Raw genomic sequence first — 466,813 nt, forward strand, 5'->3', positions numbered from 1 at the left:
GCCACCCCAGGGTTCTAGACAGGAGGCTCACCCAGCCGTTCGCACCCTCCCCTGGGTCTTACCTGCCTTCACAGTTTCCAAACTTTCAAGCATAACAACAACAAGAAAACTTGGAATGGAACCACCATTTGACCAAGCTCTCCCACTCCTGCTTTGTACCCAAAGGACTTAAAATCAGCACTCTACAGTGATGCAGCCACATCAATGTTTACAGCAGCTGAACTCACAATAGCTAAACTGTGGAGCCAACCTAGATGCTCTTCAACAGATGAATGTATAAAGAAAATGTGGTACATAGACACTATGGAATATTACTCAGCCATAAAGAAGAATGAAATTATGGCATTAGCAGGTAAAAGAATGTAACTGGAGAATATCATGCTAAGTGAAATAAGTTTAACCCCAAAAACCAAAGACTGAATGTTCTCTTTGATAAGCGAATACTGATCCATAGTGGGGGGTGGGTAGGGGAGAATGAAGGAACTTTGGATTATACAGAGGGGAGGGTGGGGCAGTGAGGATAGGAAGGACACTAGAATGAGACAGACGTTATTCCCCAATATACATGTATAAAAATTTTTTAAAACATGAATTACAGACAAAATTTTAAAAAACAACCTAGGGTCACATAATTCATAAAAGGAAAATTTGATAAACTGGACCTCATTAAAATTAAAATCATTGGCTCTGAGAAAGACCTTGGTAAGAGAATGGAAAGACAGATTACAGGTGTGGTGAAGTTCCTTGCAAAGATCATATCCTAGGACTTGTATCTAGGATATATATATATAACTTTTAAAACGAAATAGTAAAAAGAGCCAAATGAGCCCATTTCCCTTCTCATTTCAAGGGAAAGGGCGCAGAGGAGACTGTCTCTGCCTCTCCAGCAGGCGTCTGTGATCGTCTGACTGACGTACGTCTGGTTCTCCGTCGGGCCTGCGGATGCCGGGACAGGGTCTGGCTTTGCTCACCACCCTACCCCGCGTGTGGCCCAGGGCCCAACACAGAGCAGGCGTACTTTGCCACGATACGTTTTTAAAGATGGTACAGGTTATGGACAAAAGAGCCTTGTGAGCAAGGTCGCCATTTTATCCAGGACAGTCAGCGCCGTTTTCTGCTTTCATTCCTACTTGGCTGCTAAGAGGGTTTTTGAAAGTGCTCTTTGGCCACAGAATCGTGTTATGAATTACTGTGCGTTGTGAAGCATTGTTGTGCAATGATCATTTTCCCGATGTGCCTCTGTTATCCAGAGTAAAGGGAGACTGTCGTGGGAAAAGAAATAGCAACAGCAAGAAGTTGAATTTCTCTCTTTTCCTCTTCTTCACTACGTGGCATTCTGAACTGACAGCCACTGGGGAGCTCTGAACGTCTGTGAAGGGTGGGGCCCGACGGGGTCCTGCGGACGTGCCCAGCTGCCCTCGCTCATGGGCAGTGCTCTCCGACTCCCCGTCCTGACCACTGAGTATCCACCCCCACTGCGGGAGAACCAGTGTTGACTAAGGCTTTGCAGATGGACGCCAGCACACACACTGTTATTATTAGTAATAACATTTCAAACGGGGCACCCAGAACTCATGCCTGCACTTGATGGCATTTTAACTAGATTTCTGATCTTGCCACTTGGTGGCAAAATAATGTATCCACCAAGGCTGACGTCAGCGGGTGCCAGGTTCCCAGGCGACAGGGTGTGTGCTGATTCGGGTCCTGGTCTCAGAGGCTTGCACAAGTGCCCGTTCTCTGAAGGTTCCTAGAAAGCACACCCTCCGCATAGACTCCAGCACGTCTTTGTTGTTGCTGAGGATGGAACCTTGAGCAGGCCAGGCACGCGCTCCACCACTGAACCACTCCTAGCCTGGCACTTGCTGACCCACCAACAGGAGTGCTACGCTCCCCCTCCCTCCTGCCACCATACCCAGAACTGGGTCTTTTCTATCTGAATTTGTAAGACCATTTCCATTTACAGTTCAAATTCAAGAACAGGAGACAATTAAAAAAAAAAAAAAAAAAAAAAAACCTACCTGGTTGCTATTGTAACAAGTTCTGGTCATCAAGGTGAAATTCCCTAGGTAAGAAAACATTTTAAGAAATTTTCACAATAAGCTTTGCTCAATGTTGTAGTTGTTTATTTCACAACTATTGGAGGACCACTTTATGCCAGCTGCCGAGATGCCCAGGTGTGATTTCAGGTCCATAAGGACAACTTCCCGTCTAATTTTGTTGCAAATGTGACTTGTAGGTTTTTGGCTTTGCTATCCATTTGCTCTGTTTAAATATTTGTATTTCAAATGGTTAAAAACTGAGTCACTGGCATCTTCCACTTTTATCATTTTGAAGAATGGAATTTCCCATGACCAGCTGAGCATTCATCATGTTAAGGCCAGGAGAACACTTCAAGCAGGAATGTCCCAGGCAAGCTTTCTCAGGAAGCTCCTGGAGAGCATAGTCCACCAAATTAAATCAACCATGGAAGACACCATGGTCAAAAAGTAAAGGCTCAACAAACATATCACTCAAAATTGAAGATTAAATAAAAACCTTCCAAGATAAGCAGAAACTAAAAGAATTCATGACTGCAAAACCAGCTTTCAGATCTTACTAAAGAAATACTGCATGCAGGGACTTGGTTTGTGGCTCAGAGGTAGAGCACTTGCCTAGCATGTGTGAGTCACTGGGTTTAATCCTCAGAACCACATAAAATAAATTAATTAATTAAATAAAGGTATTGTGTCCATCTACAACTAACAATATTTTTATTACTTTATTTGTTCTAATTAGTTGTACATGACAGTAGAATGTATTTATACATTTTGATAAATCATACACAAATGAAATGTAATTTCTAATTTTTCTGATTGCACATATTATAGGATCATATCAGTCATGCAGTCATAAATGTACATGAGGTAATAATGTCTGTTTCACTCTACTATCCTTCCTAAAAAAAAAAAAAAAAGAGAGAAAAGAAAAGAAATACTACATGCAGAAGAAATTAAAAACAAACCTCAGCACTCACAAAAGAACAAATCTCATTTGTAGAGTAGCTAAGCAAATAAGAAACAGGACCAAATTAAATAATATAAATAAATAAAAATGGCAGGAATTAGTAAATATCTCTCTACAATAACATTGAAATTAAATGGTCTCAACTCTCCAATTAAAAGACATAGGCTGGCAGAATGGATTAAAATACAAGGTTCAACCATATGTTCTTTGAAAGAGACACACCTTACAGGCAAAGAGAGCCACAGGCTGAAAATGAAAGGATGGAACTTGAAATACTATGCAAACGGAGCCCCCAAACAAGCAGAAGTAGCTACTCTCACATCTGAAAAAGCAGATTTCACACCAAAATTAATCGGAAGAGACAAAGAAGATCACTTTCATATTGGTAAAGGGAATAATCCAATAAGGAGATAGAACAATAAATATTTGTGCTCCACATGTGGGTGCAATTAATTACATAAAAGAGACACTACTCAAATTGAAGGCTCAGATAGAACAATAATACTAGGTGATTTCCAGAACAATAATACTAGGTGATTTCAACATACTTCTCTCACCATTAGATAGGACATCCAGACATAACTCAGTAAAATCTCTTTGAACTTGACAAATATTATAAATCAAATGGACCTAACAGACATCTATAGAATATTTCATCTAAAAACAGCTGAATATATTTTCTTCTCAATGGCTCATGAAACCTTCTTCAAAATAGATCATATTTTAGGTCCCAAAGCAAATTTTGGCAAATACAAAAAAAAAAAAGATATAATTCCTTGCATCTTATCAGATAATAATGGAATTAAATTAGAAATCAACACCATAAAACCCTACAGAAACTATATAAAGACATGGAGATTAAACGATACTCTTCAATGATGAATGGGTAATAGAAGAAATCAAGGGAGAAATTTAGAAAGTCTTAGACTCAAATGAAAATGGTAATAGAACATACCAGAACCTCTGGAACACTATGATGGCAGTTCTACAAGGAGACTTCACAGCTGAGTGCCTACATAAGAAAATCAGAAAGGCACCAAATAAGCAGCCTAAGGATATCTCAAGTCTCTTGAAAAAGAACAAACCCACTTCAAAATGAGTAGAAGGAAGGAAATAATTAAGATCAGAGCCAAAATCAATGAACTTGAGAATACAAAAAAATTACAAAGCATTGATGAAACAAAGAGTTGATTCTTTGGGGGAAAAAAACAAGATTGGTAATCCCTTAGCCAAACTGACCAAAAGAAAAAGGGAGAAAACCCAAATTAATAAAATCATAAATGTTAAAAGAAGAAATCAACATAGACATCTCAGAAATCCAGCAGATATCTAAGAACTATTTTGAGAGCTTAAACTCCAATGAATTGGAAAACCTCGAAGAAATGGATGCATTTGTAGATAAATTCAATCTGCCAAAACTGAATCAAGAGGACATAGAAAACAGTCCAATAACTTGTAATGAGAAACAAGCAGTAATAAAAAGCCTTCCAACAAAGAAAAGCCCAGGATCAGATGAATTCTCAGCTGAATTCTACCAGACATTTAAGGAAGAATTAACGCCAATATTCCTCAAATTAATCCATGATATACAGTTGGAACACTTTCAAATTCATTCTATGAAGCTAGTATCACACTCATACCAAAACCAGACAAGGACACATCAAGGAAAGAAAACCACAGACCAATATCTCTGAGAACTTAGATGCAAAAATAATTGATAAAATATTAGCAAATTTTGTTCAACAGCATATTAACAATACTCTATATCACAACAAAGTTTGTTTCATTCCAGAGATTCAAGGATGGTTTAATATATACAAATTAATAAATGTAATTCATCATATCAACAGAATTAAGGACAAAAATCATTTAGTCATCTCAGCTACAGAGAAGGTCTTCAACAAGTTTCTGTAGCCATTCATGATAAAGACACAGAAGAAATTAGGGATAGAAGGAACCTACCTCAACATTATAAAGGCTACACAAAACCCCAAAGCCAAACTCATAGTGAATGGGGAGACCTGAATGTGTCTCCCTTAAAATCTGAGAAATACAGGGATGTCCACTCTCACCACTCCTATTTAATACAGCGCTAGAAATTCTAGCCAGAGCAGGAATAAGAGAAGAAAATAAAAGGGATAAATACAGGAAAGAAGGAAGTCAAATTAACACTGCAAATGATATGATCCTACTCTCATAAGATCCAAAAAGTTCCACCAAAGGACTACCCAGACACTTCTCGAAAGAAGAAATGCAGTTGGCCAACAAATACATGAACACTGTTCCACACCATCAGCAATTAGAGAAATGCAGATCAGAACTACAGTGAGCTTCATCTCATGACGGTCAGAATAGCAGTCTTCAGGATACATCTGAGAGGACGTGGGGAACAGGAACCCTTCGCACTGCTGGTGGGACTGCAGATGAGTGCAGCCACCACGGACGTCAGTGTGGAGGCTCCGCAGAAGACGAGGCTGGGGCCACCACCTGACTGCTGTTCCACTCCTAGGTTCTTGCCCTGCAGAAGCAGAGTCACCTCGCTACACCTGCACACCCATGTCTGTAGCAGCACAATTCACAGCAGACAAACTGGAACCAGCCTGGGAGTCCATCCGTGGAGGAAAAGGAAAACGTGCCATCTATACACAGTGGAGCTCTACCCACCATAAAGAAAAACGAGGTCCTGTTGCTGTCGGGAGAATGCGTGGCCCCAGGGGCCATCACGTTAAGGGGAACAAGCCAGACGCGGGAGGCCAAGGGTCCTGTGTTTCCTCCTCTGTGGGAGCCGGAGAGGGAAAAGGGAAAGAAAGGAGGAGGATCTCTAAACATCCAAGGGAGGTCAGCAGAGCCAAGGGACCCAGGGTGGGAGGTGCAGGGCAGGGGAGTGAGGGCCCCAGGATACGTGGCTGTGTAGGCGTGCACACAGGATGTGCAGCCACACCCATCCGCGCAGCTTTAACGCGCCAGTGGACAGTGTGGGGGAAAGACGGGCCTGGAGAGAGCCCTGGGCCTTCCGAGCCTCTGGGAGCTGTGCCCACACCAGCCTACTGCAGGTGCGCCTGCCTCTCCAGGTGGGCAGCACACAGACCCACCGGCCACACCTCACCCGAGAAACGAAGCACAGATGAGCACACTACCGTGTTTAGTCCCACTGAGAGGTCCATGACCTTCCTGAACTGCATAGGAACTCCCGGCAAATACACAGAAAACTGGAAAACTGGAAAGGGAGGCGTTGATTGTCTTCAAGAACAAAAGGTGCTTAAGAAACAAGGACTGACTGGAGGTCCCTGTGCAGGCGGAGGTGGTCTGTGGGCCTGCCCGGGGTTTCCAGTCGCAGCCAGGAGGCGGCTTCCTGTCACCTTGGAGAGGGTGGCCCAGCCTGACCGCTAAGTGCCCTATCCTCCCCCACCTTTGACCCGTCTTTGTTTAGGAGAATCACATCACTAGCACATTGTTTAGAAACGTGGAGGCAATAAAGGCAGGTGGGAGCTGTGAGCCACCCCTGCAGAGGCTGGCGGGTGAAAGGGCCTCTGGTCATGATGAGAGCCAGGTAATCGTTTCCTTGTAAAGTCACGGAAAAGCATTTTTTGGCTAAGATTAAAATGATTATTTCATACAGCAAACTCGACCATAACATGGAAAACAAAGGCTGGTGCCCCTCATCGTTACGCGGGGATGGCGGACACTGCCCGCCCGTCTCCCCGCTCCCCGGAGCGCTGCTCCCAGTCCGTCCAAATCCAGTCTCCACAGCACGCAGGCCAAGGGAGCCTCCTGGGACGGTCTATTGGAGGACGGAGCCTGCGAGCATCACCTCCTAGACCGAGCATCAGGAGCACTCGGGCTCGCCAGGCTATTGCCCGGAGGTGGGCCCTGGGATCAGCCCGGCAGACACGCCTGCCGCCCCCACACCGTCCTGATGGGAACCGTCAGCCAGGCTCAGCTTGTGCCCAGCGGGCCGAGCGGCGGTGCAGAGGTTGCGGGGGGCCATCCTGAGGGGCTGGGAGGAAGCGGCACCCGGCTATGTGGGAACCCGCCCCCTGGGAGGAGCAGCCATCTGGGAGCCCACCACAGCAGCGTGGAGCATCTCCACACCCAATGGGGACAGGAGCCGAGGAAAGGACCCCTCCCAGCATCCCCATGCACCAGGCACCTGCCCTGCACTTCATTAAACCGCATCTAGCTGTGGCCTCTCTGCCTTCAATGCTGACCATGCCCACTGGGTCACTGTCCCCGGAGCTGGGGAAACAGCACCACCCTGGCATAGTCCCTGACCCTCCAAAGCCCAGGCCCTGCCTGGGACCTCCACACATCTGCCCCCTGCCAGCCCCACGGCTCCCTTAATGCTGAAGAAGCAAATTCAGGTGTGGGGCCAGGCTGGCCCTCCCATCTCGCTGGCCTCTGGGGCAGGACCCAAACCTGTCCTTCTCACCAGTGCCCCTCACCCAGCCCAGCATCTCCCCCTGGACACTGTGGCAGTTAAAGGCTGTCCCACAGCAAGGATGGAGGGCCCTCTCCCTGACCTGCAGTCCGCCCCACCTGTCCCAGGGCGCTCCCTCTGCCCGGCATGGCTTCTGGAGATGTGCAGTCTCAACCTCTCGTGCTGGAAGACCACCAACTGGGCTTGGGCCCCGTTGTGCCCTGTGGAGAGTCACAGACATGCCTGGGCAGCACCAGCGTGTGGACACCCACGAGGGACGCAGGCCAGGAGGCACTGCCGCCCTGCTCTGCAGCAGAGATGGAGGCCTGCTGCCCTGTCCGCGTGCACAGCAGGCCCACACTTGGAGCAGGGCAAGGCAGTCCAGGCCAGCACTCCTGGGCCAAAGGGGTGTCTTCACATGGAGCACTGGCCGGGAGGCGGCGCCGAGCCAGGCCTCGCAGGGCTCCTGCTGCTGGGCAGTCCACTCCCTCCATGGAAGTCCAGGAAGCGATGCCAGCACCACCCCAGCGGAGGGGGCAGGCAGGGGGCTCTGGAAGGCTGAGGGACATGCCACAGGACCTGTCTTAGTCGGCTTCCTTGCTGCGGTGAATAAGTGACCCAACCAGCACAACTGTAGGGAGGAAGGTTCATTTAGGGCCTGGGGTGTCGGAGGGCTCAGTCCACAGAAGGCCGGCTCCATTCCTGCTCTAGGTGAGGCTGAGCCTCTAGGCGGGAGAGGGAGGCGGAGGGAAGCCGCTCACAGGGTGACCAGGGCGCAGAGACCCCACTCTCCAGACACAAAGTGCATTCCCCAAGCCACGCCCCACTCAGTCCCACTCAGCTGACCCTGCCAGGGCTAAGCCACTGACCCTCCCTCCCCTGAACCTTCCTGCACTGTCTCACCCGTGGGCTATGGGGGACCCCTCCACCCCAGACCGTGACGACACACAGAGCGCTCTCCTTCTCCTCCCGTCTGTCTGCCCCAGCAGGACGCCTGGAGGGGAGCAGGGGGGCCAGAGATGCAGGTCAGGCTGCCAGGGTGCGTGGCTGGCTCGGTGGCAGTGGCTGTGGGCCAGTTAGTGTTGAGGAGTGGGGCTGGGGAGGCCACAGCTAGGCCCGGAGTCGCCACAGGACCAGCACCACCCAGCAAGCAGGGAGCTTCCGAAGTCGGGTTTTGCCCTCAGGAAGTCAGGAGCCCTGACCGGAGCTGTCGGCAGGTGTGCAGGAGGAAGCACCCGCTCCTGGTGGTCACTGGCTCCTGCTCCCTCTGCAGTCACCCAGGCTGACCGAGCACAAAAGAGTGGCTTGCTTCCTAACTAGGAAGAGTGGCTGGCTGCTAATGCAGCTTCCTGTGGATCCAGGTTCCCCACTACACACATGTGCTCCTGGGCCAGGTCAGCACAGTCACAGGAGATAAGACAGGGAACACCCTAGGTGCCCAGTGACAGATGAATGGATAAATAAAAGGCAGCATATATACACAGTGGAGTATTAGTCAGCCATAAAGAAGAACAAGGTCCCATCATTTGTAGCAAAATAGATGGCAGCAGAGGACGTCCTGTCAAGGGAAATGAGAAGGGCACAGAAAGACACAGTGTGTGCCGCCTCAGATGTGGGTGCTCAGAAAGTCGAGCGGAAAGTAGAACAGTGATTAGGAATTGGAAGGGTGTCGCGGGAGGTGCTATGAGGGGGCCTGGATTTGATGGGCACCTGCTGTATGCGTGCATCCGTGGAGATTCCACCCTGAATCCTATTGATACACACAATTACTACACATTAATAAAGCAAGTTTTCCTTCGGCAGGAAGTCTGTCTTCTGAAATGAAGCCAGGGTAACTGCACATCGCCACACACAGTTCTCTCTGGTTCTGAAGCCAGCAAGCATTTCTTTTTGGATTGACGTAGTTAAAAAAAAAAAAAATACGTAACGTAACACCATTTATATCACCAAAGTCCAGCGCCATCAAGCACATTCACACTGTTGTACAGCTGAGTGGGACAGGAAGACAGGCGGGTGGGCGGCCATGGGCTCCAGAAAGGGTCTTTCTAGGTATAAAGGCCACTCCACGACATTGACCCTAGAACATTCCCAACATCTCATTCAGCTCTTTGTCCCAGGTGGCAGGAAAAGGGAGGCAGGGGGGACCTGGACGGAGGCCACAGCAAGTCCAAACTTGGGGCTAAAGGAACCCAACCAGCCAGAGTGTTCTGGGCTGAACCAAAGACTCGGCACTTTTCTAAAAGCTGACAAACCCAGGTGGTGATCAGTGGCCCGACCTGGGGGCCACGTCAGCCTCTAGACTAGGCCCTTGGGCAGCCTGCTGTCAGTCCCTCTCACCAGTGAGTGCTGGGTCTTTTCTTCTCACGTAAACCCTGCTCCTTCCTCTCTCGCCTTTCTGTGGATTTCCTTCTTTGAATTCACGAGAGGAGAACCTGGTAAGAAACAGGCAGCGAGCTGCTGGGTTCTGCTGCGATCCTGGGGCTGAGCTGCACTGTGGCAGTAGCTGAGAAGAGCCCTGCTTTGCCAGCTGCAACCCGCAGAGCTGCGCTGGCGGCCGTTTTCCTGCTGTGAGGAGCAGTTAACGGTGAAGCAGGCTTTCTCAGGTGCAGACGGCTGTATTTAGGCCAGTCCTACCTGCTGGCAGAGCAGAGGACCTGGTTTCACCCCAGCTCCAGTCCCCGGACCCTCAGCACATCCACCTCTAGGGCTTTTCCAACGAGCCCTTTCCCCTTCACGGCAGCCGCCTGGCGCTGCCTGCACCTCCCACTTCTGTGGAGAAGTCCAGCTGCAGGGACCCCACAACAGTGGACGCAATAGGTCTGTCCTTCAGATCAGTTTTATTTCACTTAGCACAGTGTCCTCAAAATCATTAATATTTGTACATATGTTTTGCCTTTCAAAAGAAATTCTAGAAATTTCAGTTAAAACTGATGGAATAGTCTTACAAATTACAACAGATGAAAGATATTTTAAGGAGAAACATTGTATCTTTCTTACAAAAGCAAAGGGACAGAAGAGCACTCCTCAGCTCCCACGAAGTGTGCACAGATGGGACATTTCAAAATGAGGTCACATGGTCACCAAGTAACTTGCTCAAAGAAAGCGGCAAATTGCCTTGAATAATGTTAGATTTCTAAATATTGTCCGACTTGTGTTTCAGATAGCCAATCATTTCTTTTACTTGGTTGAAGAGGAGCAGCAAGTCTGTATTAAAATTACTGTTCAAACAAATGAGAACTATAAATTGTTTTCATTATTCTATTGGTAATTTTAAGCATCAAATAACTTGTTTTATTTTTTTCTAAAGAAAACAAATTAAAATCGATTCTTAAGAGAAACGGAACAAGAGAGAAGGGAGTGTAAATAATAAATAAGGAAAGAGAAAAGGGTTCTGAGCACATGCTCCTTTCATGCAGTCTCACTGAAAAATAGCCAAGAGAAAACAGGACCTGAGAAGCACAGTTCATCCTGATCGGGCTCATTTGGGGTCAGGCAACCATTTGCCTGGTTACCCACCATAGGGCATGCCAGGGAGCCCCTTCCTTAGCTCATGAATGCCTCCCAAGGAGGGGACAGGACTCAGGCTACTTCCTGCGACTCATTCCTGACCCACATCTCAATGGCCAAAGGAAGAACTTCAAGAAGAAAAAGGATCAGAGTGCAGGTGAGACAAAATTCTGAAAACAGGGCAGCAAAGAATGTATGGTCTCTTGGGAGGGTGGTCAGAGTAGTGGACACACAAGCCCTGGCCACCCAACAGGGGAGGGACTGGAATCGGGACTTGGTGGCTTTGTTCGTGGTCGAGCTCATACCAGTAGCATCTCAAAGGCGAAGTCTGCCATTCCTGTGAGATTGGCGTTCACAATATCCATATATTTTGGAGTAGGACTCACAGCAACACATGACCTGTTCCATTTTTCTATACCTATATAGTGACCAAATCAAACTGGACGTTCAAAGTAACTCAGTGGCACTGCCCCACAAGCCCCCAGGCACGGCAGACGGTCTCGACGTCATCCCGGGGGTGCAGAGTGTGTTGGACCAGCTCATCGTGGGGCTCCAGCCATGGCCTCACTGTCTGCATTCCTATGTGGTTCCAGGAACCCATGCTGGGTGGGCTGCGCTGGTCCCTGTGCCTCTGCAGTCCACATGTGCCCGAGCTTCGTGTACCCCTGTCATTCTGTTCTAGTGATGCTGGGTGACCGAAGCCGTGGTGCCGGCCCGCCTAACTCTTCACCATGTGCTTGAAGGCACCCAGAAACCACTCCAGATGCAGAAACTCACAAAAGAAACCCTATTAGCAGACAAAGTGTCTGCTCTTAAGGACGAAAGAGACAGAAAGAGAAGAGAAAGAGAGAGAAAGAGTGAGAGAGCGAGAGAAAGTCAGAGAGAAAAGAGAAAAGGGAGCAAATAGCAGGGAATCACCCTTAAACAGTGAAAGCCCGCGGGCTAACTGGACCATCGACTGACAAGAAAGTCAACAATCCAGATTACAACATGGTGTGTGGGGGGCAGAATCAGGGGAAATGGCTGCGGCTTTTTCCTTACAGTGCTGAGCACCTAGGTGCACAAGGCACCACGCTGTGCTGAGGTGGAGGGCCAGCTGTGGTCATCCCAGCAAGCTGTGTCCCTTGGGGAGGCAGACTCCCACCCTGACTCACAGGTCTTCAACCTGCTGCACCTGGGTGCTTCTGAAAATCCTGGCGTTTGGATTCCCTTGCAAAGCAACTGAACAAAACACCTGGGAAGAATGTGTCCTTGCCGAGCACGATCTTAAAAATTTCCCTAAGTAGCTTTAATCTACAGCCAGGGTTTAGAAGTGCTTTGAACAAATAACAAGTTTTACTTAGTGGGGTCAGTGAAAGTTATGAGGGAGTGTTTGTCAGTTTCCTATCTTGGTGACAAAATAACTGAGGTGATCAACTTAAAAGGAAGAAAGCTTTGCCTTGGGTCACAGTCTCAAGTCCACATTGCTCGTCCACAGTGCCTTTGGGCCTGAACCACAGGCAGAACATCACAGCAGGGAGTGTGTGGTGGAGCAGAGCTGCTCAGTGCAGCTAGAAGCAACGAGAGACAGGAGGGGACAGGGTCCCCAGAGCCCCTTTGAGAGCATATCTCCAATGACCTCACCTCCTAAAGGTTCCACTAACTCCCAGCAGCACCATCAGTTGGGGACCAACTCCTTAATACATGGGCTTTTGGGGACCACTTAAGACCCAGCATTCTACCCTGGCCCCAAGGACAGAACGCCAAGTCCATCTCACAGTGCAAAACGCATCCAGCCCGTCTCTGAGAGTCTACATAGTCCCACAGTTTCAGCGTTGCTCATAGTTTAAGTCCCTGAAAAATTAAACAACTTACAAGATCCCAACATACAATGGTACAGGGTAAACTTTCCCATTCTAGAAGGGACAAACAGGAGGGATAGAAAGGAAGGCTCAGACCAAAGCAAGACCAAAAATGAGCAGGGAAAACATTAAATCTGTAGCTCCATGTCTAGCATCTGGGTCATATGGTGGCATGATGTGGACCCCAAAGGTTTGGGCAGCCCTGCCCCTATAACCTTGCCAGCTGAAGCCTGCATGGCCACCCTCTTGGGCTGGCTCTGCTCCCTATCTGTGGCTTTCCTTGACAGATGCTCCATGCTCCTGGCCTCTTTAATTTCTTAGTCTCCACTGAAGCTTCAGCTTTACTCTCACATGTCACACATCACTCTTTAGGGCTGCCTGCAGGGACTCCAACCCTGCCGCACATTGTCTGGCTTCCCAGATCTTCCTTTGAAATCTCAGTAGGAACCTCTATGACCCTGTAATTCTTGCATTCAGCACGCCTGTAGAACTAGCACCACAAGGATGATTCCAAGGTCTGCCATTGGCTCAAACAATGGCTAGGCCCCTTGGTTCATAGATGCAGCAGCCCTAAGTGCTTGGATGACTGAGAATGATGAAATGAATCCTGGGAAAGCAACTCCCAAGGCAGTGCTGTGCACGAAGGGGACCCCAAGGCTTTCTTCTAACTTCTCACTTTTACCCTCTTGAGCCTGCCATGTGTGATGGGTTACTGATTATTGAGACGTATTCCCATTGTCTTGGTGCAAAGTACTTGGGTTATTTTTAATGGTGCTAATCTCCTTAACAACTATACCCTCCTTGGCCACGACTCTGTATGTGTCCCTTTTCTAGTCAAACTTCAAGATTTTCAAAATTTTTCACTCTGGGTTTTGCTCTAGACTCTCACTGTAAGTATGGCTAAAGGCAGCCAGCAATATCCATGCAGCAGCCTGGACACTGTGCTGCCTTGACATTTTCTCCACCAGATAAACCAGTTCATTGCTTTCACTTTTAAACTCAGGCTCACACAAAGTCTCAGTGCATGAACAAAATGTAGACAAGTTCTTTGCCAGAATGTAACCAGAACATCCTCTATTCTACTTTCTAATAGAGTCCTTCTTCCCTTCTAAAACTTCATGAGCAGTCTTTACCATCCACATTACTATTAGCATCCCGATCTTCTGAGCTCTGATCAGATTTACCCAATAAGTTCTGCTTATAGTACTCTGGGCTTTCTCTAGGCTTCATCTCCAAATGTTTAGAAATTTCTCCCCCAAACCAACTAAAAGGGTTATGAAACACATTCAGGGATGGTCACAACAATGACCCCACTCTGGGTACCAATTTTCTGTGCTAGTCAAATTCCATTGCTGTAAAAAATTACTTGAGAAAATCCATTTATAAGGAGGAAGGCCTATTTTGGCTCATAGTTTCCAAGGTTTCAGCCTCTGGTTGCTTTACCCTGTTGCTTTGGGCCTGTGGTGAGGCAGAACATCGTGGTTGTGTAACTGAAACCATGTCCATTTAGTCACCACTTAAAAAGGCCAATGACTCAAGGACAAGTTGTCATGGCGAGGAAAAAAGGTTTAGTAGGAGAGCCAGCAAAGTGAAGGTCAGAGGCCATCAGGAACAAAGATCATCTCAGGGAACTCAAGCACAAAGGGCTTTTATAGAGAGGGAAAGGGGGAGCGGGGGCAATGGGCAGGAGGGGCAGGCTGAGCGGCCACGATTGCTTTCCTCTTCTGCAACAGCATTCTTAAGATCACAATGGGCTTTTGTCTCCCAGGCCAGTCTCTATGATTCTTTAGATAAACACATCATTTCCCTGCAAGGCAAACATTATTTTACTTTTAATTACAGAACAAGCCATCCAATCCTTGGCCCACTCTGATATCACCCGAAGAGCATTAGGTGCCTGGGTTCAGTAATCTAGAGGAAAGTTACTGACTAGTAAGTTTAATGACCCCTGTCTTCCCAGCTCCTCTTCCCAGGAAGAACTACCCTGTGGCTACTCCTTAAGATAAAGAAGATGCCTTTTCCTGGAGGAGGAGGCCACGGTGAAGGGCGAGTGGCTGTGGTCAGAGGTGCCAATGACAGCTAGGCCAGACTAATAATATACTGCTCAGTTGTGTGATTTCAAAAGAACTAAAACCAAGTAAAGCTGGGGCTTATTGGGTCACGGCAGGAAGGGCCTCATGCAATAAAGCTATCATTTCATGGTGGCTGAAGAGGGAGGAATAGTAGGGGTCAGGGTCACTAACCCCTCAGGGGCACGTCCCAGGGACCTGACTCTGTCCACTGGCCCTCCTGAAGTTTCCACCATCTCCTGAGAGTGCTGTCTGCAGGGACCAAACCCTAATACACAGCAGGTGAGGGTGCCTGAGATGCAACCCATCCAGGGAGGGGTAACTAATGGCAACCCAAGGGAACTAGGAGGGGCAACCCCAAAGGACGGAGTGGGAGGCAGAGCAAACCTTCCTGAGGGAAGGACAGGAGATAGGCTCCTCCCACTGGAGAATCTGGGCCAGCCCACCAGCAGGTGCTGCTTGGCCACTCTGGACCTTGGGGAAGAGGCCCAGGACAGGCGTGCCCAGAGCAGGAAGTCGGCCACGCTCCTGCTGCCCAGGTGGCTCTTCCCACCACCAGTTAGTAACTCGCCTCTCCTTTGTGTTGGCAGTAGTCAGCCTAGCCTCTGGTCTGTGTGTGAGGTCACAGGCAATAACTGTCTGAACTGTCCCTATGGGATGACTCCATCCCCACCCCCTTATTCCCCAAAGCCTTTGTTTTCGTCCAAGTTGCCCAGAGGCAGAGCTGGAGTGTGGGCAGGGCTATGCACACAGGTGGGTGTGGGAAAGGCGCAGCCCGAAGCACCCGCTGCAAATCCCTGGTCCTTCTTAAGGCTTGGGGTTTGTGTCCTACCTGTGACAGAGCCAAGCAGGCTCTGTTGGAGGGCCGGGGTGGGTCCTAACTGCCTAAGGCAAATTAGGACAACCCAACCCCTTGGACACTCACCAGTTCAGGGTGGTGCTGGACTCAGGCCTGTCAGTAACCTCCTGAACCCTGCCACCCTGGGGACTGGCTGGCCAGGAACAGGCTCAGCCTTTGGTGGTCAATCACGGTGGACATTTTCTTTCAGCCTGGATGAACCCACCACAGCGAGTGCCAACACATGCCATGGTGGAAGCCAGGCCACGACACCCTTTCCAGAGACCCCTGACCAAGTGCTCCCACCCCTGTCTGCACAGGCCCTGCTTCCCCTAGGAAGTGACATCTGCCTCCCGGCCCTGAGTCTGGCCTGGCTGTGGAACTCACATTCACCAGCAGAGTGTGGCAGAAGTAATGCTCTGGGGTTTCTGAACCAGACCTATGTCCACTTCACCCCGCTGAGGTCCAGCTGTCATGGAAAGCAGCTCAGATGGAACACTGGCTTATGAGAAACCATGTGAAAGAAGAGGCCAGCCTACTCCCAGTGTCCATGCGCCTGCTGAGAAAGTCCCCCTGGGTGCAGCAGTACCTTCAATGCCTCAAACCCAGGGCCAGCAGAAGAGCCATGGGGCTCCAGGGACTGTGGCCTCGGCTGCTAGTCGTGGAGGTCTGGGACAGAGCAAGGATGAACCGGCTCAGGTTGAGCTGGACTTCCTGTTATTTTAATAGCAAGAGTCCTACAGATCTGTTTTTTCAGGTTTAAAGTTAAGTGCTGACTTGTTGACCTCTTGGTTACAGAAAATCCAACTCGACTGGTTTAATTAAGACGGTCTTACTGTCCTAACAAGAAATTCCAGGTCAGGGCTGCAGCAGGATGGGCTGATGGCCCACGGTGTCACCAGTGCCCATGCCCTTGCCACAGTGCTCCTCAGCTATCCCTCTCATGTCCACAGGAAAGCTGCAAGGCACCAGGTATCACCTCCAAATACCACCACCCAGCGGGGAGAGTGGAACATCCCCTCTATTCCTCTTTAAGAAGGAAGAAGTCTTTCCCAAAGGACCCACAGTAGGCTTCCTCTCACAATTCCTTATCGAGGATGTTTTAAGCCAATCACCGGAAAAAGAATGCAGTTCCCGAGACTGGCTGAACCAGAGTTTACCCACCACGCGAAGGGCGGAGACGGGTTTTTGATAGGAAGGAACAGAAGGCCTTCCTGCTGCACTGGCAACCAACGTGTCCTGTACAGCATGGAAAGGAATCAACTGACTTCTGAACAAGACAGGCACCACTGAGTATAACGCCCGCTCGGCCCACAGACCTCGCAGTGTGCAAGGCAGAGGCCTCGTGCTGCAGCTGGGCGTGGGCTGAGGACACCCAAAGTGGCATTACCTAGGGACCTGCAAGAGAACGGGACAGCTCCGACTTCCCCGAGCCTGGCACGAGCTGATGCCACCAAGAGTCCCGAGAACACCCACACTGCCAGGCGAGGGCAGGGCCAGGAGGGAGTGGGAGAAGGACCCCAGCCTTGCCCTCTGTCCTCAGTCTACTGCTGGTGCCTCTGCTGGTGGAGCCACTCATGTGGGCCACCTGCCTGCCTCCTGGACACAGAGCCAGGGAAAGGCCGAGAGTAGGCCTGGATGGAAGATGGAAGATCAAGGAGTCAGTCAGCTCCCAAAGCAGCCTTTTACTGTGTAGTCACTACAGCTGTGCACCAGTCTCACTGCTAGTCATCTGCGTCTAAACGAAAGGCCGTACCATTCTCTTCCACCAGCCAGACCATCCACAGAGAATGTAATCCCAACAACCTGCTCTACCCAGGCTGCTGACAGGCCACCGTGGCAGAAGCAGGGCCTGGAAACAGAGTCCATGAGTTAAGTCACAGCTGTCTGCAGAGCGAAGGAACCAGTTTGCTAGGATGGCTGCAAGCCCGAAGCATTCCCAGGAACTGGACGCGTTTCTTGTGGTGGAATGGTTCTCTTGTCCAGTTCAAAGCCGCTGGCGAAGCACCTGGGCCAAAGGTCCTCTCCCAGGGTCGGCCCTGCCTGGGGGGCCTTCTGGGGCCTGCGGGGCGGCCCGACCACAGAACGGAAGGGTGCGCGCCCGGGGCTGGTCGAACAGGTTGAAGGGCAGGTTCTAAACCCCTCAGCGCCCGATGGACACTGCTGCTGACTGTCACGGGCCTGGCTGGGGCCTGGGCCAGGAGAACAGGCCTAGGGGTCTGCGTGTCCCCGGGCCCAGGATCCCAGGCGGGCGACCCTGCGCACCACCTGAGGAACCTGGGTCCCTCTCTCTCCTCCGTAAAGCGGGAGGCGCCACGCGCGCCGGCGGCAGGTCTCAGGCGGGCCGAGACCCGGACCCGCTTAGGGGGCGCCCCGGCCCGGGACGCGCCCGGGCCCCGCCGTCGGGCCTTCCGGCGCAGAAGAGTTTTCCTGCGCAGCCCGAGAGGCAGGCCCGGGACCGCGAGCCGCGGCCGCCCGCGCCCGGGAGGCGGAAGCAACAGGGCGGCGCCGCGGCCTCCCCGCTCCGCTCCGCCCCGAGGGCCCCGGGCGCCGCGCCCGGCGGAGGGCAGCCTCCGGTGCGCGCGCGCGGCGGGGGCGCGCAGGGCCCGGGGCGGGAGCGCGCAGGGCCCGGGGCGGGGGCGCGGGCGCGGGCGCATGCTCACACGCGCTCGTGACGCCGCGGAGCCGAGCGGGCCCGGAGCCGGCTCCAGAGGGGCGGCGGGCGCGGAGGAGGAGACACGCAGAGCCCGAGCGCAGGCTCTCCCCGCCGCGCCCAGCCGCGCGGCCAGCCCGACGGAGCCGGCGCCGGGCGGGCTCCGAGCGGCCACCACCGCCGCCGCCGGGCCGGGCATGAGCGCGGAGGGGCCGCGGCCGCCCCCCGCACCGCCCGGCGCGCGCAGGCCGTGACCGGGCGGGGGGCGCACAGCGGCCGAGCGGCGCGGCCAGAGGAGCCATGGACTGCAGCCTCGTGCGGACGCTCGTGCACAGATACGTGAGTGCCGCCGGTGCGGGCGGGGCCGGGCGCGCCAGTCCGGGTCCCGGGGACCCGACCCGGGGCTCGGCCGGCAGCCGGGAGGGCTCGGCGGCTCCCGAGGCTCCCGCTCCCGGGGACCGGAGGGATGCTGGGCAGGGACCTCTGGGGGAGGGCGCCCTCGGGCTTCCGACGGGGACCTCGGTGCCCACTCTGGCCCCCGCCCTGTCTCCACCCGCTGCCGGTCCACGGTCTCCTGGGTCCCTCTCCAGCTCGCAGTCCTGAGTCTGGGCTGGGGTGGGCGCGCGTCCCGCAGTGCCCCGGGCGCTCTTGCCTGAACTCGGAGCAGGGCCCTGGTCTGGGGAGGAGTGGTCAGACCGGCCTCGCGCAGTCGTGTCTGCGGGACCAAGAGATCGGGAGGAAGTGTTACGCTTGTGCAGAAGAAGCTGTGCTTCTGTTTGCTTGCTTCTTAGCACCGTCGGGTATTCAGAAGTGAAGTTTGGAATCTCTTTCCTGGAAGCAGCCTGTCAGATCCCGAGCCAAGGGTACCTGGGTTGGTGGGGAATCCACCTCTTAGGTGGGAATGAGCTTCAGGAGGGGAGACTGGGAGGGGAGAAGTTAGTTTTGTTTTACACCAGGGCAGGAAAACGGACTCGGAGAGTGGCCGGCATCGCAGGCAGTAGGTGGAAAGAGGGGGTGTGTGTGCAAAAGAGAAAGAAAATCAACCCAGTGCAGTGTTTCCTTGCCCTGTGGCAACACAAGGCTTCTTTGTGGCCCCGCAGCAGAGGGTCAGGGGTCAGTCAGGTTGGAGGAGCCTAGTATGATGCAGAGGGCACTGCCGGGCACTCTGTTTTTCCTGGTGTAGGAGTTACTTTAGGCAGGCTTTCTTCTTTGTGAGCTTCCTTTGAACAAGGGACCTCGACTGAAGGGGCTGTATACTCCTTCAGGAAAAGTACCAAGCCCGTGCCTTTCCCTGATTTCATTCACTGCGTAAAGACCGGGGAATTCAGGCACCTTGTGTCATGGGGGCCGAAGCTCCCGGGTGGGGAAGAAACTGGGAAGGCCAGCCTGGGAGGGGAGACCCCTGTTGGTCTGATTCTGAGCCCCCGAAGTCCATGGTGTAATGGGACTGACACAGTTTCCCCGCAGTAATAGGTTCTGGACACCCAGTAGCAGTGACTGTAAGTTACCAGATGAGTAAGAAAAAGCACTTTATCAGGCAGGAACCTTCTGTTTTCAACAGGGCCACTTGAGTGGTGAGAGTCCCTCGGTGACTTATTTATTCTCTGGCCTCAGTTTCCTCAAAGGGAAACAGAGAAGGGGAGGGTGGAGCTATCATGTACTTCAGCGTACAGTTTTTCTAGTTAATTCCGTTCCCATTCAATTCTAACATGAGTGAGAAAGAGAGGATCAGATTGTGGGAAGTCATGTGCACCTGTCTCTGTGGGAGAGGGACGGGTTCATCTTTCCTCGGACTGTTGCCACCCAGCCAGCCTCCTGGATCTGGGCGGGGGCTGTGGTTCACTGCCCTGCTCTCACAGGCCTCTGGCCGTTTCGTACCATAGCAACCTAGATACGCTTTAAGATAGCTTTAATGCAGTTTTTGTTTTTGCTTTGTTATTAAACCTATGAAACCACACGTACTCTCTAACCTAGGAGATAATGTTCTCTAATGTTCCAGCATATACATTATGTGGTAATGTCCCTGGAGTGTGCATTGTGGGGCACCGATACTTGTTTTCCTCATTGCACGTCACTGATGTTATTGGCAGAGTGCTTCCTCATGTTTACACACACACAGTCCACAGCTACGATCCTGCACACATGTCTGTGCTATTAAACTAAGTTGACTGTTTCCAGAAACAGTCATGATCTTGTAATTTGGTTATCTTCTAACTTGCAGGACTAAATTATTTTTACTTTTGCCAGAGGAAAATAGAGTCTTGGATCATACGTTCATATTTCCTTGCAGTTTTCTTATATGATTTGTTTTATGGAAATGAGTGAATAACCCTCTGCCCTTTCCTGTTCACTTGAGTTCACAGGACAGAGAATGCGTCCCAGCTCACTCTGAAGCATGAGCCCTTGGAAAATATTGCTATGTGTGTTTTACTCTGTTGCTTCTAGAGAGATGAATGAGAGAATTCTGTTCATTTAGGCTGGTACTCTCCAAAGCCTGTCACTTTGAATGGCTCTAAGGCAAGTAGATACTTTGTATCTATCAGTGACACAATGCTTATGTACCCTGAAGTAGTTTTACCTATTTTTTTTTTTTTAAACATTTTGAAGGACTGGATTAGGATCTTGTGCTGTCTGCTTTGTAGAGATGTGAGGCTGGGGACAAAGATCTAGGTGGTTGACATGCTGAGAGGGAGCCGTGCATCCTCCTGGGTGGCCTGCAGGTAATGCAGAGACTGCCCTATTAAGTGAGTTACTGCAGGAAGCGGCTGGGAGCGGTCCTAACTCCAAGGAACATACAGCAAGTCCATTACCACCAGCCACTGTGTGGCCTAGTCCTAGGCACGTTTGACTGGGGACAGCAAACATCCATTCTGCGGGTGGCTGCACATCAGTCCCAACCAGCAGGGCCCTGGTTGCCTTCAGAGCTGGACTGGGCGCCCTGATAATGCAGTGGTGAACTCAGGTGGGATTCAGAGACTTCAGAGGAAGGCTGAGGTAGCCACCAGGTTCTTGTCGGCCAGGCCCCCCTGTTGGACGAGCCGTGCCCTGCCGCCCTTCATGCTGTCCTCATGGAATCCGAATTCTTTTCAGATGTCTGCTCAAGAGCTCCACTTGATCATGTCCGTGGCCTGTGTTTCTGAATTCAGTCTGGATAGAGTTTATGTCTGTTTTGCTCCTTGTGAGGTTTCACTGGTTTGTGCTCTACAGTTTTTGCTTCCCAGTATTTCTAACATTCCAAGAGAGCAGAATCCAAGAATGTTAGATACTGAACGTTTCTAAGGCTTGAAATATCTGAAGGCTTTCCTTGCTCGCTGTGGATATTTATTTTTGAAACAAATTGTTATATTAGAATTTCTTTATGACAGAAAAAGGAGCATTACTGGGAACTAAGAACTCCATACATGTGTGTGTTAGAAAGCTTTAAATCTCCCAGAAGTTCAGCCATGTACAGTCATACCTGCGTCTGCTGTCCTTCGTGTTTGTCACCTGATGGTCTGTAACTGAGCATCAGTGCACAGCTCTGCACCTGCCTGTTCTGACAGTTTTACCAGCCCTTGTTTTAAAAACACAAATACTGCGTGATTTTGGGGTGCCTTTCCCAATTCAGCACAAGGGGCACAGGACCCTCCTGGTGTCCAGCTCTTGTAGTCTGCACCACAGGACACTATGTGAAACCACTTAAACCACGAAGGCCTTCAAGTATTTGAAATAAGTGAATCCTGAGGGCTGTAAACCCAGACTAATGGATGGTCTGTCTCCCGCAGTGTGGACTGGTAAAGTTCATAATTAACACGTTTAACAAGGCGCAGCCAGGCAGGTTCACCTGGCCTCTACCTGTGTTCGTGGTTCATGCTCCACGGGGACATTTTGAATTGTTTGCCCAGCAATACTTAAGCTTTATGTTCAAGCTGCTGCTTTGAGTCCTCTGTTGTTCTTCAGAACCCTATTGAATGTGTGCTCGTCAGGAACAAGTGGTCCTCAGATGCTTTTATTTCATGCCAAAGACTACACTTAAAGACCAGGAAAGAGGTTTGTGTTATTACGGCCAGTTAGATTCTAGAAATGAGAGTGCCGCCCTCAGCTCTCAGTTTGTTAAAATTGCCCTGAATCCACTAACAGGTGTGCACAGTGTGTTGGGATGTGGAAGTCCTGTACCTCCGGGTGTGTTGGGCCCTGAAGCCTAAAATACACTTTGTTCTTTGGTACTGAGGTCATTTGTTCCTGTAGAAGGAAGTCCGTGAAAGATTCTCAAGTCTCAGAGTAAATGTTCTTTTGACCAAGTTTAATGCAGGTCAAAGGGCTGCTTATTTGCAATGCAAATTGATAGTGGTTTTTCTAGCACTAGGAATTCAGCAAGGTTGGGCAGGGGCTTACTTTTGCTTCTCTTGGATGCTGTTGTCTGAGAAACAAAATAGGAGATCAGGCATCAGAGTCGAGCAGATGCACACTCACACTCTGCCCTGGCACCACCCCTGGGACCCTGGGCAGGCTGGTTGGTGCCCCGATGCTCAGCTTCCCCGTCTGTGCTTTGGGGTCCTTCCTGGCACCTCCTGATGTGTGGGACACAGCCTTGCATGTGTCAGCTGCCCAGTGAGTGGACACCCTGGCTGGTATGGATCTGGTGCCTCGGGACTGCCCCCTGCTTGCTTCCTCAAGCTCTCTCTGCCTCTTTTCATGCAGCCAGTGACCCTCCTGGAACCTGGCTTCAGGGAGGACTGCAGAGGCCAGCGTGCCCCTTGACCTCTGGTCTGGACAAGTGGTGCCGCTCTCATGGTGGCTGTCCCTGCCGCTTGTTGTGGCGGGTCCTCTCCCGTCCTGCTGCTGTCCTGGGGGTGCATCTGCCCCGTGGCATGCAGTCATGGCTTCCACCACCTTTTCCAACAACTTCCCTAAGTTGCTGACGTCTTCTTTCCTCCCAACCCATCTCATCTCATCTCACTCTGGGGTCTTTTCCCAGGGTTTCTGTACCTTCTGAGATGGCTGCAGGGCCCTGCTCTGCCCTTGAACTTGACCTTGGCAGCACTCACGTGGATGCTGTCCTCACCATGACTTATATTTAACTTCTCTTTGACACATCAGTGAGCCAGACAGGACAGAGGCCTGGCGTGGTCCCTGCAGAGCTCCCTGCACAGGGAGGCATGAGCAGACTGGGCAGGCGCTGGGGGGCTGGAAAGCACAGAGTGCAGGAAAGGCCATGTGCAGAGCTCAGGTAGAGCGGCCTTGCTGGGTGGTGTCCCGAGGGCTGAGGTGGACCGTGCAGCGCTGGGTGTGTGGCCAGCCGAGAGGCCAGGGCAGTGGGCTTTGGCTCTCAGGGCCTTCTTGAGGAACTTCCCGGGCCCCTGCTTCTTGCTCACTGGCCCTGGAGAGCCCTCTGCGGCCTCCCACCCTATAGGGCCTCAGCTGAGCTGTTAAATCACTCGTTCTCAGCACCGACCCTGCTCTCTGGACACGTGTGTAGGCTGCTGCCAGGTATACCTTTGCTTTCTTTCTTTCTTTTCTGAAGCAGGGGCTTCAGGTCCTGGAACGTGGGTAGGAGGCTGGTCCCTGGGTCGTTGCGCTGGCTGCTCTGGCTTTAAGACTAGTTGAATTTCTTGCTGACACTTAAATAAACACATTTTGATTTGTTCAAAGTCACCATCGGGCAGTGCTGTCCCACCATACTCCTGATGCCTGAATGGAGGGTGTGGCTGTCTGGGGGCATCCAGTGCCGACTACGTGGCTGCCCTGAGCTGCCTGCCATCTCAGGTGCATGTGACCTGACTCCTTTCCACAGAGAAGGACACGGGCCCTCGTGGTTCAGGCTAGCACGTGAGGAGTCCCTCGTGCCCTACCTGGCTCCTGCCTTTGTCTGCTCCCACAGCTGGCAGCAAGGACGGTGCAAGTCTGCCCGTCACGACATCAGCAGGGAGCCCTTTCTGGGGGGCTGATAGGAGGGCAGCATATCATGCTGGCGCACCGGGCTGGGAGCAGCAGGCAGACATGAGCTCTCTATGTCACCACCTTCTTGCTGGTCGGGGCTGGTGCTGGACCCCACGTGCACACGGGGACAGGTTAGTGATTTGTGGCCTCTCGCTGTCATCCTGGGGTTGCCGGGGGAGAGCTGGTTCTCTCTGAATAGAAATGGCATACTCTTGTCTCACCAACACCAAAGGACTTGTTCGGGCAGGTGGTTAAACGGGATCACCTTTTCCTCACATCCTCCACTGCTGGCGACGTGGCCGCGCCCGCATCCTCGAGGACGCAGGCCTTGACGAGCCCGTTGTCCCCACCCTCTCCGACTTTCTGCCCCCAGTGTTCCCCACTCTGCCGCGGTTTCCGTTTCTGCAGTGTCAGGGCCCCCGCTTCCCGGGAGGCACGCGAGCCCGGCAGCCTGCGTGGCAGAGCCTGGGCCTTCCGGGAGGCAGCACTCTGCCCGTCCTTTGCCGCAGCATGGAAGGGGCCTCTGTGGGCTGCATGTGGGCCTCAGAGGCTGGCACAGTCCAGGTGGTGTGTTGGGTGCAGGGGAGGTCTCCCCGAGTGGCACTGTCCCTGGCAGGAAGCCCCCGGCCCCACACACATAGCCCTGCCGTTGGTGGTTCGTTGTGTGTGCTGATGATGTCACCATGGGGCCCTGGTATGAGCCTGTGCAGTCCATGCTGGCCGGGCCTCACAGGTGGAGCCCAGTGGCCTCCTGGACCCAGCCCCGCGTCAAGCGCCCCTCTAGGCTGCTCAGTGTTCCTCCGAAGCTGCTGTAAAAGAAGACTAATGGCATTTGCTGTCTGCCTCCCTGGCTGGTGAGGATCAGATGAACTAGTGTACATGAGAGTGATCTGTTCATTGTAGAGTGCTGTCAAAATAACTCAGCGAAGCACCGTCAATTTCTTGTGTCTCAGGTGACAAAGGTTAGTTTTTCTTAAAAGGGAATGAAAATGAGGTTTTTTTCCCTTTTCTTCCCGTTTGGAGAATAGGAAAAGATTTTAAAGAGAAGGTTTTTTGCTTGTGAAAAAGACTATTTGTTTAAAAGTCATTAAGTTGTGTATTCAGGGAAACTGCATCCTGGGGTGTGGCCTCTCGGTCCTTGATCCACCTGCTCCTCACACCCCTGGGGAGGACCAGAGGGACAGGCGGGGGCAGCAGGAGGAGCCTGGCCTGGCCCCCGCGGCCTCCAGGCGCTGGCTGAGATGGCTGGAGTTGTGGTGCCTCTCAGAGGAGGGGCCCGTCCCTCGTTGCTGTGGGATGTGGGGTCCCTTCCTGTCCCTTCCTGCGATGTCATCTGCAGTCCCTCACTGGTCTGCTCTGCACAGGAGCCGCATTCCTTCTGTCACGGGAGCGCGGGGCCAGCCGGAGGACAGCGAGGAGGGAGCGGCCTGGGGCAGACCCTGACGCCTCCCCCTGTGAGGCGTGGGACGGGGCGGCCCTGTGCCCGTCTGCCCAGGGTGGCCCTCTTGGAGCCTGTTGCCTTTACCCGACCCGTAGTTGTTACCAGTGTCCCTTTTTGTGCATTTCACACTCAGATCTTCTGCCCTTGAGAGCACATGGGTAGCGAGTTTTGTGCCTTCTCCCTGGCTGGAGTGAGCCCAGAGCCTGGTAAGGCCCCTCCTGATGCCGGGGTCACCAGTCACCTACCCTGCCACATGGGACCCGGATCACCTGGGGCCTGCGCTGTGCCTTGAGCCCGTGGTGACCCTCCACTCGGGTCCCCTGCCCTTTCCCATGTCGGTGAACTCACCTCATACCCTGTGAATTCAGCTCCAAGATCTGCCCATCCTCCCGTGTTTGGAGAAGTGGTCAGGTTCAGCAGCTGCCCGGGGTAGTGGCCTCTTCTGGGGGATGAGGAGGCGGGAGTGGGCCAGGGGGAAGAGAAAAGGAGAGAGTGGCCCTACAGGACGAGCCAGGCAGCACTGCGGCCACCGCCTGGCCCTTCCTTCCAACACCACCATGTACTCTCCCTTTAGGGGGGACCCTGCCGTGGGACCGGGAGCCCCTGGGCTGTTGTTTGTTCAGAAATCAGAGGTGTTGGCTATCGTGGGAGTGCATCTGTGAGCACGTCCGGGAGCTCGGGGAGGGCACCGCAGAGGTGTAGGGCTGACGGTGCATCTAATCTTGACTCAGAGACACAGCGGGAGGTGTGGGAGCAAGGGCACTTGGGGAGAGGACTCGGAGTTTGCCTGGCTGAATGGTGGAGGGTGCAGAGGCCACAAAGGTGGTGAGGGAAGAGCCCAGAGACGCAGGTCTGTCCTAGGAAAGACCTACAGTGAGCTCCAGACCGGCGGAGGGGCGCAGTGAGACGGGGCGCAGCGCCTCCTGGAGTGCCCTGCGCGCCGAAATCCCGACCTGGTGCGCGGTCAGCGCCTACGGGAAGGCTGGTGCCCACACTGGACCTCGCCTCTGGATGTGAGGTCAGGCTGGGGTGGGAGCGCCTCCTCAGAAGCCGCTCTCCTCCCCATGTATGTGCTCGAGGCTCCCACCCGAAAGCCTCGACAGTGCTGCGGTCCCGGGCCCTGCAGGCTGCCCTCCCCTCAGTGCGCTACGGGAAACCCCCGGAAACCACGCTGCCTGCGCGCACGCGCGGCCGCTCCACCCCCGCAGGCCCTGCTCTCGCTGCCCTGGCGCTTCTCTGGCGCCTTTCTGGCGCCTTCCTGGTGCCCTGCGCTGGGGCCCTCCACACCAGCATGGTTTAGACAGGGCTCGGAACCTGTCGGACTTGGGGTGGCCCGTGGTGTGCACTGAGCCTGCTTGCTGCGGGCCTCCCGCCTCAGCCTCTTCCTGCCTTGGCAGCCTGTTTCTGCAGTGGTGGTGGTGGTGGGGGGGCACATGTTGCGTTGTAGAGAAAATCGGTGCTGAGAATGGCATTGACAACCGTAACCTCGTTCTGGAAACTGACCTGCCCTGAGGATGCCGGTCTCCAAGACGCCTGTCCCTGGTCTGTAAGCGGCAGTGGTTTGTGGTTGGCTGTGCTTCAAGCCAAGTGCGGGGCTTGTGCCTCCGAGCACTGGGCTCCACACGGGCCACAACCTGACAGCCCACAGGGCACCCTCCTCAGTCCTGGAGACTGGGCATTGGAGGTCCGTGCAGGGTCCTCTCCTAGTGGCTGAGAGCTTCCCCTGTTTCTTCCCCTGAACTCCCCGTGCCCTATGGGAGGACCCCCCTGTGACTCGTCAGCCCCGGTCACCTCCCCAAGCCCATCATCACGGACACTGGGGACCAGGGCTTCAGCATATGGATCTGGGGACACCGCTGGGTCCATGGCAGCACACCATTAGGGACCACACCGTGTACATGGCGAATGCTCAGACGGATGGGGATGTTCAGGAGGGCCATGTGAGAAGGCGCGTCGTCTGCCTGCTGCCTTGTCAGATATGTCGCAGCCTGTTCCCCCTGAGCTGGAACGACAGCCCCAGATGGACAGTGGGAGAGCCCCGTGTTGGGGCTGTGAAACAGGTGCTCTGCCCGCTGGCACTTGTGCCAGGCTGGTCTCTGGCGCTGGCCCCAAGCTTGGAGGTCTCTTTCTTTCCCTGCTCCTCTCTCCTTCCTGGAGGGCTGGCCGGGGACAGCTGGTTGGTATCATGGTCATGGTGTGGCACCTTGCTTTGTTTCCATGTGGTAGTCCAAACACACGGCATCTGGCTGGCTGACAAGACAGATGTTACCGTGCACGTCACAGAAGTGGATTGGCTTGCCTGCTTAGCAAGGCAGGAGGCCGCGGGCCAGCGACCAGATCCCCAGTGAATGGACCGCTCTTGGAACTTACTCTTCGGGCCTCCCTGTGCAGGGTGACATCTCCGCTGTGGCAGAGTTCAGGGAGGGCATGGTGGTTGGAGGGTGGCTTCAGGTGGTGTCTGGCCCTGCCTGGAGGGTGGCGTCAGGAGGCTGTCAGCACTTGCCCCACACGCCAGTGCCCTCATGGAGTTCCCAACTGAGTCTAACCCTCAGGGTGACTTTCTTTGTTATTTTGAATAACTAAAGCCTTGTTATCTCCATTATCTGATGCAGCTGGCCTGGGAGGAAAGACCAGCTCCTCTTCCCTCCAGGATTAGCAAGGTCTCTGGTGGTAGCTGGAAGGATTCTGTAGGGTTTTCCCTCCTACCAAAGGCAAGGCTGAGATGGTCCATGTTAGGCGAAGACCCTGGTGTGCAGGACCTAGAGCCCGGGCCCAGAGGCTTCCCCCGCTGCCCGGTGGTGCCTGGGTCTCCCACGCAGGGGGCAGTCGACGCTGCAGTGCTCTTCACCCTGACCCCTGACACCCGGGGATCAGCACGGCCCGCCCGCCTGCCCTCTGTCCCTGCTCCAGTGCAGGCTTGTCCATGTCCTTCATTCTCCCTGGACCCTCCTCCTGCCTGGGAAGGAGAAGTCAGTTAAATAATCTCCCTGCTTCAGAGAAAAGAGGATTTCCTCCGACCTATTTTCAGCAGAGGATTAGGGGCAGTGAAGTTCTGCCAGGGGTGCCGTCTAGGTTTGTGTCTGACAGAGTACCCGCTGAAACCAGAGATGGTGGTAGAGTCGCGGTGGTCGGCGGTGTGGAAGACTTGTGGTTTCAGGGTAGATCTGACGGAACACCTCTAGTGGGTGTGGAGCCCCCAGCTGCCTTTTTTCTCCAGAAAGTATATTGCCTGTGCTCGTTTTGATTCAGATAAATATAAACCATCAAAACGTTAGGGACCATGGTTGTTTGGTTACAATGAACTTCGCTGGAACTCTGAGAACAGCTTAGGCATGGGAGGCTGGAGAGCTGGACTCCAGCTGGAGACCACGTTCTCCCCTGGTGCCATTTCTGGTCCAGCTCATTCCACAGAATGGCTTTGAAGACCACACAGAGGCAAACCATTAAACTTCTAACAGAGAAACTGCTGTGATCAGCACATATTAGCCCTCAACATTTGATGTTCTTCGGACATTGATTGAGTGCCTGCTGTGTGCACTGGGGATTCAGTGGTGATCAGAGTGTGCCAGCCTCCTGTTCTGGAGACATGGCAGTGTAGCGGATAGAAACTGTGAGCATGAGAGTGGACACGGGAGGGTGGTCAGGGTGCTGCTCTGGGAAGGCGACAGAGCCAGGTCCTGGAGGGGCTGGGCCCACGGACAGAGGCAGCGTGACTGCCCAGCCCACGTGGGCCACAAGGAGGGGCCTGAGGAGGGGAAGGGTGGACACAGAGCAAACCCAAACTTAAAGTTGCAGTTAAATCAGGTTCCATCTGGGGTGATGAAAACATTCTGGAAACACGGTGGCGATGGTTGCAACACCCGGCGGGTGCCTAATGCTGTCAGCAGCGAACAACACGGCAAATAAAAGTACCCACAGTCAGGCCATTACTGGACAAACTGACACGTCCTGCAACATTTTTGGAAGGGAGAGCACTTGGGTGAGAGAACTCAACTGAGCTTTGCATTCTGCTCCACTGAGTGCATCTGGCTCTGGACAGAGAGGAGCCCTGGAGATGTGCCTTGGGGTGAAAAGCGCCATGGGGCAGACAGTGCCGTGGGACAGATGTGGTGTGGGCAGACGTGGTGTGGGGCGGACATGGTGTGGGCAGACGTGGCGTTGGGCAGATGTGGCGTGGGGCAGACAGCCTCCTGAGAGTTGGGCCTGGTCTGCGGGAGTGTGGGCAGCAGCACCTGAATCACCAGCTGGGTCAGACCAGGGGCCACTTGGTTCCAGGCCTTCTCCTGAGAGTGTTTGAGAGAGCGGATCAGAGGCACATTGCGGGAGGTGTTCCCTCAGAAGCTCTGTTCTGCTCATTGGTTTGAGTAGGTTTTCCCTTTTTAATCTATGTATTCTTTTATTGTACATAAAATTATTAAGAAACAGGTGGTTTAAATCTAAATTACATTTGAGTGTCTTCCTGTGAGACGGGGTTCTCTGAGAAGCAGCTTCCTGCCACTTTCCCGAGTGCGAAATGGGAAATTTGTTCTTCTGCTGAAAGGGTTCTCTGACTTCATGATCGCTCTGTCCCTTTTCAAAGGAAGGCTTGGTCTGAGTCCTCTTCTTCCTCCTGCGTGTTTTGTTAATAAGAAACAACTGTGAAGTGGAAGCATCGTGTCAGGTAGTGCGCTGCTTAAAGAGCAGCAGTGACGTTCGGTGGCCCAGGTGTCTCTGGGAGCTGACAGGAGGCTCAAGTCTAAAGCAGATCAGTGGCTTCTCTTTGGCCTTCGTGTCCATGCGCATCGTGGAGACGACATCGGCCTAGGGCAGTTTTTGCCCAAGCCAGGGACCGTCCCACCCCTGCGGCTTCCTTTCTGTGCACCTGGAATATGTGCCTGTCTTGCCACAGGGTTCCTGCGGCTTGGCTCTGCTCAGTGATGACCATCGCCTGCCCGTGCCCAGCTCTTCAAGGCTGTTTTGCGTAGAGTTCAGGATTGTGCGCATCTGATTTTGTTTCATTTTTCAGCAGCCTGGCCAAAGAAGCAAGAGTTTGCCTCGCAGCCTGGTGTCTGGGCCATGGTGGAGGCCAGACTCTCCTGAGCAGGCTGCAGAGCGCGGCATGTCAGGTATTTATCGGGGATCCAGTTCGTGATCAGAGGAAACAGCAAGCAGGACAGCCAGCCCTGTGGGAAGCAAGCACTACGATCACCGGGGCCCATGCAGAACCTGGCAGGGCCTCTGTCCCTCCTGTCTCCCTCATGAGATAGAGCTGTCCTGAAGCTGTGGCAGCCCTGCTACTGACCAGCCCTTGAGGGAGCCCACAGGGGCTGCAGCCAGTCACGTCCACCGTGGGCAGCAGGGTCCTGACAGTGTGCATCCGCTCCGGTCTATGGTTGGTACGGGTGACCCGCCCTCCTGCCCACTGGCCCCCCACACTCTCTGGGAGGGAGTGTGGGGATGACCTGGAAGAGTCCAGCAGCGCATGCCTCTGCCAGTTGGTTGACTGCAGGCCAGCTGCAGACAGTTCTGCACAGTCCTTTGCAGCTTCCACAGACACAGGGGACCATGGCCTTGCCTTACACCTGCTGGCCTCTTCCTTCTGAAAGGGTGCCTTCCCAGAAGACTGGATCACCCCTAAGAACAGCAGAGGTGGGCATTCCGAGCCAGCAGCTACCTTGGTGTGTTACTGGTGCAGTCTGTGATTCCTGCTCACGTGAGCATGATTCCTGCACACGTGCTGCTGACGCTGGTCTGCATGGAGCTTGAGTTCTCCTGCTCAGTACCCTTGCCACCCTAAGGCCAGCTGATGCAAAATCGGCTTTTCCCAGCAGGAGGTCATGAACTCCTGAGCAGGCTCGACCCTCCCCAGAGCTGGGATTTTCCTGTTTACTCCCCAGGGCCCTGGAGCTTTCCACACTGATGGTGCCTTTGGACGACTTGTGATTTCACCAGTCAGGAAGGAGCCAGAGGCCGGGAGGGACAGGTCCGAGTTGTGTGTGGGGGGGTCCTCAGGCCTGGACTTGGCACCCTCCCGTCAGGGAGCAGTGGCGCCTTTGCTCTGCACAGTGTTTTCTGTAGCGCTAGGGTGGCCAGAAGTTGGCCTTCTGACACCAGGGGTGATGGGAGGTTGTTCATGGACAGTGAAGGGTGGCCAGCTCCGTCATGCTGAGCATAGTGAAAATGGTTTTAAACACTTAGTGGAACAGGTCACAACTGCCTGCTGTTTGTCATCTCCTGTCCCTGTGTGGTGTGGCTCCCTGACTGGTTCCTGGTCTCTTGGTCAGGGCCCCACTGGCCACCTGGAGGGAGGAGCCTAGAGCCCCTGTGCACCTGGCTGGAGGGGGCAGGAGCCCTGTCCTACAGCTCCGGCTGGGTGCGCGGGGGCTCACGGTGCTGGCCAGAGGCCGTGGGCCACGCGGGGTGCAGGCGGCTGCTATCTCGTAGCCTTCTCGCCTTTCCTGCTGCAGAGCTGTTTAACATGCCTGTTGCTGTTGGAATGTAGTTATTTGCTGTACAGTGTCGTGGTTTAAAATGTGACTTGGAGTCCCTGGGAGATTGTCCCCAGTTCCTGGTTTGTTGATACAGGCTCAGGGGAGAAAGCCCAAGTCAGGGTTCTGAACCGGCCCATCGAGGAGGAAGGGCAGGAAGTCATGGTTCCGAGGCTACCCTCCTGGAGCTGGGTTTTGGCTCTGGCTGGTCCTGGGTCCTGAGAGACCCAAATTCCAGCCTGTGGGATGAGTTGAATTTCTGGCCTGATATGAACAGATGGGTGGTGAGGCCAGCCTCTGCCTCCGCTGCAGAGCTTCGTGGCTCAGGGACCTGGCAAGGAGAGTAGACCCTGCACAAACACTGCAGTTCTGTGACTTCCGATTGCCGCTTGGAAGCCGCCAGACCTTCCACGGAGAGTCCTGGGCAGGCAGAAGTGGCCATGCCTCTGCACAGGTGGCCCCGTGGGCTCTCCGCTCTCACTCCCCACTCTGGTGAGGAGGCTCTTTGAGCACAGTTGTTGCTTTCTGCTCCCATAAGATTTGGCCAGTAGTTCCCCAGGCTTGGACAACTCGGGTGCCCACCGCAAGGGGCAGCTCAGTTAAGCACCCTCCCCCCCAGATCTACAATGCTCCACTCTTGTTCAGGTTTCGGGGTGAGGGAGTGATGGTTCAGAGGCTCAGGACGTGTGGGCGGCAGCTCTGGGCGCCTGTGGATGAGGAGGGGAGCCCGGGCCTCCAAGCTGACTCCACCTTAGGCCCAGCCCACAAAGCAGCGTGGATAAGCTTGACGTGATCTCAAAGTTCTGTGGTCGCCTCGTGCGGAAGAAGGCGTGTGGGCGGGAGGCGGGCTCTGTGGGCGAAGTTCTGTGGCCTGTCCCGATTCCGCCGGGGTCCTGGCTGGGTTGGGGTTCCTGTCGCTGCCACGGCTCCGAGGCCCGTGGCTGAGTGCCCGAGCGTGGGCCTTGGAGGTAGAGTGGAAGTTTCCCTCGCTGTTTGGTCTGTGGCCAGGTCACATCCTGGCCATTCAATCTTCCTGTGACAGAACATGAGCCCTTGATAAGGACAGAATGAGGCCAGAGAGCAGCCAGGCTGAGCAGGAGAGGCCCGTGGGCCGCTGGTGTCTGGCGGGACCACGGGCTCCCTCCTCGCCCCGTCCCCCGCCTCCCTGCCTCCCTGCCTCCCTGCCTCTTTAAGCCCAGCCTCGCCCTCTCCCTCCCCCACCCTCTCTGGTCCTGCTGCTGTAGCCGGGTATCCAGCAGGAGCTACGGGACCCCTTGGAGAGAACGTGGTGTCTGAGGTAGCATCCGCCGTGACTGTCCTGTGCTCTTGGTTGTCCTTGGGCTGGAGTGGGTGCCTCTGTGGAGGACACCCAGGTCTGTCCCCGCCCGCCACCAGCTCTGGCCTCGGCGGGTAGTCGGTGAGGAGGACCAGGCTGGCTCTGTCCAGCAGGGCGGGAGTTCTGAGGTGGAACTCGCCTCCGCCCTGGCCGCCGGCCCCTTGGGTTTTGACAGGCTGGCAGGGTGATCTTGCAGTGAGGTTTTAAGTAGAGATGGAGTCCCCACGACAGAGTCCTGCGTCCGAGCGCTCCCCGAGCGTGGCCAGAGCCGTCTGCCCCTTCTCAGTGTCCGTGACTCCACCCCATCTGGCCCTGAGACTGCATCTGCCCACGCCCAGCTCTGGCCCTGTGGACCCCAGCTGCCCCTTCCCTCCTCAGCCTGGCACCCAGCGTCCTGCTTCCTGTACCCCGGGGCCTCTCTGAGCGTGCCCTGCATGCCTGCCTGCCTGCCTGGCTCTCCCACGTGCAGTCCTCAGGTTGATCCGCGTGGCTGGCGCGTCTGAGTGTCCTGGTTAGAGACTGTTCTGCTGTGTGTGCGAATCCATCGAGGCTGGCCACAACCTCCCAAAAGGGCCTGCGCCCTCAGGTTGCCCCAGACTCCACCCCATAAGAGTGCGTTAGCACATCTTCCACAGCACAGAGAACCCAGGCAGTGCTCTTCACTTGTAAGTCCTGGGCTGGTTCCTCACCTGGCCGGTTCCACCTGTGCCTATTTGACCTCCCCATACCTGGCGAATCCCCTCCACACCTGACTGGTCACTCATTCCTATTTAGTTCCCTCCACAACTGGAAAATCCCCCCATATCTGGTGCCTTCCTGCACACCTGGCAAATTCTCCCCACACCTGGCAAACTACCCTGACACCTGGCTAGTTCCCTCTTACCTAGTTCCCCCCACACCTGGCTGACCACCCATATCTCATTCCTCACATACCTGGTGGGTCCCCCACACCTGGCCAGTCCTCCCACACCTGGCTGACCATCCACAAGTGGCCAGTTCCCTCACACCTGGCTGACCACTCATACCTAATTCCTCACCCTGGTGGGTCCCCTGTACCTGGTCAGTCCTCCCACAGCTGGCCAGTCTCCTCCACCTGGCTGACCACCCACTGCTGTCCAGTCCTGCACCTGGCCGACCACTCAGCACTGGCCGGCACTCCTCATCACAGCGTTCCCTGTCTTCTCTGCCTCGGTTGACTCCTTCCTCTGGAATCCTTTGTAGATCAGCCGTGGCTCTGGTCTGTGGTGTTTCCGTGCTGCTGGCTCTGTCTGCTTTGTGAAAATCCCCGAGTGACTGAGATCACAGCCTCAGCTGTGCTGGGAACGTGGATGTCCTCAGCAACGCCCGTGAACCTCTGAGGCCCCAGAAAGGTCCCACTGTGAGACCCTGTGCTGTTGGGCCATCTTCCTGGGGGACACTGGCCGTCTAGAAGGGTTGGCGTGGGAGGACCCTGGGCGTGCAGCTGGGGCAGGGTGCCGTGCAGGGACAGGCGTTGCACAGGCTCGGGGGATGTTTCCAGCCAGAATTCCTCCAGGCTGCTTCCACTGCCTGGGTCTGCTTCCCCGGCCTCCCGTGGGTGCCATGAGCCCCTGGTGCCCTGCAGGGTGGTATCTGCCAGGATTGTGTCCTGGCAGCCCTGCCCTGATCCACAGCCACCCCAGAGTGCAAGCCAGTCCCTGCACCCCAGAGAAGAGTAAGGAAGCAGTGTCTGGCCTCTGCCTCTCCTGGCAAGTGCTGACCCTGTGCTCCACCTGTAAGCCCACCCTAGCTCTTGGCCAGGAGACCCTGGTCGTTTCCTTGGATTCTCCTCCTTGCTTCTCACTTTACATGACTCAGAGAGACTCGGGTTTGCTGTGGCTAACACTGCAGATCTGACCACCAGGCAGCACCACCTCTGCTTTCAAGGGGCAGTAGAACAGGGTTCCCCCAGGACAGAGGTAGATGGCGCCTCTTCACATGGGGCAGGACCCAGGTCAGGCCCAGCTCATGAGGTGTGGGACAACGGGGAGAGCTGGTGCGGCCTGCTGCGGACCCTCTCCTGTGGGCTGTGGGCTGTCTTCTCAGGTGCAGGCTGGTGAGTTCAGCAAGCCTCTGGGCTAAGGCGGCATGCGGGGCACGCAAGTTTGGTGGCCTCCTGGCCCTTCCCTCACATGCTCCTAAGATGGTGGCAAGCAGAGTACGGGTGGGGTGATGGGACCCCGCAGGGCAGGCGAGGAGGCGTCCCACCACAGCGGGCAGCAGGACAGAGAGGTGTGCTCCTGCCCAGACCTGGCCCCCGAGGCGGTGGGACACAGGGCCAAGAGCAGGCCGCTCCTGCTCTCCAGAGGGCACGTGTCAAGCTGAGCAACCTGGACAAAATTTAAAATGAGCACGTCTCCATTCCGCTGTGGTAGGGGGCTGGCAGAAGAGGCTCGGGAGAGGTGCAGAGCCCGGATAGCACCCTCCCTCCGGCCTCTTCCAGCCCTTGCTGCTCCGGACGCCCCTTGCGGCCAGACACGGCTGTCCCGCCTCCCTGCGCCTCCCAGAGTGCGCTCAGCAGCTTCTTTTGAAAACACTTTTTTGGAAAGCGCTGCGGTGATCAGGAGGTAAGGCCCACCCCAGGTGCTTGGGTGGCAGGTGGCTGGGATTTTTGTGCCACGGGCCGCGTGTACGACCCTGTGCTGCTGAAGCTGCTGACTGCGTGGGTTGCGGAGCGAGGCTTGTGGACCCGCTGGCTTTCAGCTTCTCGGTGCCGCCGTGCTTGGCGGGACTGCTCAGTTCCCGCCTGTATGCTGGATGGATGAACCCGCCAGGGGCCGGATCGTCGGCGTGTCCTGCTGTGGCTGCCGCTCTGTTCTTCCTAAGCGTGTGCCCTAGAAGCATGGCCGCCAGCCTGCAAGCTCTGCAGGAGCTGCGCTGCAGGTGGCACGAGGTCGGTCCCGGGTGTCTTGTGTCTGCAGGTGGCCTGATCCCATGTCCCTCCTGTGGCCACACGACTCCTCCATGCTTCCTCCCACCTCTGTAGGGTGGCACCCGTGTTCTGCCATGGACAGTGGCCATGGCCTCCTGACCATCCGCAGGTCCTTTTCCTCAGCCTCTGGTGGACAGTCGGTGGGCCTGAAGCCTGGCAGGGTGATCGAGCCCACTCCCTCAAAGAGCTGACTCAGCTGGGACAGGCAGCAAGGCTGCGGCCTGGGAAGGATGGGAGATCTGCAGTTCTGGCAGGACGTGGACCTTCCAAGGTCGAGGCCAGCGTGCTCTGGGGACGCAGGAACGGGCCAGGAGGCTCCTGGAGAGCCGCCCTGGCTTCCCATCTCCACCTGCTGGGTGGACCACCTTCTCTGGGGAGACCCACGCCCGGCTCTGGCTGCGTAGCCTTCGCTCCGGGTCCCCATGACCCCGCCTCATCTGTGTGTCCACACTGCATCTCCTGCACCTGAGCCTCGCAAGGCATCTTGTGCATGTGGCAGACGGTCAGTCAGATTTAGTGACTACAGAGGCGTGTGGGCAGCCTTCCTGCCATGGGCAGTCAGAAAGGTCTGACGGACAGTAAGAGCTTAGACGTGCAGGAGGATAGGCGTGTCACCCCGGCAACAGCGGGTGGAGCGTGTGTTGCAGCTGTGGTGCAGAGTCCCTGTCCCTGCACCTCCTCTGGCATGGGGGCCGCTGTCTGACCCTGAGGATGGTCTGGGTCGAGGAGTCTTGGGTCTGGGGTGGGCTGTCGTCTGAGGTGCTGCAGTCAGGAAGTGGAGGGACTTGGTCCAGGGGAGACACAGCGGCCCTCTCCGAGGGACACCCACCCTGACTGGGTGCAGACCCTGTCCCCAGGGTGCCCTGGGGTCCCGCGGGGTCTCTGAGAGAGGAGAAGGTATCCTTGGTGAGGGACAGTTCCTGTCGCACGACTTGAGGGCAGGGGTCCTGGGGCACCTCTGTCTGCAGGGAGAGGAGCTGGTGGGAGTGTTCAGTCCTACGGCTGCGAATGCCCAGTGTACTCTTCACAGATCCCAGAGGAGCCACTTGGGACTCAGGAGCGGGGCTTGGGCATGTCACTGCTCGTGCGTCCTCCTTGGGGCAGGCAGGGTGCAGGGGAGGGCACAGGACGGGTGGGTCTGCTGAGGTGTTTGTGAGTGCACTCCCGTACCTCAGGGTGGGCTTGCTCTGCTCTGGCTTTCCCCTGAAGGTCAGAGAGCCCTTCATCTCAGTGCAAGCTGTCCTGGCACTGATCCGCGTTTTCCCAGCAGAGGGTCACCGTCTGTCTGCAGGGAGCAGGTGGGGGCACTGCCACTGGTCTGCAGGGTGTGGCTGGGTAATGGTCCGTCTTCTGCAGAGAGGGGTGGGCACTGTGGGAGGGCACAGGTCTCGGGGCATTGACACTTCTCAGGGTGTTTCCCAGCAGATTCCCAGACCCGCCCAGTCAGTGGGTGCAGGGTGGTCATTACCTGCCCGCTGCCACAGCTCTTGGCCTTCAGTCTGGGTGCTTATGTGTCCTTACTGGTGGTTAGCTGGCGTCGTGCTGCCTGCCTGGGATGGGCAGAGAGACCAACTGCCCTGGCTTTGCCCTCTGGGAGAGGAGTCCACGTCTCCCTGAGAGGCGCAGAGGACTGGCCAGGAGTGTTAAAATTTTTGAATGTCTTCAAGTGTCAGCTCAAAACTGAGTTTGTACCATGAGGAAAATATTAAGTAGAATTAAAAAATGCAGCTCCTAAATACTATATGTCCTTAATTTTCAATTCTAAAGGCATCTTTCCCAGGATCTGGCTCATAGGAAGATCTCATAGAAAACATTTGGGACTTTGCAAATTTTTTTTGTTTAACATACAACTTTAAAGCTCTTGCATGTGTCTGTGAATTCCTTAAAACAACTTGGTGTTATAGGCCTGGGTAAAACCTGACCTGTTCCTACTGATAACTTGCTGCTCTATTTTTAGCAAGTTTAACTACTGTGCTTACTTGCTTTATCCAGCCAGTAATTACTGAACATCCTCTGGAGATTAGATATTATGCTAGTTGCTGGGAATACAGAAAACAAAACAAAAGTAAGAATTGATGTCTTCTTTCCAGAATTTAAAATCTAGTGGGAGAATCAGGCACTTTCCAAAAAATGTGATACATGGCACACAGCAGAGAACGGGCTTTTACTCTGCACGTGAATCCTTCAGACACCCACAGCAGAAGGCTTTGCGAGTCCCAGGTCTGCCGGCATTCGCCTCCACCTCCATGATCTGCCTGGTTACCTGGGGGCTGCTGGCCCACGGACAGTTCACCTGATGCCAGATTGAAATGCATGCTGGCCTTGGTCTGCTTCCAGCACGGAACTGGGCCACGGGTGGACTGCCACACTCCTAGCTTAGCCAGGAATCAGAGCGTACCTCTCTCCTGTGTGGAAGTGACTTAACTCTGAGGGAGTGGGCCGTCTTCCGGTCCTCAGGCCGCCAGCAGGGCCCTCCTGGTGAGCAGAGGACTACACCCCTTTCCCCAGCCCAGGGCTGCACACCTGGAAGGCAGTGCGTGTTCAGCTTAGGGGCCACACAGTCTGCAGCTTCTCAGCCCTGCCGTCCTGGCTGGAAAACGGCCACAGACAGGAGGTGAGGGAAGCGTGTGTGCCAACACCTTGCTTACGAATCAGCTCATGACTGTCTCGGGGACAGGTGTGGCCATGGGGCCTGGCGCTGGGGGCTGCAGGACTCTGTCCTTGGATCCTGCGGGCCACCTGCTCCACACCGTTGGTGTGCATGCAGCTTCCTGGGGGATACGGCCTGAGGGCTCTCCGTGGCCCCTCCTGTGTCTTTCTGTCAGTGTACTGATGGGTGGGGTTAGTGAGTTCACAGCACACACACCATCCACACAGTGAACAGGAGGCAGTGAGGCCCCTTCCCTTCCCTTGCCTATGCCCAGCTCAGGTTGTGTGCAACCCCCAGAGCCGGCAAGGCTGGCGGGCCTCCTCCACACTGGTGGCACTTGAGTGGATGCTTTGTGATGGAGGCAGAGCAGAGGCTTTGTTCTCTGCGGGCCTCCACGGCACGTCTGTGGATGACCTTCTGTCCACGGATGACCCCTGTCCCTGCTGGGCATGGCTTTCTGTGACATGCTGCTTGGTGGTTGTCAGATGCCATCTTCGTGACTCTTCCCTGGTTGAGCTTCATCTCTGATTCCGTAGGTTCCTGGGACGCTGCCTGCTGAGCAAGTACAGCAGGCGACTTCTCCTTTGCCTCGCTGGCCTTGAGAGCCGAACACGGCACTGTGGGGCCTCGCGACCTGCTGTCTTCGTCTGGCAGTGTCCAGCACCGGGAGGCCAGCAGTGCACGCTTCTCAGAGGCTCCAGAAGCAGCAGTGCACCCCTCCCTCTCGGAAAGCCTGGGACGCTGCTGATTCGGGGACCCTTGCGAACTTGCTTGCTCGGTGATGAATCCTATTGGAAGCGACGGGGACGGGATGTCTTTCAGTGCAGAGCAGTGACATGGCCGTAATACGCTCCCCTGCTGGCCAGGGCTACGCTTCTGAGGCCCGAGACTCGGTTCTGGCCACAGAGCTGAGTGTGGAGGGGAGTGTGGCCACTTGTTCCTCACGGGTGTGTGCTGTGTCCCTGGGTTGTGGGCAGTCTTCTTCTCATGAGAAAAGTAGCGTAGCGGCCGTTGAGAAGAAATCTGGATGTTCTGGTCCCTGGTTCCCCTGGAGGCTTCTGAGGGGGTCCTCCTGGGGCGGACGTTCTCTTTCCTTTCTGAAATGCACGGGTCTCTACACATGGAACCTACTTCAGGGCAAGCACATTTCTGTTAACCATGTCTCTCTAGAGTGTGAGTGTCCCTGTTCCCATCTGTGCATTCCTTTTCTGCTTCAGTCAGGACTCAAGCCCTGCAGCCTGCCAGGGTTCTGGACCCTTGCCCCGAGCTCTCGGCATGCACGTTTGCTCCCTTTCCTTTCCCCCCCAGTCCCACATTAGCAGTTCTGCATTTCATGGAGAGGCCATTTGTTAGCCAACTACTGAGCTTCTGCCCTCCCATCCACCTTCTGTGCTGTGGGTAGTCCAGGAAATTTCCTCCCACAGAGAATGTGTCAGAGTGGCGTTCAGGAAGCCCAGCACAGGACTGTGGAGGTTTCTGATTTAGCTGACAACTTTTCAGCCTCAAATACATACTATTTGTTCCATGAATGAAGCTCCCACAGAGGGTGGTCAGTGTGGTGTGGGTGTGTGCTGGCCAGTGCCACCTGAGGCTGGACCAGGTGGGCAGCAGGCGGCAGAGAGGGGAGGGCCTGTCAGGAGTATCTGGTTAGCCCTGAGCAGACCGTACAGGAACATGCCGGACTGAGGAGTGAACCTCTCAACGAGTTTTAGGAACCAGAGGTTGGAGATGACCAAATTCCTTATCCGTATTTCTGCTTGGTGCCTTGGTTTCTTAGAAAGTTCATTTTTGAGACATGATTATATAGAGGTTGGGCACAGTGTGCTGTTTGGACCCTTGCACGTCTTGTGTGCAGATCAGAGTGAGGCAGCTGGCATGTCCATCACCTCTAGCGTGGATCACGTCCCTGCAGTGGGAACATGCTGGTCCCTTCCAGCTACTCTGAACATGCGGTACAGAACTGTGACCAGTGGCCCTGCGGGGCTGTGGGACTCGGAGCTCCTCCCTCCCGTCTCACTGTGACTGCACCTCTCCTGAGCCCTGCCCCCACCTTCTGCCTGTGTTGACCACTGTTTACATTTTGAGATGGACTTAGATTCCACATGAGCATGAGATCACACGGATCTTGTCCTTATTTCCAGTCTACAGACTAAACAAGCAAGTCTGGTGGGTTCTACGTGCCCAGCCAGGGAACCTCGGCTGTGGACACAGGTCAAGGTGAGGCTGGTTGGACAGCCATGCCGACTGTTTTGAACTAACTGAAAGTCACCTCACGGGTGTAGCCAGTACTGGTTAGAAGCGTGACCTGAAAACACGCCAGCGCTTCAGTGCTTCTCTTCAGTAACTGCCTTTACCTAAACTGAACGGTTTTTTAAAGTGCTGTGGTATGAATTTGCCTCTTGTGCAGCGATACTTGTGTTTTTGTGGCATAAAAACCACCTGTGTCCTGCCCTGGGTCCACCCTGGCCACAGGGTGGATGTGGGAGCGTTGTCAGGTGCTCTGCGTGGTGCATGGAGCACCCGGGCAGCAGCCCCAGGGCCTGAGCTTTCTTGTAACTGTGCCTCAGTCTCCGGGATGCAGAGCCGAGTGGCAGGAGCCCAGTGCTGTGGCTTGGAGACCAGGCTGATGAAAGAGGAGAGAACTGCTAATCAGGCGGTCAGCCCTCCTTTCTCCAGGAAGGATCAAGTAGCTTATGCAGTTAAGTGCAACATGAAAGAGGGCTTTAAAGGAAGAGGTGACCGTTAGCAGACTTCTGGGATAGACTTAGCTCCTTGTTTTTCTGCAGTTAAAGTAAAAAAAGGAAATATCCATCTGGGTCTAATAAAAGATACTCCATACATTTGTTTGGTGAAGAAAACTTTTTCATTCAAGGGAGAAGTAATTATAAAAGGACGCTGAAAAATGTAAATTTCACATGCTGTGCTTCCGCTGATATTTCAGAGATGCTGGATTGAGGTTTTCCCTTTAAGTCAACTGGTGTCTCTGAACGTTCTGGAAGCAGGCATTGCAGCAGCTACATCTTCACGAGGCTGATGGCCGGGACTTGCCAATCCTCTGATCCACGTCGGGCTGAGTGGGACCCGCAGGGTGGTTTTGCCAGCAACATCCTTTCCTCGCTGCGTGTTGGCCTTGTGCCTTGGTGAGCAAGCCTAGGTCAGGGCAGTGCACCTCATACTGGGGGCCACGTAGGTGTGGCCCCAGGTAGCGGGGCACCTTGTACAGAGGGTCAGACCAGAGCCCAGCCAACTGCCCCACTTATAGTTTGACCAGATCACTTAGCAAATGTTCGACCCTTGGCAAGTCTATTTTCCTTTCCTCAGGTTCCTTGTCTGTAAAATGAGGAGTGTAAATGCACCCTCTCCATGGTGACTGAGTGCGAGGTCACATCAAGGGGTCGAGCAGGACTGACACACAGAAAGAACACAGGAAGTGCTAGGTAGGCAGCACGGGGAAAGGAGATGGTGTACGTCCTCTGAGATGCCGTCAACGCTCGGGCAGTAGATTGAGTAGGCCTCAGCCCTCCAGCAGCAGTAGCCGCTGGTTCCCCGGGGCCACTCAGGGCCCAGCTGCCACCTTCCTCCCACAGGGCACTTGGTGGCTCATGTGGGTCTTGACATGGCGTGTGCAGCTGCCAGCTGTGGGGCCTCTTGCTGCATCAGAGCAGTGGCAACCTCTGTCCATGCCCCGTTCCATTTATTGGTACTCAGAGCAAACCACGGCTGCGGCTGCCTCCTGGAAGAAGACAGGAACCCTCCCTTGCCTTTCAGCACAGGAAGAGAAATTGCTGAGCTCTCCTACGATGGTCTCAGCGTTTCCAAGCTCCGACTTCCGGGCGGATGCGTGGTGATTGTACGTGCTGGTTTCTGACTTGGGTGCAGTGGGCTGTGAGGCCAGTCAGTGACTCTGAGCGGATCCCCAGCATTCTGTGGATGACAGCAGATGCAGGGGGTTATTCTGAACCTCGGTCACTTTTGGCATGTGGCAGTTTGATCACATTGTTGATTCCATAGTGACTCTTTTCAGGCAGCAGAAACTAGAGGACTGGCTTCTGGGTCCTGCAGAGTCCTGCCAGTGTGGACTCGTTCAGCCACCTGAGCCGCTTGTCCACACCAGAGAACACAGCGCCTCATGGTTCTGCTTCACAGAAGGCAGGGGCTCTGTGTGGCTTCCGTTTACCCCACAGAGTGTTCTGTAGCCACTAGGTTATGTTGACAGTTCTAAAAAATCGCACCTCATTTGGCGTTGTGGAAAGTGGTGGGGCTGTCCAAGGACTTTCGATGGCTTGCCAAGCCCAGAGTGGCCAGCTCCTGCAGTGGTGACTGCGGTGAAGTGGCCTCATTACCTGCCTGCACCCTTGGGTAAGTAGGTCGGGTTGTTTCAGCAAGCCGAGCTGGCCACAGAATCCAGCAGGACAGGGAAGTGGCAACTTGTGGCTTGAGAAGGGCAGGGAGCCACTGGGCCAGTGATGCTCCCCCACGCTAGTACTGAGCCCCAGGGATAAGCCAGGCACGGCCCAGCTGTGGCAGAGAACTTGGGGTCTGGAGTCCGGCCACTCAGTCACTGCCCTCTGCTAACTGTGTGGCCTGGGGCAGGTTGCTTAGCCTCTCTGTGCCTCGTGTTCTGATCTGCAAAGTGGAAATGATGACGATAATTGTGTAACCACAGTAGCTACAGCGTGAGAACGAAATGAGTTACACGTGTGCAGTGTTGGGAACCCCGCCCCATGAGCCGTCAGCTGACGGTGCTGCCCTGGTCTCCGTTATCTGAAAGGCCAGCCTGTTGGGGTTTCTTCTTTCCCATGGAAATGCAGGTTTGTGGGTGAGCACACTAGAATTAATTTCCAGCTTTAGTGCTGTAAAAACTACCTAAATACAAATCCTTCCTGCGTTGTTGCCTGTGCTCTGCAGAAGTGGCTACAAGGCCAGGATAAAAGCGTCTTATCTCTCACGTGACTGGCATTTAATACCTCTTGGAAGGAGCTTTTAAGATGATAAGGGGGTTAGGGTATAGGCTGGTCGCGGGCGCTTCCCTGGAGTGCTGCAGGCCCTGGGTTCGATGTCCAACACTACACACGTTTTTTAAGAGGTTGAGGTGTGCCCAGGCCCCAGAGCAGACTGCCCTGAGAAGGGCTTGTGCAGCCCAGGAGGCAGGGTGTGCCTGGGAACTCACTGTCTGGCGGTGGGGCTGCCCGCAGCTGTCTCCTGGTGCCCGCATAGACCCAAGTGACCTGTGGTCGCAGGGCATGCACAGATACCACGGGAGCGGCTCGGGAGCCCGGGTGGACTCTGCTTATTCGTGAAAGGTGAACCGCTTCCCTAGCGAGGGCCCTGGCTGTGGGTGCTGCCTGACATCGTCCTGAACGATCCTCTCCAGCTGCCCCGTCTCCCTGCCTGAAGCCCGAGCTCAGGGCACAGCAACCTGCACCTCGCTTGGGAGCCCCTCTGCCTGTGCTGGGATGGGACCTGCTGGGGCTGCCTTCTCTTGGATGATGGCCTCCTGGGCCTGCAGGGCAGTGTCCACCTTGGACGTCAACCTTGTTGAGTCTTGTGCCCCAGGCTCTGCCGTTCCGTCGTTCCGTTCCTGCCAGGTGCTGGGAGGGGCGGTGTGGGGTGGGCCACCCGACCTGGAAGCCCCGCGGACCTGGTGCAGGCGGCGGAGCTCTGTGGTAAGCGCTGCCTGCAGGCGTGTGCCTCGCTGCCGCCTAGCGCCAGGCAAGCTTGTGAGTGGGAGGCAGTGTGCTGGCCTTGGTCAGCGGGCTCACGCTGGAGTCGGATGGCACGCTGGTCAGACTCAGTGGGCAGGAGGCTGCGCGGGCGTGTGTGACAGGCACGGTAGGTCCAGAGGCGCAGGGGCTCTCTCTGCAGGGCTCCCCTGGAGGCCTGGCCCTGATGGCCCTCTCCTGAGGCGAGGACCTGCCGCCCAGGTGCCTTGGCCACCAGGCAAGGCTGTGGGGTGTGGACACCTGACGTTAACACTGGTTTTAGGTGCTGGAGGCCCAAAATTCAGAAAGCAGCGCCAGGAGCAACTTGGCTTGAGGCTGATGGGGTGGTTCCTCTGAGTGCCAATCAAGCCGGTTACCAGGGAGCCCAGCCCCAGCTTCCGGACCCACGAACCAGCAACAGTGCCCGTGCTGGGCCTGGCCACGCTGGCCACCACGGCACAGCAGCTGTAGTGCACTCTGCAGTTCATGACCCAAAGGAAAGGAAAAGCAGAGCGGCCTGGTGCAGGGCGACAGGTGGATCCCTTTCTTCCCTGGCTCTGGGGCTGTTCTCCACAGCACTGGAGGCGCCCGGCGACCCCTGGGGGGTCGTGGGAGCACCTCCGTCCGGAGCCAAGGTGCAATGCCTGCAGGTCTGGGGGCCCGGCAGCAGGGCTTGGGGACCCTGGGTGGCCCAGCCCTGGGGAAATGGGGCAGCCGAGGAGGTGACAGTGGAATCCAGTGTTGCGCTTTCTGCCCAGCGTTTTAATGTGTTCGCAGGGGTCACCACTGCCTGAGTCATTGGTCGACAGCCACGTGAACGTGTGACGGTCACGACACTCACTGGGTGCCCTGTGTGGAGGACAGCGATGCAGTGGGCTCTGCCCCCACTTCGGGACAGGTGGTAGCCATTCCTGGGTGCAGCGCTATCTTAGAGTTCAGGAGAGCTTCGTCAGTCAGTGCCAGCGCCACCCCTGCAAGCAGCAGATCTCAGGGGCAGGCCAGGCGCTGCTGTTTCACTCTGGACTATTCTTCAGAGTCTTGGGGGAGAAGCCACTCTGGCAGAGTCGACCATCTTACCTCTTCTGGGTGCAGGCGGTAGGTTTAGTGCTTTACGTGTCTTCACCTCACAGAATTGAGCAGGAGCGCCGGCCCTCTGCTCCTCGTCCCATGGCCCGCGGCCAACTGCTCTGGTGGCCTGGCGTGCATGCACTTGCTTGGCATGTGCCAAGCGGGAGTACAGACCCCTCCCTGTTGCAGTGGGCGTGACCGGCGGTGCTGTGGTGGCTGGGCTGGCGTCTCCCTTCCAGGGCCTGCCTGCTGGTTTCCCCCTGCTCCGCCTCCTTGCCCCGGCTGCTCTGGCTTTCTGATCGCAGCCATCCTAGGGTGAGGGGTCTCGGGGTGCTGTCGGGTTGCTTTGTGTTCTCTCACCCTTAGCAATACCGAGTGGCTCTTCTTGTGCTTGCTGACCATTTGCATATCTTTCTAGAAATGTCTGCCTAAGCCTTTGCCTGTTTGCTAGTTAGATAATTTCTTCTTGTTTCTGTTGTCATTCACAAGCTTTCCCAGGTGGTATTGCTGTGGGGCAGAGCTAACCCCTGACCCAGAAGTAGCTCATGGACGGCAGGTGTGGCCTTGGGTGGTGATTTCCGGGTGCTCGGTGACTAGGGAGGGGCCCGGAGAGCCTGGTGTGGGAGGTGAGGCTGCCGCTCAGGTGATCAGGGAGGTGCAAACAGGTGGAGCCAGGAGGAGGTGGTCAGGGTCAGTCAGCAGAGAGGACTCAGGCGACTCACCCACAGGTGAGGTGTGAGCAGATTCTCAGGGAGCCAGGGAGGGACTTCTGAACGTCCCACAGTGCCCAGACAGGGTCTGGGGAGGAAAGTGGGCGCCGGGTCATGGTGCGGCTGGTGGCTCGACCTCTGGCCGTGGCACGGCCGGTGCCACCACAGCCCCCGAGGCACAGTAACGCCCGTTCACTTCCATCTGGCACGTGAGCACCCAGGCTCAGGCAGCAGTGCCCAGAAACTGCAGAGGCAAAGGAGATATTTTGGCAGTTTTTCAAATAAATGATGCTTTTTCTTAGAGAGTGCATTATGTGCACATTTGATGACTTCTTTGTAGCTTTTTGCAGATTAAAAAAAAAAGCATGGACTGTGCAAAAAAGGAGAGGGATGGGAGAGAGGAGGCAGCCTCTAAAGTACTCATGGCAGAGGCTCAAGACAAAGGAGAGGGATGGGAGAGGAGGCAGCCTCTAAAGTACTCATGGCAGAGGCTCAAGACAAAGGAGAGGGATGGGAGAGGAGGCAGCCTCTAAAGTACTCATGGCAGAGGCTCAAGACACAGGACTCCTGAGCCAGGTGGTTCTTAAGGCCTTTTGATCTTGACGATCATGTAGTGGACCCGTGTGTTCAGCCAGGTGACCCTGAATACGAATGTGATTTTAAAATTACAGGCGTGTCTGTGCTGCTTTTGCTAATCCAGATACACAGCTGTGCCGCATGCCAGCCAGCTTCAGAGGTGACATAAAAAGTGTCTGGCATCCTGTGACCAGATTGGGTCCATTCTTCAGGGTCCAACCACCAGAGGTCAGAGGTTGGGCAGCCCAGAAGAGCCTCCAGATCATGTGACACCTGGGACCTACAGACAGCCTGCCCTCTGTAGGGTGGAGGATGGCCTCAGAGCAGGAGGCTGCACCTGCCCAACTGGCCTCCCTCCCTGGCACCAAGGCCTGTTCCACCCGTGGGGCTTCCCCGCTCCGGGGCCTCCAGGTGCTGGAGCGAGGCCACGTGGAGAGGTGTTGTCGTCCCCCTGGCCTGCCTCCTGCTTCTGCCTGCCTCCTGCTGCCTCCGGACGCCGTTCCTGCTTCTGACGCTGGCGTCGAATGCCCTTCCCTGGCGTGACACCTCCTGAGTTGGCAGTGCTCCTGCAGCCCAGACCTAGCACTGCCCCACGCTGTCGCCGGGGGTCCTCAGAGCCCCCGGGCGCACGTGGTGGGAGAGGCAGCGTGGCTGGCAGGGCCTGTGGGGCATGGGTCGCACTGGGTGGCGCTGTTTCCTGCTGCTGTGACCACTGGCCGTCTGAGTGGCAGGTGTCCTGCGGGGAGGGTGCCAGGACCCACTTTAAGCTGGAGAAGGGCAGGAGAGGAGGCGGCCCTGGGAGAGCGGACGCCGTGGGAGGCGCTGAGCTGGGCAGCGTGGCCGGGGCCTCATGCTCCTCACCGACGGAGGCAGGACCCTCGGTTCCCCCTCTGAACACGCCCTGCTCACCCCGCCGGAAGAGAGCCAGCCTGTGCGCCCCTTCCCGGAGGTGGCCTGCCGGGAGGGCTTCCAGCACCGCCCAGCTCACTGCTGAGCCGCGGCCACCAGGACTGGGCGCGGTCCTTCCTCGGCACCCCTTCCTCAGCCCCGAGCTGTCCACTGCGTGTGCCGCCCACTCCTGGGTGGCGCGTGGTGTTGCACTGTCCTGTTTCTCTGATAGGCTCGTTGGCGCCTTTCCTTCCTGTCACTTCGGAGTCTCCTTCCCCGTGAGCGGCTGTCAACATGCCCTGTGTGGTACGTCCCCAGGGCTGTTCGTTTTCCTCCCGATTCGTGAGAGGTCTCTTCAGGTTAAGTTATGTCTGAATGATAAGCGCACCGCGGCTATTCCCGCGTTCGTGTCTTGATGCCGGAGTACGCACAAGGTGTGACAGCCAGGAAGCACCCGTGTGATCAGAGCCCCCGTGACCTCTGGTGACTCCGGGCAGCCACAGGTGCACGCCTGCCCCAGGTCCAGGAGGGTCCACAGCTCACTGCCTGCTCTGCCCCGGGTAGGCCTTTCCCTCAGGGGCGGGGTGGGGTGTCAGGTGCATCCTGTCCCTGGACCTGCCCTTAGACCCTCTGACCTCGTGCCCTCACACCCCACGCATGTTGATCCTTTGAAAGGACGTTGTGCAGGTCCCTCTCTGGGCTCCTGCCAGTGTGGCCGCCCCTCCTCTGGCCGGGGAGTCGAGCTCTTACTGGGTGCACGGGGTCTTCCGTCTCTGTGGTCAGACCTCCCTTGGGCAGCGTGCCCCGTGGTCAGGGGGGGAAGGCGGTGTCTAGGCTGCCCTGGGGCGTGCAGACTCCCAGGGCGTCAGTTTGGGCCTGTGGGTTGACCGGCTCTGTGATGCACCTGGAATTGCCGTTCCCTGTTCACTGTCCTTCAGGTTGACAGGACATGACGGGAAAAGATCCAAGCAGCATTCCGTGTGGTCCAGTCCCAAAGTGGAGAGCGTCTGTCGACGAGGGCTGTGCCCGGGGCTCGCAGGCTGCAGGGGTCCTCCTCTCTCCTGGCTTCCCTCATTCAAGGACTGGAACCAGCGACTGCCCTGCCCAGCCATGGAGGTCCTGCCCATGGGTGGCCAGGGACCCCCTGCCTGGCCCAGTGCTGTGGGGGCGTCAGGTGCTCGTAGGTGGTGAGACAGGTCTGGCCACAGCCCCGTGGGTCACCATGGGGGCCAGCGATGGCACAGCAGGACATTGGGAGACCAGGGTGGGAGGCAGCCCTCGGCCCCTGGACCCCCGTGTCTGGCGCCTGGGTGGTGCGGGGATCCAGGGTCCCCTGGCCCTCTGCCCTCTCCTGCCTGCCCCCACCGGTCAGGAGGGCAGCAGGGCTCTTCTGTGTGCAGGTCCATTTGCTCCTTGCTCCTGGCGCCCTGTTCTCACCCACCGTTGGCGTGGGTCTGGGTCTTGCTTCTGCTAGTGGAGCTGTGTGTGTTAGTGTCCTGTGTCTGACGTGTTTGTCATCTGTTATGACGGGCGAGGACATCGAGCTTCAGCCGCCGACACGGGAATGCCTTTTCAAGATCCAGCGCGGAGTCCATGGACTGAGGATGCACTTAGCCCTTAGGCGGGAAGGGGGGCGTGGACCCCCTGCACAGCAGGTCGCCCCGCCCAGCGCACCAGGCCTGGGCCGAGGCTGCACAGCCCGTGTGGCCTGCTCACAGACTGACCCTGGCTGGGCAGGCGTGCGGTCGGATACCGAGTCGGGCCCCGCAGGGCCCACCCTCCTTCGGCCAGGCCTGACGACCTTGCTGTGGGTTCTGGAGCCCTTGGGAGCCTGCCTGGGAGCGTCCTGCTCTGCAGGGTCGCGAGAGACCTGCTCTGGCTGCAGGAGAGGTACTGGTCTCCAGGGCGACAATAAGGCGTTTGGCCAGGCGGGCTTCGTTTCGTTCTCCTTCCTCGGATGGCCGCCCTGTGGTCTGCTCGTCTGCTCCTGGGAGGACCCCCGTCCACGCTGTGGGGCCAGCCTCCTCAGCAAGTGCTACTGCCATTTGCCGCACTTCCAGCCAAGGAAACAGGAGCGGAGACCACACGCCTGGCAGTGGGGCCGTGTGAGGCGTGGCTGCCACCTCTGCAGCCCGCTGGTGACCCAGTGATGGCCAGGCGGGGTCCTGGCTGCAGGGTCTCTCCTGAACCTCACCTGACGTGCTAGAGCACCCCAAGCTCACACACCAGGACTGGGGTGCATGTCATGGACACAGCTGACTGCCCCAGTCAGGGAGGGTCCACTGCGGACTGCGGGTGACCTGCAGCTTCGGGCTTCGGGAGATGGTGGCCAGACCTCTCTTCCCAGGCACCGATCATCATGCTCCCAGTCCTCCTCTGGACAGGGGCTTCCAGGCTTCAGGGCCCCCTCCCTGTCCTCTGTCATGGCTGCCCAGCCTGCCAGTGTCCCAGGGCTGTCTGCAGCTGGGGCCACTGTGGGCAGTAACGCTGACCGTGGACACTGACTTCTCGCTCCCTGTGACCTTCGCATCATGAATATCTTTTCTCTGATTTTTTCTGACTTTTGAGAGCGTGAAGACCCCCCTGGTTGCTGAGCTGTACAGAACAGGCCTCAGGCTGGGTGTGCCGGGCGGTTTGCCAGCCTGGGCTGCAGGTCAGTCCCTGACCTTGCCCTTCCCCCTTTCCTGAGGTCCTTTCCCATGTCTGAGAAATGCCCGTCTGCACTGTCTGGTCTGTGCTCCAACAGGACTGGCTGTCCACTTTGTATCCTGTCCCTGCTGCAGTGTCCACACTGGCCTGTCAGACAGCAGTACAACCTGTCCTGGGGAGCCAGGTCCACTCAGAGTCAGCCTCCCCGCCTGGGACCTGAGCGAACCCTGCCCCCAGGAACGAGCACCGCCAGCACCGAGACTCCGGGCCTCAGGGTCAGTGCACAGCTGGGTTGGCAGCATTCCAGAGCTTGCTCAGGGCCTGGGAAGGGATGGCCATGCACATGTACAGCTCCTAGGTCCACCCTGACCTGGCTCTGGGGACATGGATGGTCCCTTGCTTGTCAGGCCGCAGGTCGGTTATGGTAATAAACGTCGCTGACTCGTCCTCCTGGACTGTCCTCCACTTCCTCGTCAGCAGACAAGAAAGCCTGCGGCAGGGTGGGGAGGCTGGGGCGTGGTGGGTGTGGTTAGCCATGCCCTTCTCGGGGGTGGCGTGATTGCGGATGTCGCAGTAAGTGCCCCACTTGGAGTTAGCAGTCCTGAAGACCCCTGACCCTCAGATGGATGCCCACACCCTGCGGCACCTTGTGCGGCACACTCTGGGTGTGCAGGGCTCCGGGAGGCCAGAGCCTCTGTAACGTGTGTTTGACTCCAGGGTAGCGTCCTCTTCAGGTGGGGGCCCTGCTGGCCCCTGGAGCCCTGAGCTCCCAGGCCTGCCTCGTGCAGTGGTCTCCACAGTTCACAGTGGGCGCTGACCTCGGCACGTCCAGCACGCTCTCATACAGCTTCTCCAGCCTGACCTGGGCCAGTAGAGGGAGGCTTGGAGGCAGCCAACATGGATCTCGGCAGCCGGGGACCCTCCCCAGCTGGTGTCAGGGTGGTTTGCCCTGGGCTGGCAGCTGAGGGTGGCTGGACGCCTTGCGTCCTCTCTGAGTCCCAGAACGGCCCTCCGGGAGGCAGCCTCACGTGTGCTGTTGATCGTCCCCGGGGGTTTTCACGGAGGCTCCATCTGAGGCCAGGGCTCCCTGGGCCTGTGGCCACGGGCCCCATTCCCACCCGGACTCCCGAGACCGGCCTTGCCTCCAGGCTGGGGGTAGGTGCCTTTTCCTCTCGGGCGCACGTCACACACTTTCAGTTCCATGGAACGTTTTTACAGACTTTTCGGATAGCAGAATGTAGTAGGTATGCTCTTTGTGAAAAGAAGTTTCGCCTAGATTCCATGTGTCGGGGCTTCTCTCTAAGCCACCCCCTCAGTGAAGGTTCCCTTGGGAGGGGAGCACGTGGCCTGCTGGCTTCGTGTGGGTGGCCACAGGCGCTGCGCAGACATCCTGTGCGTCTCCCTTGGAGCATGGCAGCGTGGTCGCCACGTTCCAGGACGTCCAGCTGGGGAGGGCAGGGGGCCTCGGCTTCCTGGTCTGAGGACAGGGCTGCAGGGGGAGGAGGAGATGCTGCTGGGGCAGAGGACAACCCCGGCCAGTGTTGTCCGAGGCCTGCTTCTCCCTGAGTGGCCTCCACGTGGGCCAGGTTGCAGGTGAGGACACATCAGCAGGGGCCCTGTCCTCTCCCGCGTCCAGGACAGAATTTCCAAGACGTGGGTGGACAGTGAGAGTCCGGTGTCTTTAATGGGATGGGATTGAACCGTGGTAAGTGGCGGTCTTGGCAGCTCTGACGTTTACATTCAGCACGTTGTCACGTGCTAGTTGCGTTGCTTAGGAAAATGACCAGGTTTCAGAAATTCACTTCATTCCACAACCATGTGGGCCCCTGCTGTATACCAGGTGGCATGCTGGGTGCCTGCTGTTTATTTAGGAAAAGATCTCACTGAAGTCGTTGGAAGTGCTGCAGGCTTGTGGGCTCCGGGGGCCCAGAGCCCTGAGCTGTGACCACGCAGCCACAGTGGGAGGGGCGGCCTGGCCCTGGGAGAGCCGTGATCACACGGAACAGAGCAGTGTGCTTCTGTCCTCGTGTCCCCTGCAGCCGGGGACAAGCTCGGGCACTAGCGTTTTCAGAGAACAAGCAAGGTGGACAGTTCCTAACTCCCTGGGTGCTTTCTGGAAGGCAGGGTCCAGTCCCCCTGTGTCCAGAGAGCGTCTCGTCCTCGTCCGCAGCGCTCCCCTGCACCTTTGCGGTGCTCGTGGAGACCGAAGTCAGATCAGAAGCCGTCAGTTCTTACCCCAGATCAGCTGAACCTGGACCCCTCAGAGGAGCGCCAGTGTGAACAGAAGATGCTGCCCCCCCTTCCCCACAGGTCCCTGTGCGGTCACTGTGGCAAAACGCCCGAGGTCGTCTACCCACTGGGCGTTCAGCCTGCCTTTGCCTGGCCCTGTGCTTGGGCCTGTGTCGAGGCGAGACGTGACGCCAGAGCACGTGGTGCAGGCTGCTCGCTCCCGGCAGAGAGGCTGGAAGGCTCTGGGGTCCCAGCAGCCCCCATGACCTCACTTCCGCCCACTGTGCCAGGGGCTGGGAACGACAGCTTCGACCCATGGCCTTGGGGACATCCAGGTGGAGACTGCAGCAGTCCCCTGTCCCCATCCCCGTGGCCTGGCAGCATGGGGAAGTGCCAGCTGTGCACCGGGCAGTGCTGACTGGCATGCTGCTGGCTAGATGTTTGGCAACCTTGGAAGGCATTAAAAATCAGAACATGCAGATGAACATGGAGTAGGTCATGCTAAAAACAAGGCGAGACAGTCCCACGCCTCGTTTCATGGTGTTCTCTGCCTCCAAGGCTGCCCCTTGTGTTCAAACCACGGGAGACTCTCCTGTGTGCCTGCTCCTCTGCACAGCTGGAAGCCAGCAGTGGGCTTTCCAGGGGAGCGTCGGACTCCCCTGCACGGCCCGGCCAGCGCCTGCAGACTTTCACAGGCAAGTCACGCTCTGATCAAAGCTGGACCAGCGCAGCGCTCTGCCTGGTTTTCATTAATGTTCAGTCTTTGCTTCTTATACCTACGGTACTTGAGATAAGGACACTTGATCAGTGCCCTCCTCTCACCCGTGAAATCAACAGCTTCTCCAGGAACAGGGGAGAGTGTTTCCTGTTGGGGGCTGTGCCATGTTGACGGTGCGGCGCCTGATCACATCGGCAGCGAGGAGGTTAATCGACATAAGCACCCTCAGGTGATTTATCGTCCACGCACACAGTGTATGCCCATGTGTTCTCGAGCACTCCTAATTGTGCCTGCTCAGACATCTAGCATCTTGCTAATCTTTGCGTAAGAGGCGTGGCCCTGCTCTCCGCCTCCTGGAGGTGATAAAAGTGTAAGCAGAACGAGACAGAAGGGAAGCAGCAAAACCCATGCACGGCAGCAGCCAGAGGGAAAAACACGTGGCAGCAGTTAGTAGGGAAAAGCAGCGGCAGCAGCCAGAAGAAAGAAGAACACAGCAGCTAGTAGGGACACACAGCAGCTAGCAAAAGAAATGGCAAGAAGAAAGAAAAGCGGCAGAAGGCAGATCACAGAGCGGAGAACTGAGACGCATCAGTAAAGCGCCTTAGGTAGACACACCCTTGGTTCACAGGATGCAGGACGCACCAGTAAGAAGCAGCAGACCTTAAGTGAGGCGTAGCAAGTCTCTCTTCCTCTAAGCTCTGAGCAAAGCCTGTCCTCTCAAAGTCTCTCTTAAGCAAAGTCTCTCTCTCTCTCCTCTCAAAGCAAGTAAACCTCATTTCCTCTATCCTCTATAAACAAGAAAGCAGTGCACTAAAGAGAAAGATAGAAGTGCCTCAGTTTCCACTCCACCACCCATAAGACCCGTGCAAGTTGTTGCTGCAGGTGGTGACAAATATCCACGGATTTTGTACCGCAAAGAGCCAGCGATAGTTTGCCAGTTTCATAAGCTTGCACCTCAGATTCAGGCACAGGAGAAAGCAGTTTGTACTAGCTGTGCACAGACTTTTGGGGCCCGTTTCTTAAGCAGTGCCTCAAAGCCTTTAGATGGTATCAGGCGCCGTCCGTCACGCAGAGGTAACTGAAGTACCTGAGGGACGTGCACGGGAAGGTACAGATGCAGCCTCTATTTTACACGGGGACGTGGAGCAGCGTGGGTCCTGCCATGGGGTCCTGGAGGCTGCCTCAGGCACGAGGCATGCTGTGGCATGCGAGGCCTGTGGCCTTGGGGCTGTGCTCCTCGTGGGCAGGCGCGGACTAGCCGAGGGAGGGGGAGAGGTGGGCTCTCACGTCGTCAGTGTTCGCTCTTCTGTTTACGCTTCAGCGGAAGCATGAGAGCGTGGAGCGATTCGCGGAACCCTGAACATCGAGGGCCTCGGCGCTCTGTGGCTTCCAGGAGCAATCACGACACCCAGCCTTCCCCTTCTGTGCCGCGGCAACGTGTGCGGCAGCTGGGGACCTGAAGCTGCTCTTCCACGCGGGAGGCAGCGACCGTGTGGAGACGGGGCTGCCCCGTGCTGGGCCGCTCTGGGCCGCTTGGAAGACTGTCGAGATGCTGGCGCGTGCCACACCTGGACAGACCCGAGGAGCACGAGGAGCTTCCGTCCCATGCTGGAGCTGCGGGCAGCCCTCCTGTGCGCCTGTGTGACTGTCTGCCACCCTTCACTCTCCCAGAACCGGGTTCTCGGATGTCTGCAGAGCTGTGCAGCGACCGCCACTTCCTGACCTGGGGACGTCGCCCTCTCCCCAGGGGCATCTCTGAACATGTGCAGCCGCTTTCCCTCGGCCCCTGGTCACCCCCGTCCGCCCTGTCTCCGCAGACTGCCTGTGGGCGCTGCGGGTGGACGGGACCGGCCAGTGTGACCGCCACTGTGCTCTGCGTGGTGCCCTGCAGCTGCCCCGGGCACTGCCAGTGTCCTCCTCCCCAGGCCGTGGTCCCCTGGAGTGTGGGTGTGTGGGTGTCGCTGCTCCCTCCATCGTTGGGGGACGCTTCAGAGGCTCCGTCCTGGCTGTTTCTGTGGGGTGCGCATTCCGTTCTCTGCCGCACACCAGGGTCGCATCGCTGGGTTGTACGGTGGCTACTCTGGGTTCCAAGTGACCATGGAAGGAACTGCTGACCATTTCCAAGGGGACTGCGCCCTTCACGTCCCCTAACAAGCAGGGTGGCCTCAGTGACCGTTTGTCCCCTCAGCATGATTGTCCATCTGGGCAACATACCACGGCCTGCAGCGTCCCTGTCTGTCTCCTGGGGAACAGCGTCACCTGTACATGGGGCACAGACACTGGCCCTTCAGGTGTCCCCATCAGTGTTGTGGGGGACTGTGGCCCAGCACGTCCCCATTTTGCAGCGTCCTCAGTGATTCAGGAGCTTGGGTGGGAGCAGAGCCTGGAGCCGTCTCGCACTGTCTGGGTTCCTCACTGGCACTGGGATGTGCTGGCGCTGCTGGCAGCAGCCCCAGAACTGACCGGGGGCTTGGGACAGTTGCTGTGGAGGTGGCTAGTGGTGCTCGTAGGAAACTGACCAACTCCTTTCCTGCTGATGGCCTTCAATCTGGAGGCCCATGGGTTTGAGTTCCCTGGAGGGTCTCCATAAGGCCCAGCCGTGGCCGTCAGCAGGCACATGACCCAAAGCTCTGTCACCTGTGGTGCTTTTCCTCACCCCTGCCAGGCAAGCACTCCACCACTGGGCTGTATTTCCAGCCCTTTAAAAATTTCATTTTGAGACAGGGTCTAATTGAGTTGTCCAGGTTGGGCTCACACTTGAGATCCTCCTGCTTCAGCCTCCCAGGTTACATTTGACTGAGTGCTGCATCCCTCTGGAGCTCAGGACATTCCGCCCTGAGACCCTAAGCACTTCTGGCCTAGGGCTTTGTTGAAGAACCGGCTGATGACCCAGGGAGACGAATCCTGCAGGGCAGGAGCCAGGAGCAGAGGGCCAGGCAGGTGGGTTGGCTGATGACCCAGGGAGACGAATCCTGCAGGGCAGGAGCCAGGAGCAGAGGGCCAGGCAGGTGGGTCGGCTCCTGGTGGAGGAGAGCCCAGCCTGCTGCCCCAGGGAGTCGCCTTCCTGTCTGGGGCTGGGATTTGAACTGGGGTCCTTCTTGCTGGACCTTGACCAGCTGGGAGCAGCTCTGCCCACCTCCCCTGCCCTGCGTTTAGACTCTTGATTGTCACCACGGGGGCGACATCCCAGAGGATGGCCCTCCACCCAGCGCAGATGCACGTGCCCTTGACCTGGTCTGTGGAGGGAGATCGCTCCAGCCGTGACCGCTGTCCTCCGTTTGTGTTAAGAGTTCACTGAACTCACACCAGTAAAATTCCCCATCGTCCTGGGAGAGCGGATGCCATGGGAGGCGTTGGACTTTCATTTATGGAGGCAAAAACTGGAGACAGGCTCACTTTATCTTTTGTTTGCTGTTGAAAATGTTCCGGATTATCTGAAGATCTGCAGCGATCGTTGGGCTAACGTTCAGGTCTTCTTAGTTGAACAGTTTCATACTTTTCCAGACAGAAAGAAGTTGATCCTGAAATCCAGATTCCTACAAAGTAGGCTGCAATCTAACAAAGCGCTCATCTGCGTAGCTGCTTGGAGCGCTGTGGCGACTGGCTGTGCGTTTTTCGTGGGATTTGCTTTTCGCTTACATCTGAAGTGCACATCGAAGGCAAAACCACATCAGGTCGATGGGCTGTGCAAGTTCCCACCACCATCAGCTCGCTGGGAACTGCAGTGGCCACCTGCCAGCGCCTTACGGCAACCATGGGGGAGTTCACGGAAAGGAGTGGGCTGTCCAGCTGGGCTCCCTCGTGGTCAGGCCAGGAGGCCTCCCCGCTCTGCCCTTCCACACAGCAGCTCAGGAGCTGGGCCAACGCTGCCTTTCCTTTCTTCTCTCAGTTTTCTAGAGCTGCTAGGGGCAGAGCCCAGGGAAAGGCCGGGGCCAGGGCTCCTGCCCGACTTTGCTCCTCGCTCTGTGTGGTGCAGTGTGCAGAGTCTGGCTCACCTGCCTGGCCACAGGGATCACAGGAGCAGTGAGCTGCAAGAGGACCAGGGGCAGGGAGGGGAGTTTCTGGTTATGTAAGTGAAAGAGGTTTTCACATCCCAGACAGAGTCATGCGCAGATGGGGTCCCCTTGACTTCACACTTGGGTCATTAAGTTTAGGTCATTAAGGGACGTTGCCCTTTAAATGTTCCTTTTAAAGAGATTCTATCTTGACATATGCACACATGGCCAGTTTCCTTTCAGCCAGTTCACAGGCAGCAAGTGCACCCATGAGCTGGCACCGTCCTCTCTGGCTGGCAGTCTCGGCCTCCCTGTGCCAACTCAGGCTGTTGGACTGCAGTTGTGGGTGGGGCTGTTCACTTTCTTGTCAATCAGCGTTTATTGCTTTGGCCTGAATCTGATAAAATCCAGCTGACATTAAGATTTCTTGCCTGGGAAGGAAGAGGGCTAATTTGGTACAGTGTGAGTTTTGATTTGTCCATTCAGCAGTCTTTTCTGCAGTTCCTGGACTGGTGTAGGAGGAGAACCCACTGCACACACTCTGTACCACCTGCCCTTATCAGCTAGATGTGGCCGATGGCCAGAGTGCCATGGCCTGTTCTGGGTGTTTCAGAAAAGACTTGTGATATGGTGTGCCCAAGCAGCTGAGGGCATCCCCAGGGCAGGGCACAGCCTGGAAGGGTGGGCACTGTCCCTGTGCATGGACAGGGCCTGCAGGCTGGCACCACTCCCAGCCCTTGCCACAGGGGCCTGCCTGGTGGAAGGTGGAGCAGAAGGGTCCTTGCTCTCAGGGTGGTCTCACCCAGTTTAATCCATGGAGACCCACAGGAGTTCCTACAATCCACAGACTCAGGGTGTTCCCACCCAGCTTAGGCCATGGAGACCACCCACAGGAGTTCCTGCCATCCACAGACTCAGGGCATTCTCACCCAGCTTAGACCATGGAGACCACCCACAGGAGTTCCTGCCATCCACAGACTCAGGGCATTCTCACCCAGCTTAGACCATGGAGACCACCCACAGGAGTTCCTGCCATTCACAGACTCAGGGCGTTCCCACCCAGCTTAGGCCATGGAGACCCACAGGAGTTCCTGCCATCCACAGACTCAGGGCGTTCCCACCAGGCTTAGGCCATGGAGACCACCCACAGGAGTTCCTGCCATCCATAGACTCAGGGAGTTCCCACGCAGCTTAGGCCATGGAGACCCACAGGAGTTCCTACCATCCACAGACTCAGGTTGTTCCCACCCAGCTTAGGCCATGGAGACCCACAGGAGTTCCTGCCATCCACAGACTCAGGGCGTTCCCACGCAGCAGCTTAGGCCATGGAGACCCACAGGAGTTCCTGCCATCCACAGACTCAGGTTGTTCCCACACAGCTTAGGCCATGGAGACCCACAGGAGTTCCTACCATCCACAGACTCAGGTTGTTCCCACCCAGCTTAGGCCATGGAGACCCACAGGAGTTCCTGCCATCCATAGACTCGGAGTTCCCACGCAGCTTAGGCCATGGAGACCCACAGGAGTTCCTACCATCCACAGACTCAGGTTGTTCCCACCCAGCTTAGGCCATGGAGACCCACAGGAGTTCCTGCCATCCACAGACTCAGGGCGTTCCCACGCAGCAGCTTAGGCCATGGAGACCCACAGGAGTTCCTGCCATCCACAGACTCAGGTTGTTCCCACACAGCTTAGGCCATGGAGACCCACAGGAGTTCCTACCATCCACAGACTCACGGCGTTCCCACCCAGCTTAGACCATGGAGACCACCCAAAGGAGTTCCTGCCATCCACAGACTCAGTGTGTTCCCACGCAGCTTAGGCCATGGAGACCCACAGGAGTACCTACCATCCACAGACTCACGGCGTTCCCACCCAGCTTAGATCATGGAGACCACCCAAAGGAGTTCCTGCCATCCACAGACTCAGGGTGTTCCCACCCAGCTTAGGCCATGGAGACCCACAGGAGTTCCTACCATCCACAGACTCTGGGTGTTCCCACCCAGCTTAGATCATGGAGACCACCCAAAGGAGTTCCTGCCATCCACAGACTCAGGGTGTTCCCACCCAGCTTAGGCCATGGAGACCCACAGGAGTTCCTACCATCCACAGACTCACGGCGTTCCCACCCAGCTTAGATCATGGAGACCACCCAAAGGAGTTCCTGCCATCCACAGACTCAGGGTGTTCCCACCCAGCTTAGGCCATGGAGACCCACAGGAGTTCCTACCATCCACAGACTCTGGGTGTTCCCACCCAGCCTAGGCCATGGAGACCCACAGGTGTTCCTGCCATCCACAGACTCAGGGCGTTCCCACCCAGCTTAGGCCATGGAGACCACCCACAGGAGTTCCTGCCATCCACAGACTCAGGGCATTCTCACCCAGCTTAGACCATGGAGACCACCCACAGGAGTTCCTGCCATCCACAGACTCAGGATGTTCCCACCCAGCTTAGGCCATGGAGACCCACAGGAGTTCCAGCCATCCACAGACTCAGGGTGTTCCCACCCAGCTTAGACCATGGAGACCCACAGGAGTTCCTGCCATCCACAGACTCAGGGTGTTCCCACCCAGCTTAGGCCATGGAGACCCACAGGAGTTCCTACCATCCACAGACTCAGGTTGTTCCTACCCAGTTTAATTCATGGATACCCACAGGAGTTCCTACCATCCACAGACTCAGGGTGTTTCCACCCAGCTTAGGCCATGGAGACCCACAGGAGTTCCTGCCATCCACAGACTCAGGTTGTTCCCACCCAGCTTAGGCCATGGAGACCACCCACAGGAGTTCCTGCCATCCACAGACTCAGGGAGTTCCCACCCATCTTAGGCCATGTAGACCCACAGGAGTACCTACCATCCACAGACTCAGGGTGTTCCCACCCAGCTTAGATCATGGAGACAACCCACAGGAGTTCCTGCCATCCACAGACTCAGGGTGTTCCCACCCAGCTTAGACCATGGAGACCCACAGGAGTTCCTACCATCCACAGACTCCTTGGAGCCTGACTTCTGCTGTCCTTGGTGCAGCATCCCTGGCCACTTGTGTGGCTCTGAGTATAGTGTTGGACAGGGACTTGAATCCTGGTTTTTTGGACCCCACCTTTGACCAGCCCCCCTCAACTGGCTGCAGCTGGCCTTCCTGTCCTTACCAAATTAGGTGGTTTGGAGTGGTCGGCTTCCTTGCCAGTGGTCAGCCATTAGATTTGTAGGCTCTCGGAACTGAAAGTTGGAGCCTGTTGGAGAAGGTCCCTTTAGAAGAGTTTGCAGAAAGGCTAGTGACTCCTGCATGGGCATGTGAGCCTGTAGGTGACCTGACTGCAGAGGCAGTGAGAGTGACCAGCTCGATGCCTGGCCCCTGTGCCCATCACCTGTGAAGTGCTTTGAGGGCCGTGAGGGAGAGGAAGCCCCACAGATAGAACAGGAAATCAGGCAGCTGGCTGTTCGTGAGGGTGAACCGGATTGGTCTAGCTGGCCAGTGGAGGCAGAGGGCTAACTAGAACCACCATGAGTTCTTCTGGCTGGACCAGGACAGAAAGGCAGTGTGGGGATTGTGCGGTTGTGGGGCTGGGTCTCCCTGCAAGTCACCATGCCTGCGGTTAGGATCACAGGGTCCACTGCAGGTGAGCCTGGAGACGGTCCACAGCACACACGGGTGAGGAAGAGGGTCTTCCAAAACACCAGGGGCCAGCATCTCAGGGACTGCGTGAAGAATCATGTGCTCAGCCCACGGAGTGCTGGGCAGGGGCCAAGGTGACGGCCTTGTCTGTTTATAGCGCAGACACGCCATTACCTCGTCACTTGTCACTGCACGTGCTGCTGGTGACCCAGCTGTGGGAGGGCTGTGTGCTGCAGGCCACTCTGAGGGTGGGAGGACTGGGACACAGCACCAGGTGTCCACAGCACGATAGCGCAGTGCAGCAGCTCCTGGGTGCTTCGGTGGCCCATGAGCCAGGAAGGGGCAGGGACGTTGGGGACGGCTGCGTGCTGTGACTCCGCAGGCTGCTGGACAGGACCTTGGAGTGCCAGCGCTGCCAGTGTGATGGGAGGGTGTGCAGGCATAGAGGCTGCCGGAGCCCTTCTCCAGGAAGGTCGTCCGCCATGGCCTGAGCAGGGGAGGCTGGGGCCTCTCCTGTGTCTGGCTCTGAACTTGGGAGTCCGTCCGCGGTGGCCAGCCGTCCTCCCCTCTCCTGTGTCTGGCTCTGAACTTGGGAGTCCGTCCGCGGTGGCCAGCCGTCCTCCCCTCTCCTGTGTCTGGCTCTGAACTTGGAAGTCCGTCCGCGGTGGCCAGCCGTCCTCCCCTCTGGAGTCTAGCTCTGATTCTGGCGGTGTTTCACGTGTGCCCCTGCTCCCCGCCATGCTTCACTTCTGTCTCTGGATTTCTGAAGTGGCCCACTTTTTTTTTCAGCAGGTGCAGAACCTCCTGGGGCCCTGACCGCTCTGGTGCTGGCCGCTGGCCCTGCTCAGCTGGAGCTCATGGCACAGAGGGGTCTGGAAGCGGCCCACGGATGCTCACCTCTGTGCATGGTCCTCATGCCTGGGCTGAAGTTGGGAAGTGGCTGCTGGAGTCAGAGTCAGAGGGCAGCTTGGGAGACTGGCCGTGGTGTGGAAGACCCTCTCTGGGTAGTGAGCAGCCCAGTTCAGCCTCTATGAGGGGACGTGCTGGGTCGGGAGCTGCTTGGCCAGGGCTTGAGAGCTCGGCTCTGCAGCCCTTCCGTCTGTGGCGGGTGGCCAGAGCCAACGGTGCAGCCCTTAGGCCATGAGAGTTTCTCTTGTCAAGATCAAGGGCAGCTTTCCGTGGGACCTTTGGGGTGTAAAACAAGTGCTGGAGTGGTTGGTCATTCTTGCCTCAGTTCCTGTGTCCTTGCCAGCAGAATTCCATCACTGTGAAATGCTGGCCTCAAGGATGAGTTCTGTGGAATGGTCTGTCTGATTCGAGGTGGTAGGAGTGAGGCACCAGCAGCCAAGCATGCCTGTTCACAGGTGGCCACAGCGTGATGGACCTGACGGGGTGGTGTCTGAGGGGCAGTGTGGCCCAGACCACGGCTGAACTGGTGGCCTCCCCGGAGGCCTGCTGTCCACCTGGGCCTGAGCAGAGGCTGGCCCTGCCTGGGATCTCTGGGACCAGATTGTCGGTGAGGCGGCTGCTGTTCACGCCTCTGCAGCCCTGGTTGCTTGTGCATGTGTTTCCTCTGGAGCCCATGGCAGACCCCTGGCAGGCCGGCCTCCCCTCCAGGCAGGCTGAGCATGTGGTTCGAGGGCCACCTGACCTCACTGCTCTGCCCCCAGGGCTGGGGCTGGCTGAGCTGGGGGCATCCCGCCAGCCTCAGATGGCTTCCTTCAGCTCCGTCCGTTGCGCGCCCCTCGACATGCAGCAGACGACTGCTTCAGGAGGGTCCTGTGCACTTGTGTGGGGTGTTCTGGGAACAGAGGCCAGGCAGCTGTCCTAAGAGCCAGCGGCCACACCCCGGGTCCGGAGACCCAGGAAGAGCCTGTGGCGAAGCCACCCAGACAGGAGCAGCCCAGCTGCAGATCCCGTGCTTCCTGCTGTTGGCCCCTCGGCCTCCTGTGGCTGGTGGGTCTGGTGCACCGGCAGGTGTGGACACAGCCCACCTCGAGGCCAGCTGAGCTGGTGTCCGTGCTGCTGTCCTGGGGACACAGGTGGACCTCCGCACGTCTCCCCATTACTGATGTTAGATGAGGCAGGTGTTGTAGCCTGCTTTTCTCTGCTTGACTAAAGGATCTGACCAGAACCATTTTAGGAGGAAAGTCCTGGTCCTCCACCCCTGATCTTTCCCTCCCGAGCAGCACCACCATCAATGCCTGCCAGGCAGTGCACTGGCCGCATGCTTCTGGCCACAAGGCACAGGTCACCCGCAGCATCGACCTCCTGTCCCCATTTCCAGTCTAGGAGACACAAAGTCTGCTATGCTGGGCCACAGGGCTCGAGGGACATCGGGTTTGCCACTGGGATGTGAGTAGGAGCCACCTGATGGAGGCAGGTGTCCTTAGCAGTGGCCACTAGAGGTTGGACGCCGTGCCCTCCTCCAGAGGCACTGGCTGTGCCAGCGTCAGAACAGGATTCCCTCCTGGCACTGGAGCGGGGATCCTGGCCTCCAGGGCCAGCACCCAGGTTCACAGTGCTCCAGCACCCGGCCAGCAAAGTGAAGCTCAGCCCCCTGGATGTGGGCAGAGTGCAGTGTCTGAGACGTGTGCAGAGCATGTCTGTTACACACGTGTTGCCAGCTGTGCCCACCTTCATACGGCCCAAGGGTGTTCGCCTTCTGTTGAAAGGGAAGCTGTGGTGTCCAGGCACTTCACCCACCCTGGGGCGGCGCCACCCCACCTCTGCAGGTGCCCTGACCAGCACATGGTGCTTTCTCTGAAGCCACTCGAAGTCACCGGAGGCTGAGGTGGAAACGGGTCTGTTTACTCCTCCATTCCCACGTGCAGGTGGACTGGAGCTCTGGAGCCCTGGCTGCCTGCACCTGCAGCCCCTTCAGAGACTTGCCAGATACACTGGTGAATCCAATGAAATCGGCAATTATTATGCTCTGACTGTGTTCCCCAAAAAGGGGATCTGCTTTCGGTGCTTCTTCTGGGCCCAAAGTCCACCTACCACTCTGCAGTTGCTGTTGCCACTGGCCCTTCTGCTGCTGGCCCTTCTGCTGTCCTGCTGTGCCCAGCACCTGGACCCTGGTGAGGTGCAGGCTTGCTCCTGCCACCAAGTGGACCATCACAACTCGGCAAGGCCAGAGCAAGCTGGAGCCATTTGTGTGTGTTTCTATATGGTTCTGGGTCCGATAAATCATGACTTAGGACAGTGAGGGTCCGTTTTCCAGATTTCATTTCCAAGTCAGTGGACGAGCAGTGTGCTGTCCTGATCTGAGTGACTTTGTGTTTAAAAAATACGTTCATGGCAGCAAAAGGACAGCGAGAGCCTCGTGGTGGTCCACGGTTTGTTGGGAAGGGAAGCCCCGTGGCGGCCCTCTGCTCTGAGGGCCAGAGCTGGTCCTGTGCTCGCCCAGGGCCCAGGGGGACCAGCAGGAAGCCTGGGGCAGGTGTGGTCAAGCTCCTGCTTCACCTGTGGGCCTGGTCTGCCCGAGTCCAGACCTGCCTGGAGCTCTGGCGAGGTGGGTGGAGCCGCAGGAAGACGCTTGGGGCACTGGTGACTTGTGTCCAGGCGGGTCCTGAGGGTGGAGGTGCCCCAGGTGCCAGCTGTGCCTCAGGAAGACGGAGCCCCCAGGAGCCCCCAGTGCATCGTGGCAACAGGGCCCAGGGACGCCCGTGTCCAGGAGGGCCTGAGTGAGCGCTTCTCCGACCCACGCAGAGCTCTGCTGCTCAGTGCTGCCAGCAGACACCAGGGACTGCCCCGTCCCCAGGCCTGTAGGTCTCAGACCTGCCCTCAGCGTGCAGACGGCACTCTCGTGTTCGCCCCGCTGTGCGATTCAGTTGGTGGGCTTTGTTTGTTGCAGCTGAAATTCGAAACTCGCATTTGGCCACTAGCCCTGGTGAACTGATTTTCAGCTTCTGTTGGAAATGGGTCCCGTGCTTCCAGCCTTTCTCTGCGTGACGGCAGCAACACAGCCAGTCCTAGTCGGTGAGGTGAGGTCGGCCCCAGTGGGGCCCACTGGCGAAACCTGGTGACCTGGTAACTCAGCCGTTTTCTGAGTGAGCTTTGAGTTGGAAACGTCTTGTCCTTCCCGCTGCCCCAGGGGAGGCGGTGAGGAGCTCCTGGGGTGCTGCGGATGCCCATCTGGGTGGTTGGTGTGGGCCGCCAGGAGTAGGGAGCGCCCGCTTCCCGTGGTCCTTCCTTTTGAGTGTCTGTTGGGCCTCTGCTGGGGTCACACACTGGACTCTGCTGGCCCACTGTGAAGTGCCCCCTAGTGCCCTCGCCTAGCTTGCAGGAGGTGACCTGCTGACTGGCGCACACGCGTGGAGATCCACTGTTTCAGGAGGTCTGTGTGCCTCCCAGTCTGCAGACTTCAGAACACGCTGCGCGTCCTGGGAGGGGAACTGTGCCTGCCACCTGCCTGCCTGCACCTGTCCCCTTCCGGCGGCAGCCCTGTTCTGCGCTCCTCTTGGCAACTGTCTCCTCGAGTGGAGCCAGGCACCGCGAGGCCTTCTGCTCGCACTTCCCTGCTGCTGACGGTGCCGACGCCCTGCCTGTGCTTGGAGGCCACTTGCGGATCGCTGGGGAACATCGGCCAGTCTCGCTGTTCGTCCTTCTACGTGTTGGAATGGCTCCTATGTGACCCAGGCACCAGCCTCTGATCAGACACGTGCCTGCAGAGCTTTCGCAGGGCACACTCCACCGTGAAGCCCAAGAACCTTGCTTGCACCCCTGGGGGCCCCAGGCAACTGGACCAGCGGGCCCTGAGTCTCAGTGGACTGTCGCTGGACCCTGCAGGGACACTCCTCCCTGTCTTGGAAGGTGGCCAGAAGAGCTTCTCATGCCCCCAATTCTGGTGAGGCGGGGCTCCCTGCCTGCTTCCCCAGATAGGGTGGCAGGCCACAGCCACTCAGCCTGGGTGGCCCAGCAGCCCCTACGACACCCAGTGGTCACCTGCCCTTTGCCTTCAGGGCACATGAACCATAACTAGTTCAGTCACTTGCTGCTCGCTCTGAGCAGAGAGCACAGTGTCATCTGTCACATTAAAGCATTTCCTATGCATCCAGCTGCTGAATTTGGCAGGTTGGATTGATAGACGGTAAAGACAGTCTCTTTATGCAAGAGAGAGTTTATTCTAGTGCCAACACGAAGGTAAGAGCAAGTGATAGGCGGGCACCCTGGCTGGCCTGCTGGAAGTTGGGGCCAAGGCAGTGGCCATTACATCTGATGACCATAGCTGCCCACCCAGTGTCCTGTGGGTGAGGCCATGGTCCCTGATCACTAGCCCACTCCCAGGAGGGGTGCTGTGAAATGATTCACAGAGAACAGAAAGAAGCCACCGGCTCTCACCAGCGTTAGGACTTCTGCTGCACGTGGACCAAATGAATTTTGTACAGCAATAGATTTAAAATTCAGACTTGAAAGTCATTTGAGGGTTTGCACTTCCTTCTCTCTTAAAAATTTGGGCAGGGGACAAGTAGGAGAGGAGAAACAAGCCACCAGCACAACTTAGGGCATCCCTGGACACGCAAGAAAGAAGGACACCCGAGCGCCCAGCCCCACCGTGGACCCCACTGTCCTCCCAGAGCCACCCAGCTGACCCGCGAGAACCACCCCACGGGTATCCCACATGCTCCTGGGAGGCGCCATCTCTCTCCCAGAGGCCACGTGGAGTCCAGGAACCCAGGTCACCTGCCACAGTGCCCCTCGGCAGGCAGAGCTCCCTGCCGGCTGCTGGCAGGCCCAGGGCACCCCGTCCTCCACTGTCGGTAGGTCCCCAACCGAGTGCTGGATAGCTCTGCATTGGTGGCCCCTGTCCTCTTGCTCAGGCCTTTGCTTGCTTGGAGGGTGACTGCTGTAGGTCCGTGTAGGTCCAGGGACACCTGCCTGCTGATCAGCAGTCTCTGCTCCGCACTGCTGCTGCCCCGTGGGTCCCTATCCTTCATGCTGTCCATGGACAGAGTCCTCTGAGCCATCAGTGTGCAGTCTTGGCTGCTTTGGCTGAAAGATCCGACCAGCATGACTGTAGAGCAGGAAGGTTTACTTAGGGCTCGAGGTTGCAGAGGCCTCGGTCCATAGGAGGCCGGCCTGTTCCTCAGGGCTCGAGGTGAGGCGGACCATCATGGCAGGAGAGGGCAGTGCAGGGAAGCAGCTCCCATCACGGTGCTCAGCAGAGACTCCACTCGCCCGTTACAAACACATATGCCCAGAGCCACACCCCAGTGCCCACCTCCTCCAGCTTCACCCCACCTGCCTCCAGTCACCACGCAGTTAATCCCATCGGGGATTAAGTCACCGATGGGGTTGAGACTCTCAGAACCCCTTCGTCTCCCTCTGAACCTTCCTGCATTGCCTCACCCCTGAGCTTTTGGGGGACACCTCACACCCAAACCATAACAAGTCCCCTGGGCCTTATCGATCTGTCCTTCCAGTTCTTCATTAATTAGTAATGGTGAGTGAGCTCGCATGGCTGACCTAGGCTGGGACTGCCCCTGATGATAAAAGCACGTTCGTGCTGGTTGGTGCTGAACAGGGCAGCTTTGCTGGTCAGTCGTCAGGGACGTTTTGTGTGACCCGGGCCTTCTTGGTGGTACTTCTTGGTTTGGCATTACTCTCTATCAAGGGGAAGTGACACCAATTCTATTTAGAGCAAGCGAGCTGGTCACACGGTCCGTAGGGGAGCAGCAGCTCCTGGTCTCCACAGCTTGGAACAGCAGGGATTAATATTTAAGCGAGTGCTTCAGCATCCTGGAGTGCACTATGGATCTGCTGGACTGGAGGTCATCTGGGGCTGAGAAGACCATGCTGCCCCGCAGCTAGCCTTCCCTGGCAAGGGCCCCGCGGCCCAGTCCTCTCCAGCACAAACGTAGTGCTCTGTACTGAAAGAGCCACCCTGCAAACCAAGAAAGACCTCCAGGTAGCCTCTGACTGCCCAGATGTCAGGATCGTCTTTAGAGCAAGTCGAGGCAAAGGGTGTGGAGAGGTCCCAGGAGCTGGGCCAGGGTGGCCCATGGGACAGTCTCCTATGCTTCTGGGTCAGGGAATCGCAGTTGTCTCCACCTTCTGGAAGGTGGGCAGAGGGTGGCTGCCAAGTGCCTGCTCATCACGCCCTCCTCGCCCAGCGTGTCCTCATCTCTCATGGAGGTATCCCGTGCCCGTGAGTGAACAGGGGGGAAGGAGAGCAGCTTGCCGAGGGCTTCCGTCCGAGCTGCCTCCTGCTCGGGTCCCCTGGCTCTCTCCCCGTGACGGTCCTGTTGTGATGAAGCAGTGTTTCATGGGTACTTGCCCTGCGGACGAGTTCTCCCACATCGCGCACGCATGCGGCTGGCTTCGCAGCACGTAACCCCCCGGCCCCTGTCGAGGTGTTCAGGCAGGGTGCACCCATCGCCCCCCAGTTCAGGACACTGCCATCGCCCCAGAGGGACCGTGAGTCGCCCCCGCTGCTCTGCCCGTTCTGCTGTCCTCCCGTGAGTCTGCACGTTGTTCTCCGCTCCTGCACAGGCCTGGCTCGGCCTTGCCGCCTGCTGAGCTGGGGGTGCAGCTGCGGAGGTGCCCCTTCCCGCGCCCCGTCGCTGGCGGAGGAGCTTGCACATGGCCGCCGGGAGCACCACAGCCTGAGCGCGTGTGTGCACTGGCTCCATCTCCTCCGGGAGCACTCAGGTGTTGCGATGGTGGACTCGTGCCTCATCTCAGACCCGGAACAGCGTAGGTTCACGTGGGTGAAGAACTCACCACCCTCGGGATGTGCTGCCTGCATGTGGTGGCACAGTGTGCGCCTCCGGGCTGTCAGGGTGGTCCGCCCAGCGGGCGCCTCTGGGCCCCCAGTGTGGTCTGCCCAGCGGGTGCCTCCGGGCCCTCAGGACGCTTGCTGTTGACGTGGGCAGGCGTGAGCTCCTATTGCTGTGGACTGTTGGAGCAGTGTTGCTGAGCCTGCTGGCGTCTCCACGCGTGGCTGCCCACGTGCGGCAGGGCTCGGGCTTCGTCCATGGCCCTGTGACTGGGTCAGTTGGTGCCTCCTGGTCCAGGTTGGGCAAGCTGAGGGAGTCGCTCCCGAGCTTATAAGGCCGTGTCACTGCTGTCCCTACAAGGAGCTGGGATGAGAGCCGGAGGATGGAAATCCTGTGTTAGTCCCTCCAGCTGGTCTTGAGGGCACCAGGGGCACAGCTGTGGAGAGGACCCAACCCCCTGGTGGTACTGGGCCCCGGGAGCTACTCTCAGCGTCCAGCTCAGCTGCCCTGGAGTCCGAGTGCCGTGTGGAGAGCAGGGACTTGGGCTGGACTCGGGTGAGCTGAGAAGACTGGTGACGTGACTTCTTTAATGTCCGGCATTCAGGTCTTTCCCCAGGTTGTTACTTGTCCATGGGGACGAGGAACCAGGAGGGGACCTCTGGGTCGCTGCTTCTCTTCCGTGTCAGAGGTCACTCGGCCCTGGCTTCCTTCGCAGGTCAGCGAGCTGTGGTCTGGGTTGGTGAGCCCACGTGCACTGGGTGACTGGCACTGGCAGTTGAGTTACAGCTGAGTGATGTCTAACGTGACATCACATTAGCAGTGAGCACTTGCTGCTCGGGCTTAAGAACATGGACACCTTCCTAAATGCTGTCCCTGCTGGAAGCCATGGGAGGTGGCAGCACCTGCCTGGGCACGGGTTGAGCCTCAGAGTCACAGTGGCGAGGCTCACGGCCACCCTGGAGCCCAGGCGCCGGAGGCAGTGAGGCTCGGGGAAGGTCTCTGGGGTGCTGTGTTGTGCCGCTCCTTCTGTTCTTGGAGATGTTTCCTTTTCTGTCCACTCCCTGAGTCCAGAGGACGAGGGCTTCAGCCTGGCCACGTTCCAAGCATGCAGAGGTTGGAGCGCCTGCTGGCTCCTGAGTGTTGGGCTTTTGTCACATACGAAGGTCTCCAGTCTCCATCCCGCACGCCGGTTGGAGCATGGATGTTCCACAAAGCCAGGCCCTAGAGGAAGAACGTACGGGAGGGCCCAGGGATGAAGGCCAGGTACAGGAGAGCCAGGCCTGGGACCTCGGCCCGGTGCGGGCGGGCGTGACCAGGTATGGGAGGGTGGGGGCAGCGCAGGTGTCGCTGGGCGGGGCGTGTCGCTGTGTTTCGCCCTTGCCCCTCCGCCCGTCCCTGGACAGTCTGGGGACGTGCCTGCGCCCTCTGGGTGATGTGGCTGGCCGTGTGCCCTTCTCTCCTTCCCTCCTCTGCTTCTTGTGCTGGGAGGCTTTGGTCTGGAAGTTCCGGCAGGAGGGTGTGGGGGCCAGGGCCCACGTGAGGGCTGCCGACCCTGCAGTGACCTGTGGTGTCCCTGCCCTTCGTGGCCAGGCTGGACAGTGCATGAGGATCTGCTCAGAGCCCCTGCTGCTCTGCGTCAGGCCCTGGGGTCAGGCCTGGGCGGGCTTCTTTCCTGGAAGGCCTCCTGGGGGGCAGAGCCCAGGTGGTGGATGACCTCCGTCTGACTCGGGCCTGCTGTCTGCTCGTTGGAAAGCATCATCTTTTCTTTCCTGAAGCCTTAAGATGCTGCTACAGGTTCCGTGGTGACCCTGCCCAGGCTGTCTCCCTCCACCACAGCTCTGGAGCACCCTGGGTCCACCTGGGGACTGGCCAGGAGCAGAAGCCCCTCACTCTGGGGCAGTGAGCAGTGCTTGGGCTGTGGAGTGGGGCTGGGGCCTCCCTGCCGCCCTCTGGGTAGTGGGACCATCTGGGTTGAGACGAGGGGGCGCAGGAGGAGCGTGCTGTGGGCCTGGGTGCTCCTGGTGCTGACGCTCTGTTCTGCCCACAGTGTGCCGGAGAAGAGAGCTGGGTGGACAGCAGGACCGTCTACGTGGGACACAAGGAGCCGCCTCCGGGCGCGGAGGCCTACATTCCACAGAGATACCCTGACAACAGGATCGTCTCCTCCAAGGTAGCCCTGGCCCTGGCCCATGTGGCCACAGCTTGCCCAGGGGACATGGTTGTGGGCTGGGGCTTCCTGAGCTCATGGCTACTCGCTGCCCTGACGGGTGCCACCCACTTGCAGCACCGACAGGGACGGAGGCTTCACAGAGGCCCTTTAGAACCCTTCCTCCACCGCCCCAAGCACTTCAGACCCCAGAGGACCTCTCTGGAGTCACGGTGGGGGTCGGGTTTGGAGTCCAGGACTTGGCTTGTGAGCACCACCTGGTCACACAGTCACCAGCGCCTGGGCCAGAGTCACCACCGCAGAGCAAAACCACAGTGGCTTCCCTGGGAGGGAGCACCCTGGAGCACGGGGCTGAGTTCACCCAGCAGCGCCTCAGCGAGGCGCCAGGCCTGCAGAGAGGGGTGGACAGAGGCCTTTGCCAAGGGGGTTTTTCTTTCTCGGGGCCAGGAAGGAACTGCAGATCGGTGCTGGGCACCACAGAGAGGATTGTGGAGGCAGCCTCGGGAGCAGGCCGAGAGGCGGCCCGAGTGAGTTGGAGGGTCGGGTGCCTTTCCCACAGGAGGAGGGCTGTGCGTGGGTGTGCAGGCGGTGCAGGCCCTGTGGACCCAGGCAGCCGCCTGCGTATTCACAACCCTGACGTGTAAACCTGCTACGCACCTGCGCAGTCCGCACGTGGGGTCCTGGGTGGGCACCCCCGTTTGTTAATGGAGCTTTACGACTGAGAAGGCAAGCTTCTTAGAGCCCTTTTTGTGGTTTATTAATCTCTAATAGCAATGTCAGAGGAATTATAGCAGCTTAAATCTCCAGACACACACGTGGGTGGTTAAATGCTCAAGAGCAAAACGCCAACCCAACACATGCTTCTGAGGCCACAGCTGCAGGACCAGAGGCAGCGTGAGCTGAGGGGGCTCTGCAGGGGCGTCCCGAGCCTCTGTGCCCACCTGCGCTTCAGGCCCGAAACCTAACGTGCCCGCCAGGTGTTTCCTAAGGAAACAGGACGTGTTGCCACAGGACGTGTGCCAAGTAGAGCTGCTCAGGTGCATGTGGGGAAGGGACCCCATGCAGGCCCGCGGCTCACACACCGTCAGCACCCCGTCCAGCGACCATCTGCCTGGAAGGCGTCACAGGCCCTGGCCCACCCAAGCCCCCACGCCTGGCTTCTCCCTCCCGGACACAGCTCGGCCACCAGCATGTCCCATTCTGGGCAGAAAGCTCTGTGCAGGCTGCATGGGGAGGGCTGCCAGGCACAGGCTCCCCACTGACCCACACCCTGGGTCTCTTAAAGGCTGAAGCTATGTTGTCCACCTGCCCAGCAGTGGCCCACACCCACCCCTGCTCCTCGGCCCTCTGGGCGTTCAGGGCTAGCCCATCCTGCTGTGCCCTTTGCCCACCCTGCTGTGTGGGTCAGGCCTGGGTTTGAATAAAGGAAACCTCAGGCCCAGGGGCCCCTTCATGCCGGGAAGCTCTTGGGCAGGAACCAGCAGAACGCAGTCAACACCCTTGCCGAGAGTGGTCCACAGGGCTGGGAAAGAGCTTCCCTCAACCCAGTGCACGCTCTACAGCACACAAGCATCAGGAGACCCTCACCCACAAGACCAGACATGCTCACGGCCGCCTTTGTGACCAAGTCAGAAAGGAGGCGAAGGCCGCAGGTGGACTTAGGAGCCAGGCTGGCAGCATGGAGTCCCTTGACCCAGGAGGAATGCCTGAGTGTGTTCTCGAGGAGGCACGATGGCGTCTGAGGAGCAGCCTGGGAGGGTGGGAGGTGCTGTTTGTTCTCTGGAGCACAAGTATCCACGGATTTTGGAGAATGCCGGTGGTGACGTATCTCCTTGGGAAGAAAATTCTGTTGCAACATTAAAAGCAAACTTTGGATCACAACTTGAAAGTGCCCCAGGCCATGCTCAGGACTTCCTGTTGGTGGGCCAGGGCTGGGGCAGTGCCTGCCCTGCAGTGACTTGGGTTGACCCTGATCTACTCTGCAGTGGTCAGAGGTCCATCAGAGTTCCACTCCTTTGGGGAAACGTGTTTGCAGAGAAAGGAAAAAAGGAAATAACCACTGTGGTGGCCACTCCTGTCCTGCCCCTCCTGTCCTGTCCCCTCCTGTCCTGCTCCCCTCTTGCCCCCTCCTATCCTGCCCCTCCTGTCCTGCCCCCTCCTGTCCTGCCCCCTCCTGTCCTGCTCCCTCCTGTCCTGCTCCCTCCTGTCCTGCCCCCTCCTGTCCTGCCCCCTCCTGTCCTGCCCCCTCCTGTCCTGCCCCCTCCTGTCCTGCCCCTTCCTGTCCTGCCCCCTCCTGTCCTGCCCCCTCCTGTCCTGCCCCCTCCTGTCCTGCTCCCCTCTTGCCCCCTCCTGTCCTGCCCCCTCCTGTCCTGCTCCCCTCTTGCCCCCTCCTGTCCTGCCCCCTCCTGTCCTGCTCCCTCCTGTCCTGCTCCCTCCTGTCCTGCCCCCTCCTGTCCTGCCCCCTCCTGTCCTGCTCCCTCCTGTCCTGCTCCCTCCTGTCCTGCCCCCTCCTGTCCTGCCCCCTCCTGTCCTGCTCCCTTCTTGCCCCCTCCTGTTCTGCCCCTCCTGTCCTGCCCCCTCCTGTCCTGCTCCCCTCTTGCCCCCTCCTGTCCTGCCCTTCCTGTCCTCAGCCGTGGCCTCAGATCTGCCTGCGCGGCTGCCCGCTGCTCCCCAGCCCCGGCTCCGTGTCCTGAGCTTCCTTTGCTGGTGACTGGTTCTCCAGGTGCACCCAGGACCTCGAAGCCTGTCCTGGGTTTCGTCCCTGCCCTTCGTCTCTGCAGAAGTGCTTCTCTACTGAAGACTCGTCCCTGGTTTTGTCTGAGGTTGACAGGGTTTTTACTCAGCTCTTGCACCTCTGTGTCTGAAGGACCCAACCAGCAAGACTGTAGAGGAGGAAGCGTCTATTTAGGGCTCATGGTGTCAGAGGGCTCAGTCCACAGAAGGTCAGCTCCATTCCTTGGGCTCGAGGTGAGGCGGGACATCATGGTGGAAGAGTGTGGTGGAGGGAGGTTGCTCAAGACTTCACACAGGAGGGAGGCGGCTCCCAGGATGCTCAGGGAGGAGAGACTTCACGCGCCAGACAGGAATTTCATCCCCGAGCCACGCCCCAGTGCCCCCTCCTCCAGCCACACCCGCACTTCAGTCACCGCTCGGTTTACCCCTTGGGGATTAAGTCACCGACTGGTCAGGACTCTCACAGCCCAGTCACTTCTCCTCTGAACCTTCCTGGCTTGTCTCACGTGTGTGCTTCTGGGGGACACCTCACCTCCAAACCATGACAACAGGTGAGCAAAATCTCACCTTCACATTTGGAGGGTTGGTAGGAGAGATTGTAAAACTTCCCCGTATGGAAACTTTTGAAACTGTGCAAGAGGGAAGAGAAGGAACACGCCAGCTTCCGTTTCTCATCGCTCACTGCCGGCAGGTGCTGACTCAGGCCAGCCTCCAGGAGGAGGACCCACGTGGGTGGTACAGGGTGCGGGGCTTGCAGTGCTGGGCACTCCGCGAGTGTGCTGAGCACTCAGGGAGCATCCGAGCACTCCGGGAGCCTGAGGAGCACTCAGGGAGCTTCCGAGCACTTCAGGAGCCTGATGAGCTCTCGGAGCACCTGAGCACTCAGGGAGCATCTGAGCACTCCAAGAACCTGAGGAGCACTCAGGGAGCATCCGAGCACTCCGGGAGCCTGAGGAGCACTCGGGGAGCATCCGAGCACTCAGGAGCATCCGAGCACTCCAGGAACCTGAGGAGCACTCAGGGAGCCTGAGGAGCACTCAGGGAGCATCCGAGCACTCCGGGAGCCTGAGGAGCACTCCAGGAGCATCCGAGCACTCCAGGAACCTGAGGAGCACTCAGGGAGCATCTGAGCACTCCGGGAGCCTGAGGAGCACTCTGGGAGCATCCGAGCACTCCGGGAGCCTGAGGAACACTCTGGGAGCATCCGAGCACTCCGGGAGCCTGAGGAGCACTCAGGGAGCATCTGAGCACTTCAGGAGCCTGATGAGCTCTCGGAGCACCTGAGCACTCAGGGAGCATCTGAGCACTCAGCCTCCGAGCACTCCAGAAGCCCAAGGAGCACTCAGGGAACACTGGAGCATTTGGGGAGTATCTGAGAACTCAGGGAGCATCTGAGCACTCCAGGAGCCTGCAGGACACTCGGGGAGCACCCGAGCACTCTGGGAGCATGCTCACCAGGAGCCCAGGGCAGCCTCCTTCCTGCGAGTCCGGGAAGTTGGCAAGCCCTGGCTTGCCGTGGTTAGCCCTGACCAGAGTGCCGCTCTCAGCACAAGAGCTGAGTGAAAAGGCTGGAGAAAACCGGAGGCAGGAACCATCCGCTGCCATCCCACACCTGCCCTCACAGACGTGGGCCCTGCCACGTGCACCTGCACCACCCGCGTGGGGCATGCAGCCATGCCAGCGTGAAGGCGGCAGCCGGTGAAGGGGAGGCTCTGGGTGAGCGGCCCTGCTCTCGTCTGCTGAGAGTCTGCTTGGGGGAACCGCCCTCAAGAGATCTGTGTTTCACCCTGAGTTCCCTGGAATCGGGTGGCCACGCCCAACAGTTTGGAGAGCACACCCTGTGCCACAGCTCCCTTCTGGGGTCCTCAAGTGGCAACCAGCACCTCCAGATCTCGAATGACGAGTTTTGTCTCTAAGATGAGTGTCTTGCGTTTTGAAGTCCACCCTGCCTCTCGTGTGCAGCGTAGAAATGATCGAGACTGCTTACTGTTGCTTTTCTTTTATGCAGTACACATTTTGGAACTTCATACCCAAGAACTTATTTGAACAATTCAGAAGAATAGCCAACTTTTACTTTCTTATCATATTTCTGGTACAGGTAAGGCCAGTCGTGGTTTCTGTCTCATCAAATGTAAATTAGATAAGTGATGTTTTGTTCGTGAGTTGTCGACTTATGGCTTGCAAGGTCTGAGTGCCAGGAGCACAGTTCACTCACTTGGTTCTCGGAGACCTTTTCAGGCAAGACACGCATGAGATTGCTTTGTGCCCAAGCTGACCACCCTACCACCTCCCTCCCGGAACCCAGGGGGCACAGCATGTGTGCCCAGCCCAGCCACGTTGTCCCGCTCACTCATTCTCTTCCCATGTGCATGTTGCTCTAGAGAAAATTCAAAGAAGTCACATATTGAGACAAAAAAAGCTGAGCACAGTGGCACATGCCTGTCGTTAGCAATTCTGGGGGCTGAGGCAAGAGAATGGCAAGTTTGAGGCCGACCTCAGCAGTTTAGCAAGACCCCGTCTCAGTAAAAAATAAAAAGGACTGGGGATATAGCTCAGTGGCAGAGCACCCCTGGGTTCAATCCCCAGCACCAAAATAAATACGAAAATAAATAAAAGAAATTAAGAAAACTGACAGAGACCTCATAGCAGGGGTGTGAACTGGGGAGCAGACGTGTACTAAGAACAGCTTCTTTGTCATACAAAATACCAGTGAGTGGTTTTTAAAATTCCTCTCACATTAACTTACCCATTGCAATGGAAGCGTGACCCCAGAGGCAGTGTGACCCTAGAGGAACGTGACCACAGAGGCAGCGTGGTGGGTCAGCATGCACCAGACTCATGTCTCTGCCACTTGGCACACGTGGTTTCCTTCAGCATACCCCTTCACTAAATGACTGCCCTCTGTGACAGTCAGCAAGCAGAACAGGCCACGTTCCTCTTGCTCAGTGCTGCTCTGGCAGCAGGGTAAAGCGAGGCTCCACAGTGTGCCTTAAGTTGGTAGAAGCCAGTGAGGTGGTTGGGAAGTAGAGGTTAGTAGAGGGGGTAGAGGTGGGCATGGAGGCGGTAGAGATGGTGGTTCTGGTAGTGGAAGTGGTGGAGATGGTGGAGGTGGTTGGGAAGTGGTTGTGGTAGATGTGGTAAGTGGAGATGGTAGAGATGCTGATCCTGAGGATGCTGGTGGGGGTGACGTGGAGGTGGAGATGGTTGTTGGTGGTGGTGGTTCTGGGGATGGTGGAGGTGGTTGAGAGGAGGTGGTGGAGATGATGGTGGTGGAGATGTGGAGGTGGAGATGCTGGTGGGGGTGACGTGGAGGTGGAGATGGTTGTTGGTGGTGGTGGTTCTGGAGATGGTGGAGGTGGTTGAGAGGTAGTGGAGATGCTGGTCCTGATGATGCTGGTGGAGTCGTGTGGAGGTGGAGATGGTTGGTGGTGGTGGTGGTTCTGGGGATGGTGGAGGTGGAGATGCTGGTGGGGGTGGTGTGGAGGTGGAGATGGTGGTATTGGTGGTGGTTCTGGAGATGGTGGAGGTGGTTGAGAGGAGGTGGTGGAGATGATGGTGGTGCAGATGTGGAGGTGGACATGGTGGTATTGGTGGTGGTGGTTCTAGGGATGGTGGACATAGTTGAGAGGTAGTGGAGATGCTGGTCCTGATAATGCTGGTGGGGTGGTGTGGAGGTGGAGATGGTGGTATTGGTGGTGGTGAAGATGGTGGAGGTGGTTGAGAGGAGGTGGTGGAGATGATGGTGGTGGAGATGTGGAGGTGGAGATGCTCGTGGGGTGGTGTGGAGGTGGAGATGGTGGTTGGTGGTGGTGGTTCTGGAGATGGTGGAGGAGGTTGAGAGGTAGTGGAGATGCTGGTCCTGATGATGCTGGTGGGGTGGTGTGGAGGTGGAGATGGTGGCATTGGTGGTGGTGGAGATGGTGGAGGTGGTTGAGAGGAGGTGGTGGAGATGTGGAGGTGGAGATGCTGGTGGGGTGGTGGGGCTGTCAGCTGTCTGTGGTTGCTACAGGGGTCTCAGAATGCTTCGCTGGCTCTGTTTATTGCAGCTGATCATCGACACACCCACCAGCCCAGTGACGAGTGGACTCCCGCTGTTCTTTGTCATCACCGTCACAGCCATCAAACAGGTGAGAGTCCTGCAGACAGGGAGGAAGACTGCCTCCAACTGTCGTGGAGGCCACCTTGACCTCAGGGAGGCTGCTAGGCTTGTTGCAGCCAGTGTGCGGAAGAGGCGCCAAGCTGCAGACCTTCACTTCCTTGGTTTTTCAGGCCGATGCTTGAGGCAGAAGGAGAGCTTTGGTTGCTTTTTGGTGCCTCTGTCTAAGATCAGTTTCCATGTTCTGAGCCAACCACAGAGGTCCCTGGCTCAGATGTGTGGCACAGCTGCTGCGTGTCCCTTGCAGGTGGGGGGTGTGAATTATGGTGTGCTGACCCCTGAGGTGCAGGGCATGTCCTTCCATCCTGATGAGTGAAGCCAGTGACCGACCCTGGAAAGAGCACGCCTCAGGGTTTCACTGTGTTTTCCCCAGCTTGGTGCAACCTCTGCGCTGGTGACTTCCAGAAGACTTGTCACCCCAGAAGGAAGCCTGTCCCCTTCAGCAGTCGTCTTCTGTTTCCTTCCTCCCAGCCCCTGGCAAAGACCGACTCACCCCCCACCCTGCAAAATCGCACAGCCCGTGGTCCCTGTGGCTAGTCCTCTCACTTGGTGTGATGGTCTTGAGGTCTGTCCATGCTGTGGTGTGTCGATGTGCCATCATGGGCAGGCACCATCCAGCATGCAGCGGACCCAGCTTCTTCACCCTCAGCCTGTGGCCGGCATGTGGGGCTTCTGCCTCGGGCTGTGGCGAGCACTGCCTAGAACACTCTGCATCTTGTGTGGGTGGAGGTCTCTCTTCCCATTCATCTGCTTTTGATTGACAAGTAGAACTTGGACACCTTACACCCTGATGCGTCCACCAGGTCCACACCCCCTGAGGCACACACCCGGGTAGAATCGTTCTGAGGTCTGAGTGGCAGCCAGGAGTCCCTGTGTCCCACACCATGCATCACACAACGGCAGGCAGGTTTCACTGGCTCTGTGTTCTGCCAGTGTGTGGTACCAGCTCCTTAGCATAGCCATCCTTGGGTGTGACGCGGCTTCTCGACTGGCATTTCCCTAGCGGCTGGTGATGCCCAGCATCTTCTCACATGCTCATTGGCCATTTCTGCATCATCTTTAGAGAAATGCCGGCAGACCCCTTGCTGACTCTTACACTGCCTTGCCTTTGCGTGCGTGAGCTGTGAGGATCTCCATACCTTACGGGTACAGATCCTCTATCTGCTGCAAACGGTTGGACCCTGTGGATTTGCATTTCAGTGTTTATGGTCAGTTTTTCATGTGAGACATCTGGATAGTTTACACAATGGCAGTTTCTAATTAAATTCTTGATGGTAAGCTGTGCTAAGTGTAAGTCTTTCTTTAAAAAGCCTAAATAAAGCATGTTACTTGGGCCATGCATTGAGCTTAGCCATTGGAGGACAGGGCTGAAGAGCTGCCGTGTGTGGGATTTGCTCTAGATTGGACAAGTGTGAGGTGGGTCGCACTTGCAGGTGCAGGAAGGGCCTCACGCTCCTCCTGAGTGTCCAGACCTCGTGTGAGGAAGTCTGGACTCGCGTTTTTTTCTTTTTTCTTTTTTTCCCAATGGTTCACTTTATTTATAAACCGGGATTTTATAAATATGGTAGTTCTATGCCACAAAGATGCTGTGAAAATTAAATAAGATAATACAAAGCACCTAGTACAGTGCCCAACCTTTAAGCAAATAGTATTTTTTGGAACAGTGTTGGAATAATTGCAAATAAGAGTCTTAGGCATTGTTCTATATTGCTTACGTGTACATTTGTTTGCAACTCGCTGATGTCCAACACAGGTGGAGAGAAGAGCGACTACTTTTTCTTCATGCAGAGGCTTTTAGCAGACATGTGAATAGACTGCACCTCAGAGAGCCAGTGAGATCACGCAGATGGCTTTCGGTTTCTCGAGCATTGCAGGGATGATCATGCCCAGCTGCCATCTGCACTGCAGCCGCTGCTGCTTTTTAATATAAAACTGTGAGGAACACTGGAGAGTCACTTGGTGTTATCTGAGTTACAGTTCTCACTCCACGACACTCTGGAAATGTAGATTTGAAAGCAACCTGCCTTGTTTCAGACCCTCCAGGAGAGCAAGCGGCGGGGGCGTGGTGGCCAGGGCGTGGTGGAGCACCTGGTACCCTGCAGGGCCGTCCTGGGGATTTGGTGTGTTGAGCAAAGGCTGATCACCTGCTCACCTTTCAACTCCAATGTCTGTTTCCTGTCAGGAATTGGTCCTGAGGTGTGGCGTGGGTGTGCACACGTGTGTGGCTGTGAAGCCGTGTATTAAAGTCACTGTGGTTGCAGAGCTTGAAGCAGCCCAGGTGTTACAGGGGCATCCTTGCCTGAGACCGCAGTCCAGATCTTGAAAACCTCACCCACAGGCTAGAACTCGGTTGAGGCATAACTAAGCGCCTGCGCTCCCTCTGCCTGACTCCAGGGCTACGAGGACTGGCTCCGCCATAAAGCCGACAATGCCATGAACCAATGCCCTGTGCACTTCATCCAGCACGGCAAGCTCGTCCGCAAGCAGAGCCGGAAGCTGAGAGTAAGTGGTGGCTGGCATGTGTGCCTGGTATGCATGACGTGTGCCTGGTGTACACCATGTGTGCCTGGTATGATGACGTGTGCCTGGTATACACCATGTGCCTGGTCTAGATCACGTGTGCCTGGTGTATACCATGTGTGCCTGGTCTAGATCACCTGTGCCTGGTCTGCATCACGTGTGCATGGTCCAGATCATGTGTGCCTGGTCTAGATCACGTGTGCCTGGTGTATACCATGTGTGCCTGGTCTAGATCATGTATGCCTGGTGTACATCATATGTGCCTAGTCTAGATCACATGTGCCTGGTCTAGGTTATGCAAGCCTGTTCTACATTACGTGTACCTGGTCCTGATCATGTGTGCCTGGTCTGCAACACAGGTGTCCAGTCTAGATCATGTGTGCCCAGTGTAGATCATGTGTGCCCGGTCTAGATCACAAGTGCCTGTTCTCCATCACATGTGCATGGACTAGATCTCATGTGCCTGGTTCAGATCACACGTGCCTTGTCTAGATCATGTGTGCATGGACTAGATCAAGTGTGCCTGGTTTAAATCAATAGCAGCTTCTACAAGAGCGTTTTGAACAACTTGGCAGTGGGCTGTCAGTGACAGACATCCCACTGTATGGTTAGAGTGTGTCTGAAGTCTTTCAGCAGGTCACTTTAGAGGCTGTGTTCTGAAGCACCTGTTCTTAGCCTCATGGCTGACCCCTGGCCTTGGTCCAACCTGACTGTGAGCTTGGACTTCAGTCCCAGCATCCTGGCCCTCCATCCACCCTGGCCCTGTTCCCACTGGCCCTCTCCTGGGGCTCTGTCTCTGTCCTGCCCTGGAGTAGCAGTCAGGTCCCATTCAGGGAGTGTGGCCAGCCCTGGTGTAGCCAGCCCATCTCCACTGCCCTTCTCTCCACTGGTCAGCCTGGGTCAGTGTCTCAGGACATGGCTGCAGCCCCTCCCCGCGTCTTGGAGCAGGACGGGGTCTCCAGAGGTGCTGCTGTCTGGCCCTTGAGGAGCTATGGAAACAGCCTGCCCTGGGCACGCGCACTCCTTCTTCACTGGAGGTTTTCTGGTCTTTGAACCGGAACCTATAAATGTGTCTGATGTAGACTGACAGCTGCAGGAGAAGGAATTGGCAGCATCGCGAAGGCCGCGCTCTGGCCAACGCCGCGCTCTGGCCAACACCGCCCTCTCTGCCCTGCAGGTCGGGGACATCGTCATGGTCAAGGAGGATGAGACCTTTCCCTGTGACTTGATCTTCCTCTCCAGCAACCGTGGAGATGGGACCTGCCACGTCACCACTGCCAGCTTGGACGGGGAGTCAAGCCATAAAGTAACGTCCCCATGTCAAGATGCACGTGGGCCCTGGCGTCCAGACTCAGCAGTGACTGTGGACGCTGACTTGCTGTGGCAGTCAGTGTCTTCAGGGCATGGGGCCACCGGGGCCCCGTCCTTCTGATTTTCCCTCCCACCCCAATGTCTGGGCCCCCAGCCGCACAGGTGACAGAAGTAACTTGCAGGTTGTCCTGGGCGGTGCAGCTGGTGTGCCAAGTTCAGGGTTCCAGGAAGCCTGTCGAATGTTGGAGGTTTCCACTTGGCTGGTCACAGTCAGTGGCTTTCCTCGCCTAGGGCTGTGTACACACTCACACGGCCGAGGTCTGCCTGGGGCTATGTGCACACTCACACAGCTGAGGTCTGCCTAGGACGCTGAGGTCTGCCTAGGGCTGTGTACACACTCACACGGCCGAGGTCTGCCTGGGGCTGTGTGCACACTCACACAGCTGAGGTCTGCCCGGGGCTGTGTGCACACTCACACAGCTGAGGTCTGCCTAGGGTGCTGAGGTCTGCCTAGGGCTGTGTGCACACTCACACAGCTGAGGTCTGCCCGGGGCTGTGTGCACACTCACACAGCTGAGGTCTGCCTAGGGTGCTGAGGTCTGCCTAGGGCTGTGTACACACTCACACGGCCGAGGTCTGCCCAGGGCTGTGTGCACACTCATACAGCCGAGGTCTGCCAAGCCCCTCATTGCAGGGCTTGTCCATTAACACCCTTGGAAGGATTCTCTGAAACCATGATCCCCTTGTTGCGGTCAGCGCAGATGCTGATGCAAAGAAATCCAGACGTTCCCAAAGAGCCCTGGAAGTAGGCATGGCCCAGCCGACTGGACCTCTGTCTCACGAGTCCCCGCTCCAGCCCTGGTGCCGAGGCCTCTCCTGGGTGAGGGCAGTCTCTCCTCTGGGCAGAGACGTTTTCTTACAAGACCTTCTGTGGCCATCCACGGTGTCATAGCGCGAAGCCCTGTGGACTCTGCAGTCCACGCTCACGTCTTCTCTGTGGCGAATCCCAGGAGTGGGTGGGTGGCCCAGCTGACCCCCGGGGAGCCGCACTGCCTGGGGCCTTTCAGGGGCATTTCTCGTGTGTGACACGAGACAGGGACAGGATGAGAGAAGCGAGCTCCCCGGCACGAGGACAGCTCCTCTGCTCCCACCCGCTGCCCGCTCTGATGCCCCAGTGCCTGATTATTAGGAAGACACATAAGAGGAGACGCAGGGCCGCCGCCTGCCCACCTGGCTCCTGGACACACATCGTCCTTCCTGCCAGGGCAGAGCTGTAGCAGGCCTGGAAGCCTCCTGTGGCCCCAACGTGGGCTTGGGCTTGAGTGGCCCTCTGTCCAGGCAGCCTCAGGGTCACCCAGAAGCCGTGATGGCCCAGAGCTGGCAGGCAGGGCAGAGGGGGAGATAAGACCAGTGCCGCCAGAGGCCGGCCCTTGAAGCACAGGCCGCCGCCCAAGGAGTGGCCAGGCTGTGTCCCTGAACCCGCGTCCTGGCGGCTAGCTGCACTGGGACAGGTGCTCAAGCAGCCCAGGCATGGGGGACCCAGTCACCTGCTTTGCCCTGCTAGATTTAGGCAGTAGTGGGAGTCAGAATGTCCCAGCCTGAGCTGGTGGGCGACAGCGGAGCTGCTCCTCCTGCCATGTCTTCCCTGGGTGCCGCGCCAGGCCCTGCGGGCAGCATGTGTGTGCACGGGTGGGCGGCCGGGGTGGCGAGGGGCCAGTGGTGATGGTGCCCGCCCTCCACAGACGCACTTCGCGGTCCAGGACACCAAGGGCTTCCACACCGAGGAGGACGTCGACCGCCTGCACGCCACCATCGAGTGCGAGCAGCCACAGCCTGACCTGTACAAGTGAGGCCGCGGGCGGCAGACAGGCCGGGGCAGGGCTGGGGCCTGTCTGTGGGCGAGTGGGGTTAAGGGAGACCACCCGACCCTGGGGCGGGAAGAACAGAGGGTCAGAGGCAAGGGCGTGGGGCCGTCCGGAGGCCAGCACACCCCGAGGCGGCGGCACCTGACTGGGTTTTCTGTCCCAGGTTCGTGGGGCGCATCAACGTGTACAGCGACCTGAGCGACCCCGTGGTGAGGTGAGTCTGGCCACGGGCTGTCCTCTGCCACGGTTCTGTGGAAGCTTGCTCTTCCACGGGCTCCGTAGTAGGGTCCTCCCCGGGAACGCGCGGTTCTGCTCCCTGGTGCCTCCCGGCGGCGTCTGTGCAGGTTAACTCAGGCGGCCCCAGAATGCCCCACGCAGGGCCGCCCGAGGGCAGCCACCTGGAGGGGCACCTCCTGGGCTGGGCCGGGCAGGGAGCCTGGGGACACTCCCAGGGGAAGGCGGCCAGCACCTCTCACACACGCGCACGAGTAGGCCTCAGCCTGAGGTTGCCCGCTGCGGGTGTGGAGACCGGTGCACACCCTACTCGAGGTCACTTTAGGCTCAGGGCCCGACCCCTGGGGTGACTTGGGGCTGGGTGTGCTCACAGGCCCCATTGCCTCCATCCTGGCCTCTGTGGTCGCATACAGCACGTCTGCACGGGTGCAGCAGCACCAGGAGCCACCCGTGACCCTGGCTGGGCACAGGCCCCGGAGGGGCCACCTCCAGGCGTCCCTGCTGAGAGCCACATCTGCCTTGTCTTGGGCGTCTTATCTGCTGATCTGCCTGGCCATTATCTGCAGCGGGTGTTCTAGGGAAGTGGCTTTCAGTGAGCTTGGAGCTGCCCCTTCCCAGAAACTCCGCTTGTTGTAGAAGCCATATTCCTTCTAATTCGGGCAGTCTCTAGATTGTTTGGTATTGCGTGTTCAAGGTAACGTCTGCCCAGGAGCAGGAGCAAGCTCAGTGGGGAATCAGGCAGAATCAACAGTTACTGAGACTCCAGCCTCTGGGCTCCCGCCTGGAGGGCCTGAGCCAGGCTGCTGGGGGCAGACAGTGCACGTCTTGGTGGGCTTCACTGCTGCTGGTCGGTGGGCCGATGGGTGCTGTCCAGGGTCTGCGGGCATGGCTTTGGCTTTCCTGGGTACATATTGTACCAGGGTAAGTCCCTGTCTGCTCTGCAGGACAGTCTGCTTTCTCAGTGGTGAGGGCCGGTTTGACCTGAGTGAGGTGGTGGATGGGGCTGAGTAATCACCGGTGGGCGGGTCCCAGGTCGCCCCAGAGGCTGATGGCGGCCGGGTCGTGGTTTGGTACCAATTCTAGTTTGGCCTTTTAACACGTGCCCTATTTAGCACCCTTGTGGATACTTGGGTTTTTTAAAGATGTGTGTAGCTGTGGGAAGCAGGGAGTGCCATGAGCCGTCCGTCAGATCCCCAGTCCCTGCAGAGTGACGGTTCTTCCTTCTCTCCAAACAAGAAGAAAGTACTTTCTCAAGTAAATTATTTTTAGACTTCCCAGCGACCCGTTTTAAATGGGCCGTTTGTTTCTGTAAATGCTTGTGACATCGATTATCTCAACTGTGCTGCTAACAGAAGCCGACAGCCCCACGCAGCCCCAGGAGCTGCGTCTTTAGTGGCTGTCTGGCTGGGGCAGCTGGCTGCCAGCTGCCAGCCCGGAGTGCTCCTCTGGACAGTGCCCTTGGCCCGAGGCCGCCCACAGCCTCCTCCCTCCTGCTCCCCAGCTGGGGCAGCCTGAGCCACGTGGGCTGGTCACTGCACACAGTTGGCAGGTGGTGTCCAGTGGTGCCCCTGCTACAGCTCAGGAAGTTCTGCACACAGTGGACGGGCTCCGCAGATGCTTGCAGCCCTTCCCTCTGCAGGGGTCAGCAGGGTGTCGTCAGTAGTGAAATGTGTGCATTTGCATTCTACTTTCTTCTTCACCGCGGAGGCGAGAAGTGACATGGATATCCCCAGGAGCCACCGAAATGCAAAGCCCGCGAGGGCAGATGCGTGCCTGCCATTCTCTGGGCCCCGGTGCCTGCAGCAGCACCTGGTCCCCGAGGAATGATTTTTAATTCCTCCACCATTGCTGGTTTCCCCTAGAAACCTGCAGAGCCAGGGTCCCCTCGCGGAGGAGCACTGCAGGGGGCACCCGGGCAGGGCTTGCAAAGGCTGTGGCCGCCTGCCGTCCTCTTTCAAAACTGGTTGCATTGAAGAGACGCCCAGTCTCATGAGGTTGTGAGGGAAACAGCTAAAGTCTGAACAAGACTCATCCCCTTGGCCTTTCCAGAACATTCTGGGGTCCCTAGACCAACCATCCTCACTCGTGGGGCCTGTGGGGAGAGGGCGCTGGACCTGCCCCAGGGTCTCCGATGAAGTAAGTCTGGGTGACTTTTCTGACATGTCCCAGGTTGGGATCTGCCCAGGGTCCCACCTGTGTCCCATACGGGACACTGTGGGAGCTTCCAGACCCAGCAGGGTCAGGGCCTGACATCCCCCTTCCCAGAGCAACGGGGGCCCAGTAGCACCTTCCTGCAGACCCGGGCAGCGTTACGATCTGGCTGTGCAGAGCTCTCCCACCCTCCTCCGCCCTGGCCTCTTGCCTCTGTTGCTTCATCCCCGTGCCTGCCCTTGTCTTCGCAGGCCCCTGGGATCAGAAAACCTGCTGCTCAGAGGAGCCACGCTCAAGAACACCGAGAAGATCTTTGGTAAATGTTTTAAGTAGTAGCTGTGAGTCCAGTTTCTGAAAGCCAGCCTGCCTGACGGGCCAGCGCTGCCTGCCACGGGCTGCATCTTCGGCAGTGGCAGCTCTGCTCGCCAAGGTGGTGCTGATGGGTCACCGAGACCCGTGAAGCAGCAGGCAGGAGCGCCGCCTACTCGCAGGGCACATGTTCTGTGGCAGAAGCGAGGTCGCGGGAAGTCCACGGCAGCTCTGCAGGAGTGTCTTCATGCCTGCATGTCTCTGCCCATGCCACCTGGTTCCGGCAGGCCGTTTCCTGTTTAATAAGTGAGAGAACTTTCCAAATAGACCAGTGTGCACTCCCGTCAGGAAAACTGGGTGGAAGTGCTCTTCACTCAAGATTCAAACCTGAACTTTAAAACCATGCAGAGCGTCCTCTGTGCAGGGAGGTCTCTGAGGACTTGCGCGGTGACCAGGGACAGTCCCTGGCCTGGCACAGCGAGAAGTGCCCGTGTTGCCCAAGGTCTTTCTGCTGTGCTGCGAAGCTCATGCTCAGGCAGGTGCCTCTGCACGTGCGCATCAGGTCACTCTTCTGCTTTCAGGTGTGGCCATCTACACGGGCATGGAGACCAAGATGGCCTTGAACTACCAGTCAAAATCCCAGAAGCGATCTGCTGTGGAAAAGTAAGGGTCGGGGGCCAGGGTGACAACCATGCTTGGCCATGCCACGGCCAGCACTGTAGGCTGCACCATCCCTTGGCCTAGCTCCTCCGCGGTGTCCAGGGGCAGTGTGGGAGTGGCCGCAGGGCTGCCCACTTGGTGGGCTTGCTTGTTTCCAGGCAAGGTGGAGGGCTGCATCCTGCCCTGGCCTCAGCACCCACGCTTGGTGACCTCCTAGGGTTCCGGCTCCCGGGGACCATGCCCTGGACCTTCCCCAGACATGGAACCCCCAGATGGTGGCTTTGGCTCTGGGACGTGGTGGGAGCTCTCTTCTGACATGGTTTGACTAAGGAACCCTTAGCGGAGACAGGTCTTCCTTCCACTGTGTCGGTGCAGTGGACCTCCAGGAGGCGTGGCCTGGAGTCTCGTTTCCTCTACCCCTCGTTAAAGCGTGTCCCTGCCTAGGGTGGACAGCTAAGCGGTTTCCAAACACACTGGGTCTCTGTCTTCCAAGGCTGCATGGAGCAGAAGGGAAATGGGCTTATCGGGGCAGGAACCCTTTGCCCCAGGTGCCCGCAACCTCACGAGGTTTCAGAGTGCATGGTGGGAGCTGGGATCGAGCCCCTCCCAGATCTACAGAGACCTTCACTGGGCTGGGTCTTCGAGTGCCCTGCAATGTCCAGTGTCCCTCCGTCCTTCCCAGGGACAGTCACTGAACCTCCAGCTCACTCGCTATTGCCCAGTGGTAGAGGCTGGTCACACCAGCTCTCATCCAGGTGGCGTCCTCGGCGGCAGGGTGGGGAGTGACATCCCTCCCACCAACAGTCTTCCCATCCTCGGCCCTTGGCCTCACGGCCTCTGGGATTCTGTGCCAGCAACGGTGCAGTGCACACAGCTGTGCACTAGTCAGGTGCTGCTGTGGAAACCGCCCGCAGGGCTTCCTCCATGCTGGCAGGGCCCGCTCACCTCTCCTTGGAGAAGCCCGGAGGAGCCCTCCACCTGCCGGGAGCCCTCACGACCCTGGCCATCACCTGTTGCAGGTCCATGAATGTGTTCCTCATCGTCTACCTCTGCATCCTGGTCAGCAAGGCGTTGATAAACACCGTGCTCAAGTACGTGTGGCAGAGCAAGCCCTTCCAGGACGAGCCCTGGTACAACCAGAAGACCGAGTCGGAGCGGCAGCGGAACCTGGTAGGGAGCGCGCCCTCCCAGGGCAGGGGCCTCCTTCCGCACGGGGCCAGCCGTGGTGGAGCAGGAGGCGCTGTGCCCAAGGGGTCTCTGTGCCGAGCTGTCCTCAGGTGGGGCGCACACCCCAGCAGGCGTCAGGCTTCATGGGAGACGTTCAGGGCCGTGCCCGAGAGGCCTCGGTGTCTCCAGACCTGCCCGGGGCCTGTGCTCACAGGGTGCTCGGGAAACGCTTGCCAGAGAGTCGGGGCAGGGTTACCCTGTTGTGGGAGAAAGAGAGAAAGAGGATCAGACTTCTGAGCAGGGCCATGTGTCCACCCAGACCCGGGTGCACTGAGGGCAGAGCAGGGCCATGTGCAAACCCAGTGCCGTATCTTTGCTGTGTGTATAAGCCTGCCCTCCCTGAGGCTGACCTGGCTTCAGAGGGGGTAGACCACAGGCCAGGCCCTCGCAGGTTCTCTTGGTAAGCCTGGTGGTGTGTTGCGGTCCTGTCAGACCTGGTCCGCGTCCCTGGTGTGTGGCTGTGTTGACAGGCAGCTGTCCACCCCTGGCCTGCGTCAGGTTATGGCCACTCCTGGCCCTGCTGCGCGACAGCCCCACGAGGGCTTGCGCTGGTGCCACGGGTCCTGACGCACCACGTGCTCAGTTCCTCAGGGCCTTCACAGACTTCCTGGCCTTCATGGTGCTCTTCAACTACATCATCCCTGTGTCCATGTACGTCACCGTGGAGATGCAGAAGTTCCTTGGCTCCTACTTCATCAGCTGGGACGAGGACATGCTGGACGAGGACACGGGGGAGGGGCCTCTGGTCAACACGTCCGACCTGAACGAGGAGCTGGGCCAGGTCGGAACCGCGTCTGGGAGTCTGGGCGCCTGGCCCTGCTCCGCGGGCACCGGGGTGGGCAGGCCTCTCTTCGCAGTTCGCGCACCTGGGCCTCCCGCAACCCACCGGAGAGGCAGAGGCTGGGGGGGCTCCACTGGCACAGCCCCAGCAGGGTCTTCACGTCCACAGCATGGCAGAGGCCGCCGCTCACAGCCTGGGACTTCTCACCCACGGCCTTGCTCGTTCAGGCCTTCACGGTGAGCTGAGCCAGCCGACGCTGGGCCCGTGCACCTGCTCTAGCCATGGGCCGAGCCCTGCAGGCAGCCTCACCTTCCTCATCCTGAGTCCCACACTCCATGCAGCGGGGACAGTCCTGCTGGCCCGGGGGCAGGTCACACGAGGAAGTAGACGGTTTGGGAACAGCCACAGATGGGGCCACCCCTGCCCAGGGTGCCAGGGTGCCCACAGTGTGAGGGCAGAGCCATCTGCAGGCCTGCAGATCCCCAGCACTGCCCAGCAGGGGAGAGACACAGGAAGGCTGGTTCCTTCGTTCTCACTGGCCTCAGGTGGCTTCCCACCAGCCTTCCTCCAGCCCATTCCTAGTGTGTTGTCAGGAGGGTGTTTGGCAGGTGGCCCAAGGTAATTCAGTAGACTTAAAGTGCTACTTTATACTGGTGGCTGTGTCCTGCCCCACCACCGCCCAACAGAGGTTGTGGATGGACTGTTAGACCCTGCAGGGACCTGCCCCTTGACCTGCCTCCAGTAAAGGGCGCTTGCCACTCGGAGATGACACTTTGCTCCTGCGTCTGATTGACATTCCTGTGGCGCGCTCCCATGAGGGCGGGTTGCTGCTTCCGTCTGTGACGCCCAGTCCCGGTGTGTGGGGAGCTGTTCACCTTAGGAGCCCTGCATCCTGTTCTGCGTGTTCCTGAGAAACTCTCGGCAGGATTGTTTTCTGTGGGAAGAGGAGTCTCCAGTTGTGCCCAGGGCTAGTCTCTCCTCCCACCTGGAGTCCACTGGGAAAGGATGGGGCTCCTGTCTGACATTCTGAGCAAAACCAGCCACAGCCCGGAGACAGAGTACTGGGCTCTGGGTCAGGACTTACAGGCAGGTCAAGAGCGAGGGTCTCCCAATGGCCTGTGATGGTGCCATTCACTTAGACTGAGACAGGTGTTGGCTGTGAGGCAGGAACTGACCATCACCCTTCCAGGGCCTGTGTGTTCTTCCTTAGAGGTCAGCACCTCCAGGGCCTATGTGTGCTTCTTAGAGGTCAGCGCCTCCAGGGCCTGTGTGTTCTTCCTTAGAGGTCAGCGCCTCCAGGGCCTGTGTGTTCTTCCTTAGAGGTCAGCGCCTTCAGGGCCTGTGTGTTCTTCCTTAGAGGTCAGCACCTCCAGGGCCTGTGTGTGCTTAGAGATCAGGACCTCCAGGGCCTGTGTGTTCTTCCTTAGAGGTCAGCACCTCAGGGCCCAGGTGCTTCCTTAGAGGTCAGCTCCTCCAGGGCCCAGGTGCTTCCTTAGAGGTCAGCGCCTCCAGGGCCCAGGTGCTTCCTTAGAGGTCAGCGCCTCCAGGGCCCGTGTGTGCTTCCTTAGAGGTCAGCGCCTCCAGGGCCCAGGTGCTTCCTTAGAGGTCAGCTCTTCCAGGGCCCGTGTGTGCTTCCTTAGAGGTCAGCGCCTCCAGGGCCTGTGTGTGCTTCTTAGAGATCAGGACCTCCAGGGCCTGTGTGTTCTTCCTTAGAGGTCAGCGCCTCCAGGGCCTATGTGTGCTTCTTAGAGGTCAGCACCTCCAGGGCCTGTGTGTTCTTCCTTAGAGGTCAGCGCCTCCAGGGCCCAGGTGCTTCCTTAGAGGTCAGCTCCTCCAGGGCCCAGGTGTTTCCTTAGAGGTCAGCACCTCCAGGGCCTGTGTGTTCTTCCTTAGAGGTCAGCACCTCCAGGGCCTGTGTGTTCTTCCTTAGAGGTCAGCTCCTCCAGGGCCCAGGTGCTTCCTTAGAGGTCAGCTCCTCCAGGGCCCAGGTGCTTCCTTAGAGGTCAGCTCCTCCAGGGCCCAGGTGCTTCCTTAGAGGTCAGCACCTCCAGGGCCTGTGTGTTCTTCCTTAGAGGTCAGCACCTCCAGGGCCCAGGTGCTTCCTTAGAGGTCAGCTCCTCCAGGGCCCAGGTGCTTCCTTAGAGGTCAGCTCCTCCAGGGCCTGTGTGTTCTTCCTTAGAGGTCAGCACCTCCAGGGCCCAGGTGCTTCCTTAGAGGTCAGCTCCTCCAGGGCCCAGGTTCTTCCTTAGAGGTCAGCTCTTCCAGGGCCTGTGTGTTCTTCCTTAGAAGTCAGCACCTCAGGGCCTGTGTGTTCTTCCTTAGAGGTCAGCACCTCCAGGGCCTGTGTGTTCTTCCTTAGAGGTCAGCACCTCAGGGCCCAGGTGCTTCCTTAGAGGTCAGCTCCTCCAGGGCCTGTGTGTTCTTCCTTAGAGGTCAGCACCTCAGGGCCCAGGTGCTTCCTTAGAGGTCAGCTCCTCCAGGGCCTGTGTGTTCTTCCTTAGAGGTCAGCTCCTCCAGGGCCTGTGTGTTCTTCCTTAGAGGTCAGCTCCTCCAGGGCCCAGGTGCTTCCTTAGAGGTCAGCTCCTCCAGGGCCTGTGTGTTCTTCCTTAGAGGTCAGCACCTCAGGGCCCAGGTGCTTCCTTAGAGGTCAGCACCTCCAGGGCCTGTGTGTTCTTCCTTAGAGGTCAGCTCCTCCAGGGCCCAGGTGCTTCCTTAGAGGTCAGCACCTCTAGGGCCTGTGTGTTCTTCCTTAGAGGTCAGCACCTCAGGGCCCAGGTGCTTCCTTAGAGGTCAGCTCCTCCAGGGCCTGTGTGTTCTTCCTTAGAGGTCAGCTCCTCCAGGGCCCAGGTGCTTCCTTAGAGGTCAGCTCCTCCAGGGCCCGTGTGTGCTTCCTTAGAGGTCAGCGCCTTCAGGGCCTGTGTGTGCTTCTTAGAGATCAGGACCTCCAGGGCCCAGGTGCTTCCTTAGAGGTCAGCGCCTCCAGGGCCTGTGTGTTCTTCCTTAGAGGTCAGCACCTCCAGGGCCCAGGTGCTTCCTTGGAGGTCAGTTTCTAGGGGCATAGCTGAGGCTTGAGAGCCTGTCCTGGTGCCTTGCCGTCCTGGGAGGCGGTAGTGCCATTGGGCACAGGCCCCTGGAGGTGGCGCTGCAGGCTGAGCGGCGTGATGCTACGTGTAGTGGTAGCTCACCTCCCTGTGAGCCCACGATGGGGGTGGACCCCAGACCCTGAGGAATGCAGGTCCCAGGCCAGCATCTCCGACGCGCATCCTGCAGAAATCCCCCAGAGCATCAGCACACCGAGGGCAGTGTCCTGAGAACCCTTCCCTCCAAGGCCCAGTGACCTCACCTGGGGTGCCCGTGACCGGTTGTGCCAGCCACGTGGTGTTACCAGCAACAGAGCAGAGGACGAGTTCTCAGGAATGTGTCAGTCACCTTTTTCTGCATTGGTGGACGATCACATGGTCTTTGATGCAGAAAAGGCGTTTGACAAAATTCAGTATCTGGGGCTGGGCTGTGGCTCAGCGGTGGAGCACTTGTCTATAGCACGGATGACGGATGAGGCCCTGGGTTCGATCCTCAGCACCACGTAAGAATAAGAAAATAGTATGAAGGTACATGTCTATCTACAACTCAGAAAACTTTTTTAAATTCAGCATCCTTTAGTTAACAAATCAGGTGCAGGAGGGGCATCCTCGTCCTGGGCAGGGGGATGTCCAGGCCCCTCTGAGGTCAGGAGTGGGCAGGCACACTCACCGGCTCCACATCTGTTCAGCACAGAGCTAGAGGCCTGGCCAGGGCAAGTGGCAAGAGAAGGAAAGAGGCCTCCCCGTCAGCAGGGCGGAACCTGACAGTTCAACCATGATCTGGCCTGCGGGAAGCCCCGGAGACTCCTCCAGAAAGCCCCCAGAACTGACAGGCAGGTCCAGCCAGGTTGGGGGACATGAGACTGATGTACGTGAAAGCAGGCAGCATTTCCAGACATGAGCAGCAGACTCTGACACACTGTCCGAGATGGTGGCGGAGGTCAGCAGAAGCTCAGGATCGGCGGCCAGAGTCGCAGCCTTGTTCCTTGTTTGTGAGACAGGTGAACGGTGGTGGATGTGAGGCTGCTCAAGGTGCTGCCGGGCCTGACTCGTGCCCCAGGCTCATGGGGTGTATGTTAGTGCGACTCTTTGTGGTTTGCTGTCACTGGGGGTGCACGGCATTGCTTCACATTGTGATGGGCTCTTGCCACCTTGCCGAGGGGGCTTTGGGTTAGCTCTTTTATTCTCAGTCCATGAAGTCCTGCATGGGAAAGCTTGTCTGTGGTCTGCCCCCCTTAGGGCCCGGGCAGGTCAGGGGTGCTTGTCCACAGGCCCTTTGCCAGCACTCCTGCAGAGGTCTGAGCCCCCTGGGGTTGCTGATCCCCCCACCCCAGCCTAGCGAGGAGTCGCACGCCCGGCAGCCTGTGGGGTACTCAAGGAAGCGGCGGTGCCCTCCAGCCCTAGCTGCATGCCTCTGGAGGAGGCTCCGCTGAGCTTTGGCTGGTGTTCCAGCGGCAGGGCTGACAGCACGTCAGGACGGTGGTGCTGTGTGTTCATTTGCTTGCTAAGGATGAGCTCACGGTGGAAGGCTCCTTCTGCTCCTGGTTTCTAAGAGCACCTTCCTGACAGACCTGCGTGGAAAAGCTCTTATGGAGTCCACGCTGAGCCTTTTCGCCCCTCTCTGTGCTTCCTTCCCACCTTGAGCCCCAGCTCACCGTCCCCATGGAAGCTGTGCACATGGTACCTGCCCAGGCTGGAGCGCACAGGTGCCCACATCCCTGGGGTGGCCTGGCCTGGCCAGCGCCCCTGCTCCCGCTCAGCTGTGAACATACAACACTGCTTCGCCTGAATCAGACTTTAACTGGAGGCATCTCTGCCGCCTCTCGGGCTGTCCTGATGTCTGTCCTCTCACTTGTCGGCTTCTGGCTTCTGACCCTGCACGGCCTCATGGGTCTTGACCCCAGGGCTTCAGAGCAGAAGTTCTCCGCTTGTGTCCTTTGTCATCTGAGGGAGACGTGGCCACCCTAACCCTGGACTTTCAGATGTACTGGCCCCCCGAGGGGATGTCCTGCAAAGTCTCCCTTCCCCGTCCGTTGCCACTGTGCAGTGGGCCCCCCACCACGTTGCACCTGTCCCAGTGGCTGAGGGTTGCAGCCGATGTGCCCACGACGCCACGTCTGTGTGGAAAAGCTGTGTGCTGTCTGTCCAGCCGCTGTCGCCTGGGCCAGGGCGGCTCGGCCTAGGTCTGGGTGGCCTCTGAGGCGTGTGCGCCACCTGCAGGTGGAGTACATCTTCACAGACAAGACGGGCACGCTCACGGAGAACAACATGGAGTTCAAGGAGTGCTGCATCGAGGGCCAGGTCTATGTGCCCCACGTCATCTGCAACGGGCAGGTCCTGCCCGACTCCTCCGGCATCGACATGATCGACTCTTCCCCAGGCGTCAGCGGGAGGGTAGGTGGCGGCCCACTGCAGGGAGGGCATGAGTGTCACGCTGGGCACACGTGTGCAAGATGGTCTCACCACTGAGAGTGTGCCTTTCACTGGGACATCCAGGAAAGTCAGGACCCGCATGGACTTAGCAAGGCCCTGGTCAGATGCTGCTGTGGTGCTGGTGTCCCCTGCGTGCAACAGCACTGATTCCACGCTGGGACCTTGGAATCACTGAAGGAGCAGTGCAGGCGGTGTGCAGAGAGCAGTGAGCACGCCCAGCACACATGTGCAAACCTAAGGCAAAACACGTGCACACCTCCCAGAGATGCATGTGTACACGCTCACACTCATACCCCGAGTGGGGTCTGCTGAGTACATGTGTGCGCAAACTCAGTGCACAGACACACATGCATACCTACCACAGGTGAACATGTGTGCACATTCACACGCATTCCCCTAGTGGGGTCTGCCGAGTGCCTGTTTGTGCAAGCTCACGTGCACAGACATCTGCACATACCTCATAGATGCACAGATGTGCACACTTACACAACGCCCAAGTGGGGTCCGCTGAGTGCACGTGTGTACAAAACCATTGTATAGACACACGTGCACATACTCCACAGATGCACACGTGTACATACACACTCACCCCTTGGCAGGGTCTGCTGAGTGCACATGTGTACAAGTCCAGTGTACAAACACATGCACATATCCCACAGATGCATGCATATGCATGCTCACACTCACTCTCCTGAGTGGGTCTGTTAGATGCACATGTGGGCAAGCCTGGTGCACAGACACGTGAACACACCCCTCAGATGCACATGTGTTCATGCTCACACTCATCCCCAGGTGAGGTTTGCTGAGTGTACATGTGTATAAGCCTGATGCACAGACACGTGCACACCTCCCACAGATGGACACAGGTGTGTGCTCACCCCCCAGGTGGCAGTGCAGGAGTGAGGCGCAGGTCCTGCTTACTGTCTGCCCTCAGGTTGTCTTGCTGTGCCTCCCATCTTAGGCAGCTGTGCCTGGGTCCTTCCTGGGTTGTGAGCTGTGGGTTTTCCCGGACTGTTTCCACAGGAGCGGGAGGAGCTCTTTTTCCGGGCCCTCTGTCTCTGCCACACCGTGCAGGTGAAAGACGATGACCAGGTGGACGGCCCCAGGAAGTCTCCTGACTCGGGGAAGTCCTGCGTGTACATATCGTCCTCGCCCGACGAGGTGGCACTGGTGGAAGGCATTCAGAGGTGGGTCTGGGCCCCTGTGGGGTGGGGGCTCAGGTGAGCAGCAGGCCGCGTGGGGATAGTCCTGGGCCCGTCGCCGCCTGGCCTGGCGGGTCCTGTGCTCCTGGGCCGAGCAGCAGCAGCTGTGGCCTTGGGCCTGACGGCTGTGCTCACCAGTGGCTGCTGCCAGCTGTGGTGTCAGAGGTCACGGTCATGGTCAGGCTCTGAGACTGGGGGCCACCCACACACCCCTCAGCAGGGTCTGCTTCCTGTGGTCTTGCACCCACCCACGGTGCTCGCGGTGGGTCTTGCTGCCCGCGGGATCTTGCATCTCACGCCAGCACTCAGGACACTGAACGTTCCGTCGCACCGCACGCTTCCAAGCCGGGGACCTTCCTGGATTCCCTGAGGCCCTCCAGGTCTCCTCTGCAGCGCCTGTGACATGGGTCAACCCCGGCTGAAGGAGCCACTAGGAGAAGGGTCAGCGCTCTGTTGAGCAGCGTCCTGCTGCCTCTAAGCCAGCGTTTCTCCTGTGTGATTCCAGGCGGTGGGATGGCACGTGGCCTTCCGAAGCACCCAAGTCCACCCCCGCTGAGGGGGACCTCTCAGAGCCCGGTCTAGCTCTTCTGAGAGAACAGGCACTGGGGACTGGGCCACACTCCCTGCAGGCAGTAGAGGCCAGGAGCTTCTGCTGGGAGGCCCACCCCTCAGCACAGGCTCACATGGGACAGGCAGACCTGCTGCCCAACTCCTGGCACCTGCCCACTGCAGTGGCAGTTGCTGTGTGTCCACCTGTGTCCACCTGTCAGCCCCTGCAGCCCCGAGGCCAGGCCCGCTGCCTCCCTCTCCGGCACTGCCTTGGGGTAGTGCTGAGCTCTCAGCTGTGTTGCGGGGTATTTCTGGAATCAGGGTCCTGCACGTGTGGCGTGAGCAGCGGCCTGGCCTGGCGTCCTGTCTGTCAAATGCGAGGGCCATCTGGGGACACCTGCCTCTGCCTGCACTGCTGTGCAGCGTGCCACGTGTGGCCGGGGAGCAGACGCGTGCTCTCGCGGATCCGCCTGAAGTGCAGGGCCAAGTGGCGGCGTCTGGAGGGGCGCTCTCCTGCATCCAGAGGGTGGAGGGCAGAGGGGCCGGCTCCTTGGCCCTGGCCGGTCGTTGTGAGCCCGGAGCCTCCTGGCCTTGTCCCTCCTCACCGCAGTGTGGGGAGGGGTCTCCTGCCCAGGGACCTTAGGGTGTCTTCCAAGGGTCCTTTGCGCTCTGACATCATCTTGCCCACGACCAGCAATGAGAAAGCCCACTGGTCATCAAGTAGAAGGACCAGCAATGAGAAGGCCCACTGGTCATCAAGGTCATGAAGTAGAAGTCAGGGATTGCGGAGCCGGGGACAGGGATCCGGGGACCTGCTGCTGTCTCCTGGGACTGCCACCCTGCACGGGAGAGAGCCACCGAGGCCAGGGCTGAGCAGGTGGAGCTGCAGGTCCTCGGGGCGTGCTCTGAGGTCGCTCCTACCTGCCCCTGGCTTTGAGATGTGCTTCACAGCTTGCCTTCCCACAGGTGTTCCTTCTTCCGGGAGAAGCAGGGCCGCAGTGTGCAGCCGCGTCCGTGGTGTGCAGCCGCGTCCGTGGTGTGCAGCCGCGTCCGTGGTGTGCAGCCGCGTCCGTGGTGTGCAGCCGCCCGTCTGGCTCACCTGGGTTGCCTTCTCGCTTGCAGGCTTGGTTTCACGTACCTGAGGCTGAAGGACAATTACATGGAGATTCTCAACAGGGACAACGACCTGGAGAGGTGAGGAGGGCCCGCTCGGGCTTTGTTGCTGGGAAGACGTTCTTATGTAGCAGCCCAAGAACGGGACGATGGAAGGGAAGCGGGTTTGACGGCAGCACAGGGCATGGCACCAGCCGGCTTCCTTGGAGGCGTGGATTCGTGGAGAGGAAGGGGCTGGGGACAAGACATCCCCTTCAAGGGTGCCTCTTCCAGCTAGGCCCTGAAGGTCTCCATTACCCAGTAGCACCTCCATCCAGGGGCCAGCTGCAGAAATTCTCAGGGCTTCTAGAACTTTCCAACCTCCCAGGCCTCTCTGGCTGTCCACAAGGGGAGGAAGTGAGAGGCCCCCTGTGGGTGGCAGAGGCCCTGGCCTCCCAGGCAGTTGTGCTTTAGAGTGACCAGCTGCTTCCCAGGGGCCCTCTAAGCATCAACCAGCTCGTCCCCAAGACAGAGGCCACATCTTGAGCTCCGACCGGGAGGTCAGTGGTGCTCCTTCTTTTGAACCGGTGTAAATGGACATGGTCTAAGACGGGTCGGAAAGAAGATAGGATTCAGTGGAGATGGCCTCAAGCAATCTTGGTTTTAAAACTCCCTTTAAAGATAAGCTCCTGGTCAACTGGGCGGGCTCCTCTGCAGACCGGGCCCTGCGGGGCAGGGACATGCTTGCTCTCTGGCTCCAGCTTCCACCTGGACAGGCAGCCAGGTCACTGCAGAGACGGGGACCCGCCCTGCAGTGCTGCTGTGGCCCCTATGCATCTGCAGGGCCTCAGGGCAGCCTCTCCCAAGCCTCCGGCTGACCACAACCCAAGGGGCTGCAGACTGTTTGCAGTGGGCCAAATGCCCACTGGTTGTAAGTCCTGTCTGGGGCAGGGGCTCAGAGCTGGACTCGCCCAGCATCCCCCTCAAGCACCACATCAGAGCAGGGCACAGCTGGACCTCCTATGGCGTCCAGAGCTCGGGGTGGGGCCTGCGAGGCAGGGAGGGCATGGAGAGCAGAGGACGCCCACCAACCCAAGGTGGAGCTGGGTGGCCACTCGTCTCTGGCCACTCCCATCCAGACCCAGAAAGGAGCACCACCTACTCTTTTCCAGGTTTGAATTGCTGGAAGTCTTGAGCTTCGACTCGGTAAGGAGGCGTATGAGCGTCATCGTCCGGTCTGCCGCAGGTAGGCGCTGCTTCCTGGGAGGCCAGGGTTTCCTTTCACCAGGGGCTGGTCCCGGACAACTCCGGTGACCTGGGGGCCAGGGCCCTGTCCTCCTCCTGGGGTGGGTCACCTCCACGTCCTCCAGGAAGCAGCCTGTCCCAAGCTGGGGTGCCTCAGGCCACACCTGCACACGCCTGTGAGCCTCTGCTGGAGAGGCGCACCTCCAGCCAGGGCAGGGCGGCCCCTGCCCACGCGTCCCGGCCTTAAACCGCACCATTTGTGAAGGACGGTCTGCAGCAGACACCCCGTAGGGACACTGACCAGCAAAGGGCTGCAGACGTCCTGTAGGGACACTGACCAATGCTCAGATGTTCTGTAGGGCCACTGACCACTGTGCAGACATTCTGTAGGGATGCTGAGCAGTGCACAGACTTTCCATAGGGACACTGACCACTGAAGGGCCTGCTGCCCATGTTCTGTAGGGATGCTGACCACTGAATGGCAGGCTCTGTTGGTGGCAGTGGGTCTTCATGGCACAAGCTCAGGCTCCTGCCTCATGTCCTGGGTGGTGAACATGGTCAGACTGCTCTGACCGCGTGACCTTGGTGACGTCTGCGTGCGCTGAGTTCATGGCGTTTGCCTCTCTGTCCCTGCCCGACCCGGGGCTGTCCCTGTCAGCTCAGCTCCTCCTGCTTCTGGAAGGATCCTGTGCCTTGGTCACTCCACTGTCCAGCAGGCCCATGAGGGCCTCCTCACTGTTCCCGAGGAGGTTCCTCTTGGAATCCCACCTATTAGCAGCCTATGGCCCTGGCGCCTGGGCTTCGCTGACCCTGGCCCTGCCCCTGGTCCAGCATGCCCTCAGGGGTCTCTTCCTTCCACGAGCCCCCACCTGCTCTCCTGGCCGTCAGGCCTGCAGGGGTCAGGAGGAGAGTCAGCCACTTGCCCCCTCCCAGGCCTGCATGGCCTTGCCACCGTCACTGAGCCCAGGCCCCAGCACCCTCTGTCCTCCCCCAGTCCCAGGCGCTGCCCAGCATAGGCTGGTCCCTCCTGCTGCTCCTTCATGTCAGGGCAGGTCAGCTGCCTGGCTTGCCGACTCCTGGCCTCCTTGGCCACACCCTTCCCTCGTGCCCCGTGGTGGCATGCTGGATGTGTACTGGTGGCTCTGCCTCTGGCCCGTTACCGTAGGGAGGCAGACTGACCTCACTCAGCAGGACGCTGCCCGCCGCCTGCCGTTGCGGAGCCCTCGGTGGACGCGGTCCAGTCCCCGCTCACTCAGTGCAGCTTCCGCGCAGCTCATCTTCAGGAGCTGAGGGACCTTTCATTCCCTGAACCAGAGGCTACCAGGCGGCTTCCCTCCTTGGGAAAATGCCAAGTAAGCCGCCAGACACCGCCGTGGCCCTGGAACTAAGCGGCCTGGCTTGGGGAATTTTATGTCAGCCGGTTTCTCGTGCTCGGGTTGAGAGAATTTCCTGTCTGTGTGGAGAAGACAGAGGAGGGTCTCGGGAGCAGAGCTCTCCAGACCCGACGTTCTGGTTTGACCACCCGCCCCTAGTTCTCCCTCTGAGTCCATCAAAGGTGGGGGAGGGTGCAGGCAGCATCCTGAGCTGCTGTCCAAGCATGGAGCTCTGTGTGTGGGGTAGGCAGCCTGGTGAGGACCCTGAGGCTGCTGGGAAACTGGCTGTCTGTCTGGAGCCAGTTCCCACTGGGTCCCTCAGCACCTCTCCTGCGATGGGTCACCAAGTGAGGGAGAGGCGTGGGCTCCACCAGCAAGACTTGACCAAAATCACAGGACATGGGACAGCTTCATGTGGACGTTGCCCGTGACACACAGAGAAAGGGGTTTGCAGCCTGGCAGTGGGGTTCGGGAGCCGGTGCAGAGGGGCTGACCCTGCTGGAGGGCAGGAGGCCACTCCACCTGCCCTGACAGAACACCGTCCTGCGACCTTGAGCCATTAGAACCATCCAGAATGAAGACAGCGCATGATGGGCGTTGACCTGATGGGTCTGGCCAGGTGGAGCCTCATGGAGCTGTGCTTGATGACACTGGTCCTGCCCTGGGCCACCACATCTCCAAGGAAGGCACTTTGCCATCCCCAGAGAAGCCACCCGTAAGCTGTGGACACTTGAGCCACCAGGGTCACTGTGCCACTGTCACGGGCTGACCACGGGCCTCTGGATGCTGCAGTCGCCCAGCTGGGGCAGGCGCCACCCAGGGCCCAGGCCCCACGCCCCACAGCCCCGTCCACAGGAGGTGCCCGCTCCGGGGCCTCTCAGGAACGGTGTCCTGGGGCTGCGGCGCCCTCGGGGAGCTTCTGGAGAAGCCACGTCAACGAGGCTGGTCTGAGTTGCACGTCCTGGGGAGGGCACCAAGCCTACAGCCTTCACCACCTGCTCCAGGCTGGAAGTGGTGCCCACTACCTCGGGGAGACCCTCAAGCACCTGTCCACCATGCTGTGTGCCCTGCAGACTCAGAGGCTGAATTGGGGAGGGTCGCAGGAAGCCTGTGTCACTGGACCACGCTCGGCATTCCTGTTCCAGAGAAGCGTGAGCCCTGCCTGGTGTCCACACCAGCAGAGGTGAAGGGGCAGTGGGCATGGCGCCTATGGGGCCGCAGAGGTGGCACCGTGTGGCTCGCCTGGGAGCTGCCTGGCCATGTGCCCTCCTTCCTGAGCGCCATCGCCAGGCGTCTGTGCCCCTGGCTTTCCACGTGGTGCCTAGTGTGGGTGGGACACTGCCCAGCCACGTCCGCCAGGAGCCTTGGCCGCCGTCTCGGCCCTGGAGTGGGTGGTGCAGGGCTGCCAGACACACAGCCGACAGGCCCTGGGACCCGGTCCCGCGTGCTCAGCCCCCAGGCCACGTGCACGCTGTCTGTCCTGGCTGCATGTCCACGGAACTACAAAGCAGGTCTTCTGTGCCCGCCCCACACAGGGCATGCTTGCTGTGCCCCCGGGCTGCTCCAAGGCCCAGGATTGCCCGCGTCCCAGGACTGGCGGGCCCCGTCCTGTGAGTACGGACACATCAGGCTGTGGACACTGAGCTGAGCCGTGACGCGTCCTCGTTTCCTGCGATCCCAGTTCTAAACTGTCTGATGACCATAACGGACTCTGAAACCAGCCTGGGTGGTCACTGGCCCCACAGCCCTGGTCACGCTGTGGCTCTGCGGGCACCGCGGGAGCGGGACACGCTGCGTCCCTGACGGCTGCTCCCTGGGCTCGCTCTCCCGCTGCTTCTGCCCAGCTTCTGCTTAGCCGCGGCCCACCTGTCTTTTCTGGGATTGTCCTTTCTGACTGTGACTGACCCCTGGGCTCAGTCCTCTGCTGCAGGTCAAATCCATGTTCAGACCTTCTTCCAAGGTGGCTCCTGACATACTGCTGGGGCCTGGACTCCAGCCGACATCGGCCCAGGAGGGCCCCTGCCCACAGCCCACCCTGGGGAGGCAGCTAAGCTGGACAGTTCACGACTGACCTCCTGTGTCCTCCCGATTTGGTCCCTGAATACTTGGGAGGCAGCTCGGTGTGGTGGGCTCGAGGACCCATCCCCACAGAGGAGCGATCCGGCTTTCCTGGAGTGTCACCCTGGCCAGGGCGTGTCCCAGTGACGCGCCGCCCACCTCATGGGCCAAGACTCGCCCCAGAGAAGGGACCTCAGTGGACCATGAGCCAGTGGCATCCAGCCTAGCATCTTGTCTCAGCGGCTCTGCCACTGGCCCCTCCAGAGGGAGGCGGTCCCTCAGCTGTGTTGGAGACGTGGGGACACTGCGCCCTTTCTCCTGCTCCACTGATGCTGAGGCCAGCCTCGTTCCACACAGCTACAGCCGCCAGTGTCCATGGGCGCTCCCCCTGCCCTGGCCAGCCAACCCCCGCGTTCGTCACACCCCATCCGGCCACAGCCCAGGGCCCTCCCCAGACTTGGCGCAGCCTGAGGCCCAGTGCCGCCTCCCGTTCTGGCTCCTGGCCTTGTCTGGGGCCTCCTGCAGCGGGGATAAACGGGTTATGGAGGCATCTGTGGATCCGACTTCCCAGCCTCCACCTGCTGAGTGTCCGTCAAAGCCTGGGGTAGCCTCGGGCCAGGCGTCCTGGCTCCTGCTTTTCAGCAAGGATGTGGGAGGCCGGGCCTGTTCCCCATGTTGGGACTGAATCCTCAGTTCTGTTCTTACTTTGCAGGAGAAATTTATCTGTTCTGCAAGGGCGCAGACTCTTCCATATTTCCCAGAGTGGTTGAAGGCAGAGTGGACCAGATCCGGGCCCGAGTGGAGCGCAACGCAGTGGTGAGACTCGACCCCTCGAGCCCGCAGACGCCGCCTCGGCTCTGGAGTTGCTGGCCCCAGGGCTGCTGCGGCACCCTGCCAGGGAGGGGCTCCTTCCTTCCCTTCACACCGAGAGCTCCCGGCTGCTGGAGTCTGGTGGGTGCCTCCAGGAGGCAGGCCACATCCTCCTGGCCCGGCCTCCCAGGAGCAGGGGCAGGCGCGGTAGGCGGCGGCCTGGTGATTTCCAGGCGCACGACTCCATACAGCACCATTTACGTTCTGCCAGCAGAGTCAGCACAGGACGTCCTCTGCCTACGTTAGGCTTGGGGCACTTAGGAGGCAAGACCCTCGAATCCCGTTGCCAACTCTGCCCTCTCCTGCAGGGTCTCCTGTGTGTGTGTGTGTGTGTGTGTGTGTGTGTGTGTGTGTGTACTCTGCCCTCTCCTGCAGGGTCTCCTGTGTGTGTGTGTGTGTGTGTGTGTGTGTACTCTGCCTCCACCTGCAGGGTCTCCTGTGTGTGTGTGTGTGTGTGTGTGTGTGTGTGTGTGTGTACGTACTCTGCCCTCTCCTGCAGGGTCTCCTGTGTGTGTGTGTGTGTGTGTGTGTGTGTGTGTGTGTACTCTGCCTCCACCTGCAGGGTCTCCTGTGTGTGTGTGTGTGTGTGTGTGTACTCTGCCTCCACCTGCAGGGTCTCCTGTGTGTGTGTGTGTGTGTGTGTGTGTGTGTGTACTCTGCCCTCTCCTGCAGGGTCTCCTGTGTGTGTGTGTGTGTGTGTGTACGTACTCTGCCTCCTCCTGCAGGGTCTCCTGTGTGTGTGTGTGTGTGCGCGTGCACTCTGCCCTCTCCTGCAGGGTCTCCTGTGTGTGTGTGTGTGTGTGTACTCTGCCTCCTCCTGCAGGGTCTCCTGTGTGTGTGTGTGTGTGTGTGTGTGCACGCGTGCACTCTGCCCTCTCCTGCAGGGTCTCCTCTGTGTGTGTGTGTGTGTGTGTGTGCGCGCGCGCACACTCTGCCCTCTCCTGTGGGTCTTCTGTGCGTGTGTGTGTGTGTGTGTGTGTTCACACTCTGCCCTCTCCTTCAGGGTCTCCTGTGTGTGTGTGTACTCTGCCCTCTCCTGCAGGGTCTCCTGTGTGTGTGTGTGTGTGTGTGTGTGTGTGTGTGTGTGTGTGTGTACTCTGCCCTCTTCTGCAGAGTCTTCTGTGTGTGTGTGTGTGTGTGTGTTCACACTCTGCCCTCTCCTTCAGGGTCTCCTGTGTGTGTGTGCACTCTGCCCTCTCCTGCAGGGTCTCCTGTGTGTGTGTGTGTGTGTGTGTGTGTGTGTGTGTGTATGCACTCTGCCCTCTCTCCTGCAGGGTCTCCTGTGTGTGTGTGTGTGTGTGTGTGTGTACTCTGCCCTCTCCTGCAGGGTCTCCTGTGTGTGTGTGTGTGTGTACTCTGCCCTCTCCTGCAGGGTCTCCTGTGTGTGTGTGTGTGTGTACTCTGCCCTCTCCCGCAGGGTCTCCTGTGTGTGTGTGTGTGTGTGTGTGTGTACTCTGCCCTCTCCCGCAGGGTCTCCTGTGTGTGTGTGTGTGTGTGTGTGTGTGTACTCTGCCTCTCCTGCAGGGTCTCTCCTGTGTGTGTGTGTGTGTGTACTCTGCCCTCTCCCGCAGGGTCTCCTGTGTGTGTGTGTGTGTGTGTGTGTGTACTCTGCCCTCTCCTGCAGGGTCTCCTGTGTGTGTGTGTGTGTGTGTGTGTGTGTACTCTGCCCTCTCCCGCAGGGTCTCCTGTGTGTGTGTGTGTGTGTGTGTGTGTGTACTCTGCCCTCTCCTGCAGGGTCTCCTGTGTGTGTGTGTGTGTGTACTCTGCCCTCTCCCGCAGGGTCTCCTGTGTGTGTGTGTGTGTGTGTGTGTGTGTGCGCGCATGCACTCTGCCCTCTCCTGCAGGGTCTCCTCTGTGAGGTGGCAGCAGGCTTCTGGGCTGGCTGACGGGCAGCCCTCAGGCTCCCGGTCAGGGTGCTCCCCCTGGGGAGGGCGGGCCTCCTGGGGAGGGTGCTGCACTGCTGGTCGTGATGAGACCTTGACCCACGTCCCCCGAGGCGTCTGCCTCGCGCTGAGGGGTGCAGAGGCGCTGCCCGTTCTCGTGGAGATGGGTGTCAAGGAGTCTTCCTGCTTCCATTCAGCCTCCCTCCTTGAGCCCTCCACCCAGGCAGACCACGCCACCAGTGCATTGGACGCTGCCCTTGTCCGGTTCTGTCTGTGAAGTCAGGAGCCAGTCCCGCGTCTGCCCTGCCACACTGGCTGTTTCAGGAGTCGTCCACGTGGGAGAGTGTTCAGGGTCTGCCTGGCTCCCCAGGTGGCAGTGGGGGTGGGCGGCCCACGCGTCCAAGGGTCTCCACTCAGGGCTGTTGAGGACGGCTGTGGTGGACTGTGTGGTGGGGGCTTGGTGTGGACGGCTGCCCCCTCTGCCCTGGAGAGACCCGACAGCCTGGTGGCCCTGCTCTGCAAGGCCGGCCTGGTGCCTCCCGCTCAGGGACCCTGAGTGCCAGCAGTGAATCTCCCGGGGAATGTCTGCCGGTTTCCTCTGCCCGCCCTCCCCCCAGCACAACCTGTGTGACCGCTGGCCATCGCACTGCAGCTCTCTGAAGGCTTTTCTTTTAAGTCTTCCGCACCTTTCGCCTCAGCGCCTGCAATGTCCAGTCTGCCTCAGCCGCATCCCCTGCACACCCTCCACAGGCCGTGGTGACCCCTGCTGGCCGTGGGCCAGGGAGTTGCCGTGTCCTCGCGCCTGCCCTTGGCCCACGGTGTGCTGGTGTGGTCCTGGAGGCTGCCTTGCCTGCAGATCTAGAATCTTCTCCTGGGCAACCTGGTTCCTTGGAGACAGCTGGTTCCTTCGATGGTGCCTTCCTGTGATGTGATGGCAGGTCCAGCGTGGCATTACAGCTGGTGACTGCTGTGAGTTCAGGGGTCAGGCTGTGCCCACCACTCTTCTCGGTGCCTTCCTGGCCTCTGGGCATCTCCTCTGCCAGGCACCTGAGGCACCTGGTTGCCGATGCTTCATTTTTAAATAACTACAGATTCACAGCAAATGACAGTGTCATAAGCAAGGGCAGAGGCCCCTCAGGTCCCCCAAGTCTGATCTCCTTGTTCTCTGCATCTCTGTTGGGTGTCACGTTGAAGAGACATCCTAAAGCCCAAGACCGGGCAGGTCACCCCTTTTCCCTAACGGGTTTTGCAGGCTTAGCTCCTGAGCTTGGGACTTGGCTGCTCTTTGCGTTGACTTCGCCAGTGATGTCGCCAGGCCAGCCAAGGTCTTTCAGGGCATGGGTTCTCCCAGCCCTTGATGTAGGGATGGTTCTCTCCCCAACGAATGGTCCTCGTCCAACTCGCTAGCTGGGTGTGCCAGGGCTGTGCTCTGCCCGCCTCCTCTGGTCTGGCCGGGCTGGTCCTGCTTGTTCTGATGTCGCTCTGGTGCGCTCCAGCTTGTCCTTTGCAAGGAGCTTTGGCTGCTGATTGAGAGCCACACGAATCTCAGCTGGGCTTTCCCATCCTAGGGCCTCGGGGCTTCCGGTGGGGTTGCAGTGACCTGGGGTGACTCTGCGAGTGCTGTCACCCAGCAGTGTTGGGACGTGGGTCTGTGAACACAGCTGTCCCCTTGATTGGGTCTTCAGGGCTTCGTTTAGCCAGGTTTTGTTTCCGTCGAGGCCTTGCACCTCTGGTTTAGCGCAGAGCTGAGTCTTGCTCTTTCTGATGTTGCTTCAGTGGAATTGCCTCCATTTCCCCTGGGGTCGTCTGGGGAGTGCATCTTGCCAGCTCACGCCTGTCCTGTCCTGCCAGTGCATGGGGTTTCCCGTTCGCTCAGACCGGGGGCCACATTGTCTGCAGACAGAGTCCTCGGACGTCCTTTCTCACCTGGGTGTCCTTTCCCTCCTCTTTAATGCCTGACTGCTCTGATTGGACCCCAGGAGAAGTGGGCAGCCATGCCTCTCTGTTCTGATCTGGGGACGTGCTCAGTCTTGGCCTCCACACGATGTCTGCCGTGGGTTCCGCACGTTGCTTCCGCTGTGCTGAGGAGGTGCTGCCGATGCCCGTGGCCGCGTGGCTTACCAGGAGGCACAGGGGTCTGGTCAGTCGGCTTTCCTGCTTCACAGAAGGTGCACACAGGGAGGCCTCGCGCTGCGGGGACTGGTCTCCGTGTGCTGATCCCCTCGCACTCCTGGGGCGAAGCCCTGGCCGCACCTCTCTGTTCTGGCCTGCCGGTGAGGATTCCCGCGTCCGTGTTGGCCAGGGACCTGTCCTGTCGTTGTCTGGCTTCGTGCCTCACCTGCCGTGCAGATCTGCTGACTGTGGCAGGAGGAGCAGAAAGGCGGCCCGGGAGGCATCCCTCTGCTCTCGAGAGCGAGGACCTGTTTCTGAACGTGTCTGTGGCCCTTCACCCCGACCGAGCTGTGGGACAACTCGGGATTACTTTCCTCATGAAACCACGTCATCGTCATGAGGCTCCCTGGCTTGTGAACCAAGCCTTCCTCTGGTGTGATGGCAGCTCTCAGGGAAAGTCGGTCTGTCTGAGTCCACGTGCGTCTAGGGTCTGTAAGCTGGCCACCAGGTACCAGACCTCAGGTCTCCACTCTACTCAGCAGACCCGCAGGCTCTTGGGGCAGTAGGACCCAGTCCGGCGGCCAGCAGCCCATGACCAGGGACAGGATAGGTGGGCATGTGGGCAGGGCTCTGGGCTCTGTGGAAGCCCAGGGTCAGATGGCTCTGGCTTCACACTCACCCCTTGGAGCAGGAGACCGTGTCTGGAGGGGGCATGAGAGGAGAGTTCCAGAAGGTTCCTGGAGAACAGAGTCCAGATATGGAGTGAACCTCTGCTCTCAGTCTTAGTGAGGCCCCAGGGCCCCTTGCTCTCAACTGCTCGGGTGACAGGCACCCTCAGCCCGTGGGGTGGTGCCCTGGAGGCAGACTCGGAGGTCAGAGGCCTGAGGAGCCTGAGTCCTGAGAGCTACCGGAAGCTTCCACCCATGTACTGGGAAGTCCTTTCTGAACCGTGAGGACCAACCGGGAGCCCAGGTGCTCATCCCGGAGTCGAAGCTTCAGGAGCAGGGAGAAGGGTGGGCAGCCTCCCGGTCTTCACCCTCCTGAGGTGCGCATCAAGCGGGAGTGACAGGGCAGAGGGAAGAGGTGCGCCTTTGAGGTGCCCACTCCGTGGCCCTCGAGTCTCCAGGGTCTGACACCAGTGCCTGGATGGATGCCTCCTGTGCTGTCCACGTGCTGTGTCACCCGGAATCAGCACAGAACTCCTCATTCTTCCAGTTCCTGTGCACCCAGCGGCGTTGCTCAGGAGCCTTGCAGGTCGGTGTGGTGGCGCAGGCCTGTGGTCACAGCACTCGGGAGGCCGAGGCGGACGACCTCAAGTTGGAAGCCAGCCTCAGCGACTTAGCCAGACCCCATGCCAAAACCAAACATCGAAAAGGCCTGGGGATGTGGCTCAGTGGTAGAGCACCCTGGGTTCGATCCCTGGCACCAAGAACTATATACCAATGACCTCACGGCCCGAGTGCAGTGAGAGCCAGCTCCCGAGGGTGACAGGGCGATGACCTTGTGACCATGTGACCATGGAATCCAGGCAGTTGTCCTGGAAAGGTGCACGTTAGGCAAGGCACCTGTCAGGCAAAGGGAGCGAAGTCGTTTTTGGTGTGATAGTCCCGGTGCCGTCTCCAGGCCTCCTACTTTGAGAATCTGTGACTCGAAGTCCTTTCCCGTAGTCAACGTCATACAGGACTAACCCCTCGAGGTCGCGGCTCGTGACCTTCGGTCCGTGCTCCTGACTAGAGCGAGGACATCGGTGGCCCCTGCGGTGCCCAGCAGATGGCCCGAGCCCTCACACTGCCTTGTGGTCCGCAGGAGGGGCTCCGCACGCTGTGTGTGGCCTACAGGAGGCTGGCCCCCGAGGAGTACGCCGCCGCGTGCCAGCTGCTGCAGGCCGCCAGGGTGGCCCTCCAGGACCGGGAGAAGAAGCTGGCCGAAGCTTACGAGCAGATCGAGAAGGAGCTCACCCTGCTCGGCGCCACCGCTGTGGAGGACCGGTAAGGATGCCGCCTGCCGTCCCCAGACAAGCACCACAGTGGGGCAGCCATGGGGGTCAGAGGGCGCGGAGGTGACGTCCAGGGACGCGGCTGGAGGCCACCCTGCTGCCCGGGAACAAGGGGCCTGCGGCCACACCTCCCCAGAGGCAGGGGGTGAGCCTCGTCAGGGCCTCGTCACGGCCCAGCCGGTGCGTGCCGCTGGGTTTCTGTCCCCAGAGTCCGCAAGTGCCTCTGCCGAGTCTGCAGACGCCTCCCTCCCTCGCCCCTTCCCTTCCTCTGAACACGGCCAACCTGTTCTCGTTGGTTTTGAGGAAGCAGAATGACCCAGGGGCTGGTGCAGGGCCGTGTGATGGCAGCTGATGGAAAGCCCAGTCAGACCTTCCGGCACCCGGAGGCGGCTTCCAGTCCTCCGCGGACAGTGAGGAGTACGCACTCCTGGGGCTCCGGCCAGCACCAGGCGGTCAGCGGCTCTGCTGCCGCCCATGGTGAGGAGAAAGTCCTCAGGGCTCGGCTCGTATTCTGGAGCCTTCTGTGAGTGCGTCCACCAGCTCCTTCTGAGTGGAGTATGGCGCCCTGCAGGAGCCGTTGCCTGGCCTCCTCCTGTTTCTGGAGCTAATTCCCTGTTCAGGGTGCGGGGAGGACCCAGGAGAAGCTGCCCCCGCGGCAGACAGGCTTTAGCAAGCAGGGACCACCTGCCCTGTGCCCAGGGAGGGAGGAGGATATTCAGGTGGACATGGGCAGCCCTGCGAGGGAGCCTTGGAGCAGGTCCGTGGAGCCCTGGGGCTGTGTGGTGGGTGGATGTGGCTGGAGTTGGGACATGGCAGTGGAAGGTGACAGCTGGGCACAGGAGAGATGAGTGACATTGAAGCAGTGGCGGTCAATTACAGTGACCTCTTTGAAATGCCCAGCCAACACTTGCAAACCTCTCTGGGACTCAAATCTCGCCCCCAAATTTAAGTCTTATGAATTATTAGAATTAATTATTTATAATTGTTAATTACTAGAGGGTTTTTTTTTTTGCATTTCTAAAATTTCATGATCATATGATCTTGACAGTTTTGTCCAGGAAGTTCCTCCCAGAATCCAACTAGATCCCTGCAGTTGATCTAAATCCATTCTCTCATTTACTCTGTATGGAAACAGCACGTATTGTCTCATCTTCCGAAAGTCAGGGCTCTGAGCTCTAGAGAGAATGGCAGGCACCAGGATGAGGTGCTCGTGACTGACCCCAGGCCAGCCACCCAGGGACGGTGGCACAGGCCGGTGGTGTCAGCAGATGTCCTCACAGTAGCCGAGGCCAGCTGGCAGTTTTGGGTTCCCGTAAGCGGGAGGGTGGCGGTGCAGTCTAACCCCATGGGCCGTAGGAGACGGAAAGGAAGCACCATGGGCGGAACAGGGCATCGGACCCGCAGTGGGCAGGCCACTCACGTCTGCACTTGGGTACAGCCAGCGCCATCAGGACCCAGGGTGCCCGGATCCCTGTTCGTTAAGCAGCAAAGTCAGAACAGGTTACAGTGTAAGAAACGGAAGTGAATCCTGCAGACCCCCTCCCCCACTCCCGTGACTTGGAGAGGCACTTCCTTGTTGCCATAGCAATTCTCATGTTGCTCAAACACCTCTCCCGTGGTGGGTCCCAGCAGCACAGGACTGGAGGCCTGGCCAGTGGTAACTGCCCGGCCGCCACTGCGTGAAACCGTCCCATCTGTCTGCTGGTGGGAGACGGCTCCGTAAGGCGGGTCGAGGGCTGTCCTAAGCCGAGCAGCGGCATGGTGCTTTTGAAGGCTCAGCTCCACGTGCCGCAGCTCTCATGTCCAGGGCTCTGGCCCTCTGCCTCCAGGGTCCTGGTTCCCACCGACTGTCTGGTTGCACCCTGCAGGCTCCAGGAGAAGGCGGCCGACACCATTGAGGCTCTGCAGAAGGCGGGCATCAAGGTCTGGGTGCTCACCGGGGACAAGATGGAGACAGCTGCGGCAACCTGCTATGCCTGCAAGCTCTTCCGCAGGAACACGCAGCTGCTTGAGCTGACCACCAAGAAGATTGAGGAGCAGAGTCTGCATGACGTTCTGTTCGAGCTGAGCAAGACTGTGCTGCGCTGCAGTGGGACCCTGACCAGGGATGGCTTCTCAGGGTGGGTGGCACTCCTGCCTCTGAGCAGGGTCAGGCCCAGCTCCGTCAGCAGGTCCCAGAGCCTCGTCATCCCTTTGGGGCCTGGGTCTCCTGCGGGCATGAACGCATGTCCTCCTGGGTCAGGTTGAACTTGGGACCAAGGCTCGGCCACCTCTCTAGGGATTGGCACCTGTCTCCTTGCACCTGTGTGTGGGTGCAGGTGCAGGCTGGGGTCCAGGTTGCAGGAAGGCACAACCAATCAAGCGTGTTTTTCTTCTCTTTTTTGGTTAAGTATTTTGATTGGGGTAATTCTTGTCTGCTTCTAAGACTCAGAGGCTCCGTGGCAGATGCCAGGGAGAGCAGCCAGACAGGCTAGGACCATCAATAATGCAGGTTGTCTGTCTGGAACAAGGCAGCGTGCCGGGACATCCGCAGTTGGACAGAGGCAGTGTACCAGGGCTGCCTCTGCTGGCCTGCAGTGCGTCTTCTGAGGTCAGGTTTGTCTGGGTGGTTTTAGATTCCCATTAATGTGGGCAGAGCACATGAGTGTTCTCATTGAATACAGATTTTAAAATATTCATAAATAGAATATTTTCTACATACCTGAACTGCAGAATTGCTTATGGGGATTGGAAGTGTTTGTCGTTTTTTTTAAGTATTTTTTTTAGATGTTAATAGGCTTTATTTTATTCATTTATTTATATGTGGTGCTGAGAATCGAACCCAGTGCCTCACACATGCTGGGCAAATGCTCTACCACTGAGCCACAGCCCAGTCCCAGAAGTGTTTATTGCTTCGAAGGCTGGCAAAGAGAGTGCTTCACCCATGTTCTTGTCAACTTGGAGCCCCGGGCAGGGAGCCTGGGGGTGTTAGGTGTACACACAGAGGAGGGAGTTCAGGAATCACCACCCAGTGTAGGCTAACAGAGACCCCATCACTGGAACGTCAGAGAGTGTGCTGTGACTTTGAGCAAAACAAGAGCATCCCATGAAAACATGGGTCACAGGTGTTCCCACATACTACAGAGGCCGCCCTGATGAAATGGGAACCTGGGCTGCTTCATCCCCTGGGTTTGCAGTGTCTGCAGGTTCTGTGTGGCTCTAGCCACTGAGTAATCCTTCTGATTTGTGTGGCCTGACAGACTTTCAGCGGACATGCAGGACTACGGATTAATCATTGACGGCGCGGCACTGTCGCTGATCATGAAGCCCCGGGAGGACGGCAGTTCCAGCAACTACCGGGAGCTCTTCCTCGAAATCTGCCGGAACTGCAGCGCTGTGCTCTGCTGTCGGATGGCGCCCCTGCAGAAAGCCCAGGTCACACCCCGCTTCACATGCTCGGTGATGCGTGCCTGAAATACTGAGTCCTGTCCAGGGGTCCCTCAGCTCTGACTCCTGAAACATCTAGTGAGCTAGAGGCAGAAGTGATAGCGATCTCAGTCACCCTCACCACTGGTGAGCCTGGAGTCCGGGCAACCCTCCAGGTGCAGTGGCCAGGGTGGGTGCCTGGCTCTCTCCCGCAGAACAAAGCAAGGAGGGACCTGGCAGGCACTGAGTTCTGCTGCGGGCCACCCGTAGCTATCCGAGCCTTGTCTTCTGAGTACCCTGCTGAACCAGCAGCGGCTGGCATGTGGCCAGAGTGTGTGCTTGGAAACAGTCAAATGGACTCTTGTCAGTCCGGCTCCAAACTTTGGTTTGTGAGACACACACCCAGAAGTGCTTTCAAGACGCTTTTAAGTGCGTTGTAGGAACCGCACGCAGACAGGGTGTCTTTCCAGTGTCAGCAGGCTGGAAGAGTCCAGCACATTGCAGTGCAGCTTAGCTACAGCAGGCAGAACCTGAACTGTTCATGGAAGAAGTCTGCAACTCCTCAGATTGGCCCAGTGGCTAAGGTGACATGAATCTTGCAGAAGCCCTAAGAACCAGGTGCAAGGACTGATTTTCAGCACGTGATGTGTGTGCCACTCACCTGTCACTGAGGCAGAACCAGGGCCTCCTGGGCAGTTCTCAGAAGGTGGCCCAGGCTCACCTTGTTCCTTTCCTTCCCTCCTCACGTGATCCACTAACCCTGCTCAGTTACCTCCAGATGCAGCAAAGGGTTTCCAGTGCTGCTTCTAAGTCTTCGACTGGCTTTGGAAAAACTTCATTCAAACAGATCTGCATGCCAGTCTCTCATCTTGAAACCAGCTTCCCATCTTTTTGGTCTCATATCCTAAGCCAGTGCACTTGGCATGTTAAGTGGGGACACTAGGAAACCTGGAAGTCATTCATTGCCTGAGATGCCAGGTTAGGTCTGCGCACAGGGCAGCTTTGGAAGTTAAGCTAGCCGGAGGAGCTGCAGCCTCACTGCCTGGCACCCGGCCCGGCTCTGCAGACTTCAAGCGTCGGCACCTGCCTGGTGTTTGAGTCGTGGCCGGACGTGCAGCTGGCTTGCCAGCCCTTGCGTGCCCTGGGGCCACCGTGGCTCCCAAGGCTGACTATTCTGTTTTGTTTCCAAAGGGAAAAGACACCCTCCTGTGTGAAGGGAGGCGGGCCCTGTGAATCAGCCTTTCCTAGGCCCACCGCACACCCTTGGCTGCCCGCAGCTGGTGAAGCAGAGGAGTGAAGTCTGTTCATCTTTTCCAGATTGTTAAGCTGATCAAATTCTCAAAGGAGCACCCCATCACCCTGGCCATCGGCGATGGTGCCAACGACGTCAGCATGATCCTGGAGGCCCACGTGGGCATAGGTGAGCCACGCCAGCAGCAGGACCTATGTCCTGGACGCCAGAGGGACAGTCGGTCCCGCCGCAGCCTGTCACGTGTGGCCGCTGCACCGGGGATGCCTGCACTGGCCGGGCCGGCCCCAACCTGCCCCTCACCTCCCTCCTTGCAGGGGTCATTGGGAAGGAGGGCCGTCAGGCCGCACGGAACAGCGACTACGCGATTCCCAAGTTCAGGCACCTGAAGAAGATGCTCCTGGTCCACGGGCATCTCTACTACATCAGGATCGCTGAGCTGGTGCAGTACTTCTTCTATAAGGTGGGCAGTGCCTCTGCGCCCCACACAAGTGGCATGGACACCAGGATGGCCCAGGATGGCAGGGTCACTCCGGAAGGAAGGGCAGAGCCTGTCACTACAGAGGGCCCCCAGCACCTCCTCAGCCTCCCAGAGTCACTGTGGGCCTGAGGGTCTCTAGCCGGGCAATGCCTGAGGTGGGAGCATCCTTCCTCCTCCTCCCAGAAGCCCCGACTCCCTGTGCAGTGGCTTCTTCCTGGGTTGCTGACCCCTTCCTAACAGACCCCCCTGCCCTGTCTGTGCGGACCGCAGCCGGAACAGGATTTAGCAGCTGCTGGAATGCAAAGGGAATTTCCGAAGCCCGTTCGGTGCTCCCCTGCAGGACGTGGGGCGTGTCTGGTCGGTCCTGTGGGCAGCAGCTCACGGGTCGGGCAAGCCCTGACGCCCCTGAGCACGTCAGTGGACTGACGGCCCGCGCTTGCCTTCCAGAACGTCTGCTTCATCTTCCCCCAGTTCCTCTACCAGTTCTTCTGCGGGTTCTCACAGCAGGTCAGTCCTCACGTCTTCTGAGTTGGGAGTGTGCCCTCACCTTAAGTTCTTCCCAGAGGGTGGCGCCATGGGGAGAGCAGACTCCAGGACATCCAGGCCACCCTGCTGTGCGACGGCAGGAAGCCCACTGCTGTCGCTCCCACTGCCCAGTGCCTGTTGGCAGGTGGGGTGCTGAATCAGGCCCAGGCCACAGTGCTGAGGAGTCCCTGGGCGGGTCTGCTGGCCCCGGGTGTTTGGAGACGCAGGCCAGCAAGACTGGTGGAGACCCACCTCCCAGCTCCCGCCTTGGGCTTTTGGACCTGCGCTGAGCATTAGCCGCACACCAGAGGTACCCAAGGGTCTGGTCATCCTCGGGACCAGAGGCATTGCAGTGTGCCAGGCACAGGGGTGGTGGCCTGAGGACAGGAACAAAGGGGCCTCTCAGCACCTGCCACCAAGGCGATGCCTGCGTGTGCCAGTGCATAGCATGCCGGCTTCTCTTCCAAAGCGGCCAGGACAGGCAGAGGACACTGGAGGGTGGCCATCAGAACCCCAGCCTTGCTCTGTTCCTGTCTCCTTCTGCCCCCGTCTTGCAGTCTGTAGTAAAACGGGTGGGTCGGAGCCAGCGTGGGCCAGCTGCAGCTGCGGTGCTGGCCCCGGGAGGCTAGAAGTCCCACCGGGCCTCCGTGCCTGCCAGGGCGGCTCTTGGTGCCCTGAGGGTGTGTTTGGTGCACAGCCGTTCTCTGTGTGTGAAATGAACAAAGCCACCAGCCATCTGTGTGGGCACCGGGTGGTCAGTGGGCCGTCTCCCTGCAGACGCTGTACGACACGGCGTACCTGACCCTCTACAACATCAGCTTCACCTCCCTCCCGATCCTGCTGTACAGCCTCATGGAGCAGCACGTGGGCATCGACGTGCTCAAGAGGGACCCCTCGCTGTACAGGTGAGCCCACCCCTCACGGCCCTCCCAGGCAGGAGCAGCAAGTGACCACCTCCGTCCTTCTGGTCAGTGTCTGGGACCAGGGTTCCAGCCGGAAATGTTGGCGCACTGGGCACTTGCTCCCCAGCCCCTCGGCAGGAGGCCTGGTCTCCTCCCCAGGTCAGAGGTGGCGGACAGGGACACACGCTGGGCCAGCTTGGCTTGCTGGCCTGTTCAGTGTCATGAAAGAACCAGGGATGAGGATGTCGGTCCTCTCGTGACCCCAGTGAATTCACAGCCCGAATAACCCTTTGAAACCAAGTGTGTTCTGTTCAGAGAAGTTAGGAGATCTGATTTCAATGTCATCTTTTCCCTGAAAAAACTTTATTAAAAAGGAAAAGGTGTTTTTCTGCTGTTTCAGAACTGCCGTCCAGGATCTCTGGCAGATTTGATGTTCCTGTTTGTCTTTGTAATTAAACACGTGTTTTTCAGTCTAGACCCAGGTGTGGTTGCAGAGCCTAATACCAGGTGACTCCAGGTGCTCCTGTGCAGTGCCTGCACTCCATGTGCTCCTGTGCAGTGCCCACCTCAGACACGGGGCGGCTCCATGTGCTCCTGTGCAGTGCCCACCTCAGACACGGGGCGGCTCCATGTGCTCCTGTGCAGTGCCCACCTCAGACACGGGGCGACTCCATGTGCTCCTGTGCAGTGCCCACCTCAGACACGGGGCGGCTCCATGTGCTCCTGTGCAGTGCCCACCTCAGACACGGGGCGGCTCCAGGTGCTCCTGTGCAGTGCCCACCTCAGACACAGGGCGGTTCCAGGTGCTCCTGTGCAGTGCCCACCTCAGACACGGGGCGGCTCCAGGTGCTCCTGTGCAGTGCCCACCTCAGACACGGGGCGGCTCCAGGTGCTCCTGTGCAGTGCCCACCTCAGACACGGGGCGACTCCATGTGCTCCTGTGCAGTGCCCACCTCAGACACGGGGCGGCTCCATGTGCTCCTATGCAGTGCCCACCTCAGACACGGGGCGGCTCCAGGTGCTCCTGTGCAGTGCCCACCTCAGACACGGGGCGACTCCAGGTGCTACTGTGCAGTGCCCACCTCAGACACGGGGTGGCTCCAGGTGCTCCTGTGCAGTGCCCACCTCAGACACGGGGCGGTTCCATGTGCTCCTGTGCAGTGCCCCCGGGCGGCACCTCAGACACAGGCGACTCCAGGTGCTCCGGTGCAGTGCCCCCGGGTGGCACCTCAGACCCGCCAGGGCCCTGCTGCCCAGGCCAGGCTCCCGTCTTGCTCAGATGGCCCTGTGTCCGAGGGCTGCGTGTGTGTTCAGTGGGGCTGGCTGTTCACAGGTGCCGTGCCTGTGGCCACCGCTCCAGAGGTGAGCGGCTCCACCTGCCAGTTTGCCTCTGGCAGGACTCCTGGACACACGGTCTGTACCCTCCAGACGCATCCACAGGGCACCATGGGCCTTCTCAAGTAGGCTGATGGCAGGGGGCAGGAAAATCTGTAGTGTGTGCCAGGGCTTCGGTCTGTCTGGGTTGGAGCCTGTCCACACGTGGGCAAGGTGCTGGCCCTGCAGGAGAGGCATGTGCTGGGCTCCTGCGTGAGGCTCTGCGGGATGCAAAAAGGCAGAGATCAGAGACCATTGGTGCCAGCAAAGCACAGAGACTGAGAAACACTTTGCCTTCATTCCCAGGAGCATGCTGCTTGGGGGCCAGGCGTGTGTGGCCATGCAGCCATGTGTGGGTGACCTTGTGGGACACTGACCCCTCCCCTTCCCCACACAGGGACATCGCCAAGAACGCACTGCTCCGCTGGCGGGTGTTCCTCTACTGGACGCTCCTGGGCCTGTTCGATGCCCTCGTGTTTTTCTTTGGTGCTTATTTCATGTTTGAGAACACGGTCGTGACCAGCAGTGGACAGGTCAGTGCTGCACTCAGGTGTCTGAGGACTAGCCCCTGCCCCAGGTTATCATGCTGTGACAACCGTGGTTCAACAGGCCCCAGGTCCTGCGGGTGGGTCACACACACCTGTGTCCAGCAGGTGTGTCCAGGGGCAGGTGGCGGCAGGGCAGGCCTCCGGGGTCACCAGGTGTGCTGCATGACCTTCTTTCCGTGGCCAGCAGCAGGCCCAGTGTGCCCCTGTTGCATTTGGGCTTCGTTCCCGGGGACGGGAGAGGCTGGTGTGGTGTGCCCACGCGGGCCGGCCTGCGGTAGGCAGGGCACATCCTGGGGTGCTCAGCGCTGGCGTGCTCCCTGGGGTCTGTTTTATTTGTATCTTGCTTTTTTCTCTCTGCTCCTCGCCTTCTCCACCCCCAGATAGTGACCACCAACACACACATGGTAAGAGCCGTGGTTTGTCCTCCGTCTGTGTGTTCTGGAGTGCACCAAATAAAATATTTCTCGAAAATATTTTCACCTGTGACCTCTACTGTGTGCTTTGTGGGTAGAAATGCTGTTAGCTGCTCCTGCCCTCTGCTGGCCGGAGCCTGTGTGCATTCTGGCGTCTCGCTCCCCTCTCCCGGGTCTGTGTCAGGTTCCACGGGTCTGAACCCCCTTCTGGTAACGGTGGGCAGTCAGCAGGGATGGGAGGCCTGAGGGCACGTTTCAGCTGGCCATGCAGACCCCAGCGTGTTACAGCCTGGGCCCAGCCTGGCACCCTGGGGGTCACAGCCTGGCACCACATGGGTCATAGCCCTGGGGCCAGCCTGGCACCCTGGGGTCACAGCCCTGGGCCCAGCGTGGTCCCCCCAGGGTTCCAGTGCGGGGCTGGCTGTTCACATAAGCACTGCTGTGGGTGATGGGCAGGGTCCTGGCACCCTGAGGTCAGCGTCCCAACAGCAGGCTTTTTGTTTCTCGTCCCCGGCATCGTCTTCTCCCCCGGTAGCCTCCCCATGTCCACCCCCAGCCTGTTGGGTGGGGCCCAGAAGTCCTGCTGCGTGTCCCAGGAATCTGTTGCTCCTTCGTTTATTTTCTTGTCACCCAAAGGTGCTCTGTCTTTGCCTGTGACTCCTCTTCCGTTAGGTTGATCTGGAAGTGCTGGGCACTCTGCTGCTCTGCAAGCTGTACGTTTCCTGGACTTGATCTTGGCCCGGGTTTGTGGACCGAGTGGTCCTGCCTGTCCCCAGGTTGTCACCGTAGCTGCAAGAGCCCTGTCACTTCTTCCATCTCCTGTGCCTTTTCCCCGGGTCAGGCCTTCATAGCCCCTTGGTGTGTCTTGGACGTGCAGGTTCACATCCTGGGCCTCCATCTCGTGACGGTGGCGTGTAAGTGGCGTGGTGGTGGCATGTATGTGGCAAGGCCACCATCGCCGGCTCTCCTTCCTGTCTGGCCTCCACCTCGTGCTGACTGCAGCCCGTTCTCTTGGAGGTTCCTAGTGTGGAGCTTGAGGAGACCAGTGGTGGGACAGGGCCCAGGCAGGGGGCAGGTGGTGGCATAGGCGGGCTCCACACCAGAGTGTGTCCAGCCATGTGGCTCTGTGTGTGTCCCTCGGGTCAGGGAAGGACACGCTGCTCTCCCTGGAAAGGCAGGCGTGCTGCTGCTCAGACTTTCCCGGCAGATGCCCCTCAGGGTCCCCTTGTCTTCTCCAGCCACTGCCGCAGGTGTCTCCAGCCAGGCTGTGCGACCTCCAGCCAGGGGAGCAGGGGCACCTGTGTTCCCTCGGTGGGACCCCACGTCCCACCCCTTGTCTCCTGCTCCCCTGCAAGGCCCATGTCTCCCAGGAGGAGGTATTCCAGTGATGTGTCTCCACTTGGCACCCCTGCCTGTGGTCACATCTCTAGAACTTGAAGTGGTGACAGAGAGTCCAAGGCGGAGACAGGACAGGGCTACCCAGGCAGCCACCTGTCTCCAGGGACATGGGTCGCCCAGTACGCGTTGCTGGCTGCCACAGCAGAGGCTCAGGTGCCGGTCACGTCTTCTCGCATAGGAACTGGGGAGAGACCTAGGGGCCTTGGCAGCCAGTGCCGAGGGTGCCCAGCCCAAGCTTGGGGGACATGTCCTGCACTGGCTTTGCAGCAGGCTTACACTGGGCCCTGAGGCTCCCACAGTGGGACTGCAGTAGCTGGCCAAGACCCCTGTCAGCCAGCACTGTGACAGGTGACGCAGGGCTGCCCAGGAAGGAGTTCGGGGTCAGGAGGGCCGAGGCCACCCACGCGTGATGTGCCTGCGGACACGCAGCCCCGCCCTGCCCTTGGCTCCAGGAGCCTTCTCCCTGACAGCAGTGGGTCCCCCTTGTTTTGGGGTGTGAGGAGTGACGCGCTGCAGAACTGAGAGCGGCACTGGGCAGGTCCTACGGGCTTGGGTGGAGCCCAGAGGTCCTGCAACTCAGCTCCTGGTGGGGACCCTCAGTCCTGGTCCTGGAACTACAGGTTGGTGATCATGCTCGCCCTCCGTTGGCCTTCCCTGTGGCCCCAGGTGCACCTTGCAGACGAGTCTAGAAGCCCTGTCTCCACGGTCAACGGTATTCCTCCTTGGACGCCACCGTGAATCCTGAGGCTTGGCCTCATTCCTGCTGCGCGCAGGCTCCTGGGCAGATCCCTGGAGCTCAAAGCACGCTGTGCTAGAACTCAGGAGCACCAACAGGATGGCTGAGACGCCACAGTGGGGGCTCAGAAAGTGGGGGCGTGTCTGGGAGTGTATCCCACACACACAGATTGGCCTGCTCCGAAGGCTTTTGAGCAGAGCATCCTGCGAGGATGCTCACCTCAGAGGGGATGGAGAGGCGAAGAGGACCAAGCAGATGCCAGGCGAACACAGGAACCTGGCCAGGGAGGGGCAGGGAGGCCCATGAGTCCCAGGGGCTCTGTCCACTGGGCGGTGGGTGCAGGTGTGCAGTGGTATGCCACAGAAGTGGTGTGGCTGTCGGGTGTATCTGACATTAGCGTAGGTCCTGAGCAGTCAGAACAGGAGCGTCGCTGGGGTTGGATTGTCCCTCTGACAACCTACCAACAAAGGCGGCTGTGTCCTAGGGCCCCTCCGCCTACCAGCCCACGATCCTGGTAGAATCTTGACCATAACCAGGGACAATCAGCAGCTACCATACAGCACCTGTTGAAATCAGATGAGATCCAGAGTACTGGGCACACAGGAGCTCTGTGGCTGCCCCCCTGGTGAGCTGGCCAAGGGCTGTGGGCACAGGAAAGTTGATGGTCAGTGCTTCCCAGGGTTCCTGGCTAAAATCTGTGGCTCAGAATACAGCCATGCCTTGCTGTCTGCCTGTGACAATGGGTGGTGGCTCACGTGTCTGGTGGCCCCGGGGCCAGAGGCCTCAGTCTCCCTAGCCCTGCCACCAGCCGCCCTGTGGGGAGGCATGGCAATGAGGTAGAAGGACGCTGCCTTGTCCCCAGCCTAGCATGTTCCCCAGGTGTGTGGCTCTGTGTGACGTGGCACCAAGTAGTGGAGGCACACGGGCAGGGTGGAGGAACAGGGAGTCCCTCTCGCACTGTGAGCTCACCCCGGGCCCAAGCAGTCGCTCAGTAAACCAGCAGCCACTGCTCCCGACACCGTCGACCAGGTGCTGCCGAGCTGCCGCTGGCCCTGGGGCTGAGGACCACTGCCAGACAGTGCCTTGGGGACAGGGCAATTGAGAACACATGCCCTACATGTGCAGGACCCGGGTGCAGGCCCAGCTCCAGGAGAGCCATGAAGGCTGGCCAGGAGGCCTGTGTGCCAGGCACGCAGGGCTCCCTCTTCCTCCCTGGGCCCCTGTCTGGGCATTCGGCAGTGCCTCTGGCTTCTGCCCTCCAGAGGACCTCCCGGCACAGCTGAGGAGCTCTGCAGGTTCAGGCCCGAGTGCTTTTGCTGGCCTGTCTCCTGGCCCGAAGGACGAGGCTGGCTTGACCAGGACACGGAGCCCAGGGTGCAGTGAGCGTCCTGCCTCTGGGGCCCTAGCACTAGCCCGGGTGCCCTGGAGCCCCGCAGTGCCTCCCACCTCACCGTGGTCACAGGAGCGTGCTGGGCGTAGCCCTGGGAGTGCCCATTAGGCTGGGAACTACCACCAGGAAAGCATTAGCATCCAGCCTTCCGCCTCTGAGAAAGCTGTGATTTTACCCTAAAGAGGTGCTAGGAACCTTCTCTGGGAAGCACAGTTCACAGTACCCGACAGGCCCTAGCCGAGGACCCTCACAGTGGCCATTCTTGGAGGCGAGGTTACCCTGCGACTGGACCCTCCCTGGAGGGGTCTCTCTGCTGTCTTGACCCTACTGGGACGCCTGTCTTCTTGTGGTTGGACCCGTGTCTGCACTTCCCACCATCCTCCGAGGCACCAGCTGGAGGACAGCAGCTCTGAACGCATTTGGTCCTCCCGCCTCCTGTACTTACTGGTTGGCGTCTGTGGCCTATGGCTACTGGAGAGGCAGCCCTTGTCCAGCTCTGTCCTGTCTGTCTGTCTGTCCCTTCCTGAGCTGCTGGGACGGTGTGTCCGGCGCCCGTCTGGTTGTTTCCGTTGTTGTTCCTCAGCAGTAGGTGCCTGTGCCGACAGCCTCCCACATCCTGGGCTTACCTCAGACGTGGAGAAGCACACCTGGGCCCTCAGGTCACTGCTGTCTCTGCAGGTGCCCATTTAACCCAACTGTGTGGGCTTCGCTCTCACTGCAGTGCCCAGTGGGGCCAGGCCACAGGCAGCCAGCAGCTCCGCCTGCCAGTCTCCCATCTGTGTGGCACAGCCCCATCGTCTCTGGCGGGTCCTGGGCCCCATGCCGGCTCCTAGGAGCATCGAGCAGAGTGCTCCAGTGGCTTTGGGAGTGAGGGAGACTGTGCAGGAGGTCACTCGGCTGCTTTCCTCATAGATGTTCGGGAACTGGACCTTCGGGACGCTGGTCTTCACAGTGATGGTGTTCACTGTCACGCTGAAGGTGAGTCTTCGCAGAGCCGTGCACCCCTCTGGCTGTGGAGTGGCCTCATGCCCGCAGACTATGAGCTGTGAACCCACTCAGGCTGATCCACCTGCCCAGGGCTGCCCCTGGGTCCCCTTCCCCACCTAGACCCATGAGGCACCATATCCCAACGATCCTGGGCAGCCCAGTCCCTGAACTTGCAGAATTAACAGCAGCAAGCAAGAGAGGCTCCTCTCCAGGGGTGGATCCCATTTAGAAGACTTTCAGAGGGGAGACCCCTGGCCCGCCAGAACCGGCAGCTCAGCATGGGCCAGTTCCCTGCCGTGGAAGCCCAGCTCTTTTGAAGTCAGGTGGTGTCCTGTGAGGAACCTCACACCAGGCCCCGGCCCACCAGGTGGCGTCCTGTGGGGAACCTCACGCCAGGCGGCGGCCTGCCAGTCAGGAGGAGACACAAAGGCAGCACTGGCTGTAGCTCGCCAGCACCAGGGCGTGTCCAGCCGGGCAGCTGCGGTGGTGGCAGGCCGGGACACTGGCCTGCTCTTTCTGTGTTGGGAGTGTGGGGCTTGGTTCAGGTTTTCCTGGAAGCTCACATGGGCCTCAGCCTTGGGTCCTGTGCCGCTTCATTCTGCACAGCTTTCTGCGTAGAGCTCGTGCCGACCACACCATTGCTGACCTCCTTTCTTCCCCCGCAGCTGGCCCTGGACACGCACTACTGGACCTGGATAAATCACTTTGTCATCTGGGGGTCGCTGCTCTTCTACGTCGTCTTCTCCCTGCTCTGGGGAGGAATTATCTGGTAAGAGCTGGTGCACACCGTGTGACCATCACTGCTGGGCCGTCCCTCTGCCTGTCCCTAAGGCTTAAGGCGTAAGTTCCCTTTGATCTGCATTGCTGCGCGAGTTCGTTCAGCCTGCCATGCCCCCAGGTGTCTGGTACATGTTCTGCTGCTGTAACAGAACACCTGAGGCTGAGTGATTTGCCAAGATGGCTGACCTTTGGGCTCCCAGCCCTGGAGGCCGGAAGTCCAGGAGCACAGTGCTGGTGTCTGCTTGGCCCAGCCTCATGACACTGGAGTCATCACAGGGCGAGGCGGGCGAGCATGCCAGCTGGGGCCACCTACCCACCACGTGGGCCCCTTGCTGAGAACGTCCTTCCACCTCCCGCAGGCCCCTGTCACACGCCTTTGATGAGAATGGGGTCGAGTTTCCACATGAGCCTTGGGGACACCTGGAACCCAGAGCCCTGGGATGCAGGGGACACCCCACTGCCATGCTGGGGGAGGGACAGGCAGGACTGGAGGGCAAGTCGAGGCTGTGATAGGCTCTGCAAGGGTAGACCAGTGCTCTGCAGCAAGGCCTTCTGAGCCCTGGAAGGCAGAGCCACCTCCCCTGGAGCTGAGGTCTAACCCAAGCGCAGAGAGCACATGCCACCCGCAGACCACGTCTGCCGACCGCTCCACACAGGGCCTGGGCGGAGCCCCTGCGCATCACATGCTCTGCACACGAGTGACACGGAGCCCGTGAGCCCAGTCTGGGCCAGCTCAGGCAGAGCCACACTGCCTGAAGAAGCAAGTGTCCCCTTCAGCTGAAGTGCAGCGGGAGCAGGTGGTCGTGCTGAACAGAGCCTGGGCCTGGGCAGCCCCATGCCCTGGGCAGCTGGCCTCCAGGAGGCCTGGCCTGGCTGTGAGGCCAGGAGCCTCCTTGCTCTGCATCTGCAGCTCAGGAAGCTGCAGGCTCTGGCTGTCCCCACCCTCCTTCCTGACCTCACAGGCCCCTGGAGACCAGTTGCAGAGGGAGCAGTGATCTCTGGGAGGGTCTCCAGCAGCCCTGCCAGAGCTGGGATCCTGAAGTTCCAGCGAGCCCCCGGGGGAAAGAGGAAGGCTTCCTCCTGAGACTGAGCACCCCTGGCTCGGGGCCAGGGAGCGGTGCTGGGGGCGGAGCACGTGGCGTATGCCCTCTCCTGCCCCTGGGCACTGGTCCCACCAACCCAGCCTTTCCAGCAGCTTCTGCACCCCGTGGGCCTCTCTGTCCCCATCAACCACTGAGCCATGCCTGAGTCGTCCACCTGTTAGCCATGTGCACTGGAGGTGGGCTTTGCCTCTCCCTGTCCTGATCAGGACGCCTGCACCATGGAGGGGACACAGACCAGCTGAAAACAGGGCCCTGGTGGCAGGGCCTGGCCAGTGGACGCTCCATTCCCGCAGCCTGTGCTGCGCCTGCAGACGTCCAGGTCGTCCCATGCTGCGTTGGTGGCAGGACCTCTCGCTGGTCAGAGCCACATCACTCTGTGATGCAGGGCCAGCTGTGTCCAGGCCGAGGGTCACCGTCCCGCTCTGGGTTCTTTTGCCATCCTGAACCTGCACTTTAGGGACTCCTGGTTCCCTTTGGGATGACCTCCTGGGATCCCTCCCTCCACCAGGACACGCGCCGTCCGGGCCCTGCCTCCTGTGTGTGTCCCAGGGTGGACTCAGAGCGGGCAGGCTGGTGCCTCGCCAGGGCTGTTAGCAGCCGGAGCGGGAATTTCCAGAGCAGAGGGCCTCTTCCCAGGGCTTGGAAGTCCTCGGGGGCCTCTGTGTCCCTCCCAGGGGGCTGACCTGCCCTGCCCGTGCCCCTCTCCGCAGGCCATTCCTCAGTTATCAGAGGATGTACTACGTGTTCATCCACATGCTGTCCAGTGGGCCTGCCTGGCTGGGCATCATCCTGCTCATCACCGTCAGTCTCCTCCCTGACGTCCTCAAGAAAGTGCTGTGCAGGCAGCTGTGGCCGACAGCTACGGAAAGGACCCAGGTACGGAGCCCCCTGGCTGGTGCATGGTGCCTGGCTTCAAGACTGGGAAGCGTTAGCGTGAGAGGGGTTCAGAGGTCAGCCCAGATCTTGCCAATCAGTTTGATAATGATGCATGATTTCAAATGTTAAATCAGGAAAAATTCAAGGTGATCCATGTGTAATTTGATGATTAGACCTAAACAATCAGCTAAGAGAAAAAGAGAACAAAGATTAATCAAAAGGCAAATTATCTTCTGTGAATTCACGTGGACTTGAGTCTGACCACTCTGGGTTGAATCACGTCATTTTTGAGGATGGTGAATTTGGCTCAACGTGTTGACTTTATATAAAGGATCGCTGGTGTCCAGGGCTACCTTTTTTCCACATTTCCAAACTGACCGACACAGAACCCTGGGCTCCAGGCACAGGGGCAGGGACTAGCCTCCAACCCCACCCAGAGGAGCCTCAGCACTGGCCTCTGCCGGGCAGTGCCGTCAGGTGGACGGCACCCAAGGCCCTCGCCCCACACCTCTGGGGTCTCACCAGTGAGGGTAGATGGTGACCCTCAGGGGCCCCACTGGGTCACAGTCCCTTGGGAGGTCACTAAAAATACAGATTTTCAAATTACCTCCCTGCAAAGTTCTCACCTCGGTGAGGCAGGCCTGAGACGGGAGCCTCTCAGCTCCCAGTGCTTCTTGGGCCATGGAAGTGCAGGACAGCAGGTGGAGGAGGGCAGAGGCCAGGGCAGCTCCTTGGCCGGGAGAGCAGACCCGGGGTGCACAGAGGCACAGATGGAGAAGTGCATGCCGTGCAGCCCGTGGCTTTCCGCGCCCAGATGCGCCCCTCTCCAGGGGTGCCAGTGGCCCTGTTTGGGATGGGAACTAGGTAACCCTTCCTGGAGCTGCCCAGCCCTGCCCACCCCGGGCCCAGCAGTTGAAGGGGTCCTGGTTGTGAACCTTCCCAGGACTCTGCTGGGTTAACACATTGAGACCAATGCCACCAGCCCAGGCCTCCCTCCTTTATGCCTCCTGCCGCCAAGGGTGAGATCGGTGCTGATGGCCACAACCAGGGGTCTCTGCCAGCAGTGGTGGGCATCCCTGCACACGTCACTGTGGGCCGTGCAGGTCTGTGGCCCATCAGCAAGGACGCAGGGAGGGCCCTTTGGGGCCTGGAGAGGGACTGGGGCACAGCTCAGTGGCATGTGCAGTGCTTCTGTCCCGGGCATCTCAGACACACAGTGACATCCGGCACCTGGCACAGGGCCAGACCCTCCTGCTGTGGAAGGAGAAGCACGGGCAAGGGCGTAGGTGTCCCCGCCAAAGGCTGTCAGCCCTGGAGCCGGCCAGCACTCAGCCAGAGGCCACTGCCCTCCCATGAAAGCCACGCTCGGGTCTGGACAGTGCTGCCCCCAGGCAGACACGTGTCCCTGACGGCCCTAGGCACGGGGACACGTGTGTGCAGCGCCTGGTGGACACGCATGTTCTCGTGAGGGGAACAGCAGGGTGCAGGCCTGACCACAGAGAAAGCAGGCCCCCTTCGTCGGTGTCCGCTGGGCCCCAGCTGAGTCCCTAGTGCCCAGCCCAGTGTTTACAGGAGCATTGCTGTGCCGCCCGGCCCACAGGTGCTGGCGGATGTCGAGGTGCCTGGGTAGATGCCCCTGGGCACAGAGTGGGCAGGCACCCCCCTGCTACTCCAGCCTGCTGAGGGCCTTCCCTGCCCCTCCTCAGTGGGCAGTGCCACTGCTGCTGCTGGCTCCCAGCCCTTGAGGAGCATCTAACTGAAAGCAGCCAGAACCGGCACAGGAGGCATGAGGCTGGGGGGACGGGGCGTCGGCTGGGCCCTGCGGCGGGGTCAGCTGCTGGGTGGTGTGCGGGAAGTGTGTGCTGTGACCGACTCACCACTCTCTTGTATCTCTCCTTCCTGCCTCCCTTTGTCTTCCTGCTTGGCCTACACAACCTCCCTGTCTAAACCTGCTCCCGTGTGTGGGCTCCGGACCGCGGGACGGGCAGGCTAGGAACCAGTGCCTTTCTGTTGAGCAGCCCACCGTCTTTATGCTTTCCCAGACCTCCAGCGGTCTGAGTTTCTGACCAACAGGTGACCTTCTCTACCTTTTGCATGCTTGGGATCATGACTGCAGGACCCGGGGTGAATTTGGTGTCGAGGCCAGCAGCACGCCCGGAAGCATGGTGAACGCTGCCGGGCGTCCCTCCAGCACCACCCGCCGGCCCGCCCTGGGGCCTTACCAGTGCCAGGGGCCTCACTTGTCTGAGACGTGGCTGTCTCAGCGCCAGCCTCCTACACCTCCTCAGACTGTCCCAGCGTGGCCCTGCCCTCCACAGCCCCTGGGGGATGCACCGCGAGACCTCCTCCCTCGCAGGGAAACTGAGGAAGGCGGGTGGAGCGGTTTGCTCAGGGTCCCCAGGTGCTGCAGGGCAGAGCCAGGCTGACGCTGCACGTCTTCATCAAATCCCTCTTCGTCTTCTAAGGCCTCCTGTGCTCTCATGAGCACCAGGGCCCCCAGCAAGGTAGCTTATGTGAATTTCTGGGCCAGCTGCTCTGACCAAGGCCTTGGCGTCCAGAGCTTGGCTGCAAGCTGAGCAGCGTCCAGAGACGGGCCCTTGCTTGTCATTGTCCGCTCAGGTTCCTGCGGGCCGCAGGGACAGCCCGTGGCATTCCCGCTTCACGTCCGCGCTGGCTCAGTACAGCGATCCCACAGCAAGGAAGGATGGTCCGTCTTTTATCATTTTAAACTGTTTTTAACTGAGGAGGTGTTACTTTCCTTAAGGTCAAGTAAATAATGGCAAACAGAATTTTTCTAAGTTGGCACTGTGGGCCTTCGTTAAAACAAATGACATGATGTCTGCTCACAGTTTAGTACCTGAAAGCACCTCAGATGGCGTTATTAGGAACACCATAAGGAGTCACAGGAGGTGATGGTGGAACTAACTACGTCAGGCCAACTCAGACTGGTGTGTCCCAGCTCTCCTCGGGCTGAGTCAGAGCGGAGTTGCTTCAGACGTGCGAGGGCCAGACCCTGGCCAGGCACCCTCGCCTGCCTCAGCCCCCGCCACACACGTTCCCGGCCACAAAGAGGAGCACTCTGTTGCCACGACACCCACTGTCCTGCAAAACTTTGGAGGAACAAACATTCATTCTACTGGCCCTCAGTGAGGGACTCTGCTCAGACAGGTGTCCTCTCACCCTGTCCCTGCGTCCCTGTCCTCTCACCCCATCCCTGTGCAGCGTGCCCGCTGGCAGGAGCCTGCTGCACGTACCCACGAGGCGCTGCCTCTGCACCAGGCCTGTCTACCACGTGTGTCCTTGTGGCTGAGCCTGCATCCCTCTCCTCTTCCTTTGTCCTCTCTTCTCCCCTGGACTTCCTCCAGTTCAGGCCTGCACCCCTGCACTTCAAACCTTGATGTCCTTGACTCAGGATGCCTGCTCCTCCTGACGAGGAGGAGAATCTGCTCAGACCCGGCCCTCAACCTGGCGTGGAGGCCTCTGGCAGGCGTCCATACCAGGACGCCGCGTGACGGGGCAGGTGGCAGCAGCCCTCAGGGCTCCCCAGCCATTCTCTGCAGCAGCCCGCTCTGCGGAGGAGGCAGCAGGGCACGTGGCGGGAACAGGGGACGCAGCGCTAGGTCCTGGCCACCTCGAGTGCCTGTGTGCGTAGGAGCAGGACGCTTGGGACCATCTGCCACGGCCTGTGCGGGCCTCTGTCCTGCTCCACACGACAGCCCTGCAGGCCAGCAGCCCCCCAGCCATCTCTGGCTGCCTGGTGGCGCATGAGAGGCGCACAGAACGTCGCGCCTTCCCCGATGGAGGCCTGGGGACGCAGGGCCGACCGCCGCCCTCCGCCCCACCCCAGTAGGCAGCGGGTCGTGTCTTTCCTCGCCCTTGCAGAAGAGCACGCAGCACAAAGCACCAGGGGATGCCGTGCCGAGCAGCGACAGGCCACTGCTGAAGGACCTCTTACCCCAGCCGCGGCGGCATTAGCTCCACGCTAGGTAACGGTGTGGCCGCTGCCCACTGGGCGTGGCCCGTGTGCTGTGGTTCTCAAACTGTCTGTTCTTCCTCCAAAGTTCTGCTGTGCTGTGCCATTTTTGATAACAGGCTCACAGCACAAAAGGAACCCTGTGTGCAACTGTGCATTTCCTTCCCGGGCCAGTGGCACGTGCCCGAGTGAGCTGACCAGAGAGGGCTTGCACACACATACACACATGTACACACACAACGTGAGTGGCTGACTGTCGGGCCCAGCATTTGCAGACGGGAGCTGGCTCCTGGTCAGTGGTGGAAGCTGCTCTGCTTGAGAGCTGGTCAGGACAGATCCTGTTCTACATCGAAGTGGAGCATTGCACAGTCGCACTGGGTGCAGCCTCAGTGGCTCCCAGCTGACCACATTGTCCAGCAGCTGCATCTGTTAGAGTCTTGGGCTGTAAAGACACCACACTGGCCAGCCCTTTAGACTCAGGGTTCAAGGGTGAGCCTTGTGTTTGCCGTCCAGCAGCCTCCACCTAAAAGTAGCTCCGCAAGGGTGTGTCCCCTTGTGAGGGCAGACCCGTGCCCTTGGCCATCCTGCGGGGTGCAGTTTGTGTCTCGTGGGCCTCAGTGGGCTCTTAGGAAGCAGCTCGGCCACTCCCATCAGGTAACAGCAGGCTGAGGGAGGGCAGGAGGAAGCCGGCCATCATCCCAGGCTTCCACAGGGCTGCACAGGTGAGTCCATCACCCTCTGGGGTCGGGGTGAGCACTTCCAGTGTGAGGGTCTCTGGGGCCTTTGTGCTTCACCACATCACGATGGCCTGGGGAGACGCACAGTGTGTCCTGCAGCCCCCACTTGCTCTCCCTGGGATGCAGGGCAGATCCTGTCAGAACCCAAGCAGGGTGTGTATTTGTTCCAGACCTGGGCAGCTCCCTGGGGGGGCAGTTCCCGGGGGCACGGTGTGCGGTCGGGTCAGCCTGGGCTGCTCGGGGAACGTGGGGCTGACTGTGTGTTGTTCTCTTGGCAGAACGCGCAGCTGCAGGAGACGGTGGCTCAGGACGTGCCCCTCTCGCCTCTCTGCAGCGCCCAGGTGCTCGGAGCCCCAGGTCCCTGGCTGTGGGCAGCTTCCGCCTAGGAAGGCGCGCTGTGCCTGGAGGTTGGGGGAGCGCTGTGTCCCCCCATTGGGCCCTTCTGGCAGCTGCTGTGGTTCCAGCCTGAGGCGTGGGCACTGTGGTCCTGCCGCGGACTGTGCACTATGCACCTCTGCTGGTGGCCGAGGAGGCGGAGCCCTGGCCGCGGCCACTCGCTGGGGCACAGCACACTAGTCATTCACCCCAGGCCCGCAGCCTCGCGCTCCAGCTAGACTGAGAACACAGACCTCACCTGGCCCGTTCTCCACACTGCAGCCACAGACTGGCCCCACCCGGGCCTGCCTGTCACCCCGCCATTGTCTCTGTGCCGTCACCTGAAGAACTGTCCTCTGGTCTGTGCCTCCACGTCCAGCAGCCGTCCAGCTCACTCCCCCCTGCCAGGCGCCCCCCTCCCACCCGCAGAAACCCTGCGCGCTGCAGGCTGGGAAGCACCCTGCCGGACCCGGCGGGCCAAGTGCACCTCCCTGCCCTGGGGTTCCGCTCATCCCGGTCACCGACTACCGTGAGACACAGCATCTCCTGGTCACATCTGAGTCCCTGAGGAGACACTGACCCTGTGTCAGAACTTTGCAGGGATTCCGTGTTCCACTGTCCCGTGGAGGACGTGGTCATGGTGGGGGGCACGTGTGGTGTGAGCGTGGCTTGGCTGCACAGCACACTCACGGGGGTGCCAGTTCACCTTCTTGGGAAGGGTTGGGCTTGAGGCTGCTGGGAAAGGGCGCTGGTCTGGGGCCTGCCAGACGGGGAGAAGCCTGGGGCGGTCAGACCACATCCTTACTGTGGTGGGGTCCTCCTCCAAAGCCTGTCCTGGCCACTTGTGCCATCAGTCCCAGCGGGCAATGCACGGCTCCGCCAGCCTCGCCATGGCTCTCCCAGGCCAGCTCCTGTGTCTTCGTGGTCTCTCCTGTCTTAGCATCCTGGCCAGGGTTTTATTGGGGGTGGACAGGCGATTGGGAGGCTGTATTATGAAGCTCCTGTTACCTTTGGCATGGTCTTTGTTTCTAGAAGACTCTACCTGAGATAGCCTTGATGTCCTAGTTTAGAGGAGACATTTCCTTGCAGGCTGGAGCCTGAGCCAGAGGGAGGAAAGGTCAGTGTCCTGTGTGCAGTGGCCATGGCAGGCCGGGGCCCTGGCAAGGGATGTGCTGTTCTCCAGCTGCTTCAGCAAAAAGTCTGGAAAATGAAGAATTCACAGTCGGTTGTGTGAGGTCTCACCTGCAAAATATTTATTTGAACTACAGAATGAATCAGTAGCACAGTGAACCCAGTGTGGGGCAGGTCAGAGCAGGACCCTGTACCAAAGAGGGGGTGGCCTCCTTGGCTGAGGACAGAGGACGTCATGCTCCTGGACCCTCGCCCTGGCCTGCCCCGTCACCTCCGGCTCACCTTCGGGGCTCCTCCGTGGCCGTGCACAGCCCCGGGTCCACACTGACTGCAGACAGTGGTGTGTACATTTACAGCCCTTTTTAAGAACCCAAAATGGGTCTAAATCTAATACCTGCAGGGGGACAGGTTCTCTGTACGTTTAGTTAACAGATTATTTGTAATGTATTTTTTTAGAGACCTTGAAGTTGCCTTTGCGATGAACTATTTTCATAGCTCTTTATATCTCTTTTATCATTTGTTAACATATCTGATTTTTAAAGTATGTTTTAGAGCTTTAATGCTTAAGTTCATGGAATCGTGGCCACTTTACGTTTCTGTTCTGGTGAGACTTCCGCCGAATGTCCCGATTTCTGACGAATGTGAATTTTCAGGTTGATTTTATCCTCCACAGCTTGGTTTCCTGGTGTTTCTGGGGCAGCAGTGAGTCCAAGGGCTTGTGAAGGCCGCAGTCATTTGCTCGACTTTGCCGTCACGGTTCTCTGCAATGTCATATGCTTTTTGTTTCGTTTTTGTTCTTATTTCCATCCCTCAGCCTTAAAAAGAGGAGATTCCTGCTTGAGGGTCCGGCCGGCCAGACCCTGTCCTGCCTGAGTGCAGGGGGCGCCCTGCGCCTCAGAAGCCTCAGTCGGGATGTGAGGCCTGGGGATGTCTTCCTGTCACCTGGGTGGTTACTGAATGGGGGTCTCGTGATGGAAACACAGGGGCTCAGGCCTAACAGCAGGGGAGACCCAGTGAAGGGCACTGGGGCCTGGCTCGGCTTTCTGCTCATAGCGACGGTGCAGCCAGCGATGCCGGCCCAGCCGTAGGCATGTCCTCAGCCTCGATGTCTCCCACCATGGCTCACCTTAAGGGGTCATCACCTGCAAGTCTCGGTCCGTCACAGCACATGGCTCCTGATCCACACGCCACCTGCACACAGCACGCTGGCCCATGCCAGCCATCCTGGCTACACACGTTCTCCCGCCTCCCATGCACGGTGCAAGCTCACACATGCGTGTGCACACACTGCTCTCCTCTTGTCCGCGCACCTGCCTCCCTCCCGAGGTTCCTGTGAGGAGGCTGCGCGCACACACAACGCTCACTGCAAACATGCAGTGGCCCTGCAGGCCCTGCGGGCGACTCCACGCTGGACTGAGAGCTGTCCCCTCCCAGGGAGGTCCAGCTCCCCTAGCCTCTCCTCGCCCAGCCCAAGCCACCGCGCCAGCAAGCAGGACCTGGGTCCACAGGAACTGCACACACCCCTGTGTGTCTGAGAGCACGGCGACCCTCCACCCCACGCCAGCCAGGAAGCGTCCTGTCAGTCCCACCCACCCACTCCTGAGCACAAGCAGACCAAAGGCCATGCCCAGAACACCTGTGCTGGCAGGAGGCCTGGCGGTGAGCCGGAGGAGGACCCCGGGCACTCAGGCAGGGTGCGCTCAGGGCCTCTGAGCATCTGCAGCTTGGCTGCAGAACTCCTGTGGTGGCAGCTGCCCCAGGTCGCCACACCAGCCAGCACTGGGGTGAAGCACTGCAGCCCGGATCCTGGAACCGCCAGGTCCCTGTGCTGTGCACCCGCCGGCACTGAACTAACGCAACCACTTTCATTTCACCTCGATATTATTTATTGACAACACAGTATAACAGGTCCTCACACTCTACATTTCTTTTGGAAGTTGCCCATTTGTAACTTTAAAAACAGGAAAATTATCAGTAGGCGAATGCAATCTTTTTTTTTTTTAAGCTAGAGGGCAGGTGAGTGGGAATGAGAATCATTCTGATACTGTGTAAGCAGAGCTTTAATGAAGGTGTGTTGGAAGTATTATGAAAGCGATTCTACTTTTGCAGAAAAAAATCTAAAGATCAATTTATATAGCTTTATTTTTTACTTTATCGAGATACACAGAATTTTAATATGCCTATATTGTCTCTGACTTAAAATAACATGTCTGTATTACCATTTAAAATGCCCATTCACTATGTAATGTAATAAGAATCTTCAAAAATGTATTTAATGTGAATGATATCTATAGCTGTCATCATCGTAAGCATTGGAACTTATTTTTAAATTATCAAATATAGTAGGTACATTTAACATAAATCATCCTCCAGACCGTAACATTCAGCTGATTCGTTAACTTGCTTTGAAAAATTAAATTGTGATTTAAACCAAATCAGACATTTCTGTAAAGTTTATTTTGTATGCTACTGTTTTTAACTTTTATTTCTATAGCAAAAATAGAACTTGATGATCTTAATTACATTGGATTTTCCTGTAGATTGTCCGAGCGGAAGACCTGAATTTGCTCACAATAAATATGAAAAAGAAGAGTCTGCTTTCATCTCTTCTCAAGTACATGAAGTCACACAAGTCATTCTCAGGAAGCTGGGAGGAGGCACCTTGGGGTGGTGTCTGCACAGGGTGAGGCGGCGGAGCCAGGGGTCGTCCTCTACCTCGCGGCCGGGCAGAGGCACCTGACCGTGCTGGGGTCTGCACCTCTTCTGGCACTGAGGCCCGTCCAGGGTCACCTGCGTGGCGAGATGCGAGGCCAGTGTGACAGCTCTCTTCCCTGGCTGGGGGACACGAGGGGCCTACCCAGAACCCGGGGTCGGATTTCTCAAGGTCATAGACCATTCCCACCACACACTCACCAAGACCCAGCCTGTGCCACATCCCTCGGCCCCCCTGATTCTCCAACTCTGGGAACCCCAGCCCCCCTACTCAGATGGTCCAGATGCACGACCTTGAGTCCTCTGCAGGCTGAGAACACCAAGTGCAAGGCGGACCCCTCCAGGCCCCTGAGGGCCCGTCACCTGCGAGCGGCCCGCAGTGCCTCCGCCAATATTAAGCCCCCGCCAGACTCTCCTGCCAGGGCTGCACTGGAACACGCGCTGGAGGGCCTGTCCGGCCTCTGGCTCCCCGTGTGGCTTCTAGACCTGCGGCCCGTCTGGCCCTGGAGGGCCACACCCAGCTGCTTTTTCACTCCTGCAGCAGTGACCACCTCTGGGATGTTCTGGGGCGAATGAGCCCAGGAGCCCCCGCTCTGCCACTTACCGTCTTCAGTTCTGCCCGGGCCTTCCAGGGCACAGTCCCGTGTCCTCCCACCAGGCAGTGGGGAGAAGCGGCAGTGACAGCTGTGCTCCCGTGTGTCGGGGAGTTAGGGGAGCAGGCCAGCTGAGGAAGGCTGGGAGAGGCTGGCCCCTGGTGGCCCTGCGGAGCGCACCCTCCGACCCACACTGGCTTCAGGGGCCTGTCCACCGAGATGAGTGCTCGCAACCCAGCCTGGATCAGGGTCTTCAGGGCAAGCAGGGAGTGTGCCAAACTTCTGGGGCACCTGAGCTCATGGCTGGCCCTTCTCCCACTGTCCCGGGGCCCCTTGGCAGCTGCCCAGTTAGGCCTCAGCTCTCCGCGCTCCCCTGGGCTGGAAGGCTGCAGCCACTCTCTCAAGGAGCCCCACCACTGCCCCCACCCACCTCCTGTGGCCTCCTTGCACCTGCAGCCTCTCCTGTGGCCTCCTGCCCCCTCGTCTTCCCACACACCTCCTGCCCCTTAGCAGGTCCTCCAGGGACAGGAAGCTTCGGGGGCACCCAGTGGATGCAGAACAGTGTCCCTGGCTGGATGACATTGCATGGACCAAACCCAGGGGCCAGCGTGGAGCTACACAGAAGAGGAAGAGGCTGCCTCCACACGAAGCAGAAGCCCACCGCGAATCAGCCCTGCGCAGGCTGGCCCCCTGTCATGATGAGTCCACAGGCCCCTCCACGAGGTGCAGCCACACCCCGGCCTGGACCACACCTTGCTGGGGGAGGGCCACTGGCCCTCAGCTGGTGCAGCCCTGGGGTGAGGCAGCTCACCTGGCAGCAGCCCACGCACAGCACTTGCAGGGCTCCTGTCCAGGCGTCTGGGCCTTGCCCTTCCTCGGTCCCTGCACAAGGGACACCCTGGCTCACTGCCACACACCCTCCCAGGGAAAGGCTGCTCTGCCTTGCTCTCCAGGGCTAGCAGGAGCTCCTCAGCTGGAGTGGGTGCAGGGTCAGATGGCGACGCCTGCTGCCCTCACGAGACACTGGCCTGCGGCTCTGCAGGACGCTGCCTCGCCCACGGGCGCCACAGCCAAGGCACCCTGTGCACAGGGTGGAAGCACGGAGGAGGCTCTGGCCCTCACACTCAGTCCCACATCAGAACTGGAAAAAAGCCCACGCAGCAACGTTCTCCCTCACAGGGCTTCTACTGGATCAGGAGAATGAAAAGGTTTCAAGGTGACTGAGTAAACACGCCCTCTTGAGAATTTCAGATGACTTTACACCTTCAGAATTTTGTAAAACCCTCAAAATGGAAGAGTTAGATTTCAAGATCAACATTGTACTTTAAGGTTCTATTTTGTTTCTAAATGATTTCAGCTCCCTGAAGTTTCTCAACTAGCTGAGCGATAGGGTCATGTGTCCCTGGGGCAAATGAAGAGTAGGCTGCAGGTCAGTGGCGTTAAATCGCAGGCTTGCAGCTGCTGCCAGCATTCCTGCACTGTCCCTGCAGCAGAGAGGAGGGCTGTGGGCAGCAGTGCGGGCGAGCAGCGGGCCCCTGGGCCAGAGCCGTGTGCTGGAGGAGCACTGGGCTGGGGGGCGCAGCATGGCCAAGGTGCCCGCCTGCTGCCTCCACAGAGCCCCTGGGCTCAGAGGCCTCAGCCACAGAATCCATTCTCTCATGCTTGGGGGTTTGGGCATGTTTGTTTTCGGGATTGGGTTGGACCCAGGGTTTGGCACTTCTAGGCAAGGGCTCTGCTGCTGAGCTACACCCCAGCTCCCACAGTTCTGGAGAAAGTCCAGGACCCGCAAGTCCCGGCAGATCTGTCCCAAGTCTGTCCTGCTTCTGTTTGTGGGCACCTCACTCCCATCTCTGCTTGTCACCACCTAGCATCCTCCCTTGGCCTCCCTGTCTCTGTCTCCTCCAGGACACCAGTCCTACTGGAGTGGGGCAAACCCCAGGGGCTCTTGTTCCCATCTGCACATCACATGTCTCCAAGCCTCTCCCAGCTCCTTCCAGGAATTGGTGGGGGCGGCTGAAGCAGGAGCCCCTCCTGTCCTATTCTGCTGCCCTGCTGCTTCATTGAACAGAGCTGCCATCCTGCCCTGAGGAGGCAGACACAGGCGCTGCGGGGTGGCAGTCTGTCTGGGGGGTGGGACCTGCTTTGCACCAGCAGGAAGAGCCATTTTTCCCACTAGATCCAGGGCTTGGTCAGTGGATACCACAGCAAACCACCTGGGCTTCTGTGCTGAGGGGCTTGGACAGGAGGGGCAGGGCTAGAGCCTGTCTCTGAAACAGATGCCTCCTGCTGACCCTCTCAAGAGCACCAAAGCTCACCCCTGCTGTCTGCAGGATTCAATGTGCTTGCATGGACTCATGCACCCCCGCCCAGCCTCCTGCACAGGCTACCAACTGCCTGCTGGTGTGAGCTGCTGCTGAGCCCCACCACCCACGCACCACACACCCAGAAGCTTTGTGACTCCTTTGTGCCTCCAGGGGCTTCTGAGCTGTGGACACTGGAGACACAAAGAGCTGCTGCTAACAAGCCCAACACCAGCAGGGTGCTGTGGGGCGTGGCGGTTGACAGGCTGAGCTGGGCTTTGTTCCTGGCTGAACTGAAGAGGTCTGAATGACCTCATCTTTAGACTCAGTCTGGCGTTTTCTGAATAGGCAGAAATTTGGGGATCCCCCCGATTTGCACTGCTTTGGTTACCAAGTCCCAAAGCAGAAAGCCCTCCTGGGCAGGCCGGGGCTCCGGGTCTGCTCCGTTCCTTTGTCCCCAGCGGGGCACTGTGCAGCGCTGGTCTAAGCGGGAGCTGCAGCGCAGGGTGTGGGATACAGGCTCCTCGCACATCCTGTCTGTCCTGAGCTGCACCGAGAGGGGTGTGGGGCCCGGCTGGGGCCACTGGCTGCTGCAGCACTGGCTGTTTGCACAGCCAGAGGAGCTCCACGGATGGACCCTGTGGGCTGCCTCCATGGGCTATTACTGCTCTGTTAAGTGAAATTCAATAGAGCCTGAGAGAATGAGCCATCAGAGCGGCTGAGTGCTGTCCTGAGACACGAGTTTTGTTCTTCAGAAGCTGCCCAGTGTCCCTCCCAGGGGTGTCCGTCCCTGACTCCCCCTGGCCCCAGGCAGAGCTGGCACACCTGGAGAGGGTGCCCCCACGTGGCTCCAGCCCCCTGCCTGGCTTGTGTTTACTTCCTTTCTACCAGAGCTGGTTCTGTGTATTCAGACAGTTCCCAGGTTTCCATTTTTACCCACGGGACATGGAGACAGCGAAGCCTGCCTGCGGTCCATGCTTCCTGCTTCTCTAGTTTCCAGTTAATGAACTTCTACTTCCCCTGAGCCATGAAAGACACAGGATTCACTGGTGGGTTCTTTTTTGCTTTCCTGCAAACCTCTTGAGTTGCATAGCGTGCCCCTGAGTTCCAGAGGGGTTCCGCCCACTGGCAGCCCGGGCCCTTCTCATTTTTGGGGAGCCCTGGTGGCTGGCGTTTAAGCTCCACTTCCTGGCAGCCTGCTCTGGGCACCGTCAAAGCTCTCTGCAGGTGCAGCTACTGGACCTGGGAGCAGCCCTGAGGGCCCAGCTGTTCTAGGACCCACTGTTGGCCTGAGAGGTGGACGGTTCGTCCCTGGAAGTAACAGGGGTGTGGGGAAGCTAGCGAGCTCCCAGCTGGGACTGCCAGGGTCTTCAAGAGGTCGCAACTCCCTTCTGGTTAGCGACGGAGGCCGCTGGAGGAGGACCCTGGAAACCATAGACCAGCAGACCCCAGCCAGGCCGGGCAGACGCGCCCCTCAGCACCCCGCCCCCGGCCCCTCCCCCGCTCTCCCGGCCTCGGTCCCTCGCGGCCCGCCCCTCCCTCCCCTGCCCCGCCAGCCCAGAGTCCACCGCCCGCCCCCGCCAGGCGCAGCGCCACCTTCGGACGCGGAGATCGGCGGACCCAGGCAGGGAGCGCGGTCCTTCCTCGGCGAGGCAGGTGTGCGGGCGAGGGCGGGGAGGGAGGCTGGTTCTGGGACCCGCCCCGGGCGGTCTGGGCTCTTGTCACGCGTCGCCCGGGAACTGCCCCGCGCTCCCCGAGTTCCCGCCCCACCTGGAGAACCTGCGGCCAGCCGGAAGGTGGGGGCCCCTCCCCATTGTTAAGGGTGGGGGTTCTTTCTCCCTCCAGGGAGAAGTGTCCTGGAGAAGTGTCCCTTTCAGGGGGTGGGGCTTCTGCAGTGTACCCTGGGCACCTCCAGGAGCCCCGTCCCAAGCTCCCTTGCACCTGGGGATTGGGACAGGTGTTAGGAACAGCCCCTGCGCCCAACGTGGCTGTAGGTTCCACCCTGGTTCCTGGACTTCCCTACTTGGCCAGTCCGGCCCCCTGGCAGCAGGACAACAGGAGGGCTGGTGGCCTACAGGCTGTTTGGCTGCATTTCTTTCCAACCAGGAAGACATGGAGCAGTTTAAAAATAAGAACGTCACTCTCTCATCCTGCTCCAGAGTTCTGTCCTGCCAGGAGTTATTCTTTAATCAGCCCGTGTTGTTGGGCTCCCTCTGGCCCCTGCCCATGACACAAGCCTGCCAGGGGAGCACCTGCGCAGCCTGGACTTCCCTGGAACCAGTGCTGCGCCCAACTCAGCTGGCAGAGCTGGGCACTGAGCAGGAAGGTGCAGGGGCCGAGCAGGACGTGCAGGGGTGACCGTGGGTGGCCCAGGAAATGTGGCTGCTGGCACAAGAGCAAGGCGCTGCCTCCAGGCCGCTGCTGCCGGAGCAGCCAGCAGCCCCTCCGAGCAGGCAGACCACTGCCCAGGGAGATGCCTCTGGCCCTCAGGGGTGGGCTTCTAATATGCCAATTGTCCAGCCCGACTGTCCCAAAGCTGGTCTGCGCCCCAAGCTCACCACAGAAGGGCGTTTTCCTGGGTTCTGCCTCAGCCTCTGTAAGTGGCTCAGGAGAGACCCCTACCCTGCCCTCAAAACCCTGCAGGTGTGTGGGGTCTGCAGGGTCAGGTGGGCTGAGCACACTCTGCAAGCTCCCTCGGGGGCACCTCTGGTTTCCCTGGCAACTGTTCAGAGTGCATGGAGCCCTTGGCGGAGAGGGAGAAGGGGACAGATACAGGATTCCTGTCCCCCTCACCAGGTGGCTGGCCACAGCTCTCCAGGTAGGACTCCCTGGGTGCAGGCTGGCAGAACTCGGCATGTTGTCTTGCAAAGGTCGCGTCTTGGTGGCTCCAAGTGACATCCAGGTCGTCTCAGAAGAGGGCCCTGCCTATGTGTCTACTCAGTTAACGCTTGTGAAATGGGGGGAGAAGCCTCAAAGCCGAAATGAAGGTCCCCAGAGTAATGGAGCGAGTGCACAGGCTGCCTGGGATCCGCCAGCGTCAGCCGTGACGTGGCGAGGGCAGTCTGCAGTAGCAGCAGGACGTGTCCAGGGTTGCTGGAGAGCGCCGCATTTCCCCTGTGTGCGCAGGAGGAGCTGGGCTCAACACCACTGGCGGCAGGTCCTCCCAGCATGAGGCCAGCAGTCCCAGTCCTAGTCCTGCGGCCACCTGTTCAAATGCAGGTTCCTGCCCAGTGTTCAAGTGCCTGGTCCAAATGGCAGGAGCACCCATTGTCAACGTGTCAGTTCAGAGGTCCTGAGAATCAGGGCAGGTTTCCCTCAGCGAGCGCAGCTAACCAGAGAGGGGAAGACCCTTCAGGAATCACCAGGACACTGCCCAGAGCCCTCAGGGCTGAGAACCTGCCCGAGAAGGGCACTGGAGGAGCCTGCGCCAGGCTGCGGTGTTTGGGGGCCCAGCCTGGTGGGTCTCCGAGAACCAGCCAAGGCCCCTGTGGCACCCTGGCTTCAGGCTGCTGCAGCCTGTTTAGAGCCCTCCTCCTGGGGCAGCTGCAGAGTGAGGTCTCTCCCTGCTTTCTCAGGTAGATGCTTCAGGGCCTGTGGCCCTCTGTGGACACTGCACACTCATGGGCACCAGGAGACCTTGGGACACCTGAGAGTCCAGTCACCTTGAACTGCACGGCCTGAGCGGCCCAGCCATGAGTGGGGGCTGCTACAGCCAGCTGGGTGGACTCAGGGAACAGCTCCTCTCTGAGTGCCCAGGGTCACTGCAGCCCCAGAGTAGCAGCCCTAGGTGCCACATGAAGGTGCTGGCCACAGAAGAGCCCAGGTGAGCTGGGGAGGCTCAGGAACTCCAGCAGCCACTAACAAAGTAGAGAACATTACTGAAATTTCCAAAATGGAATTAAGAGAAAAACAAAAGCAATTACCGAGAAAGCAGTGGTGTGCTTGTGAGAACGGCCTCCCTTCTGCTCTCTGTCCTCAGAGAAGAGGCGCCACAGACTGCCCACCCTACCAAGGAGGGGCTCTGCAGTGGGATGGGGGTGGACATGGGAGGAGGACGGACAGGGTGGCAGGGCTGGACACAGGGCGTGGGGGAAGGGAAGGGGCAGAGGTGGACAAACATGGTGGTGGCTATGGTACAGCTGTCCTGAGTGGCACACGGGGCAGGGGTGTGGAAGAGTAGGCCGCTGCTGGCCTTCCGCTTGCACACTGTCCTCTCTCCATGGGCCGAGAGGCCTCGGGGGCACTGGCCTCTTGCTCTGCAGCTAAGGACGGCTCCTTCCTTGGGAGGTGCAGGTGCCCCCAGGAGGGGATGCAGTCCCTCTAGGTGCTGGCTCTCCTCAAGGGCAGGCGCAGCCCAGACAGAGGCAAAGAGCCATGTGGCCTGCACTGGGGAGCCACAGTGAGCCCAGCGAGCATCAGAGCCACCAGGGTGCAGTTCACCCACAGGGAGAAGCATGGCAGTGGCTGGACCCAGGGGCCATCCTTGGAAATAGGTGACTGGTCTTCTCTTTAAACTCACGATGTGTGGTGCAGCTTGCGATCCCAGCAGCACAGGAGGCTGAGGCAGGACAATCTCAAGTTCAAGCCAGCCTCAGCAATGCGGCAAGACCCAAAGCAACTTAGTGAGGCCTTGTCTCGAAATTGAAAAGCTCAAAGGGCTGGGGTGTGACTCACTGGCGACGTGTCCTGGGTTCATGCCCAGTACCAAAAAAAAATAAAATAAAATAAAGAAATTCAAGATTCTTCCCAGAAAACTGCCCCTGGAGGATCAGTAATGTTTGTTCTGAAACGTGGGAGGGTCTTCTTTACTCAGAGGATTTCAGAGTCTTTTTAAATACTCCAAGCAGTGGCGCAGTCTTGAGAGTTTGCCAGGTTGGGGAACTAGACGCTGACCCCTGGAGAACCAGGGGCTTCTGCGTCCTTGGAGCAGGAGCCTAAATGTCAAGGAGGTGGCTGGCCCCCACCCTCACCCCCACCCGTCACTCTCTAGGCACCGTTTTCCTCTGTATTACAAGATGAAGCAACCACCTGTATTTCTGACTCTGGCTTATTTTGCTTAACATAGAAATTACTGTTTTGCTTAAGCAGCCCTTTATTTCAGTATTTTAAGTGGATATTGCTTATTTAACTGAACATTGATACAGTAGAAATTTGTTACAAAAAATTGTTGTGGGGCGCCACTTAAGAACAGACTCATCACCACTGAGAAGTCCAAATCTGAGAGTCTTTATTAGCCGGCGGGCTGACTGTCTCACACAACGCCCCAAAAATGGCTATTGGGAGAACAGCCCCGTCCATAGGGTTGCAGGGGGTTTTATACCATAAGTCAGTACATCAATCAACAGTGTCTGTTGCTATGATTCAAAATTACAGACTAACATCATGGGATCTGAAATCACCAGCAGAGGGGGAAGCGGGTGGAAATGACCTTACTTAGGTATGAACTAAAGAATGGTTACTGACATCTGGACAATCACTGTTGACATCACTGTTAACATGATGCGGTGCTTAGGAAATTAGGACTCAAAAAGAGAACGATTTTTCATTATACAAGAATTGCTGTTCCATCATTGTGTGTTGCCAAACAAGTCATGCTAAGCACCTGTTGATGGGTACAGAGGCGGGCATTCCCCAGGAGACGTACTTCCTACGTGACATGGAGTCTCAAGTTAAATGGAGTCTGTTTAGTCATTGCCCATGTAGCCTGGCCTACAGCACTTCCATGGAGTCAAATATGTCAGCCCGTCACAAAAATGAATTTGATTCTAAACATCCACTGCAGAGTGAGAGCCCGAGGCTGCACCTCGCCACCGTGGCTTTGTCCTGGGAACCCTTCCTCAGGTCTGTTTGCTGCACGCCCTCTTTCTCACCACAGCCTGATGTGCGACTGCTGGAGGTTTATCCTGAGCAAGGCCCGTGGAAGCAGAAGCTCTTCTTGCCCACGACGACCCAATGAAGCCCCCAAGGAGGAAACCGACTACCAGGTGCCTGTATCTGATGCCACTGGGCTTGTCCAGGAGCAGCCAGAGGAGATGGCCACGTCCCCAGGTGGGTGATCGGTGTCTCAACCTGTGCTGACCCGAGGCCTCACTGCCAGTCCGACTTGAGAGGCCCATTCTGAACTGCCCTGAGCCTTAGAGGCTGGTGGGGTTTGCACCCAGGCTGTGGGCTGTGCTGCCTGGTGGCCTCAGCTCCTGCCCAGGTCCATTTCTGAGCCTACGCTGTCACAGGACATGGTCTTTTGCCTTCTTGTCGGTCATCTAAATGTTTTTAAATGAGGTTTTGCTGGCTAGGGGGCATGAGAAAGGTGTCTTCTGAGTTTTAAATAAGGCACAGCAGACCAGAAGGGGAATCTTTGCTTCCTTTTTCAAAACAAGGAGCTGTGGCTTTAATTTGGCATGTTGTCACGGTAAGATGGTGGTGAAGCTTTTGCTGGTGGTCAGGGTGGCACCGTGCCGACAGGACAGGAGCAGAGCCTGGAGGTGAGAGGCCCTGAGCAACTCCTGGGGGCAGAGAGCTCTGGGCTGGCCCTTCGTTGGACCAGTGAGTGCCCTTCTGGCTGCCCTGGCCAGGCCGCAAGCCCTACAGAGGCAGGGGCCAAGTCCACCTGTTCTGCCGGCATTGAACCCTCTCATCCCTCCTCCCCACTGACTCCAAGTGCGAGGCTGTCAGTGGGTACAGCAGCGTGTGTTCCACAGTGCAAGAAGCCCAGCTGGACCCTGAGGTTCTGTCCAGTCCTCGGCATCAATGCTGTGCCTGAGCCTGGCAGACATGCCCCCTGGTCAGAGGGTAGAAGTTGGCCTGAGATGATTTCGGTCACGCCCCTTTGTGCTCCAGACCTGGAATGTCTGTGGTCTTGACCCAGCTGGCCCGAGTGGTGGTTGTCTGGCTGTGGGCTGGTCAGCAGCAGCATTGAAGGGAGGCTTCCTGTGCTGAGGTCCTGATGTGCCCAGGATGCTCCTGGGGGCCTCTCTATGCCAGGCTTGGAGAGCAGTACTCCTGCACAGGTGGTGTGGTGCCTGCCTGGGCCCAGCAGCTGCAGGCCATGCCTTCTGGGAAGGCTTGGCACCTGGAAGCAGAGTCTAGGGACCTGGCTGAAGGAGGGCATCATTTGCCAGGGCCTGTGGTTACCTGTGCAGGTTTAGCAGCCTGGTTTCTCTCCCTGCCAGTGACCGTCCTACGGGAGCGTTTCCAGGCTAACCCTCCCAGGTGGCCCTTGTTGAGGACAAGGAGCCATCCAGGTGCCAAGGCTTTTTATACCTGGGCCCACTCCACTCCCCCAGGAGAGAGGAGTCACTGGCCATGGATCAGAGGGAGAAGGAGGTTCGGGGAGCACTGCAGCGTACCACCACAGTGTGGGGCGGGCTGGTCATCGTTAGCCTTGATGCTGGACCCTCCTCTCATTGCTCAGCACTCAGCTTGGCTGCAAAGGAGTTGCCCTGGCCTCCCTAGTCGGGCCTGAGGCTGATTAGTGCTGGTTGGCGCTGGTTGGTGCTGGGCCTGCCTGCGGCTGCCTGGTGAGCGTCTGTGCCCCAGGAGACTGGTCTGAGCCCGCTGTCCTTGATCTGGCTGCTCCCAGTCCGTTCTTGGTTTACCTGCTTCCCTCAGATTCAGGACCCCATCTGGTGAGGAGAACCGCAGGGCTGCCGAGCAGAGCCTGGCTCAGGCCAGGCATCATCGTGGTGCCTGCTTGCTGCCCCGCGAGTGGGAGCGTCCCAGGTCTCAGCGCTGGACAGTGGGCTGCATGGAGGAGCCTGGTGTGGCTGGTCAGGAGTCCAGCAGGTCCTGGCTCCAAGTGGTCAAGGCTCACATTCCTCCCAACGTGCAGGGCCTCTGGCCCTGGGGTCCTGGGGACCAGCAAAGCCCTTTGGGTGAGTGTCCTCCTGTCCGTTCCAATGGAAGCCCTGCTGGTTCCCTGCTCCTGTTTCCTGTCGGTGGACAGCGTGGCTGTTGGGAGCCTGTGGCCTGAGTGGAACTGGGCACCCACACCTGTGCCCTGGGCCCCTCTCAGGGTCCCAGCCAGCTTATTGCACAGGGCCCCTGGGCTGGTGGACCCGCTGGCATGGGAACGCGAGCCGTTGACACCAGCGCTGCGCTGCTCCTGAGGTAGGAGGCGCCTAACAGGTCTGCGGCCGTACCGTCTCCCACGCACAGAGCACATTCAGGACTTTGGGCAGCGGCCACACCATCCGCTCCAGAACCCTCTCAGCTTTCCAAGCTGAGACTCTTTCCTGAGTGGACACGGACCTCCCGGGCCCAGCCGGGTCCCACCATCCTACTGTCTGTCCCTCCTGGGACCACGGTGTGCTTGTCCCTCTGTGCTGGCCCGGTTCACTCAGCACAGCGTTGGGGCTCCTGTGTGCTTAGCGTGGGCCCCAGAGACCCTCCTCTGCCCACTGTGGGGTGGAAATAGTCCCCTGGCCTGCGGCTGGTGCTGGGCTGCTTTCACGGGGTGCCGGTGAGCTGCGGGGTTGAACTGCGCACAGACGGGGCTCCAGACCCGGCTCTCCAGCTCCAGGGTGTTCCCACGGGGCAGCCGTGCCTCCTGAGAGCGTGCTGGCCCCAGTGCCTGTGCTGCCTGCCCGGGGCCGCCTCTGTGGTCCTGTTGGACTGGGCCGGCATGCGTGGGGAGGACACCCCTGGGCCTCCACCTCCGGCATTCTGAGTCAGCAGGCAGACACTTGTCTCTGGGCCGCGCTGCGTCCATGCCGATGAGCTTGTTTCCAGCTGGCTTGGCACCGCCTGCGGCCCACTGCCTCTGGCTTTCCTTCAGCCTCCTCTTCTCTGTGTGCCACTGCCAGCGCTCCAGTGACTTAGCAGCTGACCACTCCACACAGCCTGCCTGCGAGGGCCCTCCTCCAGGTACCACCCCGCACCTGCCGCCAGGGCCTGCAGCCTATTCCAAAAGGTCAGCCTGCCTCAGGGCTCTGCTGGGCCACAGGTGCCCAGAAGGAGGCCATCTGGAGTCAGCTGGCCACCCCACTGTGCCTGTGTCCTTTCCCGTCCCCGAGGACTCTCGGCTGGAGCACGTTGATTGACTTCCATTCCCACTGCTCCTCTCAGGGGCTCTTGGCACAGCCTCCGGAGTGGAGGTCAGGGGGCCTGGTGTGCTGGAAGGCTAGTGGGGTCCTGCTGCCTCTGGGTAGAGCCAGGGGTCTCTGTCCTTATGTCCCCTAGGCCCCAGTGCGTCTGTCTCCTAGGCTCCAGTCCTCCTGGACACTGGGGCTTTTGCTCGAAGGCTGAGCTCAGCTCATCCTGGCCTCAAGGCTGTCCTGTGCCTGCCCCTGGGCCATCATCCTGAAGTCCCATAAGTTGCGCGGCTGCTCAAGGTCACTGGCGCCTGCAGGTCTCTTCTGCACCCGCCTCCTGCAGCCAACCCAGCTCTATGAGCTCCCTCCACACCTGAGAGTGCAGCCGCCTCTGCGGGACGCCCTGGGGGCCCCCGGGTAGGGCTGCGGAGGGTGGTGGTCACACATGCACACGCCTCTGTTGGCAAGCCAGGGGTCCTGGCCTGGAAGCTCAGCACCCTCCCGTGCCTGTCCTGGCAGAGGCCACAGCATCCCACCCACCGTGCTGGCCAGGCCCAGGCCCTCCCTGCCGCTGCCCCATCTGCAGCCAGACAGAGGGTGGGGCTCATCAGTGTGTCCCCTCAGACCTGGGGGTGGGACCGAGGCTCCCTGAGACCAGAAGTGAGGCCCAGGAAGGGCCTGGGAGTGCGGGTTTGACAGGCGTGGTCCAGGTGTCACGCTCCCTTGGTGAGTTCAACTGTATACAGGAGAGAAAGTCACCGACACAGGCGTGCACCCAGCAAACACAGACTTGAGTGAGCACGTGCACACACGCGTTCCACAGGCATGTTGCACACGGCTCAGGCCAGTGAGGCCAGCCTGCATCCCGTCCAGCTCTCTGCATTCCTCGCTCTCCGCCTGTCTTGGGGTGTTTTCCTGTGACACTTCAGAGCCAGGTCCCAGCTGGGCACTAGCTGTCTCTTGCGCTTTGGGAGGGTAGCCTGCAACCATGCTCCAGCAAGCAGGCGGGGGTGAGGCTGTCAGTGCTGCTCCGTGCCTGCGGGGGCGCCTGGCGTATAGAACTCATGCCAAGGGAATGTGCCTAGCGGATAACAGTCCATGCCAGAGGTTGGAAACTTCCTCTGGAAGACGCTGGCAAGGACTCGTCATAAGTTGAGTAAAGCCGGAGCCCCTTCTTCAAAATATTGACTTTTTCCCTTTCTTGTTTTTCTAATGGAAACTCACCTTGCTACAGTGAGTGATTATGCTCAATAAAGCTTCTCAGTTGAGGGATGGTAGGAACACAAACAATTCACAGGAGTCAAATCATTTCCAACAAAATAAGTTCAATTGATTACACTAAACACTAATTTTCCTATGGGGAACGGTGAACATTCTGAAGCAACATGTCTTGTGATGTTTTTGTTAGCTTTTACAAGACTTCCAATTATCTAGTTACCCGTAAGTGATTTTCTCTAGTCTCTATGATTTAAATACCTGTTACATTTAGTTCCCTCTATAAAGTAATAACCTTTCAATAGAAGTACACTATATTTAGTTCTAATAGAAAAGCCTTAGTTCTTTTAAAGATAGAGATTTTGTTTTAAAGTTAATGGCCTAGCTCTTAATAGTATTGTGTGATTTACTATAGCTTAGGCATGTGATTAGGGTCATAGTAGAAGGTTACTGGAGGTCATGGTTTATCACAGTAACAGGAGACTGGGTAAAGGTTAAATTTTAAAGAAAAATGTGCGTTCTGTAGGTTTCGGGTCAAGAAGAGCCCATTGTGGAGAAATGTTAAGTGAGATAGATATGCCAGATGGCGCCAGTTAGCTGACTTTACAACCTAACTTCTGTTATCTATTGAAACTTCTAAAGAAGTGCTTTCTTTATGTTTGATCACAAGATATTTTGGGTGGTGGGAGCAAGGGTATATAAGCTGTAAAGGAGTTCAATAAAGTTGTCAGCATTCCAACACTGACCCGAGTCCGTGTGGTTTGCTGTCCATCGCCGACGCTGCGCCGCCTAATCTATTGGGGGCTTTTACATTTCAGGCCATTAAGGACCCTTGGACTCTGCTGCTAGGGCTGGTCCCCGGCACGTGCCCTCTGCCGTCTTGGATTAGGTTTGAGAGGAGGAGGCCCTGGCAAGGGTGGGCGGCCCCTTTGACACCCAGGCAGGCACCACTCCTGGCTTTGGAGGGCCTCTGGCACCAGTACCTCCTTCAGAGCGTGTCTGTCCCAGGCTCTTGGTGTCTTACAGACGCCAACGGTCTCCTTTTGTCACAGCAAACCTCTGAGCATCACTCTTCAGGTCCTAGGCAAAATTTTTGGTTGAAGAAAAGAAGTAAAATGCATCCCTTCGCCTGGGCTTAGGGCGAGCCTGGAGAACCAGTCGCATAGGGCTGTGCTGGGGCGGGTGGACCGGGTGGTTCTGCACGGCTACGACTCCTCCTTTAAGGTGCCTGTGACTGTGATGACGTCACAGCTGGACAGGGGCTGGCATGGACACTAGCTCCCAGGGGCAGAAGAGACCGAGTCCAACCTCGGAGATCCCAGGGCCACCCCGATGAGGAGAACTAGCCACAGCGAGTGTCTTGTGGAGAGGGAGGTGCGGAAGGGAGTGGGCTTCTTGATGGCGTGCCTGGGCGCACGGGGATCGCGGCTGCACGGAGACGTGGTGTCACCTGGCTGTGGCCTTTCCAGGGGCCTGGCTGTGCGGCACGCACCTGGTGGCTGAGGTGGCCTTGGTGCAGGCTCCCCTGTGGGGCCAGGGGAGCAGCCCTGGTGTGAATGGCCGTGGCTCTTCCTGGTGCCACAGCAGAGTCCTTCAACAGTCTGGAGGCCTGGCCGACGCCCGCTCTTTGTGGGTTCCCAGGGCTCCTGTGAGCCCCTCAGGACAGTCCTTGCCTGTCCCTTGCGGTGTGATGAGCCCTGAGGAGGCGATTCCACAGCCACCACGCTGGCAGGACCCTGGAACCAGCCGCCAAGGCTTTCTGCCATCCGTCTTTTCTTTGTAGCTGCTGATCCTGGTGGGACGTTCTGGAAAGGTGGACCGCTCTCTGCGGAAAGGGTTCTTGCAGAGCAGCCGAGGGTGGGCGGCTTCTGGCTTTGAGCCGCTGATGCCCCCGTGACTCCACGGGCTCTTCCTGTCCTTCAGGAAGCTGTGAGGCCTGTTTTGGGAACAGGCTCAGTGCCTGTGAGCTCACAGACGGGGCCTGGCTCTGCCTTGCCAGTTAAGACCAGAAGAGGGTTAGCTTCTGCTGCCCGCTACCAGGCTTGTGTGGGCGCTCCGAGGTGCCCCAGGTTGGATCTCCAGGCCCAGCTCCTTCTCAGGGCCCCGGAGACCTCTGGTCCCCGCGCCTCCTCTGACTGGGAGTTGGCCCAAAAACTTCTCCTCTTTCAATTAGAATGAAACAAACATGTTACCTGAACCAAAAGGGTGAGTTTTTTTTTTCTTTTTTTCCATTTTTTTGACCACTGAAGGTCATTTATTTTTATTTTTACAAACTGCATTTTGATTCATTGTACACTAATGGGGTACAACTTTTCACTTCTGTGGTTGTACACCATGTAGACTCACATCATTCATGTAGTCATACATGTACATGGGGTAATACCGTCTGTCTCATTCTACTGTCCTTCCTTCCCCCACCCCCTCCCGCCCCATTTTCCTCGACACCATCCAAATTTCCTCTAGTCTGCTCTTGGCACTCCACACCCCCCATTATGTATCATCATCCACTTATCAGAGAAAACATTCAGCCTTTGGATTTTGGGGCTTGGCTTATTTCACTTAGCATGATACCTGCAAATGCCATAATTTTATTCTTCTTTATGGCTGACTAATATTCCATTGAGTATATATACCACAGTTTCTTTATCCATTCATCAATCGAAGGGCATCTAGGTTGGCTCCACAATCTAGCTATTGTGAACTGAGCAGCGATGAACATTGATGTGGCTGTATCTCTGTAGTATGCTGATTTTAAGTCCTTTGGGTATAAACCGAGGAGTGGGATAGCTGGGTCAAATGGTGGGTCCATTCCAAGTTTTCTGAGGAATTTCCATACTGCTTTCCAGAGTGGCTGCACCAATTTGCAACTCCACCAGCAATGTATGAGTGTGCCTTTTCCCCACATCCACGCCAACACTTATTATTGCTTGTGTTCTTGATAATAGCCATTCTAATTTGGGTGAGATGAAATCTTAGGGTGGTTTTAATTTGCATTTCTCTAATTACAAAGGATGATGAGCACTTTTTCATATATTTGTTGATCACCTGTATATCTTCTTTTGTGAAGTGTCTGCCCATTTCCTTAGCCCATTTATTATTGATTGGGTTCTTCGTATTTTGGGTATAAAGATTTTTAAGTTCTTTATAAACTTTGGAGATTAGTGGTCTGTCTGAAGTGTGTGTGGAAAAGATTTTCTCCCACTCTGTAGGCTCTCTTTTCACATTATTGATTGTTTTCTTTGCTGAGAAAAAGCTTTTTAGTTTGAATCCATCCCATGAATTGATTCTTGCTTTCATTTCTTGTGCTATGGGGAAAAGGAAGTCTGGTCCTAAGCCAGCATGATGATGATTCGGGCCTACTTTTTCTTCTATTTGGTGAAGGGTCTCAGGCCTAATTCCTAGATCCTTGATTCATTTTGAGTTGAGTTTTGTACAGGGTGAGAGCTCGGGATTTAATTTCATTTTACTGCATATGGATTTCCAGTTTTGCCAGCACCATTTGTTGAAGAGGCTCTTTTCTCCATTGTAAGTTTTTGGCACCTTTGTCTAGTATGAGGTGACTGTACCTATGTGGGTTTGTCTCCATGTTTCTATCCTGTACCATTGGTATACCTGTCTATTTTGGTGCCAGTACCATGCCGTTTTTGTTACTATTGCTCTGTAGTAGAGTTTAAGGTCTGGTATTGTGATACCTCCTGCATCACTCTTCCTGCCCAGGATTGTTTTGGCTATTCTGGGTCTTTTGTTCTTCCAGAAGAATTTCATATGTGCTTGCTCTATTTCTAAGAGGAATGTCATTGGGATTTTAATTGGAATTGCATTAAATCCAATGGCCTTTGGAAGTATGGCCATTTTGATATTAATTCTGCCTATCCAAGAACACAGGAGATCTTTCCATCTTCTAAGGTTTTCTTCAATTTCTTTCTTTAATATTCTGTAGTTTTCATTGTAGAGCTCTTTTACCTCTTTTGTTAAATTGATTCCCAATTTTTTTTTTTAGAAATTATGCAGTTTTATAATTTTCTTTGTTATTTCTTAATCCATTCAAAATAATTTCACAATTCAACACTTTTAGGCAGCTTCTTGGTTAGTTTCTTTAGTTTCTACTTCTTTGGGCAGCAATGGATCAATCTTTAGTAGCAAACCATCACTTGTTGTGCTACGAAGGAAGGCACCTATTACAAAGGGATCCAAATTCAGAGGTCTGTGCTTACAGACTTCATTAATAACTGCTTGCAGATTGGTAGCAATCTGGTCCCTTGACATATCCAATGTGGCTATTTGGGTACTGAGAAAGTTCTCTCTTTCCTCATCTACACGAATTTCACGTCCAGTTTTAAATAATTCAAGCATTTTGGGGATGTCACGGACAATGGAATTTCTAGCAAGCTTTGGAAACTTATTTTTTCAGTTTCTTCTTTAATGGATTAAGTTCAGGCATTATTTCTGGAACAGCCACATAAAAGTCTACTTGAATTTTATCATCCAAAATCTTCTGAATCAGATTAGTTCCTCCTGCAAATGCAGCTCCATTTTCTTCTGCTATCTTAATCTCTGATGCATTCCCAGTAAATACAGCCATTTTATTGATTTCTGATGCAAATGGGTATGGAAAACTAATAACACTGGCAAATGGCTCCAATTTTTTCTTTTTCCCCAGTGCCATATCCAGTGTCAAGTCAAGATAAACCCCTTGCTTTGGATTAGTAAAGTCCAAAATTTGAAATTTCTTAAGTAACTGAACAGCTTTCTCCACCTCATATGTCTGCCTTGGGTATAGGTGTTTTAAATGGACATCATCCTCAGGTTCAACTTCCATGTACAGATATGACTTCATTTTTTCTATCTCATCCTTTTTTCATCTGATGCTTTTCCATTGGTATCTTTTTTTGTTTTCTTTGCAGGATTTGTAGCAGCAGCAGCAAAATGTCTATTGGGCACCTGAATGTTTAAAGAACAAGGATAAAGAGATGTCTGATAAACCATCTTGGAAGGAGTATGTCTTTTATGATGGATCAGGACTCTTCCGAGGCATCTTATGGCTGCCCAATATATATATATATATATTTTTTTTTTGGTTCCAAACAAATTGGCTCTATTTGATACACTCAGGATAACACAAACCCTAATCTTTCTTTGTTTTTTGGAGCATTGTGGATTTTATTTTTTATTTTATTTTTTAAAATTTATTTCTATTGTAAACAAATGGGATACATGTTGTTTCTGTTTGTACGTGGAATAACAGCATACCATTTGTGTAATCATACATTTACATAGGGTAATGATGTTTGATTCATTCTGTTATTTTTTCATTCCCCAACCCCTCCCACCTCTCTTTTCCCTCTATACAGTCCCTCCTTCCTCCATTCTTGCCCCCCTAAGCGGATGATTATGTGTCATCATCCACTTATCAGTAAGATCATTCGTCATTTGGATTTTTGAGATTGGCTTATCTCACTTAACATGATATTCTCCAATTTCATCCATTTACCTGCAAATGCCATAATTTTATTATTCTTTATAGCTGAGTAATATTCCATTGTATATATATATACCACAGTTTCTTTATCCATTCATCAATTTAAGGGCATCTAGGTTGGTTCCATAGTCTGGCTATTGTGAATTGAGCCGCTATGAACATTGATGTGGCTGTATCGCTGTAGTATGCTAATTTTAAGTCCTTTGGGTATAGGCCAAGGAGTGGGATAGCTGGGTCAAATGGAGGGTCCATTCCAAGTTTTCTAAGGAATCTCCATGCTGCTTTCTAGAGTGGCTGCACTCATTTGCATCCCCACCAGCAATGTATGAGTGTACCTTTTTCCCCACATCCTCTCCAACACCTATTGTTCCTTGTATTCTTGATAATCGCCATTCTAATTGGGGTGAGATGGAATCTTAATGTAGTTTTGATTTGCATTTCTCTTATAACTAAAGATGGTGAACATTTTTTCATATGTTTGTTGATTGCTTGTAGATCTTCTTCTGTGAAGCTTCTGTTCATATCCTTAGACCATTTGTTGATTGGGTTATTTGTATCCTTTGTGTAGAGTTTTTTGAGTTCTTTATATATTCTGGAAATTAGTGCTCTATCTGAAGTATGAGTGGCAAAGATATTCTCCCACTCTGTAGGCTCTCTCTTCACATTGCTGATAGTTTCCTTTGCTGAGAGAAAGCTATTTAGTTTGAATCTATCCCAGTTATTGATTCTAGCTTTTATTTCTTGTGCTATGGGAGTCCTGTTAAGGAAGTCTGATCCTAAACCAACAAGGTGAAGATTTGGACCTACTTTTTCTTCTATAAGATGCAGGGTCTCTGGTCTGATTTCAAGGTCCTTGATCCATTGTGAGTTGAGTTTTGTGCAGGGTGAGAGATAGGGGTTTAGTTTCATTCTGTTGCATGTGGATTTCCAGTTTTCCCAGCACCATTTGTTGAAGAGGCTATCTTTTCTCCAATGCATATTTTTGGCCCCTTTGTCTAATATGAGAAAATTGTATTTATTTGGGTTTGTGTCCGTGTCCTTTATTCTGTACCATTGATCTACCTGTCTATTTTGGTACCAATACCATGCTGTTTTTGTTACTATTGCTTTGTAGTATAGTTGAAGTTCTGGTATTGTGATACCCCCTGTTTCATTCTTCCTACTAGGGATTGTTTTAGCTATTCTGGGTTTCTTATTCTTCCAGATGAATTTCATGATCGCTTGCTCTATTTCTGTAAGGTATGTCATTGGGATTTTAATTGGAATTACATTGAATCTGTATAGCACTTTTGGTACTATGGCCATTTTGACAGTATTAATTCTGCCTATCCAAGAACATGGGAGATCTTTCCATCTTCTAAGGTCCTCCTCAATTTGTTTCTTCAGTGTTTTGTAGTTTTCATTGTAGAGATCTTTTACCTCTTTGGTTAGGTTGATTACCAAGTATTTTAATTTTTTTGAGGCTATTGCAAATGGAGTTGTTTTCCTCATTTCCTTTTCAGATGTTTCATCGCTTGTATATAAAAATGCTTTAGATTTAAGCGTGTTGATTATATAGCCTGCTATTTTGCTGAATTCATTGATGAGGTCTAGAAGTTTTCTGCAGGAGTTTTTGGATTCTCTAAATATAGAATCATGTCATCAGCAAATAGTGACAGCTTAAGTTCCTCTTTTCCTATTTGTATCCCTTTAATTTCTTTAGTCTGTCTAATTGCTCTGGCTAGAGTTTCAAGGACAATGTTGAATAGAAGTGGTGAAAGAGGACATCCCTGTTTTGTTCCCATTTTTAAAGGGAATGCTTGCAGTTTTTCTCCTTAAGAATGATGTTGGCCATGGGCTTAGCATAAATATCCTTTACAATGTTCAGGTATGTTCCCACTATCCCTATTTTTTCTAGTGTTTTGAGCATGAAGGGGTGTTGTATTTTGTCGAACCATTTTTCTGTGTCAATTGAAATAACCATACGATTCTTATCCTTAAGTCTATTGACATGATGGATTACATTTATTGATTTATGGATGTTAAACCATCCTTGCATTCCAGGGATGAACCCCACTTGATTGTGGCGCACAATTTTCTTAATATGTTTTTGGATATGGTTTGCCAATATTTTGTTAAGGATCTTTGCATCTATATTCATCAAGGATATTGATCTAAAATTTTCTTTCCTTGATGTGTCTTTGCCTGGTTTGGGTATGAGGGTGATACTAACTTCATAGAATGAGTTTGGTAGGGTACCCTCCTTTTCTATTTCCTGGAATACTTTGATAAGTATTGGAATAAGTTCTTCTTTGAAGGTCTTGTAGAACTCGGCTGAGAATCCATTTGGTCCTGGGCTTTTCTTGGTTGGTAGGCATTTGATGGCTTCTTCTATTTCATTGCTTGAAATTGATCTGTTTAAATTGTGTATGTCCTCCTGGTTCAGTTTGGGAGGAGCATATGTCTCTAGAAATTTATTGATGTCTTAGAGATTTTCTATTTTGTTGGAGTATAGATTTTCAAAGTAGCTTCTAATTATTTCAGTGGTGTCTGTTGTGATATTTCCTTTTTCATTCCAAATTTTAGTAATTTGAGTTTTCTCTCTCCTTCTCTTTATTAGTGTGACTAAGGGTTTATCTATTTTGTTTACTTTGTCAAAGAACCAACTTTTTGTTTTGTCAATTTTTTGAATCATTTCTTTTGTTTCAAGTTCATTGATTTCAGCTCTAATTTTAATTATTTCCTGTCTTCTACAACTTTTTGTATTATTCTGTTCTTCTTTTTCTAGGGCTTTGAGATGTAATGCTAGGTCATTTAGGTGTTGACTTTTTATTCTTTTCTTGAATGCGCTCCATGCACTGAATTTTCTATTCCTTTATAGTAGAGTTCATAGTGTCTCAGAGATTTTGATATGTTGTATCATCATTCTCTTTTACCTCTAAGAATTTTTATATCTCCTCCCTGATGTTTTCTGTTATCCAACTTCATTCAATAGCATATTATTTAGTCTCCAGGTGTTGGAATAGTTTCTGTTTTTTATTTTGTCATTGATTTCTAATTTCATTCCATTATGATCTGATAGAATACAAGGTAGTATCTCTATTTTTTTGCATTTACTAAGGGCTGCTTTGTGGCATAACATATGGTCTATTTTAGAGATGGTTCCATGTGCTGCTGAGAAGAAAGTGTATTCGCTCATTGATGGATGGAATATTCTATATATGTCTGTTAAGTCTAAGTTATTGATTGTGCTATTGAGTTCTATGGTTTCTTTGTTTAGTTTTTGTTTGGAAGATCTATCTAGTGGTGACAGCAGTGTGTTAAAGTCACCCAGAATTATTGTGTTGTGGTCTATGTGATTCCTGAAATTGAGAAGGATTTGTTTGATGTACAGGGATGCACCATTGTTTGGGGCATAAATATTTACTATCGTTATGTCTTCCTGATTTATGTTTCCCTTAAGCAGTAAGAAATGTCCTTCTTTATCTCTTCTGACTAACTTTGGCTTGAAGTCCACTTTATCTGATATAAGGATGGAAACCCCCGCTTTTTTACTGAGTTTGTGTGCATGGTAGGTTTCTTCCCATCCTTTGACCTTTAGTCTGTAGATGCCCTTATCTATGAGATGAGTCTCTTGAAGGAGCATATTGTTGGGTCTTTTTAATCCAATCTGCCAGTCTATGTCTTTTGATTGATGAGTTTAGGTCATTAATGTTCAGGGTTATTATTGAGATGTGATTTGTATTCCCAATCATTTGGCTTATTTTTGGTTTTTAACTTGACTTGGTTTCTCCTTTGAGTGGTTTTTCTCTAAGGTAGTTCCTCCCTTTGCTGACTTACATTGTTATTTTTCATTTCTTCCTCATGGAATATTTTGCTGAGAATGTTCCATAGCACAGGCTTTCTATTTGTAAATTCTTTTAACTTTTGTTTATCATGGAAGGATTTTATTTCATCTTCAAATCTGAAGGTTAGTTTTGCTGGGTATAGGATTCTTGATTGGCAACCATGTTCTTTCAGAGCCTGAAATTTGTTGTTCCAGGCCCTTCTAGCTGTTAGGGTCTGGGCTGAGAAATCTGCTGATATCCATATTGATTTCCCCCTATGTGTAATCTGATGCTTTTCTCTCACGGCCTTCAAAATCCTATCTTTATTTTGAATGTTAGGCATTTTCATTATAATGTGCCTTGGTGTGGATCTGTTGTGATTCTGTGCATTTGGTGTTCTGTAAGCCTCTTGTATTTGATTTTCCATTTCATTCTTCAGGTTTGGGAAATTTTCTGATATTATTCATTGAATAAGTTGTTCATTCCTTTGGTTTGTATCTCTGTGCCTTCCTCAATCCCAATAATTCTTAAATTTGGTCTTTTCATGATGTCCCATAGTTCTTGGAGATTCTGTTCATGATTTCTTACCATCTTTTCTGTTTGGGCAACTTTATTTTCAAGATTAAATATTTTGTCTTCATTGTCTGAGGTTCTGTCTTCCAAGTGGTCTAGACTGTTGGTGATGCTTTCCATTGAGTTTTTTATTTGGTTTATTGTTTCCTTCATTTCAATGATTTCTGTTTGTTTTTTTCTCAGAATCTCTATCTCTTTGTTGAAATGATCTTTTGCTTCCTGCAATGGCTCTTTCAACTGCTTATTGGTATTATCATTCATTGCCTGCATTTGCTCTCTAATCTCATCCTTTGCTTCATGAATCATTTTAATTATGTATATTCTGAACTCCTTTTCTGACATTTCTTCTACCACACTGTCACTGGATTGTATTAATATAGAATCTAGGTTTGTTTGGATCATTTTCTTCCCTTGTTTTTTCATGTTGTTCATGTATCTTCCCCTCTAGCAGTGCAGATCTGGGGTATTGCAGTTCCCCCCATAGGCTTATAGTGGTACTATAGTTTTCAAAACCTCTTCTTTAAGTGGGAGATCAATATTAGCAGTGCCCAGTACAGACAATATGCAGTCCTAAACCAAATAGCTCCTATGAAGATGTTAACAATATTGTCATAGTAAACAGAGAGGATGAGTTCAATTATTATTGAACTCATCAGTATAACAGTATAATCAGTATAACAAATAGACTTGCAATAAGATCTGCAGTTTCTAATGGGGGACAAAGAGGGGTGTAGGATGTAACTGTTAATGGGATAAGAAAAGAGTATTTAGAAGTTCTAGATCATAGAAAGAGTGAAAGTGTAATTAAAAGAAGTTGGTTGCTAGCATGAGAAAAGGGAGAAAGAGACTCTAAGGAAATAGGTAAACAAAATAGAGAGAGCAAGAAAAATAAAGAAATAAAAACAAAATTTTTCAAAAAGGAGAAAAAAAATCTACTGTATAACAGTCATATAGTATTCAAACCTCCCAGTGTTCAGTAGCCTGATGCATGAGAGGTACCTGACAATGAGCTTCCAGTCTCCAGCAGGTGTCTCAGGATGGAATTTGCCCCACCTAAAGATGGAAACTTCTGCTTCCAGGATAATCCAAGATGGCCACACTGGCTTCCAAATGTGCTGGCAAATGGGGAGTTGCAGCTTGGGGCGTGGGCGCCAAGTCTGTGTGAAGTGCAGTTGGTTGGGCTGGGGGTCCTGGAGGCTGGGTGTTGTCAGGTTGAGGGATCCTGGAGGCACAGTGCAGTCGGTTGGGCCAGGGGTCCTGCAGATCCTGGCTGTTGTCCCAAAATGGCAGCAGGCACATGTAACCAAACCTGCATGTACTGTAACAGTGGGCTTCCAGGCAACAGCAGGCAGCTGGTGATCTGCTGGCAGCCTGCAGGTGGTCTGCAGGCTACTGGAGGACAATCGGCAGGTGGACCTCGGGCAGTGGGTGATAAACAGGTGAAAGGCTCACAGAGAAACAAATTTTCCTCTGGTTGAAACCTGAGTTACGGAGCAATAAGGAACAGAGTCTCCCTCTAGTCCACCATCTTGGATCTCTCAGTTTTTAAATTTTTTCAAGGTGATATTTTATTCTTATTTTATTTTTTCCACATTTTTTATTGGTGCATTATAGTTGTGCAAAATGGTGGGATTGCTGTACATATTCATACCTGCACACAGTACAATATAATTTGGCCAGCCTTGTCCCCAGAAGGGTGCTTCTGAGCTGCTACAGAGGCTCCTTGGTGAGCTGAAGCAAAGCAGCTGTCCCTGAGCTGTCCCCCCAGCTGGTCCCTGGAAGCCCTGCTCACCCTTCCTGCCTGTGGCTGGGCCATATGCCAAATGCTTTTGTTAAGACTTGTCAGGAACTTGGTGGGGTTTCCACTCAATGTGCTGGTTGCTTCTGCAACACCCCCATGAGGGCATCGAGATTCAAACAGCACCTGTGACTAGGGCAACATCTAGGGAAAGCCAGACTCCTCCCAAGTCTGTGCTTGACACTCTGGGAACCCAACGGGAAGGTGTCCGTCACCACACCCCACAAGGCTGAGGTCCTCCTCGCTCCTCCCAGACGTGCAAAGGCCTCCCACCCTCTGGTTGCCCCTGGAACCCGTTCCCTCCTCAGGACCTCTCTTTCTCCTCCTGCCTTGCCTGCTTCTGGGCTGAGACCGGGCCCATCCATCCCCTGTGGGATTTCTAGCCTTGCCTACAATTCCGACAGAGCTCCCGCTGCCTGTCTCTAGCAAGTGGGGTCCCCTGGTCTTCCACGTGCCTTGGGCAGCTCCAGAATCTCCTTGCACTGGTGTCTAAGGAACCAGCTGCCTGGTCACTGCTCCCGGTGTGCTGAGGCCAGTGAGCTCTGACCCTCGGCTGTCTGCAGGTTGGGACAGCCTGGCCACACACCTGTGAGTGTGTGGCGTTTCGGCCTCCATGAGCCACGTCAGGAAGGCCCTTGGGAAACCCCACACCAGCACGCGGGACGCAGTCGGTGGACCTGTGAGCCATGCACCAGACGGAGCTCATGGGGTCTGAAGCGACTCTGCTGAGAGGGCGTGTTCCATTGGGAAGTTTGGGGACTGGAATCGGTTGTCCTGTCTGAGCCCTGGAGCTGTCAGGAATCCCTGGGAGGAGGACCGGCCTCAGACAGCAAGAGGCCCTGCAGCGGAGGCTGAGCCCTGAGGACACCAGGGCGGAGCTTTGAGAGGGCAGGCCAGGGGGCCTTGGCCACCAGGATGCAGGGTCTGCCTGCTCTGCACCAAAGGAACCTGACTGAACCTCAGGCGCTCTCCTGGCAGCTGTGCCAGGAAGCAGGTTGGTGGGACCCAAGGCGTCAGATGCTGCCTGCTCCACCAGCCACACCCACTTCTAGGAGTTGAAGAGAATAGACATTGTCACAAAGGCTCCCAAGGTGTTTCTCACAGCTGTTCTTATGCTCATGAAAACGTGGGGAAGTGAAATCACAGTCCTGGGGGTCAGAGAGCACCCAATTGCTAAGATCCAACGCCCCGGCACGTCTGAGCTGAGCAAGTGAAAGGAGCAACTACAGCTTTGGTTTGCAGCCCAAGGGTTCTGTAAACACAGGCACATGCATGCCGAAGGCGCAGAGGCAGCTGCCCGCTTGTCCTCCCTCTACGTCAGGGTACCTCTGACCCATCAGAATGCGGTTCCCTGAAACAGGAAATCAGACTGAAAAGCAGCTGGCGCCAGGACAGCCTGGGTCCTTTCCCACCTGTTCCCGGAAGGGCGCTAGTCCCACAGGTTCCTCAGGCTGAGTCTTACCACCCTCTTAGGTATGGACAGGTGTTGGGTCACCCAGCAGTTTCCAGAGTGTTCGTGAGAGGGCTCATCTGAGTCCCCCGCCTCCCCTGGACAAGGTCCTGGGCAGGCCTGGGGCTTGCCCTGTGCTGGGCAGCTTGGTGCCAGCACAAGCTGGTGGGGACGAGGTGCTCTCCCCTCCACCGTCTCCTTCAGATGGCAGGCCAGGCCACCTCCTCTCCCCGGACATCTGGGAGTGGCGTGGGATGTCCGTCCTGCATAGTCTGGGCAGCGTCCCCCTTGGCCAGCCTGGCCTTGCCTGGCGCTTGGCAACTTTGAGAACGTCTGTATCCCCTAAAGATGACCATTTCACCCAGGGTTTCACACTTAATTGTGCAATTATACAAAGTGATTGCTTGTGACATTTAAGCTTCTCTTATTCCAAGGTCATTTCTTCCTTTCATGTCTTATTTTGAGTATTTGTGCTTCCTCCATTTTTCTTGAATAGTTTGACTAATGGTTTAGCTATTTAAATGTATTTGTTTCTAGAAACCATTTTTGAACGTTGGGTCTACCTGTTTTCCGGTTTCTGACCTGTGAATTTCCAGTTTTGCCTCATTTCTTGTGCTTTCTTTTTGAAAAAAGATCCTTTGAGCATCTGTTAGATTTATTTATTTTGGGGGACGGGGGTGGGGCGTCCCTGCACAGTCAGGGCCTTGGAAGTCAAACAGCAGCAAAGACAGATGTGCCTGCTGCTCTGCTGGCCACCTCCTACCCAGCCCAGGGAGGCGCAGGCGCCACGCAGAGCCTGAGGAGCCGGCCGGTTTTCAGAGGGTGGCAGCCCTCACACTAGGAGGAGAGACCCCCTCAGGGCGCAGGCCTGCTTCCAGGGAGGGAGCCAAGCCCTCCAGTGCAAGGCTTCTCAAGGCGCCGAGCCCCTGTGCACCCTCCACCCGTGCCACCTCCACCTGCCCTCCACCTGCCCTCCCTCCACCTGCCTTCCCCTCTACCTGTGCCCCTCCACCTGACCTTCCACCTGCCTCCACCTGCCCTCCCTCCACCTGTGTCCCTCCACCTGACCTTCCACCTGCCCTCTACCTGCCCTCCCTCCACCTGTGCCCCTCCACCTGTGCCCCTCCACCTGCCCTCCCTCCACATGCCCTCCATCTGCCCTCCCCTCTACCTGTGCCCCTCCACCTGACCCTCCACCTGCCCTCCACCTGCCCTCCCTCCACCTGTGTCCCCTCCACCTGCCCTCCCTCCACTTGTGTCTCCTCCACCTGATCCTCCACCTGCCCTCCCTCTACCTGTGCCCCTCCACCTGCCCTCCACCTGCCCTCCCTCCACCTGTACCCCTCCACCTGACCCTCCACCTGCCCTCCCTACACCTGTGTCTCCTCCACCTGCCCTCCCTCCACCTGTGTCTCCTCCACCTGCCCTCCCTCCACCTGCCCTCCACCTGCCCTCCCTCCGCCTGCCCCCTCCACCTGCCCTCCACCTGCCCTCCCTCCACCTGTGTCTCCTCCACCTGCCCTCCCTCCACCTTTGTCCCTCCACCTGACCCTCCACCTGACCTTCCACCTGCTCTCCACCTGCCCTCCCTCCACCTGTGTCCCCTCCACCTGCCCTCCCTCCACCTGTGTCTCCTCCACCTGATCCTCCACCTGCCCTCTCTCCACCTGTGTCTCCTCCACCTGCCCTCCCTCCACCTGCCCTCCACCTGCCCTCCCTCCACCTGCCCCCTCCACCTGCCCTCCACCTGCCCTCCCTCCACCTGTGTCCCCTCCACCTGCCCTCCCTCCATCTGATCCTCCACCTGCCCTCCACCTGCCCTCCCTCCACCTGTGTCTCCTCCACCTGCCCTCCCTCCACCTGACCTCCACCTGCCCTCCCTCCACCTGTGTCTCCTCCACCTGCCCTCCACCTGCCCTCCCTCCACCTGTGACTCCTCCACCTGCCCTCCCTCCACCTGTGTCCCCTCCACCTGACCTCCACCTGCCCTCCCTCCACCTGCCCTCCCTCCACCTGCCCTCCCTCCACCTGCCCTCCACCTGCCCTCCCTCCACCTGTGATTCCTCCACCTGCCCTCCACCTGCCCTCCCTCCACCTGTGTCCCCTCCACCTGACCTCCACCTGCCCTCCCTCCACCTGTGACTCCTCCACCTGCCCTCCCTCCACCTGTGTCCCCTCCACCTGACCTCCACCTGCCCTCCCTCCACCTGCCCTCCCTCCACCTGCCCTCCCTCCACCTGCCCTCCACCTGCCCTCCCTCCACCTGTGATTCCTCCACCTGCCCTCCACCTGCCCTCCCTCCACCTGTGTCCCCTCCACCTGACCTCCACCTGCCCTCCCTCCACCTGCCCTCCCTCCACCTGCCCTCCCTCCACCTGCCCTCCACCTGCCCTCCCTCCACCTGTGTCTCCTCCACCTGCCCTCCACCTGCCCTCCCTCCACCTGTGACTCCTCCACCTGCCCTCCACCTGCCCTCCCTCCACCTGTGACTCCTCCACCTGCCCTCCCTCCACCTGTGATTCCTCCACCTGCCCTCCACCTGCCCTCCCTCCACCTGTGTCTCCTCCACCTGCCCTCCACCTGCCCTCCCTCCACCTGTGACTCCTCCACCTGCCCTCCACCTGCCCTCCCTCCACCTGTGACTCCTCCACCTGCCCTCCCTCCACCTGTGACTCCTCCACCTGCCCTCCACCTGCCCTCCCTCCACCTGTGACTCCTCCACCTGCCCTCCCTCCACCTGTGATTCCTCCACCTGCCCTCCCTCCACCTGTGTCCCCTCCACCTGACCTCCACCTGCCCTCCCTCCACCTGTGCCCTCTCCACCTGTGTCCCCTCCACCTGCCCCTCCACCTGCCTGCCCCCTCCACCTGTCCTCCATGTGACCCTTCACCTGCCCTCTCCTCCACCTGCTTGCCCCTTCATGAAAGAGAGAAATTAGTACAATGTAACTTTCAGCCTGTAGACATTTTTCCAATTGTATATTCCAAAGGGAGACGATGAGCTAAGAATTTATGATTTTTATAATATTTAAATGACATTTTGTGTAAAATGTCAGGAATCACTGTTCTCCTTTGGAAAAAATACAAAGAAATGCTTTGAACAAACCGAGAGCACATAAACCACGAAGGCAAGATCACAGCTGCTCTGCCCACGTCTGCCCGCGTGTGCACCAGCAGGCTGCCGCGAGCTCACTGCTGCCTGGGCGCCTGGCAGGCCGGTGAGCAGTCTTGCTCCTGCTCACGGGATCTGTTCCTTTTGCTGGCACCACCTGGAATCCTGAAATGCAGCTCTATCGGTGGACCTGGCAGTGCCTTTTCTCCAGGGGCAGGCTCAGTGGTCCCGTGGCCATCTGGAATGCCCTGAGCTCCAGGCTGGACACTCCCCAGCAGGCTCCCACCTAAGCTGAGCTGCTCAGACCTAGTTTGCAGCTAGGGCTTCCCTGGGTTCCCTGTAGGCCTGAGATGGCCAGGCTGGGAGCCAGCACTGAGCTGACCCTGGAGAGCAGAGCTCGTGGATTGTGCTGGCAATGGGTGTGGGGACGCATCCCTGCTGCTTTCTCTATTGGTGAGGCGGAAGGAAGCGTACGCTGGTGGCAGTGGTGGTCTGGAAGTCTGGTGCACCGTGCGGGAGGGCGTGGTCACTGTCCAGATCATGGGCATCTTCTCTCCCACTGAGCTTGCTTCCTGAGGTGCAGTCAGCTGAAAGCCAGCACATGGATGGTCTTGGAGGCCAGGCTGGTGCCTGAGGATGAGGCCTTGGAAACAGCAGGGGTTTGGCCTTGTCTGTGAGTGGGCGGGGCAGCTGTCCTATGGTCACCTGCTTCTCTAGAGGGCGCACTGGGGGAGCCTGGGGGACATACTGGATGTCGAGGGTGGGCAGCCCTCTGTAGAGGGAGAGGAGGAGGAGTGCCAGAGGCTGAGGACATGGCCCTGTGGGTTCGTGCCCAGACAGAGAGGAAACCCTTGGTGGATGCCCACAGCTGCTCAGCTCACCTGAGCTCCCGCGGCGGAAGGGCGGGCAGGAGAGTGCCGGCCAGCTCGGCACTGATGGCAGCCCCTCCCCAGAACTGGGGAGGGTGAGGTAACAGTGGAGGCACCTACCTCAACAACACAGGAGGCAAGAGGAGCATCACAGGCGGAGCACCCACACCTGCATGCACAGACGCTTGCACACACGCCGCCACGGGGCGCTGCGGCACCCAGGCGGAACTGGTGACCTCTCACCTGTGAAGGAAGAGCTCTCGCACTCCCGAGGAACAATCCAGGAGACGCACCCGAAAGGCTGCCAGAGGCCCAGAAGCCCTGCGGGCAGAAGTGGACGGCAACACCGGCCCCTGGTGAGGTCCCAGCAGGGCCTGGCGGCCCCCAGCGGCCCACTCCGGAGTAGCTCCCAAGGGCAAGGATAGAAGCACAGAGAGGTTTGCAGAATTTGTAAAGGTGTCTGGTCCCGAATTGGAGTTGGAAGTGCCTGTGTGAATCCACTGTCTTATCTCCAAATTCCATTTACAGGGTTTCCAGATCATTCTGTGAGGAAAACAAAGCAAAGCTTCCCCTGTGGCCTCTGTGTGTCATCCACAGGCTGGACGGAGCCTGAATGGAGCCTGGGCAGTCTCCTCGCCCTCCCCCCTGCCAAGCCTGGGTGTGGAGCACGCACCGGGCACTCACCCGGAGCAGGACTGCCCCCCCGAGCCTGGGCTGGCCACTGGTCCACCACCATGGGTTCAGGAGGAAGGCTGAGTTCCCAAGTTTGTTTGAGCAGCTGTTTTTTATTATTTTAGTTCAAATATTTATAGTAACACACAAAGATCAGATGGTTTAGTTAACCCTTCTAGTCCTCATAACAGCCTGTGAGGTGGATGCGACTATTAACCCCACAGCACAGACAGAGCACACATCAGCTGGCCCCGCAGAAGATTCTGGAGGGCATGCTCCTAATCACTCTGTTCTGCCAGCCCTGCAGCGGACCCGGGGATGAGTTTGACAGCTGTCTGCAACAGGTCATTTGCCTCTGACCAGGGCACAGTCCATGTGCCGCTGCAGGTATGCAGGTACAGCTGGCCTCAGCATCCGGGGTTAAACCAGCCAAGTGACAGTCAAAATGTTTGTTCACAAGTTGCTTCTGTACTGAGTATGTATGTGCTTTCTCCTTGTTGCTATTTCCTAAGCGATACAGCACGACACCTGTTTACACAGCATTCTGTGGTTCTGGCATTGCAAGTACTGGACCCCACACATGGAGGGCAGGTGGTAGGTACTGCACCACTCCACATGGAGGACGGAGTGCCCGTGGACTTGGTGTCTGGGAGCACCCTGGCACCAGCCCCCGAGCACTCCCAGGGAGACTGCTCCTTCCTCCTGGGCTTGTCTGCGGGTAGTAGACAGACAGGAAGTGCTCACCTGCCTATTTCACGAACTCTGGCCTCTCACCGTGCATCCTCCCGCTGGGTTCTTTCTGGGGGTGTAAGGCTGCCTTCCCTGTCTTGTCTTGGCCAGTGCTGGGCGTACTGCCACTCCACCGCAGGCTCCATGACTGGCCATGTCCCTCACGACCCAGCAGGGCTGGTGTCCCATGGCTGAAGCTCGCTGGTCTCCAGAGGCCAGCTCTGACGTTGGGGGGTTGCCAGGGCCAGGAGGGGAGCTTGCAGGAGGGGGCAGGAGGGTGTTCCTGTACATCAGGCCCCAGGGCCTCTCCAGGCTCTGCTCGCAGGCCCCACCCAGTTTCTGATCGGGAGGTCTGAGCGGCTCCGGGAGCCACAGTCCTGGTGGTCTGGACCCCGCGTGAGAGCCAGGGACCCTCCATCTGGCAGGTTGCCTCGCCTGCCTGTGCAGAGCTCCTCCATGACCCAGGGTCCAGCTGTCACATGGTGACTGGGCCGTGGCCACCCTCCCACACGGGGGAGTGCAGAGCCTCAGCCCACAGGATACGCCAGCTGGTCACCCGGAGACGTCGAGCGCTCACGCTGCACGGGGGCCGGCCTTTCTCCTGCGTTCCTGGCCCCTCTCTGGTGAGCGTCCTGGCCCCCAACGTGTGAGTGCCCCTCTTCCATGACCAACGTTTGGCACAGGTGGTCTGCTGGGGGCAGACAGTTCAGGATGGGGACTCAAGGTCGAGGATCAGCTGCTAGCAGGGCCTCTGTGCCAATCCCCACTGGCTTTCTTGGCAGAGCAGGAATTTGCCTGCAGCCCTCCTGGCCCCAGTGGATAGGACTTGTCACGTCCCTTTGCAAACTACCTGTTATCTGCAGAAGAATGCAGGCCCCGAATAATGTCCACGGGAGGACCCAGGAGGATTTCGTGACCAAATCCTGAAACTCAGGAAGATAAGGATGGCTCTTCCTAACTGTAAAATCTGTTGTCACGGCAACGGGGACTCAAAAGTCCGATGTCACCCTGCTGTCAGTTCAAAGTCAAGAGGTGGACCTGGGTAGAACTCTCTGGAAACTTCCCTGGGACCCCACTAAAACTGGACTGCAGGAGAGGCCTCCTCCCTGAGAGGACCCTTTCTCGCCCTTGAGAAGTCCTCCCCCTATTCCCATCCATCTGATGAACTCACACCGTTACTCGGAGAGACATGTCTGCAATCTTTCTGACTTGATCGCAAGAACTGGGGTTTGAAGGGGGTCTTTGCGCTGCGTCAGCCTCCTAGAAGTCCCCAGCTCTGTGATGGTGCAGTGGCATCACCAGATCCGGATGCAGCCAACTGGCCGAGATACGTCCCTGACATCCACACATGGTCCCAGCCCCAGCACCTGTGAACGTGACCATTTTGAGAACAGGGTCATTGCTGATGTTGCTGGTTACATGAGGTCTTGCTGGGCTGGGAGGTGGCCTGTCCCTATGTATTAGGATTCTCTAGAGGAACAGAATCCACAGGAAATATGACTATAAAAGAGGATTTATGAGATTGGCTTACACGACCAGAAACTGGATAGTCCACAAAGGCCGTCTGCAGCTGGAAAGCTGGAAGAACAGCAGCTGCACAGTCCAAGACACAGAAGCCCCAGAACAAGAGGGATCAACAGTGCTACCCTAGTCCAAGACCAGTGTTCTGGAAATTTCCTGGAGAATCACTGGCAGAGTCCTCTTTGGAAGAGTGAAGAAGTAAGTGTGATATCCTCAGATGATCAAAGCAGCAATCAAGAACTCGTTAAAAGAGCAGAGCTGCATCTGCATCTGCTTCCTTGTTCTTCCAGCTTTTATTCCATCCAAGCCACCATCCTATTGGAGTGCTGCCCACGCTTAAGGAGGGGCTCCCCTTCAGTTCACTATCCCACATGCCAGTCATCCCCAGACACGCCATCATGGACACACCCAGAAGCCTCTTAATCATCCGCATCTCTTAATCCAATCAAGTTGACAATTCAAATGAGCCATTACACCCCCCATGCTGTTGTCCTCCTAGGAAGGGGGATTTGCATACAGACACATAGATGGAGACGGGCTGAAATGGGATCAGAGGCCAGCGAACGCTAGCAGGGGAGATGCGGGCAGACTGCACCAACCCTGCTGCATCCAGGTCTCCAGCCTCCAGAACTGTGCAGTAGGAAATCCCTGTTCCTCAAGTCCAGGGCTGTGATCCTGGGGTTCAGCAGCCCCAGAAGCAAATGCCATTCCCCCACTGGCATCTGCCACTGGATGCAACTGACAAGCATTTGGTGAAGGACCAACAAGAAGGGCGGACTGTGCAGAGAACTCAGGGATGTTCCGAGCTCACTTAACCTGGCAAAGACGCCTTCCTAGTCTGGAAGCAACTGAAATCCCCTGCAGCACACCCAGGTGTCACTCACACCCTGTAGGAGGACTCCTTGGTGGCCAGGAGCCTCTTCCAGTCCTTGGACTGTCGCCATCAGCTGTGGAGACAGTAGCCATGCCTGCAAGTGGCCACCCCTGTAAAGTAAGCCCTTTAAAGCTCCAGGTGTAGAATCAGCGGTCAGAGCTCACCTTTGCCTGGAAGTTGGGAGCGTCTTCCCACAGTGCAGACAGTTGGGCTGGGCTGGGCGCAGGTCTCTCCGGGGTCCTGGAGCCCAGGACACAGCTGTGGCCTGCGAGGCTTTGACAACAGACCAGGAACCCAAGGCCACAAAGGAAGGGTCTTTTGCTTAGTTGTGTTAAATGGAACACAGGGTCCCAGGGTCCCAGGCAGAGGACCTGGACCTGTCAGGCTCCTGAGTGAGACGGAGGTGTGGGCCCAGCTCTCAGGCAAGGGGCAGCTGCAGCCACCGAGGACGGAGGAGCGATGGGTGTAAACAGCCAACAAGCAGTCGGGTCTGCGGGAAAGAGAGCACAGTGACACAGACACAAGGGAAGCCGCTGCAACTCAGGCCCTGCCGGCTCTCCTTGTCCAACACGTCAGGACAACAGGGAAGGGGTTTTGTTCTGTGCCCACGGGGAGGACGTTCAGATGGGGTGCCTGCACCTGAGTCCAGGGGCAAGGGAGGTAGCCGGCCAGGCCCGGCCCAGAGCAGCCTCCTGGGCGCTGCTGGCCTCTGGGCCTGTGGCCTCTTGCTGGACCTTGCCTTCACCCTGCCAGGACTCTAGTGGGAGATGTCCAAGTCCAACCACCGGTCTGCTCACCAGCAGCATCTCATGTCACTAAACTAGTGGACCCGCCCCTGTCTGAGGACCTACTGCTGCTAAGACTGGGTAGGGTGGGAGCACCCTACAGATGCACAGGCAGCGTGGGTGCAAGGCGGGGAAGGGGCCGTCTGCAGGGAAGCCTGCCGGTGACTACAGTGTGGTCAGGTCCCTCTCCAGGCCTGAGGTCCAGCTCCTGTGCAGCAGCTGTGGGGTGTTGGGTCTCCAGCACCCGAGGCTGTTTTCACCCTCAGTATCGTGGGTCCTCAGAAGCATCCCGGCCCTCTGCCTGCAGACCTTGAAGTCACTGTTCTGTGTGCTGAGACGCTGGTGAGGACGAGCCACAGCTGGTTGTACCGAGGCCTGTCTCTGGGGCGCCACACCCCGTGCAGAGTGTGGAAGGGCTGGGCTTGAGCTGAACTCAGTGCGGAGTTCTGCTGGGTCCAGGGTCGAGCCAGATGGCCTCTGGGTGATCATGGCCGTTGTCAGGCAGGGCACAGGCAGCACTGACGTCCTGCTGGGTCCTGGCCACCTGCTTCAGTTCACTGCCTGTCGACCACGTGGGTCAGCTCTCAGTGGGTCTCAGGGCTGCACCAAAATAGATGACTTAGTGATTTTGAAATCCTGTCTGCTAATATCTGAACACAAGTCTTCCTAAATGTGCATGAATGTTTTAAAGACGTTTCTGTGATGTTTATAGTTAGAATATCCCATTTTGTAGTCGGACTTCTCTAAAGTCTATGAGTGTCTCTATAAACATAAAGATGGCTACAATGTGGCATAATGTATCAACTGCACATATTTATTTGTGCCATGCACCAGTGGTCCAATACGTGGGCACTTTCACACTGGGACTTCTTTGTGGGTGTGACCCAGCAGCGGCCACTTTCACACTCGGAGACCAGCGGTTCCTTCTTCCTACAGGGGCTGTGCTTTCTGGGCACACTGTTGTGGTGGACCTGGAGTGACCCCCAAAGGCTCGTGTCAAAGGCTTGGTCCCCAGAGCAGGAGAGTGCAGATGCAGCTCTGGGAGGTGGTCATGTCCGAGGGCTCTGGCCTCCTAGTGGGTTGGTCCATCCGTGGGCTCAGCTGGGCAGACTGCTGGAGGTGGCAGAAATTGCAGGAGGAGACGCCTGGCTGGAAGGCGTGTCCTGCCCTCCTGCCCTCCTGGCTGCCGTGAGCTGAGCCCAGCCCCTCTGTGTCCTGCCCTCCTGGCTTCCTGCTGCCGTGAGCTGAGCCCAGCCCCTCTGTGTCCTGCCCTCCTGGCTTCCTGCTGCCGTGAGCTGAGCCCCAGCCCCTCTGCCACGTCTCTGCCTTGCAGCCAGGTAACTTGGTCTGAAACCATGAACCAAAATAAATCTTTCCTCTTTTAAGTTGATTTTCTCAGCAATGAAAAACCGACGGACACCCCCTACCTCCTGGACAGTGGTCCCCTAAGAGGACCGCCAGGGGCATCAAGCCAGAGTGACCAAATGGAACTCCATGGGTTCCAGAGGTGAAACCCGCCTGGAGTCTGCTCACCAGGGGCTTCTCATGTCGCTGACCTAGTGGACCCACCCCTGCCTGAAGACCCACTGCTGCTAAGACTGGGTTGGGCGGGAGCCCCCACGAACGTGGGTGTGGGGTAGGGTGGGTGCCTTTGCTCTCCTCTCGGTGGGCAGCAGCAGTCCAGGCGGAGCCTGCAGAGGGAACCGGTAGACGTTCGGGCCCCCGCGGGCCCTGCAAGCCATGCTCACCAGGCGCACTCCCAGCCTTCCTGTGCTACAGCCTTCTTGTGCTGCACCTTGCTCCTCGTGCGAGTGGCTTGGGCTGGCCAGCCCCCTGTGCCCTGTCGGGAAGCATGGCCTCGCCGAGGCAGAGCTGGCCTGTCCCCATGTGCTACCACGTGATCATTTGGGCACAGGTGGGTCCTGTTACCCAACTGTGCACTGCTAGGACATGGGACCACTCCAGCTGCTCTGGCCTGTCTTGTTGAGGAGGCCATGACCTTGGGGCTTCCAGGACAAGCAGCAGGGCCTCATGGTCCTCAGTGTGTCCTCAGGGAGGAGGAGACTGCTCTAGCCTTGTGTTCATCCCTCTCCCTCCAATGGAAGCTCCCCTGCCTGGCCTGCCTGATGGCCTCTCAGGAGATGAAGCAGAGGGTCCAACCTCAGGAGGAAGGCAGCTTTGGGTAGAGAGACTGGGTGTCCCTCCTCCTATTTAGCATCAGGGGTGATGGTGGGAGGAATGGCAGCCACCTTGTGACTGAGGGCGAACATGACGTGCTGAGGCTGAGTCAGGGGAACCGGAGCAGCAGCCTGAGGCCTGGGAGTGGCCTGGATCCACTCGGCCAGTTCTGGGATGCCAACCACCAACATGAGCCCTCCTAAGGTGACAGAAATACCTCCTTGCAGAAAAGCGTCTGCAGGGCCATCTCTAGCAGCCAAGCACAGCCACCTGACCCACAGGGAGTGGCTTGGAGGCCCTCGTACTGCTGGGGGCCACGGGAGGAGGGCCTCTACGCAGGACCTCAGCCGTGCGCGGAGCCTCCTGGGTGATACGGATGGACATGGGGACCCAAGGAGTTCACAAGTGGTCATGGTGGTGACCTGCAGAGCATCATGGAGATACGGATGGACACGGGGACCCAAGGAGTTCACAAGTGGTCATGGTGGTGACCTGCAGAGCATCATGGGTGGACACGTGCAGGGACTCAGGTGTGGACGTGAGCCCCTGCAGAGCAGGACAGGTGGATGCAGGTGCACACACGTGCAGGTGTGGACGTTGGCGACCTGCAGAGCAGCGTGGGTGGACACAGGTGCAGATGGGCACAGGTGTGGACATTGGCGACCTGCAGAGCAGCGTGGGTGGACACAGGTGCAGATGGGCACAGGTGTGGACGCAGGTGACCTGCAGAGCAGCGTGGGTGGACACAGGTGCAGATGGGCACAGGTGTGGGCGTTGGCGGCCTGCAGAGCAGCGTGGGTGGACACAGGTGCAGATGGGCACAGGTGTGGACGTTGGCGACCTGCAGAGCAGCGTGGGTGGACACAGGTGCAGATGGGCACAGGTGTGGACGTTGGTGACCTGCAGAGCAGCGTGGGTGGACACAGGTGCAGATGGGCACAGGTGTGGACGCAGGTGACCTGCAGAGCAGCGTGGGTGGACACAGGTGCAGATGGGCACAGGTGTGGATGTTGGCAACCTGCAGAGCAGCGTGGGTGGACACAGGTGCAGATGGGCACAGGTGTGGACAAAGGTGACCAGGCCCACTGGGTGTCATCATGATGCTTTCTGAGTGGCAGTAAGCTCTGGGTAACGTTCTTGAAACCAAGGCACATCTTGTCTTCAATCTGCAAACTAGGTTATTATTTTAAGAAAGTGGAGTCTGTTTTTAAAGATTAGGCCAGAAATGCTCTTGGGCCATGTGGAGGACAGTAGGTGTCCGGGCTCAGAGGCAGGCCACGGCCACTGCAGGAACCTCGGGCGCAGAGCTCTGACAGCCTTTGTTGCCATCTGTCCCCAGTTCTGTCTGTGCCCAGCTGCTTCCTGCAAACCTACACACCTTCCCGAGCACCTGCAAGGGGTGCTGGGGAGAGGCCAGGCGCTCAACATGGGAAGGACAGGGTCATCGGCAGGATGTGGGCCTTTCAGACCACGGACAGGAAGAACAGGGATGCCGAGGCTCAGGAAAGCGCTGAGAAGCCTGGAGGTGGCTAGTAAAGCCTGGGTGAGTGAGGAGCTGGGTCCAGGAAGAGCCAGCGCGGGGCATCCGGGCAGGGTCCTGGTGGTCCGAGGTTGCAGATTCCTGCCCTGGTGGGGCGATGTTCCTGCCTGGCTCTGTGGGCCGCGGGGTGTGAAAGAGGTTTGGGCGGATCCTGTTGTCGCAGTGCACGAGGGGCCTGCATGAGCGGGCAGGTCGTCTAGACTGAACTCACTTTATTTTTAAAAACAGCTCTGTTTAGGCATAATTCACAGATGTGCACTGTCTGGCGGTTCCAGGGGCAGCCCCCGGCCAGCTGGCCACTCTCATTCTGCCTCCCCATAGACCTGCCTTGCAGTGGAGCCAGGGGCTGCAGGTCTGTGTCCAGCTGCCCAGTGAGGCAGCTCCCTGTGTCCTCCCTGCAGTGGTGACGGGTGCCCTTTCCTCCTGCAGCTGGGTGGCGGTCTTGGTGTGGAGAGCCTGCTCTTCCTTTCCCACCTCTGGGAGTGTGCGAGGCGCTGGCCCCTCACCCTGGTCACTTCTGCTCCTCTGGCCATCCGAGGAATGCACTTCCCCGTGGCTGGCCATGCGGAGTGTTCCTGAGCTTATTGGCCACTTTGCGTCTTCTTCACAGGGAAGTCTGCATGGTCTTCTGCTTCCACAGATTGTTTGCTGCTCACTGTTGAATGTGAGCCTTCTTTATGGGTCCTGTGTGCAGATCCCTCGTTGGACACGGATCTGCCAGTTTCCTGCCTGTGGCCCCGACCACCAGGGCAGAGAGAAAGGAGGTGAGAGAGGAGGGTCCCGCTGGGGTCAGCCAGCCTCCTGCTGGACACGCTCCTGTCTTCTCGCTGGAGCCTGGGAAGGGGTGGACATGGTCAGGCTCTTGCTAATGCCCCTCAGCTTCCTGCAGCAGCTGCCTAGGACTCGCTTGCCTGGGCATCACCTTGTGTGGGCACCCCCTCCCTCCTGTCTCTCAGGACACCTTGCCAGATCCAGCTCTGTTGCCCCTCGGCCTGGGGCATGAGCTGTGAGTTGTCTGTGGATGGTGGACTGTGGACCCTGGCTTGTGGGGCAGTCCCTGACGGTTCCTCACGGGCGTTTGCTGCCTGCTGGGGCTGGGGATGAACCAACCTGACTGCCGGGTGGTTGGCAGCGTTCCCAGCACCCTCTGGCCCACACAGCAGCATGGGTGGGCTCTGCGTTCCTCGGCCTTGGCAGAGTGGACATCGGGCCCGTGCCCTGGGGTGGCCCCGTACAGTGCCCTTTTGAGCTGTGTCCTGACCTGATGGCTGAGCTGGCTTCCCCAGGTTGTGATGACCATCAGCGCCAGCAGGGGGCAGAGTCTCCCTGGCGAGCCCCTGTCCTCAGTGGCCAGCTGTGAGTTCTACCTGGGACCCTCATGGTAGCCCTCTCTACCCTGAAGCCCTCGCTGGCTTCACGCGCCATCACCAACCTCAGCGCTTGCTCAGACAGGGGTGTCGTGGAGGAGACATGACGGGCCGCCTCTTCAGCTGTGGCGGCTCTGCAGGGCTGGGGCATGTCTGCCGAGGTGCCCGAGCAGAGGAGCTCTGCCTCTCCCAGGGTGCAGTTGGCCAGGAGAGCACGGGCCGGGGCAGCCTGGCAGCATCTAATGGCTGGGTCAGGAGGTTTGTGGGGCAAGAGGGAGGAAGCGGGGCCGGCACGGACCCTCTCTCTGAGCCTGGTGCACATGGGTGGACGCAGACGCCCCTCTCTGAACCTGGTGCACATGGGTGGGTGCAGACCCCCCTCTCTGAGCCTGGTGCACATGAGTGGGCGCGGACCCCCCTCTCTGAACCTGGTGCACATGGGTGGGCGCGGACCCCCCTCTCTGAACCTGGTGCACATGGGTGGGCGTGGACCGCCCCCCCCCAGCCTGGTGCACCTGGGTGGGCCTACTATACTTCCAGCTCCATCCCAGGAAGGAGACATTGCAGCCCCACCAAAGCAGCCCAGGGAGTGGCCTGGAGGTTGGGCAGAGAGCACTAGGGCATCTTCCAGAAATTTCTGCAGGCCTCTGGTGGGAAGGGGCACTGTGGGGGGGGTAAGGGGGTCACAGCGAGGCATGGGCGGAGGCTGATGGGGAACCACTGTAGGCCTCTCAGGGTCCACATTCCACAGCAGGGTGTGGATGCTGAGGGCTGGGAGGGACAGGGTTCCAGGACATGGGCAGGGGTCCATTTGGGGAGGGTCCCACTGTGGACAGCCAGGACTGTGGGGGGCTGGCAGCCTCTCATGCAGAGTCTGGGCGACAGCCAGGGAGGTGGTTGGCAGCGCAGGCCTCCTGCCTGCCCGTAGACCCTCCTGCAGAGCAGTGAGGAGGCAGGGAGGGGCCAGAGAGACCTACCAGGAGAGCCACAGGGAGCACCAGGGAAGTGCTGGGGAGGCTGGACTCCCTGGCCAGGCTGGCTAGCTTCCCGCCTCTCCCGGGTGAGGAGTGAGGTCAGGTGGTCCTCCTGGGGAAGTAAGCTGCCTCTCTTTGCTGAAGGGCAGCTGGTCCTCTTCGGGGCCCACCACCTGCTTGGTAGACCAGGGGGCACAGGAAGTCAGTGTTTCCAGCTGTGTCCCATCCAAGGAGCTGGGTTTTCAGAGTGACGTTGACCAACTGGGTGCAGACTCTGAACTGGTTTCCCAGGTCAACAGGACGTGCTGTGGAAAGGTGTGCGTGTCTCTGTCTGGTCAGCTGTCTAGGCTGTGCACCCTGTGCACTCAGATCAGGCCATGGCCCCCTCTGGATGAGGGCACTGATCTTCAGCCCCCGGTAGGGCTCCGAGTGGCGGCTGGGGGCTTTGGGTGTGTCCACTGCCGCTCCAGAGCCTCCTCGTGCCCTCCAGTGCAAAGCAAAGAGCCATCTGCTCAGGTCTGCTGCAGAGCGCCCGATGGCCTCCCCTGGCCGGGCACCGGCTCAGCGGGACTTCAGTGTGCAGCTGGGCCCCAAGCCTGAGGCTTGGCGGCTGTGAGGGTGCCCGCAGAAGCTCACGCCCATCTGGGTTTGCTCTGTGAGCTCGCGAGGACGGCCACGTGGGGCAGTGTGGTGGTTGTAGCCGCCCTGTGCCCAGAGAGTGCTTCATACCTGTCAGGGCTCACAGGAGGTCCACGGGACACCTCGCAGCCTCTCCTCCAGAGGGCCAGGCACCCGGAATGGGTGTGGGGCTTGCCGCTGCTGAAGTGGTGCCCCGAGCTGGGGGCTGACCTCCCAGAGTGGGCGCCTGGCTCCCTCTGCTGTGGCAGTGGGGCACGCGCGGGGAGGGGCTTTCCAGCAAGTTCAGAGGTGCTTCCAGCCTGCGCCAGTCTCCCGGGCGGCCCTGCGTGGGCGTGTCTGACCAGCCGGCATGCTCCATGGGAGCCCTGCCATGGCTAAGGTGGGCACGGTTGTGCTCCAGTGTGCATGTCTCCAGAGGGTGTGTCCTGAGGTGAGCACCAGCCAGCGCCCTGCGAGTCTGCGGAGGGCTGGAGTCCCAGGCGGGGGACGCGGCGCTTGCCTAAAAGGCACAGGCAGGTGAGCCCGGCCTGAGCATCGAGCTCTCGAGCTCCTGGCTCCTGTGCAGAGGCCCCATGGTCAGCCTGGCAACTGTGCTGCCAAGGCCTCCAATTCACAGAGGGTCCCTGCTGCTGCCCACCCACCATCTGTAGGCCTGCGGCCAACGCATGGAAGATGCCGTGCCGTGGGGCCTGCCATCTCACGGCTGCTCCTGCGGGTATGGCTGCCAAGGGCGCTCGGGCCGGTGGGCGCGCGCCCTGTGTCCCGCCTGGTCCACAGCGTGGAGCACTGTATTCTGGGGGCTGTGGCGACGGGGACGACAGCACCCAGGAGAAAACAGGCCGCAGCCCACCCCTTCCACCAGTGAGCCCAGGCGTGCCACCCTGCCCGAGCCCCTCCCAGGAGCCCTGGCGCGACTGCTCTCAGCGGGCATTCCTTCCAGCCCCACAGGACAACCCGAAAGCCCAGGTGGATTTCAGGAGGGGTTAACTAAGTTCCGCGACCTTGGGGTTGGGCCTGGCAGGACATCTCTGAGTTCAGGCTTGGATAGTCACACACTTCCAAGATCAAACAGGTGTCTAGATATTCAGAGCCAGCCAAGAGACGGCAGGAGGGAGACTGCTCTGTGGTGGCCGCGGGCCCTGGGCCCACCCACATCCTCCTGCTTTCTGCTTCCCGCTCAGGTTAGGCCGAGCTGGCTCTGCGCTTCTGTTGTCTGGAGCTCCCAAACTGATCCCAAACTCACGGAATCACCATTTCCTGGGGCCTCGTCCCCTCTGGGACAGGCAGGCAGGCTCTCCCTTTTCTGAGAGGTGCCGAGGTCTGGGCTCCCTCGCCCCAGGCACTGAGCCTCTTGCTGAGCAAGAAGGCCTTGTTCGGATCTAAACGACTCCGCCCTCCTTTTCCTGGCCCTTTCTGCTATTCCATGGGTTGTCTGGGATAAAGAAGGTATGAGATCAGACTGCCCTGCCGAGCCCCCAGGGTTTGCTGCCATGGGCTGAGGTCCTGGAGTAGGGTGTGTGCTGTTGAAGGACAGCCAGGGCGGGGCCGGAGCTGGGCTGAGGCTCGGCCTCCCGGGCGGTCTCCATCCTGTGATCAGCTGTCTTCCCTGGAAGTGTCCAGGGTGTTGTGATAGCAGAGGCAGGGACCCCATGGCTGTTTGGGTGGACTTTGGTTTTAGGAGGAGCACTTCATCCCCGGGCTGCCACGGGTGACTCTGTGCCACCCCTCGGGGGCTCTCTGTCCCCTCACAGGACGGCTTCCCCCGCCCAGGGCCTGCACTGCTTCCAGGTGGCCTGTGTGCCACATTGGTCTTTGGTGAACCTGAGGTACGTGTCCAGTCAGACTTCGCCCCGACTGCCGTCTAGAGCCAATGGCCCTGCGTGTCCACAGCCTCCCACGCATGATGGGTGGGCAGCCACTGGCTGCCTGACACTCAGGAGCCAGCCAGGGGAAGTGGCCTTGGTATGGCCAGGGAGCCTGATGTGTGAAGGCTGGTGTCCCACGGGCCTCTTGTAGCTGAGCCACCCAGGCGCTTCCCAGCTCTGCCCTGGCAGGGGCACCTTCCCCTCGGGCAGGCACGGGTCCTGGGCAGCGGGCACTTGGGGCCCTCTGCCGCCTTTTGGACCCGCAGCTTGGTGCCCAGCCCTGCGAACAGCGGGTGCTCCTGGGGCTGTTTTGAATCAAGCGAGAGAATGCGCAGGGTCGCATTTCTGGTCCTGTGGGAATCTGCGGCGAGCCCTGCGGAGCCTGCTTCCCAGCCGCTGCGGGCTGCAGGCTCAGCCACCTCAGGGGGGCTGTCCTGCTGCAGCAGGAGCCTGGGGCCCGGCCGTGCCTTGCACGACATTGTGCCCTCAGCCTCTCTGGCCGTGAAAGACAACGCGGCTGGACTGGCGGCCAAGCCAGCCCTCTTGGAATGGCCAGAGGGCCTGGTGAAAGCAGGATGGGGGCGAGGGAGAAGGGGTGCCACCAGGACGGGACTCTGCCGTGCGCAGGAGGCAGCTTTGCAGGGTGTGTTCAGCCGGCGCCCAGCCTGGGACCCTGGCGCAGGTCCAGCATCGGGGTGCCTGTGGGCCGGAAAAACGAATCTGTGTCAGATGAGACAAGACAGCCAGCCTCAGCCACAGTTCTGGGTCCTGCCGGCCAGGGGCTGAGCTTCCCACAGACCCCCGGGAGCGGCCAGGAAGCTCTGAAGCAGGAAATGCGTCGTCAGGTCTGGCAGGCTTGGGAAAGTGCCGCGGCCCGTGTTCTGTCCACCTCCGAGTCTCCAAGGATCAGGAACACCGACTGACGTTACTGGGCGCCCACTGAAAGCCAGGTGGCTGTTCCGCCCACTTCATTTAACCCTCAGAAGAGCCACTGAGGTAGGACTTGATGACCCCCACGTTACAGACGGGACAGCGGAGGCAGCAGGAGCGGCCAAGCCAGGACGCGAGCCTGGCTGTTCCTCTGGGACCAAGCTCTGTGCCACTCCATCCGTCACAAGGGGGGCCTCCCATCCCTAGAAGAAGAGCGCCAAATGCCACACTTCCCTGGAGCTTTGATGTGTCCCCGAGGTCACCCTGAGAACAGGGTCAGCGGCTCACCTGCTGGTGGGAGTGGCCACATTCACACCCATCCTGCAGGCACGGCCTTTTAGGAATGCATATCCAGGAAATCCCAGTGACTTAGGAGAGCAGGGACCGAAGCAGGATTCAGAGGTGCTGCTGGCCCAGCGGGGGAGGCCGGGGCTCAGCAAGGCAGGATTAGTGGGAGCCCAAGTGGCCAGGCACAGGGAGAGAGAAGGGAGGTAAATGACGGAATCTCCAGCAAGCGTTTCGGCTGCACTGCTGGAGCTGGCTCCCGTCACCAGGCAAGGCTCTGCGGCTCTGGAGTGGGAGTCTACCTAGGCACCTGAGCCTGTGCATCAGAGGGCAGCAGGGATGTCAGTGGCCCAGGGACTTCAAACGCTGTGCCTTTTAAAGAGCGCTGCACCTACACCTGCGCGTGCGCTGCACACTGGCCACATTTAGAGCCAGACGTCAGGATGAACACCTGAAAGGGCCCCTGAGATGCCTCCAGGGACCAAGTCGCGGTGACCTCACTGAAGAGCCAGCAGCTGGCCCTGGGGCGCCTCCTGCACCCGCTGCCCACCTCCGAGGGCCAACCTCCGAGGGTACTGTGCACACGCCCGGCCCCCAAGGCCAGGAGCTGGGTCTGGATGCCAGTGTTCCGAGGGCAGGCACAGCCTGCTGGCGGGTTCCTGGATCTTGCGCTACTCCTGGAAGCAGCAGGGGAGGCCTGCATTTGCCTCTGGTGGCCACTTGCTTCCGCTGGACCACAGCTGCAGCTGGACAGAGGCGGCCAGCAGGAGAGGCCTGGGCCCGGGTGTCCAGGTCGGGCTCTGCCTGGTGGCATTTGCATCGAGGCCAGGTGTCCAGGCAGCCAGGCACGCTGGCCCTAAGCGCACACTCCTCTCAACCAAGGCGCATTTCCGCTGAAACAGAAAACACCTGGAAGTTCTCCTTTGGGCTGGCTGTCTGCTGTGCTGCACATCCCACACACCCATGTGACGTCCAGACTCACCAGCCCCAAGCGGACCGATCCCCTCCTCCTGAGAGCCAGCCAGGCTCTCAATGCGTGGATCTGCTCATGGCCCATCCATGGGGGTCCAGCTTGGTCCGTCTGTGCCCACATGGGAGCCAGGGACAGGCTGAACAGCACAGCTGAGCAGAAGCCTGGGCACTGGCCGCGTCCACACATTGTTCTCTGTCTGAGGGTGGCCGAGTCACTTTGAGGCTTTAGTCCAGTCATTTGAATTATTTTATCCATGAAGTAGAACACGGTTCATGTATTGTGTGCATTTCTGTCTGTGTGTCTTTATCGTAGTCCCCTTGTCAGGTGTGCACGTGTGCGCACATGTGCGGTGTGCATGTGGTGGAACCCAGGGTCTCACACAGGCTAGGCAAGTGCTCACACCGGCCCTTGTTATGTCTTTTTCTGGGTCTCACCGAATCGCTCAGGCTGGCCTGACTTGCCACCCCTGGCCCCCGCCTCCCCAGCAGCCGGGATTGCAGACAGCGCCACCTCCACCGCCCCTTTCTTGGGTTTTTTCCGCGTGTGTTACCTGACCTGTGCATCTCATGATTCTCTTCCTGCCTTGTAGAAAGTGAGGCAGAAACTGCTCTGGCTTCGAGTTTTGTGAAGTTAATTAGTTTCATTTAGGATAATGCTTGGAGCAACTCAAAGAAAGTGAGATTCGTTTTTTCCCACCGCCTAGCGTTCTGTCGTCCGCTCAGAGAGCCTCATCTGGTTGCTCAGGCAGAGCTGCCACTCACCTGTATTCCCACGGGGGACATAGCAGGGCTGGCCGGCCGTCCAGATCTCCCCTCAGCCACCAGCGCTCCCCAGTCCCTGTGCCAGAACGTCCCTCGAGCCACTGCCTCCTCTTCCCGGGATCCTGGCTTGTTGGTACTCCTCTCTCTGCCGCCTCCTGGGCAACCTGGCTCCTCTTGGGTTGTGCCAGGCCTGCTTTGGTAGCATCCTCCAGGGAGGCCCAGGAGGCGAGGTGTGGGCAGGGTAGGACTAGCTTCCTGGAGTCGGCTCTGTGCTCTGGGGTCTGGTGGGTCTCAAGTCTGCTGTGTGGACAGAGGCTGGACTGAGCAGGGGCCGTGTGCTGTGCGGTGCAGAATTCCCTCTTCCCCGGGACTGCGGCCTCCGACGGGTCTCACAGTGGAGGGCTGTCTGCTTCACTCAGAGCCCACTGGTCCCAGATGTCATGTGACCACGCATGCAAGACACCCGCATGGCACACAGGCCAGTGCTGGCCTGGAGAACAGGTCAGAGCGCTGCCCGTGGGCCCGCACACAGACAGCCGAGGCCAGCCCGCCACTGCCGTTCCACAGACCCTCGCTGCGCCCCCACCCCGCCCCCGCCCCGACCTTTGCGCCTCCTGCTCTCCCAGGTCTCCTGGCTCTTCCCGCCACCCAGGCCGCTCCTCAGCCCATGGAACCCCCACCTCCCCAGTTAGAAACCCCCTGCGCCCCCAAGCTTTTGCAAAGTGCCGTCCGCACCAGAGCTACCCTGGTGGCGCTCCTGTGCTGGCCGGGCACCTGGGAGCCCATTCACACTTCCTCAAGGCCGGTCCCACAGGGCCTTGATGGACCCCATGGCTGCCCTGGAGCCCAGCCACAGACAAGGCACAGCCGTGCCCTCCCCAGGGGCCTCTCCCGGTGCGGGATGGGCCAGGTGGTGATCCCATGGCGGGCATATGGACGTCAGCTGTGCCCTCCCAGGGGAGGCCCCTGTGCTAGTGGAGGCAGAGCCTAGCGTTAGGTGTGCTGTTCGGACACCCGTGCTGTTTTCTCCAGGTGTACTATCACCGCAGCACCCTGCCCTCTGTGGGGAGAAGTGGCCCGCACGGCTCTCCCTGGCCTGCCTTAAGCAGGCCGCCACCCTCGCCAGAAACCTCCTGGAGGGGGCTGACAGGCACCTCTCCCTGCCTCCTGTGCGGGCCTTCCTATGGGGGTTTAGGGTTAGGGTTACCTGCGGGAGGCGGCAGGCCATCCTGGGGTGGCTGCCTTCCAAGGCAGGTGCCCAGGGCAGCGGAGTGTGAGGAAGTGCCCCGTCTTGCCCGGCTTGGGTTCTCCCACGTGGAGGTGAGCATTCCACGCCCTCCTGCAGACAGCAGCAGGTGCTAGCAGGAGGCTGCCAGCCTGCGCTACAGCCTGCAGCTGTGCACGCAGGACGGCCCAAGACGGCACAGCAACCTGGCTGGGACACCCTTCCTCGGGTCTGAGTGTCACACAGGTCCCAGACCTCCACTCCCTGAAAGGTGCCGGGAGACCCAGTGAGGAGCTTCGGGCAGACACAGGCTGGTGACTCAGGACAGGGGCGCTCTCCGAAGTCCGCGGGAGCCCAGCAGGTCACGTGCCCTCGCCTGCTGTGTGGTGAAGCAGGGTGGTCCCACAGGTGCCTTCAGGTGGTGTGGGGCACCCACTGGTCCTCTTCAGAGGTCCCCTTCGGAGGCCTTGGGGCCTCTTCACCAGCAGGTCATTCTGCTGCTCTGATCCTGGGGTGGGAGGTTCTCCGGGGACGGTGGGCCTCCCTTCCGAGAAGGCAGCCTCGGGGTTCTTGTGTCTGGGGCTGCACCAGCTCCGGTGTTGCTGAAACAGACCAGCATAAGCTGGGCAGAACGATCCAGGGGTATCATCAGACCGTGCTGGGGGCCAGAAGCCCTCAAGCCAGGCACTGGCGGGCTGGTCCTTCCTTCCTGCAGGCTCCGGGGAGAGCCATCTGCCCTCCCCGGCCTCCCCTTAGCTCCAGGCTGCATCTCCTTCCGCCTCTGAGCCTCCTGCCCCATCTTATGAGGGCCCTGTGGCGACATGGGGTCCACCCGGACAGCCCAGGCTGCTCTCCACCTCAACGCCCCATCACAACCCCCTCTGCAAAGACCCTTCTGCCACTCAGGTGACAGTCACAGGTGGACCTCTTCGGGGCTTACAGTGACCACAGTGGCCTTCTGGTGCACAGAGGTGTGTGGACCTGGTAGTGGGGGATGCCCTGGCCTGCTCAGTCTTCCCAGTCACAGGCCTCCAGGCAGACAGGGGTCCTCTTGCTGACCTCAGCGCCCTTGCAGTGCCTGAGCCCTGGTGTCTCTGCTGGTGGCTTCGGCTGCTGTCACGGTGCACCTGCTTTCCGGGTAGGCCCCGTGAGGAGCCTGCTGAAGGACAGTCTGTTAGACGTCTCACAAGGAACTCAGCTTAAAATGCCAAATTCCATGAAGTGACTCTGCTCCTGCTTTATTGTCGGTAAGATCAACTTCTCAAGCACGACTCCAACACATGGAGCGGGTCCTGGTGTTCCTTGCTACCCTATGCTGGACTGGGCATTTGCTTCCAGGAGAAACCCTCTAGTGTGGGCCTGCTGGCCCTCCAGGAGATGTCGTAAATACTTACTAGTTACTTACAGCTTTGAACTTGTGATCCTCCTGCCTCAGCCTCCTGAGCCCCAGTCTCAAAGCTGTCTCAAAATAAAATATAAAAAGGGTTCAACCCCTGTTTCCAAAAAACCCCACAGGCTCCTACAAACCTGGCGGGGAGGATGGGGCATTACCTCACCCTGCTGCCGCCACAGCAGCTGGTGGACCAGCGGTGCCTGGGGACCTGACTCTTCCCTTCCCTCCACAGAGGGCATCCAGGAGTGTTATTCTGACCATGGCTCATCTGGTATGGGGTCACTCCCCAAGGCTCAGCCCCCTTACAGTCTCCACGTCTCCCCAACTCCTGTGTCCAGCACAGCCTCAGGGACCAGGATGGCCAGGGGTTGAATGTGGGGGCTTTCACTCACCCCTTGCACACCTTCCTGGCCCCACCTCTCTGCACACGTGTGCACACACTTGCTTGACTTCTTACCCCAGCCTCTCTGCACATGTGCACACACTTGCATGACTTCTTACTCCAGCCTCTCTGCACACGTGTGCACACGCTTGCACGCCTTCCTGGCCCAGCCTCCCCATACACGTGCGCACACACTTGCACACACATCCATGTGCACAGGTGGCCTTGCCCTCTGGGCGAGGGGTGGTCTCTGGAGGCCTGCTTATGGGGTTCACAGGTGAGGGTGGGCCAGGGAGGGCTTGGGGCCTTGCTGACAGTGGGTGTGCATTGCTGGCGCCCAGCCAGTCGGCCTTCATGCTTGGCACAGGGACAGGCCTTCTTCCCAGACCCCCGTAGCACTGGCCTGCCCACTAGGCAAGCTGCCTCTCCTGCTGCCTCTCCCACAGCTCAGGGCTGCTGGGTGGAGCACCCTGCGTGCCTAGTCACCCCGTGGACTCCCCCGAGAGAGCAGAGGGAACAGTCTTCTCCTAGGCCCTGCCCCTCTCTAGGCACAGGGGAGCCCCCAAGAACCTAGGTGCCCCAACAGAGCAGTTTCCTGAACTCAGAATTTGGACTCTGATGTCACCTTGGCCCTTGGAGGAAATTCTGGATGATGGGCAGAAGCCAGCAGGCCCTGCCCACCCGCCCAGTGCTGGTTCATCCTGGTGCCAAGCTGCTCTCCCTGCGCCTGGCTCAGACACCTGGGGGGTGTCCTGGGATGTGCACACAGGTGGGAGCTCAGCAGGCAGCCAACACCAGGGAGCACGTCTCTCAGAAACCCAGCACACCTGGACAGGCAGCCCCCATAACCAGTGGCAGCCCCTCCCACACACCAGGAGTGACAGGAGTGGGTACCAAGTGGGCAGCCCATCAGGACCACCCATGGGGCAGGCAGTGAGTCCCCAGGACTGGGGAAACGGCCCCCAGCCCCAGCGCCCTTGCCAGGGTGGGTGGCGCTGTGTCCCTAGAGACACACGCAGAGCCCTGCCCCAGCCCCTGTGGACAGACCTGACCTGGAAACAGAAGGCACCAGATGAGGTCACACAGGAAGACGGGCTCACCCAATGACCACTGGCCCCATGGGACAAGGGGGTGGGCAGAAGACCTGGGGATGGGCCATCACTGGCACAGGGGAGGCTGGAGAACTGGAGGGACCCCTGCCGGCTCCAGGCAGACCCCAGCCACACCTGCTCTGCAGCCTCCAGCCTCCAGTCCTGTCCCTTCCTCCCTAGGCCGCATGGGGACGGGGGAGGGGGAGCCCCGTGGCTTCCTGTGTTTGCTGGTGTGGACACCTGGCGCCAGGTCACAGCACCCACGCTGCTGCAAACCGCTTCAGACGGCCGAGAGCGGCTGCACTTTCAGTCTGCCGTTTCACTGGGGGATGTGAACAAGAGAGACAATCGTCATGAGGAAGAGTTCTGTTTCTCTGCGGAGAAAACCTGACTGAATTTGAAAGGGCTTTCCTAGCCACCTTCCTGCGAGCAAGGCACTCCCGATGTGCAGAGAGCGCAGTGACCCTGCGCGCAGGCAAAAGCACGCGTTCTCTTGGCTGCTGGCGTGCCCGCCGTCTGAGAACCAGCCACAGCTCTCCTCCTCAGGGATGGCTGCCTTCCTCACTCCAGATTCTGATTCTCCGTAATGCGGATTCCAACTCAGTGGTGGGTCAGGCCACTGAACAGACCAAAGTCCCAGGACCCCCCTCTTCCTCGCGTGCCCACCCAGTGACCATGTCACCATCGTGGCTGTGGACGAAGGCCTTGGACTTGCTCCCAGGGCCACGTTCTTCACCTTCTGCCTTGCTGAGGCAGTCACAGATCTCGGGGGCCGTGGGCATTGCTAGCCCTGGGCTTCTCCAGCCTGAGGACCTGAGCTGCCAGCTTTGCCGGGTGCCATCCCGGGAAGCGCCCTGGCTGTTCAGGAGCTCGGGATGCATTTCCAGACTTCCCGGCAGGGCTCCCGCATGGCCTTGTGTCTGCAGGACGTGGGACCTGCTGGACACACCCGTTACCATGAGCTTGTGGTCTCTTCAGAGCTGGGTCCAGTCTCCCTTCTCCCAGGCAGGGTGGGAAATGTGCATCTGCCCTTCGCTAGCCAGGACCCTGGCTGTGTCCCCTCCCTGGCCTGTTCCCTCTTGGGATGGCTGGCTCGCTCAGGCCCAACCTGCTCACCTGCCAGCTCCTGTTTCCCACCTCCCTTCCAGAATTCTTGCCCAGAGGACAGGCCAGTACCCAGGTGTAACATTACAGTGCTCACCTAGCTAGGGCCTCAGGCCTGCGGGACGAGCTGTTCTCCTGTGCCTTCCTGGAGCAGGCTAGTGGTGACAGAAAGAAACCTGTCCCTTGGTCCTCTGGGCTAAGATTCCTCATGGAGATGCTGGGCCTTACAAAATGCCCTGGGGAACTTCCGGGAACTGTGTGGATAAGATTCTGACCAAGGCTCACAAGGTCCAGTGGGCGAATACTCAGATTCTAGGCATCACACATCAGAGTTTGTGTCTGCTCCAGGCACTTACTGCTGCGTGGCCTTGGGCAAGTTACTGCACCTCTAAGTGCCTTATTCTGAAAAACGGTGAAAGCTGCCTGTCCCAGGGTGCTGTGAGGGTGGGCAGTTCGCACCATGTGGAGTGCTGAGCTGGGACCTGGAGGCGCGCATTTGCATCAGGAGCTGCTCCTCAGCAGACTTCGATTTTTATGGAAGGCGCAAGTGCATGATCTGCAATGGGGGAGGCTCAGCTGGACACGGCCCTTCAAGCTGTGGAGGGCAGGCCACTCTGCAGGCCCTGCAGGCTGGGGCCAGGGAAGTGCGGTGTGTGGCTGGAACCAGGGCATCTGCAGCGGGAGTCCTTCCTCAGGGGCCTCCATGGTTTTTTTTCCAGGATGCAACTGCTCGGTTGAGGCCCACCATGTTGGGGAGGGCAGCCTGCTTACTGTCATACTGACTGCTTAACTGTCAATCCCATCCAGGAAGATGCCAGACCAGGGTTTGACCCAGTAACTGGTGCCAGGCAAGTGAGCTGATATGTGACGCTGACACCTGAGGCCTACAGGGTTGGCCCTGAAGCAGCCACCAGGGCAGGGTGGATGGCAGGGGTGGCCAGGGAGGCTGAGGGTGTGCAGGGAGCTCGGTAGGGTCTTGCCTTCCCCTCTGGTTTTGCCTTTAAAGATGGCAGAGGCTGGCAGTGGTTCTCAGGGTGTGAACCAGCAGGAACCGTGTTAGAGCAGTCCATTATGGGGGTCCAGACCTGCTGCCTCAGAAACTCAGGCGGCTCAGGTGGGTGCAGCCAGTTCTCAGGGCCTGCAGGTGTGCCCAGGACCAGCCCTTGCGGCCATTCTGGGAAGGCAAGGTCTGCCTCTCAGCACATTTGCCTGGTGGCTGGCCTTTCCTGAAACTGTGGGGCAGGGTTGGCACCGGGGCAGAGAAGGTTCCGGAGCTGACGAGCAAGCCAGGGGCCTCTCAGAGGGCTCTTTTTGCAGACCATTCTTCCATGCAGGTGGGATGGCATCTGGCTCCAGGAACTGTGGGCAGCTGGGGCTGCTGCAGCGCAGGAGCCCAGGGGGCCTGGGTGCACACAGGTGGGGGTCACGCCCACTTCCCAAGATGACACAGAGCCAGGAGAAGCGGCCCGTGTCCCTGGCGCTGTTAAACAGCACTCTCCTGCTGTCTTGTCCAGCACCCGTTGGTGGTGCCACACTTGATTCATGCTGTCCCTGTCTAGATCCTTCTCACCTCCCAGCCTGTGAGGGCAGACCCTGTGACCTGCTCACCCTCCACCCCTGGGGTCAGCAGTGCTGGAAGGCCACCCACAGGAAGCTGGGGTACGCAGTGCTGCTGGACACTGGATGTCAGGGCACGTGTGCTGTTGAGTGAGTTAAAAAGATGCCCACACTCGGGTAAGGGGTCCAGTGCAGTGCGCGTGCACCCTGAGCATCTGCAGAGCGTCTATGGCGGTGGCCGAAACGTGCACCCTCGAGCTCCAATCTGCAGGTGGCAGCCGGGTGCTGCCGGTGTCGAATGCAGGCCGTGGCTCCCTGCCAGCCACCGTGAGTGCAGAGCGCAGGCCTGCAGCGCCTGCTCTCCTCGCAGTTCTCACCTTTGGGCGGGCGACTCCCTGCCCGAGCAGCCGCTCGGCCTCCTGGGAACCCACGGATCCACTCAGGGACCCAACGACCTACTTATCTGGTGCCACCTGGGAGGCATGCGGCCAGGCCAGGAGGGCGCGCTGGGCTGCTGTGGCCTCTGCACCTGTCCGGGGGCGGCCGGAGGTAAATGGGGTGGAAGATCAGGCGCCGCCTCGCCAGCGGGGGCAGCCCCGCTCCGCTGGATGGTGCGCTGCTGGGGAGCGCGGGGCGGGGCGGGGCGAGGACCTGTGCCTGCACCGCGGGGCTTCAGGTGACCTCGCGCAGGTGAGCGCGGCGGTGCGTATGCGTGAGTCCCGGGTGACCTTTGCGGTGGAAGCCCCAGGTGACCCGTGGTGGTGCCCACACACGACTCCCTGGCAACCGCGGTGGTGCACACGCAGGGCTCCAGGTGGCCGCGGTGGTGACTGGCGGGGCAGGCGCGCACCGCTTCCGCTTCCGCCGAGCGCCCCCCGCCCCCCGCCGGCGCAGGGCGCGCCCCCCTGCCGGTGGCGCGGGGACCAATCCCGGGCAGGGAGGCGAAGCGCCGCGGCCCCCTCCCCGCTGCCGCCGCGCCCCCTCCCCTCCGCTCTGCCCCGCCCGCAGAGCACCTTCTGGTGCAGCGCAGGCAGAGCCGAGAGGAGCGATTTGGAGCATCGGAGGATGAGGTTTTGGCTGAGAAATGAAGAGATGGCCCTAGAAGAAATGGTGCAGAGATTAAGTGCGGTCTCCAAGCACACTGGTAGGAGGAGCGGCTGGCCTTGGGCTGCGTGTTCTTCAGCTTGACATCGTTGGGTGAACTGCAGGGAAATGCGCATGGCTGTGTAACCGCCTTCATTGCTCTTTTCTAGCTCTGATAACCGGAAAGCACAGATACGATGGCGTTTGCTGGTGGCAGAAATGTTTCCGAGCACTGTCGGTGTGGTTTGCTCTGCTTAGCATAATTGAAATGATGCGGACCAGTGGCACAGGCTTTCCAAGCCATCAGGGTGTGTGCGGAGCCATTGGGGCGCCACAGCTGTGTGCACCTCAGCTGCGGCTGCTGGCTGCTGCTGCCGCAATGGAGAGAGATGAGGATTTGTGAGCCCGGATGATCTGGGCCCAGGCCCTGCCGGGCAGGTGGGGAGGGGAAGCTGTCAGAAGCTCCTTTAAGGAGGAGAACCCAGATTAGTCAGGTGGCTGTCTTCTCCACCACCAGTAAATTAAACCCGAGACAGGTGTCTGGAAAGGGTGTGGGTGAGGAGTGGGAGAACAACGTAGAACCTTCAGCTTTGGTATTGATTGAAAGATGACTTAGAACTAGCCATGAAAAGCAGTTCAAATTGACTCACTTAGGTCGGCAAGCACAGGGACTGACCGCTTCTATCTGCCGTTGGCTTCAGTCAGTCACATCTGAGTTTCCATGCTGCATTGTGCACAAGGAAATGGGCAGCAGTAACTAGCTTTTCTGGAAGAGAAAACAAGGATGTATCAGTAACCGAGTTACTAACATTTTGTCTGATATTGCCATCTAATGTGATGTGTGTGGGTGTGTGTGTGTCTCGTCTTCTAAATAATAGTGTTGTGGGAGATGAAAATTGTCGGCTCTGTGGGTTGGGCGTGGTGCCCCCCAAGCCCAGTCAGTTTCGAGAGCACCCCAGGGATTTCATCAGCAGGATCATTGTGTGCTGTCTTCTAACCAAGACTTTTAAAGACATTGCGTTGAGATGGTGGTTTTGTGTTTATTGGATATGGGCAAAAAAATAAATAAATGAATAAAATATTATATATATATATATATATATATATATAAAGCCATTTCACTGCATCTGCACCCTTATTCTGACAGAAGCAGCTCCATTTGTCTGGAATGTGGGACAAGCTTTGCTTTTTCCGGCTTGGTGAGGGTCAAGGGCATGTGGGTGCCCTGTTTGCGGGTGGCCAGGGCCCGGCCGCAGAGGAGCAGGACTCTGCGGTGCTCCCTCCTCTGCCTTGGCTGGTGTCAGGATCACAGAGTGGGCACTGCTCCAACTGTGATGTCACCTGGGTTTCCAGGGCCTGAGGTTTCCTCGTGAGCTCAGGACACATGTGCATGTAAGTGTAAGGCTGTCTCAGGGAGCAGGGCAAGCTGGGCCGGCCACACTGCTGGGCCTCGTGGCGACCATTGTCTGCCAGTCCTCTGGCAGTGCTGCGGAGCTGAGCGCTGCAGACGCCCCAGACTCAGATGTGGTTGGCAGGCCCATGTTTATGGGTATCATTGTTTCATGAGGGGAGCCCCTCCACCCAGACCCGCCTGTCTCCAGCAAGCCCAGCCCCTCTTGCTCAAGCCCAGCCTCACTCCTCCTGGGCAGGGGCATCCTGGGGCAGGCGGTATTTGGTTTAGGAGCTGTAAACCACGATGTGAGTGTTGTGCATCACTCAGGATGGATGGACAGGAGCATGCACAGAGTGCAGGGACTTGCCGCACGTTCCCAGCAGGGAAGGGAGAGGTCGGTGCACTCCTGACCACCAGCCCAGGCGTGGACTCCAGGCACTGCTGAAGAGCCCGGTCTGTAGTCACAGAGGCACAGAGTGGTTCATGCCTCCTGGGTGGTATCAGGACCAGCAGCAGGTGTGGGCTCATGGCCCTGGGACACGGATCTGGTATCCACAGAGCTACTCAAGGCAGGGTGCCCGCCCCTGGAGGGCAAGGGCACAGCTGAGGGCTTGGGCACTGTCTGAGCCGTGTGTGGGCTGGCCCTCTGTGGCTTCCACTGAGCCCACTGATGTTCCTTCCATCAGCTGTGTTCTGACTTCAGGTTGGAGTGTTGCTTCCTTTGCCCAGAGCCCTGGTTACCTGGGCTGGTCTGCGTGCACAGGACGGTGCTGCCTGCGGTGGTGGCTCTACATCCCCTGACCTGGGCATTCAGGCGCCCTGTGTGCTCCTGAACCTGCTCCCCAGCACCACGGCCAGGAGTGCTCCACAGCAGCAGAGTCCCCTGCAGCGGGACCTTCCCAGCAGTTTCATCCTGGTTTTCTCGGCAGTAATTGGTGAAAAGTAAGAAGCACCTGAGGGAGAAAGGCCGTGGCGCTGGTCGGCTTGAGCGTTTGCAGGATGGTGTGCCAGGCTGGGGCTGCCCGCATCGCCAGGGCTGGTTGAGAAGCAGCCTCTGGGCCACCAGAGCCTCTGACTCAGAAGGCCTGGCTGGGGCGGAGGCTGGGATTCCCAGTGTAGGTCCCCAGGAATTCAGGTTGGGCTAGTCCAGGAATCCAAACTGGAGAGCCGCCGTCCTGGAGAGTCCTCAGATCTAGCCCCACCCTCCATGGACCACCTGGAGAGCAATCCTTGCTCTTTTCATGGGTGGGTAGATGAGTGAGTGGGTGGATGTGTGGCTGGATGGGTGGTGGGATGGTGGATGGAAGGGTGGGCCGATGTGTACACGAATGAGCGGGCGGATGGATGGGGGAGCAATGAGGGATGGATGGATGGACGGGTGGGTAGGTGAGTGGGCAGGAGGACGCATGTCTGGATGCACGGCAGGTAGGGCGGGTGGGCATGAAGATGGATGGGTAGGTGTGGTGCATGCAAAGCAGTGAGAACGTGAGCCCTATCGTGCTCAGTGCAGTCCACGCCTTCGTGCTGAGGACTGGCTCATCTAGCGTTTGGTATTGAACAGTCGGACGCTGTTCTCCCAGAACACGAGTGCTGTGGGCATTGGCAAGCCGCCCCTCTGCTGGTGGCGGTTCTGCGGTGGCGCCCGTTCCCTGGACAAACGCCTTCCCTGCCTCTTGTGCCCCTCGCCTCACCTCGGTCCAAGCACCGAATCCCGGCTGCCGCTCAGCCACGGGGAGGGGCTGCTGTCCCAGTGCCCTCAGAACAGCTGCGTGCGTGTGCCTGGTGTCCCCCTGGTGTCCCCCTGGTGCCCTTGGTCTGGATGACAGGTTAAAGAGAGTGAAGCGAGGCTTCCTGGCTCACCTCTGGCGAAGACGCGTGGGAAGGCAGGCGCCCCGTGCCAGGCCGGGTCCCTGGCATTTCCTGGTGGCAATGGCAGACGCTGGGCAGAGGGAGGGGAGTGTGAGGGTGTGAACTGAACCAGATGTGTGGAGTCTGGGACGGCCTCGTTTCGTGGAGCATGCCCCGCGTGAGTCTCCTCCGCGGAGGGCGTGCACCTTCCCTTGTTCCCTAGAGAGCATTCAGCGTGTGGCCACTGCTGTGGTCTTGGTGGAGCCCCTCAGCCAGCTCACACACGAGACCCTGGCCCACAGCAGGCCAGCTGGCTCCAGCGCTGGGCGTGGGGGCTCCGTGGTGCCACCCTCAGTTCTGGTCTCCTGGTGCTGCTTGCCCGCGTGGCTGGTCCGTTGGCTCTCGCCTCTTCCTTTCCGAGAGCTCTTCCTTACACTTTCGGGGCTGGGGCCGCTGCCTTCCATGGCGGGGCTCCCAGGGTTCTCTGCATCTGGCCTGCAGTGACACTCACTGCTCTCAGGTGTCCAGACTGATGCCCACGCTCTGCAGTTGGTGCCCACTTCTCCATTGGCTGGGCCTGAGTCTCACAGTGCTCTGAGGAGGCCCAGCCATCTGGGAGAGGCCCTGGCCCTCCACTGTTGACCACCATGCCTCTCAGCTCCGTGCGCTGGACTTGTGTGGGCCTGTGTCCACGACGGCCACGGCTCAGGCGGACACCTGGAGGACCCCTCCGCTCTGCTGCGTGGGTCGCCTCCCCACCTCCCGTCCTGGGCAGCTCTGCCGGACCCGTGGCTCCTCCGCGGAGGCAGAGCCCTGCGGGACAGACCTGTCGCCTTGTCGAGCGGCACGGGGGCGGGTGCCAGGGATCCCTGCTGCCAGCGGCCGACTGGCCTGTCCCAGGGGGAGAGGGCCAGAGCCCCACAGAGGAGCTGTGGGTTGGACATGCCCTCGCCAGCCTTTCAGGGAGCCACGCATCGGGCTCCACAGGCAGAACACACCGGAAGCAGGACGCTTGGCTCCTCCAATTGCCGTGGGGTCAGAAGCATGGCGCTTAGTCCTAGAGGGAGCGAGGGGGCCAAGGGTTCCCAAATCTGTGCGTTCAGTGAGTGAGAAGGCGAGGCCGGCTTTCTGCCTGATCCTGCAGAAGGCCGAAGTGCCCTGCTGTGGAGCCGCATGCCTGGCGCTCCTTCGAGACCTCCCTGCTCTGTGGCGTCACCCACGCCGAGCTCTCCAACAGCAGCCGAGCCCAGGTGGCAGCCCTGGTCTGAGGTCACATCGCTGGACGGTAGCTGCCCGTGGCCTCCTCGGCTGCTCCACGATAGGCCCCGCAGCCAGGGAGGCAGCCCACCCCTCCTGAGGTGTGCGTGCCAGGGCAGGGCTTCTGGAAGTGAGGGCATGTCAGCCTTGCTTCTGTCCCAGCTATCCCTGGAATGCACAATATGATCCCATTCTCTCCCCAGAACGGAGCAGAATGTCCTCCCAAACTGGAACTTACCCAGAGAGCCCAGAAGAGCCACCAGCGTTGATTTCTGGTGGTTTAGTGACCCAGAGACCAGGAACTGTAAAGGGTGGTCTTGCTGCAGGCTCTGCTTGCAGAAGTTGTGACTTTCCCAGGTTACTGTCAGGAATGGATCTGAGGTGGGTGGGCACTGGACGCAGGCTGAGGGGCTGTTTCCTGAGGGGCCCCACCCTCCGTCAGCCCAAGAAGTGGCCGTCTGCTCATCATGGCACTTGTGTGGCTGGGTGTGCGTTGTGCAATGGCTGCCTGACCACAGCTGGGATGCGCTCCCGTCCCCACTGGCAGACACAAGGCATGCACCAGAGGCAGAGGAGGTTCTGTGCCAGAACCCCACTCTGTCCAAGGACAGAAGTCAAAGCTGAAAGTCTTTGAAAGCACAGCAGCACCGTTGGTTGGGGAAGAGGAATCACCTCAACGCCCTGAAGTGGGGACGTGAGACTAGGTAGGAGACAGTCGCTGAGTGGAGTGCACACATGGCCCCTCGTGCCCGGAGGCAGGGCGGGTACAGGACCAGGGTGCCAACAACAGAGAGCACGGTCCCTCTGAACCATGTCTCCCTGGACCGTGTCCCACGTGCTGGGAGGCTGGGCCCCTGGCCACACAGAGCAGGCGGGAGCACGTGTGCCCTGTGTCCCCTGGCTGGGGACGATGTGTCCTGCCGTGTGTGTGCAGTTGCTGACTGGCACACACTGGGATCTGGATGGACGTCCAGGTGGGAGGAGAGCGGGCCCCATGGTCCCACTGTCCTCTTGCTTTAGAGCTGTGGAGTTTTAATGTTCTCATTGGCTGTTGGTAGAAAGGAAAGCCAGCAGAGGCTGGCCGTGCTGAGTGTCCCCACCCTGCTGGGGGTGCGGCTACCTCTTGGCCTCCAAGGGCCTGAGCTGAGCACACAGCCGCCATCGGTGTGTGGGTCAGGAAGCCTGTGTCAACCGAGGGAAGTATTTTTCCACAGGCCTCCAGAGCCCAGGGCCTGGCAGGCATGAGCTGGCCGGTGCTGTGGGTGTGTTGGGCGGCCATCCCGCCTCAGAAGTCAGGCAGCAGGGACCAGCAGTGCCAGGCAGCAGGACTCAGTGGCCTTTAAAAACCTCTGAGTTTTCTATGTTCAGTGGACATGCTCTGAAGATGAGTCTCGGCTGTGTGGAAGCGGGCTGCCAGGTGCTGGGTTCTCCCGCTCTGAGCTGCTGGGCACCCATCGAGTTAGACGCTTCGTCCAGAGGGTCCACCCCAGGTCCAGGCTTCTAGGGACTAGTAGAGGTAGAGCAAGCAGGATAGAAGAGCCACTTTTACTCTCACAAATAGGAACAGACGTTGCCTGAGCTCCGCGCAGAGCAGGTGCAGTGTCTGACCAACGTCTTCTTGGTACAGGGTCCAGCATGGTTCCTGGTCATTGACTGATGAATGGACCAAACAGCCTCTGTGGCTGAGCCACACGGTTAGTCTGCTGGCTGGGTGCGTGTGTGAATGGGGCTCCATTTCTGAGCTTGCTTCTTTGCACGTGATCATCCTGTGGAGGCGCAGGTTGGGGCACCTCGGAGATGGACCCCGGAACTGTAAACAGTATTTCCACAGTGCCGTTTCCCGCTGAGAAGGTATCTGGTCACGTTCATTTTATAACTTGGGCTTGGAGAAAGAAATATTTGTCCTATCTTCCAAAACATTTACCATCTCGCTACTGTTGTCTGGTGCACACAACCCGCAGCTGGGGTTGGAGTCCTGGTGGAGGCCACATGGGCACCATGAGCTGTGGGTGTAGCTTCCCTCCTCTGAGCACACAGCAGAGTTGCTTTGACTAAAAGAGGGACCAGCATCACTGGCTCTGGGGCCGCAACCGCTGGGTTCAGACCCCAGATCTGCTGTCCCTGGGCAGGGCCCTCACCACGCTGCAGAGGTGGGGTCCCGGGCCGCACGGGCACACGGACGGAGGCTGCAGGTCCACTCCACACCAGCTCTTGCTGGGGAGTCTTTGCCGTACATATCTCCTCTGTCCTCAGAGAAGCCTTTGTTCCCGCGCAAATCCCAAAATACGCACAAATGCGGGGCGGGGGTTAAACTTCAGGGAGATGTTCAAGGTTTGAAGTCGTAAGTCTGAAAGCACAGAAGCGCAGATGGTTCTTTGCAGATGACAGAGGTCAGCTGGCCCTGGGGGTCTGAACTGGGCCCTTGGCAATGCCCCACATGTGGCTCCTTTATTAGCGCTATTGAATGGATGAGTCCAGCCCCGAAGCACAAGTTTCTGCTCTTAGAGGCAGCCACATGGTGTGCTGATTCCACACTCTCATCAGTGGACCCTGGAGAGGTGACCGGTGCCCAGGGAGGCTTCACCTCGCAAGGCTGCCTTACCTTTCAAGGTGCCTGTCCCTCCCTTGGGTGGAGCCCCGGGCCTCGCGATGCTGGCAAGCACTGTGCCTCCGAGCCAGCCTGGCCCTGTCATCTGAACTCTCAAGGACTCCAGGTTGACACGGCTCCAGCCTGGGCTCTAGACGTCGTAGGATTGGTCACTGTGATGTGGCTCTTCTCTTAAAAGGTAAGCAGGTCAGTCAAAAGGCTCGTTCTGGGAGTGACGGGTTCTGGACTCTGAGGGCCTGGTGTCCCTTGATGGCCTTGCCCTGGGTTTTGGAGCCCCGGTGTTCTTCCTGGCTGTCTCAATCCAGGCCCAAACCTTCCCACCTCTGTTAGAGGGAGAAGTCATCTTTGGCGATGACAGGGCACCCTGTAAACTGCATAGGTCAGGAGAGGCTGGCGTGGGCTCTGTCCAGGGCACCTGACTGGGGTCACTTCCTCATGGGGCAGGGAGGCCGGGCCCAGGGCACAGTACCCCAGGGGCTGGGCTCAGGAGGAGCAGCAGAGGTGCTCACCTGAGCTGGGGGACCCAACTGGGCAGCTCCCCCCCGCTCCTCAAACGGTTCCTCGGCCAGAGCACGTCCCTGACCCCTCCCTGTGAGGCCAGGGCCCACTGGGCTGCCTGTGCATTCTCCCACCCGTGTGGGAAGTCTGCAGCAAGAATGGACATCTCCTCACGCAAGCGGGACGCACGACATCGTTAGAGTGGAAAGCCCAATGGGCAGCGGGTCAGGCAGAGCAGTGGGCAGCCAGCAGCCGCAGGCAGAGGAGCCATCTTTGTGGGAGCCAGGCTGCCTGTGCAGCCATCTCTGCGTGTCCCTTTCTGCACAGTGTTCAGAGGGCGCTGGACCTGGTGTGTGCTGCGGGCTGCCTCCTACCTGTCCTCGGTCACCTAGCCTCTCACCTGACAAGAGACCAGTACACTCCCTGCCCACCAGGCAGCGTTAGCTGAGCACTCGTTTACTGCCAGAGAGCAACATGGATTTCTTAGTAGCTTGAGGCCACAAGTACAACAGACTCCAGGTCCAGAACAGTGTGCCACTCTTCGTGCCCCAGACTGCAGCAGGAGGACGGGGCACAGGTGGGAGGAGGACAGACTCTGAGCACTGGTGTCCATGTGGCCATGCGGCTGGGGAAGGGCGAGGAGCTGCCGGGACCGCGCTCAGACTGTGTCGCCCTCTGGCCATGGGTCTGGTGCACGTGAGTCCTGGGACTCTGGTGGCCGTGGTGAACAGGAGCTGAAGCGAGCTGCCCCGGAGCAGCCTGTGAAACCCCGCACTTGCCCAGCACGAGCCGCAGTGGCAGCGGCTGCTCGGGGTCTGGGGGCAGCATGAGTGGCCATGGCCAGGGTCAGGAACCACTGGCTCAGTCAGGCTCAGCTCTCCACGGAAAGCATCGCTTGCCAAGCAAAGCCGCCTCACCATTTCCTCTCGCCGGGAGCTCCACAGCCAACGGGAGAAACAGACGGCGGAACTTCCCGGTTTATTTCAAAAAGCCGGCAGCCTGTCCCTCCCTTCCTCTGGGTTTGTAGTTGTTTGTTTGAACTTGAGACTTCCTGAGGCCTGCAAGGTGTTGTGGCTTGAGCGACTCCCTGGCGTGGAGCTGGGTCCACGCAGCCCTTCTGGGGCAGGAAGCGTCCAGCACAAGAGCAGATGGGCGGGCGCGGCTGCCCCCGCTGCCCCACCTCACAGCGCCCGCTTCCCTTGCCCCACGCTGCCAGGTGAGGCACAGCCCAGCCTCGAGGCAGGCTGCAGGAGGCCTGCAGGGCCTGAGGACAGGGCAGCCAGCGCCCAGGAGCTGGCTTGGAAGAGCTGAGGTCTCAGGAGCCTGGCCTCAGCACACAGAGTCTCCGCAGGCTGCTGGCGCCTGCCGTCTCCAGCTGTGAAGACCCGAAGGTGGTGGACCACAGGTGCATCTGACCACGGCCACCCGTCCTCAAGGCTGGAGTGGCCTCTGCCTCTGCTTCGCCAAAACCCTCGGGTGACCGACCCCATGGCAGAGAAGGGGCCTGTGCGTCGCTTCTGGTCCTTGCCCAGGAAGCGCCGGGGAGCCCCCGGGCGCCGGAAGCCAGGTGAGGTGGGAGGGACGGCCTGTCCCTGGGCAAGGGGACGGGCACCTGTGTCCTCGGGGGCAGGTGCCACCCCGTGGTATTTTGTAAACCGTGAGCTGCTTGCAGGACTCTTGAGACCTCGTGAGGACCTGTTGGGGGCTGCCTGGGCCACCCGGGTCCCGCTCATTCGCTCACTCTGGGTCTGCTTTTGCCCACCGCCCTGAGGACCTGGTCTCTGAGTGCCTGTGTGGGGAACTGCGTGGAGGGCACTAGGCCAGGGGTGGGAGGGTGGAGTGGAGCCTTGGCAGGCTGTACCACGTCCCCCACAGCGGCCCCCTGCCCAGCAGCTCTCTTGGGGCCAGCGACTGGGTTCTCGCAGCTCTGAGGGGTGTTCATGCACCTACTGCCACGGGGGGTGAGGACTGCCAGCAGCCGGGGCCGAAGCGAGCCTTGCTGCTCTGCATCCTGCTGCTTCCGGCGGGCACAGCCCTCTCCCCAGGGACCTGGGATTGAGGGGCATTGCCAGGCACTTGGGCGCAGCTTCTGACCTCAGGCACACACATGTCCCCAGGGTGTCAGGGTGGAATCTGTCCCCGGCCACATGCTCTTGACCCACGGACTCAGGAGCAAAGGGCCACTGCCAGCTCCACAGCCCCTGCCTTTTGGGGAGGATCAGGCAGCCTCTAGGCTCTGACTGGCATCTGAGGGTGGACAGGGAGGTAGCCACGCTGGGGCTGACCCCATCCTGGGGTGGCAGAGCCCAAGGGGTGGCCAGGGATGCCCGATAACTCTCCAAGGGGGTACAGAGGGGCAGACCCCACCCCTGTGGGTAGCCACTGAGGACATTGCCTGCTGGACAGGCTGAGCGTGAGCTCTGGGGCCAAGATGCCAGGTCTCCACATGCCCCACTGTACCCAGCGTGTGCCCCGCACAGCTCAGGGCGCAGCATGGGCCAGGCGAACCCGCCACATGCCTGGCACTGCCAGGGTGCCCAGCCATGCCACCCCCTCTCTCCAGGCTGAACCTCTGGGCCCTAGACCACATCACGGAGGGGCTCCAGGAGGGGGACCGAGGTGTCCCCCATGAAAGGCCCCCAGGACACTCCTGCTGCACAGCGGCCGCACCTGCCCCCGCTGGCCCTGTGCACAGGGACAAAGGTTGCTGCCCATGGCACTCGCAGTAAGCTCTGACCACTCTGCGGGAGGTCGAGGGGCAGCTGGCGCTTCTCCAGAGCTCTGCCGTCCTGTTGACCCCAGAGATGTCTCACTTCAGGCACTAGCTCCGACACCCTGTCCTTGACTGGTGTCCACACCGGCGAGGATCCTGTGCCAGAGACCACAGTGACATGGCAAGAGGTGTGCTCCCTCCCTGTCCCCGGCATCCTGAAGCTGCTTGGCTTCAAGAGCCCACACTGCCCCCAGAGTGCTTCTGTCCACGGGCCCTGGGAGGGCTGAGGCAATGCATCTCCACAGGCCTGTGGGCCACACCTCCAGGTGCCAGTGGGGGCTGCGTGCTTGCCTGGCTGGACCACTGCAGACTGCAGTTCCAGGCCTGATCAGTCTTGTGTCCCCATCTCTGGGCTGCGGTGCTGTCCACCCTGCATTGATGTCCAGGGCATTGGAGCCCATCTGTTGGGGCCCCTCTGTCCATCTCCCCATAGGGACTTGGTGGTCCATCTGTGGGACCCCTCTGTCCACCCCCTGCTGGGACTTGGTGCCCTTGAGTTCTTTCCTTCTGTGTTGACAGGGTCAGGAGGCCGGAGGGAGTAGCCACAGATGTGCTTCCTTCCCAGTTACTGGCCTGGGGCAGGCACAGAGGGAGGGGCTCCCGGGGAGGAGGTGAGTGCAACGTGGTGGGAAGCCTGGACACCCAGGAGGGTCCAGATATTGCTTCTGAGGGCCCGTGGGTGTCGTCAGCATCTAGGCCACAGAGGGGCCCGGCAGCCTCTGGCCCTGAGGGGTGGAGCTGAACAGAGCCCCAAGGCCCACCTGGGCAGTCCCGGGACCAGGCCTCCGACGAGTTCTGGTGTCCTCACAGGGCTGAGAGGCGTCCTGTGGGTCCAGCAGTGGAGGCTGTGGTCAGTCTGTGAGAAGCAGCCCCAGAATCCTCTGGGGGAGGCCCTGACCCCCTCCTGGCCCTGGTCAAGGGGGCTGTCTGGGTGGCCACCAGGTCAGAGACTGTTTTTTATGGGCTTTGAGATGCAGAATTTTAGGAGAGAGTGTTGGAAGTTGTTTGGAAGTGACCAGGGCAGCAGGGATCTGGAGGGCACCGGACCAGGGGGTCAGGCTGGGGGTCAGCGGGCCAGCTGGGAGGCCCTCCCCAAGGCTTGGCTTCCTCCTTCAGGGAACATTCTGCATCTGGAAGGGAGTGGAGGGTCTGAGCACCTCATCAGAGCAAGCAGACGGGCCAGGCCCCGCAAGTCTGACCTTGCTGCAGCTCACCTGTGGGCCCTGTGACGTGGATGGGCCAAAGGTTTGCCTCTGTGACTTGGGGTGGGGACAGCTCAGTGCAGGGGCAGGGCAGGTGGACAGTGGTTCAGGTGGGCAGCAGCTCAGTGCAGGGGCAGGGCAGGTGGGCAGTGGTTCAGGTGGGCAGCAGCTCAGTGCAGGGGCAGGGCAGGTGGACTGTGGTTCAGGTGGGGACAGCTCAGTGCAGGGGCAGGGCAGGTGGGCAGTGGTTCAGGTGGGCAGCAGCTCAGTGCAGGGGCAGGGCAGGTGGGTAGTGGTTCAGGTGGGCAGCAGCTCAGTACAGGGGCAGGGCAGGTGGACTGTGGTTCAGGTGGGCAGCAGCTCAGTGCAGGGGCAGGGCAGGTGGACAGTGGTTCAGGTGGGCAGCAGCTCAGTGCAGGGGCAGGGCAGGTGGGCAGTGGTTCAGGTGGGCAGCAGCTCAGTGCAGGGGCAGGGCAGGTGGGCAGTGGTTCAGGTGGGCAGCAGCTCAGTGCAGGGGCAGGGCAGGTGGGCAGTGGTTCAGGTGGGCAGCAGCTCAGTGCAGGGGCAGGGCAGGTGGACAGCGGTTCAGGTGGGGACAGCTCAGTGCAGGGGCAGGGCAGGTGGACAGTGGTTCAGGTGGGCAGCAGCTCAGTGCAGGGGCAGGGCAGGTGGACAGTGGTTCAGGTGGGCAGCAGCTCAGTGCAGGGGCAGGGCAGGTGGACTGTGGTTCAGGTGGGGACAGCTCAGTGCAGGGGCAGGGCAGGTGGGCAGTGGTTCAGGTGGGGACAGCTCAGTGCAGGGGCAGGGCAGGTGGGCAGCAGCTTGGACACAGATCACAGCATTGGGTGGTGGTAAGCTGTTTCTGCCAGTGAGTGGACAGTAACAGGACACAGCTTGGCTGAGACACTTGAAACATGAGTCTCGCTTCACAGGGGTGTGGGGCAGTGTGAGGAATGGAGTCCCAAGGGTGCCAGCGTACAGGGTATTAGTGGAAGGACCACCAGCATGGGGTGGACCTGTGCTGGAGGGAGCCGCAGGTTGGGGAAGCATTTCCCTTGGGCGTGGCTGTCCACTCAGGCACCCTCAAGCTGTGGTGCGAGGGCAGGTCACCTCGGGCCCCCGCTCAGGGCCGTCGGTGGCAGGAGGGTGACGGGCCTCCTTCCAGCCCAGGGCCGAGCGTGGTGGCGGAGGGCAGGGCTGCTGCAGCCACGTTGATGAGGAGGTTGTTTTCAGTGACACTCTCCAGTGCGCAGTAAAGAATCGAAACTGGGCTGGGTGCAGCTGGGTGGTAGGGCTCGCCCAGCCTGAGTGAGCCCTGGGTTCCAGCCCCACCACTGCAAAATAAGTAGAGCACCTCACCCTCCACAGGACGGAGCGTGTGCGCCCTGGGCCCTGCCCGTGGTTCCGGGAGGAGCCTCGTTCCTGCCTTGATACCGAGCAGATGGCCTCCCCTGGGAGGGGCCCTGCCCTGTATGAGTCCCACACTCGTCCACCGAGCCTCAGTGAGCGCAGGGCCAGCCGGTGGCTGCAGGCGTGGTCCTCTGGAGCCTGCAGTGCTGGGCTGTGGGCCAGGGCACGGAGCCCGGGGAGGGGCACACCTGTCAGGGCAGACCACCCCTCGGCAAGACCCCGTGCCGGCTCTCAGGACCACCCTCTTGCATGGTTCTCGGTACAGTGACGAGGGGCACTGGACAGCATGTGGCCCTGAGAGGACATGGTCTCCTGCAGCCTCGGGCCAGGCCTGCCACTTCCCTGAGTCCACCTGCCACGCGGCCTTCGCCTGCCACGTGGCCTCCACCCGTTCCCAGAGCAGCCGTTGGCCTGACTCCTTCCTGCCCGATTCCTTCTGCACACCCGTGTGTCCTGCCCCAGCTGGCCTCTGACTGCATGGACAGACCTCTGCTGGGCAACAAGGCCATTTTCCTTGGGTCGAGCATGGAAAACAGGATCTCTGGGGTGGGACGCCGTCAGAAGACGCGGCCCAGGTGCAGTGTGGCTGTAAGGCTGAACTCCGGCAGCGGGAGTGCATACCGTGGTGCCTCCAGAGGGCGGCGGGGAGCCTGCCCCGCTGTCGGCCTCCATGCCAGAAACAGCACAGCGCAGGGGCTCAGGCCCCACAGGAAGGGCGCTGCTCGGCTCTGCGACTCCCAGGGCCAACTTCCAACGAAGCCAGGAGAAGCTGTCGTACTTACAGCTTAGAGCCCTCCTTGTAAGATGGACACACAGTTCTAAAAGGCAGGAGAGTTAAAAGAGGCGGGCTTGGGTTTGGGTTCCAGGCCCTCCCTGCCTCGGACTCCAGCCGTCCTTCACCCACTGACCCGATGCCAACTGCCTGGGATGCAGAACGAGTGGGGGTGGCCAGCAGAGTGCCCTGGCCCACGCCGGGCAGTGCCTTCCTCACCAAGTCCCCATCTCTCAGGAAGGCTGGCGAGGGCGGGTGGCACATGAGCCCCACCCCTGCCTGGCTCCTTGCGGTAACAAGCACGGCTCCACTGCGTGCGGAGCTTCACCAGGTGCAGGAGGCGGCAGCCGGCAAGCTGCTCTTGTGTCGAGTGCAGCCGCTCCAGGCCGCCTGCCTGCCTGTCCCCAGCAGTGTCCTTGAGCCACCGAGAATGGCTCAATTGTTCCTTTCCTGAAGCCACCCGCAGGCACGTGGTCCCTGGCGTCCATGTGTAAACACAGGTGGAGAGCAAGCCTCTGGGTCTTTGCAGAGCAGTCACCCCTGAGTGCTCCATCCTGGTTAGGCTGAGAGGAAAGTAGAAACCCAGTCATTTCCTCCTGGGCCGCAGGGGCAGAGTCCAGCGTGTCGAGCTCTGGCTGCCGGGCGGCAGCATGTGAGCAGGGCAGAGCGGCCATGGCAGGCAGGCAACCTGTGCAGATCTCCGTGGCAGAAATGAGAAGCTACTACGTCTATTCTGAGTGGTGCTCCTGGCTGTGCTCTGTGGCTGAGGGTGAGTCCCATGGTCACTCATGGGTCACTTGCCGGGTGTGCTGGTGGTGAGGTGGGCGGTGTGCATGGAGATGCTTCGTCTGAGTGAAATTCCACGTAATCTTCCCCCCTCCCCGAAGCCGCCATGGCTTGGGGCGGGGACTGGGAGTTAATGAACTTTTACCCACAGTCGCTGCCTGATTTAATTCATGTCATCATTCACCAAGAACAGGTAGTGTCCCCTGGCCAGCACTGTGGGTGTCCCCACACACAGATGAGAGCTTAGCAGTGTCTGGCCCTCAGAGCCGTGCGCTGATATAGCAAGGCCACCCTGAGACATAAGGAGCTCAGCACAGCCACCAGCTGCATGGTATTAATTGTCCCCTTGACAAGGTAACATGCCAGTGATCTGCTTGAAGCCCAGCTGCCTCCTGCCTTTGAGTCAGATGGCACAAAGCTTCTTTCGAGTCGGCTATCCAGGAAGCCGTAATTCCCAGGAGCCACCTGCTGCAGGCCCCTGAGGCCCAGGCACGCACGGGGCTGAGTCTCCCTCAGTCTTGAACTTGTACACCTAGGTGTGGAGCAGGCACCTCCCGTGTTGCCTGTTCCACCCTGTCTGCTGCGGTGTGAGGCGGGGTCTCTGGAGGAAGAGGAGGACCCTGCATGGCACTTCCTGAGCTCTACCTGGCTCAGGAGTCCCGACCCTTGTCCAGATTCAGAGCCCTGCTGTCTACAAAGCTGCATCCGCCCACAGAGCTCTCCCACCTTGCAGATGGGGATAGTCAGGTGGAAGCTGGACACTCCTATGCGTGAGGTTGCTAGGAACTGACCACCTCAGGTTCAGCTCACACAGCGTCCTTCCCAAGCATGGCACCTGCCTGTGGCCCACACTCTGCGCCTCTCCTGGGAGGACAGGCCAGTGCTGTTTAGGACACTCAGCAGCAACAGTGCCATGGAGGGTTGTGGCAGGCCCTGAGGGCAGATGCCTCTCAGCCAGGAGTCTGGACACAGGCACAGACTTGGCCACGAGGACCCCTGGGTGTCACAGGGGAGGGAGGACCACTGGAGGGTCCTGGGCAGAGAGCATAGTCAGGACTGGTGACTTGACAGAGCGATGGTAGGGCAGCAGTGGTGCAGACGGGCACTCACCCTTGGCAAGGGGACAGGACCGGCTGGCCCCAGTGTGGGCTGTGGCTCTGTGGATGGGACCAGTCCTCGCCCAGCTGTGTTGTGGAGCCTCATTCATCTTTTATAAAACTGAAGACATTCTTTTCCCTTTAGGGAAACTGAGACTGAGGAGTTGCCGCTTATGTGGGTGGACACCGGGCAGGCATGCCATGCTTGGACAGGCGGTCCTAAGTCCCGACAGAGGCACCTGAGGGGTGCGTGCTGCCTGTTCAGAGCAGGCTGTGGTCTCCTGCTGCCTGGGCTGGGGACATATTCCATGGTCTCTACACAAGCGTCCTGGGAAGGCCTCTGGACATGCCTGGGCATCAGAGGCCCAGGGAGCCAGACACGGAGGGCCAAGGGCTCTCAGTCACTGAGCTGGCCTGGGCCACCCACATGACGTGTGCCCTTGTGTGCAGATCGCAGTGGGCACAGCACTGCCTGGAGCTGCTCTTCTGGTGGCTGCTGTAGGGACAGGCACGGCAGCGTGGCTCTAGGAAGGGCGTGTGCCTGGGCCCACAGGGTCTCTGCGCCACGTCCTGGATCAGCTTGGGCAGAGTCCTTCAGCGCATCCCCAAGATGCTGTCGTCCAAGCCGAAAGGGCGGAGGGTGGGGCGAGGGTTCAGGCCCATGTGGGCAGCCCCAGGTCGAGTCTGCTGCTGAGCCGGCCCCACCGGCAGGGCTTCCGATTCGCGTGTCTTGCCCCTCCGTTTCACACACTCTCCACGCCCTGGTCCCGCGGCCTCACTGCTCTTGAGACAGCGAGCTGACAGGTGCCACCAAGCCGGGCGCCCTCCCCACCAGGGAAACACTGGCTGGCGGGAACGAAGACAAGTCAGGCGCCAGCGGGGAGCTGCATCCCCGCTGCAGCCTGGCAGAGTCCACCCTGAGTTTCAGTACTTTGGCTCCTCTGCCCACAGCTGGGCAGGGGGACCTGTGGCAGGAGAGCATCCCCGGCCATCCTGGGCCAGGCTGCCACCCCCCCACCCCTGAGTGCCCAGTGGGCCGCCTTACTGCAAAGGTGTCGAGGAGCGTTGAGACCTCTAAACTAACCGGCTCCCCTTTCCCTCTGTGGGGAGACAGGTACTGGGCTCCCACTGCCCCTGTGCCCGCCTCGTCCCCACCCAGGGCTGGGGCGGGCCGGCAGTGTATGTCGCAAGCCTGGCCCCCAACACTGCCGCCAGCTGTGTCACAGCCTCTGTGCCACTGGCTGACCTGAGACAGGAAGTTAATTTAGAAAGCCCAGCTGAGGGGCAGGGGCCTCACCCATGAGTGTGGCACTTTTGCAGAACTGGTCAAAGCCTGGCTGCAGGTCTTTGTTCTGCAGGGAGGATGAGTGGGGCTGGGTGTCAGAGGTCCACTCTGAGCACAGGACCTGTGTCTGGAGGGGAGGGCCAGGCACCTCCATCTAGGATGGGCGTGGGCTCTTGACGTTGGGTGGCTTCTGGCTCTGAGAGTCCCATGATGCAGAGGGCACTTGGCAGCCCCAGTGGGGGCTTGCTGTCCCGCTGTTTGCCTGGTGGGCCAGGCTGCTCTGACCCGGCCAGGACGTGCTCGCCCTGCAGTGTTTGTTCTGATATCTTGGTAAGCAGAGGAGGCAATTCAGGCCCTCAGGGTGTGTCCTGCCTCCTTCACACACGTGCCCAGAGGTGCAGAGGAGGGGACAGCGGGCAGGGAGCCACACAGGGCCTGGCGTCCTGGGCAGGGCTGCCCCTGCCTCGGGCTGCTCGTGGTGCTGCGGGTGTGGCGCACTCTGGTTCCCAGCCAGCTTGTGGTCCCATAGGCCACGAGCGAGGAGGAAGGCCAGCTCCCCAGGTGCTTTCTCCTGGATGTAGCATGAGTCCAGTGACGTTCCTTTCCACTGTGCCCACCCGATGCCGTTCTCAATGGCAGGACTGTGTCTGCCCTGGAAGCAGCGCAAACCCACAGACATGGGGTCGCTTTACGGTGTTCGAAGACGGCGAGGACTCATGACATCTGGCTCTGGGATATGTGCTCTGGCCCCTGAGCCTCGGTCAGCTGTGGGGCAGGTTTTCCTGTGTCTCTAGAGAAGCCTTTTTTCAAGGACAGAAAGTAAAGACCCAGCAGCAGGGCCCTGGCTGCTGCCCTCAGCCCCACAAGCGTCCCTGGACCGCACCTGCCCTGGGAGCACACTTCCTGGCACACTTCCCATGTCCCTCAGAGGCGGCACCACTGTCTTCTTCAGGCCAGGCCCCTGCTGGGCGCTGGGGCCAGTCGCCACGCGCCCTGAGCAGCTGTCCTGGCAGGGTCAGGCTGCTGGGCCATGAAGCGCCTAAGCTGCTCCCATAGATCTGCCTCCTGCTCCCTGGGCCGCCCACAGCTGTCCAGCGGTCAACAGGCCTGTTCCTGGACATGGCTGCTGGCTCCTGCAGCACCTGGCCAGCCATGGCATGGTCCTGCTGCCCTGCAGGGCCCGAGTGGCCTGCACTTCCTCCAGGACACAGTGCGTGAGCTCGCTGGGAGCCCAGGAGAGGGGGTGCGCTCTGCAAGCCCTCAGGCCAGCCACTGTGCTTCAGTGGTCTTACCTGCTGGCACCGGGGTCCGATCTGGGGAGTCCTCCTGGGCACGCACGCCCCCTCCAGGCACACTGTCAGCACGTTGCTCCTCCCAAGGGAGATGAAAGCAGGTTGCTTTGAGCGTGATTCTGGGGAACGTTGGTCCTGTGGGCATTGCAGACACCCCCAGCCCATGGGCGTGTGCAGCTGGGGCAGAGAAGCCCACCCGACTGGTGCTGCGGTGCGTCACTGAGTCCGCACCTGGGCGGCCATCCGTGTGGGCCGCCGATGGCCCGGTTCAGGTGCTGGGCATGCGTGCCCTCATGGGTCAGGGCAGGATGCGCGCTGCCTCCCGGTCTGATCACCCACACGTGATTCTCGGGGAGTGGCCTCCTGTCGAAAGCCCTGGTGACCCCTCGGGTGTGAGGCACGCTCGGCCCAGGAGAGCACGTCCTGTTCACAAGTGCCACGTGCCCGTGCTCGCCAGGAGCCGCTGCCCACGGGAGAGCGTGCTGCCCCCGACTGTCCTCGCTTAATCCACCCCTGTGTCAAGCCACGGCCACTCAGGAGGCCACGCCACTGCCAGCAGGGTCGCCCTCGGCCAGCGCCCTTGCCTGCCTGTTCATGGAGTCTGAGCATGTCCCTCTTGTGGCCAGGGTTGTCCTTGTTCCCTGGGTAGATGCTGGGCTCAGGGAAGCTGAGTGCTGGACCAGCGGCTAGGCTACAGAAGAGTGACCGGGCCCTTGGTTCTCAGCCAGAGGAGATTTTTTTCTGAGACATATCGAATATTCTAGTTGGGGAGAGGGGACTTGCTGCTGAATCACCCCCTTGACATTTCACAGCGAGCCAATTAACTGTGTCTTGCTGCACTGACAGGTCTGTGGTCACTGCACCAGGGCAGCCCCTGAGACACAGACGGTCATCTCAGCTCTGGTTTTCCCAAAGTGCTGACTTTTGCTGGCAGTGGTGGCCACACCTGTAATCCCAGCAAGCAGGAGACCGAGGCCAAAGGATCACAAGTTTGAGGCCAGCCTCAGCAACCTAGCAAGACCTGGTCTCAAAATAAAAATTAAAAAGAACTGGGGGTGTAACTCAGTGATAGGGTGCCCTGGGCTCACTCCCAGGTGCTGACTCTCGAGTCCAGGTTGGGCTGCGATCACCATGAGGAGATGTTTCCTCTGCACCGTCTGTGCCGCTCCATGGCATCCACGGGGAGACGAGACCCGAGCCCAGGCCCTAAGAGCTGCAGCGGCAGGCTGGCTGAGTCTTCACCACACCCACGCCCAGCATCCAGCCAAGTCCAGGTGCCATGGAGGCAAGGGAGGAGGCTGAACTGGGGAGGCCCACGGAGGCTGAGCTGACACAGGAGTAGGATCCATGATGGGGACAGTGCATGGGCATCCTGGGTAAAGCGTGTGGCAAGTTAGTGAGGACACAGGATGAAGGGCACAGGTGCCAGGGTGAGGGCAGGCTGGGTGGGGCAGGGGCTCGGGCTCAGTTTCATTCCAGGAACGTGGCTCTTTTCCCCTGGAAGCCCACGAGCTGTCAGCAAGGTGGACGTGTGGGCAGCCAGGGGAGCATGCTCAGAGCCCACTTGGACGGCCCTGTCACGGAGGGGCCGTGCCCATACCTGTGCCTACGTGCCGCGTGGATCCCAGTCTTCTAGCACATTCCTGTGTGAGAGGGTGCAGGGCACAACCTTCCCAACCTGGATTAAAAATGGCGAGGGACCCAGGACCCTCGGGCAAGGCAGCCAGGGTGGCATTTAGAGGATCGGGTCAGCTGACGGAGGGAAGGGGGACCGCAGGGTGGGCGGATGAAACAGGAACTCAGGTGTCACGGCGAGTCTGGCCAACTTGGCTGGGGCCCAGGACGCCCTGTGGCCTCTTTTTGGAGGCAGCTGCTTTGGGTCCCGGCGGGAGAGGGTCTCTGCCAGGCTGGCGTTGTGGCGGGGCCTGGCTCCGAGGGCCGGGGAAGACAGCTTCACTCCACCCTTGCCCTCCCCAACAGAGCACAGAGTCGCAGGCCCAGGTCGCAGCTGCCTTCTGATTCAGACGGGCTTCTGCCGGGTCCAGAGAGGCAGGGGCTATGCGGCTGCCCCGCAGCGAGGGGGAGCTTTCTCACGTAAATCTGGGAAGGTGTTTGAGGGTGAGGAAGAGGTTTTCAACCGTCTTTCAAAGCTCTTGACTTCCCCTTTGGCAAATTGCTCCACTTGGTCTCGCTGGTCAGAGATGGATCTGCTTGACAGGCCCAGTCCAGTGGCGCTCCAGCCACGAGGCTGTGGCAGGCTGTGGTGAGGCCGTGCGACGTTCACCCCGGAGACTGAGCGCAGCCGTCGTGTGATGTGGGGCCAGGCTCAGGGTGCCTCCCGGGGTCCCCTCCCCGCCGGTCGGGTGGCGTGATCCTGCTGGGCTCGAGCAGCGGGCTGGGTCCCAGGGCTGCCCTTTCTCGTAGGGAGCCCAGGCGGGCAGTTCTAAGTCTGCTGCTGGGAATGACACACCTGTCCTCAGGCGTTGGCGTGGCAGGCCTCGGTCCACCAGCTCCCAGCTCCGCCCTCGCCCAGGGCTGCAGCAGTGGCAGACCTGGCCCTCCTGGCTAGTCTGCCCCGCCCGGGCGCGTCGCCTGCCTGCTGCTCGGCTCCGTGCCTGCTCTGGGCCGCGACCCAGCTCACCAGCGTCAGTGTGTCCATCCCACCGCGACCTGCAGCGGGCCGCTGCTGTCCCCACTCAGCGTGAGCCCCCTGGGCACAGAGCCAGAAGCCGTGGAGGGCTGCAGGGTGATCCGCACCTGCACTGGCATCTGCTTGTGGACACCTGCGTGTGGCAGCCAGTGGCAGAACAAAAGCCTCAGGTGAGAGAGGACAGCGCCCAGGGGCCACGCTCCCACCAGCCTCCTGACGTTCCTCTGTCCACCTCGCGTCCAGGCCGCCCTCCTCCAGCTCCAGCTTCATCCAGCTCTGCCCTACAGGGCTGCGCCAGGGCCAGTCTCCCTCCTGGGGCCTGGTGGCCAGGTGGCTGTGGGGGGGTTCACCCCTGCCCAGCCTGATAGGCCTGATTCCAGTCTTGTTGGCCTGGGGCAGGCAGTGCCCAGCCTGTGCCTGTGCAGCGCACAGATGGGACGGAGGAGGGGTGAGGCCTGGGTGGGGGCTGCTGTGTCCTCTTGGTCCTCCCGCTTCCCCAGGACCAGGGCCAGGCGAGGGGCAGGCGAGGTCCAGGCTCTCTGCTGCCCACATCAGGTGCTAGCGACCCTCCCCTCGATGGTGGGTGGTGGCCCTGTGGCTGAGGTGCAGCAGGAGGCCCAGCTGGGTGCCCTCCAGTCTCGGTGCCTGGGGTCTGGAGAGCACCTTGGCATCACCTCCCGTGTCAGCGTGTGACAGGCTGGACGCTGCCCGCCGGGGCCGGGTTGTGCTACCCAGCCTGTGCTTCCATCTTCCCGCATCGCTCTGTCTCCCGCCCAGGGGCCGATGCCAGGGTCACACCCACCTCCTCACCAAGCCCCAGACTCTGGGTCCCCAGGGCTGGCCAAGCCCCTCACATCCCCTGATGCTCTGCGGCACAGAGGTGAGTGGCATTTGAAAACAAGACACGTCAGCTTTGGGGAGTTCTGAGAGTAATGGTGGAAGTTCAACGTGCCGCGATGCAGCGAACCACCAAATGCCACTGCAGCCCAGCAGGCGCCCCAGGGAGCAGGCTGGATGTGCCCCACCACGGTGCCCACGTACACGTCACCGATGCTTTCCACAACAGGAAGCGGGTTTGGAGAGGCAGCTCACTGAGTGCAGAGCACCCCCTGAGCTCTCCGGTCACCCTGTCCACCCCCAGCTTCCCTCCCCTGGATGTGCTCTGAGGGCCCATGGCCGGACCCGCCGCCCCTGTGGCCCCAGACAGGGCTGTTGTGTCTGTCTGTGCAGGGCCCAGCCTCCTCCCTGGAATGCTGCGCTGCTTTCTGTCTCCTGCCACCCCCACGAAACTCCACACATCTCCAGACACACCCTCGACCTGGCAGGGCCCATCCGCCCTCTCCACCTCAGGTGTGCCTGGGCAGCAGCAGGGAGCTGGCCTGGCTGGTCCTGGGGCTGCCGCCAGTGCCAGGGCTGCTTGCAGCAGCTGTGCACACCTGCCCCACCTGAGCAAGCACCCTGGGGAGCCGGGCAGGGACTTCAGGACTTACCCTGCCCTCTCAGCGGGGCAGACCTGGGCACGGGGCTTCCCCAGCTCCTCCTTCAGCTGGGATCCAGAATTGCCCTAGGGAGCCTTGGGGGTCCCAGTGTGCTCTTAACCCCCGCATCAGGGCAGAGCTCTCGGGTCATGACCCGGTGGGCAGGGAGCCTAGTGCCACCCTGACTAGCTTCCCAGCCTGGGCACTGCTGATCCCGCCCACCCTCACTGTGTGGCCACAGCCCTGGCAGGCTGGGAGCATCCTGCTGGACACTTCCCGGAGGACAGTGGGGCCACGCCTTTGTGCCCTGCTCCTCTAGCCTTTTATTGGACTTAGGTCCCGCCTGTGTTTGCTTTCCACACTGTTATCGCCGCAGCCTGAGCCTCAGCAGGGTGGGTCAGATCTGAGTGCAGTCGTCCACCAGGCCCGGGACCTCCCTGTTACAAGTCTGCCACGCATGTGCAGAACCACCGGGGCCTTTGCTCCCGCCACCCCTGGGGCAGGGAAGTGACCAACTGTCCAGGCCTCTGGACAATGGCCGCAGCCCCTCCCCCACCCGGCTGCCCCAAGGTGCAGGGGAAGGGGGTTCTCATTGTTCAGATCGGTCGTATCTGGGCTTGCGTGTCTGGTGTCCTCATCAGGCAAGGAGGGTCTTCCTGTTTATCTTTCCAAGACGGCCAAGGTGCTGGGCCTGCTCGCTCCCTGTGGCCGGCATTCCTGCCGCGTCCTGTGAGAGGCCAGCGTCCTGTTCTTGTGCTGAGTTTCTCGGAGGCCCCAGGGACTGCCAGGTTGAACACAGCGCTGTGGCTTGTGGTCCTTAACACTGAAGCACACAAGTAAAGAGCGAAGCTGAATCAAGAATAAACTTGAGCAGAAGAGTTCCTTCTCTCCACCACCCTTAATCCCCCAGTCCCAAGGGGGTGGTCAGTGCTGATATTAGGAAGCAAAACTCAGATGCATAAAATCCTGGAAAAGTCTAAAAATTTTAGTAAAAATCAGAGTGTTCTGAAGCTGGGCAGCTCAGAGCTCGTTGGCGGGAAAGCAGGGCTGGAGGGCGGGGCGGGCAGGCTGCTGGGGAGTCAGGGCCAACCGTGTGGGGCTGGGGCATCGGGAGCCTGACCAGGAGGTTGGCTTGAGTTTCTTCCCCAAGCTAGAGTCAGCGTGGACTGGGCGGCAGGGACACCTGGAGATGGCTGCAGACAGGCGCACTCCTCGGGAAGGGTCCTGCGCCTGGCGTGTTCTCGCTGGCCTCGGCAGGGCCTTGGCAGCAGCTTGGCAGCCTGCAGGACACCAGGCAGCAGCCCCGTGCCGGGAGTGGGCTGGACCGTCTTGGTGTCGGACAGCTGCCACAGTCTCAGGGGTCTCTGGGACCCCGGCTGCCACCAGAAGGGGCCATGGGAGACCCACTTCGTTCCGTCTAGCTTGTCATCAGCCCTGCAGGCAGGCAAGCCCTGTGACGTCCGCTGTGACCCCAGGGTCCGCAGTGCAGAGGAGCGGAGAGCCCGTGGCCTCATCTGGAGGTCAGGTGCGGCCATATTGGAGCGGATCCACCCCTGGACGGACACGCCCAGGCTGCTGCTCTTGTGGGCTGGACCACCTCGCAGCCGCCTCTCAGACACGTTGGTCTGTGTTTAATGTGACACTGGAGCTCCGTCCCTTGCACTGTGGATCTGGACCGACCGTGCTGCGCTTCCTCAGATAAGTAAGCTGCCTGGCCGGGAGCAGCTCCGGCCTCCCGGGGAGCGCAGGCAAGCCGCACGTAGGCTGGACCCCCTTTCCTCTGGGGAGAACGGGATTCGGCTCGGGCCTTCAGCTGGCAGGTGGGCAGGCGGGGGCATCTGCGGCTGCCACGGGGCCCTGCCCCTCGCCACTCCTTCTCGGGCCCCTTGGCCCCTCACCTTGGTCCTTCTCTTCGCCTGCACTGTGCTGCTGGTGGACCTCTGGGGCCCACGGGTCCAGACGCAGCGCCCCATCCGCTCCTCACTCTGGACAGCGTCTCGGCCAAGGGGCGTCCTTGCGGGAACTGAGCACCAAGGCTCCTGCCATGGCTTCCAGACCAAGACACCCATCGCTCGCCGCTGCAAGTCCGCACCGGGCGTCCCACAGGGAACGGCCTGCCGTTCTGGACATCGGGGACCCTGTGCCATCCTCCACCAGTGGGCTGCAGCCCCATGTGGTGGGGAACCTGGCCCCAGACCCTGCCGGCCCTGCGGCTGCGCCCTGGGCTGTGACCCAGGGTGGGCTCCTGGTGGCTCAGCTGCCCTCTGGGGGTCAGAAGTTGGTGGAGGGAGCGCTGCCCTGTGCCAGGGCTCTTCCTCCAGGCCCCAGAGCTGGCGCCTGGCCCGGGGGCTTCCTGGGCTGCTGCTCCAGCTCCCCACCCAGGGCTGAGCGAGGCTGGCATGCTCCTTCCTCAGCCTGCGTGCCAGGGGCCTGGGTGCCACCCAGGCTGCTTGTCACTAGGTGGGAGCAAACCCGTGGCCTGCAGTGAGGCCAGGGGAAAGCCCTCCCCCACAGTGTCTGAGAGGATGTGTTCTGGGGGCCGCGGTGGCCCAGTGAGCTTCGGGGCCCGTGGTTGCTGGCACAAGTGAGGCCTAAGACCTTGGGCGCACGTTGTGTGGGGTCAACATGCCGCCCAGACACTTCACCAGGCCGCTGAGCGTCAAGGAGGAGCACAGAAGGGGCTCCACAGACAAGTTCACTCACACATCCCTACTGGCCAACAGGTCAGTGCTCACTGCCCACTGTCAACACGTGGCTCTGGTGCTGGGTCCATAGCAGAGGCTAACAAGGACTGAGCTTGGCCTCATGGTGTCAGTTCTGCTAAGGAACTGCACCCTCATAGCAGGCAGCCAGCAGTAAAGACAGGAGGTGCAGAGAGTGGGGAGCCAGGACAGGAGCAGACTGCCCTCGGGAAGGTGACCTCGAGGGAGGACAGAGCAGCAGCCCTGTGGTGTGGGCAGGACCTGCCCAGATGGAGTTCAGTATTGTTTTTGAAGTGTTTTCCTCCTAACAGAGAGGACAAAGATGGAACTAATGTCCACACCCTCAGACCTGGACTTCATGGGGCAGAGTGGTGCTAGTGTCCACACCTCCGGATCTGGTCCTTCTCTGCAGGACAGTTGGTGTCGGCTCCACGCTTACTGTTGGGGTCTTTCTTCATCTCAGTACTCAGGCATTTGATTCCCTTCCAGTGACCCACCTTGAGTGTGCCATGGCCCTGGAACGACCCTGGTCCAGGTTGCCCTGTGTCCTAGGTACACAGCTTGTAGAAGAAACCTGTGAGTCGGGCTTGCCACTGTGGAATGTGACATTGTTTAATATTGAAGGGTCAGCCAGGAGCCTAGCCGTGGCTGACCGGGAGGGAGGGGGTCATCCCTGGATGAGGCGAGAGTGCTGTGCTGTCTGAGGCTGCTGGCCAGAGGTTAGACCTTCAACCTTGATTGCTGGGCAGTAATCTGGAAAGGCTCTGAAGTGCCAGGGAGGGAGGGACCAGACCTTAGTGGGCCCCGCAGGAGCGGCTGTCTCAAGCGCAAGTGGGAAGCAATGAGGAGGCCGTCACTGAAGAGCGCCGGAGTGTGCTGCATCCTCGGGTGCGTGGCTCCGCCGTGCACTGGGGCTGGCTCCCAGGACTGTCACTGGGGCAGGACGACCGTGTGACATGTCGGCCTTTCCAGGACAAGGCCAGCCTCCCTGCTGCCTGTGTGGCCACAGGCTCTGCACTGTGCCGTCTTCTCTGTGGCCACGTCCACTGCTCAGTGAACCTGTGGGCATCTGCCTGCCATGGCCCTGCAGACCCAAGGTCCTTCACACACTGCAGTCTTGGTGTGAGGAGAAGGGTGGCTGGGGACGTGCAGAGCCTGGGAGGAAGGGTCAGTGGTGGCGCTGGCCGGGTTCATAGATTGTGCTGTGTCCCAGCACCTCTCCTTGGCCGAAGGACGCCTGGAGCTCCTCGCTACCCTGTGTGGGAACCGTCTTCCAGCACTCGTGCGTGTCCGTGCCGTGTCAGTGCCTGAAGCCACTCTACCTCACTGTCCCTCCAGGGCTGCACAGTTCGCTGGCAGGGCCCAGCAGGGGAAGGGGGCGTGGGCCTTTGGAAGTCTCCATGGCAGGTGGCCTTCGGCAGCCTGGACCCCATCTCAGTGGGCTGCAGTGGGGGAAGGGTGTGCTCTGGGCCCACAAGCACCTGCGCCTGGTTTGAGTTTGGGGGACGCTGCACAAGCTGGGCACAGCAGCTGCTGCCAGCTCAGCTGTGATGGGCTCGTCTGCCACGGGGGGCACCTTGGTCTGCTGCAGCATCCCCGTGGTCACTCGTGCAGTGAGGTCACTGAGGAGGATCCGACTGAAGGCAGATGCTCCGTCAGCGGTGACCCAGCAGGGGCCGGGATCGGAACAGCGTGAGGGCGAGGGTGGCTCCCAGGGCTCCGGCACCGTGGTGACAGCCCCAGAGGACAGCCCGGCCCTGCAGCTCAGGGCTGCTCTGAGCTCCATTCTGGTGGCAGAAGGCAGGAGCAGGATTGCCAGGAAGCTCTTCTCAGCCAGACCTGCCGGGGCCAGCTCATGGCACGTGCCTGCCAGCCCAAGTCCAGGCCTGGAGGACACGTGGACTTGAGCGGAGGCAGCGAGTAACAAGGCACAGATGCCTGTGACCTCAGCAGGTGGCGGGCGTGGAGGCCAGAGAGGGGAGGCTCCCAGGGCTGAGGCAGCTGTGCAGCTGTTTCAGGGCACAGTGGAGCAGAGGCAGGCCTCACTCAGAGTCTGGCTTCACGCTGCTCATGGCAGAAATGGGGGCCTGGAGAGCAGAGGGAGGTGGGAGAGCCGAGGCCGTCCTTGGCCCTCTTGCCGGCCTGCAGCCACCACCCCAGGAGAGGGACCTCAGCGGCTGCCCCGAGGTGGGCCTGGGAAGCTCTGTTGTCTTGTGGTCTCGCCGTCCCACTGACCAGAGAAGGCAAGCTGGGCTTTCAGGCAAGGTGGCCCAGGGGCCCAAGGATGCAGCAGGATGCAGGTGGGGCTGCGCCTGGGCAGCTGGATCAAGTCGTCACCTCCTGGGCTTGCAGAGAGGACACCTGACCACACACCAGCCTGTGTGCGTCCACTAGGTGCCAGGAGGGAGGCTTGGGGTGGGGACCTGAGCACATGTGAGGGGGGGCAGTGGGGACTGGGCCGGCTGGGCCTCAGGGGCTGGGGCGTGGGGACAGCAGACAGCCCACGAAAACCCAGAGTCCCCACTGCTCAGGCCTGCTCCGTCCCACACTGGCGGCCACCCTGGTCCAGTGCTCCAGCTCGAAGGCCTCAGTCCTCGGTTTGCTGCCTGTGGTCCTTGGGCCCCCGCCTTGAGCCCACAGGAGGAGCAGAACACAGCTGCGCGTGCAGGTCCTTGGTGCCCACGGTGGCCGGGAGCCCTCGGGGGGCGGGTTTCGGGGTCAGGGTCCTGGTCCCCTTCTCCTGCGGCCCTCGCTCCGCAGGGCGAGCCGACGTCCCAGAGCCGCAGCCTGCACTCCGAGCTATGCGAGGCTCTTCCTGCAGACAGCTGGACGAGAAGAGCAGAAGCGGCTGCCCGCGCTCTGGCCCTCGCCTCCCAGGGGCGTCCAGGCAGAGGCCAGTCCTCCTTGGGACCCATGTTCCCTCAGGTGTCCCTGCTGGGACCTGGCGGAGGCGGGGCTCCTGCCGCTGGGGTCCCTGCGCCCTCGAACTGGTCCAGCAGAGGGACCTGGCTGAGTGTGGGGCCCGAGCAGGGAGGGTCCAGACAGGCAACGGGGAGCCCGAGCAGCTGCCAGCAGGGCTGGGCGGCGCCAGGATTTCAGCAGTGAAGCCCGCACAGCAGGATAAATGAGCCGCCGCGGGCTCCTTAATCAGGGACAGGAATCCGAGGCCCTGGGGGGAGCAGTCCGTGGCCCACAGAGGTCAGCTCTGCACAGCAGCCCCGGAGCCGCAAGTCCCCGCTCAGCAGCCAAGATGGAGTGCCGCTGTCCTCCTTTGTGTGTCCCGGCCAGGCGTTCTGGGAAGCAGGTCGCGGGTGCCTGACCCACGCGAGGTGACGGAATGACCTTAAGCCTGGTCTCCCTGCTGTCCCGGGACATCGCGGCTCTGTGGCTGGTACTGAAGACCCGCGCAGGTGTGTCTGGCTCCGCATTTTGTTTCGGGATGGGGAGGCTGCTGTGGAGACGTGGTGGGGACTGTGCGTGGGGAGGAGGCCAGGTGGTGACCTCTGGTGCTGGGCCTGGCAGAGCGATCAGCGTGCCCCCAGTCGGCCCGGGGCTCCCACACAAATCGCGCTGATGCAGGACTTCAGGGCAGCTCGGGAGGCGCTGGCCGTGGGCGGCAGCAGCTCCTTGGGGCGAGGGGTCTGGCTGCGCTGCCGCCCCCACCCTGAGTCCTTGTGAGCAGCAGTGGAGGTGCGGCCGCTGCTTCTCGAGGTGGGAGATAAATCCTTCCCTTGGGTTCCTTTGTTCAGGATCCTCCCAGACGCAATCCGCACGTGAAGGACGGCCCCAGGGTCTGCGGGTGCGGCCTGCCACTCCCTCCCTCTCAGGGACACCAAGCAGGGCTGTCCCACCGCTGGCCCCTCGATACTGGCACCAGATGGCCAGAGCCCAAGGATGGCGAGCTGACCGTGTCCTGGGGGCCTCTGTGGTCTCACATCAGGGCGCCCCAGCTCGGTCGGAGGGCGGTGCTTGTGAGATGGACACTGGCCCACTGTGACGTGGGCTTTGCAGCTGAGAGAACCGGCCCTGGAGGCGCGAGCAGAGCCCAGCTGCAGGAGAGGGAGCAAGGGCTGCAGAGCAGAATGGCCTGGCGGGTGTCGTGGTCACTGCTGAGGAAGGAAGAAGGCTCGCTTTGAAGGAATCTGCCACAGTCACGTTGTTTTAAGGGGGAACGATTCATGCTTTAGAACCACAGCCTCCTTTTATTATTTATCTTTTCAGTTGTCGATGGACCTTTTAATTTTATTTGTTTGTGTGCGGTGCTGAGAATGGAAGCCGGTGCCTCCCACTTTCTAGGCAAGGGTTCTACCGCCGAGCCCCGGCCCCTGCCCACAGGGTCGCGTTTTCCAGGGGATTCCTGCCAAGTGGTGATGCATAATTCATAAAATATTTTTGTGAATTTTAATAAATCAAACCTCAGCTACTCGTAACAACAAATAAACGTGAAAGTTCCTGATTTTGAAGCGAAGCGACTGAGTGTGGGAAGTGGCCCGTTACAGGGACTTCCCCGACAGGCGCCAGCAGAGCGCGGCCCCCTTGGTCGCTCGGGCTTAAACTTGGGGTGTGGTGCTTGCGTCTGGGGAGGGCAGCAGCCCAGCCAACGCGGGTCTCAGGACAGAGCCGTGGTCCCCAGGGAGGGCTTGCTCTGCGCCCGCATGGTGGCCTCTGGCCGGAACCCAGGCGTGGTGGTGGGCGGGGCCTGTGGGTGGGAGGCGTCCCTCCCCAGGTGCGTGGCCTGGCCCCAGGGCAGCGGGCAGCACCCTCTGGGCGGCCGGGGGGTTTTCCTCCTGGAGTGCGTTTCCGATCTTGCACATTGCCTGACGCCCTGGCGAATCGTCGCGCACCCTCGGTTTTAGGAGTCCATAAGCTCTCAGATGCACGTTCTGAGGAGTTGGGCGAAAGGCAGGCGGGGCTTTTCCTTGTTTCTAGCAACCGTTGTGTTTACCTGCCCCAGAGGTTCCTGTGGGGCTCACGAAGGCACAGCGGCGAGTGCTGGGGTGTGCGAGGTGCAGAGTCTGGGCAGAGCCCACGGCCATCTCACTCACCAGCCTGCCGTACACACCCAGGGCCCGGTGGAGCCCTGTTCCAGCTGGGCGGCAAGGCAGGCGGGCAGAGGCCCGAGGCTGGCCCGAAGCCGGAGCTGGGACAAGAGCCGTGTGGGGCTCCGTGGGCCCAGTCCACCTCCATGCTCCAGAGCCCTGAGAGAGGCAGGTCGCACTGCCCTCTCAGCCCAGCAGCTCCCTGTCATGAGCCCCCAATGAGGGAGGCCACAGGCGCGTCTGCTCGGAGGGCAAGCTGCCAGCCTGCCTGCCCTGCCCACGTCTGTCTGTCTGTCTTCTGTGTCTGTCTCCGTGGCCCTGCCTCCCGCTCCCTGTCTTGAACACACACACACATGGCTCTGGCGGCTGGCCTGCTTTGCTCAGCTCGCCCGTGAGCGCCATCCGTGCCTGGGCTGACCTTCCCTGTGGCCTCGTCCCCTGCCTTAGCGCCACCGCTGCCTGCACCATGGGCAGTGGCTGTGGCGCCTGGAGCCGTCCTCGGTCAGGGCTGCTCTGACCTCCTGCTTGTCTTCAGGTGTCCAGGCCGCGTGTGCTCGCGTGGCATGTCAGGGAGGGCTCTGGAGCTCTTGGGGTCCTGCCAGGGCCTGGTGGACGCAGGGGAGCCCCTCGGCCGTCCAGAGACGGGGCAGCTCGGTCTGCGTGTCTGCCAGCCAGTCTGCCTCACGACGGGCGGACTTGGCCTCTGCGGAGTCGCTCAGGTGCCTCCCCGCCCTCCCCGAGTCTTGTGGTTTCATGTTGACACATGGTCACTTCAGGACGGACAGAAAAGCAGGAGGGTCTCAGGAGTAGCTTTCCTTTCCTCACAGCCTGGGCTCATTTGGTGTGTGTGTGAGTAAATGTGTGTGTGCATGTGTGACGTGTGTGCATGTGGCGTGCGTGGGGCATGTGTGCATGTGGTGTGTGTATGTGCATGTGGCATGTGTGTGGTACCTGTGTGCATGTGGGTGGGTGGTGTGTATGTGACATGTGATGTATGTGTGCATGTGTGCAGGTGGCGTGTGTGGGGCATGTGTGTCTGTGTAAGGTGTGCAAAGTGTGTGGTGTGTGTGCATGTGTGGCATGTGTGTGACATGGGTGATGCGTGTGTGCATGTGGCACGTGTGTGGTGTGTGTATGCATGTCGTGTGTGTGATGTGTGTACGTGCATGTGGTGTCTGTGTGTGGTACCTGTGTGCATGTGGCATGTGTGTGCATGTGGTGTGTGTAATGTGTGTATGAGCATGTGCTGTGTGGTACCTGTGTGCATGTGGTGTGTGGCATGTGTGTGACTTGAGTGATGTGCGTGTGCATGTGTAGTGTGTATATGTGTGACGTGTACATGTGGCGTATGTGTGGCATGTGTGTTTGTGTGAGGTGTGTGGTATGTGTACATATGTGGCATGTGTGTGACATGGGTGATGTATGTGTGCATGCAGCATGTGTGTGACGTAAGCACGTGGTGTGTGTGATGTGTGTATGTGCATGTGGCGTGTGTGTGGTACCTATGAGCATGTGGTGTGTGTGGCGTGTGTGTGACATATGTATGTGTGTGTGCATGTGTGGCATGTATGGGACATGTGATGTGTGACATGTGTGCAGGTGGCGTGTGTGGGGCATTTGTGTTTGTGTGAGGTGTGTGAGGTATGTGTGGTGTACCTGTGTGGTGTGTGTGTGACATGGGTGATGTGTGTGTGTGTATGGCATGTGTGTGGCATGTGTATGCATGTGTGTGATGTGTGTATGTGCATGTGGAGTGTGTATGTGGTACCTGTGTGCATGGGGTGTGTGTGCATATATGACGTGTGTGCTTATGATGTGTGTGATGTGTATGTGTACATGACTTTGTGACATGTGTTTGCATGTGGCATGTGGCGTGTGTGTGTGGCATGTACGCCATCCCTGCCTGTTCTGTGCTGTTCCTTGGAACATCAGCACTGCAGAAATCCCAGGCAGACGTGGGACTGCAGAAATAAGACTGGTAAGCTGCCGGCATGCGTAGCCTCCGGGCCTGGCCCGCGCCGTCTCGCTAGCACACCCGGGATCCTGCGTTCACCAGGTCTTGCCTTCTGGTCCACTCCTCATTGCACAGAAGATACGTGGCCAGCCCTCTGAGCAGGGCTGATGTTTGCTGTACCTGCAGCCCCATCCTCTGAGCCTCTGAAGGGGACAGTGCTGTGTCCCGTGGATGGAGGCGTGGATGAAGAGTCCAGTCCCTGTGCGTGACACACAGAGGCAGGGTGCCTGCTTGCTGGGCCCGTGAGGGGTGCTGTGGGGAGCAGAGCCCATGCCATCTGCCCGCTGCCTGGAGCTGTGACGTTGCAGGAGGCTCTTCCATTTCTGGCTGTGAGGGAGCTGCTCTCCTCCAGGGACCTGGGGCCTTGAGCATTGTTTGAGGATCAAGGGGCCCCAGCAGAAAGACAGCAGGGCCACAGAGTCGGGAGGGAGTGCCAGGGCTTGGCCACCTGTGTGGCGTCTGCTGGCATGGCCATTTCGAAAATGTCTGGAGGTTCTTAAAACCACGAGAAGGAAGCCCACATGTGATCCAGCAACAGCCCGATGGCTTTACATCCAAAGGGACGGGGACCAGTGACTGGAGAGAGGCCTGCCTCACCCTTAGTTCACTGCAGAACCTCCACACAGCCACACATGGAACGAGCGAGGTGTCCATCACGGAGGCCAAGGCGGGAGACAGCAGGTGGCCCTGGCAGCCATGTTGGGGAGGTCAGTGCTGGAACACGTGGGCCTCATGCATCCACTTGCTCAGCATGATGGCCTTTGCTTCCCAGGGCTCATGTGACCCTTGGCTACTGAAGACCCTCAGGGTCTGTGCTGAGGAATACTCCTCACAGGGGCAGCTGGCTGTCGCTCACCTTCCTGCTCAGCTGCCCCTCGTGCAGTGAATGCCCTGAACTGCTGTGCACAACACCCTCCCAACACCAGGGCCCTGGAGAAGGCCCAGATCCCTAGTGGGCAAGGGAGGCAGCCACCCTGGGTGGGGCAGGCTGTGAACCCCATGGGCTCTGACCAGCCAGGCACAGGCCTGGTGTTCAAGCTGCAGGAGATGCAGGACCTCCACGGGGTGCCTCTGAGCAACCTATAGCTGTCTGGTCCCGGCAGCACATTCAGACATCTGCCCTCCGGCCTCTTCACATTCTCAAAGCAGACTCGCAAGGGCTTGGTTCGCAGCGAGTACCTTATGGTGATTTAGTGAGAAAGGTGAAGTCCTAGCTTCTGTAAAATGAGAGATAGGTGCTCCTGGTAATGAGAGATAGGTGCTCCTGGTAATGAGACAGGTACTCCTGGTAATGAGATAGGTGCTCCTGGTAATGAGAGATAGGTGCTCGTGGTAATGAGATAGGTGCTCCTGGTAATGAGAGATAGGTGCTCCTGGTAATGAGATAGGTGCTCCTGGTAATGAGATAGGTGCTCCTGGTAATGAGAGATAGGTGCTCCTGGTAATGAGTGATAGGTGCTCCTGGTAATGAGATAGGTGTTCCTGGTAATGAGAGATAGGTGCTCCTGGTAATGAGATAGGTGTTCCTGGTAATGAGTGATAGGTGCTCCTGGTAATGAGATAGGTGCTCCTGGTAATGAGCGATAGGTGTTCCTGGTAATGAGATAGGTGCTCCTGGTAATGAGAGATAGGTGTTCCTGGTAACGAGAGATAGGTGCTCGTGGTAACGAGTGATAGGTGCTCCTGGTAATGAGATAGGTGCTTCTGGTAATGAGATAGGTGCTCCTGGTAATGAGAGTTAGGTGCTCCTGGTAATGAGAGTTAGGTGCTCCTGGTAATGAGCGATAGGTGCTCCTGGTAATGAGCGATAGGTGCTCCTGGTAATGAGAGATAGGTGTTCCTGGTAACGAGAGATAGGTGCTCGTGGTAACGAGCGATAGGTGCTCCTGGTAATGAGTGATAGGTGCTCACGGAGCGCAGGGAGTGGTCCAGAGCAGGCGAGGGCGGCAGTGTGCCATGCCCTGGTACCCTGAGCACCAGCGCCTCAAGTCGCCGTGCCTGGGACCACTTGGTGCCCTACCCGGAAGACTGACTCGGAGAGTGGGGGAGAGGAGTGTCATGCCAGTGGTGGAGGAACTTCTGCAGCCCCCGAGGGCGCTGGCTGAGGTGCCCCAGGCCAGAGACCAGCTTCAGCCGTGAGAGGCATTCCTGTTGGGCCTCCCACTCCCCAGGGCAGAGCTCAGCCTGGCCTCGGACCCTTCAGGGCACATGAGGAGGGGGCCTGGGCTCTGGGCTGTCCCTCCATGGTGCCCATGTGCCTGTGACGCTGCAGCGCTGAATGTGGGTGCAGGGGTGGGCTGGCCCCGCAAGGGCAGCCTATGCCCCCGTCTCCTGAAGGGTGAGGTGCAGCTGGAGGGCTGGCCTGCCCCACAGAGGCCTGTGTGGACACCTGGTGCTGTCCAGGAGGTGAGAAGGGCCTCTCCATCTCCCAGTGACCTGCTGACACAGGAGTGGTACAGTCGGTGGTTGAGGTGTCCTGTGTAGTGTCTTCCGGAGGGCAGGGTGCTGAGTGCGTGCCCCCACCTGCACAGGTGATGGAGAGAGGTTCCTGCTCGGAAACCACAACTCTAGCTGGAGTCTCCTGGGAAGCCAAGGGTACTCTGGAGACGGGAGTGCAGGAGGCAGGAGGTGGCAGGGCAGGGCAGGGCCTGGGCCTGGGTCCTGCCCCACTTGCCCACCTTCTGGTGCCTTCTTTCTTCCTGAGTCTGGTGCTCCTGTGGCAGCTGCATATCAGGTACACGGGCACCTCCCTGACCTGGGGGACACTGGTCCTGCAGGGCTCAGGTTCTGCCATATTCTTCTGAGGCTCCTGAAAAGCACAGAGAACACTCTGAAGCAAGCTTGTGATTCTGCCCTCAGCCAGGCCTCACTGACTGGTCCTCGACCCAGGGACGACCTTCCACTTCTCGCCCAGCTGTTGTTCCACCACAAAGTGGGGCCTGTGGGGCCTGGGTTGAGAGTGAGCGGCTTTTCTCTAGGCTCACACGTTGGTGTCCTGATTAGCCAGGAGTGTCTCCTTGACGCTCCCATCTGCAGCTGTGTGTTTTCAAAATCGGACTCCAGATTGTGTGTCTCCTGTCACCTCTTCCCCTGGGTTAGAGAGAGCAGAGGGGTGAGGCCATCAGCCAGAACCCTACAGGACAGCCCACTTAGAGGGACAGACAGGCAGTGATGGCAATTGAGGCCAGGCCTGGAGCCCTTGAGGCAGTGAGGCCAGACCCTGGGCTGTGCAGCCAGACCCAAGGCAGTATGAGGCAGGACTGTGCACCAGAGTGGAGCCAGAGCAGGAGGACCAGAAGACCCACTCACTCCTGGACCTCAGAGCCTGAAGGTGGAGTGGGGGCCCTGAGAGACCCACTCTGGGCCTCAGGAGCCCAAAGGTGGAGCAGGAGCCCAAAGATGGAGCAGGACTCCCAAGAGACCCACTCCTGGACCTCAGGAGCCCGAAGGTGGAGCAGGAGCCCTGACAGACCCACTCCTGGACCTCAGGAGCCCGAAGGTGGAGCAGGAGCCCTGACAGACCCACTCCTGGACCTCAGGAGCCGAAGGTGGAGAAGGAGGCCCCAGAGATCCACCTTGTTTGCCCACCACTAAGGATGGGCTGAGGACATTGTGGCTTAGAGTGACCTGAATATAAAAGGCTCTCTGGGCACAGCAAACCTACAGAGTGGCCCAGCATGGTTTAGTGCAGGAGGTTCATGGCCCTCGGTGTGGGCAAAGTGGGAGCCTGGGGGTCCTCCTGGCCTGGTCTAGAAGAGGGAGAATGGGGCAGAGGTGGGGTGACAGTGCTCAGTGGCCATTCGCCAGGAACAGCCCAAGGCTTGAGGACAACTTGGTCTAGTACCTACTGGTGAGGCCTCAGGAGTACAGGCAACAGTGCTGGGACCTCCTCCACTGACCTTCAGGCTCGGGAATCGTCAGGGGTCCTGGTGTTCATGGCCTGCAGGGCCACCGAGTGGCCTGTCGGGAGGTGGAGGCAGAGCAGGGCTTCACAGGTCACCTGGCGCATCGCAGTTCGGTACCAGGTGGGCAGCCCTCCCACCAAGAGGCCTGTGGCCAGCACCTCCAGTGCCCAGAGCGCACACTCTCCGGCTTCCTGTGGGGAGCTCAGACCCTCAGCCTGTCCAACCCCGTGTCTCAAGCTGGTGAGGATCACGGCTCCGCCGGGCTATCCTGGTTCTGATTCTTGGGGCGTCCAGCCTGTTCCATCCCCCTCTTTCTGTCACGACTCCTCGGTGCACACCCCTGTGCCCATGCCATTCTGTGGGCAGAGCGCCGGCCTCCTGTCTCCTGCCTTCGCAGGGCTGCCCTGCCGCTGCCCAAGTGCCTGGCCTGCACCTCCGCAGGGAACCCACCCCGCCCTGGGCCCTCCTCCTCCTTCTGGGTGTGGAACAGAGCCAGAAAAATGCCCAGAAAGGACCAGAGGGCAGAGGTGGTCCACCTAAGTGTTCAGGGAAGGATGGGTCAGGAAGCAGCAGGACAGAGGTGCTGGGCACAGACCAGGCAGTGGTGGCCGTCCATCGAGGGCATCAGTAGCTGTTGAATATCCACCATGCGCCAGACTCCAGCCTGCACGCTCGCTCTCAGGGTGTGCATGCCACCTAGAGGCAGGGACACAATTGTCCCAGATCACAGAGAAGAGACTGGCTCAGAGAGGCCAAGAAGCTTGCCAGGGTCACTGAGCTCCTGACGGCTGGGCCAGGACTCGCACCCAGACCCCGTGGTTCCCCTCACTGGCTGCCAGGCCTCTGGTGCACTTCCCAGGAACGGGGGTGCAGGACAGAGGGAAAGCAGCCCTGTTCCAGCCGCAGTGGCCACAGTGCTTTGCAGCCCGGAGGCACCGTGCAGCCCACAGAGCTGAAAGGGCATCTGCAGGGACTTGCTGGTGCTGTCCTGCGTCCTCAGCGTCCTCCTGAGGTGGAGCCTGGCATGCCACACCCTGCACCTCCCTGCTCCCGAGATGCAGGGCCCAGCTCTCCTGTCCCTGGGCGTCCTCCTTTCTGCCTGTGACAGAGACAACTAAAGACAAAACCACGGGAATGGACACCTGACCCCCTTGCCACAAGATAAGGGATGCACAGAACAGCTGTCCCGGAGGCCCCGGCAGCCACCCGTGCTGTGGCCCGTGCCGAGGAAGCTATGCGGAGGCCCCAGATGCCCAGCTCTCCATCCTCGGTTGCTCAAGCTTTATCCATGCCTCTGTCAGAAATGCCCCATTAGCCTCTCTACTCTCTACACCCCACCCCAGCAAGTCCCCAGCTGGGAGTCTTCAGGCTGGCCGTCCATTGCCCCTTCCTTGACTGGCATAGAATCACCATAGCCATTGCTGTGTGACTTCCAGCAAGTCTCCCAGTCTCTCTGTGCCTTGGTTTACTCATCTGAGAAGTGGGATGCTTATGTCCCTCCTGGGTGATTGTGACAGTTAAACTCAGTGATATGTGGTGGTAGTTTTGCTGTGGCTGCTGTTTCTACTGCTGTCAAAGATTTCCTGTGTGAGCCAGTTAGGAAGCTGCTGTAGCCAGCTGAAGTCCAAGCATCTCACTCCTCCAGTGAAGCCAGCGGCACGGAGCAGGGGTCTGAAGCTGTTGGCTTTGGCAGGCTTCTTGATCTAGCTTTCCCCTAAACTGCTCCAGGCGGGGTGGGTGGGTCTCAGTGTCCCTGTAAGGCTGGTCCTCCTTGTGGTGAGCACTAGCTGGTCATCCGGGCACTCACTGTGACTCGTGGGGCTGCTCTGAAGCCACCCTGCCCCAGGACGAGGCCGGAGTTTGAGGGAGGGCTTCTCGCAGGAGGCGGATCTGCGGTGACTCTGCGTGGGCCTGACAGCCGGGGACTGCAGCCTCGCCCCAGGGAGCCACAGCCAGGCCACAGCTGGCAGGCGGCCAGGGCACAGCTGCTCCGACCCTCCTGGGGTGGGGCAGGATGGGGCCTGGCAGAGCGAGTCTTCGAGGTGCCCCAGAGCCTGTGAGCAGAGTGGCTGGCCGGGTCCGACCGTGGCGTAGACCGAGGGTGTGACTGCAGCTGGCGTCTACCACGTCCCTCCTGCAGTTGCCGAGCAGGAAGAACATGGTGGGCGTCCTGTGCAGTGGGTTCCAGACGCTGCCCTTGGAGAAATGGTTTCTAGCTTCGAAACCAACACATGGTGTGGTGTGACCCCAAGCCTGGTGTGGTGTGTGTCCAGGGCTGGCTGGGTGTGTGGGGGACAGCAAGGCCCTGCTGAACCACTCTCAGGCCCTGCTAAGTCAGGTGTGGGTGCTGGGTCCTTGCCTACCTCAGGAAGGCCTAAGTTGACCCTGACCTGGGCATCAGTATCCCTGGGCCTCAGCTTGGGAACCCCTGCATCAAGGGTTGATGTGGCCAGCAGATCAGAACGTGCTCTGGGCGTCCACATGAGGCTGGGGGTTTCTGCACCGCTCCTGGGCCTGGGCTCTGGGTGGTCCTCACGTGCAGGAGTTGGAGGCCCTGGTCTGTGCTAGGTGGCCTAGGATGTGGGTCTGGAGGCCAGAGGACACCTGAGCACGAGGCCAGCGTGCCTGCCCTGCACAGGCCTGAGCACCTGCTCCTCAGCCTGGCGCCAATGGCCCACAGCAGGCCAGGGGCTGGACCAGCACTCCCCAGGGGCTGGACTCCTCTACCTCTGCCAAGCCATGCATCTGCAACCCCCGTGGTGAGCTGCTTTTCCCTCTGAGTTCTTTCTTTGAAATTTTGTAAGGGTTTACTTTCCAGGTCAAGAGAAAAGAGAATACTTGGTGACTAAGTGAGTTAAGTTGCTGTGTATGTGAACAAAACACTTATATCTCATATAATCACAAATGACTCACTAAAAATACTTGGATTAAAAATGGGGAAATCTGCTAGCAAGTCAGGACAGACCTCAAATGCCCTGAGTGGACAATCGGGGCCCTTCGGCATTAACAGGTAGGAGTGTGGACGTCCTCACGGCTGCAGGGCCAGGCACACTGCTTTGACGCCTATGGCCTCAGGCATCGCCTTGCCACGGATAAATGGTACCCCCTTGCAGCCTCCCTTTCTTCTTTGTGCGCCTGTCTGTGCACTCTGCCCCTGGGGACCCTCACAGTGGGCCAGCTAGAGCAGGTCTCACCGGATGGCAGTGACGTCATCCCTTTGACCCTCAACCCTGGACTTGAAAAGATGCAACTGTTCCATTTGATTGACAGCAGGCAAAGGCCCTCAGGGACGGGCCTCTTGCCAGATATAAATGAGAGGGGCAATTAGCAAATCCTAGACTTCCTGTGCGGCCTGAGGCTCCTTCCCCCACCGCCTGTGCAGGGAGCCTTTCTTCTACCCTTCTGTCCATCCACTGTGTCCCTCTGAGCGAGGCCAGGGCTCTGACCCAGGTCACCAGCAGGGAGGACTCAGTTTCCCCGCCCAGATCCAGGGAGGCTCCTCCAGGGATCCACCCCCAAGATGTTACCCACCTGTGCCCGCCTGGGCTCAGGCCCACCTGGCCGTAAGGTGCCATGGCTCCTTGCCACCTGCCTTCTTGGCCACTGGTGGCAAAGTGAAGGGTCAGAATTCCCCTGAGTGGACAGGAGTGTGCAAGGTGCTGCCCAGACAGGCCACTTGGCCTCCAGGTGAAGCCGCGGTGCTGGAGGCTAGGGAGGAGGGCCCTCCCCGCGCAGTGAGGCCCTGCAGGACGTGGAGCAGCTGCTTTGTGTGGATAAAGCCTAGCAGTTGGGGGCCCCACAGTCCTATCTGGATTGAACTGGTCCTGGACCCCTCAGCTGGGGCATGGCCCCCTGGGCTGGAGAGGGCACGAGGGCAGCCTTCCCAGGTGGCGCTTGGAGAGCCAGGGAAGTGTAGTGTCAGGTCTGATGCCCCTGGCTGGCCACCCCTTCCCCCTGAACCTCGATGCCCAGGGACCCAGTGGGACACGGCCTGTGGAGCAGGAGAAGGTCCTGAACCCAGCCTCTCCACCTGCCGGCCCCTGGGCCTCCCGGGCTTCTGTCAGTGGTGGGGTCAGTGTAGGGGTCCTTGCTGGCCAACGGTGTTTGTGCCACCAGCCTATAAGAGCTCTGAGGGCCACCTGCCTGAACTTTGACCAAGTGGACAGCTGAGCGGCCTCTTCCTGCCCCAGGCAGTGTGGTGTCAGGAGCAGGGGTCACTTGGTGTGTCTCCATGGTGCTCTTCTGAGCCTCCTGCCCACACGCCAAAGCCCAGAGAAGGAGCTCGAAGTCCTCTCTCCACCAAGTGCAGACTGCCCGCAATTCTTGAGTGGACACAGGGATTAGAAAGGCAAGAGGCCTTCAGTGAGCTGAAAGAGGTGCCCACCACCCTCCCTGCCCCAGAGCCTCTGCCCACAGGCTTGAGAGCAAGGAAGCTGAAGCCTCCTTGGTTACCCTCAGCATCCTGCAGACCAGCCAGTGATGGGGAACAGTATGGCTGGCCTCTATCTGCTGATGTGCAGGTCCCCTGGGGCCGACAGAGCCCAGCCATGTCCTGCTAGTGGGTCAGGGTGCCTGAGGCTGCTGGGTAGGCGGCAGAGAGAAGGTCCTGGAGGGGCACCTGCTAGGACTCCTCACAGAGCGCAGTTACCCCTCAGGAACGCACCCTGCCTCCCAGAGACCTAGCCAGGCCTGGACGGGTGAGCCCTGTGGCGTCCCTCAGTGGCACCAGACACTCGTCGACCTGTCCCCAAGCCACAGGACCCCTTCCAGGGGGCGCTTGGGCACAGGAGCTCACACAGCAAGGCCCAGACCGTGCTCGGGACCCACGCACGCCTGTAGGGCAGGTGCCGTCCAGTTCAGTAGGGAAGTTCCAGGGTCACTGCAGAACTGTCCACGTGGGCTTGACCCCGGGTTTCCTTCCTTGCAACTGGATACAGCCCAGAAGGTGGGCCGTGGCAGGGTCTCTCCTGGGACCAGATGGCCCAGGACCTGGCCAACCCAGTACCTCAGGGCTCGTCCCTGACGTTGGTTTCCCTCTGCCTGGTGGTCCCAGCAGCCCCCAGAACTGCTCACAGCTGCAGGAAGACCTGGCCCTCAGGCCTGCATTTCCATGTCCAGATCGTGTCAGGAAGAACTGGGTCCCAGGAAAGGTGCCCAGGCTCACAGGCTGTTGGGATCCTTCCCACAGAAAGCATCTGCCTGCCCAGCCGCTGGGGAGCCCGGGGCCGTCAGCCCCAAGCAGACGCCCCAAGTTGAGGCATGTACGGGCCACAGAGCGCCCGGCCCGGAAGCATCTAGCCACCCAGCCTTCGTGCAGTGACAGATTCTAGTGTGGTTTTCCCCTGGGCGATGGCCACAGCTCTGCCACGTGCTGGGAACGGGCGCTGCACCCAGCCCTCCCTCCAGGCCCAGCCTGATTCTGCCGCACCTCCCAACGCTTCCGGTGCCCCACCATGCTCCCCAGGCCTCCTCCAGATGCCAGGCCCAATGCCATGGGGGGTACCGTGTGATGTACCTCAGTGGTCTGAAAGGCCAGGGAAGCAGGACGGCCAGTGCTGTGTAGAGGGCACCTGCCATGTGCCCTGCTGCTTCCAGGTGGAACCGTCTCCTGCGCCCACACTGTTTGTGGCCTGGACCCGCCAAGTGCAGAAGTGACACTCGTTGTGGTGCTGGGCTGGACCCCGGGGCCTTGTGCACCCTAGGCAGGCGCTCTGCCACTGTGCTACACCAGCCCGGAAGTGACCCCTTTCCACCTGCCATTCAGAGCAGCAGTGTCAACGTCCCAGCGTAGCCGCTCCTGTGGGAAGGAGCGTCCTCCAGGCCTCATGAGGTCGAGGGTCTGCAGCTGGCCCTCGATGCAAACACCCCCGCACCGCCAGAGCCCAGCACCCTCCCTGCGGCCCTGACGGGGCCTCGGACTCCTCGTCCAGTCTTGCCGGAACTCCTTGCTTCTGGATGATGGTTCCGGCATGGCTAGACATGCTGCCCACACATCCCCAGACCTGATGGAGCGCTCACGGCAGACAGGGCCAGAGCCGGGGGTCCTTGCTGAGGGGGCAGCCCCATCGCCACGCCCTCCTCCCAGGGCCGGGCACACAGTGAGGCCGCTGGCATGCCCGGAGCACCCGTGGGTTTGCAGGCTGTGGCCCTAGTGGTTGCAGACGTCCCGCTCACCAGCCAGTTGTCACTGCGCACAGGCAGCGGGGAGGCCCCAGCTGCCTGGGCCCTGCCGCCCACAGGTGGGCGGAGACCAGGCGCAGCTGTTTACCTGCGAGTCAGGTCCCAGCCCTGCACTGTGCTGGGCCCCGCCTTGCCTGGCCCTCCTCCCTAGGCCTCGCTCCCTGGTCCTCCTATCTCTGTCCCTGTCTGCCCTCTCTCTGCCTCTGCTGAGGCGAGGCACCAGGGCTTCTGTGCTGAGACCAGCCCTTCTGGGAAGCCGGCCTGCTCTTCCCGCCACGGAGACGGCTCTCCTGGGTGGTGCGGGTGGTGCGGGTGGTGCTGGGTGGGGCTGGCCGGCAGGGCCCCAGGGCGTGGGCAGGCCTTTCTCCAGTGACCATCTCTCTCTCCCTCAGATGAAATCATGCACCAGGACATCGTGCCCCTCTGTGCCGCCGACATCCAGGAACAGCTCAAGAGGCGCTTCGCTTACCTGTCAGGTGGGTGCAGGAGCCAAGGCCGTGTGGCGGGGGTCCCTGGGTGGGGGCGTGAGGGGCCCTCAGCCTGCCGTGGGGCCACTGTGACAGGAGGTGGGCGGTTCGACGCTCACTGTGACCCCCGGGAGGTGGCCAGCCATAGGCAGAGTCTTGGTCTGTTTTCCGTCGCCCATGACACACTGCTGAGACTACTGAGAAAAGAGGTTCAGTCTGGCCCTTTGTTCTGGAGGTGCGAGGTCAGGCTGCTTCTGGTGATGGCCGTCCGCTGGCAGAGTCCCGATGCGGCTCAGGGCTTCTCAGGGTGATCCGGGAGTGCGTGTGCAGCGGGTCTGGGCTATGCTGCTTCCTGACCCCGGGCTCCACGCTGACCCTTACGGAGGCCCACGTTCATCAGTCAGGTTGAGCGTCCTCCTCTGCACACCCCTCAGTGGGACTAGACCACACACAAAGCCTTGCGGTCGGCGACACCACATCTGACCAGAGCTGCTGGCATCCATGGAAGGAGGCGCCTGTGCACCGCAACCTGGGCCCTCCCGTGACAGGGCCAGCAGTGGACAAAGGGCAGCTCCTCAGGATGTGAGCTGTGTGCACAGCCACCCGCTGCCCCTCCTCAGCCAGTGTGGCCTCCGCCTTGGCCAAGCAGCTGCCTGGGGACCAGGCCGCCCTCCATCCAGCAGGCCAGCACTCGCCCAGCCTCCTGACAGCTCTCCGGCAGCCAGGCTCCAGCACCCGCAGCATGGACGCTGCCCTCTGGCCTGGACAATCCATCTGCCAAGACCAATTCAGAAAAAATGTGCACAACACCAGCCCCTTCATGCTGCCAGCCGGGACCTGCCGGGAGTGAGGGGCTTCTGGGGCCGCAGCCCCGCTCGGCCACAGGGTCTTTGTGTACCCCCGGGGCCAGCCCCTGCCCGGCTCACTGGCCTGTCCCCAAGGGCCAAGCCTTGCAGTCACAGCAGTCCACCTCAGATGCAGGGACCTCAGGGAGCTCCGTGCAGCAGTTTGCAGGTTTCACCTGAGGCCACGGCCAAGAGAGTCAGGGCGCCTCCGGGAGGTTTGGTGGGGGCGGCCATCCCTGCTTCCCTGGAAGGGGGCCCTTTGGGAGGGATGGAGCTCGCCTACAGGCTGGGCCAGGAACCAGCAGAGGCTCCAAGTTGCGGTGGCCTCATCGTCCCCGCTCTTCCATACAAGCAGGACCAGGAAGGCTCCAGACTGGTGTGGCCACCCCAGCCAGGGCTGCTGGCTTGACCCTGGACGTGAGCCGCCGCCCCCCATGAGGTGGTCTGGCGTGCCCAGGGAGGCGGGTCCTTGGAGGCACATCCATACAGCTCCCCAGTTGCTCAACACCAGCCAGGGCCCCCGGGGTGCCTTGGCAATGGAATGAGGTCCCCATCAGCCAGAGTTCTTCTTGGTGGGCCTGACCTAATCAGTTGAGTCCCTGGGAACTCGCTTCTCCTGGCATGAGGGATTCCAAGAGGGTGGACCCACACAGTGGAGGCCCTCTGGCCATGAAGGTCAAGGAGGCCACCTATGGAAGACACTTTGGCCCCTGGGAGCTTAGAGCAGCCCCACGGCCACCAGAACAAACAGGGACCCTCCACCCCCAACCAAAAGGACCTAAAGTGCGCCCTCACTCCAGGGAGCCTGGGAGAGGCCCCAAACTCAGGTGAGAGGCAGCCTGGCTGACCTCTTGGTTTGTCCCTTGAGACCCTGAAGAAGGCCTGGCTGAGCGAGCCAGCAGCTTGAAACTGGTGAGTTAGTGGCATTTCAAACGGTGAAGTTTGTGGGGATCTGTTACGAAGGCGCATCTGAACCTGTGTGTGTCTGGCACTGGGGATGGAACCCAGCTACCCCGCAGTCCTTTTTTGAAACTTTTTTAATTTAGAATTTTTCCTTTTTGCCATTCTGGGGGTCAAAGCCCAGACTCGTGTGTACTGGGCAAGCGCTCTACCTCTGAGCCACATCCTCCGCCTTGAACTCTGATTCTGAGGCAGAGTCTCACTAAGTTGCCAGGCTGGCCTAGAACCTGCAGCCCTCTACCTTGGCCTCCTGAGGGGCTGGGATGACAGGTGTGGGCCAGCCAGAATCTGCAGCTTAAGTATCCCGCGCTGGGCTGCCACTGCTGGGCTTCCCTCCCAGGTAGGCGTTGCTGTGGGAGACACTCTTCTCCTTCCTGCGCCCAGTCACAGGACATCAGGGTGTTTCGCCTGACCTCGCTGGCGGTCACTGTCCCTGGGCCAGCCCCACCCCACAGTGGGGCCCTGCTCCTGCCCTTCCGGGGATGCTGCCTGGCTGCCCCATGACCACACAGGCTGCTGCATACCTTCCTGTCCAGTCCTCTCGGGGATTGACCAATATAGCAGAATGCAAAGCTAACCTGTGTCCACTACATGTCGAGAGCCCGCGGGGCAGGGTTCTGTACCTTGCGTCTCCCTCTGCTGTGCCTGGTCCTGGGCCTGAATGCATCCAGGCTCTCAGCCTCTCAAGTCAGCCCTCCTTCAAAGCAGTCCTCTGGCAGGCCGTGCCTTTGAGCACCAGGGCAGCCGCCCTGGCCACTCACCGGCCCTCGGGGGCCCTGGATGGGGTCACTCCACCACGCCCCAGGCGTCGTGGAAGTGGGAGAGGGAGGCTCGGGAGAACTTTGCAGCCCTCACCGGCCTCCTGCCCGACAGTGGGGTCTCTGCCTGGAGGTGGCCACAGCTCTTCTCTGCTTTCTGCACTTCCCGCATTCACAAGCCCGGCCTCCTGCTCCCTCTTTTCCTGGCGGTTTCAAGTTTTTGTGCAGCTGAACTAAGTGCCCAGCTTGCTGGCGGGCTCCCAGGGAGGAGCTGCCTGAAGGCTCGTGGAGTGCGCCCCCTGCAGCAGGCCCTCAGACCCGGCTGCGTGAGTCAGGCAGAGGCGCATCCTGCTCTCGGGGACCGAAGTTGACACAGGCATCTCTGGGGATTTGGGAACCGGGCGCCCGCAGGGATCAGATAGTTCACCCTGACCCTGAATTCTGCCTCCAGAGCTCTGAGAGACGAGCTTCAGTGGTTGGTTTGTAAGCTGTCAGCTGACGGATTCTTGTTACAACAGCCCAAAGAGACGGAGGCACAACTCACAGGAGGACCAGTCCGTGTGGAAGCCCTCCTCTGGAAATGTCCCCTGCAGGGAGCATTCCTGAGCTTTGGGGCCTCTGTGGACACCATTGTTCAGAGACCAGGCCTCGCGTCTGGGTGGAGACCTTCCCAGCCTCTGACGACTCCAGAGGCAGGTGTAGCGTGTGTGCACTACCTGACGTGTCCATTCCTGAGCTCCTGCCATTGCTGAGGTCCCAGAGCTCACGATGGGTTTTCAGATGCAAAGAGAACGTAAGACCACAAGAGTCAGTGCCCCGGGAGGGAGACCCTTTAAGTCAGACCATCTATGAAGACCGAAGACGGCGGCCACACCCAACCCTGCTGCTGAGTGTCGTCCACTTTCGTACTTGGCCAGCCGGCCGGGCACAAGACCCCTGAGGCTCACCCTCTGGAGCCTCTTGGCCACCCAGGGTGTGAGTGTGTGCCCGTGCTCTGCCGGGGCTTCTGGGACGCACACACAGACCTGGTGGCCTCACAACAGAAGCCTGCTGGAGCTGGAGGTGTGGATTGCCACACGGCACAGGGCCAGTCTGTTCTGCAGAGGACCCGCATCCCAGCCTGCAGACTCCTCACTGTCCTCGTGTGAGGGAGGCGAGATCTGTGCGGTCAGTCCCACTGGCGGCCACCCTCGTGACCCATCACCGCCTAAGCCCACCTCATATCATCAGCCTGGGGTCGGGGCCTCAGCCGGGAATCCTGGGGAGTGCGGACACGTCACCCGTGATGACGCATGTGCATGAGGGCATGCAGGAACCACAGGCGTGCCCATGGGCGGGGACCCCTGCCCAAGCTCTGCTGCCCGTGGCCAGGCTGGCGCGGGGCCCAGGTGCCCCACACCACCTGCCTCCTGATGTGTCTGTGGGCCGCTGTCTCCCTGCCGCGGAGCTGTGGCTGCCTCTCTGTATCCTGTGGCACGGTGGTGCTGCTTGTCCTCTCGCACGCGGGCTGCCAGCAGCACAGAGCTGCTCCCGCACGAGGCCAGCTGAAACGGAGACAGGCCACCAGGTTGAAGCACGGACACGCCGCGCAGGGAGCCCGTTCCTTGCCGACGGGGAGGTGGCAGGCTTCAGCCACCTCTGCCCACCGGGAGCGGGCTGGGCTCTGGGGCAGGACATGAGAGCTAGCGTGTAGTGTGCTGAACCCGTCAGGAGGGCAGTGTCAGATGGCCAGGGCTGCCCTGACGCAGGGTGGGCGCTCTTGCTTCTACCACTGGGAGGGACTTCGGAGCCCATTCTGGGCCACCTGCCCCTGGGTCCCCGCTGCGCCTTGGACTGTGCCACAGAGGGTGGGCACGACCCAGCTCCCGGCTGGAGCGAGTTACCTGCCAGGTGCTGGCGGCCCCAGGGCTCTGGGGCTGGCTTTCTGAATCACAGCAGAAAGACCCAGAAAGATGGCGGCTTCCACGCTCACCTCCATGAGGAGCAGGGGCTTTGCTTCCCATCAAAGCTGTGGTTGTTGCTTAAAGCTGCTTTAGTTGCCGAGAGACCCCTGGCCCATCAAGATTGGGGTCAGCTGTATCGGGCAGCCTGCTCTGGTCTGCGCCCTGAGGGACTTGGTTCTACCATCCTCGTGAGAAACCGCCAACAGGGGAGTATGGGCATCCACAGAGGGCCCGGAGGCCCAGCCGGGCAGTTCTGTCCCAGAGGCCTTGGTGAGCATGGCCCTGGGGCGCTGCCACCAGGACGGAGCCTCAGCACCTCCGCTTTGCGTGGGTTTGCGTGGGTATTTGCGACTTCGGTGGAGTGGTGGCACACCCCACCTCTCCTCCTGCACCCAGGTCCAGGTCAAGCACGGTGGACAGAGATGGACTTGATCTCCATCACCAGCCTACACTCAGACACCAGCCCTACAGGAATTGTCAACCCAACAGAACGTCCGTTCACCTAAAGGGCCGGGGTCCATGGGATGCTGCCACGCCTGTGTCTGTATGTGTCGGGCGGGGGCCTCATCGGCAGTTTGGAATTCCTAAGGGCAGTGGAGGCTGGAGAGCCCCCTTCCACCTCTCCTCAGCTCTCCCACAGACGTGGAGGCCTCCATCTTTCCTGCAGTGCCTACCCAGTCCCACTTTGGGGACAGCTAAGGGCAGGTGTGGGCCACATGACCCTCCAGCCTGCGGCTCGCCTGGCCATGGTCCAGAACACTCCTGTCCTCACTGGGGGGCCACCATGGCCTCCTGATGGTCACAGTGCTCTGTGGTCATCATCCCCCTGAGAAGCCGAGGTGCTGGATCCACCTCCCAAAGGGCTGGGCTCCCTGAGGAGGCCTCCAGTCTGCTCAAAGGGCGCGGTGCGTGCGGACGCCCCGCAGCTGCAGTCTGAGGGTTTCTCTGAGAGGAAGTGAGGATCCAACATGCTGAGAGGTGTTGGGAAAGCGTCAGGCTGCTCCACCCAGGCCTGTGGTGCCGTGTGACCTGGGACCGGAGCCAGGAGCTGAGGGGTCTTGAGGCCGAGAGGGTGGGGCGACTGGTCATGCGCGTGCGAGGGGTGAGGGCAGGAGAGCCCGTGTGGCCTGGACCTCACCAGGTTCCAACTGAGGGACTGAGCTGCAGCTGAGCGCCTGCTCTGGCCTGGCTGGACGCTGGGCTCGCCCTCTGTGTGGTGACCGGTAGCACCTGGGCCCCATATAAGGGAATCATAGACTGTACCTGTCAAGAGAGACTGTGTCTCCCGAGGGGCAAGGCTGCTGTGCTGGGGACAGCTTGCAGGGGAACTTCCACGTGGCAGCAGAGCCCCAGCCCTGAGGAGGGGCCCAGAGGGCAGCAGGTGACGTCGAGCCTCCCGGGCCTGCATGACGGCTTCCATGAGGGGTGGGGGCAGGGTTGGCAGTGATGAGGATTGTGGCAAACACCGCCTGCCACACATGGCCTGGAGCACACATGGACAGATTACTCTGGGGACGTGGGGTGTGGCAGGGTGGTGGCAGCATGCTCTCCCACTCCCAGCCTGAAACAGCCCCACAGTCTGCTTACATTTGGTGGGTCAGGAATCTGCAAGGGCTGAGCTGGGGGTCATGCCACATGGTGCTGACCAGGTTCTTCACTGGGCTGCATCCACTGCCTTGGGGCTTGGCTCATACTCAGGCTCTTCCATGTCCTTCCATGCAGCCCGTCCCTCCCAGTGGTGCCTCCTCTCGGCTTGTGGGCCAAGGCTCTGCATGAGTTCCTCAGGTCCTGAGCAGAGGGTGGCGCTGGCTCGGCACACAGCACATGTCCTGTGGGCCAACGCTCAGGCTCCAGGAGGATGAACTTGTCCCCCAGGGATCATGGCCAGCGTGCTGGGACCCCAGCCTCCATGGCATTAGTAACAGTTGGACCAGGACATCCACGTGCTGTAGAGCCTGCTGAATTGAATTCATGAAGACACTGAATACTGGAGAAACTACAGATGTCTGCAGCAGAGTCAGAAAGTCACCAGGACATACCTGGTGTGTCATGTGACTTCTCGGGCCTGGATAGCTGTGGGCTCAGGGTGTGGAAAGCAGGTACAAACACATCAATCAAGACAACTGACACAGGCCAGAAGGATGTGGCTGATGTTACACTGGTCACCCCAACAGAAAACACTGCACCTCTGCTTTAATCCATCTTGCTTTTTGGTGGGATCTGCAGTCGTCCTCTGTGGGATCTGCCGTTGTCCTCTGTGGGATCTGCAGTCGTCCTCTGTGGGATCTGCAGTCGTCCTCTCTGGGATCTGCCGTTGTCCTCTGTGGGATCTGCAGTCGTCCTCTGTGGGATCTGCAGTCGTCCTCTCTGGGATCTGCCGTTGTCCTCTGTGGGATCTGCAGTCGTCCTCTCTGGGATCTGTAGTTTGCCCTCTGTGGGATCTGCAGTCGTCCTCTGTGGGATCTGCAGTCGTCCTCTCTGGGATCTGCCGTTGTCCTCTGTGGGATCTGCAGTTTGTCCTCTGGGATCTACAGTCATCCTATGTGGGATCTGCAGTTTGTCCTCTGGGATCTGCAGTCATCCTCTGTGGGATCTGCAGTTTGTCCTCTGTGGGATCTGCAGTTGTCCTCTGTGGGATCTGCAGTCATCCTCTGTGGAATCTGCAGTCGTCCTCTCTGGGATCTGTAGTTTGCCCTCTGTGGGATCTGCAGTTGTCCTCTTTGGGATCTGCAGTTGTCCTCTGTGGGACCTGCAGCTTGTCCTCCGGAATCTGCAGTTGTCCTCTTTGGGAATCTTCAGTTTGTCCTCTGTGGGATCTCCTGTTGTCCTCTGTGGGACCTGCATCTTGTCCTCTGTGGGATTTGCAGTTGTCCTCTGTGGGATCTGCATGTCTTTCACAGTGAGAAGCAGCAGTGAGCTGTTCACACCTCCATGGTACTTGAGGACTCGGTGCTCTGCAGGTGTCTGTGTGCTGGTGGGAAGAGCTGGGCAGCCCGGGCACCTGCTGAGTGCCTGCCTTTGGTCTCTCCCCAGGTGGGCGGGGTCAGGATGGAAGTCCGGTCATCACCTTCCCTGACTACCCAGCCTTCAGTGAGATCCCGGACAAGGAGTTCCAGAATGTCATGACCTACCTCACCAGCATCCCCAGGTGCGTGCTCAAGGTCAGGGGTCACTTCTTGGTAGGTTGGGCCTCTTTCTGGACCTCAGCAGGTGAGGGAAGGATCAGCGTCTTTGCAAGACGACCCTTTCCTCAAGGGCCCATCAACTTTGGGAAGAGAGCGATCTTTGTCAGGGAAGGGCGTGGGCTCAGAGGAGTTCAGGATCGTGTGTACTGTCTGGCGGGTCAGTGCAGTGGTTGCCACCTCAGGGCCACTGTGCTAGTGTCACCCTGAGCCAGTTGTCCAAAAGTCAAAGTTCAGGATGGGCATCAGACCCTGGCCAAGAATGACAGGTATCTCCATGGCCTCAGGCAGATTATGGAAATCACCCTCATGCCCCACAGAGAAGCCATTGCCTGAGCGAGCAGTGGCCCCTATGCTGGGTGACCACAGGGGTCACCTGGACAGGATGATTGTGCTCCTCTCTCATGAAGCAGATGCTGGGGAAGGCTCAGTCAATGGGCGGCAAAGCACCTTTGCTCTACTATCTCCAATGACAGTGGTCACAGTCCAGATGCCACGGCTAGCCTGAGGTAGGAGGATGGCAAGTTCCAGGCCAACCTCAGCAACTCAGTGAGACCCTGTCTCAGAAACTAAAAACTAAGACGGGCTGGGGACGTGGGTTCAATCCCTGCTACCAAAAAAGAAGAGCAGTCAGGGTTCTGGTGGCTCAGAGCTCCTGGAACCCGCCTGCCCTAGAAGGCAGCGCACCAGAACTGTGGGCTCCGAGGAGGCGGCTGGCGCCTGGAGGCAGGTGAGCAGGAGCAGCCTGGCATGGAGGCGCCACTGGGACAGGGAGTTGCCACTGCCCTGGAGGGAAGCACTGCCGCCCACAGAGAGGCACTGGGACCTTGCCGTGCCACCATTCTGATTTGACCTCGGCCCTTTCCTCGCTGGATGCACCGCGGCCAGGTTGTCTGAGCCTCAGGAGGCCTGGGGCCAGGGTGTGAATACTGGGCACTGTCCCCTCATGTTTCTTCCTCGTCCTGACGATTATGCACCTGTGCCCGGCCACCTGCCCATGAGTGACCATGGCACCTGGGAAGAGGCCAGAGCAGTGCAGGGGTCACGGGAGCGGGAGGAGGGTGAGAGACACACAGAGGCCTATGTAGGGGAGGCCAGCACTGCAGGCTCCTGGTTGCGCCTCAGCTGTCACCACAGTCCCCAGAGCCTCACCTCTGCACTGTGGCTGGGTGGCTGTACCTGGAAGTCTTCCTCTCCTGCTGTGACGTGGGAGGGGGTGCTCTGACACAGGTGGACCAGGTCCCCACACTCCTGGACAGCTAGGTGTGCAGGCCAGGGTGGTGCTGGACACAGGTGGACCAGGTCCCCACACTCCTGGACAGCTAGGTGTGCAGGCCAGGGTGGTGCTGGACACAGGTGGACCAGGTCCCCACACTCCTGGGAACTGGCCTTACCCCACCCTCCATCGTGACTAGGGTCCATTTCCCAGCTCAGCCTGTCTTGACTTCTCTGTGGTGGACTCGCCTCAGGCTTTTGTGCACACTCCTCACACACACTCACCCATGCGTGCTCACGCTCACAGGCACACACCCTCCCTCCTGGGAGGGCAGTAAAGGAAGTCAGGCTAAGCTAGAAAGCTGAAGAACATTCAAGGAAAATGGCCCTGGTCTTGCAGCCCTCTGGTGGTCAGAACAGACCTGAGTTGGAGGACCACGGTGTCAGCTGGAAGCCACCTGCTGGCGCCTCCAGGGACAGTGGGCTCTGAGCATCCAGTGGCCTGGACAGGGAAAGTCCCTGGAGGCCCCTGATCCTCCCTTCTGGGGCCACAGAGAGGCGGCACCCTCTCCCCAGGGACCTTGCAGCCCTTTGCCTGGGCACAGCTGAGTGTGCTGGTTGCTGGACAAGGTTCTGCGGACTGTGCTGGTTAAATCGCTGTGGCACACCCATCTGGGCAGCACCAATGCAGAGCACACACAGGAATCTGCTCCCAGCACAACGCGGCAATAGTTCACCTGGAGCCTCCTGTGGTGGGAAGCCAGGGGGCGGGCGGTGAAGTCAGGGGCTGCATCTTCCTCCCCAGGACCCCAGCCTCCATTCACAAATCCAGTCCTGCACCTGCACACTGGCTCCGGGGCAGGTGCAAGGACACACACGCTGTGTGTGCACACAGGGACGTCCACAGCCTGCCACGCACACACGCCCACCTGTGTGCAGACACGCACACACGTGCAGACACACGGCGCGCACAGACACACAGTTGTGTAGTCGCACATGCCACAGACCTCACGCACAGCATCTCCCACCCGTGGAAGGCTCCCGTGGAGATTTCAGGTGAGGTCCAAAACCCTTCTCTCTAGGTTCATCCTGGCCCCACGGGCTCCATTGCCCACTGGCCAACTGAGCTGTCCTGCCTTGGCTTGTTGACCAAAATTCGCAGCACCCAGAGCGTGGGCCCGAGGCCCAACTTACTTGTACAAGGACTCCGTCTGATAGAGTCCTCACCCAACGTCCGACTGAGAGAGCACGCTGGGGGACGGCGGTGCCAGTGTTGAGGCAGGGTCCACCTCTCCTCCAACCCTGCAGTGACCCCTTGGATGAGGCAGAGTCCACCTCTCCTCCATCCCCTGCAGTGACCACCTGGTGTTGAGGGAGAGTCCACCTCTCCTGCATTCCCTGCAGTGACCACCTGGTGTTGAGGCAGAGTCCACCTCTCCTGCATCCCCTGCAGTGACCGCCTGTGTTGAGGCAGAGTCCAGCTCTCCTCCATCCCCTTCAGTGACCACCTGGTGTGGAGGCAGAGTCCACCTCTACTCCATCCCCTGCAGTGACACCAGGTGTTGAGGCAGAGTCCACCTCTCCTGCATCCCCTGCAGTGACCACCTGGTGTTGAGGCAGAGTCCACCTCTACTCCATCCCCTGCAGTGACCACCTGGTGTGGAGGCAGAGTCCACCTCTCCTCCATCCCCTGCAGTGACACCTGGTGTTGAGGCAGAGTCCACCTCTCCTGCATTCCCTGCAGTGACCACTGCAGCGGCGGGTAGGGAGAAAACCTGAGTGCCACCCTGTCGGCCCCCGGTCAGCCTCTCCTGAGGTCCATCCTTCCACCCTTTGGGCATCTTCAGGGCCCAGACCTGCTCCGTTCCCTTGGTGGCTGCAGACACATTGCAGCACTGACGGGCCCAGGGCACCTGCCTGCCCTGTCCACGGGGTCTCTGTGGTCCTCTCCCCTCGGCGGGAGGTCTACTGTGAGGCAGGGCCAGCTGCTGGGTTCAGCGGGTGTGTGTTCTGTTGAGGGACCACACCCTGCTGGCCTCAGTTCCCAGACGTCTGGCCGGGTGGTCCCCCGAGGCCACTCTGTGCTGTCCAGTGGTGTTGGGTATGGCTGTGCTCACCCGTGTCCTGGGGCCCAGGCCTCTGTGGCTCTCAGGGCCCACGGTCTGCCTCCCAAGGGCACGGGGGCTGCGGGGGCCGTCCACGCTGCAGACCTCCGCTCAGCTTAGCACGGCCCCTTTATCTGTGGGGGGCAGTGCTCCTGAGCACCAGGGACCCCAGCAGCGTCCTGGAGGCCCCTGGTCCCTGTCCCACTACCACAGTGACCACCTCCCTCGGCTCCCACCTCAGTGCCTCCCTGATCGTGTCCCCCTGGCCCCCAAGGGGTGGCATCTCCTCTGATCTCTGCTGCTCCCTCCAGCCTCCCCGTTCCTCTCACATCTGGCCTTGTCACTGCAAGCCAGCCTGACGGCCACTGACCACACATGGCCCTTTAGCTTTAGAGTGGAATCTAAAGCCCACGCTACGGGGCCGGCGCTATTTCAGTGCACCTGTGGCCAGGCCGTGTGTTGAGTGGCCATGGACTGTGGCAGGCCACGTCGACAGCCACCACGCTCATCGTTGGAGGTCTTGCCGAGGTGCCATCCGGGCCCCTTGCCCCAGAAGACAGCTGCTGCCGACGCCTGCTGGGGACACTGGTGTCTCGCCACAGGGGAGCGCGTGGAAATGTAGGAAGGCTTGGCAGCCCTTCCCTCTGGCCCCTCCGCAGCCCAGCTGCCCTGCTTGCCGGCTGTCCCTCAGGGCTGGGGCTGGTGGAGGGTGGGAGACAAAGGCCGCCAGCATCCTGTTGTGGAGTTGCAGCCCCAGGGTGCAGAGGAGTCTCCCAGCAGCCTAGGAAGGGCTGGCTAAGCTCCCGGGCAGTGGTGGGGACCGAAGGTGACATGTGCTGGACCTGGCCAGCCCCTCTGCAGGTGTGGCTGCTCGGGGGCGCACAGCCTCTCCCCTCATCTGTTTCTTCTTTGGCTGGTGCACAGCTGCTCTGAGTGGCATGGGCAGAAGGGCAGGGTGCAGGCCTTGGTGTCTGTGGTCGGGTCTCAGGAGGCCTTCCCTGCGGTCATGGTGGGTCCCAGGGACTGTAGAAAGAGCAGAGGGCAGAGCCACCTGGAGGGCTGGACTGGCCTCTGCAGACTCTTCACACAGCAGGGCCTTGGGTTCTTGGTTGCTTCTAATTTGGAAAGAAAGGTGGTGTTTAGCCCAGTGGCTGCTCAGGAACTGTGGGCTTAGTGCTCTCTTTTCCGGAGAATTCTCTCTTCCACTCCTCAGCCACGAGCCCTCTCCAACCCCTCAGCCTGCCGACTGGCACTCTACACTGGGCCTCCACTAGGGGACCTGCAGAGGAGTCTTGAGACTGGGGACCTGCCCAGCCCGGCATGAGTAATGAGTGGCCCAGAGTGGCCAGCTCCCTCCCACCCCAGAGACCAGGAGGCAGCTGCTCTGCAGCCTCATGGGTTCCAGGCATTTCAGTGAGTGCAGACCCAGGAACCAGCCGGCCCAGGAGAAAGTGGCCCTGCGGGAAGAGTCCCTGCAGCTCCTCGGTTAGGTCCCCACACAGGGTGTTCCTGCACACGGCTAGGACGCCCCAAGTCCAGAGGCGGCTGTGCCACATCAGGCCTGGGCACCAGGCACTAGGAGAATGAGAGGGGAGGCCCCCGAGTCTCCACCCCAGCCCCAGCCCCAGCCCCCAGGCGCAGCATCATCGTAACCACACGCGGGCACCGCAGAGTGAGCCCCTGGCTCACAGGAGTACATTGGGCAGCCTGGTCCCTGAGCCCAGTTCCTGGCCCTCAGCCGATACATCATACCTTTATAAATCGTGCACATCTTACTCCAAGGGACCCATCTTAAACTCTGATGTCAGGCAAGATGTGAGAAGTGGTCCTATTCAAGTTGGAGAGGTATTTTGTATCTTTATGAGATCTTTTAAAAACTGTAGAAATGTTCCGTGGACTGGACGTTCCCTGGTGCTGCAGAGGGACTCCCCACCCCTGCCTCACCTCCAACCTGTCCTCACCACTTTCTGCTCCGCCTGCGAGCTGGCCCTCGCACATGGGGCACCATGGCTGCGTGCTCCCTGGCTGCCCCTCCCATTCTTTCTTCAGGGAGACGTAGCTCGGCCTCCACCAGGGCACCTGTCAAGGCCCACGCCCGTCTCCTGAATTCCAGCTCCCAGGCCCCTGTGCTGGAGTACTGGTGTCTGAGCCCCCACGCACCCACGGCCTGGGACCGATGTGGGCCCCGGGCTCCAGCCAGTACCCCACTCTTGCCCCTGATCTTGGAGCGCTGACTTCTCTATGCCTCAGTTTCGCCACTTGTAAAATGGGGCACCTTAAGGGAGTCTCTGCAGGGTTGATGGGGCCTCCCTCACCCTTGTCACCAGGGGCTTGGAGATGTGGCCTCAGCTGCACCTGCCCCACCACAAGCCCCTGCATGGGACCCATCTCTGGATACAGCTAGTCCCCCAGCTCCCCACGGGGTTGTGCAGCAGAGGCAGCTGGGCCGGTCTTGGGAAATGTGAAGCCAGGGTGTCCAGGTGCCCCTGCAGGGAGCCCCATCCCTGTGTCCGGCTGCTCTGTGCTTGTGGCTCCTGCCCAACACCACCAGTCAGACCTCAGGCCAGTGGAGCTGGAGGAACAGTGGACCTTGGAGGCCAGAGTTGGGAGGCGTCTGTCCTGACTCCACAGCTCAACTGGCCCACCCAGTGGGATCAGCCGGCAGAGTCTGCAGTCTGTTGAGCAGCCAGCAGCAGAGGAGCTATTTTGAGTGAAAGCTCATGTTTATTCATGAGTTACTGAGCCAAAATGCCCTCTGCACGTGCAGCCTGCAACACCAGCGTGGACTGTGCTTTGTGCCCCACAGTCAGGGCGTCCGAAGAGCCCCACAGAGTGCTGCATGCAGAACCCCCGTGGCCCACGCTTTAGGATGCCCTGGATTGCTCCCTTCCCCCTGATGCCCTGTAAGCGGCCGGCTTGGGTATGTTCAGAGGCGTGGAAATCAGCAATTCGAGTCGGTGCCTTCCCTGGCCTGCCTTGTTCCTTCCTGCTGTGGATTGGCTGTGGCAGCAGCTGCTGGCACCACACAATTGGCTTGGATGGGAAGTCACCACGGAGGCAGAGCTCTGCTCCCACACTGTGACTCAGCTCCTGCCAGACGGAGCCCAGGAGCAAGGAAGCCGCTGCACAACAGGAGCACCGTGCTGTGCACGACCAGAGCTGCTGCAGCGGGAAGCACCCGCCTCTCACTCCCGGCAGATGCCCGTGAGCCTCCGGAAGCTCAGGGCTTTTCTCCCAGAGTCCTAGCCATGCTGTCGGGGTGATTGTTAAAGTGGACAGACACAGGGACCTCAGACGCTGGGACTCGTGTGATGTGCAGGTCCTAAAACCCGTATGGAGGGTTCCGTCCGCTGGCCACCCAGGACAAGAAGGCGGTGGGCTGTGACGGAACGTGAACTGCCTGGCTCAGGAGGACGTCTGCGCCCGGCGCTTGAGCCGACGTGTCAATGTCAGGCAGGAAACAGCCAACACCTGCCCGTCTCCAGATAGGAGCGAGTGTGGGAAGTTGCCGATGGGCTGCACGGGCCCCTGGACACCTGCACCTGCCGTGGCGCCCCCAGCATGCTCTTCACCCTGCCGCGCAATGGTGCAGGACTGTAGGAGGCTCGCTCGCCCTGCGGTTTCCAGGAGGCTATGTGGGCAGCCAGGCTCCTGCCTGCCCTCGCTAACCGCAGTTGTCTCTCCTTTCAGCCTCCAGGATGCGGGCATTGGATTCATCCTGGTGATAGACCGAAGGCAGGACAAATGGACCTCTGTGAAGGCGTCCGTCCTGCGGATAGCCGTAAGTGCTCTGCTGGGCTCCTGGCCATGTGCCGGCACCCTGCCCTCTCCAGTCCCTGCTCTGCTGCTCCATGCCAAGTTGGAGGGCTCGGCCATGGGTTGGCTGGCTCCCGGGTTCCACTGCAGAGTGGGCTGAGCAAGTGTGGAGCCCACAGGGTCCAGAGTTGCTGGGGGTGCCCGAGCGTGCCTGCTTTCTCAAGCGGCTTGCTCTTAGGGATCTGTCATGATTGCACTCACTCCAAGAGGAGCATGGAAGTCCTGAAGGGCAGGTTGCTAGGAGTGCTGCAGTCTTCAGGACAGAAGCTGGAGGGCGTCCTGACCTTCTAGACAACTCTTTCCAGCCGGGCGGTTGATTCCCGTCTCTCAGCCCCAGAGGCCTTAGCTGTCCTTAGCAACCTGCCTGCACATCCAGGGACCCCTTCACTCTGCGGCTCACAGGCAGGTCCTGCCTGCTCCCTCCACAGCAGAAGAGCCTGCAGCAGTCTTTCTAGAGGGGACAGAGGGAGCCCGCAGAGAGCCTCTGGGTCTTATTTTGGGCAGCTACTTCCCCCCACCACCCACCAGTGCAGGGCACTCCTCCCGAGCTGAGCTCACCCACGCTCTTTTTCCTCATCAGCGCAGCTTCACGGCTGTGAGGGCCCCAAAAAAGTTTGCCAGCAGGGTACCAGAGCAGCATTCCCAGGCCTCTCCAGGGACTGCATTCCCACACCCTGCCCTGGGCTCCCACCCACACGTCCCGGGAGCCTGTCCCGTTGGCCTGCCGAGCTGGCGTCTGGTGCTGCAGAGGAACGTGTTCCTGCCCGCAGATGGCCTCGGTGTTGCTCCTGTAAGGAGCATGAAGGGCTCAGGGTTCCAGGGCACCTGTCCTCTGGGCGCCATCTCTGTAGTCTGTGGTGGTCCCTGAAGGGCAAGCCCCATCCCAGCCCTCCATGCTGCCCGAGCAGCTGTTCATCTGAATGAATGGGACGCAGGCAGTCCCTAGAGCAGGGCCCCTCCCTCTGCCGACCACCCCGAGTCTGGAAAGTGCTTCTGACCAGCACCCGTTCACAGCCCCTGTCCTCTCATCCCTTTAGACCGGAATGATCTGCGCCGCCGGAGCAGGCCATTCTGAACTCAGACGCAGGAAGCCTGGGGGTTGGCCAGTCCTGGGTCGGCCTGTGAGTTCCCCGGTTAGGCATGCCACTGTTCACAGGGAAGTCCACACTGGCGTGACGGCGGCCTCCGCCTGGCCAGCCCGCTCTGTCATTGACCACCAGTGTCAGTGAACCAACTGGTCCGGCAGGAGTCCACCAGGTTGCCCTGACATCCCTGGGGCGGGTCAGCCCTCATGCTCGCTGCCCCAGGGGGCTCTGCCCCTTGGTGCACACACCCGCGGAGTCCCAGCCACGCCCCGGCTCCTCCTCACCCTTCACTCACGTGTACAGGCACCTCCCAGGCTCCCGCCCCTCGGGCCGGGCTCCCCTCTGGAGGCACCTGCACACCTGCACAGGGCCCCCCAGGCCTGTCGGTGGAGCCTCTGTACACACGGCTCTGCCTGCAGTGCCATGTGTTGCTCCTGGAACGATGTTAGGAAGTCCCCTAGGTTTGCGGTCGCTTTTTTAAAAACACAGGAATCTTTTAGAAACGGAAGCAGCCCTGTGAGGCGGACAGCAGCTGTGTGCAGCTGAGCTGATGCTGGGACAGCTCTGGGCAGAGTATGAGCTCAGCCTCATAAGCAGCGTGGCTCATCTTCGAAACTTTGTTTTGGAAAATCATAGCTGAAAAGTTACTATTTGAGTCTTTTATTTTTGCTTCATGAAAATGCAGCCTTCCGAGGCTCACAGCATTCCCAGCACTGGCCAGGGGCCGAAGTCAGCATCTCCCCAGCAAAGCTGCAGGAGCCAGAGGGCAGGGCCGTCCTGGAGGGAGATGCGTCCATCGCGCGCCCAGCGCCTCTTCTGGGTCCTGTTACACACCTATGGGAGGAAGGAGGCTGAGCCAGAGGCCCACAGCCGGGCGGGGGGCGGGGGCGGGCAGCAGGCAGGAGTGTGGCGAGGCTCGGCCAGCGCAGGTCAGCAGGGCCCCTGAGCCAAGCCTGTTGCCACGTGGCCTGCGCCCACCTCCTAGAGTGTGTGGTGGAGGAGCCTGTGCGTCACCAACGCGGTGCAGAAGCGGCTGAGCAGCCAGGAGACGTGGGGGAGCAGGCCTTGCCTGAGACCCTCTGGGATGTCCCTGAGAAACCCAGGAAAAGCCCAGGGAGGCCAGGCTGGAGAGGGAGGACCCTCGTCTGGGCACTCGGAGGTCACCCTGGAAGGCCCTCTATGGTCTTATGTGGGGTAGCAGGATGACACCCTATCTGTCCACGTGGCATGCTGGGCCCTGAGAGGGCAGCCAGGGAGAGCGGCCTGGGGAGGGCACCTCCTGGGTCTTTATTTATTTTTGGCATCAGGGATTGAACCCAGGCGCACTTAACCACTGAACCACATCCCCAGCCCCTTTTTGTATTTTTAGAGACAGGTTCTTGCTGAGTTGCTTAGGGCCTCACTAGGTTGCTGAGGCTTGCCTTAAACTTGCAATCCTCCTGCCTCAGCCTCCCGAGCCACTGGGATTATAGGTGTGCACCACCACACCTGGCTCCTCCTGGGTCTTGGTGCCATGTTTCAGGGACAGCTCTGTGGACCCTTGGGCAGGACAGCAACCAGATGGGGACTCCGCCCGTGCCTTCATCCAAGTAGCTGGGATGCTACCACTTGGCATCAGCCAAGGCCAGCCAAGCCCTGTGCTCCAGCGAGGTCCTGCCAGCACCTGGCATAGCGGGTGAAACAGCTACTCCTGCCCAGGGCCCTGGCCACCAGTGAGATCCGCACTTACGTAATGCTCTGCGATTATGGGCTATTCTTAGCCCATCCAGGCTGCCTCATAAGCCAAGCCTTCCCTAATTTGGAGTTTCTTTTTTCCTTTTTGCATGCCTCAGAATAGAAAACTGAGACGTTAGAAGAGCCAAAATCCTTGTTCCTAAAATCGAACCCCCTGTGCTGCTGCCAGGAGCAGTGCACTGTCCATCTGACCACATTTTGGAGACTGACTTGTGTGCTGCCCATCACAGGAAGTGCGGGCAGAAATGATGAGACCCAGCTGAGGACAGGCCTCTCCTGTCCTTCTGGACGGTGGTCAGAAGTCTGGATGGTGCTTGGATGAGTCTTACAGACACCTGCGTCTGCTCCTGCAGGATGCTGTGTCAGAATCCAATCCTCCTCTCCACTGGCGGGGCGTTTCTGGAGTTCGTAGTAGAGTGCACACATGAATGCTTAGGGCCAGCGACTTCCACGGAATCCATATCTGCAGGGTGCCAAGAAAATTGGGTGTGAGGAGCTTTGTCTGCCTGAGCCAAAGCTGGTCTTGCAGCAGCGCCCTCTGAGTGTGCTCAAGGTGCCGAGGGAGTGTCCAAGAGACCAGGACACTCAGGTCACCAGCCAGCAGTACCTGGGCTGACAGAGAGACCAGGACACTCAGGTCACCAGCCAGCAGCACCTGGGCTGACAGAGAGACCAGGACACTCAGGTCACCAGCCAGTAGTACCTGGGCTGACAGAGAGACCAGGACACTCAGGTCACCAGCCAGCAGCACCTGGGCTGACAGTCACATTGACCCTCCTGTGCCCCTCCTCAGGCTCCAAGGAGGAGTTGGCAGCTGGGCAGGGGAACTGTGGAGGAGCAGCCTGAGCGGGCAACACGGGGGGCTTCTCAATGGAGGTAGACTGGCTGGAGGCCCAGCAGGGAGGCAGCACTTGCCCAGCAGAGGGGATGGGCTTCCCCTGGGGCACAAAGGGGAGGTGCCAGTCAGCAAGGGTGGCACAGGCCACCTGGGAGGAGAGGCTCACCGAGGACAGGAGGCCCTGTGCTGGAGGGCAGGGAGTTGAACCGACTCTGCAGGACTGGCTTCTGCTCTCAGGACGCAGCTTCAGGCAGGACCCAGGTGCAGCCAGCACTGACCAGGCACCCTCCACATGGGCGTTGTGGTGGGAGGTGGGCTGGTACCGAGCATTTCCTGGCACGAACTCTGCTGTGAAGTGCTTCTAACTCACTCTGCCACTCCCGCTTGGCTTCACGGGACATGGGACCTTCCGATAGGCTGGGTGGCTGGGAAGGAGTGACCTCCCCATAACAAGGTCCCAGTTCGTCCCCTGGAGTGGTGGCCCCAGTGCGCCGGTCCATGTGGAATACCCCCGAGGGACGATGAGCAGGAAGGGTTCTCCAGTTGGAGGGACCCTCCTGTAGAGACGGTGCCCTTCCTGCTTGTTTCTTCTTCATGTCGTGGTCTTAGCACGACGCCATGGTGGGAGGGCTCAGAGGCACCCTTTTCTGCCCCTACACTGGACCTGGCACCCGAGGGCCACAGCCACGGCTCTGGCCACCCTGCTCCCCAGGACTTACGCACCGCGCAGTCCAAAATTGCCGACAGAGCAGTTTCAAATGTCTCTTCACCAAAAGGGAGGAGCAGGTGCCGGGGGTCTGTTGGCACTTGCCGGGGTCATCCCTGGGTGGCACATGTGCACTGTCACCGCTCGTGGTGGGCACCCACCCCCCACGAGCCTCGCACCAGCACCCCTTTCCAGCCCCGTATGTGGAGAGTAGTCGTCTTCTTGGCTCATTTTTTTGACGCTGAGCTCTCAATGCGTGTGTGGAACACCTGGTTGCCTGAGGGTTGGCTTCAGGTGGCTCTGGATTGGGGACATGGCCTCCAGGTAGACAGAGAAGAGAAGCCCACAGTGACTCAGCACCTCCTCCTCAGCTTCTAATCCAGAAGTTCACAGGACACCCCAGAGGTGTGTCCTCCCTCGAGAGCCATGGAGACCCCACCCTTAGCCAGGCTATGCAGATCCTCGGCTGCCCTCCTAGGATGGACACCCTGCCCATTTCCACCTGGAAAGCTGCTCTGAGTCGGGCTCTCAGGACTGTCAACCCTGAGGCACCGACTTTCAAAGGTGTGTTTTGGACTCTTGTTTATTTTTTGATACTGTCAGAAACGTGACTGGTTAGATTTCAGGTGCCATATTTGAAGTTAAATATGTAACATGAACGTGGCTTTGGTCCCCAAGAAAAGCAGGTGCTCGTTTGCCTCTTTGCTTTGCAGGGTCTGGACCTGGGGTGCTCTACCACTAGGTGACTACCGCCCTTTTCATGTTTTATCTTGAGACGGGGTCTCCCAGGTTGCTCAGGCTGGCCTGGAACTTGGAACCCTCCTGCCTCAGCCTCCCGAGTGGCTGGGATCATGGGTGGCCACTGCAGCTGGCTTGGTGAGGGCATTTAAGCGGCCTCTCTGGCAGGGGTTCTCTGGTTTCTGAGGTGCCACCGGGGCTTTCCCTAAGCACGTAACCGCGTGGGGCGATTTCCCACTTCATCAGCCTCTAGCACGTTGGTCGAGAAGCCCGTCACGCTGTTCTCGCTCCACCTTGACCCTTCACGGCCGTCACCTCACACGCCTCTCCTCGTGCACCAGAGAATGGACACTGCACATTCTTATTATGTGGAAACCTGATGCCACTTCACAAGGACTTGATTGTTGAGCCATTGGCTTCTCCCAGGGTGTGGAGGGACGAGGTCACTGATCACTGGGGGCACCTTGGGATCCACTCAGCAGCCACGGCCTCAGGGAGCCGTGTGTGTTGCTGCAGGATGCAGACATGGGTGGTGTCCGAGTGGCCTCGCCAAGGTCTTAGGAGGGCTGCAGACCACTCTGCAGGAGACCCCAGGGGCTCGGCTGTCCTCACCCCATCCTCCGGGAATGGCACCTCCCGGCATGGCTCGCTGTGTGGCAGCTGGGGACACACGGTCCTCCCTGAGTGCCAGGTAGTGCATGACCTGGTCGAGGGTCCCCAGGGGTCAGCTACACAGAGACAGGCCTGGTTTTAGCACTGATTGGCTCTTGCCTGGAGGCCAGATGCCTGTAGTACGGTCCCTGGTCCTCATTGACTCCATGACCCCCTTGTCCAGGGCACTGGGTTGAAAGGGCACCAGAGAAGCCTGTCTCATGAGCAAGGTGTTACCTGTCTCTCACTCCCAGCCTCCTGCTAGTCTCTGGGGCTCATATGCCCAGAGCTCTGTCCTGTAGCCACTGTGGCCAGGCCATCAGCCTTGGTCCAAATGTCCCGAGCATCCCTCCTGGAGGCTCAGGTGTGGGCATGGCCCGGGGTCAGCTGTAGTGGTGAGGCGGGTCCTCTGCCCTCCCGCCACCTCGGTGTTCAGGCCTCAGGCTGTGCCGCTCTTCCCGCCTCTTGTGTTCTGTGAGCGTCTCGCCTGGTCATCAGAGAGCAGACTCCACAGCTTCAGGGATTCCCTGTGGGCAGGGTCTCTTCCGGTGTGTCCAGCAGGGCCATGCCACTAAGCATTCGCTCTGCCAGGCACCTGCCAGGCACCGGATCCATCCCCACGTGCGACACGGCAGACCCAGCAGACCTGGCTCCGACCCCCTTTGCAGGTGGAGAGACAGGCTCAGGAAGTAGAGTGAGGTACCCACGGTCACACGCCTGTGTGTGACCAGGCATCGTGTGACTGCTCAAGCATGTGTGTGCACGCTGGGGCATAGGCAGGCCTTGTCTTTGTTTTCGTGATGTAGGATATGTGTCTGCAGCTTTTTTTCTTCTTCTTTGTTTTGACAAGTTTCTTTTCCCCACGTTTTCTGGACTGCCAGGGCCAAGTACCACAGGTGGGCGGCTCACAGACATCTCCTCCCGGCCGTCCTCCAGGCTGGAAGCCGGGACCCAGGGCACGGGCTGTTGGCCGCAGTGGCAGCCAAGCCTGGCATTGCTTGGCCTGCGGAGCGGCTCTGCTCCACCTCCCTGCCTGTGTCCTGCTCCCCCGTCCTGCGTGGACAGCAGTCACGTTGGTCGGGCACCTCAGGGACGCACTTCTGCTTGCCCCTGGGAGGACCCCCTTCCACAGGGCCACATTCTGAGTGCTGGGACTTAGAACCCTACCTGTGATGCTGTAGTCGCGCTGAGTCTTCAGCTCGTGACCCGCGTTCACAGGGCCCCATGGTCAGCTGCAGCGTGCAGGTGGGATGCTGGGGCCTCAGCTGTCCACGGAGATGGCTCAGGCCCTCCTCCTTGTCCTGCAGGCATCCTTCCCAGCAAACCTGCAGCTGGTCCTTGTTCTTCGCCCGACCGGGTTCTTCCAGCGGACTCTCTCTGACATCGCCTTCAAGTTCAATAGAGATGACTTTAAGATGAAGGTGCCGGTGAGTACAGAAGGACCCCAGTGGCCTTGGCCCCCGGTGGTGGCCAGCACTCTGGAGCCCCTCAGTCTGCAGCCCGAGTGAGCCTGCAGGGCCTGCTGGGAGCCCAGCTTCCTCGGAGCCCTGGTGCAGGCTGCTCCTCCCACCCTCCCCAGGCTGCAGGTCCTCAGGCACAGCCAGGCCCTTGGCTGGGCCTCCGCCAGGAGCTGCCCCGAGAGCGGCTAGAAGTAGGACTTCCTACCTTCACGAGGGCCACGGCCTGGGCTCTGCCAGTGCCCAGGGAGAAGCCTGGGGAAGAGGGTGCAGGTACCCCACAGGGAAGCCCAGACTGCACCTGCGCCTGCGCCAGCCCAGTGGCAGTCCCTGCCCAGCTCTGCGCCACCCACGGAAAGGACACTGGGGCACCATCCTCTAGCAATGAAGGCTGCAGAGCCCCCTGGAAACCTGTGCAGTCTGGAAACCTGATAGTCAGTCAGCTCAGGCCACTCCCTGCAGAGCTGCCCCTGGGCAGTAGCCCCGCAAATGCACTTTTTCACAAGCAGAACAGGGACTCAGGGGCCAGCACCAGGCCCCACAGACACTCCAAGAATGCCACCCAGATTGCTTTTGGGAAGTGGAGAACCCAGGCCGCGGGCACTGGTACCAGATCCCGCTCTTCCTCAGGACGCAGGCAGCAGATGCCCCTCTGCCCCAGCCCACGGAAACCCCTGCTGCTCCCATCCTCTGCTCCAGACGGGCACGAGCCCTTTTCTGAGCAGAGTGGGCAGGGCAGGCCTGCACCCTCCTGTCCCCATCTGTGTGCCTCAGCCCTGCACACCTCCACAGCCATCCTCCCCGAGGATCACCGTGCCTGGAGGCGAGCACGGAGCGGTGATGGAGTCGCCATCATTATGCAGATCCTGAGGCCCAGCGAGGCTGCTGTGGGTCTGGGTGAGCTGAGCCTTGGTGGCCCTGGAGCAGCAGGCTCCCAGGTGTTGGGGACCTGCTTCCAAGAACTGATGAAGGGCAGGACCCTGCAGGCAGTGACTCCTGCCCAGACCCGGGCATGGGAGCTGTGCGTCCTATGGCTCTTGTGATCCATGTCACCAAGGCTGGCCTTTTCCCTGAACCACGGTGACAGCAGACTCCGCCCTGGGACATGTCACAGGAACAAGGCAGGTGACCTACTGTCCCTGCACAGGCTACTCTGCCAACTGGCACTTCCTGTGTGTGAGCAGGTTGTCAGGAGTGAGCTCAAGGAAACCATCCCTGGCATCCGCAAACTCCCTGCCTATTTTGGGAAGTTCTTTGGCTTATAGAAAGGTCGTCTGAAGGATGTGGTCCTGCAGGTGCTGTGTCTGCTGCGGGGCTGTGGGTGGAGAGCATCGTGAGCCATCCATGGCCTCCCTTCTCTAGTGGCTGAAAACACGCAGTGCCCAGACAGGGCGTCACTGAGAGGCAGAAGTTGTGGTGGGAGGTGACTGTCCCTAGGCTGCCCAGGGCTATCTGGCAGCAAGTGGACAATTTCGTTAGAAAAGCAGAGAGAGAGAGGCGTGGCCTCTGCTGAGAACTGCTTTCTGGACAGAGCTGGGGCTCGAGCGCATTTTTGGTGCGCGACGCTCAGGCAGGTCCTCCCCGTGGGCTCCACCCTCAGCCCCACCACTGCCACCTAGGCTTCCGCAGCACCCGCCCTCTGCCCGCCAGGTACCAGTGGCACTTACCCCTCCGTAGCAACCCCAGGAGTCTCCAGGCTCCTCAGATGTCCCCGGGGACAGATCGCCCCCAGTTGAACCCCCACTTAAGCGCGCAGTGGTTCAATAATACATGAAGGTGTTCGGTGACGTTTGAGCTGAGCCTCTGAAGGCCTGATCTGCAGTATCTGTCTGCCAGCTCACAGAGCAAAGTCTGTACTCCCATCTAAAGTGCCTGGACCAAAGACCTCAAAGAGGACAAGCGAGACGTAGAAAAGTGAAGACAAGTCACGTGTGGAGTCCACTTAGCCACGCGGCCACCCGTTCCTGGGAAGGCAAGCCTGGGAGCTGCCGCTCACTCTGCCAAGGCCGCAGCCCGACTGGGCTACACTGATTCCTGCTAGCTTCCAAGGTGGTCTCGTGGTGTATCCAGTAGGAAGAGGTGCAGAGATTGCCTTCTTTGAATGAGGGTGCTATTGGCATGTCAAGTTCCCCTTTCAAGACACCCACCAAATGTCATTGTCCCCACCTGCCAGGCTCTCTGTTGAGCCTCTGCGTGCCCCTCATCATCATCTGGTGGGAGCTGTCACTTTACCACTTTGCAGATGAGGAGGTCCAGACGCAAGGGTAGCCAGCAGCTTGCCCAGTCAGCCAGCTGGAGGCTGGAGCTGGGATTCCAACCCAGGGCTTCCCCCGCACGGCCAGTTGCCACCAGCAATGCTGTGGCCTCCGTCTCCAGTGTGAGTGGCCACCGCCCAGGTCTGCAGGTGTTCTGCTCATGGGGCTTCTGTGTCCTCCAGGTCATAATGCTGAGCTCCGTGCCAGAGCTGCACGGCTACATCGACAAGTCTCAGCTGACCGAGGACCTTGGAGGCACCCTGGACTACTGCCACTCCAGGTGGCTGTGCCACCGCACGGTGAGTGGGTCCGGTGCTCCGCGTGCTGTATTCCTGATGATTCTCAACTGAACCAGCAGAGCTGCCTTTTCCAAAAACACGTTCCCATTACCAAGTTTTCTTCCCTGAGAATGAGGAGATGGTCTCGGTGGACGTTAGTCATCATGAAGAAATAGCATGAGTAATAAGTTTGGGAGTGGCTTTAGCTGAGCTTGGAGACAAACGAAGATAGAAAACCCAAGCCCCGCTTTGTGTTTTGTGACTCTCACATCTCTCCCCACGGAGGGAGAGAGGCAGGGAGCCCTGCAGCACCGGATGACTCTAGGGGCTGCACCTGTCTGTAGGGCCTGCCTGGTACGTTTCTGAGGAAGCCGGTGAGGAGAGAAGCTGCAGGAGGGTGTTGCTGGCCCCTGTGCATCTGCTGGGCTCCCCCTCTGAGGGTGGTCAGGGTGTCAGCTTTCAGAGTGCAGCCGGCAAGTCTCTGTGGCGGTGTCCCTCCTCCCAGGCCATCGAAAGCTTCGCGCTCATGGTGAAGCAGACGGCTCAGATGCTGCAGTCCTTCGGGACCGAGCTGGCGGAAACAGAACTGCCCAATGACGTCCAGTCGACAAGCTCGGTGCTCAGCACCCACACCGAGAAGAAGCACAAGGCGAAGGTACTGCTTGCGTGAGGGCTAAGGTCAGACAGCGTAGCCCTCTCCCCACGAGGAGGGGAGAGTAGGGGGAGCTCTGCAGCTGGGAACGTGAGGGGCTTCTGGTCCTGCCAGCACCCAGGAGAGCCAGGCATGCCCCTTCCAAGCCACCCAAGCAAAAGCCTCACGCACGATCACAGGAGGCTGAGAGTCAGCCAGTCCAGCAGGGACCAGAGTCCAAGCAAGGACAGGTTGGAAGCAGCCTCCCGGCCGTTCCCGTTCAGGCAGTGGGCAGTGGGCTCCTCTAAGTCTCTGGCTCTCAGTGTCACTGTGCCCTCTGGGGTGAATGTTCTGGGTCACTTGCTCCCCTGGGCAGCCTCATGGTGACAGCTTTGAAATGGCAGCATCAGGTGGCTGTGACCTGTCTGGTCCCCAGGACACTGCCCATCTCTGCCAGGCAGGCTGCTCACACCCCAAACACGGCCTTGTGCCCCACACAGTGAGCGGCCATGGAGAGGGACGGGTAGGCGTGAGGGTGCCCGGGGGATCTGCAGCCCTACCAGGTGCCAGCCAGAGTGTGAGCGTCCCTAGCCCGCCTCCTGCCCAGTGTGGGTGGGACTTGCAGGGGGCGATGGCAGAAGGGAGGTTTTGTCTGCCGTGCACGATGCCCGAACCTGATGGCGGCTGGCCTGCGCTGAGGGCCCCCAGTGAGCTACAGGGTGAGGCTGCCCTCTCCCTGCAGGATGATCTGCAGCTCGCCCTGAAAGAGGGCCAGCGCATCCTCGAGAGCCTCAGAGAGCCGCTGGCTGAGAGCGCCACGCACAGCGTCAACCAGGACCAGCTGGACAGCCAGGCTACCGTGCAGAGGTGAGGCCCGGCGCCCTCCTGCCTGGCCCGGGCAGCAGATCCAACACAGCCTCTGTGGACATGAGAGCATGGCTGGACCCCAGCACCTCCCACAGAGGAGGGCGGTCACCAGGTTGGGGGAGACGCTGCTGGAGCAGCGGGCAGCACCTAAGTCTTCCCTACCCTGTGGCCCAGAGGACAAGGCCAGGCCAGTGGACCCTGCTCCAGCCCCTGTCGAGTCATGTACCTTCTGCTGTAGAAGGTGGAATCTGTGTGTTTCCCTGCTGTCATCTGGTAAGGTTGACAGCAGAGGCGGTCCACCCCAGGGTCCACCCCACAGTGCTCAGCTGAGTCCTCCCAGTGCCTGGGCGTCTCAAGCCAGGTGGTGTCCCCACGTGAGCAGGGGCCAGAGCCTGCACTGAGCCCGGCAGTGCCCCCACAGCAGCCCCACCTGACCCTGGCCACAGGCGGAGCAGGCCTGCTGGGCTGGGGGCCTGGGAGGGTCACACGGAGGCCTCCCGCCTAGGGATGGGAGGACCCACCAGAGGCCCAGCCAGCTCCATGATGGACACCTCCTCAACTTCCCCAGGACTTATGTCCTCATCTGTCAACAGGCCAGCCCGAGAACCCCACAGGGGGCCATGGGGGGGACGGGGATGCAGGCCTGTGCCTGTGAGCAGCGGTCCCCAGGAGAGTGGGGCAGACACCAGCTACCCGCCCCACCCGCTTGGTCCCACCGACTTCTCCACTCTGGTCCAGAGCTGTGAATACTAAGTCCAAACCTCGACCTTGGGACCTCAAGAACGAGCAGACGGGGTTCAACTCAGTCGTGTGCGTGTGGTGCGGGGGGACAGAATGCAGGAAGGAGATGCAGGACCCAGGGCTTGGTCTGAGGGCCTCTCGCTGGTGCCGGTGGCCGCGGGCATCGCCCAGGAGGCTGTGGCTCACCTCGCTCTGCCGTCCCTTAGGCTCCTGGCCCAGCTGAATGAAACGGAAGCTGCCTTCGATGAGTTCTGGGCAAAGCATCAGCAGAAGCTGCAACAGTGCCTGCAGCTCCGGCACTTCGAGCAGGGCTTCCGGGAGGTGAGTGCGGGCCTGTGGTGGCTGCGGGCTGTCCCTCTGCCCCCGCGCTTGGGAGGGGCCTTGGGCACAGCGTCCCCGGGCGCCTGAGCGAGGCTTTGCAGAGGAGGTGCTCCCTAGCAGGCCATTCCCTTGGCGTGGTTACAGATGCACACGCAGTGGTAAGGATGGCCAGGTAGACCCCTGCCCCCTCGCCCAGCAGCCCTGTGGTGACAAACGGCAGCAGGCACAGCAGCCAGGACCCTGACGGCCATGTGGTCAGGACACAGGATCCACCCCATGGCACTGGTGCTGCCCTGGCAGCCCAGGCCACCTCCCTTCTCCCACCCCTGTGGCCTAGTGGCCTTGGGGACTGGCTCCTCTCAGCATGGTCTTCTGGAGGCCGCCCAGGTTACCCTGAGTGTCTCCAAGGTGCAGACGCACCCCACCACCCCTGCTGGGCTCAAGGTGTCCCTGGGGCTCTGCTGCTGGGCCGGAGCAGCGGTGGACACCCACATGCTCGCACTGGTGTGGACACAGTCTTTGTGTTTCTGGGGTGACTGCTCAGAGGGAAGGGTCAGGTGGTGGCTACGTGTCCAGTGTCACAGGAAACAGCCCGTTTCCAGAGGAGCCACGGTGGGCGGCCTGAGCCGTTGTCTGTACACATCCTCACCAGCACGAGGGCAGTTCTGGGGCGCTGGCGGCTCACCACGCCTTCCCTGCTCTCTGCTGACCTGAGCCTCTTCTGATGGGCGTGCTTCCCGTCACCCTCCGCGGGGAAGTGGCCCTGTCCTTCTGTTGCGTGGACGCTCTGCTTCTGAGCTCTTGTTTTCCTGCTTGGTTTTGAGAGTCCCTTGCATGCCGTAGATGCCAGTTTCTCACTGGACACGGGGTCTGCAGATCCTCCCCGTCTGGGTCTGGTCCTCTCCTCCTCCCAGCGGGACTGTGGCAGGGTGACCGTTCTTCACCTTGATAACTCCGACTTGCCAGCTTTCCTTCTGAGGCTCACACTTCTGGCCTCCAGTTGCAGACCTGTCCCCTAAGCTCTGCTTCCTCCGTCTGGTTTCTGCTGATGTCCTGATCCATTGAGGGAGAACCGGAGCTCGGCTCGCTCCCCACTTCTGGATGTCAGCGGCCCCCACGCTGCTGCTGGAAAGCCTCGCTCTTCTTGTGCCTTTCCATGGAGATTTTTAAGGAATCTCGTCTATCTCTATAAAAAGGTCTGCTAAGAAATCTTGCTGGGAATTGCGATAGGCCTGCAGTTGAGGGAGAACGACGTCTCTGCCGTCCAGTCAACCAACCAGCAGGGTGGTTGCCACCTGTCTTGACTGATTGTTGTCCTCAGTGGCCTGTGGTTTCCAGCACTCTCTGTCAGGACATGTGGTGTTGGAGCCACGTTTGTGTGCTCTCTCGTGAAACCTCAGTGGGTATGTTTGGTGCACTGTGCATGAGCTAATGGCTGTGCATAGGGATGCGGTCACTCTGTGACCCTGGGCAGTGTGCTCCAGGGGTCTCTGCAGAGCCCTCGGGATGCTGTAGCCTCCATGTCGTATGCAACGGGGGACACTGGGGTTCTTGCTCTTGACTGTCTGCCTTTTGTTTCTTTTCCCCTCTGACTGACAGGTCTCTCCCCCTCTTGGGAGAGAGTGGTGGGAGCTGGGGGGCGTGGCGTCCTGGCCTCGGCCCAGGCCTGCGAGCTTGTGGCCTCCCGCCAGGCGGAGCGTTGCCTGCAGGTTTGCGGGAGCTGCCTGTCAAGTGGAGGAGGCACCCCTCCAGTCTTACTCCTCTCAGAGATTTTAAAATCATCCAGGGAGGCTTAACTTTATCAAATGCTTTTTCTCCATTGATTGAAATAATTATGTGATTTTCATATTATGACCTGTTGATATGGCTAATCATATTGATTGATTTTCAAATTCTGGATCAGCCTTGCATCTCTGAAATGCAACACGCTTGGTCAGAGTGTGTATTTGTAGATATTTCTTAAGTACTGCTGGAGTACTTAAGAATATTACTTGAGAATATTTTGTTAAGAATGTCTGGGGCTGGGGTTGTGACTCAGTGGCAGAGCGCTTGCCTGGCATATGTGAGGCACTGGGTTTGATTCTTAGCACCATATATAAATAAATAAAATAAGGATCCATCAATAACTAAAAATAATTTTTTAAAAAAAGAATTTCTGGGCCAGGCTCACTGTCAGGCATCTATCATCCGCCATTTGCCTGCCTCTCGCCTGTCCATCGCCTGCCTTACCCCTATCCATCACCCAACGCTCGAGGTTCACCTCCCGATCGTCCAACAACTGCCAGCAGACTGACCGCAGACTGCCAGTGGAGCACCAGCTGCCTGCTGTCGCCTGGAAGTTCACTGTCACAGTACCTGCAGGTTTGATTACACGTGGCTGCCGCCATTTTGAGACGACAGCCAGGCCCCGTAGGAACCCTGGCCGGACTGACTGAGCCCCGTCTCCAGGATCCCTCAGCCCAACCAATCACTTCCGGCCTCTGGGGCCCTCACATCGACTGACTGCTCCCTGCTGCCAGGACCCCCAGAACAACTGACTGCACCCTATCACCGGGACCCCAGACTGACTGCACCCAGCCTCCAGGATCCCCCAACCACACCGAACACACCCAACCTCCAGGACCCCTGCCAGACCAACTGCATCCCGTCTCCAGGACCTCCAGCTGACCACGTCCACCCTTGAGCTGCAGCTCCCCATTTGCCAACATATTTCAAAGCCAGAGCAGCCATTTTGGATAATCCTGGAAGCCTTAGCTCCGATCTTTGGGTGGGGCAAATCCCATCCTGCGACGCCTGCTGAAGGCTTGAAGCTCATTGTCAGGTACCTCTCATGCATCAGGCTACTGAACACAGGGAGGTTTCATTAGTATATGACTGTTATACAGTAGATTTTCTTTTTTCTCCTTTTTAAAAAAATTTAAGTTGTTATTTCTTTACTTTTCTTGCTTTCTTTTCCTTTTGTTTACCTGTTCCCTCAGAATCTCTTTCTTCCTTTTTTGCATGCTAACATCCGATTTCTTTTGATTATACTCTCATCCTTTCTATTTTCTAGAACTTCTATATTCTTTTCTTATCCCATTAACAGCCATATTCTACATCCCTCTGCATCCTCTTTGTCCTCCATTAGAAACTGCAGGCCTTATTGCAAACCTGTTTGTTTTACTGAAGATAATATTTGAACTCACTTTGTTTATTATGACAATTTTGTTGTTGTCCTCATAGGGGCTATTTGGTCTAGGATTGCATAGTGTCTGAATTGGGCACTGCTGATATTGATCTCCCCTTAAAGAAAGAGCATTGGAAACCTATAGGGCCACTATAAGCCTATAAGGGGAAATCTGTAATACCCCAGATCTGCACTGCTAGAGGGGAAGATACATGAACAGCATGAAAAAACAAGGGAAGAAAATGATCCAAACAAATCTAGATTCTATAGTAATAGAATCCAATGACAGAATGTTAGAAGAAATGTCAGAAAAGGACTTCAGATTATACATGATTAAGATGATTCGCAAAGCAAAGGATGAGATAAGAGAGCAAATGCAGGCAATGAATGATAATACCAATAAGCTGAAAGAGCACCTGCAGGAAGCAAAAGATCATTTCAACAAAGAGATAGAGATTCTCAAAAAAAAAAAAAACAAACGGAAATCCTTGAAATGAGGGAAACAATAAACCAAATAAAAAACTCAATGGAAAGCATCACCAAAAGACTAGACCACTTGGAAGACAGAACCTCAGACAATGAAGACAAAATATTTAATCTTGAAAATAAAGTTGCCCAAACAGAGAAGATGGTAAGAAATCATGAACAGAATCTCCAAGAACTATGGGACACCATGAAAAGACCAAATTTAAGAATTATTGGGATTGAGGAAGGCACAGAGATACAAACCAAAGGAATGAACAACCTATTCAATGAAATCATATCAGAAAATTTCCCAAACCTGAAGAATGAAATGGAAAATCAAATACAAGAGGCTTACAGAACACCAAATGCACAGAATCACAACAGATCCACACCAAGGCACATTATACTAAAGATGCCTAACATTCAAAATAAAGATAGGATTTTGAAGGCCGTGAGAGAAAAGCATCAGATTATGTACGGGGGAGACCACTACAGATAGCAGCTGACTTCTCAACCCAGACTCTAAAAGCTAGAAGGGCCTGGACCAACATATTTCAAGCTCTAAAAGAACATGGTTGCCAACCAAGAATCCTATACCCAGCAAAACTAACCTTCAGATTTGAAGATGAAATAAAATCCTTCCATGATAAACAAAAGTTAAAAGAATTTACAAATAGAAAGCTTGCACTATAGAATGTTCTCAACAAAATATTCTATGAGGAGGAAATGAAAAACAACAATGGAGGTCAGCAAAGGGAGGAACTACCTTAGAGAAAAACCACTCGAAGGAGAAACCAAGCCATTTGGCTTATTTAAAAACCAAAAATAAGCCAAATGACTGGGAATACAAATCATTTCTCAATAATAACCCTGAATGTTAATGGCCTAAACTCCTCAATCAAAAGACATAGACTGGCAGAATGGATTAAAAAGAAAGACCCAACAATATGCTGCCTGCAAGAGACTCATCTCATAGAAAAAGACATCCACAGACTAAAGGTCAAAGGATGGGAAAAAACCTACCACGCACATGGACTCAGTAAAAAAGTGGAGGTTTCCATCTGTATATCAGATAAAGTGGACTTCAAGCCAAAGTTTGTCAGAAGGGATAAAGAAGGACATTTCATACTGCTTAAGAGAACCATAAATCAGGAAGACATAACGATAGTAAATATTTATGCCCCAAACAATGGTGCATCCCTGTACATCAAACAAATCCTTCTCAATTTCAGGAATCACATAGACCACAACACAATAATTCTGGGCGACTTTAACACACTGCTGTCACCACTAGATAGATCTTCCAACAAAATCCAACCAAAGAAACCATAGAACTCAGTAACACAATCAATAACCTAGACTAAATAGACATATATAGAATATTCCATCCATCAACGAGCGGATACACTTTCTTTGCAGCAGCACATGGAACCTTCTCGAAAATAGACCATGTGTTATGCCACAAAGCAGCCCTTAGGAAATGCAAAAAAAATAGAGATACTGCCTTGTGTTCTATCAGATCATAATGGACTGAGAATAGAAATCAATGACAAAATAAAAAAAGAAAATTACTCCAACACTTGGAGACTAAATAATATGCTATTGAATGAAACATGGATAACAAAAAACATCAGGGAGGAGATTAAAAAATTCTTAGAGGTCAATGAGAATGATGATACAACATATCAAAATCTCTGAGACACTATGAAAGCCGTACTAAGAGGAAAATTCATTGCATGGAGCACGTTCCAGAAAAGAATGAAAAGTCAACAATTAAATGACCTAACATTACAGCTCAAAGCCCTAGAAAAAGAAGAACAGAATAACAGCAAAAGTAGTAGAAGACAGGAAATAATTAAAATCAGAGCTGAAATCAATGAAATTGAAACAAAAGAAACTATTCAAAAAATTGATATAACAAAAAGTTGGTTCTTTTACAAAGTAAACAAAATAGATAAACCCTTAGCCACACTAACAAAGAGAAGGAGAGAGAAGACTCAAATTACTAAAATACATGATGCAAAAGGAAATATCATGGCAGTCACCACTGAGATACAGAACATAATGAGAAGCTACTTTGAAAATCTGTATTCCAACAAAATAGAAACTACCAAAGACATTGACAAATTTCTAGAGACATATGCTCCTCCCAAACTGAACCAGGAGGACATACACAATTTAAACAGATCAATTTCAAGCAATGAAATAGAAAAAGCCATTAAAAATCTACCATCCAAGAAAAGCCCAGGAGCAGATGGATTCTCAGCCGAGTTCTAGAGGACCTTCAAAGAACTCATTCTAATACTTCTCAAAGTATTCCAGGAAATAGAAAAGGAGGGAACCCTACCAAACTCTTTCTATGAAGCTAGTATCACCCTCATACCCAAACCAGGAAAAGACACATCAAGGAAAGAAAATTTTAGACCAATATCCTTGATGAATATAGATGCAAAGATCCTTAACAAAATATTGGCAAACCGTATCCAAAAACATATTAAGAAAATTGTGCACCACGATCAAGTGGGGTTCATTCCTGGAATGCAAGGATGGTTCAACATTCGTAAATCAATAAACGTAATCCATCATGTCAATAGACTTAAGGATAAGAATCCTATGGTTATTTAAATTGACACAGAAAAAGCGTTCGACAAAATACAACCCCACTTCATGCTCAAAACACTAGAAAAAATAGGGATAGTAGGAACATACCTGAACATTGTAAAGGATATTTATGCTAAGCCCATGGCCAACATCATTATTAATGGAGAAAAACTGAAACCATTCCCTTTAAAAACAGGAACAAGACAGGGATGTCCTCTTTCACCACTTCTATTCAACATTGTCCTCGAAACTCTAGCCAGAGCAATTAGGCAGACTAAAGAAATTAAAGGGATACGAATAGGAAAAGAGGAACTTAAGCTGTCACTATTTGCGGATGACATGATTCTATATTTAGAGGATCCAAAAATCTCCTCCAGAAAACTTCTAGACCTCATCAATGAATTCAGCAAAATAGCAGGCTATAAAATCAACACACATAAATCTACATCATTTTTATACGCAAGTGACGAAACAGCTGAAAGGGAAATAAAGAAAACAACTCCATTTGCAATAGCCTCAAAAAAATTAAAATACTTGGGCATCAATCTAACCAAAGAGGTAAAAGATCTCTACAATGAAAACTACAAAACACTGAAGAAAGAAATTGAGGAAGACCTTAGAAGATGGAAAGATCTCCCATGTTCTTGGATAGGCAGAATTAATATTGTCAAAATGGCCATACTACCAAAAGTGCTATACAGATTCAATGCAATTCCAGTTAAAATCCCAATGATGTACCTTACAGAAATAGAGCAAGCAATCATGAAATTCATCTGGAAGAATAAGAAACCCAGAATAGCTAAAGCAATCCTTAGCAGGAAGAAATGAAACAGGGGGTATCACAATACCAGAACTTCAACTATACTACAAGGCAATAGTAACAAAAACAGCATAGTATTGGCACCAAAATAGACAGGTAGATCAATGGTACAGAATAGAGGACACGGACACAAACCCAAATAAATACAATTTTCTCATACTAGACAAAGGTGCCAAAAGTATGCAATGGAGAAAAGATAGCCTCTTCAACAAATGGTGCTGGGAAAACTGGAAATCCACATGCAACAGAATGAAACTAAATCCCTATCTGTCACCCTGCACAAAACTCAACTCACAATGGATCAAGGACCTTGAAATCAGACCAGAGACCCTGCATCTTATAGAAGAAAAAGTAGGTCCACATCTTCACCTTGTTGGCTTAGGATCAGACTTCCTTAACAGGACTCCCATAGCACAAGAAATAAAAGCAAGAATCAACAACTGGGATAGATTCAAACTAAATAGCTTTCTCTCAGCAAAGGAAACTATCAGTAATGTGAAGAGAGAGCCTACTGAGTGGGAGAATATCTTTGCCACTCATACTTCAGATAGAGCACTAATTTCCAGAATATATAAAGAACTCAAAAAACTCTACACCAAGAACACAAATAACCCAATCAACAAATGGGCTAAGGAAATGAACAGACACTTCACAGAAGAATATCTACAAGCAATCAACAAACATATGAAAAAATGTTCACCATCTTTAGTAATAAGAGAAATGCAAATCAAAACTACACTAAGATTCCATCTCACCCCAATTAGAATGGCGATTATCAAGAATACAAGCAACAATAGGTGTTGGAGAGGATGTGGGGAAAAAGGTACACTCATACATTGCTGGTGGGACTGCAAATTAGTGAAGCCACTCTGGAAAGCAGTGTGGAGATTCCTTAGAAAACTTGGAATGGACCTACCATTTGACCCAGCTATCCCACTCCTCCGCCTATACCCAAAGGACTTAAAATGAGCATACTACAGCAATACAGCCACATCAATGTTCATAGCTACTCAATTCACAATAGCCAGACTGTGGAACCAACCTAGATGTCCTTCAATTGATGAATGGATAAAGAGACTGTGGTATATATATACAATGGAATATTACTCAGCTATAAAGAATAATAAAATTATGGCATTTGCAGGCAAATGGATGAAATTGGAGAATATCATGTTAAGTGAGATAAGCCAATCTCAAAAATCCAAAAGAGGAATGATCTCACTGATAAGCGGATGAGGACACATAATGGGGGGTGGGAGGGGGACAAGAATGGAGGAAAGAGGGAAAGAGAGGTGGGAGGGGTGGGGGGGAAGGAAAAAATAATGGAATGAATCAAACATCATTACCCTATGTAAATATATGATTATGCAAATGGTATGCTGTTACTCCACGTACAAACAGAAACAACTTGTGTCCCATTTGTTTACAATAAAAAAATTCAAAAAAAAAAAAGAATTTCTGCACCCATATTTATGAGAGTGGTGTTGGTCTGCAGTGTCATTTCTTTTTCTTTTTTTTCTGTACTGTGGATTGAACTTGGGGCCTTGCACATGCTAGGCAATTGCTCTACCACTGAGCTGTACCCCAACCCTTTCTATTCTTTATTTTGAGACAGAGTCTCACTAAGTTGCTGAGGCTGGCCTGGGACTTGCCATCCTCCTGCCTCAGCCTCCCAAGCTGGGATTACTGGTGTTTGCCACTAGGCCTGAAAGTTATAGTTTTCCTTCTTCTTCTTTATTTTTCCTCTTTTAAAATTGTCTTTTTCTGGTTTTGGTTTCAGGTCAGTTTTAACTTCGTAAGAAGAATGGGGGGAAATTCCCTGGTCTTACATTTTCTAGAAGACAGTTAGAGAATGGGTAGTCTCCGCACATCTGGTGCAGTGCTCAGGACGGCCTCCCACAGCGGGAGAGCCTCTGGGCTTCACGGGCTCTGGGCCCTGCGCTCTCACCCTGCTGGCGCCACCACCAGTGCACACCGGCTAGACGTGCGGCGCGGCCCGGGTGGTCTCCGTCCACCTCAGCTCCGTGGCTGCTCCAGGCCCGCCTGCTCCCTCTGCGGGCCGATGGCCTCGGCTCACAATGTGCAGCTCCACCGGGCAGCGCACGCTGGTCTTGGTTCTGTGCCGCGCCGGGCTCTGCCTCCCCTAGCGGGGCCAAGCGGCGCGTTCCCGTGCTGCTTCTTCCTGCCTCTTCGGCTGCATCTGAGCAGCGTCTCCCCACAGGCTTGTGCAGCAGGTGCCGCCTGCCCTCCTGCTGGGCGGAGGCACTGCCAAAGGTCCTGCCGCGCCCGCGCCCAGGCTCCACCCTGTGGCTCTGCCTGCTCCTCAGCAGCTGGAGCACCTGCTCAGCTGGCTGCAGGGTTCTCTGAGCTGCTCTCTGGCGGTTGTTCTGGGTCCTGCGCTGATTTCACAGCACACGTTATGCATGTGGCCCTGGACGCTCACGTGTGTGTGCGGGCAGAGCGAGCCCAGTCCTCCACTACTCGTTGCCCCTCACTTGCCGTGTGGTGACCTTGAACAGCTGCTCCGCGGTTGCTGGAACCTGGTCAGCAGCAGGACGAGCTCAGGCTCATGTCCAGGGAGCCAGGAGGGAGGCATGTCCACTCGCTGGCTCCTCTTCAGTCCTGCTGGCCCACAGAGCCTCAGCCTGAGAGGACGCTGGCCTTCCCAGGGGTACTGTGTTTGGCCAGTTAGGACTCGGACCACTTCTGTGCACTCCGCATCTCCCTGGGGTTGCCCCTGCTGGGAAGCCCCCATGACCTCGAGCCCCGGGACAGGCTTGTCCGCTGGCCGCAGGAGCCGTGCACTCTCACCCCGCCGCTCGCCCTCCCGCTGCCTGGTGCCCGTGCCCCCCGGTTCCCTTCTCGGATGCCGGGGCCAGGATGCCCTGCTGGGGAGTTTGCCCGCATCCTGCCCACCTGGCTCGTGGGATGGCAGACTCAGGCCAGCAGGACCACCCCACCAGTCCTTTCCTGAGGCCCAGCGTGAGCCAGTCTAGTCCAGGCCGCGGGCAGGTGAATCCCCACCCCTCAGAGCCCCATTCCAGTGGAGGCTGGGGAGGAGCAGACCCTTAGCCTTGAAAACATCAGACAGTGAATTCAGGGCGGAGGGCCTGCAGAAGGTGGGCAGAGCCGTGGGACAGTGTGTCAGGTCCCCAGAGTGGGCGAGAGTTGGTTCTTTAACTGTGGGCCATGGGCAAGAAGCGGAGGAAGCCGTCGCAGCAGCAGTGCAGTGGGGCAGGGGCAGAGCCCAGCCCCACTGCCGCAACCGTCACCCGGGGGTAACGGGTCTGCGCACTTGGTCTCAGGACAGTCTCTAACGAGAAGGTGGAAACATCTGTGTTTAAAGGAAGAAGCTGGCATCTTTGGAGAGTCCATTGCTCCGAGCCTTTGTCTTCCTGCTGTGCCGAAGGGTGGGATTCAGAGTCAGCCCCCCTAGAAGGAAATGAGCCACCGGGTCATGCCCAGACCTGGGGGAATGAGGACACCTGCACCGTCCCTCGACGCCCAGGGGCCCCACACAGGTGGCCGAGGAACACAGGCCCCTCGGGCAGGGCCTGGGCAGGGCCGCCCCAGCAGGCCCCGCAGCCCCGGCTGCAGACTCCTGCGAGTCTGGCGTTGCCCGGGTTGGACTTCCCACCACCGGGCTCTCTGCAAGGGACTCGGGGGTTCTGAGACAGCCCCTCCGCTGCAGGTCAAAGCTACCTTGGACGCCGTGTCCCAGAAGATAGCCACCTTCACCGACGTCGGCAACAGCCTGGCGCACGTGGAGCACCTTCTGAGGAGCCTGGCCAGCTTTGAGGAGAAGTCCAGCGTGAGCACCGGGCGTGGGCATGGGGGCAGGTCCAGGGCTGCCGTCACGGGGCAGCTCGGGACCCCGTGGTGCCGTCCTCCAGGACGGGCCCACACCTTCTCGGTGACCCTCGCCGCGCATCTCTCTGAGTCCATTTCCAAAACCCCATGCTTTCTCTGGGCCAGGCCCTGTCCTGCCCGCCCCACCCAACCCCAGCATGGCTTTGGGGGCAAGGTGGCTCTCAGCTCCCATAGTGCACACGGCATCCTGCCAGAGCTGACGCCAGCACGTCTGTGTCCTGCAGGTGGCCGTGGAAAGGGCCCGCGCCCTGGCGCTGGAGGGCCAGCAGCTCATTGAGAACAAGCACTACGCTGTGGACTCCATCCACCCCAAGTGTGAGGAGCTCCGGCACCTCTGCCACCAGTTTGCCGCGGAGATCGACAGGAGGAGGGGGCTGCTCAGCAAGTCCCGAGAGCTACACAGCCTCCTGGAGACGGTAGGTGGCCCCAGCCAGACGCCCTGGTCACTGACCCCCTTGCTGGGCCACTTAGTCACTGGCTAAAAAGTTCCCTTGCCCTTCCTCTCTGCGTTCCTCTTTCTTGCTGACCGAGAGGGTCAGGTCTGGGCAGAGTTCTGTTCCTAGAATTCACTTGCCACAATGATTTATTTAAAAGGACCAGAAACTTGGTCACCTGGTCAGTTCCTCCTCCAGTGGCCTCTCTCCTCTGCGGGAGGCCCAGTCCTGGATCTGCCAGGCTCCGCAGAGCATGGTGCCCCTGCAGTGCCCTTTTGCACTTAGTGACAGAAGTATCAAGGGTCAGCCCCTAGACCTTCCTGCGGGAGTAGCAGTGGACAGAGGTGAGAGAGAAGCTGCCAGGACACGGTAGGCGGACAGGACAGTGAGGCGCGGCTCTGACGGCAGCACTGTGCTTGCAGTCCATGAGGTGGTGTGACGAGGGCATCTACCTGCTGGCCTCCCAGCCTGTGGACAAATGCCAGTCCCAGGACGGTGCTGAGGCTGCCCTTCAGGAGATCGAGAAGTTTTTGGAGACTGGTGCAGAAAATAAGATCCAGGAGCTCAGTGAAATCTACAAGGAATACGAAACCATCCTCAACCAAGACCTGCTGGTAATGTGGCTTGTCCTCTGAGGCCGCGGAGGGGCGTTGCTCTGCCTGATGCTTGAACGGAACGTTCAGTCCATTACCAGAGGACGGGTGCAGAGGGAGGTGCAGAGGTGGCAGGCCCCCCACTCCGCCCTGCCTTCAGGCAGGAGTCACTCGCACGCCCCTGCACAAGCTGGTACCTACCTCGCATGGAACAGCTCACGCCAGGGCATGTTCTCTATGAATAGCTTCCCTGGAACCCCCATTACGCCCGAGTCCTCCTGATCCTGCACAAACCAGCCCCTTGAATTTCCCAAGCTCCATCCTCTGGGGCAGCAGGAAAGCAATTTATTCCACCTTCCATGGCTGGTCCTTCAAGCTCAGGAGAAGAGAGAAGGCTACCGGCCCTCACGTAGAGCCTCTGACTCCGTCCCCAGTGACCAGGGCTCAGCGTAGCGTGGCCATGCCATCTTACACACAGACAGGCAGCTGTGCATGTTGAGGCGCGTTCCAGCCTGATGGGAGTCCTTGGTGGCTGGTGCCGACACTGCACAACCACTTAGCAGCTCTGTCCTTCCAGGAACACGTGCAGAAGGTCTTTCAGAAGCAAGAGAGCATGCAGGAGATGTTTCACCGCAGGCAGGCGAGCCTGAAGAAGCTGGCGGCCAAGCAGACGCGGCCAGTGCAGCCAGTGGCCCCCCGGCCAGAGGCGCTCACTAAGTCACCCTGCCCCTCTCCAGGTACAGCGTCTCTGGTGGCTCCTCCCTCCCGTCCCTGTCTCCAGGTGGACCAGCAGTCTGTGACCTGGGCCCATTCCTTTATGCCTGCCCGTGGCTGCCTTGGGGCCACGGCAGTGGCAGAGCTGGGTGCTTTCAGTCAAGTCCAAGTAGCCCAAAATCCTAGGAGGTTCTCGGGCTGTTTCCTGTGACCCCAGTCTCCCTGCAGCCCACCCACATCCCAGACTGCGCCAGCCAGAGGCTCCGTGGCCTGCAGATCCCTCCGTCCCGATCCCGGGGCAGATGCCACGCCACTCCTGAGACTGCCCTGTCTCTTCCTGCGTCCACTCTCCCTTCACTGGGTCTTCTCAGTGTAGGCCAAGAGATGAGTGGTCTCAGGACCCTCTGCCCTGGACTGGGGCACCTGTCAACGTCGGTTGGACACACTGAGACCTGCAGCGCCAGGCCCCACCTTCCCCGGTGGGGCGAGGAGGAGCTGCTCCTGCCCGGGGGAGCCCTCCTGCCCGGGGGCTCCAGGTGCCCTACCTCTCGCCCACCCGGGTCCCCTCCGCTGCAAGCTCCACTGTCCCAAGGGCTGTGCAGGCCCTGCCAGCTGCTCCCCGGCTCTCCATCCTTCCCGCCCGGCCAGTCCAGCAGGTGTCCATCAGGTGTCCACCCGCATGGCTCTGTCCTTTCCTCCCCTCCCTGGGCCTTGTGCTTGTTTTCTCTGTAGTGAACAAGGCACCCTGGGTGTTCCCCCAGGTAGCGCTAACGCCTTCCCCGCCTCTTCCACACCAGGCTCCTGGCGAGGATCTGAGAGCCCTGGGTCGGAGGGCAGCGCGCTCCGGAGGGGGCCCTACAGGAGGGCCAAGGTGAGGCTGTGCGCACAGTGACCCAGGCCCACCGGATGCCCATGGCCCCTGCTTCCCAAGGAAGGGCCTCGGCTGCCTCCTCGTGCTCAGCCCTGGGCCCCACGTTCCACCCTCCAGTCTGTGGGCCTGTGGGGCTCCGTCCTCCTCAGACTCGCCCCAGATGGGCCCTGGGCCAGGGGCTAACTTTGACCGCTGGTCCTTGAGGCCAACATGCTGTTCTTCTCTCCTCAGAGTGAAATGAGTGAGAACCGGCAGGGCCGGGGCAGCTCCACGGGGGACGAGGAGGAGGGCCTGGCCATCCTGCGCAGGTGGGTGGCAGCTCTCCAGCCACACAGTGGGCCCTGGGGACCACGGTCCTCACCCCCACGTCTGGGCGTAGCGAGTGGAGGACAGCGCAGAACGGAGCAGGAGGGAGCCGTGCGGTGTGCAGAGCAGCACGCCTGTGGGTGAGGCTGCACATGCCCTGATCACGCGTGGCCTAGGATGGCTCCATGGCTGCCCGTACTGGGCGCTGTCTCTTCCGTGGATTCCACCCTCCCCAGAGCTGGCTGCCACCTGCCCACCACAGAGGCTGCAGCCACTGGGCTTGTGTGCGGCACACCAGGATCACACCCAGGACCCGCCTTTGCTCCGCCCGCGAGGCCTCCTCCACCCGCACCCCTTCCTGTCGTATCAGGCTCCGTGCCCCTGGCCTGGCCTCCCCCTGGCCTCGCTGAGGAGGGTCACGGGGGGCCTATGTGTGGAGCCTGGGGTGTGGACTGCCATGGAGCATCGGGTGTCAGGAGCCACGGGCCCCACACCCCGGGAAGGCCAGCATCGGCCAGGTGCCTCCTCCCGGGGTGCCCTGTGGGGGCCACGGATGCAAAAAATAACAGCTCGGGCTCAGTCTTGGAGGGGTGGAGTGAAGCCGGGAGAGGCAGTCCCCAGCCACGCATGAGTGCTCTGCTGCCCCATCCCAAGGGGAGCATCTCCAGAGCACAAGGCCAGTGTGTCCCTGCAGCAGCCGCGGCCCCAGGAGCTGTAGCCAGTGAGGGTGCGTGGCTGGGTTGTCGTTAGTAGCCACACGCTGCCAGTGTGCTGAGGAGGCTGGACACACCCCAAGCCCTCCGTCCCTGGGGTCCCAGGGCCCAGGTTCATGGCTCATTGTGCAGGCTGAAAACAGCTCCCTGTGTAGCCCTCGCCTTCAAGGAAGGAAGGCCATGTTGGTCCACACCAGGCAGTGTGAGCACGGGAGGCTGAGAGTGCAGCTCCAGGAAGCAGGAACCGCGGTGCAGGGTGGGCCAGAGCTGCTGGCTGTGACCGCAGTTGGAAGGAAGCTGGCCAACAGTGTGCAGCACAGCCCACTGGCCAGAGCTCCAGACCATCCCCACTCTCCTTGAGCCCCCCCGCCAGGGATCTTGACCCAGCCCCCTGAGGTCATCTTGACTCCAAGTCCAGGGTGGAGAGAGGCTCCTGGGGCACACGAGGTCCCCAGCAAGCACAGCAGAGGCCTGGGCAGGGGCGGAGCACTCAGCAACCTGGACTTGGAATAACCCAGCCTGGGGACAGACAGAGACCTGCTGCTGCTGCCCTCTGGTGGAGGCTGACAGGACGGGAGGGGAGAGGCAGGAGCACTGGACAGGCTTCCAGACGCGCTTGCAGATGCAGCAAGCACAGGCCCGAGATTAGATCTCTCTTTGCTGTCCAGGCCCCTTCGCGCCCCTGCTACTGTGCTCACATGCAGAGCCAGGGCCCTCAGGGGCTGCAGCTGCTTAGAGTGGACCTTGCCCTAGTCTCCACTCGGGGACTCACTGTGAACAGCAGCAGTGGGCTGGGTGTGGCCCCTCCACAGGGAGCCTCGTCATGAACGCCTGATTCTAAGCCCATCGCCTGTGGGCTCCTCAGCTGAGGGTCCACAGTGAGTGCACAGGGCGCTGTCCTGCATGCCTACCACGTGCAGGAGGGGAGCTGGTTGTGTGGCCAAAGGGATGGAGAGCCATGCCCAGCCCAAGGAGGGCAGAGAAGGGGCCCACACAGGGAGCCTGGAGGCCCTGGGAGGCGGGCTTCCTAGGAGGGGAAGGGAAGGTGTTGGTGACTGTGCATGAGGACAGGCAGGTTTCCTGCAGAGGGGACCCCAAGGCCAGGAGGACCCAAGGCCAGGAGGCGGGTCAGGGGATTTCTCCCAGAAGGTAGCACAAGGGTGGCCAGTGGGGGTATGAAGCCAGGTCAGCCTCGAGGAGGGTCCCACTGGGCTCATTCCCCTCCGGCCCTCATGCTGGGCAAGCCTGTCATGTCTGGATGTAGCTTCTTTATCTGTAAGTGCGTCTGGGGACCCAGGTGCTCCTGCTGCCCCCCGTCCTCACATGGGTGCTCTCCACATGCCCTGTCCACAGGCACGTGATGAACGAGCTCCTGGACACGGAACGGGCCTACGTGGAGGAGCTGCTTTCTGTCCTGGAGGTGAGGCTGCGGTTGGAGGCATCCATTCACCCCTGTGGCTTTGCTTGGAAATTGCTGCTTAGAAATGGGAGTTCACGTCCACACAGAAGCATGGGAAAAAATGCTCAAAGCCACATTGCTCAGAGCAGCCCCAGACTGGACGCGCTGGGATGTCCATGGGCAGGGGAGGGTGAAGCAATGGAGCAGATCTGCTCAGGGCAGACCCTTCAGCAGCCCTCGCCACCAATGCACGCAGCACACATTGGCCTCACGGGCCAATGACAGTGAACAAGATGGCAAAAGGGTGTGCGGCTCTGTTTATGGAAGATTCTAGAACAAGGTGGTCCAGGGTGAGAGGTCAGTTGGGGCACCTGGGGAGGGGTCTGCTGGGGGCTGAGCGCTCGGAGAGAGTCCATGCCCTCTGTGTAAATCTGAATTAAAAGGCTAAAAAGGAAGGCTGAAGCCCACCTTGGGTACTGCTGGTGGCACTCTGTGCTGCGGGCCTTGTTCAGAAGCCCAGCTCAGGGACAGTCATGCATCTGAAGAGCTCATCTGTCCACTCCTGCCTGACCCGAGTCTCGGTCAGCAGCAGGTCTGGTGCTCATGCTGACCTCTGCCCTCTCCCGCAGGGCTATGCGGCTGAGATGGAGAATCCTTTGATGACGCACCTCATTTCAACAGGCCTGCACAACAAGAAGGACGTTCTGTTTGGAAACATGGAGGAAATCTACCACTTTCATAACAGGTGGGCCCTTTCCCTGGCCCCCACACATTTACTCCATGATCTCTCCCTTCCAACGCAGCTGGGACCTGCCAGCTACTGGTCTCACTGGATAGGGACAAATCTCTCCAGGGGCTGATGCACAGAGAGCCCCAGAGGCACAGTGGCCGCCCAGGGCATCCTCAGAGCCCTCCTGTACCTTCCCTGCTGACCACGCCCCATGTGGCTCAGTGTGGAAAAGCCACCCGCAGCACCATGGAACCAGGAACGGGCCAGCCCCCGTCCTCCTTGTCCCCAGCAAAAGGGTGTGCATTTGTGGCTTCAGGTGCCCTGAAGGTCACACCACTTAGCAAGACTCACTTTGTTCCCGAGCCCATTCTTGAAGAGTGGTGACCAGATGTTCCTTCCCTGCTGTCCCCTCAAGAGCACAGGGTGCTGCTGTCCTCAGAGTGCGGATACCTCTTTGTGGACTGGACAGTGCTAGGATGGTGCATCTGGCTGCTTGTTCGGCTCACCTGCCAGGGGTTGTGGGACCTTCCTTAGCGCCCTCATGTTTGGTCCTTGGGCACCGGTCACCTTAGTGTTTAGTCCTTGGGCACCGGTTCCCTGGCTTCTCAAAGCTGTAGTGCCAGCATGCAGGATGGACCCAGCAGCTTTGCCCTCCCCCCGGGGGCAAATGCAAGTCAGAAAATTGGAGAGGAAAACCCAGCCTTGCAGAAAGCCTTCAGGTCTGTGGCCAGTGGGCAGGGGCCTCCGGAGCCCCTAACTGCTCCCCCTCTGTCTTCTAACTTCCTGCCGATGGCGAAGCAGCTCCAGATTCTGAGTGTGCCACCACAGGCGCAGAGGGGAACAGCCTGTGGCCGCGCACTCCTGAACAGGGAGGAGCCAGGGTCAGATGTGGGCTGCAGGGTCCCCAGGCCTGGTGGGACCTGGTCACCACACAGTCCTGGGTCGTCCGGAGCACAGCTGGAGGTCTTCGGAAACAGTGCCAGGAAGGTGGGTGTTGCTGGTTCTGGATGTCGTGCCCATGACTCAGCGGAACCTCCCCGTCTAGGATATTCCTGCGGGAGCTGGAGAGCTGCACAGACTGCCCGGAGCTGGTGGGACGGTGCTTCCTGGAGAGGGTGCGTACCTGCCGCTGAGTCCCGTCCCACCTCCCGCAGCCACAGGGCACAGGGGCTCCCCGGGTGCTGGATGACGTGGTACTCCCTGGAGGGAACAACAAAAGAATAGTTCAAAGAAGAGACACCTCTCAGACAGGACGTGGGGACCCCGGGACTGTGTCACAGTGCCCAGGTCCGGTGCACGCGTGGAGCAGGCTTCCCCGCAGGTCGCTCTGGCTTTGTTCCCGCCCTGGTTGGGGCCCCACCTGCTGGACAGCACGGTCAAGGCACTGGAGTTCCCAGCTTTATTTTCTCCCCTTCAAAATCATAGGCCTTTGCTTCCTTCACAGGCTGTGGGGACAAGTCCACTGGGGGCAGTTTGTGGCAAAGCTCTGGGACAGGAAGGCCAGGTGCTGCCCAGCCCCCATGCCCCCTCCCGCTGGGTCTGTGAGTGGCCAGCTTAGCAGCCTGGAACAGCAGCTCACTGACAGCAGCAAAACTGAACGCTCTCACGACCAGCTGGAGGCTGACTGTCCTAGGTTGTCACCACGGGTGGAAGGGACAGAAGGAGCCACCCTCTTGGTCACGGCTCGGTCAGGCTATGGGCACCTTCCTCGGTGCTGTCTAAGGTGGGGTGGGGAACCCTCTGTCGGCCCGTGGTCCCGACCAGCAGCACAGGGTCTCCTGAGAACTGACCAGAGGGCTGGAGCAGAGCCTCTAGGCAGGCTGCTCCACGTCCTATGAGGCCACCAGGGCTGTGGGCACTGCTGGCGTTTGGCCACTACTGTTAGGCCAAGCCCTGGAAATACTTTCTGCAGAAAGTGAGCATCTACATCCGCCTGTGTTCTTAGCCATTATTCCAGTGGGAAAAGCCACACTATTGAGCTAAGTGGATAGTGAGGGGGGACGTGGACCTCAAGGCATTGCTGACCTGCTGACCAACAAGGCACAGCCATCGAGGGGCAGGAGAACCTGGGTTCAAAGAGCAGCTGACACTGGTGGGTGGGGACAGGCTCCCTGTGCCCCCAAGTCCTCAGTGCTCCGCATTTCCTGGGATCCCACAGTCTGCTGACCCTGAGCAGAGGTGCCCTCCGTGACAAAGGTGCAGGGCAGCTGCCAGCCGAGGCTGACCAGCCTAGCAGTCTGCTTCCATGGCTGCTTCAAGACCACAGGGGCTTCCAAAGGCTCAGGGTCCATAACAGGGCTTGCTCAGGGACCTGAGGGCTCAGGAGTCACGAGCGGGCGGAGGTGACCGTGGGGAGCCCAACCAGCATTCTCTCTAAGAGGAGCTGGCACAGGTGGTGTCTGGGGTGATGGGCACTGCCCTGCCTGAAGAGCCATCCACACCCAAGCCACTGACCCCCAAGACACCTATGCCCAAACCATCTGAACCCCAAGCCATTTAGGCCCCAGATCCCCAGACACCCAGACCAGGTGGACACCTCCATGTGGCCGGGAAGACACCTAGCACGCCTGCCCTCCTGCCTGCAGATGGAGGACTTCCAGATCTATGAGAAGTACTGCCAGAACAAGCCCCGGTCCGAGAGCCTGTGGAGACAGTGTTCCGACTGCCCGTTCTTCCAGGTGCGTCTCTGGGCCCTCCTGAATGCCATCTCCTCTGCCAGTTCTCTCAGAGGACTGTGGGCGTTGTCTGAACAGGCCTTTCCCTGGTCCCAGGAGTGCCAGAAGAAGCTGGACCACAAGCTGAGCCTGGACTCCTACCTGCTGAAGCCTGTGCAGAGGATAACCAAGTACCAGCTGCTGCTCAAGGTTGACCTCCCTGGGCTGCCTCCACCAGGTCCTGGCCACCTGCTCCTCCCACCCGCTGGCCAGGCATCACAGCTGCCCTGGGGCCACTGGCCAGGCCCAGATCTGGTCCTCTTCCCCACAAGCCCTTCCTCCAAGCCAAAAGGCACCTTTGCTGAGCCACTTGATTCCCCCACTGCCACGGCCCTGGCTCATTTGTGTGGCCTCCCGTGTCTGGACGTTGTTAGGGTGCCAGGGACAAAGGGGAACTCTAGACAGACCCCCGTTCCACGGGCACTAGGATCCGTACAGACAAGCCATGTGTCTCCTTCAAGGCGGGGCCGTGCCCTGTTTATCCTGTTGGCCCCCAGCCCACCTGCAGGTCCGCCCAGCGTGGACCGTGTCCCTTCCCTGGGGCCATGTGGCCGGAGGGAGCTCTCCAGGAGGGCTGGCTGTGGGCCTGACCTTCCTGTGCGGCCCCTGACGGCCATCCGCTGGCTGCAGGAGGCGGGCAGCAGCCTGTTGGAGGGTGTGGGAGCATGGCGGCTGGTGGGTGTCCTGGCCAGGTCCCTTTCTGGGGAGCCAGCTGCTGCCCTTCTGTCCCCCCGCAACCTCAGGAAATGCTGAAGTACAGCAGGAACTGCCAGGGGGCCGAGGACCTGCAGGAGGCGCTGAGCTCCATCCTGGGCATCCTCAAGGCCGTGAACGACTCCATGCACCTCATTGCCATCACCGGCTATGATGTAAGGGCCCAGGGCCACACGGGCCCTGTCTTGGTCCAGTGGGGTCCCATCAGCATCCCGTGGGCTTCCCGGCTGTGCTTCCAGGGTCCCTAAGCTTCGAGGTGATAGATGTTGCCCAGAACCTGGAGACAGCCTGGGTCCTGTCCGGAGGTCTGGGTAGACCTGAGAGGACCAAACGCCCAGGTCTGAACATGCAGATCACATGGGCCCGCTGCGCATGGGGAAAGGCAGAAAGGTCCTCCTGGGGCATGGCATCCCCAGCAGGAGAGCTCTCGCCGCCTCCCTCCTCTCTACCCAGTGAGCAGGCATCACTGGAGAGCAGGTGTGCCACCTGTTTTCTGTGGTGTGCTTCATGGGCAGCGACTGACTGCAAGTGGCCATCAGAGGCTGGCCGCTCTTTGCTCCGCTGTAGGCCCATCTCAGTTCCACTGAGGCTCTGCCGCTCTGTCTGTCCGTTTGGCACTGCTTCTCAGTCCTTTAAGTTACAGATCTACTTGTCTCGGCAGTTTTGGGTTCACCGACTGGCTGATGCACAGCAGCCCCCACCTGCCCTGTGACCGCTGCAGCACCAGCGTCCGTGCGTCCCTGTGGCTTACTAGCCCTGGGGCCTACTCTTGGTGCTGTGCCTCGTTTTTTTATCCACCCTTGCAGCATCACACTGTAGTCTGACTGCCCAGGGAACCCCTCTGCTGCCTCCCCGTCCCTCCTCCTCAGTCCTGTGATCTACTGTCCCTCCTCCTCACTGTCCTGTGATCTGCCGTCCCTCCTCCTCACTGTCCTGTGATCTGCTGTCCCTCCTCCTCATCATCCTATGGCTTCACCCTGACCTCGCCCTGCTGCGTGTGGACAGTGCAGGGCTGATCTCGCCTGGCTGCGTGTGCAGAAGCCTGCCCATCACCCGCCTCAGCCTGAGGCTCTTGTGTCCTGCCCTGTTGCAGGGGAACCTCAGTGACCTGGGGAAGCTGCTGATGCAGGGCTCCTTCAGTGTGTGGACGGACCACAAGAAGGGCCACACCAAGGTGAAGGAGCTGGCCAGGTTCAAGCCCATGCAGCGGCACCTGTTCCTGCATGAGAAGGCGGTGCTCTTCTGCAAGAAGCGGGAGGAGAGCGGGGAGGGCTACGAGAAGGCCCCCTCCTACAGCTACAAGCAGTCCCTGAATGTGAGTGAGCTGCCCGTGCAGCACCGCGGCCGTGGGAGGGCAGCCCCTGGCCGGTCGGTGCACCTCGCTCTGACCCCGAGGGGTGCTGGTGTCCAGTACCAGGTGAGGGCCAGAGGACCCAGGGCACCGTCTTTAGGTGTGGGAGCTGGGGTTCTCGCCACGTGCCCCCTCATGTCTGCAAGCAGTGGACGCTGACACCGTGTCTGGTTCTTCACTCACCAGATGACCGCCGTTGGCATCACAGAGAACGTGAAGGGCGATGCCAAGAAGTTCGAGATCTGGTATAATGCCAGAGAGGAGGTCTACATCATCCAGGTGGGGCCACTTGCCGGTTCTGCAGGCAGGTGCGGGGAGCCCTCCTCCTCAGGACAGCGGGGAGGGCTTCTAAAGAGGCCTTGCATCTTCTACCCTGGGTGTTGAACCTGCACAGGACCCAGGGTGAACTCTGGGAGAGGTCAGGGCGCTGGAAGCGCAATACCAAGAAGCTCACACCCCACATCCCTGGGCAGCGCAGGAGAGAGCTTCATCGGCATGGCCTGGTTCCCTGGTGGGAAAGTGTGCGGCGCTGTCCTCGCTGAGCTGAGGAGCAGGGAGCCATGATGTAGACTCAGGGGACAGAGTTCTGTCCCTAGGCCCTAGTGGACCCCAAGTGCCCCATGAGGGGCTGAGCCACAGGAGGGGAGGGCCTGGCCACTTCCGCTTCAGGATGACATGGCCCTGGACAGGGTGCAGAGGCCACAGCAGCACGGAAGCCCCAGGGTGCCCTCCCAGTCCTGCCCAGAGGCCCTGCAGAGCAGAGGCAAGCACGGGCCCTGCTCAGGCCCCACACAGCACCCTGGGGAGCAGCCCAGCCTGGCACCTTCAGAGCCCAGCTGCCGCCTGGCAGGCACTTGGGGGGAGCCCAGGAGCCCAGGGCCTGGAGCTGTCCCGAGTCGTCACAGCAGCCCCATGCCTGCTCCTGACCTGGTGCCCCAACATGGCTGCTTATCACCTGCCTGTGGGTTTCAGATCCACCACTGTCCTTGTCACCTAAAGCAGTGTCAAGGCAAGGCCACTTCCCAGAGAGGCCTGAGCAGAGCCTTTGCTGGGAGATACCACAGTGGTCGCCAGAGCTCCAGCCTCCTGGCAGGTCCACTGGCTGCCATTGCCCAGCCCAAGGCACCAGGGACAGCTACCAAGGTCCTTCCTCTACAAAGCAAGGGTCCCATGACAAGGGAATGTGTCCCCATCTGTCCTTTCTGCCCCAGGGGCGGTGATCGTGGACTCCTAGGAGTGTCCTGGGAAGTTTCAGGAGTGCGTTTCACTGGGGACCCAAGTACTTACTGCTGCGTTTCTTTTGGGGAACAGGCACCAACTCCTGAAATTAAAGCCGCGTGGGTGAATGAGATTCGGAAAGTGCTGACCAGCCAGCTGCAGGCGTGTCGAGGTGAGGGGCCCCGGCCACCACTTCCTCTCCCCTTGGTCACCCAGACGCCCCCCACGCGGCACACCCTGCACAAGAGTGCACTGGCAGCAGCATGTGGCCTTCCTCCCCCTGCAGAGGCCAGCCAGCACAGGACTCTGGAGCAGTCCCACAGCCTGCCCCTGCCCGCGCCGTCCAGCACCAGGTGAGGACCGACGCAGGCTGGGCGCCTTGTGCAGCAGGCACGTGCCCTGCAGTTCACACACCACTGTCACCGGGCCTCCTGGTCCTGGGGGTCAGGTTTGCCCCCAGGTCCCTCCAGTGTCATGGTCTGGGAATTACATGCTGGTGGCTTCTCCAAGAGCCACCCTAGAGATGCCATCTCTGGCCCATTCCCCAGAATCCCCGTCCACTGGCCTCCCTGATGGTTCCTACCTGTGCATTAGTTCCCATGGTGGTTGGCATGTTCCAGGGCTCTCACAGGTGATAGTTACCCGCCAGCATTTGGGTGATGGGAGGCACAGGGGCCAGGTCCTCCCAACGCAGCTAGGCCTGCAGCTGGCCTGTGCACGTCACAAACATCGCCTGCACGCGAACTTGTTCCCTGTCCATCCTCACGTTTCCTTTGTTACTTTATTTGTTCACTTTGATTTTCCTCTTTCTTACAAAAGCCACCTTTACTCACCCATGGAATAAGATGGAGCCTAAGTAAATGAGCCATAAACTCCCCCGAAAGCCTCCTCCTTGGTAGCGGGGGAGGAGCATGGCAGGCTGCCTCCGGGTGAGCTGGGAGCCAAGGTCCCAGGCCCCCCGTCCTCAGAGAGTCTTGAAAGCTAACTGGGCAACGTGCTGCCTTTTGTGTGTCTGATGTCACCAGCCCTTCAAGAGGGGGCACGAGAAATGTCAAGAAGCTGGAAGAGAGGAAGACGGACCCCCTGAGTCTGGAAGGATATGTGAGCTCGTCGCTGCCAAAGCCCCCCGAGAAGGGCAAAGGTGGGTGTCTGCCGGGCTGGAAGCCGACCTCAGTGTTCCTTCAGCCTGTGCAGGAGACGTGCCCTTCCAGGGTACCAGGCAGGGTCCCTTCTGCCCCTCCAGAAGCCTGGGGCTCACTGCAGAGCCGCTCACTCTGCCACTGTGCGCCCCGCTCTGCCGACTCAGGGAAGCGCAAGGACGGGCTGCCCACCCGCTGGCCAGGCCGCAGGCCCTCTGCACTTGTCTCTCTTCCCTCCTAGATGATGCGGTCTCTAGCTCTGCCTCGGAAAGCTCTGCACTTTCCAGAAAGCGCTTCACCCTGCAGGGCTTTGCTAACCTCAAAGGTCAGAGAGGTAAAGAGGTGCGGCCTGAGGCCCACCTTCCGCCCTGTGTCCCGTGGTGGCATCTGTCTTGCATGGTGCGGGGCCACCGGAGACCTCCTCAGGAGGCCCCCCTCATCCCACGCATAGCCCATCGAAAGCACCTTCACGACGTCCTTCCCTACTGACACCGAGTGTCCCCACCGACAGCCAACGTCATCTTTCAGGGTGCCCTTTTGAAAATGTGAAGGCCAGCTCTGCAGTCCTGCTTGGAAACTGGGCCTCGGGCTCTCTGGTCCGACTCGCTGCCCCGTCTGCCCCAGCTCTTCCCTAGCTCCTGCAGGCCATAGCCCTCTGGCTGCAGTTGCTCTCTGGCCACAGCGGGGAGGGCGCTGGTCAGCTGTCCTCTTGGGCACTTGCTGGTGAGAGGTTGGCCAGGGATGCCCAACTGAGAGTCCCAACAGCTCCGTGGTCCTGGGTGCTCCTTGGTGACTGAAGTCCTGCAGCCCCGAGTGCTCCCTTCCCGAGGCTGGTTCGCCAGGCCCTCTTCCAAGGCAGATGCTGTCCAGAGAGTTGTGGGTTCTTCTCAGTGTATAGAGTGCTTTTAGGTTGGCTTTAAACCCGAAAGAAACAGCAGCCTACCCTCATGGCTAATGCCCAGCTGAGGAAAGTCCCAGAGCAGAGCCTGAGAATGGCATATGGCCAGGGCACGCCCGTCAGCCTCCCCTCTTCTCCTCCCTGGCCTCTCCCTCCCCACACCACCTCGCACACTCACAAAACTGCTCTTGATCTGGAGGGAACCCCCATGCTGTGTCCATCCCTTTCACTGACCCCTCTGCCCCCGCCGCCCCTCACCCTCTCTCTGTCCATCCCTTTCACTGGCCCCTCTGCCCCCGCCGCCCCTCACTCTCTCTTGTCTCTGCCTCTGCCTCCTCCTGCAGCGTCTCCTCTCTCTTATCTCTGCCTCTGCCTCCTCCTGCAGCGTCTCCTACCAGTCCTGACAAAAAGGCCAAGCGGCACGAAGTAAAGAGCGACCCGACTCCCTTTGGTTTGCGAGGTAGTGTGGCTCAGCTGCCGGACCCCAGCCGGGAGGGCTGTGTGTGGCCCCCGCAGGTCACCTAGGAGGGCACAAGCAGGCAGGCCCCTCAGCCAGAGGCAGCCCCTGGGGGCCTACAACTTGATGCCTGGTGACGGACGCTGGGGGACGCTGGCTTCCCACTGATCCCTCATCAGTGACCCTGGGCAGCAGCTTGCTGCCGCTGTCGCCTGGCTGGAGTCTGGGCTGGTTTATTGTTCAGTGGCTGTGATGGGCTGTGGGCCCCATAGTATCGGCACCCCTCCCTGCGCCACCAGCTTGCTGATCCTTCTGGAGGAAATAAGGCAACAGCTCTGGTCCCTCCTCCCCTTGCGGAGAGGAGACGGCGTGTGAGCAGACTGCAGGGCCAGACTCCACCGTGGGACCGGAGCCTCTTGTTTCCTGCTCACTAGTGTTCCAAAGGTGCTCCCCAGGGACACCTCAAGACCTCCCCTGCCCAGCTGAGGAAGCAGGTGCGGGAGAGCTTCATGTTGAGACGCTCCTGAGCTGTGCAAGCAGTTGCAAAGGTCCCCAGGGGCAGAGCTGAACCGCATCCCACCCAGCCCCAGAGGCCACCCCTACTTCTGGGTTCTTGGGTTCATTCTGGTCTCCAAACTTGGAGCCCCTGGAATTCCCACCCTGGGCTTCTTGCTGCCACTGGGTATGGAGCTGCCTGGTGTGCTCACCTAACCTAAGCTGGGTGGACACCCAGCTGGCTCTGTTGGCCACCTCCTGCTCAGGTCTGCTTGTCCATGAGGCGCTTTCTGCTTATGACCCAGAGACTCTGAGATCTCACCACTCTCTACCCTGGGGCTGGCAGAGTGAGCCTGGCAGGCGCTGCGCCAGCACCTGCTCCCGTCCTTGGCGGCCAGGCGGTTTTGCCTCTGCAAGTGTCCACCCCTTCTGTGAATGGAGATGAGCAGTCTGCCTGCTGCTGGAGGGCACCTGTGGGGGCCCACGCTCCCCCAGGACTCTGGGGTGGTGACCGTGTGCTGTACGGAAAGCCCTGGGCCTGGAAGCTGTCTTGCAGCATTGACAATGTAAAGGACCGTTTTGAGGGCAATGGGGAAGGCCAGATTCCAGGGGCACCTTGGCCTCGTCCTGCACAGAACCCCTCAGCACCCCAGGCTGAGCGTGGGGCACCTGCTTCCGGCCACCGGTCCCAGTGCTCTTGAGCTCATGCCACCGCAGGCTGGCACGTCCCTCACACGCTGCCTAACGCAGGGACCTACCCAATCCCTGCCAGTGGGCTTGTCCAGAGGCCAGCGCCAGGCCGGGCACTGTTGGGTCCTGCAGCCCTTTCTGCTCTTGGCAGTGCCAGAAGGTGAGCCCCTGAGGCCTCCCTCACAGACATGCTAAAACGGAGGTTTCGAGTAACTCTGGCCGGGCAGAGGTGCCACGGCAGTCCTGGTCTCTTGTCCCTGCTGTCCTCTCTGCCTTTGGTTCTGCTTGGTCAGAGGCCCCATCTGAGCTTCACAGCAATAGACAGAAGAAGGGAGGGGGTGTCCGAGCAGTACCCTGGCACCAGTGCCCCATCCTCTCCCCAGTGGAGCCACAGCTGCAGGTGGGCTCAGCAGGAGGACAGGGCCACTGCAGCTGGACACACGGGCCCCAGTTCTTTCTCAGCTGCACAGGTAGCCCCTCTCCTGCAGCCCCAGGGGCATAGAGCCAGAAGGGCTCCCACTGCACTCGGCCTGGGTGAGGAAGGGGCAGCCTGTGCAGAGACCCAGGCCCCCGCCCTTGTCTAGAAAGACGGAGGCGGCTTTCCAGCGCGGCCTCAGCAGGCTTTCATTGCTCCCCGTGAAGGTTCTCAGGCAGGAGCTGGCCCTCAGAGGTGGCACGCCTGAGGCCCTGACTCCGGGGGGACAGAAAGGCACACATGCTCACGAGTCCTTTCCTCGCCCCCAGCTGGCTCTCACAGGGAAAGGCAGCTTCCAGCCTGACAGAGGGTGGCCAGGTTCAAACCCGCTTAGCAGGCTGCCTGTCTCTGACACGCCTGTTTCTTGCTGAAGCATCGAGGTGTCACTTAAGGTACCGGGCATCTGTCTTTGGTGCTCAGCTTCCATACGCTGAAGACAGGTGTCCAGCACGCTCGCTCTTATAGTCCCCTTTGAATCTGTGGCCTCCACCTCCCCCATGACGGGAAGCACCACTGCCGCCCCCCGGGTACTAGGCAGGAGCAGCAGTGACAAAGCACAGATCCAGTCCAGGTCCCGACTGGCTGCAGGGCGGGGACTTGACCAGAGACTGACTGAGAGCTGGGCTCTGTTGCAGCCACTCGTGCAGCCCTGCACTGGCTCTGCTTCCTCTCTGCCTGGGTTCTCGCCCACCCAGCGAGTGCACAGCCCCACTCGGCTGACAGATAGAGATTCACAGGTCCGTTTTTGCTAGAAACTGTACTCCCAGCTGCTCTGGGAGTTGTTGGCTGTCAGTGTCCACGGAAATGCCTTCTCCTCAGGTGTTTGCTCTGGGGCAGGGGCTTGTGGGACTGGGCCGACAAGGGCCAGGTCTCCAGGCAGGGCCTGGGGTTTCTCTCCCAGGGATTGGCAGGTGGGAGCAGGTGCCGTCCACGTCGGTCTCCCTGTGACTCTGGCAGCATGTGCAGGAGCCAGGGAGCCTGGGCAGGTCTCGCAAGGACAGAGGCTTCACCTGTGGTCTCGGCTTGGAGCCCTGGCTGCTCGCGTGGACCGGCTGGCCAGACGGTGGCCTCGCTGCGGTGTGGCCCTCACGGGGCCTCTTCCTCCCTAGGCTGGAGCAAAGGCACCCACTCCCTGGAGGCCCCTGAGGACGAGGGCGGCTGGTCCAGTGCTGAGGAGCCCGTCAACTCGTCCGACGCAGAGGAGGACGGCGGAGTGGGCCCCAAGGAGCTGGTAACCTGCCTGCCTGGGGGTGAGGGAGGGGCTGGGCCCTGGAGGGAAGCTTTCTAGAAGGCCACCTCAGCCGGGGTCTCGCCAGGGCTGCCGCAGTCATTTGCATGTTGAGCTCGAGCTGGGGTTACCCCAACAGATATCTATCGCACATCCATGCTGGGTCTCTCCCGAGGGCGGCATGAACAAGCCGAGAGTGTGAAGGGTGCACAGAGCAGGCCGTGTGGCAGGAGGGGACCGGGCTGGTGAACGGGACAGCAGGGCCTGCCGAAGGGCTGGACCTTGTTCTCAGTGTTTTGGGGAGGGGGGTTCCTGGCTGCTCTGGGCCTGCAGGGAGCCAGGGGGGTTGTCCCCCTGAGGCAGATGGCTCTGTGAGGAGGAAGGGCCCTCACCACCCCTGCCCAGGCCCTCCTGCCAGAACCCCTTCCCTCAGCTCACAAGCTTCTGTGGGAACGGGAGTGCCGGTTCTCCGGTCCTCAGTTCCACATTCCACAGCAGAACTCATGCCAGGAGCCTCGGTGTCGTCCGCGGGTGCCAGGCCCCGTCCCCAGCTACTGATAAAGCAAGAATCCCCACTCCCAAGGGAGGCACAGAAAGCTGTAAGGATGTCCTCCAAGAGAACACAGCCAGGGAGAGCCCAGAGGTAGACGGGGCTGACCACTCAGAGAAGGCGGCCTTGGACAAGCCCTGCCTGGGTGGGCATCCCAGGAGGAAGGGACACAGACCAGCACGGAGCCCAGTGTGCCCAACCGAGAAGCCAGGGAGCCCTGAGGACAGCTGGCACACCCGCTTGGGTTTTCAATGGTGGTCCTACTATGGGGCCTCCCAGCATCTTCCTAAGACGGGGTCTTGCTCCCATATCAAGGTGCTTGACGTCCACTCGGGACACACACTCGCTGCCCTGAGTTGGTGCTGCCCAGGTGCAAGTGCAGCACAAATTCGTGTCCTCCTACTGACGCTGAGCAGCGGGCGCTGACCTGCTCGCGCTCTGCCTGTGTCGGTCTCCCGCAGGTCCCGGGGAAGTACACCGTGGTGCTGGACGACGAGAAGCGGGGCCCGGACACGCTCGCCGTGAGGAGCGGGGACGTGGTGGAGGTGGTGGAGGAGGGCGCCGAGGGGCTCTGGTAAGGCGGGCGCGCTCCTGGCCTCCCTCAGATGCCCCACCCCCTGCTTCCTACCTGGACGCGCCGGATGCCCCGCCCACTCAGGCCCTCCCAGTTGCGATATGCCCCGCCCACTCAGGCCCTCCCAGTTGCGATATGCCCCGCCTACTCGGAGGTGCCGCGCCCTCCCGCCTGGGACCCGCACACAGGCCCCTACCCGCGAGGAGCGCCTGGGCCTGGCGCCGCTGACCGCTGGCCCCCGCCTCTTACAGGTATGTCCGGGACCTGACCAGCAACAAGGAGGGCTGGGTGCCGGCCAGCAGCCTGTCGGCTCTCCTGGGCAAGTCCAGCTCGGCTCAGTGTTTGAGCAGCTCAGGTAAGACCTCGGCGCGCGCTGGGCGCCCCGAGTCCGCCAGACGCGCACCCCAGCTGGCCTGCCGCCGAGGTGCGGAGGCGCGCAGGGGGCCGCCGCCCACCGCGTCTCCGCCCGGTTTCCCCGCAGAGTCCAGCCCAGGGTCGGCGGTGCTGAGCAACTCCTCGAGCTGCAGCGAGGGCTGCCCCGCGCCCTTCTCCGACCTCCAGGGCTAGGAGCCGCCTGGCCCGCGGCGGCGGCAGGCGCAGACCCGCGCGCCCTCTCCGGGTTTTCTTTCGCTTGGGCTCGCTTAGTTTGGGGAGGGGACGGTGCTCGAAGACAGCCAAACACACGAGGACCCCAGTGCGCCCGCAGGCTGCAGAGGGACGCGGGCCTGGGCAGCTGCGAGGCGCAGAGTGGACGGAGGAGGAGCCTGGGGCAGCCCCGCCGGCCGGCCGCCCTCCGGGGCTCCAATGCCTCGCGTGCTGCTTGCTGCGGGAATGTTCCCATGGGAGACGCCTCGGAGGGCAGCCCGCCCGCGCTGCCCACAGCCCGGAGAGGGGCCTGGGAACTCTGGCTTTTATAAGTTTCTGATTTTTTTAAAAAAGGGGTTAATCCCATGGCCATTTTTTGTGGTACCTTGGCCTCAAATCTTTACCAAGAATCACTGTGTTTACATGAAATGATAATTTGATACTGTATTTGATATAAAACTATTTTTTTGTTACTGGGGTTTACATCGAAGCACGTTGTTTATGCCACTAAATGATTTGGGCACTCCTTGAAGCATACCTGGTCACAGGTGAACAAACACATCCCTTGGTAAAATCAGGTGGCGTCTCCACAACCAAAAGCAGTAGGAAACCAGATCCTTCTACATGCATAGGTCTTATTTCACAAGAAAATTCAAACTAAATTATGAACCTTCTTTTCTACAAAATAAGGGGACTCTCGATTTTTTTAAAGAGCTTCACTGAATCAGCATATTTTTATTGTTTTTAAAGACAGTGTAAAGACGCAGTTTCTGCAGGTCTTAACTCCCTGTCAGCTGCAGCTGGCACCTGGCAGCAGGACGCGGGTCCTTCGGGGCCACCTGCCTCTCCTTGCAGGAAGTCTGCTGTGCTGTTAGAACCAACTTGAACGCGGGCAGGAGGTCTCCTTTCTTCAAATGATGGCAGAACTGGAATGAAAACTCTTCTGTTTTCCAGACCCTTTTTATGTGTTTCAGAAACAAATCTGTTCTCTCCAGACTGTTTCCAGGAGGGCAGACATTTTTGTAGGTGTCTTTGCGTGTGTACATATAATCTGGATGTAAAGGCGTATTTATGGTCTCATGCTGCTGAACATGTGTCACTTTATAGTCCTCCATATCTCCTTGCCCTGCTGCTGTGGTGGGCTGCCGCTGTGGCCCAGCCCCACTGTGTGGCCAAGGTGAAGCCCCCTCCCCTCCCTGTGGTGCACAGAGCCCTTGCTGGCCAGACCCCCAGAGGATGGGCAAAAAGCAGGAGACCTGCAGAGACACCGCAGCATCTCTCCTGTGCACACGTCACTTGGACACGACATGGAATGTGGTCTGCCTCATCGCCCATCCAGATGTGGCTCCTTCCATCTCATCACAGGGTTGTCCTATCTCTTGTGATTAGTCCCTCATAAAGGCACTTTAAAATGTCATGTTTCATTCACTGTTACTTTTTTTTAACTGCTGATGTAAATGAAATTTAAAAATCAGAGTTCTTTATTGTATGGATGAAGTTTGAATAAACATCAGAAACCCCTGCTGTCTGCCTGCTCTGTGAACACAGGACGCCCTGCAGAGCTCCACAGTGGTCTAGGGCCTGCACAGCCAGGCAGAACAAGAGGCTGTATGGGGCACGACTTAAGAACACACCGATCACCACTGAGAAGTCCAAATTTGAGAGTCTTTATTAAGCCGGCCGGCTGACTGTCTCACACAATGCCCCAAAAAATGGCTATTGGGAAGAACAGCCCCAACCACAGGTTAGAGGAATTCTTATACCAAAAATCACATCAATCATAAGTGTCTGTTGCTATGATTCGAAATTACAAACTAACATCATGAGATCATCAACAGAGGGGGAAGTGGGTCAGAATGACCCTACCTAGGTACAAACTAAAGAATGGTTGCTAACATCCACACAATCACCGTTCACATGGTACATTGTTTAGGAGAAATAGGGATCAAAAGAGAGCAATTTTCACTACATAGGAGTTGCCATTGTATATTATTAAACATGTCACACCAAGTAACTGATGATGGGCACAGAGGCGGGGTGTTCCCATGGGAGAAGCTTATTTCCTACATAACATGGAGTCTCAGAGCAGAATGGAGTCTGTTTAGTCATTTCCCTTAGAGTCTGGCCTATAACATTCTCACGGAGCCAGATCTGTCAGCCCATCACAAGGCCAGCAGTGGCAGGACCCAGGGAGTGCAGGCCCTGTGTCCTGTGTGCTTCGCCTTGTCCTCCTGTGATGATGATAAGTAGTAATGGGGTCATACATGTCAAAAGTTGAAGGTAACCTGAGAGATGCAGAGATGCCTTTACAGATTAACACACCCCACAACTTTAAACCAAAATGGTGGAGAATGCAGGAAGGTTGTTGGCCTAGGAGAAGAAGGGAAGGGTAGAGGAAGGGGAAACACAGTGAACAGAAAACACAAAATAACAAGGACATGAATCCAGACACGCCCAACCCCACAGCGGGTGCAAGGAATGTGGTGATCCACACGAGAGGCTCCTACTGGAGGAGCACCAACCCGGATAGACTGATAAAGGAGCCCAGAGTAAAGTCATGCCAAGATTGAAAATAAGATGAACAAGTCCAGACAAGCACTCACTGGGGAAAGCAGCATAACCACACAGGACACAGCCATGGACACAGGCACTTAGTAAGGAACAGTGTGGCAAACTCTTAAGCAAACCATAATAAGTTCGAAACACAGAGAGCAAGCCTTGGCGGGCAGGATGAGATGCCACTATCTCCTGTGGAATCTGGTAATTGTCCTTAGAAATAGAAAAGGCTGGGGCTGGGGATATAGCTCAGTTGGTAGAGAGCTTGCCTTCCCCAAGCACAAGGCCTCTGGGTTCAATTCACGGCACCGCAAAAAAAATAAATAAATAAAATAGAAAAAGCAGTGCCACCTTCCAGCACACATGGAACATTCTCAAGTGTTTACAAACCAGTTTAATTTGCTGTTCACTCATCACTTCTGGGCCAATTTTAACGATTTAGCTTTTAAACATTTGTTTAGAAGACATTTGGGGGTCTAAAAGCTATTACAATAGACAAATAACTGTTAAAGGGGACCCCGAACATTTGCTTTTGAACATTTGTTTAGAAGACATTTGGGAATGTAAAAACATGTCTCCAAGATCTGTGTTAGAAAGGCCACATCTCTGGGATCTGCCCCTAGAGGGGACAGGTGTCCACGTGTTGGCCAGGCTCCGAGGGCTGCAGCTGACGTGCAGCTGGGATTGGCTTTACAGCCAACTGTATCTGATCTTTACATGACACAGTGAGTTACCCACTTGAGGAAGCTGAAAAGTAGGACCAGTGAGCTCAGAGTGGGAAGAGGGAAGGACTAAAACCCAGAGAAGAACAAAACCACAACAGGCCAGAACCAAAGCGTCGTCCCCAAGAAACCCCACAAGATGGACTGACTGGTGGAAGAGCTAAGAGAATCCACAACAAACAAAGGCTTTTAATTGAGAGGACAATATGGACAAGTTCCTGCTAACATATCTGGGAAACAGGTAAAATAGGAAATTTCTTTTTAAAAAGCTAAACTGTTAAAAATTGATCCAGAAGAAAGAAAATTTTGGGGTTGATGAATGAATAACAGAAATTTAATTGCATTAAAAAACTTCAAATCATACCAGACCCAGGTGGTTTCATAGGCAGACAAAGATATTTACACAAGCTGGTTCAAACAAAAAATATAAAAAGGGGAAAAACCACAAATCTCTGAAGCAAGTTCTACCTTGATACATAAAATATGAAGATGAATGTAAAAATTCCAAAAGCCCAACAGTGTGTTACAAATAAAAGTCACAGAGGCCCAGGGTGCGGCTTGGGGTAGAGTGTGCGCATAGCCTGCTCCCAGCTGGAAACTGGGCTCCGCTCTGCTGCACGCTGCGCAGGCACAAGTGACGCAGGCACAAGTGACACCGGCCCAAGCAGGTGTGTCCCACAGGGCACAGCCGGGGCAGCGTCAGAAGCAGTGCTCCCCTTCGCACTAACACCCTGAGGAGGACGTGCCAGGTGCACAGTCAGGGAACCAGCTGTTACTGAGCAGTCATCTACACTGCTGGGTAAACAAGGAATAGAAGGGGATCTTCCTAACCCAGTAAGATGGTGGATTCCCCACCTCCAAAAGCCTATGCTCAAAATACTTCAGAATCGTCCCCACTGAGGGCAGAACACAGGGGAGCCCTCTCCTGCACCTGGTCCTTCCCTGGGAACACTGGTGATCGCAACAGAAGGAAGTGAGGTGTGGAAATCCAGGAGAACGAAAGATTGTTAGAACTGACAGTCGCCAAGGTCAACTCTCAAAAGGGCATTGCCAGCAGTAACAAACCAGAAACGGTCGTTATTCTAAGCAACCAAGTGACAAAATGCTGAAATAAATGGGACTTGTGGGTAGAATATGAAAAGCCAGAGGACGCCAGAGTGGTGGATGCCTGGAGAGAGGCATAGGGATGGGGCGATGCACTATCACCAGGACGTCAGTTCTCCTCCCCACTAACCTGCACACTTAGCGTGCCCCTGACGGACTCCCAGCAGGGCAGTGGTCGGAATGAGAAGATGAGCCATAACGGATGTGGCAGGACGCACCCAGCAGAGCCCTGTGGATTCTGGGAAGGGGCGGGGCTTGCCCAGCCTGCCCTCTAGATGGAGCACAGGGCCCACTGGCCACAGCAGGCGCAGAGCGTTCAGTCTGCTGAGCAGAATCCTGACAGGCCGCCTCCCTGTGCTGTCCCAGCACTGGCTCCTGAGGACTCAAGAGTGCAGGGTTCCACCTAGACCCACAGAGCCTCGGCCACTTGGCCTCCCTTCCATGTCTGTCCCAAGGTCACAAGGCCCTGTGACTGGTCTCGGTACATGGGGGGACAGGCACGGGGTTGCTGTCCCACTCTGCCTGTGGACCCCCACTCTGTGTGCCAGGTGCCTTTTTGCCCATCTTTTAAAGTGTAGCTTTTGTGTCTTCTAAAAGAAATATATCTTACCTGCGAGGCAAGAGAGCTTATAATCGTCATGGTTTTCAAGTTCATGAAGGCTCTAATCCTGTTGCACAAACTCACAAATCTGCCCTGGGAAAGGGGCGTTAGGTTTGAGTTGGACAGGTTGTGAACTTTATCCCAAAATGAGCAGCTGCTTTGAGGGCCGGGAAGGCCACAGGTGCGGAGAGGAGCAGTAAGTCAGGACCTCCCAGGCAAGTCCAGCTTTGAAGGAGTCAGCACGGACCCATCCCTGGGAGGACATTTTCCCCCAGAGGGTCCAGCCCAGGCCCCCTGGGTCGCCAGGAGGCATGGATGACCAGATCCCGGTGCTGCTGGAACAGCCCAGTTTCAGCACAGAAAGCCCCACGTCCTGAGAAACCTGGCCAGGGCTGGGCCAGCAGTGTGCAGGGAAGGTGTGGGCACCCCAGCAGGGGCCCCGTTGCAGCAGAGACAGGGTCAGTGCAGGGCAGCGGGCTCCTTGCCCACCTGAAAGACCAGGCTTCCCACACAGCAGAGGGCCGCAGCCTGGGTCTCACCAGGTATCCCACGTCCTCTGTCCTCACCCGGTGCCACTCCTCTCACTAGCACTGCGACCCTGGGGTACGTGTCCTGTGCAGTGGAACGTCTCCCATGTTTTCCTTCGGGGCCGAGGGCTTCAGGGTTCTGGTCTAGGCCTGGAGTCCCCCTGCCGGGCACAGGCCCCAGCCCACACTCTGCCACGGGGCTGTGGCTTTCCCCAGCGCCCCTCCTGTCCCCGATGGGGCGCCAGGCTTCCAGCTGGGCCGGGCAGGCACCCTGTCCTCCCCTCCTCCTCCCGGGCTTGCCCTTTGCCCCCGTCCCCCTCTGGAGTGTCCGCAGCAGGGAGCAGCTGAGCTCCAGCATGGCTTCTCAGGCCCGCAGGCTCGCCCTCCTCTGCTTTCTGCTCTGGCTTCAGGGATCCCTGGCTGCAGGTAGGTCACTCGGGAGGGCTTCCCTGCCAGGAGAAGGGCCCAGGCTGTTGGCAGCAAGTCCTGAGGGCTGGCCCAGGCCGCCCAAGCCTCGCCTCTGCTCCAGACAGCCATTCACCAGGAGCGTCTGCTTCCAGACAGCAAGTGTGCTGGTGCTCACAGGCATGGCACACGGAGGGACACAAACTGTGTGTGGGTGTGTGTCCACACACGTGTGTACATGTGGGTGTGTGTCCACACATGTGTGTGCATGTGTGTGTGTGTGTGTGTGAGACAGACAGAGACAGAGATTGGGGATTGAGCCCAGGGACCCTCTACCAGTGACCCACATCACCAGCCCTTTCTGAAATCTTTTATTTTGAGACGGGTCTCACTAAATTGCCAGACTGACCTTGAACTTGTGACCCTTGCTCCCAGCCTCTCGCGTCCCTGGGGTCACAGGCGCGCACCACACTTAGCTGAGGAATGGTTCCTGATGGCACAGACGTTGGCTGATTATTTTTCAAGGAACTTCCAGGCACACGGTGTCTCCTGGGTACTTGTGGGCACCCACCAGTGACGCTGGGCAAGCACAGAGGTGGACTCTCAGAACACAGCTCCTGGGTCCCGGGAGGAGGCAGCGGCCAGTCCGTGGGGCGCTGGGTGCAGGGCTGGCCTCCGACCCCAGCCCACTGGAGGCTGAGCCTCAGGGAGAGAGCTCAGAATGCGTGCGGCCAGCCAGGGCACCTGGCACCTGTGGCTCTGTGCTTCTTCCCAGCTGCCTCTGTGCCTTGGCCTCCCTCCTCCCACAGCAGCCTCCGCCCCCGTCTTGCTCTTCCCACATCTACTGGGGGTCCCAGAGGAGCCGCAAACTCACCCTGAACCACACTGTTGGGATCACCTGTGCCCTGGGTGGGGGTGAATCCTGGACTCACCAACCCCACTGTCCTCGGAAGCAAGATGGCGACACTAACCACCTCCCAGAAGCTGCCAGGGTCTCTGGGAGCAGGAAGGTGCATGGGAGCCACAGGGACCCCAGGGAATGGCAGGCAGGCAGGGGATCAGGCTGCCCAGGGTAGTGTGGCCTGGGAGGCACCCGGGTGTCCACGGGAGCAGGACCTGCTGTGTCTCTGTCTCCCCCTCCGTGCTCCTGGGCACTGGGCGACACTTGGTCTTCAGACTACTGGTGGGACAGTGCCCCAGCCAAGCCATCCAGCAGGCCCTTAAGGCATTCCTAACAGTGGGGCATCCAGGTCCAAGAGGGTGAATGCGGCACTGACCACCACGGACACAGGGCACGGGGCCGTCCCCAGCCCGCAGAGAAGCACTCCAGCTGCGAGGCCTGGGCCGGGCTGCATCGCTGTCTGGGCCCCCAGCCCTGAGGGAGGCACTCGGGACAGCAGGCCCCGTGTTCCCTTCAGAGTGGGCAGGACATGCACAGGCCGCCAGGGCTCAGGGCCTCCTCCTCAGTCTTCCTGACGCAGGAGGAAGCGCACAAGGTGCTGCACAGGCCGCGGCGGGCCAACACCTTCCTGGAGGAGCTGCGGCCCGGCTCCCTGGAGAGGGAGTGCAAGGAGGAGCAGTGCTCCTTTGAGGAGGCCCGGGAGATCTTCAGGAGCACGGAGAGGACGGTGAGTGGGCCTCGCCCGGCTGGGAAGGCCACAGGGCCCGAGAAGGGGGCAGCGGGTGTGGGGCCACGTCCACACCTCGGCCGAGGCGCTGCTGTGTGGACGGGGTGTCCAGCAGGTGACCAGGCAGGCCCTGCTGTGCACAGCTTTCACTGCAGGGCCCCGTCCCTCGGGGTGGATTCAGTCTCAAGGCTGCCGCTCTCAGCTCGCCATGCGGACTCGTCTCTACATGAGAAAATGTCATGCACGAGGCAGGAGGAGTCCCGACCTCCCAAGGAAGTCGGGAGGACCCAGGGCTGGCCCTGGGTCACAGGAAACTGAGGACACATGAGGGAGAGCCGGCCGGCAGGCCATTTCCACCCAGGACCTCAAGGAGCAGGCCAGAGCAACAAGGGGGCATCTGGCCTCGAGTGCACGTCACCCCAAGGTGTCTGCACCCCAAATCCAGCACGGAGACACAGAGGGACACAGGAGGCTCGACCCGTGGTCAAATGCACAGCCCCTCACACCACACCACTCACACAACACCATTCACACCACACCACTCACACCACACCCACTCACACCACACCACTCACACCACACCCACTCACACCACACCCACTCACACCACACCAATCACACCACACCCACTCACACCACACCACTCACACCACACCACTCACACCACATTCACTCACACCACACCACTCACACCACAGCCACTCACACCACATCCACTCACACCACACCACTCACACCACAGCCACTCACACCACATCCACTCAAACCACACCAACTCTCACCACACCACTCACACCACACCCACTCACACCACACCACTCACACCACACCACTCACACCACAGCCACTCATACCAGTCACTCACACCACACCACTCACACCACATCCACTCACACCACACCCACTCACACCACACCACTCACACCACACCACTCACACCACACCCACTCACACCACACCACTCACACCACACCCACTCACACCACACCCACTCACACCACACCACTCACACCACATCCACTCACACCACACCACTCACACCACACCCACTCACACCACACCCATTCACACCACATCCACTCACACCACACCACTCATACCACACCACTCACACCACACCACTCACACCACACCACTCACACCACAGCCACTCATACCAGTCACTCACACCACACCACTCACACCACATCCACTCACACCACACCCACTCACACCACACCACTCACACCACACCACTCACACCACAGCCACTCACACCACACCCACTCACACCACACCCACTCACACCACACCCACTCACACCACATCCACTCACACCACACCACTCACACCACACCCACTCACACCACACCCACTCACACCACATCCACTCACACCACACCACTCACACCACACCCACTCACACCACACCCACTCACACCACATCCACTCACACCACACCCACTCACACCACAGCCCCTCACACCACAGCCACTCACACCACACCCACTCACACCACACCACTCACACCACACCCACTCACACCACATCCACTCACACCACACCACTCACACCACACCACTCACACCACACCCACTCACACCACACCACTCACACCACACCACTCACACCACACCCACTCACACCACACCACTCACACCACACCCACTCACACCACACCCACTCACACCACACCACTCACACCACATCCACTCACACCACACCCACTCACACCACACCACTCACACCACACCACTCACACCACACCACTCACACCACACCCACTCACGCCACACCACTCACACCACACCACTCACACCACACCACTCACACCACACCCACTCACACCACAGCCACTCACACCACAGCCACTCACGCCACACCACTCACACCACACCCACTCACACCACACCACTCACACCACACCACTCACACCACACCCACTCACACCACAGCCACTCACGCCACACCACTCACGCCACACCCACTCACGCCACACCACTCACGCCACACCCACTCACACCACACCCACTCACACCACACCACTCACGCCACAACCACTCACATCACATCCACTCACACCACATCCACTCACACCACACCCACTCACACCACACCCACTCACACCACACCCACTCACACCACACGCACTCACACCACACCACTCGCACCACACCACTCGCACCACACCACTCGCACCACACCCACTCACACCACACCCACTCACACCACACCCACTCACACCACACCACTCACCACACCCACTCACACCACACCACTCACACCACACCCACTCACACCACACCCACTCACACCACACCCACTCACACCACACCACTCACCACACCCACTCACACCACACCACTCACACCACACCACTCACACCACACCCACTCACACCACACCCACACCACACCCACTCACACCACACCACTCACACCACACCCACTCACACCACACCCACTCACACCACACCCACTCACACCACACCACTCACACCACACCCACTCACATCACATCCACTCACACCACACCCTCTCACACCACACCACTCACACCACATCCACTCACACCACACCACTCACACCACACCACTCACACCACATCCACTCACACGACACCCACTCAAACCACACCACTCGCACCACACCCACTCACACCACACCGCTCACACCACATCCACTCACACCACAGCCACTCACACCACACCCACTCACACCACACCCCTCACACCACACACCTCACACCACATCCACTCACACCACACCACTCACACCACATCCACTCACACCACACCACTCACACCACACCACTCACACCACACCCACTCACGCCACACCCACTCACGCCACACCACTCACGCCACACCACTCACGCCACACCCACTCACGCCACACCACTCACGCCACATCCACTCACGCCACACCACTCACGCCACACCACTCACGCCACACCCACTCACGCCACACCCACTCACGCCACACCCACTCACACCACAGCCACTCACACCACACCCACTCACACCACACCACGCACACCACACCACTCACACCACACCCACTCACACCACACGCACTCACACCACACCACTCACACCACACCACTCGCACCACACCACTCGCACCACACCCACTCACACCACACCCACTCACACCACACCACTCACCACACCCACTCACACCACACCACTCACACCACACCCACTCACACCACACCCACTCACACCACACCCACTCACACCACACCACTCACCACACCCACTCACACCACACCACTCACACCACACCACTCACACCACACCCACTCACACCACACCCACACCACACCCACTCACACCACACCACTCACACCACACCCACTCACACCACACCCACTCACACCACACCCACTCACACCACACCACTCACACCACACCCACTCACATCACATCCACTCACACCACACCCTCTCACACCACACCACTCACACCACATCCACTCACACCACACCACTCACACCACACCACTCACACCACATCCACTCACACGACACCCACTCAAACCACACCACTCGCACCACACCCACTCACACCACACCGCTCACACCACATCCACTCACACCACAGCCACTCACACCACACCCACTCACACCACACCCCTCACACCACACACCTCACACCACATCCACTCACACCACACCACTCACACCACATCCACTCACACCACACCACTCACACCACACCACTCACACCACACCCACTCACGCCACACCCACTCACGCCACACCACTCACGCCACACCACTCACGCCACACCCACTCACGCCACACCACTCACGCCACATCCACTCACGCCACACCACTCACGCCACACCACTCACGCCACACCCACTCACGCCACACCCACTCACGCCACACCCACTCACACCACAGCCACTCACACCACATCCACTCACACCACACCACTCACACCACACCCACTCACACCACACCACTCACACCACACCCACTCACACCACAGCCCCTCACACCACAGCCACTCACACCACATCCACTCACACCACACCCCCTCACACCACACCACTCACACCACACCACTCACACCACATCCACTCACACCACACCCACTCTCACCACACCACTCACACCACACCCACTCACACCACAGCCACTCACACCACACCCACTCACACCACACCCACTCACACCACATCCACTCACAACACAGCCACTCACACCACACCCACTCACACCACACCACTCACACCACACCCACTCACACCACACCACTCACACCACATCCACTCACACCACACCACTCACACCACATCCACTCACACCACACCACTCACACCACACCACTCACACCACAGCCACTCACACCACAGCCACTCACACCACACCACTCACACCACACCCACTCACACCACACCACTCACACCATCCCGACTCACACCACACCCACTCACACCACACCACTCACACCACACCACTCACACCACACCCACTCACACCACACCACTCACACCACACCACTCACACCACACCCACTCACACCACACCACTCACACCACACCACTCACACCACACCCACTCACACCACACCACTCACACCACACCCACTCACACCTCAGCCACTCACATCACATCCACTCACGCCACAGCCCCTCACGCCACACCACTCACGCCACATCCACTCACGCCACACCACTCACGCCACACCACTCACGCCACACCCACTCACACCACAGCCACTCACATCACAGCCACTCACACCACAGCCACTCACACCACAGCCACTCACACCACACCCACTCACACCACAGCCACTCACATCACATCCACTCACACCAAACCCACTCACACCACATCCACTCACACCACACCACTCACACCACAGCCACTCACACCACACCCACTCACACCACACCCACTCACACCACACCCACTCACACCACATCCACTCACACCACACCACTCACACCACACCCACTCACACCACACCACTCATACCACACCCACTCACACCACACCACTCGCACCACACCCACTCACACCACAGCCACTCACATCATATCCACTCACACCACATCGACTCACACCACAGCCCCTCACACCACACCCACTCACACCACAGCCACTCACATCATATCCACTCACACCACATCGACTCACACCACATCCACTCACATCACATCCACTCACACCACATCCACTCACACCACAGCCACTCACACCACACCCACTCACACCACAGCCACTCACATCATATCCACTCACACCACATCGACTCACACCACAGCCCCTCACACCACAGCCACTCACACCACAGCCACTCACACCAAACCCACTCACACCACACCACTCACACCACACCCACTCACACCACACCACTCACACCACACCCACTCACACCACACCACTCGCACCACACCACTCGCACCACACCCACTCACACCACACCACTCATACCACACCCACTCACACCACACCCACTCACACCACAGCCACTCACATCACATCCACTCACACCACACCCACTCACACCACACCACTCACACCACAGCCACTCACACCACATCCACTCACACCACACCACTCACACCACACCACTCACACCACACCCACTCACACCACACCACTCACACCACACCCACTCACACCACAGCCCCTCACACCACAGCCACTCACACCACATCCACTCACACCACACCCCCTCACACCACACCACTCACACCACACCACTCACACCACATCCACTCACACCACACCCACTCTCACCACACCACTCACACCACACCCACTCACACAACAGCCACTCACACCACACCCACTCACACCACACCCACTCACACCACATCCACTCACAACACAGCCACTCACACCACACCCACTCACACCACACCACTCACACCACAGCCACTCACACCACACCACTCACACCACATCCACTCACACCACACCCACTCACACCACACCCACTCACACCACACCACTCACACCACACCCACTCACACCACACCCACTCACACCACACCACTCACACCACACCACTCACACCACACCCACTCACACCACACCACTCACACCACACCCACTCACACCACACCCACTCACACCACACCACTCACACCACACCCACTCACACCACACCCATTCACACCACACCACTCATACCACACCACTCACACCACATCCACTCACACCACACCCACTCACACCACACCACTCACACCACACCCACTCACACCACACCACTCACACCACACCCACTCACACCACACCACTCACACCACACCACTCACACCACACCCACTCACACCACACCCACTCACACCACATCCACTCACACCACACCCACTCACACCACACCACTCACACCACACCCACTCACACCACACCCACTCACACCACACCACTCACACCACACCCACTCACACCACACCACTCACACCACAGCTACTCACACCACACCCACTCTCACCACACCCACTCACACCACACCCACTCACACCACACCCACTCACACCACACCCACTCTCACCACAGCCCCTCACACCACATCCACTCACACCACACCCACTCACACCACACCACTCACACCACATCCACTCACACCACACCCACTCACAGCACCGCCCACTCACTGTTCGCTTCCTCATACCATGATTTCCTCCACCATGGCCTCTTCACACCACAGCCTCCTCACCCTTTCTCATCCTGACGTCACTTGCACTCCCTGAGACCAGCATGCCCCTCTTCCCGTGATTTTGTTTTTGTGCCATTTCCTTTTGTGGTGTCCAGGGTTCCTACCCGTGTCCTTCTCCAGGGCACCTGCATTTCAGCTCTGCTGGCCTAATCGTTCTTAGGTGCTGCTTTTCCCCGCTACGTGTCTGGCCTCCCTATAAATCCTCTACCCTGCCTCTTCCTCTGGAGAGGGAGTCCCCTAATCTGTGCCTTGTTCCCAGTCATCACTGGGGAGGTCGATTTGGCACTGGACTCAATTGTTCAGTCCCAGGGGAGAGGTCACATGGCCTCCACCAGATCCCCATTCCAGGGGAGAAACGTCCCCTGCAGACGGGCCCACGTCCTCCCGGGAGGGAAGCCCTCCGCCGAGTGCCCACAGAGGCTGCGGCCATCCCCTGGTGCTCTCACCTCTGCATCTACAGGCTGCTCTTGTTCCCTCAGACGCAGTTCTGGACTTCCTACAAGGGTGAGCCATGAAGGGCCCTGGGCAGCTGCCCCTGCAGCCCTTCTCTCGGGCACACTAACGCCAGCTCACCTGCAGACGGGGACCAGTGCGCCTCGAACCCCTGCCAGAACGGGGGCTCCTGCCAGGACCAGCTCCAGTCCTACGTGTGCTTCTGCCCCCCCGACTTCGAGGGACGCAACTGTGAGACAGGTGAGGCGGCCCTGCCCGAGCCTGCAGGAGCCGGCCCGGCCTGGGGTCCAGCCTGTCCTTGGCCCCCTGGAAGCCGGTCTGGGAGACAGCGAAGGCCCTTCCACCCTCGGGGGGTCAGAGAGCCTGCGTCTCAGGCTCCACGTCTGCTTTGGCACCAGCCCTGGGAAAGGCTGACAGGCTGGACACGGGAGGTTCTGTGCCACCATGGAGTCTCTGTCCCCCAGGTGGGTCAGCAGGGCAACGGGCCCCCTCCTGCCTGCTATTACCAAGGTCCAAAGCACGTTTTCAGCTGCTAAGTATCAAATGATAGCAAGGTTGGGGCGCCCCAGATCACGTCCAGGTCGGCACGCTCCAGTGCCCAGCCCTTATCACAGTGCAGGACAGCGCCAACCAGAGGGCCAGGTGCCGGCCCCAGTGGTCCCCTCCAGCAGTACTGCCAACCAGGGGCACTGCTGAGCACGTCAACATGGCTGACCCCTCGGGAGTTCCAGGGGGACCCACTGTTGGTCACGTTGGTGGCCATCATTGGGCCTCCACCTCCTGGCTGGCTGGTCAAGGCTTTCTGGACAGGCCTCTCTGCTGGAGCCTGAGGACACACATGGTGCCAACTTCCAATACCCACATCAACAGACCGAGGGAAGGCCCTCCTCTGTCTGGCCCACCAGGGTCCAGCCATCTCATGCAGGCATGAAGGCCACTCCCTCGCAGTCCCATCCTCCAGTCCTTTCACTGGGCAGGCTCCAATTCTGTGGGCACTGCTGCTGTCCCCGGAAAATCCAGCTTTCCCCAGGACCCTCCCTGGCCCCCACCAGGGCCTGGGCAGCCCATGGTCCTGGAGCTGCCCACCCCTCCTGGTGCCGCAGCTTTGTGCCAGCCTGTTCGCCCCATGGGGAGGCTGCTGGCAGGTGTGGCTCCCAGGTCTCACCCTTCCTGGTAGGTGCACAGGGCAGGTGCCCGTTCTCTCCGTGGCCCGCCACGCCCACCGCCTTCCCGGCCAGCAGGAGCGGCTGCCCTGGAGCTGCCACTGGCCCTGCTAAGCTCGCTCAGGCTGTCCCCTCTGTCCCCAGATAAGAAGGCCCAGCTGATCTGCATGAACGGGAACGGCGGCTGCGAGCAGTACTGTAGTGACCGCGAGGGAGACATGCGCACCTGCTGGTGCCACGATGGGTACCGCCTGCTGCCCGACGGCGTGTCCTGCAGGCCCACAGGTACCAGCTGCAGGGCCCTCGCGCCTCATGCCTCAGAGCTCAGCCACCAACCCTGGCCTGCCACAGGCCATCTCGCTGGCTGAAAGAGGGACAGGGCTTGATGTGGACTGGGCTCCTGCTGGGTGCCAACTGCCTCTCAGGGCCCAGGACAGAGGGGCTGCCCCATCCAAGGGCAGGCAGTGCAATGGTGCCCAGCACAGGCCCAGGGCAGCTCAGTACATGGTGCTGGGCCCCTACCTGTGGCAGGCAGGCCAGGGAGCCAAACAAGGCTTCGTCCGGCCTCCAACACCCACTGAGGGGACCTCTGCAGGGTTCCTGAACCCAAGTGACCGGCATCCGCACCCACTGCTGCCAAGGAGCTCCGAGGAAAGTGGAAATGCCCTCCACCAAAGCTCCGGCTAATGGGGCTACCATCCCAAACCTGAGGGGGATTGCCCAGCCTGGGCTGAAGGGCCTGGACGGGGCCGGACTCTACTGCACAGGCAGAGACAGACGAGCAGGGCCCCGTGAGCCAGCCGTCTGCGCTCTGGCTTCATCCCCAGGCAGAGCATCTTCCGGGCCTTGGTGAAGCTCTTCACCTGCAGAACACTAGCAGGACCAGTGCCGGGAGGCAGGGCCTCTGCCCTGCCGTCTCCACAGCAGGCAGCTCCGCAAGGTCCCCCAGGCAGCCTGGGACGAGACAGGCCCAGCAGGAGCAGTGTGACTCGGGGTCCCACCAGGGCCTGGTGCCGTCAGCCCCGAGCCTCCTCCCTCCCTCCCTCCTAACCCACCACCTCTCCCGGCTCCTGTTCTGGGCAGTTGAATACCCATGTGGGAAAATACCCGTCCTGGAGAAAAAGAATGGCAGCAACCCCCAAGGCCGGATTGTGGGGGGCAGGGTGTGCCCCAAAGGGGAGTGTCCGTGGCAGGTAAGGCCCCTGGCCCCTCGCGGACCCTGGGCTCCAGCCCCCCAGGCACATGCAGGCTTGTGGTGGGAGCTCGCTGGCCCCGCGGGAGGAGGCCCGCCAGCCACCTGGCCCAGGGCACTGCCTTGCTTGTGCAGGAACGGGAGGGGGAGGGGACAGCCCCGGGGCTAGCCGGGGACCGGGTAGGGCCACGTCACCTCAGGTCTGCAGGTGCACAGCAGAACCACACTGAGGGCACCAGGCCAGGGGCACACCAGGGGCACAGCTGCAGATCAGGCCACACCGTTCTGCTGGGGAGGGGTCACTGTGGCCCCAGGTTTCTGGTGGGGTCCACTCAGGCCGGTAGGCCCCAGGGCAGAGGGGAAGCCGTGGCGACCGTGTGCCTCCTGCCCAGGCTGTGCTGCTGCTGAACAGGGCGCTGCTCTGTGGGGCCACCCTGCTGGACCCCGGCTGGGTGGTGTCCGCTGCCCACTGCTTCGACAAGATCCGGAGCTGGAGGAACCTGTCCGTGGTGCTGGGTGGGTACTGCCTGCTGCCATCCTGAGGGCACTTTCCTAACGACCCCAGCTCGGCCACTGAGGCCGAGGCTCCCCACTCCCCACAACCCCTGACCAGACATTGCAGGAAGGGCGGCCTGGCGGGACCACTGGGGCCACGTCCTCTCCACCCTCTGCTCCCACGTGGACTGAGAAGACTTGGGTGTGCTGCACCCACACCACCTGCCCTCAGCCTCCAGGGGGCCGCAGGGTGGGGCCTCTCCTGGGGAGTCCAGGCCCGACCGGCGTGGGGGCACTGAGGAAGGCCAGGCCTCCCTGGGAGACACTCAGGCAGCCCAGAACCCTCCCCTCATCTGCCCAGTGCGGGGGTCTCACACTTCTTCCTCACATGCCCACCACCCTAGGTTCCAGATGTACCTGTCCATGCCTTTCCCACACCAGCCCCAGCAGCCTCTGGGGAGGCTCTGTCAGTGACCCTGGGGCTGAACACAAACCCCCAGGGCCCAGAGGAGACTCAGGTGCCCAGATGCAGAAATGACTGCGTCCCCACCCACAAGCTCCAGGCCAGAGGGCGAGTGCGGGGGAGCATGGGTGTCCCGGCTGGAGCTGGGACAGCTGTGGCCTTTTCCCCAGGCGAGCATGACCTCAGTGAGGACGACGGGGACGAGCAAGCCCGGAGGGTCGTGCAGGTCATCATTCCCGACAAGTACGTCCTGGGCAAGACCGACCATGACATCGCGCTCCTCCGCCTGCACAAGCCTGTGGCCCTCACCGACCACGTGGTGCCCCTCTGTCTGCCAGAGAGGACCTTCTCTGAGAACACGCTGGCCAACGTCCGCTTCTCATGGGTCAGTGGCTGGGGCCAGCTGCTGGACCGTGGTGCCACGGCCCTGGAGCTCATGGCCATCGAGGTGCCCCGGCTGATGACCCAGGACTGCCTGGAGCAATCGAAGCAGAGGCCAGATTCCCCGGTGATCACGGAGAACATGTTCTGTGCCGGCTATCTGGACGGCAGCAAGGACGCCTGCAAGGGGGACAGCGGGGGCCCACACGCCACACGCTACAGCGGCACCTGGTTCCTGACGGGGGTGGTCAGCTGGGGCGAGGGCTGCGCAGCGGCCGGCCACTTCGGGGTGTACACCCGGGTCTCCCAGTACACAGAGTGGCTGAGCAGGCTCATGGACTCCAAGCCCCGACCAGGCATCCTGCGGGCCCCGTTCCCCTAGCTCCTCGAAAGCCCCAGCCCCGCACTAGGACGCCGCGGCCACTGAAGCTGTCCTGCGTCCACCACCACCCCCCCCCCAGTCCTCTTTGTGTCAGGGAGAGAAGCACCAGAGCCTGAGGGAGGCGGAGAGGGGTCGAGGGGCCCGAGTCAAAGGCAGCGAGGAGACACGGCTGAGGGGACGGTGGGGAGGCACCAGCAGCCAGGCCCAGGGAGCACTGGCGCCCTCCTGTGTGCGCTGCCTGGTGACGGTACACCTGCCAGCGTGTGCTCACAGGGCCACTGCCACCCCACTTCACCTCACGTCGGCCTCTCACCTGTTTCCATTAAACGAGAAGCGTGTGTGTTTTAGCATCAAGTGGGTGTTTGTGCAGCCCGGGGTGCGCCTGCTTTCCCGCCCAGGGGCACGCGGGCTCCTCTCCTGCGGGCTGCCTGGTCCCCTGCTGTCTGGGCTGCCACAGGAGAGCCTTGGTGTCCAGGGCCCTTTTCTTGTGTGTTCCAGCATCACCGGAAGGAGCACTCTCCGTGGAGGTGGCCGTGGAGAATGGGACTTCTCCAGTGACGTGAGGCTGCCATGCCCCACAGCACGGGTGCCCCGGCCCTGCCAGAGGCCAGGGAGCACCTGCCCACAAAGCACCAGAGAGTGTGGCAGATGCAGGTTCTCAGATCCTGCCCTGACCACCTGGGTCGGGGGGGACATGTTGGGGGCTGTGCCATGCGGACGGCGCCAGAACGGCGCCTGATCACATCGGCATCGAGGAGGTTAATTGACATAAGCACACTCAGGTGATTTATCATCCACGCACACGATGCATGCACATGTGTTCTCGAGCACTCCTAATTGTGCCTGCTCGAACATCTAGCGTCTTGCTAATCTTTGCGTAAGAGGTGTGGCCCTACCCTCCACCTCCTGGAGGGAATATAAGTGGGCAGTAGGTAGAAGGGAAGTAGCAGCAGCACTAGCAGAAAGAAGCAGCAAGCAGAAAGAAAAGACAGCAAAGAGCAGCAGCTAGCAGAAAGAAGCAGAGAGAAGCCATTAGCAGAAAGGAAGAAGAAGAAGCAGCAAGCAGATAGATGCAGCGAGTAGGGGCAGTGGCAGAAGGCAGATCGCAAAGCGGAGAACTGAGAACACACCTTTAGGTTGCAGATCACAGATCGCAGTAAGCGGGACGCATCACTAAGAAGCACCTCAGATAGATGCACCTTTAGTTCACAGGATGCAGGACGCACCTTTAAGAAGCAGCAGAACTAAGAAGATATAGGTATCTCTGAAAGTGTAGTCTCTCTCTCCTAAGCAAAGTCTCTCTTTCTCTCTGATAAACAAAGTCTCTCTCTCTCTCCTCTCAAAGCAAGTAAGCCTCATTTCCTCTATCCTCTATAAATAAACAAGCAAGCAAGGAAGCAGCCCAGAGATAGTGGCTCAGTTTCCAGTCCACCACCCATAAGACCCATGCAAATTGTTGCTGCAGGCGGTGACAAATATCCATGGATTTGGTACCGCAAAGAGCCAGTGACAGGGACAGAGCCAGCAAGTTCCACTCCTGCCATACCCCAGGGCCAGTGAGCCCAGGCCACGGGACAGCCTCAGAGGGGGAGACTAAGAACCAGCTGACAGGGAACTGTAGCCGCCAGCTGGCCCCCCCAGCCCAGGAAAGCTGGCTGAACTCAGATGGCAGGAGCCCACCTGCTGGGGTGCTACCTCCTGGCAGGGCGCCCATGACACACAGCACCAGCAATGGTCATGCTGGTGTTTGGCAGCATTGGCTTCAGAGTGGGCAGGGGGTGCATGGACCACCATGGCCCAGGGACGCCCTGGCCAGCTCTGCTGGTGAAGTTTTATTCACATACACCATTCTTTAGTGGTCTGTGGAGAGGTTGGGACAAAGATCATCCAGCCAAAAAGGGCCCTGACTCACAAAGCCAGGTGTATCTGGTGTTGGGACCTCTTCAGGAAAGATCTGCCGGCCCGGGCCAGGCTAACTCCTGACAGTCCCCCAGTCAGCCAGAAGCAGAGGCCCACTCCACCTCTGCCCTGTGCCTCAGCCGCCTCCGGCACCAGGAGCCCACCCGCATGCCTGTCCCGAGGATAGACTCCGTCCAGGCAGAACCAGGACTGAAGGCACAGCACCTGGTGTCTCAGGCAAGGCAGTTTGGCAACCAGATGTGCAGGGTCTCCTTGGCCCTCAGACCAGGGGCAGGTCCAGAAACACTCTGGCCCCTTTGAAATAAATGCTGGCAGGACCCTCCAGGACCTAGGAAGAAGGGGACGACAGGCCCAGGACTCTGGCCAGGAGCTCACCAGACCTCTGCAAGGGGGAGATGGGAGGCCACTGGTCCAGCCTCAGCTTCCCAAACCTCAATGCCTGATGCCAGCACCCACCTCATGGGCTGCCATGATGGGCGCAGAGTGCCTTAGAGGCCTGGTGAAGGGTCTGGCGAGCCTGAAGGCCAGCTGCTCAGTGGGCCATGCTCACTTGTGCCCCAGTTTCTGGGAGCAGAGCCTGGGAGAGGGGACAGAGGAAGAGCGCCCAGAGCCAACGTCATTGCTGGGCCTCACCCCAGAGTGCAGACCTGCCACAGCTTCCCACCAGCCACACCTCACAGAACCCAGTCTACACTCTGGTCAAACCAAGGCAGCCCCTGGCAGGACAGGGGCCAGGCACAGCTGCTGGCAGCTGCCTTCCCAGGACCAGGGTCTGGTGCTGCCCGCCGTGTGGCAGTGACCATGCAGCGAGACTCCAGCTCCCGGGCCCAGCGTCGGCATTGTCTGTCCATTCCTGGAGGTGGTCAGAGCGAGCGCTGGGCCAGGTGCCCGTCCAGGTGCTGGAGACAGTGAAGAGCTGGACAGAGTCCCCTTGCTCATAGGCCATGTGCACACGGCCACAGCGGAGGAGGGATCGCTGATGGGCACGTTTGCAGTGCAGGGCAGTGGGCAGCACTGCGGGCGTTAGGAGCCTCGCTCCTGCTCACTCTCTGCAATCACAGAGCACCTGCTGGGTGAGGATGCAGTCAGCTCTGGCCTCCCCAGTGGCTCGCTCTGCCTCTGTCAGGTAGGGACTGGGCAACCATAGTGCCCACCAGCCAAATGTGGCGCTTTCTCCCAGAGACCTGGAGTGGAGAAGCTCACTGTGCCTCTGGGCATCTCATCAGCCACCGAGCAGAGCCGCGCAGGGCCTGGGGCGGTGGGGGCTTTGGGATCAGCAGCAGCCGCCACCTGGGCTGGGCCCCCTTTAGTGCACACACCCCCGCAGATCCCAGGCCGCCAGAGGGACGCACCCAGGAGCTGAGGCCCCTGCCACAGACCTGAACTCAGTGCCCGGCCCACTCCCGATCTCAAGGTCGCCTTTGCAGCAGCTACTTCTGGGACTTAAATGGTGAGAATGAAACCAGGCGAGCCCCGGTTGTCCCCAGAGGTGGTCAGTACCAAACAAGGGCCAGGGCTCCCGATGTCCAGCCCCTGGGCACAAGCCCAGCAGGCAGACCCCGGGTCCTCTTCCCTGACTGCCCTCTGGGATGCCACACAAGTGAAGAATGAACATTTCCGGGTCACTTGTCCCCTGGCAGCCACCTGGTGACATTGTGTAGCCATGGCCAGGGAATCCCCAAGCCTGACCCACACCCGTGGGCCTGCCTGGGCCAGCCAGGGGCCCTGGAGCCTGGGGGCAAACCCCACTCACCTGAGGGCCAGAACAGGCCTCCCTCTATCTCAACCTCCATTTCTGTTCTTGAGAAATGATCAGAAAATGTCCCTGTTACCAAGGTCGTGAAGACTAAGTGAGAGGGAGATGTAAGCACCACAACCACAAAGCAAGTACCCAATGAGGTTTCTGCTCTCTCTTACAGCAAGGAGCTCCTGAAGGCAGCAGGCCCTACTGGGCACTGCTTCCAATGAGGACAAGCGCGGCCCAGGCCTCTGCAGCTGCCACTCTGCCTGGGGAAGGCGGGGGCTGGTGACCACAGGCCCAGTCCCCTGCCCTGCCCTCACTGCAGCCAGGCTCCAATCAGGAGGCCAAGATAAGAGAAGGACAACAACCACCCGGGGCCCAGGCTGAGTGAACCTTGCCCCGGCACCCATCACGGCAGGGACGAAGTCGCTGTCCTAGGCCACACCATGGGTGGCCCTCTGCACTTCTGCCTGCTCAGCGCTGTCCTGGTCAGCCTCCTGGTGCCTGGGAGAAGTGGTGAGTGGCCTGCCCTTTGCACTGCAGCATGGCCCCTGGAGGAAGGGGCCAGGGCAGAGGGTGGGCCGTGGGGAATGTGCACAGTGGTGCTCTGGCCACAGCACAGGCTGGCCTGTCCTTCCCAGCCAAGGGCAAGTTAGGGCCAGCTGCAGTCTGCAGGAGAGTCAGATGGGCAGCTCAGAGGTCACGAGAGATTCGAACACAAGAGGAGACGGAGCGAGAGAAGGGGAAGCAGGTGAAACAGACAGTGAGATGAAGACAGAGATGAGGAGAGACGGCGGAGAGAAGCACAAGCAGAGACGCAGGGCTGCCACACCTGGGCCAACCACAGGGAGGGCAGCCAGGCCCAGGCCCCAGAGCAGTGCTGGCTTTAAAGCAGAGCCAGTCCAGGCACAGGGTGCCAGCTGCGCCCAGTGCAGAGGAGGCTGAGCTGCCTGCGTCCCAGCTCCACGCTCCAAGTGTGATCTGCTCTTCACCCACTTGACCCTGACTCTCAGCACCACAGTCGGCCCTCCTAAAACGCAGTGTCCGCCTGCGCCACCACCAGGTACCCCGATCCCACGGAGACAGCCTCCGAGGACTGCAGCATGCCAGGCGGCAACTGGAGAAACATGCGGCACAGCTGACAGGCAGAGCGGCCGTGTCTGGGCCGCATCTGGGCCGCATCTGGGCCTCCACTGACTTAGCACGTGTGTACCTCACACTTGGGCCTTTCAAATCGCCTGCATAGGTTCCTCAATTTAGAAAGCGTGACTATCGGGAACACCAGGTCTACATGACCGAGGGAGGGTGAGCGTCGTCAGAGCCTAGAACACGCTGGGGGCGCTGAGCCAGAGGCCGGGCCCATGCGCTCAAAACTTACCAAACACCTCCTGGGGCCATGTGGTGGAGAGAGCTGCAACCAGGCCGGCCGTCTTTTTGCACAAGGACACATTCCAGTTGAGAGGGCAGCACACCTGCAGACGTGTAGCATTAGACAGTGATGGTGCTTGAAAACCAGCAGGGGAAGGAGTCAAGAGATAGGGGTGGGGACAGCTTCTGAGTGGGTGGTGGGGTGGGGTGAGCCACACAGTATCCAGGGACAGAATCCTCTACACAGGGAAGGTGGCAGGTGCAAAGGCCCTGGGACGTGAGAGTGGTGGGCACAGTCTGAACAGCAAGTGGCCAGCATGGTGGGAGAGATGGGTCAAGGGAGCCTTGAAGGGGGAGACCCAAGAGGCCCTGCCTTGGGATCAAAGACCTCTGATTCTAGCCCAAGGCCTGTGTGCAGCTGTGGCTCCTTCTTGGCTTCCTTAGGCATCACCCCCTCTGCCCTGTGCTTGTCACCTCCTCATCCCACTTCAAGCTCCCAGACTCTACTGTACCTCCACCAGGCAGGAACACCAGGAAGAGGTGTGACTCGGGTGGGGCCTGGTGTAACAGCCTGGGAACCTCAGGGAGGGAGGCCGAGGGGAGGGGCCTGGCTGCTGCGGGAGGGTGAGTTGCTCCCAGGGTCAGTAGAGACAGACTCTTGCAGCAGCTGTGAGCTATTGCTGCGGCTCTGTCAATACAGAAGGAAAACGAAGCCTATGTCAGTGTGGCTTCAGGGAAGCAGGCCTCATGGAAGGAAGGGAGGACCTCCGAGCAGCGTGCAAACGTGTGCATTAGAAGGTCGGGCACGGGTTAAGACATGGGTGTTCAGGCCCACACCAGGTCCACAGGTTGCAGTTTGGCGAGCCCTGGACAACAGGTCTGAGGCTGTGCAAGCCCCAAGGAGCACCAGGAGGAGGCGCCAGGGAACAGGCACGCCACTCTCGCCTCCCTCAGTGGCTGAGGACAGTACTGTGCGGTGTGCAGGTGGCAGGAGACTGCCAGCTGGGAACACCAGCATGTGCAGACTTGAAAAACCCATACTGTGTTCTACTTCACAGCAAGCACTGGGTGGCAGAGGCAGAGTAATGGGGAGGGGCCCAAGAAACCAGCCTGAGCCTGGCTTTGTTGGGATAACCAAGTTGTCCTAAAAAGGGGGTGGGATTTGGAAAAGAAAGTGATCTGAGGTAAGAACGAGGCTCATGTTCGTTAAGCACCTGCTGTGCACCAAATCCGACATTAGGTGTTTTATACGATCTTTATACAACTCAGAAATAGTATCATAGTTTCTACTTGTCAATAAAATGCAGTACACGACTGAGGTATATTTGAAGTTCAGGACTGCTTGACCCCATCTTTACATTTTGGACGTGAACAGTTTGGCGCCCGGAGGCAAAGAGTGACATGTGCCTCAGTGAGAAACTTGGAGCTCAGAACAAGTCAGCACCAGGAACAGCGCCTGGAGGGTCATCTCCCTGTGGCGAGACCCTGCACTCCTAGGGGAAGGATGACCAGGGAGGACAGAGGGTCAGAAAAGAATGTGAGGCCCCCTGATCCATCTAGGGGTCTTGGGTTTGTTGTTTCTGCTCAGCAAAGAACTGAGGAGCAGGACATAGACAGCAAGTAAGCAGCAGTTTATCACAAAAGTGACAGAGACGGACTTCTCCGGGAGAAGGGGCCCTGGAGCTGGGAGTCTGGTGGGGAGCTTTGGCCTGTTCTTTTCATGGTCCCTGGAGTTTCCTCCTCTCCTCCCTGTCCACGCTCTCCTATGATAGACTGGCGCCCCCCACCCTATCCACTCGTCTGTTTTAGTTTTTCCATTGGGTCTCCCTTAGGAGCACGAGTTCAGAAGTGCCTGATCAGGTCCCCCGCTGGTGTCCATGAGTGCTTTTGTCAAGGAGGAGGTTGGCCTCATCAGGAGACCCTTCCATGCTCCTCTGTTCTGTCCTGCCCGACCTCCTCACCTGCCATGCTGCCCTGGCTGCCTAAGCCCTCTACGTCCCCCTCAACCCCACGTCACAAAGGAAGGGGCAGGAGTGGGAGACAGGGAGGCCAAAGCAGATGGGAACCCAGGGTCCCGCACACAGCACAGAAGGGTCAGACAGATCTGACCCAGGGCATTGAAATTAGCAGATCACAGCATATGTCTTTGTCATGAAATCAATTTAGTGGTTAAAGATGAAATATAATAGAATCAAATAGAAAAAGATGTGGCAAGTACTATTTTGTAGAAAACAGAAGTACTAGTTCTTAAAACTTGTTTTAATTCTGTGTCCTGAGAATTTATGTACATTATACTTCTTACAGGTCAAGATCAGAGAGCTCACAACTGCCCACTCAACCAAGAGCAGAGGCCCTGAAGTGTGGGTGGGCCTGGGTGGGGAAGAGGTGTGGCCCTAGGGGCATGGCCTGGGGTGCTGAGGGGAAGCCCTGAGCCAGGAGTTTGCCCAGGAGGGTTTGGGTGGCCCTGCAGAGGATGCCGCGCGGGGCTGGTGAGCCGACTGGATGGGGCTTCCTTCCAGAGCATGTGAGGAGTGCTGAGGGAGGGGGCGGCCCCACGCTCCCCGGGAGCCGAGGGAGGAGCGCTCAGCCTCTGGAGGCACTGCAGGACGGGGAGACCAGGTACACCATCTGTGTCCTTCCTTGTCCTCTAGTGTTCATTGACCGGGAACGTGCCAACAGCGTCCTGGTAAGGACCCGGAGGGCAAATTCACTCTTTGAAGAGATGAAGAAAGGAAACCTCGAAAGAGAGTGTATGGAAGAGACGTGCTCTTATGAAGAGGCTCGAGAAGTCTTCGAGGACAACGACAAGACGGTGAGTCCTCCACACTGGAGGACGGGCACGGGGGCTGTCCCGGTTCCGCGCTGCCCAGGGGCTGGTCTATCGGGGTCCGTGCTACCCATAGACAGGTCTATAGGGCTTTGTGCTACCCCTGGGCTGGGACGCCCAGGCTTTGTGCTACCCCTGGGCTGGGACGCCCAGGCTTTGTGCTACCCCTGGGCTGGGACGCCCAGGCTTTGTGCTACCCCTGGGCTGGGCTACCCGACTTTGTGCTACCCTTGGGCTGGGACGCCCAGGCTTTGTGCTACCCTGGGCTGGGACGCCCAGGCTTTGTGCTACCCCTGGGCTGGGACGCCCAGGCTTTGTGCTACCCCTGGGCTGGGCTACCCGACTTTGTGCTACCCTTGGGCTGGGACGCCCAGGCTTTGTGCTACCCCTGGGCTGGGCTACCCGACCTTGCGCTACCCCGGGACTATCACGTCTTGTGCTCCAGCGCCGGGCTGGCCAGCAGGCCTACGCGGGCCCTGCAAGGCTCTCCTTCTGGTCTCCCTGCGGCACCTAACGGGCAGGAAACCAAGGGAGGGATGCCAGTGTCGCTAAAGCCATTTAAAACATAACCCGCCACTCAACAGCCGCAGAGCAGCGTCCTCCCGGGGCTGCGTGGACGCCGGAAGGGGCGGGGCCTCGGCCGGCAGGAAGCGCGTCACTGGCCTCGCGGGGCTGCGTGGGCGCCGGAAGGGGCGGGGCCTCGGCCGGCAGGAAAGGCGCCTCCGGCCTGGCCCGCGAGTGTCTGAGCGCCTGTGCGCCGCCTGCGGCTCGTGCCCTGCGCGGGGCGAGGCCGGGAGGGAGTAGTGGCAGCCCCGCGAGCGCTGGCGGAGGGAGCGGTTTGGCTCTCGGCCTCCCCGGAAGCCACGCGGGGCACCGGCTCCCTGGAGGGGGCATCGGTGCCCAGAGAGCGTGGTAGCTCGGGAGGGCCGAGCGGACCAGCCTCTGCGTCCCTGCGCCGAACGCCGGACGAGACCGCTCGGAGAAAGCGGCTTCCGCGGTGCCCGCGGTTCCGGAGGTTGGGCCAGTGGGCGGCCCCAGGCCTCTGCGCCCCGGAGGAAAGCGGTCCGCCCGGGGGTCTGGAAGGTGGGAGGCCACGCACGACCCACCTGCCCGCCCTGCCTCCCAGCCGTTCAGACGGCGGGCTGAGGTTGGGTCCTCGCAGCCCCCTCGGACCCCGGAATCCGCCTTTGCGCAGGCGCTTGGGGCTCCGCATCCCAGCTGCGGGGAGCGCCCAGGCCGCTGGTGGAGGCCCTGTGCCTCGCGGAAACTGCCGGGACGCTGCGGTCGGGCCTGCCCTGCCCGGCCGAGGCACCGACGTCCGCTGGGCCCCGTGTTTGTACCCTAACGTGAGAGAAGACCCCGTTTGCTGCCAGGGAACCCAAGGGGGAGAATGCACTGGACACTGACCGACCTAAGGCACAGAAGTTGGCGCCTTCGGGAAGAGCGTGCAGCCTGACTCGGACGGCCTTGCATTTCTGGAGAGCCGCGCCTACAAGGGAATTCTTGTGTCGCCATCCATTTGACAACTGTAGCTCATTTCAGCCATCAGAAGGGAGAAAAAGAACTCTTTTTTACTCTTACCAGATAAATAATGTGTATCTATTACAAAAATAACTTAAAGAACTATTTTCATTTTAAGTATTTGTTTAATACAGGTGAATATATAGTCTTGGAGGTTAATAAAAGTAGGCTGGGGTTAGTTCAGTAGTAGAGCATGTACTAGCATGTGCAAGACCCGGAGCTTGATCTCCAGCACCAGAAATAAGTTTTGGTTTGCACGTGAGATGTCCCCAAAAACCTCATGTGCGAGACAGTGCAAGAGAGTTTAGAGGAGCAATGACTGCGTTATGAGAGCCCTGACCCAATAAATGAATTAATCTCCTGATGGGACTGCGTGTGATTGAAGGTAGTGGGTGTGACTAGAGGAGGTGGGCATTGGGGTATATATTTGTATTTAGCAAATGGAGCTCTGCTTCCTGATCATGTGAGCTGCTTCCCTCTGCCACACTCTTCCACCGTGATGTTCTGCCTCACCTCAAGCCCTGAGGAATGGAGCTGGCTGTTTATGGATTGAAATTCTGAGCCCTCAAATAAACTTTTCCGCAATTGTACTGGTCGGGTCTTTTAGTTGCAGCAGCAAAAAAAAGTACTAAACCAAATTGGTACTAGGAGTAGGATCGTGGCTGTGACTAACTTGACCAAGTGGTTCAGAAGCTTTCAGAGCTTTCGAGAATTGGTAAGAGGAATTCTGAGATGTATAGCAGTGCAAGCTGGGAATGCTTTTGATTGTTATAAGCAGAGCTAAGTGAATGGTTCTTGTGGAAGCTCAGAAGATCCGAATGCCAGTGGGACCATGGACAGTGAAACAGCGCTCAAGAGGGTTCAGAGGAAAAGGAATTTGGACTAGAGGCCGTTTGTGTTATGTTCTGGCTGAGAAGTTGTTTGCATTTTGCCTGTGTCCTGAGACTCTGTGAGGCCAGTTTTAAAATGCATGGACTTCTTAATCTGGTGGAAGAAATTTCTAGACAGCAGAGCATTCAGGCAGTGGCATGGATATGGCTGGTGGCTTTTATTCAAGAGCAGAAAGATTGAAAAAAAAAAAAAACTTGGGACTTGAAAGATGGAAGTAAAACCGGGACTAAGGGAGTTGAAGTTGTTAACGACATTACTGCCACTGAAGACATGCTGAAGACTGCCCAGAGACGATAAGAAACACGACTGGAGGGGATCTCCTGAGCTGGCAGGACCACACCCATCTCAAGCTCAGGGAGTAAAGGTGGAAATCATCTTTAGAAGAGACCTGTGGGGCACCTTTCTTACATAAGGGGGCTTAGGGAGTTTTTTCAACATACTCAGCTACCTAGGCACTCAGAGGCTGCTGCAGCCAGGGTCCCTAGAGAATTGACTGCTGCTCAAGAAGGCAGCAGACCTTGGCATCAACTACATGATGCTGGTTCTGCAGGGTGCTGAAATCTTGGCTTCCACCAAGGTTTCAAAGGAAAGCCTTGGAGGCCAGGCAAAATGTAGCAGGATTGGAGTCCTTGTGGGCACTCCTTGAGAAGGCAAGGTGTGGAGATTTGAGAAGCAAGCCGAAGCTGCAGTGAAGAACCCCAAGATTGAAAATGCCAATAACGTGGGACATCTTCCTAGGAAAGCTGCAGGAATTGAGCACAGACAAGTCAACAGAAAGGTTCCCTGGGTTGCAACCAACAAGGCCACAGGGACAGAGCTACAGAGGCCTTTGGACAGAATATTACGATGTCATATGCCCCAGATGCTGTAAGTGGAGCTACAGGGCTTGTTTGCCCAGCTGGATTTTGGTCTTGGTTTGGTCCTGTCTCTTCTTTCTATGCCTCTATTTTTGTAAATGGAAATGTTTACTCTGTATCTTTGTATATTGAATACTTGTAAATCGCTTTTAATTTTTTATAGGAATTAATGATTTGCCCTGAGTCTCAGGAGACTTTGGAATTGAACTTTTAGACAATCTTGGAACTGTTGAGACAGTGGGGCCTCTTGGAAATGAACTAAGTGTATTTTTCATTGTGAGATGGGCATGAACTTTTGGGGGCAAGGGCAGAATGTTATGGTCTAGATGTGAGGTGTGCCCCAAAAGCTCATGTGTGAGATGATGCAAGAAGGTTTAGAGGAGAAATGATTGAGTTATGAGAACCTTAACCTAATCAATGGATTAATCCCCTGATGGGATTAATTGAGTGGTAACTGGAGGCAGGTTGGGTGTGGCTGGAGGAGGTGGGCATCGGGGGCATGGCTTTGGGGTGTGTGTGTGTATACACACACACACACACACACACACACACACACATATATATATATGTATGTATGTATTTAGCAAGTGAGATCTCTCTACTTCCTGATCATCATGTGAGCTGCTTCCCTCCACCACACTCTTCCTCCATGATGTTCTGCTTCACCTCAAGCCCTGAGGAATGGAGCCTGCTGTCTATGGATTGAGACCTCAGAACCCATGAGCCCCCAAATAAACTTTTCCTACTCTACAATTGTGCTGGTCAGGTCTTTTAGTCACATCAGGGAAAACAATAAAGAATGGTTAAAAATAACTGTAATGCTTATCCAAGTCATGTTCCACCTCTTCTTCTCAGCATTATTTCCCAGACACTCTTCTGTATAGCTACCATACTTCAAATTCTAGAAAGCTAAATCATATGGGGGAATTTACTATTCTCATGTATTGCCAATTGAATTATTTGTAAATATTACTATATTTCTTCTGGATCATATTTTCTAATAGGTTCTCCAGCATATCTTACAAATTTAAAAGTGTGAACTCATGAAATGTTTTCTTGTTATAATGGAATTAAACTAAAAGATCAGTACAGAAATATCTCCGAGTATTTGGAAATTAGCACACTTATGTATAATCCCAAAACCAAATAGGAAATCCCAAAAGATTTCCAAGATATATGAATATACGACATATAAAGTCAGTGAATGAAACTTAAAAAAAAAAAAAAAAGCAGTGCTTAGAAATGATTATTGAATGCTCGTACTGGAAAAGAAGAAAGGGCTCAATTTGATAATTTAAGCTTCCACCTTAAATGCCCCACTTACAGGTGGGGCATGCCTGTAATCCCAGTGATTTGGGAAGCTGAGGCAGGAGGATCTCAAATTTGAGGCCAGCCTCAGCAACATAGGCCCTAAGCAACTTAGTGAGACCCTGTCTCGAAATAAAAAATAAAAAGGGCTGAGAATATGCCTCAGTGATATGAGTGCCGCTAAACTAAATCCCCAGTACAAAAACAAACAAAAAACAGTATCTCTCAAAACTTTTCAATGAAAAACTGTCAGCAGACTATGAATAGATGGGAATGAATTTCAACATGATAAAGGGTATCTTGAAAGAACCAACTGCTGATGTGGTACTTAATGGTGAGAAATGAATGTTTTCCTACTGAAATTTGGAACAGGTCAGGATGCTCATTCTCAGTTCCTGATTGCCCGTTGTGCTGGAGTTCCTAGCCATAGGAAGTCTTCCCAGTAAGTCAAGAAATAAAGCTGTCCCTACTTACAGATGGCATACTACTCCACATAGAAAACACCAAACACCAAAAGAATGATTTGGTTATTTGGTTTGGTTTGGGGTTTTGTTTGTTTTGGCACCAGGAATTGAACCCAGGGGTGCTCTTGTGAACTGAGCCACATCCCTGGTCCTTTTTTAAATATTTAGAGACAGGGTCTCACTAGGTTTCTGAGGCTGGCCCTTGAACTTGAGATTCTCCTGCCTCTGTCTCCCGAGCAGCTGGGACTATAGGCGTGTGCCAGGACATCTGGCCAAAAGAATAATTCATAAAAGAAAAGATAAATGATAAATTGATAACTGGACTTTGTCCAAATTAAAACTTTTGCTCTGTTAAAAAAAATAACATTAAGAGAATGAAAATATAAACAACAAAGTATTTGCAATTCACATACCCAAGGAGAAATTTGTGTTCAGAATATATACACTAATGACTCAGAAGAAGAAAATAAACACCTAAGAAATTTTAATGAAGAGACTTGATTAGCTACCTCACCAAAGAGAAAATATGAATAACAAGCCAGTGTTGAATATCTTCTTTTTAACACTGTAGGCCATTTCAGAAATGTGAATCATCAACAAAACCTCTATAACTGAGAGAGCAAAAAACAGTGACCCACGACAAGTGGTGGCTAGATGTGGACTAACCAGAGCCTTATATGCTACTTAGGGGAAGTACAGCGGCACCCTCGTTTGAATAGTCAGAGTTCCTTACAAGTAGATCACATGACTCAGACACCATGTTCATCTTAGAGCCACCATAACAGTACAGCAGACTGCGGCTCAGAATATCAGAATGTATCCCTGGTGGAACTGGAGATGACGAGCCGGTAGCCATCCCTGTTCACGTGAACACCTCTACACAAAGGGCAGCAGTCCTGTTCACTCTGCCAGTCCATGTCTTTCGATTGAGGAGTTTAGGCCATTAACGTTCAGGGTTATTATTGAGATATGATTCGTATTCCCAGTCATTTGGCTTATTTTTGGTTTTTAAGTTGGCTTGGTTTCTCCTTTGAGTGGTTTTTCTCTAAGGTAGTTCCTCCCTTTGCTGACCTCCATTGTTGTTTTCCATTTACTCCTCGTGGAATATTTTGTTGAGAACATTCTGTAGTGCAGCCTTTCTATTTGTAAATTCTTTTAACTTTTGTTTATCATGGAAGGATTTTATTTCATCTTCAAATCTGAAGGTTAGTTTTGCTGGGTATAGGATTCTTGGTTTGCAACCATGTTCTCTCAGAGCTTGAAATATGTTGGTCCAGGTCCTTCTAGCTTTTAGAGTCTGGGTTGAGAAGTCGGCTGCTATCTGTAGTGGTCTCCCCTGTACGTAATCTGATGCTTTTCTCTCACGGCCTTCAAAATCCTATCTTTATTTTGAATGTTAGGCATCTTTAGTATAATGTGCCTTGGTGTGGATCTGTTGTGATTCTGTGCATTTGGTGTTCTGTAAGCCTCTTGTATTTGATTTTCCATTTCATTCTTCAGGTTTGGGAAATTTTCTGATATGATTTCATTGAATAGGTTGTTCATTCCTTTGGTTTGTATCTTTGTGCCTTCCTCAATCCCAACAATTCTTAAATTTGGTCTTTTCATGATGTCCCATAGTTCTTGGAGATTCTGTTCATGATTTCTTACCATCTTCTCTGTTTGGGCAACTTTATTTTCAAGATTAAATATTTTGTCTTCATTGTCTGAGGTTCTGTCTTCCAAGTGGTCTAGTCTTTTGGTGATGCTTTCCATTGAGTTTTTTATTTGGTTTATTGTTTCCCTCATTTCAAGGATTTCTGTTTTTTTTCTTTTGAGAATCTCTATCTCTTTGTTGAAATGATCTTTTGCTTCCTGCACTTGCTCTTTCAGCTTATTGGTATTATCATTCATTGCCTGCATTTGCTCTCTTATCTCATCCTTTGCTTTGCGAATCATCTTAATCATGTATAATCTGAAGTCCTTTTCTGACATTTCTTCTAACATTCTGTCATTGGATTCTATTACTATAGAATCTAGATTTGTTTGGATCATTTTCTTCCCTTGTTTTTTCATGCTGTTCATGTATCTTCCCCTCTAGCAGTGCAGATCTGGGGTATTACAGATTTCCCCCTGTAGGCTTATAGTGGCCCTATAGGTTTCCAATGCCCTTTCTTTAAGGGGAGATCAATATTAGCAGTGCCCAATTCAGACACTATGCAATCCTAGACCAAATAGCCCCTGACAATGAGCTTCAAGCCTCCAGCAGGTGTCTCAGGATGGGTTTTGCCCCACCTAAAGATTGGAGCTACGGCTTCCAAGATTATCCAAGATGGCCGCTCTGGCTTCGAAATGTGTTGGCAAATGGGGTGCTGCAGCCCAGAGTGTGGCCATGGTCAGCTGGAGGTCCTGGAGGCGGGATGCGGTTGGTCAGGCAGGGGTCCTGGAGGTCAAGTGTGTTTGGTGTGGTTGTGGGATCCTGGAGGCCGGGTGCAATCAGTCGGTCTGGGGTCCCGCTGATAGGGCGCAGTCAGTTGGTCTGGGGGTCCGGGCGGCAGGGAGCAGTCAGTCGATGTGAGGGCCCCAGAGACCGGGAGTGATTTTTTGGGCTGAGGGATCCTGGAGACAGGGCTTAGTCAGTCTGGCCAGGGGTCCTACAGGGCCTGGCTGTTGTCTCAAAATGGCGGCAGCCATGTGTAATCACACCTGCAGGTACTGTGACAGTGAACTTCCAGGCAACAGCAGGCAACTGGTGCTCCACTGGCGGTCGGCGATCAGTTTGCTGACGGTTGCCGGAGGATCGGGAGGTGAACCTCGTGCGTTGGGTAATGTATAGGAGTAAGGCAGGCGATGGACAGGCGAGAGGCAGGCAAATGGCAGATGATAGGCGCCTGACAGTGAGCAATCTGCACTCAAAAAACGCGTTGATATGCTGGCAGACTGACGGATATGACGCTCACATCAGTAACTGGCTCACTGCAGCATTGATCAGGAGGCTGGGAGGTCTCCCAGTTTCAGAGGCGTTCAGTCCATAGTCAGCCAACTCCATTGCTCTGGGCCAAGTTGAGGTAGAAGATGAGGGAGAAGGGTGTCCTGTTCACTCTGGATGGACGAGTGAACAAACTGCTACAGCTCCACAGGGGACTGCCAGTCAGCAGTGACGGAACAGACTCTTGGTGTGTGTTAACCTGGTGGATTTCAAAGGCACTGTGCTGAATGAAAGACGCAAGTTTCATGAGGTTGCATGATGTACATGATTCCATTTGTGTGACAGTGTGAAAAGTCCTTGTGTGTGATGCAGAATAGATCAGTGACAGGTGGGGAGTACAGATCTGCTCCACATTCTGATTATGGTAGTAGTTACACAAGTATATATATATACGTGGTGAAATTCATAGAGTTGTATGCCAAAAGTTGATTTTACTGTGTGATTTATATAAAAAAAAAAATTGAAAAGACACTGCGTTAGTTTCTAGGGCTACCATACCTAAGTGTAACAAATCAGTTGCCTTAAAATATCAGGGATTTAGTCTCTTGTAGTTTTGGAGATGCCAGATCAAAAATCAAGGTGTAAGATGCTGGGGATATAGCTCAGTTGAAAGAGTGCTTGCCTAGCACGCACAAGGCCTGGGGTTCGATTCCCCAGCACCACCAAAACAAAAAACCAAAAAAAAAAAAAAAAACAAACCCAAGGTGTAGGCAGGTTGGCCCCCCTGCGGAGGCCGGGAGGACATGATTGTGCCTATCTCCACACCGGGGGTCCCCAGGACTACTCTGTCCTTCCTGCTCACTGGCCTCTCTGGTGGCTGCAGGTGTTCTCTGTGACGGATGGGGACAGGCTCATTGAGTTGAGACTCCTGATGCTCCAGGGCCATCCCCTCTGGACCCTTACTTTATTTACATCTGCAAAGACCCTGTTCTAATTTTCGCACATGCTGGGGTTCCTGGTGGGCCTGGTGGAGGGGACCCTACTGAGCCAGCCACAGATAGAAAGACGAAGACTGAATGTCCCCAGTGTCCCTGGATCCTGATGATCTGGTTTCAACGTATCAACACTTCTGTAAGCAATGTGATGATTACTGACAAGCAGATGATCCATTTCTGAATTTTTGGTCTGCATGTCTAAGACCATTCACTGAGCAGCAAGGGATTGGCAAACAGCACTAACTATTCTTGGTACATTCTGTTTCTTGGGAATTAACTTGGAAGTTCAACAAAAATGTTTCATTTAAGGCAAATTAAGCCAGGTCTTTACTGATAGAGAAGATTTGCATCTTTTCCCTTTTAGATCAGGTGATTCAAGAACAGTTCATTCCTAGGCTGAGTTGCTGCTGTGGTTGCTATTGGTGTGAAATATCTGCTTTCCTAATGTGCTTTTAAATATTTGTTTTCTTTTAGAATGAATTCTGGAACAAATACAAAGGTGAGGTGTTTTCTGTTTGGATCCTAAGTGAGAGAGGCTCACTACGATATTTAAATTCAGAGAGATTGTATTTGACTTTCAAAAATACTTGGTGAATTTCCTTCCTGCTCCCGTTTAGATCTTATGCATTTAAGATTTTGCCTTTTGGATGTTTCCACAATAGTTACTTTAAATTGGTTTCACAGTAATTTTTATTAATTCTAGTTTTATTTACTTAAGTATAGATTTTTGGTACTGGGGATTGAGCTCCAGGGCACTTTACCACCAAGCTATATCCCCACCCTTTTTATATTTTGAGACAGGATCTTCCTAAAAGGCCCAGGATGACCTTAAACTTGCAATTCTCCTGCCTCAGTGTTCTGAATAGTTGGGATTACTAGTGTGCACCCCTGTGTCCAGCGAGAATTTTTTTTCTTTTGGAGGTGAGTCTCACTATGTCACCCAGGATAGTCTCAGACTCCTGGGCTTAAGTGATACTCTGGCTTCAGCTTCCTGAGTAGCCATGACACCCAGCTCAAATGTAGGTTTTAATCTTTTTATTCTTATTTGAGGATACCAAATTCCATGGTAATTCTTATAAAAATACAAGTGTATTATAAGAAAGCAAAAAATAGAGTCTGAAAGATTGGATTCCCTAACAAGCTAGCCACCCTGACTTAAATCTTCTATCACCTAAGAAGGTCTTAATGGTGACTACCTAATAATAGTATCTAAGCTTATCAAGTGGCAGTTGACCTAGATCTGCATTAGATGCTGAACTTCCAGCAAGAACTGGGAAGCCCACATCCGTGCTGGACAGGTGTCTCTGCCTTCTCTTCCACCCCAGAGCACTTGGAACGTGGAGCACAGCACCTCTCATCAACCCTTAGCTCAGAAGCAAGCGTCCACCATTGCCCTAGGTGGCCACTGTGGCCACCAGCCCAGAGCTCCGCTCTGGCCAAAACACACTGTAAAGCCTCTTGGCGGAAATAGGGGCAGCCAAGGGCCAGTGAGGCAGGGCCACCAGAGGGGGCACAACACAGCCCAGAGACAGTGTTGTTCCCAGCGCAGCAGAAGGGAGCTCAAGCCGGCCGCCGCTGCATGCCAGTGCCAGGCCGTAGGGCACAGTGGTTCTGGGGTGGTGACATGCCTGCAGACTGGTGCCAGCTCCCCCTTTTCAGATGGTGACCAGTGTGAGAGCGATCCTTGCCAGAACCAGGGCAAGTGCAGAGATGGCCTCGGAGAGTACTCCTGCACCTGCCTGGATGGGTTCGAAGGCAAGAACTGCGAATTCTGTGAGTCCCTCTGCGCGGCTGTCTTCAGAGCAGACGTGCCTGCGGTGGGAAGTGGAGGAGGGAAGCTGGGAATTCGTGATGAGACGGCCTGTGTGACTTCCAGGCCGTCATCCTGTGCCCCTGCAGAGCCCCTGACCCAGGGTCAGGGCACAGGAAGACAGAAGCTCTCTGCCACTCTGAGAGGGGCCACAGAGCACCCACCAAGCCCAGATGCTCCGAGACTGGGTGGATGGCTTGACTCTGCTCCTGAGGCTCCTTGTAGCCTGGGCCACGATTCAAAATCACCTCCTTCTACTTAATGTGTCAGTGCAAACAGCAATGAGGGTGCTTGACATTGGCCAGCTGCAAAGTTTTGATACATTTAATTCATTCTATATGGGAGCATCACGGAACTTTCCCAATATGATTAGTGATTTTTAATTTTAAAAAATAGGTTATTAATCCAGATGTCCCTAAAAAGAAAGATATGCATGTCTTTTTTTCTTTTGAATATTTCTTTAATATCACATTTAAATTTTCTCTTTAAATGCAGTATTATCATAATGTAAAGAACCTAAAAATTGTTTTCAGAGAACCAGCCAAGCTTTGGATTCACTTTGAAGATACTACCTGAGTACAGTGTGTGAGCAAGGAAATGGGAAATGAGAACTGTGGGAATGAGAGGCCTTTCTTTTATCAAGGCCAAGACTGAGTGGGATCGAAGCGCTCTGCTTCTGTGATCAGAGGCTGGCTTTCCTAGCAACCTTGAGCTATGATTCTGTCCGACTCGGGTATCACCAGAAAGGAGATGGACGAGGTGATAGAGAATCTTGTGCGCGTGTTCTTGGGTTGGATCACTTTAGGACTTTCCCCAGTGGGACTATCACTTATCGTTCCATTAAAGACCAGTTGCCTCTCACAGGCCGGTGCTCTTGATCCCAGAGCTGTGAGCACAGGTGTCCACCGCAGGGCCCTGGCTTGTACAGTGGTGCGTGGTGCGACATCTGGGCCACGGTCAGCGCTCAGAAGTTGTTCAGTGGTTGATTATGGGCGAAGGGAGAGAGTCGGAACTGAAGGCACCTCACCAAGCAGCAGGGCCCTCAGGCCAGGCGTGGTGCACACAGCCCTCCGCAGACAGCAGGGTAGGCCACAGTAGGGACCTGTCTGATCTGCTGGCCACAGGAGTGGATGGAACTTGAAGGGGAAAATAACTCCTCTGAGAATCTCCCGAAGTGCTGGGAGCAGCCTCTGTGGAGGAATAAGACTTCCAAACCTGTGTGGCACGGCGAGGGCGTCGCCCGGCCCTGACTGAACGCGATCAGCCAGCCTGCGGAGCCCCGCATCGTCGCGGAGGCCTTGGCCCACCGAGCGCCTTCTGGCTTGAGCGGGCGCCTGGTCCCGGGAGCGAGCACCTCCTGACCTCTGTCCCCCCCAGCCCTTCACTGGGCAGCCTGGGTCTCTTCAGGGCAGTGCAGCACCTGCAAGGACGCCGGGTCCCTCGGTGGCCTAGGAGGCGGCAGCAGGGCGGGCTTTGTGGGGGCCCTCTCTGGGCCACCCGTCTTCTGCAGCTGCCCAGGTGTGCCTTTCCCGCAGTGGCTCGTGTGTCTGCCGTGGGGGTGGCCGGAGCTGGTGCCCTCCTGCGGCTGCAGCCACTTCCTCTGCCTGCAGTTGCACGGAAGCTCTGCAGCCTGGACAATGGGGACTGTGACCAGTTCTGCCAGGAAAAGCAGAACTCTGTGGTATGCTCCTGCGCCAGCGGGTACACCCTCGGCGACGATGGCAAGTCCTGCGTCTCCACAGGTAGGAGGACTGAGGCCACACGGGGCTCGGGAGCTCGCCCGGGCAGGCGGGGGCTGCGTGCTGGGGGCGGGCCACACGGGGGAGCCGGAGCCTGGACTCAGGGCTGGGTCATGCGAGTGTGCAGCCCCTGGGAGCCAGCTGGGCTGATGAGCCTGCTCCTTCTCCTGAGAAACGGAGCCCGCACTGTCCCCTGCCTGAGGAGGATGTGGCCTGGAGGGAGGCGGTTCCCGCGGGCTCTGTGCCTGGCCTGGCCCCGCAGCCCCCCAGCATCGCTCTGCCTGTGCAGAGGAAGGTGGCCTGGGTGGAAGCCGAGCCAGAGGACCTTCCAACACTGATTTCGATTCTGTGGCCCCGATGTTGAGGAGAGAACTGGACCCTTAGGAGTCTGATAATAAGCTCTGGAACCACTGCTAAGGAGGCTCCCAGAGGGCAGTGAATGCAGGACAGCTCAGTGACCCCTGGGCTGGGGACAAGTGCAAGCCAGCATTCCTGGGAGGCCAGCCCCTTAGTCCACCTCTCAGGACCACGCTGGCCCCACCTCCACTGAGGCATCAAGGGGCGAGTTAGCAAAGCAGCATTCAGACTGCCCGTCAGAGAGCCAGGTGATGGAGCACATGCAGGTCCCAGCCCTGCCCCTTCGATGCCCCTGGGGACCCATTACACTGTCATATTCTTCTCAGTGAAAGAGTCTATTTCAAAAAATAAGTGATCAAAAAAAAATGGTCCCAATTACATCCTTCAAAGATGACTCCAATCATGTAACATGCAATCCTCAAAAAGAAAAGACACTGCAAATTCATTTCCATTGGTAATGAAGTTCTAAGCTCCAGCAGATTCAGAAATGTTTCAACTGAAGCTATTTCCTGACAGGCATACATATTTTTTGGCATGCAGGAATAATCACAGATCAACTGAAACAAAGGGCTGGGGAGAGTGACTCAGTGGCAGAACACTTGCCAGCATGTGCAAGCCCTTGGGTTCCATCCCAGGGCCACAAAGAGAAAGAAAGAAAGGCCAGTAGACTACTTCCTAGTGCAGAAAGCTCTGTTCCACATCGTGGAGAGCAGATCCAGAGTGCGGGAGGAAGTGCGTGCACGCTTCAGCCCAGACCAGTGTCAGGGGCTGGCCTCACCTCCTGTAATATCCCCAGCCTCCTGCAGGCCCAGGGCTGCAGACCCTGCATGAGCCCGAGTGAAAGCCCCCTGCACCCAGCTGGCCGTGGACAAGCATGAGCACAGGGGCCTGCTGTCCTGGTCCCTGCTGGCTGTGTTCCTTTCTCCCCCTCTGGCTCTGTGCACGTGCCCCTCTTTTCTGCCTTGGGTTCCTCACAGATAACGTAGGAAGAGAGCTGCCAAAATCGTGGCCCTGCCCACGGCTCCTCGCAGGAGCCAGGACGCGGCAGACGTAGTCACACAGGCCACCTGCGAGTCACTTTTACTTGTTAGTGCATTTGCAGGTAAGTCGCAGGCACCTGTACGTGTGCCCTTCTGCTTCTGCTTGTGACCAGAGCTCTGTGAGGCGGGCCATGCAGACAGCTGCACCCACCTGGGGCTCAGCCACCACCGGCAAGCGCCACCTTCTGCCGGGTGCTGCTGGCTTGAACCAGAAGGGGCCTGTGGAGCCCTGCTTGCTGAGGGCCCTGGCTGTGCTTCTTTCAGATCTCTTCCCTTGTGGGAAACTCACTCAGGGACGGAGGAAGAGGTCGGCGGACCCAGCCACCAGTAGCGGTGAGGCTGTGCCCAGGACCACCACACTGCAGTGGGGTGGCCTGGACAGCCTGCATCCCACCCAGGACCCCTTTGACCTGTTCCACCCCAACCAGACAGACGTCGAGAAGGAGAGCAACAACCATGGCCGGATTGTGGGTGGCCGGGACTGTAAAGAAGGGGAGTGTCCCTGGCAGGTAACTGTCCCGAGCTGCTCTGCACAGCTGCACCGGGACCCCTTCTGCCCAGCACCTGGGGAGACATTCGGCCAGCCGAGGGCCGGCACCCCGCACAGGCAGAGCACACTGGCCACAGCCCCCTGGGAGGCAGGAGCGCTGACTGGCCTCTGCTCTGCCACCCTGACCCAGCCTGGCGTTCTCATTGCTGGCCTTCTGTGCCCAGGGCTGCCCTGTTCTGGGAAAGACAGAAAGTCCTAGTCCTAAAATGCCAACCTGCCCATAAGGAGACAGTCATACCTGTCAGCAGGTGAGCGGCCACTCCCAGTGTTGTGCCCTGCGGCTCGAGACCCCACAAAGACCACCAGAGACCACGATCAATGCAAGCAACAAAGAGTCATTTATTGGCAAGCTCGAGCCTGGTCCTCCGCGCACTCGGTAACCTGGTGACGCTAAGAGGCCCCGAGCCTTTGTTCAACAGGCCTATTTATAATGAAAGGCAAACAGTTTTACAGTGTTCTTTTTAATTGGCTGACATAAAATTATATACGATGTTATTTTAAGTTCTGAGTCTCCAAGAGGAGTGTTATCATTATCTTTTAAGTTTGCTTTTGCACTGGCAAGGTCAGCCGCCTGGCCTTTACGGATAAGAGATGAAGATTCTTTGCAGCTTTTATGAGGGGTTGAGGGCAATTAGGGAAGAGCTTCGTACTTACACAGGCCGAGGTTTTTATGAGGGGCTGAGGGCAGTTAGGGAAGAGGCTTTTGTTACACAGGTGCGGGCTCTTTCTATCTTCACACCAGGGGGCGAGGAGGAGAGGCACTGGAGTCTCCTTTCTAAGGTGGTCTTCTTATTTTTTAATGACTCAGATGCCTAAGTCCTAAGGGGAGGCAGACAGCACCAGGAAGTACCTCAGAGAAAAGCACATCCATTTATGCTCAAAAGTAAATAAATAATAAATAGTAAAAACCACTGGATCAGGGTGCCAAATTTAAAAAAAGCAGTAGGCTTCCAGTCGCATTCGAATCCTGTGTGAATGATGGGTTTCTAACGTACGTACGTCCTGCGTGCTGCCTGGGCACGCGAGTGACCTGCGTGTGTCTGGCTCACCGGGCAGAAGGGGCCCAGTGCCTTACCTGGCAGTCCTCAGTGGGGCTGGAGGTGTTCGGGGCCCAGAGTCCAGAAGCCTGTGGGTGGCAGAACGGCTCCAGGCTGGGGACAGGTCCCTTGTCCAGAGCCCCAGGAGCGCTGGCCGGCTCCGCGCCTCTGCTCCTCCCTGGGACGTGTCTAGGGAGAGCTCATTGTGTCGGTGCGGAGCTGCGAGCTGGGGTGTGGCGCACGGACCCACAGACCTGGGAAAGGACCCGCCACCTGTCACCACCTCAGCTTCCCGTGGCTGCAGCCAGGGGAGGGCGGCCAGCTCTCCCACAGCCGAGGGTGGACGTGAGCACCCCGGGGCCTCTGGAAAGGGCCCCAAGGCGCTGGGCTGAGGAGTGGCTCCAGAGCGCAGGGGAAGACTCCCGGGCTGCCCGGCGGGAGGCACGGGAAGGGGGCTCTTGGGACGGGCCGGCCACCACGAGACGCTCTGCCTGCTGAAGCAGCACCTCTGCAGCCTGAGGCCAGGAGGCCAGGCTGCTCCTTGACGGGCCCGCGTGGGTGGCTGACTGACTCTCACTGCCGCAGGCTCTCCTCATCGACGAGGAGGACGAGGGGTTCTGTGGGGGCACCATCCTGAGCCCGTTCCACGTCCTCACTGCGGCCCACTGTCTGCACCAAGCCAAGAGGTTCAAGGTGAGGGTAGGTAAGTGACACGCATGTCCTGGTGCCCCGGCTCCGCCAGTCATCACCACTGGAACAGGTCCAAATAGGGCAGCCCTGTTGAGAGGCCGGGAGGCATTTTACTGAGAAGGGCAAGGAAGTGGGGGTGGGGGCTGTTGACCTCCCTGGGCCGCCCAGTCCCTGCCCAGTGTCCCCAGAGGCCCTCCTTGTCTGGCTGGCCGTCCCTCCAGGGCCTCCCGACCTCCTTCTCCCTCTCTCTGCAACTCTGTTCCCAGCCTCCTGCTTTTGTCTGTGGGTTGTTTGGTTAATGTCTGTCTCTACGGACTCCAGAGCTGCCCAGAGAAAACCCAATGCAAGCCACAAGTGCAACGTGAAGTTTTGTAGTAGCGCTAAAGTCCTGGTCACACATTTAATAAGTACATAGAACAGGTGGAGTTCATTTTAGTATCATATCTGATTCGACTCATATGCCCAAAATATCGACATTTCAATGTGAAGTTAAATAAGTCACTTGGCACCCTTCTTCCCTTTCTAAGTCCAGTGTGACACGATTCCTCCGGCTCAGTCATGCCACGTTGCAGGTGCTCAGCTGGTCACGTGGCCCAGCTAACCTTGAGCTCCCTAGCACCTGGACAGGGGTCCACACACCACACACACAGGAAGCACCTACCAAGAGCATGAAGAATTGAGAGGCCCCCAAGTCCTCACACGTGCCCAAATATCCTGACCCCCTGGGCAGTCACCTGTCATGACACCCCAGGAGGGACACCCAGGTCCTGATACCCCAGGAGGGACACAGGTCCTGACACCAGGAGGGACATTCAGGTCCCGACGCCCGAGAGGGACAAGGAAGGTCGTTTCCACGTGCTCTTCTTTCTACTCAGATGTGGCCACAGACCATTTTCAACTAGGTGACGACGAATTCTTTGAAAGTAGCTGACATGCAAACACCATCCCAGGGAACTCACTGCTGTGACCTCCTCTCTGGCTCCAGGGGACCGGAACACAGAGCAGGAGGAGGGCAACGAGATGGCCCACGAGGTGGAGCTGGTCATCAAGCACAACAGGTTCGTGCGGGAGACCTATGACTTTGACATCGCGGTCCTCCGGCTGAAGACGCCCATTGCCTTCCGCATGAACGTGGCTCCCGCCTGCCTGCCCCAGAAGGACTGGGCCGAGGCTACGCTGATGACGCAGAAGACGGGCATCGTGAGCGGCTTCGGGCGCACCCACGAGAAGGGCCGGCCATCCAGCACGCTGAAGATGCTGGAGGTGCCCTACGTGGACCGCAACACCTGCAAGCTGTCCAGCAGCTTCACCATCACCCAGAACATGTTCTGTGCCGGCTACGACGCCAACCCGGAGGATGCCTGCCAGGGGGACAGTGGCGGCCCCCACGTCACCCGGTTCAAGGACACCTACTTTGTGACGGGCATCGTCAGCTGGGGAGAAGGGTGTGCAAGGAAAGGGAAGTACGGGGTCTACACCAAGGTCACTGCCTTCCTCAAGTGGATTGAGAAGTCCATGCGGGCCAAGGGGCCTGCGACAGACACCCCAGCCTCGGCCTCTCCTCCCCATTAAAGCTGTGGGCTTTGGAGACTCGCCGGGCCGTGTCTGGTGTTCGGTGTTGCCCCACGGAGCAGGCTCATTCCTGGGGGCTGCCCGGCTGCAGAGCTCAGAGCCCTCCTTCCTACCCTGAGCTGTCCCTGCCTGCCTGAGGTGGGACCTGGTGCCCTCTGCAGGCAGGTCTGCCTTGCCCGAGCCAGAGCCCGGGCAGCTGTGCCTGGGGACCACTGTCCCTGTGGGCGCCCTGCTGGCACCACCATGGAGCCGCCCCTCGCCGCACAGGTTCCTGTCCTCAAGGGACCTAGGCTGCCAGTCTTAGCTGATGGGCAGCTCCTTCGTCACATGCCGCAGCAGCACAGCCATCAGCCCTGCGGCACCACGAGGTCAGGAGGGCCCACGCAGACCTGCCGACTCCGACACCCCTCCCTGGCCCCTTCACTCCCACTCGCCTCCCAGAACTAGACAGTGTGGGATTGTGGGTAGCAGTGCTGCTTCCACGCCACTCCCTGGGAAAGGCAGGCTTCCTGGTGAGCAGAGAAGCTTCTCACTGCTCTGCCTGGGCCGCTGCCTGGGAAACATGCAGGGGTTGCCCTGAGCTGTGCTGTGTGATGAGCGTCACCCCTGCACTTTACCTGTTTACCAGGGAACCCCCAGCAGAGGGCTGTGATTAGGTATGATTAGGACCCTTTGGTGCCAGACCTCAGAACTAACTCTAGAGTCTCTGGGATGGGGCCATTCTGGAAGTTTCTGGAATTCTTGACCCATCACACCACCAGAGCAGTGGTGTGCTGGAGAGTGCAGGGCTCCTAGGTCCTCTCCTGCACAGCTCAACACTGCCTCCAGGCCCTGAATTATAGGAGAAAGAAACCAAGCCAGATTTGGAAGCAGAATCGGTTGTCCGGCCAGGCCCTGCACCTGTTTCCCAAAACTCCTGTACAGTTTGCATTTTGCAAAACTTTGCTGAGCAAAGTTTAAAAGCTCTAATATAAAACCCCTGGAAGTCGAGAGCTGGCAGAGCCTTTTGTAAACATTTTGCAAGGTTAGGAAAAGTCAACGTGAACCAGTACTCAAGTTCCCAGAACCAGTCTGGGGCCGCCCACACAGGTCCAGTGAGCCTGGGTGTTTAAACACGCTGTTTGGCTGCCTCGAGGCCTCCAGGTGTGCCCAGTACCTCACAGCCCTCCCGCAGAAAGGGCTCTGGTCTCGGGAGCTGCCCTGTCATGTCTGGGGTGTGCAGCAGGACTTGGGGTCTGGTCCAGGTCCCTGAGGCAGACACAGACACAGACTCCTGCTTCTGGAAATGAGAGGTTGTGTGGGTCCAGATGCACAGAGGCACACCAACCTTAGCTGTCACTGTCTGTGCCTTGCGGGCCACTGTCACCAGATGCCTGTGCCCCTGGGGTTTTTGTGCATGGGAAGGACATGGAGGCCCCCTCGGCAAGAGGGCAGGCCCTCAATCACCCCTGGTACGGGCATCCACTGTTGGTCCATCCAGAAGAGTCCAACTCGGACTCTCAAGGGAAGGTGGTCACGGGGCAGGGGTGCCTCTGACTCTGCAGGGCACGGGGGTGGCCACAAGTCTGTGGATCCTGTGGGACCTGCAGTGACTGCCCTCCTTGAGCATCACTTCCTCCCAGCAAAACGTGCAGACTGAACCCACGTTGTCTACCGTGCCACAGGGGCTGTCTGCAGCTGCTGCCTCCAGAGCTCCGTGCAGGAGCATTCCGTCTGGACGGCGAACCCAAGGTAGGGGCAGCAGGCACAAAGGTGGCCAGGAAGCAGTGTCTGCCAGTCTTTCTGCCAAGAGGGAGGGGACTGCAGAGGGGCAGCGCGGACCCTGCCCCTGCCCACCTCCATGCACACGCAGCCCGGTTCCCGGTCGGAGGCAGGAGCCCTGAGAGTGCAGGGAGCCCAACCTGCCTGGGGGCCAAACTCAGTCTGCTCAGAGCAGCCCCGGGGCACCCAGATGGGCAGGCAGCTGGAAGGCCGGATGGGAGGTGATGAACGAGTTCTCCAGGAAGAGGCCAGCTGTCTTTAGTTCCATCCTGGTGGGGCCCCGTAAAGGGTCTAGGGTCAAGACTCCATTGTGCAAGAACCCTGCCCCCGCGGCCACCATGCGGTCACTGGACAGGTGGGCGCCATCGTGAGCACACCCTTGGTGGGGGTTGTCAGACGCTGACGGGTGGGCCTCAGGGGAAAGCTGTCGGAGGCTAGAGCCTCGCCAGGTGGCCTCAGAGAGCTGCTCAGAAAACATCCATCAACCTACCTTTGTGCTGGCGCAACCTGATGGACCAGTGGTGGAAAGCATGACCCTCAGTGAGGGGACAAATGGGCAGCCTGTGTCCCTGACACACATGCTGGGGAGCATGCGTGCGTCTTCATGTTGGGGCCTGCCAGGCGTGTTCAGCCAACCTCATCACGGGGGTGTTGGGCAGCGCACCCCAGGAAGGCCAGGCTCCTGGTACCAGTCAACCTGGACAGTGGCCAGGACAATGTGGCAGTGAGGCCGAGGCCCCAGCGTCCTGACACATGCCCCTGTAGGGTGGGGAGGGAGAGGGGGCGGGAGGCAGCTCCGTGTGGCACAGGCAGGTCAGGCTGAGCAGGTCAGGGGATTTCGCCTCCCATGCTCTGCATGATTCCAGGGCTCAAAGGCACACTCTGTTCTCAGGGAAGGCCCTGGCCATGGTCCATGTGATGCTCCAGTTGCAGGAAGCCCTGACCATGCAGGACCCCAGTGCTCAAGCGGACATAGACAGGACCCAGAAGAACAGCAGGAGCCGGACTGTGCAGCAGAGCCTGGCCAAGGGCAGCTGTCCACCCTGATGGACCATGGGTCCTGACTGCACAGTGCTCCCATGGAGAACATGCCCCGTCCTGCAGGGTCCCCTCAGGTTTCTCACTGTCTCTGGTCTTGGCATGGAGAGTGTGCAAAAGTTGGTCACAGAGCAAACAGATGACCTTGGCCCAGAATTGGGGGATCAGAGAGGTGGGCTGACTACTGCTGTTGCATCCCCATCAGCAGGCACTGACCCTGGAACACGCCCCTCCCCACAGGGCCCAGGCCACCCACTAGCCTTTGCTTGCTGGTCAGGAACTAAAAGATTGTCTTCCCAAGTGCCTCCTTGGCTGGAAATGTGGCTATTAGGATAGCCAGGTGAGTGTCCTGGGCTTCGTGACCCAACCAGGTCAAAGGAGAAGAGCAGACACATCCGATCTGCTTCCAGAAATAGATGCAGCCACCAACGATCAGAGAAAGCACTTTAAGAAGGCGACCAGTGACAGAGTGATCTGCTCAAGGTCACTTTTATGTTCCACACATTTTACCATAGTAAAGCATACTTTATTTCAAAGGTCACAATGGCCAGGTGCATGCCTGTCTCCCCAGTGACTCAGGAAACTAAGGCAAGAGGATTGCTCGTTCAAAGCCAGCCTCAGAAATACAGCGAGACCCTGTCTTAAAATAAAAAACAAAAAGGGCTGGGGATGTGGCTCGGTGGAGGAGTGCCCATGGGTTCAATCTCTGTTACCAAAAATAAAACAAAATAAAATGTCACCAACGACCTCAAAAGAAAACAGAACGCCCAGCGCACAGACCCCGAGTGGCAGGGATGGGAGGAAGCGTGCGCCTCCCGTGGGTGCCAGCAGGTAGTCTGCCCCCGAGGGCTCTGGAGGAGGACACCCGATCTGGACAGAAAAGCCATCAAGTGGATTTCCAGCTGCAGAGGTCTCCCCAGTCCAGAACAAAATCAGAAAGGTGCAGAGCAGAGGAGTGTCCAGGAGCCACCCCCGCAGGTGAGCGACCCAGGAAGGAGACCGCAGGGACGCCCGTGCTGCACCCACACGTCTCCACCTACTGCCTCCCAGGGGCCCAGGGCAGCTGAGCCCAGGAGGAAGCAGCCCCTCCGTCCTCAGTGGGGAGGGGGAGGCTCAGCGCTCAGCGAGCCGGGGGGCTCAGGCTGGGATCGCCGAGGCCCAAGGATCCCCTGTGCTAAGCATGCCGGCTCAGAACCACGCGGGTTCACAGGCAGCAGGGTCCAGGGTGTCATGCAGCACGTTTGGACGTCCTCTAGGACTTACAGCCGCCAACGCTGCAGCACCCAAGTGGACACAGGGCTGGGGACATCTTCTAGGGACAGGCGGGAGACCCCTTGGTCTGGCCCTCCATGAGCGCTCCTGGAACCTCAGCATGGGAAACTTCTCCTGAAGATCCGAGTTGTGGAGCGGGGACCTTGCCCTGCAGGGCCAGAGCCCAGTATTGAAGGACAAAGTGGCCACTCCATGAGGGCATTCCGGGCTCCCACTGTCACCCAGACAGGAGGACGGTGCTGCACTGCTGCCCTGGGCAGGCCTCACGGGGCAGCTGTGGAGGCCATGGGCTGGTGAGGACCGACCACAGGCACTCCCACCTGTGCCCCTGGGAGGGGCCGGTGGCCTCGCCCATGCCCCCCGCCCGCCACAGTGACGTCTGCCACAGAGCAGGCCCGTCTGTGGGAGGGCTGCTGGCTCAGTCGGTGGGCTCTCCGGTCTGCTGCCGCTGGCCTGGTCTGTCCTTCTAAGGTCTGCACGACCCCTGCAGAGACGGGGCAGCCTAACCCCAGTGCCCTCACGGCACTGGGTGAGGTCGTCCCAGCCCCTTGGCATCTGGTCAGGGTCCATGTTGGCACAGGGTCAACCCCGTGTGTGCTGAAGACACTGGTTTTCTCCTGCATTCACCGAGGTGAAGAGACCTGAGGCTTCTGAGGCCACCAGAGGCCTCCTGCAGCAGGTCAGGAGTGCGTGCGGCCCACTCGTGCCTGGTCAGAACCCGTCTTGCTGGCCACGTCCACATTCTCACTCTCTAGCAGGGTTCTGGCCGGGGGAGGGGCACTGCGCCCCTCGAGGCTCTGCGGTCTCCTTCCTCCAGCTCTCCAGTGCTGGACCTTGGCCTGGCCATCCTCACCGTCTGCTCCAAACACAAAGTAGGGCGTTGACCTCGACCGCCCAGGGCTGTCTAGGCACCTCAGCATCAAGTGGCCCCCGGACTGCGGGGTGACATGGCCAGGCCTGGGCAGAAGAGCCCATGGTTGCACACAGCCTGGCTGTAGCTCCTGGTGGGAATCCCAGGTCTGTTTTGCTCCCTGAATTTCTCTTTGGCGCTCACTCCTGTGCTCACTGGCTGACTCGGAAGCTGCTGCTCTTGACACGTCGGCATCACCTGTGACTTAGCCGTGCATACACAGGATTCTCCTGTGCCCAGAAAATCCCCAGCCCCTCATGCCTCTGCACTTTGGCTGGCATTTTATTCTTTTCTTGTGTTTCTTAGAACTCCACAGAACAAGTCTTACTATTCTCATGGTTACCATTTGTGCCACAGACAGTAGTTTTGGCTTCCTGTGTTTTCCGTCCTCCCATCCCGGCGGCTGGCCTTTTCCTTGGCCTGTGTCCATCCCGAGCACCTGGGCAGCAGGGTGGAGGTGGAAGAGAGCAGGACAGAGCTCAGGCTGCTGTGCAGGGCCAGCCTGGGAATGAGGGCTGAACGGAGGTAGGGTAGTGGTCAGTGGTGGTGTCTGGCTGTTGGCCTGGCAGCCTTCCCCCCTCCTCCCAGAGCTCAGAGACCCTAGCTGCAGCCATCCTTGCCAAGGTCTGCTGTCAGGACTCCAGGACAGCCTCGGATGGTGGAGGCAGATGCAGGTGGTGGACCAGCTCTGCCAACAGGCTCCACTTCAGCTTCCCAAGTTTCCTGGTTTCAGCCGCGATGTGAGTGTCCCCCGAATCACAGGTGTGGGTGGCAAGCCGATCTGCAGTTCTGGAAGCAGCTCAGAAGCCACCCCACTGAATACGTGGAGATCTCCAAAGCAGTGGCCCCTAGGACTCACATCAAGTCCACAACCCTTCCACGGTACTTTACTGTGACTGGAGGACTCCACTTCCTGCCTTCTATTGGAGGCGAGCTTTCACTGCCCCCTTTGCTGACGTGTGGCTGACTCTGCTGCTCAGCAGCTGCTGAGCTCTGCCTCCTGCAGCCACAGGCCATCCCTCCCCCGGAGCTCTGCTGCTGGCCACGTGCGTCAGCCTGCAGCCTGGGCTTGCCTTGCAGTCTTATCCCTGAGCCAGCAAGCAAGTGTGCGTACGTCTGCTGCGTCCGTCTCCCGCTCCGGCGCCTCAACCCGGGCACCCAGACGCCTGTCTGCAAAGTCTTCATTCCTGCCCCGGGCCCTGGGCTCTGGGCTGCGGTCCCTACTCTGCCCACAGGGGGCGGTGCCTCCCTGCGTCTGCAACAGACCTCCTCATGGAAGTCCCCAGTCCCGCATTGTGCTCTGTCCTGTGGTGGCTTCCTTCTGTCCCTGGCTCAGGTCTCGGATCTGCCGACTGTCTGCATTGGATACCCATCTGCTGTGCTTGAGAGCAAAGTGTTTGCATTTTGAAGTTCTGCAGATTTGGGAATATTTACATAGACTTTACTGGTTGAGCATCTCTAATCCAAAAATTCAAAATGCCTCAAAATACAAAACCACGTGTCACGGCAGAGCTCGAGAACGCTGGGATTCTGGAGCATTTGATTCCTGGACAAGGGTGCTTGACCTGTCCTTTAAATCACGTTTGGGGGAATTCTGGCTGTTGTCTTTTCTGACGCCTGCCTCACCCCGTGGACTCTGCACACACGTGTGGCAGTCCCTCCTGTTGCAGAGGCCCAGCGAGGCCCTACACCCCGGTCCCTGGCGGGCACACATCCCCAACTTGTACCTCCAGCCTGTGGGGCACTTCTCCTGCCCTAGAGGTTTCTTCCCCATGAATACGTGAGCAAATGGAAGCTTGGCAGCCAGCACCTGCTGCAGGTCTGAGGTCAGGAGGCAAAGCTGGCTGACTGGCCTTCACCCCTCCCTAACCACCTGACTTCACTGCCCCTGAATCCTAGAAACCAACAGGAGCTCTTTATGGCCGGATTCATTTCTTGAAGGTCAAGTTAACAAGCCCCAAAGAATATGACTTCTGCAGTGTGACATGACACACGAAGCCCAGGGTGGCACACCAGTCTCAGTGTGAAAAGGAGTCGGCCTTGTCTCACCAGTGGTGCAAGGTCACATGGGAGAGGAACGACCTTACGTAGGAATGCAGTGAAGTTCTCGAAGCTGGAATTTTTGTTCCTAATGCAAGATGGAGCTGGCTCTCTGATGGCCACTCCACCTCACGTCTGCGTCTCTGAAAGGAGCAACAGAAACTTGGCTGTCACAGTTTGAAAAGAGCCAACTAGTGGGGCACAGTGGTGTGCCCCTGAAATCCCAGCAACTTGCGGTTTCAGCAAGTTCCAGGCCAGCCCCAGCCACTTCGAGTGACACGACGCTAAGCGACTCAGATCACATCTCAGTGGAAAAGACAAGAAGGGCTTTGTGCTAAGAGAAAATATGAAAAGGCCAAAGCAAGGCCCTGTCAGCAGGGACCCAGCCTCGTGCCTTGCTGCCGGGCCTGCACGCGGCCGGGACAACGGCAGCTCGCTCCGTAGTGTGATTGCTGCACACTGGGTGTCTTTCACTTTCCAGTGCAGCTGTCAGTCCCTGGCTTGAGGTGTCACCTTCTGCTGCTCCGTGTGTCACCTGGAGGTGCTGACAAGCCTTAGCCTTCTCCTGCTCCTGAACAGAAAGAAATCCAGGGATGCTCAGACGTTCCGACAGGTTACCATCATTTTGATCAGAAGTTGCAGGTCGCCCAAGGTCCCTGCCTACAGTGGGAGGACCAGATTTCCACAGGCAGCTCTGCAAGAGAGCAGGGCCTGGGACGTGTGGTGGAAGAGCAGATGTGGGCAGCCAGGAGGCTCACCAGCAAGAGGCCACACCTGGCCATGGCCTGGGCTCACCACGGCTCTGGGTGGGGACAGCTCTGCAGCAGGAATCCACAGGCTCAACTCCACCCTGCACCCACCACAGGGCCAGGTGACACTCAGCTGGAAGCTGCTGACTCAGCAGACACGTCAAGCTGTGGACACAGCCACCCCCACCCCACAACAAAAATTGGCAAGGCAGGAAGGTCTAGAGGTGAAATTAGGTCATGAGAGCTGTGCCCTGTCAGCATCAGGGTCCTTTTGGTGGACTCCTGACTCGAATGGCCCAGCTGGGCGGAAACGAGGTGCCGGAGGGAGGAGGGTCGGGGCGTGCCTTCGGGGTTTGTTTTGTCTCCTCTCTGCTTCCTGGCTGCATGAGTGACAGTCTGCCTCCACCATGCCCTCTGCCATGATGCTCTGCCTCACCTCGGGCCCAGATTGATGGAATGGGCTGACCAGGTACTAGACCTTTAAACCTTGAGCAAAAATAAACTTTTCCTCCTCTAAGATGTTCCTGTTGGGAATTATCACTACAGTGATGCAAAGTTGCCTGACACACTTGGGGACCAGCTGCCTGGCCCTCCAGACACTCAGTGCTGGAACCCAGTGCAGGAACTGAAGGACCTATGTGAGGGATGGAGGACCCGCACACACCTGCAGAGCCAGATGATTCCAGAGCGTGCACACCTGCTGGAAGCGAGCCCCCAGCTGGCACCACGTGGAACAAAGAGTAACACCCCACCAAGTCCTAACCAGACTGCAAAGGACGGATGCTGCGATCACACTACGAAGCTCTGGGCACTGCCTGGCAGGAGGACACTCGCGGAGCCCAAGCAGAGCAAGCTGAGTGTGAGCTGAGCTGCGTGGCCCCGCAGCAAGAGGGCATCCACACACGAGAAGGCTCCTCTCTGCAGAGGGCACAGCAGCTCCCAGACTGGACACGGCGCAGAGGTGAGTGGATACAGCTTTCCTCTTCAGAACTTCTTCAACAGGAAGAGCACACACTGGAAGAGCTGAGCAGCGGCAGGGGCGAGGGTGGCGCTGTGCCCCAACCTTGGAGATGACAAAGGTTAGATGCAGCTGTTGGGGGAAGTCCTGACCAGAGAGGCTACAGCTGGAGCCTCCGTGCCTGCTGACCTCCCACTTCCAGCACTGAGGAAAGGAACGCCTGTCGTCGGGCAGACCAGCCCACGGCAGCCACGCAGGCCAATGCACGGGCGTGAAAGCTGGGAAGTGCAATCAGATCACACTCTGCTTCTAAAGAGAAGCCCTCAGTCAACCAAGTATTTCAGTTACACAAAGGTTCAGGTTTAATAAAAATAGACACGTCTTAGAAGATAACAACTCAAAATATCCCTTTTTATAGAAAGAGCCACAAAAAGACACAGAGATGGCCCCTGTGAACACCGCTCGGGAAGCTCAGACTACGCACCCGGTACCTCCCTCAGGAGGCTCGCCAGCACTGCCAACTAGCAGGCTGTCTGAAAACAGGCCCAGCTCTCCCTGCAGCTGACGCTGCTCACAGACGACCATGAGGGTTTGAGGCTGGAGTGCGGGCAAACTAGTCTTGGCAGATTCCAGCTGCCGAGAACGGCGCAGCCGCGAGTCTGGTGGAGACGAGCCCTGCTCTCCTGGCCGCAGGGTCCCCTGCTCAGCACACCGTGGACAGCGGGGGGAATGGGTTCTGCTTGCTGACGACTAGCTTCTGATGCTGGTGGGATATGTAGCCTTTAATGTGACCCTGAAGGAGAGAAAAGGAGGAGCTGGTTTACATTTGCCACCTGGGCCACAACCAGATGCCAGGGTGAATGGTCCACTGCAGTGCTGGCGCAGCACCACCCTCATGCCCAAAGGCTCCCCGGCGGGTGGTATTTCTACCAGAAAATACCTCTGCAAAGGCAAAAGGCCACTTGCTATTCCAACACCACCACAGCCAGGCCCAGAACTCCAGGCGGCCCTACGAGAGCAGCCACCTGGCAAGAAGCAGGCCTACGTACCATGTATATCAGGTTGGCCAGGATGCATTGCACCTCGTCCAGATCCACGTCCTCCACATGCATGAACTTGAGGGCGACCAGGAAGGCCTCCAGAGACAACTGGTGTGTTCTGAGCAGCAGATACCTGCAAGAGGGAAGACAACGCTGCAGCTCCCTCCCAGGCACTACTCACAGGCCAGGAAGAGGCAGCTGGCAATGAACCATGGCTCCAAGGAATAGAACAGGTTTCCACTTACTGGATACGTCCTGAAACAAAGTCTACAAACGAGAGCTATTAAATATAATCTGACTTTCCTACTTTAAAAAGCTACGAGTACCAAAAGAATGCTTGTACGTTTGGTAGCTATCTCATCAGACCAAGACACAGCTTTTCCACATCAGTGCCTGACTCAGGATGCACCCTGCACACAGTGTCCCGCAGGCTCAGCTGGGACCGTTTTTGACAGCCTACCCACAGCTGGCTGCAAGGTTCGCCTTGTCTGAAGTCTAATCTTGAGAGTCTGTGGCTACAAGGTCCCAGAAGAGCCAGACCTGGTGCCTTCTCTATGGCTCAGACACACAGGTCACCACTGAAGGCAGGCCTACTGCCCACAGAGGACAGGAGCAGGGGTCGCCATAGCTGCCCACGGGCTGTGCCCACCCTGCCCCCGGCCTCAGGCGTGTGGCCTGCTCACACTTTCTTGAAGAGGTTCCGGTAGGTGATGATCTTCAGCTTCTCGAGGATGAGGAAGATGCCGCAGCGGATGAAGAAGGTCTCGTGCCTTGCCAGCGCCTCGTTGAGCAGGAGCAGGTTGCCCTCACTGGTGGGGCCGGTGCACAGCAGGGCCGGGGAGTGTGTCAACGCCACTCTCGGGCAGGGGAAACCTCTACCCCCAGGTTCCTCGCGTGGTGAGCAGGGACCTACCTCACAGCCCTGGTCACATCGGCGAACTGCATGAGATGGTACTTCCTCAGGAGCTCCACCGTCGGCATGTGGCCCTAGGAGACAGTTAGCTTCCCACAGGCGCGCTGTGTGACAGCTTATCAAGGACTTTAAGTTAGACAAGCCTAAGGCCAGCTCCTCAGAACTTCTGAAGTAGCTGGACAAGGACTGGAAACATCACGGCACGTGACGGAGAGTAAGAACTGGAGACCTGGGCACTGCGTGACCTTCCGCGTCCTGCCACTTAGGAGAGCTGACACGGGAGAAGCACTGGAGGCAGGACAGACCTCGCCTGTGGTCTCCCTAGGAGGGCTGGAGTGGGGAGGGGCAGGGAGGGCGGGTAGCAAGCTACTGCCCCCGGCAAGCCACCCTGGACAAGGCACACCTTTGGCCACCAGCAGGCGCCACTTTCACTTTCATCTAGATGTGGAAAGGAGGCCCCCTCCCCCGGCAGTGCCAGCCACCCGAGTCCTCAGTCCTCAGCTCTCCTGTTCAAGCACCCTGAGACCCCTACAGGCAGACTGCAGTCAGACTCCCTTTCCAGGCTGACCCCTGCTGTGAACTGAGGCACTCAGGGAGAAATGCCAACAGCACACACTTGCTTCCCTTGCCCTGTGAACACCAGCGCTCGTCACTTCCAGGAGAGACAAACACGGGCGGAGCTCTGCTGAAGGCACCGCCTGCCAGGCTGTGGAAGCCCACGGGGGCTCACCAGCAGCATCTTCACGGGAAGCAGGTAGATCAGGATCATCCTCTTGTTCTTCTGGCTGGAGCGGTGGCAGTGCTCGAAGGCGAACGACAGGTACTCCTCCGCTGCGGAGAGCAGGCTGCGATCAGACCAGCTGGTCAGGCCGCCTGGCGCACAGCCCTCTGCCCACACGCCACCGCAACGCTCAGCAAAAGGCGAGAGCTCTCCCCACATGGTGGCGAAGCCAGTGGCCTGGCTCGGCGTGGCTTCCTCCTGTCGCCAGCAGTCTTCCTAAGCACGACCCGTGATCCAAAGCCGCAGGAGGGCTGGGAAGGCCTGCTGCATGGAGGCACTGCAGGACTGCCGTGACCTCCAGCCGCTCAGCTCTGGAGAGCCGTGCAGGCAGCACTTCAACCGGAAAGCCAGACTTGGGAAGACGGAGGCCCAACCCAGAAGTGCCACACAGTCCAGCAGGATGAAGCTCAGCAACACACCCTGGAGCCCAGAACACACCTCAGAGACCACATGCGACTTCTGCTCAAAACCACCGTGTGCTTGAGCAACTGTGCCATTAACTTGTGATGTGATCCAATTCGTTTTGTGGAAGTCAGAGCTGATGTTAGACTATAGAGAGATCTGATTTGCCAGGGTTTACCCTGCTAACTGCACAGCACAGCGTCCTAAGTGGGGATCATCAGAAAGCTGGAGGAGAGCAGACTGGCTCCTAGGGCTGCAGGCTCAGGGCCTGGGGGCCTGTGATCTGAGCATGGCTCAGGAGCTGCAAAGTCAAGGGCTCACACAAAAGCACAGAGCTGTCACAGCAGTCTTTTCTGATACCACTGAGTCTCCAACAGAAAAGCAACTCAAGGGCTCATCTGACAGACCCCCTTGCTGAGCAACAGATCCTGGGCCAGGAGCTCTGCACTGGGCACCTCTGCCTCTGTTCCTGAGCAACATGGCCATGCCTGGCAAAATCAATGTCCACTCTCACACAGGGAGTGTGACTATCACAGGCAAGAGTGTCTCTTCCAACCTATGGAGCTGAGCCCACAGAGAGGCCTACAGGATTGTGAGCCAGGACTAGGCGGAGATGAAGCCTGCACATCCCACAGTCTGTCATCAGGGGGTGACTCTGGCAACCTGCCCAAGATGTGCCCCTCTACCAATGCCCAGGACAACCAAGTCCCAAATCCCTGGTGCACAGAAACACATTTCTAACAATCCACTGAGATTTTCTGCTGTCATCCAGGGGACTTCAGACATTTTGTATCACTTTTTTTTTTTTTTTTTTTAAACTTAGAGCCAAAGACATCTAAAGAAGTATGAGTACCTGAAATTACAACTAATGAAAACGTGTACCCAACAACCAAGACACTCCAAATCCCTCTTTACATCAGTGACAAGGTCACAGAAAGCAGTGAGAACCATCCCAGACTTCAGACATGGGAGCCAAGACCCCCAGAGCCACCAGGCAGGAGACCCGAGGTAGCGCAGGCTTCCGAGGCACACAGAACACCTCTGCCTCCAAAACCCAGTCTCCGGATGCTTGGGGTCTTTACAGAAGATGAAGGAGCCAGGTGAGACAGTCTTGAGGAAGACCTTAGCTGTAAAGGTTTTAGAAACTAGGGCTACCTGGCATCAATATCAGGCATCACTGCTGACTCTGCGAGGCATTCGAAAATGCTATTCAGTGAACCTCAGAGGAAAACCACATGGCTACCCTGATAGAATCCAACACAACACGATTTAAAAGTGCCTTCCCTAATGCCTCCTATTTTAAGGTGAAAAAAAAAGAGACAAGAGAAGACCCCAGGAAAGCCATTCTCAGGACACTGGGCCCTGGACTTGAGGGTGGGAGAGCAAGTGGTTGACAGTGAATTCCAGAGAGACTGGGCAGAGCCTCAGGCCAGCTACTCAAGGGGCCTAAAGGGAACAAAGGTGCATGTGTCCCCAAGAAAGCCACAGATGTGAACTGAAATAATGTGACTCCAGAAAATCAGCAGTGGGGCGGAAGCGATGCCATCATGCATGGCCTCTGAGAAACCCACACGGGCACTGGTGTGTCAGGGACACCTGTGGCTCACTGCCTCGCTGGACAGGACCTGCAACCAGGCAGAGAGCTGCCCGTTCTCCCCACTCCCCTCCCCACAACAAAATCAGCACGCACTACAGTCAGAGGCAAAGAGAGAGCAACTTCTGTGTCGACTGGAGAGGACATCCCCCAGGACCGTGGGCCTGGAGCCGGAGCAACAGCGGCACCCAGGCCGCCGCCTGCACACCTTGCTTGAAGTCACTGTCGAACATGGCCTTGCGCCCAACATAGTACTTGTACGTCACTCTCTGGGCCGTGCTGTAGTCGTCTCTCAGGTTGGAGCTGTCGATGGCTCTGATTAGCGGTTTGCACAGATGAAGCTTGTTGATCTGCAACAGATACAATCCACACAGAAGTCTAACACACCACCCCAGGAGCTGTCGATGGCTCTGATCAGGGGTTTGCACAGGTGGAGCTTGTTGATCTGCAACAGATACAATCCACACAGAAGTCTAACACACCACCCCTGGCAGGCAGGTGGGAGAACAGCCTCAGCTTCCTTCTGGCTTTACAACGAACCCTGGAAGCCCTGGGGCTACGGCCCCCAGGGAGCAGCAGCTGCTGCTGTTGCCAAGGGAGGAGAGCCGCACTGGTGGGGGCAGGCCAGTGTCCCCTGGAATGGAGGGACACTCCACAAGTGCCCCTCACTGGCTGGCTCTGGGTAGTAAGAATTGCTCTGGCCTCCCATCCACACACATGCCTATTCCAGAGCTGCCAGGAGGGCATCTGGCTGGGGCACAGGGCCTCCCGGTGCCAGAGAAGCACCTCTCAGGTGGGGAGCACTCAGTGTCGGCCACCAGGACCACCAAGGCGGCCAGCCTTGCTTCCCGTCCACACCAGCGGGCTAGCTACTCACTGACAGAAATAACAGCATAACTGGGAAGACGGGAGGAGACTCCAGAGCCCACCTTAAAGTAGATCTTGAATAGCTGGTTCACCAGGAACAGCATGCCCCACTTCTTAGAGTCCTCTATGCCAGCACGGCTGCGGGAAAAGAGTTCTGAGTCAGAGAAGAAACAGCTTCAGGAGGCACAGACAAGCTGCCTAATGGCCGACAGTGGTCACATTCATAGCAGAGGTCCCCTCCCACCGGTGACCCTAGAGAAGGACCTATAGGAAGCTCCTCCCAGGGTGAGTGCATCATCTCTCCTCACTGGGAGAAGAGGAACTCCTGAAGGGCATGGGGTCTCTCAGCAAGCACAAAAGCTACCCTGGGTCCCCGTGCATGGGCGCCAAGAGGCACAATGGGCTGCCTGTGCAGCAGAGGAGGCCAGGACTGCGGGGTGTGGAAGCCTGGCCTGGAAGGCATGCTGTGCGGATCTATCCCTGGACATGTCCTCAGGGGACAAGGAGGAACTGAAGCCTTTGGAGGAAAGTGTACCAAGGTGCCAAAAGAGGAATGGAGGCAAATGAATTTGGTGTGCTAGAGAGAGCAGAGTATGCCGGTCCCGTGGTGCCACTCAGTCCTTGCAGCCTGTGGGGTGCTTAAGCAACCTAGCTGTGCGCTATCTCCGCAAGCTTCCCCTGCTACAGAGCCTGTCCTGGGGCTGCCAGAGCAAGGCCCGGGGGGGAGGGGCTGCCTGGAAATGCCAATCCAACAGTGAGGCGCGAGGCAGACGACAGGTGCCCGGTGGAAGACACGGCTGCTCAGGCGCAGGGGAGGCACGCATGCCCACCAGAAATGCTCAGCAGGAGCACTATCGCCTGTGGGATGGTGCCCTGTGGGCTGCAGCCACAGCTCTTCCTGGGCCTCGACCACCACAGGGCTGTGGCCTGCAGAGGAGAGACTGCTTCTCAGTTCCGCTCTCAACTTAACAGGAGAGAAGAAAAACACGACCTGCTTCCAGACCAAGGCAAGGCAGCAAGCCGTGTCCTGTGCCGCACCAGGCCAGGGGCCTCGGGGGCTGCCGTCGCCTGGCGCAACCAGAGCTCGGGGCTCCTGGCGACTCCAGGTCCAAGGTCTCAGAGTCACCGGCTGTGAGGAAGCAGAGGTACCCAGCACCCAGCCCACCAGCAGCATGGCCCTCTCCTGGCCTGCCCTGTGCCACCTTCCAACCGGGGCCACCCCACAGGATGAGTGACAGCTGACCGTGGCCCAGGCCTAGCAGCTTTCGTGAGCTCACTGGCCATCTGCACATCTTCTGTGGAAGATTTTCAAATGTTTTACCCTTCAAATTGAATTACTTTTACTGTTCTGCTGCAATAGTTCTTTATGTGTGCCAGACACCAGACCCTCATTAAATACCTGTAGATCCCCCCACTTTAAGGCTGTTTTTCACTTTCAAGCGTCCTCTAAAGCGGTTGGGCTGTGGCTCAGTGGTAGAGCATGGGTCTGGCATGTGTGAGGCACAGGGTTCGATCCTCCAGCACCACATTAAAAAAATGAACAAATAAAGTAAAGGTATTGTGTCCATCTACAACTAAAAATATACTTTAAAATCAGTGTTCTCTAAAGCACAAGCTTCTGATCCTAGCCAGGCCACCCTTGTGAGACCCTCTTTAGCTCCTCAGTTCTTGGTGTCCCACCCGAGAAGCCACTGCCTCATTAAAGGCACCCAGCCTCGGGGGTCACCACTGAATGCTCCCTGAGCTCGATGGTGCGGGGCACCCTGGCACGATGTGAGGCAATTCAATGCCCCCCAAGTCAACATCAAGCCCAGAGCTGCCTTCAGGTACAACGGGTGCAAGCCAAAGCGCCAAGTTTGCAAGAAGAGACCTCCACCCTGGGGTCCCGGGGTGAGAGGCCAGCAGCAGGCCAAGTCTGAAACATGTGGGCAGCAGAAGAGGGATGCTGCGGCAAGGGGCAGCTCAGAAAACGCCTTGCCTGGGGACAAGAAGGGACTCCCTGCAGCCCAGCTGCTGCTGGAATGGGCTAGAGGCTGGGCTGGGGAGGCAGGACAGGGAAGCTCGAAGCTGGAAGACTTTCTGGGAACCATCTATGATCCCAGCTACCCAGGAGGCTGAGGCAGGAGGATCACAAGGTTAAGGCCAGGGCAATCTGGGCAACTAAGTGAGACCCTGTTTCAATAAAAAAATTTAAGAAGTATATGTACATATAAAACAGAGATGATAGGACACACACAGAGTTTCCTAAAACTCATAATCAAATAAAATAAATGTGATGATAACATGGGTAAAAGATGGGAGTTTTAGGAGAAAAATGTAAACTCTAAAGTAGAAAGATAGAAGTCTAGAACTAAAAAAGAATGAATGGCAATAAAGAACAGCCACCCTACAAGCAGGTCAATACAAATTACCCAAAATGAAGAAGTACAGAAAAATAAAAGAATACAAAAAATTAAAAACCTAATAAAAACCACAAACTTACTGATCCAAGGAACTACATGAACCCTAAACAGGAGAAACTGAGCCGAAGTAGGCATAACAGAGTCCAGTCGTTGAAAACCAGCCAGCAGAGAAAGCCCTCCCAGCCAGGCAGAGGGCGCGTGCTGCCTCCAAACAAGGACACGAGAGGCGGTGACCACCAAGGTGGCAACTGCCCGGAAGCCACGGGGTTGGGGGGGGTGTCCGTCCTCAAGCCTCCACCTCGGGAGTCCTCAGCTGAAGACAGACCACGGCAGTTTCATGAAAAAGCAAGCTCAGGGAAGTTACTGTCAGAGACCTGCACATACAGAGCAGAGGAGCGTCCAGGGCAAGGGAGCGGCTGCACGGAGCAGCTCTGGAGTGAGCAGCAGTGACTGAGGACCTCCTGTCTCCCTTACAGAACACAGGACCCTGAGGCAGGCGCACAGCCAAGAGACGCCAATAGGAGAAGGCCAGTCCCGGCATGGGTGAGAGCCGCACCCGGCCACAGGCCCTCACTCACGTGTCGCTGGCACAGACGCGAAAGCAGCTCATCAGCAGCTCAGCAGCTTTCTCCAACATGTCCCCAACTTTGCTCTTTCCTTTCTTCACCAACTGCTGATCTGCCTAACAGAACATAAAGCAAAAATGGGTACAATTAAGAGCTGAAGTCCCACAGGAAGATGTGGTTGGTGTGCACTGCTATTATTTTTGAAACCTGAGGGGTCTATGCATCCTGCTCCCCGCTCCCCAGATCTCTGGTGTGCGCTGACAGGCTGGTCGTGGCGAGCACAGTGACACCCTCTGGCACACACACCAAGGGGCTCGCTCTCTTATCTCCAGAGCAGTCTCCTCCTGCTCCTGCAGAGGGTCCACATGCTGAGAGCCATCTTCAGGAAGACACCAGGCCACCGTTCCTTCCTCCTGTCCTGAGGTCTGTGCCATGGTGAGAGGGTGGCAGGACCGGCTGGCTGAGCCCTCCCGGCAGCACATCAGCTCCCGCACCCTCAACACAAGCACGTGCCCTCAGCCCAGCCAGCCAAGCCAGAGCCCCCTTGCGATGCCGATGATCTTCACATCTGCACCACTCTGTGATGGCTGGAAGTGCAGCAAGCCTTGCGGCCCTGCCTTGATGGTGTCCCCAGAAGCAGCACTGGGAAGCTGCCAGAGCTGCAGGCGGGGCCAGGAGTGTGCATACCAGACCAAGCTCCCAAGAGAACCAATAGGTCTGCCAGTCCCAGGCAGACGAGCGATGGCGTCTGGAGCCAGGACCACCATGCTTCCAGGAAAAGAGAGAGTCGTGAAGTGTTTCAACCACTGCGTGCAGGCAGCTTCCTCCCTTCAGAACTTCCCGGATGAGGTCTCTGGAGCTTTTGATGAGGCTGCTCTGTTCCAGCTTTTTTTTTTTCTTTTTCTTTTTCTTGTTTTTAAACCTGACCACATGTCAACATTTGGAACTGCTGTATAACTCAGTGACTCAGAACCTTCCAATGGTCAGCGATGGCCTGAACACCTGTGCCCCAAACTCACATGGTGACATCGGAAGCCCCAAGTGAGGCTATTAGGAATATTGAAGGGCAGGCCTTTGTGAAGCGTCAGTGCCCTGTGAAGAGACCCCAAGAGCTCCCTGCCCCATCCACCATGTGAGGACAGTGAGAAGACCCGTCTATGAACCACACCATGGTTCCTCAGACATTCCACCTGCTGGGCCCTTGACCTTGGACTTCCCAGTCTCCAGGACGGTAAGAAATACGGTGAAAAAATAAACGTCTGTTGTTTATGAATCACCCAGTGCACACGCTTTGTTACAGCAGCCTGCATGAACTAGGACAGACCAGAAAGAGTTCACTGCTAAGCTTCAGAGGCCACACTGTCGCAACCTGCACAAAGCTGTGTCTTAGAGGCTTTTTTTGTTGTTTGTTTGTTCTGTGCTGCTGGGGACTGAACCCAGGGCCTTGTGCATTCGAGGCACTCTACCCACTGAGCTGTATCCCCAGCCCACATCCTAGAGTTTTTTTTTTTTTGGTCAGGTGACACTTTAATAAGCTAGCATCTCCAGAAAATATCGAGAGCTACATGTGGCCAAAGCAGAAAGCAGAGGCCTAATACTCAGGGCAGCCACAGGCAGAGCAGGTCAGCGATGACTGAAGAATCCTTGAGGATGGTTACACTGAAATGGCTTCATCCTGCGTGGACCCCTGGAAAGTCGCAAACACATCTTCTGCGGAGATTCCTTGGGCCCCTCCACGCTGTCATCATGGCTCTCCTTTTCCAGGTAGACATCCAGCAGCACACACAGCCGCTGCAGTTGGCTGGTCAAGAGCTGGTGGCTGGGCTGAGGGCCACATAGCTCCTTGTAGCACACACTGGCCTCGCTCTCCAGGGCCCTAATGTCATCATTGCTGTTGGTTTCCTCTCCTTTCCAGTTCAGACAAAGCTGGCAAATGGGTGATACAGCATCCAAAAGTCTATGCACACCCCCTTTCCCATCAACGCCGAGTGCCCTTGCCCGGCAGGGAGCATGAGAGGACTCCAGGCAGATTCTGTTGGAGCCAAACAGGAAGGGCTAGGTCTGCTCAGTGTGTTCTGTTTGTCTTGGAGACACAGTGCAGCTCTATTAAAAAGTCAGTTATGTTAACATGAAAAAGGCTTGCTAATATTTTTAAATGAGCACTTAAAATTTCCCAGGTAAAATCTCTAAACAGACAAAAGCTGCCCACTTGTGTCTTCCCTCCTGTTCCCCCACTGAGCCTGCGACGTGTTCACGTGCTTCGAGGGTGTTCCTGCTTGCCCACAGAGGCACGGCTCCCCACAGGTTCTAAGACCATCAGGGGCTGGGGGTGTGGCTCAGCGGTGGAACACCGCCTGGCACACGCAAGGCCTGCACTGCATTCCCAGCACCAAAGAAAGTGAAACAAGCTCCTCAGATGATTCCAACTGCTGTCATCGTCTCAGTGTTGGGGACTGTAAAATGACCTTTCCTATGCAAAGTCTTGAGAGGCTGAGACGTCTCTGGTCCTTAGTGTGATTGGTGGTGCCCAATTATACCCTGGATCTTGGGTATGCTATGAGACTTTAGGCCTTATCTGCCCATCTCAATAGGCCTCAGATGATCCCACTCTCTGTCCTACCGCCCTGCTGATGGGGTGGAAGGGACCTGCAGAATTGTGAGTGGCACACAGCACAGAGTGCCAGGCTGTACACCCTCTCCTAGCTTCTGTGGGCTGGTGTCTCTGTCTGTGGGCACTTCCAGGTTTTAGGCTTCCCAGTCCTGAAAGGTCACTCCCTGCACCTGGCAGTCCCAGCCTCTTGGCCTATGCCTCTTACAGCCACATGGGCTCAAAACTCCCAGGGCAACAACTGGCTTGAGCAGGAAGAAACAGGAGCAATTTCTCCGTGTCCTCATCTGGAGCTGGAAATCCTCCATAAGACCAAAGAAAGGGCGGCCCTGGCTCCACAGCTAGTTTGTGCTGCTCCCTGAAGGGATGTCACCTCCATGACATTAAGGATCTTCTCCCCTTGTGCCACAGGAGCCCTTAGCTACTTGACCTACGTTAAGCTGGAGTTCCTTAAGGAGGAGACAGGCCACATCTTATGAGCAAAAGAATGCAGAACTGCTCATTCCACTGCTCCCTCTAGGGAAGGGCAATCCACTTGCCATACACGGGATGCTCCTCAGACAGTGCCTCCCTCCACAGAGAGGTCAACATCCGAGCAAACTGACCGAAGTCTGTCTGCATCAACCCAGGAGCACCAAGCCCAGCTGCGTCCTGCTTTGCTCCCTACCCCAGATACAGCCCAACTCCCCCTTGTTCCTTAAAACCCGGGCGAGAAAGACATGAAATGAAGTAGCAGTCACCGAGATTTAGTTCTACAACAACATGACAGGGAATTGACTTACGTTGTTGGCAAACACGCGAAGGTCCAGGGCTACGGCATACATGACTGGTAGAGCCCTACAGAGCAAAGAGCAGACGGTCTGAAGTGGCCTTGAGTCCAGGCTTTCCTCAGAGGTGGGGGACACTGGCCCAGGCAGCCACTGCACCCTGCCCCCAATGCCACTGCCTGCTTCCTCGCTGCCATCCAGGCAGCTGTAGCCAGGCTTGGTGGCCAACCTTGAGGCCAAGGACCCACTGCTAGCTCCAGACCACTGCCGGGTCCTCCTCAGGGCCCTGACGCTGCTCCGCTGAGGTCCCAGCGCACCGCCACCCTTCCACTTCCCCTGGTGGCAAAGTGCGTGTTTTAGAAGAGGCAGTTCAGGAAGATTCCTCTAGGACACAGTGACGTGACACACACTGTCATCAGCACGCTGTGCACAGTGCTGACTCCACGCCCATCGTGGGCAGTGCTGACTTCCTTCCACACGAAAGCAAGGCCCTCACTGAGGGAAAGTACACTTGCTTGTAAGGCCTTCAGCCACTCTGCACGGCAAGGGTGAGGGTCACCACAGTCCTCCACAGATCTCACATAGGTCTTGACATTAAAAATCAGTTTGTCAAAGAATTTAACCCAGTTATTATGTTTATCATCCCGATCAACTATAATTGATCTACCTTTTTTAAAAATATTTTTTAGTTGTAGATGAACGGACCTTTATTTAATTTATTTATGTGTACGTGGTGCTGAGGATCGAACCCAGTGCCTTACACATGCAAGGCAAGCACTCCACCACTGAGCTACAACCCCAGTCCTACTTTTTTTATTCTAAGTTGAAACCAAAAGTAAGCTCAGAATGGACAACTTAGAGAAAAAAGTAGTATTGAAGGAATATTTGGGGCATGGGAATGCTAAGAAAACACACTGCAAATCACGCCACTTTAGGCTGCAGGCCATTACGACTCGCGTACCCACGTCAATACCATCACGTCAACACGCTGATGAAGTAAATACATAAAAACACAACATCTATTACTTCTAAGCAAATTTTTAAAAACTGCCAAAAACAAAAACAAACAAACAAACAAACAAACAAAACCACAGGAAACAAATGCCCTTTACTAGACCCCGACCGTTTCTGTCCATGCTCACCAGTTTTCTTCTTTGTGGGCCTGGAACGCCCGCAGGAACGACGTGCTGGGTTAAGGAAGGCCTGACGTGCCAAGGGTGATCAGACACCTGTGTGCCACTTGGTCTAAGCAAACCAAATATCCTCCTTCAAACACACTTGCTGCAAAGCAAGAAAGACTTCCATATTTTAAAAAACTGAGCCAGCACAGTGATGCCCATGTGTAGTCCCAGCAGCTCAGGAGCTTGAGGCAGGAGGATTACAAGTTCAAAGCCAGCCTCAGCAACTTGGAGAGGCCCTAATATACTCAGTGAGACCCTGTCTCAAAATAAAAAATAAAGGGCTGGGGATGTGTCTCAGTGGTGGAGCTTCTGGGTTCAAGCCTTAGTACCCCACCACCAAAAAGAAGGTAAAGAAAATTTGTTCCAGATGGTCACAAGTTATATTTAAGTATTTCAGAATCTATGACATAAAGTTTATCAACTCCAGAGACACTTGGCTAGTAGCCCACTCTCCTCTGGTCATACTTAAACAAGATGATTTTTTTAAAAAAGGCAAACTGAACCTAGGTTATACACAGTACCCAGAACACCATCAGTTAGGGCCTTATCTGTAGAACAGCACTCACACATAGTTAATGGGGGTGGGCATCCGCTCCACTCTCATCCTCCAGCCTGAATCTTGGACCTCTGGTATTTCACCCAGGGGACTCAACCAGTCCCTGTAACTACGCTTAACACTTAAAGAGAACAAATATGATTCTCAACAGAATTAAGTAAAACCTCTGCTCTTACGAGTGCTCTTCCTTTCTACAGAGGTAACTGGAAGAGTCTTAAACTCAGGTGCCCAAGTGGAACAGCTAAGGTGAGCTTTCCCTGCAAAATGCTCCCACTCTTTCTAACCACAGGGGTAGGAACTAGCCCGCGTTTGGTGACCTTGAGCCCAGGAGTCACTGTGCCTGCCATGCTGCACAGCTGCAGACAAAGGATATTGGACCATCACCGTCTGGCACTTGTAAGCCTCCACAAAGTCATGGCTCCCCACGGCATAGGTGCACCTGGAAGAGACACGCAGCCTGAGCACGCTGGCCAGGAAGGGTCCGCCAGGGGACCCAGATGTAGGCATGCAGGCCAGAGCTCAGTCCTGCCGCCGGCAGCCCTGCCAGGGCTGGAAGGAAGGCTAGAGCTCTGTGTGGCAGGCCACATGGGGTGGAGGGCAGAGGGGCACAAGGGATGTGTGGCCCTCAGCAGGCTGCTGTAAGGGAAAGTCCCTCGCAAGTCTCGTCAAGTCCCAGAGGGTAGCAGTTCCACAGGCTCTGAGGAAAAGCAGCCGAGGCGTGTGCTCCACTGGGCTCCCTCTGGGTCCTCGGTCTTGGCACACCACGGCACCTGGGACCTCACTGCACGTTGCCACAGAACTGGGAAATCTCAAGGTGCCTCTCACTACAAGGAACACAGTGGCACCCCAACTCTTTCAAAGACCTGGCAAGCTCACAGGCCTGTCTACACTGGCCCTTGCACTGCTCTGAAACAGACGGGTAGGTGGAGGCTTGAGGACACCATGCTCTGCCTGAACGGATGCTTCGGAGACAGGAATAGCAGATAAGAAGAGTCAAAGCAGCAGCACCTTCCCACAGCTGTCACCCCAGGGATGCAAGAGGCAGAGGCAGGAAGATGGCAAGTCCTGGGCCAGCCCGGGTGACCTAAGACCCTGTCCCACAATAAAAAGCAATATTTTGTTTGCTTTGCTCAAATCTTAGTTTCTTTCCCAGCAAGGCAAAAAGATTAAAAAACAGATACATTTTCATGAAAAAAGCAAGTCCTGAGCCAGGCTTCACCCCCTACTAATGAAAGACCACTGTCGGGTCAGTGTGATGAATATCAAGTGACTATTCACAGCAGGACCCACAGACACATAGTCTCCACACGGTTTCCCAAAGTAAAACGACAAATGCTGTTCTGCTTTTTGAGTCAATTATTCACTGCTTCAACCATATGATGCAAGAAAACACCCCTAATGAGTTCAGCAATTTCCAGCTGTACTTGCTTTTCTTCCTCACCAAAACATTACCTTAAATGAGCCGCAAACATTTCATCATAAGGGGGTTCCAAAACTTGTTGACATTTCTCTTCTGGAGAAGCCATCTAATTTATATGAAAAATGGCAAAAATAAAGTCAATGAGCACAGAAAGAACACAATGTAGAGAAAGACATTTGGATTTACAAAAACTTGTTTCAAAATCTCAGTGTTCACAGTAATACCTAAGGTTTTAGCATTTCTAAATAAAAGGTTCACTACATCAACAATATTTATTGGTGTTTCAAGGGAACAAGAAGCCACAGAGACAACTCAGCTTTGCCTACTGTAGGCCAGAAAATAATCGAGGCACTTGCATATGCATTTTAGCATCTGACAGCCAGTCAATCAAGAAACAGTTATCAACAACTGCTGTGGGTTAACAGCAAAGCCTCCCCGGCCAGAGATGCCGCCTGCAGCTTCCTGGCCAGTGGCTGATGTGAACGTCTAACTTTCCCTTCCTCCAAACAGCCACATTTTAGATACTTGGAGCACCACAATGTGTGAGGGTTAATTTTACATGTCCACTTGACTGGCCAGGGGCATCCAGGCTGGCATTGGAACCAGTGGGTTCTGTAATGCAGATGAGTCTCCCAACTGGGAGGCAAAAACTCTGCTGCTGGGGCCTGAACAGAGCGGGAAGAGGCAGGACCTGGCCTGTGGCTCCTGACTGCCTGGCTCTCTGATGGATTCTATCCCATTGGGCCCCTGGTTCTCAAGCCTCTGGACTTGGATTGAGTCACACCACTGTCTTTCTTGGGCCTCCAGGTTGAAGACAGCAGATCTCAGCCTCCACAGTGACATGCCCAATTCCTTGTGACAATCTCTCTCTTTCCATACGTATGGGGAAAAAAATGTATAGACAGATTTCTACTGGTTCTGTTTCTTTGCAGGGTTTGACAGACAGACAGACCTGGGTCCCGTAGTGTGCCACCTGATAGGAAGCAGTGGCACAACAGCGGGCACAGCGGCCACACCAGGTCTCAGGCACAGTCCACCTCGAGTCATGGTTCTCAATGCCTTCCGCCATCAGAATCACCAGGGAGCCCTGCATGTGGAAACTGCTGCTACCCCCAGAGACCCACTTACGGGGTCTAAGATGCAGTCTGCACGGCCAATATCATTACCCATAGGTGGCCCCATGTTTCTTTCAAAAGAAATGTTGCTCTCTAATTTTATGATGAGTCAATGAAGAAATGGGTATCATTTAAACTCCAAGCTAAGGGTGCCTGGACTTTCGAGCAGAGGTGGGCGAGTGCTTGCTGTCAAAAGTCAGAGAAGCATCCAGACTCCACCACTCCAGGGCTCCCTGCCGCTGGTAAGGGAGGAAAGCAGCTGAACGCATACTCAAGGCGGCCTGACCCTGCTGCACCAGGCTGTGCCACAGCCCCCGGGTAAGCCTAGGGAAGGCACACCTCTGCAGGAAGCCTAGAAGGCAGACACCTGTGGTGGGCCAGCACATGGACCCTGGGACTGAGGCCTGGACTGAGTCTGCCTTTCTGCTGGGTGCCCTGATACGCCTCACACTGCTCCAGGCCCCAGAGAGCTGTGCAGACGCTACGCACAGGACCGTGAGGCACAGGGCTCTGCAAACAGAGTGGAATGACATCGACTGTAAAAGAACTCTGACGTTTTCAAACAAGAGTGATGGCGTTTGTTTTCTTCTGCTTGAACTCTTCCTCCCTCTGGTGCTGCCCCCTTCTCTAGGAGGCCATGTGCACAGCCCATGCTCACCTGCAGCCGTGGGTTTGCAACGTGAGGATGCTTGAAAGACACCAGCTCTGCACAGGAAGCTCCATCTCTGGTGTCGATGGCTTCATACACCTGAAACATGGAGGGGAGCCTAAGCAGACAGGAAGCGTTCTGTTGTACCAGAACCTCAGCATCACACCGCACACCCCAAACTGAGTCCCTATTTTCAAAGGGGTCAGAAAAATCAAAATGTAAAAAGTTAGCACTTTTTACCAGGACACAGTAACTTCATCTCAAAATGGGATTTTCCAGAGGCAAGGAAAGAGGAAAACCAGAATGAGCCAGTGGTTTATTATTTAGTTATTAATAAAGGTGAATGATTCTAATTTTACCTAGTCACACTAACAATACATTTGAAAATTCACCTGTATAGCTCATGAAAAAAAAATCAACTTAAAAGCTGAGTGCAGTAGTATGCACCTGTAGTTTTAGTACTCAGGAAGCTGAGGTAGGAGGATCACTTGAGCCAAGGAGTTCAGGGTGGCCTAGGCAAAGAGTGAAACCTTGTCTCAAAAAGCAAACAAAAAAAAGCTTAAAAACAACATTTATCAGCCAGGAGTAGTGGCTCACACTGCAATCCCAGCTGCTCAGGAGGCTGAGGCAGTAGGATCTCAAGTCGAGGCCAGCCTGGGCAACTCAATTTGACAGACCCTGTCTCAAGACTTTTACAACTTCTACAAATGTATTTCAGTGGCAGAGATCTTGCCTAGCTGTGCAAGGCTCTGGGTGTGACACTTAGAACTCAAAAAAACCCACACATACCCAAAATTCAGAAAGCGTCTGCTCAACCTAAAGACAAAATAAAAAGGATGAGCAAATGATGTCCCATTCACACGGCAGGACACTCCCCTGCTGCTGAAAGGACAAAGCAGACACATGTCGTAAGGAAAGAACACAGCAACACGCCTATGTCATGCTGCAGGGAAGCTGCTTAGCTGGCTCAGGAGGCTGCCACAAGGTACTGTGCAGGCCAGGGATGCGCCACAGGACCAAGCCAGCTGACCCTGCTGACTGCACACACACCTCTACTTGCTGCTGGAGGCCTGCAGTGCTACATTTATACCAGAAGACCCAGTGCACTTTTAAGTGGTGCTTACAAAAGCAAAGCATAAAGCTGCAAGGTAGAAGGACCTAATGAAAATAAAATTTATGTATGCTTTATGTTTGTGTGGGGGTGGGGATGCTGACTCAGAATGGAAAGGAAGCCCTGAGGCCAGGGCGCAGGAAAGGGAGCTTGGAGGACTTGCCATCCAGTTGCAGCCACCTGAAGCTATGCAGGCTGGGCCGCAGGTCCAAGCCAGCCCTTGCAAGGCCCAGAGTGAAGCTGCAGGCCACACATCCTACCCCACACTGCCCTTAGTAAAGTCACCTGTGGGCACAGCAGGGAAGGCTATGTATGAAGAAAATCAAGCACTAAACCAAGTCCTCTTCGCAGTCCTGCCCCAAGTTTGGGGATATCATCTGAAGATAGAGAGATGGGCACTGAGTCCCCACTGGCCATGGGAAAGGGCAGGGCCCTCCTAAAAGCTGCTAAGCTGGAGATCAGTGATGGGAATCAAGAGTACCCACAAGCACCATCCAGGCGAGGTGGCCCAGAGAAGGTAGCACTGGCTTCCTCTGCACTGAGGACTTCCAGGGCCCCACGCCTCCAGGGAGAAGGTACTGGGCACAAAGGAGCATTGAGGGCTACCTGACTGGGGGGTGGGGAAAGGACTGGCTGGACTGCCAGGCTGGGCCCTGCAGTGCTCTCCTCTCCTCAGCCACAGGGGACATCCCGGGTGAGAGCCCAGGCCATCCCTATGTGCAGTTCTAAGGCACATTGGCCTCTCAGGACACTCTCTGGTTATAAAGCACTGCTTTCCAGTCATACTTCCATCCAAGTCCAGGCACAGCCCAGGGGCTTGGAGGTCCTCACTCTGCTTAACACCAAGGATCCCGGTCACTGGTCACACTGTAGCATGCCATTCTAAAGTGTCCACAGCTCTCTGGAGAAAGCCTATGGGGAGCTAAGAGTCACAGAAGAGAAGAAAACATTCGGAAATGGAAGCTTGCCTCTGATGGCTGAAGGTACCAGAAACAGTGGTCACCAAGATCCAGACACCAGGTCTCTCCAATGACCAGTGTAGACAGTCCCATGCCCCTGGTCCTCCTTTGCCAGTGACCTCCCAGGCCATCTCCAAAGATGGTAGGACGCAATGGGCCTGACACCCTCCCAGTGGTCCGGAAGCTGGGGGTGTGTGAAGGGAAAGCAGGGACACTAAAGAGCATATCAGCACACCTTGAAGATGTGGCTGGCTGTTCAGTGGCTGCTGCATTTCTGGCCACCCAGTTGCCTGCTGCAGGTGCTTGTCCAAGTGCCAACATATCATACTGCAGAAGTTTTGTCCTTTCAGTCTAAAGACCAGTACTGGACCACACAACCACACTCCAAGCAAGATCCATGAGCACATTGCGAACTGGCTCTCCAGGGGATACTCTCTGCCTGCTACAGGCACCACCAATTCTCAGAACTCACAACTGCTTAAAAATGTCCTCATCTGCTCTGTCCAATGCAAGGTGCAGAAGTAAAGCCTCCCCAGAACAGCAAGCATACCTGGCACCCAGGTTTCTCCTTCCAAACTCCAGAGCTCCTGGAGAAAGGCCAACTCTAGGGCTAGGGAGCCTGAAGGAGGCACACCGGAGTCCAAGCAGGAAAGCACAGGTTCAAAAGCTACAGAGACCAGCTCAAGGGCTGCAAGGCAACCTGAGCCTCAAGAAGAATAACAACAGGGGCTGTGGTTGTGGCTCAGAGGTGGAGCACTTGCCTAGACAGGAAAAAGGGGAAATGACTTTTAAACTGATTAAAAAAAAAGTCAACACATAAAAAGAAGGCTGGGAATATGGGAATGCAGCTCAATGGCAGAGCACCTGCGAAGCAGCTGTGGGCCCTGCATTATCCCCAGGGCAGGAGAAAGGAAGGGAGGAAAGAGAAGCCCTACTCAGCCAGTCAGTGCTAACACAGTGGTGTCCTGCGAAAGGACCTTCAGTGAGTGTCAGCCACAGAGGCTGTGGAGCATAGGGACCACAGTCCTCACTCCACCGTCCAGCAGATCACATGTGCACCGAAACAGGGGAAGGCGCCGTGACAAGGGAGGAGCCTGATGGATACCCTCACCCCAGTGGGGTGCCTCCAGAGATACGCAGCAGGCGCCCACACCATCTAACCTGTGGCAGTCCAGGAGAAGACTCCACCCAAATCCAAATGCTGACACAATCAAACCTGGATGGAAGACAGAATTGAAAGGCAGGAGGGCTGGGCACGGTGGCACACACCTGTAATCCCAGCAGCTCAGGAGGCTGAGGTGGGAGGAGCACAAGTTCAAAGCCAGCTTCAGCAAAAATGAGGTGCTAAGCAACTCAGTGAGACCCTGTCTCTAAATAAAACACAAAATAGGGCTGGGGATGTGGCTCAGTGGTTGAGTGCCCCTCAGTTCAATCCCCGGGACCCCCCCCAAAAAGAAAGGCAGGCAGGACTCACCCAGATTAAAGGGGACTTAAGAAGCCAGAAGGCTGCATACAACCTGAGACACGACTGTGCCCTGGGTTTAACAGCAGAAGTCCCAGGAACACTTGGGGCAACTACAACTCCACATTAGGAAAGGTGAACGGTGTGAAGTTCTGAGTGGCTAAAGTCGTTGTATTCAGAGGGAACACGCCTGTTCTTAGGGTCACATTGTCTACAATTGATGTTCACGTGCTCAGGGAAGAAAGCATGTGTTTCCACAAGGAGAAGGCAAATGGGAAGCGTCTGTGAGCTGTCATTGTACATCTTTCCACTTTTCTGTAGGTTTGCAATTTTTCAGAATAAACAGGTTCAGGAAAATAAAATTTTAAATGTAGACACACTTTAAAAAAAAATTTACCATGACATAAAAGTCTGGTATGAACAGAAAAGTGAAATCAAGGACACTAAAGAAATAACATTGGCCCACGGAGAGGTGCCAGAAAAGAGGCCCTGTGGGAATAATGCCAGCTCTTGGAGAGTGACAAAGGGTGATGGAAAAAAAAGGAAATAAAGGCCCACCATGGGGGAGAAGTGAATGCAAGCTGATCGAAGAAGAGTTCCAGAAAGCAGAGTGCATGCCCACCATGGGGGGAAGTGAGTGCAAGCTGATGGAAGAAGAGCTCCAGAAAGCAGAGTGCATGGGAAGAGAACGGCATCTAAGTCCACCCAATCTATCGCCTCCAAACATAAACCAAGCTGGTGCCTACTGAAGTCCAGGGCACAGAACAAAAAGGGTCTGTGTGGACCTGACCTCTGTTGGGAGACTCCTTCTGGAGCCTCTTGGCTCTGACACCTGCAGACAGTCTAGGAATGCAAGGCTGTGATCAGCTGCTCTTTCTTGGGACCCTTTCCCAGGGCTACTTTTGCAGTTGGTTCCCTTGAGAAATGGACTAGCGTCTTCTCTGCTTGACCCTGGAGAGAAGCAGACTTACTCACGGCTTGCCAAAACTGGTGGATGACCTCACTCAGTGTCTCCCTCTCTGAAGCATGTGCAGGTACCCTTCCAGATCACATCACCCCCATGGGACAGAGCCCCAAAAACCAGCACACACATGCCTTCCCCATGCCGAGGAAGGAAGCAGGAAGCCCTTGGTCCTGGGCTCAAGCATCCATGAAGAAAGGTGAGATCGAACCCATCCCTAGCTGTCATTGGGAAGTCATCTCAGCAAACACAGGAAGCAAAGACATCCCACTGTTCCATGTAGATGCTCCCAAGGCTACTGTCAAGGTGCTGAAATGAGGAAAGGTGACAGGGCCAACAGGGTCACTGAGATTCAAGTACAACTCTCCAGGAAGCAACATGCTTCAGAAAAGCTGAGTGTTAAGAACATGGACTCTGCCTGGGGGCAGTGACGCACACATGTAATACCAGCAGCTTGGAAAGCTGAGGCAGAAGGATTGTGAGTTCAAAGCCTGCCTCAGCAACTTAGCAAGGCCCTAAAGCAACTTAGCAAGACCATGTCTTTAAATAAAATTTTTTAAAAAATTTTAAAAAAAGGGCTGGGGACGTGGTCAGTGGTTAAGCACCTGTGGGTTCAATCCCCAGTACAAAACAAAAACAAATATGGACTCTGGAGTCCAGAACCTGTGTCGGACTCCTAGCTGTGCTGCATCAAGCCCAAGAGACTTGGGTGGACAACTTAACCCACTCTGTAAAATGGCTTTGTGGGGTCGACCCACTCATAAGATAACACTGAACATGCATAAAGTGCTCACGGCAGGCCCTGCTACTTAAGAAATACTGGACAAGCACTAATGATTGCTTCTTTTTCTTATTCTCATCATCAGCCCAAACTATTCTCACTGGACAAGACAGGCAAAGGATGGGTTTCTCAGAGTGCTCCTCAGAGAACACATTGCCAAGTAGAGAAGAGCTGTGAAGAGACAGGGAAAATGAAAATGGAACCTTCTCAGATTGCCCAGCATGAATACCACTCACTAAGAGGAGGTCTGAGCATTACCCTCCTTCCCACTCCTCTGGATAGGCTTCCCCCCTTCTAGCGGCCTCCAACACACTTCCTGAGCCAGAATGCAGAGGTAAGGAAAAAACAAAGCCACTACCTCACAGAGCTCAAATTTTAAGGAGGAAAGCAGACATACACACACACACACACACACACACACACACACACACACAACCAACAACAACAAATAAAAAAGATCAAGACAATGTCATGTAAAAAAAATTTAAAAGCAAAATACTACACAAGGGAGATAAGTCTTCTCCTGAATGGTTACCCTGGATGGCCTCTGTGGACATGACTCTTGAGCTGTGACCTAACTGGCCATCAGGAAACAGCAGCAGAGAGCACCACCAACTGTTCCCCTTTTTTAAGCTAGCCGAGCTCAGCTCCACATTCAACATAGCAGTATCTGCATTCCCAGCTTCCCTTGCAGCGACGGGACCCAGTTCTAGGCAGTGAGATGTTCAGGGTGGAGACAGGATTTCTGGAAGTATTATCCCCCATTCCAGGGAAAGACAGGGGTGTTGGCAGATGCACCTTCCCTACAGTTTTCAGACGCTGGCTGCGGGAAGGTGTTTGGAATTGCTGCAGCTAAGCAACGGCTGACGGAAGATGTCGCCAAAAGCCCTGACGTCTGCAGAGGCAGGAAGGGCCTGGGTGAAGGAAGGTGGTGCAATAAACCAGACGGTTCTATACTTCCCTTGGAAATAACCCACCAGCTCCCGCCTTGCCCCAGCTAACCAGAGGGACTGACTCGACACCCTGAGCATACGTTAGGGTGTCGCCTGCCCGGCATACTTTAGGGGCCACGAAAGCTTTGGACCAGAAACACCTGTTTGACTGTGATTCTGTTTGAGCAAAGCGCCGCGAGGCACGGCTGCCGAAGCCTACAGGCGTGCATGCACGTACTGCCAGACTGGCTCGCGGCGGCTCCGGGGAGACGCGACCCGGCCCAGGCCAGCCTCGTCGCCATCGCGACCGCGGTCCCCCTCCCTCTCCGCTCGTGTCCGTTCCGGCCGCCGGCTCGGCCGGGCCCCTCCGACGCCGAGCCCACCGCACCCCGGGCGGCGCCCTGCGGACCCGCCCGGACCGCAGGCCAGCAGGCAGGGAGCGGCCGACGGACCCACCTGCTGCAGGTACTGGTTGATCGTGATGTGCGCCATGGCAGTGGCCGGGACCAGCCGCGTCACTTCCGGCGCGGTCCGTCTGCGCGCGGGGCCCCTGCGCCCAGGCGCCGCGCACGTTGGTTCCGGAGGGGCGGCGCGGGGCGGACCGGCGCGGCGCCTGGGACTCGAGCGCCTGGCCCGCGGGGCGTGGTAGGCCGCACGCAGCTGCCGTTCGCTCCGCCCGACTCCGCGACCGCGGAGAGCTAGCGCGCGCCCGAGCCCTTAGGACTGCGAGCCAGGAGGGAAGGCAGGCCGCCAGGAACGTGTGCCCGCGTTCCCGGCTCACGGGGAGGTCCCAGCCCGCACGGGAGCCCTCGGCCTGGGGTGTCCCCGCGCGTTCCGCGAGACGATGTGGGAAGTCCCCAGCCCATTTGGGAACCCGCTCCCCGCGCGCCCGGCCCTCGGGACACAGGCTGTCCCCGCGCGCCCGGCCCTCGGTGTGGCGGCGTCCCGCGCGCCCGAGCCCTCAATGGGGAGGTCCGCGCGCCCGAGCAGGGGCGGGCGCGGTGGCGGTTGGGCCCGGGCGGCGCGGGCGCAGGTGGCGGGGGCCGCGGCGCACGGGTCGGGCGCCAAGGCGGAGGAAGAGCCGGGCGCGCACGGCCGGGGCGCCGGGGCGGAGGAGGAGCCGGCGCGCACGGACTGAGCGCCGGGGCGGAGGAGGAGCCGGCGCGCACGGGGCGGGGCGGCGTCCGGCCCAGCCATGGCGGACGAGGGCCCGCGGAAGGGCAGCGTCTCGGCGCTCGTGGGCCGCACCAACGGCCTCACCAAGCCGGCGGCGCTGGCCAGCGGCCCCGCCAAGCCGGGGGGCGCGGGCGGCTCCAGGAAGCTGGTCATCAAGAACTTCCGAGGTGGGTGCGCGGCGGGCGAGGGCGGCGGGGCGCGCGGCCTCGCCTCGGCCTCCTGGGCGCCCGGCCGGCCCGGCCCCGCGGCCCCCGGCCCGCCGCCCGCTGACCCGCCTCTTCCACAGACAGGCCGCGGCTGCCGGACAACTACACCCAGGACACGTGGCGGAAGCTGCACGAGGCGGTCAGGGCCATCCAGGGCAGCACGTCCATCAGGTACAACCTGGAGGAGCTGTACCAGGTGAGCGCCGCGGGCCGCCGACGCCGGCGGTGGGGCGGGGCGGCCGGCCGCGCTCGCAGCCGCAGGTGTCTTGGCCGCGCGGGGACCCGTACCGCGCCTTCCGGCCGCCGGCGGGAGGCTCGCGTTGCCCGCGGCGCCCCGCGTCCTGCAGCGCGTCCCTGCGGCCGGCGCTGCGCCGCGCGGGTTGGCGGCTGCCCGGGCGCCTTCCGAGCCGCTCCCTGGCGTTTTGCCCTCATTCTTGGAAGTAAGGTTTGCAGACTGGCTTTGTTACTTTTAAAGTAGTGATGTTCCATTTCTAAGTGGGAAAACATGAGCAGAAGCACAGGTTGCCGTTTGGATACTCGCACGTTTTTCTGACGTCATGACTAAATCAGGGTCAGGTAACCCGATGTTTACTTTTTAGGTGACAGTAGATCGTGCAGTTATTTCTACGAAAGGCTTGAATTTAACATTTTTGTCTGAGCTACAAGTGAGGGCGTTATAAAAATTGTGGAAAGTACAAAAAAGAACATTTTAATCACCTGTCCCACCACAAAAAGAAAAGTATAGGTTGAGCATTCCTAATCCAAAAATCTGAAGTTTTCCAAAATCCAAGTTGTTTTGAGTAGCAACATGCTGCCAGCAATGGAAAATGCCACACCTGCCCTCAGGTTGACAGGCTGCAGTTAATACAAGGTCCAGCTGAGCAGGGTGGCACCAATCTGTGGCAATCCTAGCAGCTTGGGAGGCTGAGGCAGGAGGATCACAAGTTGGAGGCCAGCCTGGAGCACTTAGCTCGACTGGTAGCAACTTAGCAACCCGTGGTCTTCACTGATTGGCTTTCTCTCCCTGTGTGTGGCCAACACAGAAGACTATGTCTCTAATAAACCTGCTTTTCAAGTGGCTGTGCAATTCTCTCCCCAGCAGCCTGTGGAGTTCCAGGTGCACACCTGTCTGTCTTTGATCTTAGCTTTTCTCGGAGGTGCAGTAGCCTTTCACTGTGCTTCTGATTTGCATTTCCCTACTGACGCTAAACTTCTTTGTGTGTGTGTGTGTGTGTGTGTGCGCGTGCGTGTGGTGTTTTTGTTTTTTTGTTGTTGGGTTTTTTGTTTTGTTTTGTTTTTTGCCATTCCACGCATCATCTTGATAAAGTGTCCCTTTAGATCTCTTGGTCATGTTTTGCTGGGTTGTTTCTTTGTTATTGCAAGTGTGGGTTCAGCATTCTCAGAATACAAGTTCCACAGCAGCCTTGCACAAGCTTCCTCCCAGCCTGAGGCTTGCCCACAATCCCCTTAGCTTATCCCCTAAAAGAGCAGTGGTTGTCGCGTTTGAAGTCCATCATGCCAGCTTGTTCTCGTCTGGGTTGGGCTCTTAGATCCAAAGATACTCTGCCCTACTCTAAGACCATAGAGATTTCTCTTGTGGACACTTCAGTGTTTGGGTTGATGTTTGGGCTCACGGTCTGTGTTGCATGAATGTTTGTGTGTATTGTGAGGCTAAAGCCAAATGTGGCATGTTCTGCAGGTGTCTGCTCTTGACTGGCGCTGCCTGTCCCCTGAGTTGCCTTTGGTGCCTTGTCAGAAACCTTTGTCTGTCAGGGAGTGGGCATGAAGACTGGGCAAGATGCAACTGGCTGTTGTGGGTCTTTGCATTTTGTGAATTTTAGTTATATATTTTCAGATTTTCACCAAAAAGTTTGCTAAGATTTTGATTGAGGTAACTTGTAATCTATAGATCAGTGTGGCATCTTAAGAGAATTGGCATCTTAACTGTCAATCATAGGGATAGCATTTTGTGTATTCATAAGGTGTTTTTTCATTTCTCTCAGAAGTTCCTAGATTCAGTGCAGGACTTTCATCTTTTGTGAAATTTGTCCCTAATCATCTCACATTTTTGATGGTGTTACAAATAGCATTCTTAATGTTGGCTTCTGATTCTCTGTGATATAGAAATACCTTTGGGGTTTGTATTTGGTCTTGCTGCTTTGCTGGCCTTGTGTACTTCTGCTGGACTTTCTGAACCTTTGTTGTGTGCACATACTTGTGTGGCCTGAGTGAGCCAGTTTTGCTTTCTTTTCTCTTCTGTGTCCCTGTTGTCTCCTCCCCTTGCCTCACTGCCCTGGTGGAACCTGCAGAGTCGGGCGAGTGGCATGGGAGGGGCAGCCTCCTGGTCTTGCTCTTGGTCTGGGGAACTTGCCCCTGGTGCCTGTAAGGGCCATGCTCCCAGGTGACGGGGTTCCTTCTCTTCCTAGTTTCCTGGAAGTTTTTCCCACATCTGTTGAGGGATGGTAGAATTTCTGTTTCTTAATTTACTAATTATGTTAGTTAACTTTTTCCAAATATACAGCCATTCTTGTCTAATTGGGTTGCACGCTTAGTCTTGATGTGTTGTCTTTTTTTTACATGATGTAAGGTTCACTTTGCTACCTTCTTGTTAATGTTTGTGTCTCTATTCACAGGGATACTATGTGTTATTTTCTTGTTGTATCTTTGTCTGGTTTTGGTGTCAGAGTAATGCTGGCCTCAGCTGTTAAATGTTCTCTCCCCTCTGCCTTCTGGGCATTTGTGCAGAATGCTCATCTCTTCCTCAGGCCCTGGAGCGGACCCCCTGGTGGAGGTGTCTTGACTTTTGATATAGTCGGTGCCTGAGTCCACCTGGCTGCTCCTGTTGCCCCTTTCTTCCGGGCCCTGGTCTTCCACAGCATCTCCTTTGCTGATACCCCACATTTCCTCTCTGCATTCAGTGTGCACCTTCCTGTATCTGCTATGTCTCTGCTCGACCTGGGACATGTGGGGCTTAGTTGTGGTGGCCATTTCACTGTCCCTGCCTGCCTGCCCTGTCTTCCAGTCAATTCTGAGCTGGGTTGACTGACTGGTGTTTCCCCCACCAAGTGTTTTCTTTTCCTCCTTTCACATCTGGTCATTTTCAATTGGATGGCAGACATGAATTCTAACTGGTGTGCTGGATATTTTTATATTCCTATAAATATTCTTGACCTTTGTTCTGGACACAGTTAAATTATTTTGGAAGCTGGTCTTTCTGAGTCTGGCTTCCAGGATTTGTGTGGCTTGGCCAGAGCAGTGTTGTATTGGGGCCGATTCTCCACCCCTGCGGCCAGGCCTTCTCAATACCCTGCCGTGGCTCATCATCCAGCTGGTGGGAAGCCGCTTTCCCAGGGCTGCTGCCTGCATCTTCTGGACAGTTTTCCCTGGGCTGGGTAGTTTGCTCACCACAAGGCCAGACCCTGACCAGTACTCAGGGCCCCTGGAGATCTCCTTGCTCATCTCCAGGTCTCTGATCACACCTCTCCCCTCAGGGCCCTCATCTCGTGGGCTCACTGGGGCCTACCACGGCCTTGGAACTCCTGAGCAGGAAGCAGAGCAGTGGGAGCCATCCACCTCTCAGGTCCTGTGTTCTGTGGCCCAGAGTCCAGTGCTTTGTGTTCTCTTCCTTTTATTCCAGCAGAAGTGCTGATCCAGTCACATGCTTCTGGCCAAGTGACTGCTTTCACTCGTTGCATCTTAGCCAAAAGCAAGAATCCCACCAAGTATCTAAGCACACATAGGCTTTGGTTTAATAAAATACCACATCTTCCAGCTGGGGCTGCTACTTCTGTCCAGGGCTGGTCATCTGGTCTGGGTTGCCCTGGTGTTTTTTCCTCACACCATGGAAATCCTTTGTGTAACATCTCATAAAACAGTCACTACAGAGAGCGTCATGAGTAGCACCTCCAGGTGTCCTGGGTGTTGGTCTTGAAGCCTGAGGGCTGGGAATGCATACCCCATCATCACCAGACGCCCTCCCATTGCAGCGTGTCCACAGTGCACCAGGCTCACACGGGGACTTGTGGCCACTGCTGGCGGTCGTCTCCTCTGCAGAAGAGCGCTGCCTCTGGTGCTCTGAAACCAGCTCCCAACTCTGGCTTAGGTGGCATAGTCTCTGCCTTGCCAGGAAGTCTTGTGTGTAAATTCCAATTCTCACCAGTTTGAAAGGTTTTGGTTTTGTGCATTGCTGGGTCCCCCTGCAGAGGTTTCTCAACTGCCCGAGCCCAGCAGAGACACAAGCCTGCAGCTGAGGCCCTGTCTCTGTGGCTGCACCCTGCTGCTGTTTCTGTCTGGTAGAGGAAGGACAGGAGACGGTCTCACATCACCTGTCCGTGTCCTTGGCCTGCGAGATCCTTTGGAGGCCTGGATCTTTTCCCTTTGCTTCTAAAGACCCTGCTGAAGAAGGCACATGGGATACTGCAGACTGTGCTCCCAACCTGAGGGAGGTCAGCCAAGGGCTGGTTCCGACTGGACACGAGCCTTCAGGACAGCTCTCAGTGAAGCACTGCAAAGACTGGCATGAAAAGGCCCAGAGCATGGCGGACAGATGGACACATTACCCGATGGGTCCATCTAGACAAACACGTTAATAAAGAGCACGTCCAATTTTAGGTTAAAACAAAGGAGAATGGACCATCTCCAATACCTCAGACCTAGCGGAAGGATGTCATAACCAGCCGGTCTGCGCTCAGGCGCCTCCCCTGCTGGAAGCTTGTGGAGACCCTGGAGTCGAGTCCACCTTCACTCTGGCGAGTTCACCGACTCCTCCAGGGACAGCCGTTCCCTGGGGTGTGAGCAGTGCGCCCACGCCTGCTACAGCAGCGGGTCCACCAGAAGCCGGCTGTGGTGGAGGGTGTGACATGGGTCTGTCTGTCATTGTGCCTTCATCCGTGGAGACTTCCAGCTGTAGTAGCGTCCCCCTGCTCTGCCCTCAACTGCCCTCGTGGTGTCCACATGAAAGCCCTGTGTCCTCCGGAACTGGCATGCCCAGGGGTGGATGCTGTGGAGCCCCCTGCCCTGCAGCTCACTGCTCCCACTCTGACTGAGTACCAGTCCAGGGAGGCACTTCGTTTCTGTGGCAGTGGACACGGGGGGTGTCTAGGCAGCAGGAGGGCAGCATGTGGTGCCACAGTCTGCTTGTCACAGCCGGTGCTCAGGAGATGCTGTGGGGAAGAGGGATTTTCCTGCTGGACAGGAGAGCCACTGCATGCAACCTTCACATTGAGTCCTGCTTCTGGGTTGGTCCTTCAAGATGCCAGCAGCCACAGCACACCAGCCCAAAGCCCACCAGAGCAGGTGCCGCATACGTCACAAGAAGACCTTTGGAAGTCACAGTCTGAGAAAATCAGAAATCTCCGGCCGAGGGCAGACTCCTGCGTTGTGCTATACAGGGGTGCAGTGCAGGAGTCTTCCAGGATCTCTGCCAGCCAGGGTGATGAGCATGGAGAGACAGGCCAGCTGTACAGGAAGACTGGGTCATGACTCAGCGCCCCAGCAAACCTCTGCTCCCTCGGGGTCTGGCTGCGCCTTGAGAGGTCCCCAGATTCTCAGTGGTAAAGTCAGAGTAAGTCCCAGCATGCCTCGTGTGGGTAGTGTGTGTCGAGTTGGTTTTAAGATCTGGTGGTGACATCATGTCCCAGTGGGGACAGGTGTCAGGAACCTGGGCTCCAGCTCAGGAGTCGGGCACCCAGAAGTGAGTCCTGTCCAGTAGCTTTTTGTGAAGGACACGCTACGCAGCCTGTCTGGGTCCTCGTGTGTTAGGTGGTTGCAGTTTGTGGTGGCTGTGTTTGTGGGGAACCCCTGGTGACTGGCACTGGAGCAGAGCTTGCCAGCAGCCATGGGTTCTCAGGAAGAAGGTGATGGGAGACCTTGGCTTGAGTCACAGACATGGTGCAAAAAGGGCAGACTGAGGATGGGGAAGGGCATCAAGCAGCACGAGTCGCGATGGATGGGAATCCTTATTTCTACCCTAAGACAGACCATAGGGGAAAGAAAACGTATGGACTTTTTATTCTTTGATGATAAATCTGCTTAAAAGAACAGATTCTGATGTTTAATTGTCACCCTGTGGTGGTTCTTATCTTACATGGTGGTGATCGCTGACTTAACGTGATTAGTACTGTGTCCAGCAGTACTAGTGTTAGGTGTTGCAATTAGCACTTAGCACTGCTACTGTATTTTTATGACCCTTTAACCTACCTTTTTTCCCAGGAGAATATTATATTTGAGTTAGATTATTTTTCTGTTATATCTCAATTCTTTATATCCTGTCTTTTTAAATGATTCAAAACTAGTTGGTAAAAAAAAAATAACAAACACATTTCTCTTTATGATCTTTTACATTTGAATTGAATGAGAGTCTGGATTTGTACAGGAGATACGAAGGAGGCTTTATTAGAACTGGTAAGAATGTACAAACATAGCCAGGCATGGTGGTGCACACCTGTAACCCTAGTGCTTTGGGAGGCTGAAGTAGGAGGAACACAAGTTCACCAGCTCAGCAATGTAGTGAGACCCTCAGCAACTTAGCAAGACCCTGTCTCAAATTTAAAAAAATGAAAAGGGCTGGGAATGTTGCTCAGTGGTTAAGCACCCATGCATTCAATTCTCAGTATCGAAAAAAGGAAAAAAAAAAAGTGTAAAAACAGTTTATTGGATAGAAATATTCTAAGAAAAAAATTTCTGCCTCAAAAAGTTGCGTGTTTCTTCACTAAGCAAGAACTTGGTGAAGCACACGTCGCCTGCAGAGGCATGAGCAAGGACTCCTAGGCCTGGCCCGTGTGGTCCAGGAGTCCTCCGTGGCTCCTCCAGGGTGAAGGGGACGGGCCCCTCGCTGCAGTGCCTGGGGAGAGGAGCGGTGCTCCTGGCTGCGACGGCACACGGCGACCACACGGGTGAAGCACACACGCCGCAGGCCCTGGGATAGGACCTCTGGGGACCACACCTGTCCTGGGTGCCCTGGGACTGCCGTGCTGCAGGTTCAGCAGCGTGCGAGGGGTGTGGGGCGCAGTGATGGGGGTCCCAGGCACAGCGAGCTCACGGTGAGGCCCTGCATGGCCCTGGGCACCGAGGGACACTGCCCTGCGGGTGCCCCCACAGCGTCTTGATTGAGTCGCGTTCCTGCCGGTGATGGACTGTTCCTTTGTTCAGGCCGTGGAGAATCTCTGCTCTCACAAAGCCTCTGCCACGCTCTACAAGCAGCTGCGCCAGGTCTGCGAGGACCACGTCCAGGCTCAGATCCTTCCATTTAGAGAATATCCTTTTGTGGCTCATGAAGCATCTGTTCCATACCTGAGTCTTTAAAGCTGGATCGGTAGGGTAAAGAGCTAGTGCGTATCCTTAACGTCAGAACCACAGCTCTCAAGTGCTCTTTTACATAGAGAACAGAAAGCTTATGTTTGCTTTGTGCTCGTATTAAAAAAAAAAAAAAAAAAAAAAAAAAAAAAAAAAAAAATTGGTTGTAGATGGAAGTAATACCATTGTTTTATTTATTATGTGGTGCTGAGGATTGCACCCAGTGCTTCCCATGTGCTAGGCAGGTGCTTTGCCACTGAGCTACAATCCCAGCCTTTGTGCTCAGATGTTTTTTTAGGATATGGATAGACTTTTATTTTATTCAGTTATTTATATTCTGTGCTGAGAATCGAGCCCAGTGCCTCACACATGCTAGGCAAGTGCTGTACCACTGAGCCACAGCCCCAGCCCCTTGTGCTTACATTTTTAAGTGAAATTTTGTCTTCTGCTTTGCTGGTAGGAATGAAAAGCAGTTTGGGGTCTGTTTATTGTGCCTGGTAAAAGATTTAGGGAAAGTTCTGGAAGCATCTCAGTGTTAATTCTGTCCTTGGTTCTAGTAAAAACCATCTGTACTGGTTTCCTGGAATGTGCAGCGAATCCTGGGACAGATGCCACGGCTCAGATGCCCAGTCCTAGCTCCCAGTGTCTGTCAGGAGTCCGTGGCTCAGAGGTTTCTCTGCTCAGTCTTGAGGCCGAAATGCAGGTGTCAGCAAGGCGCAGAACTCAGTCCTGTCTGAACAAGGCCCTGCTTTCTTCCTGGCGTTGGCGGCACTCCCAGCTCCAGGCTGCCTCTCAGGATGACTGTGTGCTGCCTCTGGTCTGCCAAGACTGCACCTTGCACACAGTCCATGGAGGGGTGGCGCCTGTGGCTCTCAAGTCAAGGGGAGGGTGCCACCATGCACGTGCTGGGGACAGCGAGGGCGTCTTGGGACTTGCTGTCCCCCATCTGTGACTCGTGTCTCTGAGGAGACTGAGACCCTTTTATCTGCCTCGGCGTGGTCCCCAGCCCCTCTCCCTGCCACAGCCACTGGTCCCCCTTGACTGCCTTAGAAGGCAGATTCAGTCATTGCAGAGGACTGTCCTTCTGGCCCCATCTTCACATGGAGAAGGAAGTGTCTGGGACCTGCCAGCTTTTCAGTTCTTCTGACTCAGGATTCTTTCTCCCCTTCGCCCCATCTTGAGTAGGTTGGGGCCACTGCAGGGCAGCCACATTTGGTGGCGTCAGATGTGGATATTGAGGCTGTGAAGTGCAGGGCAAGGTGCTTCCACTCAGGCAGGGTCTGCATGGCTGCCAGCATGAGTGTGTGAGATCCCCTCCACCAAACTTTGTGACAGAGCTCTGTGCTGCTGACTGTGAGGACGTGCAGGACGAGGTGGCCACATGCCTTTGGGAACCTGCCAGTGCCCACTTATCTCAGGACACCCCTGGGGGTGCTGGTTGGCCTTATGAGCAGCTGCTGTCACATCAGTCTGCTGGAGCTGCTTCCCCTAATCTCAGTTGGCTTGAAAACTACTTTTTGATTACCTGCTCAGATTACCCCTGCCAGTGAATCCTGCCCTGTGATTGACTGAAGTGTTCATTGATTCAGTGATCAGCAAGTGCTTGCTTCCGGCCTCATATACTCTTACTGGAAAGCAGAAAAGTGACTGCCCTGCCTGATGCCCACTGTCCAGGGGCCACAGACCTGTGGTAGAGCCAGGGGCCAATATTTCCTCTGGTGCTGTGACAAAACCATGATTGTGAAACTCACCACTGTTTCCATAGAAGAGGACAGAAGACACTCACATGCAGTATCCTCCTTAGATGTGTGGCACTTCGGGGTCAGATGCGTTCAGCCCTGGGCGTCAGGACAGGCACTAGGCAGTGCCCCTGGACAGCAGGATCTCTCGGACAGAATGAGGCAGAGTGTGGAGGTGTTCCTGGGAACCTTGAGCAGTTTGCATGCCTAGAACTGGTGGGCTGATGGGGCCCTGGAGATCCTAGACGGGACCAGGGACTGGTAATGCACTGAAGGAGCTGGACTTAAATCTGTGAGCAACCAACAGTTCTTACAGATTTTCCAAGAACCCAAGAGAGCCAGGCATGGTGACGCAAACCTGCAGTTCCAGCAACTTGGGAGGCTGAGGCAGGAAGGTCTTAAGTTCAAGGACTGGGGATGCAGCTCAGTAGTAGAGTGCCCCTGGGTCCAATCCCTAGGAACACACACACACACACAAACAGGATCCAACTGTCCCCTGAGGATCACTTTGTCAGAATAAAGATAAACTAGAACACGGGCCAGTTGTGGGCCGGGGGCGCCGTGCAGCCACCCACAACCTGCCGGGCATCTGGCAAGGCCTGGGAAAGGTCTGAGTAGAGTGGGATTCTGTCCCTTGGAACTCGCCTTCCTCCAGGGTGACAGATGCATGAATATCGGCATTCCTGCCACAGAATCCTTGAGCTCTGCAGCCAGCATGCCTGGTGGCAGCACTGAGGGTGGGTGACCTTGGCGCGCTGTGAGGGCGGAGGTGAAGGTGGCAGGCACCTGTGCAGAGGCCTGGCAGGGAGGACAAGAGTACCCAGCAGAAGTTCGGAGTGGCTGCTGCAGGCCCGACTCCAAAGGGGCAGCCAAGGAGGCGACACCAAGGTAGGGACCCCCAAAGCCAGGACTTTGCCCTGCGGTGGGGGGGTCTGCTGCTCAGGGCAGGCAGACCGGGGTGGGCCTTGTTGGGAGGACATCAGAGTGCCTGGCGTGTGTGCCCGGCTGTTCCTGGACAGGAGTGGACAGCAGGACCATGTGTCCGGTGACTGTCCTCTTGCAGTGGAGAAATCAGAAAAACCTTGGAGAGGCTTTCCCGTTCAGAGGGAGGGGGCCAACTGGCAAGAAGAGAGAAACAGAAGCAGGCCAGGGCGCTTGGGTGGAGCTTAGTGCAGGGCAGACCCAGAATGCTCGGGATCTCTGTCCAGAGCCCAGCACTCTGTGTGTGGAGCTCAGCTCAGCTCAGACCTAGTTGAGAGGGAGACCATGTCTGCTGTAGAAAGCAAGCCAGTGTTCACTGCAGCCGGAAGAGGCCCATCGCTGCCTCCTCTCAGCTGCCAGCTCCCGGCGCTATTAATAGTCATTGTCCCTCCGTGTGCAGGGGTGTCCCAGAGCAGAGCTGCGTCCAGCAAGTGCCCTTTGCTGGGTGGGGCTGTGGTCCAGCCACCCTGACTGGCCCTGTGGCTTGGTTCAACTGGCAGGGCCTGAACACCAGTGAAGCAAGGGAAGGAGGGCTCGGGAGCTGGAGGGTGAGGACAGCGTGGCCCAGGGTGTGCAGGCCGTGCCTGGGTCGATTCAGGTGAGTGAGCCATGCGCATGGCTTGGGAGTGGTGCCGATGGGGCTGCTGTCACACGGTCCCTTGAACCGGGTGGCCATAAACCACAGGCGCAAAGCCGGAGTCAACGTCCAGGTACCCAGGTTGGCGTCTGGTGAGGGTACCTCCTCGCAGCGCACCCATGCAGAGGGGCAGGCAGCTCCTGGAGTCTTGCCGCCTTGTGCCTGGGGTTTCGGCTTGTGGGTGTGGGGGAAGCACAGAGCCCGGCCTGGAGCTGCAGGCGTGGTGCTGCCGAGGCGCCTGGGTGGAGCTGGGTCACGGTGCTCAGGGCCGTGCCTGAGGTTTCCTTAGCAGCTCTCACAGATGCACTCGACAGCCTGGTGTTCCTGAAGAAGATCAACGCCTGCTGGCAGGACCACTGCAGACAGATGGTGAGTACGGGCTTCCCTCCTGGTCGGAGAGGCAGCCGCCAGACGGGACCCCACCCTCACCAGAGGATTCCCCGAGGGGCGGCCGTCTGCTGGCTGTGGCTGCTCTGGCTCCATGCCTCTCTTCTTAGCCAGGGGACAGTCTTAGCAGCCTGACTGTAGTCGGGACCCAAGTGAGAGGAGAGGGGTCTCCGCAGCAGTGAGGCGTCTGCTGGTCTGGGCATGGGCGCCCTTCGCGGCCGTACTGCCTCTGCCCTGGCTTACTTGAGTCAGACCGCGCAGGCACTCAGGAGCCTCGGGCAGTGGAACAAGAGCTGGCTTAGAAAGCCCAGTAAGTCCCCTAGTCTAAAGGGCTGTGTCACGCCAGCGGAAGTGACCAGGTTTGAGGCCCTTCACAATCCCTGCCGTCAGGGTGTCGTAGTGAGAGCTTAAAGTCAAGCACAGCAGAAAAGCTGACTCCAGCAGGCGAGGCCTTGGCAGGCAGCGTCTTTCCATCCAGAGGCGATGGAGCTTCACAGTGGCGCGTGTGGCGGCGTCCAAGAGGCCTGCTCTGGAGGGACAGCTGCCCTTCTGGTCCCCAGATCATGGTCAGAGGCATCTTCCTGTTCTTGGACCGCACCTACGTCCTGCAGAACTCCCTGCTGCCCTCCATCTGGTGAGTGTGCTGCTCCAGAGCGTGCCTCGGCTTCAGCGCCTGATCAGCCACAGTGCAGATGCAACACAGGGCAGCTGGGTCCTCACAGCAGAGAGGGTGAGGGGTCCTGGATGCGCAGTGAGGGCACCAGGGGTGCTGGGGTGCGATCATGATGCCTTGGGCCTTCCTCGGGTCCTCTGCACAGCACTGGCCTGTGTGGGTGAAGACCCGGGACTTGGCCTCTCCGTCTGGCAGCCTGCGTTTGAAGCTGAGCTGAGCTGCTTTTCAGCTGAAACTCTGAAGACTGCTAGCCAGGGCCTGATACCCAAGGCCCCTTGGGCCCGCCTGCCCCTGACCAACCCTGGCTTCTTGGGTGCAGGCCCAACTCCTTGTGTGTCGGCCTGTCCCTTCTGCCTCTGCCTCCCATCCTCTGCTCTCCTGCAGGGGCTGTGTAAAGTGGGAGCTCCCCTCTGATGCTGCTCCGGGGTCCCCACGGGCCCAGGAGCCCTGCCCTCGGCTTCCCTAACAGTGGCCAGCTTGAAGTGGAGGCCTGTCTAACGACGTCCTGTCTCCAAGTCATCTTGTTCTCGGTTGCTGTGGCTCATTGCTTTCCCACCTAAAATAAAACAAAGTCGCACTGTGCTGTCCTTCACCCGTGAGGTGCTCACTCCTCCTCCATCCCTCCTCCCGAGGTGGTATGGCTCCCTGGCTTCCTCCCTCGGAGCCTGCTGTTGCATTCCATGTAACTGGGGGCTCTTCCTTCCCAGGTGCTCCCCCTCCTTGTCACCATTCCCTGTTACCCTTTACTCCTGGCTGCTTTTGGCCCCACGTCTCGCACTGGACGTCCACGTGGGCCCTGTACACAAGACAGGACGAGGGCAGTAGAAATCACAGCACACAGTGCAGGGTGTCTCTGCCCCGCCAAAACTGAGAGGGAGGGCACCCAGCGCTCCCGGCATGACCATTACCATCCCTGTTTTTTAGACACTAAGACACAGAGATGAAGTCACCTGCTCTGAGTTGTCAGGATCCCTAGCTGGACTCGTGTTTACGAGCAGCTTATAGCATAACTCATGACGTGAACTGTAAGCATCACCTGTAGTATAAAACGGGCTCGCCACCCCCAGTCCACTGCACGGGCCAGCAAAGCTGAAGGAGAGGCTGAGTAGCCAGAGGCCACATTCCTGGGTGCCTGAGGCAGCACTGCAGCAGGAGGGCCAGCTGATGGCAGCCTGGGCCTGAGCTTTGCAGTGGGGGCCAGGGTGGGTGGTGCCTGCCACTGAGACGGCAGAAGAAGGGAAGTAGGGCGTCCAGCAGGTCAGGCATGTCAGGAACCTGATGGTCCGGCCTGCATGGCTGCCCACAGCCTCTGACCTGGGACTGTCAGGGGTCTGCAGTGGGAGCACCAGTGGCCTGTCTGCAGCACCTCCAGAGTAGCAGCTCACACTGGTCCCCCTGTCACCGTGAAGGACAGAGGTACAGAGAGGTTGAGTTCCTGCCCCGGTTCCCTGTTGCCCAACCAAGTAGCAGAGCTAAGATTGACACCTAGTGGCTGGGGCCTGCCTGCTGCCCTTCACTGCTCCAGCCAAGGTGAATGGCTCATCTCCCATGCACAGAAGACCACTGGCTTCCAGACCTCGTGTCCACCACAGCACCGTACACCCCCATGTTCACACGCAGCCCCAGTGCTGCCCCCAAGGTGCCAGCTGGGGTGCACAGCCGGAGCCCAGCAGCTGAGTTCATCCCCTCTTTTTTGTGGGGTTCAGCAATTAGGGACCCACCAGAGTTCTGAAGCACAGTGCAGATTTGTGTCAGGGTCTGGGTGGTCACCTGGCGGCTGTGTCACCTGCCCCAGATGCAGGCTTTGAGCTAAGGATGCATGACTTTCAGATCTGCTCTTGGAAAGAACCCACCCAGCCCCAGGGGCCCCAGTGCCTGGAGAGGGAGCTCGGGCCGGCAGAGGGAAAAGGACAGGCCCCGGGAGGAGGGGGGTGAGGTGAGCTGGGGCCAGGAGTGTGCTGGGCAGTTTGGACTGTCAGTTGCAGGCATAAGCTGGGCTCATACCTCTTGGGATGGTCAGCCTGACCTGTCCAGGACAATGAGCATCCTGTAGGGAAGGAGATAAGGCGTACTGGACTGACCAGAAATAGACCGTTTTAGGTGTGGGGGCTAGTGAAGAGCAGCCCTGAATGAGGCACATGGCACAGCTGGAGGGCCTGAGGCACGAAGTTCAGTGTGTCTTCACCGTTGTCCAGGGACATGGGATTGGAGCTTTTCAGAAACCACATCATCAGTGACAAGATGGTTCAGAGTAAGACCATCGACGGGATCCTCCTACTGATCGAACGGGAACGCAGCGGTGAAGCCGTGGACAGGAGCCTGCTGCGCAGCCTGCTGGGCATGCTCTCGGACCTTCAGGTGAGCCTGCTGGTGAGGAAACGGGGAGGTCTTTAAGTCTGAGGAGGGTGTGGCACCAGGAGCTGCAGGAGGAAAGACTGATAGATGTGACCACGTTACAATGATGATTTTTTTCATAGCAGATGTACCATAGACATAAAACCAGGTGACAAAACTGGAAATAAATATCAGTACACGCTAAAGGACAAATAAGTTATGCCCTTTAATGGCTCAGCACCCTGCAGGTGCAGGGCCCAGGGTGCCAGGGGAGCTGGGCAGCAGGTTGTGTTGGCAGCTGGGCACAGGGCTACCTCAGGAGGGGGTCCTTAACCCTGGAGGCTTCTTCACTGAAATTGGTCACTAACTGCTTGTTTCTTAGGTGTATAAAGATTCATTTGAGCTGAAATTTTTGGAAGAAACTAATTGTTTATATGCTGCAGAAGGCCAAAGATTAATGCAAGAGAGAGAGGTGAGACCCTGGGGTGCATCTGAACTGCCTATCCTGGCTCTCCAGCTGTGCTCCTGGCTGGTGCTGGGGTTGGCTCCACTCCCACTTGTAGGTCTTCCAAGTCTCCAAGAGCTAGGTCTGGCCAGAGTCCCCAGTGGTGAGCTTATTCTCACCCTAGTAAGGATCTAATTTCCTTCCCTTCACTTAGAAACTGTATTTTGCCCTCCTGCTACAGATGAAAAGCCCACAAGATGTTTTCTGAAATAGTAAAAAATCTCAAGCTTAATCAAGAGGAAAAAGTAAACCCTAAACAGGAAAGGAAACCCATCAAAGTTTTGTTTGTTTGGTTGGTTTTTTGGGGGAGGGTACCAGGGATGGAACTCAGGGGCACTTACCACTGAGCCACATCCCAGCCCTATTTTGTATTTAATTTAGAGACAGGGTCTCACTGAGCTGCTTAGTGCTTCTCCATTGCTGAGGTTGGCTTTGAACTCACGATCCTCCTGCCTTGGCCTCCCAAGCCACTGGGATCACAGATGTGCTGTGGGCCACCACACCCAGCCCCGTTAAGTTTTTCATCTCTAGAAAATATTGGAGGAAAAAATTCCCCCAAAATCCTATGTAGCTGGTGGCTTGTTAGACTGAGGCAGGAGGATGCTAAGTTCAGAACCAGCCTCAGCAACTTAGCAAGAGCCTTAACAACTCAGTGAGACCCTACCTCGAAATAAAATAGTTTTAAAAAGGACTGGGTGCAAGGCTTAGTTGTCAAGCTCCCCTGGGTTCGATCCCAGTACCAAAAAAACACCTGGTACGAGCTTCCCAGATGAGAGAGCACAGCCCTAGAGGAGTCCACTGGGCCGACCTGGTCACCTGCAGGGCTCATCACAGACCTGGCTGGTCCCAGGCCTGGTTTTCCAGGGGTGCTTCGCTGAGAGCTAGGCACTGCTGTGTGGTCATGCGCAGGGTCCTCTGGCACCTTCTGGGCCTGGGGTTGTGGCAGGTCCAGTGCCCTCCCTCAGATGCCACCCTGCTGGCCATAGACCTCATGGAGGGACCGGCACTGGGCAGGGGAGGCATGAGCCGAGCTCGGGCCTCCTGGGTGAAGGTTCAACCCCAGCTGACCCTCGTGCTCCCCAGCCCCCGCATGGTCAGCGTTTGTCTTTTTAACCTCATGAGGAAAGCAGGGTTTGGGTTCTTTGTGCTACTGATGCGTCCCACATTCCTCCGGAAGGTCCCCGAGTACCTTAACCACGTGAGTAAACGCCTGGAGGAGGAGGGAGACCGTGTGATCACGTACCTGGACCACAGCACACAGTGAGTCTGCTCACCGGCCGCCTGCCTGGCAGTCAGGTGCCTTTCTGGCTGGTGCTGGTGTGGAAGGCACCTTGTGCCCCGCGCGCATCCCGCTCCTGGGGCGCTTTGCTTCTGCTGGCCTCGCCATGGGTCACTCTGAGTGCCACGGGGAGCAGGTCCAGCCAAGGACTTAGCGGCAGCCCCCGCGGAACACGAGGCCCTGTCTCCTACAACCTTTGTGGCGACCTCTTCGTGGCTGCAGCTCGCTGTGGGATGGTCACACTGACTCCTCGTTTCGTGGTTTCTTTCCTGAGGCTGAGGGGTAGCAAGGGGAAGCAGGTAGTGGTGTGAGTGTCCCGGGAACTGCGGCAAGCTCTGGACAGGAAGCTGAATGTGGTCACAGTTGCAGAACTCAGCTCTGTGGTGGAGGTCAGGCAGGAGGAGGGGGCAGAGCCTGGAGCTGGGTACACAGGGCTGCTTGGGACTGCCCGTGCAGCTGGTTCCTGGGGCAGGGGAGAGGGTCCCTCTGGGGGCCGGCAGAAGGACCAGCAGGCACCAAGCGAGTGCCCCTCTGTGCTCCCTGTCCCCGGGCGTGGTGTGGAGGAGAGTGCTGGCCCCTCCATTCTCCACGGGGCTGCCGCGAGTTTTGCATAGATGGCACATTAGGAAGTTTCCTTCCGACTCTGAGGTGAACATATCTAAGGTCAGCAAGCCTTGAGATGCAGCACATGCTCTGATCTGAAAAGAACCGAAAATGAAACTGAGCTGTGGGTGATGGACAAGTTGTGGGAGATGGCTGTGTGTCCCATGGACGAGGCATCTTGCTTACTGAATTCCAGACCCTCCAGTGCCCACTCCACATGGCCCCTGTGCACTGCAGGCAGGGGGTGGACATCCACAAAACACAGAATCCTGTCCAGTGGGAACAGGAGGACAGAAGTGGGTGTGGGTCTCAGGGCTGCTGCAGGAGACGAGGGAAGGAGTACAGGCCAGGTCGGGAGGTGCGGGAGAAGGCAGTCTGCACAGGAGAGCCACAGCCCGGGCTGCCACTTCTCCAGGAAAGCAGCGTGCCCCCAGGCCAGCCCAGAGCAGACCAGCCTGCCTGCAGGCTCCATATACTGTTCAGGGAGTGCCCACAGCGGGCAGCAAGTGTCCCATGGTAGAAGGCAGAGCAGGAACTGCATCTGCAGCTGCCATCCAGCTAGGCCATCACCCTGGGTGCCTGCTCTCTGCCAGAGAGAGCCATTGAGCAGGTTGCATGTAGAATCTCAGGACAGCTTGGTTGGTGTGAGAAGCTGGGCCATGGGCTGCCCTGAGCTGCTGTGGGGGTGTCCGGCCTCACCTGTGGCTGACCATTCTCCTGTTCCTGATGCCGCTCTCTGCTGCCTCTGCAGGAAACCACTGATAGCCTGTGTGGAGAAGCAGCTGTTGGGAGAACACTTGACAGCAATTCTGCAGAAAGGTAGGTTCCGCTGTGTGAGTGGATGCGCGTGCCGGCCTCCGCAGGAGCAGGCAGGGGAGGCCTGGGGGAGGCCCGGGACTGGCTCTCACAAGGCGGGCACAAGTCTGCAGTGAGCAGAGCAGCTGGCGACGGGAAGGCAGAGAGAGCCATGCGCCCAGCCAGCAAGCCCTCAGGCAGCAGGAAGTGCAGGGAGCCCACCGGTGGCTTCTGCCCAGGAGCAGAGGCGCTCCCAGCGTGGATGCCTGTGCTGGGTGTCCTGCACGTCCCGAGCCTGTGGTAGTTGAGTCTCGGCAGGTGTGCACAGAATGTGGTCCTCAGGGCAGAGGCTCATCCTCTCCTGTTCCTGAGGAAGAGAAGTGGGCTCTGCCATCTTCAGGGTTGCGCTCCCTCCCTGAAGCTCTCCCAGTGGCTATGACCAGAAGCCTGGTCTTTCAGAGCCCCTGGCACTTGGTCACTCTGCAACATCCAGGTGTTTGGGGCTGCAGCTCTCCCATGCCACTGTACCTGAGGCTCCGTCTGGGGTGGCCTGGGTTCTGCCTACACATGTTCTGACTTGGGCTCTGCTGTGTGGCTAGTAGTCCTGTCCCCAGTGTCCCCAGGTGCCAGCTGGGGAAAGCTGGAAGGGGACCATTGACATCCCTGAGCATCTGAGGTCACAGGAGACTGCTGGGTGCAGTGGCTTGGTCTCGAGGGACCCACAACACAGTCATGCCCACTCCACATTGACACTGGTGCCTGGGCCACACGGTTTCAATCGGAGGTGTTTTCTACCTACACCCAAGAAAACCTGCATAGCTGGAAAATTCTCACATGCATGAGGACCTCATGTATTGTCCACCTAAAAACAAATGCATTCAAAAATTTTGTAACAGGTATTTTGTTGAAAAGGAGTAATTCTCTAAGAAAAGAAGACTTCAGGGGCGGGGCCGGGGCCGGGGCCTGGGCCTGGGCCTGCCGGGCCTGGGGAGCTGAGGTCTGCCGCCCACGGTCTGGGAAGCACATGCCGAGCTGCTCTGCGCCGCCCCACGAGTCAGCAGGTCTGCGAGGCTGGGTCCGGGCCCTGCGTCCCTGCAGCGGCCACTCTCCGTGCCCAGACCTGGGAGCTGCCGCGCCGTGCGGGCCGGGCTTCCCGCGGCGCCGTCCCCCTTCCCCGGGCCTCTGACTGCACTTCATCGGGATAGATACATCTCCAAGAGTGGAATTGCTGGGACTTGGCCCTCACAGAACCCACAGACCCTTCCTGAAGAACTTTGCAGTTTTACTCAGAAAGGGAATCCAGCACTGGAGAGGCCAGCTGAGACGTGGGCTCGGCCCAGGTGCCTATCAACAGATGCGCGTGGAGAGAATGGTGCCTGTACTAGGGACCATTATTTAGCCATGAGGAGTGAAGTCCTGGGCAGCAAAGCAGATGGAGCTAGAGGATATCCCACTAAGTGCAATAAGCCAGAAACAGAAAGACGAGCCCTGCATGTTCCCTCACCTGTGGAAGCTGAGAAAGCTGACCTCACATAGGACCACAACTACTGGAGGCTGGGAATGGAGCACCTTCGCTCCTCGGTCCTGGAAGGAAGAAAAGAGCTGGATGTTGGTACAACATCGGATATATTTGCAGGAGGAGGCTTTTCCGAGGATGGTCTCCCACTCAGAGCTGAAGCAACTTTTCTGCGCGGCCGACGCGGTGTGTTTTGATGTGGACAGCACGGTGATCAGAGAGGAGGGAATCAATGAGCTGGCCAGGTTCTGTGGCATGGAGGATGCTGTGTCAGAAATGACACGGCGAGCCATGGGTAGGGCCCTGCCTTTCAGAGCTGCGCTCACTGAGCGCCTGGCGCTGATCCAGGGAGCAGGTGCAGAGGCTCCTGGCGGAGCGCCCCCCACACCTGACCCCCGGCATCAGGGAGCTGGTCAGTCGCCTGCAGGAGCGCAACGTGCAGGTATTCCTCATATCCAGTGGCTTCCGGAGCATTGTGGAGCATGTGGCTGCCAAGCTCAACATCCCTGCAGCCAATGTCTTTGCCAACAGGCTGAAATTCTACTTCAGTGGTGAATATGCAGGTTTTGATGAGACACAGCCAACAGCCGAGTCTGGTGGGAAAGGAAAAGTTATTAAATTTCTAAAGGAAAAATATCACTTTAAGATAATAATCATGATTGGAGACGGAGCCACAGACATGGAAGCCTGTCCTCCTACCGATGTTTTCATTGGATTTGGAGGAAACGTGATCAGGCAGCAGGTGAAGGACAATGCCAGATGGTACATCACTGATTTTGTGGAGCTCTTGGGTGAACTGGAAGAATAATCCTCATTTTTACACAGCTGGTGGCAACTTCAGATTAATTTTTAGAAGTCACACAGATTGACACTATTTGCTTATAGTTGCCTATGACAACTTAATATATTAACTCAGTACTGATTTTCTGTATGTTCAAATAAATCATAGTTAGGACTCCTGGAAAAAAAAAAAAAAGAAAAGAAGACTTCAAGTAAATAGCAGAAAATTGTATTGTTTCAGTGTATACTTTGAGCAAAATGGTTGTAAGAAAATGGTGAATTATATGTGTAAAAACTTACTCTGAATTTTGTTAGAAGCATTTAAAAAATAAAAAGCTACATTTTAAATTTTTCAACAGGACACTGTTTAGGTTTTCAGAAAGAAAAACTAGAAAACCACGGGTGAGGAGTTATATGAGAAGCGGTGGGAGCTAGGTACTCTAGCTGCACACAGCAGCTTGCTCACTGCCTGTGCCATACAGCCTGCCTCCTGCCCGGGTGCAGGCCAGGTGCCAGGAGGCAGTGTCTAGAACATAGCTGCAAACAATAAAAGCCTAAAAATGCTATGTCAAATCTTCAGAGTAAGCCAGACATGGGGGCACACGCCTTAATTCCAGTGACCTGAGAGGCTGAGGCAGGAGGATCTTGAGTTCAAAGCCAGCCTCAACAAAAGTGAGGTGCTAAGCAACTAGTGAGACCTTCTCTCTAAATTAAATACAAAATAGGGCTGGGGATGTGACTCAGTGGTCGAGTGCTCCTGAGTTCAATCCCTGGTACCAAAAAAAGAAATCTTCCCAGTAGTTGATGAAAAGTTTTTGTCTCACAACTTACTATGTGAGAGTAAATTAATCAACCAGATTTGCGCCTGTCTCATAGCAAATGTTTTCTTACTAGGGACTAAGCCAGAAATGACTTGCCTCATGAATCTCCCAGAAGAACAGTTGGTGTAAATGGTTTGTGACTGTTGTACGTTAGTGAAATGAGAGATTCAGCAACAGGAAGGAATAAGTAACACGTCTCCCAGCACACTTGGGAAAGGAGGTCCGCCTACTGAGGCCTATCACGGTGTCCGTCTGGGCCAGCTTACCACATAGAAGTAGGCAGCGCGTGCTATGTGCTCCCGCGCTCCCATGATGTGGCCATGCCACCTTCTGGCAGGCCACAGGTGCCGGGTGCTGCCATAACCTGCCTGCGTTTCTGCACCTAGGACTTGACCACCTGCTGGATGAGAACAGAGTGCCTGACCTCACGCAGATGTACCAGCTATTCAGCCGGGTGAAGGGCGGGCAGCAGGCGCTGCTGCAGCACTGGAGCGAGTACATCAAGGTGTGTGGCCGTCACGGGCTGCCTGTTCTGCCAGGTCACACGCAGCACATGCTTTCTTAGGACAGCAGCGCTGGGCACGCTGGCCATGCCTGTGATCCCAGCGGCTGAGGCGGAGGGTGGCGAGTTTAAAGCCAGCCTCGGCCACAGCGAGGATCCTGGCAGCTCCGTGAGACCTTGTCTCTAAGTAAGATGCAAAATAGGGCTGGGGACGTGGCCCAGTGGTCAAGTGCCCCTGAGCTCAATCCCCAGGCCCCGCACCCCAAAAAAGATGACAGCAACAGTGGCAACAGTGGCGGCCAACACCAGGGCAGCACATGCAGCCTGGTGGCAGGACTTGCCGTTGGGCACTGGTGGGGACCTTGGCTCATCTCGCTGCCACAGGCACAGCGCTGCTCCTGGGAGCGCAGGTGGCAGGTGTGCTGCTGCGGCCTCCTGGGTATCCTGCCCCAGCTGCTATTGGGCCAGCTCGGGGCCTCTCATCCCCAGGCTCTGCCCCCCGGGTATTTGGCGATGTCTGTAGGCAGTTCTGGTGGCCCCATAGGGCGCTGCCTGACACTGACGTGGCACCTGGTTAATTTTGTAGACTTTCGGGACAGCGATTGTCATCAACCCTGAGAAGGACAAGGACATGGTGCAGGACCTGCTGGAGTTCAAGGACAGAGTGGACCACGTGGTGGAGGTGTGCTTCCAGAGGAATGAGCGCTTCGTCAACCTGATGAAGGAGTCCTTCGAGGCCTTCATCAACAGGAGGCCCAACAAGCCCGCTGAGCTCATCGGTAAGCTGAGAATGAGGCCAAGCACGAGCCGATCTAGTTCTCAAGTGTTGGGGCTCCTGTGGGGGGCTCATCGCGCCTCCTGGGGACACGGCGTGTGAGCTGTTCTGCACAGAGAAGGCAAGGCCTCACTGGGGAACCAGGAGGGCTGTTCCGGGCTGTACTCCTGGGCTAGGCACAGCAGCGCCCTCCTGGAAAGGTGGGCAGACGCTTGGCACGCACGTGGTTGTGTCAGTCTGTGCCGCGTGACGCAGGCTTTCGTTACCATTTACCTCTTTGACTGGGTGTTGAGTAGGTGGCAGTATGGAGACCTCAAAGGGCACCCGTTTTGAATTTCTACTTTGTAGATGATTTCATGACATCAGAATCTTTTCAGATCTCAAAACTTATTAGCCAGTAAAAGTGTTTCTATTCACAGCAGATAAAAGGGTAAGGGGCACCATAACACAGGGACTCAGAGTCTGCGTTGGTTGTTGGTATCAAATGGAGCAGCACCCACCAGGTGGTTGTCTGCTGGTGTGCACATTCAGAGTGCTCCACGGGGAAAAGTCCTCTTATCCCTGCAGTGACGCTTGGGTTTAGCCCTGAGAGTTCTGTGAGAATGTTGCCTCTGGCTTATTCTCGGCTCTTAAAGTTGGGTTCTCTAGCTTCTGTGCAGTAGCAAGTCAGGAACCCAGTGGTTAATACTGGAGTCGGTTTTCTTCTTGATTTGGGGTTAGAAAAGGTATTTCAAGCTACTTCATGAAGGTTCCAGTCTTAATTTTGTTCAAGTTCTGGGAAGTGTTTATTCTTGCATAACTGGAAATTGCCTATCTCAGAAATTAGTGAGTGTTACCCTTTAGTGCAAGAGTGTTGTTTTGATGAGGTGCTGCCTGAGGGAGAGAGGGAGGCCCAGTGCCCCTTCTCTCCTCCCCACCCCGCCCCCCCGAGTGAGACGCAGGTGTAGGTGGCCAGGCAAGCACTCTGCCCCTGAGCCACAACCACTCGCATTCCCAACTCTCGCACAGCTAAGCACGTGGACTCAAAGCTACGGGCAGGTAACAAGGAAGCCACAGATGAGGAGCTGGAGAGGATCCTGGACAAGATCATGATACTCTTCAGGTTCATCCACGGTGAGCACTGGGTTGCTGGTGGCCCCAGGCTGGCCAGGTGGGGCCCTCTGAATTGGGGCCCCGGGCCAGGACAGCACTGGCCTCGGCAGCCATGACGTGCATCCTGGCAGCTCTGACGTCCTGCGTGTTCTCACTGCTTATGCATAGGCAAAGATGTCTTTGAAGCGTTTTATAAGAAAGATTTGGCAAAAAGACTCCTCGTTGGAAAAAGTGCCTCAGTTGATGCCGAAAAGTCGATGCTATCGAAGCTCAAGCATGGTGAGCCCGTGGTGGGGGATGTAGGGTGCTCCCGGCCCTGGGGACAGCAGGGCCAGCCCTGCTCCTGGGCTGGGGATGATAGCCTGGTCTCTCGCATGTCACAGAGTGCGGGGCTGCCTTCACCAGCAAGCTGGAGGGCATGTTCAAGGACATGGAGCTTTCCAAGGACATCATGGTGCACTTCAAGCAGGTGAGCCAAGTGGCCTCGGGCAACCCTGTTGGAGTGGATTGGCGGTGTGTCACATGGCAGTGCCCAGAAGCAGAAGAGCCATTCTGGTGACACTGGATAACGGCGTGGCTTGTGGACCTGTGTCCTCGGGGCTGGCATGCCTGCTAACGTGGGAGACTCGTAGCTTGAAAATCACACCACTTCCTGTTCAGTGTGCCATGTGTTCTGATGGCCTCCTCAGCTGACTGTTCTGTCTTGGACCTGTGTGTTTTCAGCACATGCAGAACCAGAGTGCCCCGGGCCCCATCGACCTCACAGTGAACATCCTCACCATGGGGTACTGGCCCACCTACACGCCCATGGAAGTGCACCTGCCTCCGGAGGTAAGCGCTGGCTCACGGCAGACCCACCGTGCGCAGCTGCCCAGGAAGCACGGGATGAGGTGTTTGTTAAGGCACCTGCTCCGTCAAGACTTGCCCTGTGGTCTCTGGAGAGCAGTGCTTGGAATTGACCCTGTGGCCACGGCTGAGTCCACTGCCACAGGGCGCTTGCTTTGTAAGTGGCTGTGAGGCTGCTAATCCTTCCCTCTATTGGGAAGTGTGGAAGCCTTGGGGCCTAACTGCAGGCAGGAGGCAGAGTGTCGGGCTTGGCGAAGTAGACCCCTCAGCAGAAGGTGCCCCATGTCTGGTAATGAAGGACAAGTGGGGCCTCCCAGCCGGGGGCCAGCAGGGAACCAGAGCCGACAGAGCTGGGCCCAGCAGCCTCTCCTAACTCAGCCCAGGCTGGTCTTTGCTGGGTCTCCTCAGGTCAGTGGCCTTTGTAGTGACCTGTTCTCTTCATCGGTCCCCCGCACCGCTGGTACATCACTTGCCCTCAGGCTTGCGGCTGTCCTGCGCCACTCTGTCCTTGGGGTCCCCAGCCCTCGCTCTGCCCACCTCTCACCAGCACACTCTGCGTGGGCCTCCCTGCGTCCTTGGGACCTCTCCTGTGGCAGTGGCTCTTGCTTCTTCCAGAGACTGTCCTGCCACAACTGGAAACCCCCTGGTTGCTCCCAGCATGCCCCTCGTGGCTGCCCTTACCCTGAAACAACACAGACGGGGGGAGAACACGTGTGTTGGCCCTGGCCACGTAGCAGCCACTCTCGCTGTGTGTGGTGTTCCTGGTCCGTGGGGACAGGTGGGCCGAAGGCTTCTGTGTGTCTCCCAAGGACGCCAGAGCCCGCCCAGCCAGGAGTGCTCAACAGAATACCTATCTCAGTCCCATCAGCTGCCTCAAAGCATCCTCACTGCATCTTTCTGCCCAGCGTAGCCCAGGGTGCAGGCACAGGTAGCGACACGTCGTCCTGACGAGGGGGCACTGCGTGCAGGGCAGCGTGCTGCCCAGTGATGTCTGAGGGAGTGGTGGTGTGGTCTGTCCTTGGAGGAGTGAGTGACTTGTGGGCAGGAGTCTGCTCGCCTAGCTGGGTCTGCACCACTCCGCACCGGCTCACTGCCCCGGTGAATGGCCGCTCGGAGCCCCAGTTCCACCTGCTGCTGAGGAGCAGCCTCTGTGGCCTTCAGCCTGCTTCGTCTCTCATGGCTCGGAATCTGCGGGTGCTTGGTTGCTCGCTGGTGTCTGCTTGCGCCATCCCCCTGGCTTGCTGGCCAGGGCTCCTTAACGCACCCTGCCGTGCTTTGCGAGCTCTGAGCTGTGGTGAATACGCCGGCCAGGCAGGCCTCCGTCCTCCAGGGCCCAGGTCAGCAGTGTTGAGCAGGTTCCAAGTGTGCAGGGCCCTGACGCACGGTCAGAGCCCTCCCCAGCCCTGTGGCCACCAGCTGCTGGTCAGTCTGCACCGTGGAGGCCTCGTGTCAGCAGGACCGCGACCACACCACAGGTGCTGACCTTGGCGCTGTCGTCTCTGCAGGCTCTGCATTGTAGATGTCCGCAGCTGCCAGGCCGCCGCCTCTTGCACTTGTGTGGACATTGCGCTCTCCGCTCGCTCATTGATGGGCACCTGGGTCGTGTCCGCCCGAGGGCTTGTGGGAGTAGTGCGTCCGTGAAGACGGGTTGCAGGTTTCTGTGAACACCGCGGTCATTCTGGGGACGTTGCTGCGGCAGCCTGGTGGGCTCGTCTGGGAGCTCCTCCCAACCCCCCCACATTGGGCTCCGTTCTGCCTCCCCATCGTGGTCAGGAGGCTGCCCCATCCACCCCTGCCTCACCAGACAGGCGCGTGCTCCTGCACCCAGCCGCCAGTCGCTTTCTCTGGATGCTCGGCCGTGCGCGTCTTTTGCTGCTGGACAGAGGCCTAAGGCTGAAAACGCCACGCAGAAGAGACAGTTCTCTCCTGTGGTCTGGGGCCTGGGAAGCCCAAGGTCAGGTGCCACGTCTGATGAGGGTCTTCTTGCTGACTGGCACAGGGCACCGGATGGCGGGGCTGGCGAGAGCGACTCACGGTGCCGGCCTGCTCACCGACCCTGAGGCACTGGCGCTCTTGTGCCTGGCATGCCCTCACCACAGAGCGGCGCAGGCGGGTCACGTCCTCTGCACAGGTGACGGTGGGCTGGGGCGTCCGGTTGCAGCTCCGGACCCAGGTCTGCAGTCCTTGCCGTGTGCCCCTGGCGTGGCAAGGCAGGGGCCAGTGGAGCCCATGGGCTGCGAGGAAGTGGTGGACGTGGGAGCCTCGTGACTGCGACGGGCAGGAGCCAGGTGTGCCGGGAGTCCCAGGCCACGGGGGCCTGTCCCACGTGAGGGATCCGGCGGATGACCTTCACAACAGGCTGCACTTGCGACTGAGCCCGGGAACTGCAGGGGCAGCCTGTGTACTGAGCATCACTTCCCTGTCTCTCCCGTGCCCGCAGATGGTCCGACTCCAGGAGGTGTTCAAGACCTTCTATCTGGGCAAGCACAGTGGCCGGAAGCTCCAGTGGCAGACCACCCTGGGGCACGCCGTCTTAAAGGCGGAGTTTAAGGAGGTAGGTTCTTTCTCTGCTTCTCTGATTTTCACTTTCTGTTGTTGCAGAGCTGGGGACGGAACTCACGGTCTAGCACCAAGCGGTGCCACTGAGCCACATCCTCAGAAGTTTTGTATTTCATTTTGAGGCAGGTTCCTGCTAAGTTGCTAAGGCTGGCAGGAACTGGTGATCCTCCTGCCTCGGCCTCCCCAGTCACTGGGATAACAGGTGTGCGCCACCACGCCTGGCTGTTAGTAGAATTTTTAAATTGTCATTGAACTTTGATAGCAAAGAAGGAAACATTGTTTGGTGTAATTTAGCACCAGCTGTTTTAGGAAAATAAAATGAACGACAGTTAGAGTTAATACAGTATTCCAGTGGAGAAAAGTCAGTAAGAAGCCAATCAGTAGAAGCCATTCACCTCATCAGAATGAGCAGAGGGTATGCAGATACATTCTGCTTCTCTGCTGACCAGAAGGGTCATTTCTGACCAAGGAACTGACTGAAACGAGGGGGAGGGGTGTCGTGGGGTGTCCTGCAGCAGCTCGGCACTCAGCTGGACCCCAGGTGGCCCGCGCCATGCAGCTCTAGGGATTCTTCCTGGTTTTTTTTTCTTTTACTTCCTTCCTTTTGTTTTAAAGTGCCAAGCCTGTGAGTAAGTCCTGACACCGCCCGAGAGCTGTGACAGGGGCCGTGTCAGAGGGGCTCTTTGAAGATTTCACGGTGGTCTTCCTGAGTCACCCCAGGTGGAGTGGGAGCTTGCAAGACGCTTGGGCAGGGTCACAAGAGCACCTGCTGCAGGCTGGTGGTGAGAGTGGTCAGGCAGGAAGGGAAAAGCTGGCGAAGGAGCTTGTCTCCAGAGTGCATGGCGCGGTCCCTACGTGTCCACACGGGACTTGCATTCTGTGAATGACACTCAGTTGCCTACGCTACGCCAGAGAGTCCTCGATTCCTGCTTCACATAGCTTGTGGCTGCCCACAGGTCTGTGTCCTCTACGCCTGTCCTCGCACCGCTCCTGGGTGAAACCCGTGCCCACCTTCCACCCCAGTCTCTGCCTTGCCAGGGCACTGCAGTCAGGGCATGGCCTCTGGCAACTGCCACCCTGCACACACAGCCAGGGCTGGGCTCCCCTAGAGGAGTTCTGCCTGCTCACCCTCCCCTGCCCGTTCTGCCACTGAGCCTCCTCCTTCCTCCAGCCTCGGGTATTCCCGCTACCACCGGGAAGCCCCATCACTAGAGATGATGGGATGGCCAAGGAGCTATAGGCATCAGTTAGCAAGTGTCTGGCCATAGACGGGACAATGCCCTTCAGTTCAGAAGGACTTAGGGAAGAACCTTTCACTGCTTCAGAGAACATTCAAGAGAAGAATTCTAAACTACAGTACCAGATCGTCATTTTATCCTTTTATAATCCGTGACATGATTTCTCTGTACTTGGTGGCTATTAGTGAGTTCTTAATCCCTTACACAAAGTTTGAACACAGAATGCAGCCTCTGCAGCCTGCCTGGGTGCCCAGGAACAGCTCCTGCAGCGCAGCTCTGTTTTCTTGAAGGGGAAGAAGGAATTCCAGGTGTCCCTCTTCCAGACGTTGGTGCTGCTCATGTTCAATGAGGGAGACGGATTCAGCTTTGAGGAGATAAAAGTGGCCACCGGGATAGGTAGGAGGACTCTTCAGATGGCTCCCTCTGAAAGGTGGCGTCCACCTCGGCCTCCTCGTCCAGTCTCTTGTCCTCTCTGCCAACCTTTGCTTGCTTTGCCTCCCACCCAGAGGACAGTGAACTGAGAAGAACTCTGCAGTCCCTGGCCTGTGGCAAAGCGCGTGTTCTGATCAAAAGCCCCAAAGGAAAGGAGGTGGAAGATGGAGACAAATTCCTCTTCAACGCAGAATTCAAGCACAAGCTGTTTAGAATAAAGATCAACCAGATCCAGATGAAGGAAACCGTATGTACAGCTTCCTCTTCTTAACTTGGTGCTCACCGAGAAACCGTTGGTTTCCATAGTGATTCAAGGAAGGTCCAAAGCATTTTTCTAGACCTAATTCGAACACCTAGATGTTCATAAGAGTGCTCATTTTCACGTAGCTTCCATTAGCTTTATCGTCTCCGTGAGAAGGAGAATCAGAAATCTGTTCAGCAGCGGTCATTTCCCCTCAGTGGGGTGCCGGGGCGGTCCTTCTGCAGCAGTGTCTCCTGGCACAAAGAGCCTGTGGGATTTCTACAACCAGGTCCCTGGCCTGAGGCGGGAGCCCACTGCAGTGTCTGTGTCACCACGCAGGGTGGCGGCTTGAGCAGGGAGCAGGCCCTGGAGTGTCTGTGGTGTGGACGGGCTCGAGACCCCAGCTCTCAGGCTGCTGCGGTAGCCTCATGCCCCAGGCACCAGCGTGTGTAGCGGATTCCAGCCCGCTGCCTCACCCTGTAATCGCCAGACCTCAATGGTGCATACCAGGGGCCCCCGCGAAGGGGTGGCGCCATGGCAGAGGACATGAGGGTGACTGATTAACCTGGGCAAGCCACAGATACCTTTCCATCTCTGGCTCTGGCAAGTGGAGGCTTCAGGGAGCCAGATGTAAAGTACGTTCAGGTCACTCAAAAGGAAACACAAAAGGCCAGCCACAGAGTGAGATAGCGTTGACTCACATCAACAGCCCTTTCAAATCAAAGTAGTATTCCATTTTTCACGTGCATTTGGGAGATGTGAAGAAGTCTGATGACCTCGAGGGTGAGTGAGTGTGGGGAAGCAGACCCCGAACGTGAACGGTGTTGAATTGGTGCGTGTCCTGTGCTCCTGCATGTGCAGTCCTGAAAGACTCTTCTTAGCGTCATTTTAGATTCATGGCGAAACTGACAGGCAAGTGTAGAAATTTCCCATATGCCCCCTGCCCTTCCCTCACGCCTCCCTCATCCACGCCCTGGTGCAGTCGGTGAGTGAGCTGCACCCTCAGCGCCCACCCCGTGCAGGCCTGCGTGGGGCCTGCCCTCGGTGCTATGCCTCTGGTGGGTGTGCACTGACCCCTACCCTGACCCCTACCAAGGTCCACCTTCACAGCGTTGTGTCAGGCCGTGTCACTGCCACATCCCTCTTCCCTGTCAGCTCCCCTGCACCCTGGCGACCACCCGGGCCTTTGAGGAGGGCCCTGCTCTTGGTAGCGTGCACCAACGCCACTGCCCATCTGCCAGGCATGTTCTCCAGCCGCTGAAGGGCATCCTGGCTGCTTCCATGAGTGAGGGCACAGCGTGGGTCCTGGTGTGGATTGGGGGTCACCCTCTGAGTGGGCAGTCTGGTGTCCGGCATAGACGGGTGCACACACCCTTGGCCGGCTTTGGGTGACAAGCGTGAAGTGTCAGTTCTATAACTGCAGAGTGCACTGCTGCCACCTGGTCCCAGGGGCCATGCTGCCACTGCAGTGGGCCCCCCGTCGCCCCTGGGACGTGCCTGGTACAACTGTTCTTAAGGTGGGAGCTCGCACGCAGGCCCCATTCTGGCGCCCCCAGCGGCGTACGGGAAGTGCCCTGTCTGCGCCTCACGGTCCTGCCCTTGTGTCAGTTTCTCAGTCCCGTCCGCTAGGTTCTGTCCATCTGTTTCACAGCCAGCACCTAATTCTTCCTCATTTTCTCCCCAGTACTCAGGACTGGACACAGGGCATCTCACATGCTAGGCAGGTGTCTCCCAGAGCCACCCGGGCCCCCAGGTGTTTTGGTTAATGTACTTAGTCCTCTAGCTCTCATTTTCCCAGTGGATTTGGTGTGAACGTTGGTGTCTTTCACTCTGCTGCGCTGGCCCTCTTGCAGAGTCCTCGGGCCAGACTGCCAGGGCTTCAGGTGTGTGCAGGTCCCAGCTCCCTGGCTCCTCGACTCCCTTCTCACCCGGTAGTTGCCAGTGTACGCTCATGCAGCAGACCACGGCCCACACCTCCTGTGGACTGGGTGTGCATCCCATGGAGGTCCAGCAGTCCTATCCGGCATGTGGACAATTCATTCAGCCAAGGGTGCTGTGGCCGCAGAGAAGTCCAGGAAGCAAGGCCCTCCTGAAGAAGTGGCTGCGTTTGCAAGCCACCAGAGCTGAGGCACCAGGGCAGCACTGACCCCTTCTAGGAGTCTCAGTTTTTTATTTTTATATTTTTAGTTTCAGGTGGACACAATACTTTATTTTACTTATTTATTCTTTATGTGATGCTGAGGATGGAACCCAGTGCCCCCACGTGCTAGCACCCCTGCTTCAAGTCCCTATCCTCCCGTTTCTCATAGCAGTTAGAAGTGTGTACGGATTTCACTGCTTGTTTTTGTGCATTTTTCTTACTTCAGCCCCTTTACAAAATTCTCATCATTTTGATGGTTTTTCAGTTGAGTTTCTTAGGTTTTTCTAGCTCATCTAAAAATAATGATCATTTTGTCTGTTGTTTCTTAATATATCTCTTTAATTTGTTTTCAGTTGCATAGGTAGAACCTTCTAAATAAGATATGATGTGTTTTGTTTTAGTTTTTTGAGGTTTTTTTTGTTGTTGTTTGGTACTGGGGATTGAACACAGTGGTGTACTATACCACTGAGCTCCATTTCCAACCCTTTTTTATTTTTATAATTTTGAGACAGGGTCTTGCTAAGTTGCCCAGACTAGCCTTGAACTCGGCGATCCTCTTGCTTCAACCTCCTGAACAGCAGAAGTTACAGGCATACACCAGGACATTCCACTTGAATCACATTTTTTACAAATAGCAATGCAACTAGGCTTTCTCTTCCTGAATTTCCTTGGTGCAGGGACTGTTAAACTTCTTTGGGTCATGGGTCCCTTTGGAAATGTGATGAGCACTTGGACATCTCCCTTCCTGAGGTTCACTGACTGTGCACATAAGCACAGGCTCTTTCCCCAGCCTGGCCCAACTGCAGACCCCACTAGGTTTCTGTCCACTTGAAGTCAGGTTGTTTTGGTATTTACTGTTTGTTTCTAGTAATGTTCTTCATCGTGTTCAAGTCCTACCCCCCTTTTATAGATCGATCCTTACTTGATAACGCTGGTTTTAAATCAAAAGTCAGTCTTCCAGGCTGCTGTCTCTTGCTTTTTGTTGTCATGGTTTTTTTCTTTTTTGGTACTGAGAATTGAACTCAAGGGAACTTAACTCTGAGCCACATCCCCAGCCCTTTTTTATATTTTATTTAGAAAGAGGGTCTTGCCGAGTTGCTAAGTGCCTCTCTAAGTTGCTGAGGCTGGCTTTGAACTCGCGATTCTCCTGCCTCAGGCTCCCGAGAGGCTGGGATGACAGCTATGTGCCACTGTGCTTGGTGCTGTGCCTTTTCACATCTCCAGGTGGCCATGCAGCCTGACCGTGGGCTGCCGTCTTGCTCCTCATGTCAGGCAGAGCTCCTTCTGGAATAAGTCTTGATGCTTTGTTTATTCTACTGCTGAGTCGAACATTCTGATAAAAGCATTCTTGCCTTTTTAAGGAAAATATAACTTAAAATTAGTTTCAACTTTTGTTTCCGAGTGTCACACTGAGAAGCTATTCTCCTAGAACAAATGAAAACGCCTAAAATAACAGGGCCTGTCCGAGATCTGGCTTCCATTTGCATCAAAAGAAAACTTGTCAAACGCAACAACACAGAAAATATATCTTTACGCTCCGTTCCTTTCTCTGTGCAGGTTGAAGAACAAGTCAGCACTACTGAGAGAGTGTTTCAGGATAGACAATATCAGATTGATGCTGCTATAGTCAGAATCATGAAGATGAGAAAGACTCTTGGTCACAATCTTCTAGTTTCCGAGCTGTATAACCAGCTGAAGTTTCCAGTCAAGGTAAATGCCTCTGTGGCTTAAGTGGCTGGGTGCAGCTCAGTGGTACAGCTCTTGCCTAGCATGTACAAGGGCCCAGAAAACCACAAAAGCCCACTAGCACAGGTGAGTGTGTGGCATTGTGCTGCCCCACGTCTCGGCCATCAGCAGGGCACTGGCCAGAGGGGTGTGAGGGCTTGCTGCACACCTGCTGCCCCGTGGGGAGGAAGAGGCAGAAGGACCCTTCTCCACGTGGAGGGGATCCTGCAGGAACCAGGATAACGGCTCATTCAGCACTTGAAGCTGCGTTGGCGATTCCTCATGCTGCTGTGTAGAAGTCACCTTAGACTGTCACCCAAGCTGTGCTCCAGACCTGAGCAGAATGTGGGGATGGGCTAGGCAGGTGTTACAAAAGGGGTCAGAAAGTGAGTCGCAAGCACACTCATCATCCCAGAAGGTGTCAACTCAGGACCCTGGCCTGCCAACAAGTTGAAGTCCCCTGCTTCCATGATGTGGGGTGTGACCCTCCCTCCTCACCAGGCAGGTCCCAGAGAGAGCCTCTACCTGCCCTTGCTACCTAGGGTGATGTGCAGAGCCCATGAAACTGTTCTTTCCTGCCCCACATCAGGGCAAGTGTTTCTCCCTTTGCAAACAGACCCTGCAGTGAAGTAGCAGGTACAGTGTGCAGCTGACCAGGCCTGAGGTCTGCTCTCCTAGTAACTGGGTGTTCAGCCCTGTCTTGTAAAACATGTGGCCTGCTGCTAAATAGAAGCGTTTGCTATTTGGAAAATGAGTGCCCGCCTTGAGCAGAGCCCAGATTCGCCTCCTAGCACAGCTGTTGGTGCCCTTCCTAGCGGCAGCTCGCTGACACAGTCATCTGCTGTTGGCAGAGGAACACTGGGATTCTGTGGCTGTGCTGTAGGCCAAAGAGAGGTACCCTCCTGGAGGCCATAGGGCTTCCCCTCCAAATTCTCAAAACAGGTCCCCGCAGGATCCATGCGGCTGGCCTGCTTGTGGCTGGTGGCGGGTTTCCCACTGCGCACCAGGCCCTGGTGGCGATGCACGAGGGGGCACTGTTCTTCTCATGACTGTCAACAACTTAGGAACAGGTGTCCTCCGTAGCACCACAGAATGTGTTTCCAGAGCTGCGTCCGTGGGAGTGTGGAGCTGCTGTAGTTAGGAGCTTTTCTGTTGGCTTTTTCTCTTCAAGCCTGGAGACCTGAAGAAAAGAATTGAATCTCTGATAGACAGAGACTACATGGAGCGAGACAAGGACAGTCCCAACCAGTACCACTACGTGGCCTGACATGCCGGCGAACCCTTGTCTCCAGCAAAGCCCACGTGAGACGCACCTGCAGAGTACTGAAGCCTACTCTCTCCCAGGAGCCTGCTGCTGGACGCTGGGGACCCTTGACTCACTGGGCAGGGAGACCACCAGGCCATCTCTCCATGGCACAAGGGTTTTCTCATGACACGTACCTTTCCCTCCAGTTCTTCCTCTAGTTCTCTTAGGCATGTAGATGGTTTGTTGCTCTGTGCAGAATGACTTTGAGGTTGGACGCAGGTGGTAGTTGACAGGAGTCCTTCACAAGGTCCTGCTGTTGTGGAGGGAGCCCCCAGTGGGTTTGTGTGGTGTGTGTGTGTGTGTGTGTGTGTGTGTGTGGTCCCGAGTGCACAATGAAGAGACCTTCCATGCTGCATCAGAATCCCGAAGTGCTCTGGCTGACGAGCCTCAGAGTGAAAACAGGAGCCCTTCACTGGCGACTGGGAAGAAAGTCAGGGTCTCACTGGCAGTTTGACGAAGCAGCCTGAAACCTTCATCTGTGTTTCAGGGTCCCAAAAAGGTTTAAGCTGTGGCAATGGATTTCTGTACATCGAGCTTGAAAGTGAGGTCCCCATGTGATTGCACTGAGCAAGGCGCACGGCCAGTGGCCTGTAGCAGACTTGAAAGCCCTCTGCTGAGGGCTTGGAGCCGGGTTCCTGTTTTCTTTCTGAGGTTGAGTCCGGCAATCCCACTTGGGCATCGGGCACCTGCATTTGGTTTCCTAACTTGCAGTATTCGTGTGATGACTATGATAAAGTTTGGTTTGTTTGGTTTTCCAGTCCTGAGCAGGGACTGTCCTGTTCTCTGCCCCACACTGCAGGAAGTCTTCTAGCAGACTTAACAGTCCCGACATTGCGACACAGCAGTTATGTTGTCAAAGGATCACAGGGTTTTGTTAGTTCCTGGTTACACATGAACACACAAGAGGCAGAACCAGAGTTGAATGGAGATGTTACTATGGCAACAATGACAAAGATGCTGTTTGAGAACACTGAAAAGTACTTCTATTTTGCAGAGTAGCATGTTTCATTTTGATTAAAAGCTACCAAAGGAATTTTGATCATGGTATCGTGTTTGAAGCAATATTTTCTGGAATATACCAAGTTTATATAATTTGATTTTATGCTAAATTTATTAAAGGATTCTCCCTTTTTGAGACATGTGTGTTTAAAATATGACATCGTTTGGGTTCCTATGTTAAGATCCTTACTCTTTAAATATCATTTCTATATTTGTAAATTTTCATTTATGAGTTCTATATGTGGTCTATGAAAGACCAGATAGATTTCTATTTCTATTCTTATATTTTAAGTTCATTGTGTCTAGAGATTGTTAATATTGTAATTGAATATAGACTTTGAATAAAATTAGTTTAATTGGCCTTAAAAGTACATTAATAGAACTTTTTGGTATGCAAACTACACATTCCTCATAACTGTTGAGCAACTTCAATTATTAGCACACCAGCTCAGGGAAGCCCTTCACACTCTTGGGTGGCTGTCCCTTCCTGTCACCAGCAACTGGAGAGGCAGAGCCTCAGCAGACGCGGAGCTGGGCTGTGCCCCTCCGTCCACATAATGGCCGTAAGGACAGCCCTGTCATCAGCACCAGCCAGCATTGTATTAAAGTTATGTGGTTAAACACTTTGCACAGAGGAAATAACTGAAAAGGAAAACAGTCAAGAAGAGAGTTGTGAAGTTAGAAAGGCGAAATTGTAGACTAGAAAAGTGTGCCCAGAAAATCCAAGAGAAGCCCACAGAGTTACGACGCCAATTAACAGGACAGTGAGTGGTCTTCCTGCAAATGCAGCATCATGGAAGATCATGCTTTCAGTAGCCACAGAAGATAAAATTCCTAGTAAGAGAAATATCTGTGAAAAGAAGTGAGGTGGTGCTGTCCCCACACCACACATCCCAGCAGCTTGGAAGGCTGAGGCAGGAGGATGCAAATGCAGGCCAGCCTCAACAGCTTCCAGATGCTGTCTCGAAGACAGAGCCCTGGGTTCAGTCCCACCATGAAGGAAAGAAGACAGGCTGGTTGTAAATTAGAATAGAAAGCAAGTCTGCAGGAACAGTCAGGCATTGAAGATGTCGAACCAGCACGGTTGCAGCCAGACCACTGGCTCATAAAGGGACGTGGCACAGAGCCTGGAGACCAGAGGCGGCTGCAGGGAAGGGGAAGGCCTGTCACTCCACACCAGCTTTTCAGAGCGTCAGTCACCACCTTGGGCAGAGCAGAGTTGGGTCAAAGCCATTTTCGTTCTAACAAGTTAAATGAGGTTGGAGATCTAAGTGGAAAAAAACAAACCCATGAATACAGGAAGGAAACATGAGATGCTCTATTGTGGCTTCCCACTAAACATGAGATGCTCTATTGTGGCTTCCCACTAAGGTGAACTCAGCTCTGTTCTCTCAGAAGAGGACTGGCTGGTGCTTCACCGGCGGGGCTGGGTATGTGCTGAACAAGCACCTTGCCTGAGCTGCACCCCAACCCAGAGTGGGATTTTCACTTGTATGTCTTCCCACAGGCGTGTACTCATTTTTAAGTCTCATATTCATTTTATTTTTGATGCTACAGATTGAACCCATGGTTTCTTGCTTGCTAAGCAGATGCTCTACTGCTGAGCTACACCCCAGTGAAGTGAATGGGGGGTACTGGGATTTGAATCCAGAGGTGCTGTACCACTGAGCTACATGTTATTTTTCAAGACAGGGCCTTGCTAAATTGCCGAGGCTGGCCCTGAACTTGTGATCCTCCTGCCTCAGCCTCCCAAGTGCTGGGGTTACAGGCATGTGCCACCTTGCACAATTTTGAATGACATCTTTAAAGCTGACCTGGCGGGGAGGGTCAGTTAAAAAAATCTGAAGACATTTTGGTTAGAAATAAGATGACAAACCTGAGCTTGAAGCACTGCAGGGTGCCAGCCTGCGCCTCCAGCTTCCAGGTCCACCTGTTTTCCTCTGCTGGGTTCAGGCAGCCTCAGCTCAGTGGGCCTTCTGACCTTCCCATGTTGCCTCTGCTCCTCCAGCTCTTTTGCTCCACTTGCCTTACATTTGTTGAGGTCAGCTGGCCAGAGGCTCTTGCAAGGAAAGGCTACCTCCCCAAGACCCTGTTTCATTTGTGTCTCGGTTCCTGTTCATGACTTCCATGTCAGATCATTTCTTGTTTTTTGATCACTCCATTTTAAAGAGACTTTTTTTTGTACCAGGGATTGAGCCAAGGGGGTGCTCAACCACTGAGCCACATCCCCAGCCCTTTTTACTTTATGAGACAGGGCCTTGCTAAGTTGCTGAGGCTGACTTTGAACTTGCAATCCTCCTGCCTCAGCCTTCAGAGCTGCTGAGATTACAGGTGTGCTCTACCATGCCTGGTTTAATAAGACTTTTTTAATAATTTTTTTTTAGTTGTCACTGCACCTTTATTTTTACTTATTTATATGTGGTGCTGAAAACTGAATCCAGTACCTCACACATGCTGGGCAAGTGCTCTACCCAGCCCTAACAGACTTTTTATTATATAGCTACACAGTTCTTTTCTCCTCCCTCCTGCCCAGGGCAGAGAAGCAAACTTTTCCTGTAAAGGGCTAGAGAGAAAATAGCCTTGCAGATCTCATATGGTCAGTTATATATGCTTGTTTTCTCACACTAAAAAATCTTAAGGGGCTGGGATCATAGCTCAGTGGTAGAGTGCTTGCCTAGCATGTGTGAGGCCCTGGGTTCGATCTTCAGCACCCCATACAAATAAATAAAGTAAAAAGTTACTGTGATCATCTATAACTAAAAAAAAATTTTTTTTAATCTTAAAACCATTTTTAGTTCATCTATTGCATAATGAGGTTCGGGCAGCCGTCTGCTCCAGAGCCAGTGGTTAGTTGGTCATTAGGTCCAAGCATTAACCAGCCCCCGTTTCTGTGCTTTAATAGCATGGCATCCTGGAACGTGAAGGTCAAAGGTCATGCCCCGACCTGCACAGGGCTTCTTCCTACCGCGCAGCCCTCGCCACCTCTGGTGTTCCGGGGCCTCATTCACCAGGCTTCCCAAGGCAGCACTTTACCTGAGTGGTGCACATCCAGTGCCCAGAGAGCGGAGCCAATTAGAACAGGGAGGATCAGGGGAAGTAGGAATAGAGTGGAAAGAACGGAACAGCTGCAGAGGGACAGAGCCGAAGGGTTCAGCAGTGGCCACTGGACATGGCAGAGGCAGGGGGTTTCTCCAGGATGATGAAAGCAGAGCAAGTTTGTCTGAAGGGACTAAAGCTAATCCAGGGAGGAAAGGAAGAATGTGAAGACGTGGGAGAGAAGGAATGGTGGACGGCCAGGTTTCCAGGAGAAACGGGACAGTGGAGGAAACCCAGCGCATGTGGCCTGCACACCTGCCTTGGGTGGCAGCACACACTGCAAAGTCAGGTGCAGATGTCCATGGAGGTGAAGCAAGAAGGACAGGCGAGCGACACAGGAATCACAGCCAGCTGCAGAGCAACTGGGATGGCACCACCCTGCGGGCACCGCCAAGAGTCTGCACCACCATGAAGAGTTGACAGAGCTTTCAAGGCAAGGGCCTGTGACGAGGAGGTCCACGCTGGCCTCAGGCTGGGCCTCTGAAGGTGGAAGACCCAGGAGCCAGTTCTGCAAGGGCTGTGTGCCCCTGGCAAATAGCTTAAATTCTCCCAACCTGGTGGTTTTTATTTTTCAAGTGGAGATAATAATCCTAATTCCTGGGGGCTGTTCTGAGTTCAAAGTACAAAGCTTCTTACACCAGAAACCCCATCAGGACAGGAGAAAGGAACAGCCTGCACACTGCAAACTAGCTCCCCAGGAGAAGCCCAGGCATAACTGAGTGCTGTATTCATGGACATTCAACTGATTGCGTGCTCCTGAATGAAGGCAGATCACCAACAGTCAGATGTGCTGAAGAATGACCTCCACCAGACCAACATGCAGAAGGGCTGAGGGACTTCCTTATAGCACAGGAAAATGAAGCCAGAGACACAGGAGGGCCAGGAGCGACGTGCATGGGTGCCCACGCAGACAGTGCACCATCTTACTGTGTTCTTCTAATTAGTCTTACTGTGTCCTATACCGAGTTCTATGTAGGACAGACTTCTCTGCAGTGACTGGTGGGCAGGTGGGGCCATGCTCCAGGGCACAGGGCACCTCTGTGTGAAGGAAGCATCTTACGTCGCCTGTGGGCTGCTGATTTCACGGGCGTATCCAACTGTCAAAGCTCGCTGACCTACACAGCTAAAACGGGTATCTCTATTTTATGTAGACTCACCTTTAAAAAGTTGGTTCTTAAATGAATGACATACTCTCTCTGCCTAGATGACCTAAGAGGCAAGGAGACGCTGGCTCTTCTGCCAAGGAGTTTCCAGTTGGAAACACTTTGCTGCAGTCTTGCTGTCTCCACCTTGGTCCTTAAATATCCTTTTGCCATAAGCAGGGACGGAGGCCAGAGTGATACCGCTGTGCAGGCTTCACAGCCGAGGCCATGCATGTCCTGGCTGGAGGTTCCTGACTCAGTGAGGCAACAACTGCCAGCCTGCCCGCTCCTTCCGAGCTGCCCCGCAGCCTGCAGCCGGCACAGACAGGAGGCTTGCTCTTCTCCGTGCATCAGCACACATTCCACTTGGAAACTTGCTATACGTTCCCAACACATATCAAAACTGTCCTGCCCTGCCAGTCAAGGCAGTTACCTGTGCATCATTAACTGATCAAAAGCCAACGCTCCTGAGGCAGATGGTCAGGAAAACAGGAAGAGAAGGAAAAGGGCCAGCCCTCTGGGTGCAAGGCTCTGTGGTGGGAAGACCCTCTGGCAACCCCTCCTTCCTCCCAGGCCAAATGCTTAAAATTCCAACCAGCTCCACCCATTCTTAGGCAAAGAATAAATGATGTAGAACTTGGGCAACACAGACACATAAGTAAATGATCTTGTCTTGACAAATAGCTGACGAGAGAATAGAACAGAAGTATTTCAATGGTTGCTCGTGGGATAGACAGGCAACAGGCACCAACACCACCGCCGTGACCTGGCAGAATATGGGAAATCCTGAGCATGCACAAAAACATTATCCTCAAAAATGTCTTTCATACTATTGCTTACATCAGGAAATGATGTAATACAACTAGTAAAGCTGCTTCTAAAAAGTCTGTGGTGCATGGGAAAATACTTGTTGTAAGTGAAGAACTAAGATACAAAATATCAGCATTTTTTAAAAAGTGCCTGTATACTGAGACTCAAAACATTACCACAGGGTCTGGGAATGTAGCTGAGTGGCAGAAAGCCTGCCTAGAACGCATGAGGCCCTGCCTTTGATCCTCACTACCACCAAGAAACAACGAAAAATCACCGTACACAACTGGTGGGTAACTAGAGGTGCATTTCCTCCTTTCATTTCACTTTTTTACATTTCTCAATTTTCTATTACTAACAACAGTTATTTTCACATAAAAACTAATCTAAAAATTACTTCCATTGAATGTCTACAAATGAAATGCCCGAGATCAGAAGACACAGGGCCAGGAAGACGTCCACTCCCAGCTGATCTACAACATGACAGGGTCCAACAAGACCATGTTGCTGTTGGCTAGGAAAGTCTCAGCAGGGCCGAGCTCCCTGATCTTTCACCAGGAGCCTCACAGCACGGCTGTGCTCACCCACAGACACCAACGCTGGTCAAGAGAAACCACAAAGTTCCCTCGGATGTTACCACCGTCCTGACCACATCCTGTTTCGGTTCCACGAGTGACCCAGGATCCCACATTGCACTGGTCTTCCGTCTTCGAGTCTCTTTCTACCTGTGGTCCTATCTTTGTGAGCTTTCAACCTAAGAGAACTGGTCAGCTGCCCCTTGTCCTGCAGAGCCCCACCACACGTGCCCATCTGCTCTACGACAGACAGCAGAAGAAAGGCCCCATCACTGGTAAGAATGCCAGAGCCCCACCATGCTGCCCTCATCAGCTCGTCCTTCCACTGGTGATGCTGACCTTGGTCAGCTGATTGAAGTAGTATCAACTGGTCTTCTCTTTGTGGTGGTGCTAGGGATCAAACAGGGCCTTACACGTGCTGGGCAAGCACTCTGCCTCTGGGATCCACCCCAGCCAATAGTTTTCTTTTTGTTATTAACAATATTTATTTTGGGAACAGATTACCATCCTTCAATATAAATGATGTGCTAGGTTTTGCTCCTCGACTCTGCCAAGTACCTGAAGCAGATAAAGCTATCTGCTGCTTTCCAAGAGGAAAACTTCTCTACTGCTCACTGCCAAAACTGCTTAGTTTAAAAAAAAGAAAAAAAAGAAAAAAAAAAAGAAAAGAAAACCTCCCTTCCAAAGACCTTGCCAGACACAAAGTCGCTCACATGTTAATTTACATCTTCCTTCCATTGGACCACATCAGCCTGGAAGGATTCTACACCAAAAAAAAAAAACCACTGAAAATTCTCCTTATAGCTCTGTTCTGTCACTCTACACTATCAAATTGTTTCTACCAGGACTTTTCATTTGTGGCTGCTTTTGATACCCTATTCTTTAGCTAGTCTTTAAAGAAGCTACAGTATTAAAAATAGTTTTGTTTTGGTTTTTCTCGCCCTGTGGATTGAACCCAGGGACACTTAACCACTAACTCATGTCCCCAACCCTTTTTTATATTTTATACAGAGACAGAGTCTCACTAAGTTGCTTAGGGCATCACTAAATTGCTGAGGCTGGCTTTGAACTTGTGGTCCTCCTGCCTCAGCCTCCTGAGCCACTGGGATTACAGGCATATGCCACTGAGTCTGGCTACAAAGAGATTTGGAAAGGTAAGTTCTTGATTGTACACAGCACAGGTTCTGAATGCTCTAAGAGAAAAATAATGTACTGAAAAGACTGAGTAGCTCACGAAATTTCCAAAAAGGATGTAGAATAGTGCAGGAAAACCACAACAGGGAATAGCCAGGATCACAGCTGAGAACAGGCTAAAAATCCACACCGACAGGTCCTGGCAGGCCAGCAAACACCGCTCCTGAGGCTCAGGGGCAGCCTCTCTGCCTTCACCAGCTCCAATCCAGCCTAACAGGCTGGGCTCCTGCTGAAGCCCACACCTGAGTCACCAGGAAAGCTGGGAAAGTGGCTCTTTTCTCAGCCTTTGCAGGGAGGGTCTGCCCACCACCAACACTCACAAGACAGGAAGGGGTTCAGAGCTGAAGAGCACAGTTCCGGGGCTTTGTTTCCAATATTATCTGGTAGTTTTTCAACATCACAATATTAAGGAGAAAATGGAAATATTTTAGAGTTTCTCCAATCATGTTTAACACTGCACTTCACAGAAGCAATCCAGACTTAGCCTTTTCAGGTACTGGACTAATAGCAGGTCACGTTACTTCATAGACGTCTCAGCAGGCCTGGAGCCAGTGCCATCTGTTGGCTGTGCACCTCGGCAGGCCTTGGCCTGGACAGCAAGGTGAAGAACATCAGCTTGGTAGAATTCTGCTGTTACTCTTCCTATCCGGAACAGCAGGAAACAAACTGCAGAAGAACCTGGAAACCTGGAGCAGTGCCACGTCTGTTTCCCACCTTCCTAGCACATGACGCAGTTCTGCTGGAGCAGAGGATCCGACACCTGATGCATTCTCTTGAAAGATCATCCTCCCTCTTGGGGGCCATAGACGTGGCATGTCTCCATGTGCAGTTGCTTTGAATACCAGTCATCAGTGTATCCTTAGATTCAGAATATAGAGAATACTGGGGAGATTTCATGGTGCTGGGACAAAATAACATACAATAAAGCTTAATATTAATACTTAGATGAAATCATAAATAAGCAATTAAGATTTGCTCAAATTTGTAAGGAGCCTGTGATTTCTTTAGTATACAAATTCTCTAAAAGTTATATATAGGTATATGAGAATGTATTCCTCTGAGCTTTGATGTGGTGTTTGGTCTTCATTGCTTTCTTAGTTTATGATTAAGGATATTTTCCCCACTTAATAAAAAAAATAGGTTAATAATAAGTACAAGTTGTATTTTACTCCACCATTGAGTACATGAAATAGAATAAATATTAACTATAAGCTGATTCCTCTATTCTCTGTTAGTAATAACAAAAACTTTCCACTGTTAATAACTGATGTTAGAGTTCTTGGAAGGGGTAACTTCTATATAAACTTACTGACGTGTTCTTTCAGGGAGATTAAAACTAAACAGAGCCTGGTGCCCTCCACCTTGCTGGGAACTGGGTTTCTTTTTTTATTTAAGCTCTCATACAGTAAACATGTTTCTTGAATAAGATCATTAATTATACTTTTGAAGATTTTTTACTTAACATTTCCTTGTATTAACCATGAAATGATGTAATCAACACCAAAGAAAACACATACAAAAAGATTCTGTGATCAAAAAAGATTCAGACTCAGCCTCAGAACACTTGGTGTCTCTGTGTGCTGTTTCTCCACTGCGCCTCCCATCCACATAGGACCCCCAACCGCTGCTAGGGCTGGACCCCGGCAAAGCAGCTATGAGGAAACACATTCTTCACCAAGCATTCCCTTCCTGCCCCAACAAGAACAAACTCTGTGTGCAGACCTGTCTGCACTTCCATTCCAGGCCGCTACTTATTAGGAGAGGCAGGAGCAAGGCAGAATTAACAGCAGGGAGAGTCAAAATCTACAAAGAGCAAAAACAAAAAGTCACAAGAATCCAGGACAACTTAGTTGAGTGACCCACTCTAGTCCACAAACCTGAACTGAAGTGACTTGAGGTATGTTTCCCAAGAAGTTGGCATTTTATGTTGCAGGGGAGGGAAGAGGTGGGACTCTCAATTGTATAAATAACTGAACCAACAAAAGGGAGAGACATGTACCAGGAGCAAAGGGCAGGACCCAATGAAGCCTCTCATAGCAGAAAGGCTGGGGTCTCCACCCTGCAGACAGCAGGAGCTGAGCTGAGAGGCTACCTCAGGCCCTAGAGGCACTTTTTGGATTTCTCCTCAAGGAAAGCATGTATTGGACTGAGTGCTTCTGCCACGCTTCGGTGATCAGGGCTTGCCTGTGGCCGAGCACACTGTAAGACCGCTAAACAAGGATGACTGCAACCCCTTAAACCAAGATTTTTTTTTTTTTTCCAGCATTAAGTTCCTTTTTTGGTGGTGGTGGGGGGTGGAACTACTGAGGATTGAACCCAAGGACACTTTACTTTCTTTCTATTTATCTATTTGCCTTGCTACATTGCCAAATTTGGCCTTGAACTTGCAATCCTCCTGCCTCAGCCTCCCAAACCATTGGGATTACAAGTGTGCATAACAGGCCCTGCTGTAGTTAACTTATCTTTCTTTTTTCATTTTTCTTTTGTGGACCAGGAATTTAATCCAAGGGCACTTAATCACTGAGCCACATCCCAGCCCTTTTTATATTTTATTCATGGCAGGGTCTTGCCAAGTTGCTTAGGGACTTGATAAATCACTGAGGCTGGCTTTGAACTTGCGATTCTCCTGCCTCAGCCTCCTGGGCAGCTGGGATTACAGGCCTCACCACCAAGCACAGCAGTTCCTATTCTTAAGACAATTTTTTCTTTCAAAACATGAATTCCAGCATTCAGCATGCTTGCTGAAGTCCCAGTTCTTTCTAACTCCCACTTCCAGCCTTTTCAAGAATCAGAGGGCTAGTGGAATCCTTAAGTTAAAATTCAGGGGTTTCCAGTATTAATCCAACAAAAGAGGACAGTGTTTCAGTGCTTTGGGAAAGGACTGAAAGATGTTGAGTTTGTTGGGGGAAATCCTGGGGGTAAGGCTGATCATGGCTATCTTCTCCTGCCATCAAGAGTGTTCCAAACTGCTAGAAGAAAAATCTCCATCACACCTGCTCCTCTACTTCCCTTCCTGCTTTGAAATCAAAACTGTACTCACCCAATTTCAAATCCTTTGTTTCCTAAAGTGATGGGCTGACAGATCTGACTCCATTTTGCTCTGAGACTCCATGTTATGTAGGAAATAAGCTTCTCCCATGGGAACACCCCGCCTCTGTGCCCATCCTCTGTTATTTGGTGTGACGTGTTTAACAATACAAAATGACAATTCCTATGTAATGAAAAATTGCTTTCTTCTGATCTCTATTACTCCTAACCAGTGTACCAAGTAGCAGTAATTGTGTGGTTGTTAGTGACCATTCTTTAGTTTGTACCTAGGTGACCCACTCCCCACGCCCCCCTTTGTCAATGATCTCATGATGTTAAATGTGTAATTTTGAATCATAGCAACACTTATGATTAATTTTTGGTATAAGAACCCCTACAACTCTATGGTTGGGGCTATTTTCCCAATAGCCATTTTTTGGGGCACTGTGTGAGACAGCTTAATGAAGACTCTCAAATCTGGACTTCTCAATGGTGATGAGTCTGCTCTTAAGTTGCGCCACATAACACTAAGACCTGTGAAGACAGGGAAACAAGTTTCTGTGGGGCAACTATAAGGAGCAAAGTTAAACGTGTGGCATTCTGTGTGCTGTGTAACTTACAAAAAACAACTTGTTTACTCTGTGCTGTGTAACTTGCAAAAAGTTACTTGAGTGCTCTGTGTTGTAATGAGGTAATGATGTGCTGTTGCCCCCAAGTTGGAGACACATGCAACTGACCCCAAGTAAGATAACTAAGTTCCCTCGGACCAAGAGGCTGGCAGGGTCTGATAAAAAGGGTTTAAAAGGACTCATGATGAGCCAGCTCCAGTCCCGGTTTACACCAATGACGCCAGTGTTGCGCCAGGCCTGAAGGGGACTCACTGACTGGCTCGTTACTTGATGGACCATCCATCATCCTGACCCTGCCGAGAAGTTCCTGTGGAAGTGACAGCGGAGCTGCCCTGTGCACCCTGCCTGAGACGCCTCCGCCGGGCTGCCTGCCGGGACCTCGGCGCCCTGCTTCGCCGATCAGGCCCCGGGCGAGCTGTCCTGAGCCGTCTTCCTGACTGACCTCTGGGGGCCCTTCGACTGGAGACTCGCCGCACAGGAGTGGACCTTGGGCCCGGGCTCGGTGAGGGCTGGTCTTGTGTATCGGGGCGTAAGGCGACTCCGTGACTGAGTCGTGCGCGGTGTTGGTGCGGCCGAGTCGGAATAACTGAGTGGCTGTGGTCAGCATCAAATAAAAGCCAACGGGTTCCGGCCACGTTCACTCTCGGCGCCTCCTCGCCCTCACGGCAGCCGCGGAACCCGCCTTTCCAAGGCCGTCTCCTCGCCCACAGCCAGCGGGCCGGGCCGCAGCAGGCCGGCCCGGCTCCATGCGCCGCTCGGGCGGTGGGGCCGCCGCGCCCGTCCACCGCGCCGCCCTCCCTCCCGCGCCTTCCCCTCCGCCCTCACTTCCCCTGCGGCCGCTCTTCCCCGACAGCCCGGCTACCGTCCCTCCCAGGCCGCCAGCGGCGCGGCCGGCTCGCAGCGCGGCCGCCTCACGTGGCCCCGGCGTCACGTGCCGCGAGGGGAGGTCACGTGCCGGAGAGCGTCACGTGCGCTGCGGGCGGGACGCGGGGAGGGCGCGAGGAAAGCGGGGCGGCGACGTGCGCTCTCGCGACACCTGGGTCACGTGGCGGCGGGCGCGGCGGGCTCACGTGACAGGCGCTGCCGGCAGCGGGGTCTCTCGGAGCCGGCGCCGCAGCGGCCGGCGCTCTCCAGAGTTGGACGCCGCTCCGCCCGCCGGCCGCGCTCCCGCCCGTCCGGCCGCCCCGCGTCATGGCGGCCCCCGGCGGCGCCCGGCGACCGCTGCTGCTGCTGCTGCTGCTGCTGGGTGAGCGCGGGCGGGGGGCTGCGCTCCGGCGGCCGTTGGGCGCGGCGCCATGGCGGCGGGCGGGCGGCGCGGAGGCCGCGGGCCGCCCTGAGCCCCGCGTTCCGGCCTGCGCCGCCTGCGCGGAAGGCCGGCGCGCTGCGGGGCGGCCCAGGACGAGCCTCGCCGGGCAGCCCGCAGCCTGGCTCGAGGCCGACGCGCCGAGGCCGCCGTGCTCTTGGCGCGGCGCGCGAGCCGCAGGGTGCGCCGGCCCCGCCGCGCGGTTCGGACCCGTCTGGGCGTCGGCGGCGGAGCGTGCTTCGCGAGCGCGCTGGGTGCAGACGCGGACCTGTGCGGGAAGGTGGCCTTGGGGCCCGCCAGCGAGCCGCAGGCGCCCTCCGCCCCTTGGCCAGGTCTGCGGACCAGCGTCGCAGGTTGCCCGGGCGGGCCTCGCCGGGTTCCCAGTGGTGGGACGGCAGGCTCGGTACGAAAAGGTCTTACGTCGTCTTAAAAGTGCACGACTTCGCCATGAAGCATCTTTCGAGAGAGATTCTGGTTTCTAAGTTCTCCTCCGTTAATAACTAGAACTGGTAAGGCTGCCACTGTGTGTATCCTTCTTGGAAAGCAAGGGGAAGCAAGAACTGAACCTTTAGTTCTTAAACAGGGTAACCTACAATGTCAAGGTAAACAGATGACTGAATGCCTTCCTGTTGCTGAGTGACGTCTGCCACTTGGGAAGTTTGAAAGGTTGTGTGCTAACCAGTGTTACCCTCAGTTGTGAAGTTTATCAGCTTTCCAGGTGGAATTAGGTTCGAAGCACCCCAGAGAGTACTGTCTTCCAGTACTTAAAAATTGGACATCCTTTGACTTGGCAACAAGCCACCTCTTTTGTGACTGTTTTGACAGGTCTTTTGCCTTTCCTGCACTTAAAGCCCATTCCAGGCTTGATAGTGTGTGGCACTTACATGAGAATATGTCTGATTTTTATTACTGATGCATATTGATTATGCAGAACAGCGAGTTTCATTATAGCATAATCATACAGGCATATAACTTAGTTAGACCAATTTTGTTCCCCAGTACGTCTTTTACTCCCCCATTTCCTTTACTTTGATGGTCTCCCTTCTGCTTTCATGACACCCTTTTCTACATCCCCAACCCCTTCTGCCTTCCAGGTATGGGAGAAAACAGGATGCTTGTCTGTCTGTGCCTGGCTTGTTTTGTTTGGAAATGTTGGATTTTATGACAGTTGTCATTGACCAATGTCAGGCACAGGTGGCTTTTTAGGAATACTCATAGAGCTGGGTCTGTAGCTCCGTGGCAGAGCGCTTGCCTAGCGCTAAAGTCATGCTGTCTGTCTACAACAAAAAATTTTAAAAAGAAAAAAAGAATACTCATACAGTGCCCTGCCACTTAAGGTTGTGATGTGTGCCTGAGTGGAGCTTGGGTCTTTTTTCTTTTTTAATGTACAGGTGATTGTTGCTGGTTAAGAAGAAAAATACTAGGCTAGGCATGGTGAGGATTTTATACACCTGTGAGCCCAGCAGCTCAGGAAGCTGAGGCAGGAGGATTGCAAGTTCCAGGCCAGCCTTAGTAATTTAGTGAGGCCCTAAGCAGCTTAGTGAGACCCTGAGTCTAAATTAAACATAAAAAGGGCTGAGGATTTGGCTCAGTAGTTAAACTTCCCTGGCTTCAATCCCTGCTGCCAAAAAACAAACAAACAAACCAAATTTGAAAGAAGAACAAACCAGGATTTGATTTCTTAAATTAATTTTAAATTTATTGACTTCAGATAGCAGTCTCATTTCAAAAACAAACGTTTAATAATTTAAAGCATATTCCCGCACCACGCACTGGAAAGGCAGTGTGGTCAGCCGTGATACATGTCCTGAAGCCAGCTTGCAAGCCCTGTGCCACTCGCTTGCTGTGTGATCTTGAGCAAGTCAGTCAGCTTCTGTGTCTTAGTCTCCACCTCTGTAAAATGCAGTCATAATAGTATCTAACTATTAGGGTTGTCATGGTAATCAAATTAATTGCAGAGTGCTTTCAGCAGTGCCTGTCACAAAGTAAGTGTATTACAAATCTTTGTTAAGCCAGGTGTAGTGGCATATGTCTGTAGTCCCAGCATTTGGAGAGACTGAGGCAGGAGTAAAGCTTAAATCCAAGCAGTGGTGTCTGCCTGGGAGTAGTATTATTAAATAATGTATCTTTTTGATGCTTTGTCAGGGACTGAGAATTAAATGATGAATTAAGCAATGCTGAGATGAGTGACTGCCTCTACCTGTGCTCAGTTGCATTGACTGCTGAGGTGCTCTTGCAACCTGATGTGTCAGCACCCTTATTTCCTCTTCACAAGTGCATGAACTGAGGGTGGGGTGGTTGCTCTAGACCAAGGTCACATAGCTAGTGTGTGGTGGAGGGGCCCCTGAGGGCTGAAGCCTCTGACTTGAAGCACATGTGCTTCCCTCAGCCTGTACTGTCAGAGAAGGAATTTCTACAAATGTGAGTATTTTGAAAGAGCAAACCCAAGTTGTTCCTTTAAGTGACCCTGGAGAAATAAATTCTTGGGTTTCTGGGTGAGCAGAGCCAGTGGTCCTCAGCGGGCCTGAGCACCTTAGCAGCTGCTCTGACAGGCCCCAACACTTGCCAGGTTACCTCAAGCAACTTAACTGACTTTAGAAGCCCCCTAAGTCAATTGTTACAGTTAAGGAATTTTTAAAAGACTATCATTAATATACATTTTTTCTTAAAATCCTATATTCTAGTGCTCTTGTTGACATTTTTTCTTGACCAGAATTGACTTGTAGGGCAGATAAATTCCTGGGCCTTTCCAGAATAAACATGGATGTTGAGTGCTCCTCAAGCTTATTTTAGATTTGTGAGTGATACTTCTTTGTTTTCCTTTTAAAGCTTAGACCCTCATCATATTCACTAAATGAAAAAAGATGTGATTATGTGATTGACAGGTGACTTAGAGTGAAGTGTTTCCTAATGAAGTGCTTTGAGTCAGTAAAAAGGGTTTTTCTTCCTTTGTTTTCTGGGCAGTATTGGTGATTGAAGCCAGGTCCTCATGCATGATAGGCAAGTTGCATCTTCGGCCCCAAAAGATTTTTTTTTAATGATTTAGGAAACTTGGGTAAAAGCACCACTTGGTGAGTGCTGGTCTGTGTATGATCCCGGGTGGGCATCCTGTTGTGTCAGATGACTCTGTAGTCCTCCCACCGAGGATCTCTCCAACTATGCATATACTATCAGTATTCTCTTCTTCCTTTGGCCTCGAAGCCCATCCTTCATGGAATGGCGTGCTCATCTGCCTGCCTAGCCTCTGCCCTTGCTGCCTCTGCTGTGGCTTTTTTGCCCTGCCCTACTGCCGCCCCTCACAGACAGGAGTGAGAATGTTTGTTTTTAGAAGCTTTACTGTATGGGAGATACATCGTAGAATCTTCTCTAGGTTTTTAAAGTGCAGCATTGGTTAATTGGGAATGCTTTTAGTTTGACACTGCCCAAGCACACAGCAGGGTGTGGATCAGAAAGCAGAGTATACAGTAAGCTACACAGACTTCCTTCTGTGGAAGGCATCTGATTCAGCCTCATGTAGCAGCATTTCTTCATGAGTGTAGGTATTTGTCTTTCCTTTTCTAAGGAAAATTATGTCGAATTTCTGGTATTTTCTTGGTTCTAAGCGTGAATACCAGTTTCTTGAAAGATTTTTATTTTGTTAAAGTCCGAAGGGTAAAATGAATTAGGTTCACAGGAGTTCATTTATAGAACTTTAAATGAAAAGAATTTTAAATGAAAAGTTGAGTGGCTTCTCTGAGGATGCTGTTCCCAAACCATACTTGAGTCATGTATACGCTTAGAGTGACAGACCTAGCTACAGGTGTGTAGATAAATTCTCATCAGATGGGCATACACACTTGGAACGTCACATCAGACCCCAGGTATACAAGTGTCATTGGGAAGGGTGTACACAAGCTTGTAGCAGCAGAGACCAGTGACAGTGTATCATTTCTGTATTCACTACACAGGGGTGGCTGATAAGTATTTGGCTCTAGAACTAGCAAAAACAAACCGGACATGGTGGTGAATACCTGTAATCCCAGCAACTCAGGAGGCTGAGGCAGGAAGATCTCAAGTTTAAAGCCAGCCTCAGCAAAAGTGAGGTGCTAAGCAACTTGGTGAGACTCCGTCTCTAAATAAAATACAAAGTAGGACTGGGGATGTGGTTCAGTTGTCAAAGTTGTCAAGTGCCCCTGAGTTGAGTCCCTAGTACCTCCCAAAAGAAACAGAGAGAGAGAGAAAAGAAGAAAGAAAGGGGGGGGGGGGGGGGGGGGGGAGAAAAGAAAGACCTAGCAAAAACATCAATTTGGGGCGGTCATCAATTCACAGTTCATCAATTATGAACTGTGTAATAAAACTAGTGATATTTCAGAAGTACTGCTTTTGTACCATAGCGATGAGATTCCATTTGCTAGGCATCTTGTTCAGGGCAGGGCAGCATAAAGAAGCCAGAGAGGAAGTATTCAGCAAGGACCACTTTGGGCCAAAAAGACCCACGTAGCTTTCATCTGCCTTTTAACTTCCAGTAGACTCGAGATGTCTTAGCCATGTGCAAGTTAAGTTCTAGTCACTGCATTTGAGGACCTTCCTGAAATTGGGTAACAAGTTTAGAATGACTTCTCTTGCCACACCACTGGTCTGAGAGAAGCCACAACAGATAGGACTTGAAATACCAGTTTAGGTCTGCAGTGAAGGGAACTGGATGCTCTCCCCAGAATCTCAGCAGAAGTTTATGTGAGGTGTGTGTTGTGCTCTCAAGGCCCCCACATCTTCACAGATGCTCCTGAGGAGCAGGGAGCAACGTGTGCAGAGTGTTGACCTGGAAATGGACTGTACCCACCCAGTAAGTGTTCTGAAATAAAGTAGTAGTGTCTAGGCGGACAGCACCAGGTGATCCAGCTTGCGTCACACACACCCTGGTCTAGTTCTTCAGTGGTTTAGGAGGCACAGTGGAATCTCGTAATAAAACGTGTTCCCACTGCTGGTGCAGAAAACTGAAACGCCCAGTTGTACTTTGAGAAAGATGCTTGATTCTGTCTTTCCTGGAATCCGCAGGTGTCGTGCATGGTGCCTCAGCAGAGTTCGTGGTGAGAGACAGCAATGGGACAGCTTGTATAATGGCCGACTTCTCTGCTGCCTTTGGGACGAGCTACGAGACTGGGCACGGTTTTCAGGTAGGAGGTGCTGGTGCTCGGGCTTTGTCTGAGTGTGTGAGAGTTCAGACTGAGTCTGTGTGAAGCGACCCCTGCTTGACATGGCCCTTCTTCGGTGGCCTGTGCTGCGGCCGTAACAGATGCCTCACTGTTTGAGCGTGCGTGCCTGTCTGCTCATGACGTCCCTTTGTCGTCAGAGAGCAGTGCTGCCGTGTGCTGACGAGCGCCTCTCGTCACGCTACTCACCTGTTGGCAGGCTCACTCTTTCTAGTGCCCCTTGAACAGCTCCATAGATTTTTTCGATGTTGCATTTACTTTGGATAAATTATTACACTCCAAGACATGTATATAATTGGTGGCTTATAGCACTGTATTACTTTGATTAAATGTTCCTAGTTCTATTAAGACAACTTTGCGTCTCTGTGAGAAGAGTGAGGCCTTTGTGTTTCCTAGATTTCTAACAAGTAGGTAGCATGTATTTGTTGTGTTTCTTCCTTGGCTAGCCATTACTGAACCTTTCATGTACTCATTCTGTATAATATTCACCCTATAATTGCATCCCCGAGCTACATTTTATGTTCAGTTCTTGCCTGGCTCTCCATACTGCCCTGTCAGCCACACTCAGCTGTCGGTTAGCTGAGGGCAGTGGTGGGCTGGATCGTCAGGAAGAAGCTAAAGTCTCCAGCACCCTCTGTACTTTGTGCAGCTGCTTGGCCCATTTTTTTGAATTTTTTACTTGGCTCCATGTGTCTGTGTGTCTGTCCAAATTGAAGAAAACTGGAAAGGATTTGTAACAATGTGTCTAAGGTTGTGAGTACTTGTCCAATCACTTTTTAATTTCACTTCCATTTTTTTGGATATGGTCTTGGTAGTTGGGTGTTTTAGAAATCAGTCTGTTAGCATGGATTATGTACCATAAATGGGATCATCAAGAATGCTGTCTCTGCTTTATTTTGTTGTCTCTTGTAATTCTGTCAGTTTCTAGAACCATATTTGCAAGCAGCCATATTATAGTTCATTTACTAGCCCAGTTCATTTTGATACACCTTAGGTGGTTTTCCAGTTTTGCTTATAAGAGTAAATTCAAACAATTCTCCAGTAAGTACTTTGTTTTAAAGAGGTATTCTTTAACCAACAAGTATTTCTATAGTAAAAAAAAAAAAAAATAGCGACAGCTTTTTAATTATAACGAATATATAACTGGTTCTGACAGCCAGTAAGGACTAAGTTTCAGGACACTTTAGTTTCAAAGGAACTTTAGTTTTGATTCTGTTATAAATAAATTAAAGTCATTTTAATAGGAGCAAAGTTTTAAACTATGAATAATGCTGCTCACACCTGTGATCCCAGCAGCTTGGGAGGCTAAGGCAGGAGGATCACAAGTTCAAAGCCAGCCTCAACAAAAAGGCCCTAAGCAACTCAGTGAGACTCTGTCCCTAAATAAAATACAAAATAGGGCTGGGGATGTGGCTCAGTGGTCGAGTGTCACCAAGTTCAATCCCTGGCACCCCCCGACCCAAAAAAAAAAATACCTTATAGAATTGTGAGGTAACTAGAGCCTACAAAAATGTATTACATATTTCAAATAACTAGAAGATAAGAGTCTGCAGGACTCCAGCACTTAGAAAAGTGTGCGTCTGAGATAGAACTGCGGTGTAAGCCTACATCAGACTTAAGAGAGCTCTGTTTTTGGTATTTCGGTCACTTTAATAACATGCGTTCTCACTGGGCTCTGTTGCAATTTGTTTGTTCTAGAACGTGAGCTTTGAACTACCACCCTCTGCAGAAGTACTGAAGAACAACAGCTCTTGTGGGGGAGTAAATGCTTCCAGCCCTAGCCTTGTGATTGCTTTCGGAGGAGGACATTCGCTGGCACTCACTTTCACGAGAAACGCAACACGTTATGGGGTCCAGCTCATGCGTTTTATTTACAACATGTCAGACACATCAACTTTCCCCAACGCAAGTTCCAAGGGTAGGGACCAGGGTTGACTGCTTGAAGAGAGAGTTGCTTGGGAAGATGCTAAGAAATCACTTTTAATAGAGTACCATGAGTAGTTCAAAATTGTGGGGGGTTTGTTGATTCTGATTATTGGTGTTTTAATTTTTAATTTTGCTTTTGATAACAGAGGTCAAGACTGTTTCGTCTGTCACTGACATCAAGGCAGACATAGACACGAAGTACAGATGTGTCAGCACCACCGAGGTCCACATGAGCAACGTGACCGTCAGCCTCCGGGATGTCACCATCCAGGCCTACCTGTCAAACAACAGCTTCAGCAAGGGAGGTAAGACACTGACCCTTGTCTTCTGGTGCTGGTCGTTGGGCTGCAATGGCTGTGGGTGGCTCACTTCTCTGCATCAGGTGCCTGGCACACCACAGGGAGGGGTCTTCATGCCTCCAGGAACGCCTCTGTGCAGAGCTGTGCAGCAGGACTTTTCCCTTTGAGAAGGTGACCTCTGTAGATGAGGGTTAACAAGGGTAGAAGGGTGAAGTAAAATAAGCCAGGCATGGAAGGACTAGTGTCATGTGATCTCACATGTCCAGTCTGGATCTCACACGTGTGGAGAGTAGGCTGGTAGTGGCCAGGGGCTAAGGTGGGGACGCTGATCTGCAAATAGTGTGGTTCAGTTAGGATCAGTAGAGCCCAGAGATCGTTATGCCAAGTGGTGATGGCGGTGAGCAACGATGCTCTGTGTTCTTGAACATTGCTAAGAGAGTGGTTCTTAAGTGTTTCTGCACAAAGAGGGTAAGTGAGGTACAGTAGTGCACACCTGCGATCCAAGCCACTTGGGAGGCTGAGGCAGGGCGATTGCAAGTTCCAGCCTGGGTAACGTAGAGACTGTCTTCAAAAGTGAAAAGGACTGGAGGTGTAGTCAGTGGTAGAGCACCTGGGCTTGCTCCCCAGTACTGCAGAAAGTAAGAGAGGGAAGGGAGGGAAAGGAGGGCAGCAGAAGAGCAAAGCCGTGCTGGGGAGATAGCTCAGTTGGTAGAGTGCTTGCCTTGCAAGCACAAAGCCCTTGGTTCGATCCCCAGCACCGCAAAAAAAAAAAAAAGAAGAGCAAAGCCACTGGACCTTCTCTGTGTCGCCATCCCTTGTGCCCAGGCTAGTGGGATCGGAGCCACGGAGTGCTCTTGGTTTCACTTGGGAGGACAAGGGTGGTGCAGCAGGATCAGCATTTCCTTCCTGAGTCTGTGTGTGTGGCCTGTACCTGTGGACTCGGCCGCTGGGTGCCAAGTCCAGAGAGGTGGGTCAAGCCATTCTTCCTGTCTTTGAAAGATGTTGTTGGGATTGAAAAAGAGATTTATGCACCGTGCTTATCATTGTCTGACAAAGAGTAACAAATACATTTTACTATCTCCTTTTCTTTTTCATCTATTTTTTTCTTCTAAATCATTTTACTGTTACTTAAGAAAATCCTCCCCAAATCCTACCAGCCAGGTCACAAGTCACTCACATTTCAGAAGTAGAGGATATGTGATTGGCCTGAGAAGGGCTCACCCGGTCCCTTCAGGTGTGTGAAGAGAACTGCCTTGACCGCAGATTGCCCTGATTGACCTTGGTTTGCCATCTTCCCTAGTAGTCTTCTTGAAGGCTCCAAAGCCCCTCGGGGCGAACAGGATACTCTTTCTACAGTGCTCGCTAGAGCCCATTTTCCCGTTCAGGGTATGTGCTTCCAGCAGGTCCCATCCTGCTAAGGTTTAAAAAAAAGATGATAATAAAATTCAGCGTCTGGCCAGGCACCATGGCATATGCCAGTAATCCTAGTGATTGGGGAAGCCGAGGCAAGAAGATTGCAGGTAGCCTGGACTACTTAGCAAGACCCTATCTTGGAATTTATTTAAAGGAGACGAGCGTGCTAGGATGTAGCTCAGTGGGACAGTGCTTTACTAGCATGCTTGAGGCCTTGGATTCGACCTCCAGTACCCCACACAGAAGACGTTTGCTCTGTCAGCAGAGCTTCACTGGGCAAAGCCACTCTCACCTGTGCAGTATTTTCTGTAGCTGCTTTTGCATTAATAATGGCAGTCCAGTTATCAGGACCAAGAACCAGAGCCTGCAAAGTCTAAAATATTTACTACCCATCACTTTACAGAAAGGGCTTGGTGGCCTTTGCAGTGGCAAGAGCATTAGTGGCAGAGACAGGCCTAAAAGAAGCCCTGCCCCCAAAAGCCAGGTGTAATTGGGAGGAACAGGGCTACGCAGGGAGATTCTGAAGGATCCCAACTCAAGTCAGGTTTCTGGACAAACCTCACCACAGTGATGGTTAGCAGAGGCCCCTGGAGGTTGTGGCAGTGGCTGCTGGCCCACTGGTACATGCACAAGCTCACCCAGTGACACAGGAGCAGAGCTGAGCCTGTCCATGCTTGGTGGGGTGGGGAGGGCACAGCTGGCATGTGGGCTCCGGTGAGGACAGCCTGACTGGCAGCCTCTCCAGTCCCTGCCCAGGCAGCTTGCAGTGACCTCGCAGGGTGGCAGGTATTGAGAGCAGGGAGTGTCAGCCAGGAGTCCCTTGCCGTGTGGGCCTTTAGAGTTTGCCCAGATCTGGAAAGCAGGAAGGACCTGGGACATCAGAGTCTGGCTTGCTGACCTCCTCCAGGGTCTGCTGCTGGCTTGGCCTGAATGTGGTGGTCACAGAATGTGGCTTGCCATGTAGCTCTACATTCTGGGCACCTGTCACCTGGTGGCCTGCTTTCTTCTTCCACACCCAGAGAGGGCCTGGAGGGAAGGGCCGTGCAGTGGTGGTCAACAAGGACAAGCCCCAAGACCTTGGCTGCTCTCTCTGGACTGAACGTGGACACACAGCAGAGATAGACTTGGTGTGTTTTTTGAGATTTTGTTTTTTGTAACAGTTGTAGGTTCATAGCTGTATACCCACTGCTCCACCAGTATCCCTCGCTGTCCAGATCCACACCCTAGTTAAGTGGAGAGCACATGTTTGTGGAAAGGGTCTGAGAAGCAAACCTCCTGATGCCTGAGGCAGCCCCATGTCCCTCCCCGGGCAGCCAGTGCTGTAGCTTGGCCATGTGCTTGTGTTGGATGTTGGCTGCCCTAGAGGCCGGGCTTTGAAACTGATGAGTCATTATGTGAACCTGATTGTGGGTGGCTGTCCCTGACTGTCCATCAAATTGTCCATCAGAGCTTGGTCACTTGGCACACCCTCCCTTCAGAGACGGGGCTAAGAGCATCCATACCTGCCATTTCATCATGATGTCTTGATTTTATTAAATCGGCAGATACCTGTGTAGAAGGAAATCTTGCTTCTTTTTCAAAGATCTTAGCCTTTTTTAGTGAGTTCTAGTGGGTGATAGGGGAGTTAAAATCATCCTAAAACTTCCTGAACATTCTGCAGAAGCATGGGGTGTCCTGACAGTCCAGGTCTGCCCTCTTTTTGCCAGCCACAAGGGTGAGGGGTGGAGGAGGTCCTCTTCATTAGGAGGAAGGAGCCCCTGGGCTTTTGGAAGCCATCTCAGTGTGGAGTCACAGCCTTCAGTCAGTCCAGGCCCTTCTCACTACAAAAGGATAAGTAGGCACAAACAGCTGGGGGCTGGAGTGGGGCCCAGGGAGCCACTTGGCTGGCACATGGGTTCAGTCCTTACCACTTACTGTCTAGGGTGGGGCCTCGGCCGTGGACAGCAAGGACTTGCTGAAGGCCAGCACTCTGGGGCACAGGCACAGAGAACGGGTTGACATTTGAAATGGCCGACTACATGACAAGGCTGCTTACGTATACTTGAGGTCTGTTAGAATTGGGTCATTTCATTTCCTTTTTGTCCCTTTGGTTATGACTTATTTTTTGTTGTCTCTTAACTGATCAAGAGCTGCTTCAGGGAAAGGTCCCAGATCAGTTACGTGGAGTCTTTTTCTGTATCTCCAGCTTGCTCTAACGGATTCTTAATGCATGCTTATTGAATTTGTTTCTGTTAATACTGATTGTTTTTGGTCAGAAAACAGTTCCTTGGTCTCTTGCCCACCTAGCTTTTATTTGACAAGCTACTGATGGAGAAGAGGGAGGCTTCTGTGGCCTGTTGGTCAGTGGTGCAGTGGTGGCCTTGACCAGCCAGCCTCGTCATCTTGCCTTTGAACGTAACATCCTATCAAGGGAGACTTGATGAAAGAGAAGGAAAGTACAAGCCAGGTTGTGCAGACGTCCTGTCAGCCGATGACGAAGAGAGCAGTCCTGCTGCTGAGCACTTGCGAGCCAAGCACGTGGTGCTGGCGCTGGCCTGGCTGTGTGGAGAAAACGGGCTGTGGCCAGTTCACCTGGGACTGGGATGCCGCCATCTTTGTGTCTTTTCGAGCTTGTTGTGTAGGTACTTGTCATGAGTCAGAGGCTTCCGTGACTTTGAAGCCTGGGTCACCATAAGGCTCACCTGACCCGGTTGGCCAGGGTTTCTGTTTGCTTCCGTAGGAACCAGGGCTCCCTCCAGGCTAGGCCAAGCTGAGGGCAGTGATGCTGACAGGTCCTGCCACCTGAGATGGCTCCTTGATGCAGCAGGCAGGCCTGTTGGAGCACCTGCTGCTGTTGGGAGGTAGTGGAGGGACACTCATGGCCGCCTACATCCATGCTCTGAGGGGCCAGGACGTCTCCCTGTGTGTGTCTCGATGCAGCTCATGTGCAGTTGCCTTCCAGGTCATGACCCTCTGCAGAGGGCCTCTGGTGCTGGTGCATGTTCAGGGAGTGTGGCTTTCACGTGCGTCATCCTAGGGAGAGGGCCTTGCCACCCGAGTTCTAGAGTTCTGAGTAAGTGTGACTGCAGTGCCACCTGCAGCTTCACCCAGGAGTGGGCCAGTGGGCTTGGTCAGCACTCCCTAGATAGGCACTCGTCCATTGGGCTTTGGCCATGGCATCTGCGCTGCCATGTCACCAGGGTTAAGTGACTATGCAAAGCTCTGTGCAGCTTCGCTGGGCCACCTCTGTTCTGCTCTGTTCAGAAGTGGGTTCTTTACGTGGGGAAGACGATGCTGGTGAGTGAGCCTTTCTGGAAGCGTGTCAAGTGTCACTTGGGATGTATTGTAGGTGAAGGTCCCTGTCCCCTGCTGCAAGTGCCCATGGGGTGGGATAGGAGCTGGTAACCGGAAAGGAGTGGGAATGAAAGCTTGGTCCTAGCTCCTGGTGGCGAATGATTCACAGAGTTCCGTGGCACATTCCCCTGGGCTCACCCACGCTGGATATTTGGGGCCACATTCCCATGACTCAGCTCAGGAGAAAATGTGGATGGGATCAGATTGGATGGAAAATGTGTGAGCGTTCTAGACTCTTGATCATCCTCTGAAACTCGGCGGTAAGGAAGTGCTCTTGGAGAGCATCAGTCATAGAAGTCCGTCCTTCCATTTCTGAGCAGTGGGCAGCTCTCCTGCCTGGGGTTCAGTCTGCCTTAGTGCTAGATATAGATTTTTGCTGTGAACCCTCTTGGCAGATCACATTCCAAGGGACAGAACCATGCTCAGATTCGTTAGTATGCCCCCTCCCTGCAGGCCCTCCTGTGCCCACTGTCCTGTGGGCACACCCGTGTCCCTCACGTCCTAGATTGCTCTCTCCTATCTGTCTCTGGGCCTCCCCCCACTACCTTCTCCCTAAATGAGGATACTTGTCCCTGCCCTTACGGCCCTGAGATAGCTGGCTGGCCCCATTCACCTTGGGTCCCTATTTGGGGTCCTCAGGGAATGTCCCAACTGGTAGACAGTGGTCAGTGTCTGTGTGTATGCCCATCCCGCCTGCTGAGTCTGGGAGGTGAGGACCTCTGCCGTCCTCTCTGTTGGCTCTAACACGGTGCCTGGAAGGAGACCACTTGGAACCATGGATTAACCACCAGTAACAGTTGTGGGCACGTGTCTATAAAGAGGGCTGCATGCCTGTTCTCTGGTGCCAGGCCACAGAGGGGCATGGCGACCCCCCACCCAGGCTGAACTGAGGCAGCAGTGCATGGAGGGCATTCTGGCATACCCACAAGTCTGCTGCCTTGAGCCACGTGTGACATGCCTCCATCCTGTGCTTAAGAGAGCATGGCCTCATGATGTCCTCTGGGGGGATGTCACCGCTGAGCAGACTGGGTGTCTATAGTGCATCCTCAGTGCTGGGTTTGGTCTCAGGCAAACTAGCAGTCCTTACAAGAAAGCTGCCCTTTGAACTTCACATCCCTCCATCCCTGCAGAGTCGCGCTGCCAGCAGGACGAGCCTCAGCCTTCCCCAACCACACTGCCACCTGCTCCACCCAGCCCCTCACCCAGCCCCGTGCCCACCGAGAACCCCTTTGTGTCCAAGTACAACGTGAGTGGCGACAACGGGACCTGCCTGCTGGCCAGCATGGGGCTACAGCTGAACATCACCTACACACGGAGAGACAACAAGGTAGGCCAGTCGCAGGGCTTCCGTTCACTGGAGAGGGTGTTGCTCCCAGTCAGGGTTCACTGCAGAGCCTCACGCCCACCGTGCTGGGGCGGTGGCAGGTGTGCTGTCAGCCCAGAGTGCTTGTTGGCCCCTCACAGAGGAAGTGTCAGTCCCTGCATGTCCCTTGAGCTTCTGTTACTCACTTACAGGTCATTTTTATACTTTACTGAAGAAATTCTATTCTTCCCCAATAACAAGCGTCAGTGGGCTGGGAGAACGGGTGCCGACTTGAGTTTTAAAGTGTGGCTGAGCTGGGTGTGGTGCAGGCACCTGTCGTCTGCAATGCCTGGGATGCCGAGACAGGGGGATGGCTTGAACCCAAGAGTTAAAAGGCCAGCCTGAGCACGTGAGACCACGTCTCAAAACCCAGGTTGGAATCTTTAAGAAAGAAGTGTGTGCTGTTGGGGCAGGATGTCAGGCCCACGCCACCCAGCATTCTGACGGCGTGTTGGAAAGCAGCAGGAAGTGCTGTGGGACCCGGGTGTCTTCTCGGTGCTCCCTGGGGATTGGCTGATGAGCGTGTGGTCCCACAGTTGCCTGGCCCCAGGTCTGAGATGGTGACCTGTTTGCTTTTCTTTCAGACTGTGACTAGTGTGCTCAACATCAACCCAAATGAGACCACAGCCAGCGGGAACTGCAGTGCCTTCCTGGTGACCCTGGAGCTGCAGAGCAAGAGGGGCATGGTCCTGGTCTTGCGATTTGGGATGGTGAGGCTCTCTGCTCCTTCAGCATTAGGGCTACTCGCTAGGGTCTTTCTCCTGCCCTTGCAGCAGTGTCAGGCACTGTTCTTGCTTGCTAGGGTGCCCAGGTTATTGCAGGCTGCTGTGTGTGAGCTGAGTCTGTGGTTCAGAGTCCAGTAGTTACAGCTTTGCCTCCAGAAGCACATACTCTGCTGCCCTGTGTACATTCCTGAGTTCCTCTCCTACTTTCTCATCACTGCACACCATCGTTCATTTATTCTGCAGACACTTCAGAAAGGTCTGTGTAGGGCTGACAGCCAGGGTGCCTGCAGAGAAGAAAGGGGACGTGGGACAGCCACAGCCCTCAGGGCACAGGTGCTGACGGGGGCCCTGTGATGGTGTTTCCATGTCCTGTGCCCTCTGCCCGGGAAGAACCATGGTATGCAGAGTCAGACAGTAAAATAGGAAGATCGCAGGAGCCACTCATAAGTGTTCTCAGTTTAATGCTATGTAAATGATTTAACAGTTGGGTCTCTTAAATTTTAACTTTACCCTTTCAAAAAAAGTTCAGTTTTTTACAAGATGGCTCCTGCAATCCCAATTTTAACAGAGAATCTGAATCCCTGAAAAGGTCTGGAAAGAACCATAAAAGTTGTGCTCCCTAGAGTCATGGTGCTTTTAAGATAATAGGATGCACAGCTTTGTCCTGAAGCAAGGAATGCAGAACGTCTGGTGGATGACCAGGCACCAGTGGGTTAACAGCTTGTGCAGATCTCCTGGGTGACTGCACCCTCTTTCGCCTCTCAGAATGCAAGCTCTAGCCGGTTTTTCCTACAAGGGATCCAGCTGAATGCAACTTTTCCTGACGCCAAAGGTAAGACCCCACAATTCTCCAGGCCCTAGCCACAGTGGCCCCGGGGACTGACTCTTGACTGCTTTGCAGAGCCCACCTTTGGAGCCACCAACACCTCACTGAGAGCCCTGCAGGCCACCATCGGGCACTCCTACAGGTGTAACACTGAGGAGCACATCCACGTCACCCAGGCCTTCTCCCTCAACGTTTTCAGCGTGTGGGTCCAGGCCTTCAAGGTGGAAGGTGACAGGTTTGGGTCTGGTAAGTGGGTCTGGGGTGGCACTTGTGGTGGGGGGGTGGCAGCAGCACATCAGACCTCGCCCAGTTGTGCCGCCAGGCACTGGGCACTGTGGCTTCCTTTTCCCTTTCAAAGAACTCTCTTCTCATGGAGAGATTCTGGAGAAAACCCTTTCCCCTTGCTTTAGAAGGACCCAAACTGCCTGATGGGTGAGGCACAGGACTCCCTTGACAGAGGCACTATTTCAGAAATGGAGGTGGTGCTATGGACACTGAGTGTGAGGGGTCCTGGGCTGAGTGTAGCACGGGTGGCCAGTCACATCCCGCTGGTTGGCACATCCTCTAATCTGGGGGGAAGCACTCCTGTGAATTCCCAGTGGGGTGGAGAGCGCCCATCCCCGTAGTGACTTGCCCAGTGACACTTGTCTGGAATGGAGGCCTTTCACCTGAGTGGCTCTTTCCCCGCTGGCTGGGGAGGACCAGCAGGTAGAGGACGGGCCCTGTGGTGAGTGGTGCATGCCTGCCTGTCTTGCAGTGGAAGAGTGTCTGCTCGATGGGAACAACATGCTGATCCCCATCGCCGTGGGGGGCGCCCTGGCGGGGCTTGTCCTCATCGTCCTCATCGCCTACCTCATTGGCAGGAAGAGGAGTCATGCCGGCTACCAGACAATTTAGCAGGCTGGCAGGTGTGCCGCAGACAGCAGAGGCGGGGGTCTGTTTTCATGTCCCCGAGCTTAGATTGGTGTGGAGGGGGGCAATACTCTCTGGCAAACCGTTTTCAAATTGCTTTATCAAATGTGAAGTTCATCCTGCAACATTTACTATGCACAAAAGAGTAACTATTGAAATGACGGTGTTAATTCTGCTAACTGGGTTAAATATCTTGCTAACTGGTTCAACGTTAATATTCACCAAAGTAGAGCTCTAAGGAGGCAGTTGTGCTTTGCCGACGTGGCGCAGCTCCGCTTTGATTCGACTGTTAAGATTTGGTGTTGGTTTCTCCATTCTTTGCTCAGATTTAAGCCTTACAAAGGGAAGTCTCTGGTCTGAACACTTGAGCCTGGTGCAGGTGGCTGACGTTAGACTGGCATGCTTAGGAAATTAAAAACAGCAGCGCCAGGAAGGCGTTACCGTGCAGGTGCCGAGGGTGAACATCCGGACGCTCGGGTTAAGCTTTTTCAGGAAGGCTGGCCCACATGCTAAGGGGGTGCCCAGGCTAGGTGTGACCCTCAGTGTTCCCATGCTTTGCCGCCCAAGAGCTGGCACTTTTCTAAGTATAGAAAGGGTGTTATTTTTATTTACTTTTTGTAAAGTGATTTTCCGTCTTCTGTCGGCATTCAGGGTGACTCTGTTTCTGCACTGCGTACAATAATAGATTCACCACTGACGTCTGCGCTGCGGCTTGGGTGGGTTGCACACTGAGGGTCGGCTCACATGCGACACGCTGCCTGTAATGATGCTAATAAAAAGTCTCTTTCTTCGTCTGTCTGCACTTGTCTCTTGCCAGGCGCCATGTGTACCACAGTGGAGTGCTGCTGGGGTCTGCAGATAGGAGGTGTGGGCAGCGGCCAGAGCAGGGCCTGCTTCCTCCGCCTTGGTGTAGGAGAGCCGTGAGGATAGTCAGCCTCACGGGCAGTAACCTGAGCACACTGGGTCATGAGTGACCGCAGTGGCCAGGCTGTCAGAACCACAGATGCTCGAGTAGGCTGTGGGGAGAAGAGGCTGCGCTGGCCCCCGCCTGCAGCGCAAGCTGTGCTGTGCTCGTGCAGCTTGGTGTCTGCCCCTCCACTTTGTGGGGTGCTGTTCACACCAACTTCCTGTTTGCTTATGAGAGGCATAGAAGGCCAACAGATACATCAGAGCTGCTGCACTCGGAAAGGCAGGCCTGAGACTGGAGAAGCGCCTGGCTCTGAAGAGGCTGCCTCCCCATCCTCAGTGCTCAGGGCTGGCCCCTCCTCTGGTCTCCATGAGGTGCAGTGGGACACACTGCCGGCTGGAACCAGGAGTGTAGGGCACAAGCTGGCCTTCCTTCTTCTGAAGCAGAACCCTGTGCACTGAGGCTCCGGGAACCTTGGGCATTGGCTCTAAAGACAGCCTGCCAGGCAGCCCAGAGCTCGGCCTTCCCCAGCTTGCGTCCCTTGCAGGCCTGCACTGCTTGGAAGAGCCCAGGCACCCCAAGCTCCTCCTCCAGCAGTGCTGCTCCATCTAGTGGACCTGGGGGCACTGAGGTAGCCCACCCTGTGAGGAGCCCCTCACAGAGCAGCCTGAGAGCCTGGAAGGGGCCAGACTGGCGCAGGACCTACTGGAGGAGATGGGTCAGAGTGACCCTGCTGAGCGGGCGCCAGTTCCGGACTGCACAGGTGTCTAGCCTGTCATCCCCACCGTCTCTCCCCTTCCCCACCTGGGTGCCGCTGTGGAGACCCCTGCTTGTTGGCTGGGAGCCCAGGAGGGGTCCAGCCTCCCTGTGTAGCAGTGGCTCTAAAGCAAAGAGGCCCGTGTGCTGCCTGCAGATCCCACACAGCAAGGACCGCGACAGGGTTGCCATCCTGACACACAGAAGGGCTCAGGTGTGGCTCAGTCAGCTTACAGGCTGACACACTTTATTAAATATGAACGCCATCTCAGAGTTCATGTACTCCGGTGTCAGGGAAGTAAAAATAACTTTTCTTTAGAAACCTGATTCCATAGCTAATAACCAAAAGGGTACAGAGTGACAGGATTTAAAATCTCTAAAAACCCACCACTACAGTGTAGTGATATTAGGTATTTACAGCACTGACGAAAGCAGTAGGAATGGTCATGGGCCAGTGGGCAGTGAAGGGCAGGGAGGAGGGAGAGGCTCAGCCCTGTGCCAGCAGTGCAGCCCGACAGCTCTCCCGCAGCCTGGTGATGGTGGCCATGGACAGGCTCCCTGGCTCCGAGAACACTTTCTGGAAGAGAAACCATTTAAAGACAGATCAACCCAATAATACATTTCCACCTTGTTTGGAACAGCAAGAGGACAAAGCCACTTGCCAGTGCTCACCAGATACACCTCATGGTGCGGAGCCACCAGCCTTCCCTGCAGGGCCAGTTCAGAGGAGCCAGGCCAGTGGGCTCTGTATCCACAATGACCACAGCCCCCACGCCCCCTTGCCCAGGCAGCCACACTTCAGCCAGCCTGAGTGTCACCTGGTAGATACTGCAGGGCTGGGCTGTCAGTTCACCCAGAAGCCAGGTGGACCTGCATGCAGCACTGGCTCTCCTGGGCCATGCATACCCCTCTGATCCCTGTGCTTGGCAAGGGTCACTGCCCACTGCAAAGACAAGAGGACTCAGGCTTTGAGGGGGAGGTGGGAGCCCAGTGACCAATGGCATGCACACGGTACGAGTCCAGGCTGCGACTCCCGGGGGGAAGTTTGTCACTACCGGTCTCGTAGACTCGAGCAGGAACACACAAACCTGCAGAGACCCTGAGAACAGCCGAGCGCACCAGCCCCTTGACGTCCCCACGGGCCCTGCCTCACCCTTGGGCGGCACGGAAGCCCTGTGAATGTCTTTGTCCTGGGCACTTGGGGCTGCGACTCCAGTGGGGCGTCCTAAGCAGGGGGCAGAGCCCTGCAGGCTGCAGTGTCGCAGCTTCGCCAGGTCTTCTGGCCTGGTCTGCCCCGCGATCCTTGACCCCCACCTCCATGGCAGCCCCCACTCTACCCAGAAACTTCTCCGAGTGGGCTTCTGTCACTCAGCATCAAGACCTGAACGACCCCGAGGTCGCCTGGCACTGCCTCTTGCAAACCACACGCCATGGCCTGTTCTCACCAGTGCTGCTCCTCAGTCTCCACGGGAAGAACGTGTGGACCCTTAATCCCATAGAACCCACCATGAGGAGGTAACTGGTCATGTAAAAAATCGGTTATTCACAGAAGGAAAGATCAGAATCAAATTCTGTTTTCCAAAGTTCCAAAAGCCCTGGAATGACAAGAGGCCTTACCACAATGTGGATTCTCAGACCCTTGTGGCTCTCTGCACAGGAGGGGCCGCTGGCAGCTACCTAGGAAAGCTGTCCTGGGGGCACTGACGGACGGGGCTCCTGGAGCCCGCTAGCCTGCTGCCGACCTGGAGGGAGGCTGTGGGGCCACGTACCCAGCAACTGCCCAGTGTGCTGCTGGGCCACTCTTGTCTCCCTTGGTCCACTTCCCAATTCAAACCTGTGGCTGACGACAGGGCCTTGCCAGCCTGGGAAGCCGGGGCCACCTGCTCTGTGCTGCAGCTGTTCTGCACCTTTGGGTGAAGCACCAATTCCAGGAAGGTAAGACCCAACCCAAGACACCTATGCTGCCGCTTGGCGTTGGTGCTGAGGGAAGAGTGACGGGCAGCCCCAGGGCCAACTCCTGGGGTCCCTTAGGAGATGGCCACAGGTTTCTGGCCCTTTACTGGGGGGAGGCAACTGGCACTTAATTTGGCCAGAGAAAGCCAAAACAAATCCAGTGCACATGGGCACACTTAGCAAGGCCTCTGAGAACCCACTCCTGACTCCAGTCCCCTAAATGGTCCTTTCTGCCAGCCCAAGGCAGTGGGACACCCCAGGACATGTGCTCCCAGGTGTTCTGTCACCAGGGACTGGGCGTCTGCTGCTGCTGAGACCTCCAGCTCGGAGGTCATGGAGTCTGTGGTCTCTTTGCAAGTCTCTGCTCCTGACTCAGGCTAAGCCTATGGACTGCACTGCCACTGCCCCAGGGCCAGCGCTCAGTGCCCCATGAGAGAGGCCATGGTGCCATGCCTGCTAACATTCCACTTGGAACATCTCCTGGAGGAGCTCTGAGCAGGGGCCAGCACTGCCCCTCCAAGGGCACTAGTTCCTAGTGACCAGAGCCAGTGGAGCGGACCCCTAGGCTAGGGGTTCACGTGAGATGCTGCCCACAGCACAGAGGGTGTGCCCAGCAGAACCACTTGCATGCCACAGGCCACACGCAGAGCACAGCGCATGACGCCGAGAACCCCACAGCATGGGGAGGTGCAGCCTCTGCCAGAGCCTGCTGGGAGCAGGAGCCCACCTGCCGCAGGCTGTGCCCCAAGGCAAAGGGCCACTCTCCTGCACTCGGGCCACGCTCACTGGTACCACCCGTCACAAGGCAGAAGAAGAGCCAGTCAAGACTCCAGCAAGAGTGCCACCTGCTCGCTGCTCTGCAGTTTGCGGGGCTCCTGAAGCCATGTCCTCAGTTCTCCTGGCACCTAGCCGAGGCTGTGTGGGGTGGACCCCAAGGTGCGTCCCCCACTTCCTTTGAATCTGTATTTCAAGTAAGATGTTAAAACATGCAACAGGCCCCTTGAGCTCTGCTCACAGCCTTGCCCAGCCCCTGCAACTGCCCCAGAAGGCCTGTCAGTGCAGATCCCACTTGAATCTGTCTGCACAGTCAGGCTCAGGACTCAGCAGGGAGCCACAGAGAGGGACAGCCCATCAGGCCAAGGGTGAGGTCAGAGCATGAAGGCTGAGAAGAGATGGCCTGCTATAGGCAGAATGATCAGGAGAGACCTGAACAGGCTTGGACGAGTCAGCACACAGCAGCGGCCAGCCTGGCTGACATGGTACCACCCTGACAGACCCCAGGAAACCAGAGCACAGGCAGGCAGGCCTGTGTTCTTGTGCCCACCCTTCTGACCTGGCCCTCTAGGTGGTCAGAGGCAGCCTCAGACAAGGATGGGTAAGGGGAGTTGTGCCGGCACCCTGGCAGGCCACAGGAGAGGAGAGCTGGCTACAGCTGGAAGATGGTGGAGCCCTCCTGGAGAGAGGGGTCCAGCAGAAGCCCAGGTCTGGCACACAGGCAAGCTGCAGGCAGGGAGGGCCTGTGGAGCCCCCGAAGGTCGAGCCTCTGCAAAACTCGCCTGCATGAACGTGTGGCACTCGGTCACAAAGGTCCCCTTGGTGATCTGCTTGAACCTATCACAGATGTCTGCAACGCTGGTGGCTTCCAGGATGAACCTCTGGTGCTGCTTGATCAAAGTCAGGGCCACCCGGAAGAGGATCTTGGAGCCTTCGTTGAACAAGCAGTCCCAGATGCGCAGCACTGTCTGTGGAGACACAGACCCACGTCACTCTGGCAGCAGCCCAGGCACTCCTGGGCCCATGGAGGTGCTCACCTCCACTGGCAGGATGTCCACAAACAGGCAGATGAACCAGCGGGACACCAGCAGGGTCCACAGCACGCCGTGTCCCTCCATCAGGGCTGCCACTGCTGGCAGCTTCAGCCTCACCAGCTCTGCGAGGACCTCCTGGTCTGTCTTCAGGCCTAGCATCTCAGGGCTGTAGTAATCTGCCACACACGGGGGAGAAGAGAAACCAGAGAACTCAGGTCATGCTTGGCAAGCTGTCGGGGCCTTGTCCCCCTCTAAGCTGGAAGTGGGGACAGGGCTCTCCCCAGGAGGGTCCTTCCCAGGAGGAAGGACCAGAGTCTAGGAGCAGCTATGAATGATTCCCAAAATAAGGCCCCAGGAGGCCAGATGCCACCCACTCCAGACCCACTGAGGATCAGTTAAAATACGCAGGCAGGAAGCAGGGACTGAAAAAGATGTTTGCACACCCGGGTGTTCACAGCAGTGCTGTTCACAACTAAAAGGCATCCCTCAACAGACAAACGAGACACAGATGTCCATAGGATGAACTATCGCCCAGCAGAAAGACGAAAGGGCTCCTAACACAGGCCACAACAGGCCACCGTCCTCGAGGACACTGCGCTCAGTGGAATGAGCCTGTCCAGAAAAGACACACAGCACATGGCACCTCGTCTAAGAGGTCCCTAAGTCATCCCTCAGAGCCAGACGGGCTGGGTGGTGGGGAAGGAAGTCAGGCGGAAGGTGACACTGCACGGCAGCGAGGGCAGAGGGCAGGCGGGAGCAGCTGCCGCTGAACAGTATTCAGTCAGTCTGGTAGGAAGAGGTTTTATCCAAAGCTGGCTCTGAAGGGAGACAGAAGAAACTTAATGGATTCACAAGTCCCATCTTCAAAACCCCTGAAAGTGAGCAGGACTTTACAGGAGACCAGGTGGAGAGGTGAGGCCACAGGCGCACAGACCTGTGCCGGACAGGCCCTTGCAGGGCCGCTCCACTCCCAGCAGGAGAATCAAGGCCCTTGATTCAGAGGGCCCCCAAACTCGGTGTCTCACTAACGCCAAAGTGAGACGGTGAATTCATGCCATGTGTTTTAAACCAATAAAAATAAGATTCACCCTCAAACACTTCTAATAGCATTTCTGTCTTCCTTTTGAATAGACATTTGTCTTACCAAAGACCTCTGGGTTTCCTACTCGATTCTGAATGTTAACATGATGTGCTGAAGTGTGTCAGTGCTTGATTTGTGTTCCAGAACGCAGCAGGCCACCCTCCTGCCGTCACAAAGCAGAAGCTGTGGCAGAGCCCGTGTGCCCAGCACAGGGCCCCCACCCCAGAGGACCCCCACCCCACAGGCGGGGAGCAGTCATCACAGATGCCAGCACGTGACTGGGTCTCAGGGTAAGCAAACAACGCAGGGTGTCCAAAATGAAAGTTGTGACGATTTCAAGAAATGCCAGGAATTTTCAAAACCCCGTCATATCTTGATATTACACACGTCTCTTCAAAGTGAGAGCTGCTTGCTGTCTCTGCCTTCATACCCGAGAGCGTGCTGTTCAGCTGGAAGAGAGCCACAACGACCCCACATCTGTCAGCAGACTGGAGAGGGCTGAGCGGAGCAGCAAGCAAGAGGCGATTTGCAAGGTGCAGTGTGACCTTGGCCCCAGTACAGAGGCTTAGGACAGCTTCCATAAATAGAGGCGCTAAACTCACACGGGGCTGAGCAGGGTCTCCAAGGGCAGGATTAAGTCAAGTCCACAGCACCTTCCTTCCCTGAGTGTGGAGGGCTGGCAGCAGGCGCTGCACCCAGCAGGCACAAGTGGGCCTGGATTCCAGCACCCCCAGGGCCCCAAAGCCTGAGATCACACTGGGAGGGGCCACACGGACAGCATCACAGCATCTCCAGTGGCTGTGACCATGGCCTTCATCCTGGACTCTCGTCCCCCACGTCTCATCCATGAGAAGCTGGCATGAGGGCCATGATCAGCTCCCACACACACGTGGGGTCTCCACCTGGTGCTCAGTTGGAAAATGATGAGAGGCAGAGTCAAACAGACCCAGAAGCACCTCTGTGGGCTATCTGCGGGGGGCCGAGGAGGCAGAGAGGTGCCTGGCCTTTGTGGTAAGCCACCTATGGCTGAGCCAGCCCCAAGGAACCTAAAGGAAACAGAACATTTAAGAACCATTAAGACCACCCAATTGCTAACCACCCAATGACATAAAATGGGCCACAAAAACAGGCAACGCAGGTCACCTCAATTCCAGGGCAAGCCACACTGGCACCCAGGTGTACCCACCAGACCAGCCTTGGGCACTGGCAGTGTTGGGCACGTGGTGGGGACACTGCATCATGTGGGGTGGCCCAGCCCACCACGCTGACATGCCCGTGCTGGAGTCCATGCCACCTGGCTGGTCTTGTCTGCAGGTGAGGGCTGGGGAAGCGCTGTGCCATCCTGACCTCCCGTGACCCCAGCTCCTGGGGCAACGCGGCACCCGTGCTGAGGGCCACTCAGGAGACCCAGGTCCCGCCTGCACGGCTGGCGGGAAGGGAGGCTGAGGGACCTGAGTGGGACAGCAGGTCCTCAAGGCCCAGCCAGGAGACCTGTGCCTCCCCACAGTGAGGCGGGAGTGTCGCCACCTGTGGGGCAGGAATGAGAGACCAGGAGACAGGTCCAGCTGTGGCACACTGGGACACAGGAAGCAGGTGGCCTTTCCCAGGCAGGGCGCATCACCGTCAGGCAGCCACGCGCCTCCGTGAGTGCAGGAGCCCCATCAGGACTGACGCCCAGGGCCACACCCCACTTGCCCGCACCCCAAAACCCAGTGCACCCAGCCAACCCCCTTCACGGACACCCAAACCCAGGGCCCAGTCTAGGGGGCCTCAGACCACCCACTCCCCACCCCTCAGGAACAGGACCCAGGAGCCTTCCTCCCCCAAAACCAGGGACGGAGGGAGGACGGGAATGAACGGAGCCCTGAGGGCACTGCGCTGGACGAGGGCCTCCCAGGGCGCACACCCGGCCCTAGCGCCACCAGCAGGGTCTCTGGGCCAAGCATGCAAAACAGGGCCTGCAAGGACACCATGCTGCGCAGCCTGGGACAAAGGGAAGGCAGGCACCATGTGTCCACCCAGGGTGCAGCAGTTGCCACTGGCACAGGGTGGCTGTGACCTCAGGGTCACGGGACCAGCAGCTGCCCTTCCACACTCAGGAGCCTCTCCCTGCAGGACAGACTGTCCGCAGCCGCACTGCCACTAGCAACCTCGTGGCCACCTTGGTGCCCAGTCTATGCCCAGGGCCACCTCATGGCCTCCTGTCCTCAGGAAAGGCAAGCATGGCAGAGGCTTGAGAGGGAGGCCTCCTTCACCCAGTCTTTCTTACAGGGCACAGTCTCAGTCTGCCTTGGCACGGGTCACTGCTGACCTCTGCCCAGCTGATAAACCTTGCCACAGGCCTGTGTGAGCATCAACGGAGGCTCAGTACTGCCATGGTTCCAGGCATGGGGGGTGTCTTCGGGCATGTCCCCAGGGATGAGGGGACACGGCAATATTTTTTACGTTTACTTAGTTTTTGTGTGGTATTATGGATTGACCCCCTAGGGCCCTCTACCACTAAGCAACATTCCCAGTTCTTTTAAAATATTTTTTTTATTTTGAAATGGGATCTAAGTTGCTGAGGCTGCCCTCAAACTTGCCATCCTTCTGCCTCAAGTTCCCGAGTCACTGGGATCACAGGTGTGCACCACTGTGCCGGCTCACTGAGTTATTCTTAATGGGGCAGTGGAGAACCCTGTGACATCCTGTTGAGTCTGTGTCAGCCTTTCATTCCCCAATGAGAGAACTTTAAAAAGAACTCTTAGCCACACATACTTCAACTCAGCAGCTCTGAAAGCTGAGGTCGGAGGATCCCAAGTTCAAGGCCAGCCTCAGCAGCTAAGCAAGACCCTATGCAATTTGGCAAAACTATGTCAAAATTAAAGAAATAAGCTGGGCGTGGTGGCACATGCCCATGATCCCAGCAACACAAGAAGCTGGGGCAGAAGGATCGCGGGTTCAAAGCCTGCCTCAGCAACTTATGGAGGCTCTAAGCAACTTAGTGAGACCCTGTTTCTAATTAAAATACAAAAAAGGGCTGGGGACGTGGCTCAGTGTTTAAGTGCTCCGACGTTCAACTATGGTAACGAAACATTAAAAAAATTAAAATATATATGTAAGTAATTAGCTCGTTAGACAGCAATAAAAATAAACAGATCTTAGAGCAACCAGGCATGGTGGCACACACCTGCAGCCCCAACACAGGAGGCTGAGGCAGGGCCACAGAGTGAGACCCTGCCTCTTACAAAGGTGAGCATACAAAAACATTTTTATTTTCTTCTCTCCATATTTTGCTAAGTCCTAAGCCTATTAGTTTAGAAATGACACATTCTTTAGGGCACAACACTGTAGAATTTAACTGAGGAAAACAAAACATGCAATGGTCCCTTGTCTGCCTGGCAGGGAGATCAAGTCCCAGCTCCTCCTTGGGGAGGGGAAGAGCCCCAGGGTGCCAGGCTCCACTGGAAGGACCTGGCTTGGCATGCTGTGGGATCCTCCCCTCTGAGGCCCAGTGCTAGCCAAAGAGGCCGGAGAGGAGTCGTGTGCTACCTGACTGTTCAGTGGTGGCACTGGGACTCAAGCCCCTGGCCCCAAGACGTAGCCTCCTGTGGCATGCTAACTCAGCAGGGGCAGCACTCACCCAGCAAGCACCAAGCTCAGGATGGGCAGCCATGGGGGAAGCCACCAGCAGAGGATGGAGTCCTACTCAGCCCTGGCTGCAAGCAGCAGGGCACCAACAGCCCACACCAACCCTGCTCTGCTCCTGGGACTGGAACTTGGCCTTGCAGAGTGTGCTTGCGTGACCCCGCTCAGCCACCCTGCTGGCTCGAGCTGAGGCATTTCTATGACCAGCAATGAAGGGCCTGCTCCCTGCATTTCAGGGGAAATCAGGTCAAACCAGTTTTTCAGGACATGCAGGCATCAACTCACCATGATGCCTTCTCCCACGACCAAAGATCCACAGGTGTCATCCCAGAGCCCCACCAGCCTGACTGGCTCCTCTGGAAGACAGAGGACTCCTCTTCCTGCAAAGAAGCCACAAACTGCATTGTACAGTAGCACCCTGAAGAGGTGGCGAGGCACCAAGGGTTCTCAACTGCTTGTGCACGTGGCTTCCTGCTGATCTGCACAACTAGGAGGAGAGGGGCTTGGAACCCTGAACCAGGGCTGAGTGGCAGACAAGGGGAGCCAAGGACGGCCACAGTGCAGAAGCCCTGGGGTGGGGTGTTGGCAGGTTGCTCAGTCCTCTCCTCCCAGGCTCCTGAAATGCACGGACTGACACCCATTCTCAGGGATGCAGGTGACTACTGCCAGTTTTCAGCGGCTCCACAGTTGGAGGCCTTGCTCAGCACTGGCCTGCCAGAGCCCTCACCACCTTCCCCAAGTTCATGGGCAGCCAGGTTTCTGTCTGTGAATGGCCTGTTGGCCATATCCTTCCCCTGACGCTGTCTTCCTCTCAGACCTTTAGGAATTCTTAAGACAATCCAGATCCAGCCCTTGGTTCATCACATGGACCACAGATGCCCTCTGCCCACAGCCACTTTGCTCATGTCATCTGTCACCAAGACTAGTTTGTTTTCACATGACTGAGGTTCTCAGTGTCTTTTACGCTTTCAAGTTGCATTCAAGAGCTTCATCTCACTGCAGCCTCACAAACTGTTGTCTTCTCCGAGCTTCAGAGTTGTGCCTTTCACAGTGGAATCTTGAACCCATCTGGAATTGAGATAAGGACCTGATTTTGTTTTCTTCCAGGAAGACAGTCAATTGTCACAGAATGGTGTTTTAAATAGTCTTTTTCCCATTGACTGATATGCCTCATCAATGACATTCCAATAGACTGGCAGATGCAGCTACAGACTGGTTGGTCTCTGGCTTTTCAGTGCTGTTCCACACATGTCCTCACCCATCCCAGACTAATTCCACACCACCTTAATCATTAATCAATCTCCAATCTCCTTCTTTTAACTTTTAACATTTCTTGGCCTATCTTGCCCCAGACTCTTTGAAATGATTAAGTCATTCTTGCATTCCTGAAATAAAGTGATTTTATACAAAAAAAAAAAAGTACTTCACAACCATTTCCAGATTCCAGTTGCTAACTCAGTGAGCACCTTACCAGGGATGAGTGCACCTGTGCAACAGAGACTGTCCTGCAAGACATCACGTGTACACAAGCTTCTTAACGTGAGCTTCCTAACGTGAACTGAGGAGACACTTAAGATTTTCCATTTTCTGCAAGATTTATTTTTAAAAGTTTTATGGTGCTGGGACTCAAACCCAGGGCTTTATGAGTGCTAGGCAAGCACTCAACTTGCCAATATCCACCTCAGACCAATTTTTTTTTTTTTTTTTTTTTTTTTTTTTTTTTTGAGATGGGTTCTTGCATGTCACCCAGGCTGGTCTCTAACTCCTGGCTCAAACGATCCTCCTGCCTCAGCCTCATGAGTACATGGGACCACAGATACATGCCACTGTGCCCAGCTAAGATTGATTTTTAAATATAATTAAATAAAACAGGAATTATCTGTTTCTTCAAGGTTTGACAGTAATGAAAACAAGGTGTGCCCCTGAGGTCGACTTTGTTAGACTGTCTCTCAACGCCCAAGCAGGACAGATGGGCATGTGTCTGTGCAAACTGTCACTGTCACGATCATCAGGCCTGGATTTCCTGGACTCTTCCAGTGAGAATGTGTCTGTGTATTCCTCATACAATAAAAAAGAGACCAGGAGGGCAGCACGAGGGCCCTCACGGAGCAGGACGTGAGGATGAGCAGCGTGTCTGCGCTCTGCCATCTGGAGGGCTCCTGGTGGTAGGAACCACCCCTTTGCTCCCCGGGCTGACGGTCACCCAGAGTCCTGAGTTTGAATCCAGACCCGCCCTGTGGCAGTCTGGTTCACATGAAGCTGGGCGTGCAGTGACCTAGGGATGCAGCTCTGGTCAATGCAGCTGCTGCAAGGAAGCCAGAGCCTGGCCCTTCTCCCCTCCGACCCACGTGCTCTCCTGCTCAGGAGGGGGCCTGCACCAGGACAGGAAGGTGCTCCCAGGCCCCAGAACGGGGCCGACACGCCAGGCTGCATGGGAGGACGGGCTGACCTGGCCACGCCTCCTCCTCCACGCTGGGCCCGGGCAGCAGCACCAGTTCCCAGGTGGCGCGGTGGCTCCCTCTCCTGTGTGGCCCTCTGTGCTCTGCCCCGGCTGCTGCGAGGCGGCAGCACCCCTCAGCCTGCCTGCTCCTCCCCGCAGTCACTCAAGGGCCCTTCCCGGGAGCACAGGCTGACGTCCCACGCCTGCAGACCGTCTGTGAAGCAGTGCTGCACTGTCCAGCGCAGGACCGACCTGGGCCGGAGTGAGAACGTGTAGGCGGTGCACCTGGCGCCTGGACGGCCCCTCGGGCCGGAGAGGCAGCAGCTGCAGCGCCAAGGCCCTCGTGCCTCATGCCCTTGTCCCTGGTCGGGCACGGGGTGCTCTTCCCAGCTCCTGCGTCAGGCTGGGGCAAGGCAGGAAGTCAGCTGCCCCAAGCCACTGTCTCCTCTCCACCCAAAATGACCTCACACTGCAGCCCACAATCTGCACTATGCTTTGCTAAATTTGGTAGCTGTTCTTATTTACTAGTAAGTTAAAAAGCATGAAGATTTAAGAAGAATGATTTTCCCCCCCAAAGTAGTAATAAGTGATTGCTATCGTGCTGACTAGCACTCACAGTCTCAATGACCAATACACAGGGAAGCCAGGCTAGCCCCCCGGCAGCCTTCGCGATCCACGGACTCCCTGGGGAAGGACCGCCAGAGGAAGAGCTGAGCCAAACCCATGGCCAGAGCCACGCCCTGCTCTGCCAGAGACCACAGATACCCCCATGCCCACCAGTGCCCGCATCCAGGCCGGGACCCCGAGGGAGACAACTGTGAGTTCACTAGGGCTGCAGGGTCAGCCAGATGGCCTGGCTAACCCTGAGGCAGGGCACGAAGGCACGGCAGGGGCTCCAACATACCAGGCAGTATCCTTCCAACAAGAGCGTCCAGGAGCCAAAAAGACTCTTCCTCATTCTTTGTTATGAGAATCAGATATCCTGCTATGAAGTTCATTCCCTGAAATGAGAAGAAAAGAGAAGCAAAACTCATACTGAGGTCTTTATGTTCTCTTTTGTTTTTTGCAGTACCAAGGATTGAACCCGGGGGCCCTCCCTTCACTCAGCTGTAGCCCAGGACCTTTTTATTTTCTGAGACTGGGTTTTGCTGAATTGCCCAGGCTGGCCTTAAACTTGCAATCCCCCTGCCCCAGCCTCCCAAGTCACTGGGATTGCAGGTGTGGCCACCACAACTGGTCCCACTGAGTCTTAAAATAAATGCCTTGCAATCAGTACTTGTTTGCTGCCACTAGGTTCCCGGTTCTCCTCCCTTCCCTAAAACTGGCATGAGTCTAGAACATCTTTTGGTAGAATTTTAGAGAAACCAAGTGTCTGCCAATAGTATTGTGTTTATTCAACCTCCATAAAAATAAGAAAAAGGTAACAGTTAAAAACCCCTGAACAAGGCACGGAGCACTGAAGACCATGCTCTGGGAACCGCACGGGTCAGCCCACCAGCCCTGGCTCCCAGGGGCTGTCTGACCACTTGCTTGACATGGTGCTCTCCATGCAAGGTGAAGTGACACCAGGGGCTGTAATCGTACAAAGTGAGGGTCACGGCCTGACCACAGAGCTGTGGAAATTGTGAGAGACTCGTAGCACATGTTCCAAAGGGCGTGTCGGAAACATCGAGTCTGCAGCCCTCCGAGTGCGGCGCTCCTGATGCTGGGGACCGAGCTGCCTAGTAGTGTCCCTGCCAGGGGACCGGGCCTTGCACAGGAGATGGTGAGAGTGGTACAACGCAGGTGAGGCTGCAGGAGCGTGACAGCTGGTGAGGCCAGGGCCTTGGTCTACACGTGCCACCGAGGGCTTGCTGAGCCGATGCTGGCTGCACACCCCAGGGCCGCACCTCCAGTTGCACAGCAGAACTCAGAACGCGACTCAAAAGCCAGAAGCAACTGCACAGAGACCCTGACATCAAGGCTGGGAAGCAGAGACCAGCCAGAGTCAGGGACAACGTGAACTGGGTCTGGGGACAACCACGCAGAGGACCATGCTGACATGGCAGCACCCATGGGCGGCCACCTTGGGGGATCAACCAGAACCAGATCACATGTGCGGTCCACCACCCCACCGAGAACCAGGACCACGCGTGCGGTCCACCACCCCACCGAGAACCAGGACCACGCGTGCGGTCCACCACCCCACCGAGAACCAGGACCACGCGTGCGGTCCACCACCCCACCGAGAACCAGGACCACGCATGTGGTCCACCACCCCACCGAGACATGGGGAGGGGCCTCAGAGTGAGGCGTGCTAGAAGCCAGGTGGTGGCAGTTGCTGCTGGTGTAGGTGAGGGTCTAATAGGGTTAAGACCCTCATGGAAGGGGAACATGGGCACTGAGCACACTAAGCAGGCAGAGCGTCTTGGGACGATGCGCCAGAGATCGGGGTGCTGCATCTACAAGCCCAGCACAGCCAGAAGCTGGGGGAGGCTGGGACAGACCCTCCCTCACAGCCTGCGAGGGGGCCTCCAGCCCCCAGCACACCTGATCTCAGGAGAATGGACTTGTGATGGCTCCATCAGGCAGCATGTGCCTGGAGACCCCGGCCCCAGCCAAAGCTTGCCCACGTGTGCAGCCCGGCCCGCAGAGCTCCGGCATCACATTGAAACCGTGCATGTGTTTGAAAGCAAGGCTATTTTTTCAAAAGCCAAAAGAACAGAAAGTAGATGATCTAAAGACGTTTTGCTTCAGCTCCTTTGAGCCACGGTCGGTTCCTCGACAGAAGGCAGCAACAGCAACAGGCCAAGAATGGAGGGGCATCTGCGTCAGTGCCCTGCACACACCGCAGCGTCCAGCAGCACAGTCTGCAGGCCTGGCCCTGGTGTCCACCCAGGGACGAGCACGACGCCGTCCTCCTGTCTGCCTCCTCTGTCCTCTCTGCCCACACCACTGCCCTGGAACCCCTTGCTTGCCCAAGTGCAAGGGAGGGCTCTGCAGTGGGAATGGCGCTGCCAGACCTGCTCCCTCAGCCAGGCCCTTGGGCTCCCTGGCACTGACTGGGCCTCTGGAGCCACTGCCCCGGATGAGGAATCAAAATCGCCAGGCTATGGACACACTGCCCTCCAAGGAAGCCTCAAGCCAGCCTCAGCCACGAGAAGCATGTGAAGCTTGTGGCCCCCAGCTCAGGAAGAGCTGCTTCCCACCCTATGGCAGTCCTGGGCTACAGCTGGCAGCCCAGGGTGGGCACGGTGCTGGCCCTCGAGTGCCTAGTATGCGTGCTCTCCTGGTACCTGGGAGGCAGCCCCGCTGCAACTGCAGCCAAGCTCCCGGCGCTGAGACCAGCGGCGCACAGAGGCCCTGACACGCCGCCAGCCTGGGTTCTCACTTGGGCTGTCCCCACTTTCCAGGTCGCGAGCGAGCACCCATTAGACCTGCCCCCAGACAGACGGGGAGATGGTCTTCCCACAGGCCCTGCTAGTTCACCAAAGCAAATCCAAACAGCACCAAAATCCACAGGTGGGGTCTCCCATTAGATTGGGCTTCCAGAAGTAACCCTGAAGGAACGTGCCCCACAAGGCCTGAGAGAGGCGACTCAGGTCCTGCGACCCGGTGCCGCCTTCTTGCCCCCTGCCCTCTGCCCTCTGCTCCCAGCCTTACCCTGTCCACACTCCAATGCCAGGTGCAGAGCAGACGCTCTACTGCTTTCTCAGAAACTGCTGCAGGCCACAGCCTCCAAGAGGCGTGCGACTCAGGGCTCGTGGACCTGGACAGCGCCGTGAGCTCCAGGGTGCCTGGGGCTCCCTCCCAGTGACCTTGTGCTGGCGCAAGTGCCTGCAGGCTCACCTGGCAGTACCCCACACCTCGGTTGTGCATCCCATACGCCAGCAGCACGTTGTACAAGGTCTTCTGCAGGCAGGGCTCGGCTGTCTTCCGAAACCGCACGTTGTCTGGGAAGGTCCGGTTCAGATCTGCAGGGAAATTCACCAGAGAGGTCACCAGCCAAGCTCTGCATCCGCCCCGCACAGTGGGACTCGTCTAGGACCTCAGGAGTGGCCACAGCCTGGTCACCTCTTGAACTGACCCAGGAAAAGTCAGCACAGTCCAGGTGACAGGCATACTGTGTCAGGAAGAAAGGGGTGTTCTTGGATTCTGGGGAAACAGGCAACGGGTTCCAACCATCCTTTCTCTCAGGTTCAGAGATGGCACAGCAGCTATCCAGAGCCACAGCCCTCAGTGGTCCACCTCCACACTGGCCCTGCCAGCACAGCCCACCTCACCTGGTCCCAGGCCCCCCAGGAAGAGCCCGCCCCCCAGGGCAGGGTGACCTGGGGAGCTTCCCAGTTCTGAAGACCAAGCACACAGCAAGGGAGAGAGACTCCCCCAGAAAGAAGCAGACACAGCTGAGCCCAGGCAATCAGTCAACTGGCACTGCTGGCTTTTGAATGAGGTGGCTCCCTGCTGGCTCTGCCTGATTCCAGGCCCACACCCCTGCTCAACATCCCCACCCAGGCCCCAGACAGACCTTTCTGGAATTGTCAACATTCAGATAAACAGAACTGGACAAGGGGAAAGACTAGAGAGACAGCTGTGGACTCTCCTTCGGGGCCCCTGACGGGAGAAGCTGCTCCTTCTCTGAGGTCGTTCCATGGGGAAGGAAAAGGCCTAAGAGGACAGACGCACTCACCATGTGACCCTAAGAGGACAGACGCACTCACCATGTGACCCTAAGAGGACAGACGCACTCACCATGTGACCCTAAGAGGACAGACGCACTCACCATGTGACCCCGTGAACCGGCTTGTCCAGATGCCTCCAAGCTAGACACAGAGCCCCACCCGCCCAGCAGGCCTGCTTCCAGAAGTAGGGGCCCAAGGCAGGGACTCCAGCAGACACCCACGTCTTCACACGTTGCACATGAGAGCCAGGCGGGAGCCGCCGAGTGTCCACTGGAGCCCCAAGGGTGAACTAAAGGTGGTGCCCACATACTGGTAGGCCACTGTATCCTCGACCACTGCTCAAGGCCACTGCTCAGGGACGGACACCCACTGGGATTCCTCCTGTAAGGACCCTCAGGCAGCTAGCCAGAGACAGCAGAGTGGGCCTGCAGGGCCCGGGGCAGGGGGGCAGGCGAGTGCCCAATGAGGACAGTCTTTGGCAATATAAAACGGTAATGCTTATGTTCTGCCTTTACTACAATAAAACAGAAAGATGCATCCAAAAACCATGTTCAACAGAAACTTTAAAGTCATTTCTCAAGCAAACGGCAGTACTCCATTTGCTTGGCTGCGCAGCCTCCAAGAGCGCCCCTCCCGCCTCCGTCTGCACCTCTGCCCTCCGAGGGAGGTGCCTGGGCCGCTTCTGCTCCGAGGCCTCTGAGCACCACTCGAGACAGGGCGCTCTTGCTCCCACACCACCACCCAGCCACGCCTGCTCCCCTGGCAGGAGCCGTGGGGACACTGCAGCCAGTGGGGTGTGCAGCCCGCACTTCAGGGCCACCCCACTCCTCCACCTCTGGTCTTGGAAATGAGCGGGTTTGTTCAGAAGTCGTGTTGGGTCTGCATCTGTTTCCCAAAAGCTTCAAAAGCGGGAAGGAGATCTGTTTCCTAGACATCTCCTATTCGACAGAGGCCAAGCCTCCCTCCGCACTTTGAATTTCTGAGGGCTCAGTGAGCCCAGGGCTCACTAAAGACTCTGAGGACAGGAAGCACAGGCGCTGCCGCCAGCACGCAGACAGCTGGGAGTGGCTGGTGAGTGGCTCCTGGGCACACACACCAGGGTTGCAGGGCGCTGCTGGCCAGTGCCACGCTGTGCCCATGCTGCTGGCTGCCCCGTCTCCTGAGAGGAGAGGTGCTCCCATATTTCCTGGATGGGTTAAAAACACTCTTCTCCCCATGAATGCTTCAGCATATTTTCCCTCCAAAATGTAATCTCAAATCACAGCAGGCGACGCATCTTGGACCACACAGCGTTCTCCAGGGGCCCGGGGACGGCAGCACAGGCCTCGCTTCTGCCCCTGCCGGGTGGCCATCCACAACCCACCACGTGCAGGCTTGGCTCCCACCTGTCCTGATGGCCTCCTCCAGGCAGGAACTCCTCTCACCCTGGAGCAGCCGGTGGTAGTAGCCAGGGTTCTGGTCCATCTGGGCCTGGGCTCCACTCACTGCCATCCAGACACGGGCTCGGTGCTCCAGCGGGATCCCTTTCCGGACGTAGCGTTTCACTGAAACCAAGAGGACGGACAGTGCCCGCGAGTCAGCACCAGGAGGGCTGAGCGTGCCCCTCGCGGTCGTTGCAGCCCTTAGCTCACACGCGTGCCCTCCGAAGACCATGAGAGGGCCCGAGACCTGGAGTGCCTCCCCCAAGCCCACACACGCTCTGCAGAATCCTCCACAGCAGACGCTCCCCAGAGCCACCACACGGCGCTGCTCTGTCAGGCCACCGACAGGACAGGCGGGGGCTCAGGCTCCCCGGACCCTCCTTTCTGCCCGCCCTACGAACTCTGTGCCAGGTGCCTAGACGTGGAGACAGGCCTTGCTGAAGGCTCCTGCTCTGGGGAGACGTGTCCTCAGCAGCCACGGTGCCCTCTGTGCCAGCGTGAGCTCAGATGGAGGCACACAGCGGGCTCCCCAGCGCACACAGTCAGGAGGAGAAGGCCCTCCGCAGGAGGGGGCAGGTAGGTGCTGACCCCCGGCTGGTGCTGGAGCTGCAGGCAGGCTGGCTGGGGCCACAGCACAACTTCAGGTGGCACAGCCCCAGAGGACCCCTGGCCCCGGGCTTAGGTGCTGACCCTGACCTGGAGGTGGGGAAGCAGGGGGACCGAATCAGGGGCAGCACCCACATACAGTGCAGACTGGCCTGCGGGGCATTTGCCAGCGGGGCTGCGGGGAGTGCCAGCCAATAGAGGAGCTGAGGCGTCCTGCCATGAGCAGACAGGACAGCTCAGCGGGGCCACGGCTTTGGTGCAGGTGCTGTGTCCCTGTTCAGTCATTAATCTGTATATTGAGCCTGACACCTTGTGGTTTTATGTTCACTGAACATAAATAAAAGAAAAAACAATTTTTTTTTTACAGTGCTGGTGATCAAACCCAGGTCTCATGCATGAGTCTCACCACTGAATCACATCCCCAGCCAGTAATTAGTAATTTTCTAAAGACCACAGAAACCGACATGACCAAAAGCAAACAGCCAGTGAGCCACCTCAGATAACTGACGCCAAGTGAGACTGACATGCTGACCACTTAGACCAGGTGCCCCTCTATGCTTCCTGACATCAGCCTGCCGAACAGCGAGTCTTCAAAGCTTTGCTGTGCTCCTTTGACAATGAACTGTGAATACGCTGTTCTAAGTGATCACACTTAGGCAGTGCCCTGTCTATGTGTCCGCTGTCCCCCGAGGCCATATGTTAAAGGTTCTGTCCCAGGGCACACTTCTTGGAGGAGCAACCTTTAAGAGTGGAGCCTCCTGGGTGGTTCCTGGGTCACTGGGAGTTCTGCCAGACAGGGACATCCCTTCCTCTGCTCTTCTGCTTCTTGGCCTTGGGGTGGGGTGAGCAGTCTAGTCAGCCATATGCATCTGCCATGACGCCTGCCTCACCAAGGCTCAGAGCAGTGGGCCAACCAAGCATGACTAGAGCCTTCGACACTGTGAGCCAAGAAAGACCTCAGCTGACCGAACAGGACAGAGAAGTGAAAAGTCATGCACTCAGTGAGATTCCACAGGCAGCACAGCCCCAAGAAGGACCTCACGGGCTCCAGCAGGAAGGCCACGAGTAACACACCTTACTAGCACAAGTTTCAGGGACCCCACAGTTATGGGTATCTGGGCCTGGCCACCTTGCAGCAGGACCAGGAGGACAAAGCCCGCTGGACCTCCCAATCTAGATCCTCAGCCACTGCTGACAAGAGCTATAGGCAGCCAGGAAGGTTCAGGGCAGGAAAGGACAGACAGGAGCACCACCCACAGGGGCCAAAAAACCTGGGGAAATCCTCTTTGCAGCTTAGGAGTGTCCCTGAGGATCCTGCTCTGGCAAGGTCACCTCAGCCCGCTTGTCTGATCACCGCAGGTGGGAACAGTGAAAGCACGAGTTGGTTCTGTTTAGAATTCTAGCAGACAAATGATCCCACCAGGCCTCCCCTCCAAATCAGCAGGCTCTACTGAAGTTGGGCTGCAGGTCTCATGACCCCTCAGGGCACTGTGACCAGAGGGCTCTGAACGTTTGCATGGCTCTGCGCAGAACCGCACCAGGAGGGGTCAGTTCCAACATGGGCAGGGGCCATTCTAACTAGAGGAAAGGAAAGTGTGAAGCAGGGGCATCTCTGCAAACCAACAGCAAACAACCAGAAAGCAAAAAATGTGAAGGAGTCACTTACAGTAACACCAAAAAGTAACAGGAAAGGGGACAAACCAGAGGAAACACTTGCAGGGTATGGAGGCTGAACGCTGCAAGAGGAGCCGGCAGAGCCGAGCAAGGCAGACACACCTCACTCACGGACTGGGAGACCGACAGAGAGGCCCATTCTCTCCAGATCCATCTACAGGATCCTAATCACAGTGCCCACCAAGGGCACAGGAAATACACCTTGAGGGTAACAACAAGCCTCACTCGAAAAGCAGAAAGACCCAAAACGGGCTTGAGACTGAATTGGAAGAGTCAGATGATCTGATTTTAAAGCTGACCATAAAACTACAGTACGGACAAAAACGTACAGGTGAAAGGCCACACGAGTGGATCGGTGGAGCACAGGAAAGAATCCAGGACAGGCTCACTAGACAGAATCAAGTGTTTTTTGGCAAAGTTTCAAAAGAAACTCAACTGCAAACAGAAAAATCTGTCCAAAAGAACCAATAGCTAAAAAAACATAAAATGGTAACAAGAACATGTAGCCACTTGAATGTTCCTAGGTTTTTGGTGGGAATGCAAAGTTGTACAGCCACTTTGGAAAAAAAGAGTTTACAATTTCTTTTTCCTTTTTCGTGTGTGGGGAGCGGAGACTGGACCCAGTACCTTGCACGTGCTGAGAAATGCAACTTCTTGCAAGTCAAACATTTGACAGGACCCAGCAATTCCAGTCCTAAGTGTTTTCCAAGAGAGACAAACGCTAAGTTCATAACAAAGCGCGTGAATGTGTACAGGGTTGACTAGGCACGTCCCAAATATCAAGTGATGGACAGAGATATCCATAAAGCGGATCACTCCTCAGCAGTGGAAGGAAATGAGCTACTGGTACACAGGATCGTAGATGAGTCTCAGAAGCATCGTGTTGGAACTAGACTTGAAAGGCTGCACACAGACTGTCTACAGTGGAGAGCAGATGGCGGCGGCCTGTGAATGAGTTCTGCAAAGAAGTGGGATTTTTCCCCCAGTACCAGGGATTGGCACCCACTGAGCCACATTCCTGGCCCTTTTTATTTTTTGAGACAAGGCCTTGCCAAGTAGTTGAGGCTGGCTTTGAACTCATGATCCTCCTGCCTTAGCCCTCTCTGGGATGACAGCCTTACACCATCACACCCAGCAAGAAACAGTTTTTGAAGGAGATAGAACTGTTTTGAATCTTCACTGTGGTGAGGACTATGTCTAAACTCACAGAAATATGCACAGACAAAAGTAAGTTTCACTGTGAATTTAAAAAATAGTCTGGCAATATAGTTTTGTTTTTAATGAAAGGGCAAAATGGTCACACACACCAACTTTGATGTAAGACACCTGCTCTGGCCAGGTGCAGTGATGCACACCTGTAATCCCAGTGACTTGGAAATCTGAGGTAAGAGAACTACGATTTCTAGGCCAGCCTGGGAGACTCAGAGAGATCCTGCCTCAAGAAATATAAAGTGTCAGGATGTAGTGTAGTGGGAAGATGCTCCTCGGTCCTAGCCCAGAACAAAACAGGAGACACCTGCTCTGCTGACATGCAGCTGCAAGACCTGGCAGACCTCCCAGTCTCAGGTGCACAGGGAGACAGGGCAGGTGCCGGGGCAGGGCAGGGGTACCATGGGGCCCAGATGGTTGCAGAAGTAGCAGCTACACTTTCAGGTTACAAAGAACAGAGTTTTCTGCTACTTTTTGACAAGTTTGCTATCTGAACCTACACTGTTTCTTTATCAGGGAATGGGAAGGTTTCCTGCCCTCCCAGACTGACCCCCTCCCAAGGGCAGGGCCTGCCCACAGATGTATCCCAGAGAATAAGCTTCCATCTGTCTGCCCTGACAAAGTAAGAAAAGTCTCATACTTTTGGCATTTGTCTTTGAAAATGCTACTGTAACTTAATTTTAATTCAGGTGTGTTAACATCTTAAGCAACTCAGAGGGATATCTGCAAGAAGTCCTTGTCACACCCAGACAGAAAATGAAACAGGAAAGCAGGACCTTGGTGCGGAGCTGTCTTTCTAGGCTACGGGAGCAGCAGGCTATAGGGCTGCTGGCAGACATGATGGGAAAAGAAACTACTGTGTTCATTGCACCCACAACTGGCGTGCTCAGAGGAACGAGTTTCGCTGTGTTCTTAAGACAGCTGAAGGCCAAGATCTGTAGGTGACTGTGCTACCGGGCACATCAAAGCTGGGCAGCACTGCCGCAAAAAGTGACAAACCCCTGAAGGAGGGAGATGTCACTCAGGGCCTGAGGCTGAGCACCATGGCCACGCCCTCACGCCTGGGCCCTGCCATATCTTCTCTGGGGACACTGCCACCCGACTGCCCCAACCTAGAACATCTGTCAGGAAAACCTGGGTCCCAGGAGTAACGTGTCCTCACCTGGAGTTCTGCTTGCACCAAGGGCCCCTTTGTCCACAGTGAGGGCCCCAGAAACTACACCTTGAGCCAGCAAGGACACAAGGGTGCAGACTCCTGAGCCCCCACCAGACTAAGCAGGTCCCCATTTCCTGCCAGAACCTCAGGTGATGATGCCCTGTGGCTCCCCGCCCTCAGGCTGAGGATCGCTGGGCCGCAGACTGATCTCCCCAACCTGCCAACATTCCTTATGCTTGTTACCATAATCTGTCTCATTACATCACTAAAGAAATATTAGCTGGAAAAGGTTATTTCAATAAAAACTAAGTCAAATTTTTAGAAAGAGTTGAGATGGTGCTCAAAAAAAGTAAAGCAAAACAAAAACTGCTGGATCAGGTAAGGTAACGGTAGAAGTGGGGAGCGAGGCTCTGGAGTGTGTTCTGCATTCAGATGGCTTCCAAAATGCCTCCCATTTCTGCTCCACCGAGACCCTCCCCACATGGGAAGATGGCAGACTGGGGCAGGCACGGCTTCCCTGAGAAGATGATGCAGACCCACCAGTCAAAGGACAGCAGCACGGGATCACAAATGAATGCCGACGGGAGGAATGTGCCCGATTCACATGAGATCTCAAGGTGTGTGTCCTTGACATCCTTCAGGGACTCTCTGCTCTACCTGGGCCCCTACTTTGCAACCCACTGCAGAGCCCGAAGCCATTGGGTGTGAGCTGGTGTGCTGGCACCTGCTCCTGGGGGACACCTGGGCAGTCCCTAGTGGTCACCTCTGCAGGAGGCTGGGGCCTGGGGCAGGCAATAAGCAACTTCATTTTCCAACCTCTACTGTGACTGAAATGTTTGCTGTGTGCATAATTTTTTGTTTTTAAGTATATGCACACACGTGCAAGTGCATGCGCGCGCGCGCACACACACACACACACACACACATTTTACCTGTATATATTATACACGGTGCAATGGCTGTACACAATCAAGTAGCTTTTTAAGTTAAAAGATCAGGCAAGTTTTAAGAGTAAATCCAAAGGAAGAAAAGCAGAAGTACATGCTTGCTGGAGCAAAAAGGTGTCCAGCCTGGGATGGCAATACGTATGCACCTGCAGCACACACTCAGGGCCTCACCTCAGCCTGTGAAGCCCAGACCAGCGGAACCTGAGCCCCTTCAGCTCTGCTCTGTAGGCTACACTGTCTGTCAGTGTTGAGCCTGGGGCACCTGCGCCCACCCTCATAGCAATGGCCTGGCCTGGGAGGGAGGGCAGGGGCAAGAAGCCCAGGGGCTGGAGCAGGTGACCAGCCTCCCCTGTCCTCTTTCTTTCAACCCAGCACATTTCTGAGCACGGCCTGGGCACCACCCTGGCCCTGCTCACTAACACCTTTAAAACCCTTCAAGCGCTAGGTGCTTCTGTCTGCTCACTGTTCACTGGGTACTCCAGTCCCACCCGCCAGTGCAGGCAGTGCAGGGTCCTGGGCTTCATCCCTTCTGTCCCTCACACCTCTAACCTTTGGCTGACCCAGCTCTGTCCCTTGAAGCCTGGCCTTCACTGGCCCCTCTCAGGAGGTGGCTCCCAAGCCCCCAGGCACTGCAGCGCTAGTGGGCTGGTGGTCTCTCTGTGGCCTCCTTCTGACGAACTCTTCCTTGCCCACTTAACAAACACCAAAGTCCCCTTCCTGGCCATACCACTTTCCAGGGTGGTCGGGCTCAGCACGGAAACCAAAGATCACTACGGGTGGGCTTGGACGAAACGCTGGGGTCTGGAGGGAGCCCACTCACTGGGCTTCCCTTCCTGTGGGGAAGGCAAGCATTCCAGGAGAAGGGGAAAGGAGAGCTGCCCCGGCTGGTCCTGAAGGTAGGAGACCTGCTTTGTTTCCAGGTGCTGCGCCTTGTCTGGAGAGGCCACCTCCCTCCGAGCCTGCCAGGCGGCTCCTGGGGAAGGAGCTGGACTCTGCCCACCCGGGCACGAGGGCGCTGTGCGGTCCTCGCGGCTCGCTCACCTGTGCTGCTTTTCCGGACGCCACGGCCTCCCTTCAGCAGTCTCGACCATTTCATTGCTCTCTTGGTGAGCACTACCAGATACGTGGAAAAGAATTCTTCATAAGCTGCATAATCGAAGTCCTCGGGCCTTTCAAACCCATACGGATCCACCCTAGACAAAGAAACCTGTTTCCCAAACGAAGTTTCCTCGCCGCGGAGACGGCTGTGTCCAGGCAGCGCGGCCCCCCGACCGCCTCCCGCCGGGCCCTCCTCCTTCCGCGACGCCCTCCCGGCCGGACGCCCCCGGCCCCGCACCCTGCGGACCCTCCTCGCTCCCCGACACGCCTCACCGGCTCTCTCCCGGGCCCCCTTCCTGCCTATCCTCCTCCCTCCCCACACCCCGGGCCTCTGCCCGACCGTCCTCCCTCCCGATCCGGCCACACTGCGGGACCCTCCCCGGGGACAGGCGGCGCGGCACCCGGAGCCCACCAAGCTCGGACTCGGCCTCCGCCACACACACCTGGGCACCCGGGCCCGCGCCGCCTGCAGGCGCTCGGCGCGCTCCATGCGGGAAGGACCGCCGACCCCACCCGAGCGCGGACCCCAACCCGGGGGAGCCCAACCCAGTGGCTGAGCCCCAGCCAAGTGCGCCCGCAGCCCCGGGGCGCCCGAGTCCTTCCGGCGGGGGCGGGGCCCGGGCGACCGCGGAGCGCCGGGGAGGGAGGGACAAGGGAGGGGAGGGAGCGGAGGGGCAAGGGGAGGGAGCGGAGGGGCAAGGGGAGGGAGGGGAGGGGCAAGGGGGAGGGAGGGACAGGGGAGGGGAGGGAGGGGAGGGGCAAGGGGGAGGGAGGGACAGGGGAGGGGAGGGAGGGGAGGGGCAAGGGGGAGGGGAGGGGAGGGAGCGGAGGGGCAAGGGGGAGGGAGGGACAGGGGAGGGGCAAGGGGGAGGGGAGGGGCAAGGGGGAGGGGCAAGAGGGAGGGAGGGGAGGGGAAAGAGGGGAGGGGAGGGGCAAGAGGAGAGGGAGGGACAGGGGAGGGAAAAGAGGGGAGGGGAGGGGAAGGGGAAGGGAGGGGAGGGGAAAGAGGGGAGGGGAGGGAGGGACAGGGGAGGGGCAAGGAGGAGGGGAGGGGCAAGGGGGAGGGGCAAGAGGGAGGGAGGGGAGGGGAAAGAGGGGAGGGACAGAGGAGGGGAAAGAGGGGAGGGGAGGGGCAAGGGGGAGGGAGGGGAGGGGAAAGAGGGGAGGGAAAGGAGGGGAGGGGAGAGGCAAGGGGGCAAGGGGGAGGGGAGGGGCATGGGGGAGGGAGGGGAGGGGAAAGAGGGGAGGGAAAGGAGGGGAGGGGAGAGGCAAGGGGGCAAGGGGGAGGGGAGGGGCATGGGGGAGCGGGGAGGGAGGGGAGGGGAAGAGGGGAGGGAGGGGAAGAGGGGAGGGAGGGGCGGGCGGGCCGAGGGAGCGGTCGGCAGGGGCGGGACGGAGGCGAGACCAGCGATGGGGGAGGAGGAAGGGTGCAGAGGGCGGAGGGTGCGGAGGGTGCCCGCGGGCGCGGCGGTGGCGGGCCTGCGCCGCTCCCGCGCCCCTGCGACCTCTCCGCCCGCGGGAAGGCTGGGGGTCACGGGTGCGGTTGGGACTCTTCTGCGCGTCCTTCAGCCTGAACGCCCAGCAGAACAGACTTCGGCCGCGCGGGCTCCTGTTTTGTTCTCTTGTGAGCAAACCCCGTCTTCACTTGCTCCCCTCCGTTTCGGGGCCTTGGAAGGCCTTCATCCTGCGCCCGCGAGGGACACCCGTTCGGCCTCCTCGGACCCCGGGGTTGGGACCGGGACCCTGAGCCAGCAGGAGGCGGAGTTCCGCCCGGCGTCCATCCCCGGGTGTGGGCGAGCCGGGCCCGGGGTGGGCGCAGCATTGCAGCCCCGCAGCCGCGCGGCGGGAAGGGCAGGTGGGCCGCGGAAGGAGCGGCCCCGCGCCCGGGCCTCGGCCTCCGCGCGGCGTACGGGCAGCGCCTCGTGAGGGTGGGAACTCGGCGCCCTGCGATCTCTTGGGCGCCAAGACCGCGTTGGCCGCCTCTGGCCCCGGTCGCCAGCATGGCATCCTGGGGTCTCGGCCCTTTAGCGGGAGAGCTACCCGCGGCTCTCCTTTCGTGGCCGCGCGGCGTCCGAACTTGCGGGCTGGGTTTTGATCCGCTGTGGGACGGGGCGAGGGAAGGGCCCGCTGCGGCCTCGGCCTCCCCGCGCCCGAGCGCTTTTAAATGGAGTCCGCAGTGGGCGAGCCGAGAGCGCGTCTTCTCCCCAGCGTCCTGCGACAGGGCCTCTGTCCAGGACTGCCCTCCCGAAGCGGCTGCCCACCCGGGCGGAAGCCCTGCTGGAAACAGCGCGAAAGCTGGATGTGTAGCAAAGAGAGGCCGCAGCCCTGCGCCGCCGTTTGCCGGGCTCTGAAAACTGACGCGGGCGCCGCGTTGTTCCAGAACGCGTCCTGCGAACCCTCGCAGGGGGCCTGGGAGGACAGCAGGTAGCTGCGCGGGCCCCACATGCGAACCCCCTGTGCTCCTTTTCAGCCTTCTCCAGGCCCTGGAAGACAGCCGAAAATGTTGTACTCACAGAGCATAACCCCAAATTCCAGTTTCCCAGCTGTGCCATTTTCTAGTTCTGAAAAAAAAAAAAAAAAAAAAAAAAAAAAAAAAAAAAAAAACACACCTCTTGAAGTTGCAGCTCAGACCAGACCGGCAGCCCTTGGCTTTTGAGAGATAGTGTCCCTTCTTCCCGAGACCACTCTGTGCCCTGACCTGTAGGGTCATTTTCCTTTCCTTGCACAGACTCAGATCTGCTGTCACCCTCACCCTACGTGCTGCCCAGCCATGGCCCAGCCAACAGAGCTGCCGGGCTCAGCCAAGGGCCCCAGCCTCTCCTGCTGCCCTGCTTCCCTTCCCCTCAAGCCTCGCATGGGGCTGTAGCCCACCCAAACAAAAGTAAGACGCCCTTCCTGTTCTGGTTGGACACTACCTCTCAGCTCCTTCATCCCTTCTGTTTCCCTGCCCAGATCTGGCCTGCATGCTTGGCATGACCCAGCTCCATCTGGCTGCAGGTTGGCAAGCCCCTGAGGCTGCTCTTCTGTAATTCCTGCCTCTTGCTGAGGGTGTTAGGAGTCCACTGGATCCCTCTGTGGCCTTGGAGGGCAGCCCTAGCCTGTGGCTCCCACACCAGCTGGGAAACATAGGCCCCAGGCCTCCTTGCACTCAAACTTGAGAGTGAAGATGTACCCTCCCCCTGGAGTCAGTGCCAGATGTGACCACCGTGCAAGTGAGCTGGTCCCAAGTGTGTCAGAGAAGTGCGGCTGCCCTCCAGGAAGAGTGGAGAGTAAAGATACTAGGCCCCCGCCCAAAGCCTGAGGCTGGCTGGCAGCCAAAGCCAGGCAGAGCTGAGGATCCCCCACTTAGGACCAGGAAACTAGGGCCAAAGAGCCTGGCCCCCTTCTGCACAGGGCCAGCCAGGGTCACCAGGACCCAGGGCTCTCACATCTCCAGGAGCATGCCACCAGCCCCATGCCCAGGCTTCAGGGGACCACAGGCAGCTGCTATGGCGCCGAAGCCCCAGGGCAGCTGCCGGGTGCACAGTCTGATCACCCAGAGCCTGCAAGAGGTCTAGGAGTGCCTCAAGCGGATGCTGGCTCTGGGGCCATGTTCTCAGACCAGAGGATATCCAGCAAGGCCCCAAGGGCAGCCAGGACCTGAGAGGAGTGAGCAGAGCTGTGTGGAAGGACAGAGATAGCATCAGGTGGACCTTCTGATCAGTCATTGATCCTGAACCACCCAGGGAGCTACAGGGCCTGCCCTGGGGGGTCCTGGCCCCCACTGAGCCCCTGCCCCTGCCCACTGCAGAACCCGTGGGAGGCCGGCAGGCAATGCCCACATCCTCCTCACAGGAAGCTTCGAGCTGCACTTTGCAAACCCAGGGGCTGCAAATCCTGACACTGTGGGGCCTGGGCCTCTGTGTGGCTCCAGCCCTGGAGCCTGTGTGGCCAGAACTTAGAAATACCCGGTCTTAACAGAAAGGGAGGGGCAGCTGTCATAGACTAGAAGGGGGCTTAAGAGGGCCAGAGCGGTGGCACAGGCCTGCGAATCCAGTGAGACTCTGCCTCAGAATAAAACGTAAAAGGGAATGTGGCTCAGTGGCCCTGGGTTCAATTCCCAGCACCAAAAAAAAAAGTTTAAGAGACACCATGTGCAAGGTGCAGCAGGCAGGTGCTGGGTGGCTGGGTGGCTGCTGTGGGGGTGTGGTGACACTGGCCATTCTGCTGGGCCTCCTTGATCCCAGGACACATGCTCATGAAGCAACTTCGGGTGTGTTTCTCTGCCCAGACCTTTGCCCCCAGCCTAAGCAGAGTCCTTCTGGGGACCAGGGACCTGAGGTGCAGACTCTGACCTGCCCATGACCAGCCCTCCCTCTGCCTCACACCTATCCTCTGCACTGGAAATCTCTCTCTCCACCTCCTGAATTCATGGCCCTGACTGTCTGAGTTCCAACTTGTATTGACACTTTAAAAATTTTTTATTTATTCATTTGTTACCCTTGGCAATTACATGCTACTGTCTACTTCTGTAAGTTTGGCAGATTTTTTTTGTTTGTTTGACAAAAGGGAAAAAATATGAAATCTGGAGTTGGCTTTAAAAATACTCTCCTGCTGGTGGGGCAGAGACTGGGAAAGAAGAGTGACAAACTCTTTGCAGTTGGATCATGAGACCCTGAGCAGATTTTCATGTATATCTGAAATTTTCCATCATCTGTTTGAAACAGTGGGGAGTGGAGCTCCTCCCTCTTGGCCCTGGCGGCTGCTTCCACCCAGGACAGAGGTTCTGGCAGCCTGCTGTGGGCCCAGCTTCCTGGTCTGGGGTCAGCAGAGCCCCACCTGCTGAGCCAGCTGGGTCCTGAGGCATCAGTGTGCCTGCACAGCGCTCCCCTCAAAGCCAGGAGATGGTGCTGCCCTGCCGGCCGCCCTGCCGGCCTCCTGCCGGCAGCTGCGCCAGTGCGGGGCTGTCTGTAGGGAGGGGATGCGGGGCCTCCACGCCCCTAGGGTTCCCACTTCTCCACATTACTGCAGCTCTCCTTGGGGAGTCCCTGCCTTCTCTTTGCCTGCCAGGTAAGGCCCAAGCAAGACCTAAGGAAATAATCAGCAGGGACAGCAGGCCACAACAGCTGTCCGGGGATCCCTTACCCAAGGCACCAAGGGGCCTCCACTCAGCACAGGTGGGGGTGACTGGGCAGTTGTGCCCTTGCCCACAGGAGTGAGGTGTGGCCTGGCCCAGGTGCCCATGCCCGCAACATGCAGTTGTGCTGTCAGAGCCCCAACTGGACCTGCAGAATCCAGCCTCCCTCACCTCCGCAGGGAGGCATTCCCAGTGTGGGGGCCCCTATGCACATGCGAGGTCCCAAGGCACCCGAGAGCCCCTCTTGGGGGGATTTTGTCCAGAACGGCCTCTGAGGAAGAAACAGGTATAGGGAAGGGCGGGTCTGGATATGCCTGCTGCAGCAGGTGCCGCTATGAGGTGAGCGCGGCTTCTGCTTCCTCTGCTCTGTCAGCACAGGATCTGAGTGGCAGGTATTCGGCTTGGTGCTGGCATTGCTGGAAGCTTCGTTTGGTTCAGGAAAGTTCTGAGTGTAACCAATGAGCTAGAGTGAGTTACTTTTATATATAAATGAGTACCTTTAAGGAAATATTGCAACAGCGCATGGTACTGTATCCACTGTAACAAGACTATACAAGGTGCACATGATCCTTTCTGAACCAGTTCCAGTGCCTCGACCAGCAAGGGAGGCTGAGCCTTGATGGACTGCTGGACTCTGCTCTGCAGGGCCCTGGGGCACCTGCTTACCCTGGATGATGGTGCAGGCAGAGGGCCCTGTTCAGAGACCCACAGTCCAGCTTAGGCAGGTGGCACTGCAGAGAGTTCACCGTCCCCAAGGCCTCTTCTCCTGTCTTAGTGTTGGGTTCATGTCTCGGGGCTGGTGTGACAAAGCCCCACCTTCTGGTGACTGAAACCTCGTCCTGGAGGCTGGAAGTCAGATGGACACCGGCAGGTCTGGTTCCTCCCTTCTGGCTTCACCCTGTGTCTTCATGGGTTTCCTCTCTGTATGGGTCCTGGTCTCCTAGTGTCCTGCTGGATCACTCCATCCTGGCCCTACCTCCTGTCAACAACCTTAGACAGTCACATCCTGAGGTCCGGGGCGGATGGACACCTTCAGCTCACACGATGTCAGCTGAGAATGGCTGACAGGAAATGTCCTACAGGCAATGACCCAGAGCTTCTGCGTGGGGGCCGGCTGCACTCTGCATGTCCCAGAGGTGACCAGACCCTGGTCCTGAGGACACTGCCTGACTGCACAAAGCTCTTTGCTGGACCTCCTGTGGGCACTGGCCCCCGTTCTCTCCCAACAAGGAGAGCGCTCCCTTTCCTGCCTCCCTCAGGACACTGACTCAGCGCCACCTGAACCCACACCCTGGGCGGCAGGTCCCTGCCTGGCCTGCATCTCCAGCCTCCGCACCATCATCCAGAAGCATCCACAGCTGCCCAGCTGGGGCAGGGTTTCACCTCTCCAGAGTGGACTTGGCCTGCTGTTATCCTGCAGGAGGGGGTCTGAGGACCATCCTCTCCCGGTCAGGCCCTTCCCACCTACTGCTCTGTGCCCATGTTTGCTGAGGCCCGTGCAGCCTGAGCTTCACACGCATACCGCAGTGCCGCTGAGCACATGGCATCGTTTGCCGCCACCGTCACTGTCCCCGGGGCGCATCTCCTCTCGGAAGACTGACCTCTGTCCTCCTGTTCACTGTCCACGAGCCCCCGGCTGCACACAGCAGCACAGATGAGGAGCAGCACCAGGCAGGGAGCCCTGCCACAGGAGCAGCAAAGGCAGAGGGGAGCTGCCCAGGAGTGGGGCGCCAGCCAGAGGCAGGGCAGGTGCACACCCCGGGGAAGGCAAGCTGTCTCGGACAGACGCGCTTGGGGGCCGGGCCCCTCTTACAGGAAGCCTGGTGAGAGTAATGGGACCTCAGTCAAAAAGGTTCACGGGGTTGGGGGTCCTGGGGTCCTGAAGCACCATGGTCTTCATTACCTGACCATTAGCACTAGAAAGTTCCCTAAAAGATAAGTTCCTCAGGACAGCGCATCTCTCGGCCCAGCCTGTTAGCTGAGGGCTGGCTAACAGTGCACAAGGAGGCCAGGAGCAGCGGCCATACCTGGGACCCCGCGTCACGGGAGGCCGAGGCAGAGAACAGCAAGCTGGAGGCCAGCTGCACAACTAAGAAAGACCCCATCTCAAAACAGAGAATAAAAAGGGCCGGGGAGCAACTCAGTGGTAAAGTGCCCCTGGTTTCAATCCCAGTACAAAAAAAAAGTAAGGTGATTCTCATAAGTGAATGCATTTATGGTGACTCTAAGGTTTACAGAGTTCCCAGGAATCTGGGAGGGACAGGCCTGGAAGAGAGGCTGGCTGAGGCAGCGATAGGCCTGGACAGCTGTGTGACCCTCCACGTTAAGCCCTGACTTCCTGTCTCCTACTTCTCCCTTTACTTCTTCTATCCTACCTCAGCCTTTCTAAATACACACAGCCCGCGCTTAGCTCTGAAGCTGCCTGTGGCCCCGAGGTCTGTGCCCAGCACTTCAAAAAGACCTGTTTTCATCCTTGAAAACAACACTGTGCCTTGGGAGTCCAGCAGTACAAGAGGATCCAGGCAACGGAGGCTGCACCTCTAGGAGGCCGCACCTCTAGAAACGGCTAAGCCCAGGCAGGGCTGCAGGTGCAGCAGGTGCAGGGGCAGTGACCCCTCCCCACCAAGTGGTGGCTGCCGCTTGGACTCCTGCTGAACAGGGACCAGGGAGCCCCAGGAACAGGGTGGCAACAGAGTTCCTGTGGGGAGGCCCCTGCCCGGGAGGGGGGGGCGCCTGCACCAATGGGCTTTTTATAGATGTGTGTCTTCTTTGTAGGGTGGAGACTTGATCCACATCCAGAGCTTTTCTTTGATCTGCCAGAACACTCCCCGTGCCGGCAGCCGCTCCCATACCTTGCTCTGGTCTGCATTGGTCCAGGCACTCTGTGCTCGTCTGGCCCTTCTGCCCGGGGGCTGGGCTCTCCAGAGCTGGACTCAGCCAGAGGCGAGGAGCTCTTCCAACGAGGCCACTTCCCCAGAAGAACAAGTCGGTCTGTTTCTGGGTTTTTCCCTGCATAACCTGTGAAGCAGGCAGAGCCCTGGTCCCCAGCGCAGACGCCTCTCTGAATTTCAGGGTATAGAAGCTTTGGGACTAATCAGGTTAGGAGCAGTGTGTGGAGGTCTCTAAAGGTGGGTGGAAAGCATTCTGAAAACACATGGTAAATGTTAATCTAGACTAGAAACCCAGTTTTTAGAATATTAACTTCAGAATAAATACTTGTGTGAGAGACGAGCTCACCTGCCTAATCCCAGGAATGGACTAAGAGACATGAATTTCAGTGGCCCCTTCCTCACCTCCTGTCCGTCCAGGGCGGTGAGTCTGTCCCACTCAGGTGTGAAGGGCTGGTAACCATTTGTTCTCTTTCCCCTTTGTCTGTTTTCTGTAACATTTCCAGTAATGTCACATTTAAGGCTCAATACTGTGTTTTGAAAATGGACCTCTGGACCTTCTACCCTCACACTGTAAGTGGGTTGGAATAGGTCAGAACTGTGTTCAAACACAAGCCCACAAACTCCAAGGGCTGTCCATGCTCACTCAGCAGACACAGTGAGCAACCACCCTGGCCACCATGAGGCAGACCCACACCAAGGGGCACACTAATGCCGAGCTTCCCAAAGGGAGGGTGGAGGCTGCTGCTCTGGGCACTTGAAGTAGCAGCTCAGCATCACAACTGCCTGCTGCAAGGCAGGAGAAAGGGTAAGAGGGGCAGGCAGGAGCCACAGTCTCTGTGTGGCAGGAACCAGTCACCAGCCAGGCCCCAGCCAGGTCGGGCTGACTCCTGTGTGAGCAGAAAAACAAACGGATAAGGAGACATCTGCTCTCTGGTACCCAGACCCCATCCAAAACAGGGCTCAGTAACCTGGCTGGAGCACAGGTGCACGAGGAGCCACGGGTCCTCCGTCTGGAAGATCTGTGCAAGCCGCCAGACAGGAGCCTCTCTGGGATTCCTCTCCTGGGACCTGCCCCGTCAGGAGCTCTGCTTTCTTCCTATTACCCTAATAATTCCTGCTACTTTGCTTTCAGCCTTGTGTCCATGGATGTCTGTGAAGCTTGCTGAGAAGCCAGGTTCACTGGTGGGGAATGGCCTCTAGTCGTGGGGGCCGTGGTCAGGAGCTACCCTCAGGGCACACCCGTTGGGTCAGAAGCTTGTCTCCAGATGCGTGTCCTACTGGTCAAAAAGAAGTTTCCCTTTGTTGTCAAAAGCTCGGTCCTTGTCCCCAATACCAATCCCATAACGAGGACACGGTTTTTGAGAAAAAGGAAAAAGAAGGTTTATTTCTTTGCTAGCAAAGGAGAATCACAAGGGACTCCTGTCCCAGAGGCTGTGATTCTGCCCATCAGCAGGAACAGGGGGCTTTTAAAGCCACATTCCACGTGTCCTTTGTTGGAACTGGAAGTCACTTGTTAAAGTGGGAGGTAGTCATTTCTGAGATCTTCTGGTGCCATCCCCAAGTCTGGACTGCCTCATTTGTACGGTGGGTGTGTGCTCAGGGACAGATGACTGCCCAAGATGGGGAGGAGAGGTGATCCTGTTTCCCCGAGATAAGGGAGGAGCAGGAAGAGAGGAAGAGGGTCATGTCCATTTAAAACTCAGTTGCAGTGGCAGAGCAGCAAGGGATGTGTTTAAAGCACACAGTGGACCCAGAGTGGCATTATTCAGAAGGGCCTGAGCGGAGACCACTGCAAGGTAGGGAGCTGGTGTGGGAACAGCTCACCTGCCAGACCCAAAGGATGGGCCGAGAGACAGGAGGAGGTAGGGCGGGAAGCCAGGCTTTGATGACGCTCTTGCAAGACCCGGTGTCTGGGGAGCAGGCACCCCGAGCACTCTCAGAGGGCATCTCAGGCCCTGGTGCCCAAGGTCCCCCGGCCCCTCATCGGCTGAGTGCCGTGGGGTGCAGGTCTTCCTGGAGCTCGCCTGGGTTTTACTGTCTCCTGTTGGGCTGTCCCACCTCCCTTTGTTCTCTGGATTGAAGTTCTGAACCTTTAAAACATGGCACCAGGTGCAGTGATACACAAGTGTAATCCCAGCAGCTGAGGAGGCTGAGGCAGAAGGATTGCAAGTTCATTGCCAGCCTCAGCAATTTAACAAGGCCCTAAGCAACTTGGCAAGATCCTGCCTCTAAATAAAGAATAAAAAAGGGCTAGGGAAAACTACAAAACCAACTTAGATGCCCTTCAACGGATGAATGAATAAAGAAAATGTGGTATGTATACATGATGGAGTATTACTCAGCCTTAAAGAAGAATGAAATTATGACATTTGCAGGTAAATGGGTGGAACTGGAGGATATGCTAAATGAGATAAGCCAATCCCCAAAAACCAAGGGCTGAATGTTTTCTTTGATATGTGGATGCTAATTCATAATGGGGGGACTAGGGAAAAACAGAGGTACTTTGGATCAGGCAGAGGGGAGTGAAGGGAGGGGAGGGGGCATAGGAGTAGGAAGGATGGTGGAATGAATGGGACGTTATCACCCTATGTGTACCTATGACTACAGACCAGTGTGACTGCACACCACCTACAGCCAGAAGAATGAGGAGTTCTGCTCCATCTATGTATGGCATGTCGGACCGCATTCTACTGTCACGCAGACCTCATCAGAACAAATAATAAATAAGCAAGCACCCCTGGGTTTGATACCTGGCATCAAAACATATCCATGGTGCCTGACAGGGCAACAATCACCCAGGCGAGGCGGGTGCAGGGGCAATGGAGTGGGGCAGTGCAGCAGGGTGAGCGGCCTTGGAACCAGGGTGGAAGAGTCCTAAAAGTACTGTGGTGCTGGCTGACGCAGCCCGAGTGTCTGAAGAACCACCGAATGGCGCGAATCGCGGGACTGTGCTGCGGCTCCAGGCGAGGTGTTGCCAAGAGCTCATGCCAGTGACAACGCAGGAAGGCTCAGTGGAGAAGGAGGGTGCGGAGCAGACCCAGGCCTCGCACTGATCCTCGCGGGACTAGCGGGCTGCCCGCAGGCAAGTGGGTGTGGCTCGGGCGGCCCGGTTCGCCGCCGGCCAGCTGGCGCTGCCTGCCGTGCCAGGCTCCCGCTGCTGCCCTCTGCTCCACCTCGAGCCCGGGAGCGGACGGAGACCTCGGAACCGCGAGCTCCCAGTAGGCGTGTCCTCCTCTGACGGTTCTCGTCAAGGACTTGGTCACAGCCACGAAAAAGCTGATACAAATCATGCTCCAATAAAACTGTGAAGTAGTCCCCGGAGTTGGACAAGGAAGCTCCAGTCCACGTGGCAGTACCACGAGAGCAGGACGGCCCACGCCACCCGCGGGGGGCCAGGGGAAGTCCCGGCACGCAGGACTCGCAGCGTCCTGGGCGCCCCGACCTGGTCTGCCCAGCCTCCCGGGCCCTGCCCCTCCCCGAGTGGAGGGCTGGTGTGTGGACGGTCACGCGGCCAAACCGCGCACCGAGGAAAAGCACGAACGCGCAGGTTCGTCCCCGCGTGGAATCCAGCGCCTGCCTGGGTCTGACACTGGGGTCCAACCGGCGGCCGCCCTGTGCGCGGGTTCCCCGCACCTGCAGGAGCTCAGAGGACCCTGGCGCTGTGCTGCCTTCTGCTCCGCAGGGTTCTCCCAGCGGCCCAGCGCCGGCCACCTCCCGACTTTTCTTTGACAGAAAACTTCGTTCCATGAGGCAAACGCGCCTCTGGCTTCCTGCTCTGGTTCCGCCTTCTCACACCGGGCCTCCGAGAAGCCGGTCTCTGGCTCTTTCTGAAGCCTCCCCTGCCGGGCGGACCGGAGAAGGACAGCGGCTGGGGGCCGCGCACTCCCAGCTCGGTGGGTGCGCCCGGGGCGGCGCCGCCGCTTGCTCCTCCTCCTCCCGGGGGCACCGCTGCCCTCCTCCGCCCGCAGCCCCCAGGTCTCACTGCAGATCTGGGTCGCAGTGCCAGCGAGGTGCTGGGCCTCCATCGCACAGCCCTCTGCTGAGCTGCCCAGGGCGGAACAGAGCATCCCTGGGGTCCTGGGACAGGAGAGGAAGGGCGAGACCTCCCAGCCTGGTGTGCGGACGGGGCGGGGCAGAGGCTGTTCCTCAGAGGCCCGGGACGCCAGGACGCCCCTTCGCAGAGAGGGCAGTGATGCAGCAGCGCTGGCGACAGCAGCGGGGCCCGCGCACGGGAGGCCCCACGCGCTGCAGTGGCACCGAGTGCCGCGCGGTGACCGCGGTGCTCACACGAGCCGAGGCAGCGCCAGCGTCGCACTCCCAGGCCCAGGGCGCGTCGGCGCGCGGCTGTCCACCACCCAGGCGACGGCGCACACGCCTGTGCGCGGCACGCCGCTCTCACGCAGGCCCACAGGTGCACACGCACGCGGGGAACCTCGGAAGGCCACGTGAGCCACAGGTGGCAAGGCCAGGACTCCAAGCTGGCAGCTGCCGGAGGGCTCTGGGTCCTGTCCCCAAAGGCCGGAGGGCAGTGCCTCCGCGTGGTCGGGGAGGCGCTTCCGCTGGGCTTTGGGGACACGCCTGCATTCCCGAGACTCTGGCCGAGCGGCAGTGACCACCGGCGCGGTGTGCCCGTGAGCCCACTCCCCGCTACCGGCCCGGACTTGTCCTAGCCACGCCCAAGGCGCCCCGGGTGTGGGCAGCAACTGACCGCGGTGCGGCGCGCGTTGGCGCAGCCTCTCCCACCGCGGGAGGCCGCCCGGGCTGGCTCTGGAGACAGCAGCGCCCCCTGCTGCCCCGAGCGGAAGGCGGTGGCGTGGGGCCCCGGGTCGCAGCGGCGCGGGGCGGCGTCCTGGCCCACCCACCTGCGGCGCTGCTTGCCGCCCTCCTCCCGGTGGCTCGCCCTGGTCGGGGTGGCTGGTCCGCCACGGTCCCCAGCCCCGAGATGGGATCCGAGGCCTAGTGGGTATGCACCGGGCAGAATCGCAAGGCTGGTAACAGGTATGGGGCCTGAGCCTGCTCCCGCCAGTGCCCTCGGCGGCCCCTAAGGACCAGGCACCTCCTTTGATCTCGCAAGCGCTTCACGTTTGCGCACGCTGACTCAGGAGAGTCCCTGCGGGGGCCTGTTCACCGTCCGCAACGACCGCCCTTCTGCCTGCTTCCTTCCCCCACACTCACACGTACGCATTTAGATCCACTGCTTTATGGTGGATTTTAGACATTACATGGTGAGACTCTTCATTTCAGAAAATCATTTTTAAAAACGATTTTAAATGGCTGCATGATATTTCGCTGGATAATATGCCATAATTTAACTATCTTGTTAATGGAGTTTTATGTCATCTATGTCTTTATCTTGAATAATAAATAAAACACTAAGCAAATTTTTTAAAGATTTTCAATGAAAAAATGGAATACTAATATGTCCTAAGACAGAATCACTAAGTCTGCACCTTTTAAGGTTCCTGGCATACACTGTGAAATCGCTTTATTTTAAAAAAGAAGATCCAATGTTTGTTCCATCAGCTTAGCCTGCATCAGCACATTCCCAAATGCAGTGTTACTTTTCCTTTAAAAACTGGAGTGTTCCTGTCTGGTGGACTGAGGCACACAGAACTTGGGTTGCTGGTGGTGCACTCGCGGCCGGCTGAAGCAGAAAAGGCAAAGGGTGCCCAGGAGCTGTCTGCTGGGTTACTGTGGGTACAGCCTTGGATCTTCATTAGAGTTGGCGGGCACTGTGGTGCACAGCTCTAATCCCAGTGACCTGGGAGGCTGAGTCAGGAGGACCACAAGTTGAAAGCCAGCCTCTGCATCTTAGCAAGACCCTGTCTCAAAATAAAAAAAATAAAAAGGGCTGGGGATGTGGCTCAGTGGTAGAGCACGCCTGGGTTCAACCCTGGTACCAGAAAAAAACAAAAAAGGGCTGGGCGCAGTTGCACAGTTGCGTTCAACAGGCCAAAAGCTCCTCCAAGGACGGGGCTGCTGTGCCACGCAGCCCCTTCCCCTGACTCCCCGAGTCCTCTGCACGACCAGGCAACCATCGAGTCACTAGCCACAGCCCCCGCGGGTCTAGGGCCTGCTGCCCGTCCCATTCAGCCCCTTGCGGTGGCCTGGGGAGCTGCTCCTCCCGTGTGGAGGGTAGACCGCAGAGGCGGGCGGGTCGCCAGCGCTCAGCTGAGCGGCCCGCCTGCGCCGAGGGGGTGCCTGCCCGAGGGGGTGCCTGC

The 466,813-nt window shown here is 57.2% G+C and overlaps 9 protein-coding genes, 5 long non-coding RNA genes and 1 pseudogene across 50 annotated transcripts; 11 read left to right on the forward strand and 4 right to left on the reverse strand.

Moving 5' to 3' along the window:
- The first annotated feature begins 18,348 nt into the window (after nucleotides 1-18,348).
- ATP11A (ATPase phospholipid transporting 11A) lies at nucleotides 18,349-130,349 on the forward strand. Of its 8 annotated transcripts, none has more exons than XM_079136729.1 (30): nucleotides 18,349-18,667; nucleotides 71,016-71,138; nucleotides 75,877-75,966; nucleotides 77,915-77,995; nucleotides 80,419-80,526; nucleotides 81,722-81,850; nucleotides 83,598-83,701; nucleotides 83,884-83,934; nucleotides 86,357-86,421; nucleotides 86,996-87,077; nucleotides 88,094-88,244; nucleotides 88,885-89,082; nucleotides 94,383-94,556; nucleotides 95,619-95,782; nucleotides 97,469-97,540; nucleotides 98,611-98,684; nucleotides 102,827-102,930; nucleotides 108,786-108,967; nucleotides 110,844-111,095; nucleotides 112,215-112,389; nucleotides 113,698-113,800; nucleotides 113,947-114,092; nucleotides 114,558-114,617; nucleotides 115,413-115,540; nucleotides 117,309-117,444; nucleotides 122,309-122,374; nucleotides 123,049-123,152; nucleotides 124,977-125,142; nucleotides 127,131-127,215; nucleotides 130,131-130,268. In XM_079136729.1, exons 1-29 carry the CDS (start codon nucleotides 18,629-18,631, stop codon nucleotides 127,206-127,208), a joined length of 3,405 nt encoding a protein of 1,134 aa, XP_078992855.1. In that variant the 5' UTR covers nucleotides 18,349-18,628; the 3' UTR covers nucleotides 127,209-127,215; nucleotides 130,131-130,268. The 8 variants fall into 8 exon arrangements, with proteins under 8 accessions (XP_078992855.1, XP_078992852.1, XP_078992854.1 ...); XM_079136728.1 differs by lacking the exon at nucleotides 127,131-127,215 and adding an exon at nucleotides 129,025-129,128 and having other exon boundaries at nucleotides 18,350-18,667; nucleotides 130,131-130,270; XM_079136727.1 differs by lacking the exon at nucleotides 18,349-18,667 and adding an exon at nucleotides 23,964-24,378.
- LOC306659282 lies at nucleotides 81,857-82,935 on the forward strand. The gene is made up of 3 exons (XR_013763257.1): nucleotides 81,857-82,173; nucleotides 82,267-82,396; nucleotides 82,527-82,935. It is a non-coding gene; the product is annotated as an uncharacterized lncRNA (long non-coding RNA).
- Nucleotides 115,547-117,302, forward strand: LOC306659283. Its single transcript, XR_013763258.1, has 3 exons — nucleotides 115,547-116,054; nucleotides 116,427-116,512; nucleotides 116,736-117,302. It is a non-coding gene; the product is annotated as an uncharacterized lncRNA (long non-coding RNA).
- Nucleotides 130,350-138,526: 8,177 nt separating the features above from the next.
- On the forward strand, nucleotides 138,527-289,295 carry MCF2L (MCF.2 cell line derived transforming sequence like). Of its 24 annotated transcripts, none has more exons than XM_079136699.1 (33): nucleotides 138,527-138,619; nucleotides 142,839-143,011; nucleotides 230,803-230,886; nucleotides 238,417-238,531; nucleotides 245,576-245,666; nucleotides 252,761-252,880; nucleotides 255,348-255,464; nucleotides 255,949-256,098; nucleotides 256,817-256,941; nucleotides 257,889-258,003; nucleotides 268,747-268,866; nucleotides 269,150-269,341; nucleotides 269,782-269,973; nucleotides 270,530-270,689; nucleotides 271,464-271,537; nucleotides 271,769-271,845; nucleotides 273,910-273,976; nucleotides 274,585-274,700; nucleotides 275,731-275,800; nucleotides 277,271-277,363; nucleotides 277,457-277,549; nucleotides 278,143-278,268; nucleotides 279,207-279,428; nucleotides 279,651-279,743; nucleotides 280,776-280,854; nucleotides 280,969-281,035; nucleotides 281,708-281,823; nucleotides 282,063-282,155; nucleotides 283,105-283,179; nucleotides 285,946-286,067; nucleotides 287,076-287,188; nucleotides 287,440-287,543; nucleotides 288,524-289,295. In XM_079136699.1, exons 2-33 carry the CDS (start codon nucleotides 142,843-142,845, stop codon nucleotides 288,646-288,648), a joined length of 3,675 nt encoding a protein of 1,224 aa, XP_078992825.1. In that variant the 5' UTR covers nucleotides 138,527-138,619; nucleotides 142,839-142,842; the 3' UTR covers nucleotides 288,649-289,295. The 24 variants fall into 24 exon arrangements, with proteins under 24 accessions (XP_078992825.1, XP_078992836.1, XP_078992842.1 ...); XM_079136710.1 differs by having other exon boundaries at nucleotides 282,063-282,146; XM_079136716.1 differs by lacking the exon at nucleotides 288,524-289,295 and adding an exon at nucleotides 287,670-287,773.
- LOC306659279 (large ribosomal subunit protein uL1m-like) lies at nucleotides 151,178-152,136 on the reverse strand. The gene is given in 2 exon segments (XM_079136745.1): nucleotides 151,178-151,614; nucleotides 151,616-152,136. Coding segments are annotated over 2 exon segments (765 nt in total). The 5' UTR covers nucleotides 152,045-152,136; the 3' UTR covers nucleotides 151,178-151,278.
- LOC306659284 lies at nucleotides 198,502-200,889 on the forward strand. Its single transcript, XR_013763259.1, has 3 exons — nucleotides 198,502-199,894; nucleotides 200,374-200,468; nucleotides 200,611-200,889. It is a non-coding gene; the product is annotated as an uncharacterized lncRNA (long non-coding RNA).
- On the forward strand, nucleotides 220,983-225,077 carry LOC306660150. Its single transcript, XR_013763573.1, has 3 exons — nucleotides 220,983-221,560; nucleotides 222,091-223,656; nucleotides 223,725-225,077. It is a non-coding gene; the product is annotated as an uncharacterized lncRNA (long non-coding RNA).
- A 4,305-nt stretch (nucleotides 289,296-293,600) lies between the features above and the next one.
- Nucleotides 293,601-306,716, forward strand: F7 (coagulation factor VII). The gene is made up of 8 exons (XM_079136737.1): nucleotides 293,601-293,709; nucleotides 295,156-295,316; nucleotides 302,460-302,484; nucleotides 302,560-302,673; nucleotides 303,741-303,881; nucleotides 304,680-304,789; nucleotides 305,181-305,304; nucleotides 305,917-306,716. Exons 1-8 carry the CDS (start codon nucleotides 293,640-293,642, stop codon nucleotides 306,507-306,509), a joined length of 1,338 nt encoding a protein of 445 aa, XP_078992863.1. The 5' UTR covers nucleotides 293,601-293,639; the 3' UTR covers nucleotides 306,510-306,716.
- A 3,812-nt stretch (nucleotides 306,717-310,528) lies between these two features.
- On the forward strand, nucleotides 310,529-332,127 carry F10 (coagulation factor X). The gene is made up of 8 exons (XM_079136736.1): nucleotides 310,529-310,686; nucleotides 314,190-314,350; nucleotides 323,784-323,808; nucleotides 324,969-325,082; nucleotides 326,730-326,861; nucleotides 328,520-328,764; nucleotides 330,428-330,545; nucleotides 331,518-332,127. Exons 1-8 carry the CDS (start codon nucleotides 310,617-310,619, stop codon nucleotides 332,102-332,104), a joined length of 1,452 nt encoding a protein of 483 aa, XP_078992862.1. The 5' UTR covers nucleotides 310,529-310,616; the 3' UTR covers nucleotides 332,105-332,127.
- Nucleotides 332,128-341,402: 9,275 nt separating this feature from the next.
- PCID2 (PCI domain containing 2) lies at nucleotides 341,403-364,737 on the reverse strand. The gene is made up of 14 exons (XM_079136746.1): nucleotides 364,356-364,737; nucleotides 357,703-357,792; nucleotides 355,962-356,035; nucleotides 354,874-354,948; nucleotides 353,915-353,959; nucleotides 352,788-352,842; nucleotides 349,410-349,513; nucleotides 346,492-346,567; nucleotides 345,771-345,912; nucleotides 343,516-343,616; nucleotides 342,786-342,859; nucleotides 342,556-342,681; nucleotides 341,882-342,005; nucleotides 341,403-341,625 (listed from the first exon to the last, which is right to left on the reverse strand). The coding sequence occupies exons 1-14, from the start codon at nucleotides 364,389-364,391 to the stop codon at nucleotides 341,536-341,538; spliced, it is 1,212 nt and encodes a 403-aa protein (XP_078992872.1). The 5' UTR covers nucleotides 364,392-364,737; the 3' UTR covers nucleotides 341,403-341,535.
- A 274-nt stretch (nucleotides 364,738-365,011) lies between these two features.
- Nucleotides 365,012-399,619, forward strand: CUL4A (cullin 4A). Of its 3 annotated transcripts, XM_079136733.1 has the most exons (20): nucleotides 365,012-365,242; nucleotides 365,362-365,477; nucleotides 372,431-372,536; nucleotides 376,233-376,300; nucleotides 376,879-376,952; nucleotides 379,187-379,349; nucleotides 379,708-379,797; nucleotides 381,008-381,090; nucleotides 382,464-382,531; nucleotides 386,011-386,129; nucleotides 386,713-386,905; nucleotides 387,910-388,014; nucleotides 388,162-388,272; nucleotides 388,377-388,462; nucleotides 388,717-388,824; nucleotides 391,280-391,393; nucleotides 392,927-393,032; nucleotides 393,143-393,315; nucleotides 397,007-397,159; nucleotides 398,346-399,619. In XM_079136733.1, exons 1-20 carry the CDS (start codon nucleotides 365,095-365,097, stop codon nucleotides 398,439-398,441), a joined length of 2,280 nt encoding a protein of 759 aa, XP_078992859.1. In that variant the 5' UTR covers nucleotides 365,012-365,094; the 3' UTR covers nucleotides 398,442-399,619. The 3 variants fall into 3 exon arrangements, with proteins under 3 accessions (XP_078992859.1, XP_078992858.1, XP_078992857.1); XM_079136732.1 differs by lacking the exons at nucleotides 365,012-365,242; nucleotides 365,362-365,477; nucleotides 372,431-372,536 and adding an exon at nucleotides 374,177-374,365; XM_079136731.1 differs by lacking the exons at nucleotides 365,012-365,242; nucleotides 365,362-365,477; nucleotides 372,431-372,536 and adding an exon at nucleotides 374,178-375,892 and having other exon boundaries at nucleotides 376,211-376,300.
- Nucleotides 384,083-384,987, forward strand: LOC306659280 (phosphoserine phosphatase-like; annotated as a pseudogene). Its single transcript has one exon. The product of its transcript is annotated as a phosphoserine phosphatase-like (transcript).
- A 6,432-nt stretch (nucleotides 399,620-406,051) lies between the features above and the next one.
- Nucleotides 406,052-409,384, reverse strand: LOC306659285. Its single transcript, XR_013763260.1, has 2 exons — nucleotides 407,796-409,384; nucleotides 406,052-407,178 (listed from the first exon to the last, which is right to left on the reverse strand). It is a non-coding gene; the product is annotated as an uncharacterized lncRNA (long non-coding RNA).
- A 1,637-nt stretch (nucleotides 409,385-411,021) lies between these two features.
- On the forward strand, nucleotides 411,022-428,035 carry LAMP1 (lysosomal associated membrane protein 1). The gene is made up of 9 exons (XM_079136738.1): nucleotides 411,022-411,198; nucleotides 416,290-416,408; nucleotides 418,143-418,362; nucleotides 418,517-418,675; nucleotides 424,546-424,742; nucleotides 425,363-425,488; nucleotides 426,269-426,335; nucleotides 426,405-426,575; nucleotides 427,087-428,035. Exons 1-9 carry the CDS (start codon nucleotides 411,144-411,146, stop codon nucleotides 427,224-427,226), a joined length of 1,254 nt encoding a protein of 417 aa, XP_078992864.1. The 5' UTR covers nucleotides 411,022-411,143; the 3' UTR covers nucleotides 427,227-428,035.
- Nucleotides 428,036-429,114: 1,079 nt separating this feature from the next.
- GRTP1 (growth hormone regulated TBC protein 1) lies at nucleotides 429,115-453,210 on the reverse strand. 4 transcript variants are annotated; one of them, XM_079136741.1, is made up of 8 exons: nucleotides 453,029-453,209; nucleotides 452,529-452,680; nucleotides 445,860-446,018; nucleotides 443,642-443,766; nucleotides 440,718-440,814; nucleotides 432,669-432,841; nucleotides 432,410-432,599; nucleotides 429,115-429,477 (listed from the first exon to the last, which is right to left on the reverse strand). In XM_079136741.1, exons 1-8 carry the CDS (start codon nucleotides 453,073-453,075, stop codon nucleotides 429,392-429,394), a joined length of 1,029 nt encoding a protein of 342 aa, XP_078992867.1. In that variant the 5' UTR covers nucleotides 453,076-453,209; the 3' UTR covers nucleotides 429,115-429,391. The 4 variants fall into 4 exon arrangements, with proteins under 4 accessions (XP_078992867.1, XP_078992866.1, XP_078992868.1 ...); XM_079136740.1 differs by having other exon boundaries at nucleotides 429,115-429,481; nucleotides 432,414-432,599; nucleotides 453,029-453,208; XM_079136742.1 differs by lacking the exon at nucleotides 432,410-432,599 and having other exon boundaries at nucleotides 429,115-429,481.
- Nucleotides 453,211-466,813: the final 13,603 nt, after the last annotated feature.

The sequence above is a fragment of the Sciurus vulgaris genome, assembly GCF_902686455.1.
Source record: "Sciurus vulgaris genome assembly, chromosome: 4".
NCBI lineage: Eukaryota > Metazoa > Chordata > Mammalia > Rodentia > Sciuridae > Sciurus > Sciurus vulgaris.

Coding starts and splice junctions, on each gene's coding strand:
- ATP11A (XM_079136723.1), top strand. CDS start 24,319: ATGTCACCACCTTCTTGCTGGTCGGGGCTGGTGCTGGACCCCACGTGC. Junction 98,685..102,826: donor CATCGTCCGGTCTGCCGCAG/GTAGGCGCTGCT, acceptor CTTACTTTGCAG/GAGAAATTTATCTGTTCTGC. Junction 112,390..113,697: donor CGCCCCTGCAGAAAGCCCAG/GTCACACCCCGC, acceptor CATCTTTTCCAG/ATTGTTAAGCTGATCAAATT.
- MCF2L (XM_079136699.1), top strand. CDS start 142,843: ATGTGCGACTGCTGGAGGTTTATCCTGAGCAAGGCCCGTGGAAGCAGA. Junction 281,036..281,707: donor CCCGCGCCGTCCAGCACCAG/GTGAGGACCGAC, acceptor TGATGTCACCAG/CCCTTCAAGAGGGGGCACGA. Junction 287,189..287,439: donor GAGGGCGCCGAGGGGCTCTG/GTAAGGCGGGCG, acceptor CGCCTCTTACAG/GTATGTCCGGGACCTGACCA.
- F7 (XM_079136737.1), top strand. CDS start 293,640: ATGGCTTCTCAGGCCCGCAGGCTCGCCCTCCTCTGCTTTCTGCTCTGG. Junction 293,710..295,155: donor TCAGGGATCCCTGGCTGCAG/GTAGGTCACTCG, acceptor CCTCCTCCTCAG/TCTTCCTGACGCAGGAGGAA. Junction 295,317..302,459: donor TCAGGAGCACGGAGAGGACG/GTGAGTGGGCCT, acceptor TTGTTCCCTCAG/ACGCAGTTCTGGACTTCCTA.
- F10 (XM_079136736.1), top strand. CDS start 310,617: ATGGGTGGCCCTCTGCACTTCTGCCTGCTCAGCGCTGTCCTGGTCAGC. Junction 325,083..326,729: donor AGGCAAGAACTGCGAATTCT/GTGAGTCCCTCT, acceptor CTCTGCCTGCAG/TTGCACGGAAGCTCTGCAGC. Junction 328,765..330,427: donor AAGGGGAGTGTCCCTGGCAG/GTAACTGTCCCG, acceptor TCACTGCCGCAG/GCTCTCCTCATCGACGAGGA.
- PCID2 (XM_079136746.1), bottom strand. CDS start 364,391: ATGGCGCACATCACGATCAACCAGTACCTGCAGCAG. Junction 356,036..357,702: donor TTGCAAACCCACGGCTGCAG/GTGAGCATGGGC, acceptor CATATAAATTAG/ATGGCTTCTCCAGAAGAGAA. Junction 341,626..341,881: donor TGGCCAACCTGATATACATG/GTACGTAGGCCT, acceptor TCTCTCCTTCAG/GGTCACATTAAAGGCTACAT.
- CUL4A (XM_079136733.1), top strand. CDS start 365,095: ATGGCGGACGAGGGCCCGCGGAAGGGCAGCGTCTCGGCGCTCGTGGGC. Junction 379,798..381,007: donor GATTAATGCAAGAGAGAGAG/GTGAGACCCTGG, acceptor TTCCTCCGGAAG/GTCCCCGAGTACCTTAACCA. Junction 382,532..386,010: donor GACAGCAATTCTGCAGAAAG/GTAGGTTCCGCT, acceptor TTCTGCACCTAG/GACTTGACCACCTGCTGGAT.
- LAMP1 (XM_079136738.1), top strand. CDS start 411,144: ATGGCGGCCCCCGGCGGCGCCCGGCGACCGCTGCTGCTGCTGCTGCTG. Junction 411,199..416,289: donor GCTGCTGCTGCTGCTGCTGG/GTGAGCGCGGGC, acceptor TGGAATCCGCAG/GTGTCGTGCATGGTGCCTCA. Junction 426,576..427,086: donor AGGTGACAGGTTTGGGTCTG/GTAAGTGGGTCT, acceptor CCTGTCTTGCAG/TGGAAGAGTGTCTGCTCGAT.
- GRTP1 (XM_079136739.1), bottom strand. CDS start 453,075: ATGGAGCGCGCCGAGCGCCTGCAGGCGGCGCGGGCCCGGGTGCCCAG. Junction 452,681..453,028: donor GCGCGGGCCCGGGTGCCCAG/GTGTGTGTGGCG, acceptor TTCTTTGTCTAG/GGTGGATCCGTATGGGTTTG. Junction 432,600..432,668: donor TGGACATCCTGCCAGTGGAG/GTGAGCACCTCC, acceptor GTGTCTCCACAG/ACAGTGCTGCGCATCTGGGA.